This window comes from Lagenorhynchus albirostris, chromosome 3 (genome assembly GCF_949774975.1).
Source record: "Lagenorhynchus albirostris chromosome 3, mLagAlb1.1, whole genome shotgun sequence".
In the NCBI taxonomy this organism is placed as follows: Eukaryota; Metazoa; Chordata; class Mammalia; order Artiodactyla; family Delphinidae; genus Lagenorhynchus; species Lagenorhynchus albirostris.
This window is the reverse complement of record NC_083097.1, coordinates 98,897,601-99,474,316: the sequence shown is the minus strand read 5'-3', so window position 1 is coordinate 99,474,316 and position 576,716 is coordinate 98,897,601. Positions and strand designations below refer to the sequence as shown.

Sequence of the window (576,716 nt, the reverse complement as noted above, 5' to 3'; positions counted from 1 at the left end):
ATTTTAACCAATCTAGCATAATGACTTAAATAGATTAAAACTAAGTAAGGAAGATATAAGTGGACATACAAAACTTTTTAATGCCATTAATCTAGGTGCGAGAAAAACAATGCAAACACTACCTGGAAGCTCCTGAATACTGGCAGTGGACTGTAGTTTTCCCAGGCTCACATGTTTTCACCTATGTGAGTCTCTGTTCCTGTGCCTAAATGTGGATGAAAGTTCATTTTCTAATAGCAAAGCCCAGGAATAAAGTAAACAAGGGCACTAATGGCAAATTTGTCTGAGTGTAAGCTTTAGTAAAATCTCTTATATTCTTTGAAGTTTGGTTTCTCCATCTCTAATTAAATGGTTGAGCAAATAATCTTTGAGGTTTACTCTGACTTGAAAGTTCTTTGAAATCTTCGCTATTCCATTTGCTTTTGGTCATGTGACTGATAAGACCACTTTTTCTCAAATTCCCTGTTGGGGAAAACAGTTTGTCCTGTCCTTACACAACATGGAACTGTGGAGGTTAGCCTTGGGACTTCCAAAGGCATGGCTATGATAATATCTCATAGCCTCAGCAATTTTGAGCCAAATATATATATAATTTCTACAATAACCTTTAGAAAAGCAAACTGGTATTTTGTTCTATTGCTTTATTGGTTCTTTCTCCACATGACGGACTTACTAAATAAATTATAGTTTGCACTGATTTTTAAATAACTGTATATCATTTTCCTGTTAATCCTTCATAATATCTAAGTGGCCATTAATTGGAATCAACAGCAAAAATATTGCTAAATGTATAGAGCAAAGTCCTATCTTTTTCAGAACAGCTTTTCCAAACACACAGCTTAATTTTTAAAATAGTGTAGTTTCAGCATCATTTAACCTCTGCCCCTACGGCCACAGTAAATTTTTCTTAAATTGGGATGATGTCCTACTACAACTGAATACCAAATATGTAGTTAGCCAGCTTTCCATGTTAGGCCACTTCAATTTTGTGGCTTAGGTAGGTCCCTGACCCATTCAGAGGCATTCATTACTGCCAATAAAACAAAGTGTCCTCATGTAGAAATATCCTTAAGCTTCATGGCCTTCAATAAAGTATTACATTTTCAGAACTTTTAAAAAGCTTAAAGAGTTTAAAAAGTTTATAAGAGGGCGAAATACTGGCAAAACAGAGATGACATATTCACCTAGTAATAACATCTAACATTAAAAAATCTTGTGGAATACAGAATGCTAAAAGATAAGATTAGATATAGACACATGAACTATTCCATAGTCATTACTAATGGTTTATTTGTGTCTAGATAATGGCTTGGACACTCAGCTTAATAAATGATATGAATCCTTTGCAGCTCACTATTGCAGACAACCCAGCTTACAGTTTTCAATAAGGTATACAGAAGCATCTAACACAAGGGTAGGCAAACTATGGCTTGTAGGCCAAACTCAGCCCACTGCCTATTTTTGTAAACAAAGTTTTATTGGAAGATGCCTGTTTGTTTACTATTGCCTATGGCTGCCTTCCTACTATAATGGCAAAGTTGAATTGTTGTTTGCAACAGAAATCATATAGCCTGAAAAGTTGAAAATAGGTACTATCTGGCCATTTACAAAAAGTTTGCCAACTCTGATAGAACACATTAATTTATGCTACTTTAATTGTGACCCACATAAATTACAAAAGAGTTATGTGAACTGTCATAGTTTTATAAAAGATCTCTCCCAAGCCAATAGAAATATTACATTGCTCTTCTCTAGATGATAGATTATTTTGCTTTTAAAATTAAGATTCTGTGTATTTTAATTACACATAGCATGATTATGAACTTAATAAAAAGGATCATTTAAATAAGTAGTGGATATAGTATATATTTGTTGCCAAGTACCCAGCTAAGTAAACAGTGAGAAATATATCCACTTAAACCTATAGGAACTTACTTTTATAGACCATGTTAAAGTACATTCATTTCTCTTCATTATGCCAAGAGATAGAAGGAATACATCCCCTCTTTAGCAGACTAAAGATGGTTAGATAGGTTTCAGAGATTTACAAATATGATATGATGAAATTGTTGCATTAAATATCACATATTCTGTCTTTTAGTCAACAGTTTATCCATTTAACATACTCATTAATGACATGAAATTGTTTGAATTATCTGCACACTCTCAGAGATGTTTCTCTTCATCAAACTTCCCTCTTGGCAAAACTGCCCTCCTGAGTGTCTCTGAGTGACTTATATGAGAAATAAACAATACAGTTCTTAACTAGACCAGTGTTCATCTCTGTTAGTGCACACTTAGGAAAGCACTGCTTCAATAATGCTTTCTAGACCTACTCCACCCATCTAGAAAGACTGAAAATAAATTCTAAATCTAGAGGATAATACTAGTTTTTTCCTCTAGTGGAGTTGAGACTGGGATGACACAGTGAGGCATCTGCCTTGGCTGCAAAATTTAGGGGTATGCCAAAAAGTTTGTCCATCAAGAAAAATAATGTTTAATGCTATACTTTAAAAAACTAAAACTGATGCAAAAATCTATGGGAAACAAAATGTCAAGATTTTCAATCAAGATAAGATCAGTAACAGTGCCTTGTAGAGCCATATTAGATCCTGAACCAAAGGAAAAATTAGTAACATCAATCTTGTTTTGAATTAATTTTGACTTTTTTTGTGTCCTTTTAATTTTTTCATTCAGAGGTACATGTGTCTCTCACCTCATCCTCATCCTATCCCTGTTTTTGCCCAGTTAACTCAAAGTTCGTCAAATGGAAAGTTGAAAAGCCCCTTTGTGAGTAGTTAACTTTCAACAGAGTAAGAGAACTGTAGGCAGTTTGCACTGGTAGTTGATATTGATACTACCAGTCTAAGAGAGGACATTCCTTACTTCTGTTTTTCACCCCTTTCCCACTTCCCTTCTATATCTCTTTATATTCCCTTGGCCTTTTTTTCTTCCCTCAAGACACATATAACACAAACCTGGTCTTGTGCCTAATATTCAGAGATAAATAAAGGCCTGACCTCTGCTCTTAGACCTGGGTGCTTAGTCCTATGTTATTAGTTTTTTTTTTTTAATTGGATAATTGGTCCAAGGACAGTGAAATCCCAAGGGACAAAAATAGTTTATTATTAAACATAGACGTCACTTCTTTCCCCCTTTAGCTAACAAGCAGCAAAGGAATCTGTGGGTATTCATTGAAATGTGACCATTTACTGCATTCTGCAGCATTTCCCATGGCTTAGCTAATGTATAGGATATTATATGGCCAGCTTTACCATGAATGAATGAAAAGACAAGAACTTGTGGCAATTTCTTTTCTAGAGAGTATTAGGAAAAGATGACCCACAGGTTGGCCAGAACAGCCTTAACGTTCCTCTCAATTTGATTCAACTTTAGACAGGGATTTTTCCTGACTAGAGTTCCTGACCTCTCTTTTCTTAGAGCATTTACTTTAGAAACCTTGCAATTGTAAATTCTTTTTCTACCCCTCTGAGCTATAAATCTTCTCTCAGTCTCTTGCCATATTTACAACTCAGAAATATTTTTCTCAAGGACTTGAGAGCTCTCCTTGAAATGTAATCATGAAGGAAGAAAGTACCTGCTATGGACTGACTGTGTCACCCAAAATTTATATGTTGAAACCGTAACCCTGCCCCATGTGCCTGTATTAAAGATAGGGCATTTAAGGACATTATTAAGTTTAAACGGAATCATAAACATGAAGCTTTGATACAATATAACTGGTGTCATTATGAAAGAAAAAAAAAACCGAGAGATCTCAAATCTCTCTCTTTCTCGCCTTTGTGAGGACACAGCAGCAAGGTCATTATCTGCAAGCCAGGATGACAGCCCTCTCTAGAATCCAACTCTGTTGACACATTGATCCTGGAATCCCTAGCATCCAGAACTGTGAGAAAATAAATTTCTGTTGTTTAAGCCACCCAGCCTGTGATATTTTGTTATGGCATCCTGAGCAGACTGAGACAGCACCCCTATCTGCCAGTCTCTGTGGAAGGGTAGGAGCCTAACTTAGGGAAGTGCCAAACACAGATGGCCAAATCCTATTGGCCAGCCTTCCTCGTAACTTCTTCCACTCTTTTTTTACTAACTTACTCTAGTGCTTAAAAATTCTCCTGACTTTTGTTTAAGGCAAGTTGAAGTCACTTTCTCTCCTTTATTGCAATAGTGTTAGATAAAGTCTTCTTTGCCTGTTTAACTCAGTCCAGTACAATTTTTTTCTTTGACAAAGTTAATTATCCACTGGTAGTTTGTTTATTCTCTGCAATCTTTTGCTATTTTTCTTTTTTCTTTTTTTTTCCTAACCAACAGCATGATTATTTTAAATACACATGAAATTTTGTTACTAAATATTGAGCCAATACACTGGGTTTTTTCTGTAATTCTTCAAAATATTTCCATGAAGAGAATTCTCTTCCTAAAAACATTGATTTCTGATGAATTTGTTGAATTAATTTCATGTAGAGATTTCTCTTTTTTCTAATACTCTGCTTTGTGCTACACGATGATTGGAGGTAAACACAATCACTAAAGTATTCAGTAAAACAGAAAGATTTCTGTTTTCTAGAAAAAAATACTTTTTAAATAAAAGAACTGTCGTTTTTTGTGTTTTGTTTTTTTTCTTTCCATAAAAGCTTGCAGTAGGTTGCCAAAAAGACTCAGTTTTCACTGGACTATCTCTGTTTTAGAAACCAAAGTCCAGTTTCCCAGGAAGCTTCAGTCCCACATAAGCTGGTTTAATAGATTTGTCTTCCTCTTTTGGTTTTCTCTAAGATTAGCTATCCACCAGATCATAAGAAACATAGCTATTGCAAATGATCAACATGTTCTTTATTGGGCTGACAAACTTCATTAGATAAGGATAGTAATGGAGGGAGAGAGAAAAAAATGGAGAAAGAGGAAGAAAGAAGAATAACAATAAAGGTAGAACACTTTCCTATGTCTACTACCACATGAGGAAAACTACGATTCTTAACATATTTGTTTACAATTACTAAATAAAAGTACACAGCTATTGTGTCTGTTTTTAATGCATGTATAAAGATTGCTACATTTAAATATACTTTCAAGTTTACTTATCCCCCAGTAAATGTAAAGACATACAAGTATTGTGAGGAATACCAATGTATTTTCAAACAAAGATAAATGCTTCAGAGCAAAACTGACTCAGCAAATGCACTTCCCTGAAGAAAAAAAAAATGAAAGACAAATTTAATAGCGGAACCAACCACTGAACAATCCTGCAAAAGGGAAAAGTGCTTGAGTTATTGCTCCTGTGAGTACCTCTAACATTTTTATTACTTCCAAATGCATAATAATGACATTTCAGGAAAATTACCATACTTAGAGACAGATTTTTAAGGGAAAAGTTATTTCCTGAGCCCAGATCTCCAGCTATCATGATAATAAAAATTTCCTGCCCATGGCAGCATTTAGCTGGCTCAACCTTCTTACACCTTCAACTTGACAGACCCAAGGACACAGACATCCACACAGTGAAACTTAAAATTTCTTGGTTGGTTTTATAGGAAAAGTGTGTTTTCAATAACCTTAGCTTTTTATATAAGCTATTTTCTTGCATATAGAAAAAGGAAAGAAATATAAAAGCAATGAAAGAAATATTTATCACACAGTTCTCCCCCTCACAATTCTATTCAATTCATTCTATCCACTGAGAGAAATCTTTTCAGATGTATGAGTTTAAAAGTGGTTAATATATTTAGGTGTCTATTACTGTTTGGGAAAAAGATCATATATGCTTACTCACATATGTACTATGTATGCTTACTTAGCTTTAGAATATATGTACTTTTCTAATCTTACATTTTCTTCAAATTAGCAATCACCACCAACAACAGCCTCACTTTCATACGTTCTCCTTCATCTGAGAAATTTATAAAAGCAATGGATAATATTGTAAAGAATTAAATATACAGAAATGTTTTCCCTTCTTCATGTTTCATCATGCCCCAACATCCAGCTCCCTATTCAGCTTGCTTGTTTTTTTTTTTTTTTTTTTTGTGGTACGCGGGCCTCTCACCGTTGTGGCCTCTCCCGTTGTGGAGCACAGGCTCCGGAGGCGCAGGCTCAGTGGCCATGGCTCACGGGCCCAGCCACTCCACGGCATGTGGGATCCTCCCGGACCAGGGCATGAACCCGTGTCCCCTGCATCAGCAGGCGGACCCTCAACCACTGTGCCACCAGGGAAGCCCCAGCTTGTTTTTTATCTAGTTTATAGTCTTCCTACTCTGTGTATATCAGAAATACCTAGAAGGACTGCCAAGCATGCAGAGGTCTCTGCCCAATTCCTGGACATTCTTATTTGATAATGCCCAGGAATTCTTGTTGACTCTAAGCAGAGCCATCTTAATTAAACATCCCTTGACAGGTCTGAGTAAATTCACAAATAATGTATTCCCTTCCCCTAAAAAATAAAAAAAAAAAAGTAAAACAAAATTTTCTGTATTGAAACAACTAGATGGTACTAAACAATATATGAAAATTAGACCAAGAATACAACACAAGCTCCTGGGGATCAACTAAGCGCTGGACCCTATGCTGGGCATGAAAGGTAAAAAAAAAGTGGATGAGGTCTACATGGAGCAAGAAACCCAGTATTAAGAAATCGGGAGAGGAGCTTCAAGATGGTGGAAGAGTAAGACGCAGAGATCACCTTCCTCCCCACAAATACATCAGAAATACATCTACACGTGGAACAGCTCCTACAGAACACCTACTGAACGCTGGCAGAAGACCTCAGACCTCCCAAAAGGAAAGAAACTTCCCACGTACCTGGGTAGGGCAAAAGAAAAAAGAATAAACAGAGACAAAAGAATAGGGATGGGACCCGTACCAGTGGGAGGGACCTGTGGAGGAAAGGTTTCCACACACTAGGAAGCCCCTTCGCAGGTGAGGACTGCGGGTGGCGGAGGCGGGAAGCTTCGGAGCCATGGAGGAGAGCACAGCAACAGGGGTGCGGAGGGCAAAGCGGAGAGATTCCCACACAGAGGATCAGTGCCGACCGGCACTCACCAGCCCGAGAGACTTGTCTGCTCACCTGCCAGGGCGGCCGGGGCTGGGAGCTGAGGCTCGGGCTTCGGTCAGAGTGCAGGGAGAGGACTGGGGTTGGCAGTGTGAACACAGCCTGGAGGGGGTTAGTGCACCACGGCTAGCTGGGAGGGAGTCCGGGAAAAAGTCTGGACCTGCCAAAGAGGCAAGAGACTTTTCTTCCCTCTTTGTTTCCTGGTGCACGAGGAGAGGGGATAAAGAACGCCATCCAGAGATGGGCGCGAGCCGCGGTTATCAGCGCGGACCACAGAGACATGCTCAGTCTGCTGCTGCCGCCACCAAGAAGCCTGTGTGCAAGCACAGGTCGCTGTCCACACCTCCCCTCCCGGAAGGCTGTGCAGCTCGCCACTGCCAGGGTCCTGTGATCCAGGGACAAATTCCCCAGGAGAACACACGGTGCGCCTCAGGCTGGTGCAACATCAGTCTGGCCTCTGCCGCCGCAGGCTCGCCCTGCATCCATACCCCGCCCTACCCCCAGCTTGAGTGAGCCAAAGCCCCAAATCAGCTGCTTCTTTAACCCAGTCCTGTCTGAGAGAACAGATTCCCTCAGGCGACCTACACACAGAGGCGGGTCCAAATCCAAAGCTGAACCCCAGGAGCTGTGCGAACAAAGAAGAGGAAGGGAAAACTCTCCCAGCAGCCTCAAGAGCAGCAGATTAAATCTGCACAATCAACTTGATGTACCCTGCATCTGTGGAATATATGAATAGACAACGAATCATCCCAAAATTGAGGCAGTGGACTTTGGGAGCAACGATATATACATATTTCCCCCTTTTTCTCTTCTTGTGAGTGTGCATGTTTACGCTTCTGTGTGTGATTTTGTCTGTATAGCTTTGCTTTTACCATTTGTCCGAGGGTTCTGTCTGTAATTTTTTTTATTTTATTTTTTATTACTTAAAAAACTTTTTTAACTAATTATTTTTTATTTTAATAACTTTATTTTACTTTATTTTATTTTATTTTATTTTCTTCCTTCTTTCTTTCTTTCTTTTCTCCCTTTTATTCTGAGCCATGTGGAGGACAGGCTCTTGGCACTCCAGCTAGGCATAAGGGCTGTGACACTGAGCTGGCAGAGCCAAGTTCAGCACACTGGTCCACAAGAGACCTCGCAGCTCCACATGATGTCAAACGGTGAAAATCTCCCAGAGATATCCATCTCAATGTCAAGACTCAGGTCCACTCAACGACCAGCAAGCTACAGGGTGGGACACCCTATGCCAAACAACTAGGAAGACAGGAGCACAACGCCATCCATTAGCAGAGAGGCTGTCTAAAATCATAACAAGGCCACAGACACGCCAAAACACACCACCAGACATGAACCTGCCCACCAGAAAGACAAGATCCAGGCTCATCCGCCAGAACACAGGCACTAGTCCCCTCCACCAGGAAGCCTACACAACCCATTGAACCAACATTAGCCACTGGGGACAGACACCAAAAACAACAGAAACGATAAACCTGCAGCCTGTGAAAAGGAGACCCCAAACACAGTAAGTTAAACAAAATGAGAAGACAGAGAAACACACAGCAGATGAAGGAGCAAGATAAAAACCCACCAGACCTAACAAATGAAGAGGAAATAGTCAGTCTACCTGAAAAAGAATTCAGAATAATATAGTAAAGATGATCCAAGATCTTGGAAGTACAATGGAGAAAATACAAGAAACGTTTAACAAGAACCTAGAAGAACTAAAGAGCAAACAAACAGAGATGAAGAACACAATAAATGAAATTAAAAATTCTCTACAAGGGATCAATAGCAGAATAACTGAGGCAGAAGAATGGATCAGTGACCTGGAAGATAAAAAGGTGGAAATAACTACTGCAGAGCAAAATAAAGAAAAAAGAATGAAAACAATTGAGGACAGTCTCAGAGACCTCTGGGACAACATTAAACACACCAACATTCGAATTATAGGGGTTCCAGAAGAAGAAGAGAAAAAGGGACTGAGAAAATATTTGAAGAGATTATAGTTGAAAACTTCCCTAATATGGGAAAGGAAATAGTCAATCAAGTCCAGGAAGTGCAGAGTTCCATACAGGATAAATCCAAGGAGAAACATGCCAAGACACATATGAATCAAACTATCAAAAATTAAATACAAAGAAAAAATATTAAAAGCAGCAAGGGAAAAACAACAAGTAACATATAAGGGAATCCCCATAAGGATAACAGCTAATCTTTCAGCAGACAGAAGGGAGTGGAAGGACATATTTAAAGTGATGAAAGAGAAAAACCTACAAAGAAGATTACACTACCCAGAAAGGATCTCATTCAGATTTGACGGAGAAATTAAAAGCTTTATAGGCAAGCAAAGGTTAAGAGAATTCAGCACCCCCAAACCAGCTTTACAACAAATGCTAAAGGAACTTCTCTAGGCAGGAAACACAAGAGAAAGAAAAGACCTACAATAATAAACCCAAAACAATTAAGAAAATGGTAATAAGAACATATGTATCGATAATTACCTTAAATATAAATCGATTAAATGCTCCAACCAAAAGACATAGACTGGCTGAATGGATAAAAAAAACAAGACCCATATATATGCTGTCTACAAGAGACCCACTTTAAACCTAGGGACACATACAGACTGAACATGACAGGATGGAAAAAGGTATTCCATGCAAATGGAAATCAAAAGAAAGCTGGATTAGCAATTCTCATATCAGACAAAATAGACTTTAAAACAAAGACTATTACAAGAGACAAAGAAGGACACTACATAATGATCAAGGGATCAATCCAAGAAGAAGATATAACAATTGTAAATATTTATGCATCCAACATAGGAGCACCTCAATACATAAGGCAAATACTAACAGCCATAAAAGGGGAAATCGACAGTAACACAATCATAGTAGGGGACTTTACCACCCCACTATCACCAATGGACAGATCATCCAAAATGAAAATAAATAAGGAAACACAAGCTTTAAATGATACATTAAACAAGATGGACTTAATTGATATTTATAGGACATTCCAACCCAAAAAAACAGAATACACATTCTTCTCAAGTTCTCATGGAATGTTCTCCAGGATAGATTATAGCTTGGGTCACACATCAAGCCTTGGTAAATTTAAGATAATTTAAATCATATCAAGTATCTTTTCTGACCACAATGCTATGTAACTAGATATCAATTACAGGAAAAATTCTGTAAGAAATACAAACACATGGAGACTAAACAACACACTACTTAATAACCATGAGATCACTGATGAAATCAAAGAGAAAATCAAAAAAATACCTAGAAACAAATCACAATGAAAACACAATGACCCAAAACCTATGGGATGCAGCAAAAGCAGTTCTAAGAGGGAAGTTTAAAGCTATACAAACCTGTCTTAAGAAACAAAAAACATCTCAAATAAACAACCTAACCTTACACCTAAAGCAATTAGAGAAAGAAGAACAAAGAAGAACAAAGTTAGCAGAAGGAAATAAATCATAAAAATCAGATCAGAAATAAATAAAAAAGAAATGGAGGAAATGATAGCAAAGATCAATAAAACTAAAAGCTGGTTCTTTGAGAAGATAAACAAAATTGATAAATAATTAGCCAGAACTTATCAAGAAAAAAAGAGAGAAGACTCAAATCAATAGAATTAGAAATGAAAAAGGAGAAGTAACAAATGACACTGCAGATATACAAAGGATCATGAGAGATTACCACAAGCAACTCTATGCCAATAAAATGGACAACCTGGAGGAAATGGACAAATTCTTAGAAATTCACAACCTACCAAGACTGAATCAGGAAGAAATAGAAAATATGAACAGAGCAATCACAAGAACTGAAATTGAAACTGTGATTAAAAATCTTCCAACAAACAAAAGCCCAGGACCAGATGGCTTCACAGGTGAATTCTATCAAACATTTAGAGCAGAGCTAACACCTATCCTTCTCAAACTCTTCCAAAATATAGCAGAGGGAGGAACACTCCCAAACTCATTCTATGAGGCCATCATCACTCTGATACCAAAACCAGACAAAGATGTCACAAAGAAAGAAAACTACAGGCCAATATCACTGATGAACATAGATGCAAAAATCCTCAACAAAATACAGCAAATAGAATCCAACAGCACATCAAAAGGATCATACATTATGATCAAGTGTGGTTTATCCCAGGAATGCAAAGATTCTTCAATATACGCAAATCGATCAACATGATACACCATATTAACAAATTGAAGGAGAAAAACCACATAATCATCTCAACAGATGCAGAGAAAGCTTTTGACAAAATTCAACACCCATTTATAATAAAAACCCTCCAGAAAGTAGGCATAGAGGGAACTTACCTCAAAATAATAAAGGCCATATATAACAAACCCACAGCCAACATCGTCCTCAATGGTGAAATCTGAAACCATTTCCACTAAGGTCAGGAACAAGACAAGGCTGCCCACTCTCACCACTATTATTCAACATAGTTTTGGAAGTTTTAGCCACAGCAATCAGAGAAGAAAAAGAAATAAAAGGCATCCAAATTGGAAAAGATGAAGTAAAGCCGTCACTGTTTGCAGATGACATGATACTATACATAGAGAATCCTAAAGATACTACCAGAAAACTACTAGAGCTAATCAATGAATTTGGTAAAATTACAGGATACAAAATTAATGCACAGAAATCTCTGGCATTCCTATATACTAATGATGAAAAATCTGAAAGTGAAATTAAGAAAACACTCCTATTTACATTGCAACCAAAAGAATAAAATATCTAGGAATAAACCTACCTAAGGAGACAAAAGACCTGTATGTAGAAAATTATAAGACACTGATGAAAGAAATTAATGATGACACAAATAGATGGAGAGATATACCATGTTCTTGGATTGGAAGAATCAACATTGTGAAAATGACTCTACTACCCAAAGCAATCTACAGATTCAATGTAATCCCTATCAAACTACCACTGGCATTTTTCCAGAACTAGAACAAAAAATTTCACAATTCCTATGGAAACCAAAAGTCCCTGAATAGCCAAAGCAATCTTGAGAAAGAAAAACGGAGCTGGAGGAATCAGGATCCCTGACTTCAGACTCTACTACAAGGCTACAGTCATCAAGACAGTATGGCACTGGCACAGAAATATGGATCAATGGAACAGGATAGAAAGCCCAGAGATAAACCCACGCACATATGGTCACCTTATCTTTGATAAAGGAGGCAAGAATATACAGTGGAGAAAAGACAGCCTCTTCAGTAATTGGTGCTGGGAAAACTGGACAGCTACATATAAAAGAATGAAATTAGAACCCTCCCTAACACCATACACAAAAATAAGCTCAAAACGGATTAAAGACCTAAATGTAAGGCCAGACACTATCAAACTCTTAGAGGAAAACATACAGAGAACACTCTGACATAAATCATAGCAAGATCCTTTTTGCCCCACCTCCTAGAGAAATGGAAATAAAAACAAAACTAAACAAATGGGGGGTTCCCCGGTGGTGCAGTGGTTGAGAGTCCACCTGCCGATGCAGGGGACATCGGTTCGTGCCCCGGTCCGGGAAGATCCCACATGCCACAGAGCAGCTGGGTCCGTGAGCCATGGCCGCTGAGACTGCGCGTCCGGAGCCTGTGCTCCGCAACGGGAGAGGCCACAACAGTGAAAGGCTCACATACCGCAAAAAAATAAAAAATAAAAATAAAAATGGGACCTAATGAAACTTCAAAGCTTTTGCACAGCAAAGGAAACCATAAAGAAGTCGAAAAGTCAACCCTCAGAATGGGAGAAAATATTTGCAAATGAAGCAACTGACAAAGGATTAAACTCCAAAACATACAAGCAGCTCATGCAGCTCAATATCAAAAAAACAAACAATCCAATGCAAAAATGGGCAGAAGACCTAAGTAGACATTTCTGCAAAGAAGATATACAGCTTGCCAACAAACATATGAAAGAATGCTCAACATCATTAATCATTAGAGAAATGCAAATCAAAACTACAATGAGATATCATCTCATACCAGTCAGAATGGCCATCATCAAAAAAATCTACAAACAATAAATGCTGGAGAGGGTGTGGAGAAAAGGGAATCCTCTTGCACTGTTGGTGGGAATATAAATTGATACAGCCACTATGGAGAACAGTATTGAGGTTCCTTAAAATACTAAAAATAGCACTACCACATGACCCAGCAATCCCACTACTGGGCATATACCCTGAGAACACCATAGTTCAAAAAGAGTCATGTACCAAAATGTTCATTGCAGCTCCATTCACAATAGCCAGGACATAGAAGGAATCTAAGTGTCCATCATCAGATGAATGGATAAAGAAGATGTGGCACATATATACAATGGAATATTACTCAGCCATTAAAAGGAACGAAACAGTTATTTGTAGTGAGGTGGATGGACCTAGAGACTGTCATACAGAGTGAATTAAGTCAGAAAGAGAAAAACAAATACCATATGCTAACGCATATATATGTATTCCAAAAAAAAAGAAAAATGGTCAGAAGAACCTAGGGGCAAGAGGGGAATAAAGCTGCAGACGTACTCGAGAATGGATTTGAGGATACGGGGAGGGGGAAGGGCAAGCTGGGACAAAGTGAGAGTGGCATAGACACATATACACCACCAAACGTGAAATAGGTAGCTAATGGGAAGCAGCAGCATAGCACAGGGAGATCAGCTCAGTGCTTTGTGACCAACTAGAGGGTTGGGATGGGGAGGGTGGGAGGGAGGGAGATGCAAGAGGGAAGAGATATGGGGACATATGTATATGTATAACTGATTCACTTTGTTATAAATCAGAAACAGACACAGCATTGTAAAGCAATTATACTCTAATAAAGATGTTTTTTTAAAAAAATGAAATTTGCATTTTCACACACCACTCAGATAGTATGCTGCATGTAAGCTCTCTTCCTTTCAAGGCTACTTTGAGGTTTTTATGCACAGAATTTTCCCATTGTTTTTTCAATTTACTTTTTATTGGAGGAGGAAATGGGAAGCTGGTGTAAGGTAGTGAAGAACTTGTCATAGTCTGGCTCCCTCCATCAGTGCAGACACACACCTGCATTACCTAGGAAGGATGCTGCCTTCACTGACAATAATTGGTGATGTATAGTCAGAAAAGTTTCTGTGAAGCCAGAAAAATTATTCTGTACATTTACTTTCTTTCATAAAGAAACATTAACAATCTTTCATACTCCTGACCCTGAAAACGTCTTCATTTTCGTATTTGAACCATACTTGCATCTGAAAAAAGATATTTAAAAAACTAAACGTTAGAGAAAGAAAAGTTATTGAATGACATACATGAAATTTATTTTACTGAGCAAGGATAAGTTGTAGTAGCTATGATGTCTTTTTCCTGCTGCCCTTTGATCTTTTTAACTTTCAAGTTCTGTTAGATCCTTTGGTTAGATTTGTAATGTTAGTGGAAAATCACTTATTTTTGAGGGGAAGAGAGAGAGAGTTTGTCTTAGTAGTGAAGGCTAAGAGGAAAATTGACTGTTGCAAAGTTGAAAGTAGCATAACTATAAAAACAAAAGTAAATACAAATGAAACAGACAGGACTTAATCAAATCATAGCCCTTGAATCACATCACAGAAGCAAATACAAATGTTCTATATCTTTGGTGTCAATAATAAGCTTGTGGGTCCTGTAATCCACTGGGATTGATTTAAAATTCCAAAATGTAAAATCATTTTATAATTACTCAGCTATTTTTTTTTGCATTTTAGTGAAAAATTTTATTATTTGAATTATTTAAATGAATACTTAGTTTACAAATCTTTAAAGACAAGGATTGCTAGGATCCCCGTTTTTACCTCTGTTAATAGAATTTGAAGTATTTTTTCCCTTAACTTTGAAGAGTAGAGTGCATTAAGAGAAATATCGTCATGACCAACATGAAAATTTATAATTTAGAAATTTAAGAATTTTGAGGTAAAAACTTCCTACATCAAAGGTTATTTTTTAATCAAAACTGCAGAATTTAATTAGGTATCTAATAGACAGTTAATGAAAATGAGTAGGTTTACTGATGCCTATGAATTCCTAATCTAACATTTTTAGTGCCATTCCTGAGAGTACTCATGGAATTTATTATTTGCCTAAAAATATACAAGAAATAAATTTCCCAAATTATTACTACCTATAGAGAAGAGCTACACTCTGGTAAGTTATGTCATAAAGCACATTTGCCTTAAGTAAAACTGAATCCCTCCCTCCTGACCCCTGGCCACTCGCTTTTATCATGCCATTGAAAATACCCACTTTTTTTTTTTTGCCACACCATGTGGCTTGTGAGATATTAGTTCCCCAACCAGTGACTGACCCCAAGCCACAGCAGTGAAAGCACCAAGTCCTAGCCACTGGACCACCAGGGAATTCTGAAAATACTTACTCTTGAAAAAGATTCTTTGTGCTCTGAAAGAAACAAAGTATGCTTTAAAGTGAAGATATTATTTTATATTATATTCAACTGCTAAATGATAAAATTCTGAAAGAATGCTAAAATATTTATTTACTGTAATTCTAATTATTGAACAAATCTAAGAGAGCAGTCTTTAATGTTTCAGTAAGTATTCTCATTTTCATCTAAAATTTCTGATGATAACATTTCGTCATTTTTGTAAGATCCCTTTATCCCTTTTTCTACATGTTGGTAATGTTTTTTAACAAGATTAGAAGTGAAACTTAAGAATTAATGTATGTATTGAATCAGTACTTAACAATGGAAAAGCAAAAAGCGTCTGCAAGAATGAGTAAACTGTGTGGCTACTGGTGAGAATCTAAGCCCAACTACCATTTTAAGAGCTAGGGCAAGGTGGACATGGTAGATCTCTATTTAAAAGCAGTGTATGGGCCAATTAAATAGAACAGAACAAAAACACAATAAAACAAACTAAAGAAAATGACTACAACAATAACAGTGGCAGACTCATGAATGTGTCATGATTTGGAATAACACAGTTCAGGTCTTGGCAAAACAATTTAATTAATTCTCACTGTGATCCTGAGCCATCCATATCACTATCCCATCCATATCCCTCATTTGTGAAAGGAAGAGGTTGGATCAACCATCTCCAAGTAATTGTCCAGCTTTAATGATTTCCGTATTCATCTGACAAATAATAACTTCAGTAGGGCCTATGAGCATAGTAAAATTTTGCTAATTGAGTCTGATTAAATTTTTCCAGTATTGCTGTAGAGAAGCAGATTGTCACAGATCACTCACAATAATGTAATAAAAAATGAAATCAGAAATAATCTCAATTAAATGTCAGCACAAGAGAATCAATTTGCATATCTGGGGTGTAATTCAGTGAAATCTGTGCTAAAATGCACAATTTCCCTACTTATATTAATAAAAAGTAAAATATTTATTTTAGAATAATCTTAAAGTTATCTAAACCTATCAATTTAAGGAGTTGGAAACTGAGGCCCAGAAAGGTAAAGAACCACCTAAGAACAGAATTAATGGCACAGTCACAATTCATATCCTGGCCTTCTGATATCTAAAAATTACACTGTTTTTTCTACTCTATTGTGCTAACTCTCATCTCATCTAAATAAGGAATATGGGAAATTAAATGGCCTAAATTCTTCTGCTGGTCTAAATTTCTTAACTAAATATCATGCATAGGGCTTCCCTGGTGGTGCAGTGGTTGAGAATCTGCCTGCTAATGCAGGGGACATGGGTTCGAGCCCTGGTCTGGGAGGATCCTGCATGCCGCGGAGCAACTGGGCCCATGGGCCACAACTACTGAGCCTGTGCGTCTGGAGCCTGTGCTCTGCAATAAGAGAGGCCACGATAGTGAGAGCCCCGCGCACCGCGATGAGGAGTGGCCCCCGCTTGCCGCAACTAGAGAAAGCCCTCGCACAGAAACGGAGACCCAACACAGCCATAAATAAATAAAATTTTAAAAATTATATATCATGCATAAAGTAAACTAAAAATTGTTCATTAAATATGTAAAACCAAAACTCTTTAAATAACTTTACCATTTAAAATGAACTAATTGAAAAGTGTGGTTTTCTCTGCTCCCTCTTGAAACTACACTACCAAGATTTTTTTTAAAAAAAAGACAAAGAATAAGAAAGGTAATTACACAAATGAAATTTGGAAGACAGATACTTTACTATTAGATGACTTAGAAAGCTAATTCTAAATTGGTTATAGAGGAGCTATGGAGCAAACTAACACCTAATAATCTCAGAGAAATTGAGGAGTTTGAGGGAACAGACCTCTCTGAAGCTGGGTTACAGATCCTCTGCCCTATCCTGTGGGTAAGAACATTTTTCCCCACTCATGGGAAAACTAGAATTTTCCTCCCTAGATTGAACTAGGGAGTTGTAGAAGTGGGAAACACATGGCTCCCAGTGAGAATGTGGAAACTATACTGGAAAAGGAGATTAAGGGAAATTCTTCCTGTTAAGTGGTAAGTTCCAATATCCTTCCTCTATTTGGCCTGAGAACTTGGGCAGCCAGAGTTATGCCTCTTAGCACTTCCTCTTATGCCTAAAGTGGGTAAGTCTTCTCTGGGGAAGTTTATTAGCTACAGGGAAAATCCTCAAGCCACTGGAACTGGGTATCGGATAATAATTTTTTAAAAAAGTCCAGATCTAATATCCTAGAGTAAAGCCCAGCAATCCAGAAGCTACAACGATGCATTTCCATGTAATTTAGTTCCCATGTGTTTAAATAAAGGTTAAAGTAAAGGAAATTGGAGAGTAGTACAAAGCAGTGATCCAAAGAAAAGTGCTAAAATGATTTAATAGCTTCAGAAAGAATAGGGAAAATATTACATCAATAAAATTATGTGGTATAAAAAGCTATAAGAAAAAAATATTGGATTATGAAGAACCTGAAGTTTAAAATCTGATGGCAAAAATTTAATGTTTAAATAAAATGTTTGGAAAATAAATTGGAAAGAGTCTTTAATGATTTTATTCATTTGCTTAATACTATTTAATGAAATATTCTTTGTCAGGTGCTGAAGATGTAGTAGTAAGGAGACAAAACCTCCTTATAATGAGTTTTTTTACTCTATTAGGAAAGTCATAATCAAGGTAAAGAAGTAAAATAGGGCACTGGTAGTGTTAATAGCTAAGGGAGAAAAAAAGCAGAACGAGAATATGACATTTTGGAAGAGGACTGAAGCTGTAGATTGGGCCAGCCAGGGAAGGTGTCTTTGTGACTTTTGCAGAAAAGATCCAAAGGAAATGACGCAGCTAGTGATGTTGACAACTGAGTGAAAACATGCTAGCAAGAGAGAACAGCCAAGTCTCTCAAGAGCATGTGGGCCTGTTCCAAGAATACCAAGGAGCAGTGTCCTGGAGCTGAGAAAATCATGGAAGAGGAGTAGGAAATTAAATCAGGGAGGTAAAGGAAAGCAAGACTGTGTAAGATCTAACAAGTCAAGATGAGGTGGGCTTTGAGCAGTGGGATGATCTGAGATTGCCAGAAATTAGAAATGAAAAGGTAAATATCTCACAAAATTTAAAACAATATTGGCCAGCACATAAAAGAAATAGACATTGTGCAAATATAATCTAAAAAAGCAACCAAGAAGTAATATATTTAAATAGTAGAAGGATTAGAGAGAAAATTTATATATAGAAAAGAGGCAAAGGAAATCCAACATGTACAAATTTAGAGCTCTTTCCAAAAGAAAATCAAAATAAGGTATATATGCTTTTTAGAAAAAAAATTAACTTTCTAGAAATAAAAAAAGGAAGAAAAGAAGACTAATATGCATACTGAAAGTTATACTATGTTCTAGATAAACTTGATTCAGAATGGTTCATGCTGAAACATATTCTTTAAAAATGTTAGTAGAATCTAAAGATAAAGCATTTGGGGAGTAACCTGGCAAAAACTGATTGGCTTATAAGTGCAAAAAGTAAGATGGCCTCAGATTTCCACCCAGTAATATTCAATCTAACAAGATACTCAAGGAAAGAAAAGTACTCAAGGAAAGAAAATGTAAGTCAAGTAGCTTATTTTTACATGTCTGTCCTTCAAGTATAGAAGCTTCAGAGAGTTTTGAGTACACAAAAATTCATCTACATGAGTCTTTCTCAAGAAAGCTATTAGAGAATAAATTTCACACAATCAAGAATTGGTTTGAAAACCATTGCAAAAGGATTGACAAGGATCACTGTATTTAAGTATAGGACTATGTCTAAAACAAATGTATTAGAATTACAACAAAGAATACAAATATTATATGGTCCAACAATATGTATAGATAGAACTAAGAACCTGGAAAGAAAAGAATGAGAAATTATTTTTAGATAAAGTGAGTCTGTTGATCAACTGCTGCTAATCTACTATAATCAAGTGTAGCACTCAAAGTATATCATTTATAATTTAAAAATTAATGATATACTAACATAGTTAACAATTTCAAGAAAATTTTTGTAGAAATACAGTTTCATCATCTATTATAATATTAGGTGGTGGAGACAAGAAGAGAAGAGGGGAAGAAGAAATTTGCTGATTTTAACATTTTTCACTCTACAGAAATAATAATGTAAATATTTTGTTTTAAGAAATAGGCCTTTTCCACTAAACTTAAAAATTTAATATTACCCTCCAGGCTTAGATTATCCTTGATTGTAAACTGAACATGAGTCAAAAAATGTAATGATGGTTAATTAGCAAGTCTTATACAGGGATAAAGCAAGAGCTTCCCAACAAATGTGTCAGAGCACTCTTAAGATGCTAATGGTTTACAGGCAGACTGAGATATCAATCCCATCAAGCTTTATGTATTCAGGGTGGGGCTGAACTAGTCAGACTCCCCAAGGGGTTTTATCCATCCAACAGTGACCAGTCTCTTCTCTTTACCCTAGTAAGTTGTAAAATATAATCATTTTCAATATGCTTTAATGTAAGCGGGAAAAAAAAGACACTTTACAACAGGGTGCTGCGTGAACACGAGAGAAATCTTACACTATTTACTCACTCACATGTAATTGTTGCCTGGCAATTTGATTTAAGAAAACTCTGGAAAAGTACTAGAGAGAATGAAAATCACACAGGTAAATAGAAACTTCAAGAAGAAAAAATTGTAATTGTGCTAGAATTGGTTTTAATTAGATATAAAGGGAACTTTTTTCTGACTTGCTAGGTTGCCAATAAACTACTATAATATTTTATGGAGTTATGGAGAGAAATGATATCTGTCTATGATAGTAAAATTCAAAATAGGGGATGGGCAAATAATCTCACTGTTTCTGAGATTCATTCATCTGGGTAAGAACTAAAACTTAAAAGTGTCACCTTCATATTGCCCCTTGTGAAAGTCACTATACAATTGGATTATTGAGGGGAAAAAAAAGTAATGACACTAGATACTCAAGAATAAAATTCAGGATGTTTCTTTTTCAAGGTTAGTAGATTTAGCATTCTACCTAGAATATTTTACTTTCAGGACAGTTTGACGTTATAGACATTATTGTCCCAAATGGCGCCAATGCTATCATTACCACAGCCATCCGTGTTCTAACCCGGAGTCATCCTTTAACCCCAACAGGCAGCAGATTAATAGTCTTAGACTGTGGAAGGGAAGAATGTATTCCAAAGTCCAAAGGAGTATTTTGTCAAAGTCTAAGAGCTAAAAATGAGAGGACTAGATAATATAAACTATATTTATGGGAATCTCTAAAATCAAGTTTGCCATTTCTCAACGTGTTTTCAAGAAGAGTTAAATTTCCAAAATATTTCTATCAGATTTGTATTCATTTTAATTAAAAAAGATTCTACATGCCTCGATTATCTTTTCATAAATATATAATATTAAAATATATTCATGAAGAAAGAGAGAGAGACAGAGAGCACTCCCCTGTTGTATTTTTTGTAGTGGAGGATATTATAGTAATGAAAACAGTACTTAAGGGCTCATTTTTATATCTAGTACATTTCAAGTAAGTGTTAAATCCATTTTCCTTTCTAAAAAGTATGCATTAAAAAACTCTACATTTATTTCACGGTTATGAAATAGGATAGGTAACATGACAGAAACATGTTACCTAAAGTACAGTACAGAGTAGGACTTAAACAGGAACGAGGCAATGGATAAAAATGTTAGAATTTTATTCTGTTTCACATGGGAGAATTCCAATATTAATGAAAGAATGAAAGAAAAAACAGGAAGGTAGGAAAGGAGGGAGGGAGGGAGGGAGGGAGGGAGGGAGGGAGGGAGGGAGGGAGGGAGGAAGGGAGGAAGGGAGGAAGGGAGGAAGGAAGGAAGGAAGGAAGGAAGGAAGGAAGGAAGGAAGGAAGGAAGAAAAAGGAAGAGGGGTATGTAACCTGGAAAGGCAGAAGTAAAGTTACATATGACTATAACCAGAGACACAAAGTCATTAGGAATTCATTCCATAATGCTTCCCCTCTAACAAGACAGAATAAGACTGTTTCATTATTTTGGAATTCTGGTTAAAGTCCCAAATCTAAGGATAATGGGTCGCTCTAGAGCAAGGCTTTAGATAACATCCCATCCATTATAAGGATGAGATGGCCAATAGGTCCTTGGATTTTCAATTCTATTATTCACCTTCCTATAATATAAAACAAGGCTGGAGTTTTGTTAGAGATCAATTGATTGATGAAACTTTGCTCATTTTTTCACAGTGGCTTGAGTGTATAGTGAGACATAGGTAAAAGGTCTGCTAACAAACAACCCAATCCAAAAATGGGCAGGTCCATCAACAGATGAATGGATAAAGAAGATGTGGCACATATATACAATGGAATTATTGCTCTGCCATAAAAAGAAATGAAATTGAGTTATTTATAGTGAGGTGGATGGACCTAGAGTCTGTCATACAGAGTGAAGTAAGTCAGAAAGAGAAAAACAAATACCGTATTCTAACACATATATATGGAATCTAAGAAAAAAAAAAAGGTCATGAGGAACCTAGGGGTAAGACGGGAATAAAGACACAGACCTACTAGAGAATGGACTTTAGGATATGGGGAGGGGGAAGGGTAAGCTGTGACAAAGTGAGAGAGTGGCTTGGACATATATACACTACCAAACGTAAAATAGATAGCTAGTGGGAAGCAGCCGCATAGCACAGGGAGATCAGCTCGGTGGTTTGTGACCACCTAGGGGAGTGGGATAGGGAGGGTGGGAGGGAGGGAGACACAAAAGGGAAGAGATATGGGAACATATGTATAGGTATAACTGATTCACTTTGTTATAAAGCAGAAACTAACACACCATTGTAAAGCAATTATATTCCAATAAAGATGTTAAAAAAAAACAAAAACAAAACAAAAATGGGCAGAAGACCTAAATAGACATTTCTCCAAAGAAGATATACAGATTGCCAACAAACACATGAAAGAATGCTCAACATCATTAATCATTAGAGAAATGAAAACCACAACTACAATGAGATATCATCTCACACTGGTCAGAATGGCCATCATCAAAAAATCTACAAACAATAAATGCTGGAGAGGGTGTGGAGAAAAGGAAACACTCTTGCACTATTGGTGGGAATGTAAATTGATACAGCCACTATGGAGAACAGTATGGAGGTCCCTTAAAAAACTAAAAATAGAACTACAATATGACCCAGCAATCCCACTACCGGGCATATACCCTGAGAAAACCGTAATTCAAAAAGAGTCATGTACCAAAATGTTCATTGCAGCTCTGTGTACAATAGCCAGGACATGGAAGCAACCTAAGTGTCCATCATCGGATGAATGGATAAAGAAGATGTGGCACATATATACAATGGAATATTACTCCACCATAAAAAGAAACGAAATTGAGATATTTGTAGTGAGGTGGATGGACCTAGAGTCTGTCATACAGAGTGAAGTAAGTCAGAAAGAGAAAAACAAATACCGTATGCTAACACATATATATGGAATCTAAGAAAAAAAAAGTCATGAGAAACTTAGGGGTAAGACAGGAAAAAAGATGCAGACCTATTAGAGAATGGACTTGAGGATATGGGGAGGGGAAAGGTAAGCTGGGACAAAGTGAGAGAGTGGCTTGGACATATATACACTACCAAACATAAAATAGATAGCTAATGGGAAGCAGTTGCATAGCACAGGGAGATCCGTTCGGTGGTTTGTGACCATCTAGAGAGGTGGGATAGGGAGGGTGGGAGGGAGGGAGACACAAAAGGGAAGAGATATGGGAACATATGTATATATATAACTGATTCACTTTGTTATAAAGCAGAAACTAACACAACATTGTAAAGCAATTATATTCCAATAAAGATGATAAAAAAAAAAAGAAAGAAACTGGACAGGGTTATGGGCAGGAAGAGTAGAAATTGGCTTCACTGGAAATTGGTACAAAGTCAGAAAAGTGCCCAGTGGCCCCAGGAGAGGCCAATAACCATCTACTCTTTAAACAGCCCTGACTGTGAAGAGGACTGGTTCCAGTATACAGGGTGAAACCAAATCTACATGAAAGGTACCAATAGGTGCAGCTTGAAAAATTAGAGTAATATAGAGTAACATGTGAAGCACATCATTAAATTCATTTCCTCAAAGGTACATAGAATCAAGTTTTTACCTTACCTCTTGGCTGAACTGTATTTCAGTTGTCAGTCCAAGAGCATGTCTTTGAGAAAAGGTGAAACGATCCTTTCAAAGTCAAAAATTGCAATGTACATGCAAAACTTTGGATACATTAAATGGCTTGTCCATAAACTGACTCAATCAGTGTCAATGAAACATTATAATTTCTGTGTGTACTTAACTCCATTAGTCTTTGCTTCTTGGAGGGGTAGTAACACAGTTAACAACTTAGTTTTATCTACTTAAATATAATTTTGCTTTGGGAGCATGGATTGCCTTCAAAACCCTAACAATAAGTGTAATCATGGAAATTATCACCGTCTTAGTTTGAATTCCCCAAAAGCAGGCACCAAGTTATGGTTTGGACACAAGTAATTTATTTAAGTGACAAGAAAGAATCACAGATGAGGAAGTAGAAAAAGAGACAGAGGACAGAAAATTCAGTAGAACAGCAGTCCCCAACATTTTTGGCACCAGGGACCAGTTTTGTGGAAGACAATTTTTCCACGGACCAGGGTGGGGGGATGGTTTTGGGATGATTCAAGTGCATTACATTTATTGTGCACTTTATTTCTATTATTATTACACTGTAATATATAATGAAATAATTGTACAACTCACCATAATGGAGAATCAGTGGGAGCCCTGAGCTCCTTTTCATTTGCCACTCACTGATAGGGTTTTGATGAGCCTGCAAACAATTGATTTATTATGGTCTCTGTACAGTCAAACCTCTCTGCTAATGATAATCTGTATTTGCAGCCACTCCCCAGCACTAGCATCATCACCTCAGCTCCACCGCAGATCATCAGGCATTAGATTCTCACAAGGAGCGTGCAACCTAGATCCCTTGCATGGGCAGTTTTCAGTAGGGTTTGTGCTCCTGTGAGAATCTAATGCCGCCGATGATCTGACAGGAGGAGGAGCTCAGGCAGTGATGAGAGTGATGGGGAGCAGCTGTAAATACAGATGAAGCTTCGCTCGCTCACCCACCACTCGCCTCCCGCTGTGTGGCCCGGTGCCTAACAGGCCACGGACCACTAGCATTCTGTGGCCCAGGGGTTGGGGACCCCTGAAATAGAAGTTTTGATAAACACTAATACGGACAACTGGGGATAGAATCCCTTGAACTACCCAAATCTATTCATGCCCTGTATTGTATATATTTGGATACTGACATTTCAAGCAATTGGCTAGCCAAAATCTTTGAAAAATTAGAGAGTTAGTGACAAGCTAGTGCTTGTTATTTAACAAGATGGAGTTCTACAGCTCCAGGAGGTTACAAGGCAGTAGTGGTGTTCAGCAACTGTCTTCTATTACCAATTCTTGATTTCTTTTTCCATTTGTTCATTCTTCTACCATCTAGGTTGTTTACATGAAATGGCCTAGATTTAATCTCTAATAAGTATGAGCCCCTAGTTATCTTGGAATTGTACATTAACCATTTTCACTGATTGTTGAAATATCACCACAGTGATTTCCAGCCTCCAGACATACTCTACCTTTTCTGCAATAACTATTAGCAACCCTAGGTTCCTAGGTTTTCATGATTATCAGTGTTAATTATACACAAGAATACAATAATGACTTTCTTTCTCTATTGTTCTATAAGAAAGAGCAGACATGTTTTTTTAATTACTGGGGACACAGCACTATTCAACAGCCATTGGTTCAGTATACACTCTATCCTGTATCATATATACATCCAAGCATCCACTCAAGCCTATCATCCCTATTTTAGATTATTGGTTGAGCTTAAGAGGTCATTCTACAATGTCTCTAATGCTGTAGCTACCAGATGATATGATAGGGCCACATGCCTACCCTACTTCTTTATTATAAAATTGATCCCTGGATCTAAGTCAATGTCATGATGGATCACATTTAAGGTAGACAAGAAGATGCTTCACTTAGATCTCCTTTCAAGAAAGAAATTTTGCACACTTTGGGAAGTACAATCCACAGACATGCCTAGCTGCCAGTTTTCAGTATTTTCCTGGGGTAGTCAGTATATGGTGACTAAAATAGATAGAGGTATAAAGCCCCAGCCATTTCTATCTTATGCAGGTCCACTCTGACAAGCAATGTTTGCACCAAAGCTCCCCAATAGTTGGCCATGACTTGGTAAAATATACATCACAGTTCAACTTTGTAAAATATACATCATAGTTCAACTTCTCCCTATACATAACCCTGCTTTTCTCCTCTTTTCATATATTTCAGTCTCTAATGAACATTTTATACTCCAAAATCCACTTTGGTCATCTCTAGAAAATCCAACTCAAGATAATTTGTACCAGAGAGGTCCAAAAAGGCAAGATGGCAATTTCTTGTCTTGTCTACTTGCTCATGCACATAAAAAGTCCAAAGTAGCCAGGTGGCAGCCATAGCTGAGAGTTCAATGGGACTTTTGAAGTGTATACTGGAAAAAGACTGGTTTGGGGCCAAGACCTCTAACCATGCAAAGTATAGAGTTTCAGAGAAAAGAAGTAAAACGTCCCTCAGTAGGTCAAGTGGGAATGATGCTAAGTGGGACAACTTCTGCTCTTCCCCCTGTATTTTTCCTGTTAGGGGCAAAGTATAGTATTAAAGTATTTGCTACAATTCATATACTTCATACCTAAGGATGGACTCCCTGAACCTGCAGATTTTTCCCTGTAAATTGGTGTTTTAACTCTATCTTTTGTTGTTCATTCCAAGACTCTAGAAACTTCTGAGTAGTTGAGTACATGACAGATAAAGTGGATTCCATGGTCTTAGAGACACTTCCATAATTCCATTGAGGGAAAGAAGGTCCCCTGATCAGTTCTAATGTGTGATAACCCATGCTGATAGACTAAACACCCTGTTTGGATAATGGTGCTGATTGGCACCTTGTAAAGATGAAAGGCAAACTCATACTCAGAATGTATTTTCCCTGTTAGAATAAATATATAACCTGTCTAGAATGGAAGGATTCAATGAATAAACTTGCCACCAAGTAGACAATAGGAATTCCAGAGGAATATAGTTACAGCAGTAACTAAATGAGCCTTTGTAAAAGAGAGCCCATGCTTTTGGGTCTATACATAGCCTCTTCTCTGCCACCATGGCCACTTCAGTGAGTTTTTGGTTAAAAAACTTGCTCAGGTATGGAAACTGGACAAGGAAAAATCACTTTTTATTGTAAAGCCAACACTCAGCCCCCAAGACGTCCATTCTTACCTTCTTCTGCTGGTACAAACTGAATAGTACCCTTGTTGGCTGCTCATTTATTTTTCCCCTAGGAATGACATATTCTGTTAACCAGCTCCATAACATTCTGCAGTCAAACTCCTCTAGCTGCCACTCCTACCCTGCCAGTCCATGACAAATGCATCCGCCAAGCTCATGGAGGTTAAGTGCTCCTATGTGGCCTCTGTTTTTTCAGGATTCCATTATCCCAATGTTATTTATGATCCTGTGTCTATCCTGTTGTCCTATCCATAAACATCACCATCTGATAGGTTTTCCAGCCTTGCATAGTATATCCACTCCAGCTTGCTCACCTCTCTGTACCTTTTAATACTTTCTTCCACCAACTGTCACTGCAATTCTGCCATTTCTACTTCATTTAGCATGAGCCATCAGTTTTCCCATAGATCCTTACCAGGGTATTTAGTCTTATATCCCAGGAGATTGGTCCCAAATAAATGAACTCAGGATGCAATTCCACTTATACACTACTGGCTCCTGATGGTTGTTTTGCAATTCTTATAGAGTGTAAGATAGCTTAGGTTATAACTTAATCCTAGTTTAAGGCCTAGAGGCCAAAAATGGAGGTGGAAACTAATCTTGAGTGCCATATATGACTTGCAGGAGAGAAGCATTTGCACTACCTTAAGGGAGAATTCTACCTCTTAATAGGAAAGGGTACACCATTTCTGTTGGCTCAGAGAGCTCACAGAAATCTGACAATTCTTGATTTGAGGGGACATTAATCCATTCCCTTTCTATGTATCTGGGATCTAATTTTTTCCCAACTAGACCCTAGCAAGGAAATCTTGACTATGTTGAGAGTTTAACTTCTTTTGGAAATTGTCTTTTCTGATAATTAGAACCTGAGTCTGATTCTCAGCTTGCTATTCTCTCCGACTGCAGGAGATATTAGCCTCTTCATATGCTACCAAGGAAGACTTCAAGCTTTAACATTTAGCTTGTAAATGGAAATTAATCACTCAGTTTTTCCAGAAATAAAAGATTTTCCAAAGTAACAATGAAAGTGGATATAGGTGTTCAACCCAGTCTTCTCCTGCCACCTTAGAATGTTCAGCTGTACTAAATATCTCCCCTTTGGTCAAATATTATAGGATTTCATTTATTTCCATATCAGGGCCTCTGCTTTAGTATAGAAGCATTCAGGGCTATGCATTCCATCTACTTTATAGCTCCACCATTCTTACAATCAAATTCTGGACCTAATTTTTAACATAATCTTCTCTCCTGCTTTAGCAGATGAGAATATCTTTAAATGTTGCTATAGATGTCTTCTGGATTTTAGAGCATGCTCTGAGTAAAGAGTTGGCTGCACTGATCCTGTATTATCTGTCTTCAAAACTTTTGGGGCAGTTAAAAAAAGCCACCCAAGGCTTTACAGTCAACATTACCCTTACATCTTTCAACTACCAGAACTATTACATAAAATGCTAATTACTCTTCCAGCTAAACACCATCCCAATTTACCACTCATGGCGTGCATGGCAAGAAAGATGGTAAAACACTCAGTGGTTATTATCACTCTTTCCACTTACTACCCTAAAATGTTCCGTGTTGCCATCTGACAAATGAGTAATTCAATTCCAGAATATTATTCCACAGTTCTGCTTTCTTAGGCCATTTCCTTTACAACCATCATGATGTGGGAGAAAGCCCTCAGGCAAAAGATCAGAAAGATTTAGAAGGTTGGTGTGGAAAGATATTGTCCTATATATTAACTCTCCATAGTAGTTACTGAGAGTTGAGCTGAAGTTACATAGGTGGGCATCAAAAGTGCCTCTCACAATCATTTAATCATTGTTCTTTAAAAGATAATTCTGATGAAGTGCTTGAACATATTTCCCCTCTGCCTACTACATAATTTTCCAAAGAATACATCTAAACATAAAATATATAAATTTGAATATTTAGTTAATCCACTGTTTATACCTGTCTTCATGATCAGTTCAATAGCAGAAGAAAACCTGGGTTACTTGAGCCAGCCTATACCAATAAAAAAATTCTCTGTAAAACCATATTTGTTGCAGCCTCTTAAATGATTTAACCTAATATATATTTTGGTTATCCTTTAGCCTAAAATGAATTTTGAAATAAACTTTTGTTATGAAAAGACAACTTGTTTAAAAAAGTAGTATCAAAACTATAAGACACTGATGAAAGAAATTAAAGATAATACAAACAGATGGAGAGATATACCATGTTCTTGGATTGGAAGAATCAACATTGTGAAAATGACTATACTACCCAAAGCAATCTACAGATTCAATGCAATCCCTATCAAACTACCACTGGCATTTTTCACAGAACTAGAACAAAAAATTTCACAATTTGTATGGAAACACAAAAGACCCCGAAAGGCCAATTAATCTTGAGAAAGAAAAATGGAGCTGGAGGAATCAGGCTCCCTGACTTCAGACTATACTACAAAGCTACAGTTATCAAGACGGTATGGTACTGGCACAAAAACAGAAAGATAGATCAATGGAACAGGATAGAAAGCCCAGAGATAAACCCATGCACATATGGACACCTTATCTTTGATAAAGGTGGCAGTAATGTACAGTGGAGAAAGGACAGCCTCTTCAATAAGTGGTGCTGGGAAAACTGTACAGCTACATGTACAAAAATGAAATCAGAACACTCCTAACACCATACACAAAATAAACTCAAAATGGATTAAAGACCTAAATGTAAGGCCAGACACTATCAAACTCTTAGAGGAAAACATAGGCAGAACACTCTATGACATAAATCACAGCAAGATCCTTTTGGACCCACCTCCTAGAGAAATGGAAATAAAAACAAAAATGAACAAATGGGACCTAATGAAACTCAAAAGCTTTTGCACAGCAAAGGAAACTATAAACAAGACCAAAAGACAACCCTCAGAATGGGAGAAAATATTTGCAAATGAAGCAACTGACAAACGATTAATCTCCAAAATTTACAAGCAGCTCATGCAGCTCAATATCAAATAAACAAACAACTCAATCCAAAAATGGGCAGAAGACCTAAATAGACATTTCTCCAAAGAAGACATACAGATTGCCAACAAACACATGAAAGAATGCTCAACATCATTAATCATTAGAGAAATGCAAATCAAAACTACAATGAGATATCATCTCACACCAGTCAGAATGGCCATCATCAAAAATCTACAAACAATAAATGTTGGAGAGGGTGTGGAGAACAGGGAACACTCTTGTACTGTTGGTGGGAATGTAAATTGATACAGCCACTATGGAGAACAGTATGGAGGTCCCTTAAAAAACTACAAATAGAACTACCATATGACCCAGCAATCCCACTACTGGGCAAACCCTGAGAAAACCATAGTTCAGAAAGAGTCATGTACCACAATGTTCATTGCAGCTCTATTTACAATAGCCAGGACATGGAAGCAACCTAAGTGTCCATCGACAGATGAATGGATAAAGAAGATGTGGCACATATATACAATGGAATATTACTCAGCCATAAAAAGAAACGAAATTGAGCTATTTGTAGTGAGGTGGATGGACATAGAGACTGTCATACAGAGTGAAGTAAGTCAGAAAGAGAAAAACAAATACCGTATTCTAACACATATATATGGAATCTAAAACAAACAAACAAACAAAAAAGTGTTCATGAAGAACCTAGGGGCAGGACGGGAATAAAGATGCAGACCTACTAGAGAATGGACTTGAGGACATGGGGAAGGGGAAGGGTAAGCTGGGACAAAGTGAGAGAGTGGCATGGATGTATATACACTACCAAACGTAAAATAGATAGCTAGTGGGAAGCAGCCGCACAGCACAGGGAGATCAGCTCCATGCTTTGTGACCACCTAGAGGGGTGGGATAGGGAGGGTGGGAGGGAGTGAGATGCAAGAGGGAATAGATATGGGGATATATATATATGTATAGTTGATTCACTTTGTTATAAAGCAGAAACTAACACACCATTGTAAAGCAATTATACTCCAATAAAGATGTTTAAAAAAAAAAAGGTAGTATCAATGATGATACACAGTAAGTAACACCTGACTAAATTTTGAAATTATAAGGGAAAATTAGTAAAATTGAATAAAGAGGTAAAATGTAAGTGACTATATGTGGAGTGAGAGATAGTGAAACCTCAGTGGACCGTTGAGGAAGAGGAAAAGTTAGCTGGCTTTATCATTCTTAGTTATTGTTTTGAGCTTTTTTTTTTCCCCAAAATATTCAGCTTTTTCAAGATTGATAGAAAAAGTGATTGAAGGGTTCTATGATTAGTAAGTAAATTTTAGAGAACAATCCTATAATTAAAATATAAATATCTTCTTCTTACTGGTAGACAATCAAATCTATATGTAAATTATAACAACATTTTTATAATGATTGGATCAAAGAACAATGTTTAAAAGTGTACATCAATACTATGGAGTCAGATAATCTTTTTCTGCAGTAAATATGGAAAAGAGCTACCAATATTCTCTATTACTGCCCTCTTAGCCATATAGTCTATCCTTGTATGATAAAAAATGGCTTATATCTACTTTCCTAATTGATAATCCATTTAAAAGAAAAGTCCTTCATTATCAGTAAGAAAAAATATATAGTATGCTTACATAACCTGTGTTTCATAAATTAATAAGATGGAAAAAATTAGAATTTATAACTTTTGTACTATTTTCTTTAACAAATAGCTTAAGTATACAAATGAAATGGAAAAACATATAGTTAAAATTTAAACCAAAAAGGAAATTCACAAGGGCTCAATAAAAATTTTGCTTCCTAGGAATATGATTTTATTAACATAATCTACACAAATGTATTCCTTCACTTCCTGCTATTTCTTTGCATATTATGTTCTTCTTATTTCCATAGAAACAGTACAAGTTATCTCATACCAAGATACTTGTTGTCTCACACTTGCTTTGTTCACTTGCTGATTTTCCCATTCATTTTCCATCTGGCCCAAAACAGTGTTTTTGTAAAACTTTAAAGAAAAGATAAAGGAAGCTTTTTCTGAAATTCTCATAATAACCTCACATGCCTATGATGTAGTGAGTCTTCAATCAAAGGAAAAGAGGAAAGGATATTTGGGTTCAAGTAAACAGAAACAATGGATTAGAGATGACTCATGACATCTTTAGAAAAAACATGTAAATTTAATGACAGTGAAGAGCTTTGAAATATAAATGTTTACAACACAGGCAACTGCTCCAAAACTTCAATTCCCCTACAGTGCCCATCCATCTGTAATAGATGATTTTGGACCACTCTTCTCAACTGTGCTTTCCATAAACCCATAATGAAGATGATGCTAAATTATTATTTTTATAAATCATCACAACAAACATATTACTTCTATTTTATAGAGAAGAAAACATACTCACAAATAGGTGCTAAATAACTTTCCCTAAAACTGGGGTTTCTAACTCTAATTCTTTATACAGTATTACCTTCAATCTCATAATATTTCTTCCTGCTTCTCACGCATATATCAATCTCAACTTTTATCTCACGTGCCCATATACCTCTTGTCTTTTTCCTTCCTTCCTTTGAATTCACTCCACACACTCAGTTATCTTTACAGGTGATGCCTCCACTATAAGGCTTTTGTAGTACAGATTTCCCTTTGCCCTAAGGGACAGAGTATATGGAACTCAGCTCTATATACTAACATCAATCATTTCTCTTATACCATTTTGAAGATAAAATCAATTCACCTTTGAAGTAGCCCTAATACCTTGATAAATTGTTAACTATACAGCAAAGACAGAGGATTATAAGATACTTTCTCTGAAGCATTTGGTGTATTATTGAACTCTATCCAGAGCATCCTTTCTATTAAAGACAATATCTGTGCCATAATCTGTGGATTCAAAATTACAAGCATAGTGCTAGCCCCAGAGCTTGTTAAATATTTCCTCAAAAAAAAAAAAGCCTTATTTGCTTGCTACTAACCAAATGCCTATCAAAATTCAACTGGAAAAAATGGAATCCTTTTTAAAAATTGACCCAATATTTGACTAGAAAGATAAAAAGCTAAATAAAATTTATAAAAGAAAAGATAGAAGCATCCTTGGAAAATTTGTTTTCCAATTTTAAGTTTATACTTACGAGTAACATAGAAATTATTTTCAAATTGTTATTTGAAGTTTCTATAAATAAAAGAGAATTGCCATTTTATTTTCTTTGCCTGTATCCTTATGAAACGTGAAAATATTAGTGTACCAAACACAGGAAAACTCAAGGCAGATATCCCAAATAAACAAATATTTAAAGCAAGGTTGTCAAAAAAAAAAAAAAAAACGCCCTGATGAAGACCCATGCATTAGATCTATATATTTTCATATTACACAGGAATTAGTGGATATAAAAGGAGAGCTATATTAAGGTTAATTTACATGGTGATATGGAGAAATCAATTTATCTTGTTTCCAACCTAAGTCCTTTCCTTTGATACAGTTTGAAAAGGAAAGATTGCTGTGGCATCTGTCTTTATGACATAGCAGAGAACAACTACATAGAGGGCCTGCCCTCATGGAGCTTTGTAATGCTGAAATATTTTATTCCTTCAAATTTTACATCTACATGCCTTTATTGAAAAAACTGAAGCCAAATAGATAATTGTCATTAATGAAAATGTTCCCACAATCTACAAAATAGATTCATATGTAGATATATATGGTAAGATTTTAGGTCATAAGGTAAACTGGTGACACATGAGATATATATATCCAGACATACAATTCAAACAAATATTAACCTAATGACATCTTTTCTTCTCTGGTTCTGGTCTTTCTATCACTTACAGGTGTGACAAAAATTTTAGAATAGCAAAGTTCTCAGGATCACTATACCACAGAAGGAGGAATTAACGAAGAGGTAAGAGAAAGTGAGTGCTGATAGAACAAATTTTCTTAAAGCACAAAATAGCAGGCAAGCAAGAGCACAATTTGAAGAGTTAGCCAAGGAAAGAGTGGGATAAATCAAAATAATCTTAGGTGGAGAGCAGAAATTTAGGGAAGCTTAAGACAACTGAATAGAGCCACACACTGAGATCTTCTGTTGCGGGAAGAAATCTAAATCCCCAAAAAGGTTTGGAAAGTTTTGAGACATTAGTAGAGGGAAAATAATAGAAAATCAACAAGAAAAGAATAGAACATGAGAAATATGGGTTAAATTTGCTGTGATTACCAAGACTTTGCGATTTTGTAGGTGAAATTCCTTCACGTAATAAAATTCAGTGGTTGGCTGTGTATACAAATGGTTGAAATAGATCAGATGAAGTATCATTAGGCTTGAGGAAGGATTGTGAAACTTGCATGTTCTGTGGATCATCAGTGGGGATGCTGCGGTCATCAAGATAACAGAATGTGGCCAAGAAGAAATGAAAATATGAGACAAATAGAGAAAGCCTTGGCAAAAGATTACAAAAGAGTGGGATGACTTGTTTCAAGAGGAAATTTGATTTTGTGAAAATTTTAGTAATGTAAACTCTAAAAATTAATAGGCATTGAGACTAGGTAAACCTCCTTACTTCTCACTTAAGCTAAGGTGGTATTAGAAGATTCCTTGCTTAGGCTTTTACTGTATGGAAAATGGAATTAGCAGGGGAAAGATTAATTTTAGCTCTGGAACTTAATATTGTGTGAGTAATATTACTATCATGAAATTTTGGTAGAAGGACTTGAAGCTGTGTTCTCATGACACATTATGGCTATTCATATAAAATATTGGGAAAGGATCCTGAATAGGATGAAGAGTGATTAAATACTGTTTAAGATCATTAATTATTGGGTTAGGACTATCCTGCTATCTAAGACATGTCCTGGTGACTTCAGTAAGAATAGAGGAATAAAGGGAGAGGAAACAGTAGAAGTGATGGAAGGAAGGGCATTTATAACATGTAAACAAAAAGAACAAAGTGTCACTCATCATCCCATTACACAAAGGGTTAAGTCACAACCCACTGCATTCACCCACCCCCCAAGTCAGTGCAATCTGAGGAGAATTTAAGATGAAAAACAGGATTAAACATTTTGTGCTTTGAATATACAGGCCCCTAGATAGTTAAGATGCATATCTAAGGAAGAATTTCAATGACCCCAGGTTCTTGTATCTTCCCATACCTAGAAAAGCACTAAACTCATTAACTTGAGGTATCTTTTCTTTGTGATTAGTAGTACTCTTTTAACAAGATGTACATCTGACAGCATGTATTTCCCACCCCCCCCACACACCAAAAAAAAAAAAAAAAAGAAAAGAAAATGTATATAGGCCACTCTCCTAGCTCTTTGAAGCAGTCCCCTCAGACCTATTGAGAGGCTGTTTCCTGGGCTCTAGTCCTCAATAAGGTCCCTGAATAAAACTTAACTCACAACTTTTATGATGTGCATTTTTCTTTAAGTCAACAGTTTTGTGACTTAGGTGGGACCCAGAGCAGATTTCTCTACTTAGCCTACTATGAGGATCCGGAGGCTTGGTACCAGCAAGGGCTCTTTATGTCCCTCTGCCTCCTTGGTGAGTCCAAATGATTGGGTAAGTTTCTCCTGGTCTCGGATTTCTGATCCTGGTTAACGATCCTGAGCTTTTATTCAGTGGTGGATAAGCTCCTAGCTGTGAGGAGTAGGGTTTCCCTGAACTTCAGGCAGTTCAAGAAAGAGGTACCTTGAATTGAGTTGAAAGACATTGCAAGTAAAATTGAAACCTTTATCTTTTTTCTCTACTTAATCCCTCCAGAATTTCAAAAATTTGAGTATTCTTATTTTTTTTATGGCAATGTAGTTATTTGTATAAGTTCAATAAGATCTGTTCACCTTATAACAGGACAATTGGAAACATTGGTTATATTACTATAGTTTTGACTGGAAGGTTACATTTGAGAATATACAAAAAATCAAATATAACAGACAGCTTTAAAGAGCTAAAATAGACTTTATGGAGCCATAAAGTCCCTTGGAAAAACATTCTGGTACTTTGCTAACAAAGTTCCCAGCAGCCTTATCAGGTGAATTATGGAAGGCCATTTCTTGGCAGGTACAGGAATCTCAAGATATTTTGGGGTTCTGGAGAAGAGAGGAATTCACTCAAATCTGTAAGTATTACAGGTGGAATCTGATGACAAATCCTTAGTATGACTTTCCTGGTCTTGAGACGCCTTTTAAAGTTTAATCTGAGATTCCTTATAAAAAGTTCTAGCAAAGCCAACTTAAAAGCATCTATATGGTCAATTATATTTATGATTATATTTATGTAAATAATTAAGCCAAGTTTATTGTAACCAGACTGATTTTGCTAACAAATTAGCCTTTATTTTGCAGAAATAAGGGTAATTTTAGTGACAAAAATTATGTTTCAGTAATATACCTTTGTGGATATAAAGTTTTAATGTTGTTAAATGTATTTGAGGTTTGGTATTTACTGCCTAAGACTCACTTCCTAGATAGTTCCTTGTTACTATGTTGCATTGTTGTAGGGTTTAATTGAACTATTAAAAGGACATTCTAAGATTGTTTCTGAGGTTTATCACAGTAATCTACCTTTGGATAAAGATCAGATGCCTCATGACTTACAACCAGGATTATATATACTAGAAAAGACAATTATTTCCAGCATAAATGGAAAGTCCCTTATTAGGTATTTTAACTAGCTTGTGCATAACAAAACTGAAGAGGATTAACTCTTGGATTCAAATTTTCAACTTAAAAGGGCCCCTGTAGTGGACTTGTCTATAGAGAGGACTGCTGACTTCAAACCCACTTTAAAACTATGTTCAAAAGAGAAGAAACAACATCAACAGTAGGATGAGAAGAAGATGACATCAGAAGTAGACAGCTATCTCAAGATACCAGACCTAACCTGAATGATTATTTATAGTGTTTCTGATTCTTAGACTTTTGCACAGTATAGCAAATATTTTTCTATCATAGACACAATCTATGCAAATTTTAGATATCAATCAAATTGTTGGGTTTGTGGTCAATTACCTATATCCTTTACCTTCTTGTTTATTTTCGTGGATTTTTCCTCTCCAAGGCTCTGATTGGATGGCCCTTAGAAAATTTATTTTAGAAGAAGGAAGCTGTAGTTCTTTTCAGACCACTATTGCTATTACTAAATGTGATCCCCTTGCTTGGCAAATCATACTTGCTCTGATGCTGGCCATAAATATGAATTTTCTTTTAAAGTTACTTAAGCTCAGTCAGCACAACAAGCAAAATTCCAGTCAAAGAATAAAACTTTCCAATTATTAGGAGGGCCCCTCCTTCAGTTATGGAATAGATTTATATGGTTAACACCAGGCTATGGTAATTTAAGTTTAAAGGCTCTGCCTATATTGGGAATAATTAAATCATAATAAAGATAATGAGTCTAATAATGCTAGGAAATTAGGTTGGTGCTATATGAAAAACACCAACACATCATTTCCCTTAAAGATAGCAGTTGATATGGAACAGACTGGGTCTGGCGACCAGGGATATACTAGGTCAATCCTAAAGGAACTCAATGGCTTTGTGGCCCTGGTTTCCACCAGTATGGATAGGAAGATATACCTTAGGATTCCCTTGAACTCAAGACCACAAGTGTGCCACTTTAGATATGACTCCAACAAATTTATCTTTAGTACAAGCCTGATGGATCAAGAATTCTGTATTTCATTGGTATGAACATTTAGCAGCTATTTTTCTGCCTTCAGTAGAATTGGAAGATATAATAGCCCACACCAAAGTCTTAATAAAATTCACCCAACAGGCCTTAAATTATAGTAATCAGGCTATTAGCCTACTGAATTCTGAGGTCTTTATGATGAGAAAAGCAGTATTACAAAATTGCATGGCTCTTAATATCCTTACAACATCTCAAGGAGACAACACCACCACAGTTTAAACAAATTCTATGCTTTATACCAGATGAATCTTCTGATATAACACATTTAATGAACCACATGAAAACAGATTTCTGCCTTAAGTGATTCCCTTCCTAGTCTTGGTGATTTTTTGATCTTTTAAAGAGCTAGTTTGGTTCTGGATTCTCATGGCTTAAGTCTCTACTTATGACCTTATTAATGCTACTAGTTATGTTCCTTATATCCTGTCCATTTTCTAAGACCATTGTTTCTTGCATTATACAATGTGTAACCAGGTCTCTGACAAAATCAATGATGGTTAAACACCTTGAAGCAATTGATCACGTATATAGCTCTATGTAAAATTAATTGTAATAGTGCAACTCTAGATATGGGAAGAAGCAACAAGAGACAACATTTTCTGGATCACAAAAGACTAGTAAGACAGAGGATTTAGAGAATGTTTAGCTTACTAACAGGGCTTAATCCAAATACAGCACATGAATGGCCTATCAACTAAATTCTCCCCTGACCTAGGAATAAGCCTTCCCCATGCTATAGGACAAATTGGTGATGAAATGTCTCCTAAACCTTGATCAAAGTTATGACCAAAAGAGGGGAAGCTGTAAACAAAATTAACAAAGAGTGTCACTCATCATCCTATTATACAAGAGGTTAACTCACAACCTACTGCAGTCAGTCACCTCCACCACCAGTGCAATCTGAGGGGAATTTAAGATGAAAAACAGGATTAAACATTCTGTGCTTTGGATATACAGGCCCGTACATAGTTAAGATGCATATCTGAGGAAGAATTTCAATTACCCCAGATTCCTGTATCTTCCCATACATAGAAAAGCACTAAAATCATTAACTCGAGGTATCTGTTCTTTGTGATTAGTAGTAATATTTTGCCAAGATGTCTGCTTGACTACATGTATTTCTCAGCCAAAAAATTCATGTATATACTGGCCCCTCTCCTACCTCTTTGAAGCAGACCCCTCAGACCTACTGAGAGGCTGCTTCTCAGGCTACAGTCCTTAGTAATGTCCCCGAGTAAAACTTAACCCACAACTTTTATGTTGTGCATTTGTTTTTAACTTGACAAACAAAAGGGTTTCTTACAACAAAGTTGAGGGAATCTCAAATGGGTAGATGGTGGGAAGTGTAGGAATGGACAAAAATAGGGAAGGTCTGGATAGAGTTGAGTCTAGAGATGGAAAAAGCCACAGTGAAAAAGAGGGTTGGATAAGAAGTTTGGAGCTGAGGATCATTGATCATTTCCTCTTTGAGGTTATTTTTTTAAATATAAAATTTGACAATGTTTGCTTGAATTTGTTTAAATTTATTGGAAATCAAGCATTACTTAAATTTTGCAATATTTTAAATTAGAAAACATAGTAAAATACTTTCCAAAAGAGAATTTTATTGTAAAAACTTAGTCTTGATTTTGTTATTGAAAATATTTGTATAAAAATCAAACCATTAAGATTATTTATAGATAATACAAATACTATATTTTTCTCATATACACACAAGCACATAATTAAGTAAATAATTAAATATTTCATTATGTGTTTCTCAGAGGAATCTTGTAAGAATCTATAGAAATATATGCATTTTTAAAAGTTGACTGCAAGTATTTCTCTAATCAACTCCTAAGAAACATCACACTACTTTTATAGACATCACATTAAATTGAGACAGATTTCACTGTGTTCTGGCTTTGGTGATGCCCCTATCAAAACATTTTAGAATCAGAAAGTGTGAATTTTATTTAAATAGATTAGTGCAGTTTCAATCATGTCATGATTTTCTTTTGTGACATTTCTTGCAATTTATCAGCTTTTTCTGAGTTTCCAGTGGTGGTTGGATGGTGATGATGGTAAACAGAAAAATGGTCCTGGAAATACCAGCTAAATTCAGGGAAAGGAACAGCATATGCTGCAAATAAGAAAATCTTCAGAAATCATTTCAGTAGTTCTTAGTGTTGTATTTCCAAAGAGGGGAAAAAAGACAAAACCAAAAAAAAAACAAAAAACTTGGTTTTCGATGATGTATTACCAGTGTGTAAACACTTAATTCCAAGCTCTTTGGTCTGTTCAATTTTCTTAAATCTAAAACTGCTCTAAAAAGTAAAGTCTCTTAATTTTAAAAAATAAATAAAAATAAATGGTCTCTCTAGACTCTATATATCTCTTTCTGTGATTCAACAAATAGCTCTGGAAATAGTGATTTAATTATAGTTTACAGAAATCATTGTATAAATATCCTGCCTCTATGGTTTTCCTTAGGACTGGGTATTTGGAAAGAGATGGAAAGTATTTTTATTTTGTAATATTTTCCAAAAGAGCTTTCAGGTTACATTTAATTTTTATAACTATTATTTTTCTTACTGAAAATTTATGTCATTTATTGCAATTGCTCTGGGCTAACAGATTATTGGTTCACACTGTTTTCAGTATTTTCTGGATAATTTATTTGAGAGTGGATGGTACTGACTGCTCATTCCATGGGACAAACATGACTCCAGGCAAGTTTTCAGTCAAAAAAAAGTCAGGTGAATTATGAAAAGATAAAGCTTGCTAATCCAGTTTTAATGAAATTTTAAAATCGTACACATGGACACATCAGTGAGCTGAGGACAGTTTTACGTCTTTGAGCTTCAATAGGTTCTATGATTTTGAGGCAATTTTAATTCTTGTACCTCAAAAACACAAAAAATTGAGTCCTCTAAAACATGTTTTAAAAGGGAATTCTGCTGGATAGCATGGAAATGCCCTAAATGATATGGTTGCCTACAACTAGGATTTCACACCAGCAAGTCAGTGGAGAAAAAGAAAATTTGTGCTAAGAAATAATCTAGGTTACTTGTGCTTGTGATGACTCATCTGCTATTCCTGGCACAACTTGCTTCCAAAAATCATTGAGAAAATCATGATTACCAAAAAGACAAGAGCGTAAGACTATTGTGGAAATATTGTTTAATTTTATCATCAAGAATGTCAGTAACTGGCTCTGGAATATATTGTCATAGTAACTTTATATCACATTCTTTCCTTAGTTGTTTAGTTTAAATTTTTAAGCAATTAAATTGAGTAAAGAATAAAAATAATGTAAAGCATTCAATGAATTTAAAATGTTATTTTAATAGGTAACTAACAGATCCCACAGAATATTATAATTAATTTCTTTGAATAAAGTAAAATAAAAAATATAATTCACATTTGGTATGGTCCTTAAACACCCTAAAAAATAGATTTTTCATTAAAATATTTTGTATTTTTATTAATGTTTTGGTCTTTTCTTTAACCATGATGGTGGAGGGAATATCTATTGGTTTATTTGTTTTTACCTAAAATGTAAGACCTTTTAGAGGAATATTCTATTATTTGCATAAATTATTCTTAGAGGATTTTATTAGTAGCTGTGTAAAACTTCTCAAACTGGGTTACAGGAAACCTTGGAGGACATGCCAAGTGTATGTGCATAAGTTCTTATAGGACAAACAAAGTATATTTAATTAGAACACCAGTCTTATTCAAAGATTTACAGAGGAAAAGTGAGGTAATGTACTCTTAATGGATCTATTAGGGTAATAAAAATGTGTTGCTCTTTGGAGAAAAATGCAAAGATTTTACGTGTAAATACAAAAGTGCAAAGAAAAGTTATTCTCAAAGCTGGACACTTCCAACCCCAGACCAAGCCCTTGGCTCTGTCCTTACAGGTACGTAGGGAGCCCAGTTCTAATGTAAGTGGATAATAGTAAGCCAGCATGGTAATGTTACTGCTACCCCTGTCCTCTTAAATAAACCTTAGGAAACGAGACATCATGGGTTGTAGCATTAAGAAAGGATGATAACATTGAATTTACTCATTTAATTATGTATTCATGCACCCAACGCATAGGTGTTGAGAACCTACTATCTATCTTGCGAATTCATCAAGGAAAAAAATAATCTCAGTCTCTCTTTTCATAGAACTTACATTCTAAGTGGCCTACACTGTGGCACAAATGGCTTTAACCACAGAAGACTTTTAGGCAATTAAGTATCACTTCAGAACATAATTATGTACTAGGGAAGAAAGAAGAGCATGAGCACCACAAAGAGGGCCGTCTCTTGTGTTACTTGTCATCAACACTTTCTTTGCAAGACCTTTTCTTCTCACACACATGTAATACCAGACACAGCTACACCCAGAGCTCAATCAGTTTTGAACAAAGCAGCCGGTACAAACTCAAACTCACTAGCTACTAGAGTCTTGGGTTTTCTTGCTGCTGCTATACATATCTGAATTTATGAGCAGTAGTGTACTAGGAAATAGTTAACAACTGGCTCTCTGGCAAAAAATTTTTTAAAAAGTATACAGCTACAGACCTACAGATATGGATATACAGACATGTATCATAAAATTGTACTAATGTAAAGGATGTGTAGCACACAATCTACAAGTAATAGTAAAATGTATTCATTATTGTCATTTCCATATAGCCAATTAATTCTCACAGGTTGTTTCAGTTGATATTTGCCAAACTTTTGGATTTGTTGCCAACTTATAATTTCAGTTGATGAGCCAGTGTAGTTGCAACATGAATACTGGTTATTTTTCTTTAATGAGTAAAATGATAGTGAAATCATAGGCATGTTGAACTTTACTCATTTGTCAATGATGTAGGCTACTTTTTACTGAAAAGAGTTCTCAAATACTGAAGAATATTTCCTCTTTTGTGTGTGTGCTATACACAATATAACAGCTACAGACACCATGCACCTGGAAGTTTAATCTGCATTATGAACACTGCCCCTACCATTTTCTAGAAAAACAAAGCACCTTTCTTCCTATTTCAAGCTTCCAGCATGATGTCACTGAATGCACAGTGGGAAAAGATACACAGTAGTCCTCAATTTTGTAGTATCAATATTTCTACCATACGGATTGATACAATAAATAACCCCACAATTATAGATGAGAAAAACAACTCTAAAATTAGAAAGCAGTAACTTTTGCATATTGATATGTTATATAATTAATTTTAATTTATATAATTTAATTTTTAATAATAGTTCTTTAAAAAATGGCGTGCAAAATTTCTGAAAATTTCACAATGGACTCTCACAAGCACTTATGAACCAACTTCAGCACAGCACTGCTCATGAGCCTCTAGTAAGCCCCAAACACCTGTACACCCATAACACCCTTCCTGGTTTGCTAGGAACTTTTCTAGGTTTTAGCACTGAAAGTCTCACATTCCAAGACACTGGGACATTTGGTTACCCTAATCCATGGACCATCCAAAATAGTTATGTAACTGCCTAGTTACTAATAGAGCTGGATTTTTCGTCTGAATTTATAGCCCATGCAAATTCCTTTCCCCTCAGCATCCCTGTCCTCTGCTTCAGCTGTTTGCTAGGATGATAGACTCTGTAAGATGAATTATTGTCATGGTCCCAGTCACTGTCAGATTTTGAATAGCACAGTTGTACTATTCACCACCTTGAATTTGTTGTAACTCACGTACATACAGCCTAAGTTCATCATCTCCTTTTGGTTTATTGAAATCAAGGCTTTGGTACCATTAAGTCCTCTTTCCTTCACATAATGGGATCTCTAAATATTCAGTTGGAAGAGCAATTCTGAAATTAAATGCGGTTATGTTCACACAGTGCCTAATACAGTTGTTCATTAACTAGTAAATATTACAATAGTATTCTTATGATTATTCCCAGTCCCTTCTTAAACCAACCATTTATTTTCCCTGGCAGCCCTTGCTGAGAGCCAGCCTGCCTCTCAGCCGAGTATGTGCAACTATTGCAGAGCCCCTCTCCATTACATATGATTGAAGAAAGGAGTCCTATGTCTGGCACTTCACACTGGAGTAATGAGGATCAGCCATTACTTGCACCAATGATTCAGTCCCTGATTCTGTCCTTTTTGCCCAAGCAAGCTCTAAACATAGCTAATTCATGCAGTCAGTCTCTATGAGCCACATTTTACTTCAAGTCCTTTATTTTACAGTTGTCTTTCAAATTTAACCCATATTCACATCCAGAAAGAACAGGGGACTACTTCTTGCCAGGGTGAGAAATACTTCCCACCTTGATGTTATAGTTTCTAGGAAATCTAGGAAAAGGAGTGCAAAATGTGGGTAGTGAAGACTTCTTCAATTTTTTTTTCTTGTTTTTAGGAAATTGTTTATATAGCTAACTTGAGATAGGACCTAAAAGATAAGCCAGTGCTCTAGAGTAGAGGTCAGTAAACCCTGGATGGTCCACATTCTGCTGTTGTAAATAAAGTTTTATTGGAACACAGCCCTGCCCATTCATTTACATATTGTAAATAGCAGCTTTTGCAGTACAACAGCACACATCACTGCATAGTTGTGACCCAGACCAAGTAGCCTATAAAGTCTATATATTTACTATCCAACCCTTTATAAAGAGAAAATGTTTGCCAATCCCTGCTCCAGTGTCTAAAAGAAATACTTTAATAGCTTTGCCTGGTCAGGGGTAGATGACTTGGGAAAGGGGAATGCCGATCTCTAGCTGCTCCTAGTTTTTCAAAGCAGGAAGAGGACATGCTCTTGCTCCTTCCTCAAATAAAGTCACATAGGCTCTTGCTGTGAATGCATTTACCTAGAATGTATTGGAGACCAGGACTAAGGCTATTGCTTGCTTTGACAGAATTTTCTAAAACCAAAGTCAGAGAGAGTCCTAACAGCCTGCATTGTCAGATATTGATATGTTTATTCCGAAAATGCTGGGATGGTTTCTGTTTGCCAGGCAGCTTTCAGAACACCATCATCATTTTCCAAAAATTGTATCTGAATTCACCTGACAGTGAAAGATTAACAAGTTGTATCGCCCTGGGCCAAAATTAAATTTGCTCTTTCATGAAAAAACAAATTCATTTTTTGTGTAGAGGAATAATCATGAGTAGAGATTAAGAAATTCTTATCATAGGCTGAGATTTATACAACAAAATCAAGTATAATAATCTTAGTCAAAAAATGCATTAATTACACTGTTATTCTTCTATCGTGCTTCATTGGAGAGTTGCCTGAATTAAAACTATTTCCTTCTCAGTTCTTACATTGTTTTTCTCTACATGTTTTCATAAAATAAAACCAAATCACCATGATTATTGAATTTTGTGAAGTCTGCTTCAATTGATATAGTAGAAAATTAGGTGAGACTGGATTCTTACTCATCGATAGTTTTTGTTTTTTGGGGGGTTTTTTTAGTATCTTTAAACAAGAAACCACATTTTTGCCTGAAGCACTGGCAATATTAGGTGTTTGAACTGGGGAAGCTCTCCCAAGATTGCATATCATGAGTAATTTTTTTTTTAAAGAATGCCATAAGTCTCCCTTGTTGAGTAGATGTCCTTTAAGTGTTTTCCAGTGGAAATGATAGAATTATTGAGTCAGGCCCTAGAAAGTGGCGTAAGTCTACCCTTCATACAGATATGTGAAGAAATAAAGTCTGGGATAGAATGACAATCTACCTTATGAGCAGATCTGTTTTTCTACTTCATGGCACAAGTGTGGGGATAAGGGTGGAGGGAGCAAATTGCTTGGGGTGTAGGGACAGGCCTGAACATGTCCAAGTAAGCTGTCATCACCACTGACTCCCTTCTCAGGGCTTACCACTCATGGCTATGTCTACCCACCAAAAACGCATACAAACACATACACACATGCACACATACTGAGTCATTCATGGTTTCAAGAAATTAAAAGTTCGCTAAACATAGTCACCCCAGAAGCCAATTTGAGTTCAATGCAATAAGTACTGACTCTGCCTAATTCTCCTTCATTCTTGCTTGCACAGCCCAAAACATGATCAGGGTGGAGCAGACGCCCACCTTTATGTTTTCACTCTTGACTGGGCTTTAAACAAAGTCAGTTTTAACTTATAGCAGAATCTTGGGTGTGGGAGGTGGGAAGAATGATAGGGCCTGATGAAAATCATAAGGAAAATGGATTATCTATTCGCCGTTCTGCTTTAGTACTCAGTCTCACAGCCATGTCGTCTTTGGTGGCAATGGAGGGAAAAGAAAGGCACACTCTCTGTTATCTTTGTTGTTAAAACCATCCCCAATCTTTAAGGCAAATAGTGTCCTATTAGAAAAATATTCCTTCACCTACAGAAGAAAAATTTAATTTTCTTTACTGAAGTACTCAGGAACTTTGGTTACAGCTTCACTTCAGCAATTATTACCCTGTGGAACTGATAAAATAATGAGGGATACACATGATTTGACTACAAGTGAGAGTGGGGCAGGGTTTGGGAATGGGGGAAGACACTTTTGATAATTTATTTGTGAGAAACAACTCCCTCTCTTTTGTTTTGCTCCCTGTAAATATTTTTTTATCCCCCTTTAAAGCTCCACTCTATGCAAACTCAGTCTTTCCAGTAGCCATAGATTTCTAAATAAAGCACTAGTGATTTAAGGTCTTTAAAAACTGAGCAGAAAAATTAACACAAAATGAGATTCACTAAAATTTATATTACTTATTTTTCAAAGTAAAATGTTATTAAATTAGTGAGTGTTTATTTATACACATAAGTACAACTACATTGATAAATGCACTATCAATGTGGCATCTTTATACCACCATTTGATGAATGTTTATTGAATGAATAAACAAAGTATTATATGCATGACACCTGTTTAGTGATATAAAGAAGGTCAATCATATGAGACAGACCTTGCTCAAGAGATTACATTTTAATTCCCAAGTCAAATATATACCCTGTGTTGAAGGGTAATATTTTGAACATTAAATTGAGGGTAATTTTTCTTTTAAAAAAATATTATGAAAACTTTCAAACATTGAGAATATTGATAATAATGTAAAAAAAAGAAAAAAGTCCATGAATCCATCATGCAGCTAAAACTATATTTGTCTCCTCAGAAACATAATTTCACTAAACATTAGACACTGACATGTCTATGTTGAGATAAAGATAGATAGATCTACTTCACTCACTTTAACTGCTGAATACGTATAACAATTTATTTTTCATTCCTCTATTGGATGGTTGGATGATTTCCATTGAATAAAGTGTGTATTTCCAGAAAAATTTCTTGCTACAATGTGATCTCTGAGCTCATAGAGCCAGTAGTATCTATTGATCAGGAAGAAAGAAGGTGATACTTAAAAGAAAAGAAAAATTGTTTGGACTTGATATTTAAGACACATTTTAAAAGCTCTTGTCAGAAATAAAAGTTTGGAGAGAAATGCATGTATTTGCAAGACTCAGATTTTATTAAAAGAAGAAAATCTTAATAGGTTCAAAATGCAAAAATAAAAATTAGAGAACTAAGAGGGCAACAGGAAAAAAATAAAAAGCTATAGGACTGCAGGAGGGCCTTGGAGAGGTTAAGGACCCATACACTGAGAACTATAAAACATTAATGAAGGAAACTGAAGACGATGCAAAGAAATGGAAAGATACTCCCATGTTCTTGGATTGGAAGAATTAATAATGTTAAAATGTCCATTTTATTAAAAGCAACACACAGATTTAATGTAATCCCTATCCAAATATCCACAATATTTTTTTTACAGAACTAGAATGAATAATTCTAAAATTTATATGGAACTACAAAAGACCCCAAATTGCCAAAGCAATTGTGAGAAAAAAGAACAAAGCTAGAGGTATCAAGCTCCCTGAATTCAGTCTATGCTACAAAACTACAATAATCCAAATAGAATGGTACTGGAACAAAAACAGACACACAGATCAATGGAACAGAATAGAGAGGCCAGAAATAAACCCACACACATATGGTCAATTAATTTATAACAAAGGATGCAAAAATATACAATGGGAAAAATACAGTCTCTTCCATAAGTGGTGTTGGGAAAAGTCAATAGTTCCATGTAAAAGAATGAAATTAGAACATTTTGTCACACGATATACAAAAATAAACTCAAAATGGATTGAAGCCCTAAATATAAGACTGAAAACCTTAAAACTCATAGGAAAATGTAGGCAGAACACACTTTGACATAAGATGTAGCAATATTTTTTTTTGAACCTATCTCCTCCAGCAAAGAAAACAAAAGCAAAAATAAACAAATAGACCCTATTTAAAGTTTTACACAACAAAGGAAACTATCAACAAAATGAAAAACAACCTACTGAGGATAAGAAAGTGTTTGCAAATGATTTATCTGATAAGGGGTTAATATATAAAATATATAAACAGCTCATATAACTCAGTATCAAAAAACAACCCAATGGGGAGTTCCCTGGTGGCCTTGTGGTTAGGATTCTGGGCTTTCACTGCTGTGGCCTGGGTTCAATCCCTGGTCAGGGAACTGAGATCCTGTAAGCTGCGTGTGTCCAAAAAAAAAAAACGCTGAAACAAAAAACAGCCCAATATAAAAATGGGCAGAAGGGTTTCCCTGGTGGTGCAGTGGTTGAGAGTCTGCCTGCTGACGCAGAGGACACGGGTTCGTGCCCCGGTCCGGAAGGATCCCACATGCCGCGGAGCAGCTGGGCCCATGAGCCATGGCCGCTGAGCCTGCGCGTCCGGAGCCTGTGCTCTGCAATGGGAGAGGCCACAACAGTGACAGGCCCGCGTACCGTGCAAAAAAAAAAAAAAAGGGCAGAAGACCTGAATAGACAGTTTTCCAAAGAAGACATACAGATGACCAACGGACACATGAAAAGATGCTCAACTATCATTAGTCCTTAGAGAAATGCAAATCAACAACCACAATGAGATCTCACCTCACACCTGTCAGAAAGGCTATCTTCAAAAAGATCACAAATAACAAATGTTGATGAGGACATGGAGAAAAGCCTACACTCGTGCACAGTTAGTAGGAATGTAAATTGGTTCAGCCACTATGGAAAACAGTATGGAAGGTCCTCAGAAAACTAAAAATAGAATTACCATATGTTCCAGCAATTCTACTCCTTGGTATATGCATACCTTGGCGTATATCCAAAGAAAATGAAAACCTTCATTTGAAAAGATACATGCAACCCCAATGTTCATAGCATCATTATTTACCACAGCCAAGATACGGAAGCAAGCCAAGTGTTCATCAACAGATGGATGGATAAAGAAGATGTGGTGAATGTATATACACAATGGAATATTACTCAGCCCTAAAATAATGAAATTTTGCTACTTGCAACAACATGGATGGACTTGGAATGAATTGTGCTTAGTGAAATAAGTCAGAGAAAGACAAATACTGTATGTTATCACTTATATGTGGAATAAAAAAAAATAAAACGAAAAATAAACTGTGACAAAACAGAAACAGATGCACTAGTATTGATAACAAACTACCAGTGGGAAGAGATATGGGGGAGAGGAAAGACTGAATAAAGGATAAAGAGCTACAAAATACTATGTATAAAATAAATAATCTACAAGGATATTGTACAGTACAGGAATACAGCTAATATTTTATAACAACTTTACATGGAGTGTAATCTGTAAAAATATTGAATCCCTCTGTTGTAAACCTGAAACCGATATTATATATCAACTATAATTTTAAAAAGGGACAAAAAAGAATAGGAAGGGACAGGAGAGCTCTCTCTCTAGGAGCATACACTGAGAAAAGGCCATGTGAGCACACAGAGAGAGGCAGCTGTCTACAAGCCAGGAAGTAGTTCTCACCAAACACTGTATGCCAGCACCTTGACCTTGGACTTCCCACCTCCAAAACCTTGAGAAATAAATGCCTGCTGTTAAGACCACCCAATTTAAGGTAAAAGCCTGCACTGACTGAACAAGCACTTTTTTTCAAGGCAAACTGAATACTTCTGCCTCTCTTTTCCATATTTTTGATGAATCCTTTTCCTTGAATGTTAACATTTTTTTCTAGAAAGGATATTCCCTTGTTAGGTCCTAAGACTGTCCATTTTGATTGCTTACCAAAACGAAAATAAAATAAAAATACAAGCAGTGTTTGTTGACTAACTTTTCCAGAAAATATTCTGAAAACTTGATATTTGTTTGGTTCTTCTTATTGTGCATAATAACATTTTTTTTTTCTTTTACTTCTTACTTCTCTTCAGAGCAGCCACATTTTTGGTCTTGGATATCTGGACTTCCCTAGAACCTGAAAAGAGTATTTGGTGTTCTGCCATGTCCTAGAATGGCTTCAGTACTTCAAGGGAGAAGGAAATTAATTCAACTACAAAAAGAAAGGGAAGTAAATGTTAAGGTTAAGGGAGAAGTAAGAAGGTTCTTAGAAAAGCAGATCTTTAAAAAAAATTCCTTCACTGCAACCAGAGAATGCAGAGTACCTGTGAGGGAGTAATGTATAGACACCTGCGGTCTGAACACTATGCCTCTTACCCTTATGAGCCACAACTGAGGGTCAGCAACCTGCCTTGTCAGTGAGGAAGTAGGCATTTAATGTTTATGGGGCTCCCTGCTTGGGAAGAGATTAACTCGGCTTGAGCAGTGAGCAGTTCATCAATGACCATGATGGACTGAACAATGGAAGTTCAGCTCCCACATTTCCTGCAATACTTAATCCCAAAGTTTGTGTTGGAAAGGGGGCCCTGAGAAATTACTAATATTGGGCTTTCTGCCAAATATGATGAGAGGTTAGTTGGGTTAAATCCGAGTTAGAAAAGTAAACAAAAATTACCAAATACCATCATTTCAATTACAGTAGCACACCTAGCTCACAATGTCTTTGTTTATTTTATATATAGTCGTGTTTTTCTGTTCATCCCAAACTCCTAATTTAACCCTCCTCCCCCTTTCCCCTTTGGTACCATAAATTTATTTTCTATCTCTGTGAATCTGTTCCTGTTTCGTAAATAAGTTCATTTGTATTATTTTTTTAGATTCCATATATAAGTGACAGCATGTGATATTTGTCTTTGTCTGACTTACCTCACTTAGTATGAAAATCTCTAGGTCCATCTATATTGCTGCAAATGGCATTATTTCAAGATGAGAAATTATGAGAGAAACAGGACTGTGTCTAGGATCTTGCTTTTCACAGAGATTTCCAGACTTGATATTTAAGTTCAAATATTATTTTATAGCAGGTTATTTTCCTTAGGAGGTAAACACCTTTTTCATACATGAAAGCTTTTATGATCACCGTGTGAGGTATGTAACAATTATAAGGTTCTGAAACTCATTATTTTACTCTAAATGTCACCTTACAGCTGCTAGTCACATTATTACATACTTACCAAAGCTATGTCATTATCACATTTTTAAGAAACTAATCCTAATCATAGCTTGCAATCCTGAAATATAAAAGACCCAGACATGCACAGAAATATAAAAGAAACCAAATCTTTAGAGTGTTCCATATAAACAAACCTATAGAGGTACTGTAGAACCCATCCTGTGGAACTAACTAAAGGACTGCAGTACCCCTATATTTCCCTTTGACATGGGTCTTTTGACTGACATCCCTTACTAAACAATATTTAAGAGTGCAAAGCATTTTAGGCACCCTCTGCATTATAAAAGGATATTTCCATAGTTGGCTCCATTTTTATTCTCTTTATTACTTCATGTGAAAATATGCAACTTACTATTTAACTTACTTAACATATTAAATTTGTGTCTACTTTGTTTCCACGTCTTAAAAATCACCCAATTATAGTTCAAAAAATTACACATTTATCATATAGAAATGGCCAAACAAACCAGTTTACTAATAAACTTGTGTTTTAATTATAGGTGAAGCATATTAGAAACCACAGATGTATTTGTGGTAAGTATTGATTTTAATGTTGAGTACTGAAATCCAAGACAGGATATGTTACATGTCTTTGTTTATCTATTTTTAACTTCTCTCTCATTTATTTTTCTTTGCAATAGAGCAGGCAAAGTTTATCAAACCATTCTTCTATATAACACCTAACACCCTACATTTCTTGTTTTCATTTTTATTAATAAAACTTTGACTGCTCATATAAACAAGAATTCTTCCTCTTTGCTCTCTCATGGTATCTTTGCTATATATACTGTCCTTATATATGTAATAATTATATAATAGCTTATTTCTGCAAAGGGACTCCCAAAGGTCAGACAATTCTTTTTATTAAAAACTGTATATTTTTACGGGCCTTCCCTGGTGGCACAGTTGTTAAGAATCTGCCTGCCAATGCAGGAAACACAGGTTCGAGCCCTGCTCTGGGAAGATCCCACATGTCACAGAGCGACTAAGTCCATGGGCCACAACTACTGAGCCTGTGAGCCACAACTACTGAAGCCCACGCGCCCAGAGCCCATGCTCCAAAACAAGAGAAGCCACTGCAATGAGAAGCCCACGCACCGCAACAGAGTAGCCCCCAGTTGCCACAACTAGAGAAAGCCCGTGCACAGCAACAAAGACCCAATGCAGCCAAAAATAAAATAAATATATATTTTTTAAACTGTATATTTTTAAATAGTTTTTATTGCAGCCCCTATTTATACATACAAGTGATCCCACTCAGTAGTGGATATATAGTAAAGTTTAATAGCTGAGTAACAACTATTACCATTACTTCATTGCGAAAGACATCCATAACATATTAAAGACTTCAGAAATGTGACACTAGGTTTGAGATAAAAGAACCACAAGGGAAAAGAAGCCTATTCTCTGACCTTCAAACATTCCTTGTATCTGTTGTAATTCTTGTTGTATTTTCTAAAAGTTAACAAAACTATAGATTGTGAATGTCTAATCTGATTGTGAACTATGGAACAGAGTCTGAATCTCCTATTGCTTTTTGAGCATCTACTGCATACCAGATTGACATCAATAAATGCTTCTGTCTAATGGCAAAATATAGATGTTTTGCCAAGGTGACACTAATTACTGGTGGAAAATAAAAAAATATTTCCTACATATTATTCTTCAAGGAAAGTTATATAATAAGAATGTGATAGATAAGAGTTAATTTGATTAAATCAAGATTTTAGTAATTTTATGGAGGTTTTTAAAAAATTAAATTTTATTATTTGTTATAATTATTCTCTGTATTTTTAGATTTAAAACATATTAGCTTCAAGTCAAAGGGACACAGCTTGTTTCTTTCCTCAGTCCTCCCTTGTCTTTCTTTCCTTCCTTTTTTTTTTTTTGGAAATAATGTATATTATAGATTTCAAAGCAATGACTTTGAATCTTAATTTATTCTGTGGATAATTAAGGAAGATAAATGTTCATTGGGTCACTATTTTTCAGCAAATTAGCAGGAACAGATTGTTACAAAGTCACTGGGAGTTGACCAAGTACAAATTCAAAGGGCTAATAAAGGATTTTTGCCAAAGAGTGCTAAAAAGGCAACTACAATTTTAAAATAATGTATTTAACTGAAAATAATAAGTTATTTATGAGAGAATTCTACTCAATGTTGGAGGAATGACTTTAAAATGTTTTCATACAGTGTATCCCCAGTGTGATTTCTTGACAGGTTTTCTCTTTCTCTTTACTGAAGGTATACCTTCAGTAGGTAATAAACCCAGAATTCACTTAAAAATGATTTCTGGATGATTCTGTTGAATAAATGTTGTTTTGTTTCTCTCTTGATCTTTCCTTCCTTTATTTCTACTATGTTTCTATTATTTTTTGTCATTATTTCATACCTTCCTAAATCAGCTCCTCTCTCCCTCTCTCCCCTTCTCCCCCTCTCTGTCTCTGAAACACACACACGCTCCTCAAATTGTTTGTGTATCAGGTACAGATCTGTCTTCCCTATGTTGGAGTCCCTAAAAGAAAGACCAGAGATGCCTGATTTTGCTCTTTGATAGTAATGCAAGAAATTTTCTGAAAACTGTATTATCTTGTGCCAAAATCAGATATAAACTACAATAGAAACATTGCTGGACAATTTTACTTTTGAATTTTAATGAAAAAATCAAATGAATTATTAGCAAAATGAATTCAAGAATGTATAAAAATAATTAGGGAAAATCATTACCAAGTATAATTTAATCACAGCAATAGAACACGTCTTAAGCTTGGCCAATTACTTTATGTAATTCACCAAACTGAGCCACAAAATTTCAAGGTCAAATAAGTGATCATATTCATATGTGTATAAAAAAAACTTTGCTTAAAGTTTAGTAATTCATAATTTAAAAAAATCATAGTGAATAAGGAAGAAATTTAACTTAACTGGTAAAAGATATCTGTCAAAAAAAAAAAGAATCACATATAACGGTGATGCCAGAAGATATCTCAAAAGTTAGGAGCAAGACAAGGATGCCTGCTATTATCATCCTCTTCAACACTGTATGAGAAAACTTAGGTAATACAATAGGACAGAATTTGAGAGAGAGACTGAGTTAAGGATTAGAATAAAAGAAGTAAAATGGTGTTATAGATTCATAAACCAATCCATGAGAACCTACCAATTATTACAACTAGTGACTTCAAATTTATACATTTGTGAAAGTTTACTACACAAAAATAATTTTTCTATAAACCACTAGAAACATTTAAGAAACAGACATTTTTAAGGTTATTATAATAGAAATAAAAACTGTAAAGCAACTGAGAATACAATTAACAAAAGTCAGGAAAGAATAATGGAAAAACTTTTAAAGTGTTATGGAAGGCCATCGAGGCAGACTTGAAATGTAGAATATGCTATCTTTAATGGATGGCAAACAATACAATACAGATGACAATATTTATAAAATGAATCCTATCGATACCTAAATTGGGGTTGTCATAAAAATTAAAGTGTTCTTCAAATTCATAAAGCTAAAATATTGAGAAGAAAAATATATCCTATCAGATATCAGACTTTTTATCAAGTTTTATTTAAACCATACGGTACTGGCATAAGGATAAACAAATATACCAATGGGCAAAAGAAAGATTCATTCATACTTAGAAGCTTTGTAGAGGAAAGCTGGCATTACAAATCAGTAATGCAAGAAACGTGGAAATAGTACCCTTGAATCACTATTTTACTTTATACAACAATTTACCACAGTACAATCACATAACACAAGAAAGTTTGGGCAAAAAGGAGCTGATTTAATAACTTTGGCAAACAGTATTTTGACTAGATGCCGTAAGACCAGAGGCAAAAATAACTATACATAAGTACCAGACTCTAGATGATAAATCTGCTTCTCAGAGGGACAAGAGGTAACATTTCTGGAATTACTTTATGTGTATACTAAGTTTGGAAAAACAAATTATAGGTATGTGGAGTCAGTTTCTCATTGCCATTATCGGATAAAGAAGTTACAACCAGGCAAAGTGGGGGTAGAGGAGTCTAGGATGACTTTTGAGGTAAATCAGAGTCAGGGTTATCAGTATGAACTAAAGTTTATGATACATGTATGAGAAAACATCAGAAGAACCTAAATTGAGGGACTTGAAAAATATCTACCTATTCTAAAAAGTGTCAGTGCCATGAAAAACAAGGAAACACTGAGAAACTCTCACAGATCTCTTTAGAGACTAAGCACACACACCATCTAAATGCAGTGCATTATCCAGAAATCCATCTCGGAACAGAAAAAGGACATTCAGAAAAACTGATGAAATCCAAGTAAAGTCTGTGGTTTAGTTAGTAGCATTGCACCAATGTTAATTTCTTAGTTTTAATAAATATAGCATAATTACATAAGGTGTTAACATCAAGGGATGCTGGATGAAGGGTATAATGGAAATCTCTGTGCAATCTTTGCAACTTATTACTAAATTTAAAATTATTTCAAATTAAATAGTTTATCAGAATGATTTCAACTTTACTCAACTTTCTGTTCCTCACTTCCTCACTTCTAAATGTAAAACACACTAATAATAAGTTACATAAAACATGAATCTTATTTTTAAAGACATTTATGTAGAAAAAAAGTATCAGCCAACATGTTTACTTAGTAAAATTACATTATGCAAAATATGACCTCCCTGTACAACCTAACTTCCCATCAAATGAGAATTGTTTAACTGGGCTATAAAACTAATTGAATGTTTCATTTCCCAGGCAGTTTTATAAAAAGACTTTTTAATATTTTATGTTTTTCTAAATAACTGACAAATATTTCTGGGGTGAAACAAAATATCTCTTTGCATAAAATAAACAGAAAACCTGTAGTATTAAATGATAATGGTCATTTCTTTAGCGATTTTCTCTTTATCCTATTCATTAACACAATAGTTCATTTTGAGAGAAAATGTTCATGAAACAAGATTTGAAACCTAATTATATTTTAGTAGTCAAGACAAGAATTACACAGCTAATCCAGAACAACAGAGTCAAAAAGTAACCTCTATTTGAATTTATTTTATATTGTCTCATTTGAGTCGTGTGTGTATGTATGCATATGTGTGTGTGCATGATGGGATTGTATAATAATTACATGCATTCCATGAGAAGCCAGTGAATAGATATAGGAAAGAAACAATATTGGGATTTTAATTGGTTCTCAGCCTCTGTAAGGCACATAAGGAAGAGCTGAACTTTATATTAATTATTAATTTTCTCTGATTCAGTCACTACCCTCTTATTTCTTTTAAATACTTCAAGTATTTATCACGTAATCATATTTTCCCAATTTTTATTATAATGGAATCCCTGGCCTTTAGTACAATCATTCACAAGCTTTAAATTCACCTGGAGTGCTTGTTAAAACACAGTTTGTTAGGTCTCACTTTCAGAATTCCTGAATCAATAAGTCTGGATGGAGTGTGAGAACTTGCATTTCTAGTCCCTACCTTATAATGCTGATGGCATGCTAACCACACATTCTTATTGTATCTGTCAGGTGTTTCCGCTTCTAGTATTAAAAGTAGGTATTTCAAGCTTCTTCTTCTTTCTCCTAACACCCGATGTGGCAAGAAGGAATTACAAACTGGTAATTCCAAATAATGTGTTTAATGTGAATAAACATTTAGAATGAAAATAGATTTGCAAAGAAAGAACTGATATATTTATAAAGATTATTCATTTCTCAAGAATTCTAAACCAGATTAACTACCATTTGATTGCACAGCTGATTATCTCTAGAACAATGCTACATTTTGCAAATCAATATATGGTTGTCTGAGTGAAGTATAAATCAGAGAGCTCCGGAGACAAAATGGGGTTCTTCTTCTTATATACTGTCCTCCTTCTTCACATGCTGAACAATGAGAAACATCTGCTAAACAACAATTTTAAAATATCTCCATGGACATTTCTTTGTGAGTAGTATATAAGGAAGCTTTGATCAAAAGCAGCTTAACTGGGGCTTCCCTGGTGGCGCAGTGGTTGAGAGCCGCTTGCCGACACAGGGGACATGGGTTCGTGCCCCGGTCCGGGAAGATCCCACATGCCGGGAAGTGGCTGGGCCCATGAGCCATGGCCGGTGAGCCTGCGCATCCGGAGCCTGTGCTCCGCAACGGGAGAGGCCACAACAGTGAGAGGCCCACGTACTGAAAAAAAAAAAAGGCAGCTTAACTGAAAAACAAAAAATATTCCTTACGCCAAAGAGGCATGTTTTGGGGTGGAAAATTCTGCTCCCCTTCATATATTTAGAATCTTCAATTAGAATAGGAAGACATTTAATGATTATATTTAATAAGAGTCCATGTTATACACAGATTTGGGTAGAACATTAAAATGATTATTTACAGCTTTATTTTGAGGTTAAGGTAGTTCAGGGTTTATATATAGTCTACATATTTTTTAAACAAAGGAGAGACATGATGGACTCTATTCTTAAAAAAAAAAAGCAGCTTAACCAAAAAATGTGCCTTGTTAAGTTTTTTATTTATATTTCTAAGCTGAAGTATATCTGTAAACGAATTGGTATCACACCTCTGCTAAATAATTTCTTATTATTTTTGTTATTGCTAGTGGTCTAGTAGCATGGATTAGGCTAGTACTTCATCAAAGCAATCAGAATTACATTAAAAATCATTTTTTTGTTGTTGTTTAATAAGAGTTTTTTTAATGACTTTTTTTAGACCAGTTTTAGGTTTACAACAATTTTGAGAGAAAGACAGAGTTTTCCCATACACCCCCACAATCCCCATACATGCATAGCCTCCCCCATTTTCAACTTCATTCACCAGAATGGTCCATTTGTTTGTTTGTTTTTTTCATTCTTACCATGGATGAACCTATATTTACATATCATAATCACCCAAAGTTCATATTTCACCTTAGTATTCTCTCTCAGTGTTGTACATTCTATGGGTTTAGACAAATGTATAATGACATACACTCTTCATTATATTATAACATCATACAGAGTATTTTCACTGTCCTAAAAAAATATTTTTATAACTCTAACATTTCATCACCTGAAAGTTCATGATCCAGAAAGTTACAAGTATTTATCTACTTATGGCGTTTCTAATGATTTATTCTAAGACCTGATGGAAATTATCAAACCCTATGTAGAAAGGTCTTCATCTGATAAAATGAATGTATTTCTACTTGTCAATTCCCTTTGAAAGCATATATAATATTTAAAATTATTTGCAAATGATCATGAACTCATTGGGAGATATAAAACTAAACTACTAGTTCAGATATGCATTGAGGCTTTCAAATGGCTGTGTCTAAAATTTATTATTAATAGCAGTTATTTTATTATTAGATTTTATTAGACCATTGTGCTAGTGAATTTTTTTCTGAGAATTCTTTTTCCTTGTACTTTCTTTGTATTTTAAAGTTTATAACCTTAAAATCAAATAAAGCTTCTCAGGGATGGCATTTACTTAGAGTCTATGTCCAAATTCTTACCATATGCTATCTTAAAATACCCCTATAACCTTTTCAACAAACTTAAGAGGAAGGTATTGTAATTCTCATTTTGTAAGGCAAGGAAAAGGTCTCAAAGAGATGTTATCATCACCTAAAGTCACACTAGTAATAAAATTTATTTATCATTGAACACAGGCATACCTTGATTGTACTCATTGTACAAATAAATAAAGACAAATAAGTTTGGGATAAATGTTTTACTTTCTACCAAGTAACAAAAATACAGAGATTAACTTGGAACTACAATGTTGAGGTTAGTTTTCTTTCCCCCAAAGAAGCAACACTTAGTTTCTAAAACTCCTTGAGTCTACGATATCAAGAGAAATTGATTCTAGAAAGGGATGGGGGGAGAGCTCTGTCCTAACTTTGACTTTCTCTTCAGTTTACCTTAAAATCTAAACTACATTTCAATTTCCCTCTCCTTTTGTTTCATGGTGACTTAATGGCTTCCTATCCTTCATCTTCTGCCTGACATATAATTTATGATTATTCTGAGCTTTGCCTAAAGGGAATGAGTCTCTGGAAATATACTCTCTCATTTGACTGGTAGGTTAGTGTCACTTTCAGTTCAACTAGTTTCCATGTAAGAATACACATTTAACTTCATCAAATCTTAGATTATCATTTGCTAAAGTAAGTGGAAAATGGCATTTTGCAAGTCTTTAATTGACTTAAGACATTGATACTGAAAACTTTGATTAAAGAGAATTTGTATAGCTCCATCCAAAAATCTTCTTTCTACCTTCATATTGTTTCTCTTTTCAAATCTATTAGAATTTTCCATCATTATCATTCTGGCAAAAACCCAGCTCACAGATATAACCTGGGCTTGATCCTGTTACTATATACATTCATGAAAAACAAAGAGAATGGATGAGACAAAAATAATTTCACTATTTCTATGGCTGCCTGATTTTCCTAAGATCCAATATGTGTTTTATTTAATGTCCTGAGCCCAGGAGCCACTGATGATTAAGTCATTACAGTATCATTTTTTCATTTGCTACTTTTCCCTGGTTGACTTAAAATGCTGTTTCTAGAACTTTTATTTGGTTTTTCCTTAACAATTTTGTTTCTAGTGGCTGATCTACTAAAACAAGGCCACTAGAATAGTTTGCCTCTGTTCCCAAGGCTTTGAGCTATGTGGGACAAACCAATTATAATTGGATCATTTGGCTTTTAGAAGCCTACCTAACTCTTCCAACTTGTTCAACTGCCATCCCAGAGTCTGTGTAAAACAGGCTGTAATGAGCCAAGTACTGCCTTGGAAGAACTCAGAAGATTAAGTTCCACTTGAATCAAGATGTTAGCTACTTTTGCTTTCTAAGCAGTATTTCCGAAGAGGAAATGATTGAGAATAAATCTAGTACTCAGGTAAAAATAAATGCCGACCAACAGAAGGCAGGAAGACTCAAATTACTTCTGATGATGAATGGCATCAGCATCAAACTATTGACCAAGAACAGAATGTTCTTTGGTGAACAGAAGCTCAGGAAAGAGAAAAGAAAGAAGAAAAGTAATTTAGGAAAAGTAGCATTTCGCTATTTCTTTCCTTAGACCTTCACCCCCTTTTCTAATGAAGCCACTTCCGTCCTCTTATTCTCATTTTCTATGTTTCATGCTTAAAATTCGAAGGTAATGTGTCTCAAAGGCAGAAAAGCAGCCTGAGCTGTCGGGAGGGGAAGGGGAAAAGTTGCTAACATGACCTGATGCAGCTAATGAGTGAAAGGATGAGAAATGTGTAAAGAACTGACTTTCCTTCCAGGCTTCCTGTATTCCAGATCAGTTCTTTCCTACTCACAGGCTTTCTCCACTGTGCTCCAACTAGGGAACGCTGAACACTGAGAAAGCAAGACTCCAAGCATATTGGCCAAAAGGCTAATTTTTTTTTTTTTTTTTTGCGGTACGCGGGCCTCTCACTGTTGTGGCCTCTCCCGTTGCAGAGCACAGGCTCCGGACGCGCAGCCTCAGCGGCCATGGCTCACGGGCCCAGCCGCTCCGCGGCATGTGGGATCTTCCCAGACCGGAGCATGAACCCATGTCCCCTGAATCGGCAGGCGGACTCTCAACCACTGCGCCACCAGGGAAGCCCCAAAAGGCTAATTTGCTTTTCTCATATCTACAGAAAATATTTTTTTCTTTATACTTAAAAAATGTTTTCCATAATCAATAAATATGATATATATGTGTTAAATAAATGCAAACCAAATAAAACAGGTTTTCGTAGTTTAAAAAGTTCGTACTGGGCTTCCCTGGTGGCGCAGTGGTTGAGAGTCCGCCTGCCGATGCAGGGGACACGGGTTCGTGCCCCGGTCTGGGAGGATCCCACATGCTGCGGAGCGGCTAAGCCCGTGAGCCACGGCCGCTGAGGCTGCGCGTCCGGAGCCTGTGCTCTGCAACGGGAGAGGCCACAGCAGTGAGAGGCCTGCATACCGCAAAAAAAAAAAAAAAAAAAAAAAAAAAAATTCGTATTGATAAATTAATGAAGCCGTAATACAGAATTTAGCCTGCCATTGTGAAAGGGCCATAGGGACCAGAGCCTATAGAGGCTGAAGAGAATAAAAGATGTTTTCCAGAAGATCAGAAATGATGTTTGAGGTTCAGAAATTATCATTAAGATGTGGGCATTAAATCTTTAGAGCCATAAGGATGACTATCAGAGACCTAAGATGTTCCAGCCTTCAGGCAAATCAAGAGTCCTGGTTTTATAGATTGCTGGAATTCTACAAATAAATAAAGTATTTATAAATAATATTTCAGAGATAGGTTACCAAATATATGCCTAAACTGGCCTGGCTAATGCCTGAAATTTCTCCAAAATAAGTCGACTCTGTTCACTTGATGCTCTATTATAATTTGTGCAGTTAAATTTTGTTTATGCTTTAGCTGAATTACAAGTTACAGATTCATTTCTAATAGTAGGTCCAGTGGAGAAAAGAAAGGGATGACAGGGAATGTCTGAGGGACTGGGGGAAGGGGACTCCACTAATGTGAGAAAAAAAAGGCAATGAATATTGGGGTTGGGTGGTTTGACTACTTCCCAAGTTGATTAAGAGGAGGACTTAAAGGGGAATCACCATTATACTCTAATATTTTTTATATGCTAGAATTGAATGATTAAACATTAAAAATGCCTGATTAAAAAAGTTAATACCTGATATTATATTTGGAATGCTAAGAGAAAAAGTGCTGTATGACTATGAGTTATTTTTTCTTCCCCCTGTATTCATAGTGAAAAATCCCAAAAATAACCCGGCCAATAAAACAGCTTGGATGTAGATCATATTTTTATAGTGAATCATCTAGTAAGGCAAGAAAAGACAATGGACACTGTTAATGGATTTGCACAAGTCCACAGAAGTGAGTTGTTTATGTTACAATAAAATGTTTTCTTATATATTTGTCATGTAAGTATAGCTGGTAAAGATCTTATAACTATTATTATTTTTCATTCTAAAAAGATTACAAGGTAGCTTTACAGCCTACATGAAATCTGTAATTTTGAATGACATTCATAGAGAATACAACACAAAATGTTTTAAGATGCTCTTTGGCCAGAGATGCATGAGACTTACTTGAAATTCTAAGAACATCATTAATTTGAAGTTTTAAAGGTACAATTAGTAAACTTTCAAATAAAAATTGTTTGCAGCTCTAAGAAGAAATTATATACTATATTTTTATGATACAAAAGCAGACTTCAGGAACAAAGTCATTGCCCTTTTTGAAGGTATTCCTAGTTTTACAATAAAATCACAGAACTTATGCTTTTCCCTGTGTTATTTTGAGTTTACTGTCAAAAGAGCCTTAGAGAATATATCTATTTATATCCCTCTGTGACCTTTTCTTTCATTGAAACCTTCTGTGCATAATATGCTTTACTACTGGAGTTGCATAGAGATTTAGCAACTAAATGTATAAACATTAAATATACATGCCTGAGGACAAACCAAAATTATGCATTGTGACAACCGTTAAAACTGTGTTGCATTGCCTTCCTTTTTAATCACAGTAAGTTGGGAGAATAGGAAAGGGAATATTCACATGGCTGAGGACCATATTTTCCTCTATTTCTACAGAGGTGTATGACAGCCCAAATTCCATGAAGTCATCAGTCACTTTAGGTCTAATTCCACATGTTTTTCCTTGGCTTTTAGACCATATTCCATCCATATTTCATAATTATTGAGTGCTCTCCATTTTTATAAAAACCTGAATTCATTCTTTCTGGGTTTTCATAATGTTGTACATCTTTTCTTCTCAATATGACACCTGTCCCTCAATCCTCTAGATATATTTTTCCAGATCAGCATTATCCAAAATGATGTTATATAGCTGTCCTTGCAGACTAGTTCTGAGATCCAAGTGAGGAAAGGCTGCATTCTAGACTCTCCTCTCTTAGAGAATCACCATATACATCCCCTATTAAAGATTGAGAAAATTAAAATTAAGAAGAAATAAAACTGTTATATAAACACATTTTTATTTATAATTTTTTCCATAACACACATGAAAATTTTAGGGAAAAATATAGTGATAGGAAATGCTATCCCAGATTCTAATCTCTTGAACAGCTGCAACTCTTGACTATTGGCCTCTTATGTGTAAACTATTCAAAAGGCATATTATTGGGCTTCCCTGGTGGCACAGTGGTTGAGAGTCCGCCTGCTGATGCAGGGGACACGGGTTCGTGCCCTGGTCTGGGAAGATCCCACATGCCGCGGAGCGGCTGGGCCCGTGAGCCATGGCAGCTGAGCCTGCGCGTCCAGAGCCTGTGCTCCGCAACGGGAGAGGCCACAACAGTGAGAGGCCCGCGTACGACCAAAAAAAAAAAAAAAAAGGTATATTATTAACAAGAAGATAGTACTCAGAACAGAGCCAGTATTCTTAATTACAGACTTAGAGAAAGCTGTGGTTTTATTCCTTCATATCCAATAAGCACAGACTGCGGTGACTTGAGATGACAATACTCAGAGAGATTTTTCCACCAATACATAAAGGTTAATGAAGGCCTTTAAATTCTTATTTCATATGATTAAAATAGCCAACTCTTTTTTGTTACCCACCTTAAGATTTTTCTATACAAAATAGAAGAAACCATATAAATAATGGAGTATAATGAAAACTAAACCAATGGAATTGGACTTTTTCAACTTAATGTCAGAGTTTGAGCAAATAAGCTATGTAATACCGAACAATATTTTAAAAATAAAAAGCACATTTAAGGTAGAGGAATCCAGCTCCAAAAAAAAAACTCCCTGAAATCTGCCCCGTATAAATATATAGCTAGTTAAAAGCCTGATTTGGAATGGCAGCTCTTCTTCACAAATTATATAGTCTCAGAGAGCTAATTAGAGATTCCTGAAGAGGATATAGCATATTAAGGTCAAGAGACTTTCATACCAGAATCCTATTTGACTATAGACAGAATATGTGGAATATAGACATAACACAACACACACACACACCTATTGTGTATTGCAGATTAGCAGTTTTGTATGCTCAAAAAAATGTTTCCCTTTTACTTTAGGGATAATCTATTCCTATTTTGAGCTATATTGGGGTCTAGCTATGAGTTCTCTTTAGATAAAAATAAAGACTACATTGAGCATCTTTTCATTCTTTAAAGTGGTAAACTCCTTCCCATTTCAGGATCTTCAGGACTCTTCTCCCATTTTTACCTGACTTCTACTCTTTTTCTCAAGTTTTAGCATAAACATTATTTTTTTTCAGGACAGTTTTCTCCAAAGTTAATCTTGGCACCTATTTTACTCTTTCATTGCACACTCTACTTTTTCTTTTGTAATACTTATTGCAACTATAATTAAATAATTATTTCTATAATTATATATTTTGTGATTGTATCATTATCTAAGATATCTACATTAAGTTCATCATTATGATCCCCAGTTCCTAGGACACCTAGCACATAATAGGTCACTGAAAATTTTTTTTAAATAAGTAACAGAAGGGAGTAATTATATTATCTTTTAGTTTTAGCCTACATGAACATATTTGGAAACGTATTTCACTGTAATTTTTATACTTTATCATCTTCTGCTATTTCAGTTTTATCAGAGTGTTCAGTAGTCCTCCTATCCTCTTCTCAGACAGATCTTGGTAGGTGAGATAACTTATGCACCCAGACTAGTTCCACCTTTTTGCTACTACTTGTCAAATGAAATTATGATACCCATGTCCTTTATCAGAAAGGGCCAGTTCAACTGCATGACTCTTCTCTGTTTTGTACAACTTCCCAGTTAACTCTGACAGGAGCTTCTCTCTCCTTTCCATGAGAACAGATGTCTCATTGCAGCTGAGTTCTTTCTTTTTCCAGTTGTTCTCTAAAAATTAAACAGGACTGCTGAGTCCAATGCAGAAATCTGAGACCATGAATGGCTTCTAACTTAAGGATAAGCATCCTATAAAGGTGGTGGTCAATGGTTTGTATAAATATATTAATGTTTATGCAAAAAAAGATAAGAAATAGATGGAATTACTCATGTCTTTAAAGGAGACAGAAATTGAAACACAAGAAAGAAAGAAAAAACAACCCAATCAAAGAATGAGCAGAAGATATAAGTAGACATTTTCCCAAACACATACAGATGGCCAAAAAGCACATGGAAAGATGCTCAACATTACTAATTGTCAGAGAACTACAATGAGGTATCACCTCACACCAGTCAGAATAGCCATCACCAAAAAAATCTACAAACGATAAATGCTGGAAAGGGTGTGGAAAAAAGGGAACCATCCTACACTGTTGGTGGGAATGTAAATTGGTACAACCACTATGGAGAACAGTATGGAGATTACTTACAAAGCTAAAAATAGAACTACCATATGATCCAACAATCCCACTCTCGGGCATATATCCACAGAAAACCATAATTCAAAAAGATACATGTACCCCAATGTTCACTGCAGCACTATTAACAATAGCCAAGACCTGGAAGCAACCTAAATGTCCATTGACAGAGGAATGGATAAAGAAGATGTGGTACATATATACAGTGAAATATTACTCAGCCATAAAAAAGAATGAAATAATGCCATTTGCAGCAACATAGATGGACCTAGAGATTATTATACTAAGTGAAGTATGTCAGACAAAGACAATATCATATGTATCACTCATATGTGGACTCTAATTTAAAAATGATATAAATGAACTTATTTACAAAACAGAAACAAACTCACACATTTCAAAAACAAATTTATGGTTATCAACGGGGAAACATGCAGGAGAGGGATAAATTAGGAGCTTGGGATTAACATACACATACTACTATATATAAAATAGGTAACCAACAAGGACCTACAGTATAGCACAGGGAACTCTACTCAATAGTCTGTAATAACCTATATGGGAAAAGAATCTGAAAAAGAATGAATATATTCTTTTGTATATTCATTGAATATATATATTCAATGTATATGTATAACTGAATCACTATGCTTTACACCTGAAACTAACACAATATTGTAGATCAACTATACTCCAATAAAATTAAAAATAATTTAAAAAAATAAGAAAATAATACTTCTCAAAGCACCTCAGATAACATGACTGAAAGATCCAGGCTATGAGAGGTATATACTTATATAATTAGCAAAGAGGCCACTTTAACAAAAAATAATGTGAAATTAAGTAAAAGACTGGCATAAGACATACATATAGAATGACAATACAGACATCTCTAGACAATAGAATAGAATTCACAGTTCATAAATAAAGCCATACATTTATGATCAATTGGTTTTTGATAAAAGTACCAAGTCCATTCAATGAGAAAAGAAGAGTCTCTTCAACTAATGGTGTCAGTACAACTGGATTTCCATATGCAAAAGAATGAAATTGGATCCCTACCTTATGCCATATGGAAAACTCAACTCATAATGGATCAATGACCTAAATGGAGGAGATAAATTCATAGAACTATTAGAAGAAAACATAAGGGTTAATTTTCATTAGTTTGGTTTCAAAACGAAGTCTTAGATGTGACACTAAAAGCATGAGCAACAAAATTAAAAATAGATAAATTGGACTCTAACAAAGTTTAGAAAAATTTTGTGCATCAAAGGATATTAGCAAGAAACTGATAAGACAACCTAGAATATGGTAGAAAATATTTGCAAATCGTGTATCTGATAAGGTATCTAGAATTGTAAAGAACTTCTAAAACTCAACTACAAAAAAACAACTCAATGTAAAAAGGGGTAAAAGACTTGAATAGACCAATGAAGATATACAAATGGCCAAATGCACAAGAAAAGATGTTCAGCATCATTAGTTATGAGGAAAGTGCAAATCAAAATCACAAGGAGATACCATTTCATACCTACAAGGACAGTTATAATCAAAAAATGGAAAAATACAAGTGGTGGCTGTGATGTGGAGAATCTAGAACCCTCCTACATTGCTGGCGGAAAGTAAAACGGTGCAGTCACTGCAGAAAAGTTTAGTGGTTCTTTGAAAAGCTAAACACGCAATTAGCATATGATCCTGTAACTCTACTCCTAGATATATACCCAAAATAATTGAAAACAGGGACTGAAGGAGATATTTCTATATCAGTGTTTATTTCAGCATTATTCACAATAGCTAAAAAGGTAGAAACAACCTAAGTATCCATCAACAGATGAATGGGTAAACAAAACGTGTTATATCCACACAATAGATATTATTCAGCCCTAAAAAGGAATGACATCTGTTATGCGACAACATGGATAAACCTTGAAAACATGAGTGAAATAAACTGGAACAGAATAATAAATATTGTATGATTCCACTGATATGAAATATAAAGAATAGGAAAGTTCACAGAGACAGAATGTAGATTAGAGGTTACCAAAGGCTAGGTTGAGGAGGCACGGGGGAGCTATTGATTAATGGTCTTTCATCACCCAAAACAAAATCTGAGTGGTTATGCAATTGTTGTTTGGGGTGATGAAAAAGATTTGGGAATAGATAGTGATGACAGTTATCCAACACTGTGAACATAATTAATGTCATTGATTTGTACACTAAAAAATAATTGAAAATTTTATGTTATGCATATTTTACTGTAACATATTTAAACTAATATAATTAATGTAGATTAATTTTTTTAAGTAAGATCATGCATAAATTGTAAAAATTCTATTAAAAACAAAGAGGGAGGATGGCCCATTCTTTGATCTTTCCTTCTAGGGAAATTGTTAAATAGTATCTCATAGATGTGTACAGTATGAAAAGTATGTTCAACTTAGGAAAACTTTCAAAAGCTAAGCACAAGAGTGAATGTTAATTTAGAATAGGAAATGTATCACAACAAATTACAACTTGTAAAAAACTGACAAATATCTCAAAAACCTACACACATAAGATTTGCATTAATTGACTGCTTGATACATACACCTCTATGCTTTTCCTATTTCTTTTTGTTCTATATTCTTTGAAATCTCTTACTAGGATAATGATTTGTAAACCATTTTCTATGGAGGAACAGCAAGATGATTTAGTGTTTCCTCTAGCATGATCTGTATTGTAAAGTTCAGCTGTGTAATAACAGCTTTCATTTCCCAGGAACTTCAATATCACTTCAGAGAATCTTTTTTCTAGCCATCATAGTTTACTTTTGCTCACCATCAACTGAACCCTCCTGTCCTGCAGGAGTAAATGCATGTCTTAAGGGCCATGTTCATTATCCCAAGGGACAATTTATATCTCAGGTTCATTTCTGAGCTTCCTTAGTAGAACCTTATGTGGGTTTCTTTGCCACATCCGCCCTGTATACTTTAGTTTCTGAGAGTTTCAGGGTCTCACAGAAGGAAAGAGATTTCAAAAAAGCATTGAATGAAGTTCAAAGTGAAACCAAGCAGGACTCTGTGGGGCTCCTCGGCATGGAAGCCTTTCAAACAGTTGCTAAAGAGGGAAGGGACGGGATGCAGAGACAAGGGAGGAGCAGCTAAGAAGCAATAGTGTAACCTTGGGGCAGGGTCCTGGTACTGCCTCAAGGTCCAACATAACAGTATCTTTAACCTCTTCTGCAGAACTAAACCCCTGACCAAATGGAAGATGTTCTAGAGAGAAGGTCACAGTTTGATAACCTTGAAGCTCATCAGGGGACCACCTGAAGCCAGATTAAAGGAGTGCAGGCCCTGCACACACCCTGACCCTTATCAGCAACCCCTTGAACCACTGCTACAAAACTCCTCACCAAATCCTCCCAGATTGGGACACACAGCTTTTCAGGGCATGAGCCCACTGTGTCCCCCTGTGCCTGGCAAAGCAACAAAGCTATGCTTTTCTACTTCACCCAAAACTCTGTCTCCGAGATTTGATTCAGCACCAGTGCACAGAGGCTCAGCTTTCAGCACCAAAAGTGACCATAAAAAGCACTTAGTCTAGGATATTTTAAACTTAAGTCATGTAAGATTCACCCTCACGTTTCCACATCCATACACCATTTTTGCTGTTACTTGCCATTTATTTTCCAATTTTTTACTTATTCATGTTAGCCTGGCCTGACACAATTCTATTCATAAAGTCACAGGTTTGAATTGCAACTTAGTTTTTTTTCCAATGGACATTAAAATACATTTACAGTTCAAAACAGAAAAAAAATAAAGAGTCCTTCTGGGTCCAGCTAAAACTGTCTTATGCCCTGTGTGCCATTAGAGTAGATGATGAAACAAAGTATGTTATTGTGACTGGAGAGGAAGAATTTTATTTGGGAAGTTATTGATATAGGAATAAGAAATCCCACTGATGAAAACTACATGGAAATCTCGTTATTTTCCAAGGCTAAAGTAATTACCCTTTTTATTAAAGTGAAGTGGTGAAAATAGCTGTGCCTGCATTTGTTTTCTTTTTTCTCTACAAGTGCTTTTTTCTTTTAGACAAGAATAATGCTATTCATTAGATTATAGCAATGTTTAGTGTACTCAGAAGTCATTTTAATCAAGTAAAAAAAAAAAAGAGTGAAATAATAAGTAATAAAGAAAGCAAGTGAGGGAGCCAGGCCCAGGGTTAATGAGGGGCAGAAAAAAGATCTTGCTTCGGTCACTTCCTCCATGAATCCATAAAAACTTTCTCTGTCATCTCCCTAGTCAATCTCTACAGGTAGAAGCAACCATCTCATACTTCCTACACTTTATCGCTTACTTTTTCTCCTATAGTCCATAAGCTCCTGGGGGCACAGAAGACGCCTTATTCCCATAGACACCCCTGTCTCCTGGTATCATGTTAAGTATATGGGACTTGCTTAATATTGTTGAATAAATGACCAGTAAGGGATATATATGTATATATATATATACACACACACACACATACACACATATATACACATATGTATATATATATGTATGTGTATATATGTGTATATACATATATGTATATAAACACACACTTAGAGAAAAAGTATTTTAACACTTATTATTAATAATACTTAATAAAATGGAGAGTATTCCTAAAATCTGAGACCCCATGATAAAAAATAAATGAATACAGATTTAAGAGGAGAAAACTGGAAACATTTTTGTAAATTTATGTAAGACATAGCATTAGTCTACATTTAAATTAAGTGTTAAAATACTCTACACTACAATAATAGGTTTTAGTGTTTTCTATCCACCATACTGACAGGTCTTATTGTTTGCATTTATATGAGACTAGAACAAAGAAGAACTTTCAAAATATCTAAAGTGAAGATACCATCTGAAAAAGGGAATTAAAGAGATTAAAGAGGATTAAAAAAAATAATCAGGATAGAAGCTAACTTGTGGACAATTAGATTTAAAAATCATCTGGATATATGCAGAACCACAGCAAAAAAAAAACCCACATAATTGTATTTAATAAACTTTATCTATTCTACTTTAACTTGGTCTTGAATAGTAACAGGTAGTTTTTAGTGTATAAAAATTACCCTACCCCTTTCCAAATTGTTCCTTGTGTTCCAATTTGCCCTCTACATACTCATTGCCCATGTCCTCTGCTACAACCCAAAGGTCTGTAGAAGGACAAAAGCGAGTGATGCAGCAGGTAAGTGTGAGATGGTCATGGACATGAATCTTCTTTGCTGAGCCTTGGGGCCTGTACCACCACATGCACTCTTTAAGGCCTTACCAAATCAAGTATCGATAGGACCTGGATGGTGATATAAATGCATACAGTGCATTAGGCAATGATGTGCTGACCTGGAGAATACATAATCCAAATTTAAACAACAGCTCCTCTTCAGTAACTACCAATGCATTGTCATAGAAAAATAGAGCACCAGTATCATTGAAATTGTGATTTGTTATAGGTAAACTAAAAATCTTGACTTTTATGTGAAATTTAACAATTATTAAGTCTTCGCAGTTACGTATTTAGGAACTTCATAAAGGTCAGACAAAACACATCTGCAGCTCCAACTTGTCCATTCATCCTCCAGTTTGTAAACTGTGGTTTAACTACATCTCAACAAAATTTTAAATTTTATAAGGATTATCTTAACATAGCAATGGTTCTAGAAAGTTGTGATTAGAATACAAAATAGTAATACCTTAAAAAATGTATTAAAACAGTCAGGAAGAGGATACTTCCAATAATTATATTATACTGGATGATGTTAGACTGCAAAACTCTTGCGTACAGGGACTAGTGACATTTATGTTTTACATGATACATTCTGACTCTTCGGTTCTCCTTCACTCTTCCAAAAAGTTAATTATACACCTTAATTCATGACATTAATCTCTTTATTCAATTATTTAATATACTTTCCCTTTTCCCCACTTCAATTTCATACCTCCCTAAAATAGTAAACCGGTCTAATGTATTTGATGCATATACTTCTATTGCTATGTATTCTAACAAATTGAATTGTTTTTGTTCTTTTTAGCTTTCAAGAACAGAATGATATGGTGCTATAGAGCTAGTTATTTTTATTTTCCTACTATGCATGTTGCTTTCAGCATGTGTGATCATCTAGTCTATTGTCTAGTATATCTGTGTAGCACTCCACAGAGTGCACCCACCATGTACACTTATTCATCCTGAAGTTATGGATGCCCAGAGAATCTCCGACTTGCTGACACCATAAGCAACACTGCAGTAAACAACCTGTGCATGTTCCCTTGTGCATTTGTGCAAGAATGTCTTTGGTCTATATGTTCAGAATTGGGATTGCTGGTTCATAGGGTATATGAATATATCATTTTACTAAGCATTGTTTGACTGCTTTCCAGGAGTCCTGCAGCAATCTACATTACCACCAGCAGAACATGAGCGTTCCTGGAGTCCACATCCTGCCGAATGTGTAGCATTATCCAGGACAATAATGTATCTAAAATTATATCATTATATAATTTTCAATTCTCTATCAATGAACACAAGCATCTCTTTATAAACTTACTGACCTTTTAGTCTTTGTAAGTTACTGGTCCAGCTGTTCACAAGCTTATATTAAGGTATTTATCTTTTTCTTATTGATTTGTAGTAATCTCTTATACAGTAAAAAAATATGAATTATATTAATAAAGTTATGATGTTGAAACATTTTGTAATTTTTGTAATAAATATCACTTACCATTTATGTGTAATACATTTTCATTTAGCTCTTGCATTATTTTGATTTTTAATGTACAATCATAAGTAAGAAGAGCCAATACTTTTCCTTTTTAACTATGCAGACTAAAATGAGTTTAGAAGGTTTGTTTTTTACCTTTTCTTAACCAGTTTGTGTTGACAGTTCAATTGTTCTTGAAAATTTGACAGTTTCTATGAAACCATTTGAACCTTGAATATTTATGACCAGGAGATCCTGAATACTATTTTTATTGTTTATTAATATATTCTCCTCCCATTTTAAAGTCAGCAATGTTTAGTTTTCTAGGAATTTATTATTTCATCTAATTTTCAAAATTATATCATTTTTTATTATTTTTTTCTATGAAATGGCTTTGGCTTAGTAATATTTTCTACTGTTCTTTATACTTTTAATACAAATTGTTTAACAATATGTCATTTGATTTCTAAACATACTGGATTTTTAATATAGCTTTGGGTCATTCATTCCTAATTACATTGAATCGTAATTGGAGAATTTATTCTGCATGATATTGATACTATGGATTACTCTGGCTTTTTAGTGGCCTAATCCATAGTCTGTTTTATAAATGTTCCAGTTTGTTGAGTATAGACAGTATATAATTAGCAGCTCAAGATTTATTCATTATGTTATTCATATCTCAGATACCTCTCATTATGATTTTCTACTTAATTTATCAGACTAAGAGATGTGTTTTAAAATGGCTTATTTTTATCAACTGTTTTCTGCATTCTGTTTTTTTATAGTTTTTGAGGCTCTGTACTAACATGTATACATATTCATGACTATAATATTACCTTTCTATGTTGTTTTTTAGTAGATAATTATTAACATCATTCCTCAGAAATTAAATCATTGCTTTGCACACAACCTTCAATAATATTTTTAATTGAATTGGGCTAGCACTGAATTAATGTAACTGGTTGTTAAGAGTGGACAAACAGGGAATTGGGAAGCTGGAGGCCTATAAATGAATTAGAATTATCAATAATATGTCATTCTGCTCTTGAAATTTCTCTGAAATTGAATGTCCCCAAGAGTTCCAAAAGCCAATTTATTTTGAGGTTTAACCTAAGATATTATTGAGTCTATGAAACCAGGACTAGAACCCAGATCTTCTAGTTCAGTTTGAAAAAGAAAGAAAAAGAGAAAGGGAAAGAGAGCAAGAGAGCAAGTCAGAGTCATATGCATGACTAAGAGAGACCAAGGATTGAGGAAATCAGAGATGGAGGGATCAAGAGAAGGAGAGATTGAAAGGGATAAAAAGAGAAAGAGACAGAGAGAATGACCCCATTCTTTGACTAATTATTATGTGCTAGGCACTGTTATATATCCTTCACATATATTATTTTGTTAAAGTACACAAACATACTCCATAGAACCATTTCTAACAAACAAGAAAAACAACTTCCAACAGACAACATAGATCAGACTCTTTCCAACACAGCTTAGATATTTATGGCTTAACTCTTCACAGCCAATTTGATTCGGAATTTCACTGTTGGAAATCAATACAATGAAAGTAAGCCTAAAAATGGAAACACTTTGTATTCAAAATTGCTCAGTGAACAAGAATTTATAATTCAAAAGGGAAATTTACAATATCTACAGGTAGTATAATGGGAAAAGATTTAAATGTGATTAATTCAATATGACATGATAAAGTCATGAAAAAATTTGATCAATGAATGAAATTGTAAAAATATTTAGGAAGACTCTTATTCATTTAGTTAAAGAATAATGACAAAAACTGTAGTGATAAATTAATTCTCTCAAAAATCATTGCAGCATCATGGGTAGGTGATTACTTTTATTACACATTTTCAATGTTCATACAAACGTACACATGTAAGCACACATACACACACTTATTGTTTATTATTTCTAGTTGAATTTCAGCTGGTCAGAGAAAAACTTTGTAGGCTTTGAATTTTTTTTTAATTTATTGAGATTTGTTTAATGGACCAGAATATGGTCTATCTTGGTAAGAGTTTGTGTGCATTTGAAAATAATACACATTCTTTTGTTGTTGGGTAAAGTGTTCTATAAATATAAATTAGGGCAAATTGGTCGATGGGGTTCTACAAATTGTCAATATTCCTGCTGACTTTTTCACTGCTCATATGTTCAATTACTAAGTGAGGAGTTTTGAAGTCCTCAATTATAATTGTACATATATCTTTTTCCTTTTTTAGTTTTGTGATTTCGTTCCATGGAGTTTTAAGTTCTGCTATTTCACTAATAACATTTGGGATTGTTATAGTTCCTTGATGAATTCTTTTTATTACATAATTTTTTTCTCTCTTTTATGATTCGTGTTTATATGGTATAAATTTTTCATCCTTTTACTTTTACTTTGTATGTATTTATAGTATAACTATTTAAAATGGGTTACTGAAGATAGCATATTACTGTTTCTTCCCTTTTATTAGCTTAAATATCTTGGTCTTTTCATTGGAGTGTCTACACCATTGATGTTTAATATAATTATTAATATAGGTGGGTTTATATCTACTATTTTATATCTACCTATATCTACTATATCTATAGTAGATATAGATCTCATCTGGCCTTTGTTCTAATTTGACAAACACTCTCTCCTTGACCAAACTTGAGTCAGGATCCTCTGAAGACTCTTTTTGACCATTTCACCTTTGAACTCTGTCCTTGGTCCATTTAGTCCAGTTTTAGTAAGACCTGGAGAAGACTGCTGTCCCAGCTTGACATTAAGCAGCAAGCAAATTCCCACTCCCTCCACCTCTTTGCTCTATTCAGGTCCTCAGTAAGTTGGATGAGGTTCACCCAAATTGGGGAGGGCAATCTGCTTTACTAAGTCTACTGATTTTACGTGCTAACCTCATCAGAGGCAAACACCCTCACAGACACACCCAGAAATAATGTTTAACCAAAATTCTGGGCACCCTGTGATCCAGTCAAGTTGACAAATAAAATTAACATTGCAACCTCCATTTCAACTCTACTATACTTTAGTTATACATTTTTTACAAATGTCATTAAACCCCCAATAGAATATTATTTTTATGAAAATTAATTTTGCTTTAGAAAACTAAAAACTTGAAATAATAATTTATATTTGCTGATATGTGTCCCACTTTTGTATCTTTTGTGCAAGTCTATCTGGTATTACTTTCCCAAAATATAAAACACTTCCTTTAACAGATTTTATAAAAGAGATCCTTTGGCAATGAATTCTCTCAGCTTTCATTTTTGCCTTCATTTAAAAAAATTTTTTTTTAACATCTTTATTGAAGTATAACTGCTTTACAAGAAACAAAATTGATTTATTTATAGTGAGGTGGATGGACCTAGAGTCTGTCATACAGAGAGTGAAGTAAGTCAGAAAGAGAAAAACAAATACCATATGCTAACACATATATATATGGAATCTCAAAAAAAAAAAAAGGTTCTGAAGAACCTAGGGGCAGGACAGGAATAAAGACATAGAAGTAGAGAATGGACTTGAGAACACCGGGAGTGGGAAGGGTAAGCTGGGACGAAGTGAGAGAGTGGCATGGACATATACACACTACCAAATGTAAAACAGATAGCTAGTGGGAAGCAGCCTCATAGCACAGGTAGATCAGCTCAGTGCTTTGTGACCACCTAGAGGGGTGGGTTAGGGAGGGTGGGAGGGAGACACAAGAGGGAGGAGAATTGGGGATATATATATATATATATATATATATATATATATGATTCACTTTGTTATAAAGCAGAAACTAAGGCAGGTCTATTTTTAACAGATTTTATCAAAATATTTTACTGTATTCTAGCAGAAATAATGCAGCCAAAACTTATATCATTGGTGAGTACATTTCTGATATTTCTATGCTAGTACTCTCCAAACCTTATTATAAAATCATACCCAAATGCATAACTAATAGCTGCATGTGGAAAAAATGCACTTATCAAGCAAAATTCATACCTATTGGTAATAAAAATAATCAATATTTTCTAACATTATGCAGTTATAAAAATCATACTATTGTGGCTGTCTAAAATATAAACAATGAAAAAGATTTTTAGTATATTTATATTGTCTACCCAGTTACATTTTTTACCCTTTGGTCTTCAGGGTTTTTTTTTTTTTTTTTTTTTTGCGGTACGTGGGCCTCTCACCGTTATGGCCTCTCCTGTTGCGGAGCACAGGCTCTGGACGCACAGGCTCAGCGGACATGGCCCACGAGCCCAGCTCCTCTGTGGCATGTGGGATATTCTCGGACCGGGGCACGAACCCATGTCCCCTGCATCGGCAGGCGGACTCTCAACCACTCTGCCACCAGAGAAGCCCGGTCTTCAGGTTTTAATCAGGAGTCTGTAAAAATTTAGGGTTTCCCAATAACATCTGTTTTTACCTGAACTTCTCATTAAAATCAGCTTGAACTGGTTTTATATTACTTCAACTGGGAAAGTTGTAAATGATAAGTGGCTTATAATGAACAATCTTTAGGGGTTTATAAAAACTCAAATTATTTGCAAATGCTGTGTGTGTGTACATGTGTAACAGTGAGGGGATTATTTAGGAGTAAGATCTGCTTTGATGAATGACATATTGGACCACTGATTTTTGTTAATATGATATATTGAAAGCTTCAAAGAAGCTAAGTTAAAAATAATTAAAAATCATTTAACCATTAACACTTTCCAACTCATTATTTGTTGTAAATTAATCCATGAGTGTTTTGTGAAAAGGCAAAGTTCAGTAAAGTTTTTTCTTTACCAGTCAATATCTACGGTTGAATGAAAATGTTTATTACTAAAACTTTATTCTCATAATAGGAATTCTATCACAATTATACAAATAAATACTTTTTACATGTAATTGATTTGAGATATGCAAATATGTCCTAAATTCAATTTATTTAATGTTTAAAAATAAATTCACATTAAAGGATAAACAAAAAACATATGCCTTAGTTCATAAAAGACTATCCAATAGTTTATGAATGTGGCATAATTTTTAAGATTGTCATCTGGAGATAAGAAATTAATAAACCTCTTAAGAATGGTAAATTGGGCTTCCCTGGTGGCACAGTGGTTGAGAGTCCGCCCACCAATGCAGGGGACACGGGTTCATGCCCTGGTCTGGGAAGATCCCACATGCCGTGGAGCGGCTGGGCCCGTGAGCCATGGCCGCTGAGCCTGCGCGTCCGGAGCTTGTGCTGCACAACAGGAGAGGCCCGCATACCGCAAAAAAAAAAAAAAAAAAAAAAAAGGTAAATTTTTCTAGTCACTTAAAAAGAAGGTGGCCCGCAAGAGACATTCAATACAAGTCTTAAGGCTGTATTTCTTGAAATTCTGACTAACTTTATACACATAAAAATTAGGCATTTGTGGAAGCAATAACATATATATAACATTTATAACAGTTATGGAAAAATAAAAGCACACAAGACATGACTCATCCTTTGAAAGGCTTATGAAGTTATTTCCTCATACATATAAATATGTCTCTACAGCTGGACTTAATAATCACTATGTGTATCATGAAAATCAGTTGTGTTGTTGTCTGTTTCCACTTCTGAAGGATAGTTAGTAGAAATATCAAGCTCAAAATAGTTAAAATAAACTATGTTATGGCTCTTTATAATAAGTTATAATTAAAGTGGCCATATAATTTGTTATCCAAAGTGGGACAACTTTGAGAGTGACAGTGGGGTAAAAATTGAACCTGTCCCAGACAAACTGGCATATATGACTACCTTAACTACAATAAACTTTGATTCCTTCAAATTTATTTCTTTTTTTCCAGGAAAAAAAAAACTGTCAGTATATGAAGCTTTGGAACTTTCTCTACAGAAAAGATTCAGATGGCAAATTGGTTTCATTTCAAATGTCCCTTCTCATTAACGCAATGCTTGGCCCACTGGACTGATTGAAAGGCCATGTTGAAACTTAGCAGGAAGGCATGCCATGATCAGTTTTCAGTGGAAGAGGTAATGCTATAGGGGTGGAGTATTTTCTGATTTTGATGGAGGGTGTGTTTTACTAGTTTAACACTTTATTTTTCCTCCTGCTTTATTGGTTTCTTGACTAAAGAAGCAATAACAAAAATGAGCCAGTGTCTTTTCCACATGATCCATATTATTAGTCTTCAAAACAACTCTATATGAGATATTAACACTATTGTTCCCAATTTACCAATAAGAAAGATGAGATACTGAGAGTTTTAAAAACTTTCTAAGGTTGTACAGCTGATAACGAGTAGGTCTGCGATCCAGACGCAGACAGTCTGGCTCCAGATGCCGTACATTTAAGCAGCATGCTAGAATTCCTTTGGAGAGTGCTTGAGAAGCAAAAACAAAACAAAAGGATAGGAAATACTGAAGTATGGATAAGACTAGAAAAGTCAGAATCCACATAGAGCAGGCCTTAAAAATCATCTAAATTTTTTAATCCATTTTGCTTAAAACAATCACTTTGTTCATGTCTGTAACCACAGTAATAGAAGGACATGTTTGGCATTTTATGGTGCTTAATAAATAATTGTAAAATGAGTGACTCAATATTCTATAGTAAACATGTGAGCTTCTTCCTTGTCTTTTATTTCAATTCCTGTCCATAAAGGGCAGGAGAGGGCTTCCCTGGTGGCGCAGTGGTTGAGAGTCCGCCTGCCGATGCAGGGGACACGGGTTCGTGCCCCAGTCCAGGAAGATCCCACATGCCGCGGAGTGGCTGGGCCCATGAGCCATGGCCACTGAGCCTGCGCGTCCGGAGCCTGTGCTCCGCAATGGGAGAGGCCACAATAGTGAGAGGCCCGCGTACCACAAAAAAATAAATAAATAAATAAAAGGCAGGAGAGGCAAGTATAAGGTAAAGTGACTCTGTTCAACAACCATAGGTATATTTAGCTGGGAATAGCAAAGTGAAATACCATGGGTGGTGCCTTGTAAAACAGTCCTGCCTTGAGATAGGCCTTCAGTTCTTAGACTGCCTCCAACTAGTGGTCTGATCTTAAAATCTGACTTGAAAATATGTAATGTCCCATAAAGTTTTATAATTTTAAGTCCACGTTTTCATTCCTAGACTAGTGATTTATCATTTCTACATATTAATAAGGACCCTGTCAAAGCGGGGATGGTTAAGGTCTTAAACCTTCTCAAGCTGTTTTGTCTTTTTTCAATTATTTCTGCAATCTACTTTTAGAACATTTTGTCAAATTTTTCCCCCAATGGTTGTGATGCTCCTTAATTACTATGAATTCAGAGTATCTAATAATATTTTTAAATCTCTGTTAAAATATTTTTAAGAAAGATGTGCACTTGGCAGAAAGGTCCAAAGGATGTTACTACTTAAGAGGATTTGTGTATGGGTAAGTGACATTAGTGCTATATATCAATGTTAGTAATTTAGAGGGGTTGATCTGGCTGTTGATTATTATCTCCATGTTGGTTTAAGGGTATCTCAATTAGCAAACAATGATCCAACTCTAATATTCTAATAGAATGAATAGATTTCCTCAACCTATTAGCTCTTAGAATAAACTCAAAACCCCAGGAAATCATTTCTAATTCACACAAGAGCTCCAATCAAAGATCTCCCATGTGGTCAATTATCAAAATCAAAGTATTTCTTACAGGGTCAGAGGAGGAAATTTTTCCATCTCGTACTGTTTCACATGTCCTAACAAGTATATATTATTTTTGCAATTTAAAAATGAAGTAAAGTTGATTAAAGACAAAATATTTTCTTTTAAGATTACAAACTTACCACTGGTAGATGCAAATTAATTACTCAATTGATTACCTCATACAACACTCCATAATGTAGATTCTCTTAAAAACTCCAATTTACAGGGGAGTTAAGCAAATCACACAGTTTGTATGTAGTTTTAGTGAGTATCCTTTCTGATATCTATTTGCATAATTGAGAGGTAGGAAATCTTAGAGGTGGAATGGCTGAGTCCAACGTTTACATGTTTTAATTTTCCAAGTTATTGGCAATTGGCCCTCCAAAAATTTTAATTCCATTTCCACACCGACGATCAAAGACTGCTTGCCTGTTTTCTTACCAACATGCATCATTAGTCTTTTTAATTTACCAAACTTTCAGATGTTTGTTGTCCCTTTTTAATTTATTACTGAAGACTAATTTCAAGGGAAGAAACACAAATTATCAAAAGGTACAGGCAAAATTCTTTTATTTTTCCCAATCCTGGAAGGAAATTTCACCAGTGGGATTGTATCTTTGCTAAATGAATAGGGTAAAACATCATAACTGACCCCATGAATTGTATTGCTAAAATTGGCATCTAAATATTTCAGTGATTATTACTGGCTGAGTGCAGTTCATATGATTTGAAGAGAAAATAACCTCCGTAAAATTTGAACATCCTAATCCAAAGATATAGATATTATTTCTGAAAAGAAACCAACAACTAGGTATTTTCTCTTTATTTTTCTCTAAATATTCTAAAACTCGGGTTTGGGTTCCATCTCTGCCTCTGAGGAGCAATATCAGTGTGGGCTCCTTACTTAACCTCTGTAAAACTTGGTCTTCTAAATTGCAAAATACAGGTAATGATAGTTCTTAACTCAGAGTATTAAAATAGTAGAGGAAGATAATGTTTTTAGTGTGTTTGTCACATTAAATATTCTGAATAAATTGCTATGATTAAAGTCAGAAAAGCCAAGATCTATAGAAGGATTATAATGAATTACCTATACCCAAGATAAAATTTGTAATGAAAGTTAGAACATGATGAAATTGAAATAAACTAATTAGAATTTAAATGAAAATGGAGACAATGTGTCTCCTTTAAATCATTGTTACTCATTCCAGGTCTTTGAGAGAATGTGATTAAAAGATTATATAGGGAACAAGAAATTATTTGGAGGAAGTATTTCATCACAAAATAAAACATTACATGGTAAGAGCAGATTAATAAAATTCAAAATAAAAAGAAATAATTATAATTTTGTTCATAAAATACATTTTGTTAACTTGATTTCTCATCCAAAATTTTTTATTGTGCTATGAATACTTCACATGAAATCTAACCTCTGAGATTTTTAAATGTACGATACAGTAATGTTAAGTACAGGCACAACGCTATACAGCAGATCTCTAAACTTACTCATCTTACATAACAAACTTTACCCATTGAAGAGAAACTTCCCTTTCCCTCCTTCCCTCAGCCATTCTGCTCTCTGCTTCTGTGGGTTTGACTCTTTTAGATACCTCATATAATTGGAATCAAGCAGTATTTGTCCTTCTTTAATTACCTAATTTCACTTAGTATAATGTCCTCCAGGTCTATCTATGTTGTCAAAGCAAAAGAAGGATTTCCTTCTTTTTAAGGCTGAATACTACTCCATTGTACGTTCATGCTATAATTTCTTTATCCACTCATCTGCCAATGGACATGTAGATTAATTATTTCCATGTCTTGGCTACTGTGAATAATTCTGCAATGAACGCAGGAGTACAGATATCTTTTTGAGGTCCTGACTTCAATTATTTCAGATGTACAATATATCCAGAAGTGGGATTGCTGGTGCATATGGTAGTTCAATTTTTAATTTTTTGAGGAACCTCCATACTGTTTTCCATAACAACCTCATCATTTTACATTCCTAACAACAGTATATACGAGAGTTCCAATTTCTCTACTCTCTACCAACACATGCTATCTTTTGTTGTTGTTGTTTGATAATGCCATCCTAACAGGTATACGATGATAGCTCACTGTGGTTTTATTTGCATTTCCCTGATGATTAGTGATATTGAGCCTCTTCTCATTTATTTGTTGACCCCTTTTATGTCTTCTTTGGAGAAACATCTGTTCAAGTCTTCTGCATATTTTTTCTTTCTTTTCTTTTTTTTTTTTTTTTTGCTATTGAGTTATAGGAGTTCCTTATATATTTTGGATATTAACTGTTTATTAAATATGATTTCAAATATTTTCTCTCATTCCATAGGTTGCCTTTTCATTCTGTTGATTGTTTGCTTCACAGTACACAAACTTTAGTTTGATGTACCCCCATTTTCTACTTTGGTTTTGCTGCTTATGATTTTGGTGCCGAGAAATCATTGCCAAGATCAATGTCATGAAGCTTTTCTCCTATGTTTTCTTCTAGGAGTTTTACAGTTCTGAGTCTTATATTTAAGTATAATCCATTTTGAGTTGATGAGTATAAGACAAGGGTTCAATTTAAGAAATAAATGCAATAGAGAATAGAAAAACATTTTTAAAAATCTATGAAACTAAGATTTTTTAAAAGAAAAAGCATATTGATAAATCTTTAGACTAAGAACAAAAGAGAACACTCAAATAAGATAATAAATGAAAGAGGAGACATTACAACTGATGCCAGAGAAATAAAAAGAATCATAAGAGGCTACTATGAACAACTATATCCCAAATTGAAAAATCTAGAAGAAATGGATAAATTCTCAGGAACATACAACCTACCCAGGCTGAATCAGGGAGAAATTTAAAAAAAAAAATCTGAACAAACCAATAGAGTAAGGAGATTGAATCAGTAATCAAAAACCTCCCACTAAAGAAAAGCCCAGGACCAGATGACTTCATTTATAAATTTTATCAAACACTTAAAGAATAATTAATGTTGATTCTTCTCCTCAAACTGTTCCAAAAAGTTAAACAGCATTGAATACTCCAAAACATGTATTATAAGTCCTCGTTACCCTGTTACCAAAGCCAGACAAAGACACCACAAGAAAATTACAAGCTGATATTCCTGATGAATACTGCTTCAAAATCCTTAAATATTAACAAAGTGAATTCAACAGCACATTAAAAGGATCATATAAAATGGCCAAGTATGGTTTACACCTAGAACACAGGGATGGTTCAACATACACAAATCCACTAATGTAACATACCAACAGAATAAAGAATATAAATCACATGATCTTCTCAACAGATGCAGAAAAAGTTTTTCACAAAATTCAAAACACTTTCATGATAAAAACTCTCAACACATTAGTTACAGAAGGGATTTACTTCAACATAATAAAGGCCACATATGACAAGCCCACAGCTAACATCACACTCAACAGTAAAAAACTTAAAGCTTTTCGTCTAAGATCAGGAACAAGGTAAGGATACCTACACTTGCTACTTCTATTCAATATAGTATCAGTATAGTACTAGAAGTCTTAGGGCAATTAGTTATGAAAAAGAAATAAAAGACATCGAAATCACAAAGGAAGAAGTAAAACTATCTCTATTTGCAGATGACATGACATGATCTTATATGTAGGAAACCCTAAACATGTCACAAAAAAGCTGATAGAATAAACAAGTTTTTAAAAGTTGCAGGACATAAAATCAACATACAAAAATTAGTTGTGTTTCTATATACTAACAACAAACTATCTGAAAAGGAAATAAAAAAATAATTCCATTTACAATAGCATCCAAAACAAAAATAATAAACTTAATCAAGGATGTGAAAGACTTGTACACAGAAAACTACAAAATATTGATGAAAAATTTTAAAATACACCAAAACTTTTTAAAAAATTAACATTAGTAACTAGTAATAATTGAAACTCTTGTTGAAAACTAATTTCTATTATTGTATGTGAATATGTTTATTATTTTCATCAATGGCCACTTTAATACTAACAATGAATAACTCAGGGAAAATATAAAATAATGATGAGTTTAAAGATATGGAAACAGAAAAGGAAATCATAAAGAAAACCTTTAATAGACTCTAATTATAAAGTTAATTTAAAATTATCCTTTCTAAAAATCAAAACAAAGTTGAAATATAGAGTATAGCTTATTTGTGAAAACAAAATAAATACACTCTAAAAAACAGACCTCAAAACAGTTTTTCTTTTTGTCACGAGATAAAATAAAATTATACATCTTGAGAGGATTAGTGACAAATTTGAGGAAGTAGGTCATATTGCTAGGAGTATCTTGGCAATGTATATCATACTTGATTTCACAGCAATGTTGGGTATCCAGGGTAAGGAGAAGGTATTTAAAAAGTACTGTGCACCAACTGTGTTTTAGAAACTCACAAATATTATGATTAAACATGAGAGATCAGTATCACAATAATCAAAAAATGCACATTAAAAACTAATCCAAGAAGAAGTTACTCAAGCTAATACAGCAAATTAATAGAAGAGAAAGCATTCAAACACATCTCTGAGATTAGGAGGTGCTAGAATGTATGTTTCTTTATGTGTGGGCTTTAAAATCAGACACATAAGACATGAAATTTACACCAAAATTTCATTTAATTCTACACAGTTGACTATTGTTCTACTACCCTAATCCTCAATCCCAGTTCTGTTTCCAGACTTTTTCTTGTCAATCTCTAACCCACAGAGATTGTGTGAAGCTTCGAGTTCCCTCCTGAGAAAGGTGATAGTTAAAACATTTAACAACTTGCATAGCTTCATTACTACTCAATCAGAAGTGATATCAGATGCAAACCAGACCTTGTGAACAGACACTTGATGGATGAATTGAATATTGCTCCAAGATATTTTGGTCCTGGCTTTTCCTACTTACTCCATACATACATCTTATTCCAGCTCCTCTGTTTACATACCAGGCTACATCTCATCCAGCATAGATAAACTGGGGAGAGGGAATGTGTGGGTCAAACAAACAGGATTGGCAAGTTTAAAATAACACCTTAAAGTACTAAGACGACAGAAAATTTTCTTGATCTGTATCCCTAATTTAGAAAATTGTTAACAAAAGTAGTCACTTAATTGAGAAAGTAAAATAGAAACAGATTATGATTTAAATACCTTAAATTGGACTCAACTAAAAATATCTAAATATAACTCTGCCTAGCAAAGAAATACATTTATTTTCAATATAGGTTTAAATGACAAATCGTGGCAATTCAAAGAAAGACCAAAGATCAATGTACTTCAAAGTAAATACTGAACTTAGAGATAAACCTTCAGAAAGAAAAGAAAAAGAAGTCTTACCAAAGGTAATGAAATCATGATATGTTTTTTCTTTTCTTTTCTTTTCTTTTTTTTTTTTTTTGTGGTACATGGGCCGCTCACTGTTGTGGCCTCTCCTGTTGTGGAGCACGGGCTCCAGATGTGCAGGCTCACGGGCCCAGCTGCTCCACAGCATGTGGGATCTTCCCGGACCAGGGCATGAACCCGTGTCGCCTGCATCGGCAGGTGGACTCTCAACCACTGCTCCACCAGGGAAGCCCTGAAATCATGATTTTTACACCAAGAATATAGGAATCAAAATGTGTTTAGGCTAAACTGTGTTCTGTCTATTATACTAGGTGTTTTTCATGTGCTATTTATGTGATTCTCCTAATAACTCTATATTAAAGGAACTACTAGTCTCCATTTTACAGTTGAAGGAACTGAAGCCCAGGGAATCTAAATAACTTTGCTAGGAATTAGCTGGCAGAGATAGTTAAAACAAGCAGGACTCCGTGGGGCTCCCGGGCATGGAAGCCTTTCTGTTCAGCCTCCATGACCTACCCTGAGCTCCAAAGGGCAGGTTCAAACAGTTGCTAATCAGGGAAGGGAGGGGATGCAGAGACAAGGGAGGAGCAGCCAAGAAAAAATAGTGCAGCCTTGGAGCAGGGTCCTGGTTCTGTGGCAAGGGAAACACAATATCTTCTGAGCTCTTTATACAACTAAAACCCCCAATAAATGAAGATGAAGCAACCCTCATTTCAGAGAGAAGGTCACAGTTTGATAGCTTTGGGAATCAGAGAAGAGAAGCTTATCTGGAGACCACCTGAGGTCGGATTAAAGGAGTGCAGGCCCTGCATACACTCTAATCTTATCAGCAATCCCACCCTTGAACCACTGCTATAAAACTCCTCATCAAATCCTCCCAGGTTGGGACATACAGTGTTTCGGGGCAGGAGCCTGCTGTGTCTCCCTTTGCCTGGCAAAGCAATAAAGCTATCCTTTTCTACTTCACCAAAAACTCTGTCTCTGAGATTCGATTTGGCACTGGTGCACAGAGGATGAGTTTTCCGCATCAGTAGGGCATGCTTTTTCTTTACCTTCTGGGGTAGAATTCCTAGGAGAAATGTGCTCTGACAGGAACTACTGTTCATAACCCCAATGGAATGGGAAGAAAAGAACAATTACTACTGGAGGGTATACATGTGGATATATCTAATATCTGAGGGTTTCACCTGGCTAAAAATTGAGTCCCAAAATAAACACAGAAATATACTCACCTGTAGAAAAACTTCCTGCTAAATTATATACTTAATAATTGAACTTTCCTCTTTAGGATCCAAACAACCCTTCCCTGCTTCCCCATCCCCTCATGTTATTGAAATTGCTGGCACTAATATCACTGGATTCCAAGGGTTGTAAAATATAATGACTTGTCATTATGAAATGACACATTTATATGTTGAAACACTGTATTTAACACCATCTCTATGTGTGTTTCAAAAACTCATGGTATCTCTGGGAAACCCAGTGTTTTGCAGTAAGTAGGTGGTTCAACCAAATATTCAGTGTTGCCAGAGCAAAATAGTGAAGTCCTACAGATAAGATTCATCTCTGTCCTATTTCTCTTTTCAAATTTTTAAGTCACAGAGTTATTAAAAATATTATCAGCATCTTGGGGAAAGGCCTTGAACCAGAACTTTCTTTGGACTCATTCTCTCTGAGCCTAAAAACTCATGAGTCCAGTCAAAGGCCTTTACAGAATACCCTGCAATATTTCTGGACTATTTTGGAAAGTAATGGTGTTCCCAGGTTGTACTGATAACAAGTTGTGCATCAGGAAGGAAGGCAGCCTACTCTAACTGTTCTATAACTGGCATGGCTGGAGCACATCTTTTCTAAGGAAAGCTTTAACTCCAAGTGAAACAATAGCCTACTTCTCACTTGCACTTATCTGTTGCAAATCCAAACAGTTTTTCTCTTGGCCTTCTTAAAGCAAATCACCTTTTGTAAACTGAAATACTAGGAGAGGGCTTTTCAGTCTCAATTTAACTGTAATTCTTAGAAGTATTTGATGTTATTTGTCCAATTTCCTTCTATTCTGCTGAAACTGGGTGACAGAGCCTGATGCCAACTGAGTGAATGAGCAACCTTGGGTTCTGCCAGTCAAGGTCTGGAGTAAGTAAGCAGTTATCACCTGAGAAGAGCTGGAATGTCAGGATCAGTGTGATAAGCAGAGAGTGTGATAAGCAGAGCAAAGAATTGAGCTTCAACTCCTGGGCAAGGTCTAATTCCAAAGAATTAGACCAAAAAATGAAAGTGAAAAATCACAGAGCCAAGAGTTTAGCAACGTAGAAAACAAGTGAAAGTAAAATAGGTTCAGAATTAGCTAATATTGGTTCTGTGTAATTTCACCCAAAACTGACTGAACTCAGCAACTCCTCTTTTAGAATTCCTAGGTGATTTCAGCTGATCTAAACACACTATTCCTTGGCACCTTTTTTCAGAGCCTTCCTGCCTTTCCCTGGAGGAAAAGTGAGATATGTGTAGAACTTTTTAAAGCTCTTTGAAGTTATCATGACTGCCTTCCCGACATTCCTCTTTCCAGAGATTTAGATTGTTTTTTTTGCTCATGGGGCCCAATATTTTCTCCCCTGTGTATTCTGATTCCCATCATGGGCTATTGGGGGTGAATTCACTAGTATGGAAACATGAGACCACTAGCATTCCAACAGAGATGCTAAGGAACAGGAAAGATGATACAAGGAGTAGTAGAGGGTACTAGTGATTGGTCTGGTTTCTATGAAACATTCACTGTTTCTCCTGATGGAGTAGGTGATATCCTGGATGGACATATAGGATGTACAGAATCTGGACCCTGAGAATTCAGGGGTTTATCTTTCTCCAAAGCATCCTGATGCTTTCAAATCCACCACAGTGTAAAAGCCCACGATCAAATACCAACCACACAGACTTTCCAAATCACACATCCACTCTTTCTTCCCTTTTACATACACTTGATTTAGAGATGAGGGTTCAATAACTAATGGACCGGACCAAGCCAAGCCTTGGGCCCATTTACTCATAAGTTGACAATGTACCCCACTATTTGCTATTTGTGATCATAATAATCCCTTACAGGTAGTGGCTTCATAATCAGTAATATTTTCACCAATTTCATACATTGTAGAGTAGACTGATTTCTATTAATAGAAATAGAAATCTTGGTTGGGGACAAAAAAGGATCAGGGTAGCCATTTGCCAATTCAAGTTACAATATGAAAGCCAGAGGGCCTCTCTTCCATCTTTTTGAGGAGATTCTCAGCTCTTGAGGGGCATACTGTGCAGAAAATCAGCCCAAGATATCACTATAATCAGGATAGAATTGCAAAGGAGACTGAATGCACAGTTTCAACAGGTTGTTTGTCAAATTCCGATCCTTAATAGGAAATAGGAGTAGAACTAAGAAATCTAAGATAGGGATATTAGTTGGATGAACCTGAGAATCTTGAACCTCCCAATTCTCTGAATCTTATGCATTAGTAGGAATAGCCTCACTTCATCCAGTGATCAACAACTTCTTGACTGGAAATTGTACAATGGATTCAGATGAGGCAGATGTCTCTTACAAAAATACTTGCTCTCTTCCAGATCTTCCCCAGTTCTTCTCATTACCTTCAGGCAAATAATGTCACATCTTAACACAGCTGAAGTGGTAATATAAAGTCCCTTCTCCAGTAAGAAATAGCTGGCATACCAAAAATATGTCGGTACTTGGCTAAGTTGTACTGGCAGGAAGCAGGATTACATATACATGAATGGATCTAGAGAGTTGGACTGGAAGGTGAAGTAGAATATGAGACTCAACGACAAAGAATTTATCGTCATGACTCCACTCACCCATAAGTTGATATTCAGTGTTCTGACAACACCTGGAGCAAGTTCTAATCATCTGCTGGCATCACTCTTTGGAGGTGTACATAAAAATGATCTTCAAGAAATAAGTGGAGATACTGGACTTCCTTGGTATAGATGTGAGAAACAAGGTCAGAAGACTGGGAGGTGGCAATGTAAAGCTAAACCACCATTTGAATTTGGAGGAGGTAATGTCTCTGATTTTATCTTTCCACATTTGTAAAAGAGATCTAACAATACCCTAGATTAGACTATAAACTCCTAGACAGCAGAGACTATGTTTTAATTCACGATCATACCTTCTATTCCTTACAAGATAGCACAAACATTTGTTGATAGAGCAAATGAAGGAATAGGGTTACTGTGAGGATTCAAGTGACACAATGTACAGATGGAAAAAAATATATATCTGATATATAAAAAAGCTCACTACCTCAAAGTAGTGAGCTTTCACTTCCTTCTTCACCTTCTTTCTTTTAAATCTGTCTCATAATCTCTCTCCATTCCACTCTCTGCAAAGAGAATCACATGCTCTGCCCTGTTTGGAACAATTATTATCTTCCACCTTGTCTGTTAGAATGACTTTTTATCTATTAATCCCTGCTCCTCTGCCAACTTCTACAGACCTGTCTGCTGAGATAAGTTTTCTCAGTCTCAGATCTAATCATGCTAATACTTGCTTTCCACTTTAGTACAAAGCCAAACTCCTTTACCCTGGAAATCAATGCTCTTTACTGATATGGTGGAAACAGTATGGGCTATGAGTTAGCAAATGTCGGGGGCTTGGCCGCTAATTAGCAAACTTTGGCTAGATTTAATCGGTCTTAAATTCATTCCCTTATCTGTACAAGTTGTATACTAGTACATAACACAGAGGTATCACAATAAAAAATAAAGGGTTAAAATATGGGAAGCACCTAGTAATGATAGGCACCAGATTAGCTTTAAATATACATATAATCATCTCTCTAGTTATACCTCCTGTCATTTCCCTTCAACTCAAGATGAGAATGACTCCAAGTATCCCATTTGGGAGACTGAGTTGTTGATGAGGCTATCTAAAACAATCTAGTTTATATCTACAAAATAATTGTTTCTTTGCATTGCTCACACCGCCCTTTTCCCTCTAGAATATACCACATTCCTTCTTTACCCAAAAACCTCTTCTATTGTATCTTAGATTAAATTAACCAGCTGCCCTATGAAATAGTAGTACTTCCTTTTCCTAATTCTATAAAACTTACTGGTTAATTTTGTTACAATACTGATACTACTATAAAGTAATTGCATTTGCCATTGCCACTCATCAGACTGTGTACTCTCTGAAACACCCATTTAGTTATTTCTGCATTCCTCCCATATCTTAGCAGATTCTGGCGCACACACTCATGCCTGGTAAATATATGAATGTGATTGAGTGAACGAATAAAAAACTTCAAATTTCATCAATTTAGAAAAAAGTTTTTAAATATTTAATGACAGAGATCTATTTGGTCAAAACCTATGGGTAAAACACCAAGTATCCTCTATAAAATACTAAAATGAAATCAGTACCATGAAATGGGCGAGATATGGTAAATAAATTGTTACCTAGACATTAGTGAAGGTTTTACCAAAACCCTCATGAAAATTTTAGCATTACATGAAAGTGAAGAAAAGTACAAATGTTAAAAGTGAAGAAAATTATAGTAAATATGAAGTTTTAAAATGATTTATTTTAAAATATTTATGTTTGCCACTTCCTAAAAAAAGTTATTCTCTCTTGCTGTCTCATTGACTCACATCCACATGCTTATATTTTGGTTAACAGGTCCACTGTGAAAGAAGAGAAGAAATTTAAGACTGGGAGTTACTGTCTATACTGAGTCCCATTGAGAAGGAATAAAGAGGAAAAATCAGAATATTAGATATAGAAAGTATCAACTGAAGTGATATACATCATCCCTTAAAGTTTTGCTGCCACTTGCTCAGCAAGGTTTCTCAAAATTTGACAGTGGTGAAAAGAATTCTTTAAAAAAATATTTCATTTGGCCATGGAATAAATTCTGTTCTTGAAATATTACATGGGGTCATCAATGCAGAGAAAGTACATGGTAAAAAAGGTACTTAGAAGATTCAGTTAAAGGTGTGCTTATTAAAAGTTATATAAAGGATTTTGACACAGAAACTCAGTGGGCCTCTTCAGATCAATGCATGATAAAGAATTTTCCACATGTAAAGAAAAATTCAGTTCAAAGCAAAGGAAGAATATTGCAAGTGCTTGGAGCATTATATATTTAACAAAATATACAAATAGAACCTTTCAGACCTTTTAGATGGTTAACTCCTACAAATGTGGACAATTTGTAAAATAGACTTTAATTGGGCTTTGCATAGCACTTCAAGAAATAGACTTAATGCAATATTTTAAGTGCTAATAATTAAGAGCACTAGTACAAAAAGATTAAATATTCTAAACTTGCTTTCCAGCAAGTTTAGAATAAAAGCCTTTATTTTTGTTTTATTTCCACTGAACTCTATATTACAACTGTACATAGAAATTTCCAAGACAAAATTCTTTCCTGATTGACACTTAGTGATCAATTTTTCCTATAAATCCACTGCTCAGTAAATCCATCGGCCACAGACATTTGCATTCCTTCTCTTTTATTTCCTGTGTGAACTAATCTCAATCATTTTCTTTAGATCATAAGCCTTTTGGGGAAAGAACATAATTTCTTTGCTTCAAAGCTGTTAAGGCCCAGATACATTGCAGCTTCACACACAACAAATGACTTAGATCATCATTTGAAGTATGTTTGTAAAGCTAGTAAGACTTGAGGCCTGCATGCTGAAACATAATTTAATCTAAAGCGGGTGAACTGAGCTCTGGAATATTGTGTACCTGACCATCCTGAATATGCAAACTGAACTACCCTGGGCTATTTAAATATTTGTAGAAAAGCATTATCTGTAAAAGTAAAAATGATAAGCAGCTCCATTTTAAAGAGAGAAGACTACCAATCACGCTTAGCGATTCTTACCTATTTTGAATCATGTGAGGAGCCTGGTGTTTTGTGTATCAGTTATATGATGAGGGATAATATACCTATTCACTATATAATTCACAACAGTGGGTGCCCATTCTCATTAAACTCTCTCATACTCATTAAACTCTGTGCTGGAATCCCTAAGACATTCTAGGCTCCCTTGAATAACTGTGCAGATACAAAAATCAAACCTAGTTTGCCACAGATCTCTACCCAAACCTATATTTAAACTGTAACTCTGGGTAGTTGAGAGAATTGGACTTCCACAGGCTGTGCACAGGACAGTTAACCCTCATAGATTCCTTCCTCCCACTCCACCCCTATCCAGGATGCCTACAAGCATTCTGGGTCTTCCACACTCTAACAGTGATGTTTAAGTGGAATAATTGGTCCACTCCAGTTCTTTAAGGAGATATATAGGCTTCTGTCCCAGCTATAAAGAATTTTGGGGAGATATACCCAAGTTCACAGACATAGAACTGTAGGGTACCAATGATTCAATGGTGTCTTGCAACGTACCTTTACTTCCCTAAGCTTACAAAACTAAAGAACTCACAGATTGGGGTAGTTCAAGATGGTGGCATAGGAAGAGCCTGAACCTACCTCCTCCTATGGACACATCAAATATACAGCTTCATATGGATCAATTCCCTCTCAAAAGAACTTGAGAACTAGATGAACAACATGTTCCACAACAAAGGATTAAAAAACACATCGAGAGCAGTAGAAGGGACAAAAAACACTCTCACCCAAAACCCTCAGCCCCAGCATGGTGTCACACACTATGGAGGTATCTCACCAAATGAGTGCTTTTCCCAGAGGAAAGATGGGTTGGAGACCCACATTAGGAACACTGGCCCCTGGGATCTACACTGGAGAGACAAGCTCTCAAAATGTTGAGTTTAGAAAACCAAAGTACTAACGTCCAAAAGTTCCAAAGTGCTATAGGAAACTGAGACTCCTTCAAGGGCTTACATGTGGTCTCATTCACACCAAGACCCAAAGAATCATAGCAATATGAAAAGCACCAAGACTATGTAGGAAGGAGAGGCATTTGCAAATCTAAAATCATTGGCTGGAGGGGAGAGAGCCACTGGAAATTCTCCACTCTGTTCCGCATAGACTAAGGGATTGGCAGACACCACTGTCACATTCCCCCCTAACCTGCTAGCACAGGAGGGTGAGCTCAAACATGGGGATGAGTAATTTCAACACTATCTTGCCACCTTGCTGAAGACAGAAAGCACTGGTAGTTGCAGCACTCCTCCATTCCCTGGCTGGGGCAGGTGGACACAAATGGTCATGGCATTCTCCTGTTCCCTAGCTAATGTCTGCAAGTATGAGCAGTTACAACAGCACCCTGCCCACTGACTGGAGCTGGGAAACATTAGTGCTCATGGCATTATTCCTCTCCCAGACTAAAGCAGAGTTGACATTCCCCTGTCCCCTGACTAAGGCCGGTGATTGCAAGCAATCTCAGCATTCTCCTGCTCCCGGCCTCAAGCTGATGCACATACACAGACAAGGCACTCTCCTGCGGCACTTCTGAAGCCCACAGGCACAAGTCATATTCCTTTTGTTTTTCTGAAGCAAGAGAGCAAGCCCTTCCCCCTAAAGTCTCCAGGTGCCTAGCTAAAGTCAGCAGCCATGCTTAATCCACACAAAGGATATCTCTTGATCATCTGGCACTGGTGTCCAAGGGTGTTGGTGTTCCTGAGCTCCACGGGATTTTAGAAGTCAGAAAGAGTTCTTCACAGGCCACCTCCGCCAGCACACTGCACAGACAGCAGACTGAAACACAACCCCAATCATCCTGGGATAAAGGCTTATTTACTTGATCTGGAATTTCATCGGGAGAGGCAGACTTCAGATTTCTCACACATCTAGAGGCTAAAGAGGCACTCCGGGGAACATAAGCAGGGAGACAACATCCTTGAACACTGCCTTGGCCTCACTACATCTTGACAAAACTCCTCAAAAAGGAGATTATCTACTTACCAAAAGCCCCAGTTTTGGTAAACGTCACCCAGGACACCTCCAGATTTCCTGGTCTGGAGGCCAGAGGAGAATAACACTTTAGACCCACAGGGCTTTGTATAGCTGCATACATCAAAAGCTGCTGTCTGAAGATCTGGCTTCCAGTGAGCCTGAAACTATGGGCTAAATGAGATTCCTTCCTTGGAACACTGACAGGTCTTGGCACACTCTCAACCACAGAGGCATATCAAGAACATATCAAGTGATACAGATAGGCACACAGATTTGAGAGACAACTAAGAGGTAGGTCAGGTTAAACAAGAAGGATTATCACCTATACAAGGCCACTCCTTAAAGACTGAGAGAGGTAGCAGTTTTGCCTAATACATAGAAACAAACACAGAGAGACAAGCAAAATTAGGAAATAGAAAAAATATGTTCTAAACACAAGAATAAAACAAAACATCAGAAAAAGTCCTTAATGATATTGAAATAAGTCATCTACCTAGTAAAAAGTTCAAAGTAATGGTCATAAACATGCTCAATGAACTCGGGAGAAGAATGGAGAATTTCAACAGAGAGTTAGAACACACAAGAAAGAAAAAATCAGAGCTGAAGAATACAAAACTAAAATGAAAAATTCACTAGAGGGAATTAATAATAGATTAGATGGTACAAGGTAGTGGGAATCACCCAATTAGAACAGGAAAAAAGACAATTTAAAAAATGAGGATAGTTTAAAGGACCTTTGGGACATCAAGCATACTAACATTTACATTATAGAAGTCCAGAAAGAAAAGAAAGAGAGAAAGTGGCAGAAACTTATTTGAAGAAATAATGACTGAACACTTTCCAGACCTGGGGAAGGAAACAGACTTTCAGGTCCAGGAAGCACAGGGAACCCCAAACAAGATGAATTCAAGGAGATCCATACAAAGTCACACTATAATTAAAATGCCAAGAGAAAAATAAAGAGAATTTTAAAGGCAGCAAGAGAAAAACAATTACTTACATATAAAGGACCCCACCCATAAGATTATTAGTGATTTTTCAGGAGAAATTTTCAGGCCAGAAGGGAGTGGCATGATACATTCAAAGTGCTGAAAAGGAAAAAAATCTTACAACCAAGAATATCATTCAGAAATAAAGGAGAAAGAAATTTTCTGAGTCAAGCAAAAATTAAAGGAGTTCTTCACCACTAAACCAGCCTTACAAGAAATGTGAAAGGAACTTCTTTAAGTGGAAAAGAAAAAGTCATAACTAGAATTAAGAAAATACATGAGAGAAAAATGTCTCACTGGTATCAGCAAATATATAATAAAAGTAGTAAATCAAACACTTATAAAGTTAATATAAAGATTAAACAACAAAAGCAGTAAAACTCACTTCAACTACAATAAGTAGTTAAGGGACACACGAAATATAAACATGTAAAATATGACATAAACAAACTGTGGGGGGATGGGTTAAAATGCAGTATTTTTAGAATGTGTTCAAACTTAAGTAACTATCAACTTAAAATTGACTGATTTATACAAATATTTTTACAAATAAATATTGTGGTAACCTCAAACTAAAACCCTATAATAGATACATAAAATAAAGAAATCCAAACATAACACACAAAAAAATCATAAAAACACCAGGGAAAAGAACAAGACAAGAAGAACAGAGAAAAACTACAATAACAACCTGAAACAATGAACAAAATGTCATTGAGTACATACCTATTAATAATTACTCTAAATGTAAATTGACTACATGCTTCAATCAAAGGACACATAGTAGCTGAATAAATTAAAAAAACAAGACCTATTTATATGCTGGCTACTAGAGATTCATTTCAGATCTAAAGACACAAACAGGTTGAAAGTGAAAGAATGGAGAAAAATTTCCATTCAAATGGAAATAAAAAGCTATATTAGCAATACTTAGATAAAACAGACTTTAAAACAAAGACTGCAATAAAAGACAAAGAAGGTCTTTACATAATCATAAAGGTGTCAATTCCCAAAGAGAATATAACATTTGTAATTATGTATGCACCAAACATAGGAGCAAATACATATATAAAGCAAATATTAACAGATATCAAGGGAGAAACTGACAGTAAAACAATATTAGAAGACTTTAATACCCCACTTATATCAATGGACAGATCATCCAGACAGAAAATCAGTAAGAAAACATTGGCCTTAAATGTCACATTACATCAGATGTACTTAATAGATATATACAAAACACTTCATCCCCAAACTGCAGAATATACATTCTTGAATCAAGAGCACGTGGAATATTCTTCAGTATAGGTCACATGTTATGCCATAAAACATGTTTCAATACATTTAATAAGATTGAAATCACTTCCAAGCCTGACAGTATGAAACTATAAATTAAGAGAAAAATTGTGGAAAAAAAAAAAAAAAACAGATGGAGTCTGAAAAACATGCTACTAAAGAATCAATGGGTCAATGAAGAAATCAAAAAGGAAATCAAAGAAATATACCTTGACATAATGAAAGTGGAAACACAACTTTCTAAAATCTATTAAACACAGCAAAAGCAATTCAAAGATGGACGTTCATAGTGACACAGGCCTATCTCAAAAAGCAATAAAAATATCAGATATACCTTTCAAATTTACACCTCAATGAACTAAAAAAAAAGAAGAACAAACAGTATTCAAGGTAGTAGAAGGAAAAATAAAAATCAGAGAAGAAATGGGTATAATAGAGGCAAAAAAATAGAAAAATCAATGAAACTAAGAGATAAAACTTTAGCCAGACTCATCAAGAAAAAAAGACAGCACCCAGATATAATGCATCAGAATAAAGAAAGGAAAGAAAGAAATCATAAAGATCACATAAGAAATAAATGAAAAAGAAATGAAGGAAACATTAGCAAAGATCATTAAAACTAGAAGCTGATTCTCTGCAAATTTAAACCAAATTGATAAACCATTAGTCAGACTCAACAGGAAAAAAAGGGAGAAGATTCAAATCAATAGAATTACAAATGAAAAAGGAGAAGTAAAAACTAACACCTCAGAAATACAGAGGATCATGAGAGACTACACAAGCAACTATATGTCAATAAAATGGACAACCTGGAAGAAATGGACAAATTGTTAGAAAATTGTTACAACCTTCAAAGACCAAACCAGGAAGAAACAGAAAATATGAACAGACCAATCACAAACACTGAAGTTGAAACTGTGATTTAAATTCTTCCAACAAACAAAAGTCCAGGGCCAGATGGCTTCACAGGTGAATTCTACCAAACATTTAGAGAAGAGCTAACACCCATCCTTCTCAAGCTCTTCCAAAATATAGCAGGGGGAGGAACACTCCCAAACTCATTCTATGAGGCCACCATCATCGGGATATCAAAATCAGATAAAGATGTCACAAAGAAAGAAAACTACAGGCCAATATCTCTGATGAACACAGATGCAAAAATTCTCAACAAAATAGTAGCAAACAGAATACAACAGCACACTAAAAGGATCGTACACAGTGATCAAGTGGGATTTATCCCAGGAATGCAAGGATTCTTCAATATAAGCAAATCAATTGATGTGATACACCATATTGACAAATTAAAGGATAAAAACCATATGATAATCTCAATAGATGCAGAAGAAGCTTTCAACAAAATTCAACACCCATTTATGATAAAAACTCTCCAGAAAGTGGGCATAGAGGGAACCTACCTCAACATAATTAAGGTCATATATGACAAACCCACAGCCAACATCATTCTCAATGGTGAAAAACTGAAAGCATTTTCTCTAAAATCAGGATGAAAACAAGGGTGCCCATTCTAACCACTACTATTCAACATAGTTTTGGAAGTTTTAGCCACCAATCAGAGAAGAAAAAGAAATAAAAGGAATCCAAATTGGAAAAGAAGAAATAAAACTGTCACTGTTTGCAGATGACATGATACTATACATAGAAAAGCCTAAAGATGCCACCAGAAAACTATTAGAGCTCATCAATGAATCTGGTAAAGTAGCAGAATACAAAATTAATGCACAGATATCTCTTGCATTCCTATATACTAACAACAAAATATTAGAAACAGAAATATCAGAAACACTCCCATTTACCATTACAACAAAAAAATAAAATTCCTAGGAATAAACCTACCTAAGGAGGCAAAAGATCTGTATGCAGAAAACTGTAAGACACTGATCAAAGAAATCAAGGACAATACAAACAGATGTAGAGATATACCACAGTCTTGGATTGGAAGAAACAATACTGTGAAAATGACTATACTACCCAAAGCAATCTACAGATTTAATGCAATCCCTATCAAATTACCAATGGCATTTTTCACAGAACTAGAACATAAAATGTTACAATTCGTATGGAAACACAAAAGACACTGATAAGCCAAAGCCATCTTGCAAAAGAAAAATAGAGCTGGAGGAATCAGGCTCCCTGATTTCAGACTATATTACAAAGTTACAGTAATCAAGACAGTATGGTACTTGTGCAAAAAGAGAAACATAGATCAAAGGAACAGGATAGAAAGCCCAGAGATAAACTCATGCACATATGGTCACCTTATCTTTGACAAAGGAGGCAAGAATATACAATGGAGAAAAGACTGTCCCTTCAGTTAATGGTGCTGGGAAAATTGGACAGCTACATGTAAAAGAATGAAATTAGAACACTCCCTAACACCATGCACAAAAATAAACTCGAAATGGATTAAAGACCTAAATATAAGGCCAGACACTATCAAACTCTTAGAGGAAAACATAAGCAGAACACTCTATGACATAAATCACAGCAAGATCCTTTTGACCCACCTCCTAGAGTAATGGAAATATAAACAAAAATAAACAAATGGGACCTAATGAAACTTAAAAGCTTTTGCACAGCAATGGAAACTGTAAACACAACAAAAAAGGTAATCTTCAGAATAGGAAAAAAAAATATTTGCAAACAAATCAACTGACAGAGGATTAATCTCCAAAACATACAAGCAGCTCATGCAGCTCAGTATCAAAAAACAAACAAACAAGCAAACAAACAACACAATCAAAAAATGGGCAGAAGACCTAAATAGACATTTCTCCAAAGAAGACATATGGATGGCCAACAAACACATGAAAAGATGCTCAACATCACTAATTATCAGAGAACTACAAATCAAAACCACAATGAGGTATCACCTCAAACTGGTCAGAATGACCATCATCAAAAAATCTACAAACAATAAATGCTGGAGAGAGTGTGGAGAAAAGGGAACCCTCCTGCACTGTTTGTGGGAATGTAAATTGATACAGCCACTATGGAGAACAGTATGGAGGTTCCTTAAAAAACTACAAATAGAACTACCATATGACCCAGCAATCCCACTACTGGGCATATACCCTGAGAAAACCATAATTCAAAAAGAGACATATACCCCAATGTTCACTGCAGCACTACTTACTACAGACAGGACACGGAAGCAACTTAAATGTCCATCAATAGATGACTGGATAAACAAGATGTGGTACCCATATACAATGGGATATTACTCAGCCATAAAAAGAAACAAAATTGAGTTATTTGTAGTGAGGTGGATGGACCTAGAGTCTGTCATACAGAGTGAAGTAAGTCAGAAAGAGAAAAAAAATACCATATGCTAATGCATATATTTGGAATCTAAAAAAAACCTAGTGGCAGGGCAGGAATAAAGATGCAGAGGTAGAGAATGGACCTGAGGACACAGGGGGACAGGGGAAGCTGGGACCAAATTAGAGAGTAGCATTGACATATATACACTACCAAACATAAAATAGATAGCTAGTAGGAAGCTGCTGCATAGCACAGGGAGATCAGTTCAGTACACTGTGATGACCTAGATGGGTGGTATAGGGAGGGTAGGAGGGAGGCTCCAGAGGGAGGGGACATGGGGGTATATGTATACATTCAGCTGATTCACTTCATTGTACAGCAGAGACTAGCACAACACTGTAAAGCAATTACACTCCAATAAAGATGTAAAAAATAAATAAAATAAAATCTATTAAACACAGCAAAAGCAATTCAAAAATGGAATTTCATAGTGACACAGGCCTACCTCAAAAAGCAAGAAAAATCTCAGATATACATTTCAAATTTACCTCAATGAACTAAAAAAGGAAAACAAACATTACCCAAAGTTAGCGGAAGGAAGGAAAAATAAATATCAGAGAAGAAATAAGTGAAATAGAGACAAAAATGTAGAAATATCAATGAAACTGAGAGATAAATCTTTATCCAGACTCATCAAGGAAAAAATAAAGCACCCAGATAAAATGCATCAGAATAAAAGAGAAGTTACAACTGATATCACAGAAATACAAAGGATTATAAGAGACTACTATGTACAATTATACAGCAACAGATTGGAAATCCTAGAAGAAATGGATAAATTCCTAAAACCTATAACCTACACAGACTGAATCATGAAGCAATAGAAAACCTGAACAGACTGATTACTAGTGAGGTGACTGAATCAGTAATCAAATACCTCCCAACAAATAAAAGGCTAAGACCGGACAAATTTATTGCTATATTCTACCAAACATTTAAAGAAGTAATACCAATCTTTCTCAAACTCTTTCATGAAATAGAAGAGGAGGAAACACTTCCAAACTCACCTTATGAGGTCGGCTTTACCCTGATATCAAAACAGTCAAAGACACCACGAGAAAAGAAAATTACAAGTCAATATCCCTCATGAACATAGATGTAAAAATCCTTAGCAAACTGAATACAACTATACATTAAAAGAATCATAAACCTTGATTAACTGGAAATTTTTCCTGTGACGCAAGGATAGTTCAATATCCACAAATCAATGTGATACATCACACTAACAAAACAAAGGCTAAAAATAATATGATAATCTCAATACATGCAGAAAAAGCATTTGGCAAAATTCAACTTCCATTTACAATAAGATGTCTCAACAAAGTGGGTATAAAAGGAACATACCTCAACATAATAAAGGCCATATACGATAAGCCCACAGCTAATATCATACTCTATGGTGAGAAGTTAGAAGCTTTTCGTCTCCCCACTCTTACTCAACATAATACTGGAAGTCCTAGCTAGACCAATTAGGCAAGAAAAAGGAAAAAAAACATCAAAATTGGAATGTAAGACATAAAACTATCATTGTTTGCATATGAAATGATATTATACATAGAAAACCCTAAAGACTTCATCAAAAAACTGTTAGGGGCTTCCCTGGTGGCGCAGTGGTTGAGAGTCCGCCTGCCGGTGCAGGGGATGTGGGTTCGTGCCCCGGTCCGGGAAGATCCCACATGCCGCGGAGTGGCTGGGCCCGTGAGCCATGGCCGCTGAGTCTGTGCGTCCGGAGCCTGTGCTCCGCAACGGGAGAGGCCACAACAGTGAGAGGCCCGCATACCGCAAAAAAAAACAAAAAAGTAAGTAGGAAGGGAAGAAAATCTTTTGGCAGTTTCTCTATTAAGGTAATGAGCCATGCTCCAGAGAGTATAAGGGCATTGCAATTTCGACCCTCTTTAAACTGATCCTCTGAAGGGACAATTTCTACTGTTGTCATTAAAAGTTTCCACATCTGCTGTCTTCAAAACACTGCTGGACTGGGTTTACTAAAGAGTAAACAAAGGGGTAAGGTTTCCATTCTCTTCTTTCAATCTTGCTTTGGATCCTACTGAAATACACTCCCTATCTGTCTATGGAATCCTAAATGAGCCCACCTCTTTCTGGTTAGGTTAAAAAAAGTAGTGTAACTCTATTTAAAACTTCTAATCTCATATCTGAGGAAAAGCTCAGTAACATTTATGCTCCCATTTACAAATGTTTACTTTTCTACTTAGTTAAAAACGGAGGATTATAAAGGGTAAAATTCTCTTTACTTGGTTGCAAACCACTGCTTTCAGAAGGTTATTGCCTCTTAGGCTATGCCCTCCGTTCAGCCAGTGTTCAAACACTCTTTTGAACGATATGTGGTTGGCTTCTCTGGAATGTACTTTGAGAGTTGAGACCCACAAAATTTCCTGTCGTAGGTTATCTGGATCTAGTTCAAACTCTCCCATTCATAGCTGTTCACATATAGCCCTCACTGATGGAGCTGTTTGTCCAGTAAGCGGGCTGCTTCAGTTAGATACTTGCAATATGACTCATCTGAGCTATTTTTAATGATTTCTGCTGCCGAGGGAAACCTCTCACATCCCGGACTCAAATACCAGCAGTGGAACCTGCATCACAGCTACCTCCTGTGCCATATCTCTCCATTCTCCTTCCTTGGTTCTACTCGAGCTGGACCAGTTCTAAGTAGATTTTCAAAGAAGTTGCATCCTAATTTCCCCTTCTTTTAGATGCTCCCCAAATGTTTTTAACTAGTTTTCCTAATGTTCTATTTTTCCCACTTGGCTTCAAGGAGAAGAAAGAACCACTTTCCCTCCTCCTGAGTGGAGGAAAATCTCTCAGCAATAATCCTATCCAGTCCACAAGACTCAAGAATGTTCCCTCAGGATAGAAAGCCCAGAGATAAACCCACGCACATATGGTCACCTTATCTTTGACAAAGGAGGCAGAAATGTACAGTGGAGAAAGGACAGCCTATTCAATAAGTGGTGCTGGGAAAACTGGACAGCTACATGTAAAAGTATGAGATTAGATCACTCCCTAACACCATACACAAAAATAAGCTCAAAATGGATTAAAGACCTAAATGTAAGGCCAGAAACTATCAAACTCTTAGAGGAAAACATAGGCAGAACACTCTATGACATAAATCACAGCAAGGTCCTTTTTGACCCACCTCCTAGAGAAATGGAAATAAAAACAAAAGTAAACAAATGGGACCTAATGAAACTTAAAAGCTTTTGCGCAGCAAAGGAAACCATAAAGAAGACCAAAAGACAACCCTCAGAATGGGAGAAAATATTTGCAAATGAAGCAACAGACAAAGGATTGATCTCCAAAATTTATAAGCAGCTCATGCAGCTTAATAACAAAAAAACAAACAACCCAATCCAAAAATGGGCAGAAGACCTAAATAGACATTTCTCCAAAGAAGATATACAGAGTGCCAACAAACACATGAAAGAATGCTCAACATCACTAATCATTAGAGAAATGCAAATCAAAACTACAATGAGATATCATCTCACACCAGTCAGAATGGCCATCATCAAAAAATCTAGAAACAATAAATGCTGGAGAGGGTGTGGAGAAAAGGGAACCCTCTTACACTGTTGGTGGGAATGTAAATTGATACAGCCACTGTGGAGGTTCCTTAAAAAGCTACAAATAGAACTACCATATGACCCAGCAATCCCACTACTGGGCATATACCCTGAGAAAACCATAATTCAAAAAGAGTCATGTACCAAAATGTTCATTGCAACTCTATTTACAATAGCCCAGAGATGGAAACAACCTAAGTGTCCATCATCGGATGAATGGATAAAGAAGATGTGGCACATATATACAATGGAATATTACTCAGCCATAAAAAGAGACGAAATTGAGCTATTTGTAATGAGGTGGATAGACCTAGAGTCTGTCATACAGAGTGAAGTAAGTCAGAAAGAGAGAGACAAATACCGTATGCTAACACATATATATGGAATTTAAAAAAAAATGTCATGAAAAACCTAGGGGTGAAACAGGAATAAAGACACAGACTTACTAGAGAATGGACTTGAGGCTATGGGGAGGGGGAAGGGTAAACGGTGACAAAGCGATAAAGAGGCATGGACATATATACACTACCAAAAGTAAGGTAGTTAGCTAGTGGGAAGCAGCCGCATAGCACAGGGAGATCAGCTCGGTGCTTTGTGACCGCCTGGAGGGGTGGGATAGGGAGGGTGGGAGGGAGGGAGACGCAAGCGGGAAGAGATATGGGAATATATGTATATATATAACTGATTCATTTTGTTGTGAAGCTGAAACTAACATACCATTGTAAAGCAATTATACTCCAATAAAGATGTTAAAAAAAATAATAATAATAATAAAAAAAAAAAAAAAAAGAATGTTCCCTCAGCTTCTTTTCCCTGCAAGTCAAGCCCCTGTCTCCTCTACACTGATAGAAGTGCTAGGGTAGTGCTTCCCTCCAGGAGTGCCTTTCTGCTGCTCCTTAAGAACTTACACAGAAGTCTTTAAACCCAGTTTCTGACTGCTTTGACTCCATTAGAGTGAAGGAAGACTTGTTTTCAGATGTGGGTCTGGCAGCCAATTCTAGGCATGTAGAAGAGCTCCTAAAAGCCTGTTATTTACATCTAAGAAGAACATTTCTTCCCTCACCCCTTGATTAACCTCTCCAGTGATAAGAGTAGCTGTGTCTCCCCTCATCATGCTGGCAAAACAGGACAGAACAATTCCTAGCTACTCTGATTTTAAATTAGCATATGCATCAATGAACACAATGCATACACTATTTTATTCCACTTAATTAAAACTCCATTAACTGTATTTCAAGATTATTAAAAATCTCTGTGCTTTAATGCCCCTGGAAGAAATAGCTACAAGGATCATTATGACGCAGAACACCAAGCTTGGGTCTAGAGATCACACAGAGAATCCTGGCAATAACCCTCTGTCTGTGAAGTTGGTCATTCTGTTGTTTTTATTTTTTAAAACTGCAGGTGACAAAGATCTGTTTGAAACTGATTAGACTAACTCCTCACCCCTATTAAAACCTAAGAAAGAATCTAGTTTTAGGTGCCACTATTTGTCTAAGATGGCTCAAACAGAGCCATTCAATGCTTATTTTGTGGCACTTTGTAATAAAACAATCTTAGCCTTAGGAACGAATTGAAATGATTCTTAGCAAAATATCAACGGTTTATTTTTCCTTCAATCAGTAGAATAAAAGCCAAAAAATAGAAAGCATTTTCATTTTTAAGTAATACTAAATTGTGTTGTATAAAAAAATAACAAAAATATAGGAATTACAAAGATGAGTTATCTTGAGAGGAGACTGATTGCAATCACACTAGTGGAAAGAGGGGACTACACCCCTCTCACTCCTGGGAACCCAAGCCACCCCTCTCCACGTCTTCCCTGCAAACTGACACACATTGTTTTAGTTGTGTGTTTCATAAGGATGCTACAATTAAGGGCATCAATTCTAGCACAGTCATGTAACTGTATTGACTCACATAATGGTGTATAGATAGCTTCTGGGCATCTCTGATAAAGCCTAGAGCTGGAAGAAGAGGGAGCTTCCTACAAATCCTGCACCTGCACATTCAGCCATGCACACACTCCAACAGAGAATGTGCGCACACGTTCACCAGCACACCTGTGCGTGGGAGTGAGTCCTGTCCCTCCCATAGTCTTTGTAAATGCCAAGGTGGCTTTTTTCTCCCAAACCTGTCCACCCTTGTCTTATGGGTATAACAGGGCACATGCACAGCCAGTTAAGGAGAAGAATTACATTTTAGAAGCTTTGCCTGAGCCTTACAGATCCAATGCATATGCTGTAACGGTGGATTTAAAAAGGGTTTCCTTTGGAAAAATATTTATTTAGATTTTCTGCCCATTTTTAGATTGGGGAGGTTATAAATTAGGAGCTCAGGATTAACATACACACACTACTACTTATAAAATAGATTACCAACAAGGACCTACTGTATAGTACAGGGAACTCTGCTCAATATTCTGTAATAACCTATATGGGAAAAGAATCTGAAAAAGGATGAATATATGTATACATATATGTATAACTGAATCACTATGCTGTACACCTGAAACAAACACAGCATTGTAAATCAACTATACTCGAATAAATTTTTTTTTTAAATAATGAAAAGGGTTTTCATATATGGGAACTTTCACATAAATATACACTGAATTTTACCAAGTACCTGAGCTCATGATTCCTCAGCCTCGTAAGTGAGCTGTAGTGTGTGGTTGTTCAGACTTTGCAATAGCATGCAAACTTTTTTTCTTTTTCTGTGATGGAAAGTTCCTTTCTGTAATTGTCACAGATATAACTTACACAGAGCCTTAACAAAGTCTATGCTTAAGGAAACTTGAGTCTGCAGAATAGGAGAAAGGAAATTGTCCTCAGTTTCCTTCAAGAAATAGGAATACCTTGAGTTTTCTGAGGAAGGAGATTTTTCATACCAAAGATGAGGATGAGAAATATATAAGGGGGAACCAGGGAAAATAGGTCACAGGAGACTGAAATAAAACTGTGAGGCTGTGAGAGCAGGAATATTTCACGCCTTCCAAGGGCCTAAACTCTCCACGCTCCTTCACCACTCCTGACCTCTTTTTGAAGCATATGGGAGTGAGTTAGTTAGGCTGCAACTGGTAATTGTACTCCTTGGTTTAGCTTTGAGATGCTGATATGAAAGTTCATTTAAAAATAACAATGAAACACACTTCAAATATCTTTCTGGGTTAGCAGTGTGTGTTCTCTTAAGGGAGGCTGAGCAAGAGATAACATCTGTCTCTAGTCACCTAGCTAGGGCCCATTCCCACAGTGTCTGTCCCCCTCATGTGTACTCCCAGCTGAACAAACCAGAGCAGCAGATGGTTCCCCAAGCAGGAGAGACCACAGGCCAGTGGTCTCTGTCTTCCTCTCAGAGCTCACCCAGACACCCCACTCTGGGAAAGACAGGACTGGTCCCAACACATCGATCCTTCACAAAATTAACAAATAGATCATTGAGGAAAGATTTGGAAAAAGTTATGTATTCTTTATAAAGCCACTAAATGTAGTAAATAAACCAACCAGGATATGCCATTCAGCATGTAACAAGTCTGATAAAGAAGAGCAACCCTTCTCTCTGCTTCTTCCATCTTTCTATCTGCTGGTTCTTTTTCCAGCATGTGCAAGGTGCATGGCTCCCCAATTCTGGGATTCCTGGGTATGTTTCTCTACTTGGCTCTCATTTTCTTGTCCTCCTGGCTCTTCCATGTTTCTTGAAATAATCATCCATACTCCCCATCTCTGCTTCCTTCAGTTTCCCTCTCTTCAATCCCTTCCCTTTTCTCTACTCACTCTTCTGGCTTAGGCCATCACAGACCTCCATATTATCAAATCCAATAAACTAGGGGGGGAGGGGGACTTTATTTTTGTAATTGGTCCACTATCAAAATTCACCAAGGCCTGAGTTTCCCAGACTTTTTTTCACCTTTATGAATATATGATGCCAGTAACCTTTGTGTTTGCTGTGTTCACAGTGGGACCCCAGAATTAAGCCCTTGGCCTGTGCTCTTTGCTCTGTGGTTTCATCCAGGCTAAGGGTTTCCACTATACCACCCACGTGATGAATCTAAGCTCTAATATGCACATTCAGTCATTGTCAGATTCACCCATCTGGGATGTCCTAAAGGATCATATATCAACCTGTCCATGTCCTTATTTATCATCTTGCATCCAAAATCTTCCTTTCGTTTATATTATTGTACAGTCTCTGGTTTAGTCCTTAATCCCCAATATTGTCCATAAATATTTTAATGAATGAATTCATAATGTTTAAGAAGAATCAAAGTAGCAGGATACAAAATTAATGCACAGAAATCTCTGGCATTCCTATATACTAATGATGAAAAATCTGAAAGTGAAATCAAGAAAACACTCCCATTTACCATTGCAACAAAAAGAATAAAATATCTAGGAATAAACCTACCTAAGGAGACAAAAGACCCGTATGCAGAAAATTATAAGACACTGATGAAAGAAATTAAAGATGATACAAATAGATGGACAGATATACCATGTTCTTGGATTGGAAGAATCAACATTGTGAAAATGACTCTACTACCCAAAGCAATCTACAGATTCAACGCAATCCCTATCAAACTACCACTGGCATTTTTCACAGAACTAGAACAAAAAATTTCACAATTTGTATGGAAACACAAAAGACCCCGAATAGCCAAAGCAATCTTGAGAATGAAAAAAGGAGCTGGAGGAATCAGGCTCCCTGACTTCAGACTATACTACAAAGCTACAGTAATCAAGACAGTATGGTACTGGCACAAAATCAGAAAGATAGATCAATGGAACAGGATAGAAAGTCCAGAGATAAACCCACGCACATATGGACACTTTATCTTTGATAAAGGTGGCAGGAATGTACAGTAGAGAAAGGACAGCCTCTTCAATAAGTGGTGCTGGGAAAACTGGACAGGTACATGTAAAAGTATGAGATTAGAACCCTCCCTAACACCATACACAAAAATAAGCTCAAAATGGATTAAAGACCTAAATGTAAGGCCAGAAACTATCAAACTCTTAGGAAAACATAGGTAGAACACTCTATGACATAAATCACAGCAAGATCCTTTCTGACCCACCTCCTAGAGTAATGGAAATAAAAATAAACAAATGGGACCTAATGAAACTTCAAAGCTTTTGCACAGCAAAGGAAACCATAAACAAGACCAAAAGACAACCCTCAGAATGGGAGAAAATATTTGCAAATGAAGCAACTGACAAACGATTAATCTCCAAAATTTACAAGCAGCTCATGCAGCTCAATAACAAGAAAACAAACAACCGAATCCAAAAATGGGCAGAAGACCTAAATAGACATTTCTCCAAAGAAGATATACAGAGTGCCAACAAACACATGAAAGAATGCTCAACATCACTAATCATGAGAGAAATGCAAATCAAAACTACAATGAGATATCATCTCACACCAGTCAGAATGGCCATCATCAAAAAATCTAGAAACAATAAATGCTGGAGAGGGTGTGGAGAAAAGGGAACCCTCTTGCACTGCTGGTGGGAATGTGAATTGGTTCAGCCACTATGGAGAACAGTAGGGAGGTTCCTTAAAAAACTACAAATAGAACTACCATATGACCCAGCAATCCCACTACTGGGCATATACCCTGAGAAAACCAAAATTCAAAAAGAGTCATGTACCAAAATGTTCATTGCAGCTCTATTTACAATAGCCTGGAGATGGAAACAACCTAAGTGCCCATCATCGGATGAATGGATAAAGAAGATGTGGCACATATATGCAATGTAATATTACTCAGCCTTAAAAAGAAACGAAATTGAGCTATTTGTAATGAGGTGGATAGACCTAGAGTCTGTCATACAGAGTGAAGTAAGTCAGAAAGAAAAAGACAAATACCGTATGCTAACACATATATATGGAATTTAAGGGGAAAAAATGTCATGAAGAACCTAGGGGTAAGACAGGAATAAAGACGCAGACCTACTGGAGAACGGACTTGAGGATATGGGGAGGGGGAAGGGTGAGCTGTGACAGGGCGAGAGAGAGTCATGGACATATACACACTAACAAACGTAGTAAGGTAGATAGCTAGTGGGAAGCAGCCGCATGGCACAGGGATATTGGCTTGGTGCTTTGTGACAGCCTGGAGGGGTGGGATAGGGAGGGTGGGAGGGAGGGAGACGCAAGAGGGAAGACACATGGGAACCTATGTATATGTATAACTGATTCACTTTGTTATAAAGCAGAAACTAACACACCATTGTAAAGCAATTATATCCCAATAAAGATGTTAAAAAAAAAAAGAAGAATCAGTAATGGCTCATAAAAATTAATCGTATGAACTAAAGTAATTTACATGCTCACCCAAAACAATCAAGTTAACTGAGTGTATAGACATAACTCTTAAAGATTCAAAACATAAAATCACTAACAAGTCTTCTTCTATGAAGCATTTTGTGGCTCCTCTACCACCCTGCCTCCAACAATTTGTAGAAAGCCAGAGAAAAAATGATGATCTGTGTGTCCTACCATAATACTTCACAAATAAAAATTGTAGAACTGATCACATTATAACCAGGTTATTTAGGTGCATGTGTTACTATAATTTGAGTTTCCTAAAGGCTAACATATCTAATTTTGTCTTATCTGTGACTGACATAGCTGGCACTTGATATTTTTGGACAAATAATAAAGTCCAGTAGACTTATCTTCAGTGTAGGATGTTCTTCTCACTTTAATTTGTATGTAAGGTTCTATTTGATGATGAACTATTTGGTTTGAAATATCCTTTAATTAATATTTACTAAGCCACCCACTGTGCTTAAAATACAAAGATAGGTAAATAGTAACAGTACCAGTTTAAAGACAACTCCTTTGTTGATGGACTGTAGGCTACTAAATATTGAAATAAATGTAGTACAACTCAATTTGAGACACAAGGATACAAATCTCAACTACTTCAGGAGCTTTTTCAATTGCCCACCTCAGACTCTGATGGACAATTCCAGGCAGTTTCTCTTTTACAACCCTCCAAGAGTCATTGCTAAAGGGTGACACTGTTATCAATTGGAGGGTGCTCTCTCAGGTGAATTAGAGTCAAAACACATCAAAACAACAAAAAAGAGAATCTCCATAATGTATTATTTTCATCTGCTATATATATATATATATATATATATGTGTGTGTTATTTTATAGGAATATTCCAAGAATGCATGGTCACCCAAAATAAGTTTTAAACTTACTATAATTATCAGAGCATTTTTACTTAATAAGACTATTTCTATAGATCATATCTTAATCCCTAAATCAGTTTTGTGAATTTTGATCATGATAATGGCAACTGTTTATGAAATGGATCATATTACCCTTAGTCTACTGTAATCATTTCATGATAAAATGGCACATCTTAAGAACCCTGCCTACATGATTTCTATTTTTACGTTATCTAAAGAAAACCAAGTTAATTATATGGCAACTTAAAAACTTAGTTAGCAATCTGTGATTCCTACAGCTAAAATACCAAACTGACAATTTATTTAGTGAGGGAGTTCAAATGATTTCATACTCTGAAAAGTTTTATTTATTTAAAATTTCTGTTTCATTTGTTGTGGTCAATAACCTGAAAATTGTTTCTGAATGATCGAATAATTTCATAATCTTAAATATAATATTTTATAAAGTGATACAAACACACTCTAGGAGCTTAAAGAAAAGCCAATATTTTGATTAGTAAATAAAGCTAAAATTTTATTACTACAAAAATATAGCTGTCAGATTATTAAAAATATAACTTCAGAATCTATCAGCCAAGAGTGTGATTATTTACTGATAGAAATTTAGTTTTCAATATTTGCTGCCTGGAATAGACATAGGTCAAACTCCTCTGGATTTAAAAAGCAAAAGCAAGCCTTCCACAGAAACAGCAACTCAAGAGGAATGTGAAAGGTACAAACATGGTTTTATAAGAACTCTCTTGGCATCCAGTAAGAACTTATCTTGGATATTCACATAGCTCTACAACATTGTGTAGCTGAGTTACTCGCTGACTTTTAGTGTGAGTTGCTCTACAAAATAAGAACATAAAAAGTCATTATTTGCAATACCTCACATCCGAAATATGTCACATATATTCAGATTATTAATCTCAATTCCATTTGTGAAAAGAAGAGGAAAAATTATTTTCATGGCTGAAAAATGTTTAAGCATACTTGATTACTTAAATGAACCTCATGGCGGTCAAACTTACTGAACAAATTTACTCAATGCTGTATGGAAATATGGACACATAACAATCTTCTGAGCATTAAAGTCAGAAGCTATGGGTCCTGATTTCAGTAGTATGAAATGTAAATGTACATGGTAAATGTGGTACAAGCTAACTTTATTTTAGCTTTCCATGTAAACATTAAGCAGCTCATGACTACACCATAACACAGTATGCATAAACAGTATATTTCATGGCATGGGCTGCCAGATTTTCATTTCCTACTGTCTAGACAGCCAGTCTAAACACTGTATTCTGATTCCTACATGGAGTATAATTCTCCAAAGACTTCTTAAAGCTCCTGGTAGAAACTATACTAGACACTCCCATTTTATTGCTTTTGTATGGTACACTTTGTATTCAGAAAAACAAATTACAGGATTCCTTAGGAGTAGGGGGGGAAAAGATTCAATCATTCTTTAACTTATAAAATCAATAAGGCCTTAAAAACCAATCACCCACTCTCAGTCCACAATCCTCCTGATGGCTTTTAAACTGTGTTCAGCAGTCATGCTGAGCAGTTTTTAGAAGAGAAAATATTGCATTGTCATGAAATACACAGTGTATAAAATGTTTCCTGAGAGAAAACCCCCTGGAATTAAAATGAATGTTCTCTATAGATTATTATAATCTTCAACGTACTGACAAGCCTAAAATAATGTTTTGTAAAAACAGAATAAAATAACCTTGTCTTCAGTTTTAACTCCACATGGAACAGTCAATTATAATCAATTTTAAACCAAAACTAGAAGAAATGGTTTACATCTGAGGTTGACCAAAGTACAACCAGAGACAGTCAGCCAAATTCATGCAGGGCTCCCAAGGAAGTGCTTAATATCAGAATATAACTTAATAATCAGGCACAGAAACCAACCTGGGATCAAAAGTCACAGAAAGACAATGGGTCAGAAAGAATTAGAAAGAATCAGGCCATAGACACTGTCCAAAAACATTCAGAAGAGAATAACAAGACACTGAAACAATGTGAGCAATAGTTTGACATCAGGAGAACTTCTAAAGTTGTATGAGAATAGATTACATGGAAATTATTAGTTTGTGTTGGCTTTCCTACAAAATTATGATTTTTTACATGCAGCAATTTTTTCCCCCTAAACCCTTATTATAAACCAGAGTTCTTGAAACTTAACAACATCCTCAGAAAAAAGATATTGAATGAAAGGAGGCACGAATGACAGGGAGAAGCACCAAAACGGTGCCTGATGATACCTGGTTCAGCTCACTTGTAAACGTCTAGAGTTTACAACTAAACCTTAGCCTGCACCCTAGAAAGAGAGGTAGGTTTGTAGTAGTGTAGAGCAGAAATGAAACAGAAAATCATCAACTTAGAGCAGACAGATCCTGATGTAGGTTTTGACAAGTAGAATTAGAAGGACAAAGCACATGTTGCTGGGATTATGGTACATAGTGTAATCCAGCTCTTTACAATGTTGCACAGGCTAATCCCCTACGCAGACTCCCCAGCGGAAGCTGCAGCAGTCTGTCATTGTGTGATTTCATCCTGCATTCTCTCTGTCAAATACAAGCATGATATTATGCATTTTAAATGTTTAAAATATTTTAATAGTATAGTAATTAAAAATTCACTTCAGCATCATGTATTGCCCCAGGCCCAGAGAACCAAACTTTTTAAAATCTTAGAATTTTTTATATCAGAGGATTAGTGATGAAAATTTGTGTATTATTTATAAAAAGCAATAAGCTGTTAAAAAGTGTCCCTGTGTAACTTTATTTAAACAGACTTCACTGCAATATAATTTACATAAGTAAAATGCATCAGTTTTAAGTACACAACTAAATGGATTTGGTCAAAGGTATAAATCTATGTAATCAAGAAATATTGTCTAGTGTTCAGTGTATATATTTTGTTAAACTCATCCCAAAGTATTTTATATTTGGGGATGCTATTATAAATGCAATTGTCTTAATTTCATTTTTAGATTTTCCATTGCCAGTGCATAGAAATAAAATTATTTCAATCATTTATGTATTAAGACCTGTTTTGTTGCCCAGAATACAGCCTATCGTGTTAAATATGTTCCATGAGTGCTTGAGAAGAATATATGTCCTGCTGTTGATGAATGAAATGCTAAACATTTATCAATCAAGTCATGTTAACTGACAGTGTTGCTCAGGTATTCTTTTATCCCTAATTGTTGCATTACTTTTCTATCAATTTCTAAAACAGGAATGGTGAATCTCCAATAGTAATTGTTCATTTGTCCTTTTCTCCTTTCACTTCATGTATTCTCAAACAACTATTACTAGGTATCTATTTATCTATGATTTTTATGAATAATTAAACTCACTCTTTTATCATTATGAAATATCTCTATCTCTGGTAATATCCCTTCCCATGAAATCTACTTTGTCTTATATTAATACAGCAATTCCAGTTTTCTTAAGATTAGTGTTCACATGGTTTATCTTTCTCCATCCTCTTAATTCATCTGTGTTTTTATATTGAAATGAATTTTTGTTGAAAGTACATAGTTATGTCTAGACTTTTACCAACTTTTATGCTTTGCTGCCTTTTAATTACAGTTTGTATCATTTACATTTACAATATTACTTAATATGGCTGGTTTAAATCTACCATCTTGCTATTGCTTTACTGTATTTCATATTTGTTCTTTGCTCATTTTTTCCCCTCTTTTCTGCTCTTTTTGGATTACTTGAGTGTTATTTAGCATTTTATTTAATGTCCACTTTTGGCTTATTAGCTAAACTTCTTCCTTTAATGATTTTAGTAGTTTCTCTAGGGTTTATAATAGGCATTTTTCCACTTCTCTTGGTTGGAGGGAAAGAATATGTTTATTATCTGGACTATGGTGATGGTTTCATGGTGTATACGTTTATGTCTAAAAAATTATCAAACTGTATACCTTAAAATGTTTCATCTATTTCTTGTCAATTACACCTCACTAAATCTGTCTGAAGAACAGAAGAGAAAGAACATTAGGGTAATTAGCACTTGTAGTTTAATAGGGTTATAAGCCCATTGCATGGTAAGAAGTGTTGTACTAGACAAAATCCTGCCTTGTGTAATAATACCTATATTACTAAGTAATATTCCTGAGTTTCTCTTCTGTCTGGGAAATTGGAACATATATTTAAGATCTAAGGTAAATATCGGAAACATCACAAGTAACTTCTGAGCCATTGGTGCCTCTAGCTATCATAACCATACAGGAAACTGGGGGAAAAAATGACCATAATTTCACAATCTAAAGGAACCAAAAAATTAAACATTCATCTGTGAGTAGTCCATTCCCAAATGTGCTTTCTTATCTACATTAGATTCATCTGTTCCATTTTTCTGTTATTTTGCCTCAATTATGCTTCAGAACATAAGTTGGCAATTTTTTTTCTGTGAAGGGCACAGAGTAAATATTTTAGAATTTGCAGATCACATACATTCTATTTCATATTTTTATTTATTTTCTTAATAAGGCTTTAAAAATGTGAAAACAATTCTTACCTCGAGGGCTGAATAGAAACAAGCCACAGGCCATAGTCTGCAAATCCCTGCTTTAGAATGAACTGTTTATTTACGTTCTTTGGGAACTCATCAATTGCTATGGACATTAAGTACTGCAAAGGCAGACATACAATATTGGGTATGGTAATATACACTCAGCATGTTTCCTTCTTACATTTCACCCAAATACATATGAGGTAAATATTCGAAATCCTTTGCATCTCTTCAGTTGGCAGAGAGTGAGAACTGACACGTTAACATTTTAGAGGCTTACTTGAATTCTAGGCTCTGCTTTTAAGTATTTGTAAGTTAATGGAAACCTTGAGAAACCTTGAACTAAGCTAAAAAGTCAGCCGTTGTATATGTACATATACATGTACATTGTACATATTTGTAAGCTAAATGGAAACATTAGATTTGCATAGTTTTCTTGTAAATTAAAATCCATTACTTCGTCAATATAAATGAGGTACAGTAAGTCCTCTTTTTTTTCAGAAGTTACATGATTTTTTTAAATTTACATTAAGAGTGTATTTGTAAAGGCTAACAAATATATGTAAAACATTTACTCCCATAGTGCACAAGTATTTTTAAAACTGTCTCACCCAACCTCATCTTATTTGGGTAAATGTGTCAGCGTTATTATTCATACATTCAGCAGATGTTTATTGACCATCTAACTTGTCTAATTAGAAGAGACTGGAAAACAAAATAGGCATGGGTCTTACCATGATCGAGTCTTTTTTTTGTAAGACTGAGGTGATTAAAAAGATATAAATAACCAAAATAATTACAGATTATGAAAAGTGAAGGAAATAAACACGACAACCTTGCATAGATAGAGTAACCTCCAATATGAAAACAGGGAGGTAAAGTTGGAAGAAAAGGCAAACTTTGAAGACATAACCCTAACCCCAAGATTGAGGAGAGCCAGTAAAACAACATCAAATGGAAATTTTTTAGTGTGTTTAAGGAATCATTAAGAGGTCAATTGTCTGATGTAGGTGACCAGGAACAAGGGCATGAAATAAGGCTGTGGTAATTGGGAATAAGTCTCACATTGCTACTTGGAGACAAGACTGGAGGAGGAAATAGCGGAAAGACTAGTAAATTGGAAGGACTAGCGAAAGGACTAGTAAAGACTCAATATGCCCCCTTCCCCTTAGGGGAATTATTCCTCAGATGAGAGACAACAGTGGTTTAGAATATGTTAGTGGCAGAGGGATGAAAAGGAGTGAATGGACATATAGACATGGAGCAAAGGAAAGATTGATACTTTAGTCCATTTGCATATCTGTAGCAAAGATCCAACAGAGAGAGAAACTAATGAGGCAAAAAAAAAGAAATAAAGATTCAAAATGCTTTAGAATTTAAATTACACTATCTTATTCAGCATATGATATTAGAATAATGAAAATGAGGGGGAAAGTTGCTAGTTGTTTAAACTCATGAAAAATTTAGAAGTGGTGCTTAAAACTTAAACCATAAACTCATCCTATTCATCAAATATAAGTATTTGCCATGTGCCAGGCCATATGCCAGATACTGAGAATACAAATATAGAGATACATGATCTTGACATCTCTGAGCTTATACTTCTGACATTACTTAGTTATCTTCAGTGAAACTATTTAATATTTTTCCTGTATGTTTTCTATTGTATATTAACCAAGTAAAGAAATAAGATGCTTTAAAACCATGCAAAGACGCTTCCTCTTCTTCCTCTTCCTCTTTCTTTCCTTTCCTGAATTATTCACTTTTCCAACTGTTAAGTGAAGCAGGACAAGGCATATCTGTAGTTGGGGTGGGGTTGCTGTGTTGGTCCAGAACAAGATGTTGGAATTAGAGCAGGATGACAAAGACATCTACCTAAGAGTGAGGGTGGAGCTGGGCAGCTTGACATGGGAAGTCAGAGCTGGAGGAGGCAGAGGAGGGTACCCATGCACTGGGGCAGTCCAGTGCAGAGAGTCAGATCTCAAGTAGGATGAAGACAGAGTCCATACTTGAGAGTAGCCCCATACAGGGTTTTGAAGCCCAAGCGTAGAAGGTGAAGTGACAGAGGTATCCACACAGGGAATAGCCCTGTGTGTGGAATCAGAGCCCAAGCAGAATATGGACGGCATCCATTCCAGGGTCAGCCTAGTTGGGGGTGTCTAAAAAGGGTAAGGAAGGATTCCACGTTTGGGGGCAGCCAGATGTAGACATTCAGAGCCCAAATGGGGCAAGGCAGTCTGGTATGAGGTTTCAGAGCCTGAGAGGAGTAGGGAAAGCATCTTCATAAGGCAATACAGCCTAATGCAGTGAGGGCCAAAGCCATGGGAAACTAGCCAAAGCCTAGTTCAAATAGGGTTCAGAGGGGATGAACTGACCATGGAGATGGGAGACTCATTATAGACATGGGAACTGACTGACTAAAGGGTAATGGGAGCCAAGATTCTCACTCTTAGAGAAGAAATGGAAAGAGAAAAAAACTAGAACGAACACTGAGGTGTTGAATTAGAAGTAGAAACACCACTGTGAACTCATGCCATACAATCTTTACAGATAGACATGGAATACATATAAAAGTACATATAATTTGCCCCAAGCAAACTGTAGCACAAGAAAGGGAGTGCTTACAAAGTGCATGCACCCATACCCACATATCCACACACCCACACCCACACATATACACACACTAGCTTTGCCTACTGAAAGAACCTGAAAGTAGGAACACCGTACACATCTAGTATACCAATTGTGGCTTTTGAATGTATTCTCCTCTAAAAGGAACTAGGGTTCCTTGGAGACATGGCTAATTCCACTGCTGGACCAGGGAAAGTATGCAATAAACTTGGAATCCACTGCTGTGCCAGAAAGCAAACAAGTGCTTCAAGAAAGACACAGTCATGCCAGAAGGACACAGAGCCAATTTCAAGGGGTTTCCACGGGCCAGTTCAACAACCACATGACTATCACTTAAAAAATTAAGCATGGGATTATAAACCACTTAAAATGTCATAAATCTATACAGATATAAACAAAAATGTATAAATTTAAAGTGTGAAAAGGAAAGAGATATTAACATAGCTTCAAAGTACCTCCCCAGAAAACTCATACTGTTTTAAAAGGAGGAAAGAGACCCTTTATAATAGAGAAACCAGGCCAATATTCCCTTAATCGATAATCAAGTGTTATTATTTTAAGTAATAGGGCAAATCAAAATTATGCACCATCTGGTAGGTTGAAATGATAAGAGCAAAGCATCACCCCTTGTGATATTCCTCCCAGAGGTACATAATCTGAATCCAGTCATAAGGAAACATCACAAAAACAAAAATTGAAGGACATTCTAAAAAAGAACAAATAAACTGGCCTGTAATCTTCAAAAGGGTCGAAGTCACCAAAGCCAGAGAAATGGTAAGAAACTATTCCAGACTGAAGGAAACTAAAGAAACATTACAACTAAATGCACTACTTGATTCTAAACTGGATCTTTTTTTTTTGTCATGTGTTTTTATTGAAATAACTGATGAAATTTGAATGGGATTTGTGGGTTGGGTGGAAGTAATGCATCAATGTAGATTTCCCCGATTTTGGTGGTAATAGTGTGGTTTTATAGGAGTATGCTGGGATGGCAGAGCATCAGAACAGTAGTTACTTTCAAATGGTTCAGGAAGCAAATATCCTTGTACAATACTTACAACTTTTCTGTAAGTTTGAGCATATTTCAAAATTAAAAAAAAAATAGTACCAAACGCAGTGCTGGGGTTTTGATTTCAAGTCATGATCCCAACACTGTACATATACTAAATTTTTTTTAATTAAAAACTGAAACAGCCTATTTTGATTAATTCATTTATTCATTTATCTTTATTTTACCTATTAATGCAGTAATTTAACACCTACTCTGTGTGGCACAGTGTGGGACGGACGTTCAGACATTTTATATACATTTTTCATTTAGTAATTATAATACCCCTGCAAGTTATGAACTATTATTATAATTTGTACATGGAAATAATACTCAGAGAGTTAATTTGACTACTGCCACATACAATATAGGACAGCCTGAATTTAAGTCCAAGCCTTATATATGCCACTCAACAGTTAACACTTGACTCAGTTAAAGACATTTAAAGACAAATCATTTATCCTTTTGATTAAATAGCCAATTAACTAATAATTGTTGTGTTATATAAACAGACCTTAAAACCATAGAAACGTTAATCTTCTTTACTCAGTATTACTGCTTCACAGTAACTCCCAGCAAAGAAATGTGACCAGGAAAAAACATGGAAGAAGCTGAAATGCTTATTATTATGTGAAAGTATACAATCTGAAAAGTCTACATAGTTTATGATACCAACTTGATGACACTGTGGAAAATGCAACAATATGGAGACAGTAAAAATGATCAGTTGTTGCCAAGGGTCAGTGGGGAGAGAAGAATGAATAGATGGGGCAAAGAGGATTTTTAGAGTGGTGAAACTACTCTGTATGATACTGTCATCAGAGATACATGTTATTATTCATTTGTCCAAACTCATAAGATGTACAACACCAAGAGTGAACCGTAAAGTAAATGATGGCCTTTGGGTGATAACAATTTGTCAAATGTGGGTTCATCGATTATACTAAAATGTACCACTCTGGTGAGAGATGTTGATATTGGGGGAGGCTACACATGGGGGTGGGCAGAGGGTATATGAGAAATCTCTGTACCTTCCATTCACTTTTACTGTGATCCTAAAACTTCTCTAAAATTAAGTCTCTTAAAAAAACTGTGGGGCTTCCCTGGTGGCGCAGTGGTTGGGAGTCCGCCTGCCGATGCGGGGGACACGGGTTCGTGCCCCGGTCCGGGAAGATCCCACATGCCGCAGAGCGGCTGGGCCCGTGAGCCATGGCCGCTGAGCCTGCGCATCCGGAGCCTGTACTCTGCAACGGGAGAGGCCACAGCAGTGAGAGGCCCTCATACCGCAAAAAAGAAAAAAAAAAAAACTGTGATCAGAAACCCAACACAGAACTTCTGTAAGGTCACCCAAACACGGTTAAATCCTGATACTTTGGCCTCATATCTGCTGCTAGCTGCTAAGTCCCCAAAATTCTGAAAACACTACCAATATGAACCAGGCAAAGACACCGACAGAGATAAAGAGAAGATTCCCAACCAACTTCCCAGGAAAATTAGGAAAGGATCAGGGTGATACTGTGAGCTGAAGGAGACTCAGCTACAACAAATAAATGTCCTTAACGACTTTTTGCCTCTCCTTTGAGAAAGAAGTCATTGTGATACCAACTTTTTTCAGGAGATAAAACGGATTGATTGCCACTGAAAACACCAAGAATATAAGAATGACTACAATTCCCAGGCAGTATATGCAGCAATATGACTGAACTAGGGCTCAGAGACAGAAGGAATAGATGGAGGGTCTGGGGATGAGGGTGAAGTGCTATGTGGGGCTGTGAACAGATCTCTCCCTTGTTACCCACTGACATTCAGTAAGCTGGCAAGAGGTTCACGGTGCTATTGTTGTTTAAGTTCTTGGGGAAGCTGAAAAGAGACAAAGAATGGTACCAGAGACAAGGGCTATGGCCAGTGACTGTAAGTTTCTGGCTCCAGTTCAGTAATTCAACAAAAGGCAAATCCATCTTGTTTCTTGCAGACAATATCAGAGGGTAAGAGAAAACTCTGCCACTGCAGGTATGCCTACACACACATACAGCCTAAATGTTAGCTGGGGCATTTCAGGCCCTCAAAATCAAGGTAAGATTATTGTGAAACCCTGTGCAGAAAAATTTAAGCCTCATCAAATTTCTGCTAAGCTGTAAGAATAACCCCTATCCCCAAATTCTATGGTTATACATGTGTTTCTCTTTCACATTATGGTTTTTCATTCATCTTAAATATGAGTGTCCTCAAAAAGGATAAATTTTAGTAAACTTTACTAGCAAAGATAAAGCATGGAGAAAGTGGCCTTACAGCCACCTGCCCTCTAAACATATAGACCCCTCTCTCATCTCTCTCTTCCCTACACCCTTCTCCCACTCAGGATTCAAAACAAAAATTCTTATCACCTGGAGCATAGATTCATGCCCTTCCCCACAAATGCAGGTATTATCTGACACTCAGGCTCACAACGACTCAAATTCTATCTCAGTGAGCTTACCAAGAAATCACTCTCAAATAAATAGTGTGCACCGTAGGGGGAATTATTGTAAGTAGAATGTTCTCCATCTTATTACCTGTAATACATATAGATGTAAAGTCACATGTACTTCGTGCAAGTCTGAAAATCTGTACATGTATGACAACTAACAGGAACATTTTTGGAAAACCAATTGATCTCACAAAGGGCTGAGCAGAGTCAAGAAAGAAGTTTCACTCATGATTTCTGTCTCCAGTGAGCTTACTGACATGTTAGAGTGACAAAAGTGGCCTCAAGTTTGGTGGGCTGCTCTTCACACTGTATCTGCTCATTTTGGAAGCTAAATTTACTCAGCCTTTTATTTCCAGAAATACTGTAGACTAAATAATCCAAGAACATTCTCTTTGGACAACACCAATCAATATTGGTGTTGACACCAATATTGGTGTCACCAATATTGGTTGTCAACACCAATATTGACAACACATTATCAATATTGTTAATGCCTGGCTGAGTACATGGGATATAAAAGGAAAACCTATAATAGCTATGATGTTCAAACACTCTATTTGACATTCAAGTGTTTATAAAATATGGTTCCAATTTGTCTTAGTGATGACCACTAAATAGAATTAGTGTCATGTTAGAGGGTGATCACCATTACCTTGGAATCATGCTTTCATTAGATTTTTCTAGAATAACACTACTGGCCTCTCTCTGCCCTGTTTCTAGACTCTGCTCCTGATTGGTAAGTTTGGAGAAGGAACTGAGTAAACCCTGAATGCAACTAAGAGCCCCTCTGTTTCTCCACTCTCCTCAGTCTGCTTGGTGCAAATAGCCTGCCCCAGAAAAGACCTGAAATTATCCAGTCATGCAATAGTTTGAACATGTTTATGAGAGAAGTAAAGCATTAGGTGCCCATCTTATTTTTTTAGTGCCCATCTAAAATTATATTCTCCAGTTGGCTTCATATGTATAAAGTGGATAATGTTACACCTCTCTCCCTGTCTTTTTTATAGATGTGTTCGAAACTCTGAGAATCAGAGTAGAATATGAAGACAAGCTTATTGCTCTCTCCAAAATACCAGCATGATATAATGTAGATTCACGAAAAAAAAAAAAAAACAACACAACAATTTACTGTGACTGTCATCACTGAGCTGATGTCTGGTTTTAAGTATCCCAGAATTTTCGAATTCTACAGGCTCAGTAAAATATATTTTATTTACAAGCCAGGCCTAGCTTCCTACGCTCTCTAATCACAAACTACTCCTCTAGTGGATATTTGCCATGTTTAGTCATCCAGGGTACTTAGAAGATCCATTTTGTGTTTAGAGAATTTCCTAAATTCTAAGTTTTTGGGTTAGTAGGCTCCTCTTTGGTGAACCAATACCATCAGCCTCTAAGCCTGGTTCTTTAACTCTCCTGAAATGCTGTAACCTTTGCACTATCCTTTAATTGAATCCTTTACTACTTGAACTACGGTAGATTCTGTTAAACACAGCAAGAACCAGAATAAATTCTAACTTTTTCTAGGTAGAGTTGGCCAGAACTACCCTATCCCTGCCAGCTATAGCAGTCTTCATTAACCTGTGGCTTTGCCCTTTATAATATCATTAAATTCAAGAGAGAAGCTTTTAACTAAAGTTCAATATATATTAGATGTTATTTTTACTTTTCAAGTCTTAGAAGAATTTCTCATCTTCAAAAAGTTCTGCTAAATACAGCGAACTCTCAAGTTTGTTTCTTATTTGAACTCTGAAAACACAAACTGCCTATACGATGCAATTGCCCTCGCTGAATATAAATTGCTTTTCCAAGGGAACAGAGGGAGCTGATCTTTACTGGGTATGCACTATGGGTTATAAATTGAGATAAATGCTTTATATACATTATGCCATTTGATTTTCCCATTTTAACTCCAAAAATGAGTTTTCTATTTTTATTTTATAGATGAAGCAAGGCTCACAGAAATTATTTAATTTTTCACACAGCCAGGACTCACACACAAGTCTGCCGAATTTCAGCTATTTTCATTCCTATACCGCACAATACAGATCTCATTTTTTAGATCCATCTTATAAAATATTGAGTACTATGTCAGAGGTAATATGTTATATTTCAGGCAAAGCCTCAGGGCAAGATAGTTCCCATGGAAACATGGGACAGCAGAAAAAGAAAAACTCTGAAGCTTGAATGAGCTCACACATTGGAATAGGATAGGCCTGGTTGGTAGGTCCTTAGCAGCTGGCTCCTAGGTGTACTGCCTGACACATAACAGCCTCATTCACAGAGCAGAAAATGGTTTGCATTATTCTAATGATGGCCACTAGAGCAATTTTTTCATTGGCTAGCAGCAAGGAACCAGAATTATAGCCAGCCATAAATAAGCCATAAATGGACCATGAGGTCACTTCTTGTTCATTAAACTATTATTAGGTACTGAGGATAGAGAATAATTGATGTTTGGGATTCTGACCATCAGTAGCAGAGATCAGCCAATGAGTCTTAAAATCACAGCAGAATAAAATTTCTAAAATAAGGGGAGATATGGAGAATCAGAGTGGAAAATGAGTTGTAACCTAGAGGTAGGAATTTAGGTACAATATAGGCAAGAATTGGGGATGATGGAACAAGTACTTGTAGCACAATGATAGATTCAGTAGTCACCATCAACATCAGGCTCTACAGCTAGATATACACCTTATGGGAATTTCAGTAATGACCCCTTTACTTAGTTCCATGGTCTTAGAGATTTTAACAGAATTCCAGAGTCTCAGATTCAAGAAGAGGACATATGGTTCTCTGTAGTGTGTTTCATAACTTTCCACTAAACTCACTATAAAAACATAGTACTGAATAATTTACTATTCAATTCTGCTTCCAACTCTTAATGTACCTCCTAAGACCAAGATTGTTCTTAAACAATATATCATAATATCATCTTATCAAACTACTGAATTTGGTCTTTTTTCTTGGTTGGGGAGAGTGAATATTTTATTTTAAATCTTTTGAATATAGGTTTCATATTTGGAAGTGGTCAGTTATCAGCATAGCGATTGGTAATCATTGGATAGAAGAGTAATCTTTTTGAAGACAAACTTTGTGCTTTTTAAAATAAACTTGGACCTACTATATTGATGTTGTGTGTGAAATTTGAAAAGACTGTAGAGCTCCTTATGGGTAATATGTATGCTTCTAATGGATTTTCACATACTTTTAGATTTTCTAAGTAGCAATTAAATTTCCACACAGATAGAGGTGTCAAAATCTGGGAATCAAATTGAATGCTCAATCATCATCACATCAAATGGTTAAGATTTCTCTTAATTTATTCTTATCATCCCACCCTCAATATGCAGACACCCCTTATGTAGACAATGCCCAATCACTGATTTTATATTGGTCCCTTTTTTTTCTCTACTCCTTTCTGTAGTGTATAGTGATTTCTGCAAAAATTACCAACACAGATCCCACATCTAAGACACATGCACCTTTCCTCGGTACATACAATACTCTAATTTTATGTTGTACTGAATTATAAAAGTGATAATAATAGTGAGAAATTCAATAACATGCAAAGAGAAATTATTTAGACCAGGGATCAGCAAACTTTGTTTATAGAGGTTCAGAAAAATAAACATATTAGGCTTTGCAAGCCATACAGTCACTGTCGCAACTACTCAACTTTGTTGTTGTAGCTCAAAAGCGGCCACATACAATAAACAAACAAGTGTGGCCATGTTCCAATAAAAAGTTGTCAAGCAGATTTAGTCTGTGGGCCATAGTTTGCTGATCTCTGATTTAGACACCATCTACAAGAATATTGCAGTTTATTTAACTGTAAAAACTAAAATTACAGGTTGTTTTGACTAGGGATGAAAGAATGAAATCAAAAGTGCCAATTATTCCACATTTAAAGACTACTAAACATAATTGAGCCAGACACAATCCCTGAGGGTCTAACAAGGGTCAATGAAATCTGCACTACTACAATTATCCACATCTTCCTCTCTCATGGCTCCCTGCCACCACTTTACACTCCACTCCCTGACAAACTTAAGAGGAGGGGAAATAAAAAAAAAAGAGAGATATAACATAAATGTAAAAGCTTTCTCCTTTATGGGAATTATGTCAGTGGTGAGAAAATGTGTCCCTCTGGATAAAGTAAGGAAGCATTTACCCATCTCCTCAAGTCAAGTTTCATGGTAGGAAGGTCTAGCTTAACCCCTCACAAAGATTTGAGGTACTAAGAAGAAAGGAAAATGATCACTTCATCCCTGGCTGGGTAACTCATGTGCTGTAGAATCCTGAGTTCTAACCTGTACCACAGTTAGAGGGAGGTTGATCGTAAGGAGGTAGTTCTTAAGAGCACTTGACATATAACCATTGCAATTTGAGGCAGGATATAAACATTGAGCTCAGTATCCATTTCTAGTCTATAAATTTCTAGCACTTGAAACTTCTTGGAAATGCCTGGGTTAAAAAAAATGAATAAAGGAACTGATTATAGTATTCTTGTGAAAAAGTACAATCTTCCTCCCCATCTCAATCTTAGTTATTGGAAGCCTTCCCTCAAAACCTGCAGAAAAGGAACTTGGAACTTTTGTGAAAAGATCACAAACATCAGAAGAGGTGGCAAGCACTAGAAAACACCCAGGGCCATCAAGTCTATTGAGTAGACAATTTACCCAAGAATAAGCTGGAGACATGTACCTCCAGTGAGACTGAAGGAGAATCAACCAATTCTCTCTGAAAAGTTCCTCAGTAATCAAAGGGAATTGGATGAAATGGAACTCTATTCCCAAAGAAACTTGCAAACTTTCCACACAAAAACAATCACAGGGGGGCTTCCCTGGTGGTCCAGTGGTTAAGAATCCACCTTCCAATGCAGCAGACAAGGGTTCAATCCCTGGTCAGGGAACTAAGATCTCACATGTCATGGGGAAACTAAGCCCACGCACTGCAACTACTGGGTCCACACACCACAACTACTGAGCCCACGTGCCACAGCTACTTGAGCCCACGTGCCACAACTAGAGGAGCCCGTATGCCACAATGAAGTGAAGCCCAGCAGAGCCAAAATAAAAAACAAAAACAAAAAAACAAACAATCACATTGGTGGAGGTAGAATCCACCACAGAAGACGAACTCTGACAAATTGACACCTCCCCATGATCAATACAAATTTTCTTATATTAAGAACAACATTCTCTCATGTCTCTGTGACTCCAAATCTGGTAATAGCTGAAAGATATGAGAGATGTGTTTATCATAGGTGTCCATGCTTTCCTCCTTTACTCCAAGCAGAGATACAACTCAAGCCTATGATCAGGAAGAAAAGGAAGATAAATTTAAATTCAGTTCAAGACTAAACTCTCATAATGACTTAGACTTTTATTACTTAAAGAAGAAATGAAAATTCTTCTGTTAAGAGATATGAAAGGACATACTTTTTATGTCATGCTTGGAAACAAAAAAATTAATATTTCATATTTATTCCTAATAGAACAACTCAGTATAAAACCCACAGAATCATGGTCAGTTCATTCAGAATATTCAAAACAATTATAAGATGATCTACAGAATACTTGTTTCATAACAAGAAAAATTTCAGCTATAGTTAAGCTTAATATATATAATAGACATATATATTTTACCTAGACCACCAACACATAACATGGAACTCAATTATGTACATTGCTTTAGTGTGTTCAAGAAAGGAAGAAAATTGTGAATGTATTTCTGTTCCACCCATTTATCATGATTTCTAGAATATCCAGGATAAATTCCCCTGAAAATATTTCATTTACATAAGTCACCTAAAACTCAAGTAAGAGTCAAGGAGCAGTCTTTGAGATCTGGACATGCTTGAAGTAGCATTGCATTCTCAAACTATAAAAGTAGCTTAAGGCTTCCCTGGTGGCGCAGTGGTTGAGAGTCCGCCTGCCGGTGCAGGGGACACAGGTTCGTGCCCCGGTCTGGGAAGATCCCACATGCCATGGAGCGGCTGGGCCCATGAGCTGTGGCCGCTGGGCCTGTACGTCCGGAGCCTGTGCTCCGCAACGGGAGAAGCCGCAACAGTGAGAGGCCCACGTACCGCAAAAAAAAAAAAAAAAGTAGCTTATTCTGTGACTATATAACTAAGGCAATAATACCATCATCATGTACCAAGGTGATGAGTATACCATAGCCATTGGTTATTCACTATTTGGTAGTTCACAATGAAGTTTCAATTACTATGGGATCAGTTACTCAATATGAGGGCAGTAAAGGAACCAGACCTTTTAAGTACCATGTGAGTATTAAGTACCTTGTCTCATAAAATCCTTTAACCAAACAGTTCTGCTTTTAAGAGCAATGTTAATTCCAAACACTGCAATTTATTGCCCTTAGAACATGACATAAAAGTTATATATGGTACCCAGCAAGGAAATGAAAGATTTTTATAACACAATTTAATTCTATCAGTCAAGGGAACCATTTTAACATAAAGTATTATCCTGAAGGCATCTAGGAAAAAACAATCTTATGTTAAAAACTGAGAGGTACATAAACGCAAAAATACAACCTTATTTTTCAACATACCTCAATATTGTATGAATGTATGACAAGTATGGGTATTCTAGAGATTTGAGCAAAGATATAAGACTGAGTTCTAAGGTAAGAGTAAAGGACAATAATATATTGAGTAATCTGATAGATGAATGTCTTCTGAATACTTAGCATAGATATACAGAACACAAAGCAAGAAACAAAAAAGCAAACAACTTTAGCTACAAATGTAGATGCCATGTGATACAAAAACATTGTGATGATAATATATGGCCATTAGCATGAAGCTTTCAATAAATGTGATGGGTTAAACTTCTGTTTATTTCTGTTTCTTTCTATATTTAAAGGATATAAAGTTACATAGACAAAACAACAAGAAAGAAGTTGACAAAATGACAGCAGGTTAAAGATACCAAAAAATGATAGCAGATTAAAGTTTTAGAAAACAGGAAGCAGAATAGCTAGAGATAGTTGGCAAACTCATATACATATAAACATCTTAAGATTTTTTCCCCAATTCCACCCAACACAGGACTACTTATCATCCATCCTGGCAGACACTTAGAAAGTCAACCTGTGAAAGTTAGATCTAGGAATTTTCTGGACTTGGGGATACTGGGCACAACTGAGTATGAGGCAGCTATACTAAAATATGATAATTCATTGTAAATCTAGATTGTAAAAAGGGAAATGTTCCAATTCCCTATGCAACTCCTAAAACAGATTTATCTCCCAGGCTGGAAAATGAAAGATTTCCAACATATCAGAGTGACCCATAATAGAATTAAAAAAATTAAAAGTATTGTGATTATGTTAGGACCTGGCATGAGAAATTGTACCTCGTCCACTGTGACCCTCCCTATACTGTTGATGGCAATACTGACTATGTGATTTGATTTGTTCAGTAAGAAGTAACCAGAGGTAGCACTTCCCAAAGAAGTAGTTAAAGCCATTTCTTGATTGAGCATATTTCATTTTCCTTTGTTGTGAGATCTGGCAGACTAGGTACCACAGTAAAGACAACATTGAGTAGAGCCACCCAAGAGCAGCTTTGGACAAGTGACAGGAGTGAAAAAATAAGGATATGACTTGCAAAAACAAAAATTAAAAACAAACAAAAAAAATCCAAAAACACAGAGCCACACCAACTCACAGTACAATGATATTTCAGAATCCAATGAAAAATTGAAAGGTATAAAAATTTCCAGAGAGTAAAAAAGGGAAAGAGGTGACTGCTAAATATCATACTAATAATCAGTTTTGTGAAAGGCATCTGATTATTCAACTAACTGGAACATTGAAAGCTAGAAGACAGTGCTTTGAAAATCGTGGCGGGAAATTATTTCCAAACTTGATGTCTATACCCACTCAAATTATCCATAAAATGTGATAGAGAGATACATTTTCAGACAGTATCTCAGAAAAACTCCATTCTTCGGCTATTGAATAAAGCTTGTGCTGTTCCAGTCTCAGAATCGGTTTTTGTCACTGGCTCCTATGAACCATGGAAAGCTTCTAGAAGATGCATTCCACCAAAATAATATAATAAACCAAGAAAGAGAAAGACATGGTGTTGTATAATAAAGAATTTGACTTTTATCTCTGGTTCCTGAAAGGGAGACTAAATCCTTGGAATTTCTCAAGTAATAGGAATGTCTTTGTTAATCATGAACCCTTAGATCACACCTCAGTTTATGTTAAAGAGATGAGTGCTGGGGGCTGGTCAATAAAAAGGCCAACCATGTAATCAGAGGGTTTGGGTTTTGAGACAGCCCAAACTCCCAGGAGGGAAGAGTACTGGAAAGTGAATTCAATCATGTGGCCAGTGATTCAATCAATTATGCCTACATAATGAAACCAAAAAAAACACTGTACACCAATGCTCACTGGAATTTCCTGGTTGGCGAACAACTTGATGTGCTTGGAGGGTGATGCACACTGATTCCATGGGGAGAAGGCATGAAAGCTCTGGGTTTGGGACTCTCCCAGACCTTGCCCATTTTATCCTCTATAATTGAAATTTAATAGTAAACAAAACAAATAACAAAAAAAAGCACTTTCCTGAGTTCTCTGAGTCATTCTAGCAAATCATTGAAGCTACCGAATTTGTAGACAGTTGGTCAAAGTTGCGAGTGGCCTGGGGACCCCCAAAGTGCAACTGTTGTCTGAAGTGAGGACAATTGGGAACCACGTCCTTTAACTTTGGGGGTCTGGGTTAACTTTGAGTGATTATCAGAATTGTATTATAGTACAACATTTGGTGTCATAATGGCACCATGGCTGTTGCCCCAGAGTCATACCCCTGCCCCTCCCTTGAGTGGAAACCAATTACTCTTATCTAAGATTCAGGAGGAAGTTGCAAAGAGAATAAAATAAGAATTGTAGAACCAACAAGGCCCAAGATGGCAGAAGGTTTGACTTCCAGTAATCTTTGAGCCTCATTAGATGCTCACTATAATACACTGCCCTGCCAGATGACACACCCACCAGTACCACAACAGCTGACAATTGCCACAACAACAATTGGAAAATCCCATACAAGGACTAAAAAGGAGAGTTGCATCAGTTCTAGGTTCAAACCACGTCCCTGTTCTCAGATAACTCATGAATATTCCTCCCACTCTTTCCAATTCCCTCCCTTTTACTTTGACCCTCCTATATATTTGGTGTCTCCACCCGAATTGTGTTGAGAAGTTGTTTTGTGAACTCACTTCCCACTTCTCCATTCTTCAGCCACTGAATAAATCTTGTGCTGTTCCAGTCTCAGCATCAGTTTTTGTCACTGGTTGCATGCATCTGATTGGAAAGAGAGGCTCCCTGGCCGAGACAAAGGGTCTTGGCCCAGCCTAGAACCTCAGTGCAGGTCTAGTCAACCAATTTGGTAACAAGAATACAAAGAATTCAGAAAATACAAGAGACAACATAAGAATTCCAAGGTTGCTTATATGAGGAAGCTCCAGGGTTGGCAGCTTAAAAAACGTTTAAAGAGAAACCATCCCAGAGCATAGGATGAAGGAGGGCTCCAAGAAGAACCAAACTGATAGATGACCTGATGGTTTGGATTATATATAGAGGATATTCTTGATTCTTTGATAAATTTTGATTGAATTGGTGAAAGTTACATTAAAAAATTAGCAAATAATAAAGGGCAATTATTTACTCCAGGTAAATCCTAAAATTATAGAGAATAAAAATCATATTATGTGTCTCAGCTCTAAATGATAAAGGCATTAAATTTAATCATCTCCCAATCTGTTTTAGAAATATGGGGAGTAAAGCTTTGAAATGAGAGAAATAAGTGCCCATCTTCCACCTCTTTATTAGCAAATCAATGTGTATTGTCCAAAATTAAAAATTCTATAGTATAAAGCACATTAGTTTGAAATATGAAGGTAAAAACCATAAATACTAAGTAAAAGTGCTGAAAACACCACCTCTGGGAAATGAGTCCCAGAACTGTGCTAGAGTGATTTAGAGCCTAGATCTCTGTAAAGATCCAAAATTCATTGGTGATTCAAAATTCAAAACTTAGAAATTTTCCATTTAGAGAAGCAACAAGGTAGAAAAATAATAAATATTATGTTACACATCCAAAGGAGTTTTGGGCAGCATCCTATAACCATATATATTCAAACTTCTGAAATAAAACATTTGAATGTTCACAGTTCATGGATTACAAAAAAAAAAGGTTATAAATAGCTTCCTGATTCTTTAAGCAAGGTTTAGGTATGGAATTAATTTTTAAACATCTTGCATTTTTCTAAGCTTTTTGAAAATTAGAATTGTAGAGAGGAATTTCTTACCTGTTTGGCTGAAACTTTTATTTTTAAAACCATGTATCAATACATCCTATCATTTGCTAACAATTCAGATCTTGAAAGACAAATAGGTAAAGAGTAAATAATGATACAATTAGAAAAAATGAAAATGGTGTGGCTACTCATTTTCAGATAAACATGCAGGCTTATAAAATAGGGTTGGTGAAGAAATGAAAGGAAAGGCAAAGAAAAGGCTTGAGTTTTGTGTCCCTGATGCTAAAGGAGCCAGATAAAGCGTCAGCCCATTTAGTGAGTATAAAGGATAGACAGATAAAAAAATTTGAGTGTGTAAAGGTACATTTTTAGAATAATATAAGTTCTATTTATCTTCAAAGAAAATATTACAATAAGTTAATTGCATTATATATATTAAACTTAAAAAAGATTCCAATGATCAATATGTACACACCACTTGAACAACTTTACAGTGGTTGAGAGGAACCTGGTTTAAAGAATATTTCTTTAATGATTTTAGTGTTCCTACATTAGGATAGCATAGTGTGCAGGAAAGGGTTAACCTAGCAGGCCAGAGTTGCTCAAACCCTGCACATTCTCAAGAAAGGCTTTCTTGTCCCCCCAGGACTGGCCCTTAACTGGCTCATAACTGCTGAGCTTTGGAAGATTTTGCCTGAGAACAGTGTTTTTGTATGCTTGTAGCTTTGGGCTATTCTGTACAAATTTGACCAAAGTGTTTATGCTAACAATGTGATTTATGGTAAACACCTATTTTTCTTTGAGGTTCTGGAGTCTGAGTAGCAGACCAGCTGCATATATAAGTCACAGGCAATGAATGGCTGCCTACCTGCCTGACCACTAATAAAAAATGGCTGGGCACCAAGGCTCGGGTGAGCTTCCCTGGTTGGCAACACTTCCCACATGTTGTCATACATCATTGATGGGATACACAACATCTATGGGATGATTAAATGATCCTGTGAGACTTCACTTGGAGGATACCTAGAAGTTTATACCTGGTTTCTCCCAGACCTTCCCCCATGTGCTTTTTCCCTTTGCTGATTTTCATCTGTATCCTTTCACTGTCATAAACTGTAACTATGAATACAAGAGCTTCCGAATCCTTTGCGTCCATCAAGTGAATCATTTAGTCTGAGGGTGGTCTTGGGGGTCCCCGACACTTGGGGTGTTAGAGATTATCCTAAATAACAAAAATTTGGCCATGCTTAAGTGTGTGTTTGATTCAGAAAACTAGGTTAATATGACCTCTTTTTTTTTGTTAAAGTTGCCAGCTACTGTTTCTCTTACTATAAATTTCTTTTAACTTTAGATATATTTTGCTGTTGCCTTACATACTAATAGCCTACTTGGAGTCTAAAGTGCTGTCAGTAGAGTAGGAGTCATCCATGAGCTATACCTCTAAGCAGATCCATTACCTCACCAATCTTCCAGATAAAATTTATTCCCGAGTTTTGCTATGATTCCTGATAAGTAATATGTACCATATAGGAAAAACTATTAAGCCTTCCAGCTGGGTTCGAGCAGAATCTCATTTTTGCTACAAGTAAGGTGAAATTGGTAGCAACCAGTACCAAGAACAAATACACATTTTCTTTTATCTAACTCATAGTGCTATTTAGAAGTGACCAAAATGAAGTATATGAGAAGGGCTTTGTAAACTCAATAATGTTGTTAGTTATTATCATTACTATGTGTCTATGGATTAAAGCAGTTGCCAACTTGTTCAATTGATCTCTTTCACTCACATTTGACTCCCTCTTTAGCTCCATAATGAAGAAAGGATCATCTGAGATTTGTGTTTGGATGATGTCCCAGTGACAAGGAAAAGGATTTTCAGAGTAATATCCTGCTTAAGAAGGTAGCATGGGTTTCCACCTTGTGCTAACAAGGTCTGCAACGAGGTTTCCCAGAGTCAGGGTCAGTAAATTCCTCCTAAGCTGTGTGTTATCCGATGGTTGGAATGGCCCATGTTCTCAAAGGAATTTCTAATTTGAAGAGTAGTTAGAAAAAGATTCTGACTAACGAGCCTATGTTTTCAAGGTTGAGCCCAGAGTGTGGGGAGACTAAATTTTTATGTGTAAACAAAGCTGCATCTGTGTGATCATTAATTGAAACCCTTCTCTAATACATAATTGATGATTCATAATTTTTGTCTTTGAGCAGTTGTTTCTCCCAAGCATGCCCTGCCCCTTGCTGCGTTGTCTGGTCCTTCAACATCTTGTTACAGTAACAAGAAGCAAGCCTGCAGGGAGAGCATCCAGTCTTTCCTTCCTGCTGAGCTTTCAAAGCCAGCTTCTATGAAACTGTGTGTTACATGTAGAAAAAGATTATCGTAAACTGTGAAAATCATGCCTTGAAAATAATATTCTAAGTGAAATCACTGTTTTATTTTCCTAGATAAAAATAATAAATTGTAATTTGGAAAGGAAAACAATTCTAAGTTCTCTACAAAGCACCTACTCCTTACTTTCTTTCTTTCTTTTTTTTTGCTTTACGCGGGCCTCTCACTGTTGTGGCCTCTCCCGTTGCGGAGCACAGGTTCCGGACGCGCAGGCTCAGCGGCCATGGCTCATGGGCCTAGACGCTCCGCAGCATGTGGGATCTTCCTGGACCGGGGCATGAACCCGTGTCCCCTGCATCGGCAGGTGGACTCTCAACCACTGTGCCACCAGGGAAGCCCCTCCTTTCTTTCTTTACCTTGTATCTCACATATAGAAGCCTCTTAGCATTAGGGGGAGTAGAGTTCAGCCCACCTTCCTCAGCAGGACGTAGAAAGGTATCCCTTATAAAGACAGATAAGAAAGTGCTGGCATGAGTAAAATGGAGCAACAGAGCATTTGTCTGATCTTCCTCCTCTTCCCCGTATATTTTCTCCTTTCCTCTTCCTCTCCTCTTCTATTTGCATCCCGCAGGACTTAATTTAAAAAATGAAAGGTATTATTGTGGGAGACACAGAGACTATTACCAATGCAAATTCAGTGAAGAAATATGATCATGGATTGTTTACATCACCTAGGACTATCCTATTACCATGAAGAGTAGCCTAAGAAAAGCAAAACGAAATCAACTTTTTTCAACATGATTATACAAAGGTGAAAATCGAATGCTAAAAGCAATGTTACTGATTTTATTTTCCTCTGCCAATACTCTGTCATAAATTTAAAATCTTATTTTACTTCCAGAACAAATTCCATGTGTCAATTTGCATCCTATTTCTTCATTCAACAGTAGTGTTTTGTGTTGTGTCTACTACATGCCAGACACTCTTCTATGCACTAGGGATACAGCATTTAACAAAACAGACAACACTCTGTCATGGTAGAATCTGTGTTCTAAGGGAAAGATTAGACAACACACAAAAGGAATAAACAGGTTAGATAGTTTACTTGAAAGTAACAAGTACTTTGCAAAGAAAGAAAGCAGGTTGATGTACTGGAGACAGGAAGCGAAAGAGCAACAGGACCTGAGTCGAAGAAGTAAGGAAGCTCAGCTCACGGTGGGCTTTGCCAAGGAATCCTTATGACTCTGGCTTTTACTGTGAATCAAAGGAGACATCCATTGGGCTATTAAACAGGTGAGTAACATTATCTCAACTAAGAATTTTTAAAAGATCACTGTGACATGAAATTACAAGAATGAAAATTATTTATAACCACAAGTCGTTTTTCCTTTTAGAAGCCTCAGGATCTAAATTCTTTATGGTGTTAAGTTGAATGTCACGGAATGGATCAGCAGACTGGATTCACAAAATCTGGAGGCAAAAGTTTTGGTCCAAAACTAAAGAAGGCTGAGGCAAACAAATTATTTAGAAAAGTGTCCCTGCAGTATCAAGAAATTGCTTGAGGAAATAAAACACCAGTGGAATCATTCCATCTCTGCTTTCTTCCTAAAAGAGTCTCCTGTATATTTTATTCCTCTCACCTCACACAGCCCCCTGGTGGCTGTTGTTCATCCAGGCTTCATAGTCTGAACACACCTGTTAACAAGAACGTTCTGTGGGGGGCTTCCCTGGTGGTGCAGTGGTTGAGAGTCCGCCTGCCAATGCAGGGGACACGGGTTCGTGCCCCGGTCTGGGAGGATCCCACATGCCGCGGAGTGGCTGGGCCCGTGAGCCATGGCCGCTGAGCCTGCGCGTCCAGAGCCTGTGCTCCGCAACGGGAGAGGCCACAACAGTGAAAGGCCCACGTACCGCAAAAAAAAAAAAAAAAAAAAAGAACATTCTGTGGTCACGCCACCTTAGAAACACATTATCCCCTCGTCTCTGCTTCAGAACAACTTAATTCATATATTGCAGTTCTCTTTGATGCAGCCATTTTTCTAAAATGCTGTTTTAGAGACTTCTCTCGCTTCTATTCCACAAGTGTTTTGAAGTACTTATTGTGCCTTAACCTCTTCATAGATACTCTTTAAAATAGAGGATCTTAAGAAGGCACAATCTCAATTGCTAATATCTAAAGGCATGCAGCATGCTTTTCTACCCTTCCTAAAAATGTTATACAAAATAAAACTATTTTATTAATCAACTAATTAAAAAAGCTTTTATGTACTGCTTAATAAATCTACATGCAATGACTGTCCCAGAGTTTTAGACTTAAAAATGATGCACTCCTAGCTTTTTAAAAGCTCACAGTCCAGTGAAGTAGAAAGACAATAAACAGACAAATGTGGGTCAGAGAGATACAGTCAGAGATGGAACACATAGGATTAGTACAAGTTCCACGAGACATCAGACAGCTTAAAGAGTCTTTGGATTAAATTGTGCCCCTCTCCAAAATTTATAGATTCAGTTCTAACCTCAAATGTGACTGTAGTTGGAGATAAGGGCTTTTAAGGATGTAATTAAGGTTAAATGAGGTCATAAAGGTGGAACACAAATATAATAGGAGTGGTGTCCTTATAAAAATATGAAGACACCAGGCACATGTGCACAGAGAAAAGACCATGTGAGGACACAAAGAGAATGCATGTCTGCAAGCCGAGGAAAGAAGCCTTAGCAGAAACCTAATGTGACAGCACCCTGACCTCCAGCCTGCCAAACTGTGAGAAAATAAATTTTTCTTCTTTAAGATACAGTTTGTGGTATTTTGTTATGACAGCCGGAGCTGACTAAGACAAGGAGATCAAAGACAGCCAGGACTTCAGTAAATAAGACTAGAGCATAGGATGTGGGGAGACATTTGCAGAATGAGGACTGGCTAGCCTTAACTCTGGTAAGATTGGCAGTTGTCAAATCATGAAGATGGTCTCTAAGTTTGGGCTGAAGCCTTAGAGAGAAGTCAAACCAAAACAAGTTTAGGAAAAGAGTACTAGTTAGTTGCAACCGGTTATGGATTGCATGCTTGTGTCTCTCCAAAATTCATATGTTGAAACTCTAACCCCCAGTGGCCTATTAGGAGGTGGGGGACTTTAGGAGGTAATTAGATTTAGATGAGGTCATGAGGGTGAAACCCCATGATGGGATTAGTATCCTCTAAGAAGAGGAAAAAGAGACTAGAACTTGCTCTCCCAGCCCTGGGAGGAGACAACTAGAAGGCAGCTGTATGCTAGGCAGGAAGGTGGCCCTCACCCAGCACCAGATCTGCTGGCATTTCCATCTTGAATTTCCAGCTTCCAGAACTGTGAGAAATAAAAGTATTTTTTAAGGCCTCCCAGTGTGTAGTATTTTTGTTATAGCAGCCCCAAAATGCTATTGTTATGTGACTGAGACACAACTATTTATAAACATAATGTAAAAAAAAAAAAAAGTAGGCTTATTTTAGATAATTCAGTTCTATAACCTGTGCCCAAATAGACAAGATAATCAATTCCAGTGGCGTTTAACACTATATAATAAATGTAGACTTTCATTTATGAAGCAGGAAAGATACTTCATCTCTTTGAACTTCAATTTCTTCATCTACACTAGTTATCACAAAAGTGTCATTCTTTATTATCTCCATAACAACTAAGCAAATAAATGTATCTGTATACAATGAACAGTATGATTAATACTTTGAAGAACCTGCATAAAGATACAGAAATAAACAACACTCAGACAAGACAGAAACATTAGAGTCATCTGGCTCAATTCTCTCATTTTACAGACAAAAATGAAGTTGATGTAAAATAAAAGGTTAAAGGACCTGCTTAAATGCTGTGAGGCAGCACAGTGATTAGAACTTAAGGGGGCTTATGCTTCCCATATCTGTGATCTGCTTATGGACTCCATAAATGAAAACACATTGCAACAATTCTTATAATTCTTACTGCTAAATACTAAATTATTGCATTTTAGAGACAATATTTTAGGAACTGTGTAATCTGACTCTATGTCACAGATGCGAGAATTGAGACCTATAATATTTAACTGATGGGAGTAATCTCCTTATAAGTATAGAGCTAGAACTGAGGTATATTGCCTAACAGCCCTGTTGGCTAATACAATGCCTGGTACCCAAACTAGTCGTATAGTAAGGACAGGGTGGTTAGAATAGACAATTGTAGGATGAGTTGTCTGTAGAAAAATTAACTACAATTTGGTCTGTTTTTAATTATCACCATGTACCATTAATCCTAAACAATTTTAGTGATTAAAATATATTACCCTGAAAGAAATCTTATTTGTCAACATCCTAAGTAATGTTGAAAATAACATTTAGTTTTTGATAATGTCTATATAAGCTTCAAAATTCCACATATTTATTATTTATCCTTTAATAGGCATCATTTTCTACATAGAAGGAATTTTGGAGAATTCCCAGTTATACACCCACAGAAGGAGTTTCTGATGCACATGGAATCATTTTATGTATCAAAAGCACTTGAGACTATGTTCAGCTATTAAGATGGTAAAAATGCATCTTGGTTAACAACTCACCTATAAAGATAATTTGAGTATATTCCTTCCTGCTTTTATTTGGCTTTCATTATGTAGCATATATATTATACATAATATATATACATAATAAGTGAGGTTGGGAAAGGAAATTCAACAAAAAAATTCATCAAGCATTTTGGGGGATAGAACATTTTACTACAAAATATTGAAAAAAATACTTGAAAGCTTTCATAAAAAATGGTACCTAGTTTTTTTCTTCTCTGTGTTTACCACAATGGCTTAGTATAGAAACCACAAGGGCTTATCTAAGCTGAGCATGGTGAAAGAAATGCCATGACTAGCAACTTGTCTTCTTCCTTGCATTCTCCATATTCCATCAAAGGATAACCTGACATAACACACACACAACAGCCCCACCACATGCCTGCTGTGTATGAATGTTTGTGTATATATATATGTATATGTGTATATATATATGTATATATATATATATATATATGACAGTTTTTCATACCACTTGAAAAATATTTCCAGTTTGACTTCAGGATCAATAACTTACTTTAAAACTTGTTTTAAAATTACCCCACTTATTAAAAATCCCGAAGTTTGAATCTAAACAGCCCAGCAGTCTTATGTTAATACGGATTCACCCAAATTTTAACTATCTGTGTCAATGGACATCCCAAAGTCTATTCACAATGGATTATCCAGACTGGCTCTTTATAGTAGGAGTTTTTAACTTAGACTTTTGTAAAAGTCCATAAATGCTCTAACACTGTATATATAATGTTATATATGTGCAAATCTTTCTGAGAGGCAATCCATAGCTTTCACCAAATTCTCAGATGCTGGCAATCTAGATGAGTTGAGAAGTCAAAACTACATAAGAACCATTTACTCCTAGATTCAAAGAGTAAGGAAAGTTTCATTTATTAAATCTAGGTGTTAGACACATAGGACGTGTATTTTCTCTAGTTGTCTGTTCAAAATAGTTCATAAGCAAGTTTCTACAGAATGAATTTCTTAAAGACAAAGGCAATACATCAAATTTTCTTTAAATCAAAACCTATCAGTGTTTCAGGGTAAGAGCTTTGTTTGTTTGTTTTACTGTATTAAAATACTGAGTTTATTTCACATGTATATTTTTGCCTCCACACCATTTCCATTTGTCTGACCACCACTAATACTATGCCCTATCATAACATTCCATACATACTTAAAACCAAGCAAAGGGTGGAGTTCCATCTTTAAAAACTAAACAGGTATTTTGGACAATGCATTCTTGGCAATGGAACCTGGATAACATTTATCAGACACGGTAGGGAAAGTTCTCACTCCATATTATAAAAAGGACAGCCAGATATCAACTGTTACAGAAATGAAATAAGACAGAAAATTTTAACAAACTGTTTGAACTATTTTCTTAAAGAGACTTCCTCCACTGCCAGAGATCTTGAATAGCCTCCTGGTCAGTCATCCAGAAACAATTCTTCACATAATTGATGAATTTGGCTTCCACTTTGGGAAGGGAACCACCTTTTTCTATACTTGCTTGCATTTTTGATTTAATGTCTTCTACAGAGCTCGATCCTTTTGGTGCTTTAGGAGTTTTTTCCTGTTTTTTTGAAGGATTCTTGACCTTTTGATCTTGGTGTTGATGGTTTGGAGTCTTTTCCATTCTGGTTTGGTTGGCTGGAGAATCTCGTACAGATTTCTTTACCGTAGCTTTTTCTTCAGCTTCCTTATCATCAAAGTCATCATCATCATCATCTTCGTCATCATCTTCATCTTAATCAGCAGCAAGTTTTACTTTTTTCTGTGGAAACTTTCTACCACTTCCAGGGGCAGAACGCTTTCCAGATATACTTAGGAGTTTCACATCCTCCTCCTCTTCATCTTCTGATTCTGCATCTTCCTCCATAGCTACTAAGTGCTGTCCACTAATATTCACAGGCCCTGAACCATACTTCAACTGTAAGACCAAAGGTGATGTTATTTCAAAGCCCCCAAGGGAAAAAAATTGGCTGCATATTTTCAAAGTTGCTAGTGTTACTTTAATTGGACTGCTTTCATAATTCACCACCTCTGCTTCGACAACGTGCAATTCATCCTTTGCGCCAGCCCCTAAACCGACCGTTCTTAAAGATAACTGGTGCTCACTTTCATCATTATCCACCTTAAAGTGATAATCTTTGTTGGCCTTTAGTTCACAACTGAAAAGATAGTTCTGGGGCCTCAGGGACCTCATGTCCATGTCCATCGAATCCTCCATGGGTTGGTGGCACGCACTTAGGTGGAAGAGAAGGTGGACGGAGATAAAAGACTACCGTTCCAGGGAACAGTTGCGGCAGGACGGAATCACACCAGGGTGAGGAGCTGTTTATTATGTAGAGTTAATTAGACAGGCAGACAGACGCAAGTGCAAAAGATTTTGTACTAAATTAAGTCCTGATCTGTATGTTAACCCCTTAAGAAAACAAAAGACAAGTGAAAAAGCTTTGACTATTTTATCACAGCAAGAGCTGTCATTAACCCCTGAGACACTGAGTGTGGCTTTTGAGATCATTGTGAAGACTCCATTTCAACCCAGGGTAGAATTTGTGTTCTAGAGGCAGTGCTGACTGAGAGTCAGTTCAAACTCTTCAAATTAAAGATATGTTTTTTTCATAATTAATAAAAATTAGAACCATTCTTCCTCTTGTTTGAGTAAATATGCTACTGTTATTTACTTAGTACCTGGACAATTTCATTTGGTTTCTCTGAATGACTGGAAGTCAAAATAAAAGAAAGAAGGAAAGAAGGAAGACTATCACATGATGTTTTGATTAAGGGAAGCAAAATTAAATACCCTACACAATACAATCACCCTTACTGTTCTATATTTAATCTAATCAGCATAAGTCAATTTACCAATGACTAGGTTCATACCAATTAGAGAAATATAAAAAGGTTTCCCAAATGTCAAAATCACTTAAGTTATTATAAATCTCAAATCCACAACTTAAGGACCTTCCAATTCAATAGAGAGAGGAGTTAACAGCATCCTACACATGAAAATCTCTGGTTTAAACAAGGGGAATAATGCAAAAGTGAATAAGGCATCATCTCTTCCCCTTGAAAGATTATGTTCTAGTGAGAAAAAGCAACAGGCAAGATAAAAGTTTGGTTTTTTTTTTTTGAACATGGACAAAATGCAAATAATACAATATTCAATCTATCACTCAGATTTAACAGAGGTTAACTTCTTTCTATATGTAATTTATTTTTAAGAAATAAGATGTTAGATATTTTTAAGTCTCCCCCTCCACCCTCTGCTTCCTCCAACTCAATGCCTTCCCACCAAATCATCATCCTGAAGTTGTGCATATCCTTCTATAAATACCTATAGCAATATATAGTATTGCTTTCTGCAGATTTAAATGTACAATGAAAAGCATAGCTCTATTTATTTTCTAGAGAAAGCATTCTAGCCTTCTGTTTCAGCCATTATCATTTACCTATTATCAAAATTTCAGTATTTGTTAAAATTTTCTATTTTAGAAAATGAGTTCTTTATTGTCTGAATAATTGATATGGATAAAAGTTAATCCACATAGAGAAAAGTGATTAAATAGTGAACAAAAAGATCAATTAGGATATTACCTTTACAAATCAAACTAAAATTATAAAAATTATGAATTTTAGGTTGTGATTATGATTCTTTAGAGTAATTATTTTGTGATTATGTTTTAGAGTAATTATGGTTCAAATGTTTCCAGGATGTACTTTTCTGACAAATTTTATGATAAGGTAAATCTACACTCATCACTTTGCATTTGAACTTATCCTCTTTATGATTTTGTTATTGACTTTTTATCAAATTTTCAATAAGTCTTCCTTAATCTATTGATACACAAATCATTCTCTGTTGAAACTCAGTTATATCAATACCCATGCAGATTTTCTTTTTCAATTGTTAATTGCCCCATCTCTGCTATAATTTTATCAGTTTTGTTTGCAATTTACACTTAATAACCACTTTCATTAATTTTCTAAAATGTTTCAATTTACAATTAGTTCCCATTGTTTTTTCTGTTCTACACAAAGTATTACCACGCCGAATTATGAGGAAATGAATCAATGCAGATTATGACAGAATATATGATTGAAATTACTTACTTTATAATCATCAAATTCATCATTAAATAATTTCACAAAATTTTAAGTTATCAAATACCAAGACAGCCGAATGCTCCCCTCAGCTTGACTAAATTTTAGACAAATTTCTTCCTGACCATACGTCCCCTGACCTTCCTTTTATTAGAGCATTTACTTTTAAAAACTTACCATAGCAAATATTTACCCTGCCACCTCTGTAATGTATACACCTCCTTCAAAAGTCTCTAGCCAGCTTTAAGACTGGGAAAAGTCTTTTGCAAGTACCTGGAAACCATCTCTTTAAAATGTAATCATCCAGGAAGATAACACCTCTATCGAACAGTCTTTGGGGGGGAGGGTAGGAGCCTAACCTCAAGGGACACCTTGCTCCAGTTTGTAAAACTCCTGCTACCGGGAAGATACCAGAAAGTACAGCTTACCTATGGTCAAGGCCAATTAGCAAACTCAGGTGGCCTGTATTCTCCACACCCCACTCCAACTCTTAAAAAGTCTCCAGCCCTCAATGGAGTTAAGTTCAAACTCTCCCCTACTGTAACAGTTTTGAACAAAGCCTTCCTTGCCTGTTTAACTTGTGTGGTCCAATTTTTCTCTGACAATGTTTTTTCTATTTCATTCTCTTACCTGCTAGAACTCATAAACATAATGAATACTCAACTAACCACAAATTTCTCTATTTCAGTATTAGGCAATTTGGGAGGGTCCCACTATTTTTTTGTTTTTCTTTTTTACAAGGCAGTCAAGAAACTTTGAAATGAGCAAGGCCTCTTTATTAACATATTTACTGCTTAACTTTAGTAGATATGGTGCATTTTGATCAAATTGCAATGTTGGATTTTTAAGAGCAAGGGCCCTGCTTTACATTTTTGTTCTCCATAATGCTTAACACAATACTGACTGTGTAAAATGTATCTCAAAAATGTGGTGATGTTATATGATTATGGCCATTCGATTCCTAAATTTCTATCTCTGAAAAATAGCTAAAATGTAATCACAAGTTATATTAAATTCAGTGTATTTACTTGTGTTTCAGACAACATAGCTGCACAAGAAGTGAAAAAACCTAAATGGCCAATTACAGAGAACCTAAATGCCCAATTGTAGAGAACTGTTCAGTAAATCATAATAACAAATATATATTCAGTGGGATAACCTGCAATATGTATGTCAATATATTTGATTGGAGAAATGGTAATTACAGACCTGGGGTAGGAAATATACAAGATGAGAATGTGTTATCTTATTACAACTGAAAACAGAAGCCACCAATGAATTTGGGTCTTATCCAAATGGCACAGAGCCAAGATAAAGGGGCCAAAGATGGAACAACTTGAGTACACAAATATGTTAATTAATGCAAATGATCCAACACACTAGTATTAAAACAAACTTATTAGCTCATAGTAATTTTTCTAAAAAGGATAAGGAAAGATAGAAATCCAAAACTCCAACTAATTTTACAAAGAGTAAACAGCACCAACTCCTTATTCTGAAAATTGACATGTAAAAGGAAATAAACATTTATCCTGACTTTCTTGCACAAATTATTTCAGTGTAACCAAATCAACTTAGTTTATAAAAGAAAATGATTCTTGGGCTTCCCTGGTAGTGCAGTGATTGAGAGTCCACCTGCCAATGCAGGGGACACGGGTTCCTGCCCCGGTCTGGGAAAACCCCACATGCTGCGGAGCGGCTGGGCCTGTGAGCCATGGCCGCTGAGCCTGCACATCCAGAGCCTGTGCTCCGCAACGGGAGAGGCCACAACAGTGAGAGGCCCGCGTACCGCAAAAAAAAAAAAGAAAATGATTCTGTACAGATAAATTCCAACCAATAAATGTGCATTGATCAAAGTTTTAAAATCATAATTTTATAACCACTAGTGGAATAATTGATCCAGGCAATGTTTATCAATAGATTATACTAGTACATTATACCAATAGATGTTAGCTGGGATCAAGACACCACCACCTGAACCCAATGATGAATCTTAGTTATAACAAGCAGGCATTGCACGTTGGATGACTACCCACAATATGAAGTTTAAAACACCACCACTGAAGTATTTTGCCACAGAGAAAAAAGTCTAACCTAAATGTAGTTAAGACTCTAGCTGAATTATATTACAATAAATACAAAGGATAGGAAAAGTTAACTTATACCACAAAGAATCAAACAAACCCAGAATGTAAATTCTCTGCAAGACAACTATATTAATTTTCTATGGCTGGTGTAACAAGCTATGAAAAAAAAAATTAGTGGCTTAAAACAACACAAAATTCTTACCTTACAGTTCTGTAGAAGTCCCACACAGGTCTCACCAGGATAAAACCTAAGTATGGTCAGAGCTGAATTTCTCTTTGGAGGCTCGGGGGAGAATCCATTTCTTTGTCTCTTTCAGCTCATAGAAGTCATCCACATTCCTTGGTTGGTGGTCCCCTGCCTCTCTCTTGCAACCACATTTCCCTCTGAACCTCCTCTCCCGTCTTTCTTCCATCTTAAGTACCCTTGTGGTTACATTGGTCACACCTGGATAACCTAGGTAACTCCTCCCACCTCAATGTACTTAACTTAATCACATCAGCAAATACCCTTTTTCCCTGTGAGGTAACATTCACAGGTTCTGGGGATTAGGGTGTGATCATCTCTGGGGGCCATTTTTCTGTCTACCTCAACAACTGACTCATTTGCTTTATCGGATCAATGGCATTAAAAAAACATGACAGTAGAAATTGTTCTAAGTATATTTAAGAGACATAATAAACTATTATGTATGGTCCTTTTAAATACTAATTCAAATTTTAAAAGATAATTTTGGTAGGTGTGTTGTTTGCATTGTGCTAATATGAGAAAATGTCCCTATATTTTAGAAATATATACTTTATATATAATACAGATACTGAAGTATATAGGAGATTATACAATGTCTAGATTGGCTTCAAAAATACCTCAACAACAAGCCCCTCCACCCCAAAAAAGTGAGAGGTTGATACCCTGATCTCCATAAGGTAAAGGTAAGGTAAATCCCTCAGCATCATACTGTGAGCAAATAATAAATTGAGATTTAAATCCATATCTGTCAGGTTTTGAATCCAATTGTTTTTTGAAATGCCGTGCTAACACGACTCCTTTTTCCCCAGGCTTAGCACAAACAGGCTTATGTATAGATCGAACAGAAAGAGTTCAAGTCACTTGTTCCAGCTGTTTGTTGATCTGGAAAACTGGGTCGCTTCACTTTGAACCCCACTTGTGCTACGGCTCTCATAAGCTTTAACAAAACTGCCATCCATGTGAGAAATAACTATTATTTAAATGAGATTGCCAAACTTGCTCCTTTTTATTCTAGAGCAACTGCACTCCTGGGATTATTCACAATTCCCTCAGCCTTGCTTAATCTCTGCGGCTGCATTCTATACAGCTGTAGACGCTAAGAGAAATGGACAGCAAAAGCCCTCTGCTCCCTACAAGGCATCACACCTGGTTCCCTAAAGGTCTTTTTGGATGCAGAGCATCTAGGCCAATTTCATTTGTCATCATATTGCTCAAAAGAAAAAATGGCGTCCAGTCCATTTTACATAATCATAAGAGAAAGGATGGACACTGCATGAAAAAGAAATGTTAATTACAGAAAGAAAGCAGGTTGCTTCTACTTATTTCAATGAAGCTGACCATCCTGCCTTACAAAAGCAGCTCCTATCCCCAGATTTCCATGACATGGCCCCTCCACATATCAATACCTTTTAAAAATTGAGTCTATCAACATAAAGCAAGCATCAAGCCCTATCCATTAAAAGCTAAAATTTAATAGGTGGATGAAAAAAATTAATAGCAGTGGTGTACTCTGATTTAAAGATCTATTACAGAACTTATTTGAAGTGTTCTTGATCTCTTAAAATATAATAAATTCATGCCACTTGAAATCCAAATTTTCAATGAGCCTGATGTCTTTCACACTGATTGTACAACAGGAGACCATTTCCATAGCAATGAACACATTTAGCACACTCACAAATTTCTAACCTATTAGTCTCTAAGCTCTCTTTTTTCTTTTTTTGGCGTCACAACATTTCCTGAATCCACCCACCTCCTTTGCAACCCTCCTACCAGAATTCCAGTCTCATCATTTCTCACTAGGGCTATCAAATTAGACCCCTGACCTGTCCACCTGCTTCCAGTCTTACCCTCCTTCAAATCACCTTCCACAGTAAAACCAGACTGGTATTCCAAAAAGCAAAACTGCCCATAAACATTTCATTAACCAACAGATATGATCTCAGTGATTTAGCATGACATCTACGGTCCTTTATGATTTTAGCTTTGCCAACTTTTCAATTTCACCTACTACTCCTCAGCTTGTACTCTGCATTGCAATTATCCAAAACCCCTTCTATTTTCCTGAGAAAATTACGTTGTCTAAAGTCTCATAAATTACTCCTTTCTGCCCACTTTTGCAGCTTTCTCCCTACCCATAGACACAAAAACTGATCTGTTTCCACTTAGCAATGCCCCTTGGGACTCTCTCTAGACACCACTACATTCTGTTTGTTCTCCCAAATCCACCACTGTTAATGAGACTGAAATAGGTATTTGATTCTCATCCTACTTTGCTTCTCTATTCTACCTTCTTTCTTCAAATGAGACCCTGCCTTATTCACAGATTCTGTCAAAGTTAAAGTGTGATCTAGTTAAAAGAGACATTCCCCAAAGAAAACTGTTATTGCCTGTCCCAAGAATTCTCACCCCTTTCCACCATCATTGTAAGCTACAGGAACTCCTACAACACATTAAGTCTCGACCCAGATATCATCTTCTCTGGAGCAAAACCCTTGATTCTCTCTGCCGCCAAAGCACTGTTTTTATACTTTTATAATTTAGGTATGTGTTTTCCTGTCTGTCCTTGCTAGACTGTGAACACCTAGAGGTCGAAGGCCCTCTTTTATACTTGCAGAGAGTGGAACATAAGTGGTGCTTTCCAAGTATTTCTGGAATTAACTTGAAAAAAATTATGACCATCTTTTGCTCACCATTCTCGTTCTCCTCTTCACCGCAAGTCCTGTGTTAGTAGTACCTTTGGTTCCAACATGAAGAACTATATTTAAATGAAAAGATATATTGAAGAAATCTCTCTGGACTGAGAGGAAGTCAGAGATTGGACAGTATTTGTTTTATAAATGACAATAAAGAGATGATTTCAGTAACTTCTATCATCATAAAAAACATATTACATTAGCATAAACGAAGTTTCCCCCTCTATGTCTCATATATGACAGAAGCCGTCCAAAATGTGGGTATTACCAATATGGAAATGTAAGAAGCATTACATTGAACTACACACAGTTAACTCAATCCTATAAATGCATAGCCCTGAACTGACGCATTATAATATTTGCACAAGAGGTTTTTGTTGTTGTGTTGTTGTTGCACGTTCAAACCTTGCCTCCTTAAAATGTATATGCTGGTAATGTGAGAAACAAATATTTACACAATCAGTTAGCAATTTTTAAATTGCTAGACTCCAGCTGAAGAATGTTTTTCATCTGTGGCATCTGTAAATTAGAGCCTGATTCTTTACCAAAGGAAAACACTTGGGAAAGAAACATGTAAGAGCACACGCCACGAAAGCTGAAAGTTTCTCCCATTGCAGAGCACAGGCTCCGGACACGCAGGCCCAGCGGCCATGGCTCACGGGCCCAGCCGCTCCGCGGCACGTGGGATCTTCCCAGACCGGGGCACAAACCTGTGTCCCCTGCATCGGCAGGCGGACTCTCAACCACTGCGCCACCACGGAAGCCCAGCTGAAAGTTTTAAAGGGCTACTAATAACATCTTCACCACTTTGTTTCTAGTCATTCTATATCCCAAACAAAGCAACATAAAAGTTATCAACATTCTGTCAAATAAAGCAGCGGTCCAACCTTTTTGGCACCCGGGACCAGTTTCATGGAAGACAATTTTTCCACGGACAGGTGGTGGGGGGATGGTTCAGGCGGTAATGTGAGCGATGGGGAGCGGCAGATGAAGCTTCACTCGCGTGCCACTCACCCCTCCTGCTGTGCGGCCAGGATCCTAACAGGCCGGTCCACAGCCCTGGGGTTGGGGACCCCTGAAATAAAGGGCTTAACTTTGAATTCAAACATTGGTTTGAAATTTAGTATAATTAACAAGACTTTTAAATTCCCAAAAGCCAAGCCAACAGGCTAACTTGTTAAAGTTTCCTTAGATTAAATGATCTCTCCTTTTTTTTCGGACCTCTCACTGTTGTGGCCTCTCCCGTTGCGGAGCACAGGCTCCCGACGGGCAGGCTCAGCGGCCATGGCTCACGGGCCCAGCCACTCCTGCAGCATGTGGGATCTTCCCGGACCTGGGCACTAACCCGTGTCCCCTGCATCGGCAGGTGGACTCTCAACCACTGCGCCACCAGGGAAGCCCTGATCTCTCCCTTTTATTCACTGATATGCTTTTTCCACTCTAAGTAAAATTGTTATCTACCTCTGGAACTCTTGGGAAACACGTGCTGTATACTCTCAAATTGACAATAATGGGTTTTGATCTTCTGCTTAAACAGGCCAAGTGAAAGTGCGCTCTGGAAGCAAAACGCTCCCATATGTGAGGATCACCTATACTGGGGTTATAAAGGTAGATGAGACCCAGACAGATGGAAGCATCTCTTTTCACACTCCTGACATTTTTCTGCTCTGGTAGTTTTACTCGTGCTGTTATTTCTACCAATTCCATTTCTGTGATTTCTGGGTTCTTAAGTCTCATCCATTCTACAAAATGCATCATAAATGTCACTTTCATGGGTATGCCACTCCCAGAAATGTTTCCCACCTTTCACAGGACTGGAATCTAAATTTAGTAGATATGATCAAAGTATTCATGGTCAAAATTATACTTAAGATACCTCAGGAGGGCACCACTTTAGAGAATGAGATCATCTTTCACAAGTCTTCTCCCATGGGAACTCTTGAGCTGAGCATGAGTGTAGGGGTTTCTAGTACCCCTGCCCAATACAGGAGTCACTAGTTACATGTGATTACTGAGCACTTAAAATGAGGCGAGTGGTACAGGTTGAAATGATAATGTCTTGGATACATTTGATTCAATGAAATAAATTATTAAACTTAATTGTACCACTTCCAGTTTCCAGCCTGGCATGGAAGGAGCTCAGAAGTCACAAATCTGTCCCAACAAGTAAAAATCTGTTCAACTAAAATATCAACAACTCTTCTTAGATTTGTCAGAGAAGTGAGTTCACAGAACAAACCACTGCCTTCCAAATTGGAGAGACAAACAGGCAAATATAGAGAATCACACCTATTTGAACGGAAACCCCTGAGCAGTAACCTTTGCAGGAATCGGCACCGGATAGGAAAACCTAAACTGTAATTGATGAAATGTTGAAGCTCACTGTGGATAAACCTGAGTTAAAAGCTTCAGGGGCAACAGTCATGGGGAGGCCCTCACACTTTGAGTTTGACCTTCCGGAGTTGACCAGGTTCTCACAGTGAATATCTGAGAAAAATCTCCTCATGCTTCCAGCAAGCAGAGGGGGAAAAGGAACCATTTTAAAATACTCCAGAGCATTCTGTTCTTATAAGCCCTGTCCTTAGGAGAGATTATTCTACCAGAACCTAACCTACTAGGGTTTTATTAGAACCTAACCTACCTGGAAGGAAGGAAATAGCCAATTCCAGACAGCTCTACCTTTCCACATATGGGTAAAAGGAAATATCCAACTCCTTGCTCCTTTTAGCCATCCTGTCCCACCTAAAGTAGTGTGTGTGTGTTGGGGGTGGGGGAGGGTGGTATAGAGAAGTACTGATGAAGTTCACAGTCCAGAAGCACAGGCTTATCAAAAACCTAAGACCTAATCATAGGACTACAGAATGTTTTCCCTACACCCACATCTTACCACTAAATACCAAAGGCCAATTACCCTTTTACTCAGTACATTATGTCCACCTTTCCACAAAAGTTACAAGGCACATTAAAAGGCAAAAACAGTTTAAAGAGACTGAACAAGCATGAGAACCAGAGTCAAATATGGCAAGAATGTTTTAATTATCAAACCAGAAATTTTTAAAAATATATTATTAATATGCTAAGGGTTTTAATGGAAAAAGTAGTTAATGTGCAAGATAAATGATGTAATAAGAGAGATGGGAATTCTAAGAAAGAACAAAAATGAAATTCTGGAGAGCAAAAAACAGAGTGGAGCCATGAAGGATACTTTTGATGGGCTCAATAGTAGACTGGATATGGCTAAACAGAGAATCTCTGAGTTTCTGGATGTAACATTAGAAACTTCCAAAACTGAAAAACATATTAATTATCATTTTTTTAAAAAGTATAAATTCCTGGTTTAGAATGGCTATTATCAAAATAACAAATGCTGGGAAGGATGTGGAGAAAAGAGAACCCTTGTGTACTGTTGGTAGGAATGTAAAACCTGCATTGGTAAAACCAGTGTGGAAAACAGTATGGAGGTTTCAAAAAAATTAAAAGTAGAATTACTATATGATCCAGCAATCCCACTTCTGGGTATATATCCAAAGGAAATGAAATCACTATATCAAAGAGATAGTACACCCCCAAAACACTCTCATAGCATTACTCACGAAAGCCAAAACATGGCTATCAAGCAAGAAATGGTTAAAGAGTGTGATATTATATATATATATATATATATATATAAAACTCAAATATTATTCAGGTATAAAAAAGAAGGAAATTCTGCCATTTGCAACAACATAGATGAAGCTTTAGGACACTACTCTAGGTGAAAGAAGTCAGACAAAAATAAATACTGTATGATCTCACTTATAAGTAGAATCTAAAAATGTCAAACTCATAGAAACAGAGAGTAGATTGATGGTTACCAGAGGCTGGGAGCTAGGGGAAATGTGGAGATTTGGGTCAAAAGGTGCAAACTTCCAGATATATGATGAATAAGTTCTGAGGATCTAATGTATAGCATGGTGACTACAGTTTAAAATATTTTATAATATACTTGAAATTTGCCAAGAGAGATCTTAAAATTTCTCCCCCATCACACAAAACAGGATAATTATGAGAAGTGATGAAGGTGTTAACTAGCCCTATTTTGGTTACTATTTCACAATATATACTTGTATCAAATCATCATGTTGTAAGTCTTAAACTTACAAGATAATGTATGTCAATACAAGATAATGTATGTCAATTATATCTCAGTAAAGCTGGGTAAAATGTTACATTTAATATTTAAAAAATAAAAAGGTATGTCCAAGATTCAGAACATGGACAACACTAAAACCGGACAAGAATGTGGAGAAACAAACCTCTCAATACTGTTGGTGGGAATGCAAAATTGTACAATCTCTTTGGAAGACAGTGTGTTAGTTTCTTACAAAACTAAACATACTTTTATCATAAGATTTTTGTGTGTCACTGGATTTTTTTAAATACATATATTATTTATATTTTAACAGCCCATATTAAGATTGTATTATTCCACAACAAAACAATAATTTTTGTGTAATAATTGGAGGAAAAAAATTTTGCCACTGTGTTCTGGAAGTCCTTTGTAAAAACTAGTAACCTGTTTGAAAGCAGAACAGTTATAAGTGTAAACATATATACATTTGATATGTTAGTGGGTTGATTAATATTCTTATTAAAATAATATTTGTTCATTTAATATTTCAGTGTATAAATTAATTGAATTGAACTGCATCTGATAACAGTGAAGTAACTTGTTACAAACATACTTATAATCAAAAACAAGTAGAAAACAGCTACCAAGGGAACTAGGACTTGAGGGGGTTAGAATTCTGGAGAGAACAAAATCTCACTGAAGTGAGCTTGGCATAGAAGTAAACTATACTTTTCCCACAAGGCATGTGCCAATTCTTAAGTTACATACAGCAGAGAGGCTAAGAAACCAAGAGGAAAGCATCTACTAGAAGGATTAGAACATTAGATAAGCTTCTGGCAGCCTTATGGGGTTGGAGAACCAAAAGTTGAGTTCAGGGCTACTAATCAACCAGGAATTCTGGGGCAATAATTTCTGAGAGAAAGAAAGTACACTAAGATAAACAAACAGAGCCTATGGTGTTGTTAAGGCATTCACTGATTTATAAGCAGCTTTGTGGTCAAGAGGCCAAGAAGGTAAGGAGAATGCTGGCTAAGAACGGAACTTTGGGAAGTTTCATGCAGCAGGGTTAACACAAATTAGAAATTAGAGCCTGTCAAGGGAGAGTGACCTCGGCATACACCCAAAACTTCCACATAGGACTCTGGAAATGTTACAGCTTAGGCATAAGAAGAGACCTGAACACAGATCTACCCTAACAAAAGGCTTGACCCTAACTGCACAAGTTCAATCTCAAGCTAAACTAAAGTAACTTACCTCTACTCTAGCTACATGTCAGAAAGCAACTGGAACTCCATTCTGGTAAGAAATAACATTGTCAAGTGTTTCTAACAATCTCTGCAAAGTTTCATAAACAATGTCAGGCATTCAGTCATAGATTACCAGCTATATAAAGTAAAAAACCAAATGAATGAAACCAAGGGGAAAAAATAAGATCCAAAGGTGATCCAGGCATTAGAACTTCTTACACAAGTATTTTAAAATAATAGTGATTTGGCTTCCCTGGTGGCGCAGTGGTTGAGAGTCTGCCTCCCAATGCAGGAGCCACGGGTTGGTGCCCCGGTCCGGGAAGATCCCACATGCCGTGGAGTGGCTGGGCCCATGAGCCATGGCCACTGAGCCTGCGTGTCCAGAGCCTGTGCTCCGCAACAGGAGAGGCCACAACAGTGCGAGGCCCGCGTACCGCAAAAAACAAAATAAATAAAATAAAATAAAATAATAGTGATTAATATATTTTTAAAAGATGAAAAGACTGAAATTTAACCCAGAAACTAAGTCTATTTTTAAACAGAACTACATGAAAATTAAAAAACTAAAAATATTATACCTAAAGATAACATACTGAAAAATTTGTTAATAGAAGATTAAATACTGTAGAAGAGAGGTGACAAAGAAGACGAGTAAATAAAAAATATTCAGATTGATGCATGGAGAGTAGTAAAGGATAGAAAATATATGATATAGCTGAGAGACATGGGGTAATAAAAATGTCTAACTTGAGACCCAGTAGGAGAGGAGTGGTGGGGTGGAGAAAGAAGAAATATTTGGAGATACAGGTTAAAAATTTTTTTAAGTGATAAAATATGTAAATCACAGATATAAAACTCTCTAGAAACAAAGCAGGATAAATATAAAGAAAACAACACCTAGGCACAGCACAGCAAAACTTTTCAAATCCAAATACCACGAGAGAATCTTAAAAACAGCCAGAAAAAAACTTACATCCTACTGTCAAAGGAATAACAAATAAGACTGACAGTTCTTTTTTTCAACAGAAACAATGGAAGCCAGAGACAATTAAATGACATTTTTAAAGTGTTAAAAGAAAATAATTGTCAGCTTAGAATTCTGTATCTAGCAAAATTAGATGAAGTAAAGATGTTTTCAGGTAAAAAAATATATATATTAGAATTTGTCACTAACAGATTAACACTAAACAAAATACTTAAAGGAGACTTTTATGCAGAAGGAAAATATTCCAGCTAAAAACAAACAAAAAAATTGCAGGAAGTAATGAACAGTATATAAAGCACATCCTTGTCTAAAATGATGGTCATAATGATAATGGTAATGCTGATGATATTGATTTGGGGAATTTAAGGTATAGAATTATAATAATTCATGTCAACAGTAACACAGAAGAATAGTGTGCTAAAAGGAGACAAAATGGCATATTGTACAGGAAGTGGTAAAAGTACTAATTCGTCTTAGATTCTATTAAGCCAAAATTCGAACTGTAATCTCCTGGGTAATCATTAAAGATGTGTTTATTTTACACAAAAAAAGCTAATAAAGGGCAAAAATGGAATGATTAAAAACAACAACTCAAAGGTAAGAAAGAAAAAAAAAAACAAGAGCACAGAACATTAAGGAATGCAGGGGGAAATTTTTGGATGGTAGATGTATACCCAAATATAAGAGTACTTTTTTCATTTAAGGGCTAAGGTTTCCAATTATTTGGCAGTCCCTGCTAAAGCTGAACATAAGGATATTCTACAAACTAATAATTATTCTCATAGTCATAGTCACACATAGCCCACAGAAATCTATATATGTACCCTTGTCAAAAGACACAAAAATGAAGCTTTATAACAGCATTATTTGCAATAGCTGAAAACTGGAAACAATCCAAATAGTCATCAACAATGAAATAGATAAACTGTGTATAAAAATCTTAAATGAATTACTATGCTATGCAGATAAAATGAACAAGCCACTGCTAGAGGAATCACACAGCTGAATCTCATAAATAAAATGCTAACTAAAAAAAAAAGACATAAAAGAGTATATAATGTATAATTATACTTACTTCAAAAAAAGAGTTGAAACTAATATAAGGTGTTTAAAATCAGGATAATGGTTAATTTGTGGAGGAAGGAATGGTATTAATGGGGAAAGTTACCAGGAATTTTTTGGTGTGCTGGTAATGCTCGTTCTTGATCTGGGTGGTGGTCATGTGGGGATCCCTTTATGAAAATCTGTTGATCCCTTTATGAAAATACATATGATTTATGTTCTTTTCTGAATGATGTTATACTTGAATATATGAATTCATCTTTCAATGTATATAGGTAATGAGAGGCTCTCAATGTAAAGCCAATTTCAATATGTGGAATTTTAGAAGTTAAATAAAATGAATTTAAAACTTTTAGCCAATATGTGAACCTCCTTATTCCTAAAATATTATTTTCTTACTTGTCATCAAAACAATAAAAAAATTAGTCAGGTCTAGTTTTCTAACATGGATGTTTTCCACCAAAATAAATGTGTAAATAACTTTCTTTTCATCTATTCCTTTAGCAAATATTCATTATGTTTTCTGTGGGAAACTTTAGGGGCTTCACAGAATACAAAAATGTAGATAGCATAATGACACTCCAGTTTATATGAAATGGACATGAGAGAAAAATGTGCTCCCAGGTTTTCTGTTCCAGTCTAGTTTAATATCTTATCAAACATCTGCTCCAAGGATGATACATCATGTCAGTCTAGGAACTTATATTCAAAGGGGTCAGCAAATTTTATGTTAGCTGTTCTTGAGTTATAAAATCACTTTTGGAGGTGTAAAAAATGTATAAAATTCAAAATTTATTTTCTATGTTTTAAATGAATTTACTGAACCAAATTTATTATGTCTTCCTGCTAATAGCATTTGAGAAGAAGAAATAAAACAAATTCATATGGTGAAGAGCTCACATGTCAGGAGAACAATCCAGAACATTCTTCATGAACTGCTTGGCCAGATTTCATCTCAGACTTCGGGGGGGTTCACATTTGAGTTCAAGACTAACACCTGGATGACTATTTAATGGCAGCCTGCAGGGTCTCCTGAGAGGTTGGAAGAAGTGAGGCTGCACTTCGATTGCACGGTCTTTCACAGCAGATGTTAAATCCAAAATATCCTAGGGAAACATTAAGGTCACTTGTTCCACAGTTGGTAAACAGAAAAGGTGTACGTTCCATCTCTTTCCAAAGCTCAAGTTCAACTTTTAACCCTCGCTAAGTATTAAAGTACAGCTATATCTGCTTTCAAATCCCTCCAATCATATAATGTGCCTCTTTATAGAGTGAGGAAAGCACTATGGGTTTGTAGAAGAGAAAATGTGCTGGCTTGAAACCTAAAATCTCTTTGAAATTGATTTGAAATGCTTACCAAATGATTCCTGAAGTGAACTCAAATCTGGAAATGGGTATTTATGAAAATTTGAGGATTCATTTAGAAAAGAGGTTCTGTTACATTTAGAAAAGCATATGCTCTCACATCCTACACTATACTCTGCAAAAGTTGTTACATTTCATACCTAAAGTTACTATCTTATTTTCAATAAGTCAATTGAACAACATTGGTTGAAGGTCCATTCTGTGCTGCCTCCTGGTTGTTGTATCATTTAAGAAGCTCACAAAATTTGTGGAAGTTATAAAACAATAAAGGCATTAAAGCATCTTAATACCAGTACAATCAATATAGAACCAAATGCTAGACAATAATCACCAAGGGAACCTTGGTTAAGGTAAATTCTTGGCAAGATAAAGAGAACACCAAAAGATCAAAAAATAAAAACATATCTGTAGTATTTGGGAGATAGTGATATAAAAGGCTTTTGGGAGTGAAAGTTATATGTTTGGGAACTAAGTTGTAAAGTATAATGAAAGCATTAAGGTACAAGGGATGGCAAACCTTGAATGCCGGAATAAGCATCATGGATTCACTCTGCACTCATTCTTTGGACAAGGCTGGCAGCAAAGTATTACACAGACTAACAAGAGATGAAAGAAGCTGAAAATGGATGAGCCAGCTGGAGTTGTTGAGTTGATTCAGGCATGCGGTCTAGAATACTACTAATAAGAATTAAGAATAGAGACCTGTGGAAACTTTAAGACAAACTGCCCAGCAACTGAAAGGAAAGACAGGGATCACAGCCAAATTTACTAAAAATGCATAATTGCCCTTCATTTCTGTTCAATAATATGAATATAATTCATAATATCACAAAGGGTAATTTTTTTTTTTTTTTTTTCCCTGTACGCGGGCCTCTCACTGTTGCGGTCTCTCCCGTTGCGGAGCACAGGCTCCGGACGCGCAGGCTCAGCGGCCATGGCTCACGGGCCCAGCCGCTCTGCGGCATGTGGGATCCTCCCGGACTGGGGCACAGAACCCGTGACCCCTGCATCGGCAGGCGGACTCTCAACCACTGCGCCACCAGGGAAGCCCCCACAAAGGGTAATTTTTAATTCTAATGATTAATTCAAAGCATTTAACTGAGAAGACTTAGCTGTTCATGTAATTCTGTCTCTATGACTGGACATTCTAAAATACACAGATCAATAGGAAATCTCAACAGTGATAAGAAAGCAGAGGGAAACTAAATGTCTTAACTTCAGTTCTTTCACAGAGATAAATGATTTTTAAAGGCACCCATTGAAATTTTAGAATGTTCTGATGATAAACAATAATAAAAAATAACAAATAATATTTATGCTGTACTTACCATGTGTCTATCACATGTTAAGCATTTGCATAAGTCATTTCATCTATTCTTCAAAAAATCCATTTGGGATAAAATCTTTAATTATCTCCATATTATAGGATACACAATTGACACTAAGAGAGGAAACTACCATAGTCATAGAGTTACTAAGTGGCAAAACCTGAAGAGACATAAACGGGTCTGCCTATTGACAAACTCTGCCCTTAACTATAGACATGGTCCTGAAACAATCTTTTGTTGCACTCCTTGCTTGGTAGACTTCAAAGACCACATGACAGGATTTAAGATACCTGAGTATTAAACTCTTGTCTTTACTACTGTTTCTGTGACTTTGGGCAAGTCAATTCATCTTGATGGCTCACATATATAAAGCCATTCATCTTGATGGCTCACGTATATAAAATGAAGAGACTGGGGGAACTCAGATTCCTTTAAGCAATAAAATTATATGATTAAATGATATTTACCATATAATTAAGTTTTCAGAACTGCAAAGATTTATAAATTGTTCTTATTTTAATTTTGGTATTCAGATCAATAATGATTCCTTGTTTCCATTTAGTCAGAGAGTTAAGGATACTTGCTGCTTGACGGCAACCTCAATTTTAATTACTCAGCTTTGTAGTTGTAGAAAAGTACTTATTTGTTTTTGAAGCATATTATTTTGCCCTGCTCATTCTGTCTGTTGTATTTTTATTCTGGATGGCATTATGTAGAAGAGCTTAGCGTCTTTACTTCAGCATTAATACTCAATCATGAATTATCAATGAAGCTTCTGATATTACAACAGTAAACCCATTTAGTGCATATATACATTTAGAAAGAATACATTTAGCCTGGATTACACTTGCACTCTACAATTAAGATTCAATCCCTTCCAGAAAATTATAACTATGAGAAAAGTGCATGGTGAGGTTGGAAAAAGAGTTTAAATTATGGTTTTTAGTTTTAAAATTACAGATATGCATACATACACACATATATAAAAGATATTTTTGCTACTCCACTTCTGGTAGTAATCTGAGTCACAACTTGCACTTGTTTGAGTTTGGCAGTAACTGTTTTCTTAAAATGTTAAGCATAAGCTCTCTGGATATATTCCAAAAGCTAATAGCAAATATACTTAGATAAATTAATGTATAAATAAATTACTAAGATTAAAGCAAATCTCATGGGATTCTGTTAGTTATAATAAAAGTAAGAACTAATATATTTTACATGTACTGATTTTTCTTTTAAGAAGAAAACAAATGCAACAACATAAAAACATCCATCTGGTTCAGGTTTTTCCAAAATATCAGGAATAACAATATTTGATTCTTTCCAAAATATGAGTATCCAACTGGTCTCATTATGATACCCCACAACACTTGTATATCTTCTTCTATTACATATAAGTTGATAGAAAGAATTTTTTTGAACCTCCTTTGAAACATGGGAAGCAAAGTGACATCAAGTTGAACACACATTTCACTGGCACTAATTCAACTCTGTGTGTTTCAAAAAGTTACTAGCAAGCTAAAAATATCTATTTCAATAGTTGGAACAACTCATCTCTCTTTACCTAAGCTTAGGCATGAGAGGGGGGACCCAAATTTTCTGTTTTTCCTGAGTCTTCATCCCACTGTGTGTCTCAGTAGGAGCGCCTCACTGGGTTTAATGTATTGTGCATGTATAAAGGTATATATTGTACAACATGTGTTCAAATAGTAGCCTAATGACTTCAACATAGTGTCAACCAAAAGAAACAAAGAAACAAACACAGTAATCTGATCCTCAGGTGAAGAAATAACTAGCTTTGTTGGAGTCACTAAAACTCTTTGTATCTCCAATGTAGTGCTCTCCCAAGGAGGTTTCAGTGGTAAGCTTGCTAATATGCCATTTTTTGGTTTTGTCTACTGGACTTTAGTATAAAATTTGTACTAATGTGTAACTCACCTAGATTGTGTTCTTCAATTAGGCATGCATTTCAATTGCCACTTTATATAGCAATCTGAGCACACATTGCTGTTGATTTTTCCCCCATTCTTTGCTACAATTCCATACAACTAAAATAATCTTTCTGATAAATTCTGAAGATAATATGTATAGATCTGAAGACATGAATTCTCCAGGATACAGGTGCCAGACTATCTGGTCCATTTGGATGGAGGAATATGAAATGTGGATTCGATCCTGAGGTGAAGACCACAGACTGTGGTTGCCTGTGAATTCCCAGCCTGTGCATGCCAGAAGACATCTTATGTGTACAGAAAATTAAAGAACTAGTCTCTCTCCTGCATTCAGTCTTTTGGAAGGCTTTGGGGAGACCTACTGGGTGTCAGGAGCTCTGATGGGCAAAATTTCCACCAGATCAAGTGGTTGAGAAAGAGTGGACTCTCCTCTTGCTTTCACCCAGAGACCCGGACAACAAAGATCTCCATGTCTCTCCACCACTTTCACAACCAACCCACCTCTAGCCTTTGCTTCTATGTAACTGAAAATTAACCAAATGGACATCAAAACTCTTCCAAGTAACTCATGACTGAAGATGAAATCAAAACAAACTGCAGATTACTTAAAATTAACACAAATAAACCTATTTCATATCAAAACATAAGAACACTTTGCCTATGTATTTATTAAAAACTTTGTTCTATGTATTTATTAAGAACTTTGGAACTCAGCAACTGGAGCCAGTCGGTACCTCTAAAGACAAGCATCCAGAAGAGAGGTCAAAGGTGAAGATTTTCATAGTCCTGAATCTGGAACATTTTAACCCCTCTTGGACTCCAAAGGAATTCTAGAACAAAGTTTGCTCTCTCTAGAGATGCTGACCAAAAGAGCTTTGAACATGGGGATACCAGACAAAGCTGATGGAGATGGTGGAGTGCACTATGGAAGAAGATTAGGTCTCTGCATATCGAATGGTAGTCACCAAACAAGACAAGAAAAATAAATTACATACAATATGTTATATATTATAATACATATGTGAATTTTACATTTTATATTTTTTACTAATATGGTTAGAGCATCAACATGCTAAATAATATTTCAATACAGTCATCTTTGGCATTGTGCTGACTCTTAGTCATATAAAATTAGACTTTACATATAGTGTTCATTTTGTCAGTATAAAGGTATTTTTGTTGAGAGAAAATATAACTTTTTAATTTAGCAATTTATTAGCTAGATCTGTAATTTTTAAATATTTAGATTTTGAAATGTGGGCCTCTGTTTGTGTTTTTGTAGCAGGCCTTGCAAATATGAGTGGCAGGCTTGTTTTTCTTATGTTATTTTTCAATCAAAATGTATTCAGAGAAAAGAAAAATACATGTGCTTTACACATGTATTTAAACTGAAGTAAGAACTTTTTTGATCCAGCACCATTACCAGAACACAACTCAGGATGTAAAGCCAGTAACAGATATAATAATGAAAAGAGTAGAAATCAGTACTTCATCTTTACTTTTATTTAAATATCTATTTTTGGAGTTTGTTCATATTGATGAGCTTTATCCTCTAGTTATGAATGCAGGAGGAATATTTTTAACTTAAACATGTATTTCTTCAAAAGAGAATTTATATGAATGAAACTTAATATTGGCAAATGGGCTTTATTCAATATAGATTTCTAAAATGAGATAGTAATGTTATGTATTACTCATAAAAACAATTTTACATCTACAAATAGTGTTTAAAGAAGCTGTTGTTATAATTGCACAGTAATTTTACTGTAATTGCGATATTGGTAACTTTTTAGGAAGCTGAAGGCACGCTATAAAACTGTGTAATGCCCTCTGTGAAAATGTGTGTGGTAGATCCCCTTGATATATAATTAAATGTGTCCATAAAAATAAAATCATAAAAACCTTCCTCTCCTTTAAAATCAGAACAGGCCCATTTGTCAGAAGTACAATGCTTTTCTAAGCCACGTGTGGAAATACCATCTGCCCCACAAATTGTTTAACATTTCTTAAGACATCAGAAATTGCTTATGGTAAGGAGTTCAGTACACCAGCACCCATATCCACAGAGAACATTTCAAAAGGTGTAGTGACCAAGCAAATATTATATATGTTCAACAATTCTACTCCTAGAAACTTCAACTAAACTCATAATTTAGGGATGAGACAAATTCAAATCAATTTGTGTATAATTCAACTATTAATGGATATATTAAAAAAAAGACTTTGGTTTCTTTTAAATGACATGATGGATATCAAATGTTAGTTCAGGAATTTGCCTAATCACAGATTCCTTTGTGGAACACAAATATTACCTTAGGATTTTGCCCATAATTGGATGGCAATTTTTTAATAGCTACTTCATTAAAAATACTCTTTTCTTTAAAATGTTTTAGTCAAACTGGAAGCTGCATTGTTCCACTATCTAACTGTAGTATCTCTGTAATAGCATAAAGTCGAGAGAATACAGCATGCCTGGTGCACCTAAACAATAACTTTCTGTTTCTGTATTTACAGAGAGAAAGTCTCTTCAGTAGCTCCTTGCTGAAAAACAATTTGAAAGATAAATAATGGTTACTTGTTTTGGGAGAGATGGCTTTCCAGCAATACATTTATATGAAATTCTAGAAAATGAATGTGACCAATTTATAATTATATACATATAGCAATTGGAAAGAACCATGAGTAAAGACACATACAGGGACATATCTCATATTGAAATAGTGAAAAGCAACATGAAGTCCAATGTGAACACATCATACTTCTGGAGAAGCTGATTTAATTTGAATTAACTCTTAAGATCTAAAAAGTGTTTGTTCTCTTCCCAACCAGTTTCCTAGAGGCCGCAAAATGATGAGTGCTATGCTCGTGTAAATGTGCACACAGTTCATTCTGTCTTCACTAAGTTCATTCTTATATTCCTGTAAATTGCTGGTAGTGTCTTTATTCTTGGTATATTTTATTTAAGGGAATAACATATAGTTAGAGTTTTATGTGTGCCATTGTTGCAGGTTATAGCACTGTATGTTTAAAAAAAAAAGAGAAAAAGACAGTGAATATACTTGGATACTTGGATATGTGAACAAATATTTAAACACAGAATGAAAACATCCTTGATTTGAATCTATTTTTTAATGTAACAGAAATAAAATGGACAAATATCACATACAAATGATAGCTCAGGCCACACTCATGATTCTGCCTGAGAAGAGCCTGTGCCTCTTGCACGAAAGCTGCAACTACATAGTGAAAGGGCTCGTGGCTGTTAGATTAATACTCTTGCCACAGATAACCTGTGAGACCCAGGAAGAGAGCGAAGCCAGGACAGGACACCACAGTCAATCCTGTGAGCCTTTCTGTGAGAGGAAAATATTGGCAAGAATTTTAGAAATTGTTCAAAATAACTGGGGTTGATAGAAAAAGAAAACCGAGTGAGCTGAGACAATGTAGTATGGTTGAAAGGAAGTATTTGTATGGGGTGTGGAGCATGTATGTGTGTGTTTGGGTCTGTGTCTCTGTTTATGGGCATGGTATGTGAGTCCGTCAGATGTGTATTTTCTGTGAATTTTCTACCTTACTGTTAAACACACATTGGGAATTTGTGGCCATGATGCTTTTGGTAATACCAAATTAGTCTTAATGTTTAAGCACATATTTTTGAAGTCATTCATTATGACTACATGCTACCTGGAAATGAATTTCTTTCAAAAGTATTTATAAAGAAAACAGTCAACAAAATCACACATGCTTTCTTCAAACATCTGGAACAATTTTTTTCCTTTCAATTTGTTCCATTTCAATTTAAAAAAAACTAAACTAAAAGTACTGTGTTCAGGATTTTCTTTTTTAGGGTTGGCATTTTCTTAGAATGGACATGAATATTCTTCAATTAAAGTTCATGCAATTAAAGTATGTGCAAAAAAAAAAAGACCTGAATCAATGCATTTCCAAAGTGAAACTAAAAGAAGAAAAAGAAATGGAATTTTGTGTGGTTATGCAATTTGGAATGCAGGAACTGGATCAGAGTATCCTAACAGAGAAAGAGGTCAGAAAGGCATTCTGGGAAGAAATGGAGACAGACCATGTGGCTGGGCACTGTGTAGAAACTGAGCTAACATAAGGAAGTGCCTGGGGACAGCAGAGGCAAAAAGGAATACAGGGAAAGTAAAATGTCTCATACAATTTTTAAGTCAATATATAAATTTCTCCCCCATTTCCTCTGTGAAACAAGTAACACTTACACACCACTCCGATGCTTTTAGAGTGAACTCACTGGGGGAAACTTAAACTGGTCCTAAATTTGAAATATGAGTTTGTAGAGGATGAAAGGCAGAAAAAGGACAAGCAAATAGCAAATATCTAGAATACATATGTTCTACAATGTTCTTTCCAGGTTTATTGTGGTATAATTGACTTAAAATATTATGTAAGTTTAAGGTATACAATGAGATGATTTATACATGCATATATATATATATATATATATATATATATACACATAGCAAAATGTTACCACAATAAGGTTAGTTAGCACACCCTTCAACTCACAAGACTTCCATTTTGTGATTTCAATTGTTATGGTGGGAACATTTAAGTTTGACTCTCATAGCAACTTTCAAAGATGTTACCAGAAAACTACTAGAGCTCATCAATAAATTTGGTAAAGTTGCAGGATACAAAATTAATAAAGAAATCTCTTGAATTCCCATACACTAACAACAAAAGATCAGAAAGAGTAATTAAGGAAACAATCCCAGTGACCACTGTATCAAAAAGAATAAAATACCTAGGAATAAACCTACCTAAGGAGACAAAAGACCTGTACTCAAAAAACTATAAGATACTGATGAAAGAAATCAAAGATGACACAAACAGATGGAGAGAAATACCATGTTATTGGATTAGAAGAATCAATATTGTCAAAATGACTATACTACCGAAAGCAATCTACAGATTCAATGTAATCCCTATCAAATTACCAATGATATTTTTCATAGGACTAGAACAAATAACTTAAAAATTTGTATGGAAACACAAAAGAACCTGAATAGCCAAAGCAATCTTGAGAAAGAAAAATGGAGCTGGAGGAGTCAGGCACCCTGGCTTCAGACTATACTATAAAGCTACAATCATCAAAACAGTATGGTACTGGCACAAAAAGAGATATATAAATCAATGGACCAGGATAGAAAGCCCAGAAATAAAACCATGCACTTATGGTCAATTAATCTATGAAAAAAGAGGCAAGAATGTACAATGGAGAAAAGATAGTCTCTTCAATAAGTGGTGCTGGGAAAACTGTACAGCTATATGTAAAAGAATGAAATTAGAACACTCCCTGACACCATACACAAAAATAAACTCAAAATGCATTAAAGACCTAAATGAAACCCCAGATACTATAAAACTCCTAGAGGAAAACACAGGCAGAACACTCTTTGACATAAATCACAGCAATACTTTTTTGGATCCCTCTCCTAGAGTAATAGAAACAAAACCAAAAATAAACAAATGGGACCAAATTAAACTTAAAAGCTTTTCCACAACAAAGAAAACTATAAACAAAATAAAAGACAACCCACAGAATGGGAGAAAATATTTGCAAATGATGCTACTGACAAGGGATTAAATTTCAAAATATACAAACAGTTCATACAGCTTAATAAAATTTTTTAAAAAATCAAAAAATTGGCAGAAGACCTAAGTAGACAAAGAAGACATACAGATGGCCAACAGGCACATGAAAAGATGCTTAATGTCACTAATTATTAGAGAAATGCAAACTTCTTTATTCATTTTATCTATAGATGTACACCTTAGGTTGTTTCCATCTCTTGGCTATTGTAAATAATGCTGCTATGAATATGGGAGTAAAGATATCTTTTGAGTTAGAGTTTTTATTTTCTTCATATATATTCTCAGAAGTGGAATTGCTGGATAATATGACAATTATATTTTTAATTTTTTGAGGATCATCCATATTGTTTTGCAGTGGCTATATCAATCTATAATCCCACCAAACCCTTTTCTCCTCATCCATACCAGCACTTGTTATCTCTTTTATTTTTTATGATGCCTGTTCTAACAAGTGTGAGGTGATGTCCTATTGTGCTTTTAATATGCATTTCCTTACTTACTAGTAATGGTGAGCATTTTTCTATGTGCCTGCTGGACTTTCTTATATCTTCTTTGGAGAAATGTCTATTCAGGTTCTTTACCCATTTTTTAATTGTTTGGTTTATTTGCTACTGATTTGTATGAGTTCTCTATATATTTGGGGTATTATTCTCTAATCAGATATATGGTTTACATATAATTTTTTCCCATTCCATAGGTTGTCTTTTCACTTTGTTGATGATTTGCTGTGCAGAAGCTTTCTAGTTTGAAAACTTCTAGGGAAGTTTTCAACTATAATCTCTTCAAATATTTTCTCAGTCCCTGTCTTTTTCTCTTCTTCTTCTGGGACCCCTATAATTCGAATGTTAGTGCATTTAATGTTGTCCCAGAGGTCTCTAAGACTGTCCTCAGTTCTTTTCATTCTTTTTTCTTTATTCTTCTCTGCAGTAGGTATTTCCACTATTTTATCTTCTAGGTCACTTATCCGTTCTTCTGCCTCAGTTATTCTGCTATTGATCCCTTCTAGAGTATTTTAAATTTCATTTATTGTGTTGTTCATCATTGCTTGTTTCATCTTTAGTTCTTCTAGGTCCTTGTTAAATGTTTCTTGCATTTTGTCTATTCTATTTCCAAGATTTTGGATCATCTTTACTATCATTATTCTGAATTCTTTTTCAGGTAGACTGCCTATTTCCTCTTCATTTGTTAGGTCTGGTGGGTTTTTATCTTGCTCCTTCACCTGCTGTGTGTTTTTCTTTATTCTTATTTTGCTTATCTTACTGTGTTTGGGGTCTCCTTTTTGCAGGTTGAAGGTTCGTAGTTCCCGTTTTTTTTTGGTGTCTGTCCCCAGTGGCTAAATTTGGTTCAGTGGGTTGTGTAGGCTTCCTGGTGGAGGGGACTAGTGCCTGTGTTCTGGTGGATGAGGCTGGATCTTGTCTTTCTGGTGGGCAGGTCCACGTCTGGTGGTGTGTTTTGGGGTGTCTGTGGCCTTATTATGATTTTAGGCAGCCTCTCTGCTAATGGGTGGGGTTGTGTTCCTGTCTTGCTAGTTGTCTGGCATAGTGTGTCCAGCACTGTAGCTTGCTGGTCATTGAGTGAAGTTGGGTGTTGGTGTTGAAATGGAGATCTCTGGGAGATTTTTGCCATTTGATATTACATGGAGCTGGGAGGTCTCTTGTGGACCAGTGTCCTGAAGTTGGCTCTCCCACGTCAGAGGCACAGCACTGACTCCTGGCTGCAGCACCAAGAGCCTTTCATCCACACGGCTCAGAATAAAAGGAGAAAAAGAAGAAAGAAAGAAAGAAAGAAAAAGAAAGAAAGAAAGAAAGAAAGAAAGAAAGAAAGAAAGAAAGAAAGAAAGAAAGAAAGAAAGAAAGAAAGAAAGAAAGAAAGAAAGAAAAGAAAGAAAGGAAGGAAGGAAGGAAGGAAGGAAGGAAGGAAGGAAGGAAGGAAAAATAAAATAAAGTAAGGTAAAATAAAATAAAGTTATTAAAATAAAAAATAATTATTAAGAAAAAAATGTTTTTTAAGTTAAAAAATAAAATAAATAAAATGGACAGACAGGACCCTAGGACAAATGGTAAAAGCAAAGCTATATATACAAAATCTCACACATCAAGTTGATTGTGGAGATTTAATCCACTGCTCCTGAGGCTGCTGGGAGAGATTTCCCTTCTCTTCTTTGTTTGCACAGCTCCAGGGCCTCAGCTTTGGATTTGGCCCCGCTTCTGCGTGTAGGTCACCTGAGGGCGCCTGTTCTTTGCTCAGACAGGACGGGGTTAAAGGAGCAGCTGATTCGGGGACTCTGGCTCACTCAGGCCGGGGGCAGGGAGGGGTGCGGATGTGGGGCGAGTCTGCGGTGGCAGAGGCCAGTGGGACGTTGCACCAGCCTGAGGCGCACCGTGCATTCTTCTGGGGAAGTTGTCCCTGGATCACGGGACCCTGGCAGTGGCGGGCTGCACAGGCTCCCGGGAGGGGAGGTATGGATAGTGACCTGTGCTCGCACACAGGCTTCTTGGTGGCAGCAGCAGCAGCCTTAGCGTGTCATGCCCGTCTTTGGGGTCTGCGCTGTTAGCCACTGCTCGCGCCCATCTCTCAAGCTCCTTTAAGCAGCGCTCTTAATCCCCTCTTCTCGCGCACCAGGAAACAAAGAGGGAAGAAAAGGTCTCTTGCCTCTTGGCAGATCCAGACTTTTCCCCGGACTCCCTGCTTGCTAGCCGTGGTGCACTAACCCCCTAAAGGCTGTGTTCATGCTGCCAGTCCTCTCCCTGTGATCCAACCGAAGCCCGAGCCTCAGCTCCCAGCCCCTGCCCGCCCCAGCAGGTGAGCAGACAAGCCTCTCGGGCTGGTGAGTGCCGGTCGGCACCGATCCTCTGTGCGGGAATCTCTCCGCTTTGCCCTCAGCACCTCTGTTGCTGTGTTCTCCTCCACGGCTTCGAAGCTTCCCCTTCCACCACCCGCAGTCTCCGCCCGCAAAGGGGCGGAAACCTTTCCTCCTTCACAGCTCCCTCCCACTGGTGCAGGTCCTGTCCCTATCCTTTTGTCTCTGTTTATTCTTTTTTCTTTTGCCCTACCCAGGTACGTGGGGAGTTTCTTGCCTTTTGGGAGGTCTGAGGTCTTCTGCCAGCGTTCAGTAGGTGTTCTGTAGGAGTTGTTCCACGTGTAGATGTATTTCTGATGTATTTGTGGGGAGGAAGGTGATCTCCGCGTCTTACTCTTCCGCCATCTTCCCCCTCTCGGCTACTGATTTTTGTATGTTATTTTGTATCCTGAAAATCTACTGAATTCATTGATTAGATCTAACAGTTTTTTGGTTGAGTCTTTAGGATATTTTTATCTATAAAATCATGCCATCTGCAAATAGAGACTATTCTATTTCTTCCTTTCCAATTCTGATACTTCTTTTATTTTTTTCTTGCCTGATTGCTTTAGCTAGGACTTCCAATATTATGTTGAATAAGAGTGATGAGAGTGGTTTCCCTACCTTAGTGGAAACATTTTCAACCTTTCACCACTGAGTATGCCGTTAACTGTGGGCCTGTTATAGACAGCTTTTATTATGTTAAGATATGTCCTTTCTATGCCTAACTTGTTAAGAGTTTTTATTGCGACGGGATGTTGAATTTTGTCAAATGCTTTCCCTGTATCTATTAAGATGATCATATAATTTTTGTATCACGTTCAATATCAGGTCAGAGGAGATTGGACATAGACATAGAATGAGAACATTTGTAGTATCTACTCCACATAAAAATATCAGCTGGAGAATGGATAAATAACTTGTGGTATAGTCATATGCTACAATAATATACAGTACTGATATAAATAAATCATGCCTTAACATCAAAGTGGATGAATCTCAGGAACAGAATGGTGAGAGAAAAAAAGCAAGTTAGAAGATACAATATGGGCAGTGTGCAGCTGCGCTAGCTTGAGGGAGTCTGTGGTGGTTGAGGTGGAGATGCATCCCCCTGCCTGGAGCTGCGATAAGCACCCCAGCCGTGCCCCAGGACCTGCAGCTGCCCCCGAGTCAGAGGGCCCAGTCTGCTGTTCAGAGAGCAAAGAAGACAAAAACTCAAGGAGCATCTGTTAAAAAGAAAAACTTTTTGCATACAAACAGGAAAATCAGATATTGTCCAGTGGTAGAGACCAGAGAGTGAAGACATCTAAAGGCCAGATCGAAGAAGAGACAAAAGTTCTGAAACTTAAGGCAAAAGTGGTTGATAAAGAGAATGTCGGTAGACTTACAGGGATCAAGAATAATATAACAATGGAAAAAAACTGTATTCCTTTAAAAGCTTCTAATGAATTAACCAATTCAACTATAGCAATTGATACACCTAATTTTGAGGATAATAATCAAACTCTGCCATTGTTACCAATTAAAGATGACCCCCAAAGTCAACATATGATGTTAAGTCAAGCATTTCACCTTAAAAACAACAGTAAAAAGAAACAAATGACTACAGAAAAACCAAAGCAAGGTGCTAACATGCCCAAATGCCCAAGAAACCTGTGCTTGGATCTTATCATAGCCAAATTGTTCAGTCTAAGATCAATTCCTTTAGAAAACCTCTACAAGTCAAAGATGAGAGTTCTGTAACAATGAAGAAACTTTCAGCTACTGTCTCTAAAGCCACAAAGTCTCAGCTTGTACATGCCAGCAGTGTACCAGTGAAAAGTGATAGAGCCTCACATATGACGACTGCCACTAAATTTGTGAGCACTACATCTCAGAGCAGTCAACCTGTACAACCTTCTATTAGCAGTCACCACAGTAATAACCAGGATGCCATGAAACAAGGCATCAGTCTGCCAGTGTTACAGTTTGGAAAGGGCCTCGAGAGAAAGAATTATTATAGTTAAATACATTTTCATCTATTATCAAAACCAGTTCTTCTCAGGACATAAAAAGAAATAAGACACTATCAAGAAGCATGACATCTGAAATGGTAGCCAGACCTGCTTTGTCTTCTAATACTAAACTGACAGAAAAGTCAAAAAGCATTGACCACCACAGACATACCATGGTGAAAGCAGCTATTGATAGTAGATGGACTCAGCCCAGAGAAACTGCAGAGGAGAGAAAAGCTCGTCCGAGTGAGTGGAAAGCTGGCAAAGGAAGAGTGATGAAAAGGCCTCCGAGCTCAGTGGTCACCCAGCCTGAGCCCGAAGCACAAAATGAAAAACTAGTTGGTCCTTCTGGACTACCATGGCAGAAGAAGATGAACAACGATTGTTTACTGGAAAAGTAAACAAGACATTTTCTGAATGCCTATACCTGATTAATGAGGGATGTCCAAAAGAAGAAGTATTGGTTACACTGAATGACCTGATTAAAAATATTCCAGATGCCAAAAAACATGTTAAATATTGGATATGCCTTGCACATATTGAACCACTTACAAGTCTACTGAAAATATTTTTGCAATCTATGAGAAGGCCATTCTGGCAGGAGCTCAGCCTACTGAAGATATGCGACATGCCATTGTTGACATTCTGACAATGAAGAGTCAAGAAAAAGTTAAATTTGGAGAAAATATTTAGGAGGCTTGTGCAACCAAGGAACAAATCCAAGAAAACACCATTGACGATATAAGTGTTAATCTGGGGTCAGAAAAACCAGAAATAGAAAATAAGCATCCTAGGAATGTGGTATTTCAAGGTTGTGAAAAAGAGCAAGATGACAAAACAAAAGATCCAACCAGTGATATTAAAACCCCCAATACAGAAACTAGGGCAGGTTGCTTAATTAAATATAATGTGTCTACTTCTCCATACTTGCAAAGTGCAAAAAAGAAGATGCAGTTTAACAAAACCAATTCTGCATTTAAAGGGCTAAAGTTTCTCACACCAGTTAGACGTTCACAACGTCTTCAAGAGAAGACTTCTAAATTGCCAGATATGTTAAAAGACCATTATCCTTGTGTGTCTTCACTGGAACAGTTAACAGAGTTGGGAAGTGAAACTGACGCTTTTGTGTGCCGCATGTACTCAGAGAAGTGAAGCTCTGATAGGAGTGGGGTTGTATTATTCCGAGGGTGTTTGGTTGGTTGGTTTGTTGTGTCTTTGCATGTCCCTTAGGTCAGGAGTTGCCGAGTACCTAAGTATTCACAGCAGTCAGCACTCTTACTAATGTCCACTCTAAAGCAGGTGTTGCCTTCTGTGAGTCGGAAAGCTAATCCTACCTTGTCAATCTCAATAGACTGATTTTTTCTCTAACACAGGTAAATTTTGTGAAGACAGAGTTAGCTTGTTTTGTCACCCAATTCTAGTAGCCCAGACTGCTGTGGGCTCCTGTGTCCCTGGGACTCTGCCCCTGGTTCTTCATTGTCATTCTCCAGCAAAGCCAGTGAGTCTGCATATGTGGTCTCTTGGCCTCTTTTTTATTGTAGCCAAGGTCCCCGAGAGGGATAGTTAACTAAATACTCCATTTCTAAGAGAAGATACTTTGTTGGAAGAAAGAAAAGGTGCCAAACCTAGGGGGCATTCAGAACTTTAAATCTGAGTTCCTTTCTTTAGGTCCTTTTCTAACTTGACTATCTAAAATGTTAAAAATTTTAACTTCCATTGCTTTGCTTGATATAGTTTATAGACTAATAGAAGGGAGTTAGAGAAGGAATATATAATATTTCATAAATGTCATCCTAGTTTAGGTAGTATTTCTAAAATAACTAATACTTAAACTTGATCTCTTCCTTGTAATATAAAAACTTCATCATGTTTCCTAAAACATGATAGTCATACACAGTAAGTAGGTCTCTGCTCCCCACAATAAATACCACCAGTAAAATTGTTTTGTTAAGTCTCTGAACTAATACTTAAATGGCATACATCCTTTACCAACTCTACAGTTTCAAGTAAGGATTTAGTCATTGTAAAAGATTAGATAGTTTTAAAACTGAATAATATGAATGTGGTTGAAAATCACATACTTATTTATGTTCACTAATTCCATTTGTATAATAGTGCCAATCTTTGTTCTATTTATTGTCTTATGTTCTAGAGAGTAGGGTTTTTATTCCTTTTAAACTGTGTACCTAATACGTATACAATAAATGAAAAGATCTATATAACAATAAAAAAAAGAAGATACAACATGATTCCATTTTTGTGAACTTCAAAACCGTGCAAAACCAAAGAATATTCTGTTTAGATGTACAACCCTATGTGGTAAATGTTTCAAAAAGTATTAGTTAATACACTTAGTGATTTTTTTTTCACTGTGAGTAGAGGAGAAGGATGGGATCTGGAATGAACCCTCAGAAACCTCAACGTTTTGGATTATTTTCTGTGTTTTTTTTTTCCTTAAGGTAGATAGTGAATAAAAGGGTGTTTGTATTTTTATTCTTTATACTGAATCATATGTTATAAATACTATTTTGTATTTCAACTTTCATACTAGCAATTTTGAAAAAAGAAAAAATTAAGGATAATCATAACTAGAAAATAATTAATATGTAGATTTTTAAAAAATCATTGGAGAAGGGAGGAAGGTCAAAGGAAGAACTCAATCCAAATTCAAGAAAAGGAAAGCTAAAGGATGAATAGATAAATAAGATCTCAGCAAGTAGAAAAGGAAAACATACAAAGTTCCCTTTGGAGAAGGGAACAGCTGCCAGGGAATGGCAAGGAAACTGGTGGCTTTACTGTGAAACTGAGAAAGCCAAAGATGTGAGACAAGCCTGAAAATAGAGATAGTAACCCGAAAGGACTTCAGTGCTCAGTGGATAAGTTTGTGAGGTTTGTTTTTGTTTTCTTTTGTTTTATGTATAAGAAACATTGGAAGTCTGTTAAGATTTTTAAAATAGTATATCCTCAATATATTATGTTTGAAAGCCAATTGGTTGTCCTGTGGAAGAAGAATTGGAAAGAGAAGTTCAGAACAGGAAGAACTGTGAGGGACTCAAAAGCATTGTGACTTGACTTACTTTTCACATTTAATGCAAGCACTGTTTTCTAGCATTTATGCTTAGACCATCTGCAGAAAATGCACTTCTGCAATGTGACTTGCTCAATACCCTGGGCTCTATGGCTCGAGGCATTTCCTCTGCATTTGAAATTCTTGCAGTCTAAATGTTTACTGTAGTAAACATTGTTGGTTTCTTTCCTCAGAAAATACAGAGGAAAAAGCTAAGATGGAGAAACAAACAAACAAAAAAATCAGGTAAGAAAGAAGAAGAGTGAGTGATAGATAGCCCAGTATGGAGGGCAAGAACAGGAGGGGACTGGGAACTACAAAACATAGCTCAGAGAGGCTGGCTGGCCTTAAGTAAAGCACTTAACCTCTGCTCCCTTCAGTTTCTTCACCTGTAAAAAGAGAAGTTCAGCTGGATGACCCAAAATCCCTCCAGAAAAATAAATGGATGATTTATTCTGTAATAGCATGATTCTATTACATCATATGATTCTACTGAAAAGGTCCAAATTCATTCTTGAAGAGCTTTCCTTGTGTTTAAGATATTAAAGCAAGTATTAAAATAATGCTAAAAATATATTATATGTCTGAATTTCAACTTTAGCTTCATAGTTTTATATTTTTCAGGGGTTTAATCTGGATCTAGGAACAAAATGAAACATTAATAACTGCCACAGCCTCCTGGCAAGTTATTATTTTGTGATAGAGAGCAAGAGGAGGAATGCAATGATCTGCTCAGCACTGCTCATCATCACATGTTGTTTTCGAGACCAGAATTCAATGATATTTTTTTCCCTTTGCTGCATAAAAATGATGGCATTTTTCTTAAAACATACAGGGCTTTTAATTCTGTAAAGATTGGCCTATTTAAGGTGCCAACTATTTCAAAAAGAACAGTCATTTTAAAAAGCAGCAGAGCAACTGGAAGATTTTATGAATAAAAAAATACAAATGAATCAAAATAAATACCATTAATAAAATGGTAATGGAAAGAATTAGTATTATAGTCATCACAATTATAAAGGCTTGTGGAGTAAGAAAGCTATACTTGGGAAGTATCTATTAAATTAATTTATTTTTATCTTTTCTTTTCAACTCAAAAGCAGAAAAATATTTGTCAATTGGCCTAGTGTGTTTTTGTTTTTATATTTTGTGTGTCCTTACTGTAGTAAAGTCTTCTTTTGTACTGTGTATTGTTAATAAAATTAAAACTTAAAATTGCTTTTAATTGAAATTGTAATTGCTTATAATTGCAAAAAAACCTTAAAATTACAAAATAAAATTTAATTGCTAATAAAGTAAAAATGGCAAGTGTGATTTAAAATAGCTAATATTTGAGGTAGCTTATCTGTGTCAGACATTTAGGTACATTATTCTCTCCTTGAACAAACTCTAGCTAGGCTCCTCTGACCCCTTTCTCAACTAGACCTCAACCTTGATCTATAAAGACTTGAATACCAGCATAGTTTCTAACAGCTGAAGGCCACATCCTTAGGATGATCCTGGTTCCACTAATAGTTCATGCCTGCCAAAACTCAAAGCTGCCAACAGAATTTAGTTTGTTCCAGCCAATACCTGAAGATAGGGCCCCTGTCTCCCAGTCTCCATGGGAGGATAGGCGCCTAACTTCTATAAACTCTAGTTAGCAAAACCGTATCGGTTTCATATAGACCAACCCCCGCTTCCTGCTTCTTGTAATTTTACACTTCCCTGGCTCTACTGAACCCTGCCCACCTCCTTCCTTATTCTCTCATTCTCCCTTTAGAATGCTGGGTCACCTCTGTACAAATCAAAGTTGAGTTCAATTCACACTAGTCTCTTTTCCATATTTCCCTATTGCTGATTAAAATCTGTCCTTACCACTTTAGTATCTAACATTTTTTATTTTTGACCCTAATAAATTCTTAGGGCCAAAAATAAACAAATTAGAAGAAATTAGGCCAGAAAAGTAACTTACCTGGCAAGACAACGTAATTAGTAAGCGATAACACCATAATTTCAATCCAGCCCTGTTTGATAATCACTGTTAATTACCTTGCTTCTCATTTGGACAAATATAGTCAACTTTTCTTAAAAATTGAGAATAAATCTTATATTGAAGGTTAATCAACTATATAATACTTAAAGTATGAGATATAGGCTTTTGAAAGTCCATTGCCATTAGAATTCACAATTGAGGAAGCTACCTTCTGTTAAAAATTGCATTAAAATAATTAATTCATAAAGGAAACTATAAAAGCCTAAAAATAGATCTATGTAAGATAAAAAAGACAATATGTTAAATAAAAAGAATATTGACATGTTTTATTTCTGGATTTATTAATGGAATTGATAATTATAGGAAATGTTTCTTCATAAAAGTTCAGCTAGATGTTTACAAATTCCTTCAGCAGAAGCTACAAACAGAAAGAATATAGGCTTGAGAATCAGAGAGACTGAAGTTCTAATCATAGTCCTGCATTTACTGATTATGTAACTTGAGCAAATTACTTAATTCTCTGAGCCTCAGTTTCTTCAGCTACATAATAAAGACAACATTGTGGTAGACAGAATTCTAAGATGGTCTCCAAGATTTCTGGTTCATTCTGTACATGCCCTATATGGTTTTGTGGTTGAATGTGCATGAGACCTATAAACACGATGCATTCCCATAGTTAGGTTCCATTATATGGTAAAATGATCATATTTTGGGCTTCCCTGGTGGCACAGTGGTTGAGAGTCCACCTGCCGATGCAGGGGACACGGGTTTGTGCCCCGGTACAGGAAGATCCCACATGCCGCAGAGCGGCTGGGCCCGTGAGCCATGGCCGCTGAGCCTGCGTGTCTGGAGCCTGTGCTCTGCAACGGGAAAGGCCACAACAGTGAGAGGCCCGCACACCGAAAAAAAAAAAAAAAAAAAAACAGATCATATTTTACAGATGTAATTAAGTGCCCTAATCAGCTGATTTTTATTTAAGCAAAGGGGATATTATCCTAAGTAAGCAGGCAAGCTCTTAAAAGAGGGTATAGATGTCAGAGAGATGTACTTCTGTTGGCTTTGAAAAAGTAAATTGCTATGTTGTGCAAGGATAATAAGTAGGTGACCTCTTGGAGTTGACTGCAACTTCCAGCTGTCAGCCAGGGAGAAAATGAGAACCTCACCCGTACAACCACAAGGAAATGAATTCTGCCAATATCTGACTCATCTTGTAAGAGGAACTCTAGCTTCTAAAGAGATCACATCAGCGGCTGACAACTTGATTTTAGCCCCGTGATACTATAAACACAAGACCCATCTAACTCATACCCATTGCCCTTTGCATTGCTGAATCACTCCTCTGGTATAAACGCAATTCCAGGTTATAAAGCATGAATTTTTTTAAAATGTCTCAGCTAGTAAGGGTGGAAGCAGTGTGGCAGAGGTCCGAGCTGGGCTGCACTCCCCCCACCCCAGGCTACCACGATGGAACTCAGCGTTGAGTACCTCCCGGAGAAGCTGCAGTGGGACCTGGAGGTGGAGCACATGGAAGTGGAGGACACAACTCCCACGTTGCATGTCCAGCTTCCGAGTCCTTGTGGTGTCAGCCAAGTTCGAGAGGAAGCCACTGCTTCAGAGATACTGGCTTGTGAACACTTGCCTAGCAGAAGAGCTCCTGCACATCCATGCCTTTGAGCAGAAAACCCTGACCCCAGAGCAGTGGGCCCATGAGCAGCAGAAATAAGGGACCCAGACCAGCACACCTATTAAATTATGAATCAGGCCCCCCAAAATATAAATAAAGTAAAATAAAATAAAATGCTTCAGCTATTTCTCTTATAACAGAGGCAAGAAGGAAATAATAATGTACCACTTGACTCACTATCACTTCCTTTATTATTTTCAAGACTATTTGGGGAAAAATAAACCTTCACAATTGCTCTAAATTCCTCATTTTCTCTTTTTTCTCTACTCCAAATTTTCAAATCCAGTTCCTAAATATGGGATAAAGACTCCTATACAGTAATCTTTTTTCTAAAACTGTAGTCACTGGGTGGGTCATCTTTGTTGTAAGGCAGCTATTTCAGTTCGAGTCTCTCAGTTACAAGTTAAAGGATATTTGACTAAGGTGGTTTAAGCAAGAATCATATTTCTTTATTCCGTATAAAAAAAAGAAGTCCACAATAAACTTTGGTTTAGTGGTTGAACAACTGGAACCTAGATTCTTTCCAGTTTCTATTTTACCATTATCAGGTGTTAGTGATGGGTTTTCTGAGCAAAGCATAGCTGGTGTAGTACCAACTATCATATTCTTAACAGCACACCAAGCAGGAAGGAAGTAGATGATGCCATATAGGGCCTTTACCTTATACCATCCTTTCTTTTATTCATAAGATAAACCTTAACAAAAAGCACTCCAGTGAGACTCCTTTTTAGCTACCATGGGCTTCCATGACTGTTAGCAAAGGATCGTGGAATTGCTATGGTTGGCACAGACCAATACAGCTCATTCCCTGGTGATGGACACATCACCATCCAAACACACTAAGAAGTCTCTTAACACAAAAAGCCAGAGAAATGGCTAACAGATAGCCTAGCAATGATGACTACCTTACTAGGGATCTTTTCTCAATATTGTGCAAGATGCTGCTGCTTTTGGTGACCATTTGTCTTACACTAGGGCTTGGGGCAAATTCCATAAATCCTACAGTATGGATTAAGAAATGACTTAACTGGGAAAAGGGGAAATGTACAAAGCTATAGAGCTTATAAGAGAAGGTAATCATCCTCCATCTTCCAATTATTCCACAAAGAACAGTGCTGGGGCCTGGGAGATTTGCTGGAACAAAGTGTGTGTTTCTATTTCAGTGAAGGGACCCCAATCCTCCAATACTTTTCATTCTTGCTTATCAGTTAAAGGATACACAAACTGCACGGACACCAAGATTTTAGTGCTTGGTTTTTATAGGAGCTTTATGGGAATGATAGCTGACTAACACCTGAAAACAATGGGTTCTATAAGAAGTTGCAATCTTCTTGCAAAGAAATGAAGGTTACTATTACCATGGAAACTTTTGGATACAGCCCTTCCACTAGAAAGCGTTGAGTGGACTTGTTCCAGCTGGCTTATTTCCCCAGCAATGCAGAATGAAAACATAATCATTTTCAGAGAAGTCTTCCCCATGGTCTCATCAAGTAAAAATGTTCCATCTTGCGAATTATCCTGTCCACATGCTGAATAGGAAAAGAGTGATATTATTTGTCATTCCTTCATTCTAATCTATTCCCTGTTTGACTTTGGCATCCAAATTGAAGTTTATCATTCTCCTTGGAGGCATGTCAAATTGCTCTATTTTAAAATTTTGTTCTGGCATTGCATAATAAGCTCTGTGAAGATAGAAAAGTTGAATTTTTTTTTTATCACCATTGACCTCTCTAAGAACAGGGGAAGTGAGAACCACCCAATGCAATCCTAATTTCTACTTGGGTCCATTCAGATACAACCTACCATTTTCCCACTAAGGTTAAATCAATAAAAAGAGATTTAGCGTGTCTTCTTATCCCTTATTCACAGATTTCCAAGTATATGGGAGCCTTACAAAGACAGTTTTAGCTCCTCCCTCAATGGGCCCTCCCTTCAATTTATCAACTGGCAGAAATCATTAATTTGATCCACCTCAAAGTTTCACTTGTTGGTGACTACTGATACAGGGGGTGATTTTCTCAAGTCACAATTAGTGCTGGTAGTTTCAAACATTGGCGACAGTGCTGTGTCTGGATCACCCCTAAGCTCCTCAAGCATTGTAAGTACTGTGAGTATGGATGGTGATCCCAGCTCCTGAGATGCCAATGGCCACATTGTAGCTATACATGCAAGGTTCAGGTACTGATTTCTACACAAAAGCCAGTGACTCCACTTGCTACTGAACTTCCCCACACAAATTCTACAAATTCACTGATGCCTTAAACTCTAAGTCTCTTTAGTTCTTGCTCTTCTTTTTTCCTACAATTCTACTGCCTTATGATTTTGTCATGTTGGGCAGGAAGCTAATGTGAGAGAAATTACTTTACTATAATTGTAATACTTTCTCTATATCACTGACCTGTCTGCTTCAGTTAGCTGGCCTTATAATTAATTCTTTATTAGAAGTCTCCTCATTCTCCCACATAAATTGATAAATACCTGCCCTAAACCATTAGTTTTCCAGACATGCCTGAATGCTGGGATGAATACAGCATAGGCTCAAGCTAGTGACTTACCCCCCACTTCCTCCAACTCCCAACATTGGAATCTTAAATATTTATGCCTTTCCAATATTTGCTATTTTTTACAACATCAATCAAAGAATAAATTTACTACTCTCCCATATGTATTTCTGCATTGCTCAAAGGTTTTTGAAGAGTACACTGTATTTCTATACTTTTAAAAAATATAAAAAATAAACAAAAGCTCAAAGATAGAATAGTTAGAAATAGGGAGGAAATGTATCTTCAGAAGATAGGCAGATTGATGACAGATGCTGAGTGGAAAGAAAGGAGGCTGAACTTTGGAACTGAATATGGCAATCCCTATGGATCTGAGCAGAAGTCTGCAGTGATAGACGGAAATGAGCCTGCACCTTCCCCCACATCTCCTTCCCCCCACCCATAACCTCTTCACACTCTTTTCAGATCAAAATCCCTATATTCTGCATCTAGAAAGGATTAATTATTTCGTTCTTTTCTGTTTAAACAAAAGGCCTGCATCTGTGTGAACCCTGAAACCATATTTACAATGAAGAGAAGGTAGTGCTCCAACCTCCTACGAGATTGTCCTTTAATATCTCCTTCTGGAACAATATGTTCAGGGAGCAGCAAGATTAACATATAAAAAAACACAGAATGGCAAGATGACCTGAGTTTTCTGCCCTTCCGTGAAATTCTATTTGCCTTTGGCAACTTTTAAAACATTAAGAAAGTAAATGAGGAAAGAGTAAACGTAAATTGGAGGAAAAATCACAACATGTTAGAGCTAAAAGCAATCTTAGCAGTTGAAGTAGATGGCATTAATGTCCTCAGTTCTTTACCCTGCCCTTATCCACATCCTTCACATATGACCTGGCAGTACCTTCTCCCAGGAAAGAGACAGAAGATAATTCCCTACCCCTTGCTTTCGGGTTTGCCACATGATCTGCTTGGGTTAATGGAATGTTAATAGAAAATAGTTTGTGCTATTGTGCCTGCTCTCCTTCACATCTGTCAGAGCAGGAGAGTAAGCCTTGGCTAGCTGAGGAGAAGGATTAGAGACCTACAGGGCTGAGCCAGCCAGGGATGTACCCAGCCTAGAACAGGAGACCCTCAGGTGACCTACAGATCTGTGAACCAGGTAAATGCCTATTGCTGTGGGATACTGAGACTATGTGGTTGATTGTGCCATATATTAGTTGATACCATACCCAACAACGTCAACTCCTTCAATTTATAGAGGAGAAAACCAGACCCCAAAAGTGGAAGCAGATGGATAGTAGTGGAAACAGGGCTGGAAATTAGGCCCTGAAACAACCTTGAAGATCTGAATATTTACTCAAGGTTCAGATATGAACTTGCCACATGGACACTGGAAAGCCAATTAGTTTCTCTGAATCTCAGTGCTTTGTTTGAAAATGAAGGTAACATGTATCCTAAATAAAAACTGGAAATTGTCTGGTCTAAATAAGGTATTTGATGTGAAGACACTTTGTGAAAAAGAGAGAAAGAAGCTCAAGTGGTTAGTGCTTAATGAATGCCAAGTGCATGATGTAACCTTTGCTTATATGATGTCATTTTATCTCACTTTATCTTTTAAATACCTACCTATTGGGACTTCCCTGGTGGTGCAGTGGTTAAGAATCTGCCTGCCAATGCAGGGGACACAGGTTTGATCCCTGGTCCAGGAAGATCCCACATGCCATGGAGCAACTAAGCCTGTGTGCCTAGACTACTGAGCCTGCACTCTAGAGCTGGCGAGCCACAACTACTGAACCTGCATGCCACAACTACTGAAGCCTGCGCACCTAGAGCCCATGCTCCGCAACGAGAAGCCACCGTAATGAGAAGCCCACGCACCACAACAAAGAGTAGCCCCTGCTCACCGCAACTAGCGAAAGCCCATGCACAGCAACGAAGACCCAACACAGCCAAAAATAAATAAATTAAGTAATTAATTTAAAAAAAATTAAAACCCTACCTATTAATAAGGTAGGTGTGCACTTACTTGTTGAAAAACAGGTGATTACTGTGTGCTTATAGAGCCAGGTCTTATATACATTTAATGAATAAACAAATTCAGGCTGAGGGAACTTAAGTAACTTACCAAAATAACCTCAAAGAACTTGGCATGTTTTTATTAGTCAGTAGGGACTCTGCTGATTATAGCTCAGGAAAACTGTTAACTACTGAAAAATAACTTTCTGCTACTGGTCACCCAAAAACATGTTACAAAGTTATTCAAATTAGAGTATCTGCTTTTAGAGCTTTGATATGAAAATTTTATTAGAAACACCTTTGTTTTTACTAACCAAATGTCATGATATATTTGACATGCCACCTGCCATTAACAGTCACCCTGGTCTCTAATTACAACAACATTCCATCTGCTCTGGAAGATGACTACCAAGGCCTTGTCACTGGCCACTGGTCCCTGGTGGTCTAGTGGCTAGGATTCAGTGCTCTCACTGTTGCGGCCTGACTTCAATCTCTGGCCAGGAACCGAAATCCTGCTTCAAGCGGCTGCAGGCCAAGACGACCTGAGACCATACCCATTTGCATTTTGTAAACTCTATGAAGTACGTGCTTATCCCCTGCCTGTATTTCAAACAACACGTAACAGTCACTGTGCCAGATTTAAATCATAATTTACATTCACCAATACAAAAGTGCTCCTGAAAAACAAATCATATTTTTCAGCATAACTGAGGTATAATTGAGAGATGAAACTGTAAGATATTTCAAGTGTATAATGGGATGATTTGAAAAAAAATATTTCCTTTAAATGGAACCCATTTATGGGTAGGAAAGTATTTATTATGTTTAATCTCCACCCAAATCAACTTCCATTTTATTTGAAGTTAAGGAACATAAAAAGTAAAGCATGGGCTTTTATATCTTCTAAGTGGGTTTCTACTTAAAGATAATAAAAGATAGCATCTACACCAAAACACCTTGTTCAGTCAGTATTTATGTCAATATGTATATGGTGGCACAATATTTTGAAATATCAGCAGAAGTTTCCATCTTTTAAGCTTTTTCTTTCTTTTTCTTTTGTAAGACTGTGGCCTTTTCACCATTCATGCACACATTGTGAGACATTCATTGCTCAATGAAAATAATTTTACAGCAAAATAAGCCACTTGGGATTCTAAAGGCAAAAACCTGAGTCTGAATGGATTTGAAAACAGAGAGTTAGAGATAGATTTCCTACCATGACACCATGACAGCCAAAGATTCTCCTGAGTTGATGGTGGCAGGCAGGGGACAGGAAGGGCAGTAAAGAGCCCAAATGGAGAGGAAATAGGGAATAAGTAGAACTTACAGTTCCCTAAGAAAGGTGAGTCCTGGTCTCTGGCCACAGTAAGCTGAATAATTGAAATCCAGATTGCCTGTGGATGGTTATAGATGCACCTAGAGATCATTAAATCTATTTCTAGTTACCATTAAAGGCAGGTGGGAAGGCAGCAAAGTATTCTAAGGAGCCTCTATTCCCGAGGTCAGCATGATATTGAGATCTACTTAGGTGAAACCTGAAGAAAGAAGCACACTAAGGCTTGGCTGTTAGCCTGCACTGCTCCAGAAATAGTTCTCAGCCACAGAGACCACAGCAAATAAAAAAGGAGAGGACACAGGGTAGAAAGTGAAAGGTTTTCAGTTCTAAGGTTCTTGGAAACTGGTCTGCAATCCACAGAGACCCACCTTGGTGTTGGGGTGGGTGGAGGGATAATTTAATGAGAAAGGAAGAAGCAGGCATTAATCATCAAATATTAAAAGGGATATTTGCATTTTAAAGTGATACGTAGGGCAGCAAGCACAGAACTGAAATAGGTGGAAGCACTATAGGCTGGTCTGTGTTATGCCTCCTTTGAGGGTGACTTGGAGACTCAAAAGTGCCTGACAATCGGGAATGTGATGGTTACTTATGCTAATTCTTGGCAAGAGCTCAGAGTTCACTGCCCCAGAGAAGCTGCTGAATAAATACAGTTACTTGCCTCTCATAAAGCACAGCTGTGTGAGATAACCTGCAGAACCTGATAAAAGTTTAGGGAACTAAAAGGGAACAACTTTCTATTTTTCAATCTGCCCTTTGATAATACTGTTTTTATATTTAAAAAAGAATCCACTGACTAAGCACATTTTAAATGATGCCAATAAGCAGAAAGCAGACAGCAGAAGCAAGAAGAACTACAATCCCGCAGGATGTGGAATGAAAACCACATTCACAGAAAGACAGACAAAATGAAAAGGCAGAGGATTATGTACCAGATGAAGAAACAAGATAAAACCCCAGAAAAACAACTAAATTAAGTGGAGATAGGCAACCTTCCAGAAAAAGAATTCAGAATAATGAGAGTGAAGATGATCCAGGACCTTGGAAAAAGAATGGAGGTAAAGATCGAGAAGATACAAGAAATGATTAATAAAGACCTAGAAGAATTAAAGAACAAACAAACAGACATGAACAATACAAAAAATGAGATGAAAAATACACTTGAAGGAATCAAAAGCAGAAAAAAATGAGGCAGAAGAACAGATGAGTGACCTGGAAGACAGAATGGTGGAATTCACTGCCGTGCAACACAATAAAGATAAAAGAATGAAAAGAAATGAAGAAAGCCTAAGAGACCTCTGGGACAACATTAAATACACCAACATTTGCATTATAGGGGTCCCAGAAGGAGAAGAGAGAAAGAGCCAAGAAAATATTTGAAGAGATTATAGTCAAAAACTTCCCTAATGTGGAAAAGGAAATAGCCACCCAAGGCCAGGAAGCAAAGAGAGTCGGAGGCAGGATAAACCCAAGGAGAAATGTGCTGAGACACAGAGTAGTCAAACTGACAAAAATTAAAGATAAAGAAAAATTATGAAAAGCAGCAAGGGAAAACTGACAAATAACATACAAGGGAACTCCCATAAGGTTAACAGCTGATTTCTCAGCAGAAACTCCACATCCAGAAATGAATGCCATGTTATATTTAAAGTGATGAAAGGGAAGAAACTACAACCAAGATTACTCTACTCAGAAAGGATCTCATTCTGATTTGACAGAGAAATCAAAAGCTTTACAGACAAACAAAAGCTAGGAGATCTCAGCACCACCAAACCAGCTCTAAAACGAGTGCTAAAGGAACATCTGTAAGTGAGAAACACAAAAAAAGGACCTACAGGAACAATCCCAAAACAATTAAGAAAATGGTAATAGGAATATACATATCAATAATTACCTTAAATGTGGATTAAATGTTCTAACCAAAATACACAGGCTCGCAGAATGAATACAAAAACAAGACCCATATATATGCTGTCTACAAGAGACCCACTTCAGACCAAGGGACACATACAGACTGAAAGTGAGGGGATAGAAAAAGATATTCCATGCAAATGGAAATCTAAAGAAAGAGCTGGAGTAGCAATTCTCATATCAGATAAAATAGACTTTAATATAAAGAACGTTACAAGAGATGAGGAAGGACACTACATAATGATCCAGGGATCAATCCAAGAAGATATAACAATTATAAATGTTTATGAACCCAACATAGGCGCACCCGAATACATAAGGCAAATGCTAACAACCATGAAAAGGGAAATCAACAGTAACACAATAATAGTAGGTGACTTTAACACCCCATTTACACAAATGGACAGATCATCCAGACAAAAGAATTAATAAGAAAACACAACCTTTAAATGATACAATAGACCAGATAGATTTAATTGATATTTATAGGACATTCTATCTGAAAACAGCAGATTACACTTTCTTCTCAAGTGCGCACGGAACATTCTCCAGGATAGATCACATCTTGGGTCATAAAGCAAGCCTTGGTAAATTTAAGAAAATTGAAATCATATCAAGCATTCTTTCCTGACAACAACACTATGAGATTAGATATAAATTAAAGGGGAAAAAATGTAAAAAACACAAATACATGGAGGCTAAACAATATGTTACTAAATAACCAAGAGATCACTGAAGAAATCAAAGAGGAAATCAAAAAATAGAGATAAATGACAATGAAAACATGATGATCCAAAACCTATGGGATACAGCAAAAGCAGTTCTAAGAGAGAAGTTTATAGCAATACAATCCTATCTCAAGAAACAAGAAAAATCTCAAATAAACAATCTAACCTTATACCTAAAGGAACTAGAGAAAGAAAAATAAACAAAACACAAAGTTAGTAGAAGGAAGGAAATCATAAAGATTAGAACAGAAATAAATGAAATAGAAACAAAGAAAACAATAACACAGATCAATAAAACTAAAAGCTGGTTCTTTGAGAAGATAAATAAAATTGATAAACCTTTAGCCAGACTCATCAAGAAAAAAAGGGATATTACTCAAATCAATAAAATTAGAAATGAAAAAGGAGAAGTTACAACAGAGACCACAAAAATACAAAGCATCATAAGAGATTACTACAAGCAACTCTGGATAACCTGGAAGAAATTGACAAATACTTAGAAAGGTATAGCCATCCAAAACTGAACCAGAAAGAAATAGAAAATATGAACAGAACAATCACAAGTAATGAAATTCAAACTGTGATTAAAAATCTTCCAACAAATAAAAGTCCAGAACAAGATGGCTTCTATCAAATTGAATTCTATCAAACATTTGGAGAAGAGCTAACACCCATCCTTCTCAAACTCTTCCAAAAATTTCAGAGGAAGGAACAATCCCAAACTCACTCTATGAGGCCACCATCAACCTGATACCAAAACCAGACAAAGATACTCCAAAAATGAAAATTATAGACCAACATCACAGATGAATATAGATGTAAAAATCCTCAACAATATATTAGCAAACAGAATCCAACAACACATTAAAAGGATCATACAGCAGGCTCAAGTGGGATTTATCCCAGGGATGCAAGGATTCTTCACTATGCACAATATGCACAAATCAATCAAGATACACCACATTAACAAATTGGTGTTAAAATTTGTTAAAATACACCACATTAACAAAAAATAAAAACCATATGATCATCTCAATATATACAGAGCAAGTTTTGACAAAATTCAACACCCATTTATGAGGAAGACTCTCCAGAAAGTATGCACAGAGGGAACCTACCTCAACATAATAAAGACCGTATATGACAAACCCACAGCAAACATCATTCTCAGTGGTGAAAAACTGAAAGCATTTCCTCTAAGATCAGGAAAAAAACAAGGTTGTCCACTCTCACCATTATTATTCAACATAGTTTTGGAAGTCCTAGCCACAGCAACCAGAGAAGAAAAAGAAATAAAAGGAATCCAAATTGGAAAAGAGAAGTAAAACTGTCACTGTTTGCAGATGACATGATACTATACATAGAGAATCATAAAGAGGCCACCAGAAAACTACTAGAGCTAATCAATGAATTTGGTAAAGTTGCAGGATACAAAATTAATGACCAGAAATCTCTGGCATTCCTATACACTAACAACAAAAGATCAGAAAGAGAAATTAAGAAAAAAATTCCATTCACCACTGCAACAAAAAGAATAAAATACCTAGGAATAAACCTACCTAAGGAGGTAAAAGACCTGTACTCAGAAAACTATAAGACACTGATGAAAGAAATCAAAGATGACACAAACAAATGGAGAGATAGATCATGTTCTTGAATTAGAAGAATCAATATTGTGAAAATGACTATACTAATCAAAGCAATCTACAGATTCAATGCAATCCCTATCAAATTACCAATGGTGTTTTTTACAGAATTAGAACACAAAAAAATCTTAAAATTTGTATGGAGACACAAATGACTCTGAATAGCCAAAGCAATCTTGAGGGGAAAAAAAATGGAGCTGGAGGAATCAGGCTTCCTGATTTCAGACTATACTACAAAGCTACAGTAATCAAGACAGTATGGGACTGGCACAAAAACAGAAATATAGATCAATGGAACAGGATAGAAAGCCCAGAGATAAATCCACACACCTATGGTCAACTAATCTATGACAAAGGAGGCAAGGATATACAATGGAGAAAAGACTGTCCCTTCAATCAGTGTTGCTGGGAAAACTGGACAGCTATATGTAAAACAATGAAATTAGAATACTCCTTAACACCATACAAAAAAATAAACTCAAAATGGATTAAAGACCTAAGTGTAAGGCCAGACACTATAATACTCTTAGAGGAAAACATAGGAAGAACACTCTTTGACATAAATCACAGCAGGGTTTTTTGACCCACCTTCTAGAGTAATGGAAATAAAAACAAAAATAAACAAATGGGACCTAATGAATGTTAAAAGATTTTGCACAGCAAAGAAAACTATAAACAAGACGAAAAGACAACCTTCAGAATGGGAGAAAATATTTGCAAATGAATCAACAGACAAAGGATTAATCTCCAAAATAAACAGCTCATGCAGCTCAATATTAAAAAAACAAACAACTCAATCAAAAAATGGGCAGAAGAACTAAATAGACATTTCTCCAAAGAAGACATAGAGATGGCCAAGAGGCACATGAAAAGCTGCTCAACATCACTAATTATTAGAGAAATGCAAATCAAAACTACAATGGGGTATCACCTCACACCGGTTAGAATGGGCATCATCATAAAATCTACAAACAACAAATACTGGAGAGGGTGTGCAGGAAAGGGAACCCTCTTGCACTGTTGGTGGGAATGTAAATTGATACAGCCACTATGGAGAACAGTATGGAGGTTCCTTAAAAAACTAAAAATAGAATTACCATATGACCCAGCAATCCCACTATTGGACATATACCCAAAGAAAACCATAATTCAAAAAGACACATGCACCCCAATGTTCGTTGCAGCCCTATTTACAATAGACAACTCACAGAGCCAACCTAAATGCCCATTAACAGATGAATGGATAAAGAAGATGTGGTAAATATATACAATGGAATATTACTCAGCCATAAAAAGAACGAAATTGGGTCATTTGAAGTGACGTGGATGGACCTAGAGACTGTCATACAGAGTGAAGTAAGTCAGAAAGAGTAAAACAAGTATTTTATATTAATGCATATATGTGGAATGTAGAAAAATGGTACAGATGAACCAGTTTGCAAGGCAGAAATAGAGACACAGATGTAGAGAACAAATATATGGACACCAAGGGGGAAAGCAGAGGGGCAGGGGGCAGTGATGGTAGTGGGATGAATTGGGAGATTGGGATTGACATATATACACTAACATGTATAAAATAGATAACTAATGAGAACCTGCTGTATAAAAATAAAATAATATAAAATTCAGAACAAAGAAATAAATAGAAAGAGAATATTTTAAAAAATAAAATAAAATAAATGATGCCAATAAAATTTACCTGTGATTCTCTGTAAATATCAGACAAGTTGCCTATTTTTCTATCATAGAGACAAGATAAGGCAGACTATCTAATAAATGATCAAAGAATTTGACAGCTCAGAGCCACCTAATGTTTGGAGCATGAAATACATACTTTAAGAGGGGTGTGAATACAGATTGATATTGCCAAAAAATTGGAATTGGGGCAGTGTCAAAGAAAAACTGCACTGATGGAGTTAAACAAGCAAGGAAGAGTTCATTCAAGACTACTGCTTAGGGGTCAAGACTAGTGCAGTCATGGAGAGAAATCGAATTCAACTGTGGAAACAAAAGGCAGGAGAGAACATTAAGGTCATCTTGGTCAGAAGGTAGAGCTGGGTTTGGAGAGAATTCGGAAATATGTTCCCCTCCTAGCGGAAGCACAGTCATAGGGAAATGAGAACTCAGAACATGTAGTATCCTATTTTGTTATTGGGAAAAGAAAAAAGGCTTTTCTCTCAATCTCTGCCTGGACTCTTGGCACTAATGTGCTAGTAAAGGGTTAACAATTTTTTTTTCCCCTTCAGAAGAAAACAGAGCCTTTTTTTGTAGGGTTTGTTCATTTCCATGCTGTAAATTTTCCCAGTATGACCTACTTCAAACTATCAATTTAATAATACTGCAATGTGAATTTGGGAAAAAAGGCTCACAATCAGGTTTTCAGAGGTAGAATCAGCCAACTTAAGCACATCACACTGCTTTTACGCCATACACACAGACAAAAAATGAGAAGCATCTAGAAATAATAACAATAATATATGCTAAGGATCCAACTCCTCATTAATGAGACTTTAGACAAGTATATAAAGAGAAGAAGTTTAGGGTAGGAATAGCTTAAGAATTATAACACAGACATCAACTCATAACACCTTACAAATTGCATCTGACTTAATTCCCATTACTGAATTATGATGAGAAAAACCAAGGGTCTCAGCTTCACATAAATAGTAAATGGCCAAGCTGGGAATGGATCAGAGGACTAACTGCTTCCCAAACCCTCTCTCTCCATGAGCTCAACTCTGAACAACATTCACAAATCCTTTTCTCAAGACCTACATCTTCAAAAATATGTCTCACCTAGAGCCCACAATTCTTACAGGTTAATACACCTTTTAAGGACAAACACACCCCAGGATGTTGAAAATATGAAAATTTGTGAGGGAAATCCTTAGTCCATTAGCATCCCTTGCATATAAATGGGAGATATCCTGACATGATCCAATGGAAGAAGAAAGGAGTAACTTTTTGATTTGGAAGGAGACAGTTACAGAAACTTCAATAGTTTGAAGCCCTATTGTGATATATGGGAAAGCAAATGTTAAGTCTAAAATGAGAAGAGAGGCAAAAATCAAGGCCCCTGGAAACAATAATCGGCTGACTTATTCATCTTTGTGTCACTCCGGGTCAGAATGTGGCTGAACTCAGAGCAGGTGCTAGATACTAGTTTGAAGAAACGGGAGAGAATTGGAGGGAAAGCCAGATGGAAGGAAAGGTAGAAAGAAAGACAAAAGGGAAAGAGAAAATTCAGGAGGGAGCGAGGGGCACCTGGTGGGTGTACTTTTAAAAATGTGAAGAGTGTCCAAAAATGGAGTAAAAAGGCTGTCACAGCTAGGAAATGTGGCCTGACTTTGACATTCACCTAAGCACTGGCTTCTGCAGGCCCACAATTGACTAAATGTTATTTGTAATCTTCACCTTTTCCACGTTGTCACAACATGGAACTCTCTTGGTCACACCCATTTATAGGACATAGTTATTAAATATTGTGCAGGACAACAATGCTACCCTCACTTTGCCCCAGCTTCGCCCTCCCACCCCATGTCCTCAAGTCCATTCTCTATGTCTACCTCTTTATTCCTGCCCTCCAACTAGGTTCATCAGTACCTTTTTTTTCTCTTTTAGATTCCATATATATGTGATAGTATATGGTATTTGTTTTTCTCTTTCTGACTTACTTCACTCTGTATGACAGACTCTAGGTCTATCCACCTCACTACAAATAATTCCGTTTCGTTTCTTTTTATGGCTGAGTAATATCCCATTGTATATATGTGCCATATCTTCTTTATCCATTCTTCTGTCAATGGACACTTAGGTTGCTTCCATGTGCTGGGTACTGTAAATAGTGCGGCAGTGAACATTGTGGTACATGTCTCTTTTTGAATTATGGTTTTCTCAGGGTTTATGCCCAGTAGTGGGTTCGCTGGTAGTTCTATGGTAGTTCTATTTTTAGTTTTTAAAAGAATCTCCATACTGTTTTCCATAATGGTTGTATCAATTTACATTCCCACCAACAGTGCATGAGGATTCCCATTTCACCACACCCTTTCTAGCATTTATTGTTTCTAGATTTTTTGATAATGGCCATTCTGACCAGTGTGAGGTGATTCCTATACACCAACAACAAAAAATCAGAAAGAGAAATTAAGGAAACACTCCCATTTACCATTGCAATAAAAAGAATAAAATACCTAGGAATAAACCTGCCTAAGAAGGCAAAAGACTTGTACTCAGAAAACTATAAAACACTGATGAAAGAAATCAAAGATGACATAAACAGATGGAGAAATATACCATGTTCTTGGATTGGAAGAATCAATATTGTGAAAATGACTATACTATGCAAAGCAATCTACAGATTCAATGCAATCCCTATGAAACTACCAATGGCATTCTTCACAGAATTAGAATTAAAAAATCTTACAATTTGTATGGAAACACAAAAGACTCCGGATAACCAAAGCAATCTTGAGAAAGAAAAACTGAGTTGGAGGAATCAGGCTCCCTGACTTCAAACTATACCACAAAGCTACAGTAATCAAGACAGTATAGCACTGGCACAAAACAGAAATATAGATCAGTGATACAGGATAGAATGCCCAGAGATAAACCCACACATATATGGGCACCTAATTTATGACAAAGGAGGCAAGAAAATACAATGGAGAAAAGACAGCCTCTTCAATAAGTGGTGATGGGAAAACTGGACAGCTACATGTAAAACAATGAAATTAGAACACTACCTAACACCATACACAAAAATAAACTCCAAATGGATTAAAGACCTTAAATGTAAGACGAGACACTTTCAAGCTTTTAGAGGAAGACATAGGAAAAACACCCTTTGACATAAACCACAGCAAGATCTTTTTTGACCCACCTCCTAGAGTAATGGAAATAAAAACAAAAATAAACAAATGGGACTTAATTAGTCTTAAAATCTTTTGCACAGCAAAGGAAACCATAAACAAGACAAAAAGACAACACTCAGAATGGGAGAAAATATTTGCAAATGAAACAACTGACAAAGGATTAATCTCCAAAATATACAAACAGCTCATGGAGCTCAATATCAAAAAACAAACAATCCAGTTAAACGTGGGTGGAAGACCTAAAGAGACATTTCACCAAGGAAGACATACAGATGGCCAAGAGGCACATGAATAGATGCTCAACGTCACTAATTATTAGATAAACACAAATCATGTCATGTCTTTATATATGTATATTTAACAATTAAAAAAATGAAATCAATAAAATATGTATTTATTTGTATTGCATAGGTAATGTACATGTTTTTATTTTCTATGAAAAATAAGGGAGATTGTTTTATTCAAAGCACACAGCAATAAGAAGTGAAATAAAAATGCTAGAAAATTCTCCCTTTTTGTTCAGTTAAGTAAATGAACTTTCTACCTGGAAGATGATGCTCTCATTGGCATCAGTGTCATAGATTAATGGCAGCTTTTTGGATGCAACCATTGATAAAAGATTTTTTCTGGTCTTTAATAAAGTACTATTCCATGAAGGATATTATAATCTCCCAACATGGTTCTTTTGTAGAGTGGTTCAATTTTTTTCCACTTGCATAATTTTCTTTTGTTATCCAAACAATAATACTCTCTGAAGTACACCTAGATAGCAGTGTAGACTTAGGATTGTTAATGGATTTTTAATTGTTAAAGTTTTTTTTTTAACTTAGTAATTATCAAGGGTTAAGTATTTCTCCATTAGTAAGTATTCCTTGACCAGAGAAAAACATTTATGTTATGAACACTTTTATTATAAAAGAATGTAATACCTCCCAATTCCCTGTATGACTTAATGTTATTAGTTGATCATTTTTCCAAACCCTCAGTAAACCATGCTCTACTACAATTGAAATCATCAGAATCAGCTGCTCATCAAGTTTGAGAAACTTATTTTTAAAAGCAGAGCTACTTTGACTGTATAAGGTGGACACTGTCATTTGTTCTTTAGTTTAAAATCAGTAAAAAGTACTTTTCATGCTCTTTTGCCTTCTTTCTCTCTTTATCTGTTCAGAAGAAAAATGATTATTGTCAGTAGGCGCTAAGTACCTCAGGAAAAGTAGAATCCCTTGACAGAATGTGCTTCAGCCAGATAAGGGGAGATGATGGACTAAACTCATTTTACAGGGAGAAGCTCCCAAAATAAACCAGAGGAAGGCATCTGGGATCTGTTGAATGAGCTGCTGTGAAGATAAGGCCACAGCCCTGTGCCTTAAAGGAATGAGACCTGGTAGCAGCAGGCAGTTGCCAAGAGAATTTAATGAATTTAATCACCTCCTACTTTAGTAACCCTGAATTCACTGAAAGGACACTAAAATAGATTTATTCTATTAAAATTTAATTTAATAAAATTTCTGAGGCTTTTGCTGCTTACAGAGAGAAGCTATGTTTAAACATTCATGCACATGAGAGGTGATGATCAGTATGACACTCATCAATCAGGAAGAACACTAGTGACGGCATTAATTCAGGGTCCTGGAGGTGCCCTGAATTATAGGCACTAATCCTTCAGATACTGAATCATGGAGACTTGGGAGATCCCGGATAGAAAAGGTTAGTGAATATCTACCAAGTTCAGTGTTTATTATCAGTGTCTTCTAAATGAATATAAGCCCCATACAGCTTTTAATTTTGTGCATATTTATTCCTTCTAATAGATAGTATTCCTATTCTTTTTGACTAATGCCTATTCCTTCTTATCCTCCTAACCTTGATACATTTTTAATCAGGCAATATTTCATCCTGCTATCCAATCACAGTTTTTAGATACTGTGCCCTTATGTTTTCCTCTCACTTCATATTTCGAGAGTAACTCACACAATGACACAGTTGTCATGAAATATAAAGTGATCCCCCTGTACGTTGCATTTTCATCCCTCATTTCACTTTTTCTCACCATGGAGTTTGCAGATCACCCCCATTCTTCCTCCTGCAAATGCTGATCATTAAACTCGCAGGGAATGTTTAATCAACTTACTTCACAAACCAGAAATTGACTGTCATATGCAGAAATACATACAATGGCCACAAAAAATCAATATGAATATTTACACTCCCATCCTCTTCCCACACTCACCTTCATCTTACCTCATGAAACATTTTGCTCAGAATATTTCTCCCCTCATCTGCTTAATTGCAAATAAAATTAATGGGGATAGTATTTGGGGGCAGGGAAGAGAACCAGAATGTGAATACTCATATCATAATTCCTGTTACACACATACATCTTGAATGTGATTATCTAAACTGACTGAGATAGTAATACCTGAGGGGTCTTGCATGTCATAGATTTTGAATGTGGGCTTGTGGAAAAAAAAAAAAAAGAACAGAAAATAGCTCTGTCTAGGAAGAGTTCTCCATTCACTAGATACCTCTGCCCTTCCCAAGTTATCGGTGCTATGTCGCATTGTGTAGTCAGCCACGAGTACAGCCAGCTATCAGAACTGGAAAAGAAACATTAATGAAGCAAATTCCTTTAGACTCACAGATGTTTGTTGCAATACATTCTAGCACTATTTTTTCCTCTTTTAACTCAATCTCCTAGGATGACAGAGTCAGTGCAAAGCTGGAGGAAAACAGAGCATTATTAAATTCATTCAGTAAATGCTTTTCAGTACCTACTATGTGCTGACACTGAATCATTCAAAACCCTTTTGAGAAGTAGGTAAAGAAAGATGTACCAGGCACTGGTCAGCCATTAGAGATGCTAGATAGGCAAAGATGATTATAATACAGTATTGATAGGCACCAAGATGGGGATAAATGTTTGGGGTATTAGCTATCAGAGCAACACAGGATGGCAGCCATGCAAGGATAGGGGATAACTTTGGAAGTGTTTTGGAGGTACTGATGCTGAGCTGAGTACCAGTGAGCCCCTCAAAGGGAAGAGGGAAAGGGTGCTCCAGGCAGTGGTGGTTTAAACTAGTTATAAAAGTAACAGGCTGTAAAGTTATAAAGGGCAAAGGAGGATCGGAGAACTTCCTGGCTTAATAACTATTGGGTCTGGGCAGATGATTTTTCTTCTAAGCACCTATCTACTCATGGGCAGCCTTAGAGAGAATGAGAGAGTGGAAAAGAAAAACAAAACAAAAAAGAGCACTTAAGTACTTAATAAATTGCATTTTATCTGCAAAATTTTGGTGATACACTGAGGGAACTCTATTTCTATAAATCTGGAGTGAAAAATATTCAAGTTAGGTAACGATATTTAACGCAGAAAAAAGAGTTGAGGGTTAAAGGACTTTCTGCTAGAAATTACTAGTTGTTGCAGATTGTAACATCCAGAAGCAGATATCACGTAGAGTATGGGATACAAGATGTTCATAAAGGACCAAAACGTATGAAAGAAATGGTGAAACAAGATAGAGGAAGAAGTCAACTGTGAAGCAAGCACAAGGAAGGCCTGGCCACTCCAGCAGGGATTACTTGAGTGAGCAGTGCCTCTTGGAGTTATGTGCATGGGCCAAAATGGCCATGTCTTTATCCCCCTGCCTCACTCAGTTACAACTGGGCTACCCCAGGAAAGGTGTGACCTCAGACAAGGCAGCTCTCACCTGCTGAGATAGACAAATTCTCTGCAGTTGGGCAGCAAGATCTTCCTTGAAGGAGGATCTGGGAGGCACATCTCTGGATCTATTACAAAAGTGTTCCCTAAAAGTATGTCCTCCTCCCCTTCTGGGTGAATGCAAGACGGTGCTTCTCAGCCCCTTATAGATGGGCTGGGCACCTCACTCTTCATGGACAATGGAGACCCTACCTGGGAGTCTTCTGTTTCTCTCCTCCTGCACCAAGGGGACTGCATGTTCCATATGGTGGAGCTGAAGGACAGAGGAGCCTCCCTCCACCTGCATTGAAGAACAACTACATGGACATGATTCTGAAGAGTTCAACCTTCAGATGTAATGCAATGAGGAATTGTGATAAGCTCTTAAGGAAGATGGTGACATGATTAGATCTGCCTTTAGAAAGATCAGTCTGGCTACAATATGCAAAGTTTTTGAAAATCGATGAGGCTGGAGGCAGACAACTCATTAGCTACTATGTTTTGAGACAAACGGGATGACAAGGGAAAAGGATTTATAGTCAAGGAAAGAAAGTAAAGCTACAGCTAAGGGTTAACTGTACTATTTGATGACAGGTTGGATGGCGGTCAGAATACGTAGTCTGGGGTGTGAGGCTGGGCTCTTCTATTGTATTTCCCATAAGAGCGGCTTGATAGGACAATAATAGCAGTTAATATTTATTAAGTGCATTTGGGCACCAGTCACTCTGCTAATCACTGTGCAATGCATTGCCCCCTCTTCTCAGTGGTCACAGTTATCCTTTCTACTCTGCTGACAGAAACCCAGCTTTATTTAGGAACTAGTTTTTTGTGTATCTTTAAGGGGCTTCCCTACCCCCAGGGGTAGATGCTCATCAGTCTATGCCAGCCATTATAATTTCATTTCCCTTATCAGTGATTTGTTACACTTGGTCATGTATTAGAAAAACAAGGGTCATGTATTAGAAAAACAAGACAAAGAGGAAAGTCTAGTGAGAGGCCTCTGGGATTGTTTTCCTCATAATTAAAAAAGGAGAAATAAAATAGGGACTCACTTGTTCCTGCCTTTGGCACTGCCATGTGAGGCCTCTATGTTAGGAGCTACTTGTATTCTTTTTGTGCCCCAAAGGGGAAAGTCAAGAGACTCCCAGAGAGAGTGACAGGAGCCCTCACATCATGGAGCTGAGCAGGTAACCAACTCTGATAGAGCCGACCTTGGGACTTCCTGTTATGCGAGGTAGCGAATTATTCTCGTTGTTTAAGCCACTTTTAGTTTATTCAGTGACTTGCACCTAAAGGATCCTTGCTGATACACCTGTTTTAGTGTTATTATCTATGTTTGAAGGAGGTAGGAGAAGGAGTGAGGGGATAGCCCAAGCTCTGCAGATCTACCAGCAAGAGTACGAGATCCTCTCACGATCTTGATGGTCACCCCCGTGGAAGTAGTGGAAGTACTAGAAGCTTAAATGCCAGTATTGGGGAAAATAATTTGCTTTTCTCACTTTCTTTTTCCCTGAGATCTGACCTTAGGCTTTCACAATCTCAAGTTTTCTTCTCATTTGTAAGACAGCCTTTGTTTCCAGGGATTTTGAAGCCACAGCTTTTTTCTTCACTTCTTGCTCTGGTCCTTAAATATTTCAATGGCTCTATTCACCACATTAGATGAAGAATGTCATTAGCTCCGAATGATTGTTAGTGGCTGTTCAAGAACTGACTATAGAAATTCAACCTTTCCCTAGCGACTGGTGTGCAATTTTGTGACACCTAACAGGGTCCTATGCTCTGTAGATCACAGGACTGGGAATGGCTGTTACTGAGGCTACAGATTTTTCAAGAACTGTATTCTTTTGAACAGAAGACCCTGTAACCAAATTCTCAGATTCTGTCTTTTGTTTCCACAGTCTTATTTGTGGCTCAGGTGAAACTATGTTTTCCAACAGGATAAAATTGTTTATATGTTTTCTTCCTTCAATAAATACAACCTCAAATAGTATAACCTTTAAAAAATGCATTCTTTTCACTTTAACTTTATAGTAGTTATCTAATGAAGGCAAGATATTCCTGAAGGATAGACAAATCAGGGAAAATTGTGTGTTCCAAACCAAAAAAGAAATCAGAGAATGTTAACCAAATCTTAACTTGATTGAAATCTTATTTTGCTGAGTTTTATTTTATTTTTTTTAGTTCTAAATTGAATATTAAAGCATAGAGCACAATGATATCAATACATTCTCTTAACATAATATTATGTATCCCAAAATGAAGTACGGTATTAAATATGTATTATATTCCTCCACTTGGGGTTTGCATCCCATGTCTTCTCAAAGACTTTCCTCAAACACTCCCTCTTTTGCATCAACCAATTCTCAGTTCTTGATGGAATATTACCACCAGCATACAAACAAGCACTAATATTGGGTTTTTAAAACAAGTCAAATAAAACCTTCCATGCCCTTGACCTGAATCATCTTCCTACCACTGTTCCATTCCTTCCCAGTTCATTGTAAATTTTCTTGACAAATAAAGAGTCATGTCATATGATCTTCTACATCAGTCCAATCAAGTTTCCATCCCTTCTTTCTCAGAGAAAAATCTTGTCAGGGTCACAAAAAAAATTATGCAGTGGTCACCGTTCTTTCCTTAACTAGACCTTTCCATTGATTTCAACATAGCTGCTCACTTTTCTTCCTAAAACTCTCTTTATCTCTTAATGTCTACGACCCCATGTGCTTGTACCTGAGTGCCTGCATTGTTAGCTGCTTCATCGCAGTCTCCTTTGCTGGTTCCTTTTCTCCTCCTCAACCACTAAATGTCCTGGGCTCTCTAGGCGACATTTATTTAAGCTTCAGCTTTAAATAGAACTTGTCTGCTATGACTTCCACATCTGTACCTTAAGATCCAAACATGCCCTGCAACTCCAGAATCATATATCTAACACCCTGCTGGATATTTGTCTTCAGGTGTTTTAAAAAGCATCTTAAAATTAACACAGCCAAGATAGAACTCTTTATTCTCATAGAACTCAACTACCAAACTAGCTCCTTTCAGATTAACTTTTTTGAATAAATAACTCCATCCAATTTCTTAAGCCAAACTTTCAGGGATTTTCCTTATTTCTCATTGTCCATCAGAATCCCCACTCCCAAATGTACACATATAAATTATCCACATATCATGTAAAATTTGCCTTCAAAACATATCCTAAATCTGTCTTCTTCTTTTTCATTTCTACTGTTTAAACCATCATTGCTCAGATTATTCATGGCACTTTAGCTAGTCCCCTGTTTCCATTCTTCTCCCAACACAATAGTATTTTTGTTTTGTTTTGTTTTTACTTATTAAGTTTATTGAAGTGTGATTTACATTCAATAAAACAGCATCTATTTTAAATTTACAATTTGGTGAGTTTGTCAAATGTATACACCCATATGATCATCAACCCTATCAAGATACAGAATATTTTCATCACACCCCCACCCCAAATTTTCCTTGTATCCATTTGTATTTTACCCACCCTCACCTCTGGCCTAGGCAACAACTGACATCCCATTACTATAGATTAGGTTTACCTATTCTATGATAGTATATACATGGGTTCATATAGCATGTGTTCTTTTGTGTCCTAGGTAGCTCAGCACATTTTTTGAGATTCACAAACATTGTGTCTAGTAGTTTGTTTCATTTTATTGTTTGGATATACCACAATTTGTTTAAGAAAATATCAGAGAAAATCTTTGTGATCTTAGAGAATAAAACTACTAAATAGGCTATAATAAAAAATTAACACCATCACAATGAACTGCCCAAAATTAATGTTAACTTACAGCCCAGGGAGATGTTGCTAGGGAGTATACCAAACAAACCATCCATTCTAAAAATCACATAATCAAGAGGATGTATATGTCTAAGCCTGTTCTTCAGTGGGGAAGTAGTAAGGTATAGTAATTAGTTTAAACATAATTAGTAGATAAACAGTGAGTTTTGGGGAAAAGAGATTATGTTTTCTGGGGTAATCACACACAGGTGACAAGCTAAAAATGGCATAAAATCCCTTGAAATTCTTACATAAAATTACAAGGTATCTGAGGCATCCACAGTGGAGACAATATTCTCCTCCAGTTAAGGAATGGAAAATTAATTATAGGGCATTTCCAAGTAATGTACTCAATACTGCTGTAGTATTAAGTAGACAGAAAGTCCTGCTTTCAAACTGAAATTGCTTTCTATTATCTTTAATAAGTGATGTGTGTACTTGATAGTCTGGATAACCACTAAGGAGTCATTTATACAATATGCCTCCATTTAATGTGAAATCATATGGAAGGTGTCCCAAACAACTGTTCAGTTTCTTTTTATCACTTAAGCCTTAATTAATTTTATTTTATGTTCCACTTGTTGAATGTGCTCTTGGAACTTTGTTCCGTTGTTGGGTGAATTATTCTATGATTTCAGTTATGTCCTGCTGATTGATATTTTATTCAAGTCTTTGATCTCTTTAGTAATTTTCTGCAGAAATTTCACCTATAATTGTAGATTTGTCTAATTTTGTTTACAGTATTTTTCAGTTTTTGCTTCACAGATTTATGAATGTTATTAGATACATATTCAGAATTATTATATTTTCATGTTGAACTTACACTTTTATTATGAAATGCTTCTTCTCATCTTTGTTAATATTCCTGGTTGTGAGGACTTCTCTGTATATTTTCCCATCATTTTACTGTTAGACAATCCGTAACTTCATATTTAAAATGTACTTCCTCTAGATGACATACAATTGGGTTTAGCTTTTAAATCCAGTATAATATTCTTTGGCTTTTATTTGGAAAGTTTAGAGCATTTATAATTAATCTAATAATTTACATGGTTGTTTTAAAGTATGATTTGGCTATTTGTTTTCAATTTGTCCCATATACATTTTTTTTTTGAGTTTTATGGTTTTATTAAAACAAATACAATGTGCACACAAGCTGTCTATTCATTTTCTTTGCTGTGCAGCCTGGCGTTGGGATTGGTGACTCTGATGACCAGCTAGGCTGCTCTTTCCACAATGGCTTTGTGGTTCTTAGAGGAGACGTTGTGAGCAATCTCAGCACAGTAAGATTTGTTGCACATCAGCAGCATTTCAATTTTCTTTACATTGTGGACCGGGAACTCCCAGAAGCCACTGGACAGCATGTGCTTTGTTTTCTTATTTCTCCGATAATCAATGCTGGGCATCAAGATCTGGCCCCTGAATCTTCTGCAAGTCCTATTGTCAATGCCCCTGGGTTTCTGCCAGTTCCATATAACTTTGACATATCGGTCTGACTGGTGTTAGATGGACTTCTTGGTCCTCTTTTTGATTATCTTTGGCTTCGTGAGAGGTCTGAGGGCGGCCATGATGCCAAGGAAATGGCTGCCACCTTCGTAGGCAGCACCAAGAAAGAGAGTGTCCCATATTTTTTGTTCTTTGTCCCTGCATTCTTTTTGACTATTTAAATACTTTCATTATTCAGTTTTTCTCTACCATGGTCTTACTAGCTATAACTTTTAAGTTTATACAGTAAGAGCTCTAGGATTTGCAATATGCATCTTATCACAGTCTTTCTTCAAGTACTATTATGCCTCTTCAGTTTTAATGTAAGAAATGTATAACAGTACATTTCTATTATACCATCCTCTTCTTTATACTTTTATTGTCAAATAATCTACATCTATGTATGTCATAAACCTCACAAATATATTATTTTTTATTTTAAACAATAAAATATATTTTAAAGAAATTTAAAAATGAAAGAATTTATTTTATTTACCCACAGTTACTATTCACAGTTATTTTTTATTAGTGAAACTCTGGTTTACTCTTTCTTCAGCCTGAAGAATCTTTGGTTTCTTCAGATATTTGGGTGATGAATTCTCCAAGTTTTTATTTTCCTCAACATATTTTAGCTTCATTTCTGAGGGATTTTTCTGGATATAGAATTCTAGGCTGACAGATTTTTCAACTTTGTAAAGGTATTGTTCCAATATATTTTGGTTTGCATTGTTTCTGATACAAAGCCAACAACTTTCTTACGTTTATTCCACTGAATTTAATCTTTTCTCTGACTGCTTTTAAAATTTTCATTATAACAATGATTTTATAAAATTTGAACTACATGTTTTTGCTTTGCTTTTTTCCTTATTGGAACTTTTTGAGCTTTTAGGGCATGTGGACTTATAGTTTTGAACAAATTTGGAAAATGTTAGTCCATTATATCTTCGATTTCCCTCTACCTCCTTTCTGGAACTCTAATAACACTATTGTTAGAGTTCTTAGGGTCATCCTACTGTTCACCAAAGCTAGATATGTATTTGTTTCAGTATCTTTTTTCCCTCTGCGCTTCTGTATGAATAAGTTCTATTATGTCTGTAAGCTCACTGATACTTTTTCTGTGGTGTTTGATCTGCAGACAAGTTTGTCAATACACATAATGTATTTTGGGTTCTAGACATTCTATTTGGCTCCTTTTAATATACTGTATTTCACTCTTCTCTATGTTCACATTTACATCAACTCTTGAATGACCTGGATATTTCCTACTTCCCAGTGCTGAGGTACCTGAATTAAAGGTCAGGAGTCGTTTAGGTAAAGTACTGAGGAATTACTGTTGTACATTTGTCACCATAAAAAATGATCCTTCATCATAGGCCTCTCTTTTAGTCAGTGGGTTCATGGTCTGAGAATTGGATCACATCTGGAATCTAGGGGAAAAAATTGTGACTTTCTTTTTTACCGTCATTTTTTTTAATTTTTTTTTTATTAGAATATAGTTGCTTTACAATATTGTGTTAGTTTATACTGTAGATGCCAGAGTGTTAATTTTGTTTCACAGGATAATGCTCTCATATTGATAAACTCACTCATCTCCAACTTTCTTTTTGGTTCTGTTCCCCTTCATTCAGCATCCTCAACATCCAATCCTGTGCATCTACTCTTGTCACCTCATGGATATTGGTATGTTTTAGCCAAATCCTGCAGCAACGGCAGCACATAATTTTCCTCATTCCTTAGCAAGGCTAATAGTTCTCCATATGGATGTTCTGGTATTGGTGCTGGTACTATCTTAGATCGGGTTTCCTGAAAATGGAATTTTTAATGGGAAAGTTGATGGACAATGTTCTTAGGAAGTTCACCTGTAAGAATGTGAGAAAGGCAGGATCTGGCAGAATGAGAAGTTGAATCACAATGTACAGTTGACCATTGAACAATGAGAGAGTTGTTGAACAACCCTCCACACAGTTGAAAGTCTGAGTATAACTTCAGTTGGCCCTCCCTCTATGTGGTTCCTCCTCATATGCGGTTCTGCAACCATGGATTTAACAACCACAGATCATGTAGTACTGTAGTATTTATGACTGAAACGTATTTAAATATAAGTGGAACCGTGCAGTTCAAACACACATTGTTCACAGGTCAACGGTAGTTGCAATTGAGCCTTCAGCTGACTTACAGAAATCCTGGAACTTGGTGGGCCCTTTAGAGTTGTCCCAAAAACAGATAAGGATTCCAGGTGTTTGAATCTCTGCATTTATAATCACTGTCCACAAGCTTCCTTTATCCACTGCTTACCCAACCACAGGAAGGAATGTAATTTGAAGAAATCAGCTCCTTGGTACCAAAGAAAAATCCCACTGAATGACTTAGCTTTAACTTTTCCATCAGCAGTTGGTCGATAGATGCTTTGGTCCTAAAGAGGTGACCTGGGCAGAAAACCCAATATCCACTATAGACACAAAATGTTGAAAGCAGTTCCTTCGTTCTTTCTCTCTGATTTACACACTTATATTTTCAATTGCTTAGTGCTAACTTACACAGCCAACTTGGTCAAACTTAGCATTGTGCTCCTTCATTCTATTTAGTAAAATCCACTTTTTTTTTCTATTTCTTATCTCAGTTTTTGCATCACTATTTACCTTGTTAAATAAAATGGAACTCTGGAATTCATCCTTAGACCCTCTCCCCCTTTTTTCTGTCTTTAAATTTTTTTCTGATTAAAATGCCCTTTCATCCTCTTCTCTACATAATGAAATTTTATGTATTCTTTAAGATTGAGCTCAAATAACACTTTCTTTGGAGCCACCTTTGTTGCTCTAAGCAAAATTAATTATTCTTTCCTCTAAACCACCAATTTACTTTGTACATTCTATTAGTCCTCTAGGCTGCCACACAAAATACCACAGACTAAGTGATTTAAAAAACAGGTATTTCTCCCAGTTCTAGAGTCTAGAAATCCAAGACCAGGATGCTGGCATGGTCAAGTTCTGGTGAAAGCTCTCTTCCTGGCTTGCAGATGGCTACCTACTTGCTGTGTCTTCACATGGCAGAAAGAAAGCATCTAAGCAAGTTCTCTGATGGCTCTTCTTATAAGGGCACTGATCCCATCATGAGAGCCCCACCCTCATTACCTCATCTTATCCTAATTACCTCCCAAAGTTCCCATCTCTAAATGCTATCACACTGGGGTTTCAAGTTTAAACATACAAATTGAGGGGGAGGTAACATACATTTAGTCCATAGCATACATTATTCTATCAGAGGACTTACCACATTGTAATAGTATAATCAGTGTATATGTATAACTTCTCTTTATACCATTAATTTCTAAAAGGCAGGCTCATTTCCTTTTGATTTTCAGTGACTAGCACAGGGACAGCTATCAGGTTATGTTTAAGACTTATTTGCTGAACTTTGAATAAATCTGTGTTATTCATTTGCCACATTTAATATAAAATGACAAATCTGGGTTTCTAATCCTATGTTTTTTATATGCTGGTAGCTTGCCAATATCGAGATTCTGGTAGTGATGAATTAGTCATTCTTAGATGGCAGACCCTATTTTGCACTCACAGAACAATAGAACTTTATAGCACATTCCACAAATGTAATGAATTAGATGTATATTTAGCTCCTTACTATTTTTTACTCTAGTTCCACAAGGATAGAGACTATGTATATTCTATCGATCACTACATATCTTATGCCTAATACAATGCCTTGCATTAAGAAGACAATCAATACATTTTTAAGAAATTATAGACATGAATACATTGCACTTGCAGATCTGGAAAACACTGCTATGGAAAAAATACAACATTTCAATATTCACCAAGGAAGAATTTTAGGCAGATTAGCTTGAGTATTAACTGCTGATAAAAAACCAAAAACACAACAAAAACAAAACCATCAGTGATTCACATAGAAGTAGCACTTTAAAAAGACAGAACCAGCCTTCTCTGAGAAAAAGCATGTAAATTTTGAAGGTAAAATCCTGAGCTAAAAGAACAGCCTTTGTGAGGACTAGCTGTAGTTACTGACCAGTTATTAAAACTTCTAAATATTCCAGATATTGAAAGCCCTGAATGCCTTAAGTCAGAGTTTAGTCACATACAAGCACATGCCTAGAAAACATTAGATCCCAAGGAAATAAATGTGACCTTGATAAGCATGGTATTTTATGAAACAAATACCAACTCTGTCCACACTGAAGAAAAGAGGCAAAGCCCAGTGGAGGATTTTTAAGGAAACATATTTGGTGAAAAGGAAACAACAAGAGTTGCTTACTAACTTACACAGTGAATGATAAAAATGTTAAAATGTCAGTGGGTAAGAGAGTGGTAAGGATTATTATATATATTAATATGTTACATTAAATATTTTATATTTACATGTATCTTCAAAAATGCAAAAGAAAAATTTTTAATGAATTAATTTCAAAGATGTAGTAAACTTTTTATTGTTAATCATGAAAATCAGCTGAGCTCAGAATTGTCCATTCACCCATCTCTGTTCATCCCTCGGTTGAGTCTCTCCTTCAGTTGACTACTAATGAAGCTATGTAATATTGGTTCCTATGAAGAGCATATTTGATGGAGGAAACTGGGACTTATAAACTAAAATCAATGTTTGACTTAAATTATGATAGGAACCCATTAGCCAAAGGACAGTTATACATACAAGCCCATCAGTGCCTCTGAAAATTGATGACTCAATAGGCTGATTTAAATAGGGATGACTCACATTCCAGTAAATCATCATTACTGTGAGTAAACCAGGTTGTAACCTTTCAGTGATCTTAGAAGAAACTGCTTATTGATCATAAACAAAAGTCATAGAATTTGATACAAATGTAATGAAAAGAGAAAGAGGGAAGTATCCTTCATGTTAATGGCAGTTGACACTACAATGGATCTTATTTTGAAGTAATTCGTATCTACTTTAATGGGGTTTTCTCCCACAAGAGACATTTTCCAAATCCTGAAATTTACTTTGTTCATTCCCTGTGATGTGTGGCAGGATTTATTTTCTAGAATAATGGCTTTAAGCCCATTGAGCTTTCTTCAGTTTGGGACTTATAACCTGTTTTTATTTCTTTCTTAGTTATGATTAAATGGAATAGCACATATAAATCTTTACAACTAATCATTAATTTCTTGTAGGCATTTTTCCTATGCAGTCTCAAGGTAATTTTCAGACATGTAATTTTAAGTGTAACAGCAACTTGCCTTTAAAAAACACTAAGCAAAATTTGTCCTTTGCTCTACCTCCAAACATCTGGATTATAGTTTGTTTTTTTCTTGAAATTTCTTTTTACATTAGAAGTTCATATCAAGTAACAATAAATGTTTTAGTATTAAAACAAGGAGTTGGAAAAAGGCTTTTTAAAAAAACTTATTTTTAATAATGACTATACATGGCTCAGTATAGGCTGAGATATGAATGGGAGTCTCCCCTTTACTACCTTCAAACACAGAAATTTTGAATAAAATAAAATCCTGAATAAATATCCTCAGTAGGAAAAAATTATTATTTTATCACTGAATTGTCTTCTACTTAAGTTTTAATTACAGACTCTGTGTGTCAGCTTAAAAATAGTTTACATTTTTGGCAGAAATGCATCCATATGAATATGCAATTTGAGCTCAAGTTTTTGTGTTTAATAAAAATATAGAAATATTATTATCATGTCATGTATTAATAAATATTAACACTGTAAGGAAGATATCTGTTTAAGCTCATAAATTCTAAAAATGGGTCATTTTTTTGACCCATTCTAGAATGGGTCATTATTTTGTAAATCTTGAATAATAAACATATTAGAATTAGCGCTTTTTTTTTTTGCCATGACACATATGGTATCTCTGATTTTACCTTAAGTATATTTGTAGGATAAATACAGTACTTGATAATTTAAATACGTTATTTTAAAATGTAATTGGAAATGGTACATAGAGCGTTTGATCAGAATGAAATAAACACAATTAAAATTTGTATAACCTTAGTAAAACCAATCAAGAAAAAGGAGAGAAAGATAAAATTATCAAAATTCACAATGCCAGAGGAATAGTTTTATATTCTTTGGACTTAAAGTAAGAGACTGTTAGGATCAACTTTACACAATAAACTTGACAACAAAGATAAAAGGGAAAAATTCTGTGTAAAAGCTACTTACCAAAATTGACATAAGAAGATATAGAAAGTTTTAACATCATTGTAAATACTACAGAAGTTGAAATAATTAAATAAATCTTTCTACAAACCTCATAGCATTCCACTGGTGAATTCTATCAAATTTATAAAAAATAAATAAATAAATACTATAATTTTATACAAAAACATGTTTAAGGATTGTAGAGGAGGAAACATTTCCCTGTTTAATTTATGTGGCCATCATAACCCTAATACAAAAATTTGATAAATACATTATAAGATTACATAGATTGAAAAAAATCCTTAGATGTAAATTGAATCCAACATTTAAAAAGAAAATACGTCATGATCAAGCTGGGTTTATTCCTGGAATTCAAACTTAGTTTAACATTTTAAAATCAACCAACGTAAGATAAGATATTAATAGAATAAATATTATATATTTATCTCAATAGTCACAAAAAAAACCATTCAACTCACGCTCATAATGAAAAAGATGAATAAAAGATAATCTATTCACTCTGCAAAAAGTCATTTAAAAATGTAGCTAAGACCACATATAATGGTGAAGTATTGAACTTTCCCTTCTAAAGATCAATAACACAGCATGCATGTCACATATACTGTGGGTTCTAGGCAGTGAGATAAGGTGATAAAAAATAAATAAGAGGAATGAAGATCAGAAAGGAAGAAAAAAAACTGTCTCTATATTTGTAAATGACATGATTGCCTGTGCAGATAATTCTAATTTCCAAAGCAATTACCTCAATTAATAAGTTAGAAAGGTTTCCAGGTACAAAGTCAATATACAAAAAATCAATTATATTTCTATATAATTGCAGAAAACAAATGAAAAAATAATTTTATGAGTTGTATTAACAATAGTGTCAAATAATATAACATAGGTAATTTTCTTTCAAAAAATGCAGGAACTTTGCAGTGAAAACATTGCTAAGACAAATTAAGACAAAAAGAAATGGAGAAATATATCTTTTTTATGTATTAGAAGGCTCAGTATAGTTAAAAACACAATATATGCCAAAATGCAATACAAATCCAATCAAAATTCTAGCTGTTTTGTAAAACTTGACAAGCTAATTCTAAAATTTAAATGAAAATATGAAGGGCTTACAATGGCCTAAATAATCTTGGGGAAAAAAAAAGCAAAGTTAGAGAACTTAACAACCTGAATTTAAAGCTTAGTATAGTGCTATAATAATCAAGACAATGAGGCATTGGCCTAAAGACAGGCAAATAGATCAATGGAACAGAAAAGAGACCAGAAATGGACATATACTTGAAATGCCAATTGAATCAAAGTAATTCAGTGGTGGGTGAAAGTAAAATCTTTAAAACAAATGATGCTGAAACAACTAGATATCAATATTTGGGGAGAGGGGACAAAGATCTTGACTCAACTCCGATTGATCAAATTCAAAAACACAAATTTAAGTGTACTACAGTCCTAAACATAAAAGCTAAAACTGTAATGCTCTAGATGAAATGATGGGGAAATATATTTATGACATGAGAGTAGGTAAGTAAATATATCTTTTTGTTTTTACATCTTTATTGGAGTATAATTGCTTTACAATGGTGTGTTAGTTTCTGCTTTATAACTAAGTGAATCAGTTATACATATACATATGTTCCCATATCTCTTCCCTCTTGCGTCTCCCTCCCTCCCACCCTCCCTGTCCCACCTCTCTAGGTGGTCACAAAGCACCGAGCTGATCCCCCTGTGCTATGCAGCTGCTTCCCACTAGCTATCTATTTTACGTTTGGTAGTGTATATATGTCCATCTTTGACAGGACACAGAAAGAGAATAATTCTAAAAGAAAGAAAATAGACTAACAATCAACAGTTTTAAAAATCTGTTAATCAAAGGACACTATAGAGACAGAAAAAGTAACCACAGACTAGGAAAAAATATGGCAAGGATGTATCTGACAAAATACTTGTATCCATAATACATAAAATAATGCTACAACTTGGTAATTAAAACAATCCAATAAAAAGGAGGAAAACTACTTGAATAGACACTTCACAAGGGAAGGTATATGAATACCAAATAATCCTATGAAAGCATGTTCAATGTTTTTAGTCATCATGAAAATTCAGATTAAAACTAAAAAAACCACTACACACCCACTAAAATGGTAGGGTTAAATTTATTAAAAATTAAAAAGACAACAACTCAAGTGTTGTCAAAAATAGGGAGTATCTGAACTCTCATACATTTCTAGTAAAAGTAAAATAATACAAAAATTTTGAAAAACTGCAGTTTCTTTAAAAGTTAAATATATACCTACTTTATGACCCAGAAATTCCAATTCTAGGTATTTATCAAAGAAAAATGAAAATGTATGTTTACAAAACAACTTGTATAAAATATGCATAGAAATGCCCATAGCCAAAATCTAGAAACAACAGAAATGATCATCAACAGAAAAATACATAAACAAACTGATTATTGTAGAGTTGTGTTATGGAATACTACCCAGCAACAAAAGGGAACAAATTACTTATACATAAAACAACATGGTTAAGATACACCAGAAGTACATCTACGCGTGGAACAACTCCTACGGAGCACCTACTGAACGCTGGCAGAAGACCTCAGACCTCCCAAAAGGCAAGGAACCCCCCACGTACCTGGTTAGGGCAAAAGAAAAAACTAAAGAGAGACAAAAGGATAGGGACGGGTCCTGCACCAGCGGGAGAGAGCTGTGAAGGAGGAAAAGTGTCCACACACTAGGAAGCCCCTTCGCGGTTGGAGACTTCGGGAGGCGGAGTGGGGGAGCTTGGGAGCCGCGGAGGAGAACACAGCAACAGGGGTGCGGAGGGCAAAGCGGACAGATTCCAGCGCAGAGGATCGGGCCGACCGGCACTCACCAGCCGGGAGGCTTGTCTGCTCGCCCGCCAGGGCGGGCGGGACTGGGAGCTGAGGCTCCGGCTTTTGTCGGAGCGCCGGGAGAGGACTGAGGTTGGCGGCGTGAACACAGCCTGCAGGGCGTTGGTGCGCCGCGGCTGGCCGGGAGAGAGTCCGGGGAGGGGTCTGGACCTGCCGAAGAGGCAAGAGACTTTTACGTCCCTCTTTGTTTCCTGGTGCGGGAGGAGAGGGGATTGAGAGCGCTGCTTGAGAGGGCTCCAGGGACGGGCACGAGCCGCGGCTGGGATTGCGGAGCCCAGAGACGGACATGGGACGCTGAGGCCGCTGCTGCTGCCGCCGGGAGGCCTGTGTGCGAGCGCAGGTCACTGGCCACACGCCCTTCCAGGGAGCCTGTGCAGCCTGCCACTGCCAGGGTCCCGGGATCCAGGGACGGCTCCCCCGGGAGAGCGCACGGCGCCCTCAGGCTGCAGCGTCACGCCGGCCTCTGCCGCTGCAGGCCCGGCCCCGCACTCCGTGACCCTCCCTACCCCCCGGCCTGGGTGAGCCAGAGCCTCCGAATCAGCGGCTCCTTTAACCCCGTCCTGTCTGAGCAAAGAACAGACGCCCTCCGGCGACCTACACGCACAGGCGGGGCCAAATCCAAAGCTGAACCCCTGGGAACTGTCAGAACAAAGAAGAGAAAGGGAAATCTCTCCCAGCAGCCTCAGAAGCAGCGGATTAAAGCTCCACAATCAACTTGATATACCCTGCATCTGTGGAATATCTGAATAGACAACGAATCATCCCAAATTAAGGAGCCCTGTGGATGAAAGGCTCTTGGTGCTGCAGCCAGGAGTCAGTGCTGTGCCTCTGAGGTGGGAGAGCCAACTTCAGGACACTGGTCCACAAGAGACCTCCCAGCTGCACATAATATCAAACAGCAAAAATCTCCGAGAGATCTCCATCTCAACGCCAGCATCCAGCTTCACTCAACGACCAGCAAGCTACAGTGCTAGACATCCTATGCCAAACAACTAGCAAGACAGGAACACAACCCCACCCATTAGCAGAGAGGCTGCCCAAAATCATAGTAAGTCTACAGACACCCCAAAACACACCACCAGACGTGGACCTGCCCACCAGAAAGACAAGATCCAGCCTCATACACCAGAACACAGGCACTAGTACCCTCCACCAGGAAGCCTACACAACCCACTGAACCAACCTTAGCCACTGGGGACAGACACAAAAAACAACAGGAACTACGAACCTTCAGCCTGCAAAAAAGGAGACCCCAAACACAGTAAGATAAGCAAATGAAAAGACAGAAAAACACACAGCAGATGAAGGAGCAAGATAAAAACCCACCAGACCTAACAAATGAAGAGGAAATAGGCAGTCTACCTGAAAAAGAATTCAGAATAATGATAGTAAGGTTGATCCGAAATCTTGGAGATAGAATGGACAATAGAATGGACAAATTACAAGAATCAGTTAACAAGGACCTAGAAGAACTAAAGATGAAACAAGCAACGATGAACAACACAATAAATGAAATTAAAAGTACTCTAGATGGGATCAATAGCAGAATAACTGAGGCAGAAGAACGGATAAGTGACCTGGAAGATAAAATAGTGGAAATAACTATTGCAGAGCAGAAAAAAGAAAAAAGAATGAAAAGAACTGAGGACAGTCTCAGAGACCTCTGGGACAACATTAAACGCACCAACATTCGAATTATAGGGGTTCCAGAAGAAGAAGAGAAAAAGAAAGGGACTGAGAAAATATTTGAAGAGATTATAGTTGAAAACTTCCCTAATATGGGAAAAGAAATAGTTAATCAAGTCCAGGAAGCACAGAGAGTCCCATACAGGATAAATCCAAGGAGAAATACGCCAAGACACATATTAATCAAACTGTCAAAAATTAAATACAAAGAAAACATATTAAAAGCAGCAAGGGAAAAACAACAAATAACACACAAGGGAATCCCCATAAGGTTAACAGCTGATCTTTCAGCAGAAACTCTGCAAGCCAGAAGGGAGTGGCAGGACATATTGAAAGTGTTGAAGGAGAAAAACCTGCAACCAAGATTACTTTACCCAGCAAGGATCTCATTCAGATTTGATGGAGAAATTAAAACCTTTACAGACAAGCAAAAGCTGAGAGAGTTCAGCACCACCAAACCAGCTCTACAACAACTGCTAAAGGAACTTCTCTAGGCAAGAAACACAAAAGAAGGAAAGGACCTACAATAATGAACCCAAAACAATTAAGAAAATGGGAATAGGAACACACATATCGATAATTACCTTAAATGTAAATGGACTAAATGCTCCCACCAAAAGACACAGATTGGCTGAATGGATACAAAAACAAGACCCATATATTTGCTGTCTACAAGAGACCCACTTCAGACCTAGAGACACATACAGACTGAAAGTAAGGGGATGGAAAAAGGTATTTCATGCAAATGGAAACCAAAAGAAAGCTGGAGTAGCAATTCTCATATCAGACAAAATAGACTTTAAAACAAAGACTATTACAAGAGACAAAGAAGGACACTACATAATGATCAAGGGATCGATCCAAGAGGAAGATATAACAATTGTAAATATTTATGCACCCAACTTAGGTGCACCTCAATACATAAGGCAAATACTGACAACCATAAAAGGGGAAATCAACAGTAACACATTCATAGTAGGGGACTTTAACACCCCACTTTCACCAATGGACAGATCATCCAAAATGAAAATAAATAAGGAAACACAAGCTTTAAATGATACATTAAACGAGATGGAGTTAATTGATATTTATAGGACATTCCATCCAAAAACAACAGAATACACATTTTTCTCAAGTGCTCATGGAACATTCTCCAGGATAGATCATATCTTGGGTCACAAATCAAGCCTTGGTAAATTTAAGAAAATTGAAATTGTATCAAGTATCTTTTCTGACCACAACGCCATGAGACTAGATATCAATTACAGGAAAAGATCTGTAAAAAATACAAACACATGGAGGCTAAACAATACACTACTTAATAATGAAGTGACCACTGAAGAAATCAAAGAGGAAATCAAAAAATACCTAGAAACAAACGACAATGGAGACACAATGACCCAAAACCTGTGGGATGCAGCAAAAGCAGTTCTAAGGGGGAAGTTGATAGCAATACAAGCCCACCTTAAGAAGCAGGAAACATCTCGAATAAACAACCTAACCTTGCACCTCAAGCAATTAGAGAAAGAAGAACAAAAAAACCCCAAAGCTAGCAGAAGGAAAGAAATCATAAAAATCAGATCAGAAATAAATGAAAAAGAAATGAAGGAAACAATAGCAAAGATCAATAAAACTAAAAGCTGGTTCTTTGAGAAGATAAACAAAATAGATAAACCACTAGCCAGACTCATCAAGAAAAAAAGGGAGAAGACTCAAATCAATAGAATTAGAAATGAAAAAGGAGAGGTAACAACTGACACTGCAGAAATAAAAGAGATCATGAGAGATTACTACAAGCAACTCTATGCCAATAAAATGGACAATCTGGAAGAAATGGACAAATTCTTGGAAATGCACAACCTGCCAAGACTGAATCAGGAAGAAATAGAAAATATGAACAGACCAATCACAAGCACTGAAATTGAAACTGTGATTAAAAATCTTCCAACAAAGAAAAGCCCAGGACCAGATGGCTTCACAGGCGAATTCTATCAAACATTTAGAGAAGAGCTAACACCTATCCTTCTCAAACTCTTCCAAAATATAGCAGAGGGAGGAACACTCCCAAACTCCTTCTACGAGGCCACCATCACCTTGATACCAAAACCAGACAAGGATGTCACAAAGAAAGAAAACTACAGGCCAATATCACTGATGAACATAGATGCAAAAATCCTCAACAAAATACTAGCAAACAGAATCCAACAGCACATTAAAAGGATCATACACCATGATCAAGTGGGGTTTATTCCAGGAATGCAAGGATTCTTCAATATACGCAAATCTATCAATGTGATAAACCATATTAACAAACTGAAGGAGAAAAACCATATGATCATCTCAATAGATGCAGAGAAAGCTTTTGACAAAATTCAACACCCATTTATGATAAAAACTCTCCAGAAAGTAGGCATAGAGGGAACTTTCCTCAGCATAATAAAGGCCATATATGACAAGCCCACAGCAAACATCATCCTCAATGGTGAAAAACTGAAAGCATTTCCACTAAGATCAGGAACAAGACAAGGTTGCCCACTCTCACCACTCTTATTCAACATAGTTTTGGAAGTTTTAGCCACAGCAATCAGAGAAGAAAAGGAAATAAAAGGAATCCAAATCGGAAAAGAAGAAGTAAAGCTGTCACTGTTTGCAGATGACATGATCCTATACATAGAGAACCCTAAAGATGCTACCAGAAAACTACTAGAGCTAATCAATGAATTTGGTAAAGTGGCAGGATACAAAATTAATGCACAGAAATCTCTGGCATTCCTATATACTAATGATGAAAAATCTGAAAGTGAAATCAAGAAAACACTCCCATTTACCATTGCAACAAAAAGAATAAAATATCTAGGAATAAACCTACCTAAGGAGACAAAAGATCTGTATGCAGAAAATTATAAGACACTGATGAAAGAAATTAAAGACGATACAAATAGATGGAGAGATATACCATGTTCTTGGATTGGAAGAATCAACATTGTGAAAATTACTCTACTACCGAAAGCAATCTATAGATTCAATGCAATCCCTATCAAACTACCACTGGCATTTTTCACAGAACTAGAACAAAAAATTTCACAATTTGTATGGAAACACAAAAGACCCCGAATAGCCAAAGCAATTTTGAGAACGAAAGAAGGAACTGGAGGAATCAGGCTCCCAGACTTCAGACTATACTACAAAGCTACAGTTATCAAGACGGTATGGTACTGGCACAAAAACAGAAAGATAGATCAATGGAACAGGATAGAAAGCCCAGAGATAAACCCACGCACATATGGTCACCTTATCTTTGACAAAGGAGGCAGAAATGTACAGTGGAGAAAGGACAGCCTATTCAATAAGTGGTGCTGGGAAAACTGGACAGCTACATGTAAAGGTATGAAATTAGATCACTCCCTAACACCATACACAAAAATAAGCTCAAAATGGATTAAAGACCTAAATGTAAGGCCAGAAACTATCAAACTCTTAGAGGAAAACATAGGCAGAACACTCTATGACATAAATCACAGCAAGGTCCTTTTTGACCCACCTCCTAGAGAAATGGAAATAAAAACAAGAGTAAACAAATGGGACCTAATGAAACTTAAAAGCTTTTGCGCAGCAAAGGAAACCATAAAGAAGACCAAAAGACAACCCTCAGAATGGGAGAAAATATTTGCAAATGAAGCAACTGACAAAGGATTGATCTCCAAAATTTATAAGCAGCTCATGCAGCTTAATAACAAAAAAACAAACAACCCAATCCAAAAATGGGCAGAAGACCTAAATAGACATTTCTCCAAAGAAGATATACAGAGTGCCAACAAACACATGAAAGAATGCTCAACATCACTAATCATTAGAGAAATGCAAATCAAAACTACAATGAGATATCATCTCACACCAGTCAGAATGGCCATCATCAAAAAATCTAGAAACAATAAATGCTGGAGAGGGTGTGGAGAAAAGGGAACCCTCTTACACTGTTGGTGGGAATGTAAATTGATACAGCCACTGTGGAGAACAGTATGGAGGTTCCTTAAAAAGCTACAAATAGAACTACCATATGACCCAGCAATCCCACTACTGGGCATATACCCTGAGAAAACCATAATTCAAAAAGAGTCATGTACCAAAATGTTCATTGCAGCTCTATTTACAATAGCCCAGAGATGGAAACAACCTAAGTGTCCATCATCGGATGAATGGATAAAGAAGATGTGGCACATATATACAATGGAATATTACTCAGCCATAAAAAGAGACGAAATTGAGCTATTTGTAATGAGGTGGATAGACCTAGAGTCTGTCATACAGAGTGAAGTAAGTCAGAAAGAGAGAGACAAATACCATATGCTAACACATATATATGGAATTTAAAAAAAAATGTCATGAAAAACCTAGGGGTGAAACAGGAATAAAGACACAGACTTACTAGAGAATGGACTTGAGGCTATGGGGAGGGGGAAGGGTAAACGGTGACAAAGCGATAAAGAGGCATGGACATATATACACTACCAAAAGTAAGGTAGTTAGCTAGTGGGAAGCAGCCGCATAGCACAGGGAGATCAGCTCGGTGCTTTGTGACCGCCTGGAGGGGTGGGATAGGGAGGGTGGGAGGGAGGGAGACGCAAGCGGGAAGAGATATGGGAATATATGTATATATATAACTGATTCATTTTGTTGTGAAGCTGAAACTAACATACCATTGTAAAGCAATTATACTCCAATTAAGATGTTAAAAAAAAAAAAAAAACATGGTTGAATCTCACAGACATTCTGAGGAAAAGATGTTGAATACAGAAGAGTACGTACTTGATGCTTCTATTTATATAAACTTCTAGAAGAGTCAAAACTAATCTATAGTGAAAAAAGTCAGAAAAGTAGCCATTCCTAGGTGAGTGGATATTGAATGTTAGGGACACATGAAAATTTCTGAAGTAGTGGAAATGTTATATATCTTGACAAGGTTGTACATTTATCAAAGTCATCAAATTAAACACTTATGATTTGTGCATTTGCTACAATTGATGAACCTTCAATGACACAACACAATCACCCAAAGTTCATTAGAGTTAACTCTTGTACATTCTATGGGTTTGGACAAATGTATAATGACACGCATCCATCATTATAGTATCATACAGAGTATTTTTACTGCCCTAAAAATTCCCTGTGCTCCACCTATTCACCTCTACCCCCCAACCCCTAACAACCACAAATCTTTTTACTAGCTCTATAGTTGTGCCTTTTTCTTTTCTTTTTTTAATACAAGAAATAATAGAAAAGTTTTTTGTTTATGGGAATTTTCCAACAAATAAGAAAAACAAAATAATGATATAGGGCAGAGAGGAGACAGCTCCTGGAGTGATATCGTTAAGTAGATAAGGCAAGATGTAGTCTAGCTCATAAGTAAAGGAATTACCTTTGGACATAAATAAGCACTTATGGATCATCCATGATAACAGATGGGAAGGCAGACTATGCAGGTGTAGATACCTATAGATGGGTAAGGCAAGGGGGGGAGTCTGTGGAAGTTTTCTCCTGATAGCTTCAGTTTGCACAATGAAGTAGGAATCAAAGTCATCCAATGAGAATGATGATTTAGAGGAGACATTTTAATGATCTGAAGAGAAGGAGACTATATAACATGAGTGGAACACTGAACTAAAGTAAGATTTCCAGAAAGTACTAAACACTCATTTGCTCTTCTTGTTCATGAATTTATAGTGGGACGAAGGTGTGTAGTTGCATGTTCTTTCCAGTCCTATCCAATTTCATGGAGATATATATATAGAGATAGATAGATAGATATTTGAAGAGTTAGATTTAACCATAGCTGTAGTTGAGCTCAGCTACCTAATGAAGCAAGAAGAGAGGGACAAGGGACTTGAGGGTTTATCAAAAGAAATGCTTAAAATGATTGAGTAATTTAAGCAATGTAAGTTGGGAAAAGATATTAAGAGTGTGAATTACTATAATCTCAACTGATTAGAGTGTAATGAATGGGTTGTTCGAGTGGGGCATGGGGTACTAAAAGAAGAGAAAGAGAAGTGATATTCAAAGTGAAATGCAGGAAATAAGGATAATGAAAATTTTAGTTTGGGGTAATAATGAGGTCTAGAATAGGACTAGGGAATAGCTGAGGAAAGACAGAGGTCAAGAGGAGATGTGCTCAGGAAATTGAGGGGGTAAGGTACTGGAAGTTTCATCTGTGTGAATATTGACATTGCAACAAATTGACAGGAGAGGTGTTGAAGATCATGGCAAACAGCTGAGAGCTAAAGTCTCTGAAAAATGAAAGTAGAATGATCAGGCATAGGTAAATGACAGAAACAATGAGAGGTAGTGGGTAACCAATCTGTTATCAATCTGTTATCATGAGATTCAAATCTGGATGATGGGGATGATTAGAGAGAAACAAAAGAGAATGGTCTGAAATGGTCTTGAAAATAACCCTGAAGAGTATAGATAAAGCCAGCCCTACCTTAAACCCCAGTGATAAAGCTGAGGTGAAAAAGCAACCATTGATGGAAACTTGCAAAGGAAGTATTGTCTTTGAAAGAGAGACTAGGTTTTTTTTAAGTGCTAGAAAGTGAAAGCATGATCAGAGAAGATAACAGATTGTGGGTTCCAGTGGAAGGATTTTGGAAATTAAGGAAGAGTTCGAGAAAGAGATAGAATAGCAGGTAGAAAGGGTGATTAGAGTGAGCGAGGTGACCCTGACTGGGAAGCCTGAGTTCCTGGTGGCAACTATAAAGGGGAATAGAGGGTTTAATAAAATTACTTGTTTTGGATTTAAGCCAAATGGAGACAGCAAGGCTGTGAGAATGGCAGGGGAGTAAGAAGGTGTGGGCATCTGGTTCATTATCTTGACCTCTGCTGATTGAGGAAAGAGATCTGGGAACTCAGGGCTAACTCAGTGTGAAGACATTTTTATGGTTGGAATGATGGCCATAGCAGGCCTGGAGACATAGGCCTTGACCATTACATGGGTTTACTCTTGACTTCTATTATCAAAGGGGTATTTTGCACCAAGTTTAATCCAACTTAGATTTTTTTATCATTTGTAAAGAAAAGTTACACAGTTTTAGCTAATATATATTAAGCATTTTGTAGATGCCAGGCAATGTAAGTGTGTAAGTATATACATGTTTTAACTCAATTAATTCAAACAATATTATGAAGTTAATGTGCTTTTCATCCCTCTTTTACAGATGACAAAACTGACAGAGAAGGCTAAACATCTTGCCTAAGATCACAAAACTGGTAAGTGTTTAAAGCCAGGATTTCATCCCAGAGAATCTGGCTCTATAGACCTTGTATTTACCTAAATGCCAATAAATGAGACAACAGTGTTTGTGTGTGTGTGTGTATGTGTGGTCTGTCTTAATAAGAGTTTCATTTTCATATGTTAAATGCTCACCTAAAATAAATTAAAAACAAACAAAAAACCCCAAAGTTTTAGAAGTAAAAAAAAAAAGCAAAAAACAAGAAAGGAAAGAAATGCTCACCTAGAGAAGTTCCAAAACTGTGCATAGAATGAGAAAATTATGCTGCTCTGTTTTAATTCTTAGCCTTTAACTGGACACCTGGACTTATCACCTTTTACATTTGGGGATGAAAATGATGTGTTTAATGAATTCAATTATTTCCTCTTTGCAGATTTTAACAATTGACCTATTGAAAACATTCATTTCCACCTGTTAATTACAGCTATTAGACAGAATAGAAACACTTTCCACCTCAGAAACAGAAATTTAAGGAGTATTTTTGACAACAATGCTCCCAAGAACATTCCTTGTATTTGGTTAGAGCTCAGTCAGCAAAGATACACACATGGGCTGTGAAAGCAGCACAGAAGTGGAAGCATCACTAGAAAAAAACGGAGAATAACTCCTCAAGGAACAAGGTGATAGAAAGATCAGTTATTTGGAAAGCCATTAGACAAGAGCCTGTTTTTATTTTTTTGCCCAAAACTCTGCATTTGGGATTCAAGGGTGATGTGTTTGATCAATCATTATTTTAAGATGCAGCCAGATGGATGCTCAAATTGTATGCTTTGGCTCTAAGTAGGTGGCCGGTAGATTTTCAGGATAGGTAGATTTCTTACATGCCTTAATGTTCAATTTGACAACTAGCTAGTGGTCATTAAACCAGCCGAATCATTGTTTTGGATTAATATTTTCTATAAATTAAATATTATTTTGCAAATTTAGTTAATTATAAAACAAATCTCCAATTTAGAAAATTTAGAATGTGTTAATTTATGGATTTTTTTGAGGGGGCACATATGTACATTATTCTATTTTATCAAATTTTATTTTTCCTTTCTATGGCTTATTATTAACTATGAAAAGAAACTGTTCATAAATGTCTGCAATTTGTTCTCCTGCTTCTGGATGGGAGAAACCACACTGAAGAAAAAAATAAAAGAAAGAAATCAATACAAGACTGAAGTCAATAAATGGAGGCTTAGTGCAGTACCTACCACAGGGAACATTTCTCCTTTTTTCAAAAATCTATTTAATAAAGTTTAATTATACCAATTTCTTTTTACTTTGTCCACATGGAAACTAACTACTTAATAGTCTTTCTTGTAAGGATTATTCACACATTTGAAAATTATTTTTCAATTTGTCCTTAACCTGTTCCTTCTCCAACTTAAAGCATGTGCAATTCTTTTTGTATGGGTTTTATTATCTAACCCTTTAATCATCTCTGTATGTCTTGCTACATAATTAACAAGATCTGCAACGTTCTTCAGAGTGAGATTTCAACATATGAAGAATCCATATTTCAAAAAACTAAATAGAAGGTGGAAAATACATTAACTACTTCCATTATCTATCATCCTGCCAATGGTCCCAGGACTGTCTCCCAATTCTTAAAATACAATCAATACCAGATGAACTTCCCATATGAATATAATATTCTTGGTACTCAAGACTAAGAATATTTCCTTGCTGTTTACCAGTAGTGATGATAAATTTCTACCAAACAAACTTATTTCCTTGTAGTCTCTTTTGAGATCAATACTAAGCGTTGCTGGGAGAGCTGAAAGGAACTCTGGGACCACGGACACTTGCATTTTAAAGTGTCTTTTTTTGTCTCAGTAACCTCATGGCTTTCTGCTATTCATATCCTAGATAATGCCCTATGCGGTACCCAGAACAGCAGCCTTACTCAACACTTCCAAGCTCTTCAGGGCTAGGAAAGCTGGAGGAAGATCTGACCATGCCTCAATGAGCTGAGCACTGCCCTAGCCAGCCTGACTCCTAGACACTTTGCAAAGAAATAAAGGGGACCAACTAGGACAGAAAGATAGGCTCAGGAAAGGCAATCCCATTTACGGGGCCTGGAGGAAGAATGAGCACCAAAGCAACATGGTTGAGTTGTTCAAGGTTGTTCCAACAAAGAATCTTGATTGATCATCCATTATCAATCCACCCTGGTGAAAGGATCCTTACAATCCACTCCATTAACATACTGTCCCCAAATTTTTACCCAAATTGATCAGACAACCTTTCACTTGGAACCCTAAACTCTGGACCTGACACACCACCTTTGCTTTTTATTTTACCAATTACCCTCTCTCCGGCCTTCCCACTGTGTAGATAAGCACCACAAACATTAGCCCTGCAAAGAAGATTTTATTCCCTGGGTAACATCACCCCAACTACCAATTACTGGGCGCTCCTTACTGTGCCTTCATACTTTGCCTTTTATAATTAATCATGTTTAGTTGCTTCTTTTAAGTTAAAAAGTATAATCTCTGCTCCATTTTTAAGAGCAATATGGGCAACCTGGATGCCTTTTTACTCTTCCAATGTTGGTACAATATGAATCATAATAGAGTAACTCATAAATATCACTTAAAATTGAATTGGTTGGGCTTCCCTGGTGGCTCAGTGGTTGAGAGTCCGCCTGCCGATGCAGGAGACATGGGTTTGTGCCGCGGAGCGGCTGGGCCCGTGAGCCATGGCCGCTGAGCCTGCGCTCCACAACGGGAGAGGCCACAATGGTGAGAGGCCCGCGTACCGCAAAAAAAAAAAAAAAAAAAAAAAAAAAAATTGAATTGGTTGGGTTTGGGGAGGCTGAGGAATTTGAAAGTGATAATTTACTAGATCATAGTCTCAGACCAGCATCATTATTCCATAGCCAGATTGAATATGGGCCATCGTGATCACCACGTGTAGTCTACCCTTGTGGTCTTGCCAATGAGAAGCTGTCTAGCGTCTCCCTAACACATAAGTGAGCATAAAGGATACAAGTAGATTGCCTTTAGATTGACCACTATGCTTTCTGCTAAAATGAGTAGAGTCATTTTCATGTCATTTGCAGTTTGACCTCTTAACATATATATCTGTGTCATTTTAAATTTCTCTTTGTTTTCTTCTATTTTACAAGCCCGATATTTACATATTCCTTTGTTGTTTCCTCCTCATCCTCTTGATACTGGAGCATGCACAACTCCATCTTTGAATTTCTCTATTTATACTCCTTCCCTAAATGATGTCATCTAGTCCCATGGATTTACTCATAATCTACATTATGATGTGATGAGTCACAAATGTATATCCCTATCCTATATCTTACTTGGATTTCTAGCTGCCCCTCTTGACATGTCCATATAGATATCTATTATGCATCTTAGACTTACTGTATTCCCAAACCAAATCCTCATTCCCCCTCTCAAACCTGCTTTTCCTTCCACTTCAGTCTTACTCATCTGAATAAATAGCAATTTCATTATTCTACTTGCTCAGAATCCAAAGAACCAAAATACTTGGAGTTAATTTTGACATCTCTATTTCTCTCATAACCCATAATCTAGCAATCTATAAGCAAATGCGGATGGCTAAACTTTCAAAATATATCCCAACACTGAATACCTCTCACCACCTTCACTATGATCCACCTTGGTCCAGGACAATGTATTCTCTCTTCAGGATTATTCCAGTATTCTACTAAACTGTCTCAAACCCTGTCCTAAGTCTCATCTACATATAAGAGTAATACTTTTTAAAGATAAATCATCTTGCTCCTTAGGTCTTGCCACTTCTCAGATATAATCCGTTTAATAACTTCTCGTTTTACTCACAGTAAAATCCAAAGTCCTAAAATCATTACAAGATTCCACAAAATCTGACACCACCCTTACAACATTCTACCTCATCTCCACTGCTCTTCCCTCACTCACTCTACTCTAAGCTAAATGTCTTTTCCTCCGACACTCTAAGCATGTTCTTGACCCAGGGCCCTCACTCATTTTCTTTTCTTTCCTGAAACCCTCTTCTCACAGATCACACAAGGTTGGCTCCCAAAGTTCCTTTGGGTCTACGTTCAAATGTCACCTTATCAAAAAAGCCTTGCCCAACTGCTCTAAATAAAATAGCACTTTTACAACCCTGACTTTCCTAACCTCCATCATTTCCTATTCCCCTTTACACCGCTGTATTTTTCCCCAAATTTTTTATTAACATCAGATATACTCTATATTTGATGTTAAATTTGTGTTTACTTGTCATCTGCCTAGTCCCATTAGAATGCAAGCACTGTTTTTTTCTATGTATTCTTGTACCCCAGTTCTTAGAATGGTAATTTAGCCTAGAAACACTGATTAAATATTTGTTGAATCCATTAATTAATTTTATAAGAATGCTAGCATGGCTTCTTGGAATGCTAACAGATTTGTTTCTTGTAAAATTAATATACTTCTAAAGTAATCCAACATACTGTATTCTCTCAAATGATTTCTGCCCCATCTAATTAATAGAATTGTATGAACATTTGGTTATTGTATTTTTGTCACTCCCAGTAAACATCGTAATTTAAGCCATGAATATAAACAGAACATAGATATTCAAATACTTTGTTTTTTCCTCAAATAAAACACAGGAATTAAAAACAAAAGTAAGGTTAATGTTCTGGTTAATCATCTTACCATAAGAGGTCATAAATTCATTAATAAAAATGTATTTAGCTGAGTGCTAATGTAATTGGAGGAAAACACACAAACTAAACAGAACATCAGCAACAAAATCATCACTCCCAGTTCCACAACTTCTGAGGAGTTATTCTGAGCAAATAGAAGATAATATCTTTTGTTTTATTTTGTTTTTTTGCGGTACGCGGCCTCTCACTGTTGTGGCCTCTCCCGTTGCGGAGCACAGGCTCCGGACGCGCAGGCTCAGCGGCCATGGCTCACGGGCCTAGCAGCTCCGCGGCATGTGGGATCTTCCCGGACCAGGGCACGAACCCGTGTCCCCTGCATCGGCAGGCAGACTCTCAACCACTGCGCCACCAGGGAAGCCCAGAAGATAGTATTTTTACTGCAATCCTACCAGGTGCCTAAAAATCTCTTTGGGTTAACAAGCACTCTCTTAACTTCTAAGTTTTAGTAGGAAGCTTAGTATAGATGGGTCTTTATTGAAGAAAATATCTCAAAAAGAGGTCTTAAAGGTCAACCACTCTATGTCATAAAGTGACAGTAATTGGGGGTTGAAGGCAGCTGGAAGGGGAGAATAAAGGTCCTAACGCAGGGGTGGCTGAGGAGATGGCGGTTATTTGGCTAAGGAAGGCAGAAGAGGTGTGGGATATAATCAAAGAGAGATCTCCCTTTGTGCATTACCATATGTGAAATTTTAGGTTAGTATTACCTAATGTACAAATTAAAATGAGTGCTGACACTTGAACTAGACCATAATCCTCTACTATCCCTCCTTAGTTTTAGTAAAACATTCTAGACTTGGAAAAGTCTTGTGTTGCTTCTGCTTTGGCAAGAAGAGAATAGGTGCAGTGTTCAGCCAGAGGAGAAATGCTGTGAAGAAGAACATCAGGTACAGGGAACAAGATGCAGAATTCACATATCAGTGGAAGTGGGCAAGGGGAGCACCTAGGAATGGGGAGAAACGCACAATCCACAGAGACTCTGAGAAGAAGCTGGTTTATCCCACAGCGTGTAGGAGGCAAGAGTGAGGTTATTTAGGGTGACAAAACAGAAGTTTGGCTTATACAGAAGACAGGCTCACACATCTAGTCCTCCAGTTATTCCAAGGGTCGGTCTTGGAAAAATAAGAAACAACAAACAGACTGCATCAGCTTACTAACCACAAAACTCCTTTTACTGAAATGCACAGTACTTCCTTGTTAAGTGCCTGGCTTTTATTTAATTTCTTGACACTCTGTCTTCCTCTTTCTACAAATTATGCAGCTCTCCTTTTCAGTTTTGCCTGAACTTCCAGGAAGTGCCAAGTTAAATTTTAGGCTGAAGCAATGAAAATGTGAGACATAACAGCCACTCAATATTTGTTGAATGAGTAAAGGAGAATAGTTAATAGCAAGACATTAAACTGGATCTATCCTAAATTCGAGGATTATGGTTTTGCAGGAAAAAGTACTGATGGCCTGCAAGTTTTGGATTATATGAAGACTCAGGGAAGTCATTTCCCTCAAGTTGGGATAATTGCCCCCAGAAGAGACTGAGAGGGAATACCTGAGGGCATCTTCCAGTAATTAAATATCTAGGTTATCTCAGCCAGTATCTCCAGCAGGTAATGTTGACAGATCTTTCCTGCTGTGAAAGATTTAAATATAAAAGAGCTTCCTCACAAAAAAGGAGGCTGCTTTTCAAAGCTTTGTTGAAAGCAACACTTTTTCTGCTTCTTTCTTTTGCTTTTTGCTTAGCTCCAGTTATTCTAATTTTCTCAGTAAAATTGCATTATTTTACTCAAGAAAGCATTTGAGTGTCCAGTTTATATCACACATGCTGGAGAAAATAGATGTGCAAAGGAAAATCTATTGGCAAAGGCCATTTCTACTTCAGCATGCCTCTTGGTCTCCTCTCAAATGGCCTGCTTTGATGGAGGAGTTGAGGAGTTTAGAAAGGAAACTTTCTTTCTCTTTTCTCTTTTTGGTGGGGAAAGGGTAGTGAGGGTGGATTTTTATCTGACAAAATTAGATGGTTTTAATTATTCAACCATCTGTTGTTCATGATAATTTTAATACCTACCTAGGTAGTCATTATTTGGGAGATCATTAATATAGAACGTTAATAATTTAAATGTACAAATAAAATCTTCTGGCATTTGAAGTTCAAATACATTATATATTTTCATTTAAAAGAAGTGTTAGGCTACCTAAGTGGATATGTTAGTTTTGTAAAAGACAAATAAAAAACAAACAAAAACCTCAATTAAATAGAGAGGCCTCAGATTTGGGAGACCAGAAGGGGAACCTCTCATGCCCGACAAGGATAGCAGAGCCCAACAGAGAAAAGAAAGTCTCCTCTTCTTTCCTGGCAAGAACTTAACCAATAAAAAGCCATGGACTCAGGAATCAGCCTCCCTGACTTCAGACTATACTACAAAGCTACAGTAATCAAGATAGTATGGAACTGGCACAAAAACAGAAATATAGATCAATGGAACAGGATAGAAAGCCCAGAAATAAACCCACGCACATATGGTCACCTTATCTTTGATAAAGGAGGCAAGAATATACAGTGGAGAAAAGACAGCCTCTTCAATAAGTGGTGCTGGGAAAACTGGACAGGTACATTTAAAAGTATGAAATTAGAACACTCTCTAACACCATACAGAAAAATAAACTCAAAATGGATTAAAGGCCTAAATGTAAGGCCAGACACTATCCAACTCTTAGAGGAAAACATAGGCAGAACACTCTATGACACAAATCACAGCAAGATCCTTTTTGACCCACCTCCTAGAGAAATGGAAATAAAAACAAAAATAAGCAAATGGGACCTAATGAAACTTCAAAGCTTTTGCACAGCAAAGGAAACCATAAACAAGACCAAAAGACAACCTTCAGAATGGGAGAAAATATTTGCAAATGAAGCAACTGACAAAAGATTAATCTCCAAAATTTACAAGTAGCTCATGCAGCTCAATAACAAAAAAACAAACAACCCAATCCAAAAATGGGCAGAAGACCTAAATAGACATTTCTCCAAAGAAGATATACAGTTTGCCAACAAACACATGAAAGAATGCTCAACATCATTAATCATTAGAGAAATGTAAATCAAAACTACAATGAGATATCATCTCACACCAGTCAGAATGACCATCATCAAAAAATCTAGAAACAATAAATGCTGGAGAGGGTGTGGAGAAAAGGGAACCCTCTTGCACTGTTGGTGGGAATGTGAATTGGTACAGCCACTCTGGAGAACAGTATGGAGCTTCCTTAAAAAACTACAAATAGAACTACCATATGACCCAGGAATCCCACTACTGGGCATATACCCTGAGAAAACCACAATTCAAAAAGAGTCATGTACCAAAATGTTCACTACAGCTCTATTTACAATAGCCTGGAAATGGAAACAACCTAAGTGTCCATCATCGGATGAATGGATAAAGAAGATGTGGCATACATATAAAATGGAATATTACTCAGCCATAAAAAGAAACGAAATTGAGCTATTTGTAATGAGGTGGATGGACCTAGAGTCTGTCATACAGAGTGAAGTAAGTCAGAAAGAGAAAGACAAATACCGTATGCTAACACATATATATGGAATTTAAGAAAAAAAAATGTCATGAAGAACCTAGGGCTAAGACAGGAATAAAGACACAGACCTACTAGAGAATGGACTTGAGGATATGGGGATGGGGAAGGGTAAGCTGTGACAAAGTGAGAGAGTGGCATGGACATATATACACTACCAAACGTAGGGTGGATAGCTAGTGGGAAGCAGCCGCATGGCACAAGGAGATCAGCTAGGTGGTTTGTGACCACCTAGAGGGGTGGGATAGGGAGTGTGGGAGGGAGGGAGATGCAAGAGGGAAGAGAGATGGGAACATATGTATATGTATAACTGATTCACTTTGTTGTAAAGCAGAAAGTAACGCACCATTGTAAAGCAGTTGTACTCCAATAAAGATGTTAAAAAAATAATAATTAAAAAAATAAAATAAAATAATAGTAATTATGGAAAAAAAAGCCATGGACTCTTTGTTTACTACAGCCCTCCCAACTTCCCCTTCCTCTCCAAGAAAGCATTCTTCTTCCCTTGCCATGGAGGGACCTGTACATGGCTCACCAAGGTTGCAGACCCCTAACTGCAATTCTCTGCTGAACCCAAATAAACCCATCTTTGCTGGAGGAATAACTGGCAGTCTATTTGTTTCAGGTCAATTGTTTGTTCTTCACTAATTATTATGTATATTCTCCTGTTGAAAATGATGATTTCTAAGGGAGGCAATTTTGTGACTAAAACGGTGATCATAAGTTGTCATGCAGAAGAACACGCCTCCCATTTTATACGATAACCAAACCACTGTTTTATCTCAAAAGCATGATTTCATTCCAGAAAATTTTAATCGCATCTTGAAAAGGAAGCCTCAACATTAACTGAAACCACACAGCAAGTACCAGTTAACACAGTAGTTTTCAATGTTTTGTAAGCAAAATTAAGTATCATGTTTTGCTGATTGAAATATATTTATGTTCTATCCTCATGTTTCCTAAACTAATGCTGACATCTGTACTTTTGGAAAATAATAATTACTATACGAATGGCATATTTCCAGTGAAATATACTATCACCTCCCAAATAATTGAGTAGAATTTCCTGATATGAAAAAGAGCCTTTCCACATACCACTACTACTAATATCAAATAATAATAATAAAATTTAAAAACCTGTAGCATTTCTAAATGCTGTAACATTGACTGTGTGTCTTCATAAAGAAAAAATGAATCTCAATTTCCACTTTAGAGTGTGCACATGTGCACAGGAAATCACCAACAACAGGTGCTGCATACAGAATTGATTATCAGAGCAAAAAATAAGTAACCTAAACATGCAGACACAAAGAAGTGAATAGTTAAATTGTATAGGGAATTACCAGGAGATACAAGTAGCAATGTGTAAAGATCTTCAAGATTTATTCTTGAATAGAACAAATTCAGGTTGTAGAACATTATATAAATTATTACGTCATTCATAGAAATCACACACATACCAATATGCATATCAACACAATATTTTTCTATTGGTATGGGTATCATGCCAAAGGTTACAGTGGTTTCCTTTGGAGATGGGGTGGGACGGGAAAATGGGGAGTTTTTCTTATACATATTATTTTTATTTTTATGATAGTGAATTAAACATATATTTTAAAATAAAGTGAAAACTGTGTACCTCATTTCATGCCTGAGTTCCTTTCCCTCAGTTTCTAAATATTCAAAATTAAAGTGTTAAGAGTGTTTCTTTAAGGCAAATCAAAACCACAATAAGCTACCACCTCACACCAGTCAGAAAGGCTATCATCAAAAAGTCTACAAAAAACAAATGCTGGAGAGGGTGTGGAGAAAATGGAACCCTCCTACACTGCTGCTGGAAATGTAAGTTGGTACAGCCACTATGGAAAACAGTATGGAGGTTCCTCAGAAAACTAAAAATACAATTACCATATGATCCAGCAATACCAATCCTGCGCATATACTAGGACAAAACTATAATTCAAAAAGATACATGCACCCCGATGTTCATAGCAGCACTATTCACAATAGCCAAGACACAGAAACAACCTAAATGTCCATCGACAGAAGAATGGATAAAGGAGATGTGGTACATATATACAATGGAATACTACTCAGCCATAAAAAAAGAACAAAATAATGCCATTTGCAGCAACATGGATGCAATTGGAGATTATCATACTGAGTGAAGTCAGTCAGAAAGAGAAAGACAAATACCATATGATACCACTTATATGTGGAATGTAAAATATGGAACAAATGAACCTCTCTACAAAACAGAAACAGACTCACAAACATAGAAAGCAGACTTGTGTTTGCCAAGGGAGAGGGGGGAGGGGAGAAGGAGAGGGATGGACTAGGAATTTGGGGTTGGTAGATGCAAACTACTACATTTAGAATGGATAAACAACGAGGGCCTATTGTATAGCACAGGGAACTATATCCAATCTCTTCGGATAAACCATAACAGAAAAGAATATTGAAAAAGAATATGTGTGTGTAACTTAGTCACTGTGCTGTACAGCAGAGATTGGCACAGCATGGTAAATCAACTCGACTTCAGTTTAAAAATAGAGTGTTTCTTTAGATTATGATAAAATATTGCATATTTCCTTCTTGATAATCTTGCAAAGGAATTGTTAATGCACTAAATATTATTCAATTTTGTAGTCTCATCTTCATGTTTCATTAAAAAATTACTCTATATTTTATTGTCATTCAATACAGAAACAAAAAATTATTCAGAAAAATATATCAGGTTAGCAAATTGCTGATTCAATCTGTACATTAGGTAATAAAGAATAAACACTTTTGAAATATTTAAATACTTCCCTAGAAAAACTGAAGGGAGCTTACAGAACATATGTCTCCATGCTGTGCTTGGTTAAATTCATGGATTAGTTTTATTTTATGATTAAAAAGACTGAAGTAACTTGAAAAGTGTGGACTACCCTTTCTCTGATAGATGACACTGCATGCCACAATATGCTCTATTTTTCACCTCTAAATTTTAAATAATCTCAAACACATTTAGCTGTTACTGTACGTATTTGAAATGGCACAGGGCCAAAGAACATCTCTGACTGGTTAGGCAAGTACACACATCTGTGGGGACCTGCATTTCTATGGGAACCCATAAATCTACTTGCTTACATATTTCCTTTTTAATTTTATGGTGTATTGGTTTCCTTTATCAAAGCCTCTGAAATACCTGGATTTTGTCACCACAACCAGTGAACAAACATCTTTTTAGCTATGATCAAACCAAAAAAAAAAAAAAAGTAAGAAATGTTTTCTTAGAATGAACATAAAATGAGCTCCCAAACTTAGGTACCTATTAAGTAAAAAGATGTTGGACAATTCCAATACTCCTTTTTCCCCAAAAACAACTGATAAAACACTCCATTAAGGTGTGCACAAATGAGTTACTGAAATATTGTATTTACCAACACATTAGAATATCACAGCGATGAAGTGTGAAAGCCCAAGGGTCAAAATGTCCTGTGAAAATCTCTTATATCATCTATACATGCACAGTGCCTTCTGGACCAGAATCACAGTCAGTGTGATGAGATGTTCACAACAGGAGACACATAGAGGTTTTCCATGTCATTACTAATGTTGGGTATATGTTCATGGAAAGGGATAGACATGAGTATAGTAGAATCCATAAAAATTAAATGTTGACAGGATATGACTCCACTGTGTTATTTTGCTCCCAAAGATATGAGTTGAAAATCTTATTCCCTAAGGTTTGCACATAATTTAGTGTCTAAAATCTCCAACAAAAAACTCATGGCACGATGAATCGGCGCTACATTTTTCAAGTCTTGTGGTGAATTAGATAGTTTTGTACAACATCATTCATTCTCCCTAGCCTCTGTAGTGTCAGAATACCAAGTTTATTTAAGGTGGCAATGTACCCAGCCCAGGGACTATATTCCTTAGTCCTCCTTATGCTGGTGTGGCCAGTTTGAACAACAAATATACTAAAATATCGTGTGAACATGTTTTAACAAGTTTCCTTAAAAAGGAGGAAGTGAGCTGTTTCTTAATCATGTGGCCTGGAATATGAATGTAATGCCTGGAGTTCTGGTAACTGTTTTGCAGCACAAGGACAAAGGTCATATTCTAAGGATGTCAGAGCAGAGAATTTTAAAAAGCCTGGATCCCTTTTGATTTTAGAGAGTTGTCAGGTCTGACACATATAGGCAAACCTATTTTATAGAAATTGGTGTCAACATATTTCTAAATGTCTGTTGTTAGTCTACCTGTAGTTGCTCAAGTCTTTATGAATTCACAGGTGTCTAGTTAAGCATTTTTTATACCTTCATTGAGAAGTATACCTTATATAAACAAAAAAATGTTCCCAGTGTCATTCTTAATTTTTTATTTGTAATTCCGCTCTCTTTGATATTCATCTTGAAGCCCTTTTTCTTATGGTTTGCATTCAATCAGATATACTTTAATCCATTGTTTTATTATGTAACTGCATTATTTTGTTTGGAAGTAGAAGTAAAACCTTTGTGTGGCAGGGAAGGAGTGGGATCAGCCTTGGTCTTTTCAGAAATTAAACCCACATTTGTTATATCAGATAGACTTGCTATTACCTCTGTTATTTCTGTATACTTACTACTTTTACCTTTCATGGATGCTTGTTCTCTGTTTTACTAGGTAAGATCTGGCTTCCATCTCACCAGTTTTCTATGTGGTATGCTTTTTACTCTCATTGCTTCAAGCTAATTAGGTTTGTTTTCAGGTGGTCTGACATCCTATTTTCTTTCCTTTTTGCACTGCTTTTCACATGATTTTGCCCCGTTTATCAACTAGTTACCTTTCAGATCTCAACCAAAGTTTACTTCCCTCACTGAGTTAGATCCACTGGATATAGGGTCTGGGCATACCATATAACTTTCTTCATAGAATTTAGTACAGTTGTATTTTTTGTTAACTGGTGAAATTACATGTTTAATGTATTTCTCTCCAACTAGATTATAAAGTCCATCAGAATAGGATCTGTAACCTGTTTCTTCCTACTCCCCAAGACAGTTCATGTTCCAGAGTGGGCACTCAGTAAATAAAGAGAATTATCTTACCCATGTCAATAAACCTGATAACTTCGTGAATTGGGGCCAGCAAGGAGAGAGGTGCATGTAAATAACACACCTGTACTCCAAAAGCAAATGTAAGAAAGTAGAGATTAACTTTACTGGCATTCTAAGTTCTAAAAATATGTATAAGTATAATAGTACTTCTCAATGGGAACTGAATATTGTTTAATAGATTTTGCAAAAGTAATACTGAATTATGAAGATAGCAAAGCTATCCCCTTAAAGAGGATGAAAGAAGATCCAGTGATGGACAAGTGAAATTACTTGAAAAGTAAATGTAGTTAAAGTGGAAGAGAATAAATAAACTAAATCCAAGGAAAATTTTAGACTTTTTTTCTGGTCTGTGCCCCACCTTCCCTAGCCTCACTCCAACTCCCTTTATAAATTACTACGAGTTACCCTGCTGAATAGCAGGCCTGATAATGTCACAATTTTGCAAAATCTTTTAGACACTCTCCACAGACTACAGTAGATATAGTACTGCTTATTGCTAAGAATACTCATAAAATGAAGAACTGTAATTTTTTATCATTTATTCTTGATGGATTTTGTTGTTAGATGTTTGGAGAACAGTTGACTTTCCTGTTTATGAACTTAAATAATTCACAGCTTGAAGCAATCAGCATGGGTTTTAAAAGAATTTGAATGAGTCCAGGTACCCATACTTCAATGCCTCACATCCCACCGGAACCGGCAAGTTGATTCCTAGCTGAGTTATTTTCATGTACAATGTCTTAATTTTAATGGGTTCAAATCACGCGTAAGAAACTAATTTTCTTCATCATGTTACAGGATGTTCTAAGTACTACCAAGAGAGATTGCAGAGAGTAAATCAGTTTAAGTGTGAAGAACAATATAATGGGAATTTGGTTTCAGATCATAGTTTGGGAATAAACCTAAAGACCTATTTTAATTTGTTGAACATAATTTGTTTGTGGGGTTTCCAGTATAAGATGGTGACTTAGGAGGATCTTGGACTCATCTCTTTCCACAAACACACCGAATCTGTAGCTACATATTGAAAAGTTTCCTCTGAAGAAAACCTAAAAACCGAGCAACTCATTTGCACCAGGCTAATGAGAGGAAGCCCACAGTGAAGCGGGTGGGAGAGGATGGAACACAGTGTTCACCATAAACCCCACATGCAGTGCAGAGACCCACAGTCTGGAGGCAATTCAACCATGAGCTCCCTGAGAAGCAAAGGGTTTGAACCCCACATTGAGCACCTCAACTTTTAAGACTTGTGCCTGAGAAATGAGGCCCCAAAACATCTAGCTTTGAAAACGATGACCGCGAGACCACAAACTGAGGAACGCTCTTAAAGGGCTCTCTGACTCACCTGCCCCAGGGCGCCCAATGCAGAGGCAGCCGATCCAGAAGCTCAGAGACTTTTAAGTGAATGAGGCTTAAAGCAGCATCGACCTAGGGGCCAGGCATCTAAATTCACATCATCTGTGTTGTTTTCTTCCCCCAGCAGGAGCCACTTATATGCTCCGCCCCTGGCTCCTTTTAACCGGCAGACTCCATCTTTTTTTTTTCTCCCCAATTCTAAGCCTTTTGTTCCTTTCTTTTCTGCCTGTGGGCGCCGTCTATACACTGCGCCTCTGCCTCCCTCCAGAGCACCAGTATCTCTCTGAGGAGAGGTTTTACACGTCTCGTGCCCTCGGTTTGGGGGGGCTGCTGCTCAGGGAACGCCCCTTAATTGCCTGGCTCTGGAGACTGGGGGGACTTGTGATCCTGGGCCCTATGGGATTGTAACAATCAGAGTCATTTCTTGTCAGACCTCACCCCCAGGGCACTGCACAAAGACCAGACTGAAACACACCCCCAGTCTTTCTGAGAAAGGGGCCTACTTACTTGTCCTGGAGCTTCGGCTTGAGGCGCAGGCTTCTGGTCCGGCACACAGTTTAGGGGTCTAGGAAGGGCCTGGGGGTAGGTGGGTGGGTATAGAGGCTGGTACTTGCAGTCTTTTCTCTTTCCTTCCCCCTCACTCCATCTCACTGGTGTGTCCCAGAAAGGAGTTTATTGTCTCCTTGTCTGACAACCCAATGTTTGCGGCTGCTGCCAGGGAACACTTCTACATTGCCTGGCTCTGGTGGCCAGTAGGGCTTGTGCTTATGGGTCCCACAGGACTTGAACCAAGGGAGAACAAGTCCTTAAAGGGCTACTCCCCCCCTCCAACCCCGGCACAGCAAGAGGAAACAGACCCAGGAGATCAGTCTTTCTATGAAAGAAACCTGTTACCTGATTAGCATAGCTGCAGCCTGAGGGTCTCTAATTAAAACACTCATCAAAACGCTGAGTGCATCTTTTTCAAAGACCTCAGAGGGCTGGCACTATCTTCCTGCTCTCCCCTGGCCACACGCCAGAGCATCACAAACATAACTATAGTTAATAATACTCTATTGCATATTTGAAAGTTGCTAGGAGAAGGGGTATTGAAAGTTCTCATCACAAGAAAAAAAATGTGTAACTGTGTTTGCTGACAAATGTTACCTGGACTTATCGTGGTAATTATTTTGCAATATATACAAATATCAAGGCATTACATTTGTACATCTGAAATTAACATAATGGTGTCAATTATACCCCAGTTAAGAAAAGCATAATTTGTTGGAGCTGGGCACTACTTACTGGTGGTAGCAATGACCATAAATACAGGCTCCAGCCGATGAGTCTCAAGTAAGGGTGAGAACTTTGTGGGCACTCAATAAGCCCTTGTTGACTGAGAATTCTGTTTTTGCTCCAGTAGGATTGCCTAGTCTTTTTTATATACACTGATGGAAGTTCTCAGCAGATCTCTGGGTGAGACTGAGGACTCATTAGGTATGATTAATGGCCTAAAAAAAAAAAAATCTAATTTTTATCTTTTAGAGCAGATTTCCAAGAAGGAAACTTAGAGGAAATTCTTATTGATATAATACTCAAATTTTCTGTTTTGAATGTCCCCAATATATTAAAACTAACTGCAGATACTTAGCATAACTAGAATATTAAAATAACTCTTGACAAGAAGGTTCTAGTGAAAAATATATCACTTCTTCTTCAGAGTTTAAGGAATAGAAAGCACAATTTTATACCACAAAAATATTTGAAATTCAGTCTTCAATTAGTTCTGAATTAGTATGATAAAAGCTTGCCAATGACCAAAGAAAATGTCTTCCAGATAATGAAAACCAAATCAAATAAGCAACTACAAATAATACAAACAACACATTTATTTAGAAAAATAAACTGAAAATGCTGTTTGTCTAGTACATTTTCCCATGAAGCATAGATAAATGGCTATAAAAATCTCTTATGTCAAATACAAATTACAAATGGTTTTGTTAATTAAGAGAACAAATAGATGTTCAACACAGATGTTTAGTGTACAGTCCACTGTATTTGACTTCTTGGCTGTTAATGATATAAAATGATCCTCACTAAAAAAACCTTTTGAACCCTTTTTCATTCATTTGACCACACTGATTTTTTTTCATTATTATTTTGTAGTTGTTCTTTAATCTGAGACAAGTCCATTTTTTATTAGATAACTGATTTTTAATAGAAGAAAGAGAAATCAATGTCTGGAGAATTCTTAAATGTTTCCTTTTTGGACTCCTGCAAGAAACTTTGCTGTGGTCTCAAAACTCATGGGACCATCTGTGCAAATAACAGCACACATCATTACCCTGAATGGAAGTGACAGTGCAAATAGTAGAAGTTCATTGAGAAGTAATCAGCAAGAACTGACCCCTCCTCTCTCAACCAATATGGGGTGAAGGATTGAATGCAGAAAATTTTCAAGCAATTGACAATACTCTTATTCCGTTATGGCTTTGAATGTGTACAGAAGATGGCAAACGTCCTCTTTGCAAACAGCAACATTCTGTTCTAATATTGTTCATTGCTGCAGTGTTCCTTCATTTGTTCAGTTTTGTTTATTTGTTTTGTTTTTGTCTACATATTTTGAAATGCTGAGTAGTTCTGGCTACAGATACCTATTTCTATACTTCCACCTTCCCAAATGATAAATTATAATTTACTGGCTGAATTACTGAATATAAATTTTTTGGTGTTCACATCTGGGACTAATTTCAATGGTAAAATAAGATGGATTTTTTTGTTTGCTTTTTGGTTTTTTGTAGGTTTGCTTCTTCAGTCCTTTTCATCTTTTTTTTTTTAATCTTCTTGGTAATATCTGAGTAAAGAGATTTAAGGCTGTGGCTTTTTTTGCCCCCAGGGCTCTGCTCATGGCTGTCAGAGTAGAGGCAGATGGTTTTATGTAGACCATATCAGTGATCATTTGTGCTCCAAGTTGAGGGGTTTGCTGCTCCAAGATGGACAGGTTTCTGGTTACTTCAAAATTAGATCTGGCCTCAAGAAGTCATAATGATGAATCTGAAGTGACAAAAATGAACTGACATGCCTCCAAATAAAGGTATTCCTTCCAACCTGAAGGAGCTGTTAGAAAAAAGAAAACAAAAGACAAAAGATCAGTTTAAACAGCAAGTATAGTTTAACAAAAACACATAAAAACTAAGAATGAAGAAATCATTTGTTAACAGTATGCATAATTTAAAATTCTGTGAATTATCAACAATTTTACTTTAAATGTATAAACATATTTTGAACATATATTCCATTTAAATTTTATATATAAAAAAACTTTGATAACTTAGTCATCAAAATTTAGTAGTAGCATGCTTATATTTCAAATGAAAGATCTTCTCTTATCTCTGACAGTTTTTAAAACTTCAGATAAATTTTTCCATTTATAAATATGCCAAGTTTTCAAACTATTTCATAAATTTTGACTATAAACTTTTAAATATTTATCACCCTCAAAAAAGTTATCAAGAAATCATAATTTTTAAGGTAGAACCTTCATTTTAAAAACAAAGGAAAAGTATTTTCAAAACATTTTACCTAATGTAATGTTTCATTGCAATTTATATAGTCTAAATGTATTATCAAATTGCCAAAAAGACACCATTTTCCATGATGCAGCAAAAGTGCCCGAGAATTAGTCTTCTTTTACTTTATACTTATCTGCAGTACTTTCAAATTAGCACCTTAAAATAACTTATATCCACATTTGTAATTAATGAATACATTTTTCTGAAAACAATAGGAAATGAAACCTAGCCATAATTTTCACTCTGCCCACCTGACATCAAACATGCTTAGCACAAGTCAGCTCTATCCACCACCAGTCCCTCCCATCAGAAACTTACACAAGCCTCTTAGATAGCCTCATCCACCAGAGGGCAGACAGCAGAAGCAAGAAGAACTACAATCCTGCAGCCTGTGGAACAAAAACCACATTCACAGAAAGATAGACAAGATGAAAAGGCAGAGAGCTATGTACCAGATGAAGAAACAAGATAAAGCCACAGAAAAACAACTAAATGAAGTGGAGATAGGTGACCTTTCAGAAAAAGAATTCAGAATAATGACAGTAAAGATGATCCAGGACCTCGGAAAAACAATGGAGGCAAAGATTGAGAAGATGCAAGAAATGTTTAACAAAGACCTAGAAGAATTAAAGAACATACAAACAGAGATGAACAATACAATAACTGAAATGAAAACTACACTAGAAGGAATCAATAGCAGAATAACTGAGGCAGAAGGACGGATGGACAAGTGACCTGGAAGACAGAATGGTGGAATTCACTGCTGTGGAACAGACTAAAGAAAAAAGAATGAGAAAAAATGAAGACAGCCTAAGAGACCTCTGGGACAACATTAAATGCAACAACATCCACATTATAGGGATCCCAGAAGGAGAAGAGAGAGAGAAAGGATGAGAGAAAATATTTTAGGATATTATACTTGAAAACTTCCCTAACATGGGAAAGGAAATAGCCACCCAAGTCCAGGAAGCACAGAGAGTCCCATACAGGATAAACACAAGGAGAAACACACCCAGACACACAGTAATCAAATTGGCAAAAATTAAAGACAAAGAAAAATTATTGAAAGCAACAAGGGAAAAATGACAAATAACATACAAGTGAACTCCCATAAGGATAACAGCTGATTTCTCAGCAGAAACCCTACGAGCCAGAAAGGAGTGGCATGGTATACTTAAAGAGATGAAAGGGAAGAATCTACAACCAAGATTACTCTACCCTGCAAGGATCTCATTCAGATTTGACAGAGAAATCAAAAGCTTTACAGACAAGCAAAAGCTAAGAGAATTCAGCACCACCAAACCAGCTCTACAACAAATGCTAAAGGAACTTCTCTAAGTGGAAGACACGAGAAGAAAAGGACCTACAAAAACAAACCCAAAACAATTAAGAAAATTGTCATAGGAACACACATATCAATAATTACCTTAAACGTGAATGGATTAAATGCTCCAACCAAAATATACAGGCTTGCTGAATGGATATAAGAACAAGACCCATATATATGCTGTCTACAAGAGACCCACTTCAGACCTAGGGACACATACAGACTGAAAGTGAGGGGATGGAAAAAGATATTCTATGCCAATGGAAATCAAAAGAAAGCTGGAGTAGCAATACTCAGATTAGATAAAATAGACTATTAAAAAAAGAATGTTACAAGAGACAAGGAAGGACACTACATAATGATCAAGGGGTCAGTCCAAGAAGAAGATAAAACAATTATAAATATATATGCACCCAACATAGGAGCACCTCAATACATAAGGTAACTGCTAACAGCTATAAAAGGGGAAATCGACAGTAACACAATAATAGTGGGGGACATTAACACCTCACTTACACCAATGGACAGATCATCCAAAATGAAAATAAATAAGGAAACACAAGCTTTAAATGACACAATAGACTAGATAGATTTAATTGATATTTATTGGACATTCCATCCAAAAAGAGCAGATTACACTTTCTTCTCAAGTGAGCATGGAACATTCTCCAGGATAGATCACATCTTGGGTCAGAAATCAAGCCTCAGTAAATTTAAGAAAACTGAAATCATATCAAGCATCTTTTCTGACCATAACGCTATGAGATTAGAAATGAATTACAGGAAATAAACGTAAAGAACACAAACACATGGAGGCTAAACAATACATTACTAAATAACCAAGAAATAACTGAAGAAATCAAAGAGGAAATCAAAAAAAACCTAGAGACAGATGACAATGAAAACATGATGATCCAAAACCTATGGGATGCAGCAAAAGCAGTTAAAAGAGGGAGGTTTATAGCAATACAATCCTACCTTAAGAAACAAGAAACATCTCAAATAAACAACCTAACCTTACACCTAAAGCAATTAGAGAAAGAAGAACAAAAAAACCCAAAGTTAGCAGAAGAAAAGAAATCATAAAGATCAGGTCAGAAATAAATGAAAAAGATATGAAATAAATGATAGCAAAGATGAATTAAACTAAAAGCTGGTTCTTTGAGAAGATAAACAAAATTGACAAACCATTAGCCAGACATATCAGGAAAAATAGGGAGAAGTCTCAAATCAATAGAATTAGAAATGAAAAAGGAGAAGTAACAAATGACACTGCAGAAATACAAATGATCATGAGAGATTACCAGAAGCAACTACATGCCAATAAAATGGACAACCTGGAAAATATGGATAAATTCTTAGAAATGCACAACCTTCCAAGACTGAACCAGGAAGAAGTTTTAAAAATGAACAGACCGATCACAAGCACTGAAATTGAAAGTGTGATTAAAAATCTTCCAAGAAACAAAAGCCCAGGACCAGATGGCTTCACAGGCAAATTCTATCAAACATTTAGAGAAGAGTTAACACCCATCCTTTTCAAACTCTTCCATAATATAGCAGAGAGAGGAACACTCCCAAACTCATTCTATGAGGCCACCATCACCCTGATACCAAAACCAGAAAAAGATGTCACAAAGAAAGAAAACTACAGGCCAATATCACTGATGAACATAGATGCAAAACTCCTCAACAAAATACTAGCAAACAGAATTCAACATCACATTAAAAGGATCATACATTTTGATCAAGTGGGGTTTATCCCAGGAAAGCAAGGATTCTTCAACATACGCAAATCAATCAAGGTGATACACCATATTAACAAATTGAAGGAAAAAAAACATATGATCATCTCAATCGATGCAGAGAAAGCTTTTGACAAAATTCAACACCCATTTATGATAAAAACCCTCCAGAAAGTACGCATAGAGGGAACTTTCCTCAACACAATAAAGGCCACATATGACAAGCCCAGAGCCAACAACGTCCTCAATGGTGAAAAACTGAAAACATTTCCACTAAGATCAGGAAAAAGACAAGGTTGCCCACTCTCACCACTATTATTCAACACAGTTTTGGAAGTTTTAGCCACAGCAATCAGAGAAGAAAAAGAAATAAAAGGAATCCAAATCAGAAAAGAAGTATAACTTACTGTTTGCAGATGACATGATAGTATACATAGAGAATCCTAAAGATGTTACCAGAAAACTACTAGAGCTAATCAATGAATTTGGTAAAGTAACAGGATACAAAATTAATGCCCAGAAACCTCTTGCATTCATATACACTTATGATGAAAAATCTGAAAGTGAAATTAATAAAACACTCCCATTTACCATTGCAACAAAAAGAATAAAATATCTAGGAATAAACCTACCTAAGGAGACAAAAGAACTGTATGCAGAAAATTGTAAGACACTGATGAAAGAAATTAAAGATGATACAAATAGATGGAGAGATATACCATGTTCTTGGATTGGAAGAATCAACATTGTGAAAATGACTCTGCTACCCATAGCAATCTATAGATTCAATGCAATCCCTATCAAACTACCACTGGCATTTTTCACAGAACTAGAACAAAAAATTTCATAATTTGTGTGAAAACAGAAAAGACCTCAACTAGCCAAAGCAATTCTGAGAAAGAGAAACGGAGCTGGAGGAATCAGGCTCCCTGACTTCAGACTATATTACAAAACTACAGTAATCAAGACAGTATGGTTCTGGCATAAAAACAGAAAGATAGATCAATGGAACAGGATAGAAAGCCCAGAAATAAACCCACACACATATGGTCACCTTTTCTTTGATAAAGGAGGCAAGAATATACAGTGGAGAAAAGACAGCCTCTTCAGTAAGTGGTGCTGGGAAAACTGGACAGCTACATGTAAGAGAATAAAATTAGAACACTCCCTAACACCATACACAAAAATAAACTCAAAATGGATTAAAGACCTAAATGTAAGGCCAGACACTATCCAACTCTTAGAGGAAAACATAGGCAGAACACTCTATGACACAAATCACAGCAAGATCCTTTTTGACCCACCTCCTAGAGAAATGGAAATAAAAACAAAAATAAACAAATGGGACCTAATGAAACTTCAAAGCTTTTGCACAGCAAATGAAACCATAAACAAGACAAAATCACAACCCTCAGAATGGGAGAAAACATTTGCAAATGAAGCAACTGACAAAGGATTAATCTCCAAAATTTACAAGCAGCTCATGCAGCTCAATATCAAAAAAACCAAACAGCACAATCTAAAAATGGGCAGAAGACCTAAATAGACATTTTTCCAAAGAAGATATACCGATTGCCAACAAACACATGAAAGAATGCTCAGCATCATTAATCATTAGAGAAATGCAAATCAAAACTACAATGAGATATCATCTCACACCAGTCAGAATGGCCATTATAAAAAATCTACAAACAATAAATGCTGGAGATGGTGTGGAGAAAAGGGAACCCTCTTGCCCCGTTGGTGGGAATATAAATTGATACAGCCACGATGGAGAACAGTATGGAGCTTCCTTAAAAAACTACAAATAGAAGTACCATATGACCCAGCAATCCCACTACTGGGCATATACCCTGAGAAAACCGTAATTCAAAAAGAGTCATGTACCACAGTGTTCTTTGCAACACTATTTACAATAGCCAGGACATGGAAGCAACCTAAGTGTCCATCAACAGATGAATGGATAAAGAAGATGTGGCACATATATACAATGTAATATTACTCAGCCATAAAAAGAAACGAAACTGAGTTATTTGTAGTGAGGTGGATGGACCTAGAGTTTGTCATACAGAGTGAAGTATGTCAGAAAGAGAAAAACAAATACCGTATGCTAACACATATATATGGAATCTAAAAAGAAGAAAATGGTCATGAAGAACCTAGGGGCCAGACGGGAATAAAGATGCAGACCTACTAGATAATGGACTTGAGGATATGGGGTGGAGTTAGTGTAAGCTGTTACAAAGTAAGAGAGTGGCATGTACATATATACACTACCAAATGTAAAATAGAAAGCTAGTGTGAAGCAGCTGCATAGCACAGGGAGAGCCGCTTGGTGCTTTGCGACCACCTAGAGGGGTGGGATAAGGAGGGTAGGAGGGAGACACAAGAGGGAAGAGATATGGGGACATATGTATACGTATAACTGATTCACTTTGTTATAAAGCAGAAACTAACACAACTTTGTAAAGCCATTATACCCCAATAAAGACGTTAAAAAATTGAAAAAAAAATTTAATAGAACCAAAAAAAATGATACAAATGAACTTATTTACAAAGCAGAAACAGATTTACAGATATCAAAAACAAACTTGTTACAAAAGGGGAAACGTTGAGGGGAGGGATAAATCAGGAACTTGAGATTAACATACACACACTACTGTATATAAGAATAGATAACTAACAATGACCTACTGTATAGCACAGGGAACTCTACTAAATATTCTGTGATAACCTATATGAGAAAAGAATCTGAAAAAGAATGAATATATGTATATGTATAAGTGAATCACTTTGCTGTACACCTGAAACTAACACAATATTTTAAATCAACCGTACTCCAGTAAAATTGTTTTAAAAATGGAATAGACATTAGTATGTACCTCCTAGAATTGATGAAGAAAATAAATGAGAACATAGTTAAAAATGATTTTACAATGTTTACATGTTTCCTTTTTACAAAGAGAGTCATTGAACCAACACAGTTTTGGAATAGATAATTCCACAGGAGAACTGCCATCATTATGTGCCCCATCTCCCACTGGCGGAGGACGCCACAGTAGTGGATTCATCAGGAAATAAAACCAGAGTCAAAATAAGTTCCTTGCTCTCTTCCTTTATTAACAATATCAGCATTGGCCATTTTGGTAACCAAAGGGTTATACTTTCTAATATGTAATTACTTTAGGACAACAAATTGCATGGTAAAAAATACAGAAGTGTAAACAAATGCTAAAAGAACCAATTTAGAAAAAGTCAGCAGGATACAGTCTTTTTCTATGAACATAGAAAAGCACACTAAATGAGGATATTCACTTCATAATCTGAGGAAGTGGCGGGGGGGATTCAACTATGAAACGTGGATGTTTACTTACCCTGGCTCCCCTTAATCTTCAGTAATGGTGTTCAGAGGATAGTTTTGTTTTTGTGTTTTTGTTTTATTTTGTTTCTGAAAAATCTCTGCTTTCATAATGTTTTCATTAGCCTAGGCTAAACAGCAATTTTACTCATGCTAATGATTGTGAATTGTTTTCTCTAAAGCCAAAAGTGTTTTAAAACCCCCTTCTTCCTAAATCCCTTTTCTCCTGCCCCTGCTTTGAATTTCCTTTTTTATTCACTGACATGCTGCTTGGGGAAACAGTTGCAGCCAGATTGGAGAGCACTGTGAAATGAATGGCTGTGATATTTATCCCTCTTTTTGGCAAAACTCCTTTTTGTAACTGCATTAAAGCCTGCCGAATCTAATGTTAACACGTGCACATTTTACTGAGTTCCACTGGAAATGAGGTATGCTGGAAAAATGGCATGATTTTTTCATGGTGGAACGAAACTATCTTCAATCAAAACAAAATTAAAATGCTAACATTGCTCCCTCCTCCTTGCTTAAACATTCTGTCAAATCACATTCATTTTAGGTTTTTAATTTATTACATGAAACAAGTGATGCCAATACTTCCCTCTCTAATATCCACTGATGTTTTTCAACAATTAAATTGTCTAGACAAGTAATAAAATGCTGCTTTTATCTTTATGGAATGACATTTCTTTCTTCTGGCTTTTAAATAAATGATAGGATGCCTTCTGTGAAACAGCAAGTGGGAGTTTATGGGTTGCATTTTTATTAACCTAATATAATCAGTTAACTAGTCTTCTTTCCCCAAGCAAAGGTAGGGTTAGAAGTCAAGGACAGGGAGGTTAGACATTACAAATCTGCTGAATAAAGCAATTTTATAGTCCTTTTAAGTCTGAAAAGGAAATCAGAAGTCTCTTGAGTTATTAACATCTCTGAAGTTACTAGACTCTGAAAAACCTCTAGTTGCCCATGCCCACGGATTATTTCTAGTTTCCATTTCCTTTTTTACAACATGGTACTCAAAAGGAATTAGAAGTAAAGCAAAATAAAATATATTCTACTTAAATGTTATTTTTCTTCTTCCAAAATGCTTTGTTTTTTAGGCACACATGACTGAATAATATAAGCTCAAGGATGGGAAAAACGTCTTGCATCAATTACAATAAAATGCTATTTCTGGAAAGTCTTTGTAAAATGCAGCATATGGATGGTCTCCTAAAATTGTTCTGTTTAACTTGAAAGGAGTAACACAATGTTACAAGTTTAATTGGCAGGTGTCTAGGATATTTTTTACTTAACCTGAGAAAGGGTCAATTTCCTATCACCTTTACTTCAATCTTGCCACCACTGTGAACTAGAAAATACGAGTATCCATATGTATACACCCACATTACCAAGAGAAAACAGATGATTCTTTGTAAATTAGACAAGTAACTGAATAATAAGCAGTCTTCACTGCTGTTAAACTTGGAATTAATCGGAAAGAGGTCCCAGGTACCCTAACAATATTTGCCATGATACTTCGCAAATGCAATTCAATGACATAGCCCTTCAACTCCAAAAGAAGTAAACTATACTATAAAAGTACCACTATTGTATTATATTCAGAATTCAGTAACTCCTTCAATAATGGCTAAACCAAAGATAGTCTCAGTGTTTGGCTCTCAAGGCACTTTTTGTTCAGGTGATATCTAATATATTCTACTTTAATATTCCCTCTTTTACTTCAGGAAAAATGTACGAAAAATATGTATGATTTCTACATTTTCAATTCTGCATTATCAGTGGACTTCTAACTTTAATAGAGCCCCAAAAGCCAGTGTGCTTCTGGATAAACTGGATTCAGGGGGGTATAATCTTAAAAAGGTATCATGGTATGTACAATAAAAACCTAGAGGCTTGGGGCCATTTAGTGTGAATAAAAAGAGCCATGTACATTTCAAGAGCCTCCAGGTTCATCTCTATTAAAATATATGCAATGTTTCATATGCTTGGCAGAAGTAACATTCTGGTCCAGATAATTATTTCACGGGCCGGGAACTGTGCTGTGCATTGTAAGCTATTCAGCATCATCCCTGGACTCAGGGTCATTCAGTGTCTTAAATGAAAAGTTGAATGGTGTTACTTTGTTCATTCATTTGCCTTAAAACTTGTGAACTCCTACCCTTCTGCAATTATCTGCAATTCAGCTACTGTATATTCCTTCAATAACAGCTATAAGAATTGTGGTTAAAGAAATAGAGAGAGTAACACTTGTTCTACGCAAGAACAATGTTCTATACTCCTAATAATAGTATTTTAGAAAGCTAAAGTGCAGGTTACAATTTTTAAGAGCTGATAGCAAAATTTTCATTTCATTCCCTGCATGAATTCATCATCTCTCTATTATTTAGCTTGGCCAACAAAGACAATGTTTGCCCGTGATGGTCCAGTACCGAGCAAAGTCTTAAATTTACATAGTGTTGTCAATCTCATTACAGAAACATTTACTGGAAATGTTCATAGGTACATGAACTGCTCAAGGTGCTTGGAAAACAAAGGTGATAAGATATTATATGAAGTGCCAAACGATTTTTGAACAGAAATTAGAGAAAATAACCTCTGCCTGAGAGAATTGGAAAAGACTTTGAAGCCAGCTTCCTTATGAAAGATGAATAAGATTTCAACAAGAGAGGGAACATTATTCAAGCAAAGCGGAGCAGAGTCAGAAAAGCATATATCCAGGGATGGTGAGAAATCAATGCAGTTAGAGCCTAGCCTCCAGAGAGGGTAGCAGTAGCAGGAGACAAGGCCAGAAAGGGGGGCGTTAGCATGGAGGTAACAGGGAGACCTTCAATGTTTTTAACTGAAATGTGACCTGGTCAGATTCACAGTTTAGAAAGATGGCTTAGAAAGATGGCTCTGCAGCTGTATGAAGAATGAAATGGAGTAGAGAGGACCTGAAATCAGGGATAGCAGTTAGCAGTCTATAAAGGCAATATTTAATTGAAAGAGAGTGAGATATTGAGCTGAAAAAAATAGCATGAGGGATTGAGAAAGGGAAGGGACTCAAAGAAAATTTAGGATGTAGAATGAATAGAACTGCAAAATAATTGGAGTTGAAAGGGAAGAGATGAGGGAGATTTTCCTTCATTGTTTCTGGTGTGGTGACTTGGATGGATAGTAATATCATTTCCTGAGACAGGACAAGAGACAAGGAACAGATCTTAAGGAAATACATTATTAACTGTAGAGGGTATACTATCATCCTAAACACCAAAGCAATGTGTATCACAAAGGATATTTAACATATTCAAGTGTAAATTATAGAAATGTTGGTTAAAGTGGGAAATCTGGTTTCTTAAATCACAAGCTCTCCAAAAGAAACTTTGCTTTGTCGATACTATTTCTATTAATTAAAGAGGATTCAATTGGGAATCTTTAAATTTCATTTCCATGAATGTCATGTCTTAATACAGTAAGGTTAGAGAATGTGCTGAGAAACAGTGCTTGAAAGAGCAGCTTGGCCCACTGGAGGGAAGAACACTGCTGATTAATACACTAGAATTCTTTGGCATTCTAAATAAATTTAGTGGCTGGCTTTGTCAGGTCGTAAATCCCTTAGACAATTAGATAAATGGTATGGGCTTACCCCTTCAAAATATGCAGATGTACACCTACATAATATTTTGTTTATGATTTCAAGATTCATAGACACTCTTGCATTGCATGGAATTCAGCTTAAGAGCTCTTGAATTAGAGTTGTACAAATTTAATTATAGTAGGTGTTATTTTTTGAAAAATCAAATATATATTTTGAGGTATATCATTGGCACTAATAGAGAGTATTCTTCATTCTAAATAAACTCATATAGTTCAGGGTTGTACAACTCAGTGCTATTGACAATTGGGATGGATAATTCTTTGTTGGGGACAGGGAAGGGGAAACTGGCAGGTGCATTGTAGAATGGTTAACATCACCTTGGCCTCTACCGACTAAGTGCCATTAGCAACCCCTAGTTCTGACAACCACAAATGACTTCAGACATTGTCAAATGTCTACTGGGAGGCACATTTTCTCCATTTGAGAACCATAGAAACAGATAATGACTTTTATAAAACTCCCACCTAAGAAATAAAGTTCGGTGCAGTCGGCCCTCTGTATTGGCAGGTTCTGCATTCTCTGATTCAACTAACCTCAGATTGGAAAAAAAAAAAAATTCAAGAAAACTCCAAACCTTGAATTTGCCACACTTGCAACTACTTACATAGCATTTACATTGTATTAGGTATTCTAAGTAATCTAGAGATGTATTAGGTATTCTAAGTAATCTAGAGTATATGGAAGACATGCCTAGGTTATATGCAAATACTCTGCCATTTTCTATGAGGGTCGTGGACCTCCTTGAATTTTGGTATCCTTGGTGGGGGGGAACAGGTGTCCTGGAACCAATCTCCTGCACAGACACTAAAGGATGACTGGATTATCTCTCTGAAGAAAAATATTTTCATGGGAAAATTTTCTAGAACAGAATCAAAAAGTCAGCAACTAAGGCAGGTGTTTACATCTCCTATTTTGGGGGGGATAATTCAATCTTTTCTCCTACATCCCTACTTTTAGTGTAAGAGTGAAAATCATCTACTCTTCATAGATGGCTGAGAATTAGACAATAAAGTTATTATATCATAGCAGCTCCTTTTTATCTATTTGTTTTCCTCTTCCTTTTTACAAAATTAACTTTCTCTTTAAGAAATCAAATACTCAAACTTGAGTAAGGAAGAAACTGATATTTGCAGAGCAAGAGGAAATGCATCAACTAAAAAATAAGTGAAACACTGTAGAACCTAGTTAGTAATTGAATATAGTTCCATCTGCAATATGAACAAGTCTGTGCTCTTACGGAAACTGTTAACTTGATTTAGTACTGTAATGGGAAATCTGTAACTTATGGGCACGGTATGAGATATATTGGCATCAGATACAAAAATCTGCTAATACCCATATAATACAGATACTGAAAATTTAATATAAAGCCTAACTTACCCTTCTCTGCCATTCCTTTTTCCCCAATCTTGCTCTGTAAAACCATGCATTTCGTCTCTTTGTTATCATTCATCTTTCTTCTTATTCTTATTTTCAGTATACTAGACATCTGTATTTACTCTGTGTATTTATTTCCTTGTTTCCTGATATAGTCTCCATTTCATTCTCGGGGCCACTCCCTGCCTAACTCTTAGCCAACCTCTTTCAGGTAGTCTGATACAAACAGCATTTTCCCCTTAAAAATAGAACATATAATTTTTTAGCTAAGCAGTTAGTCATGAAGAATAAATACTATCTTGATGGTATGTGTGATCATCTAACAAAATTGGAAAAGGATGGAAGGGAAAATATTGAGTGGCAGCTTCTGGAAAACTTTTTAAAAGAAAAGTTGCCCCATACTCTTGTAAATGTTTATCCCTTTCCTCAAACCTTTTGCCTGGAATGTAGATTTGATGGCTGGAGCTCTAGCTGCCAGTTTATACAATTAGTATGAACATGCTATGTCAGAGATGGTCAAAAGGAATACTGAAAGGAAAGAAAACTCAGTCCTTAAGGGCTTTGTAGACATGAAGTGCCAAGTCAGCCCTGATCTGCCTCAAGACTTGTATGTAAGAAACAAAGTTGAATTTTATGTTTTTAAAGCCATTGTGATTTGGGGACCCTGTTTTTCACATAGGAATCTAATCTTAACTGATATGGGTGAGAATCCACTCTGAATGGAGCATGTGATCTAAGTCTAAGTAAAAAAGCTGATCACATTTCTCTGTTTCAGAGGGAGATATTCACTATATTAATATCTTGTGTAAAAAGGCATACTTATAGATATCTCAAACCCTAACTTAGCCGGAAAAATTTTGATGAATAAACTATAAAGATGCTGTCATTCTCATAAAACCTCTAAGTATATTCTCATTAAAATATCAAAATCCATAAGAGCTTGGGGCATAGTAAAACCTTCATGAGATGACTGCATATGATTTCCAGGATGGCAATGAATGATCTCACAGTTACACAATTAAAACAAAAATGTAGGGAACCATGGAAATTTTTTATAGGAATTAAAGGCTATAATTAGGATAGTCTGGTGTGAGTTTAACATATTCTTGGAATTGCATTTTGTGATGAAGCATTATGCACCAGCTAAACAATCTTTACCCAATCATTTCAGCCAGTCCTCCTGGGTCCATTGCACAAATACCAGAAACACAAAGTCTCTGACCAGTTTGTGAGAAAGGGAATAAAAAAGTTTGTAGCTTATTATGACAAAATAAAAATTACAAATAATACCAGGAAATATTGGGTTCATTAATAGCAATCATCAATTCTCAATCATTAAATGCAATTCACATAGAATTAATTCAGCGCTTGAAATACTACTTAAAGTGCATAGGCCTTGTCTTAATAGTGTGTTTCATATAATTAACTGAGCACAAGAAGCAGAAAGCAGACCACAGTGTGAGTTTTCCCATCTTATTTAAATCTGAAAAGATTTGTCTACTTGCTAAATCTCAGAGAGAAGATGTGGCACATATAAGATGTTCTTATGCTTGTTTTTCAATGCTAACATTTTCTTTCATTTTGAAATAATGCATGAAAATTGAAAATCCTTGGAAAGTATGAACAATATAAAGAAGGGGTAAAATATCACTCTTTCTGACACTCAAAGGCATCTGATATTATAGCTCTGGCATATTTTATTCCAGTTTTTAATTTTTTTTCTTAGTTGAACCAATTTCCAGTGTAAAATATTTTTGTAACATGGTATCAAAAATCTTTGTAACATTATTTAATGGCTATTTAAGGTAAAGCTATGTTCCCCATTATTTTTAAATTAGGGTATGTAATTCCTTCATATAAAAAGTACTAATACTAAAATAAACTCAAAATGGATTACAGACCTAAATATAAGACTGGATACTATAAAACTCCTAAAGGAAATCATAGGCAGATATCTCTTTGACATAAATTGCAACAATATTTCTTTGCATCTATCTCCTAAAGCAAAGAAAACAAAAGCAAAAATAAACAAATGGGACCTAATTAAACTTAAAAGCTTTTGTACAGCAAAGGAAACCATCGACAAAACCAAAACACAGCCTGTTGAATGGGAGAAGATATTTGCAAATGACATGACTGATAAGTGGTTAATATCCAATATATGTAAACAGCTCATACAACTCGACATCAAAAAAATAAACAACCTGATTTTAAAAAGGACAAAAGAACTGAAAAGACAGTTTTCCAAAGAGGACATGCAGATGGCCAATAGGCACATGAAAAGATGCTCAACATCACTAATCATCAGGAAAATGCAAATCAAGACCACAATGAGATATCATCTTGCACCTGTCAGAGTGGCTATCATCAAAAAGAACACAAATAACAATTGTTGAAGAGGATGAAGAGAAAAGGGAAGCCTCGTACACTGCTGGTGGAAATGTAAATTGGTATAGCCACGGTGGAAAACGGTATGGAGGTTTCTCAAAAAACTAAAAATTGAACTACCATGTGACCCCACAATTCCACTCCTCGGTATATATTTGAAAAAAAGAAAAACACTAATTCAAAATGACACACACACCCCAATGTTCATAGCAGCATTATTTATGATTGCTAAGATATGGAAGCAACCTAAGTGTCCCTCAACAGACGAATGGATGAAGAAGATATGGTATATACATACAACAGAATACTACTCAGCTATAAAAATGAATGAAATTTTGCCATTTTCAGAAACATGGATGGACTTGGAGGGCATTATGCTAACTGAAATACGTCAGACAGAGAAAGACAAATACTGTATGATATCACTTATATGTGTAATCTAAAAAATACAACAAACTAGTGAATTAAAAAAAAAGCAGCAGACTCACAGATACAAAGAATAAACTAGTGGTACCAGTGGGGAGAGGGAAGGGGGAAGGGACAGTATAGGGATAGGGGGAAGAAAAAAGAAGTTATTAAGGGATTGTATGAAATCATGTGTGTGAAAATTTGAAAATTATAAAGCACTGTAGAATTTTTTTAAATATTTTATTCAGTTAAAAAAGTACTAATAAATATCTTGGACATAGGATTTCAAACCAAAGTAAACATTAATAGAGACTTTACAAAGTGTGCTCCCTTGACATTAGTTCAAGGACAAGTTTTGAAAGAATAAAATAAGAAATCTTCTACAAACAAATATGTTTGTGAAATACTGCATACAATTTTTTCCTTACTGTAGCGTCCTAAAAAACAATAGCATTGATATTTCAATAACCATGCTTTAAAGAAAACTATTTGGTTTTTCTTTGCATTTCCCCAAATTATTTTATGACAAAAGAGTTTTTGCATATTACTAATTTATATAAGTGTTACACTCTGGGAAATACTATAATAAATAATTTTTTAAAAAACATGTTAAAGGGCTTCCCTGGTGGCACAGTGGTTGAGAGTCCGCCTGCCGATGCAGGGGACATGGGTTCATGCCCCGGTCCGGGAAGATCCCACATGCCGCGGAGCGGCTGGGCCCGTGAGCCATGGCCGCTGAGCCTGCGCGTCAGAAGCCCGTGCTCCGCAACGGGAGAGGCCACAACAGTGAGAGGCCCACATACCACAAAAAAAAAAAAAAAAAAAAAAAAAAAAAAACATGTTAGAGTGAGGCCAAAATTGCTCAGATTTTAAATATCCCAATAAAATTATCTAACCTATACTTCTTAAAATGTTTTTAGAAATAATTAATGTTTATATATATATATATATATATATATATATATATTTTTTTTTTTTTTGCAGTACACGGGTCTCCCACTGTTGTGGCCTCTCCCGTTGCACAGCACAGGCTCTGGACGCGCAGGCCCAGCGGCCATGGCCCACGGGCCCAGCCACTCTGCAGCATGTGGGATCCTCCCGGGCTGGGGCATGAACCCGTGTCCCCTGCATCGGCAGGCGGACTCTCAACAACTGCACCACCAGGGAAGCCCCTAATGCTAATATTAACAAATGCAAACAACACAAAGAAGCAATCAAAAACATTTCCCCAACAGACTCTAAATTCTATCATAAGAAATCACCGTCACTAACATGGGATGAACACTATTCTAGGCATTTCTCAAATCACATATGTAGATAGAAGGAAATACATGTAAGTAGGTAAATTAAATAAATATTAGTGGATAGACTAATAGATAAGTAAATGACATTTAAATTTTACATTATGGTGTATTTTATATTTAAGAGCTATTTTAATAAAATTAATTTATATTTAACAGAAGCAATATAAACTTGGGTGCCCTGAAAATACCGGTAAGATGCAAGTAAATTTTTCTTTAACAGACAAAATATTATTTTATAAATAATCCCTGTAAAAGTCAGGTAAATTTTTGATAAATAGTGAGTTTCACATCATTTTTAAACTATATAATTTAAACTACTTCAGACAATATACTTGTACTTCTAGCAATACAGGATGAAGAAATTAGCTCGCTTAGACTTGGTTCTACTTCCAGTAGAATCAAAAGAGTTGGAATAAATTTTTCTTAAGACCCAGTATGGTCTTTCAGTGTGTGGATTATAATCTTTAGTTCAGGGATGTTTTCCTCTTACATCTTTGAATACTTTTTGTTCTGCATAGTCTTCAAAACTCCAGTCATGCTTCATTTTACTTTGACACTTTCCACATAGAGTCATTTTTATCTTTATTACTTTCTCTTTCTTTTAAGTGATTTTTTTTCAAGCCTATACCATACATCTCTGGTTGGGTGTCAATAGTTTTTATTATATTTTTTATAAAATCTTTATTGTGTCACTCTCTTTTTAAAAGAGAGGTCACATTTCTTTGCAATTTCTTTGAACTTGAAGAATTATTTGTCTGAAATCTTGTTTCCCCCCTACAAGTAATTATTCCATAGTGTATGTTCTTTCAGTATCTTTCTCTCCTTTTGTAGTTTCCATTTTAAGGTCATGTATTTTATGTCCCTGCTTATGAGTTATCTTCAAACCATGACAGCCTGTACACTGCATACTGTCAAATGGACAGATAATGGAACAAGAAAGGGAATGAGCTCCAACTCTGATTTATATTGTTTTGAGTGCCCTCTTCCTAAGTTGGCTGTTTCCTTTGGGCACAAGCCCACCCCCACCTTCACTCCCCCAAGCATTAGCATTTAAGCAGTGGTAGGTTGGTGTAGCTCATTGATCTGATAATTGCTGCTTCCTTTCCTTCCTTCACCCCTCTTGACACCCAGGATTCTCCTTTGCATTGAAGGTTCAGTTATGGACAATAAAAATGACTTTAGCATGCTTTCTCCTCCAGCATCATACTCACTGCCATGTTGTAAGAATGAATTAGGTTTCCACACAGATGTCTCCTGATTCTGTAGTGGCCTGTCTTAGAGCTCAGATCTCATTCAAATCTAAGGGTGATGAGATAAACTGCCATCACTGCGACACTTGCCTTTAGGTATGTGTTGTGCTGTTTTATCTCTCAGGCTATTCTCTGGCTCACACCAGGTAGTGGTCAGAGCTACTGGCAGTGCGTTCAGATTGTTGCTGATGCTTGCATTATTAGTAGTACTGGCTCTCAATAGATTTTGAAGAAGGAAAACAGGTTAAAAAATTCCTTTGTTCTGTCATCCATAACCAGAAAACTGATTCCATGTTTATAATCTTTAAAATATCGCAGGTATATTTATTTAAGGTGTATGCAAGGATAGTTTGGGTATTGTCAGAAAGAATTTGTGTCTATTTGCTTATTTTTAACTTAGTCAACAAACATATGTAGTATACTCAATCTGGACCATGAACTATGCAAGCTACCAGAAACACAGAAATGAGTTATTTGTTATCTTATGATCAAAGAGTTTACAAATCCAGTACAGTAAATAAGCAGACAAGATGCAGTGTGTGTGTGTGTGTGTGTGTGTGTGTGTGTTCTATGGCACAAATACAACAATAGGGTTATAGGAACTCAGAGGAGGGAGCAAATGAGTTGTATATCACTGCAAAGAGAAGATGATATCTGAATTGTGGCTTAAAATATTAATAGGAATTTACCAGGCAGAGGTGTGGACAGGGAGAAGTAGTTACTAGAAAACAGTGTCTGCAAAGAAAGGCATGAAGACATAAGACATCTTCATTTGTTTGAGGACAGTGAGTGGCATTTTGTTTCTGGAAGAGTGGGTACATGCAGGAAGGAGAGGAGTGGGTTTGGATATGTAAGCTTGGGGCAAGATTGTTAAGGACATTGAATTTTACCATAGAGAAATTAATAGGGGATGATGGATGACTTAGTTTCGAGATTCTAATGAAATAGGAGATGCAAGACTCACTTTACATAGCAAGTCTTTTTCAAGCACTAGATGTACTTTGCTAATACTGCAGAGTTTCAGTCTAAGGCATCTTTTGTCATCACAACTTGAACTCTGTCCTCTCAAGCATAGCCACCCATACAGAGCAACTCTATTATGTCTTAAGCTAGTTTTGTTCTCAGATGCCATAATATGAAAGGAGTTCCATTCCATTATTTAATTAGCTTCACTGCAATATATAAATAACTTAGGTATATTCACTCAAGACCACAGTGGTAGGCAAAATGTCTGAGCAGGGGAAGGAACTGGTCAAACATGTTCTTGAATTATTCTGTTATTCTTAAGTTAAATTTGCCAATTATGTGTCCCTTTCCAACATTCTTTGAATTTAATAGAAGTCATAAGAAATGTAACTCTTACTGCAAATCTTTAATTTCTTTCAAATAATTTTGCAATCATTTTTTTCTTGTAATTTCCTGCTCATAAAAACTCAGGTAGTTATTCTGAATGAAGTTTATTCTTTTCTCCATACCTGTTGAGTATTAAACCAGGATAATGAGTTCTTGAGGGTTATGTTTTTGCTTCAGCTTTTCCAAATGTACAATTAGAGGCAGAATCAGAAAGTCACCATATTCAATTTATTCTATAGCAAAATAACTGATAATTTCCAAGGAGTGAGAATAGAAGAAACCAGGGACCAAATATTGTATTATATCAATAGATAAATATACTATAGAGAAATCTCAGGATGAGGAGAGTATGAGATAGTAAAATGAGTAATAATTAATATTAAGGAAAGAACCAATAAATTACAATATCTAGCCCTTGTTCTTTAAAACCTTTTATAGAATGGTATTGTGGGTTTTTACTATTCTGAAAAGACTCATCTATATTGACTAGAAACAAAAATATGGTGAAATTAATTGTATTGAGAAGAGACCACATTGTATGATTTCACTTACATATGTCTAAATATGACAAATCCATAAAGACCAAAAATACACAGTGGTTGGTTAGGGCTAGGAATGGGTATATGAAGTGACATTTAATAAGTATGGGGTTTCTTTTGGGGGTGATAAAATTTTCTAAAATTAGATTGTAGTAATGGTTACATAATTTGGTGAATATACTAAAAACCATTAATTGTACACTTCAAAATGGTTTTTATTGTATGTGAATTGTATCTCAAGAAAGCTGTTTTTTTTATTTTTTAAAGTAGCCTGGCAAGAACTCATTCACTCTAAGTTGGGAATTTTTTTAATGCAAAGGATATATATAGCAGGGATGAGACAAATGGAATGAGCTACAGTGAGAACCTGGTTTCAAGTCTATGTTCAAGATGCCATATTTACTATTCCTTTTTAAACTTATTTTCCTTTAAATAGTGCCTTTTTGATGACTAATTCTATCTGGTGACATAAGTTTGCTAGGCTGTTTTCAACATCCCTTTGTGATTTGGCTATAGTGAAATAATACTTCTAGATTCTATAATATCAAAACAATTTCTGGATATTTAGGGAGGTAAGACTGCTGAATTTAAAACTCAGATGACAAACATCTTCAAATTTTCAAATTCAAGTGAAGGAGGATAGATAATGCTGCATTTGCAACCCTTATTCTTGTGTCTTGTCTGATATTACTATTCCCCAATGATGGGATATGCATGGTTTTGATGAATGTAAAGAGTTTTGCTTGAAGAAGTTGTGAAATACACTATTTTATTGCAGAGTAAAATCAGCATAGAACTTTGTGAGAGTTTCCTCTATGAGCTGGGCATGGGAAAACATGCTGCTTGCTCCCACGATGCCATGAGACATCACCAAGTCAACCAAATCTCCCAAGACACTGCAATTTGGACTGAGATGTGTTGCTTGGTAATAACAGAGTGTCATGGCTCCTAACGGTAGGCGGTTCCTGAAATCTAACATAAATAAATGAATTCTAGGTTTTAACCCTTTTAAATAATTTGCTGTTAATTTTTGCTGTGATCACATCAAAATGTTCTCTAAGCTTGATTACCTATTCCCCAAATTTGGGCAAACGTGAGCTGATTAAATTAAAGAATGAGTACATAGACATTCTTGTTTCATAAGTGGGTTTCATATCATATTTTAACTTTCTCTTGGTATTTCAACCTCTGGAAAAAAACAGTCACTAATATTATGTCTTCATATACTCACCATTTAGGGGAAAAATAAAACTTCAATGTTTTGAAATGGTACGTTTAAATCAAACATTCTACTTGTCAGAATTTACTATTAATATAAATTATATTAAACTTATTTGTTTAATTTACTGGTATAAAAAATAGAGCACCATTTGGGAAACTGTCACTAACAGTAATATCTTCAAAGTTCATTCATTTCATCAAATATTTAAATAATATCTACTATATACCCATCTCTAGAATTGAGCTGCTTATTGTTTTGTGGGGAAAGAAGATTTTTGTGCTATACTGAGGATTATACTTTCTAGGAAATCAGTGAAATGAAAGATCAGTCTGAGCTGATTAAGTGAAAAATTATAAAAAAGGAGGGAATTAAGCTGGGTATTAAAAAGGTATGAAAATAAAAGATACTACAGAGACAATGTAACCCATAAAGGTAGAAGACATTTACAATGCATGTATCATACAAAGGACTCATTTAGAATATATTAAAACTTCTATGTATCAATGAAAAAAAACAAAAGAGATAACACAATAGAAAATTAGGAAAAGAGATGAATATACCCTTCACAAAAGAGGAAACCCAAATGACCAAAAGACATACTTTCTTTAAAATGTTCAGCCTCATTAAGCAGCAGAAAAATGCAAATAAAATGACACCGGTACATATCTATTAGAACAGATAAAACAAAAGAGAGGCAATGCCAAGTTTTGGGAAGGATGTGATACAACCAGAGTTCTCATGTGCTGATGATGTAAGTACACTTAAATACTTTGTAAAAACTATTTGAAGTATCTACTAAAGCTGAACAAATGGATACATAAAACTCATCAACTCCATTCTTAGGTGTAGACCTAATAAACAGGTTTATAAAAACACAGGTCTAAAATGTTTATAGTATCACTGTTAATAACAGCCAAAAACTGCAAACTTCTCTATTAATGATGTTTATCAACATTGTATGGATATATAAATTGTGGCATATTTCTTTAATGCCATATATAACAATGAAAATAACAATCAAAAGCTACCTACAACGATATAGATGAATCTCACAGACATAATGTCAATTGAAAGAAGTTATAAAAGCATATGTACTTATCTTCCCTTGTACATAAAGTACAGATCAGTTGAAACTAATCTGTGACATTGAAAATAAAAAAAGCAGTGACTTTGAGAGATACTGACTGAAAAGGAGCCTACAGCAGCTTTGGAAATGCTCATAATGATCTTTTTCTGGATCTCAGCTCTGATTACTCAGTGTGTTTAGTTTGAGAAAATCCATTGAGTTGTAAACTAATGATAGATGGACATTAATGCAGGCATATTGTAATTCAAAGAGTTTTTTAATGGGTAAAAGTTAGAGGTTTAGAAAAAAGTAAAAAGAATTCTTTATTAAAAGATAGTTTTCACAGCCAATTATTTTCCAAAAAAAATTTTGTTAAGTGAAAATAAAGATGGAAAGACAAAACTTTACTCTAAAAAATTTCCCCAGAGTTGGATTTTTTCAGTTTATATAATACAATCTGCTTAAGCTGATCTATTTTAAACAGTCTTTCACCACTGTGACAGGCCAAAATCAACAACTTTTATTTATATATGTAAGGTCCTTCCAGGGTACATTTGAATCATCAAAGACAGACAAAGATGTGTTTAATTTTATTAAAGTCTAATTGGTTAAATCTTCACTCTTTGAACATGAGTAGAGCCATGTGTGATATCTAATGGAAAATATTTCAGATTATTTGCTTAATTAGATGGTCATGTGTGAGTCTATGGTCTATTATTTATAATTTAAAGACATTTCATTTTAAAACTGTATAATTTTGTTCTCTATTTTCTTCCTTCCTTCTTAGGTGTACACCTAATACTTAGATGTGTTTACAAAAGTATAAGAACTAGAATGTTTATAGCATTTATAATAGGCCAAAACTCCAAAATTCACTATTAATGATGCCTATCAACACTGGAATAAACTGTGGTATATGTCCATAATAGTAGTATATAACAATGAGAATAAAAAATCAAAAGCTACGTACAACAATATGAATGAAACTCACAGACATATCAATGGAAAGAAGTTCAATTATTCATGAAATATTCATAAAATCAAAGTTCAATTATTCATGGCTGAATAATATTCTGTTGTGTGTGTGTGTGTATCACAATTTGTTTATCCATTTATCTGTCAACACTTAGGTTGTTTCCATGTCTTGACTATGGAATAATGCTGCAATGACTATGACAGTGCAGCTGTATCTTCAACATAATGATTTTGTTCTCTTTGGATATACACCCAGACGTGGAATTGCTGAATCATATGGCAGTTCTATTTTTAATTAGTTGAGGAACCTCCATACTGTTTTTCACAGTGGCTATATTAAAACTTCCTGATATAAAATTTAAAACAAATGTTAGATTTGTTACTCCTCAGTACCGTTGTAAAACCTGCCTAACAAATACTATCATCTATTTGTTGAATGCAATTCATATTTGACTAGGAAATCTGATGTGTCAGAAACAATATTACTGCCAGAGTATTCAGTGTTTACCTTTCCCACATATCTTAAGTAGGAAACTTAAGTTCAGGGAAGTGAAACAATTTGTGGGAATAATGGAATTAGTGAAAAGTAAAACATCTGTCTCATTTGAAGTGTTAATATTTACTTTATACTATCTCTCCAAAAGAAAAGAAATTGCATATAGAAGCCATGTCGGTTTTTCTGTTTATATCTCACCACCCAACCAAATAAATTATTAACATACCCTATTCCTATAACAAAGAAACATGTTCCTGCAATAACCCTAATATGGGCATCAGAACCACTATCTGAGCTAAAATCTATTGGACTTAAGAGGCCAGCATCACTCCTGTAACATATTAAGGAGCTTCCTGGGGAGTAGAGGTTGAAGAAGTAATGATCCTCTGAGAGAAGGTATTTGGAATATATTTGTGTCTGAACTTACCCACATTTATTTGTGATCTTCCAAAGTCACACCATCATAGCTCTTCTCTTTAAATCAGAAAAGTTGTCAAACTATACAGAGAGTCATTGTTGAAATTACTTGTTAGTGCATATAAAATTATAGTGTTTGTTCAACAAAGGAAAAGTGAAACAAAACAAACAAACAAAAAGCAAAAACGACTGAAATAAAAGTTTTTAAAAATGTTTCATTGATAAAAATCAAGTTCTTGGAAACAAATTTTGGTGGAAACCTATGCCTTCTCCCATGATATGTTTCACAACAAAATAAAACTAGAAACATTGAAAAAGATAATCAGGAAATAGCAAAAATAAAACATATAACATGACACAGGAAAATCACAAATCTTTCAACATTGTCTATAGATAAGCACTTCCTTTTCTCATCAAAAATTAAGAAACATTAATACTGAATCACATCAAGTCTAAAATTCTAATTTCTGAGGTTAATAGAAATGCAAACATTAGTTTGCAAATGTTAAGTTATAGCTAATGAACTAACATAAATGAACCAGTATCCTAATAGTTTTATTAAAACAGGATAGTCAAAATCAGAAAAAGTAAATACAATGAGCTATGTGCTGTAGACATTTCAAATATTAAGTGCATTGTTAAAGTTCTCTTTGGTAATCTTTTCTAGAATCAATGTCAAAACGTTCCTCAAAGCAAAGTGAGTCTATGCACTAACAGACAAAACAACCCATGTATGATTTTCTTACAGTTTTGAATTTCTATTCCAGCTTTTCTCTTTCCTATGGAACTGATAAGTAAAAGCATAAGTACAAAGAGGTTCCGCAGAGCAAACTAAGAGCATGCACATAAAAAATACCCACTAGCATATGTTGACACACAAGTTGCCCAAAGGCAGTATCTTTTAATGGTTCTTAATTTTGTTGCTTCCTACAGTTTTTTTTACTTTACACCCCATGGACAACAAATAAAAATGAAAAGTATAGAAAACAAAATTAGGGTTTAGATTATTTAAGTGTTTTGACTGAGGTCTTGCAGTAAATTGCCTACGACCCAACATTTGAAAAAAAAACATGATAGGTATTTTCAATTAGCAAGAATTTGTACACACTAAATCCTGCTCACATTACTCTGGAAAGTAGACACGATACAATAAAGCCTTTATTACCTGAAACCCCAGGAGGAATAATTACATTTTGTTCTAGAAAGTAGTTTCAAAATTAGGCAGTAATTAGTCCTGGCCCCAGGAAAGGAACACATGAGGGTATATAATTTTCATCTAAAGAAAAAGCATAAAACATTTTGCTTAAATTTTCTTCTTCTGTTATATTACTAAACCACTAGTCATGTAAATGATGCCTCTGAACTTTTCCTTACTAAGGGACCCCATTCATCAGAGGGGTAATGTACAGTCTACCATACTGGTGAAATGTTCAGCACTATATGCATATTCTGTTTACACAGCCATGCCATAAGGAAAAGGCAAAAATTAAATTGAACACATGGAAGAAATTTGAACACTTGGAATTTCAATATATCACCATATCTCTAAATTAAATTGGGTATTAGATAAATCCTTGGAAACCAGGGTATTGTTGGGGTTTTATTGTTGTTTTCTTTCTTTCTTTTTTTTGGTCTCTCTCTCTCCAAACATTTAACAATCAAGTTAAAACTAATTTTATATATGACCAGTGTCCTTATTAAAAGGGGAAATTTGGAGACAGACATGTACACAAGGAAAAAACGTGACGATGCAGGCAGAGATTGGGTTGATGCTTCTTTAAGCCAAAGAACACTAAAGATTGCCAGCAAACCATTAGAAGCTAGGAGAGTCATGGAACAGATTCTCTCTCACAGCCCACAGAAGGAACCAAGCCAGCCAGCACTCTGATCTTAGACTTCTAGCCTCCAGAACTGTGAGAAAATAAGTTTTTGTTATTTAAGCCACCCAGTTTGTGGTACTTTGTTACAGTAGTCCTAGCATATTATTGTACCATACTTTATTCAGGTTTCCATAGTTTTACACAATGTCCCTTTTCTGTTCCAGGATCCCACATAATTACATCTAGTCATTATGTCTCCTTAGGCTGCTTTTGGCTGTGACAGTTTCAGACTTTCCTTATTTTTGGATGACCTTGATAGTTTTGGGAAATAATAGATATTTTATAGGATACTTCACTATTTGCATTTGTGTGGTATTTTTCACATGACTAGACTGTGGTTATGGACTTTTGGGAGAAAGACCACAGAAGTAAAGTGCCATTTTCATCACATAATAGCAACATGAGTTTTACATACTATCCACATGATTTATCAATGTTGATGTTGACTTGATCACCTGGCTGAAGCTGTCTTCTCAGATGTCTCCATTGTAATGTCACTTTTTTACCCCCTTTACATTAGGATGAAATCTTCCTCAACAAAAAACAAGCAACCCAATTGAAAAATGGGCAGAAGACCTAAATAGACATTTCTGCAAAGAAGACATACAGATGGCCAACAGACACATGAAAAGATGCTCAACATCTCTAATTATTAGAGAAATGCAAATCAAAACTACAATGAGGTATCACCTCACACTGGTCAGAACAGCTGTCTTTAAAAAGTCTACAAATAACAAATGCTGGAGAGGGTGTGAAGCAAAAGGAACTCTCCTACACTGTTGGTGGGAATGTAAATTGGTACAACCACTATGGAGAACAGTATGGAGGTTCCTTACAAAACTAAAAATAGAGTTGCCATATGATGCAGCAATCCAACTCCTGGGCATATATCTGGACAAAACTACAATTCAAAAAGATGCAGGCACCCCAGTGTTCATTGCAGCACTATTTACAATAGCCAAGACATGGAAACAACCTAAAGGTCCATTGACAGATGAATGGATAAAGATGTGGTACATATATACAATGGAATACTTCTTAGCCATAAAAAAGAACAAAATAATGCCATTTGCAGCAACATGAATGCAACTAAAGATTATCATACTAAGAGAAGTCAGAAAGCAAAAGACAAACACCATATGATATCACTGATATGTGGAATCATAAACACAAATGAACTTATCTACAAAACAAAAAAGGACTCACAGACATAGAGAACAGACTTGTAGTTGCAAAGGGGGTGGGGGTGGGGGAAGAATGGATTGAGAGTTTAGAATTAGATGTAAATTATTATATATAGAATGCATAAACAACAAGGTCCGACTGTATAGCACAAGCAACTATACTGAATATCCTGTGACAAACCATAATGGAAAAGAACTTTTAAAAGAATGTATATATATATATATATATATATATATATATATATATATATATATATATATATATCTGAATCACTTTGCTCTACAGCAGAAATTAACACAACATTGTAAATCAACTATACTTCAATTAAAAAAAAGAAAGAAAGAAAATCTTCTTGCTCTTTGGGAAGGAAGTCACTGTGCATTACTTACACTTCAGAAGTTGTAAGTTATGCTCCCCCTCCTTGAAGATGTCGTATTTACATCAATTATTTAGAATTATCCTGCATAGGAGATATGCCTCTTCTCCTCCACTTATGTATTTAAACATTTATTTGTAACTGTATAGACTCATGGAAGTTTATTTTATACTTTGATTTATAATTCAATACTACTTTTTTTGTGACCCAAATTGTTCTACCTTTGGCAGTTGGAGTTCTTTCTGTTCCTTTGACAGATCTGTATCAATGTGGTGTGTGTGTTTTAACACGTCCTTACTTTCTGGTACTAAAAGATGCTCCAAGATCATGTTGTGTATTTCCAGTCCCAGTCTTAGAATCAGCCATTCTCCAAGGATTCCTAGTTCCTTTTCTTAAAAATCAAGATCTGGGCACTATGTGTGTTCATTAATACTGAAGTGTCATTGCTTTTAGGCTACTTTGGATGACAGCACAAAGAAATACATGTGTGCATTTGCATACACACATATCTATAATTATTCCTATACATAACCATCTGTGTGTGTGTGTGTGTGTGTGTGTATGTGTGTGTATAATAGCTAAATATGAGCTCTTATCGATGTCTCCAACTGCAATCCATTGCTACATGGATCATTCTGGCCTACACCCATTGTTAATCTGTAAATTCATTGCAACACTGAGAAACCTGGCTCCTATCATCCACCATTCATTTAATTAACTGTTCAATTCCATTATACATGTATATTAGCATCAGAATTAACTTGTACTTCAGGGAGAAACAGCTTTATTAACTAGCATTCAGTGTGTACATGCAGTTCCTTTTGACTTTAGTCTTGAGAACTCCACTTATATCCAAAGTTACTTGGTCAGCACCTTTTACAACTAACCCCTTAAGAAAGATTGTTTCACACATTTGTAATACAGTTAGGTTCTCACATATTCTGCATTTCTTCCTGGGATTTCCCAATCTCTTACATAATTTTCTGAATTTGCATATATTAAGGTTCACTTTTTGTGCTATAAAATTTTATGGATTTTGACAAATGCATGTCATGTATTGACTATTATGATACGTTATCTAAAAAGGAAAAAAACCACATTATGTTTCACCTATTCAACCCTCCATCCTTCCCTCTGAACGCCTATCAAACACTGAATTTTTATGCTATCTATATTTTTATATTTTTGAGAATGTTATATAATTGGAATCATATAGTATGTGTCTTTTTCAGTATTTTGTTTTCTTATTATTAAGTTTTAAGAGTTCTTTTTATATTTTGGATACAGATCCTCTATGAGATAAATGTTTTCCTAATACAGTGAAGGAGCTCTAAAATTATTGGGGTGCTATGAATTATAATATGTTAGAAAGGAAATTTTAAGGAATAATGCTATAAAAATCAATGGACAACTCTTAATCACTGCATTTTCTGTTTGTATCAGTAAGGATGTTTGAAAGGAAATATACTAAAAAATAATATAAGAAAGTTACATCATTATAAAAAAATATTTTTAGACTAAGAAAAAACAAAGTTACCATTTTTCTGTATCATTTTTCACACTCTACAACAGAATAAAAATAGTTTAATTCCTTGAAGAGATAGATTAAAGCTGATAAATAATAAAATCAAAGAGCTAATGCACATGAGGCCTGTAGGACAGAGTGTCTAGTAATAGTAAGCCTTGGTTCACATTTGCTCTTATTATTATTTTCACTCATTATGAAATCAATATTCATATAAAAAATCACAATTTGAAAATATAGAAAAATTTGCTTAACACATTTTTTTTTAATTTTTTGGTCACGCAGTGTGGCCCATAGGACCTTAGTTCCCCAACCAGGGATCCAACCCCGGCCCTCGCCAGTGAAAGCCCTGAGTCCCAACCACTGGGCCGCCAGGGAATTCCTGTTGAACACACTTCTTAATAAACGGAAACCATTTCCATTATTTTTGCAACAAATTTGATTCCAAGTAAGAGCTCAGTATGTAACTACAAATATCCACAGTTTAAAAAACTACTAGAGTAACATGCTAATGAAGTTAACAATAGTTACCAACAAAGTAGTATATTAAAACATACTTTTACATTCTAAGTTTATATGTAATTACTCCTCTATTTATGTAGTACATCTTAGGTGAATGATAAATTTTTACTCTAATGCAGTTGTCAAAAGCTTCATAGAATGATTAGAAATATGAATATCATAGGGTTTTTTCCTATTTAAATCCAGAGATGAGAAATGTCATTTTTGTTTTATGTATATGATTCATTAAAATTCCTCAAACTCACAACTGTGAGAGGCTTATATTTGTATTAGTTAGACACCATCAGCTCTCCAAGCCTATGATCTCAATTTATCTGTTATCATTCTACAATTATTACTTTATTATTTAATCTTAAATGAGAAATATCATGACCTTATAGTTCAAAAATATTCATGTCAAAGCAGTTTTTATGATCATTCATATGATGATAACCAACAAAATAATGAAAATGATTAAGTTCTTATTTTCAAGCACCATTATTTATCTTGATCTATACAGCAAAAGAGAAGAGCTAATGGGTCCAACTTTTGCCCACAGACAAGTTTCCCCATCTGAGATATTTTTTAATTGTGATGAACTGTGAGTAAATTAAAATTCAACTGATTTTACCTAAAACTGGCTAATTAATTTCTGGTATTAACAACTTGCCTTCAGTTTTTCTAGTTGTAAGAAAGAAACACACACTTAGAATGCTTTACTTGAAAGGGGTTAATTGTAAATTGTAAAAGGAAATAAAAAACAGGAAATTAATTCAACAGAAACAGAAGTAGCCTCAATAGCCTATTTTCATGAAGACTAAAGGCCTCTCTTTTTGTTTCTTTCTACCTGTTTTAATATAAAAACAATGATAATAGTAATACAGATTCAATAACTAATATTTATTGAAGACAAATGCTATGCTATCTTAGAGCAAGCCCAACAACTTCATTTTGAAGAAGAGAAAACCAAGAGTTAAAGAAATACAGAAACTTGCCAAATTAACATAGCTAAGAATTTCCAGACCCAGGATTTCAATCCAACAGTTTATCTTCAAAATGTACTCTCTGTGCTATTCTGTTCTCAATTTTCTACAGCATTACCATCTAAAATAATTCTACTCTATACCTCATGGCTTCTGATTACTGAAGCAAGATGTTTTGACTTGTATATTTTGATCCTGCCCTTAGTCTTTTTATCACCAGTGGTATAGAGTTAGTAATAAATAAGATTAAAGATCTGGTATTCCTCTGCTGAGAAAGACAACTCTTTTGCCTTTTGCTTAAGATTTACTTATGTCAGGAATACTGAAATATAAGATCATTTCTAAAAATATTCTGGTTAATAAATGTAAACCTCAAGGTATATCAGAGTACATATCATTAAGTAACTAAATAACTCTTCTCCTTAAATGGGAATAATAATCAAATATACCTCTGAGACAGGACGGAAAGGGGCAGGACACAGTCGTTAAAAGAATGACACAGCCACTAAAGATACAACAAAAACTGGCTAGAACCTATTAGGCCTAAGATGGCAGAAGACTCAACTTCCAGTGGACCTTGAGCCTCATTATATGCTCATTGCAATACATTAGCATATGCTAAGTGATGCAACCACAGGCGTCATGACAGTTCTGAGGGTTACCATAAAAGGCCAAAAAGTGGGCGGCAGCCCAATTCCTGGAAATTCCCACCCCTTCTCCAAGATAGTCAAAATATTCCTCCCACTCATTAGCCTATGAAATTACCCAGCCCATAAAAACTAGTCACCAGCAAGCACAGCCTGGGGTCAGTCTCACCTTCTGAGATGGACCCACTTTCTGCCTATGGAATGTGTATCTCTCTAAATAAACTCACTTTCACTTTACTATGGCTCACTCTTGAATTCTTTCCTGTGCAAAGCCAAGGATCCTCACTTGGCACCAGTCCCAGGAACTTGCCCTAGACCTGAGACATGACCATCCTCTCTTACCCGATTCTCCTGCAATGTCTCATATTGTAGTTATGAGAATTAAATGAGGTAATGCATCTGAAAACATTTGGCACAATGATTGGCATATAGTAGCATCACATAAATGTTTCCTAGATCTTCATCATCACCACCATCATTATCACCAGCATCATGCTAGTCTGAACTCTGACCCAAAGTTCCAAGTGTAATTTTTTATATTATATTTAAAAACAATGTATCACCACAGTGATACAACACCACCCTTTATCTTGTCAAACTTCTAAGACTCCATTATTTAATTAAAAAATTCTAAGTTTATCCCAACAAAGCTGATGCCTTTCTGGCAAGCCTCAACAACTAGGGCCATTTTCTTATTGTTTTGGCTCAGTTATGTACCTGTTCTTTTTCCTAATTTGATATTAACATATTACTTGCAGAATATAAGAGAAATTTTAACCTCCTATGGCCTTTTTCCAACTATATTACTATATTGAAATTATACTTTCACAGGTAAGTGACTGATTAATTGTCAGATTCAAAGGTAATTTCTTATTTTCTATGCTCCTGGACTTCTTTTAAAGCATTTGATTAATTTGACATTTTTCTAGAACCTCCTAAGTTTAACCACTTCCAAGTCCACCCTGCACACCAGAGACTGACCTCTTACAAATCTCTTAACAAATGCTCTTTTATCACATCACTCATCTGAAAACCATTAACGTTTTCTTGTTTTCTTGTGGGAAAAGAAAAAGGTCCTTAGCATTTCATCCTTCATTCTCCACAATCTTATCTTCATTTATCTTTATAACATTCTCTGAATGAAAGAGACAAAATGTCTTGCTTTGCAATATGATTTATTTTTTTAAGCAGCATTTTGCCAGTTCTCTCTCTGAGAAAATATATAATTACCCATTAGAGAATCCTTCCTTCCCTTTTCTGTTGTTTTCTACCTGCTGCTTTCCACCGACTACTCTGAGCTGAACTAAATATTTGTGTAATGAGCATTTTTGCTACCTCAACTGAACTGATCCATAAAAACCACAAATAAGCAGAAGTTTGTAACCAAATACTGTTCTTCAAACTTCTGAACTAGATATAAGAGAAATCACATATTCATGACTTTGGACCGCTCAGTTCCATCCTATCTGTAACATAATCTAGAAATGTAGAAATTGCTAAATGTTCATCTCATAAACTGCTATCACTTCCCAAAATAAATTTTTATAGGAAATTTTATAGTTTTTTGTTCTGAATCTCACTAAGTTAGTTTGATCTAAGCAAAAAGCAAGTCTAGTCAGAGCAAAGATAGTGCAAGATGGGAAAATATTTCTAATGCACAAATGTATAACCTTACTGTCCTTCCTAACATTTCAATCAAAAAGAAAACACAGGTAATGAAGCAAGATTTTTCTCTTATTTCCATTCTTTGATCAGTCTCACATTATTTCCACTTTTATCTATGCATCTGTATTCTATCATGGCTTTCAGGGTCTATACTGGAAGATATTTTTAATTTATATCACATGGGTCTTATCTTGTCTAATATTTTCCCAGAGTAAGCCATTCTTCTTAAAAAATGATACACTCCCAAGTTGGAATTGAGTTTCTCTAACGTCTTCATATAATAACAAAATCCTAAATGATATAAGATTGTGATAATCAGAACAGTCTTAAAAAATTAGCATTAACTTCTCTAAATCCATTAAAATATTCTAAGCTTCTTCAGGAAAATTCAGTCCTTCCTAATCTAGTACTGAACAATTTTAAACGTAAAGGAGAAATCCTTGAGCCACCTAAATAAAGATATAACTAGAGTTAAACACCAGAAAATTCTGAGGAAGCAAATGTAAATGATTATTACACAAGTATACTCAACAAATAAGTAAATAAATACTCATTTGTTTAGTCTATATTAATGTAGGATACTAAAGCATTTCCACCCACCAGCCCCTAAAAAGAGGATGTCCTGGCAGCTAAATGAGATTAGTAATTCCTTGTGATTGTTCACTTGATCCTTTTTTTTTTTTAAATGCTGTCACAAACTTATGAGGACAGAGAGAAAGAGGGTATGTTCATATTTGGGGTATTTCAAACCAAGAATGTTTTACCGTATTTTCTTGCTGTTATGGATTCTGAGAGGCAAGCCTTCTGAAAATATACCAGTATGAAAAGGAAAACTTTTTTTTTGGCTGCCCCACTCGGCTTGTGGGATTTTTATTAGTTCCCTGACCAGGGATTGAACCGGGGCCCTTGGCAATGAGAGCACAGAGTCCTAACCACTGGACCACGAGGGCATTCCTAAAAGGAATTTTAAACTGCAAAATTAAAGTAAACAAAGTGCTATCAAATATGGTGAGAAGTTTAAAGTATGGGTAGCCTTGAATCCTACAGAGTTTGTAACTAGGCTTATTATCACAGTGAGTCAATAATTTACCTTATTTATCTTTATTAAGTTTTTTAAAAAATCAAATGGTTGATGCTGGGTGTATTTTTCCAAGAAGCTCTTTTACCACTTAGTTAACAGTTAATTTGTTTCAAATTCCCACAAAAATATTTATCGAAACAAAACCATGCTGCTGGATGATTTGCTGTATAAAGCTACCAGATCTTTTAAAACAAAATGAATTTTAAAAAGACTCAGACTATAAACCATATTGATTCAGGTGCATTTTGCCTGGATTCAAACATGTTCTAATCTTCATTATAACATGGGTTGGGGGGAAGTGGTTAGGTAGGAAAATTTCTCAGTGATCTTTTCTCAAAAATAGCTCTATAAACAGAAGAAAATTTGATTTGAAATTTAATCTTGGAAAATTTCAGCATAAAAATGATCTCTGATACTTTTCCACTATTTCTTTCCAACAACAAAGAATATTCAGAAGACAAATACTGCATATGGAACTTCCTTTCTGCAAACACTTTTTGATGATACCATACAGAACTCCTTCTACATATTCTTACTATCTGAACATAAATTTCATAACTTAAAAACATAAATATGTTCTTGGTATTATTTTGTATTATAGATGAAATTAGTGGTATGCTTATCAGCTTTCAGTGCAAAGATCGGAAATTTTTAATGAGAATTTTAGCACATAGGTGGACAATCTAAAGTAAACACTTGATTACGCTGACTATAAATTCCTAAGTAGTTTCGTTGTTTCCTTAACTTTCTACATATCACCTATAATATTTCAAGTTCAAGTGCAAATCTTGGGTCAGAACTGATTGAAAACAATTTTCTTTTAATATAAAAAAGTTAAGACTACAGTGTGATTTGAACATTAATAGCAAAATGTTATATCTTCAAACTATTCAGAATAAGAACATAACAAATAACTCTGCCATTGCATAAGAAATCTATGCCTTCTGTATTTCATTGTTTCAAATGTCAGACAAAAAAAAAATGTGAGTACCTTATTATAAATAACAATCAACGATCCAAAAACAAAAAATTAAAAAGACTTGCATTTGGCTTTTCTATAATATTCTAGAACTACTGCATAACACATATTTTAAAGCTTAAGTAACATCAACAATTTTCCCCATGCAGTTAGAAAATAATTTGTGTGACACAGCCACATTATTCAATCTCCTAATATAAAAATTTTGTTCTAGTTTATTTAATTTCCAGTTAAATTTTGTGCTTTTCTTCATTTGAATTCTCTAATTAACCCTGTAAAACCTTAATTTTCTGTATTTAGGTATAAAGTATACATATAAGTATCCATTGATTAGCCACTATGCAATCTTGAAAAGTTTGAATTAAGCAAACATAAATATAGATACGAGTTTCTTAGTTCAGAAAATAAATAATGTCTCTAAAAATATTTTGTACTAACGGATACTTGCTCCAAATAAAATCTATTTTGTAGTTATGTGATTCAAATATTTTGATATTCTGATGATTTCTCAATTAAGTAAAATCAACAATTCATAGTATTGGGTTTCCAGTTTCAGCTCAGAGATGTCAAAAAAAATTCATTTAAGAGCTGGAAGAACATGGCTCCCATCACAAGAGAAAAACTGACAAGCTGAAAAAGAAATTCTTGTCTTTAAATCATCAGAGAATTGAAACCACAGGTCATTTAACTATCCTGAAATCTAGAGGGAGATGGGTACCTGCAGGAAGAAACAGGGCCTTTCCTAGCTGGAACAGATACTGCCAAACAGCACATGAGACAGTTATAAGATTGAGCTAATATTTTTTAACAAGTTGCTGAAAACTGAATGTGGGCTGGTATGAGAGTATGAAGTCCCTGGGGCTGCAGACATAGGGAGTTTCAACCCTCTAACAGGCTTTTTCTATGGAAAGTCACCGGGGAAGATAAGGAAGGTCTGCAGGAGCTTTACCCACGGCATTGGCTGCGAGAGGGGAGCATTAGCAAAAGGCTAAGTTTACAAAGAGAACTCCAGGCCCAGATGGTTTCACTGGTGAATTAGAGCAAACATTAAAGGAAAAAAATAATACTAATTCAACACAATCATCTCAAAAAAAAAAAAAATAGAAGAAATAGGAACACTTCTAAACCCATTTAATGATGTCAGCTCTACCTTAATAATAAAACCAAATAAATGTCTTTGATTGTAGGCCTCTTACAAATAGAGACACAGAAATTCTCAACAAAATAGTCTCAAACCATATCCAACATTATGTAACAATGATAATAAATCATGAACAACTGAGGTTCACCCCAGGAATCTAAGGCAAAAGCAACGTTCAAAAATCAATTAGTAGTTACTATATTCACATACTAAATAAGAAAAGCTATATGAATATCTCAATAGATGCAGGAAAGTACTTGACAAAATTAAACATCTGTTATGATATTTAAAAATCTCAACAAAGTAGAAAGTCTTTCTTAACCTAATAATCAACATGAACAAGCAAACAAACGAAAAGGACAAACAAAAATCTATAGCTAACATCATACTTAATGGTCTTTTTTAACTGTTTCAATTCAACATTATATTGGAAGGCCTAGATACTGCCGTAAAAAGTAATAAAAAAGGTACGATTGGAAAGGAAGACATAAACTTGCCTCTATTTAAAGATGAAACAAAAGTTTGTGGAAAATTCAAAGAATCTACACAAAAGTTGTTAGAATTAAGTCATAGTTTAACATGTTTTCAGGATACAAAGTCAGTCAATTGTAATCATTTTCCTAGATATCAGCACTGAACAGTTTGAATGTGAAATAAAAATACCAGCTTGGAGATGACTTCTGAACTATAACACTAATAGCAAGATACATCAAAGAAATAATTGATAAGTTGGACTTCATTAAAATTAAAAACTTTTGCTCTATGAAAGACAATGTTAAGAGAATAAGACAAGCCACAGACTGGGAGAAAATACTTACAAAAGACTTATCTGCTAAAGGACTCTTCTAAACTATACAAAAAAAAACCAAAAACCTCTTAAAACTCAACAATAAGAAAACCAACAACCCAATTTAAAAATGTGCCAAAGACCTTAACAAACACTTCACCAAAGAAGACATGCAGATGGAAAATAAGTATATGAAAGGATGCTCCACATCATATGTCACCAGGGAAATGCAATTTAAAACAACAAGATACCCTTACACACCTATCAGAATGTCCAAAATACAAAATCCAAAATCCAGAACACTGATACCAAATGTTGGTGAGGATGTGGAGCAACAGGAAGTCTCATACATTGCTCATGAGCATGAAAAGACATTGAGGAACCTTAAATGCATATTACCAAGTAAAGAGATCAATCTGAACAGGCTACATATTGTATGATTCCAACCATATAATATTCTAGAAAAGGGATGGAAAACTATGGAGACAGTAAAAAGGTCAGTGGTTGCCAGGGGTTGAGGAGGAGGAGGGATGAATAGGATTTTGAGTGCAGTGATAATACTCGATATGATACCATAAGGTTCGTATAGAATGTACAACACCAAGAGTGAACTCTAAGGTAAGCTATGGACTTTGGGTGATTATGATGTAAATGTAGGTTCACCAGTTGCAACAAATGTACCACTCTGGTGAGGGTGTTGATAGTGGGGTAGCTATGTGTGTATGGGGGTGGGGCACATGGGAAATCCCTGTACCTTTCTTTTAATTTTACTGTGAGCCTAGAATTGCTCTGAAAAAATAAAATCTTAACAAAAATCCATTTACAAAGGCACCCATAAAAAAGTAAGTGCTTAGGTAGAAATCTTACAAAATATGTGCAGGATTTATAGACTGAAAATGTAAAATATTCCTAAGAGAAATTTTAAGGGACCTAAATAAATAGAGTAATATACCATTTTCATGAGATGGAAGACTCAAGTTGTTTAGAAGTCAATTCTGCCCAAATTGACCTGTAAATTCAATGCAATCCTAATCAAAAACAAAGCAGGCTTTTGTGGAGAAACTTAAAGACTTTTTCTAAAATTCATACAGATGTAGAGTATCCAAAACAACTTTGAAAAAAAAGTACAAAGTTGGAGGACTAACTCTACCTTATTTCAAGACTTACTATAAAGTTACAGTAATCAAAGCACCATAGTATTTGTGTAAAGACAGAGAAATAGATCAATGGAACAACAACAAAAAATAGTACAGAAATACGCTCACGCATGGACAACTGACTTTCCATGAAGGTGCAGACAATATTGTTTTCCATTAATAGTGTTGGAATATTTGGATATCAAAAAAATGAAAAAGGAACTTCAATTCATACAAAGCATCACATACAGAAATAATTCAAAATGGATTGTAGATTCTAGCAGAAAGGATAGGATAAAAGTTTTGTGGCCTTGGGTTAAACAAAGAATTCTTAGATATACACCAAAACCATATTCATAAGAGAGACTGATGAATAGGACTTAATAAATATTAAAAATTTCTGCTCTTTGAAGACACTATTAGGAATAAAAAGATAAGCCCCAGTGTGGGAGACTTCAATACACCTCTTTCAGAATTGGACAGAGTAGGAAAAATAAATTGCATGTAGGAAGTGTTTAATATGAACAACAAAGGTGTGGAAAGAAAGAAAGAGGGAGAAGTCTATCTCAAATAGAAAAAGTACATTGCTCTTATGTCTATAAAAGACTTACAAAATATGTCACTGTAATTTACCACAAGAAGTTTATAAAATTTGAAATAGAAAATTGTATCTCATATTCTCTGAAAAGTGGAAAATTTAAAAGTAAGAATTTAGAAATAAACTGTGACAAAGATAAACTTTTTAGAAAAGAAATATGCTTACAAAATTATGAAATTAGAATAAAAAGTACAGACTTGGAAAATCAGAATAATCCATGACAATAGTAATAAAGCACAGTAAAATCTGTACTCAGCAAAAAATTTATGGCCATGAAAACCTTTAATTACAAAGAAGAAATAATAAATGAATAAAATACTAATTGGGGAAAATAGCAACTAAATAAACCATAAGTAACTTAAATAAGAATGAAGGAAAAAATAAAATGGAAAACCATATGTACGCTTGCTTGTACATGCACACAAACAATGTCTAAATCCAGACTGCTTTTTTTTAAAGGCCAAAAAAGACATCTAGAAGTTTAAGTTTATAAAATAGTTCATATTTAGAATAAGAAAGAAAAATTAATTGAAGATTTAAGAGAGATTACAAGAATAGGAGAATAAAACATAGAATTCTGTGGCAAATAAATAAAACTCCTGAGGAAATGGAACATTTTATGTTTAATAGAATATTTAAATAAATATTTTAATATATTTATATATATATATGCATATACATACATATAAAATTTCCCCAAATTAGAAAATTTGACTGGTCCAATTAACAGAAAAAATTAGAAAGATGATTACAGTGATAAAGCTCTATCACTAAAGAGCACCAAAATAGAGAGAAGATTGAGGAGAGAATTGGCAGAAGCCAAGACAATTCAGCTCAACAGGAGAGATACAGATGAGGGAGGTCATATAACAGAACATGTAAACTTCCAGCAATGGTCTGTAGTGCAGTGTTTCTCTAAGCGAGTAAGTGTGGCTTAGACAAGTAGAGGACAGAAAGAGAAGATACTGAGGGCATATTCCCTAAAGAGGCAAACGAGAGTGGATTGTTTCCGATTTCTTATCTGCAGTACATTGCATTTGCATAGGTCCAACAATCACCCAGATGGCATATTTAAATACATGAAGATAATATCTTATGGATCTGACAGCAGGAGAGATGAGAGCCTCCAATTCAGGGAATTCTTCACTATTTGGCCCAGGGAATCAATTCAGTCTCCTCAAAGCAGTAAATTCCACTTATTTTCCTGACTGACAGGGTCTCCTGGCCTGCAGTGTTTTTTTGTTGTTGTTTAAATATTTATTTATTTATGTTTTTGGCTGCGTCGGTTCTTAGTTGTGGTGCCCGGGCTCTTCGCTTCGTTGTGGTGCACTGGCTTCTCTCTGTTGTGGCGCGAGGGCTTAGTTACCCCATGGCATGTGGGATCTTAGTTCCCCAACCAGGGATCAAACCAGTTTCCCCTGCACTGCAAGATGGATTCTTAACCACTGGACCACCAGGGAAGTCCCCAGCTGGCCTGCAGTTTAAATGTGACTGCTCGTTTGTTGAAGCTGACATTTATAATGCCAGATTTCATGAAATTACTCTGTTAGGTCCTTCGATCATTTCTACAGATCAGGATGTCACAGATCCAGCCCAGAACAATTGCAGGACATTGGAACCAAAGAGAAAGCTTCAGATAAATCAAAATTTCAAAAGCCTGTACAACAGGTAAATTATGGCTAATTCCACACAATATCACATTCAGAAGAAAATGTAGGTGGGACTTTTCAACCTGCCAATTTTTTTCTTGTGTCTCAATTTCTCTATTATTCATCTTCTATTAAAAGAGGTAAAGATTTTTCTAAATCAGAAAATCTCAGGCGGTCTGGACTTAAAGATATTTGAACAGTGATTCAGTTCAATCACTAATGTGCAGCTTGACACCTGTGTATTAATTAGGATTCTTTGCTTTAAGACAACAGCCAGCAAATCTGGATAGTTCTGAAATATTATGAACTGATTAGAAAAGTGTGAAGTATCTCCTAGAATAAACACTGAAAAGCTATATCTGGAGAAGTACAGACATTAGAGCAACTCTGAATACCCAGCTGGGGGAACTAATGGACAGTTTCTATTGCGTCCATCTCAAGACAGGAATAAGCTCCCACCTTCTGCAGCTCAGATTCTGCAGAGACTCTGACTAACTTGTATCAAGTTGCTAACTTGGCTAGGAGAGGAAAAGACATTCTTTCAACAGCCCCTCTTACCAGAGCCCCTCTTAGACCTTACCCAATGAAGGTAGGTTTGTTCCTCTAAGCAAAATTCATTGCTGCGCAAATATATGGGGAAATGTAGGGCGGGCAGGAAAAACAAACATTCATGCCACATTCTCTATGATTTCTTGATACAGGGCTATCTATTCTGTTTAAAAACAGTCAGCAGTGGGAACCCATGACCTCCCAAGGTAGCATATTTCATGTTTAGACAGCTCTGTTATACGTGTTTTTCTTAAATTCAACAGAATGTTCTTTATTTACAGTTTTCATCTTTCACTTTGAATTCTACCTCACAAAGCTCTTCAATCAATAATTCTCCCTCTTCCACAGCAAACATTTGAAAGCAATTTCAAACAATTTCAACAAGTTACTGATCCACATAGAAGTTCATACATCCAATGCATGTCTCTCTACCTTGTCTGGGGAAACTCTGTAAAAAGCCTTGAATCTTTATTTCCCTGATAGTGACAAAGAAAGGAGCTAAAATGGACATGAGTTTTAGAGAATTATTTCTAGGCTCTAGTGATCACTGCTTCCTCTACTACTTTTTTTGTTTCTATAAATCATCAATTTAATATTTCCTAGATCTTTGATGCAAGTGACAACAAGCATACTGATGATGAGTTTGTGGATTCTATCTTCTATTTAGATTATAACGTTTGTGCATCATAAAGCTTCCAAAATCTTGCCCATTCCACAGAATCTGTTACTGAGTTGTTTCCTCAGTATTCTAAGAGTGGAATTTTTTTTTTTTTTTTTTGCGGTACGCAGGCCTCTCACTGTTGTGGCCTCTCCCGTTGCGGAGCACAGGCTCCAGACACGCAGGCCCAGCAGACATGGTTCACGGGCCCAGCCGCTCCGCGGCATGTGGGATCCTCCTGGACCAGGGCACGAACCCATGTCCCCTGCATCGGCAGGCAGACTCTCAACCACTGCGCCACCAGGGAAGCCCAAGAATGGAATTTTTTAAGCCTAGGAAATAAACACTTTCTTATAAGCTCTCAGCAGCAACAAAGCACAAAAGTCAAAACTGGAAGAAACCTTAGAAACTGGTTCCACATCTTTTGTAGGTGAAGTGGATAAAAAATGTCATTTGTCTATGTTACTTACTAATTTGGAGCAAAATTTGGTTGTCAAATCATGTTATTTCTTCCACCCACAATATTTCAAACTGCATTGGATGGTTACTTTTTCTTGCTTGTACCATTACAAATGCTTTTTCCTTTCTTAAATATATTTAAACCTATTTACTTAAGACTCTGCTGCTAGCTTAATAATAATACTAATAGGTTTTATATATATATATATATATATATATATATAGCCTTTATTATGTTCTAGGCATTGTTGTTAACTGTTGACTCATAATAACTCATTAATGCTCACAACAGGAAACACAGAGTTTGCTTGCCTGTTAACACACAGCTAGTATGTGTCAGAGCCAGAATTTAAACCCAGCTGGTTTAGATGTTAAATTCATAAATACTACAAAATTGTGCCTCTCAATGCTCAGCTGTATGTCACTCAGCCACTGCAAGTATATAATGGGCTACCATATTTTTATATATATACACATATACACATATACATATACATACATACACACTCCTTAGCTCTGGAAATGTTAACACTGACTTCACAACTTCATTTTTTTTCAAACTGACACTCCTCCTATCCCACTTTCCTGTTAGCCTTGTCCAAAAATCTCTAATGTGCATAACACCACACTCTGCAAGTCTGCTAGTAGCATCGCCACTTCTTATAATCTGACCCTTCCCTTAGTCAAGCTTATTATCTGTTACTTTCAATATACATCTTCCTTTAGTCAGGGCAGTGTTTCCACTGCTTCCCTCCCCAAGACCCACAAGCTCCTTTCTGATTCTCAACTCTGTACCCTGATACTTCAATCATATTTCTGGTGTGTTCTTGCCCTTTCTCACTGCCGACCAAGTCCTACCAACTCTCTAGTCCTACCTCAAGTATAAAAAAATCTATGAATATTTCCTAATAAACACATCTTGCTCTCATCTAGACCAACCCACTGTTTTCATATCTCCATTTCAGTTAGCCTTTAATTATCTCTGATCCTAAAAATATGTGAGTGTACTTTCCTACTTAGATTGCAAGTTAATTGAGGGCAGGAATCATGATACACTTCTTTTCCAACACCTAACATCATACTGGACCAAAAGTAAGTACCTAGTGAATATACGTGCATCAGTTCTTCATGTGTACTTATAAGACCTAACCCCCAAATTACCTTCTGCAGGAGAGTACACCATTCAATGAACTTTATAGTAAAATACTATTACAATTAAAAAGAAAACAACTTAGGATTTTGTTTCCTAAACCTTACACTGAGGACTACAATATTTTAATTTCTAAACATTAGATTTTCTTCAGAAATTTCAATAATTGGTTGAAAAATTGTTTATCCTGGAGACTATAAATTACATAAGATACATATCAATAGGAGATGTTTTCAGTTTTAGTGTTATGATGAGGGATTATAGGGAGAGATTTTGAAAGCTAAACAGACAGCCAATACAAACTTCTAAAACATTTGTCTTCAAATGACTAGAAGCAAGATTACTCAAATAATATTTAAATCAATGTATGTTTTAAAGGTAAATTAGATTGTGTTTATGACAATTATATAAAGGATATCACATGAAATCTTCAAATTTAAATCCTTAAGAATTTTTCTGTTTTCTATGAAACAGAAAACATTGATTTAGCTCTAATGCATAGATATATGTATTCCATAATGTTTTTAAAGAGGAAACATGTTCAAAATATATCCATAGTTAAATCTGACTATTTGCCCTCTGTGGCTAAATCTTTAGCACACTGTTGTCACTTGGTACTGGCATACACAACAGAAATACTAGACTTTTTTTTTTTAATAGGGGTAAATAAAAATTATTTAAGCTGTAAAATTAAATTTAAGCAATGTTGACAACAAAACATCATTCCCTCATTCCATTTCTCTCACTTCCCTTAAATAAAAGTAAATTTTAATTCTGGCATTTCTAGATTGCTACATAGTCTCTCATAGTCCCTAGTACTTCTTTCCCTTGCTCTTAGCCCACCATACACATGAGCCTTCTTTCAGTTCCTTTAAGTACCTATGCATGTTATCTTCTACATCAAGGATTTAATCACATTTCATTTATCTGTCTGACATTTTCTTACTAAATGAACGACTTTTATTCTCAGATCTGAGCTCAAATATCATTTCCTCATATAAGCTTTCCCAAACTTCTATCTTAGATAATATCTTCCAAATGTTTCATAAGAACTTGTATTCTCCTCTCATAGCATTATTAACGTTTTAGATGAAATATTTGCTTAAGGCCTATTTCTCTCACGATTCCATATTCTCCATGTTGACATATACATTGTTAGCTCACTGCTACTGTCTCTGGCATATACTAGACACATATAAAACGTTGGGAGAATGAATGAATGCACTAAAGAATGAATTTTACACAGAAGGAAAAATGCCCTAAGAGAAACGTGATAGTTTTGGAGAACGAATGCTGAACAAAGACAAATATCTTCCTTGGCGAGAATCACCAGTATTTGGCTCAAGGAGGTTAGTATTATTCAATCTTGGCTGTTTTGAAAGTGTCAGCTTCACTCCAATCTAAACATATGGTGAAACTTACCTGATTGATTAAAAATATGCTGAAGAAACCTTTTTTCCTATTTCAACATATTGTTCTCATAAGGCAAACATTATTGATTGGTACTTGATAATTCCATCTATCTTAAAAGTGTAATCATTCAATAATATATTTACCAATGGTATCCCACATAGAGATTTGACAGTGTGGGATCATTTACATTTTTGAATTATTGAATAATAAGTAGAAAGTACATGATGGCAATTTATGATAAATCAATTAACTTTGTATGATTCTTAAAAAGCATAATTTTTTAAATGTGGGGAATAGATTGAACCAAATGTAATTTTTTTCATCTCTTGAAAGTAAATATACCTATGATAGCTATATTTTTGTAAACCGAATCATCCATGGAATAACATGAATTACAAATATCACTTTAGGAAATGTTTGATAAACTAAATGATTTCTTTCTTTCTCTTTGTTTCTTTCTTTCATTCTTTCCTTCCTCCCTTCCTTTCTTCCTTTTTGTAAATTCCTAGGTTCCAAGAAGCACCTGATTCTATATGTACAATTTGATGTATTTCTTAGCTAAGTCATACCTAACAACTTAATATCAGATTGTGTATCTACAGACATCCATTGTGGCTTTTTAGGTGGCCACTAGATTAGTTTTCTTAACATGTGATGCTGTTCTTTTACAACAGGGACAGCTCCCTCTGACAGTCTTACAACATTTTGAGAATCACTGATATGATCTGGTCTACCAAGACTGGAAGCATTTTCTAAAAGATGAAGCTATCCACATGAGATAGAACCTGGTTAAAAATTCAGCCTACATTATTTACTCTAGCTGGATAAATGGCACTTGTTCTCAGCAGAGAAAAAGTTGGAATGCTTAATTTACTGATGAGATCAATTTTTTTAAAAAAACTTGAATATACAGAGAATGACTAAGATCTTCTAGTAGCACAGTAGGTTAACAGGTAAATGTAAACTACAGACATCTCCCTAGCCCCACACATATGGCCAGTCTCTGAGGAAAAATCTATAGGTTGTTTGGTTTCTTTTTTAAAAAACTTTGGATTTTTCAATATACATTTAACTTCTTTTTCTCCTAATGATAGCAAGTTTCAAGTAAACCTGAAATCAAGCTTTCTCTTCAACAGTCCATGAAGAAATTAATTTTTCACCAACTCAGAGTAATTTACCTCAAATAGACCTGACTGTAAAAATAAGATTTTAATATTTTCATCCAAATTTCAAAGGAAAGCTTGTTTTTATTCCCCAGAAGAAAAGTGCTCTTTTTCAATAATGATGTTGCAAAATAATTCAAATTAAAATAATTTCTCTTGGGCTCCAAGGGAAGGGAAAACAATTTACTTTCATTTATCCTGAATCGCAGTGGTGTTAAGCCAGTGTTCCCTTACTGTCACTCCTGAAGATGGATCTTCCTCCTGATTCATTTTCTGTTACAATGGCTCTCAACTCTGGCTACACTTTCGACACCTCTAGGAGCTTTTTAAAAGCACCACTATCAGAGTCCAGCCCCAGATAAATTTAGATAAAATTTCTAGCACTAGAACCTGGGCAGCTATTGTTCCTTAAACTTCCCAGGTGATTCTAATGCACAATGATGGTTGCAACCCCTTAATCCAGTGTTTCATCTGAAAGAAATTAGTCAAAGGTAAATCCTAAGAAGTTAAGGAAAAACAGTCAACCAAACTCGGAGTTTCAAGATTTAGCTCGCTTGGTTAAAGAAATCCTATTAAGATATGCTTCACCAAACAGTGCATATGAATTCCCATTGTAGCTCCAAATTTCTTATTTTCCTCAGAGACTGGAGGGTACAGTTCAAAAAATCAATTATAACTTAAGAGGAGAGTTGTTTTCCCAGGTTCAAATCATGCTTAAGTAGAATAGGGCCAGGGCTTGGAAGCAGAGCTTGTTTGCCTCAATAACATAACTCATGCCAAAGTCAGTCATAGTTAGGGTTGCCTGCGCCATGGAAATCACATTCACCAACATATTTCCATTCCGAACACTAATGGAAATGACCCAAAAGAATCAAAACGTAATATAATTGAATAGAAGAAAAATTACTTTTAGAAAAGACTTAACGAATCTAAATACAAACTTCCAAAGATAATAGAATTATATTAAATCTTAAAATTTCACTGCCTCCAAACCTAAAAATATGGGTGCAAATAGGCTAAAGACAAAATGAAACCTACCAACGAACAAACAACAAACTTCCACAAATACAACAGAGGTCATCAAAACAAGAGCTGGTAGTCAGAGAAAGAGAAGGCTTTTAAAAATATTCTACAAGGCATGACTTGGTTTAGCTCTATGTTATTCCCAAAAGCCCAATGAAAGGTACAGGAAGGAAGAGGTGATTTCACATCCTGAAAAATTTGTACTAAAAATCCATGGTTGGAAAGAGCATAATGAGAATACATGGAAGCAACTCAAAGAGGACCAAAAGCCTCAGGAAAAGGAAACATGGTTGACCATTATGGTTTTGGTTCTCCTGCTGGGAGAAAAGCAGAGAGAAAAAGTAGAAACATTTCAGACACCCAGAGGTAAGATCCCATGGATAAACAAGAATTTAGTTAAACACAAAAAAAGAGAAAAGACATTTCTAGGGTGGTATAAAGTAGAAGAACCTGTGAAAGTATCTTCAATCCACTCTAAACTCAACACAGGGGCCTAAAATCAAATTGTGAATCTCATCCTATTATGCTTTTAGAGGGTTAGAAAAAGACTTTGGAGGAATCCAGGATCAAATAGGGTTAAAAACTACTTAGGCAGCTGCTTTTTGATAAATGCAGAGAGTTTTAGAATTTGCACCAAATTCACAGGTGCTATTTGAAGCCTGAAGAAATTCTGCCATGGATTACGATATGTCTTCTGCAAAGTTAACTAGGGTATAAGACAGTGATAAACAAGGTACAGTTTAATTTTTCTGATTAGGTTTATGCCTAGTCCCAGCTGATTCCAATTCCACCCCTATTTTTTCAAACACCTCTCTCAAATATACACAGAACACACACAGAGGCTTGCTGCAGCTTTGAGAAAAGATAAATAGGAGTCAGATAAGGGGATAAAGTAAGCACTCATCATGAAATTATACAAACAGTATCAGTGCAAATAGGAAGTGTGGGCCAAATTCTCCATGTTAAAAATGAGCCAGGTGAAAAATAACGGAAGCTCTATTTCAGAAGAAAATGAATGGGTAATTTACATTAAAATTTCTAATAGAAAACATGGTTCTAATAAATCAACACCTAAGAGATAAAATAATAAAACAAGAGAAGACATGAAAAGGGAGATTGAAGAGGGAGTAGACAAATATAGGACCAATATTACGCTATTACTGAATTAGCAAATATATTAAATGCAGAAAGGAGAAGAATAGACAGGTGAAAATGTCTGACAAACAGGAAAAAATATATTCAGAATAAAGGCAAAGGATAAAACAGTGATTAAATCAAATAATGAAAACACTATGGGTGCGGAAGGCAAAGATGATCAACCCAAGGATAACTGGTTTCCCTGTAGGAGCAAATTCATTAATAAAATGTACATGTTTTCAGAGAGAGAGGAAAACTTTCCTGAAATACAGGAAGCATCGGAAATTAATATGAAAGCACATAACATTTTCTAGGAGAAAAATTTGATATAAAACTATCAATAATGAAATATATCTTGATTAAGTAATTGAAATTCAAGGATGAAGAAATTTTGCAAAGTCATTTACAATTGGAAAAAGATCAGGGTATTTTCAGACTTCTCTACTAATTCAAATGCAGAATACATTAGAGCAATAACTGAAATTTTGAAGAAAATTTGACCCAACAGTATTGTACCAACCACATCGACATTCATAATAAAAGCTATAGCCTGCATCCTCAAACACAAAAAAAATCACCAAGAAAATATAGCACTAGTGAGACCTTCTTGGAGGAAACAAACATAAACTTCTGAAATTGAATTTTACTAATTAAGATATTAAAAAACACACTGAATTTACATAAAATGTAAGATGGAACAACTGGAAAAATAGGATTACAAGATGTTGTTAGTTCCCAACCTCATGAGTTTCCTGGGTAAAATCTGAAACTAGCTTCCATACATGGAGGGCAAGGAGAGACCAAATAAGAGAGGCAGACCACTTTGAATTTGTACGTGGCCACTTTAATAAGCAAGGGAATTCCCATATGTGGTTTGTCTTGGGCAGTTGTAAAACAAGTAGATCTCCACATCTGCCCGCCAGAATGTTAAAAGTTTATGTCTAGGCCTTAACTGGGTTTAGTCATGTTTACTGTCCAGATGGTCTCAACAATATATTGCTCTCTGAGAGCTGTGACCTTGAAAATGGCTCCCACTGTGGAAATGGTGAGTAGAATGTAAATTCCAAGGACCGGGGAGGGAGAGAGGAGCCACTGATTGCCCAGGTAAATAGCAGTCATGTTCTCTCGATGACTTCCCCCCAACAGAGGTAAATGTTTGATAAACCATATAAAAATACTTGAAAAGAAAACATTAAGGGGGAAAAAAAAAAAGGAAAGATTGTATGGTACCTAGAATAATGACTCTCCCCTCCAAAGATGTAGGAACCTGTCAATGTGTCATATTACATGACAAAATGTAGAACGGGGGATTTACAGATGTGATCAAATTAAGGATCTTGAGATGGGGAGATTTTCCTGGATTATCCAGGTAGGTTCAGTGTAGTCACAAGGGTCTTATAAGAGGAAGGTAATGACAAAGAAGGAGATGGAATGATGGAAGCAAATTTGGAGTGATACAATTGCTGGATGGAAAGAATGTGGACATTCTTTAGTAGAACCTGAAAAAGGCAAGGAAATGGAATCTCTCCTAGATCCCAGGAGGAACTAGCCCTGCTGACATCTTGACTTTAGCTCAGTGAGACTGACTTTGGATTTCTAGAATCCAGAGTTATAAGAAAAATTTGCAGTGTTTTAAACTGCTAAGTTTGTGGTAATTTATTAAAGCAGCAATAGGAAACTAATACAGATAGAAAGAGTTTAGGTGCATTCATTTTTTAAACTTTCCTTAAGGAAAACCAATAGGCATTAAGTATATAAATAAATCAAGAAGTAATTCTTTAAATCTATTTCATCACATTGTAAGAGGAAACTACCAAAAATTAAAGATAAGAAAACACTAACCAATACAGTGGTCAAGTGGTAGCTGGCATTGAAAAACAAAGGATCTTAACTGAGAATATTATGTATACTACTAAATGTCTTTGATATAACAGCTAATTTTAAAAAACCCATTATAAACTTTCTAAATTAGCTGAGGGAAAGCAGGCACACACAGACACGTATATGTGTGCAAGTGCTCGCACACACAAACACACAACTCAAAACTATAAACAAACAGATATGAGGAAGATAAAACAAAAATAATAAAATATTGAAAACAGAAGCATTAAAAACAGAGCAGACAACATAACAGAATCACAAACTAATATATATGTCACATCAATAAATATAAATTAATCATTGGTAAAAGAAAAAAATTCATATATCAAAAAAATCTTTATATGTTGTTTGAAAGAAACATGTTAAAGCACTATGATTGAGAAAGCCTAAATGTAAAAGAATAAATGAAGACATAATAGACAAATGTTAATATGAGGGGAGGAAAATATCATCTCAATAAGGACAGAAAGTACACCTGGAAAAATGTAACACTCTTTAATGATTACTTAGGGAAAAAAAACTTAGCAAAAAAAAAAAAAAGAGAGACAGAGAGAGAGAAGAGAAGAGAACTTTCTCAGTCTGATAAATATCTATAAAAACCCCAGAGAAAACATCAAACTTAATGGTAAAATACTGAATAATTTCCCTCTGAGATCTGGAAGAAGACAGATATACTTCCCAGCACCACTGCTGTTCAACATTGTCCTTAAGGACCAAACTTTTGAAATAACTGAAGAAATAAAAGTTATAAGTGTGGGGAAGGAAGAAATAAAACTTTCATTATTCATGGATGATCTGATTGCATATATAAAAAATATGAAATAATCAATATAAAAATTATGAAAATCAGTAAGTGAATCTAGCAAAATCATTGAATTTATTAACATAAAATGATGTATTTCTATATTGAAAAACAAATAAATAAAATTAACAAACAAAACATGCCATTTATACTAGCAGCTTAATACATCACATGTGGAGTATATATCTAAGGAAACACCTTCAAGGCTCCTATAGAGAATACTACACAATATGATGAAAGAAATTAAAAAACAAATAAATGGAGGGATCATTATGTTTTGAAATGAATATTGCATATCAAAAATGTCAATTTTCCTCAAACTGATCTATATAGTGAATGAAATTGCCCAAAAGTCCCAGGAGTCTTTTTTGGGAATATGGGAAAATTGATTCTAAAATTTATGTAGAAATAAGAAAAGTTAAGAATAGCCAAGGCAAGATAACAACAGAAGCTAAGGACTTAACATTATCATATATCAGGACCAGAGCTGTTGTGATTAAGACAGTTTGTTATTGGTATATGCACATAAAATAGATCAAAAGAGCAGAATAGACAGGCCAGAAACAGAACTACAGAGTCAATAGATTCAAGATAAAGGTGGCAGGGAAATACAGTGGAAAAAGTGTTGTCAATTCCAATAAAGAATTAAAAAAATTTTTTAACATCTTTATTGGAGTATAATTGCTTTACAATATTGTGTTTGTTTCTGCTGTATAACAAAGTGAATCAGTTATATGCATACATATATCCCCATATCCCCTCCCTCTTGTGCTTCCCTTCCACCCTCCCTATTCCACCCTCTAGGTGGTGACAAAGCACCAAGGTGATCTCCCTGTGCTATGCAGCTGCTTCCCATTAGCTAGCTATTTTATATTTGGTAGTGTATTTATGTCAATTCTACTCTTTCACTTTGTCCCAGTCTACCCTTCCCCCACACCATGTCCTCAAGTCCATTCTCTACTCGCTGTGTATTTTTTCCTGTCCTGTCCATAAGTTCATCAGAACAATTTTTTTTTTAGATTCCATATTATGTATTAACATATGTATTTTTCTCTTTTTGACTTACCTCACTCTGTATGACATACTCTAGGTCCGTCCACCTCACTACTAATAACTCAATTTCATTTTTTTTATGGCTGAGTAATATTCCATTGTATATATGTGCCACATCTTCTTTATCCATTCATCTGTCGATGGACACTTAGGTTGCTTCCATGTCTTGGCTATTGTAAATAGTGCTGCAAAGAACACTGTGGTACATGACTCTTTTTGAATTACAGTTTTCTCAGAGTATATGCCCAGTAGTGGGATTGCTGGGTCATATGGTAGTTCTATCTTTAGTTTTTTAAGGAACCTCCACACTGTTCTCCACAGTGGCTGTATCAATTTACATTCCCATCAATAGTGCAAGAGGGTTCCCTTTTCTCTACACCCTCTGCAGCATTTATTGTTTGTAGATATTTTAATGACAGCCATTCTGACCAGTGTGGTGTGATACCTCATTGTGGTTTTGATTTGCATTTCTCTAATGATTAGTGATGTTGAGCATCCTTTCATGTGTTTGTTGCCAATCTGTATATCTTCTTTGGAGAAATGTCCATTTAGGTCTTCTGCCCATTTTTGGATTGGATTGTTTGTTTTTGTGATATTGAGCTGCATGAGCTGCTTGTATATTTTGGAGATTAATCCTTTGTAAGTTGCTTCATTTGCAAATATTTTCTCCCATTCTGAGGGCTGCCTTTTGGTCTTATTTATGGTTTCCTTTGCTGTGCAAAAGCTTTGAAGTTTCTTTAGGTCCCATTTGTTTATTTTTGTTTTTATTTCTATTTCTCTAGGAGGTGGGTAAAAAAGGATCTTGCTGTGATTTATGTCATAGAGCGTTCTGCCTATGTTTTCCTCTAAGAGTTGGATAGTGTCTGGCCTTACATTTAGGTCTTTAATCCATTTTGAGTTTATTTTTCTGTATGGTGTTAGGGAGTGTTCTAATTTCATTCTTTTACATGTAGCTGTCCAGTTTACCCAGCAGCACTTACTAAAGAGGCTGTCCTTTCTCCACTGTATATTCTTGCCTCCTTTATCAAAGATAAGGTGACCATATGTGCGTGGGTTTATCTCTGGGCTTTCAATCCTGTTCCATTGATCTATATTTCTGTTTTTGTGCCATTACCATACTGTCTTGGTTACTGTAGCTTTGTAGTATAGTCTGGAGTCAGGGCGTCCGATTCCTCCAGCTCTGTTTTTCTATCTCAAGATTGCTTTGGCTATTCAGGGTCTTTTGTGTTTCCATACACATTGTGAAATTTTGTGTTCTAGTTCTGTGCAAAATGCCATTGTTAGCTTGATAGGCATTGCATAGAATCTACAGATTGCTTTGGGTAGTATAGTTATTTTCACAATGTTGATTCTTCTAATCCAAGAATATGGTATATCTCTCTGTTTGTATCATGTTTAATTACTTTCATCAGTGTCTTATAGTTTTCTGAATACAGGTCTTTTGTCTCCATAGGAAGGTTTATTCCTAGGTATTTTATTTCTTTTGTTGCAATGGTAAATGGGAGTGTTTCCTTAATTTCTCTTTCAGATTTTTCATCGTTAGTGTATAGGAATGCAGGAGATTTCTGTGCATTAATTTTGTATCCTGCTACTTTACCAAATTCATTGACTATCTCTAGTAGTTTTCTAGCAGCATCTTTAGGATTCTCTATGTATAGTACAGTGACAGTTTTACTTCTTTTCTGATTTGGGTTTCTTTTATTTCTTTTTCTTCTCTGACTGTTGTGGCTAAAACTTCCAAAACTATGTTGAATCATAGCAGTGAGAGTGGGTAACCTTGTCTTGCTCCTGGTCTTACAGGAAATGCTTTCAGTTTTTCACCTTTGAGAACGATGTTGTCTCCAGTTTTGTCATATATGAGCTTTATTATGTTGTGGTAGGTTCCCTCTATGCCCACTTTCTGGAGAGTTTTTATCATAAATTGGTGTTGAATTTTGTCAAAAGCCATTTTTGCATCTATTGAGATAATCACATGGTTTTTATCCTTCAGTTTGTTAATATGGTGTATCACATTGATTGATTTGCGTATATTGAAGAATCCTTGTATTCCTGGGATAAACTCCACTTGATCATGGTGTATGATCCTTTTAATGTTTTGCCAGATTCTGTTTGCTAGTATTCTGTTGAGAATTTTTGCATCTACATTCATCAGTGATATTGGTCTGTAGTTTTCTTGTTTTGTGACATCTTTGTGTAGTTCTGTTATCAGGGTGATGGTGGCCTCATAGAACGAGTTTGGGAGTATTCCTCCCACTGCTATATTTTCGAAGAATTTGAGAAGGATAGGTGTTAGCTCTTCTCTAAATATTTCATAGAATTCGCCTGTGAAGCCATCTGGTCCTGGGCTTTTGTTTGTTGGAAGATTTTTAATCACAGTTTCAATGTCAGTGCTTGTGATTGGTTTGTTCATATTTCTATTTCTTCCTGGCTCAGTCTTGGAAGTTTGTACTTTTCTAAGAATTTGTCCATTTCTTCCAGGTTGTCCATTTAGTTGCTTGGAGTAGTCTCACGTGAGCCTTTGTATTTCTGCATTGACAGTTGTTACTTCTCATTTTTCATTTCTAATTCTGTTGATTTGAGTCTTCTCCCTTTTTTTCCTGTTGAGTCTGGCTAATGGTTTATGAATTTTGTTTACCTTCTCAAAGAAACACCTTTTAGCTTTATTGATCTTTGTTATTGTTTCCTTCATTTCTTTTTCATTTATTTCTGATCTGAACTTTATGATTTCTTTCCTTCTGCTAACTTTTGTTTTTTTATGTTCTTATTTCTCTAATTGCATTAGGCAGAAGGTTATGTTGTTTGAGATTTTTCTTGTTTCTTGAGGTAGGATTGTATTGCTATAAACTTCCTTTTTAGAACTGCTTCTGCTGCATCCCATAGGTTTTGGTTCATTGTGTTTTCACTGTCATTTGTTTCTACGTATTTTTTGATTTCCTTTTTGATTTCTTGAGTGATCTCTTGGTTATTTAGTAGCATATTGTTTAGCCTCCATGTGTTTGTATTTTTTATAGTTTTTCTACTGTAACTGATATCTAGTCTCATAGTTTTGTGGTTGGAAAATATACTTGATACGATTTCAATTTTCTTAAATTTACCAAGGCTTGATTTATGACCCAAGATATGATCTATCCTGGAGAATGTTCCATGAGCACTTGAGAAGAGAGTGTATTCTGTTGTTTTTAGATGGAATGTCCTATAAATATCAATTAAGTCTATCTGGTCTATGTGTCTTTTAAAGCTTGTGTTTCCTTATTTATTTTCATTTTGGATGATCTGTTCATTGGTGAAAGTGGGGTGTTAAAGTCCCCTACTATGATTGTGTTACTGTTGATTTCCCCTTTTATGGCTGTTAGTATTTGCCTTATGCATTGAGGTGCTCCTATGTTGGGTGCATAAATATTTACAATTGTTATATCTTCTTCTTGGATTGATCCCTTGATCATTATGTAGTGTCCTTCTTTATGTCTTGTAATAGTCTTTGTTTTAAAGTCTATTTTGTCTGATATGAGAATTGCTACTCCAGCTTTCTTTTGATTTCCATTTGCATGGAATATTTTTTTCCATCCCCTCACTTTCAGTCTGTATGTGTCCCTAGGTCTGAAGTGGGTCTCTTGTAGACAGCATATATATGGGTCTTGTTTTTGTATCCATTTAGCCAGTCTGTGTCTTTTGGTGGGAGCATTTAATCCATTCACATTTAAGGTCATTATTGATATGTATGGTCCTATTACCATTTTCATAATTGTTTTGGGTTTGTTATTGTAAGTCTTTTCCTTCTGTTGAGTTTCTTACCTAGAGAAGTTCCTTTAGCATTTGTTGTAAAGCTGGTGGTGGTGAACTCTCTTAACTTTTGCTTGTCTGTAAGGTTTTAATTTCTCCGTCGAATCTGAATGAGATCCTTGCTGGGTAATCTTGGTTGCAGGTATTTCCCTTTTATCACTTTAAATATGCCCTACCACTCCCTTCTGGAGTATTGTTCTTGATACATAATTAGCGTAACACTTAGCATAGAACGTTTAGTTTTAATGTCTTTTTCTAATTTCTTCTGTAAAGACGGTTTACCAAAATTATACCTGTCTAATTACACAACTTGCTAATGCTTACCTCTATTTATTTCTATTTATGTTCCCTAGGGACATGAACCATGTCTTATTAGTCTTTTTTATTCTTTACCAGTACCCAGAAGAGTGTTCTTGTAGTATATAAATAACATCTTTTATGCAGGAATTAATGAAGTTGCACTAATATTCAAGAAACAAGATCTCTGCAAAGATTAGCATTTGATCCAGTCAGTGCCTTTTACTTGATCTTTGCTTATCTCAATAGGTGGCCCTGTCTCTCTGCTCAGTGCATTTTGCTAAATAGCCTTGTACAGGTAGGACATGCCTGCTCAAAGCTGTAATTACAGTACTGAACACAGTTCACTAACTCTCTCTGATGAGGTAAAATCAACTTGGTACACAGATGTGGCTACCAAGATTATAGGCCAAGTTCTGATCTCTGAGCTTAAGATGTGATATCTAAGATATATTGTGAGCCCATGAATTTTTACCGTGGTTTGGCCTAGGTTCAAATATAAGAAGTCACTAATAGTTTAAAAGGGCTTACTAGCATATGAAAAATCATTCCCAGTGTCAAATTAAGATGACAGAGTAGGAGGACATAAAACTCACCTCCTCCCAGGAACACATCAAAAATTTATCTACATGTGGAACAATTCTCATTGAAAACTAAGTGGAGTCTGGCAGAAAGATTCCTGCGCAACCTAGGCTATAAGAAAGATCCACATGGAATTGGATCAGAAGGGAAGAAAACCAATCAGGTCACAATCTGTGCCCCTGGGATGGGACTCAGAAGAAAAAGGAGATTACATGGGCAGAGAACATTCCTGGGGAGTGAATGGTTCAAGCCACATATTGGGTGTCACAGCCCTGGGGTCTGACAAGGGGAAGACGATCCCCCTTGGCTGACTGGAGGGCTGGTGGACTAACAGGAGTACTGTGAGAAGCCTAGATTCCATTTGTGAGGAGTGCGTGAAGGCTTTCTTGCTCCTGAAACAGGGTGGAGAGTGTGGATTGAAACCCTGTGAGTGAATCACTGATTTCCTGTGATGGACCCAGTGTGTACCCCAGCCTGGGCTGACAAACACTCCAGCCCTGCTGGCCTTGCGTTGCAGCCCCACAGTGAAATGAATGCTGTGACAACTGAGGAGAAAGCTCAGCCATGAGATGCAGAGGCAGCTCAAACTGTAAGCAGTTCTGAGCAGGGAGGGGACAGTCACTACTGTCAATTGCACAGGAGGCATACCAGAGGCAGTGTGGATCTCTGATGGCATCCCAACCAGTACAGCCTGCACCCCAACCCTCACCAAATACCCAGTAGTGAAACTGAGCAGGACCTTGTTGGGCTCCTGGGCATGGAAGCCTTTTTGTGTCCCCCGTTTCTTCTTTGTAGCAAAGAGACTTCAGCCTCCATGACCTTCCCTGAATTCCAAAGGCCAGGTTCAAACAGTTGCTAATCAGGGAAGGGAGGGGATGCAGAGACAAGGTAGCAGCAGCCAAGAAACAACAGTGCAGCCTTGGGAGAGAATCCTGGTTCTACCTCAATGGATACACATACTAATATGTTTGAGCTTTTCTACAGAACTAAAAACCCCAACAAATGGAAGATGTTAACTACTTGATGAGGCATTCTTCATTCCAGAGAGAAGGTCACAGTTTGATAACATCAAGAACCACAGAGGCTGATTGGGAGTGCCTGAGGCCAAATTAAAGGAATGCAGACCCTGCACACACACTGATCCTTATCAGCAAACCCACCCTTGAACCATTGCCATATAACTCCTCACCAAATCCCCCTGGGTGGGGACAGTTTTTGAGGGCACAAGCCCTCTGTGTCCCCGTTTGCCTGGCAAAGCAATAAAGCTACTCTTTTCTACTTCACCCAAAACTCTAAGATTCAATTCAGCATCAGTGCACAGAGACTGAGTTTTCACATAAATACCAGCCCCTCTTGCTCCAGCACTGCTTCCTTCTGGGATGAGGGTGCCAGTGCTGGGAGAGAAGAGCACACACTAAAAGGGAACTGAGCTAGCTTGGACCCAACCCTCAGCAACTTGAGACCCGACCCTACCCCTGATAGTGTTGTGAAGGCCACTGAGCAGAGGGAAAGTGTCACTTCACACCTGAGTCTGGCAGTATGCCTCCATCTCCAGCCCCACCTCCTACCAAGGTGATAGCTGCCAGCACACCATGAGGAAAGACGTGACTTGTGTTCTCGTCAAATCCAGCTCTCCCACCAAAGCCACTGGACACATGTAAACTATGTAGGGATGCTCCAACATAAAGACACCCTTCAAGACCACCATAGATAACTGTTTCACTTAATTTCAGAGACAGAGAAAGATAAGAAAAATGAGGAGAAGAATTTGTCTCAATTGAAAGTGCAAGAGAAAACCCCTGGAAAAGCAAATAATGAAACAGAAATAAACAGTTTAACAGTAAAGAATTCAAAGCAGAATGCTAACTGAATTAGGGAAAAGAGTAGATGAGCACAGTGAGAAGTTTAACAAGGAACTAAAAAATATAAAAAGAACTAGTTATAACTGAAGAATAACTGAAATGAAAAACACACTACAAGGAATGAAAAGCAGACTAGGTGAAACAGAAGAATGCATAAGTGATCTGGAAGATAAAATAATGGAAATCATTTAGTCAGAACAGCAAAAAGAAAGACAAACTTAAAAAATTAGAACAGTTTAAGGGATCTTTGGGATAACATTGAGTACACAAACATTCACATTTTATGGGTCCCAGAAGGAAAAGAGAAAGTGAAGGGGATAAAAAAAATGTATTTGATGAAATTATGGCTGGAACTTCATAAGCCTGAAGAAGAAAACAGATATCTAGACAAAAAGCACAGAAGGTCCCCAAAAAGATGAGCCCAAATAGACCCACATCAAGACCTATAATTAAAATGGAAAAGTTAAAGATAAAGAAAGAATTCTAAAGGCAGCAAGAGAAAAACAGAGGCATATACAAGCCACACCCCATGAGGCTAACAGCTGATTTTGCTGCAGAAAGTTTGAAGACCAGAAGGGAGTGGCATGATATATTCAAAGTGCTAAAAGGGAGAAACCTGCAACCTAGGATACTCTACCTAGCAAGAGTATAATTTAGAATAGAAGGAGAGTTAAAAGTTTTTCAGACAAACAAAAATGAAAAAGTTCATCAATACTAAACTGACCTGAAAAAAAATGTTAAAAGGTCTTCTCAGGGTGGAAAAGAAAAGCCTATAACAAGAAATAAGAAAGAAGCAAGAACAAGAAGTAAGTAGGAAAGGGAAAAAATGCCACTAGTAAAGGCAAATATATAATAAAGAATGAGGATCAATGACTTAGTACAAAAATTAAAAGACAAACTATAAAATCAAGTATAACTACATAATGAGTAAAGGAATAAACATGAAGATGTAAAGTCTGACATCAAAAGCACAAAATGTGGGAGCAGGGAGTAAAAAATGTAGATCTTTTAGAAAGTGTTTGAACTTTAAGGAGTACCAGTTTAAAACAAATAGATATAGTTATAGGTCAACATGTACAAACCCCATGGTAACCACAAATCAAAAACCTACAATAGATACAGAAAAACAAGGCTGAAATGAATACAAACATACCACTAAAGAAAAGCATCAAACCACAAGGGAGGAAACTAAAAGAAGAAAAGAACAGTGAAGAACTACAAAAACAACAGAAAACAAGAAATAAAATAGCAATAAGTACATAACTATGAATCATTACTTTAAATGTCAATGGACTAAATGCTCTAATCAAAAGAAACAGGGTGGCTGATTGGGTAAAAAAGAAGACTCATCTATATGGTGCCTATGAGATACTCACTTCAGAACTAAAGACACACACAGACAAAAGTGAGAAGCTGGAAAAAGATATTTCTCATACAAATGGCAATGACAAGTGGGGGTAGCAATACTCACATGATACAGAATAGACTTTAAAAACAAAATCTATAACAAGAGACAAAGAAGGACATTATATAATGATAAAGTGATCAATACAAGAAGAAGATATTATACTCATCAATATATATACACCCAATACAGGAGCACCTAAATATATAAAGCAAATAATAAAGACATAAAGAGATAAGTTGACAATAATAAATAGTAGCAGGGTACTTCAACACCCCACTTACATCAATGTCTTACATCAAAGACAGAAAGCCAATAAGTCAGGAGTGGTCTTAAATGATACAACAGACTAGTCAGGTTAATAGATATCTAAAGGACACTCCATCTAAAGACACCAGAGTACACTTTCTTTTCAAACTCACATGGAACATTCTCCAGGAGTGATCACATGCAAGGCCATGAAAGGTCTCAACAAGTTTAAAAGGATAGAAATTATATCAAGCATTATTTCTGATCACAACAATAGAAATCTTTTACACAAAGAAAAATAGTAAAAGCACAAACACATGGAGGCTAAAAAACATGCTACTGGAAAAAATTTGAGTCAAAGAGGAAATCAGAAAATACCTCAAGACAAACGAAAATAGGAACAGAACTGTCCAAAATCTGTGGGATGCGCAAAAGCAGTTATAAGAGGGAAGTTTATAATGATACAGCCTACATCAAGAAACAAGGAAACTCTCAAATAAAAATCCTGGCCTATTAGTATATAAAGGAACTTGAAAAAGAACAAACAAGCCCAAAAGTCAGCAGAAGGAATGAAATAATAATGATCAGAGAAGAAATAAATAAAATAGAGACCAAAAAAAAAAAGAAAAGATAAATGAAACCAAGAGCTGGTTCTTTGAAAAGAAAAAACAAATAGATAAACATTTGGACAAGTTCACCAAGAAAAAATAGAGAAGGCTCAAATAAACAATATAAGAAATGAAAGAGGACAAATAAGATACCACAGGGATAAAAATAATCATAAACAAATTGGAAAACATATAAGAAATGGACAAATTTCTAGAAATATCCAACTTTCCAAGACTGAATCAAGAAGAAATAGCCAATCTGAACAGACCTACCCCTAGTAATGAAATTGAATTTGTAATTTAAAAACTCCCAGCAAACGAAAGCACAGAACTGGATAGCTTCACTAGGGAATTCCACCAAACACATAAAGAAGAGCATACCTATCCATCTCAAAACCTTCCAAAAAACTGAAGAGAGTCGAACACTCCCAAATTCATTCTATGAGGCCAACATTACCCTAATACCAAAACCAGACAAAGACATTAGGAAAAAAGAAAATTACAGGCCAATATCTCAACAATGAATATAGATGCAAAAATTCTCAAAAGAATATTAGCAAATCTAATTCAAAACTATAAAAAAAGATCATACACCATGATCAAGTGGGATTTATTTATTCCAATGGTTCAATATTTGCAAATCAATCAATGTGATACACCACGTTAACAAAAGGAAGGATAGAAATCGCATAATCATCTCAATAGATACAGAAAAAGCATTTGCCAAAATTGAACACCCATTTATGATAAAAGGTCTCATCAAAGTTGGTATAGAGGGAACACATCTCAACACAATAAAGGCCGTTTATGAAAAACCCACAGCTAACATCATACTTAGTGCTGAAAAGCTGAAAGCATTTCCTCTAAAAACAGGAGCAAGACAAGGATGTCCACCCTCACCACTTCTATTTAACATAGTATTGGAAGGCTTAGCACAGCAATCAGACAAGAAAAAGAAATGAAAGTCATCCAAATTGGAAGAGAGGAAGTAAAATTGTCACTATTTGCAGATGACATGAAACTTTATATAGAAAACTCTGAAGTCACCAAAAAAGTTATTAAAACTAATAAATACATTCAGTAAAGTTGCAAGATACAAGATTAATATACAGAAATCTGATGCTTTTCTCTACACTAATAATGAACTGCCAGAAAGAAAAATTAAGGAAACAATCCCATTTACAATCACATCAAAAGAAGAAAATACTTAGGAAAAAACATAACCAAGGAGGTGAAAGACCTATACACTGAAAATTATAAAACTTTGATGAAGAAATCTGAAAATGATACGAAGAAATGGGAAGATATCTCATGTTCTCAGACTGGAAGAATTGATATTGTTAAAATGTCCATACTACCCAAGCAATCTATAGATTTAATGCAATCCCTATTAAAATACCCAAGGCATTTTCCACAGAAGTAGAAAAAAATAATCTGAAAAGTTATATGAAACCACTAAAGACCCTGAATTACTAAAGCAATATTGAGAAAAAGGAACAAAGCTGGAGGTATCATGTTCCCTTACTTCAGATTATACTACAAAACAATAGTAACAAAAACAGCATGGTACTAGCACAAAAACAGACATATAGCTCAATGGAACAGAATAGAGAACACAGGAAAATACCCACACACTTATTCCCAATTAATCTATGACAAAGGAGGTAAGAATATACAATGGAGGAAAGACAATAAGTGGTTCTGGGAAAACTGGGCAGCTACATGTAAAAGAATGAGATTAGAACATTTCCTCACACGATATACAAAAATAAACTCGAGATGGAGTCAAGACCTAAATGTAAGATCTTAAAACATAAAATTCCTATAGGAGAATGTAGGCAGGACACTCTTTGACATAAATCGTAGCAATATTTTTCTGGATCTGTCTCCTAAGGCAAAAGAAATAAAAGCAAAAATAAACAAATGGGACCTAATTAAACTTAAAAGTTTTTGCATAGCAAAGGAAACCATTGACAACACAAAAAAGACAACCTACTGAACGGGAGAATATATTTGCAAATGATATGACTGATAATTGGTTAATATCCAAAACATATAAACAGCTCATACGACTCAATTAAAAAAAAAAGGGCAGAAGGCCTGAATAGACATTATTACAAAGAAGATATACAGATGGGCAACAGGCACATGAAAAAATGCTCAACGTCACTAATCATGAGAGAAATGCAAATCAAAATCACAATGAGAGTGCTCACTTTGGCAGCACATATACTATAATTGAAACAATACAGAGAAGATTAGCATGGCCCCTGCCCAAGGATGACATGCAAATTCGTAAAGCAAAAACCACAATGAGATATCACCTCATACCCATCAAAATGGCTGTTATCAAAATATCTACAAATAACAAATGTTGGCCAGGATGTGGAGAAAAGGGAACCCTAGTACACTGTTAGTGGTATTGTACATTGGTGCACACACTATGGAAAACATTATGGAGTTTCCTCAGATAACTAAACATAGAACTGCCATATGATCTAGCAATTCCACTGCTGGGTATATATCCAAAAAACATGAAAACACTAATATGAAAACATATATGCACCCCAATATTCATAGCAGCATTATTTATAATAGGTAAGATATTAAAGTGACCAAGTGTCCATCAACAGATACATAAAGAAGACATTATATATATATATATATATATATATACACATATATATTTATATATATAATAGAATACTACTCAGTCATAAAAAGGAATGAAATTCTGCCATTTGCAACAACATGGATGAACCTAGAGAGTATTATGCTTAGTGAAATACATCAGATAGATCTATGTTATCACTTATATGTGGAATCTAAAAAATAAAACAAACAACTGTATGTAACAAAACAGACACATATTTAGAGAACAAACTAGTGGTTACTAGTGGAGTGAAGGAAGGGGGAGAGGAGAAGATGGGGTATGGGATTTAGAGACACAAACTACAATGTATAAAATAAGTAAGAAACAAGACCATATTGTACAGCACAGGAAAATATAGATTTTTTGGTAATAACTTTAAATGGAGTATAAGCTACAAAAATATTGAATCACTAGGTTGTACACTTGAAACTAATATAATATTGTAAATACACTATACTTTAATAAAAACGATAAAAATCCTAACTTTCTATGCCATGCTACTGAACTGTCTTCATTTCCCTCTGAAATTTTTTGGCACGATTTACAAATTAAAACATTATATAAAATAAAACTATAAGCATCGTAAGAAAAACAAAGTATTCCCTTGCTTTCAGTCATAACGATGATATCCAACTTATTAGGTAGACAAAAGTTGAGAAGCACTCATCAATAGTATGACTTGAAAAGTCTAAAGCAAAGTTCTGAGGATTAAAGTAGAATGTTGTGAAGTAATAATATTAAATCAATTAATTTCTAAATATAATATTTTTTAATATGGTGAAGATATCATACCTAGGTTGGAAAACCTAGGGATGAGGTTGGCCGGTTCCCCCTCATTTTATCCTCACCCTCTACCTTAACGGCAGAGTTAACTTTCGTCTATTAAATCAAAGAGAAGATCAGCACACAGCTATACTTAGGAGCTTGCATGATGTATTACTGATATGCCCAGTGTTTTAAACAAGAATGTCAATAATTCTTCATTATACTTTTTATGAAAGATTGTATTTTCTATAAGTACAATTTTGTTTGTTTGTTTTTTCTGGTCATTTCTTCTTCTCTGTGATTCTCTATACTTTCTTAATATCTAGTTTGTACAAATTTTGCCCCAAGAAGCATTTTCATAGGCTTGGTTTCTTTCACGTATTCCCTAATTCCTGTATCAATTTTTCTGAGTTCTTATAAAAAATTTTACAATACATTGCCCAAGATCAGTATTCAGTTAGTATACATGTATATAATATCATTATTTGCCTGGATATTCTGAAGTTCAAACCTCTAAAAACACACTTGTATTTATCCTGGGTATTCAAAAGTGCTTAACTGAACCAAATACTTTCTAAAGTAAGATTTACCTTTTGAGATGTATGCATGTAACCGTTAGAAGCTAGACAAAAACATGACCATTCAGCACTCACTTACTCATATCTCCCCAAACAATTTGAATCAGACATTTGGTTGAATGTATTTTAATCATTTAAAAATTCTGGCTTTCAAGAGAAATAAAACAAAACACAACCGTGTTTCTACCTGTCGTTATACTGCCTCTCCTTTATCTAAGCTACTTTAAGTCATGAAGCTCTGCATTATGCCCTATATAGCTAAGTTAAAGCAGGCATAGATAGCTTGAAACACAAAAGGATTTTAAAGCAGAAAAAGCAGATCAATATTGAAATTCAGTGCATGTTATTCTATCTTCAAAGTGTAGAAGGTGGGTTTTTAAAATTTTTTCCCTTGCATGTCTCTCAAAATATAAACAAACACACAATTCTTAAGGAACTAGTAGATTTGAAATATTAGAGAAAAGGAAGGGTTATAAACCCAAGCCTTAACCCCTAAATAATTACTTTTATGAAATTTATAACATTATGTTTTTTTAGATTTCTATGATTGAGTGACAAAAACTATCAAGAAATAGCTTCTGTGAGAATATAGTCTTAATTTTCTCAAATACTGATAATTAGTTTTTAAAAATAATTTTTTTCCTAATAAGTTATTTCTTAATAAGTTCCCTATTCACATTCTAAGAATCAGTATACATGTGTTTGGGATATGCAAACATTTAACAATTTCTAAAGGATAGTACGTGTATAAATGGGGAAACCGAGGCACAGATAATTAAAAAGGAAAACAAAATCTTTTTGAAGTGAAAATGCAAGAGTAAAGTTATTTAGTGGCTATACATTACTCAGAGGTTCGCAAAAAGAGCTCTAAATATAAAGAAACAATTTCAAAATTAAGTAGATCAAGAGGAGATTGGAAAATAAAAGGGAATCAGACAGTTTAATTAATGAATTAGTAGAATCTATCCACCCTCCCCACACACACATAGTTTTAAATAAGGAATTATATAAGTTGAAATAAAATAAAAGTAACTTTGAATGTATTTGAACTATAGTAAAAACACTTTATTTGGTAAAGGGCTCCGTATTTTTTTTCCAAACCGAAGGAAACATTGAAAACACTGCAAAATAAAAAGAGAGAAAGAAAGAAAATAATTGATAACAAGGACCTGATAGAGCCCTTTTAACCAGTTCAGGAAAACTGTGGGAAGTCTGGGTAATCAGGCTGGATGCTAAAAGTTCTGTGCCAATTACAGTCTGAAAGCTATAGATGCTTCCTGGTTGCATAATAACAAATTTACTGAGGAGATAATTTGTGAGAGAACTGAGCATAGGTCTAATGCTGTTCATGATTATAGACCTTCTTGAATACTGCATGAGAAATTTCAATAATTTTCAGTAATACAGGCAGAAATTTAGTACAAGTTCTATAATGAAAATAACAGTTTAGTGGAATGGTAGGATCAAAGGTGATAGTGAACTTGTACATGTTAATATGGTGCAGTATTTTGAATGCACAGCCAAACAGAATTGGGTCTAACTACTAATAACATAATGTGTTTTCATTTCTAGATTGACCTCGCTGTGGAAATTCAGAGTGGACATATATGCCCTATGCAATTGTGTTTCAGCATACCAGGGCATAAGAAGAGCCCTACTAAAGGAGCAGATAAATAGCAATTGCATTTACCTGTCTCTTCTGTCAGTGACACATTCATCTCCAGGGATATGCTCTTAACATTTTAACAATTAGCTCTTCAGAAAGAAAAAAACAAAACAAAGCCATGGGGTCAATACTCCCTTCACACCCAATTTCAAGCTACCAAATGACATGATTGGATGCAGAGTTGAGAAAAGATGTGCACAATTGGCTTTTACAAGTGGGTGTGAGCCAGACATAGCACCCCACTGTGACAGCAGCATCCCCCAAATATCATAAGAACAGCAGTCCCAAATCATTATGTCCAGGCTTCTTGTATAGCTTAAGAGCGTTTAAAGGGCATTTATGAAGATGCCTGATCCACCATTCTTGGTCTCTATATTCAGAATCTATAACACGTTTTAGTCTACTGTACACTTTTAAATACAAGTATCTACTATCCACCTAGATTTCTAAATTTTCAAGGGAAATATTCTATCAGATACATGCATAGGAATTTTGCTGGGTTCTGAGACCTGTTGAATTATAAAGTATATCTTTTCTTTTGACTTTCCCACAAATGTGAAACCTAAATGCCACACTTTAAAAATCGGCTGAAGAGTTTACATTTAATGCTCAGCTGTATTTGTGTATAATTTAAGTTTTAATGATATCTCCACCCTAAAGAAGATAAAAGGATTAACTCTAATCTCCATATGAACAGTTTTCAGTCTGTGTAAGGATATGGATAAGTGAATCTGAAGGCAATAAAAAGGGCAGAGAATTCTCTGCTAAGCAGATGAGAAGTCAACTTTAGATGATATAGTAGTACTAGAAAAAGCATCTCAGGGTAAATAATAATTTTATTTTAAATATGCATGAATTATAATTTTGACTCCCTATTTGATAAATCCACCAGACATCTTACATTCCATACTCACTCACCCCTTCTTAAGCTTAACATGCTCATGGCTTCCACTGTTACCACACTGTCCTAGTTTTCTTTGCACAAAAAATTACAATTTCTTCTTCATCTCTTTGCTCCCTGTCCTACCCTGGTCTATGAAAAGCCAATCATTCCCAAAGGTCCATCCTTGGCCTACTGCTCTTCTGTTTGTACATCTTCACAGGTTGATTTTTTATCTATTCTTATAATTTGGCCTTTATGTAAATGACACTCAAATCTATGCGTTCAGCCCAGAAAGTTTCCCAAGATTCAGATTCATCTATCTATATTTTCAGGTGGACAACTACTGCTGGGTATTCCACAAGCCTTGCATGGTCTGTATAACCTTCAATGTTGCATATCTATTTGTGCCTTTTGTATTTTCCACCTTGGTTGTACCATGATTAATTCTGTTACTTACCTTAGAATCCTGGAAATGCATCCTTTAGAGAGCTGCTTAGGAGATCTATCAAGCATGCAATGGTTTCCATACCATTCTATTGCACGAAATAGTCCATTGTCACCATGAAAATAGTACATTTCTATCTATTGAAGAGGAGTAAAATCATTTCTAAAAATAAGCCAGTACTCAAAACCCTAAAGGTATTACTCAACATAGGTTACGGAAATAAAAATGGTTCTGGTTGACAAATTATACTGGAGTTAGGGGAGAAAAATGGGAGTTGTAGGCTAAATCCCACCCACATGGCTTCCCCTTCATTCCTGTGGCAGTTCTGAGGTACTCTGAGAGCCAAGTTGGGTCCCCATAGCAAAGGTTGAAAGCCTCTGGATAACAGAATAAAGTTCCTTTCTTGGAAGAGCATGCAAAGCCCTCCATGACAAAATGCTGCTCCCCACCTTACCCTTCACATCCCAGCTGATGACAGTTTCCCCAGATGTCAGGCTGTTTCTCGTTTCCCAATTTGCTTATGTTACCCCTTGACAGAAATACCCATTGAGCCTCTCCACTCCTATCATGTAGCCATTTACTATGCAGCTTTAGGATTTAAATCAGATAATATTTCATTCATTCAATTATTCAGTCAAACAACCATGTGTCAGCAAAAGAAGATCCTTGCTCTCACAGAGTTTCTAATTTGTGATGAAGCCTAGACAGACGATAAGCAAACAAATATGCAAACCCCAGCAAAGAGTGAACTGCTTGAATCACCTATGATTAGTGTCATGCTGGCCACGTACTAGACACTCAAGTAACCATGAATGAGCATCTTATGATTATCATGCACAGTGCTAGATGCTTTCATATGTCAATTCATTTTAATTCTCAAAATTATGTTAAGAAATGAGTTATTCTGCCACTTTGGTAGATGAGGAGACAAGGGCTCAGAAAGATTTACAAATTCACCTATGGCCACATAGCTGGAGAGTGTCAGAATCTGAATACAAATCCAGAAATGTCCAGTTTCAGAAACCATCCATGTTCATGATAATACTGGCTTTTGGGGGCTATAAAAAAATAAAGGCTCCATCCTTATCTGAAATCAATTCACATGCTTAAATCTCTCCATCCCAGAGCGATTTCTATAAATTCTAGGAAGCTTAAAGCAAGTTTTACATTGTAGCACTTTAGAATTCAAAAGAACTTAATCATGAGCAGTGAATCTGCAAAATATGCTCTGGGAGCCCCACTGATTTCAGCAATAGGAGAGAACAGCCTCCTGCAGCATCTGTTAGAATGAAATGGCTTACAGGCAGTAGAGGAAAAGCATAAATGGTGTACTGAACACCTGGTACTTGAGGCATTCTTTGCTATATAAGAACCAAGTTAAAGCTTCAGTTATTCATTCTGAAAATGCTTATAAGCTTTGCAATAAGATTCTCAAATAATAGATGTGAGCTTCAATCATAATCACTAACAAATGATTTAATAGAAATAAATGGTTGTTACAAGAACATAGTGAGAATAAACAATGTTAAAAATAAGGCACGTGAGAGCCTGGACTGCAGGTTACTGCTGCCCAGATGAAAAACACTCCATTTTTACAGACAGATAAAGCGTTTTCCTGTAGAGTCTGAATAAATGCTCTTCTTGAATCTGTCAGCATGAATTCCCAAGAGAAAACAAAACCGGCAAATCTCAAGTTCATAGTTGATTCCAAATTATCCCCTTCCATTTATTGCTTAAATAGGGAGACCATATGGGAATTTAGTATAATCTGGACAGGTATGATTTGCCATCAGTGTAAAAATATCTCCTTAACTTCCTAATTGTTTCATTAAAACTTAGTAACTTAAAAATTGCCTCCTTACTAGACCAGAGAGGAAAAAATAATTTGCTGTTTTTGTGTCTCATTTTTTCTATGCAAAATGCTTCTAGGCTCCTCTGTAAAAAAGTCATTTTGAAAAAGATAGGGTTTTTATTGCTGCTATCTCAAAATATTGTGGCCTGTTTAAATAGTTATATTACTTTATTTTTAGATCAGAGACCGCTGCTTTGCTAGTTTTAATTTTCTAAATTATAAAAGCAAATTACAATAAATAGTGCTTAAAAAATTAGTGCAGCTTCCATATATAGTTATAATATATATTTTGAAATTTATTCTCATGTAGTGCCCTTTTTATGCATAATTTGACCAAATAATACATGTTATTCTATATCATAATTTCTTCATATGATGTTAAATTATAAACACTGACCCACCACTGTCAATAGAATATTGAATAGAATATTCCATCAAATAAATATTCTATAGTTTACTTAATCAATCTTGTTTGTGAACATTTAGATAATTTTCAGATGTTTTTCCTGTATTATTACTAATTTGCCTGATCTCTGACTTCATGAATTTTAAATATTAAAAGTTTTCTTAATGATTATGAAAATAAACTATGGAAAACTCTATACTAGTCAACTTATTCTTTTCTATGTCTCCATATTTTAACAAGGATTGGCATCTGAAGTCTTAGTTTTGTTTAGATACATAAAACATATTATTTTTAAAACAACTATATTTGTCAGATCCACTACATATTCTTCACAGCAATTCTGCAAGGCAAATATTATTCTCATGTTACAGATAAACTGTTCAAAGTGTTTAAGCAATGTTCTCACGGCTTGTTACAAGGGGTGTCTGCATAGCAGTGTGGGTGATAAGTATCAAAAGAAATTAACAGTACAGGTTTGTGGAGAGGAGATGGAATTTTGTCTTGGACACCTTGGGTTTCCATTGCCTATAGGATGCCCAAATGCAGTTATATAGTAGGAAGGTGAACACACATTTGGAACTTTGAAGAGAGTATTTCTCTGAAGACACCAATTTAGCTTATAAATGAATTTCAAGCCATGGAACAGAAAGGGATTATCATGGTAAAGTAGGTAACATGTGAGGCAAAGGGAGGCAAGTACAGAATCTTGGAGGAGCAGATACATTTGGCAAGAAGAAAGGAAACCCAAGAAAAAAAAGAAGGAAAAGAAAAAAAGAAGGAATAGTGGGTAAAGTCTTATAAATCAAGGGAAGTGACAATTTCAAGGACAGGACACTGATCAGTCAGCAATAAAGCCACCATTGGTGATCTTGGTTAGGGTTAAGTTTCAGTGGTGCTCTGGAGCTAAAGAGGAATTTTAGTGGGTTGATGAGCAGCTAACCTATTTAATAGGAAGAACTGTTTTAGAGAACAAAAGTGAAAAATGAGACACCTATAAACCATGGTAACAAAGCTCCTGCTGAGTGGGTAGAAGGACGAGTCAGCTGCCATGGAGACTCTCAAAGGGGTCCTCTGAGCATGGAAAGCCCTGAATTCAGCCCTGTTTATGGAAACCTGGCATATAATGTTTCCTTCCCATAAAAAGTGGACATGTCAGTCAGAAAGATCAACAGATATGACCTCTCCATTAGTCTATGTCTCAAATGACTAAAACCAATGGCAAGTACTGCTTTATAATTTACTCTGTCTAAGCCATTGTTAACTATTAAAAATATTAAACTACAAACCATTAAACATATTAAACTAGGAAATATTAAGATATATAAGAATCAAAATAGTAAGTTATGATGGTGACAGCTGCCTTATCCCATTGGCAGGCCATTTCTGTTTGCCAAGAGCCAGGAGAGAATGGCAAGATTCTAGTTTTGTTAACTTACATACTTTTTATATATCTTTAAAAAACAAAAATCAGTAAATTGTAGGGCACTGTGGAAACATTACTATTCCCCCACTCCCCGCCCCCTGTCGCATGACCTTTAAACAGCTCAGCCCTAACCTTCACCTCCAGCTGCGCTGCCAACAGAAGGCTCACAGAGGAAAAGTGCAACTGTGATTTCTTGATATCCACAGATAATTACTATACTGTTTGAATCTAAAGGAGATAATTCTCTGTTCTGCTCTTCTTTTGTTTAGCAAAAAAGAACTATTTACATCTCAACTTTCCTTATGTGTTACATTCAAAGCACTATCAGAACAACGGATATCTCATGAAGCCCACCGCATTCTCTTATTCACTATACTCAACACTGACTGGCTAAAAGATACTTTTAATTACATAAAATGAACAAGTTTAGTGCCAAGTACAAAGACATACCTTTAGCATAATAAGCCTCCGCTCTTTCCCAAGACATCCCCAAATGTTGTTATTATCAGAGCTTATCCAAACTCTAAAATCTCAAAGAGACTGGATTATAGATATGCCGCAGGTGGAGCTGAGTCCCTCCCTTCGATGACAGGTGTTCCTCTGTTTCCTCACTATATTATTCATTCAAGGAAAAAATAATTGAACATAACTTTTGTTCAATTTTTGTTTAAGGACCTTGAGCACTCAGAAGAGTGAACAGGAGCTCATAATCCAACAGGAGGATTCCACAGGAAGGACAGAAGTTGCTTGCTACCCAGAATGCTGGTGGTGGGTGCGTGGGAGTGTTAGAGGGGGCTCCCAGAAGGCCTGATGTGAGACTGGGGCTACAGTTGTCTGTAGACAGTGAAGAGATTTTTGATTATAAAATTATTAAATATAACTTTCTGCCATCAAGACACAAGTCTGGTCAAAGGAGAAAATTTAAAAAGGAATATTTCCCCTCAAAGCTATAAAAGGCATTAAGAAATATCCCACACATATTGGTGAGGAGAAATAACCCATATGTCTATATCTAGACTTACATCTCTGCATAGAAAATCAATGATGTTATAAATTAAATGGATCCTAAGAAATATTAGTAAAAATGTTATAAATGTAAGTTCTTTTTCTTTAACCAGAGGAAAAACTCTCAATTAATGTAAATTTAAAGTGGCCATAACCATCCCTAGTTTTTAAAAATATTAACAATTTTGAAATATAAGTACATAAGTGTTAAATATTAAAATGATATATTTTAAAACATAGTCTCTGAAGGGCAGCAAACATGTCATAATTTGTTTTTGTTTCTCCACTGCCTGCACAGTGCCTGATATACTATAGGTCAGACTAAATTCGTTGAAAAGTTGTGAAATTGCTGGAACCAATAGACATCTCAGGCAACTAAATGTCCAATATTTTGTATATATGATACATTTCCAGGGTATTGTATATTCTCCTTAATTACAGGATGAAAGACAAATATATTGCTTTAGGTACACGAGATGTTATAGCTACTCATTAGTCACATAATGATATTAAAAAAGCATATTAGCCATTTTAATTTTATGACTCCTTGTTTTCATTTCACAGCTATGTGAAATAGAGCACAGTAACATCATAATTTTGGAGAGATGAACTAGACATTAAGACAAATTCCCCAGAAGGGAGATATTTGGCATGAGTAAAAGGAACTTATTTAACAAACCAGTCAGAAGAATTGCACCTAAACACTCATTATTTGATATTAGACTAGCCTAGGGAATCAATTGATGTTTTAATAGAGTTTGTTGGTGAAAATTACCTTCTTTAGGGAAATAAAAATATTTGATCCTTTTTACATACCTTGAAAAATTGAGAACAGTACCTTGGGGTTTTGATTTTATTTATCATAATTAATGCAATGTGTCTAAATCCTTTTTTCAAGATTTTTGCAACTGTTGGTGACATAAATCCTTGAATGAATTTGGGAATTTTTGTATCATCTTGTTTCATGGACAATATGGCAAAGATAACAGATAACTCCTTTCAATGCTCTGTGCTAAGACTCTTCACTGTAATCTATTTACTCCCATGGAAAAATGAGAGGAAATTATATACCACTTCAATCATACAGTTCTTTGTTTCCCCCTTTCTCCAAGCTTATAATGTGAACCTAATAGAAGATGCTGATATGTAAAATTCTTAATAAATATTTTATGAAGAATGCATATGTAAGTCATCATACCAGAAGAAATGCATGACAAAGTGATATAACACACAGTCCCCTTTCCCTACTTGCTTAAATCCAGTCAACCAGACCTACAAGTAACAATTCAAACAATAAATGGTAATATTGTTCCCTGTCCCCAGAATCTGATCTCATGCTCTGATGCCAATGCCAGTGAGTGGCATCACTGTCATCAGGTCCCTAAGAAGGTAACTGGGTACCTCAAAGACTACCTTCTCTCCTTAACCCCAAATATATAATATATTTGAAATCCCATAGATTCTGCCACATTAATATATCTTTTATAACTGACCCCTCCTTCTTATTTCATCTTTCATATTACCAGCAGACTGATTTTCCTCCCAAATTAAAGCCTGATCCCATTATAGCCTACCATCAACTCTGCACTTAGCTAGAAAATAAAATCCTAGCTTTTCCTGGTAGTACCGAGAGTCCTCTAAGGTCTGGCAACCACTCACTTCTCTTGCTTCTTTCTTGCAGTTCCTCCTGGTACCTAGTATCGTTCAGCTGCATCATGGCTGGAGGTCCCTGAATATTCTGCTCTGTTTTGTTCATTCTGCTCTGATTGACCAAACATCTGAATGGCCTTAACCCCTGTATCTCAATTTTTTTTCAACAAATATTTACTGAAAGACCTAGTATGTACCAGATTCAGACGCTGGACTAAATCTTGAGCATAAAAAACAAATCATTTAAACGTGCAGCCCTCAAGGAGATCACAGTGAAGCCAAGAGTAAAATTAATCAGATAGTCATGATCCTTTCATGACCTCAGTTCCTGCCCCCTCCTAATTCCTCACTCTGCTTCAGCCTTCTGACCAACTTGTTGACCAAACAACTCAAGTTGGCTCACACTTCAAGCCCTTTACATATTTCCTTTTGTTTGCAATATTCTTCCCCCAGGTAGTGCCATGTTTACTTCCCTTATCTTATTTGGTTCTCTGTTCAAATATCTGCTCACAGCGGTCTGCTCTAATAATCTTTTTCAAGGTTAAAGGATGATCTGGTGGGAATGTAAATTGATACAGCCACTATGGAGAACAGTATGGAGGTTCCTTAAAAAACTAAAAATAGAACTACCATATGACCCAGCAATCCCACTCCTGGGCATATACCCAGAGAAAACCATATTTCAAAAAGACACTTACACCCCAATGTTCATTGCAGCACTATTTATAATAGCCAGGACATGGAAGCAACCTAAATGTCCATAAATAGAGGAATGGATAAAGAAGATGTGGTACATATATACAATGGAATATTACTCACACATAAAAAAGGAACGAAATTGGGTCATTTGTAGAGACATGGATGGACGTAGAGACTGCCATACAGAGTGAAGTAAGTCATAAAGAGAAAAACAATTATCGTATATTAACACATATATGTGGAATCTAGAAAAATGGTATAGCTGATCCTATTTGCAAAGCAGATATAGAGACACAGACGTAGAGAACAAACATATGGACACCAAGAGGGGAAAGGGGGTGTGGTGGGGTGAATTGGGAGATTGGAATTGACATATATACACTATTGATACTATATATAAAATAGATAACTAATGAGAACCTACTGTATAGCTCAGGGAACTCTACTCAATGCTCTGTGGTGACCTAAATGGGAAGGAAATCCAAAAAAAGAGGGGATACATGTATACATACATAAAGAAAAAAAATTTAAAAATCCATCACAAAACTGTTCAAGACACACTTTGGGAAAACATTTGCCCTAAATATAGAACAAACATAAAAATACAGTAAAATTGTGCATAATGCAGAAATTTCTATCACTTACAATTATTCTACAATTAGAATTTTTTCTAATTTTCTAAATTTCCGTTGTTTGATAGCTCCTTGACCAAAAAGTGGAAAAGAGAAGTGAGAATAGATTATCTTCCTTTTTTCAAAAAACTATTTCTACAGCAAGATGATAAAACCAGAAAAAAATATGGTAGAGAGTGACAGTTCTTTGAATTTTTGTGAATTAAAGCACATGAGAGTCTTGGGAGAATTTCTTATATGTGTAGAAGAAAGATGCATTATTGTTTTTTGCATTTGGAAGAGATAAAGAAAATGGGAATAGATCAAAAGGTAACCTAATAAACTGTAATTTGGGGTAGGAAAATGGCCAAATAAAGATGAAGATAAGAAGAATGGTGGAAACTAAAAAGAGGCATGGAAATGTAAAGCAAGTAGGGACAGAAAGCTAGAGTCCTGAGTCTGGTGTGAGGCATTCATGCAGATGGAGGTACCATTTGGTAGACTAGGAGACAGGAGGCAAAAGTCATCTTCTTATGGCTATAAATAATTATTTTGTCCCCAGTTGGCAAAATGAAATATCAACAAAATAAAAACTATAACAACTGTCCCCATTTCTGTGCCCATATCTCAGCAATTTATCAATAAAACCCTCTACCATATACAGAGCTTTGTACAGGGTTTTTCACTTTTTAGTTGGAATATGTCACAACTTCCTCCAAATTAAGACGATCCTAGGTAGTTATTTTATTTTACACAAACTTTTTACAATCTTTAGGGATTTCAAATCAGTTAGAAAGTTAGTATGTCATTCTCACCTAACATCAATTCACATGGGAGATCAAGATAAAATAATTTTTTAAAGGAACTTGACTTAATCTGTGTCATTAGTTTCTGTTATTAGAACATTTCCACAAATAGAAAGTTGAGACTATTTAAATTATTTCTCTTATCACTATCATGCTGTTTTCCTAGTCTCACCTAGAATTGGGAACATGCATTTCATGACAAAATACTGGCTTTTCCGGTTGTTGTTGTACAACATGTCTGAAATCATAGTACTGCTTGTAAATGGATTTAATGGGCATAAAAATGTTCCCATCAGCTACAACCCAAAATGTCATCATTTCTACTCTGTCTCTCCTTTTATGATTATAATTACAACAGGAAAACTGAAAAAGGCAACACATTTTCTGCTATTTATGTGACAGTGTAATTGGCAATTACCTTAATGGAGTTAATTTATTGTGTAATGTTTAATGATGTTTAATATACCAAAACAAAAGCTCAGAATAAAATATTTCCTACAATCCATATGCCATCACATACCGTCAAACTAATGGAGCCAACATGACTATAACATCATGATCATCTATCATCACTGTCCTTATGACTCTGATGAATCACACTCACCTGGTATGAAATAACAAACTCTAAAGCTATAATGAAGCTTTAGATATCACTTTGTACATACATCTTCCAAGAAGAGCATATCTTATTTGAAAATTAAAACTATAATGTGACTGAAGCAACAACAAAAATCTTTAAGACACCCTTCACAATTTGTTAAAACAATGCACTGAAAAATTGAAAACCATAACATATTTCCTGAACTGCAGTCATAAACACACAGCATTAACACTTGTCCTCTGGTCTTATCCTCATTATCTCCATTTTCTCCTCTCAATCTAAAATCATATGCCCCTCCTCAGTGCTTCTCTTCATAACCCCTGTAACATCTGGTACATACTCCGATTAGTAGTATACCTTGGGATACTGTTTACAATCCTTTATTGTCCTGTTTGTTTCCCACACTAGACTGTAAAATTCTTCAGGGCAAGGACCTAGTTTAATTTATAATACTTGTGGAGGTAATATTTGTTGCCTAACAAAGCCTGAATCCCTGTACATTGTTCCTTGATAGCAGAGTCCTGATTATATTCTAGGTGCACCCCTATATACTATGTAGTCCTGGAAAGGGCATTATTTTCCTGGTCCAGGGTAAACCATGCATAGTAGCTTAACATTGTAATTCTCTTCTATTTCCAGTGATTGGTTTAGGCATAGTTGTTAGACACAATGTTGCCCAATGAGAAGCGAAGGGAAGACTTTTAAGTGGCTTCTGGAAAAGATTTTTTAAGTCTTTAAAAAAATCAAGAAGGAGCTGACTGCTCTCCTTCTTTGGAGATTTATGAGTCCTCATGTGATGTCTGTAGCTGCAGAAATCATTTAGCAATCATGAAGGTGGTTTGCCAGAGACACTACGGATAGAAAAAAACTGGCTTCTTGCTTATATCATTTAGCTGCTGAACCACCATCCCTGGAGTCGTGTGTCTTCTTGGTATGAAATTTAATTTATTAAAAAAATTTTTTTAATTAAGCCTGATGGGTTGGAGTTTTCTGATATTTGTGGCCAATGTCTCCTATGTAACGTCAGTTTTTCCACTTTATTGAGTAAGCCCTCAAATATGTTAAATGAATAATAAACTCTAGTTTCAATGTAGAATGTGAAATCAGACTATTTCTAGAAAATTTAGCAAAAACTTTATCTTTTGCATCAGAGAAGTACTTTATAGGATTTCTGAAATAGCATCTGCAATATGAACTTCCAATAATCAAAGTTCTGGCAGGTATCATGTATTACAAAGATGATGGGTTGAATCCACAAGGCATTTATCTTTTGTCTATTAACAATTCATTTCTAGAGTGTAGAAGGAAAAAAAAGCAGAATATTCAATTTCTATCACTTCAAATTGTAGTACTGAATGTAAGCTACAAATTAAATGTAAAAAGCAAATCTCACTTAGAATTTCTATCTCGATATGTATATTAAAGGATAAAACATTAAAAGTTGTTGGTAAAGTTTCCTTTCTGACATTCAACTTTAATGAATACTTTCTTGACTCTAAATGGTATAGTTCATTTTTCAAATAAAAAGCTCAGATTCTTGGAGAGCTTCAGATGAGGGGGATAATACACCAAGTTCTTCACAGAGGAAATATTACACACTGCTCATATCAGGCCCTTTTCTTTTTAAATCAAATGCCATCATCTTCCTAGATCACTACTAAGCAAGAAGAAAGAGACTGTATATGTGACAGGAAGCATTGCAATCTTGTTTGCCGCCAGTGACTGAGTAGAAAGTTGAAAATACACAGGTGTAAGAAACAGCTTTGTGATTTCTATGCAAATCTATCCCATATGACTTTATTAATCAAAACATTATTTTTGTCAGGTTACCCATGAGTTCCCTCAGAAGTTTTCAAAAGTAAATTATCAAAGATAACTAGAAGATAAACTCGGGAAGAATGATTTAACTAGAAGTAAACTATACACAACTACAATAGTCCCCTCAAACATTTTTCCCCTGGCTAAAAATATAAACAAGTCAATAGTTAGAACTCGCTTATTTTACATAAAAAGTGAAGGAGTTAAGGAATAGTTACAGCTTAAAGTGTTCATACCTTTTGACCTGAATGACTTACAACAGTATATTTGTTTGAAAGTGTTAGTGAAGAGGAACTTTCTTTAGTAAGATGCTCATCACTGAATTATAATAAAATACTTTAAGATCAAAATAATTGTCAAGCAAGGGTAAAACAATTATAGAAATTATTGTTAGACTGTAAGTTCAGTGATAAAATGAAATGTCCATCTCCCTCACCTTCTGCTCTCAGCACACTTCCTGGTGCAGAGAAAATTCTCAGGAATCATGATTCATTCACTCACTCATTCATTCTATGTATTCATCCAACAACTAGGTATTAAGCCTTATATTCATCTCAGGAATTATGCCAGCACTGGTGATACAAGGCAGAACAGATGCAGTTTTGTCTTCAAGGGGTGTAGCTGGTAATGCAGTTAGGGAAGGAAGGAAGAACAAAACATAAATACTGTGATGAAGTGCTAATGTTCTGCACATGACTGGTGGCGTTTATGGAGTAGATAGTTGAAACCATGGAGGTTTTTTTGCCAATGGAAATATACAAAAATTTAATAAGAGTTAAAGAAAAAAAATGGTGGAATTCACTTAGATTCAAAGAACAATAGGAAGTTGGTGATGCTTCCTGAGAGAACCAGTCATGTAGGTGGGAAGACAGATCTCTGCTGGCCACAGAGTCAGGGAAGGGGAGGGATTTGGAAAGCAGTTGGACAAAGAAGGAGCCTGACAAAAATATGTTGAATGAATGTAGCAAAAGGGTGTGGGAGAAGATGGTGACTGAGAAAAGGCTTCTAGACTTTCCCATTTGTGATTGACATTTCTCCATGTTGGAATATTTCTGGAGATGCTTTTTTTTACCAGGCTCTCCCACTTTTTCTGTTTAAAATTTGTGATAGGCTTATGAGAGATATTGGTGCAAACTTCAAAAATAGTGCATTTTCTGGAATAGCCACAGAATAACACAAGGAAAAATATCAAGCAATTTATTTTGCTTTTCATACACACCACCACTGCTTTCACCTGCTTTTGCTTTGTTTCTTAACATGGTAAGAAGAACATGATAATGCAAAATGACATGGTATTAGCTCATAAAGAAAACTTTATCTCATAGTGATAAAGGGTTGGTTACTATTTAATATTCCTAAATGGAAATCATATTAAACAGTATATGAAGTATTAGCATAAATAAGAATATTTTCACTTTTTTTTAACTTCTGAATGCATCTGGGACACATTCACTTACAGTTTGCTTATTACTCAATTTTGTCATAAATTAAATATATGTGTGTGGATGTTTATATATTTTTCATTGACTTGCAGAGGATGTAAACATGAAACACTGAAATCAAAACAGCTTCCACAGTGGCTTGTGCCTCTCATAATAAAGTGCTGTAATTTATTTCAAAGGCAGAGCATGTAGGATTCAAAGTTTAACAAAGTTGCTGCTTATTGAAGATCAGACTTAGGAAACCAATTTAATTTCTATACCCCGTACTCCAAGTTACTTCTGGCAAAAAGTAATTTTTATCTCAACACTTTTTCAGAACTAAATTAGTTCCAATTACATATTTTACATTCTGTACCTCTATATTGGATTTTAATAAAAATTCTAACAGGTTGCTCAACATTAATCACTGACTATAATAATAACATATGCCATTTACTTCTGTGGACACTTCTTTTCATGAACTTAATATTGCTATTTAATATAATATTATAGACATATTTAGCACAAAGAAGAAATTGATTACCTGAACAAAATAAGACATTAAGTCAGAGAACTGGCCTTTTTAATTGTTTTCTAATTATAATATACCAATTACATAAACCAAACCCTTGGGGCACTAGTAAGATTCATGGATCTTGGAAATGTATCAAAATTCTGGCTTTCTGATATTACTTGGGCTGTGATATAGGAGAACAGCCGAGAAAAAGATTACTTACTAAAGTCAAGGTAGATTCAAAGGCTTTTATATCATTCTAATTACATTCATATTTATTAACTGTAGTATTATATACTTAAATCCTACAAATAACTTTCATTGTACCTACATTCTATGAATTTAACCAACTATTAAACTCAATGATTTTGCATGCAGAAAAAAGGGGATGCATTATAGACAGACAGTTTTGTAACAGAGAGAAAACTACTGACTAGAAGTCCCAGAGTCTGACCCACTATGGAGCTGAAGGAACCTGAGCAACTCACTTAATGACTTTTGGACTCAGATTTTTAATCTGTAATATCAATGGTTTAATTATATGTTTTAAATTCAAAGATTTTCTGATTCTGAATTCCCGTTTCCTATTTATATATTATCACTGAGTTTATATTCCAATGGAAAGAAACAGATGAAAACAAGTACAATTATTGTAGTTGTGGTAGGCAGAATAATGGTTCACCAAAGATGCCTACATCCTCATCTCAGGAATCAATGAATATGTTAGGTTACATGGAAAAGGGAAATTAAGGTTGCAGATGAAATAAAAGTTGCTGACCAACTGACCTTGATATGGGAAATCATTCTAGATTATCCAGGTGGGCCCAATATAATCACAAGAGTCCATGAAATGTGGAAGAAGGAGACAGAAGAGGCAGTGCCAAAATAGTACCATGTAAGAAAACTCAGCAGGTCATTGCTGGCATTAAAGATGGAGAAGGGGCCATGAGCCAAGGAATGCAGGCTGCCTCGAGAAGTTGAAAAAGTCCAGAGAATTCTTCTCTAGAGTCTCCAGAAAGAAACATACCCCTGCCAACTCCTTGATTTTAGTCCAGTGAAAACCATTTCAGATTTCTGACCTCTAGAACGATAAGATAATATATTGGGGTGATTTTAAATCACTGTTTGTGATAAAGTGTTACAGCAGCAATGGAAAACTAATATAGTAGTAATACATGCTAAGAATACATCTCTATTCAAAATGAGATGAGTGTACCTGGGGTAAGGTGAGTGAGCTACTATGTACATGGTAGTCCAGACTACTTGGCTGAGTATTTTAAAATACTTCTAATGTTAATGCACGTGCTGGTCACCTGCCCCCATTAATACGTTTTTTTTTTTTTTTTTCCATTGGATATATGGGCAGAGTAACTAGGGCCTATGGAATTTTCAATAACTGAAAATAATTTTGAGACTCCTTTAATGCCCCCAAAATGATAAATTAAAAAAAAGACCCTTCATAATATAAAGTCAATGAATTTAATTACATGCTTATAAAATGTAACATTATGCTAAATTCAGTCATCTTAATTTAGCATATACGTAAAATTTATTACATTTGAAAACAATATTCTCTCTTGGCAAAAATTCATATGTATTTCTGATTATGTAGTTAATATGATTATGAAGACATTATAGACAACTGTCAATCAAAATACCTAATTGTAGACAAATAATTTCGAAAAGAAATTCTAAATATCCATCCAAACTTTTAACAGCAAGTTCTATTTAATGTACGACGTGGGAATATTTTAATGTATGTGATGTCATACTGGAAGGATCTTTGAATGTAAGGGTGTCTTTGGTCCATGAGAGTCTTCAAAGGTCCCTACTCACCACTCCCTATTGCCTTTCTCATAGACAAACATCCAACTTCTTTTACATTGTCAGTCTGTTCCCTGATTACTACTGAGTTTGTGACTCCCTGTCCAGTTACCCACAGACAAGCTTGGAAATAAAAAAGGGAATTTGACTTGCCTTCACTTTGCATTGAGGCATCAGTGAGTGCACATGAACTACTTCTACAGTTGCCCTGATGTTGGCTCTCCAACACATGTCACGTCAAATTCCATTTATGACTTACTTTCCACTTTTGGAATAATGAAGAAAAGCATACTTAATAGGAAGTTAAGAGTCCTGGGTTCAGTTCTTCATGTTTAATGGAGAATTTGGCCCAAATAATCTCTAAATTCTAAAACATCTATTTCTATGCCTTCTAGAGTCACCATAATACTGTGTCTTGCTTAACAATTGTGGGCTAACAGAAATTCTCACCTTTAGGACTTCCTATAGCCCCAACTTCTCCAGGATAGATCAACACTACTTGGAATTTGGAGGCAGATGGGCTAGCAAGGATTAAACTGAGATATGTACCCAATTAAGTGTCCCATCCAGTGCCCCATTCCCTCTACAAGTCATCAAGTTGTAGTCTGTTTACTTTTGTAAAATTTAATCTTCCTGAAAACTTAGAAATTCTATAGTCCATTTGGGGCAAATGCCTGAAAGAATAAAGCTGTACAAAGAAATGCAAATTGTAAGTCTTCCTTCCAAAATATAGATTGAAAAAATTCCAGTATCGTGAGAGAGAAAGAATATCCTTGTTTCAAGACAGCTGTGATATTACTAAATCAGTATTTGTTTCTAGAAGGACAAACATTTTATAAATTCAAAACACTTAAGTATATCAACTTGTAACAAACCACTGTGAATGTGATAATAAACCATCACCAAAACTCATACTGTTTAAATCAGGCCATTGTCCTGGTTTTGAAATATCAAACTAAGATCATAGAGTTAATAAAAAATTGTTTATTTTCAGTATAAATTTTGCCAGGTAGAGACTATCATACACATGATTAGATGTAATTATAAAGATTTCTGAAGGGAATGCTAAAGACTGAAAATTAATGCAGAAGATATTTTGAACAGACAATGATAAAATTCTTCCCTGAAAAAATCTCACTATAAGTGTTGGCATCATTTGCAGGTAATTAGTCAAAAATGTCCTGAAGATACCATTATAACTAAATGCTAATTTAAACTAAATGTGTTTGATAATGCCCGTGCACCTTCTTTAATTCTGCTTGCTTTTCCCAAACTCTTAAAAATCTGAAGCTATGCATGTACATTTAGTTTAATTCTGATCTCCTTCTGAAATCGATATGCTTAATACAACCCATAATAATCTTTCTCCTAGTGTTTACAGTACTTGATAATGGCTCCTTGTACCTCATAAAATCACGAGTGTCTTCTTTACCCTATCCACTTTATTTCCTCCACAATAACAGCATCTTTAGCTTTTCCCTGTCTTAGGTTTACTAGAACATTGGCATATTCAAGTAAAGATGTTTTAAGATAATTTCATTTAAGGTATCCTAAGGAAATCATTTCCTGACAGTTAAAATCCAACCAGGAGCTCATTAGCACTATTGTGAAAGAAAATGACCCTTTTGATAGAAGAAAAATGAGTAATCACTATTCTATTGAAAAGTTGAAATAAATAAATGATAGACATGATTAAAACATTGGTTGGAATTTTCTAGCTTTTGATACACTCATTATCCAAAAAAAAAAAAAAAAGCCTCTTGTCTTTCAAACATCCTAAGATTAAAAGCAAGGAATGAACAACATTGACCATGTTTCTTACAGTAAATGAATCGCTGGGAAAGGTGAAGGATTAATCCTGGCAGTTACTAAATTCGAGATTTTGCTGAGGGTAAAAGGTATCTTTACTGTCATCAGAAACCCTGAAAAAAGACTAAATTTATTAAAGTGAAAAACATTAAACATATTCATAGTTGCTGATTCTGTGCAGAGAAACTTATATGCTTCCTTCCATTCTTAGAAGCTAAAAACTGATCAGTAACCAGTTGGTTACTTCAGTCTCCCTGGGTCATCAGTTTATACCCTACCATAAGAATCTGAGCCTGGTGATGCCTCCCAGCTGCCACGCCTAATTCTGATATGCAACAGAATTGCCCCTTATCCTTCAGAGCCCCTAACAACATTTTCACACCTTGTTTCTCTTAAGATTTTAATGAAAGAAACTCCATTTATTAATAGTTGAAGTTATTTCCCTTAACTTTCCTTTTTTCTTCTTCCCTTTATCAAAAATGGTATCTTAACTCATAAGTACTATGAACAAATGATTTTCATTTGACAGAAAAATGGAAATTTCCTACAGCTGTTTCACAAATATCCTAAGAGAATCATCTGCTGCCTGTAAGAAGCCTTTATTAGAAATAAGGAACATGACAGGCAAGCAGATTAAATGGCTCTTGCCCTACAGATGCATCTACTTTGAGTCAATAAAATATTCAGATTGTTGAAAACTATAGAACACGTAGCATACAATAGTTTCAAATGAACAAAACTTTGTCAGAGATAATCCTTTCCTTAAAGGAGCTGGAGAGCTTTAGGAAAATAATTAAGAACTTACTCTTTGAAAATTCTTACGCGGCCAGTGTTGACTTCTCGTCTGGTATTTTCACAAGGCTGCAGTGTACTGGAACGTTCACAGGTTTTGGAGCAGATCAAAATTATGGTCTAGTCACAACTCTGTCACTTGATAGCTGGGAGACCTAGGATAAGTAAACTTAACCTCTCCAAGCCTCAGGGTCTTAGTAACAAGGGAATAAATGTCTCTCTTAAAGGTAATCAAGACAGCCTTCACATTCTGCTCAGCTTGACTCAATTTTAGGCAGGGTTCTTCCTCTGACCTCCCTTTTCTTAGAAATTTACTTTAGAAAATTGTTAGTAGTAAGTTCTCACTCTGCCCTTTGAGATGTGGATCTTCTCTCAGCCTCTTGGCAGTTTTAAAACCCAGGAATGTCTTTCTCCACATGGAGCCACCATTTCTGAAGTGTAACCATCAAGAAAGATAGCATCCCTGCCCTTATCTCCCAATCTCTGAGAAAGGGTGGGAGGCGATTAGCAAACAGAGGTGGCTCATCACGTGGGCCAACCTCACCCAGTGAAGGTTCTTCCCACCAGCTTATCACAGCTAAAAATGCTCCTGTCTTATTTCAGCTGAGCTGAGCTCAGTCTTTGTCCCTTGTTGCAATAGCCTTGAATAGTCATTCTTGCCTGTTTAACCTGTCAGAGCTATTTTTCTTTGACAAGTGTTGTTATAAGGATTAAATAAAATAGTATATGAAAGATACCCAACATTATTTTTAAATTACTTTGAATCTTTTTTCTTTTTAATTAAAAGAAAGGGTCAAACATACGACTATAGAAAACAATTTAAGAACCAATCAGATTTATTGGAGTTGGTATTACCATAGATGCTTGAATTCCACCCGTCTCTCTCATGAAATAAAATGTTACAGAAATAAAAACAAAGTACCTAACGTCGCAAATAACGGTTGCTTAGTAAATGTTGCTTTTATCTCTATCTCCCTCTCTTTCAAAGAACACAATTCTTCTCTGAATACAGATCCCTGAAAATCCCAAATGTCTTTTTTCAAAGATCAGGTATATTGGTATGATATAGTAGTTAAACAACTTTAAAAAAATCCATTGTGTTTTTTATGTAAGAACAGATTCAAGGAATCTAACAGCAAGTTCTATTTCCAGCATCTGCTGGGCCAGCGGAATGGTCTGCACATTAGTGCCTATAACAGTGATGGAGCTTTTTGACAGCTGCATCCTGGCCAGAGGATACAGTGCTATCCACACCAGATTCCCAATAGAGAGGGCAAATATTATGCTCCCTAAGCCAAACTACAAAGTTTTCTCTTTAGGAACTGATACAATCATGGAGCAGGAATATCAGCGTCATTACATCAGGAGGCAAGGGGATGGCATGTTCATTAATACTAAATGTAAAATCTCAGAGACCAAGTGAGTCTAAACGTGCTCCAGAGTTAACCCAAAGAAATCCTTCCAAGCTGCTCTCTGAGTTAAAAATAAAACACAAGTCACTATCAGTTTGATTTTCATGAATATGAAAATGGCTTTCTATTCTGTAGTAGGATCACTCCTAAGACTATTTGGAGCCATTTTTACATCCATTTTAATTAGATTCCATTTCTCTAAACTTTGCTACATGGCCCTTAAAGGGGAATGATAAAAGATATGCGAATTTTTGAATAAAAGTGTTTTTTCAGAGGTGACTTTTCTGTTATAGAATAAGCAGTCAATGACATATCAAGATCTATTGGAATACTTGATAAATTTTTAAAATAAAATGTTTTACAACTTTTTTCTATCCACATCATCCTATGACAGGCTCCAGTTCAATTTATTAACTGGCAATATTTATTTCTAAGTGTAATTACCATAGGATCAGAAAAGAGCACTACAAATTATAAGTATTTTTATCTTTAATATTTAATAGAGAATTTGAATACTTTTAATGATTATGTTCTTATTGCTAGCTTATGTCCTGAATGTCAAAAATAACTTTTATTTCCTTAGCCAAGGAGCATAAAAACAAAGGAATAAAGAAAAATTTAAAGTTTGTTAAAGCTAGTGTGAACAATAAGTTGACTATAAAAAAAAACATAATAGAAAACATAATCTTGAAGAGGTTATGAAGAATGTTTTTCTAAACAATTCTAAACAAATTGAAAATTGACTTCTACTTCCTTTGTGTAAAAATGAAAGAAATATACAGACATTTAAGTTTGTTTAAATCACATGTGGAAAATACCAAAATACATATGAATTTGTTATAATTAATCAGCATGACTTATAGAAAGTAGAATTTCAGAGAGGCCATGAATAATATAAGATTTCTAGCAATGTCAGAATATTATATTTGATACTTTAGTTTAAATGCACCATGAGCAAATCTGAATAACATATAAAAATGAATTACTGTCATAAAATTAGAATATTCTATATTCACAATCAGCTTAGAATTACTGATTCCTTGTACCATCAGCAAATCTGAATAACACATAACAATGAATTACTGTCATAAAATTAGAATATTCTATATTCATAATCAGAACTACTGATTCCTTGTACATTACTGATTCTCAAGCAATATTCTTAAAATGCATGCAATTCAACTTTTGGTCTTTGTCACAATTTAATATCAAATTTTACTTTTCACTTTTTAAAACAGCCATTGATGCAGTAAATCACAGAAACTTTGAGTGGTAAGGTAATACATAAAGACATACATTCCTCACTTTAAATTTACCTTAAATGGATCTCTAGCTCAGAAATTACTGTTTTAAGGCTGCATTAACCAAAATAAGAGTTTAGTGCTTCATATAAACTCTTTAAAATATAGATTTCTAAGTACATTCCTGTCTCTTGCTTACATGGGAAAAGGAAAATGTAAACAGACTCCATTAATACTCATTTCATGCTGCTGCAATTAGGATGAAATAATTAATATCAGATGTATCATTCTCTGTATATTATTATTTAGTGGTTAACATGCTGATATCCTAGAATCACCTGGGTAATTTTAAAACAATCTAATGTTTGGGCCGAGCATGAAGAGACTCTGATTTAATTGGCTCAGGATAGGGCTCAGGGTGTAAATCTTCCCAGGTGATTCTGATGTTTAGCCAGCACTGAGAGCCACGTTGGTATATCTGGAAAGCAAAGGAATAGACTCACAAGATCTGAAATATTCCTCAGCACGGTGGTGCTCTAGTTTCTATACCATCCAGTTCTAAGAATTTTTAGAACATATATTCTCAGATTTCTCATCTCTCCATCTGGAAAACATCAGTTTTCCTTTGGTACAATTAGCACTACTCTTTTATAGGAACGCTGCATTCTTTCGGATTTGCAACACATCCGTAGGCCAGGAAAGGAGATTAAAGAGAGCCTCAAGCCAATGGAGTCAGTTTCCCACTCGTGGAAACCCTGTCCCCATCCCGGCTCATTTCCAAGATGCAAGATCAGATGGAAACTCTGTTTTTCACAGCACTGTCCGCTCAGAATCTACAGGCATCTTTTATCCTTCTCTACCACCTTCACTGGTGTTTGTTTCCTCTCCCACCTTTTATAAAGAAGCTGTTTTCCTAGGAAGTTCAGAAAGGAGTGTAAGTACCTGTGTTCTTATATTAGCTTCTGTGTTTGAATTTTGACACTGAAAAAAAAAACCTCCCACGATTCTGTTTGCTTATATAAGCCCAGATGCATCCTTAGTATCTAATTCAATATGGAAAATTACCTAGATACCTTAAGATAGTACATACTGCCAGATGCAGTTCCATTCCTCTGTTGTTTAAAGGACTACTGTGTATCAGCTACTATTTATATCAGCCCACAGGTTACAAGAAATCCAGAATAGCTTCCCTCATTTCATGGATTAGGAAGTTTATGAGAGCTAACCTTTATAGCTTTAAGCTAAGTAAATGTCACACTTTTTAACTATCAGTAAGGAAACTCAAACACACTGAACCAAAGATATAAAAATAGCCTTTTCAAATTTCATTCCAATCTCCCCAAACATTGCAAGGAACAATACATTAAATAAGAGCCATGGCAAAAGCTATAGAAAATGGTAATCAATAAAACACTTCACAACTGATTGTTCATTCTATGAATTCCATCAACAAATATATATAGAGAGCGCTGCTGATCTTTATCAAAGTGATTTTATCAAGCACAATAGTATGCTCCGGACTCAGTTCACAGGATAGGCGCTCTACGGAAAACAAAACAACATGGGGCTTCAGTTCTCTAGGCTTAGGAAATAAATTTGATGCAAGTGCTGAACAGAACCATGGGAAAATAATTAGAATCTTCTCACTGGGAAGAAAACTCATACAACTTGTATATTTATTCTAGTAACTGGAGCCAGGTTTAGGGTGGCTTAAGGAGAATCTAATGCCATCTATAAGACTCCAGTTGCAAATCATATTTACCTCTTTTATCTTTGAATGTGGCACTGTGGTCCTTGTCAGCTGAGAGTACTCAGTTGTCCCCAACTACATCATCCTAGTGATTTGGATAAAGCTGAGGATAAAATGGATCCTGAAGGAATACAGTTGAAAGACTGAATATAAACCTAACTAAAAGCCTCATTCTCATGAGTACATTTATAGGACACACCTGACTCTCACTAATCACTCTTATCAGCTGGCTACATCCCTGGGAGGATAAAGGGCTTTCTCCCACATTGTTGTCAGAGTGTATCTTCAAATTAAAAAAAAAAAAAGTCAAATAAAATAGTGGCATACTATATAACCTTAGTCTAAGCAGTAAAAAATACAACTAAACTTTCACGTATTAATTTAAGTGCATAGCCTTCATTTTATTCCATTGTATTCAGCTCACTTTTTAGGTACAAGATTTTAATTGCTTACCTTATTTCAATTTTCTTTTTGCTTCCCTTCCTTCTCTTTGCCTAGCACTTTCTGCATATGTGATAACACTTTACATTACTAGCTCAAATTTTCTTACTTATTTCTTCTTCTCTGCCAAGATTCCATTTCTCACACACCAATATGCAGCAATCTGTCTTCTACTGGGTACTGCTTGTTTTAAGTTCCCAGGAATAAATTTCATATCAAGTGAGGAAACTTCCATTTCTGTTCATGAATTTGCATGAGTTTATTTGTCCTACTAAGAGGTCAATTTTATAACGTATTAAGTGAAGGGACTGGATTTAACCATACTGAGTTTCTTCTACCCTAATATCCTATGGGGTTTTTTTGCCAGTGAGAGTAGATGGTAAATAATTGCCTTTCCACCATACTGTTAATTTGAGAGGTGATATACATTTAACTTCATATTTGTTTAATTAACAGTTGGCTATTTTTTCCAAAGGCATTTTTAAGTTTTATACTTTTGAATTTTTACCTGTGTTGTACCCATTTTACCAGTTTTTTTATAAATTTATTTTATTTGTTATGAAAGGATTCAAATAAATAGTGGAAGTCTACAGCACAAGATTTACAAAAGCTCCCCTCTTGAAACAGGAGAAATTATTTCAGGCTGGGGCCAGGAGATGGTGCAGCAACAGGAACTGAGTAAGGACTGCCGGGAGGTTAGTCATTTTGACTACTTGGCCGAAGCAGCCTTCTCAGTGTTGAGCTTCCTAGATTGGGCACTCGTAAAAGCAGCCTTGGAAGGGTTTTTGCTAGAACTGCCAAGCCCACAGTTAAGAATTTTAAATAGTAGATGATCCCGAGGCTTCAAAATTTTCTGGATTGAGATGAAATGATGAAAGGAAAATTTCTCTGTTGGATATCTGCAGAATGGACTAGCAGCTGAGGCAAGAGTATGAGTGACAAGCAGGAGGCAATGTAATGTCAGGATGTAAGGGATAAAAGCCTCTCTGAGGAGAGTGGGAGTGGGAATGGCATTACCACACACACACACACACACACACACACACACACACACACACACACAAGACGTGGCAAAAAATTCAAATTACTTGGATAAAAGGAACAAAGGAGGGCTTCCCTGGTGGCGCAGTGGTTGAGAACCTGCCTGCTAATGCAGGGGACACGGGTTTGAGCCCTGGTCTGGGAAGATCCCACATGCCGCGGAGCAACTAGGCCCGTGAGCCACAACTACTGAGCCTGCACCTCTGAAGCCTGTGCTTCTCAACAAGAGAGGCCACGACAGTGAGAGGCCCGCGCACCGCGATGAAGAGTGGCCCCCGCTTGCCACAAATAGAGAAAGCCCTTGCACAGAAACAAAGACCCAACACAGCCAAAAATAAAAATAAATTAATTAAAAGAAGGCTCAACATTTAAAAAAAATAAAATAAAAGGAACAAGGGAGAAGCAGAAGTTAAATCCGGTTGAAAATGGGAGCTTTGATGATCAGAAGGTCTATTGGGAAGTCGTATAGAGGAGCTCTTTTTAATATTTTCTGTAATACTGATAATAAATCCACTCAGAAAAAAAAAATCTATTAAAAAAACCCCAGAACATCAGTAGTGTACTTCAAATATCAAGCAAAATGCAGTCATTACTTGATACAACTATGAAGTTTTGGAAAAAATAGGTAAAATAAATCCAAATATTCCATTTTTGTCCTAAAGAGCAGTTTGAATTGTTAGAAAGTAATAGTTTCAGATGATAATTTTGGACTATTAGCGATATTTATTTACTTATACTTAAGCCATAAATCACTGTGATCAAAGAACTTTTAGTTCTTGGTCCTTTTGGAAGGTACCTCACTGAAACATGTCCTCAGGTATATCCTAGACTGTTTAAAGCAAAATAAGAGTTAACGCTTTGTCAAATTTTGCTAATATCACTGACAAATTATATTTTTAATCACAAACACAGACATTCCTCTTTCAAACAAATGATGATTTAATCTCTTATTTGACCATTTTTAGGAGTTATAAAAGCTCAGTGGTATTAGACTTTAGTTTGACAAATTATATTCTACATGAATTTACTCATGTGTTATTACATATTACTATAAATAATTAAAATTAAGCTATACTTGTCAAAACAGTTTAATAAACTGTGTTCTCTGTTGTAGTCACCTTGAATATCTATCATGTTCATTTTCTGGCTTACTAATTCACAAAATCTAATAAATCAACAATGAGAGTTCTACATGTGAACTGACAAGGTTCTAAGAAAATCATTAGGCTTACTTGATAATAGTAACTATAAAAATTGATGTAAAATAATTACTTTATAAATGAGATGAATAAAATATCATTAGCATCAACCTAGGCAAAGACAAATCAACCCACCAGATTAAAAAGGAACATGGTAATTTGGTAAGAAGTACTATAAATTGATAACAGTGCCTGCATTTGTGTGAGGTTTTACTGTCAGCAAAGTATTTTCACATTCATTAAATCATTAGGGCCTTATAACAACATTTTGGAAGGTGGTATCCTCTGGATACAGAGAAAAAAATGTTAGGAAATTGGGTGCTATTGGGGTATGGCTAGTGTATCAATGTTAATGTTACTCTAGGAGAAATAAAATGTGCGAAACCAGGCAGTTTGGGGAGTGAGTACCTCATGAAGATTTAGGCAAAATAAGGCAGGGGAAATGCACATCACTTATATTTTTGTGTCCAGAAGGGAGACATGAGCTGAAAAATAGTGGGAGTTTGAGCAAATAAAGCAGAAGCTATGACTGAACTTTGTGTGTAACTCATTCTGTGTCAGCAGAGCTTTCATCCCATACAAATAACATAATGGAATTTAAAACAAGACATAGAGTAAATAGTAATTAGCTATGCTGCCATACATAATTTACTTAGTTCCAACCTAGAGGAAGAGTTTGGGAGGTGTTTCTGACCTATGCAAAGAATAAGGTGGAATGATTTGGTGATTTTGCCTATTCAATTGTGCTGAAGGTTACAGACTTCTTGAATCCTAAAACTGCCTATTGGCGTTGCCTCATCCATTTTACCTTTCAGCACTGCTGCCGAAGAAGAGCGGAAGCTTATGATCCTGATGCTGTAGACATTCACTTGGGGTTTGTGAAATTGCAGCATCCTTCTGCTGGTCTTAATCTTCTCACCCCTTACTTTGTAAAGGAGGATTGGGTGAGCCCAGAATACACACAGGGACGAAATTAATGACTCAAGAACTCTATTAGGTAGAAAAGAGTGGCACCATTATCGTCATTTGAAATCAAGCCTCAGACCTGGTTAAGCAACTTGACCAAGAACACATGGGAGATGGGAAAACTGAAACTCAAATCCAGGCCTTCTGGTTTCAAACTTACACTTTTATCCTAATATACTGCCCTATAATTAATATTATAAACACATGTTATAATTTACATTATCAATGACAAATTTCTGTAGTAGAGTTTCATATATTTTGATTATTTGGGATAAATAAGTATCAAATAAGGTTTATCTATCCTTATGGGAATAATTATTTATATAATAGCTTAATTTACTGAAAAAGTCTTTATTCAAAAATTTAACTAAAGAAAATTTAGTATGCAATTCTCAAATGCTTAACTAAAAAATGTAGGTTGGCGAGTAATCTCAGACAGAATTCAAATATGGTAGCTAATGACTGTGATAAAATTCATCCCTCATCTTCGTAAATGCTGTCAATTCCCTCCAATAAAGTTTTAAGCAAGGCTGTTGTTAGTTTCACTTCTTATCTCTCCATCTTTGTTTAAACTAAGATGGCATCACAATTTATGGTTAGATTAAACAAACATCAAATAATATGAAAAGGAAAGAAAATGAGGTCTATAATATATTCAAATTATACACATGCCAAAAAATTACTCCTTTGGAAACCATGGTTGGCATGATCGGTCCTCACCTATATGTGGATCTCCTTCCCTTTCTTGAGCACATGGGGACAACAGGAAGGGCCACATCACTAGTGTTGGCCAATGACACGAACAAGGACTGAGGAAAAAGCACAGCTAAGATTCTCCAGTCTCCCTTCTTCTGTTGTGGTGGTTTTGGAAGAGGATGCATGACCGGGTGGTGGAGCCACACATTCAACACAGCCTGGATCGATGAATGACTGCCTGAGGTACACCTGCCCTAGAGAATCTCCTGGACTCAGGGTGAACTTTGAATGAATGAGAAATAACTCGGATGCCTCTGAGATACTAGAGTTGTTTGCTACCAGAGCATGAACTAGTCTTATGCACTAGTCTATCTTGACTTATGTTCTTATATCTTCCAACAACTTTCAAGCAAGTTTCAGTGAAATGACTGTAAGCTCTACAGATGACCTGTGCACAACGCAGGGGCCGTGCTTTGGGCAGTTCTGAAAGGTGGTGGAGAACGTGGGCTGTGGAGGCTGACTGCCTGCCTTAAAATCCTGGCTTGACCACTTCCTGGCTCTATGACCTTGAACAGCAGTGAGATAGTTTCCTCATTTGTAAGATATGGATAATAATAGGGTCTAAGACATTGTGTTGTTAGGAGGGAAAAATGTTATGAGGGAAAAATAACACATACAAAACACATAGAAGAAGGACACAATGCAAGCCCTTGATAAGTGTTAGATATAATATATTGTCAACATCAACTCTAACCTACCCAAGGGCACACATTGTTTTATTTAGCTGGTCCAAATTCCCTTTGGTGGCGAGGAGAATTGACAACTACATTATCAAACAGTGGAAAAATCATATCTATAGTCTAATAACAAAAGGATGGAAATGCTTTTATTAGAGCTCTAATGCACTGGTTCTTTGGTGGTTCCACAGAGTGGATCTATTGCTATTTTTAGCTGTAGGGGTCAACCTTAGACACATGAAACTCACAAATGAAATACCAGTAATACAAATGACACAGTTAGTTTCAAATGGCATTAATACTGTGGAATCAGAACTTCTCTGGGAAAAAAATCCAAAATAATAGACAGCCTTTGAACTTAAGAGAAAAGGTTTTACCGGAAAGGTAAAGCCTCTGGTATAATACATGACAAAATGAGGCTTGCATTATTCAATAGCTCATTCATTTCTGACGGTAGTGAAATTGCCTGAAATCCCTCTCACATTCTGCAAAGATCAAACATATTGAGAATGTCAAAATAACATTAGGTAACCCCTTCTGAGTGTCAAAATAACTCCTCAGAACAAAGGGGAAAAAATTGCAAAGTTCAGAGCTATGAAGAACACAATTAAACGGTGATGCTGTGGGGAAAAAAGTATGGGAAGTCCTGTTGGCACTAAAATGCCAGCCACTTACTAAGGGGTCAGTTTTGGCAAAACACTGAAACTGAGGTCCTGGATTTCTTCACTTGTAAATAAGGATAATAATATCTATTTTATACATTCATATGAGACTTAGAAAAAAATAATGTATGTAAAATTTCAGAAAGCAGTTAACATATTAGTTTACTTATCGTTGATCAGTCTAGAAGTCATAAATCATAAGCAATATTTCCTACGTATTTTCGCTTGACCTTCACATAATTCTATATCCATTGTTGATTTAACTACATTTTAAAGAGAGGGTTATTTGCAGACCTTCTTCAGGTTTTTCGAAAAAGACCAGAGGGATAAATCCAAGTGCTTTCAATGAAATGACACCCTACATAACTGATGTTCCACTAAAATACGGCTAATGCAGTTTTATGTTCAACACTGCTGCCTGCCCTAACGGTAGTCTCACATCTGTCATTATTTCAGAATCAGGCAATTTACACAACTCTAAAATTCAAAAATGTTTAGTCTAAAAATCTGAATACAGTGTCACAGTTCCTAGAAAATGTCATGTGATTTTGCTATCTAGTAATTGTCAGATTCTGTGCACTTAAATATGTGATACAGAATTTTATTGTTCATAAATCATTTCCTCACTTAGAAATCATCAGTATGTACCAATGCACAACAATGCAATATTTTGCTACAAATTTGAGTGTACATTACAGCAAAATGTGCTACCAACAGAGAAACTGCAGAAAAAAACTGAATCAGGACAATCACAAAAACATTGCATTATTGCATATATCCCACGGGAAAAAATTCAGTCAAGGCAGTGATTCATGACTTGATTACACCATTCCCAGTGCAATTACATGTGGAACTACTCAGCCTTTTCTTCACAGAACATCCAAAAAGAGCTATAATTAGAACCTGTAGATAAAAGGCCTTGCATAGTTTCAGAGACTATGTAGCTGCTGTTCTTGGTCATGTTAAAAGGAACTACTGATCTGCCCAAAGAAAGCCATATAATACAGTGCCTTATTCCTTTATTCATTAAATAGTTAGATGTGGGCATAATTCAAACAAGAATTTTTAGGTTAATTAAATCACTTCAGTTAATAGCAGACATTTTTTTCATAGACTACTATTAAACTAATGAGAAGAGGTATGAATATATTATCAAATTGAAGAGTGGGGAATGTCTCTTCTCGCATGCCCTGTATTTTTGAGCAGATATTTTATATTTAGCTTAAGCATGGCCTAAAAAATATATCAGTTTTATTTCCCTTTATGACTCCTAAAACCACTGAGAGATGGAAGAGAACTTTGGTCAATTTTATTTTCTTTTTGCCTTTCATCAATGGAGATACAATAACCTCCCATCACAAAAATGGGAAGCAACCTGTGTTCATCAACAGATGAATGGATAAAGAAGATGTGGCACGTATATAAAATGGAATATTACTCAGCCATAAAAAGAAATGAAACTGAGTTATTTGTAGTGAGGTGGATGGACCTAGAGTCTGTCATACAGAGTGAAGTAAGTCAGAAAGAGAAAAACAAATACCGTATGCTAACACATATATATGGAAACTAAAAACAAATGGTCATGAAGAAACTAGGGGCAAGACGGGAATAAAGACACAGACCTACTAGAGAATGGACTTGAGGATATGGGGAGGGGGAAGGGTAAGCTGGGACAAAGTGAGACCTACCAAACATATATACACTGACCAAACATAAAATAGATAGCTAGTGGGAAGCAGCCACATAGCACAGGGAGATCAGCTCAGTGCTTTGTGACCACCTAGAGGGGTGGGATTGGGAGGGTGGGAGGGAGGGAGATGCAAGAGGTAAGAGATATGGGAACATATGTCTATGTATAACTGATTCACTTTGTTATAAAGCAGAAACTAACACACCATTGTAAAGCAATTATACTTCAATAAAGATATTTAAAAAAATAATAAAAATTAAAAACAATAAAAAAATAAAATAACAAGAGAAAATTTTTCTTATTTCAATTTAATTAATGGATACAGTTTTTTGAACTATATTCTACCTTTCACTAGGAATAGATGATTTCATAGCAGTACTACCATTTTACATTTTGTAGAAACATCACCTTCAAAGGAGTATTGAGGCCAACTTTTTGGTACACTACTCTATGTGTGAATAAAAGTGTTAAAGCCATGTTGTGAAAAAAGAACCTGCCCTTAAAGATTTGAAAACAACATTTCTGCTTTGGTATCTTCATGAAGAGAAAATATAGACCATGTTTTATGATGATTTAATGCATGATGTGCAGAGCTTGCATTTCAGAATTTAAATTTTGAAAGCAATGTTGGCTGATTACAAAAACCGCACTGCCACTTATGACACTTTAATTACAAGTTTCCAGGCAAATATTATGACACTCTATGTTAACTGGTTTCCATGTTTTACAAGTTTATATATATTTAGAGACATGACTACCAATGAATGTTAAAGAATTATCAGGCAAAAAAACCTATTGGCCCAATATATTCTATACATTAGTTAAAAAAAAAAAGGAACATATGGAGCAAATAAACTAAAAGGAATGTCCCAACACTGCTGTAATCTAACATTTAATGTTGACTATGTAATAAATAAACTGTCATAAGAGAAGAAGGTCAATAACTATAACTTCTTTATGTTGAGATTTAACTCAGCTTTATAGGCCAACAGTTACTTATAAATGTGTTAAATAAAAACAGGTGTTGTGGTTTTGGCATATGTCACTAATCAAACATAAAAAGATGGTCTCTCATGGGGTAACTCCATCTATAATTTGAGGAAGAGAAATGGATTTGAACCTCAGAGGTTGTGTGTAGGCATCTGGCTCAAATATCCTTAATCAACCAGCTTAAATCATCCAACTTATTCAACTTGCTTTATTGCAAATGAGTTATCTGCTCAGTGGATGATATGTGGCTGTTAGTAAGCTCTACTTTGAGGTCCAGGTTGGTTCCCAGACACCAACAAGGGTCAAAGTCTCACACTATAATGTAATTATTAGGTCACAGTAATTGGCTGTGAAAGAAAGATGGGCTGAAGGGAAAAAACTTCATGTCTTCAAAGACTTTATAATATCAAAAGGCCTCACACTGGATGGATATTTGAAAGGATGTAAATATTTAAATCTAGAAAGGTGATAAAATCCTGGGTTTATTTATATCAAGACTAAATGAACATATTACAATGTTTAGAATGTATGTGTTATTTTGGTATTCAATGTCAATTATTTATTTACCTGGCTCACATCTATTAAACATACTGATCATATAGTTAATAAACTTTAGATTCTGGCCTTTGATTATTGGTCTTGCCTTTTGTAACTTTCTGAAAAGTTGGATTTATTCTGCTTGCATTATCTTCATGTCCAACACACACAGAACAAAAATCATGTTGAGTACATTTTCAACGTGACGTCACTATTTTTACTCATTTGATTGTTCCTTTAAAAAATAAACCTATTTTCTTTAGGGAATTATGCCTAAAATATATTATCATTTTAAATAGGAAGCTGTTCAAAAACAGTACTCCAAATTATGATGCTATAACATGAAAAAGGCAACAAAGAAATATGACTGAAGACTACTTTCCTGTAGTAGCAAAAGTTCAAGTTTTACGATCAAAAGCCAAATATTCAAAAGTATTACAGTATTCTTTTTTAAGTTGCATAATAATCAAATCTCCACCAAAGATGACTCCTTCTACTCCTGCCACTTAATGACCACATTTTGCTCAGGCATTTACCTGTCATCATGAATCTAAGGGAGTAAACTCATTTCTAACTCCAGGACAAATCATAGGATCAGTCCAAATCATGGTAGTTAGGAAGTGAACTTTTGTCCATGGGTAAGTGTGACTTTAGTTGGCAAATTAGACTAAAGAGAAGCACATTTATTGGATGTTAGGAGGAAAGGATTTCCTCTCTTCCTTCTATAGAATAACAAAAACCCTGGCATATTTCAGCTCTGAGGGAGGATCAGCTTAAGGCGAATGCTAAAAATATCCTGTTCCATAAACATCTTTATTTTCCTCTAGGATTCTCCTGTAAATGGGGGAATTCCTCAAGAAGGCAGAGAGCTTGCTGATAGCAGGAGCAAAGTCACCCTACAGCTTCAATGAGCTGGTTTATGCATTGACCTGGAGGCATGCTGAGAGTGGGGAGGACCTAAAGGGGTTGGCCTGCAACAGGTCATCCCTGAGGTACCAAAATGGAGGCAAATCATATGAAAATATTTACAGTTCTATTGAGAATCTGGATTATGATATTTAATTTGAAAAATTCTGACATATACTCACTGTGATCTCCAAACTCTGTCAGAGGTGCTCTCCATTTTGATGTAAACTAACGTGGAACTAAATGAACCACTGCTTCATTTTAATTCTGAGGAACATTTGGTTTTGCCATTATTTACCATTGTTTATTGACATATGATATTTCCACAGACCAAAATCTTTCATTACATATATAGGTGAACATATAGTCATAATTGTATAGTATAGAAAATAAATGTTCTGGTATTATCCTCAGCATTTAATAATGCAAAACTAGTGACAAACATCTTTAGAAAAAATAATAAAATAGTCTTTCAGTATTAAAATTTCTTATTAAAAAGCATTAGGTCAAAGTACGGCATGTTCTTAATGCATAGATAAGTTAGGCATGAATAAAATGAATCTAATCCCATCTCTTATGGTAAATCAAAATATTTGAAATCTACAGGTCACAGTTTGACACAGGTCAATTGAAAAAACAATATATTCAGCTATTCCATTATTCTGTGGTTTCATGATGTAACTTTTAAACAATGTATAGCCAGGACATAAACAACATACTGCATACTTACCCGGTGATTTTTTATGCCACTCTGCTGAATGCAGGATAAATATATTTGGGCTTTTTATTGCTTGAGTAGAAAGTGCTCATTACGTATTATTTTATGTTTATAATATAAGAGTTAAAAAAAACAAAAAAGTTTTTTTAAATGGCATACATCACACTGTTGTAGTGGTTGATTTCCTCAAGATCGTCTTCTGTGGTTTTGGTGCAGTGGGAGGAGGCACAGGTGCAGGTCTGAGTGGGGGGAAGCTGTTACTGTGGCTTATTCCCAGCCCCCCGTTTTCTAGTGGAAAAGGAGGGAGGTGAGGGGGAGGAGGCTGGGCAGGGCCATGGGGAGGAAGCTTTCCTGGTGGGTGGACAGGTTCGCTGTGTGAGTGGACCTCCCTATTTTTTATGTGATGCCGGGTGTCACAGTCAGGACAATAGCCATGGTACTGGACTTTTTCATTAAACCGAACTCGCTCCCGAGGCCCTGCTTGGGGGCACCTGTCTTTTTCAGGTCTGTGCATCAGAGGCTGCACTGGAGCCTTGTCCAAGTTACTGCTGGGTTTGCAGCAAACGTCTCCGTTTGGAATTTTGTTTGGTGCCCCTGGGAAGCCTCTGTTTCGCAGAAGGGTGCCATTGGTCTTTACCGGATTGACAGTGGACACCACTCTTTGCGGGTCTTCACACTTCACAGGTGTCAACCGTGGAGGGGGAGGGGGAGGGTTTGGCTTTCTCAGGACGGTGAGGATAGCAGACGGGTGGGCTGGGGGTTTAATGAGGGGGGCGTTGGCCTGCACTTTGATCTTCTCTATGCTGGAGGCTGTTGTCCCACTTGAGCTACTATTCAGGGTGTCCGTTTTGGAGCTGTCGGTCATCTCATCCTCCAGCTGTAGGTCAGAAGTCAGGGTATCAATCTGGTCAACCACCTGGTGGAAAGGACAAGGTAATTGTGTTGAAGAATGACCCGAAGCAAAATATACTACAAACAATATCTTCCTGTCTCGCTATAATCTGTTATGGGAACCTTGACTAATACTGAGTGGTGTATTCCAGTGTTCTTAATGTTTTCATTCAATAAATTTAGGCAAGGCAGGGTGACTCTGGGTGGCTCCCATGGTAAGTAATAGTGGCTCAGACTAGGATCAAAGAAAGGAAGATGGAGAGAAATGAATGGATTTAGGAGCTAAAACTGAAGACCTAGCTCTCATGGTACTAGTGTGAACCAATCAATCACATAAGACACTCATGTGGAGGAAGTAACATCTCTGAGTCCTCTCTAACTTCTGGTTGAATCTGGCACCTCTTCTAACAGGGTTGCTTAGTGTCTCTGCCCTGTTAAGTCATTATCTGGGGCAACTTGTGGGAAGCTTGACCTCAGGGCAAATGCTCAATTTCAGAACCCAGAAGTTGACCCTCTATCATTTACACTCCCTGCAGTCAGAGATCTTAGAGGCTATTCTCATGGCTACCATACATGTACTAGTATGCCTACAGGAGGAAAGAAAAGTTATGGATTACTTTAAAAGTAATTTATTTTTCAATGGAATGAGTCCCCTCATCTAACGTTTCCATATGTAGACTTTTCCCCCCTCTCTTATTCAGGCTTAAGTTTGTTCAACTGTGAAGTTGGCTCTTTGACACATGGTGGCACAATTGGGCTCAAAATGAAAATATCATTACCAACAAGAAGTTAGAGAGGACTCAGAGATTTTACTTCTTCTACATGAGTGTCTTATGTGATTGGTTCACACTAGTACCATGAGAGCTAGGTCTTCAGTTTTAGCTCCTAAATCCATTCATTTCTCTCCATCTTCCTTTCTTTGATTCTAGCCTGAGGCACTATTACTTACCATGGGAGCCACCCAGTCACCCTGCCTTGCTTCTCACTTCTGTAATCTCAGTGGTCTTTCTAAAAACAAAATTGTGCTCTTGTCATTCCTTGCTTAAAACCTTTCAATGCCTGCTCATTTCTCCTGTGATATATATCAATTCTTAACATGGTCTCTAAGGTCCTGTACAGTCTCACTCAGTGTTGTTCTGATAAGTGTTTAATACGGGTTCTTAGAGGTGTGAGTGAGTCCTGATTTGAAGAGTTTGCCAGTTTCCATGGTGTAAACTCCTGCCATGGTTGACTTCAAGTGAGTAAAGGCAACATCACTAAATGTGAAATTGGGAAGAAACCTGCAGGGGTGCATCATTATAAAGTATTTCCACCATACCAGTAGAATAGACATAAACTCAGGAGTACAGATAAATATTAAAATGTAGTAAAATAATTAGGAATGACTAGGAATAATTAGAAAAAAATCTTCCTTTTTAATGTAATCCATTTAATATATGTTTATATACTTTTGTTTTCAATAATAGTTATTTCACAATTGGCTCACAGGATTTCTGAAAATAAAACAATTGGCCCTTTTTAGCCAGTACAAGACAGCACTCCTAAGTGACCCTCCATATTCAAATCTATTAAGATTCCCTTTTCCTTTCTGTTCTCAAACCTCTCCAGTCTTCTTTCAGACCCTCATAATTGCCAGTCAGCTTCCTGCCCCAGGACATTTGCACATACTAATTTTTCATGTAAAGGTCACTGAATTTGTGTGTGTGTGTGTGTGTGTGTGTGTGTGTGTGTGTGTAAGGAATCATATCATATCTCTCTGACACTGGTTAGCTTTAGGCTTCATTAAGTTAAGAATGCATGGGAAAAATTGTACGGCAACTACTGAAGTAATAGACAAACTTACAACTTTCGAAATAAGGATTAAAAAGTGAGTAAGGGAATTTTGGCAAATCTAAAAATGGCAGAAAATAAGAAAACAACCAAAAAAGCATACTAAATAGAAACAAACCCACATGATAGTTTAAAAAACCAAACTTAAAAAATAATAATATTAATAATCATAACAAGTATAAATAGATTAAAATAATTTATTCAAGAAGGGACACAGAAGGATTGAATACAGAGTGAAAGAAATAAGATATAGCAGGCAAATAACCAAATGAAAACTGATGCAGCTATACTAATACTGAGCAAAAAACCCTGAAATCTGTTTTAATCAAATAGTATTGTATCAATACAAACAGGTGAAAAAAAATGAATGAAACAAAAATTGAAAGTTCATGTACACACACACACACACACACACACACACACACACACGCTCAAACAATGGGATAAAAGTTATAAAGAAGTAATTCACATAAGGGATGCTCCGAATTTCCAAAAATCATATACTCAATCTCACTAGTAATCAACGTAGTGCAAACTGAAGAAAAGTGAGAAAGTATTTCATTCTGAGTAATTTAGGAAAAACGAACCAGCCTGATAGTTCTACTTGTTGGTGATGAGGTGGGTAAATGGGAACTCTGTACATTGCCAGTGCAAATGTAAATTCAGTGTGTTGGGAAATTTTTAGACAATATCTTATAAATTGTATAAGGTGCTTACCCTACCCTACCGTACAGGTATTTTAGGCACAAAGCCTAGACTGTTCTGGAGAAATTCTAAGAGATGTGCACAGGGTTGAAACAGCAAAAGGATGTTTCTTTTAGGTTTTTTTTTTGGTGTTGTTTGTTTTGCCATAGCAAAAAACTGGAAACAACCTCAATATCTATTAGTAAGTGATGTATGTAAATACAAACTAGTTCAAATGAAGTAACTACAGCTATATTTATCAACAGGGATAAATCTCAAAAATCTTCAGTTGAACATAAAAGTTTAAAAATATATATCTCTATATGTATCCAATATGTATGTATTGTTTATATGTAGAAGCACAGATGTTTTAGTTTATACAACATGAAAATAAATGATAGACATTAAGTTTAGGCAAGGAGGAAGGGGAAAGACTGTCAGAAGGCATCAGCTATATAGATGAAATATTTTATTTCTTTTAAAACTTAATATAAAGTAATTATGATAAAGTGTTAACATTTGTTAAGTTTGGGTTATATTTGATACAGTATTTATTTTATGTCATGTGTAAAATCTTTTATAATTTGAAAATAAAATAAATATCACTACTTAAATAAAGTTAGAAAGAAATAAAAGGAGAATTTCTTAACAGCTGCCATGTGGAGAACACATTGAAAGCTGCTGCAGTTTATTTGCTTGTTGAGTTAGAGGATATTGCAGCCAAGTGAGAGATGAGTAAATTAACCATACAAGGAATACACTGTATTCCTTGAAATTACACTTCTATGTTTTGCTGAAACGATTTCACAGTATCATATTGCAACTAAAGGAATTATGACCACAGGCATGATGGAATTAAGGGGAAAGCAAAATGAAAGAAAGTAGGACTAGAGGGACACATTGTTTGCACATATTTGGAGGTGAGAGGACAGCATGACATCAATCAAAAGTCTAAGAACATCCACACCTAACATCAGGAGCAAAGGAGAAATGTGTTATCTCAAACTTGAAATTTAGTCATCTTTCTAAGTAATTGTGGCTACTCAGATCTACGGAGAATGTGCCAATGGGAGTGAAACAAAGGGATATGTAAAGAAAGGATAATGCGTTCAGTGATTCCAGGAGGTTTTCCTTAGCCTCACATACAAGGAAGCTATGGTTAGATTGTGGAATAATTAGGAATACTGATAATTGTGGCTCAGGGATCACATGAGCTTAAGGTTTTCATATTGGAAAATATCCCTAAATATTTTCATAAAAAGGAAGCAGATTTGGAAGAAATTAACTGACTAAATGATCTAAGTTATTTGTGGGAATACAAAATTCAGCTTATACTACTTCTGTAAATGTTAAACTGCAAAGAATAAAAATAAAGATACTTCAAGGTTTCAGGGTTGGCATTAGAGTGAAATTTAGGATGAACAGATTTACCTAAAATTAAAAAATAAATAAATAAAAACATTAGGAGCTCCTTTTCTTATGCTCTCACTGGATTTTGCCATTTTATTATTACAGTTGCTTCTATATATCAGAATTGTCTATACCTGTGTGTTTCCCTCAGACCGTGTAAGAACATATTTCCATCTTTGTACTCCTGGCAGAGAGTACAGTGATTGTACACAGTGGATATTCAATAATAAAATGCTGAGTAAATAAACTGGATAAAGGTAGAACCTCTGAGAAAAGTCATTTCTTGCCCTCACTTCCATCTCTCCCCAGCTTTCCCATCTTGGGTCTGATTTTCAAGGTCTTCAATGTCACCAATTCTGGGTTGTCCAAAAAGGCACACAGGAAAGAATGAAGTAGAAAAAAAGGAAGGCAGCCATAAAGAGTTGGTGAGGCTTAGTGAACTCTCTGCCTATGTTATCTGACTCTGAAAGCCTAGCTCCACAGCTTGGCACAGGGAACATTTCAGTCACTCTCCAAAACAACTAAGATGGTTGAATTACATATTTATCTTTAAATATTCATCAGTATAGCCCTAAATGTATTGAGATCTTTCCTAAATCCTACATATTTCAATTAAAAGCCACAAAATGTATAGCTCAATGGCCTTAAAAACAAAACCCTTTTTCAATTTGAGTGAATCTTTCTCTAGGGCCTTCTCAGTAACAAATCACAACTTCAAGAATTTCATTAAGAATTACAAACTTAATGAAAGGAAAGGAGGAATTTAACTCCAACTTAAATATGCACCAAATTATGAGTTCTTCTATATTTAATATTTATTCATAAAAACAACCACAATTTAAATGTGTGGCATCAGCAGTAAAAAGAAAGGGAAATGAATGAGAGCAATGGGTGAACTAGCTGTCAGACCATGGTCCATGGCCGAATGCAGGCTGACCCAAGAGCTTCACTTCTACTTTTATTTTTTTTAATAGATTTATTTATTTAGTTGTTTTTATTTGTGGCTGTGTTGGGTCTTTATTGCTGGGTGCGGGCTTCCTCTAGTTGTGGTGAGTGGGGGCTACTCTTCGTGCGGTGCACGGGCTTCTCATTGCAGTGGCTTCTCTTGTTGCAGAGCAAGGGCTCTAGGTGTGTGGGTTTCAGTAGTTATAGCACGCAGGCTCAGTAGTTGTGGCCGAGGGCTCTAGAGCTCAGGCTCAGTAGTTGTGGTGCATGGGCTTAGTTGCTCTGTAGCATGTGGGATCTTCCCGGACCAGGGATCGAACCCATGTCCTCTACATTGGCAGGAGGATTCTTAACCACTGCGCCACCAGGGAAGCCCTCAATTTTTGACATAATATAAAAATTTTAAAATCTATATTTGTATTTATCTATATATATTTTATCTATCTATCACCTGGTTGATCTATTGACAGGAAATAAGTTGTTCATTATGTGCTATACAACTCTGTATTCCACTGCTAGACCACAGTACTAGTGATGTACTAAATATGAATTAATATGTATAAATAACTCTTGTAATTATTTTGTGAACGGGAGAACTATATTTAATTATACTTGTGCTAAAAACAACGTAATAAGTGGAAAACATTTAAACTATTCCACAATTTGGTTAATTCTGCTTTGACATTTGTTTAAAAAAAAATTTTTTTTTTTTGAAAAGGTCCAGTGACCAATATGAAAGAGTTGCTCAGGTGGTGAGCGCTAAATGCTTGCTTTCCAAGGAATGACTAGAATTGCCTTGAGTTCCCAAAGCTGTCTTTGGATTTCTACAGCAACTGCCACTTCCTTAACAATATTATTGTTTCTTAGAGACCTGACCAATCACAATATCCCAGACACGATAATAACAGAGTTGTATTATCTAATGTTTATTTATTCTCCTTGTCCTTGGTGTATTTGATAGAGTATATAACATAGATAGTGGAAGCAATCCACGATAAATAAGGCACTATCTTGAAGCTGCCAGAGACCCAGGCTCTCTCCAACTTTCTGTTCTGCTATCCCTAGGGTTTGGTGTCTATTTTTAAGTCCAAGTTCATAGCTGGAGGGCCGGCCTTCGCATATGTATTTCAAGGGAAAGGATGAAGAACAGTGGGGAACGCACACCTACTCCTTTTTAAAGAGATGTTTCAGGAGTAATACATTTTATTTGCTTATGTTTGACCAGCCAATAGTAAGTTGCTTAAGTGGAGGAGACTGGGAAATGTACGCTTTTATCTGGGGTCCAACGTGCTCAGTGAAAAGCTATGGTTATTCCTCAAAATAAGAAGGGAGAAAGGACATTCCAAGGCAATTAGCATCCTCTGAAATAGAGACTAAAACACACATACAGAACACACACACACACACACACACACACACACACACACACACACAAACACACTGGTATACCTTTAATCATCCTGTTGGGAAATAAATATGAAGGTTATAAACTTGCTTAAAAATTCTTACTGAAAAATTATTTGAAACATTTTTTGAAACAGAATACAGTATATGTTTTGAAGGTGTTTTGTTGTTTGCTTTTGTAATATTCATTTAAGTGGCAATTTATACCCTGTTCTCTGAAAGTAAACTAGATTTAAAAATAAACAATAATCATAATTCATAGCTAAGCCTGATCAGTAGAAAATAAGCTAAAACTACAATGTAATTTTTCTTATTTTTCTGTGTGTTCAGTTGGGTTTGACAAATATTTATTGTGCAAATATTATTAATCTGTTATTGTATGAGACACTGAGGATTAAAAAAATAAGGCTTCCAGTTTAATAGAGACTGATCATGTGTATTTAGTGCCTTCCTCCCCAAATCATATCTAAATGAGAGTAAAGAAATAAATACAGTAATAAATTCAGAATATCTTCTCAAAGTGTGGTATAAGCTGACCCAGAGAGTTTTATAAATACATGGATGAATTAATGAAAAGGTGGTCAAAGTACTGATGGAGTCCCAGAAGGATTCCAAACTTGAAAGTGGAATAGAGAGAGAGTGGAAGTGAGAGGTAATGCAAAATTAGGGTGTGAAGTTGTTGAGTGACTATGTTTCACAATGGAAAAAAATTGTGTCAAATGGTGCAACAAGACGGGCAACATGCTAAGAGCTCACACCCTTAAGGTACACTGAAATTCTTGCTGTAAAGAATCTGAACATGTCTCTGGATAAGAAGAAGGCACTGAGTGTGGTTGGTAGGATCTCAAAACAAAGCTCTCCTCCCTCATTATTATTATGTTTTTCCATTGGGAAGGTGGTAGAAATGGGGCAAGAGCAGCTAGCTTGTCTTCTAAAGTACTTCATGCCCATCTGACACATTCAGAATTTTCAATCAGCATCCTCCTTTTCCCTATATGTAGACGAGGCTGTTAAAACATCTTTATAATATGAATATGTCTGAAGATCAAGAGATATTTGAGGGTAAACAACATCACAAAATAGAAGGACCAAGATGAATGAAAAGATCAATATTGAAGGCAAAGCTGTCATTATTAGTAAAGTAAGAGAACTTTGTAGTAATTCCAATTAATGTACTTGGAGAAGTTTCAGAATGTATTGCAGCTATAAAATAATGCACTGTTATAAAAGAACAGACATCAAGAAAGAAAAATATTTGAAGTATAAAACATAAATACTAAATTTAAAAAGATTATTTTTAAAGAAAAGAAAAAAAATCTAAGAAATATTCCTAATCATAAAGCAAAATTATTTTCTTTAAGAAGGAAAATAGGGACTTCCCTGGTGGCTCAGTGGTTAAGAATCCTCCTGCCAATGCAGGGGACATGGGTTCAAGCCCTGGTCCGGGAAGATCCCACATGCTGTGGAGCAACTAAGCCTGTGCACCACAACTACTGAGCCTGTGAGCCACAACTACTCAGTCCACGTGCCACAACTACTGAAGCCCACCCACCTAGAGCCTGTGTTCCACAACAAGAGAAGCCACTACAATGAGTAGCCCACGTACCACAACAAAGAGTAGCCCACACTCGCCACAACTAGAGGAAGCCCGCGTGCAGCAACGAAGACCCAACACAGCCAAAAATAAATAAATAAAACAATTAAAAAATAATAAAATAAAAAGGAAAATACAAGAAAAAATTTAAAGGCAGGGAAAGCAAGAAAATCAATCCTGGAGCTTTAATGACTGACTGAGAAGTTCCAGAAAAAAATGGGGAAAAAAGATAAAAATGTGGGATTCCAATAATCCAAAAAAAAAAATAAAGAGAAAATTCCACAGTTGACAATACAAATGGAGCTTCAGAGGGAAACAGTCAACTGAGTGTTAATCAGGATGAATGAAAATGAAAACAAAGTCAATCATTTACCAAACATACAAAGAAAACTCAGAAAGAAGTGAAAATTAAATAATCATCACAGCATCTTATGTATGAATGGATGATGAAAGTCATTTTACCAGTAACTTCAAAAGTTCTCTGGCAAAGTAATTTTAACCCCAATTCTATACCTGACTAATTTAACAATTTATTGTAATGAAAAACTAAAATATTCGTAGATATTAAGGACAAAGATAATTTACTTCTCCTGTATCTGTTCTTTAAAAGTTAAGGATATTCTGTAGCTCAGTAAAATGGAATCCAAGAAAGAAGGAAGGCACAGAAAGCAAAAACCATTGTAATTAACACAGAAGTATGAAAACAAAAGAATTTAAGAATGACAACTTACTTGAGTCCCCAAAGCAATTATTCTAAGCTAAAACAGGAAATCAGAATTCTCCAAGAAAAAATAACGAATTACATTCAATAGATCATACAACTGGAAAGTTGTCACACATTAGGGATAGGGAAAAGTGAACTATTGAACTGTGGGTGATGAGTATAATGTGTGTAAAAAGAGAAACCATTTGAATCTTGAATTCTCTTTTGAAAGGTTCAAATTTAGAAATATAGGTTTAAATTTATTTCTTTATGAGCTCATTATCAGTGTTTCATTCTACTTTTACTATTAAGATGCTGGTTACTGATTTTTCTTCTCAACATATGGCAAAAGCAAAAAAGACTAATTCTTCATCTTCCATAAAGATGAGTCAAATGACATGGTTTGCAGTTTAAAAAAAGTGTTTGAGCATATTGTTTAGACAGCCGACTACCTGAAAAACAAAAGCAAATGTTAAAAGGGGTTATCGCCAGGGAATAGGCCTAGACATAGGATGGAGATGATATAGAAGGTGAATTTTATACATCCTTATGTAGAATTTGATTTGGAGATAGAGATGAATGTGCAAATACCTGCCTGATAATAGTTGAAATGATACTCTCCCAAAAAAATCAAAGAAAAAAAACATGAACTAGATACAGTCCTTCCCCATGCAAACTAATAATTACCACACAGTGTACCATGTGTAGTGGTAAAAGGATTGACAAGCATAGGAGAGCAGAGAAAGGGGTGATTTATTCTTTCCAAGCAGGTCAGTTGGTAGCATTGGCCAGAGATAGTTTCAAATCAGGTGAAAATGAGAGATGTCGTGAATGATAAAATGAAACCTGGAGGAAAAGGCATTTCTTGGCAGAAGGAATAGCATGTGAAGTGGCATAAAGGTATGAAATATAATTTTTTATATGTTGGTAAAGGATAAAGTAGCATAAGGCACATGAATAAGAGACAAGGCTGAAAAGGCAGACAGAGGCCAGGTTGTGGGGAGCCCTGCAGGGCATGTTTAGGAGTTTCTACACCAGCTGCACTTTTGAAGATTGGTTCCCAAAAGGTTTGGATTTGTGGCACCAACCAAAAAAATGCATAAAGTTAGTGCTTTGATGGAGAATGAAGATGGACATACATGCTTTAGTAGGTAATTTCTTTTTAAGTTAAATTGTTTTATAGCCATGGAATGAATAGTATTTAGGAAGACCAGGTCTAAATATAAAATTATAGATATGATTTGTCCAAAAAGGTTCATGGACCTTGGCAATCTTGGAAAATTATACAAGTATCAACAGTTTATGTTATTTACAGCACTAAATGATCCAAAATTTGTAACTCTACAATTTGCAAAATCAAGGTGTTTAATTTTTTTAACTTATAAAACAAAAGTAACTGGTTTCATTTAAATCAGTTCCTCATCGAACTGTAAGCATTTTTGAGGTACTCTTGGAGGAAGTAGAAATCCCCCAAATTTTCACACACCGTTTCTAATGTCATATGCCCAAATGCTTACTGTATAAAATAAACATAAGACAATTGAGTACTAAGGGATAAAGTGCTATTGCACAGCTCAGCTCCATAGAGGTAAAATGTATCAGTATTACATGTGATGATCACTTCATGTAAGTCCCACTTTTACTTGCATGTCAGTTTTAGTAAGTGAGTACTTATGACTTTTCTTTCCCCTGTAACAAACATTATTCACACATTATAGTGGTTGAAATGCCATTGCTAACTTTAATTTCTGTCTTCATAACAAACATGCTTATACTAAGGCTTCCTGTAAAGTGTGGAAAAGGAAACCTCCCTCATCACAATTGCTATAAGCAGCTTAACAGATTTAAAAGACTCATTCACTTGCAATTTGTGAGTATACACATCAAAATGATTCCCTTATGTTAACAATGTCCAGGAGGAGACTGTAACTCACAATAATGGACCTGTAAACTTTAACACAAGCTTATAGCTCTCAAACTCTAATAACTTTCTGCATTTTAAAAAGTGTAGATGAGGGGCTTCCCTGGTGGCGCAGTGGTTGAGAGTCCCCCTGCTGATGCAGGGGACACGGGTTTGGGCCCCGGTCTGGGAAGATTCCACATGCTGCTGAGCGGCTGGGCCCATGAGCCATGGCCGCTGAGCCTGCACGTCCGGAGCCTGTGCCCCGCAATGGGAGAGGCCACAGCAGTGAGAGGCCCGCATACTGCAAACAAACAAAAACAAAAAAACAAAAAAAGTGTAGATAAATAAACCTCAGGTTGTGTATTACCTTCCCTACTGATGGTAAACTAGCTCAATAAAAAATATTCTGTAAGCATCATGAGTAAGGTTGTAAGAACAACCTCTCTATTCAATCCACTCTCTCTTCCATTTAATCCAGTCTTTGCATTGCAGCCAGTCTTTGCATTGCAGCCAGACAGAGCTTTCCTTAAATCTGTACGTATAATATAAATTATTAAACCTTAAGTGGTTTCTTATTGCTCTTAAGATAAAGACCAAATATTTATAAAATCACAATCCTCCTAAGATCCAGGTCCTGCTTTGTACATCAGCTTGCCCTTGTGCCACTTCCCCTCACTCTGCTCTTTTCATTTCTTCCTGTGCTTAGAAGATGCTAAGCTCCCGTCTCTGGGTCTTTGTATAAGTCATCTTCTACCTAGTCCTGATTACTCCTTACTGTTCCCACAAAACACACACACACACACACACACACACACACACACACACACACACACACACATTGACCTATTCTTCAAAAATTCACCCACATTTCTCCTCTTCAAGGAAAGCTTCCAGATTGCCCTGAAGTCCTGCAACACAGCCCTAGAGCTCCTGCACCTGTGCTTCACAGCATGAACTGCACTAGTGACTGATCGTGTAATTAGCTCTTTAATGTCAGACTCGTTGGTGAAAATGTAAGCGCCCAGAGGGCAGGGTATCCTGTTCCATTACATCTGAAACAGAAATATATATTAAATGAATAAATCAACATAAATAAATAAAAGGAACAATAACAAAATATTTTTACATTAGGTCCCTATTGCTTATGGTTTGGTGCTTGTTTGTGAACTTTTGAGGTGATGAATTTCGGTTGTAAATAAACTATGTTCATGAGATTTCTAATCTCTGTGTGTGTGTATATATATATACACACATATACACTTCCCTCTGTTAGAGGGAAGACATTGAAATGATATATTAAAATACAATTGTAAAGCATTTCATTTATCAATATCACTAATGAAATATTTAAACATTAAAATGACATTTTGACATATGTTTTTACTTTTTCTCAGATAGTGAGTTAAATGTTTATTATATAACGTAAAGGAAGAGGAATTTAGTAAATTAGACTATTATTTGTCTAAGTTATCTTAGAATCTATGTGAACATTAAATTACTTGACAAAAACATCAGAAAAACTCTATTACTCCTTTCTTGATATCTCAAACATATAATTATAGAAATAATAGCATTTCTCAAGCCTTCAAAGTAATATTACCAGAAATGCTGATATTGATAACACAACTGAATATGAAGGTATGGCGTTTGGATGTAATTATAATTTGGGCTCTCGTTAGTTGTGTGATGGTGAAACTGGGTCTTCCTTCCTGGTATTAGTTGCCCACATTGTTAATTAATTAAAAAAAAAAAAAGAGGAAAGAGAGAGTAATTGTCTGTAGTATCTGTGATACATGCTAGAGTATGACTATATATAAAATGTTTTAAGAGGAGAGAGGAAAGAACAATTAATTCTGCCAGGGAGGGAGGAATAACGTCAGAAATAGAACGTATTTAATGGACTTTGGAAGGATCAGGTAGAAAAAGCTCGAAGATAATTCCAGGCACAATAAAATGCAAAGGAAAGGAAAGGAGGTTTGAAAGATCAATTGAGATTTCCAGCAGAAAGCCATCCAATGTGGCAGACTGAAAGGGGTATGGTTTGTGTATGTGTGCTGTGTGTATGTGTGTGTGTGTGTGTGTGTGTGTGTATGCATGCACTTCTGAGGGGATGTTTAATAGATGAAGGGGCAAGCTAGGAAAAGAAGAAAGTGTATAGAGACAGAAAGAAAAAGAGATGCAGGTGAGGAAGTGCTATAACACCGAAGGGTCTTCAATACCATGCTAAATACCAAAAGTTTGGCCTTTACCTGAAAGTAATAGGCAAAATTCAAACAGAAAAGTGACGTGAGCATCTGTGATTTTATAGAGACTTGAAGGAGTGGAAAGACATTGCCATAAACCAAGTCATTAAAAAGGATTATTATTGTCATAAGCAAACATAGGGAAAATTATGGAAAATGATGCAAATGAGAAGGTTACATTACAATATTTTTGCATTAGTGGAAACATTTGAAAATCTCTAAAGCCCATCTTCGGAATATCTTTCCTAACTTGAAAATACCTAGTCTAACTCAATTATGGTGGAAGTGTGCTTATTGCAACTGCATGTGGGACATTATTCTTGGTTTAATAAAGGTATGCAAGCATTATAATATTCCCCACTGTGCCTGAGTTCTACTCCATTTTTAATGGAGTAAAGGGAGGTGCATTTTAAAATATAAGACCTTCATGTCTGATTTAATGAGCCAGAATATATGAGATGAAAGAGAGAGGGGAGATTTAAAAATTGGAATTCTTTTAAAATAGGCTTCTCAAGCATCTGTCTTCATTGTCATAGGGTTCCAGAGATATTTTATAAAAGATAATTTACACATAATTTGAAAAACAACGAAAATCTTCACCACAGAGAGCCAACAGCCATTTAAATCTGCTAGTACTTGAAAATTGATCTTTCACAGCTGTCATTTTGTTGAAAAGTCCCTGAAAGACTTCAGCATGATTTTTTTCAAACAAGAATGGAGTATTCATAACAAAAGGTAGTTCTACTGTTTAGTTCTAACAAAAAGATATGCAAAGGTACTATAGATACACATGTTCTATATATGGTATTAAAAGAAGCAAAATGTAGAATATTTTTCTAACACCTTAAAAATGTTAAGGCAATGAACGTATGAAAACTTATCCCATCTGTGAGTTTGTACTATTGACTACTTTTCACTTATTAAATTATGAAACAGTGCTTCACGGATATACAATGTCAAAAATTATATATTTTATGTATAGTCTGGATAAGATTCTTGCATACTTTATATATTATAACCACATTTAAAACTTTGGCACTAACCAGTTAATCTTTGGTTGACATATAAACTTCACTGTTTATCTTCACAGTTATGCTTGCACTGGTTAAAAAAAAAAAAAAAAATCAAAGCCCTCTAGTGGCCACAATTGTATCCAATTCTATTGTACTTGGCCAAATTCTCTATTGTTATTTTTAAAATAACTAGCATATTACATTGTTAATATAAAACCCAGGAATAGTGTTTCTTCTTTCAAAATGACACTTTCTTTTTTACTGAGTTCTAATTTAATGAAAAGGTGGAAAAATTCTGCTATTTAACATCATTAAGAAAAGAATTTTTTAAAATATGCCATATACGGGCTTCCCTGGTGGCGCAGTGGTTGAGAGTCTGCTTGCCGATGCAAGGGACACGCGTTCGTGCCCCGGTCCGGGAAGATCCCACATGCCGTGGAGCGACTGGGCCCGTGAGCCATGGCCGCTGAGCCTGCACGTCTGGAGCCTGTGCTCCGCAACGGGAGAGGCCACAACAGTGAGAGGTCCACGTATAACATACACACATACACTATATATATATATATATATATATATATATGCCATATAATACAAAATTATGAGATAGTGTGAACAAAATGTGTTGAAATTTCAAAATTTAATTTGTGGAGTATTATGCATATAGATTTGTAACACATGATTTTCACATGTATAATCCAAGAATTAGAGGATGATGACTAAATAATCTGGGTAATTTGTAATATCTAGCCATTTAGACTTTTTTCCAGAAGGCTAGTGCTAACCATTTACATATAACTATATGAGGAATGTTTATAAAGTAATACAGCATTTTCAGATTACCACAGAAACAGAGTCGTCAAATCTAACTGGGGAAGGTATGTGAATACACGGCAATAAAGAAGGGACTTAACGGTGGACAGTAGAAGACATGATTGCCTAAAGGTAACACAAAGAGGGCACTGTCTTGCCCCTTCCGAAAGAGTTCAAGAGAGGAGAGAAAGACTGATTTGTATGTGAAATTTACAGATTTTTCAAACTCACACACAAAAACGATCACGCAGGTCAAACCAAATCTGTACACAGGTGTTATCCAGCTCACAGCTCACCATCTTGAGATCCCTGGCATAACAGACTCTATGCCATTACATGAATCCAACATAGAATGAGTCTCTTTTTGCACCTTTGAAAAAAAATTTGGACAAACCGTTCTCAAAATTAAAATACTTGAATTAGTCTTAAGCAATAAATTAAGGCATCTTACTTGCTGCAGGGTCATTTTAACTCTTAACACATTTTCTCTCAACCTTTTCATTGCCCCATTACGTGTAGAAAGATGTGCATGTAGGGTCATTCTTCCCAGGCCTGTGCCATGAGGATCTTATGGCAGAGGAGGATTTGCCTGGTTCTTGATACATTTGCTATTTTAACAGATATACCACTGATTAGAGTTAGTTTTTAAAAAGTAAATCAAGTCCCCAACTTCAATGTTTATATTAGTAAACAAAATTTAATTTCAGTCCACCTCAGAATAGGTTGCAACATGAGGGTATCATAGCATGTTACTGAAGGGCTTTTTATTACAAGCGGTTTCAAAAAATTGCTCAGCAAATAGTGCCAATATGCAGATAGTTCATTTAGATTCAACTGTCAAAAGCAACAGAGTAATAATCCAATTCTCCAAAATATAAGGATATAACTCTACAGGGATATTAATGTGTATATCAGAGAGATAAGAGTTTTTTAAGTAGGAGAAAAGTGAAGTTTTAACATTGAAAAGTCATAATAAATGATTTTCTAATTAATACTTTTTTTTCTAGGCTCATTTTCCTTAACTTCAAGTGTTTTGGCATGTACTAGTTAAAGAACAAAACCTACTTCCTTGAGACATCATGATAAGAAATAGAATCTCTAGGAAACAATGACAAAGGAAAAGTTCCTAGGTTATAAGAGCAAACAATGGTAGGAGGTGTGCACTGAATAAAAATGAAAACGAAATGACTTTTTATTTTATTTTCTTACTTTCTGTGCTCTGTCTAATGTTTTCAACCTTTTCAGCAGCATGCATGCATCACTTTTACTTACAGAAAGTGAGGTCATAGTAAAAAGTTTAGTAAAGTAGAACCTCCCCCTCAGTAACAAATAAAATTTAAAAATAGCAAAAACACTTAATCGCAGAAACCAAAAAACTAAAGAGGCACAACTCACTGTCTGAAATACTACCACCAAAAGAAAAAGAGATATAGTTTTAACTTGATTCAGTACAGATCTTTAAACTGGTCTTAGTGCCTCAGGATGGCACCAATGAAATAATAAAAGTCTTCTAGTTTTCACAAATAGTGTCAAATATGAAAAAAAGTTGTGGACTTTGGGCAGGCCTGCAGAAGAGAGGACAGTGAAACAATTAAAAGTGAGCAAGGGGCTGAACTGTAGGAATAATATGACACAAAAAGGGCCAATGGAAAACCCCTAATTGCAGTAGTAGAATGAACTAGAACACAACATTTAGCTATTCTACAAAGGGAGAACATGAAATAAGTTAGCCATCACACTGGGGCTTGCCTGGGAGGATAAGTCATACTTAGACATGCTAGGGACATGGTTAGGAAAAGTCATCTACACTACTTGAGGCCCAATGGAAGTGCGAAGCAGAGCTGTTCAAGTTAAGCAAGACAAAAAGAACTGGCATGGTGACTCTGTAAACGCTACTGTGGCAAGAAAAGAAAAGAAAAGAAAAGAAGCAAAGGAGCACATTATGCCAAAGACAGACTCATTTTGGAAGAAATGTAAGAAAATCTGCCCTTGAGTGCTTTTTGTGCTATAGAAACAGTCAAATAAAACAAACAGACAAACAACAACAAAAGAATAATATAGAAGAGGAATTGAAGACCCAAAGAAACACCTGAGTTTTAAAACACGACCATTATCAAACTCACAAAATGCAGACAGCAGGCTAGAGAACAGACATGATTGCAATGTAATTATTGACAGAAAGGGAAAGCTTGACATATTCACTGTGACTGCAGAAAGGAAAATATGGAGATTTCAGACAGGCCTGTTGGAAATATTTTCAGGGTCTGAGGTAAGAGGAAAATACCATACACTGAAATTAAATAATGGTAATTTCAAGCTAATAAACTATTTAAAAACATTTACAGAATTTTTGGACAACTCCTCAGCATTCCACGTTAGAGAGTGGTAGTGAAGATGGACAAGTTTCAGCCCCCGAGCCCTGCCCTTGGCCCATCACCCTCCTTTTCCCACCCTAGTCTTCCTTACACCATGAGGCACCTCAAATGCATATGTGTAGATACTCCGGCTCATACATCCAAGCTCTGTTCACAGCCTCTACAAAGAGTCAACCTTTGATCAATAAATCTAAAGATGGGCTTCTCTGGTGGCGCAGTGGTTAAGAGTCCACCTGCCGATGCAGGGGACACGGGTTCGTGCCCCGGTCCGGGAGGATCCCACATGCTGCGGAGCGGCTGGGCCTGTGAGCCATGGCCGCTGAGCCTGCGCGTCCAGAGCCTGTGCTCCGCAACGGGAGAGGCCACAACAGTGAGAGGTCCACGTACCACAAAATAAATAAATAAATAAAATAAAATAAATCTAAAGATAAATAAGTCTAAAGATAAATATACCAGTGGTTTGGTCTACACTCAGAAAGCTCATGACAGGAAGCTACTACACATCCTTGCAATGTGTTTGGAGCCGATGGTAGGGGAATTCCAGTATCTAGGGTACTGGAGGATGGTGTACACAGAAAATACAGACTCTGACTGGACATGGCTGCCTGGTCTCCCACAGCAGCTAGAGGAGGGTGGCGGTGGGTCACTCTAATGCCCAGTGTTCCTGGCAAGGTTCTCTCTTGCTTAGATCTAAAGGCAGTGTTGATTGCAGAGAGAGAAAATAATAGTGGTGGAGGAAATACGAAGTTGATATACAGCATAGAGAACATTGGTTTTCCCAGTAAATAAACTTCATCATAATGGAACAGAAAGAATAACATACTCAAAAGGCTTAATTTCTCTGAAGGGAAGAAATTACTGAATTTGGCTGTTAAACTGTGCAATGTGCTCCAGTAAAATCTGTTGGTGAACAACTGCCACTAAGAAATATCCAGCACTTCAAGGATAGATATCCAAGCAGAAGTTGCAAGTTAAAATCAAGGAAGAAAAATCAAGCTGGTACCAGACTTTCCCAGTGCAACATCAAATGACAGAGGAGGGAACAGCAATGTGTACAAAGTTCTGAGGGAAAGAAGTGTGAGCCAAGAATGTCATTCCCAGCCAACTTACTATGCAAGTATAAAGACAACAGATCTAACCATCTCAAACCTCAAGTACCCACGAAAGATACCAAACACCAAAATTCACCATTCCACAAGATGGCAGGGAAGGCTGTGATGAAAGGATTAGATCAATATTCCATGGCCAGGTCCACATACTTTGAAGGGCAAAGTATATTACCAGAACATTTAAACAATTCCCCTTTAATATAGAGACAACTGACAGAAATTCTCAAGCATGTAAGAACACACAGAATACAAGATCTCTTGAATACATCATTAAAAACAAATACACAGGGACTTCCCTGGTGGCACAGTGGATGAGAATCCTCCTGCCAATGCAGGGGACACGGGTTCGAGCCCTGGTCCGGGAAGATCCCACATGCCACAGAGCAACTAAGCCCATGCACCACAACTACTGAGTCTGTGCTTTAGAGCCCAGGAGCCACAACTACTGAGCTTTCGTGCCACAACTACTGAAGCCCACACACCTAGAGCCCGTGCTCTGCAACAAGAGAAGCCACTGAAAGGAGAAGCCTGCGCACCACAATGAAGGGTAGCCCCCACTTGCCGCAACTAGAGAAAGCCCGCGTGCAGCAACGGGTCAAACGCAGCCAAAAATAAATAAAATTAAATCTTAAAAAAAATAAAATAGGGCTTCCCTGGTGGCGCAGTGGTTGAGAGTCCCCCTGCCAATGCAAGGGACACGGGTTCGTGCCCCGGTCCGGGAGGATCCCACATCCCGCAGAGCGGCTGGACCCGTGAGCCATGGCCGTTGACCCTGCGTGTCGGGAGCCTGTGCTCCGCAATGGGAGAGGCCACGGCAGTGAGAGGTCCACGTACCGCAAAAAATAAATAAATAAATAAAATAAAAGCAAACACACGAATAAAAAAACAAAAACTTACTTGACTCTATACTTGACAGCATGGGGTCATATCAAACAGGGAAAAGTATTTCAAGTCCAGTTTTGCTTTTTATATTTCATAGTCATTAAACAGTAAAATTATAATTTAAAATAAATTCATAAATTATGCCATTTATTCAAATTCTAAAAACACACATTTAGACTACATATTGTCATGAGTACCTATGTAGTAAAAGTTCAAAAGCATGCATAGGGAGGATGAGCAACAACTTCAAGGGGAAGGAGGAGATTGGACTAGGAGCAAAGGACTCAGAAGTTTTGCTGCATCTGTGTGGTTTAAACAGGAAAAAAAAGTTCCTAAGCAAATGTGACAAACAAGAATAAATCTGAATCATTGGTACCATGTGCTTATTATTTTATTTTCTGTACTTTTCTACACGCTTAAAATGTTAATAATTAAAAATATTTAAAACTGCAAAGCCTGCAAAATGTATTAGCTTGCTTTACCATGCAGAAGTTTTGAACATTTTAATTATATTGCTTGTGATGTTATCAAAATGCAGATTTTCCATAAAGAAAACAAACAGGAAGAGCCCTATGGCAAGCTTCCTTTGCAGTGATGTCTCTCAATGAAAAGAAATTAGTCACAAAATATATTTCCACTAATATCAGATGACTGAAAATATGTTGATAACAATAAAAATTGTTCATAAGAAATATGATCTCAAATTTAAAAATAACTATAAGACATTGGGCTGGCCAAAAAGTATGTTCGCATTTTTCTGCACCATCTTACCGAAAAGCCTGAATGAAATTTTTGGCCAAGCCAATATATATTTGGGGACCAGATGATAGAAAGTTCATAAGTTTATTATAAAATTCTTGTTTTGCCTGCAAGGATAAATGTATTTACACTGTCCTTACGCTAGCTTCATTACATCAGGATGAGTTTAGTAATGAAGCACTCATGTATAGTTAAGTCCTTCTTTTCCCTTCTCATGGGTGAGCTATCTCCAGAGTTCACTCATGATCCACTCTAGGTGCAACGAAGGTATCTTCCAGCCTCCACTGTGTGGGGCTAAATCAGCAACCAACAGTAGTACATCATTAAGTGTTTAACAAGCAGCTCTCGGGGTGGGGGGGAGCCCCTGATTTGTGTTATTTACCAATTTCAGTGGTGTAAGTACTCCCAACAAGACTGATGTTTAGCTACACGATGTCACTAAACAGGGAAGGCGTGTGACCAGCGGGGCTCTCATAGCCCTGTGAGCTGACTCCACACACACCGCACAGTGTCATTCTGCAAGCTACCTTTTATCAGTAACGTAGGTCATATTTTCCCTTCAATCTGATTATGGTGAAGTTTAATTTCTTAATTGGTTTAGAACCGGGGTTGGCAAGAGAAGTGCTAATTATTTGTTCCCCTCAAACACCAAAATATATAGAGGTCCAATATATGGGCCATTTCCAATTTACCTTTATAGCTCTATAAGCAACGTAGTAAGTCAACCATACTAGACACTTAGCAAATACAAACGAATACAGAAATTTGATTTTGTAATGCTATAAGGATATTTCCATATATATATGTGTGTGTGTGTATATATATATGTATGTGTATATATATATATATATATATAATAGCATGATGTAAAACCTTCATTCAAATAATGTAGGCTTTTCTGTTAAAAAATCATTTCACTATACTAAGGTAAATGAAGACATTTCTCATGCTAAAGCCCTGGGAAACAAAAATAGTAAGGTCTTTTATTATTAACCTCAAGTATTTCTACTGAAAGCATTTGGATCTGTTTTCTTCACCACACATATGGTAATCTCATAATATATGTAGATTGTATGAAATACATTTCCAAACAGTTTAATACTGAAACACTAAGCACAAAATATTGCATATGTATGGGCTTCCCTGGTGGCGCAGTGGTTGAGAGTCCCCCTGCCAATGCAAGGGACACGGGTTCATGCCCCGGTCCGGGAGGATCCCACATCCCGCAGAGCGGCTAGGCCCGTGAGCCATGGCCACTGAGCCTGCGCATCCGGAGCCTGTGCTCCACAACGGGAGAGGCCACAATAGTGAGAGGCCGGTGTACCACAAACAAACAAAAAATAATATTGCATATGTATGATATAAAGTCCCTTCTTCTTGTAAGTAATCAAGGTATCTACAGAGTACACACTTGTTCAGCTTGAGGTGCAAGGAAGGCATCACAATTGAGTGACTATTTAAATTGCTTACACTTGTTTTAACAGACAAAAATATTACATAAGTGGCTATGTTAAAAATTGGTAAAAAGCTACTTTGGCAAGTTGTATATAAATGTTAGCTTAAATATGCCCCTGTTAGAGTTTATTTGCAGTTACAATTACACTGAATTTTAGATACTGACATTTATATTCACAGCTATTTTTCCCTATTCTGATATGTTTGATAAGTAATTAAACTTTTTTTTTCAAAGAGTAATTACTACCATGAGAAAAACTTTCTATTTTCTTTGGAGTTTAATGTGACAAGAGATTATGATAAAAAATATTTTTTCCACATAATAGCTACCAACCACCCTTCAACCTCTCATCTATTAAGAAAAGAGGTGTCATAAGAGGTGAACAGACAACTGAGCCAAAGACAAGCAAATATATAACTTTAAGTCAGCCACACAGTTTAACTAGTCAGTTGACTTCTTCCTCCATGATGCCCAATGAGAGCATAATTACAGATTTTCAGTCAGCAGAAATTAAAGTACAACAAAACTCTGTCATAACGTGGTAAGTAGGGTCCGAGAGAATCACTCATGTAAAGGTGGTGATGATATTACAAGGACAATGAAAAGAACCAGACAAGTCTAAACAACTAGAGGGTTTGTAATTCTATGGGTCTGGCTGTGTGTTCCAAATCTATCAATCTCAAGCTGGAATTTGGCACCACTACCCTGTCTTAAATGTAGAAGAGGGAAAAATACTTAGTTCCAAGATTATTTGGGATTTTCTGTATAGTGACAGTAATTCAGGCATCTCCTGATTAGCTGTCATCTGCCTCATCTCCCCTATGGAGAGCGCTGGGAAGGATGAATACGAAGAATATGAGAATGTTCCTCAATTTGCCTGGCTCCTCCAGAAGGGGTCTCACTCTCCTCTCTGTATCCAGCCTCCTCATTAGACCACCTTCCTTTAAAAATGTGGGCCGGGTTGAGAATGAAAACCAATCTTCAATCACTATCATGCAAATTTTCATTATCATGGGACGCATAATGCATGGTTTTATTGTATTATGTTCTTCAACACTAGAGGATTTTAATACACAATCCAACACACCATATTCCCGAGTTTGTAGATCATAAATTAAATGAAGAAATGTTAGAGGAAAAAATAAACACTAAATTGGTTCCTCAATTATTACTAATCTACCACTTCTCCTGTTCTTTCCTCTCTTTTTCTAAATTTATTTATACAAAAGCTTCTATATTTATCTGGAATAAATAGCTTCACCTCCTTCTATTCTTTCCTTTACACACTAAACTATTAAGTACCATAAAAATCTCTTCTGTAAAAAGTCAGTTATTGAATTGAAGAAAACCTATCCATTGAAAATGCCTGTCAACATTATATATGTCTATCCCTTTGATTATTTGTACAAGTAATTTTGATAGACAATGTCAACAAGCCAATATACACAATCACCAACAGAAACTGAGCATTTATGTTATTAAGTATCACATTATTAAGTATTCATCATTACCACAGGCCAGACTTAACAGAAACAATAAATGACCAAAGTTATGGGGGAAGGCTGGAGTGCTATCAGTGGAAAATTAGGGGAGATGTGAACAGTGAGAAGGATATCTCTTTTGCCTTATAAAGTTTCTGAAATTTTCTGTTCTTCTACCAGCTTTTTACCTACACTCAGGCTCCATTGATGGCTCATTGGAGCCATCTTGGTCTTTTTTCCCCAATGCTTTTCTTTTTTTCTAGCATTGGATCTTCAATACCTATTCCCTTAGCATGTTCCACTGTCATAATTCACAAAGGAAATGGAAGAGTTCACAAATAAGGAAAGGCATATTTCTTATAAATTAAAAATACCACTCAGGGCTTCCCTGGTGGCACAGTGGATGAGAGTCTGCCTGCCGATGCAGAGGACACGGATTCGTGCCCCGGTCCGGGAAGAACCCACATGCCGTGGAGTGGCTAGGCCCGTGAGCCATGGCCGCTAAGCCTGTGCGTCCGGAGCCTGTGCTCCGCAACGGGAGAGGCCACAACAGTGAGAGGCCCGCGTACCGCAAAAAAAACACAAAAAACAAAAAACACTCAACCTTATCACTAAAATACCATTTTCCAATCAGAATAGCAAAAGTGAAAACGTTTATAATAATTACCTTGGCAAGCATGTAACCCAAAGGGGGTATTTTATTTAGATAGTTTGGTAGCCAATGTTTGAAAAGAGAATACAAAAAGGTTGCTTGGTCTCAGCACAAGCAGCTGAAACTTACATTTATGTTACCAACCTGGGGCACTATGAAATCTTTGTGTGGAAGCACGTGGCATAACAATTTTGTTGGGTAACTTTAAATGAATTAAAATGAAAAATAAACATACCATTTGGCCCTCAGTTCTACCTCTAGGAATTCATTCTATCTGTGTGTGTATGCATGTATTTATACATATACGTTCTCTAAAGTACTATTTGTTATATATGCATATATGTGTAACTATAGATATACTCTCATCATGTATATAAGCATGCTAATTTAAGCATCATTTGTTAAAGCACTGCTTGTAAGAGTTAAGAAAAGGAACAAAAATGAATTTTCACAAACTAAAAGAAACAAAGCAAAACAAAAATACAAAAAAAAAATGCAATGTCCATCAATGGGGAACTGAAGTATACACAGTGCAGCTCCGAAAAAACTGATGTAGAAAGGTCTGCATGTACTGCTATGGCTGACTAAGAAGGATTAAGAAGCTGTATTTTTAAACAACACCAGAAATATAACAGTGCATATGGTGGGATCAAGCTTACAGTGAAAATCCCTTAGGAAGATTCTAAGTTGGAGATTAATGTAACCTCTTTCCATAATCCTAACACAGTAAGTTTTATAATTCAAGCACATTTTTCCTCCAGCCTTGGAAAAGATTTACTATTTGATTAAGCACTAGATGAAGTACTTAGCTTACTTTGAAAGTCCATGTTGTATGTATAGTGAAAATAATAATGTAAATATGCACATATGTAAATAATAGAATCACATTCAATTTTAAGTGGTGCTAATATTATAGAATGCTGGAGGGGAGTAGAGATCACTGAGACTAGATTTAGACACAGAATATTTATGTGCTCAATCTTGAGCATATGGACACTGAACAGATTACATATTTAAATCTACTTCCCAATAACCTTTGCTGTGCTGAGTTTGCATACCTAGCTAAACTCCATAAGCCAAAGGGCTTATGTTGGAAATCCTCTGAAAATAATACACTTTTGAAAAAGAAACGTGTGTGTGTGTATGAAGGTTTTATACAAGGATAAACCATATGTATTGAGACATTAGGACTGCTAATGTTCTGGAATTTTGGAATGTAAAGAAAAATATACTTGGAATGTAAAGAAAGATATATTTTTGATATATCTTTGTATTTAAGTTTTCACCATGTGTATGTGTCATTTAAAAAAATCACAAGACACATCCTTAGAGAAACAAAGCTATCTAGAAATAGGGGCAAAAAAAATTTTAGGAAGGGGTATCTGTAGTCAAGAGCACTGATCACCATCTATTTGACCTAGGCCTAGGTTTATGGTGAATGTACTTCTATAAATAATTATAAATCAAACGTACAACCCTACAGATAAAAAGCCAAAAATCAATGCAGTCTGTTAATGTCACTAGCACTGATGCTCTCTCCTGCCCCTTACTGACAGCCATAACAAATTATATTTCTCGTACTTAGGTGCTTCTCATGATTGTCTGACTGCTCAGACCACCTCTAATCTCACATCACTTTATCCTTCAGGTCACAGCCATGTGACATTTTTCTAAAGTGAAAGATTCCTTTCTTCAGTGTCCCCTCCTCACTGTCTAGGTAAATTCCAAACTTTTAAACAAGCCTGTGAATTGTCCCCTAAAAAGCTCCCCTTCCTCCCAGTGAAAGAATACTTGAATGTTAACTGGGCACATAGCCACCCTCTTCCAAAAGTATACATATCCCAGATTCTTGTGTGACTAGTAGATGTGACACACAGTGGACACGTAGCCAATGGAAGATAAGTGGCGTGTTCAACTTCCAGAAAATATCTTTAAGGGAGGAGTTTTTGATCCACTGCCCTTTCCTCCTTTCTGCTGCTTGAAATGTTGACACAGTGATTGAAGCGGCCATCCTGGACCACAAAGTAGGAGATGAACACTGAAGATGCACAGGACTACCTACCTTTTATGGGAGAAAAGTTGATTTCCCACTCATTTAAACCCCAGTTAGATTGAGAATTAGCCCTTCAGAGTTAAGTCTGATCAGAAAGAATACAAAACATCCTCTGTGATCCAATCTCTACCTACCTTTCTAACTTCATCTTTCATCACTCCTACAATTGCACTCTACGTTGCAACTATATCTAACTACCACTTCCCATCTTGCTTCTTATTTCTATATATTAGTATAAATTGGTCCCTATTTCTGAAATGTTCTACTCCTTCCTCTACTCAGCCTCTGCTCCTTTGCATGGGAAGCTAGACAATGTACTCATCAGAAGACAAAAATAGTCTCTCCCCTGGACCCACAGTACATAACATGTTTGACAGATAATAGTTGCCTCTGAAAAGTTCAGAAAAATCTTAGAGCTAAAGAAAATCTTCTTAACCTATTGCCCACTCTCACTGGTCTAGGAGGGGAGAAACAGGCAGAAAGAATTTAGAAGAAATACTATGGATATAAAAAGTAAACCTCAAATATCTTTATGAATATCTTTACAGAAAGAGAGAACAATATTCCTTTTTAGTGGAGGCAGTATATTCTATGAAAATATGTAATGAAAAATAAGAAAGGGCTCCCATATATTAAACATTTTATCACCACATTTAAAACTCCAGTAAAAAGATTAGAAGGTAAAGTTCCAGAAAGTAGAATAAAATGACTGAAATGGAAAATAGGAAAGAAAAGATAAAAACATTGTAGGATCAACCTGGGACATTCTATAATCAACTCTTAGGAATTATCAGAAAGAGAGAAGTAAGTTTGAGGAGAGAGAGGAATCAAAAACAATATGTGAACCAATATTGATACACTGTTGTTAACTAAAGCTCATATTTACTGAAATTTCCTCAGTCTTTCCCTAATGTCCTTTTTCTGTTCCAGGGTCCCATCTAAGACACCACATCACATACAGTCATGAGGTCTCTTTAGGCTTTCTTGGTTGTTACAGTTACTCAGACTTTTCTTGTTTTTCATGACTTTGACAGTTTTAAGGATTATTGGCCAAGTATCTCATGGAATGTTACTCAATTGGGATTCAACTGGTGTTTTTCTCATGGTTAGACTGGAAATGTGTTTTCGGAAAGAAGACTGCAGAGGTAAAGTGCCACTGTCATCACATCATACAGAGGGTATTTACGATCAATATGACTTATCACTGTTGATGTTCATCTGAATCACTTGGCTTCAGATAGTGTTTTTCAGGTTTCCCCACTGTAAAGTTACTCTTTTTTTTCTCCCTTTTCATATTACAGAGAAAGTAATATATACAAGAAAATAACAAGCTTACATAACTCCAAAGCAGAGCATCTTAACTGCTGTACTACATAGAAACCTACATGACAAGGACATTTACCACAGATCCAGTGTATGATATCTATGTAGAATATAAGTCCAGAAAACACAGATACCATTGTAAATGTGTTTTTCTCACAGAATCATCTAAATTGATTGTCAATATAGTTAATTAACTTGATCTTTAGATCAGTGTGCATCTATAGAAATAGTCTTAGACTGCATTTACACAAAGCCAAGTGAAACAACTAGAAAGTAGTTGCATAATTCATATAAAAGTCATCTGAAGATCTGGGTTAGTCAAATTTTGGATGATTTTTTAAAATTTTTTTATTCTTTTTGCATGTGTAGACATAGTTACAGAGTTTCTAAACAAAATATTCAAAATTACATACCATATACTATTAAGAGTTGATATTACAAATACAGAAGAATGCTGAGGGAATTTATTCATAGAAAATTATAATAGATTACATTATTTAATGTATTAAGGAATACCTTATTGAGGACATAATTAACAAATAAGTTGTTGCTATCATTTTATCTCATAAGAAGACAAAATTTATAAGTCCAGTGGGACATATGCCTGAAGAATACGTAGTGTTAACTCTTTCTCTAGTTTAATGTGTAAAATATTCTATTATCCTAACAACCCAGAAAACAACATACTATATTTTCTATATATTATACTGTAAATTATATAATATACCCTCAAGTCTTAAATGGCATTCGGTAATTTAAATTATTTTCCAAATGGCCAGTGGCTGAAGTTACATCTTTTCCTTTCATGTTTAAACTCAGTTTTCATGCTCCTTTTTGAACTGAAGTAAAAGTAAGACACTGGATAACTCATATCTCCTGTACACTCAGTAGTAACAGAAATGGCAGTGATCTTCAAAAAAGATTCTGCTGCCTTCAACCATCCCTGAGGCAAAACGACTCTTGATCTTCATGCTAGCTTTGAATTATGTGGGCTGCCCTGACTGTCATACATCATAAATCTGAATGATCAATCTAAATCAGCAAGCAATACACTGAAACCTTCCTAGAAAAACTTATGCCATTAAAGTTCAATCACCTTAAAACTGATATTCATACTGAACTTGAAAAGAATAGGAGAAAACTATACTGAGGTAGAGCTAAAATGTTCCCAAGTTTATTTTCTACATGACTTAAATTAGATCTTCTCCTAATCCAGGGGTGTGCTGGAGCCAGTTCATACTGGCTTGCAAGAACCATTAATTTTTTTGGAATTTGTGAGCCTATTGTTAAACACAGACATTATTAAAAATTAAATTATGTAAAATTACAATTAATCATATTAATAACAAAGGTAATAAATATTCAAAACTCTTCAATCCTAACTGTACTATTATATATATCCTTGAGGTCATTTATATCTATCGTGTGTGGCAGAAATTCTACATATGGTGTACTACTATGCATCTCTTCCCAATTCCACATTCAGTGACATCAGGTTAGTAGTTTGAAATAAGTCATATAAGTCATGGTGGGAACATTTACACCAAGAAAATAAGAAAAGAAGCAAATGTTATAAACCAGGGTTTTTTGCCTCCCCATCTCAAGAGAACTAGTGGTTCAACGTTTATCAGCACGCCATCAACCAAGCCCATATTTAACCCTCCCCCTTGCTGACTCGATCTGCACCCACCTCCTCAAATTTCTTAGTGTTGATTCTCTTTATAGATATTTGTTTTGGGTAAACTTTCAGCTTTGCACCTCACACCGCTTCATTTAAAAATAATAGATATTTTTATTCTTTTGAGAGAGAAGTAGAAAAGCAATGCCATTCCAAAAAATCATTCTCAGGGAGAGAGCTTCTATATGATTTTAACAAATTGTTAATGTAAAGAAAGGTAGGACAGCTTACTGATGGTAGACAGAAATGGGTTTAATCCATTTTACTACCTACTACACTGGTAGCATTTTTAATCTAAGGCTTGAATCCTTGTTTACTAAAACAAAACAAAACAAAACAAAAAATGTGGCGATACCCTATGTTATAGAGTTTTTGTGATGACTACTGTGAGGTAATAAACATGAAGTTACCACAGATGCTCAGTAAATATCACCTATTTTTCTATAGTGCACACCTAGGTTTGGCAACGTATCACCATTGTGAAAATAGAAGCTATGGTTCAAAAATATCTAATGAGTGCAAAGTAGATTAACTTTTTCTAAATTCTGCTTGCATATTTATACTGAATATGTATATATATATATATGTATACATATATACATTTAGCAGTGTTCCTAAAAACTTCTCATATTTTCTTCATTATCCAGTTTCAGTAAATTGCTAACCCATTCCTCTCCTAAGTGCTCTATCTAATAGCGTAATGAGACCTCTCAGTTCTACCTCTGTAATGTGACTAAATACGCATTTATTGCTCTTTCATTTCTCTGGTAGTACCTAAGTCAGGATCTCAAGACTTCTCCTCTACAAACAAACAAAATTATGTAACCTGGTAATTTCCTCATAGTACCCGTATATACCAGTTGTTTGTAAAGTGCTTTAGGAAACGATATTAAGATGAAGCATGACACTCAGATACTTTTACAAAGGCCTGCAACATCTTCTAGGCTGTATAGAATTAAAAAGAATTATAAGTTTTTAAAGAGAGTTCAGAAGTCAGCCAAAAGCAATTACAGATTATACAGTTATCTATGGATAACTCTTTTAGAGACTTGAATTATTAAAGAAATAACCTGAAGGGTGACATCACAATGGATGTCAATAAGTTAAGGCCTAGTAGTCAAAGCAATCAGTCAAATGCAGTCTATCAAGCCACACACCAAAAAGAAATGAGCTTACATTTTGGTAAGTGATTAATTATACCAAAGTGTAATTATATACAGAAAAATTTCTTAGCAGAGGCTGATATTTATCACCCAAATATAAAGTGACTCTGTGTATGAATTTTTAAAAAAATCTCTTTGAAAACTAAGTAGATTTTCATATATCTGGAATCTTTTAACTGTCATCTACTTGAAGATTGGAAGACATCACAAAGCTCTTTTGCATCCTACAAATATACGATTGATGCCATGACACGTATGGGACAGCAGTTGAATACCTAGGGGCAAAACTTGTCCATGTAGTCAATATTTCCTTCTTAAAACTTCTCATCCTATGCTTTTTCTGTCAGGGCCTTATTCTAATTCTTTCCTTAATCTTAACTTCATTTTGAGGTTCATACAAAAGTTTCAGGCAGTTGTCTGAGCTTTCTTGACTTATTTGCTAATGATGTCTCTTTTACCTGGATCGTCCCCCTCTTGCAAGCTAAAAATTCTACAAATTCTCTGAGGCTATGCATTCATTCTTTGATTCGTTTACCAAAGAGACACGCACTGATGAATAAGATGGCCATTTTTCCTATCCTTATGAAGTTCCAGTATGGAGGTAACAAAGTAAAATTTAAAAATAATTTAAAAACAAATGGCTGCAATTGTGAGAGTTGCCAAGACGGAAAAGTTAGAGGTAATATTTTCTAAAAATCTATAAACAACATGACTGAAACTTTTTTGGCTCTTTATCCCTTGCAACCACAAAGATATCGTGGTCATTTTTTCCTCCTGTCTCTAAACCCCACATCGTTCTTTTATTTCAATAATATTTTAATAATTGTTCTATATTTATCACACTGTGGTCTGTATTACACTTACTTGCAATCTGAACTTATCCTCCTCTTTGGGGGACTGTGAGCAACTCCTGAAACATCTACTCCTCTCAGATAATCAGTCTAAATCAATCATGGTCCCCACAGTGGACAATAAGACATAAAAGAGGAGACTGCTGGGCTGATTCCAGGAACAAATTTCCTCTGTCTTAAGAAAGATAACCGCAAGATTACATGGTATGTTTTTTCTTCTTCTGGTCATTGATATTCAAGATGCAATGCCTGGAAGTACTGCAGATAATTAGTCATCAGAGTGAGCATGATACCAAAACCAAGGATGACACAATGGCTCAATAAAGGAAGCTTGCCTCTTGATGATATCATTGGGCTGCTGAATGAACCAATCCTGGGGGTACCCACAGACATACCTATCCCAGAACCTGTTATTAAGTGACTTTCAAATTCCCCTTTCTGTTTAAGCCAGTCATTTGCAGCAAATAGTGGTATATTACATTACTAGACTGTAAACATGCTGAGGATGGAGACTATGTCTTTTTCATCTCCATTATTTCTAGTATCTGGTGTAACTTTTGCTCATAATAGCTGGTCAAAAATAGTACCTGGGAAAATTAAAGTTGGATTTCAACTAAAATATTTTTCATTTATAGTGTCTCATTTCTGTGTGTTTGTGTATGTGTATGTCCAGGTTGTTAAGCACTACACAGTATGAGCTTTAAAGTGTCAGCTCAATTAGAATGTGTTTCCTATGATGCTATAACACACGGGTTGAACACTTATGATGCTATAAAAAAGACAAAGAGAAAAAGTACTCAATTTTGTTCATCTCTCCTTCACTAAATAAAGGATTCATGTCTTGTCTCCATAACAGGCCATAAACACAGCCAGGTTATCTGCAATTTTTAAAGAAAATAGAAAAGTTCTAAGTGTTAGAGAAGTTGAAAATATTGAACACTCTCCAGAGATGACAAGACATACAAATGTTGGTAAGGCACCTTAGTAAGAAGACAGCCATGGGGATACATATTTGATTTTAGTCAACAGCTGGCTTTAGATGAATAGGTTGCTGAGATGAATATTTTTATGATAAATGAAAGTCAGGGAAGAAGGCTTTCTATCAAAAGTCTCATTTCAAGTAATTTAAATTACTATAAGGTTTACAAATTCAAAGTATAAACCAATAGACGTACACAAACCAGTAACATTATTTTACTATATAAAATATCCTCAATGGCCATGTTCTATCTGAGAAATAGATAGGCATCATCCATTACTCAAAAAAAGGAACAGGAATGACTTTTCAAATGGCAGGTCAAATGAATATGACTATGCATCATAAAAAATGAGGTAGGCCTGGTCCTCGGCTCAAAAGTTTATGAAATATTTGACCCAAGTGACAACATTAAATGAAAATATAAATGTGATTCAGTTTTTCTGTTGACTCAGGTGTAAATGCAACAGCTGGCTGTCAACTATTCTGGAAAGCCCTGCTTGCACTCCCTGGGCATGTTAATCTGCACTATCTATCTGCCTTATACATCTTTAACTCCCATCAGGCTCTTTTATTAAGAGCATGAACAAAATTAAACATCATTTGTTATAATATCAGCATTTGACATTTCCCAAGCTTCTTTTTCTTAGAATATTTGAACATTGCCTTTTGCCTCTTTTCCACAGCGGCCCTGCTAAAAAATCAGAGCTCTTCATAGGACCGATATTCCATACATTGGAGTCAAATAAAAATAATAGCCAGCATTTATTAAATGTTTCCCCTGTGCCCAGAATTAAGCCAAGCACTTTATATACATTATCTCAATGAATATTTATTATGAGACAGTTATTTATCAGCCCTATTCCCCAAAAGTAGAAACTGGAGATTAGAGAAGTTAATAGTTAACACACACAGATAGTAAGAGAATGTACAGGTCTGGAACCCAGGTATCTGAGTTCTACAGCCTCAGCTAAGATGCTTTAGCTCCAAAGCCACCCCCACCCCCTACTTCATCCAGATTTACTGAAGCCTTACCTGGAAAAGAGATCATCTGCTGAGATTACATTGAAGGCTCATTGGTCCATTTTATACTTTGGGGACATATTCTGTAATATTCATCAGGTTCTTAGTATAGATATTTAAAATACACTTTAATAATTTTAAGGTTAAAAAAAAAACAACGAAGTCACTACCGGTATACTTTACAATTAACTAAAGCTTTGTAATACTTTGACCAAAACAAAAGAGTGAATGAATCTCTTTTTTTTTTTTTCTAACGATGGTTCCATTTTCCAGCATTACTAAGTCTAAACAGTTACCTGAATGTAACTTGAACATAACACAATCAGAGGTGGTGGTTTTGACCATCCATGCTCACAGTACAACCACGTAGGGAAGAGAAAGTTTAAATGGGCTGGAGACTGGACAGGCTCTTTTCAAATGCCTTAAACTTACAGGTAATAAACTAAAGAAGCAGAAGGAGAAAGTTTCACATCCAATATATGTCAATTTAAGGTTTTTTTCTTGTTTTGTTTTCTTACCTAAATGTCTCTTCTTGCTTTCAATCATTTTCCTATCAACAAACTTACATTTGAATTCTTATTCTATTTTAAAAATGAAGGAACATATCACTATACCAAATATTTAACATTATATTTCTCCTTGAAATTAATTTAACTCTAATTATAGGGCTTCCCTGGTGGCAAAGCGGTTGAGAGTCCGCCTGTCGATGCAGGGGACACGGGTTCGTGCCCCGGTTTGGGAGGATCCCACATGCCGCAGAGCGGCTGGGCCCGTGAGCCATGGCCGCTGAGCCTGCGTGTCCGGAGCCTGTGCTCCGCAACGGGAGAGGCCACAACAGTGAGAGGCCTGCGTACCGCAAAAACAAAACAAAACAAATCTAATTATAATAATTCAAAAAATAAGTTATCTGTTCATTCAGGTTTCAAATATTTATTATTGATCCACTATAGGCCACTATAGTCTTATGCTAGGTACTGAAAAATCAACCTCAAGTATCTTACAGAAACAGACGTGAAGACAAAAGTCACAAAGTGATATGCTATAGAGGTGAAGGTAAAATGTAGTGGGAACGTATATATAGAAAAGGAAACTTTTAGTGTGTCTAGAGGTGAGAGGTGGGAGGATGACAAGGCACAGGTGATGCTCACTGAGCATCAGGTGATGAGTACCCAGTTGCTTGGAGTTCTTTTCAGAGGGTCACATTCTGGACAGATGGACCAGTGCTCAAAGTGAGAGGCATGACAGAACTCAGCCTATCTGTGAAGTATCAACAGTTCAATGTGGATGCAGCAGGACGTGTGACGATGCCGACTGCAGGAGATGAGCTTAGACAGTTGGATAATTAAGGGTTTATGGATAACCCAAGGGAGCTTATAATTTTTTCAATAATCAATGGTTTTCAAGCTGCACTCTGTCCTGCACTGGAGATACACCGCGGTACCTTATGTCACCCAGCGACGCATGAAGGGAAGAATCTCTCTGTGGTCACTGCTCTCTTACATTCCCGTCCCATACATTGAACCTCACATCTAATCAACTGTAGGTAATTGAGATTACACAACATATCATTTGAAAGAGGAAAATCTCATTTGAAAGTGCCCATTAAAATCAGGTATGAAAGGCACTGTTATGGGAACCAGGCAGTTGTTGAGGAATTTTTAACAGGGAAACGACAGGTTCAGATTTGCAGGTGAAAAGATCAAGAGGACCAGTTGGTGGCTGACAAGACTAAGACTGCTAAGTGCAGGTGCTGTCCCAAGTGTCCAGGTAAGAAATGGCGACAGCCTGAAGGGACAAAAGAACAAAGGAAGGGATAAATAGTAGAGAAGCTTGGGAGGTAGCACAGACAAGACTTGCTGAACTATGAGATAAGGAGGGCGAGGAGGAAAGGAAAGTTAGGGAAGGCACCAGCATTTCTGTCTGGGGAAATGGGGAGACAATATGAGGTTTACCTAAGAGGGAAGGATTGAGGTGGCCGGGGGCAGGAAGCGTGGAGAACCATATGGACTCAGTATTTCACATCCTGGCTTTGAGGCTCTGGGCACAACCCTATAAATATGATCAACATGCAAAAGGACGTCATCCCTGAGGTCAGGATTGAAAACTACCCCGTAGGTTCGCGTTAATGCTCTCCTCAGTTCCGTGGTGGAGAGTGAAGCTGCACATGGATGATCTGTCCCTGGCATGTTTTCCAGAGAGAACGGTGACACCTTCTTATACTTGCTGTTTTCATCTGAAGGGATGAAAGTCAACTAAAACAGAAGTAAGCTTAAAGTGTTCCTACATGGCCAGAGGCAGATGGAAGGATGTTGTTTTCCACTCTAGAGGCATGCATAGTGTTCTCATGCAGAAACACTGTATGAGGGGCGTTCCTCACATCATGCAGGACGGTGTGACACTGGGACAATGCCACCTGGAAGTGGGGTGCTCGTCTTCCAACCACAGAAAAGCTGGAGAACTTAAAGGAGGAGAAAAAAACATTTCCTTCCCTTTCCCATACAGTTTTTAAGAGCTACATAGTACTTACATATTTCTGTTGCTGCTTATCTAACTGCATTATAGTTATTTGTTCTGTTTGCCTCAGCCATTCATCTGTTAGCTCCACCAGACCAGGTACTGTAACTTTTTAATGGTTGAGTCTCTGGCCATTACACACTACTTGGCACACAGTTCTCAATAAACATTTGCTGAATAAATGAATTTAGAAGGTTTTGTTTTGTTTTTGTTTTTGTTTTTTTGCATACAGAGAAGACAGGTCATATTCTGCTCAGCCTCAGCATAATTTTAAACCAGAGGAAAGTTTTGTTTAGCTACTCGCTCTCACTGACTGTCTTTGTTTGCTTGTTTGTTGCTACCATCTTGCTCCCTTCCTACCTCCACCCCTACTCTATTCCTCTGGTTGCCAAGGCATTGGCCTTACAATGGCCTCTTTTTTAAAATTTTAGGCAATGGCTATTTCTCTTACTTGTTGCCTCTAGGCTCTGCAGGAAGTCAGCCAAATCACTGAGAGCCAATTCATAGACAGCCAATTCCCAGAACGGCAAAGTGAAAAGTGCTTATCTAGTAAGCTCGCTCCACCTAAAGGGTTAAAGCCTACTAGTGGTTTTACTGGTGAAAGATTCAGGCAGAGGAGCAGAGGAGATGAGTCGTGTTTTGTTCTGTTTTGTCTTGTTCGCTTTTTTTGAGATTAGTGAGGTCATTTGACAATACCCGTTGTCTACTTTTTAATAAGGATGAGAGTTGGCCAAAAGTTATCGTGTGAAGAAAACAGCAGGACAATTCACGTTCTACCTTTGGCCTCACCTAGCACTCCATTCATAGGCACATGCTGTCATTCTAGATGTAATTCCTGTTCTCTATCCACATATAAATGGTTAGTGCATAAATAAAATGCAATCTTTCCTAAGGTCATACTGCCTTCATAACTGCTACTGCACTGATGGTGAATTACAAAGTCATTACACAGTCGTGAGAAGGACTACCTTCAGGAAACCTTTACGTGTGCCTGTCTCATGTTTTTCTTTCCATATGGTATCAGATACATTAATGTCATCAATGTAAACATCCTTGGAGTATTTACAGGTCACAGGTTTAATTCAGTCACTGATTTAAAATGATAATGAGAATATTTTAAGGTAAGAAATGCTACCATCATTTCGGGGCTTTGGATTTTGAGCATATGAAAGCATTTCTGTATAATTTTTCACTCATCTTAGTCTAGTCAGTTAACCTACGGAAGAAAATAGAATATTATATACATTGATACGTTATAATAGGAAGCAAAATGTTCTTCCTTTTCATTAGAAGTTTATTTCCATTTTTATAATCTTCTTAATATAAAACTGATTATAATTAAGCTTTGTTTCTTTCCTAACAATGCTATGATTGAAACAAAGTACTATAACTATAGTAACCAAAAAATTTAAGTAATATTAAAATAATAAAAATAAATTAATTGAATCCAAAATCAATTAAATATCTTACATTGGTTAATAGGTAATCATTATGTATAAAATGGCTAAGCACCAAAAAATAAGGTACTTACTCATGGTAAATGTCATTTGTTTGCTTGTTCTGAGTTAGTGGAAAGCACAAATGCTGAATTAACTCACTAGATACCGAAGTTTGAAATGAAATCTGTTATTTTCCAATAATAACAAAGTAAGAGGTATAATGATTTCAGAACTCCTTGAATTTAACTGCATTAATAAGATCTTGGCTTCAATGCTATGAAACACATGCCTCAGCTCCTCTGAAATAACATCTTTCATTAGGATTGAAGCATTTGCCACTGATCAAGTAGTCCATTATATGGGGGTCTTTATTATACACTGAATAGCAAGAGAGTTAGCCCCATTTCTTCCTAATCAGATAGAGAGAAAGATAGACAGATAGAGGTAGAGATATTTCTAACTATTACACCATAGGCTCTGTATACTTTGGGGTTTATGTGTTGGGATGTGTGTATTAGAATGTGTGTGTCTGTTGGTGTGTGTGTATACTAGGTTGCACGTGTGTGTGCGTGTGTGTGTGTGTGTGTATGGGAAGCAAGAGACAGTTCAGAATTGTAGTTCACAGCTAGATTGTGGAGTCAGACTGCAGATGACCTGGTTGCTAATCCCAGCTTCACTACCTCCTAGGTACATAACTTTGAGAAGGAGCTTAACCTCTCAGCAAGCCTTGCCTCTAAATGGGATTTTAAGAGAATTTCATGGACTTGTTAGAATTAAATGAGTAAATAAATGGGAAGTCTTGGAACAGTGCCTGGTTCACAGTGTTATTACTTATGGATGACCATTATTGAAATTCTTCTAACCTCTATGTGTCATGAATTTTCCTAAAAAATATTGGGTCAAATACATTGTTTAGACAGCTTTTGCATATACATATGTTTGAAAATATCACATTGCTAATAACTTCATGAATGACTTTGGTAAAATAACCTGTCTGTGATGCCATTCCTATATTTTAAAAAGGGTTACTGTGATGCCTGCCAACATTGGAGGAGGAGTTCAAGAAGAATTAATGAATCAGGCTAAAATTTCTAACAAAGAGGATGACATAATATTGATGACAAAGAGGATGACATATTACAGAATCTCAGGTTTTTTGTTTTTGTTTTTTTTGCTTTTATGTGTTACTTTACATGCATTTCAAAGCAAACCAACAACAAAACTGCTAAATCAGGGTTCCTTTTGAGAGAGATCTTTTTAAAAAGTGTGTGGGAGAGAGTTGAAAGCAGTAAAAAATACAGGATGACATAAAGACAGAGGAAATAGATTCATCTAATAAGAAAAAAAAAAAGCCAGAAAAAAAGCAATACTCAAATGGTAAATTACTTTCCTTTCAATCTATTTCTTTTCATGCTCTGTAGAAAAGGAATATTCCAGACTTCTATTATGTATGTACATATAAAATTAGGGCTCTTAAGTTTGCCCCAGAATCATCCATTTTAAAATATCAGCTCTTATTTTACTATGGTGATATATAAAGATGAGGTTGTGTCTATTTGGAGTCCAGTAAATTCCCTCTGAAGGTTTATATTTTAAATAAATCTTCATCATCCCTTATTCTATTATCATTTGCTCCTTTATGATGAGTCAAGTCCCAACATTAAAAAGCTGTTTATTTGTGGGTGAACACTTAACATTACTGAAAACATAATTAAACAACTGAGGGATATGGGAGACTTCTCTTTCTCACAATATACCAGACTAGATGGATTAGAAAACCTGAAACTTCTCATGTCGTACATATATATAATGGAATATTACTCAGCCATAAAAAGGAACAAAATTGGGTCATTTGCAGAGACATGGATGGACCTAGAGACTGTCATACAGGGTGAAGTAAGTCAGAAAAACAAAAACAAATATCATATATTAATGCATGCATGTGGAATCTAGAAAAATGGTACAGATGAACCGGTTTGCAAGGCAGAAATAGAGACACAGATGTAGAGAACAAACGTATGGACACCAACGGGGAAGGTGGGGGTGGGAGGGCGGGGGTGGTGGTGGGATGAATTGGGAGATTGGGATTGACATGTATACACTAATATGTATAAAATGGATGACTAATAAGGACCTGCTGTATAAAAAAATAAAATTAAATTAAAAAAAAAAAAGAAAACCTGAAACTTCTCTAAAACGCATATTTAGACTTGCTCAAAAAGAAAAGGAACCAACCACGTGCCAGAAACAGAAATGTAAGCCAATGAGCTGGTACAGAAACAAACCTTGTGCAAGGTGACTGTCTGCATAACCAAGGGGTTTGGGGCTTGGCACTCTCATGGACCACAGATAATGGGGTAGCAACACCTGCATCAAAGCAGGATGCTAGAAGAGCTGTATCTCTGTGAAGGGGCAGGCAAGAAAAAACAAACATACCTACTGAAACTAGAAGACAAGGACATTTTTCCAAACCACTGGTGAAGGGAAACAAAGTGGTTTTCTTTGATAACTTTTTAAAAAACTTTACCTGGGTTTGGGATTCAAATTTATAGAATCTGCACAAAATGACCGTCCTAGTCCAGGGAATTATAAATGCCTATCTAGCAGTGAGCTAGTCATAGCACAGAAGCATCTGGAAAAAATAGAGGCCAGAAGATCTTAGGAGATTTCAAAGATTTAGATGACCTTATGATCAAATATGACAAAATGTGTAAGGAAACAAACCACTATAACTGAGTGTTACACAGAGAACAGACAGCAGGATTAGAAACCCAAGCACTTAATATAATAACAAAAGATAAACTGTGAAATAAGCACGTCTAAAGTGACTAAAAGCATAAAAAATAAACATAGAATAAGATACTGTATATAAATGCAAATAAGTTTATAAGCAAATTAAACATCAAATTAAACAGTTAATGAGGAAAACCAGAGAAAATACATGAGGAAATAAAACAGAAAAATGTAAAGATTGTTAAAATATTAAAAAGTTAAGAGATGTAGATGACAGAATAAGAAGGAACATTTAATAAAATTTCTGAGACAGAGAGGGAGGGAGGGAAGGAGACAGGAAGAATGAAAATAAGGAAAATGAGAATAAGTTAGTATTTAAAGAAAGAATGGCTGAGAATTTTCCAGAATTGACAAAAAACATGAATCCTCTGATAGAAGGGGAAAATGAGATGTGAGTGTGATTTGAAAATAAAATGCAAATCTGTGGTCATCATAATGAAATGGCCAATGACCAAAGAACATAGAAGATCTTGAAAGCAAACAGAGAGAAAAAATAGATTAACTGCTAAAGAATCTAGGTTATGCTGACAGCTGATTTCAGACTTTTCAAATGCAACAGGAGAAACAAGAAGATAATGGATTAATATTATTAAAAGACTGAGTGGAAAGAACTATTTTCCTAGAATCCTATGGCCAGTAAATGATCTAACATGAAGGAAAAAACAAATATTTTTCAAAATGAAAATAATCAGCGTCTTCTACTAGTTGTTCTTAACTAAAGAACTAAAGGACATGTTTTAGGACTATGGAAACCGACCCAGAAAGGATTGAGAAGAAATGGTAAGCAAAGATATTGGGAAGCATCAGAAAATCTAAGTAAGCACTGCAAGTATAACAGAATAGCTATACTAATGACCTCTTTAGGGCATATAAACCAAGATGAATGTAAAATATTGAACAATAGAGTAGTGAGCAGAATTAAAACATTCTAAGACCCTTTTGTTGGTCAAGAAGGTTGTAAAACCCTTCTAGGTATGTTAAATTTGCATTTTAGAAATGCGTACTTGCAGAAATCAAGCATGCATGTTAAAAAGTAAATGCAGTCTCTAAAGAGCAAGAAAAATAATGTGCATTTCAAACAAGTTGAGGGAATTCAACAATGAAAATCAGACATTCCTTCCTTTAAGATGCTTACTGTTGGTTGGAAAGACACAGATACCATTTCACACAAGAAAGGATAAAAATCTGTTTTATTCTAGAGAAAAACAATCTCTTTTGCCTATATTTTAAGTCCTTTCCCCTTTACAGCCTTAGGCGGGTAAAGAGTTCCAATAAACTTACATGTTTCCTAGACTTTAAAAGGCATAAGTGCTGGGCTTTGCCAAAAACACATAACAGAAACAGAATCCATTATTCAACATATGTGCAGAGAGTTTTAACAAGTGTCTGCAAACTTGCCAATACATGTGCTTTACATTAAGTCCACCACACTCAGTCTCACTTATATCTAAAAAAAACCATCTTAAAAGCAAAATAAAGGTAACCAGAGAAATGTTTACATGGTTCCCGTGCATAGCGTTTTCTGAAAAAGATACCCATCTTTGTTCCCTTGGTGTCAGCACATCAGTTTCTGAAGGCGAAAAAACATGAAGTGAAAACAGGAGGACTGCAAACAAAAAACAAATCATCCAGGCTTCACGTTCAGCCTTCCAGGGAACAATCCATCTTCATGTGTAAGGAACATAAATACACAAGAAGATAACAGAACAACTGAAGAAATGATTATAAGTCACATTGCTGTTAAAAGAGGACATATACCCAGCAGAATCAGGACAACAGAAAGGTGATATAATTAAGAAATATAATTTTACTAAGAATAGATCAAGAGATATTGTTTCAAATAACAACAAAAACCACTAACAGTTTTTTTTTTTAATTTCTTTTAAGAGAGGGACTAAAAAGGAAGAGAATAGATTTGTGAGCTTCTGACAAATCTATGTTTAACAGTAAGTTGTTGAGTCCATAAGAAATGGACTGAGATCTAAGGCTTTTAAGCAACAGGAAATGTGCCAGTCAGAATATTCCTGGGGAGGAATAACTTGGAGGTACAGCAGAGCCCAATTCTACCTTTTGTAAAAGCAGCAGTGTGTCTCTCTTCTTTTGTTTCGATGTATGACAAGCCAGCACAACAGTTAAATAATCTTTAACACTTCCCTAATTTTTCCACAAAGCTTGAAGTCTGGGAATGAAAAATGATGCTCTCAGGAACATTATTTTTAAATGGGTATTGTGATGGGTGATCATACTTTCTCCAACTGCTCATTATAAGATGCCTGATAATGCACACCAAAGACTATTATAATGTATTAGTTACAAGTCATATTTTCAACCTGTGATTACTTGCAGTCCCAACTTACTACATGATGTTAAGAGAATCTTACAAGATGATAGTAATGAAACTGCTTAGGAACCCAGCTATGATATCTACTATGGATCTACAAAATTCATCAATCAACACTTATTAAATATCTATTGCAAACAAGGAGTCCAGAGTATTAGCATCACATAGGGATCATGTGCTCAGGAAAACTGAGTACTAGGCCCATATCAGACACATAAAAGTTACCTGACTTGGGCTTAATCCCTTTATGTCTCTGTTGCCTTATTTGCAAAATGGGGGAAATAATAAGTGAATGACTTGTATACCTCATAAAGTAGAGATAAGTAAAAATCTAAGGATAGAAAATAATGAAATTGGGCTGTTGACTATAAAGCAGTATATTAATTACCTGTCCAGGATGCAGATAGCCAGTTTCCTCTACCTGTGCTGACATTCCTCTATACATGAATCTAATACCATGATGCAACTTGCATTTAAGCATTTTCATTTGAAGAGACAAGCTTTAAATGAAGTATAGAAACCTAATTTATTTCCAAAGTCAGACACTCGTTTTACTACATTAAAGGGAAATTGTGTCTGTACAGAATTCTAAACACTTCCTATTTTATTGCCAATTTATTTTTATGCTAAAGGTAAAAAATGAATTTTTATCTTTCATTCATTAAATTATGGAGGGAGAGCAGATCAATGTAAAAATTACAATGGATTATAAACTTTTGAACTTGATTTTCAGTCTGCTTTACCTTCATCACTAAACTACGGTCCAAGACACTAAATCCCTGGGCCATGATCCAGTTTGTCTCTTATTAACAGCTTTACTAAGGAATAATTTGCGTAAGATAAAATTCACCCATTTAAGTGTAGAATTCTTTTTTAGTAAATGATTTTTAGTAAATTTACAGATATGTACAATCATCGCCATAATCCAGCTTTAACATTTCCATCACCCCAAAAAGACCTCTCATGTTCCTTTGCAGTCAACCCCTATCATAATCTTTAGTCACAGGACCCCAACACCCTACTTTCCAGCTCTGTCAAGTTGCTTTTTCTTTTTTCAATTAATTTTTATTGGAGTATAGTTGATTTACAGTGTTTTGTTAGTCTGTCAATTTGCTTTTTATGGACACTTCATATAAATAAAATCATACACTATGTGGTCTTTCCTATCTGCCTTCCTTTATTTAGCATACTGTTTTTGAGGTTCATGCTTGTTGTAGTATGTATCAGTAGTTGATTACTTTTTATTGCTGAATAATATTCTATTACATGAATAGTTTATGTTTTATCTAATAATCGGTCGATGAACATTTGAATTGTTTCCAGTTTTTGGCTAATGCTGCTGTGGACACCATAGTCCAGTTTCAGTATGTAGTGCTAACTCAGCCTTGGGGAAATTGGTACGCAGATACACAAACCTTAAATTTAGACTTTCCAGGTGCTCCGTTGTTCTAAAGTTTCCACATGAAGAGAGAACAGAATTGTAAAGTGTTTAAGAGCACAGATTCTGGAGTTCTGGAGTTGGGTTCCTTGGGTTTGCAAGCCAATTTGAAATCGTACATTCTAAGTAAGGCAAGTCATTCACTAACTTCCTTGGTTTCCTTCAGTAACCTTGGTTTCCTTTAGTAACTGTAGAATGGGGATAATGACAATGGCTCCTTTATACGTTTAAAGTGAGGGTAAGATGATGCAAAACACACTTAGCAAAGTGCTTACTAGATGTTAACTATGCACCAAATCATCATTAAATAATTTTTTAACAGATTAGTAATGCTATTAACATAAAATATTTAGAAGATTTCTGAATCTATTTTCCAACTAAGAGGTACAAGTCTTATTCTTGCTTAATATAGTTTAATTATCAAACACCATGAGTTTTTATATGGAGGGTAGCAAAATATCTCTTTTTCTGTCTGGCCATAACCACATAGTCATTGACTGGGGAATAGTCTCTAATAACCTCTTGCTTCTAGATAGAGAACATCACTGGATTCAAATGGCAGAATTAGATTTTTACCATAGAAAAACCATTCTTCGTGCTATCACATCCTCTTGAATGTGACACATGATAGACACATGAGAAGAAAGGGAATAAAAAATAAATAGAAAAGCAATTAAATGGCTTCTATAGCTTAATTTAATTATTTAACAATATATAGTGCATATTATGGGCCAGGAAGAGTTCTGAACTATTTAAAAATAGTAATGAATTTAATCTTCATAACAACCCTATGAAATAATCTATTAATTATCCTCAATTTCAGTTGAGATAACAAGGCACAGAGAGGTTGAGTAGTTCAACCAAGGTCACACAGCTAGAAAGTACAAAGCTGAGCTTCAAACCAGGCAACCTAGCTCCAGCGTTTAGTTCATGCCACTATGCTTTGTTACCTCTCTTAGTAGAAGACAGAACATCTGACTAAAGTGGACAGGTTCCCAGAAAAGACAACCAGAAACACAATCAGTTTTGTTCTGCACACAGACCCATTTCCTTTAATCATATTATTTGACTTACTTTAAGTCACAGGGAAATGCTTCTTTCAAAGATGTGTAAAACAAGGAAGGTATAAATTAAAACTCACTTTCGGTTTCATTTTAAACTCCCTTGCCCATTTTATGTAAATGTAAAACACTAAAAAGTCAAGATTTTCAAGTTCATACATGAGGTTCTTTACATGCCTGAAAGGATCCCTAAGCTAACCATATGAACATACTCTGTAATCAATCACTCTATCCGTGAATTGACAGAGTAATAGACCCTCTGTGGAAAACATTCTCAATTTTTAAAAAATTTTGTGTAATTTATATTGTTCGTAGAAGATCATAGTCCATATCAATATCTTCAACTTTTTAATTATTCAAACATTAGGTACGTACTTGTAAAGGATAAAAGCTTCATATAAGTGAAATGCAGCTCTACATTAATATTTTAAAGGCTTTGAAAAGTTCTGATGTATATAAACCTGCCTAAATTTGTTTAATGCAGCACTCAAACTATTAAAATAATGGAGTCTACTTTTCCCCTATATAACACCATTTTACCTATATTGGAAAATAGCACTAAAAAGTGCTCTAGACATCTAAGCAATTCATAACCTATTAATGTAATTATTTCTTATTCTTCTGATGAAAACTTATTCCAATACAGTCTTTGAGGTCTGAGTCATGAGAAAGATGACAATAATATATGATAGCATGAGTAAGTGTAAAGATGATAAAAAATAGAGTAACATTCATTAACATTATTACGGGCTTATCACACTGCAGACATTGTGTTCTACATGTTTCATCTCACCTAATGCTCAAAACAATTCCAAAAGGCGAGTATTTATTCATTAATTCTCATTTTACAAAAGAAGAACTTAGTAACATGCCAGAGCACACACTTATTAAGAGGTGAAGCTGGGCTTCAAATTCAGGCATTCCAAACTCAGAATTCATATTTCAACAATTACACTTAACTGCCTTCCACTGTGTCCCAGGCAATCATTTCACTTACACGTGCAGAATCCCTATTACTAGGAATAAACTAGGAAATAAACATTACATAAGACCACCAAGGAAAATCTAGGAAACAGCAGGTATGGTTTATTCATCACAATGTGTTTATGTTGACTCTTGATACTTTTGTTATTATAAAACCTTTCCATGTTTGTATGTCTCTTCTTCTCTTTAGTAAGGAGTCTAATTTTTAGAACTTTTTTCCTTCTTCCCTGTCCTAAAACAACTGCAGTGACAGCATATTTTCAAATAGTGATATATTCTGTAAATAGTTGAAAATAATAAAATGTCTCTGCAGTCAAAGCTCTATTTTATATCACCTGTCATTTTTCTTTGGAAGGACCATTCATACATTAATACTAATTCCAAGATATAAAATGTGTTGTGCTTGTGAGTGAACAGTACGTGGTTTTTTTTGTTTGTTTTCTCCCTACTGCATACTTTTCGAAGTGCTAACATTAAGCTTCTATAAATCAAATTCTATTTTAACATATGGCCTTTTAAATGGCAAAAAGGAAATCATGAAAAAAGCACTAGATTTAAAGACTGCAAAAAGTTGCTAAAATATGGAATGCCACCTTCTAAGAAATGCACATTTTTCACACTTTGTTCTCAGAAGACAGTATCAAAGTAGTGAGTAAGACATTTCTTCAGCTCACTGTAGCTTCTTTATTTATTGGTAACCTCTTTAAAGCATCTGAGGATGTAAAAAGAAGAATGAATGGATCTGCAGAGATATTTTTTTTTCTTTCACTACATATCAATACTTATCGTGCCATGACTTTTCTAGATGTTGAGTAATGAAAAGGGCAGATGAGGCCACTGCCCTTAAGGAAGTTACATTTGACAGGCAGGAACAGTCAACAAATAAGAAAGCAAGATATCACAGAGTGGTGAGTGCTGTGAAGAAAACTACAGACAGCACTATGAAAGACAGTGGTATGTCAGGAGGGTAAGTGCATGAGAAGGATTTAGAGGCACACACAGGGACAGCCAGAGCCCAGGCTGGGTGGTCAGCAAAAGTACTTCTGAAAAAGGTAACACAGGAACTGACACCAAAAAGAAGAGAAAGAGCCAGCTACGTACATGCTAATTGCAAAGGCTCAGAAGAAGAAATGAGTTTGGGAAGCCCAAGGAACCCAAAGAATAGCTTGCATGGGAGAGTGCCAGGCAGGGGCACTGGAGACCAGTAGGAGATGAGTGCTGGGGTTAGAAGAGATTACAGTGCATGGATCACGAGGTAAAGAGACTGAAGGAGCTCTAGTAGCAATGAGGAGCTGCTAAAGTTTTCCATGTGAGATGACACTGAACCTTTCACATTTCAAAAATCTGACTTTGGCTGCTCTGAGGAAAATGGATTATAGGAGGGCAAGGGAAGAAGCAGAATCTGGTTAGAAATTTGTGTAAAGGCAGTCTAATTAACCTAAATATCCATCGATGGATGAATGGATAAACAAGATATAGATATACACAATGGAATGTTACTCAGACATAAAAAAATAATACCATTTGCAGCAACATGGATGGACCTAGAGATTGTCATACTGAGTGAAGTTAAGTCAGACAAAGACAAATACCATATGATATCGCTTATATGTGGAATCTAAAAAAAATGGTACAAATGAACTTATTTACAAAACAGAAATAGAATCACGGATGTAGAAAACAAATTTATGGTTACCAAGGGGGAGGGGAGGAGGGGTAAATTAGGAGATTGGGATTGATATATACACACTACTATATATAAAATAGATAACTAATAAGGACCTACAAGTGGGGAACTCTACTCAATACTCTGTAATGGCCTATATGGGAACAGAATCCAAAAAAAGAGCAGATATGTATATGTATAAGTGATTCACTGCGCTGTACAGCAGAAACTAACACAACACTGTAAATCAACTCTACTCCAATAAAAATTAATTAAAAGAGTAAAAGATGAGGGTAGCTTAGATGGGCACAGTGGAGATGGTGAAAAGAAGGATTTAAAATGTATTTTGGAGGCATCTTTGACAAAACTTTCTGAAAGACTGGACGTGAGGGGTGAATGAAAGGGAGGAAACAAAAATGATGCCAAGAGTTTTGGCGCAGGCAACTGGTTAGATGATGGAGGAAGTTATGACATAGAAGAAACTAAACAAGAAATTTCTGGGTCTGAGTATTGATTCTTAAGTTTTGCTTTTGATATCTGAAATGGCAATTAAACATCCAATGAAGATGATGAGTGGGTTCAGGGAAAAGTTTAGGGCAGGAGATAAAAACTTGGGAGTCACTCACATATACTTGGTGTTTAAAGCTATGGGACTAGATGAAATCAGCATGGGAGTCGGGGGTGGGGAGGGAGAGGACAAGGAAGGGAGGGTGGGAGGGAGACAGAGAGAGAGAGCAAGTGAGCATGGGTGTATGCACAAGTACTCAGACTAAATATCTGGGCTACTTTTAGATGCTGAGGAAGCAAGAAGCATTCAGCAAAAAAACACTAAGGAGAGGTAGTCAATGAGGTAGAGGGGAAATGTAAATTCACCTGTTGCATGAACAGAACCTTCACAGATAACATTCTAACAACCATAACCAAAAAGTGCTCTCTGGCAGTTTTCACCTACAGCACTGCTATTGTACCAAGTTCGCTGACCTACATCATAGGACTACTTGTTTGCCGGTTAAGGTTGGATGTAAACAATACTTCCCTAGAATAATTTCCACAGTGTTTTGATTTAACAACGAAATTAAGCAACCCCATCTCACAAGCACACTTCCCCTCAGGTTATCAATCACTGCACTTATCTGGGGGAGAACTGCAACAGAACCATGAACCTGACCTTCCTGTTTCACCATTGCGCCCGCTGGCCTTGCTGTCACTGTGCTCCATAATTCTTCGCGGTTATCATATTCAAGGTCATTTTTGGGACAAATAAATTGAAGATAAATTTCATTCCGTGTTTTCTTCTGGATTTGCACAATCCTGCAAAAGTTCTCATAGGTATTTCTCCTATTCTTTTCATTTCACCAACTAAATCAGTAGACTTTGCCATGGCTTGCCAATTCACTGTTCATTCCTTCTACAGAAATTCCAATGACTATTAATACTTATTTCAGTTTTTGAGTCACATTAAGTTTAGCTTCTTTCTACTGTCACTATTCATCCTTATTTCATAAACTCAATTCATTACTTTGTATGCTGTCTCTGATTTACCTCCAACTCACTTGTCTTATCTTGTTTATTTTTTTAACTTTTCTGCTACATTCTGAACATATCAAGGGCAGAACTGTGTCTTACTAATCTTCACATTTCTTATTTCTAGCATGGTGCCCGGTACAAAATGCATGAGCAATTAAGTGCTGAATGAATGAATTAATTAAATAATCTACTAGATTAGTTCAAATTTTTCTTTTTTTAGTTTGACAAAAATGATAAAGATATAAAAAGACCGCTTTATTATATTTTAAATTAGACCCTTAGGAGAAATTTTCCTATTGCTGAGATTCACCGGTCCCCCAAATTTTCCTACCTCCCTTTTATTTGGATATGTAATTTTCATTAGTATGCTAACATAATAACAAGTTATTTTGAGTGACAACTGCTATTCAATTGACCTATGATATATATATATATATTTTTAATTCTCAGGAACTACGAGTGTGGTTAAACTCAACAGCAACATTAAATGTTGGATTTCCTCTTTTGCTCAACGTAGCAAAAGTTCTTATATTTTAAAATCTGAAGCACCTGCAATTATTATGGAAAGACACTGCAAATCTTATACTACTATTTTTACTAGTCAACTGTCAACTTTGTTGTCAACAGTGTTTGTCAACAGTGAATTTGTTGTCAACAGTGTTTGTCAACAGTGAATTTACCATTTTTAATTAACTAAACTCTGCTGAAGAAATTAAATATTAGAACTGAATATTTTTTCTAGAAACATTATGAGCTTGAGAGGTTCTATCACAGTCTGACAAGTGCATCAGAAGTATAAAGGCTGCAAATGCTTCACTGGAAAGAGACAGATATTGTTTGGATGTAGGTAATCGAGATTTTATTTCAATGAAAAAATGCTGAGCCTACAGTGCTCTGTTTTTTCTGCAAAACTCATGTCAACAGAATACATGAAACTAAATCCTTAATTCTATGGTCCATTTAGTCAGCTGAAGGTCTTGGGTACTCAGATTAAATAAATGACTTTCAAAATATTAACAAGCAAATTAATATTAGAGATAGAATTTGAATTTGAGAAATCTTCATTTCTGGTCTTACATTATTTTCACCACATAATCTGATCTTAGATAAGTCATATAGCTAAATGGTGAATTCATATTACTTATAAAGAAGGAAAGGAAAGTGAAAAAGAAATTATAAGTATTTCTCCATGGCTCAGGCCTATCAATATAGACATAAACAGATTTTTTTAATCTCTTTATCCTGATTTAGTCAACAACTTATCCTTACTTTCCTTTCAGTATATTTTTACATTTACATCATGCTCTATACTTTCTAATTTACTTACGTCTAAAGTAGAATTTGATTAAGAAGACAAGTGTAGCTTAATTCCAAATAACATTTCCTCTTATTTTCCAATTAGGGCATGTAAAGATAAAGACTTAATTCACGGCACAGCTCCTAACTGTTAAAAACAGTATGATTGCTACAATTCCACAAATGAAAATAGTTTACTAAGTACATTATTGAATCCACTGTACACTAATATAGCAAGTTTATTTAATAGGCTCTCAAGTACAAAATCAATACTACTCAGAGGAATTCACTTCAAATAGAGTATTCCCAAATGAATGAGAAAAGTATATAACTGTTTAAAGAAAAACAGTGATTGTAAACATGTCAATAATATCCCCAATATTTGAGTGTCCAGATATCTTTTATTTTTGGTTTTAGATAGAATAAATTCACTCTTCGAATTAAATGGTTGACTGATCACAGCATCTCTCAGATTTATCTAGATGTGGAAAGATTTAGTTTCATATTAACACAAATGATAGAGTCCTACATAGATAGAATCAATGAAATTAAATTATTGCTTCAGAAGCATCAGGGGGCTAATGAGCAATAAACCCATACTCTTTCATACATAGAAAAACACTGAGACCAATGAAACCTTTATTGGAAGCCTTTATGGTGGGAAAACAGACAACTGCAACAAAAGAATGCCTTGATTTTACATGTTTTTACTTTAGGAATACACATCTGTTAAAAGTAATGGTCCTTCTTATGGTCACATATGGTGTAGGCAAGACTATCCCTAAATTATGAATGAGTTTTATGTACCACAAATCAACTTTTCAGAAAAAAATGAGCATTAACTCAATATTTGATTCTTAATAATCATATCATTTATATAATTTTGTTGTTTTTTTAGTGGTGAAACATTACTTCCCTATGGTTAATAAATATAAATTATCAAAATGTCAACTAGTTTTGTTCATAGAAAACATGGATATTTTAACACAAACTCGTTAATTCTGACACCTTGGAAGTTAAATTTTGCAATTTAAAAACACCATAAATGTTCCTTAGAATATTTTTAAAGCCTTACAAACAAAGAAAACATTGCTGAATTTCATATTATTATACGTATTTCCATTTATGGAATTTAAACATACAACACAGACTGAAATATGACAATTTATATGGTGATAACTAGTATGTGATTGTTAATCATCTTATTTATGGTCATTATTTAAAAATTTTAATATTCAAAGAGATATAATTATCAATTGTAACTTTTGTGTATATTCCAAATAACAAATTATATAATGGACTTGCATGTGTCTTAGAAATGCAATTACGTGTTGTCTAAATGCCTGTAAACATCATGTCAAAGTAGAGCTGACCTTCTCGGGCATTTCCTGGTGTCCTGTTGTCACTGTCTGCCTGCAGCACTGTTTCCCTGTTTCATCATGTGGGGAGGTGGGAGTAGGTTATGGAGCTTCTGTTAAAAAAATTAGAGAACTTTTAAAAATAGTATATTTACTTTAGACTTTCTATAACACACTGAACTGAACAGGTGCAGGATATGATGAAGAGGGGGGTGGGGCATTAGTCAGTATGAAGGAATAGGCTGTACTGATGGAGATGGACACATGAATGGAAGAGAGGAGGAGTTAACATGTAAAGCATGTATATGGAGGAAATGCACGTGAAGGACTACATAACGTGAATGAAAACATAAGAATTGCAGGATAGATAAGTCAATCAATCAAGTCTTCAAGAACTGTCCCTGAGCATCTATTCTTCCTGAGTACAGAATACTAGAGCAAGTCAGTGGGAACTTTCCTGAGATTAACACTTATTCATTAATAAATACTGCTTTAGTATTGCTACCCAGTGTATCATTAACATAGACAAATAAGGACCACCTCTGGGAACAGTAATCAGGAAGAGAAGGGGCAGTCAACCATGTCACAAAAACTGATACAAATACCCCCCAGTAGTGTGGTGGTATACAGTAGCCTCTGGAAATGAGAGCTATCCTCAAATATGTGAAGGGATGCCTTGTCTCAGGAAACATAGGCTTATTGTATGAGGTGTCAGTGGGCTGAACCAACCTCAGAGAAACTACAGTAGGTAATGGGAATGAAAGACTACACTAAATCTGAGTCACAGAGTTGGTTTCAGCAGAGGCAAAGTGATCTCTTGGCAGTGACACTGCCAGGACTCTAAGTAGAGAACAGTGAGTACAGAGCCCCGGGCCTGTGACGTCTAAGTACTGAGCCCATGTCCATGAGAGTCACACTCAGTCTCCAAGTGTGCAGTCCCTCATTCCTGCCTTAAGCCTTTGGTAATATGTTCCCCAAACACTGCAGTTGCTGTACTTGAGACATATTCAAACTAGGCATAATTAAAAGGACAGGAGTTTCAGTCATTCAGTTTGTACAATCATTCACTCATTCTCTCACTACTTATAGAGCCCTATGCTTGGTCAGTACTAGGAATGCTGAGATGAGGGCACACATTTCTCAGCTTCCTCCTGCTTCCTGTGCTACTACTGATTTACTTCATCAGTAAGAACCTTGATAATGTAGTAGAGAAAAAGCAAAATTATACATATGAATAAGCTCAAGGCGTTTAACGTCATCATTCATCCATTCATAATGAATGCCAATTTATGAAATACTCACTGAGCACCAATTATATGCCAGGAGTACTTCTAGTTGCTGGGGAAAAAAAAACCACCCAGAATCCCTACCCACATTTTTATTACATACACACGGATTATAGGAAACATTTTGGTTAATAATGAATTATAAAGTTTGGAAGCAAAACACTAATTTAAAAAACCTAATGAATAGTATTATGCAAGCACTTTTTGTTACTTAATATTGAAAAATTTTACAGTTCAAACATTTAACAAAGTTAACAGTCAAAAATAAGGAGAACAATCAAATGTTCCAACCACATTTCACGTTAAATCTACATGAATACTCCTAATGATGTTGTCAAAAATCAGATTCATAAAGTTATTATGCTGCAGAGGAAAAGCAAAGAAGTGATAAAAATTAGCCTCTCTATATTAACACTTCTGATGGAAATTATGCATCTCTGTTCTGACCTCCTCATCCCGAAATATTTATCCCAAAGAAACACTAAAAAAAAAGAGCCTTAAGGACCTACAGAAAGGAATAGAGATTTTTCCGTTAAACACTACTGTTTCATTCTTCACACCAGGACACTGGAGAATGGTGGTAGAAGTATGGTGGTCCCAGGCAAGGTACTTAACTCCCCTACTTTCTCTTTTTTCTCATCCCTGAAAGGGAGGTAAAAAAAAGTACAGTTGATCCCGGAACAACTGGGAGGTTCGGGGCATCCATCCCCTTGTAGTCAGAAATTCATATAACCTTACAGTTAGAGTGGATATATGTATATGTATAATTGATTCACTCTGCTGTACACCTGAAACTAATACATCATTGCAAATCAACTTTACCCCAATACAAATTTTTTAAAAAAAGAAGAATAATTCTGAACCAAGCACCTAAGCTTTGTCATTAATCTGGGTCAAATATTCTCCAGGCAATACAGCAGCAGACCAAGCTGCAATGGTTGGTGCCCATACGCTCTTCCTCACAGCGAAGTACAAGTGCCAAATTCTAAGTGTGCTGCCAGAATTCCTCAGCTTCATAATTGCTACCACTTTTTCCATTTTGACAGTATAGATTCTGTTTTGCTGTTTGGCAGAGACTGTCTGGCTTTGCACACTGGAAAAATCTATTACCAAACCATTCCAGCCATAACTTGTGGCCTTATTCATCAACAAAACTCTTCTGCCAAATACAAACTGAACAAGTCCTTCCTTCATTCCCCTCATGTATTTCAGACACAGTCTCAGACTAGGCTAAGAGCAAAATGGAAAAGGTTTGAAAATTATCTGGTAAATATTGGAGTAAATCATCAAGTTGTATTTCAATTATCCAGAGTATCATTACCCATTCTAGAAGGAAAATGTCTAAACTTTATACTTGGATCCAGCTATTGGGAAATAACAGAAGATGATCTGAATTTGTTAGAGCAAAGAGTACGAAACCTGAATTTTTGACAAATGTGCATTTACATATTTGGCCTTCACAGAATTAATCAATATCCACAATCTGTTTTGATAACTCTGCCTGGAGTATTTGCTTATCCTTCCAGCAAGATGCAAAAATGCCCACAGTATAAGAACTGTATGTTGAATAAGTTTTTCACGAATCAGTATGGGTTTTACACTGAGCTTGTCACATTGTCTTGTCTCCCTTATGATCAACATCATACATTTGTATAACGTGTCACATGTAGAGGGTCACAGTCTGGTTATAGAAGAAAAAGATATCTCTGTATGAAACCATCAGATTTAACTAGGAATCAAACATACACCCATAATCCACTATCTACAAATATCCATCAGTTCAATCCCTGTGTGAGAGTACTTTGCTAAGGAAAGCTCCATTCAAATTCTAATCAGTATGCAATTGGATGCACTAAAAGTTCCTCCAGGGAAGTGATAAACTCTTACTCATCTTCCTACCACCAGAATCTAAGAATTAAAGATTTGTTTATTTGCTGAACAAACTTAATTAAATCTCACCTCTGAGGCTAAGTGGCAGAGGGTTATTGACTCTCAGTCCAGATTTCTCAAATGAATCATATGTCTGGATATAAAGACTTAAAATGCAGGGTTCAGTCTCATTTTTAATAGCCATCACCTAAATGACGTATTACTGCCGAAAAGAAAAACTATTTATCAAGTACAGCATATCACTATGCTGTTGGAATTGCACAAAGAACTTAATGGAATTGCACAGAAAAGCCTACAATATAAATATATTTTAAAAGCTGAATTTAATTAAATAATAGATCATACATATAAAGCAATCATATGAATTGAATAAAATATTCAAATTTTGGATTATGTTTGTTTATTTTGTCCTAAATGGAAGGTAAAATGCATGGTCTAAATAGCTTTCACGTAAATAATTTGGAAATATCTTTTGGGGATTTAAATCATGAAGTTTAGTAGTATGCTTACAGAATAATTGAAAAAAAAGCATGAATTTTCGTAAGACAATTTAAGATTGATATTCTAAGATTTAAGGGAAAGAAGAAAATAGAAAAAAATAAATTTATAAACTTTCAAGTTTAAACCAATTTCAGCTTAAGTGCTACCAAAAAGACAATGATAAAATCCAACCATATGATCTAATATTTCTCATTTAGAAAATACCAATACTAACTTTAATTGTGCATTTTATGATTATTCAGAAAACCAGCAATTAAACAACAAAATATGTTCCTTGTTTTAAAATTCATGCTTAATTACTAATTTCCTTCGCTGTATTTAGGCATGGGCAAGATGTATTATATCCATGCCCCATGAGTAAATTCATGGGTAAATAACAGCATTATATGCCCTTCAATCTCTGCTGACATGCTAACTGGATGCTTTTCCCATAATCTTCACAAAGTATACACAATGCTTATATATCTTTCTTCAATAAGAATTTAGTTTCAGAAAACAGTACAGAGGGATCTTTTAACTAATCTATCACTTCGATAAAATGAAAATGTGAGCTTTCAGGTTCAAACTATGATCATGCCACCTCAGTGTTCAATTAAAAAAATACATGCATTCATACTCATACTAAAAAGAATTTAAGATTGTGTGGAAGTAATGGTACATGCATATTTCACTGAATAATGCAATAGAAGAATTGCATTTACTATAAGCATTTTAGAACACAAAATAGCATATTTTTTAAAAGAATCAAATCAAATAATATGCATGTATTGAAACTTTTTTGTTCACTTTAAGGTATGTATAAACTGTAGTTAACATCACCACAAAACTAAAAACTCATGTTGCCACATCAAACATTCAGGGTTTAAATAAAGGGAGAGTACAGCTTTGAAACAGAATATTTCAAGGCAGTTGAATTTCGAACCAGTTACCTTTGTAGCGCAAGGGAGTTTATCCAACTGGCACTAGCAAACAGATGAACAGCAATGGAGGAAACCTACTCCCCTACAAATCTATACATTAAATGGGGAGGAACTGCTTTTCCACCTATCTTTGCAGCATAGCCGTTCAAGGTTCTAAAATGGGCTTGTGATACATGCCATGCACATCTGGGATTAGACTGTAGAAGTATTATCTGAGGCTAAACATCCTTATTTATGGAATTTGGGCAAAGGAGAGGACAGGCCTCAATACCAAAGTAACTAGCTCTTCGTGGGGCCTGAGATTTGGAAAGCTAAGTACAGTGCAAAAATGTAACTGAGAACACAGTAACAGAATTGAAACTGTGGAAGCTTCCTCTAGTTTAAACAATTATTCTAGAAATAGCCCAGGGAAACAGGAAAGAAAATGGAGTAAAGATTTTCAGATAATAAAAATGAATATTTGTACTATTCTTTTAATCATATGAGTAATGTAGTATATACACATCTGTTACCCGTATCTAATTCCAAATAAAACATTTTTTTAAAATTTTGAGTAATTCAGATTTCACTTAGAGAGAAGAGGGGAATAATTTGATAAGATATACATTGCTTTGGGCCTTACTATATCTATCTATATCTATATCTAATCTATCTACCTATTTATCTATGTTGATTTCTCAAACATGAAAGGCAAAACTTCAGCAACTTTAGAAAAAAATAGTAAAATTATGACCTTGAAATATAAATGGATTTCTTACCCAAGACTCGAAAAGCACAAAGTGTAAAGTAAAATGGTGATAAATTTGACTAAAAATTACAAGATACTATAAACAATGTTCAAAACAACCAAAAGAATAGAAATAGATATTTTCAAAACATGTATCTTATAAAGTACTAGTACTCAAATATAGTAAAAAAAATCTTCTATAAATCAATACCAAAAAGATGAATAATCCAGTAGAAAAATGTAAATTATGTAAACAGAAATTTTAATAAATGAGAAAACCCAAATGGCAAATGAATATTTGTAATTGAGGAAATAGTGATTAAAATATTAATTAAATACATTTTCATATCCTTAATAACAAAACTTGAAAAACTATAACTACCAATCAATGGGTGAATATATAAATAAACTGTGATATATCTTTATAATGGAATGCCCTTTATATTCTATAATGGAATAATTTCCAGCAGTAAAATATATAAACTATAACCAGAAGTTTCAAGAAATGAACACTATATGAAAAATTATTTGCACAATAAGTGCATAGGATGCAAATCAGACAGAATTCAAAAAATTATGCATATTATGTATAAATTTATACATATGGAGAAAATACAGAAAATATTTACATTATAATAATAAATGCCAAATTCAGGATTTCATTTATATCTAGGTACAGAGAACAAGAAAAAGGAAAGTGGGATTAAGAAGGTTTATCCAGGGGATATAAATGGTATTTGTGATATTTTATTTATAAAACTTTTATAAAATTTTAAATCAAATTTGGCTAAATATCTAGGCTTTTCAGCATAATCAGGCTCTAGTTTAATGAAAATCATGCATCTTCACTTCAAGTGCTTTTACTTCACCCTCAGGCAGGTATACAGAGCTCACACTCTTGTACTACACTGTCCAGATAAAGTTCAAGTACCATATGTAGGAAGAGAGAAGAAACTTTCCTAAAAGCTCCAGCAGGTTCCTGCTCACATCTCATGAGCATAGATCAAGACTATAGCTTTAAACAGTCACAGTGGCCAATGGATTAAAAACAAAGACAAGAGATCAAAAAGTGAGATATCTGTTATGTCTATTATGTGACAGGTAAATAGACAGATAGACAGATAAAAGTACAAGTCACGAGACTTTTCTATATTTCAATGGCCAGTTCAGCAAAGCCAAGTAACTGCTGACACTTGAGAACAAAGCCATCCTTAACATTGACGAGAACCTCTTAAATTTTCACAATAGCTGCCAATCTTTGACCTTACTGTGAGTATTTCCACTTAAAAAAAGTACTTAAAAATACTACAGTTTGACAGGAAATACTTTTTTAATGATGGAAACATTAAGAGTTAAGTTGCAAAGCTAAATTCTTTGAATTAGGACTGCTGTCAAGATAAAGCAATATTAGATACCTAGAACTCTTTAAAGTATTTATATGAAAGATAAACACTAATTGGTGAAAGAATAAGTTTCTTAAAGGGAAATCTCATATTCACATTAAGACTCTTTGAGAATAAAATGATTTCTCAAGTTAGTAATTTTAAAAGGAAATCATAAAGTAGATATCTTAGGTTTTTGTAACTGTTCAAGAGGTTACCTTTAATTATCTCATGCTATTCCAGAAAACAGAGTAATATATCTTTAGAAGTTAGCATTTTTCATTGAGATTGTGGAATATTACGTGGGAAACATAGTAATAAAATATTAATAACATAACAAAATATATCCACATGCCCTATAAAATAATAACCATTATCATGAAAATCCAAAGTTAAATATTAACTAAGATGTAGAGATATATTGTCTCATTTAAACAATAAATTATGGTCCTCCTAAGAGTGAATTACTGAGAGAGTGGGCAGCAAAGAAAAAAAAAAGTATACATAATGTGCAGACCAGTAGTATATCAAATTACTTTTGAAATAAACCCCTGCAAAAGATTATGGTTCCATCATTTACCAAAAGCCTGTCTTCCTAAAGTCACGAGATAAAAAAATTATTATTTACTATGATTCAAACACTTCAACACTTCATATAAATATAATATATTGGTTGATGCAATATATGTCAAAACAAAACAAAACAAAAACAAACTGGCTGGTCCTGAATATAGCATTTTACAATTTGGTCGTATCAACCATCAATTTAGTCAAGAACATTTACTAAGCAACCACTGTGCTCCAAGAGTTATTCTGCATTTCATTCCCCAGGCATACAAGCATATTCTTCACGTTAATAAGTAGAGTATTTTGATCTGAAATTTATGTTTGAAAGAGAGTGTTTTGGAAGCAGCATATAGATGTCAACCGAGGTGAGTTTGTTAGCAAAATTTATAGAAGAGTAGTATGACATATTCATCATTATGTATGCTAAAACTATAACATAGTTTTATGGTTATGGGTATGCCAGCTTATCTTCTCAGACATTTTGATGATGAAAGTGATAGACATCCAGAACACCATATAAAGATTCAAGCTGTTGTACTGCATAAGAAATAAGACTATGACAGCAATCCTAGGATTTTTCTCTTAAACCCATCAAATGAAAACATAAGCTACTCTTGCAAAGATGTTTTAACATGTCTCTTGAAGAAGACACCATTCTAAAACTTTTACTTTATTTTGTTCTTTTAAAGAATCCAGATAATTAATTTAAACCCTTTTTATGCAATTTTATTTGCAACATTATTAATCTCTAAGAGTTTACTATTTTAAAATTACTCTTACTCTAATATTATATAGCAATTTCTATAATCATGAAAGTTGGAAGCAACGAACATTAGTTATATACCCAAGACACTTAGACTATGCACGTGATTATGGTACAAAAGGAAGTAATTAAATAAATTATTAAATTAAATAAATACACATAATTCAGAAAACAAACAAAAAATGAACAAATAAACGATTTGATTTTACCCCCAACCCCCCCAAACCAATTACTGCATTTGTTAAATTAACTAAATAAAAATCAATTTACACTTCACTTTATAATGTGTAGATAATTTACAATGCATAGAGAGTTCTGAAAACACTGTGAAACAGAGATATATTATCCATTTGTTAAAAACAGATCTAGGGTTATATCCGTTTATAAAAATATTTATACAGTCTTTAATACAATGAATGTCACAGGTGAGGGAAGAGAAATATATGGATACACATATATATTTTCTGCTAATCAAGGACTTACCATAAAAAGGAAACATACAATATTATTATTAGATTGGTATTAGAATAGTTTGGAATACTATTAGATTAAATCTAAAGAATACAAAATATATACAACAGATGGGGATCAGAGAAGCTTTCTTCATGGTGCACTACTATATACCAGAACTGTGATGAATAATTATGAACATACATATATATACTCATTTTTATTCATAGTAATAATACCTAATTTTTTTTTAGATTTGTTTTTGATGTGGACCATTTTTAAAGTCTTTATTGAATTTGTTACAATATTGCTTCTGTTTTATGTTTTGGTTTTTTGGGCTCGAGGCATGGAGGATCTTAGCTCCCCAACCAGGGATCAAACCCTCACCCCCTGCATTGGAACGTGAAGTCTTAACCACTGGACCGCCAGGGAAGTCCCTACTTAATCTTTATTGAATGTTCATTATGAGCCAGTAACTTGAATTTATAGTTAAGGTCTTGTTCTGCCTTCACCAAACCATTTCACAATTTTCCCATTTTACAATTACATTCTTCCCCATTTTACAATTGCATAAACTGGAACTTGGGGTGGGTCAGAGATCTAGAAGCAGCTACATACTGATATGAAAACAGATGTGTCTGACTTCAAACTCGCCTCAAAACAGTTCAAGCTTCAATTTTAACTGCTAAGAATTCTAGGTATATTGGCTACCTCTCGAAAGTCTGAAGTTTTCTGAAAACTTGAACACTGAATCAGTCACTATAGAATGAACATAAAAGTATTATCAATAATTACAGAATAAGTATAAAATAAAATATTTATTTAAAAACTCCTACTGACAAGATACTTGTGATAAACAGGAAGATGAGGCAAACCCCTCTCTAGCTACTCACTATTTCTTAGTGAGACAAGTCAAGTGTATGAATAAGTTCAGGACACGAAAAGACCAGATGAGTATAGTAACACAGGCACAAGCTGCCATGGGCATTTAGAGGCAAGAGAAGAATGAGAAGGGGAGGAATCAAGAACCCGTGCTGGCTCTCAAAGGATACAGCTGGGGAGAGGTTGGGAAACAAGGCCTTGTTAAGGTAACAGAATATTTGATATTGAGACTTATCATTTGTTTATATTCTATTGAGAGGAAAACATTCTTACAGTCAAGTGTTTTCTGAAAATCGTATCTTAGATATGGAACAAAAACACTAGCTGAAATGAACATGAGAGTAAAGGTATCTCTTAAAAATGGGCTGAAAGGGTAGATATTAAGTGTTCTAATCACACGAAAAATAATAATAAATAAAAAAGGGCAGGAGGAAACTTTTGGAGGTGATGGATATGTTTATGGCATTAATTGTGGTGACAGTTTCACATATACACATATCTCCAAAATCATCAAGTTGTATACATTAAATATGTACATGTCAATCATATTTCAATAACGTGTTTATAAAAGAACTAGCTGATGATCCTAGATAAGAAATCAATCAACTATGAATCACATAAATGCTTCTGAGTAGAGAAAGAGGACATAATTATTATCATATGGATAAGGGAAAACTATTATCAGTTTTAAGGTACCTTTCGGTAGGCAAATTCAGAACCAGATCCAGTTATGCTCATTGCCTTTTGTCCAGTTAGTCTAAGGATCACCGCTCTAAATCCATAGCCTCAGACTAAGCCTGTGTAGTGACAATAAAGTTTGTATGGTGCTAGACGTTCCTATATTTTGAAAATTTGTGGATATTATCCTTAGAATAGGCTATGTTACATCAAATATTAATAGATTCTGATAAGGCAAAAGTAGATAGAGGTATTAAAGAGAGTAGCATCTGCAAAGGTGTGAAAGTTGGAGCTAATAACCAACATTCAAAAACTTAGGCATGTTCCAGGTTAATTGGAGCATACATTTTTAAGGCAAAAGATACATTTCAGAAAGTGTCTTTAAATTAGTAACAGGCCTTGAAAATTAGAGTAATGAGCTTAATTTTAATTCTTTTTTAAAATACAAAGCTTATTCTTATAATAACCCTATAAAGTGGGTTTTACTATTATCCCTATTTTACAGAGGCTGAAACTGAATCCCAGAGAGGCTAAATAATTTAGCTAGGAAATGGTAGAGCCGAGATTCTAATCCAGGGTGTTTACTAGGACTTTTCTCTTTAGAAAATAACATTATTAGAACTGGGTTTTAATATAAATAACATAAGGATCCTATGTTAGACATAGAGAGAAGGACTAGATTGTCCAAATATTTTTTAAAAGAACAAAGTAAAGAAGAGCGGAAGATAAATATCTTAATACCAGAGTTGTTTTACATATTACATTTCAGAATCAAGATAATTTTGTACAAATCAATTTGAAATATATTTTTGTATTTTGTGTCCTCTTGGAGAGTAAACTTCAAAATGACAAGAATCCCAGAACTGAAGGTAATGTGTTAACAAGTACCTGAAACACTATGCTCAGGCTGAAACATATGCTCAGCTTGCAACACTAACCTGAACTGTAGCTGAAATTCTCAATGAAATGTAGATCATCGGAAAGACAAACAAAAATTAAACTTTATTTTTAACCAAAGAGAAACACCCTGTTCTTCATTTCCCTAAATTAGCAAAGTGTTCTTAATTCTGTTGTGTAGTGATGTGTGCTGCTATTCTATTGACTTAAAATTTAAATAGTAAAAAATTAGGCCCCTATCAATAAGAAAATATATTTCCATCAAGCGCAGAAGTGAAATCGACTTATCTGTCTTGTTCTTATTTAGCATTGCAGAGTCCATTGATTTTTAAACTGTTTCAGCAATTTAACCTTTCATTTTCCATGGCAAAAAGGTAACTGCATCATTGTTTGATTTTAGAGCAAACTTTTGAGAGACTGAGGACAACAGTAGACCAATCTGGTGGGGTGGAAAGACCAGGGGCTTGGATTCCAGCAGGACATGTTTCAGCCCCCTCTCTGCCCGGATCATGATGGAAATGATCTCTGCCCCACAGACCTCCCTTTCTTTTACTTTTTATCAGGGCACCTCCATCCTGTAGTGAAGACCTATTTGCATGTCTTTTTCTTTTGGTAGATATAGTACAGGACAGAGGGGACTCTTCGTTTCTGTACTTTCATCGTGGCATACAGTGCTTGGTCCATAACAGATATTTAATGCATCCATTTAAACCAATAACCAAAGTCAGGATAACCTTTGAAACTTCCAGCAAATCCCTGGAATGCCTGGGTTAAATGCCTAAATTGATTACAGCTGCTGTGCCAACGAGTCTGAGAATCCTCCCTAATATTAGGTAACTAGTGGATAGCCTCCAGACAGGGTGCCCAGCACTTAAGAGGTAGTTTCCATTTGAACAACGAATAACTTCATTCTAAAGCATCCACCAACCTCCAGAGCTGTCTTTCTGCCAGGCAACTAATCTTTAGCCTTGGCAGTTCAACATGCCCAAATCTCCTAAGATTTACAGAAAACTGTAATGCCATTCTTGACAGTTATTTCATCCTTGACAGTTATTTTATTTTTAGACCTGATTCCAGTCATGTTCCACAAAGTAAAATCCCATTTTCTCAGAACAAACACTCACCAAAATGTGCAGGCTAAAGAAAAACAAAGTAAAGTCTCCCCTTGTGTCAGCTGGCCAGTCCCTGTAATGCTTAATAAAATATCTTCAGGAGACAAGTGTGACTCATGGCTTCCTACCTGGTGTGCCAGGCCCTGGCAATTTTTAGAACCCTCAGATGGAATGGCAGATTGTATTTTCTAAGCATGGTGATACACACACAGACGAACACACATCCCTTCCTGCACACGTCTATTAAAATGTGATGGCAATCCTCCAGTGAAATGTAAGGTCTATGTTTCCCCCTCCTTAAACCTGGGTGGACCTTAGTAAATGCCTCAATCAATAACATGCAGCGGAAGAGGTGCTCAATGACTTCTGAGGCTAGGTAATAAAAAGGAAAATGACCTCAGATGGTCTCACCCTCTGACTTGAGACACTTGCTCTTAGAACCCAGCCACCCTGTCATAAGGAATCTGGGGCCTAAATGAAGAGGCCCTATGTGGGCATACCAACCAATAACTATAGCAGGCTCCCAGCACCAGCTCTGTGAGGGAATGAGACTATAGATAATCCCAACCTCCAATGTGTGAGTCTTCTAGCTGAGACCCATAGAAACCGCAAGAGATCATGGATAAGGATGGCTGTTTTAAGCCATCCAGTTTTAGAAAGATTTGTTATGCAGCAATAGACAATGAAAATTGATTTGGCAGGATGCCTGGCCTTTGGAATGTCAATTTACAATTAGATTTAAGGCAATCTTAGATCTCTCACACTCTTTGGGCATTTTTTTATTGAGAGACTATCTGGAAATAACCATTCTGAACTTCATATTCCCATACCAAATATTACCATTATGGAAGAAATAAGAAAATCATTCAGAATGTACTGTACTTAATATCTTAGCTGTTTGATAAAAGACTCCAGATTGTTTTTTAAAGCCCTCCACAATATTTCCCCATCTATGTTTTCAACTATATTTCTCCAACAGGGTTTGAAGAACATAGTTTTGTTCTCATTGTTTATTTTTTTTAAATTTCTTTTCATTTTTGATGAAATATGAATATTTTTGGCAGAAAATGCACAACACTGTAAACCCCTGTTTCCATCCAAATACTCCTCTGAAACACATTTTGTTCACTCAGTTTCACTCTTAGAATTCCCTCCTCACCACTTCTTAAACCTATGGCCATCTGAAACCTGTGGCTCTTTGCCTAGTCACCCACCAATAAACACATCTACAAATATTCTACAAACTGCTAACTGGGAGATCTCACTCTTATCTGCTAAATAGCATACTCCTGAAGTCAAAATAAGTCCATTTCTTTCCTGAATTATTTGCCTTTTCTTGTATGATTCAGTTTTCCCATCTATAAATTGGGGATGATAATTGTACCTAGCCCCTAAGGTTGCTGTATGAATTGAAAATATAAGCACTTAATAGGTCAGAGTATACCTACAATTATTATATTTACATCTTTGCTTCACATTTGTTTTAAGGTTTTACTGAGCAGGTTTTTTCCTCACTGAATCATTGTGTCCAACCAATTACTTAATATTCATTATATGTGATTATCTGCAGTTAGAGAAGGCCAGGACATTAAACCATCAAATAATTTATTGACAGTAAACATATTCAAATTCAAGGGATGCCTACTATTTAAAACGCAGCCATAAAACTAGAAAAATAAGCCTCTTCCAACATTCCATATAGAATTTATTAATTTTGACAGAATACATGGAAATTTAGGAAGCCAAGTTATGATTGATGGTACAATCAGAACAAGAAACACAATTTTAAAAACTAGAACTTCATTGCTAGGATAGAAGTTCAGTGAACAATCTTTTTCCCAGGAAAACTGTAGCCCTTTCTCTCAAATGTAAAGAGGTGAAGAGATGCAAGGCAAAAAAAAAAAAAAAAAAAAAAATAGTGTGCTTTGGCAATTACTCTGGACTCAAAACTCCATAGATGATTTTGAGAACCAAGTCAGGTTTGGGATTTACATTTGAGTAATATGATAATGGAAGCCTAAGTAATCTGAAGGTAATAAGAAATGGCATAAAATAAAAAGCTTATGAACACAGTGCCTACTCTGTGAAAGAGTAAATCTCCATTTGAATATTCCTAATCTGTATTGATAAAATACTTACTTGCAAAGGCTAAGGAAGAAGTTTTAAAAAACAGATATTATAGTTGTAGAAAAGGATCTCATCAGTATTCTAAGATTCTAGGAAAAATAACATCTAGGTGCTTTATCTTAAAAATCAATGACATACAATTTCACACAAGAAAAATTACTATGTAAGAGTGAAAAGGTTTAGATGTTAATGGTTTTCAAAATTTATTTTCATTTGTAGCAATACTATATATGAGAGGCTAGTTAACATGCCATCCCTAAAATAAAAATTGTCAAGAATCAACCATTTTAGAAGTTTCATATAAAATAGTTATTCAGAGGTAGGAGACTAATCCAAAACTGGGAAGAAGCGGTATGGATACTGGTGTTCATATTTGTAGTGTGCATCACAGAGAACAACTAAATGTTTTCAAATAGAAACATAATTATTTTATGTTGTAATATTATACAACATAAAAGTGTTCACAAAGATTTATAGTAACTCAGAAAATACTGATGGTATAATGTTTAGTGAGGAATAAAATAACGAAAGCACATATACAATAGGAACACAATGAAGCAAATTTATGCATAGCATAGTAACTGAGGGGAAATATAAAAGAGGATCCTTGGATTGTGGCTGTCCAGCTGACTTTTTTCATATTTTCTGTTATTTTACCAAATATTTTATAATGAAAAATATACCTTTTACAATGAAATATTTTTTATTCAGTTTTTTTTTTCTTCTTATCGTCTCTTTCCCCTTTCTCTTCATTCTATCTCTTTTCTTCATTCACAAGTTGGTGTACCAATTAAGAGTTTGGTTTCTGAATTCCACAAAAACTGGGTTTAAATGACACCTTAGCCACTTTCTGCCAGTGTGAACTTATATAAGTTGGCAACTTCCTAGTTTTCCAAATCTATACAAATTAGCATAACAATAGCATCTCCATCTCCAATTGCTGGAAAATTAAGTGAGACAACAGTAATAAAGCTCTTGGCATGGTGCTTACTACATGGCCATCACTCAACAGATGAGACCTCTTACTCTGCAGTTTCTGCCTGTCATTCCTCCATCTGCATCCTTCTTTACCTCCCTTATGAGAAGTTCAGTATTAAAGGAGGCAGAAGGCATATCAAACATTACTAACCAAAGCAAACATCTGTGTGTTCTTTAATGTTTCATTGACTTGTGTAAAAAGATTTGAGAGTGTTCCAGGGAACAGTGATCATGAAATGGTGTTTCCCAAAAATAACAGAGGTCAGTGTTTCGAAATAGAAGAAACTCACACAACTAAAAGTTATCTGGAAGAAAACAGTGTGATTATTTCTTTGTTCCTATTTTATTTTCTCAAAACTGAACTAATATGCTAATCAAGTCACCATCCATGGCGAGGATGGATGGGACAAGGTCATCCTCTAGACCTCAACACAACAGTTTCTCGAGCTTTGGCATTTTTCAGTTTGCAGTCTTTGCTGACTGAGATTATATATGCTAGTGACTTCCTGAAAGCTGCAGGAGTTTAAACAAGGACACTTGAGATGAAAATACAACACCTTTTGGCTTGGATTTCTTTGTTAAAATTTCAAAGCACATCCTTGGAACACACAATGCTTCTGTCTGTACACATAGCTATATATAGTTATATGTGAATCATATTAGCACGAAACTCACAAGAATATGCCATCATTCACCCATTTTGAACCATTTCCTGGAATTCACCCATGCTTAAAAAAATATCTGTCAGCATAAGTAAACCAAATCTTTTAAAAACAGTGTCTGTATTAAGTCAGAGAAACATAACAAATTGGATGCATACAAAGAGAAATAAAGAGGGATTATAAGGAATTGGCTTAGGTGATTATGGAAACCAAGAAGTCCCAAGCCCTGCAGCCAGCAAGCTGGAAATGGTGGAAAGCCAATAGTGTACTTCCATTGCCAGCCTGAAGGCCTGGGAACCAGGAGAGCCAATAGTGTAGGCTCCATTCCAAAAGCCAACAGACTCAAGATGCAAGTAAAGCCAATGGTTCAGTTCAAGTTCAAAGGCAGGAAAAAAACAATGTCTCAGCTTAAACAGTCACTAATTTTAAAATGTAGTAACAATTTTCCAATTTCTCCAGGCAACAATACAAGAACAAAGTAGCAGCGTAATTAAGTAATTATAGCTCAATTTAGGATAATAACTGGAAAAGGATAGTGTATAAGAGTGGGCATTTTCTTACTATCAGAAAAGACGTTTTTATAAAAATGTTAAGCTTTTTCTCTCGGAGGAGTCAATTCTGGGCATTATATTAGCTGCAACACAGTATTAGCAAATCGAACCCAACAACACATAAAAAAGATCATACACCATGACCAAGCTGGATTCATCCCAGGCTCACAAGAATGGTTCAATATATGCAAATCAATCAATATGATACACCACATCAACAAAAGAAGAGATAAAAAACACAAGATCATCTCAATAGATACAGAAAAAGCATTTGATAAAATTCAACGTCCATTCATGATAAAAATCTCTTACCAAAGTGGGTATAGAGGGAACAAATCTCAATATAATAAAATCTATTTATGACAAACCCACAATCAACATAATATTCAATGGTAAAATACTGAAAGCCTTCCTGCTAAAATCTGGAACAAGACAAGGATGCCTACTCTCACCACTTCTATTCAACAAAGTATTAGAAATCCTAGTTGCAGGAATCAGACAAGAAAAAGAAATAAAAGGTAGGTATCCAAATTGGAAGAGAAGAGGTAAAATTGTCATTATATGCAGATGACATGATACTATATATAGAAAACCCTAAAGACTCCACACAAAACTACTAGAACTGATAAACAAATTCAGCAAGATAGCAGGATACAAGATTAACATACAGAAATCAATTGCATTTCTTTACACTAACAATGAAATATCAGAAAGGGAAAGTAAAAAAGCAATCCCTTTTAAAATCTCATCAAAAAAACAAAATACTTAGGAATAAATCTGACCAAGGAGGTGAAAGACTTACATGCTGAGAACTATATAATACTGATAAAGCAAGTTGAAGTTAATTCAAAGAAATGGAAAGATACACTATGCTCTTAGATTGGAAGGATTAATATCATTGAAATGGCCATACTACTGAAAGCAATCTACAGATTTAATCCCTATCAAATTACCCATGACATTTTTCACAGAACTAGAACAAATAATCCTAAAATTTATAGGGAACTATAAAAGACCCAGAATTGCCAAAGCAATCCTGAGGAAAAAGAACAAAGCAGGAGGCAAAACCCTCCCAGACTTCAGAAATAAACCCACATACCTACAATCAATTAAACTTCAACAAAGGATGCAAGAATATATCAATACAATGGGTAAAAGACAGTCTCTTCAGCAAGTGGTGTTGGGAAAGCTAGACAGCTGCATGAAAATCAGTGAAGTTAGGACACACCCTCACACCATACACAAAAATAAACTCAAAATAGCTTAAAGACTTAAATATAAGACATGACACCATAAAACTCCTAGAAGAGAACATAGGCAAAACGTTCTCTGATATAAATCATAGCGATGTTTTCCTAGGTCAGTCTCCCAAGGCAATAGAAATAAAAGCAAAAATAAACAAATGGGACCTAATCAAACTTACAAGCTTTTGCACAGCAAAGGAAACCATAAACAAATCAAAAACACAACCTATGGACTGGGAAGAAATATTTGTAAATGATGTGACCAACAAGGGCTTAATTTCCAAAATATACAAACAGCTCAGACAACTCAATAACAACAAAAAAACAAACAGCCCAACCAAAAATAGGCAGAAGACCTAAATAGATGTTTCTCCAAAGAAGATATACAGATGACCAGTAGGCACATAAAAAGATGCTCAACATCACTTATTATTAGAGAAATGAAAATCAAACCTACAATGAGGTACCACCTCACACAGGTCAGAATGGCCATCATTAAAAAGTCTACACTACCAAATATAAAACCGATAGCTAGTGGGAAGCAGCCACATAGCACAGGGAGATCAGCTCCATGCTTTGTGACCACCTAGAGGGGTGGGATAGGGAGGGTGGGACAGAGGGAGACGCAAGCGGGAAGAGATATGGGGATATATGTATATGTATAGCTGATTCATTCTGTTATAAAGCAGAAACTAACACACCATTGTAAAGCAATTATACTCCAATAAAGATGTTAAAAAAATAAATTTTAAAAAAATCTACAAATAACAAATGCTGGAGAGGGTGTGTAGAAAAGAGAACCCTCCTACACTGTTGGTGGGAATGTAAATTGATGCAGTCACTATGGAAAACAGTATGGACATTCCTAAAAAAAACTAAAAATAGAGTTGCTATATGATCCAGCAATCCCACTCCTGGGTATATATCTGGAGAAAACTCTCATTCGAAATGATATATGCACCAGAATGTTCACAGCAGCACTATTTACTATAGTCAAGACCTGGAAACAATCTAAATGTCCATAGACAGATGAATGAATAAAGATGTGGTATGTACACACACACACACACACACACACACACACACCACACAATGGACTATTACTCAGCCTTAAAAAATGAAATAATGCCATTTGCAGCAACATGGATGGACCCAGAGATTATCATACTAAATGAAATAAGTCAGAAAGAGAAACGTAAATGCCATACGATATCACTTATACGTGGAATCTAAAATATAACACAAAGGAACTTGTTTATGAAACAGAAACAGACTCACAGACACAGAGAACAGACTTGTGGCTGCCAAGGGGTAAGGGGGTGGGGGAGGAATGGATTTGGAATTTGGGATTAGCAGATGCAAACTATTATACATAGAATGGTTAAATAACAAAGTCCTACAGTATAGCACAGAGAACTATAGTCAATATCTTATAATAAAGCATAATGGAAAAGAATATGAAAAAGAATACATATATACGTACGACTGAATCACTTTGCTGTACATCAGAAACTAACACAACATTGTAATTCAACTATACCTCAATAAAAAATAAATTTAAAAAAAGTTCTCAGAATTAGAAAAAGTAGTAAAACAAAACAAAAAACTCCTCTCAAATTCATTTCTTACATAAATACTCTTAATTTTGTGTGACTATAGCCATTTGTCCAGAAAAGTAAATGTATTCCATTAATATTTGTGGTGCCAGTACAACCGCAGCACCATTGAGTACACACGGTGACGAGAGGATCATATGTTATATCCTGCTCTAAAGAACACTGGGACCTTTAACAGCTTTGGAGAGATTTCAGGATAGACTAAATCCTGATTGTAGAACACTTCAAGATCACCTAAGTCGGGGCTTGCCTGGTGGCGCAGTGGTTCAGAGTCTGCCTGCCGGTGCAGGGGACAAGGGTTCGAGCCCTGGTCTGGGAGGATCCCACATGCTGCGGAGCAACTGGGCCCGTGAGCCACAATTACTGAGCCTGCGCATCTGGAGCCTGTGCTCCGCAACAACAGAGGCCGCGATAGTGAGAGGCCTGTGCACCGTGATGAAGGGTGGCCCCCGCTTGCCACAACTAGAGAAAGCCCTCGCACAGAAACGAAGACCCAACACAGCCATAAATAAATAAATAAATAAATGTAAAAAAAAAAAAAAGATGACCTAAGTCAAAGTCTGTGTCATGTTTACACTGTTCTCTAGATTACTAAACAACTACCTTTAAACTCAAACAGTCCTTTCTAAATTTTTCAAACTAAACAACAAACTTGCAATGTTAAGCCTATGTGTATGATGATTTGAAAAAGAAACTAGATCACATGCTTTGCAGTGTGATTTCACAATACCTTTTGATGTATGAATTAGTTTCACAGAATTCATAAACTGGTAGATACATGGTGTAAATGACCTAAAGTCCTCTTATTTGTATTCCTCTGGGTGAAATAATTTCAGAATAAGAATAAATTAAATGAAAATTATCTTAGCTAACTTAACACATAAAAGAGAGAGAACTAAAATTTTGTTAAAAATAGTTTTGAGGATTTTTCTCCCCATTATTTGTCTATAAGTTTACCATGAACATAAACATGTTTTGAAAATGAAGTAACACTTTTTATCTCTTGAATCCTGTATATGCTTCTCTACGCTTTACTGTTTTTAGCTTAAAAACCATAGAATACATATGAATTGAGAACAACCACTTCAGAAACTAGACAAGTTGATACTATTTAAATACTGTTATAAAATTTATATTTACTAATTATTAACATGTGACATTTTTATAGAAAAGGGAACATATATATCATTTGACTTCAGGTGTGAAAACTGAAAGGCAAGTCACTTAATTTGGCACTCCGTTTTACTGAAATTAGAAATCCAGGAACCTTAAATAAAAGACCAAGGTAAAAGTGCTAGAAATCAGCAACCTTAAAAAATGGGTCAGTCAGATGGGTTAAACTAATATGTTCCAACCTTCATTGTAGAAATTATCTCAAAATTATATGTATTTTATAGTTTTAAAGAGTGTATATATATATGTGTGTGTGTGTGTGTGTGTGTATATATATATATATAGTGTGTGTGTGTGTGTGTGTGTGTGTGTGTGTATATATATAGTGTGTGTGTGTATATATATATATATATGTTGTTTCTCACAATGAGGAATAAGTATATCAGTTGCTATCCTTACTTCATTAAATAAATCAAAGTTAGCAAAGGGAAGACAGCATTCAAGCCTTACAAGCTCTGGATTCTGCCTACTTTCCCAAGTTGACTGCACAGATTAGATGTATGACACTAGACATGTTATTTAACCTCATTAAGCCTCTATTTCTCATCTGTAAAATGGCAACAATAGTAATTCCTACTGAGTTATTTGTCCTGGCATTGAGTAATTCCTTCCTCAATTTATAGGAAGGATTCTACGAGATAGTATGTATAACATAATTAGCATGGCACCTCTTTTTCTGCTGTCATGTTGCAGAGGTGTTAACATCATTGTCATCAATATCAGCCAATGAGTAGCAGTGAGTTCTTTACTCTAGGGAGTTCCAAGTCTGAAACTTGGGTGTCCTACCTGTCAATGTCCTCCACACTCACTGTGCTGCTTCTCAAGTTTTACTAAGTTTAGTGCAAGAGAAAAAGTTGCAGCCTTGCCACAAGGATATCAACAGCTCAAACACAAATGTTTTCATAGACAAGGCAGGAAATATTAATAAGACAGCAGATAATGGTGTGAACAATGACCAGCTGGGAAGTAGAAGCCCAGAGGCTTTCAAATTCAGTTTTTTCCTCATGGGTTTGAAATTGGAATTTTTTCCTCTTGTCATTTGACAGAATAGTAAGAAAACATTTCCAAACAAGCATTTAAATTCCAAGTGATGAAACCTTCTGTATATTTAACAGCATCAGAGGGAGACAAATAGAAACATATTCAATGGCCAGAAACAACTGTAGTCGACATTCTTGAAATCACAGATTTAAAGTCACAGACATTAGCTTCAGCAATTGCCCTTAAGTTGATACAAATGCCCAGGGCCCTCCATTTGCCCCTGTTCAGATATAGAGGCCAGACAGAGAACAGGGGTGTTTCTCTCTGGCAGACAAGAGGCATACTAGAAAGGGTATTATGGTTTTGTCCATGCAAGCTTTCTCTTCTTGCTCTCATGTTTTTTCCTTACAGCCACTCACATAGGCTTTTGTTCCTATGACTCAAACAAAATAGCTCCTATAAGGGTCATCAAGAGTGTAGGCTCCAAGACAATATTCAAGTTTCAGTCCTCATTTATGTAATCAGCAGTGTGTAACCAATTTGATTACTCCCTACTCGGTCTAATTATTTCTCTAGGCTTCTTAGACAACATTTTCCCTTAGTACTTCTACTTCATGACCTACTCTTTCTTGGTTTCTTTGCTAGTTTCTCCTCATTTCTAATACTTGCTAATATTTGAACTTCCCTTAGGCTCAGTAGTTAGATTTCTCCTCTTCTCCACCTACTCTCCTCCTTAAATGAAATTCATCCAGGCCCATTAATTTAAATACCATCTATATACATATAGCCTCTGCCCAGACCTTTCTAGTGAACTCCAGAATCATATATCTGACAGCCTATTTGATATGTCCACAGGCAACTCAAACTTATCATGCACAAAATGGAACTTCTGATTTTCCTTCCCATAGTTTTCCCTGTCTCAGTAAACGACTACTCTGTTTCTCCAGTTGTCTGGATCAAAAATCTTTTTCTCTCAAATGCATACCTAATCCATTGTCCAAACCTAAACATTTAAAGTTATCTAGAATTTAACGTCTTCTCGAAGCCTGTACCTTTTGTACTACGGCAGGTTATATATGGCCACAAATTCTTTGAGAGCCCTCCTATCTAAAAGGTAAAGTTTAAATCCCCTACCCTGGAATTTGGGTGGGCTCTGTGACTGCTTTGACAAATAGAATGTGACAGAAGCGATGCTGTGTCACTTTCTAGATCCAGGCTTTAAGACACTGGCAACTACCAGTTTTGGTCTCCTGGGATACTTACTCTTACAGTTGTAAACTGCTATGTAAGTAGTCTGAATACTACACTGGAAAGACCATGTAGAGAGGCACTGAGATTACATGGAAGAAGAGAGGAACTCAACTAAGCCCAGATTTCTTGATGCCCCTTCCAAGGCACCAGGCAGGTGTGTGAAGCTTTCTTGGATGCTTCAAATAAGCTACCCACTGAATACCTCCAAATGATACTTGTTTGGTCTTCATAAAGCAGAATTGCCCAGCGGGAGGCCCTGCCCATATCCTTGATCCACAAAAATGTGACATATAATAAAATGGTTGTTGTATAAGCCACTAAAGTTGGGTGTACTTGTTCCAAAGTAATAGATATCCAGAACAATCATCATCTCCCGAGGTACCATCATCCCTCTCTGGAATGACTTTAAACCCTTCTAACTGATCTTTGATCTCCCTGATTCCCTGCTTGATGTTTCCATCCTTTCCTCCACAAACCAGCCAGAGTAATCCTTTAAACAATATATCACTTTTTTCCTCAAAGGCTTCCAATGGACTCCTATCTCATGGTGGTTAATTCCTATCTCATGAAGGTTAACAGCCAGGTCCTTACAATGGCTCTGACAGCCCGTCTGATCTGAACCTCCTCTACTGCTTTGACTTTATATCTCACCATTCTTCCTGATACCCACTGCTTCAGCCGTACAGGCTTCACTGAAATTCCTGGAACACACCAAAGCGCACTCCCACTGCATTTCCTACCGCATTTGCATTTACTGCCCCTTTGCCCAGAACAGATTTCCTCTTTTGCCACCCACTTGGCTCACTCCTTCATTTCCATCAATTCTCTGCTTAGATGGCACCTTCTAAGAAAACTTCAATGACCATGATATGTAAAATAACATCCCACTCCAGCATACTCTATCATCTATTATTGTTTTATTCTTTTTTCATAAACTATGTAACATAGTCATGTATATTACCTATTCACTTTATTTTCTGTCTCATCACTTTTTGTATAATTTTATTGCATTCTTAAAAGCAATATGTTCTTAAAAGCTATATATTTTAAAAACATTTATTTTTAAATTTACAAAAATACTGCCATGTTTACACTCTTTGGGAATCTACTTTTCATTTAATAATTTATTACTAAGATTTATCCATGTCACTACATATTGCTATATATATATATTCATTTTGCCTGTGGTATTATTTTGTGAATATACAAATTACTCATCTACTCTAGTCTTGATTGACATTTAGATGGTTTTCAGATTTTCTACTATAAAATGTTACTATGAATATCATTGTACATGTCTTCCACTGCCTATGTTCAAGAGTTCCACTTGGTAAAATACCTAACAGTATAATTCTTAGGTCATAGGTTATTTAATGTTATGATTTTGGATTATCCTTTGCATGAGGTCATGTTTCTACTGAAAACCATCTAAGCTTCCTTAGTCCCTACATTATACATCTGGTCCAAGTTACTTTCCTATGCAGGACTTCTGGTGGTTGACTTTTCACCAACTATGCTCCCTTTTTTCCACCAACAGCACCCTAAATTTCCCTCAGTAAGTTCACTTCTTTCCCATTTTTGGCAGTTCAGGTGGGTGTGTCACAATGCAGGCTCTAGAAATGAAACTGACTGGGAAAAGCCATTCAATATATCCTATCCTCTTGATCTACAGTGATTGGTTCAAGAATAGGCAGAGATGGCATTTGGAGATGTCTGCTGGAGATTCTGGGACAAAATGTTTTATCTCTCTTTTATAGAACTTACCAAAGAGAAGCTCTCATCTCCTTGATAAAGATATAAAGCTTATAACTTGGAAATGGAGCAAATCCTGGGGATATCTAGTCAAGAAACAACAACAGAGAAACCAGATCTTGGTCACACTTTCAGGTCCTCATAAGTCATATCTAAACTGAATTGTATTCCTGGAATTTTAAGCTGTCGTGGTATGATAATCCCTATCATTTAATTTTTTTATTTAACCAGAGTTTCTGTTACTTGTATCATAAAAGTCATAATATATCCTTAACTTTATTTCCAATTGTTCCTTTACATTAACCCTTTACCCAGCTGTGCCCAACCAGGTCCCTTGTTTCCAAAGACTCCCCTGGCATTTATTATTTTCCATCTTTTTTCTAGCAAATTCTCACCCACATTGTAAACCCCAACTCATTCCCTTTTCTTTTATGAACGCTTTCCTGATCATGCTGGGACATAATATGACACCATAGTACTTTTCTGTTTCTCCTTTGGAAGGTAATGTTCTGTTTTTGTCATCTCTTTTAGAGTCTTATGTTCCAATATTTTGCTGGGCTGTAGTACGCTTGTCCCCTTGTCCAACTGAGTTCATAGATCATGTGTTTTATTTCACTATCTCTCCCAAGACAGTAAATCCTTATTAAATAAACACATTATGCAAAGCATGTCCATGCTTTCTCTGCTGTCTGGTAGCCAAATTCTTACTCCAGTTTCTCAGTTCCCAAAATGCGAGATTCTGTGTTGAACAGAAAACTCCATAACCCCATCACTGTTATAACTAAGACAATGAAGTTGCCTGAACATTTGCCTAACATGGGTCTCTTCTCAGCATATTACTCTGGATGCCCTAAAAGTCTGTGCACCACTCTTGTGAGTTTTTACAGGTATAAGATTTGCAAGTTTACAAGAGAGTTCATTAAAAAAAAGCACCTTAATGCTTGTGGAACATAAAGTAAACCAATGATTGAAAATAGTGTTTTATGAGTATAAAACAGGAAAACTTAGCACACCTTAACTATTTATAAATATTTAAAAACAGAAAGGAAAACAAATAACTCCTAAAAGCAGGATAATGATGAGAGAGATATAGAATGGGGGTGTCAAAACAAGAGTAAATTGAATGAATTTTGTATGACCCAGAGTGAGAAATTAAAAATTCACAGAATGAGGCATCAGAAAGGAGACCTAACATCAGAGGTCTGAGAAGTGGCTGGTGACTCTACTGTGTTTGTCAGGAACCAGTGATGACAGCATTCCAAAAACATTTCACAATTCTTCTAAAATTAGCTACATTTGTTGCAGAAAACTTCTACTCAGATGGTTCTGAGAAGTTAACCTAGTATATCAGACAGTTAACGTATACATCTTGTGTGCCAAAAAAGCATCAAAATCACTTTTTTAACTGTTTATGGTGTTGTATAATCTATCATTACCAAAGAATGTGTAATTCTCACTTTCATAGCACTCTGTTCAATACAAAAATAAAAAGCACTACAGCCTATATGCTATGCTATACAACAGAGACAATAAATCAACAAATATTGAGCAGTATTTTCTATTTAGAATTGGTTCCCTTGATTAGGTGGTGGAGAAAGTAGGGAGACTGAGGGACAGGAGTTGATACTTTACATTCTTTTTTTTATATAGAACACTAAAAGTCATTTTTTCCTCAAATGATTTTATTTGGTTTCTTTCAAGAAAGATCTTTCCCGTAACTATTTCATATCCCTGATCGTAACCAATGACAGTTCATCCGTGATGACTGCTCTTTGGAACAGTAATTTCCCACCAGAAGCACAACCTGATCACGTAGGGAGCTTTTAAAAGTACTGATTCTTTGGGCTCCATCCCAGCCCTATTGATCTAGACTCTCCCTGGGCAGTGCCCAGAGACATATATTTTTCGAAAGCCAGCTTATTAGGGTCATGTATTGGCATCTGCGGTCTGTGCTCTTGCTGCACAGTGCCTGGTTCCATCTGCATCTGTTTTTCTGGATTCTCCAGGTCTCCTAAAAGATGACTGATATGCAAAGAAGTGATTACCTCAAAGCACAAAGCTTGTAATCACTTGTCCCACTGGTGTTGGTGATGCATTAACAACCACAGAAACAATGGAGGATCCCAGTATATTCATTTAAATTAAAACTTGTATCACATCATATTAGAAGTATACCTTGCAACCATACGAAACTCCTATGACTGTCACACATTCTGCAGCCTCATCCAACAGACATGTGGAACCTGAGTGGAAATGGGTGAAAAGGAGAATGGACCTGCACAAGATAGGGCCTGGTCCAAAGCGACAGATCATTTCTTACACAGGGTTTTCTCCTAGAAGTTAGCAAGTTGTCCTAATGATAACATCCCACCAGGCTCTGTGAACCCTGTCTGTGCCAGGCAAATGTGATGGAAAAATCACAGTGGTACGAAGGTCAACTGAAAAACCACAGCAAGGTCCAGTCCCTCAGGTAAAAGGCTCTAGGAGGTCTAGACATGTTGTTAGGGGCTGTCTTAGACAGTATGGGCCGCTCTAATAAAATACCATATACCCTGTGACTTAAACAATTAAAAAACATTTATTTCTCACAGTTCTGGAGGCTGAGAAGTCCAAGATCAAGGTGCCAGCAGATTCAGTGTCCGGTGAGGGCTCTCTTTCTGGTTTGCAGATAGCTGGCTACCTTCTTATTACAATCTCACATGAAGAGAAAGAATAAGCTCTCTGGTCCCTTCTTATAAGAGCACTAATATCATCACAAGAACCACTCACATGACCTCATCTAAACCTAACTGTCTCTCAAAGGCCCCACCTCCTAATACCCTAACATTGAGGGTTAGGGCTTCAGCATAAGAATTGGGGGTATACCTGCTATATAAAAAAATAAATAAAAGTAAAAAAAGAATAATTGGGGTAGTACACAAACATTTAGCCCATAACAGGGCCCTAGGCAAGTAGATTGTACTTCAGAAAAAAACAAATTAGACCAGAAAGCCAGCAACACAGACTGAGTGTAAGTTTTTAGGTTAAGAGCCAATACTGCCAATGTGTAGACACAAGAGTGTCATTACAGGCTTACAAGGCATGCATGAGATATCCAACTTAGGACAACAGGTTTATTCTTCTACATCAATTTACAAGATATGGTGAGCATGAAAGCATAAGACTCACTGATCTGATAAGCATGAAAGACCAAACACAAACTGCTGAAAAGCTGTTTACTTAGAAATTATGCAGGAGTTGAGCACGCCTTAAGAACAGAAAGGAGAAAACAACTGAAAGAACTTTGTGAACCATACAAGAAAATCACATTTTTACCAATTTAAGAATACAATATCTAGGCATGATACTAAGTTAGGGTATAAACTCTTTTCTGACAGAATTCACAGAGAATTGCTTCTAGAATATGTATGGAAAGCAATTCAAGAAACTGTTAGTAATTGTTTCCCAGGAGGGGTGAGAGGCAGGGAGATAGAGACAGAAGAGCCTTACTATAAAGTGAATGACCTTTTAAAACTTTTATAGAATTTACATCTATAAACTATTTAAAATTAATCAGTTTCAAAACAAGAGGTGAGTGCTTGAATTTCTCACTTTGTTTTTTATACACGGATATAACTATATTCTGAAATCAGTGATCAAAAATACTTCCATCAGCCAATAGCATATCTTGCAAAAGACATTATTCTAAATGGTTCTGAGGTCAAGAAATTCTAGACTGTTGGTGAAAACAAACACCAAAAGAAAATTGTAAAACTCAGCAGGATACAAAAGTACATGTCAAGCTATTGTTCTGGTAACATCCACTGGAATGGGATAGAAAGTCACACACCTCGGTCAACCATGCTATGTGTATACATTTAACACAGAATATGCCACAATCCATGTGTGAATAGGCTAAATTGGTCCTGTCAAGATTCAGGGGCGGAAGCTATTCAGAATATACTGAAATGTAAAAATACTGTGAAAGAAACCCATGTGTGGTGCAATTGTAAAGTTAATTGCACTTATAAAAAGCCCAGTATTCAGAACAACGAAGAATGATATTTTAGAAGTATTGGGTTTTGAGAAGCTAACTATTAAGGCTTGTAATGCACTTTAGAATTAACAAGCCTTTTTCACAGGAAACACTCTTCCTTTCTCCATCCCACAAATCCTTAAGTAGAGAGTATTATTTTATTTTCATTGTATGTACAAGTCTAGAGATTTGCTAGAGATCTCACTCATAAGAAGTAGTAGAGAAAGGAATCAGAGTTCCGCTTTATTTCAAACACCTATGATCTTACCGGATCACATTTTGGTGAACTGGAAATATAATAAAACAGAGAAGAACAATTTCTTTTTGCAATTACTAGTTTTGAAATGAATCTCCACATTTAGGCCAAGTTAATAAGATTAGTCTGAGTGGGCTATTTCCACATATGAAACATATGAAGAGTACAGAACCTTAAGATGTCATTTCATCTCAATGACATGTGTAATTACACCAATTTACCACTGGATTTTTCAAGGTTATACGTGGCTTTAATATATTTAAAACTCCTTCTTTTTTTTTTAAAGTTAACATCCGTTATATCACACATGAAGAAATTGAAAAGCTCAAGCTCAGTAGGATTTTAGCACAAGTATAAACATAGGCATATAAATGGATCATCAGTACATTAGCTTCCCCCAAACTGTTATAACCCTGTATGCCACTGCATCCATCTGGACCTAACTTTCAATTATGGATTAGTAACACAAGCCACTAAAACTTTTTAAGTTAATTTGTACTGTAGGGTGCTGTTAACCAAAAATAACCCAAACCCGAAATTATCCAAGCATCAAATTAAGCCTGTATATTTTGTTGATGTTGTAACTGAGCTTATTTCATTAGTATTAAGCAAGAAGTCAAGTTCCTTATAAAAATTATATAAGAAAAATTGGAAGACATTGACATTTAGTATCATTTAATAAAAGGATTTAGAAAAGGGTTTCAAAAAAATGATTACCCCATTACCTCCCAGAAGGATATGAAAAATTTCTACTTAAAATAATAGATATGCAAAATCATATTCAAAGTTACATATGGAACTAACATTAGAGTCTAGTGACAAGACACCTATTTGGTTTCAAAATTTCCTACGTCAAAAACACAGAAGTAGAAGGCCTATCCTCTTTCTAATCCTTCCAAATGTTTTTATCTTTCCATAACTACATATTGTTTATATAAAAAAGAATTTACCTCCAAGTCATTATACTAATTTACTTCTTAATGGTCTTTCAGTCTTTAAGTAGAGATCTCAGTGCCTTTATTCTGTATTGTGGAAGAATGGATTTTTTTATCTTATTATATTTTCAGCTTTATTGAGGTATAATTAACAAACAAAATTGGAATGTATTTAGAGTATACAACATGATGATTTGATAAACGTATACACTGTAAAAAGGTTCCCACAATCAAGTTAATTAACAGAGAATGGATTATTTTAAACAACAGTTCTTCAGACTTCTGGTTTTTAAATTAAAAAAACAAACAAACATGGAAATGCTTAAATAATCTTAAAGTTTAAAAAAAACTACCTGAATATGGTAATTTTTTCATTTCTAATGAAAAGCTCCTGTACTTCATAATAGAAACTCTAATCCTCTAACCAAAAACTATACCCTGCCCCGATTGAATTTGAAACATTCTTTAATATTAACAAGGTTTCAAGTAGCATGAGATCCAAAATGACTCTTCGGAAATACCCATGTACAGTACAAGAATTCTAACTTTGAAAAACATGTTATTTCAAGGAATGCTAAACAATTTCTAATTGTCTATAACTTAATTATCAGATAATGGTTCATATTTCTTCTAAGTATTTCATGAATTTAAATGTAATTATATATTACAACCCCTATAATTCCCCTATAGGAATTATAATTATATATATTCAAGCCCCTTATTTGCATGAGAAAATGAATATCTAGAACTGCCAGAGATTTGCCCAAAGTATTGGTCTTGGCATTGAGTGTTTTGGATCTGACTTTTGGATCAAAAGCACAGGCAACAAAATAAAAAATAAACAAGAGGGTTTACGTCAAACTAAAAAGTTTCTGCATAGCAAAGAAAACAATCAACACAATGTAGAAGCACTACGGAGCATGAGAAAATATTTGCAAAACATGTATCTGACAAGGGGTTAATATCCAAACTATATAAGGAACTAATACAACTCAATAGCAAGAAAATAAATAAATTGATTAAAAAATGGGCAAAGGACCTAGATAGACAGCTCTTCAAAGACACATAAATGGCCAAAAGGTATATGAAAAGATGTTCAACATCACTAATCATCAGGGAAAAGCAATCAAAACTAATCACCTCACACGTTAGGAAGGCTATTATCAAAAAGTCAAAAAATAGCCAGTGTTGGTGAGGATGTGGAGAGAAGGGGGCCTTTGTACACATTGGTAAGAATGTAAATTGGTATAGACATTAGGGAAGACAGTATAGAGGTTCCTCAGAAAAATAAAACTGCCATTTGATCCATAAATCCCATTTCTGCGTGCACACGCATGTGCACGCGCGTGCACGTGTGTGTGTAATTCAGCATTACAAAAGAAGGAAATTCTCTTTTGCCATTCACAACAACATGGATAAACCTGGAGGACATTATGCTAAGTGAAATAAACCAGACACAGAAAGACAAACACTGCATGATCTTATGTTTATGTAAAACCTAAAAAACACAACAAAACAAAAGACCAGTCAAACTCACAGTAAAAGAGAGTAGAATGTTTAACAAGAGTTGGGGATTGAGCAAAAGGGAAGATGTCGGTCAGAGGGTACAAAATCCTAGTTATAAGATAAAGAAGTTCTGGAGACCTAACGTACAGCATAGTTAATAATAATGTACTGTGTACTTGAAATCTGCTAAGGGAGTAGATCTCAAGTGTTCTCATCACACACAGACAGGAGTAAATATGTGAGGTGATGGATATGTTAATTAGCGTAATTGTGGTAATCATTTCACAATGTGTATATATATATATATCAAAACATCACATTATATACCTTAAATATATACAATTTTTGTTTATCAAAAATACCTCAATAAAGCTGCAGGTAAAACAGCTAACAAATGACAGGGTCAATTATTTGAACCCAAGTCTCCTGAAGCCCAAATCTCTTTTCATCATATCAGTACATGTTCAATTAATTGCATTAATAATGATAACCTGAAGCAATTTATAAAAAGATCACAGATACAATCAAATCAAATAGCATGTAAGCAGAATAAAAATATAAAGAGGAAGTAAAAGTATTTATGTATTATATAGCTATAAGCATTATATATCTAGATCCAGAACCACAGGGACTCTAAGAGCTGTTTTCTGAAGTTTCTTTTTGGCCTTCAAAACACAGGCTTTTCTGTACGCTATGAGAGAAGACAGAAAAAATGAGAGTTAAAACACAGTTCTATTTTATGCCATTTAAACTGTGAATTTTCCATATCATAACACTCTTGAGTCATACAATGATATTGGTAGAAGTTTGGAGATTATATTCAAAGAATAAGACTTGGCTGACGTAGAATTCCTGCCCATGGAAACAAGAGTTCATCATTTACAAAAATCAATTTTTCCAGATGGAAAAACAATTGTGACAATGGTCAGAATAATATTTCGTAAACTAAAATCTTGTACCACGTAGGAAAAAAAAGTGATTGAGAAACTCAAACCAATAAAACATTACAAGCTTATCTAACAGATTAAATCTATAATTTGGAAAAAAACAGGAAGTTACTAATTTAAAAAATATAGGCCCTGTTATGAATATTTTCGGGCTGAAGTTCTTTGTCTCTTCAAAATTCATATGTTGAAGACTTAACTCCCCAGTGTTTTGCTATTTAGAGATGAAGCCTTTGGGAAGTAATTAGGTTTAGATGAGGTGATGAGGGTAGGTTCCCCAGGATGGGATTAGTGTCCTTATATGAAAAGGGAGAACAAAGCTCTCCATCTTCTCTATGTGAAGCCTCAGCAAGAAGGTGACCATTTGCAAGCCAAGAAGAAAGTCCTCATCAAGAACGAAATCTGCCAACACCTTGATCTGGGACTTCCCAGCCTCCAGAACTATGAAAAATAAATTCTTGTAGTTTTAAGATATTCAGTCTACGGTATTCTGTTAATGGCAGTTGGAGCTGATTAATACAGGCCAAACACAGTGCTTCCCAAAACTGATTTATTTGTAACAGTGAACAACTCCTTTCAAACAAATCTTATATGATGCCTCTTATATGATGAGATAAAAGGGCTTGTCAGAATATGGAAAATCTGGAGCAGAGATATTATTTGGAGTGAGGGGATCAATGCTACTTTACCATGAATGAGGCTATCACATTGTGAATGCTGAATTTACTACAAGTGAATGAACGAATGAATAAATGCTACATATTTACAAAGATCCCTTTGAAAGAAATCACAGAGCTTATTAGCATCAAGCCTCGCAAACTGGCAATACAAACTTGCGTAAGAAAAGGGCAGCGACTCTGCAAGAATTGGGCTTCATCCTCTCTGCTGGCATGATCCTCCCTACATGGAGTGTCACTGCCATGAGTTCCCCTTAGTGGAACTCTGAAGTAAGAAAAGACAGGCATCATCTGCTTCTGCTGTGTTTGACCAACTTTTTTGTGTTAATATTGAAATTTTAGCTAAATTCGTGAGGAAATTATGTTGTATACTTTTATTATGTCCCTTCCTTCTAATCCCAACCTAACTCACAACTCTTCAAGTTACTAAACTAGTAACAGTAAAGCTGCTCTGGATGAGGTGATCTGGGAAGGCTGAAATCTAGGCTGTTGTGAGGCTTACGTGAAATAATATACACAAAACAACTAACAGAGGATCTAAAACATAGTCCTTACTCAAATGTTAGCTCTTTTATTTACACCCATCCAATCTTGTCTCCATTTAGGAAACAGAGTTACCTCCCAGATTAGAGCCAAGCTGCAATGTGAACTGTATTATCACTTTTCCCCTAATACCTGAATTTCTATATTGCTATTCCACTGGATCACGTTTTCATTGAGCTAATATTAATGAAGCCATCCAGTTCTTTAATACTCAGTTTTGTTTAAAAAAAAACCCTGCCCATTCCATATGTGTACGAATGAATTTTTAAAATATTAATTGAATATTTGAAATCCTCCTATGTTAAATTTTGTAATAATTTCTCCCCACAGTCCCAGCCTATCAAGATCTTATGGATGCTGAATTTGGCACAAACAAATAAATGAATGAATAAATAAACCAACAAACACATACTATACATTTATACATATACTCTTGAAAGAATGCACAGACATTATTGACATGAAGCCTCCCAAAGTGGGAATTTCCAAAGAAAACCTACAAAATCATATCTGGCAGTCCTGCCTAAACACCTGGCTCCTTCCAAAATCAGCATTAAAGAAACTTGATTTTGAAAATTTGATTTTAAACATCAATATGTTTTACACCCTCTCTCAACTGTGGGTCATCTGCAAATTTAGTTAGTATTTCTTCTATGGATTTAACTAATCTAAGGAAAAGATACTGAAAGGGACAAAGCAAAACAGAAAATTTATTGAAATGTTGCCAGAGAAGACCCTTGCTTGTTAGACTGAACAAGTAGACAAGTATTCAACAGACCATTTATTGAATTCCTACTGTCTGATTTGTTAGAAACGTCTACATTATTTATTAAAAGACTGCTATTAATTAATATGACCTGACTGTGATTGTTTCATTGGTTATTATCACATGTCATATTGCATGTTATAATGTCATTGAAGGTATTATTCAAGCATGATTATTGATTGTGGTATAGAGAATTGAGAAAAATAAAACACACTAATCAGAAACATCAGAGGAATGAAGGACAATGATTATATCTGTAAACGTTAGTAAATGGTTACTAATTGCCTGGAAAGATAATAAGAGATTTCTAATTCTTGAAAAAATTCACCAGTTGCTGTGGGTGTGACCTTAAAAATAAATTCTCTAAAGGAATGTAAAGAAAGAAGATTATGATGATCTGATGATCTTACAAATACCTTGTGAAGACAGTGGAGCGTGATATTCATCTTAAAAATCAAGAGACCAAGTGATTAAAAAAAAACAAAAGAAAAGAAAAAGAGAAAGCATCTCCACAACAAAACAAAAAAAACTCAGGCCTGCATGAATCACTATTCATAGTGATTCTGTGTTTGAAAAACTGAATTATAATCCAAAGCATCTCTTCTTCCCGATTTTGGGGAGGGTCTCTCCTACATAGTAAAGACATCATGAGACACCCTTGCAGAATGACTTACTAAAATCAAGTTATGATACAGAGAAAGCAGTATCTAATATATTATTTAGTAGTATTATGAAAACATTAAATGAGTGTGATGATACTGGTTCTTAGGGAATATACACTATATTCTGGTCATCATGCTCTTTTTAATTTCCCCAGACCATGGTTTAATAACAAGTCTATGTAGAGTTTTGCAAGAATAATGATCTCTGTACGTACCTTGCATGATTTATTTTTCACTAAAGGGAAGAAAATGATTTACCACTGTCATCTAAATGTTGTGGAAATAACACTAAAACTAAGGCAGAAAAGCTGGATTATATTTTTACATATATCACCTAGCCAAATTTGTCATGGACAAACCAGTTAAAATCTTTGGACTATTTATAAAATAAGAGAAGTAGCTGAGTTCAGAGTTATCTGGTCCATTCTTTGAACTGTGTGACCTCAGAGGGCTGAATATATTTAGTTAAGATCATGAGGCTGGTTAGTTAAGGAGTCAGGCTCAGTAGTTAGATCTCCTCATTTGAATTCTAATCATTCTTTCATCATCAATATGCAGTGGAGGACTATAAAAATCAATAGGAAATGAGTGCTAAAGAACTTCTTAAGGCATGACATGCTATAGAAATAGAACTATAGTCCTGATGATAATTTCTTAAAGATTCTTCTGCGAAATTTCCATTACTATAAGATAAAATTTGCCTAAGCTTAAAAAGTTGCAGAAGAAATTTGCACGTGATTTATTTCCACAAGTATGGTCCAAGGTCAAGAAAAAGGGTTTCATTTTACATATAAAAAATATTAGTTTCTGAATGACAAGAATTTCCTAAAACTATTTCTAACTTAAAAAAGAAACTGAATCAATTCTGTAGGACAAGACAGGAATAATCCACATGCAATCAGGAAATACATTTCTCACTTTCAAGTTTAAGTGATGTAAATGACATGGATTCTGAATGGTAAAATGATAAGTATTGTGTTTCACTATATGCCTTACAATTTCCTCTTGACTTCAGCCATATTACAAATGTCAACATGATTGCCCAAAAGAATATATACACCTATTGTTTTGGTTATAATTCTTCTGTATTTTGTAGGTCATATTAATGTCATATCCAATGACTATCAATAAGAAAGAATAAAGCATCTAGTTCCCAGTGCAATCACCTGAAGCAATATAATGAGACTGAGAAAAGTGTATACCATTAGTTCCCGCTGACAAATTCCGCAGCCATGGCAATGAAACGAGCCTTTGGAGATTTTTGGAAGACACAAATTGAACTTCAAATCAGTATAATTCACATGCTTTTATCAAAACAGTGTACCTCTTATATAGCCTGCCACTACTGCAAAGGCCACATGTCACTTTTAGTATATAAATGCCACAGGGATTGTGAATTGGGATCTGAGAGGATGTCTGAGACATTTTTTTTGTGGCTCCATCAGCAGAAAAGTTCTCCTCTGGTCCTGCATGAGGGGCTAAATCCATGAGATGCTCTGGACATCCTGCACTGAGCTCTTGGTGGACATATTCATTCATCCATCCAACCAGACAGTGAATATTTGCTAAATAAGGCATGATGCTGGCATATGAGAACAAGTCAGAGAATTCACTAGTATCTTCCCTCTGGTGAGTCAAGCAACGTTTCCAGTGTGGCTAATGTTTCTCCTCAATACTCCTGCACCAACATCGGCTCCACATCAACAGCAATTTCTGTTATGTATTTATCATATCTTACCCTTACATGAACGCACAGGTCTTACGCTTGACCAAAGGAAGCACTGGCTGTTGGTAGAAGATTCTTAGATTTACCACACAGTAACATTGATATAGCTTAACTTTCAGTTCGACAGAGGAATCTAACATGCATTGTCATGCATTGATGATATGGCAGGTTATGCTAAGAGAACACCAACTTGATGAGGAAGTGCCTATTATCCACATTTAATAGATGATGAATCTGAATCTGAATCTAAAGTGAAATTAAACAACTGGCCAACAGTCAAACAGCTGGTTAGCCTGAGCACCAGAATTTTAACCCAAGTTCATCTGATTCTGAAAGTCAAATTTTAATTCAGCTTCCCTGAATAAACACAGTATTGAGGGCTGATGAAAGGCAATGAAGATCTGAAACAATCAGGCCATCTGCCAAGTTTTGTCCTTCCCTCCTTTAGGCTGCATTGCATTTTAAAAATATATTAACAGTGAAGAAAAAAAAGAATGAGGATAAGAATAGAAAGAGGGATAATAATGAAGGAAACATCTATGTTCATCTATCATGCTGGGTACTTACACAAATATTAACCCAATTAATCCTCTTAATATTGTTTCTATTTTCACTGATGGAGAAATCACCCCCTGAATAGCAGCACCAGGATTTAAATCCATGCCTGTTTGAGTCAGAAACAATATATTTGCAAACACCTTTGTTTGCTACATATATTGAGGTCCACTCACTCCTATCAGTCCTAATACAAGGGGCACTGGAACACTTCTTATCATTAGAATGGAACAGGATCATAGCTGCTTTCTAAAACCTCTTTATTTCGGACTTCCCTGGTGGTGCAGTGGTTAAGAATCTGCCTGCCAATGCAGGGGACACGGGTTCAATCCTTGGCCCAGGAAGACCCCAAATACCACACAGCAACTAAGCCCCTGTGCCACAACTACTGAGCCTGCACTCTAGAGCCCACAAGCCACGACTACTGAGCCCACACACCACAACTATTGAAGCCTGCACGCCACAACTACTGAAGCCCTCGCGCTCCAGGGCCCACGTGATGCAACTACGGAGCCCGTGTGCTGCAACAGCTGAAGCCCACGCACCTAGAGCCCGTGCTCCACAAGAGAAGCCACTGCAGTGAGAAGCCAGGGCACTGCAACGAAGAGTAGCCCCACCCGCCGCAACCAGAGAAAGCCCACGCGCAGCAATGAAGACCCAACACAGACAAAAAAAACCCTCTTTATTTCATCTTTAGTGATTCACCACCAAATCCAGAAACTTCCTATATCTTGTGTCTGTAAAATAAACCCACAATTTATCACTTACTTCTCTGTTCCTTTTCATTTTCAATGTAAATAACTTCTGTTCTACTGAACTTCTTGGAAAAACTAAAATATGAAAAATTCAAACCTAATTACTACATTTATAATTTCTCAACAAATTTTATAATGTCTTGAACTTCATAGTTAGATTTGTTAATAAGCAGTGATAGAGGACTGTATGTTTGAAGATGCTTTACCAGGGATGAGGACAAATAGATACCATGGAACATGCCATGTAATACCTCATGTTCCTGAGAACGTTTTTATGAATGGCATGCCCTCTGCCCAGCACAGGCATATCTCCTCTCATCACTTAGGTAATGTGCATTCATTCTTCATTTTCTTCTCCTAGGAAAGCTTGCTCTCATTTTTGCCAAATCCCCTTATGTATCCTTTCCAGGGCTGAAGAGTGTTGCAACTGTCCTTGCCTGTGAGAAGTTCTACAATTCTAGTCACTCAGGGGAGACTATAAACTCAAGGAGGGCAGGGACTTGTCTCTTTTTATTCAACATTGTATCCCTAAGTGCCTAACAATATTCCTATGCATAGTAGGTGCTCCGTAAACATTTGTTTAATTAATTTGCAAATGAACCACCTAGAGTTAGGACTAGACAAATGTGTAGCCATGGAAAAGAATAAAGTTTACCGGATTTGAAACAATTAATTGGGACAATGTTCCACCCTAGCTACCTTAGCCATGAACTGCCTTGGCCCCTAATCCATTACCAATAAATGCCCTTTAAAAATATACAAAGATATATTTTGAAGAATCACTAAGTGTGTATTTAGAATCTTCATACACATGAGATGCTACAGAAGTACAAAGACCTACAGATTGTGGTCACTCCTCTCAAAAAGTTCACAATCTAGTTGATTGACTAATAAACTCAGAGCAATTTGAGGAAGTGAAAAGAGGCAGCACTAACACAAGGGTAATAGGAAGAGAGCTCACTGAAGGTGACATAGACAAGGTCTCAGGGTGGACTAGGGGTATAGGACCCAGTGCTCAGCAAGAAATGAAATGGATGTGGATTAAAACAGAAAAGGAGGTAGTTTCAGACCACAGAACCAGGGAAAACCCTAGCTACTGTGAAGGAAGGGAAAGAAGTCTTCTTGATGCTTGCAGATTAAGAAATAGTGGGACTGTTTCTATAAGCAGGGAGATCAGAGATTAAGAATTGTCTTAAAACTCAGACTGAGATTTCACATTATGAGGTAGACCACAGAGAGCCACTTCCAATTCTCAACAGTGGAAGGACATGTTGAAATTTATGTTTTAGGAGGATTCTTCCAACAAGTTTATCTTTTAAAGAATGAAAGTAGAAAAACATGCAAGTTTAGGCAATGTGGATATATGAGGAAAATAGGTCGACACACTCCTCTAGAATGGTAACTTGGCTTTGATTATTAAAAAGAAACAAATGTATGTAAGTGTGTACATCCGTGTGTGTGTGTGTGTGTGTGTGTGTGTGTGTGTGTGTGTGTGGAGAGGTAGAAGAGAACCTAGTTTTTTGGTTGTTTTTGTTTTGTTTTTTAAACACCAAGTCTCAACCTTTTCAGCACTCAGATATCAGTGCATTTAAACTTGGTTCAGTGCATCAAAAGCTAATTTGTATAATTTACCCAAAAGCAAACAGCATGGCAGTCATACAGTTGTTTATATCACTGTTTGTTCCTTAATTCTTTAGTCACCTCTTGGCCAATGGCAAGTCAGATGCGATCACAATGTTGCAATCAATCCATGAAAAGATAACATGCGTCAAGGCCTACCTTATTTCCAGCTCTACTGATAAAAGATAACTCCAGGACAACAACAAGAGAAAAGGCATAAGACTTGAGGGTCAATGATAACATTTGACCCTTTAAATTGAAATTACTGTCAACCAGCCAGAGCATGAATAGCCTGAAATGACTGAGCTGTTAGTTTCTTTTCTTTTTGTTTGACCTGTTATTTTTTTAAAATAAACCTCCTAACATTTCTTTTAAAACATCTCTGATTCCACTAAAGTGAAGCATTTTCTTTTGAACAGCAATGAAAAATATACCATACTTTTAAATATTTTCTCTTTATTATTGACTATTTTAAAGAACTATTTATATTGTTTATTAACTGTTTAAATATCCACGGCCCCTTAATTGAGATGGTTTGCTTAAAAAGCTGTAATTGACAGCTGGCTGAGCTTTAAGGAGAAGATTATGAAAGAACAGTAACATAATGTAAACAAGTGACTAAAAAAACATTGATGCGTCTATAGCTAAAACTAATGGCTACTTGTGGCTCAGGTAAGTTGTTGAATATTAAGAAAGTTAATATATTTATGGCTGGTTACTTCAAAGCAGGTGCAGGTTAGGAAACAAAGTGAAAAATAATAACATCAGTCATGCATGTCTATTTACAATATTTGGAGACAGGGTCATACCATCCTGGTTTCCTTTCTGAAAACAAGATCCTCAACTTGAAAAACACCCTCTATCTTCCTCAATATCTCTTTAGACTTAGCCCTGTCATTATCAGCACATAGAAGCAGAGGAGACTCATCCTAAATCTACAATTTATCATATTCATTCATCAAATACCTTGGTGTTTTTACTTTCATTATTCAGGGTTTCTTTTTTGTTGTTTTTTGTTTTTCTATATTACTGAAGTAAGGTCCTATGAAAATTAAAAGAAATAAGATTTCTCACCCATTGCCTGTGTGGGTGTCTGCTTTTGTAAAAACTGGTAGATTCAATTCTTGTGCATTTTAATCAATTTTTGAAGAAACTGAATAAATTATTAAATCTATATAGATATTCAGATCTTTACCTTTTTTTCAGTGTTTGCAAGTCTCACAGCATGAAGAAAATTAATACTTGTTGCAGAAAGTTTTAATCATTTCAAGTAAGTGAGTACTTTGCTCACTTCAGTGATTGACATTTTGCTCTTTAAACAGCCGGTGCCAGAAAGCAAGAGGCCAATTTTGTTTTGATCAATTATGTTCTTGTAGATAATGCCAAAAGATTATTAATATTGTAAAAATGAAAACTGCATCATAATGAGGATGACCTGCCTTCCCAGAGAGGCACAGGTCTAAGAATACCAGTCAAGGTTTGAAGGAGAAGGATCACAGAGAGAAGAGTCATCAGATCTTACATTTTTCCTCTCAGGACAGGTTGATAGACCCTCTGAGTTCAGAGGGAGGCTCTGCCACCCCTCTTAGGCAGGTCATGATGGATGGGATTTGGTGAGATATCCTGTGTTCTGCCTCACCTGGCAACTAAGATTATATCCCATGAATTTCCATCTTAGCTCCCCACCACAAAAAAAAAAAAAAAAAATGAAGGAATGAAGGATTCGGTGATCTGGGAGTTGTTTTTTTTTTTTAACCAGCCTTGGAAAATGATAATGGTTTAAGCTCTTTAGAAACTTCTAAGACCCCTTCATTGAGATGATTGGATTTCAATGTTCACTCTTAAGACTCCCAAGAGCAGAGAAGACCTCTCTGGTCAAATCCTTGGTCACCTCCTCACCGTGTGCTTTCGATTCAGCAAATCAGGAAATTACAGTTGACCAATAATAGCATCTGTTTCCACAAGTTAAATACTGATATGTAGGGATGATTCCAAAATATTTAACAATCAGTAGACCAAAACAACCAATAAGAAACAGCCTGAGCCTGTGTACTGGGACAGGCCTCTGCTGGTCCCTGCTGTGTCAAGCAATAATCTTTGTTTTCTTAATCATGGAGGACCTGTTCATACACTGGGGAAACTCCAGGTGTAGGGGGGAAGGGGAAGGCAGGCTAGGTCAGGTCAATAATTATCTCTCAACCTATACTAAAACATTTCAGTATTTTTCACAGTCCAACAGGTACATCTTTCTCACTGTGTACTGACTGAATATTAGCCATGGTTATATGATTAAGCATCTCTATATTCTACGGAGCGAGATGACAATTATTGGCAGCCTTGCAAATAAACCTTTTTTTGTGCTAAATATGATGAAAGTGTACCAAAGTGGTGAAGAACATGGGCTCTAGAACTAACTCTGTAACAATGTTATTCATTCAGCTTTTGCGCTCATAAAATGGAAATGATAAAACTACTCCTTGTGGGTTTCCCTGGTGGCGCAGTGGTTGAGAATCTGCCTGCTAATGCAGGGGACATGGGTTCGAGCCCTGGTCTGGGAGGATCCCACATGCCGCGGAGCAACTGGGCCCGTGAGCCATGACTACTGAGCCTGCGCGTCTGGAGCCTGTGCTCCGCAACAAGAGAGGTCGCAATAGTGAGAGGCCCGCGCACCGTGATGAAGAGTGGCCCCTGCTTGCCACAGCTACAGAAAGCCCTCACACAGAAACGAAGACCCAACACAGCAAAAAATAAAAATTAATTAATTAATAAAAACTCCTACCCCCAACATCTAAAAGAAAAAAAAAAAACTCCTTGTAGTGTTCTGAGAGTAATATATGAAAAGCAGTAGCCGAGTGATGCTGGTACCTGTCTGCCTCAGCAGTAGAAACCTGTATCTTCATTGAACTACAATGTCAAAATCAACAGAAAACAGAACTTCCAGTGTATATTAAGTTACCGAAAAAGAAACTGGCAAGAACACATCTCACTTTTCAAACTGTTGAAGAATGATGTATTCCTTCAAATTACATTTGGAAATTGAGGAACAAATGGATATGTAAGATCTAAAAGAAAACAATCAAATCTGTAGTCCCCAATGCCTTTTCATTTTCTTTTTAATGAGGGAAATTATTCATTATGAGTAGTGTAACACAGTCTTGATATTCAATAATTCACTGACAAAATGTATGCTTTTAGGATATTTCTCCACAGATATCAATAACTATAAAGTATATCATGCAGCAATTTTTAAAAGAATGTAATTTGGAAAGAACTATATGACATCTTATGTTTATATATGTTTAATGATTTTCTTTGGCCAATATTTTCTCCTAAAAATAAGCCTCATTGGGGCTTCCCTGGTGGTGCAGTGGTTGGGAATCTGCCTGCCAGGCAGGGGACACGGGTTCGAGCCCTGGTCAGGGAGGATCCCACATGCCATGGAGCAGCTAAGCCCATGCACCACAGCTACTGAGCCTGCGCTTTAGAGCCCGTGAGCCATAACTACTGAGCCCACACACCACAACTACTGAAACCCGTGCGCCTAGAGCCCGTGCTCTGCAACAAGAGAGGCCACCACGATGAGAAGCCTGTGCACGACAACGAAGAGTGGCCCCCACTTGCCGCAACTAGAGAAAGCCAGCACACAGCAACAAAGACCCAACACAGCCAAAAATAAATAAATAAAAAAATAAAAATTTAAAAAAAGAAGCCTCATTGACTTGAAAAATAAAAAGTGTAAGGTAAGATTTTTCACCCTGCTTTATGACATTATGAAAGCCATGCCATATATGAGTTGTCAACTATAAAATTATAAGATGTTAGGGTTGAAAGAAACCCTACCAACGAATTTCATGTTAGGTGGAGAACACTGATTCATTCCAAATAAAGTGTATAATCAAAATATGAACCTCATGGACAGAATCCAATATATAATGTCACATATGCTGATTATCTAATGAAATTAATTTTTATTTGCCAGAAAATAACTAAAACATTTGGAAGAGACAAAGATTCTTACAGACACATCTATGTGCATATGAACAAACATGAAGACATGCCACCTGTAGGCAATTAAAAGGAAGAAAATTATCTCTTCTACCAAAAAGAGATGCAATGTTCAATTTAAGGTTCCTAAATAAACCTATCTCTGTTCCTTCTCTCCTATCCTCTCTGCTCAGCACTGCCTTCTTCCTGGGGACACTATTATTTCCCAGTGGACTGATTACTTGGTACATGTGGAGACATCAAATTCCCAGCAAGCAATACATTCATGTAGGTTATGGAATGGTCCTTAAGATATCAAGCTGAGGAAACACCTCTGAGATATTTCAGATCTCAGATCTCTGGGTGGGAAAATCACATACAGGCATCAAGAGTACTGCCCTCTAGATTTCTGAAAGGAGCAATGACTAGCAAATCAACCAGTTGGTGGGTCATGAAGTGACAATGAGTGTGAGTGTGAATACTTTTTTTAAGAAATAAAATATAAAGCTGTAGAATAGAAAACATGATATATAGAATAAAATAGAAAACATAACTATATTACAATTATTATTCTATTTTTTTATTTTAGTTTCACATATACACACAAACATGCATGTAATACATACACACACACATAGGTGTGTACTAGATGGTGAAGAAACAGACTTTTTTTTTACGTTGAAATGGGCAAAAATGCTGGAAAGCCACAGAAATAAGAACAGAAATCACAAACTGGCATCCAATGGATAACTCCAGACAACTGAATATTTAATTTAAGAGTTGGTTTCTTTAAAATGAATTAGTTGCTAATAAAGAACTGTGAGAGCTCACATGAAAGGCTGTTTACGTGGCTTCCTTTGAAAGGGCAGAAAATGTGACGTTCCTCTGAAGCATAGTCCTTGGAAGCTGAGTAGACGCTATACCATTAGGAAGGGCATGGGCTCTCCAAGTCATCAGGGTCCCTACCTCCCCCCTTTTCACTCAGTTCTGTATCTGCTACACAATGTCAGCCATTTGAATTTGTTACCTCTGGTCTAGACTTTTGCTTCCATGATGATCACAGAGGTCCAAGGTTTGTTACAGAAACTCATGATTTGGCCTGGAGTTTTCCACGGCCTGACAGACACTGAATAGTGACTGTACATGATCATGAAAGAAATGATTACCAAATCATCTGTAAAGCCAACACATGCCTTAGAGGTCCTCAGTTTAAACTTTTCATTTCACAGATGAGGAGACTGAGATACAAAGAGAGCAAGTAAAATGTCGAAGGTCAAAGAGTTAATAATTCCATGATTAGAAATAAGTTCTCACTCCTATCCTGATGCCCTTTCAATTACACATGGCTGCTATTAGTTAAATAATTTTCAGAAATGAAAGGCAGTACAAATGAAAGGCAGTATAAACTGAAGCCAATGTGATGTGTTATGTGTAAATGATCTATGAGTAATAAGAATACTGCTGATAGAAATAAAGTTTTAGCAATAACTACACTGTTCTCACCAACCTCATCTTTTGTTCACATTAGTTTCCTTCCTTATCTCCATTAACCAAGTATATATAAGTTGAATGAGTTTAGATTGGTGTAAATCAATTACTATATAGTGTACATTCTAAATATGAAGAACCCACATTAATTTCCTAATTTTGACAATTATATCTTGGTAATGAAAAATGCTAACATTAGGGGAAACTAGGTGAAAACTACATAGGAACTTTCTGTACTATCTTTGTAACTGTTTTGTAAAAACCTAAAATTAAAAGGTTTATTACAAATCATTAGAAACCACTGATAAAGATGTTATGAGAATGCCATATTCGTTAGCAGTAAAAACAGAAAAGGATAAATGTATCTTGAGGAAAATATTCCTTTATCAAAAAGCTACACCGGCATAACTATCACCACTCAAAAACTTGCAACAAGATGGTTCAAGACTTATAACAAGGTCATGGCTAAAACAAAGCCCAAAGGTTGCTCCAATATTGAAATACAGTGCCCCCCCCCAACCAAGACATATAACACAAAAATTAATTCTAACCTTTTCAGAGGTTCTTTTTAATATCCTAGATGGAAGAAATGCCAATGATTTGGTTTTAGTCCCAAGAAGACATATTACTTATTTTTAATCTGTGGTTTCAATGAATACTTCAGAGTATGATAAAAAAAAAGAACAAAAGGTGGGGGGAAGCCTACATATTGATTCAGAAAAAGATCAGGAGAATATGAAGAGGCCAAGACATTCTGGCAGAAACTCCTTTTCAGTTGATGATCATGTCTATTTCCAAAACAGTCCATCTGGGCCAGCCGTGAAAGTTGTGCAACCCCAATTATCCCAGTGGGAACACTCCTATGTCTAGATCCAAAATTCTTACCAAACACTAATGTTTGTTATAAAAAGTGATTTTGTATATGAGGGTATCTCAGCACCTGAATCCTAGGAAACAGGCAATTCTTCAAAATGTCCTTAAGTAGTTCTTTTAAAGTCCCGTACCTGCTGGGGCAGAAGATGCTATTTAATTGATCATCAGTAGTTTTTAGGAGTATAATGCATGGTCTAATGGGCACTTTGGTCTACACTGCTCATCAAAATCTTATGCTTGTGACTAGAAATGATGCAGAGTTGGGAAGTACTGAAAAACATTCAGGCTTTCAAAAAACAGTTTGTTATTGCTATATGTCTAGACTGTGCTACTTCTGCCCTACATCAAGATCTAAAGCAATCATGTATAAGACCTCAAAAGAATCATTTTATAAATTATATATATGATATGTTATATATTATATATTATCCATATTTACAGATCTGAATACATTTGTTTGAATAATATTTACTGCATATCCTCTATGTTCATGGCACTGTTCTGCATGCCTAAACAGAACATACATTGGATCAGGGCTGGCAGATACTGAAGCACCAATAACAAAATTAATAGCTTAATTATGGCTGTAATAAGATATATGCTACCAAGGAATAGTACAAGGTACTGGACAATAGCAAAAAGGGGGTATTAATTTATTCTGGGGTCAGTAGAAGGCTAAGCTCTTTAGTCTGAGTTCTGAAGGATGGAAAAGAGTTGGTTAGGGAAGACCAAAGGAGAGAGGAGCGGGGCGTGGGATGCAGGACGTCTAAGATCTGAGGCAGGAAGGAGTATGACATTTTCAAGGGGCAGAAAACAGGCCCACGTGACCAGAAATCTGGCTGCCCAGGGACACATGGTACACAGGGCACCTGGTGAGAGAGGCCAGGCCAACTCACAGGGGGTCTTAGAGGACTAAGAAAGAATCCTGTCCATACCCTATGAGCCCTGAATTTTCTGGTAAAAGTAAGCCCAAGCCTGTAAAACAGTTAAAGAGGGAAGAGGCATTTTCATATTTGTATTCAAGAAAGATCAACTTGCTGCTGTGTGCAAGCAGGTGAGAAAGGCTCCAGTGGGGCCTCAGCAGTGGCCCTGCTGAGAATCCATGTCCCGGCCTGACGAGAGGTCCTCAAATAAAAGAAAATACACTGTACAATATCACTGATGAACATAGATGCAAAACTCCTCAACAAAATACTAGGAAACGAATCCAACAGCACATTAAAGGATCATACACCATGATCAAGTGGAGTTTATTCCAGGAATGCAAGTATTCTTCAATATACACAAATCAATCAACATGATATACCATATTAACAAATTGAAGGAGAAAAACCATAAGATAATCTCAATAGACAAAGAGAAAGCTTTCGACAAAATTCAACACCCATTTATGACAAAAATAGTGCAGAAAGTAGACATAGAGGGAACTTTCCTCAACATAATAAAGGCCATATAAAATAAACTCACAGCCAACATCGTCCTTAATGGTGAAAAACTGAAAGCATTTCCACTAAGATCAGGAACAAGACAAGGTTGCCCACTCTCACCACTCTTATGCAACAGTTTTGGAAGTTTTAGCCACAGCAATCAGAGAAGATAAAGAAATAAAAGGAATCCAAATTGGAAAAGAAGAAGTAAAGTTGTCACTGTTTGCAGATGACATGATACTATACATAGAGAATACTAAAGATGCTACCAGAAAACTACTAGAGCTAATCAATGAATGTGGTAAAGTAGCAGGATACAAAATTAATGCACAGAAATCTTTGGTATTCGTATACACTAATGATGAAAAATCTGAAAGTGAAATTAACAAAACACTCCCATTTACCATTGCAACAAAAAGAACAAGATATCTAGGAATAAACCTACCTAAGGAGACAAAAGACCTGTATGCAGAAAATTATAAGACACTGATGAAAGAAGTTAATGATACAAATAGATGGAGAATATGCCATGTTCTTGGATTGGAATAATCAACATTGTGAAAATGACTCTACTACCCAAAGCAATCTACAGGTTCAATGCAATCCATATCAAACTACCACTGGCATTTTTCACAGAACTAGAACAAAATATTTCACAATTTTTATGGAAACACAAAAGACCCCGAATAGCCAAAGCAATCTTGAGAACGAAAAATGGAGTTGGAGGAATCAGGCTCCCTGACTTCAGACTATACTACAAAGCTACAGTAATCAAGACAGTATGGTACTGGCACAAAAACAGAAATATAGGTCAATGGGAAAGGATAGAAAGCCCAGAGATAAACCCATGCACATATGGTCACCTTATCTTTGATAAAGGAGGCAAGAATATACAGTGGAGAAAAGACAGCGTCTTCAATAAGTGGTGCTGGGAAAACTGGACAGGTACATGTAAAAGTATGAAATTAGAACACTCCCTAACACCATACACAAAAATAAACTCAAAATGGATTAAAGACCTAAATGTAAGGCCAGACACTATCCAACTCGTAGAGGAAAACACAGGCAGAACACTCTATGACATAAATCACAGCAAGATCCTTTTTGATCCACCTCCTAGAGAAATGGAAATATAAACAAAAATAAACAAATGGGACTTAATAAAACTTAAAAGACTTTGCACAGCAAAGGAAACCATAAACAAGACCAAAAGACAACCCTCAGAATGGGAGAAAATATTTGCAAATGAAGCAACTGACAAAGGGTTAATCTCCAAAATTTACAAGCAGCTCATGCAGCTCAATAACAAAAAAACAAACAACCCAATCCAAAAATGGGCAGAAGACCTAAATAGACATTTCTCCAAAGAAGATATATAGATTGCCAACAAACACATGAAAGAATGCTCAACATCATTAATCATTAGAGAAATGCAAATCATCTCACACCTGTCAGAATATCATCTCACACCTGTCAGAATGGCCATGATCAAAAAATCTAGAAACAATAAATGCTGGAGAGGGTGTGAAGAAAAGGGAACACTCTTGCACTGTTGGTGGGAGTGTCAATTGATACAGCCACTATGGAGAACAGTATGGAGGTTCCTTAAAAAACTAAAAATAGAATTACCATATGACCCAGCAATCCCACTACTGGGTATATACCCTGAGAAAACCATAATTCAAAAAGAGTCATGTACCAAAATGTTCATTGCAGCTCTATTTACAATAGCCAGGACATGGAAGCAATCTAAGTGTCCATCAACAGATTAATGCATAAAGAAGATGTGGCACATATATACAATGTAATATTACTCAGCCATAAAAAGACATGAAATTGAGTTATTTGTGGTGAGGTGGATGGACCTAGAATCTGTCATACAGAGTGAAGTACGTCAGAAAGAGAAAAACAAATACCGTATGCTAACATATATATATGGAATCTAAGAAAAAAAAAAAAGATCATGAAGAACCTAGGGGTAAGACAGGAGTAAAGACACAGACCTACTAGAGAATGTACTTGAGGATATGGGGAGGGTGAATGGTAAGCTGTGGCAAAGTGTGAGAGTAGCATGGACATATATACAGTACCAAACGTAAAATAGATAGCTAGTGGGAAGCAGCTGCATAGCACAGGGAGATCTGCTCAGTGCTTTGTGACCACCTAGAGGGGTGGGATTGGGAGGGTGGGAGGGAGGGATATGCAAGAGAGAAGAGATAAGGGAACATATGTATGTGTAAAACTCATTCACTTTGTTATAAAGCAGAAACTAACACACTATTGTAAAGCAATTATACTCCAATAAGGATGTTAAAAAAAATACACTGTACAAACGTGCTTGGCTCATTCAAGAAAACAACACTTCCATTACCGTCTTCTCTGTCTAATGATCCATCACTATATGAAACATTGTTAGGTTCACCAAAATAGAAATTGGTTTCAAAGTAAAATAAGAACAAGGGCAGCTCTCCACAGAAAGGGGTCTCTGCAGAAGCAGCTATATTCTAAGTTTTAGGAGCGACGTGCATGAATGTCAACCAGACATTTTGAAACGACAAAGATTCCAAAATCTAAAATACAATAAAATCTAAAAATGACTCAGTCATCTCTCCCACTACTCATAAACCACTCATCAAAAAACCAAAAAATTAAAGAAAGCTTAATACTCTTACAATTTTTTCACAATCATCCCTGCAAGAAATAGCAAAGATAAAACACTCTACACACTTTATTTGCATCAGGCTGATATAATAATTATTGTTAAAAAAGATAAGCATTCAATTATATTATACCGAACTGATAATACAAAGATTAATCAATGAATAATACAAGAACCTCACGCCTCATAATGCTCTTCTACATGCTTTCTGCCAACAAGTATAGCTAAATTTTTGCTGGATAAGAAGACTGAAATCAATAGGAGTCTAAGATGGTTATTCACAAAGTTAATGAGTATCAATCTTTTAAATTTTGGAATAAAGTCTATTTTAAAATCATTATGAATAATGTATAGTAATTGTTTCTTATTCCTTAGTTTCTTTGTTATTGTTATTTTAAATATCTAGTCCTGATTTAAAATAGTTTGAAACTTCCAGGAAAAAAAAATACCATGTTACGCTTTGTGACCATCTAGAGGGGTGGGATAGGGAGGGTGAGAGGGAGGGAGATGCAAGAGGGAAGAGATATGGGGACATATGTATATGTATAACTGATTCACTTTGTTAGAAAGCAGAAACTAACACACAATTGTAAAGCAATTATACTCCAATAAAGATGTTAAAAAAGATACCATGTTAAAACAAATATAGCTGCCGTGTGTTATCAATATCATGATTTTTTGAAATCTTGTGTTCTTCAACAGGAAATGTGCAGGAGAGCCTGCATCTGTTTATCTCATGCTATAGAAATAGCCTTGAAGCTGCCTGTCAGAAATTTCACAAAATGCTAAAAACCATGCTGAGCTGTTCTTTCCTGTTTTCTCAGGAGTCCAGGTATTAAAAAAAAAAAAAGGCTTTCCTGCCCTTGGGGTTATCTGCTCCTGATTTAGCCATTTTCCTTCATACCAATTTTCTTTCTCTCTATTTCACTTCTCCTACTTTTCTACAGTCTTCTTCCAGGGAACAAATTCACAATACAACTACTAGTCAGCAGCCAACACTTTCTCCCAGGAGAGTGGCCCTAAACTCTACCAGCTCCAAACCTGGCTAGAATCACTGGAAAAAAGGGAGCAACGAGGTATTTCAGAAGATTGATATCTCCAAGGAACCACATTATTTGGGAGCACTTAGAAAAGTCTGGAAAGCAAGGGCAACTTTCCTTTTTACCTAAAATTGCAACACATTAGTATAAATGCTGAAGATCCTTCCAGTTTGCAAAAGCACCCTACGGATCTGTACTTTTTCTTCCCCCTCTGCGGGAATTCAAACCACCAAGCGGTGACCAAACTGTTAGCGGTGGAAGCCTTTATTTAATCTACTAAATCTCCCCTCAAAGTGGCATTTTAATAGTATATATTAATGTTTACAAATTCAAAATTGTAACATGTATACCCAATAAACTGAATTGATGTGTACTTTACCAACATAAAATTTTGCAGCTGAGGTTGACAGATGACTGCTGCTTTCACAGATGAATTACTCATGGATTTCATTTTGGTTACAGAACAGTGACAAAAATCCTAAATCACAGAGAAATACAGCTGAATTTGCCTCGAGTGCCTTCCCAAATCATAGAATATTCAGCAATTAAACTAATTCAGTAACTTGAAAGAAGGGTGCTAGAAATCTTCTTGTTCAAATTAGAAATGGTAACATCAATAATAGCTTACATTTTCTAAGTAGTAAATATTTAAGGTGGTGAAATCAATGAATAGACAACTGTTAATCTCCTTTGTTTAGCAGGAAGTATGCTTCAAAGTATCTTTTAACATTATATATGCTAAAAAAATATCATTTAAAAAAATCCAAGATATATGGGTAATTATTTATGGTTAAAAATCATTCAAAAGTTCAAAACAACTTATTTCAGGCTGACTCCACATTTTATTTCAGTTCCATTACCGGCTCTTTAACTGCAGTTACTTGCAGGTAACTGTGGTTATATAGCCAGTAATGGAACTGAAATGTTATCTTGCTTGGCCAAATTCATCTCATTCTAATAACAGTGGTGGGTGGGAGGACCTTCCGATTTAACAATAACCACTAGTACCATGGATAAAATGATACATTTATGATGGGATGAGTAATATGTGTATAATACTTGCTAGAGCATCCACTGAGCTTTACCTTGTATCCAACAAGTATCCTTAAGGAACTGAGAAATCACATATGATTACAAATGAAGCAAATACAACACTATACCCCGTTTAGTCAATAACACATTTTCCAGAAGTGCCAAATATATGCCCAGAGATTGTAGGAAAAATTTTTATTTTGAGAATCAATTTGGTAAAACAAATTAAAGACATCAATGATCTTCAATGTATTCAAATTCATCAATTAGTAAATGTGTGTCCTTTCAGGGCTTTTAAGTGATTACTTCTTAAAATTGAACTTGAATCAAATAATGATTCCCCCCTGAAGCATACTGTGATGCTAAGGAATGCAGTTTGAAAACCAATAATCTAAAACTTTAAAAGATAAGGAAAATATCTTGGTTAATAGGAGGCAGACAACAGATAATTCTAGTATTATGACTTAAATCATCAGTGACCAATAAAGCAGAGGTAGAGCCACTAAAATGTAAACATTACAGTGCCTCTTATCATACATAAAAAATTGCCATTTTTTCACATAAACACAATTCTTTCCATTCATTCACGTCTGTTTTGTTTAATCGAAACAGTGTATATGTATACTTATTTCTAGGCATTTTTTTAAACAACGAGAGAACATTTTATTTATAGAACCCCTTAAATGGGATAATGTTAGATATTTAACTGGAAAAGCAAAGTAACTTTGTAAAGTATATTGTATAATATAAATATGTGCAGTATTATAACACTGGAAAAGGGGTGGGAAAAGGAGTGAGGGTAACCAGTATTGTAGGAATCAGTGAACACTGACATTTAAACCAATAGATTCCGAAGGAGATTTAAGCAGCTAGAACTCTCTCCTGATCACAGGAAGGTCACAGACACAGTCATTTGACTACTTCAACTATCACAACTCTATAACTAAACACCAGCAGTGGTTGATGTCATAGTTTTCAACAAAGTATATCACTTAATAAAAATAAATGAACTATGGTTAGTAACTAAACACGGGACAACTAATAAAATTTGACAAAGATCTGTAGACAGCAGAACTAAGTATTAATTTCTTGATCTTGATAACTGTATTACAGTTATGTAAGTGAATGTCCTTGTTTTATAGGAAATACAAAATATTTAGAAATAAGGGGGCGCTATATATGTAAATTACTCTCAGTGATTTCAGAAAAACAATTAGAGAGTGAGAAAAAGAATAATAAAGTAAGTATGGTAAAATACTGATAGCTATGTAATCTGGATTCAAGAATGTATGTAATCAAGAATTCTGAGTACTAGCTGTACAAATTCTGTGATGGAAATTCTTTCAAAATGAGAAGTTTTAGAAATGATCTTACAAAGTTTGTTTTTTTCTTCATGATGATACTCAATAAACAGTAACTTATTGCAGCGATCTGCAACACTATTTTTAATTTTGAGGAGAGGAACAAAGCAACAGAAATGGTATCCTAATGGAGCTTTTACATATGTACATTATACATATATGTATATATACACATGAACAAGTAAAAAGAAACAAAATCACTTTGAATTCAAAATTCATCACAATCTGATTCATTACATTATTTAGGTACACATCTGTTACTCATCACTATATATATATATATATATATATATATATATATATATATATATACATCTTTAAAAATAATTATGCCCTACCCTACAAAGTTCTGATAAAATTTTTGGTTCATTTACAAAATTATTCTAAAACTATACAAAAGTTCAATTTACCAATAAAATCAAAACTTTTCACACAAGAATTTTTCATACTATATATACTGATGTGACTTATTTAAGAAATTCATTTGTCTTTTTTTTTAATTTGACCAGTTAGGGCTCATACCTAAATACATAAAGGTGACAAACGTGCAAGGATTTCACTTTAAAAATATCTATTTTGAGATAATCTTTGGAAATACACGGAAAACAGAATGATAGACCCACTTGTATTGAGTGTGTAGGGAGAGGAGAAGAAGTGAAAAACTGGAAGAGGTGAGAAATAATATATTTTTTAAGTACAGAGAGTCAGATACATAACTCCATCTATAAAATGATAACATACAAAAAAGATAAAATCGAATATTTTAAGTGCACTATAGTCAAGGACAGTTGGACTTGAGTTTACCTTAACCATTTCTATTAGGTGTTATGGATAGCACATTTATATGTCTTATTTGTATATATTCTCAGAGAGCGAATATTTGAGTTTAATGGATAAGAGTAAAAATACTATATATATATATATATATATATATATATATATATACTTTTTTTTTTTTTTTTTTTTTTTTTGCGGTACGCGGGCCTCTCACTGTTGTGGCCTCTCCCGTTGCGGAGCACAGGCTCTGGACGTGCAGGCCCAGCGGCCGTGGCTCATGGACCCAGCCGCTCCGCGGCATGTGGGATCCTCCCGGACCGGGGCACGAACCCACGTCCCCTGCATCGGCAGGCAGACTCTCCACCACTGTGCCACCAGGGAAGCCCTACTATATTTTTTAAAAGCTATTCAAAACCACAAGACCAACAGACCTCAGGAGAATGGGGCATCATTCTCCTGATGCTGAATGCCTCCAAACTCAGTCCTTTACCCTTCTCCTCTCTCTCACTTAGTGATTTCATCAGTTTCATGGCTTTAAATACCACCTGTTTTCCAACAGCAACCAAATTTAAATCTCCAGACCTCTCGCACAAACTTTTAGGTGATTTACACAATTGCTTATTAAACATCTCTGTCTGTATTTCTAATAAGCACCTCGAGCTTCATCTGTCAAAAATGGAGCTCCTGATCTCTCTCCTACCCGTTCCACTGAAGACTCCCTCAGCTCAGTGGAGACAACTCCAAATAATTGGGCAAAAAAGAATGAATTCACCTTGACTCCTCTCTTGCTGTTATAACCTACATCCAATCTGTCAGGAAACCTTGTTAGTTACTTTAAAAACATACCAGCATCCAGCCACTGCTACCTTTCTGATCCAAGCCATCATATCATCATTTGTCACCCAGACTATTGTAATAGCCTCCTAATTTGCTCTTTTCTGACTGTGACATCCTACAGGCTATTATCAACACAAAAAATAGAATTATCCTTTAAAAACATAATTTAGATCATTCACTCCTCTGCTCAACAGTCCACATTGGTCCCTCATTTTACTCAGAGAAAAGCTGAAGTTGTTACGAGGCTTACAGTACTCAATGGCTAGGCGCTAATGTCTTTTTGACTTCATCTCCTACTGCCCTTCTCTCCTTCCTCTATTCCAGTCACAAATGCTTCCTTGAATACACTTGGCATAGCCCTGCCTTGGAAAGTTTTCCCTGGCTGCCTATATCAGCTGAAATCTTTTTTTTCCACAGATGCTCACATGGCCAACTCCTTAGTCCCTTGAATTCTTTGCTCAAATGACACCTTTGCAATAACCATCCTACTCCAAATAGGAACTTATCCCCACGTGCATCCTGGAACTCCAGATCCCCCTTACACCAGTCTACATTGTCTTTTTCCACAGAACTTAGCACTTTCTAAAATACTATATAACTTACTAGTTTATTATGTCTATTGTTTACTGTCCATCTCCTCTTCAAAAATTAAGCTCCAACAGAGCAAGAATCTTGATCTGCTTCATTTACTGATACATACCCAAATCCCAACAACAACGCCTAGCACATAACAGGCACTCAATAAATATTTGTCGAGTTAAATTCAAAATTAAAAAAAAAAAAACCTTAGAGGTGTGGATGATTAGGTTAGTTTTGGAACTACTAAATTTGATGCCTTGAAGTTGTATTCAGGTGGATGCGGTGAATATATGTAAAGATTTCTGCACAAAAATCTAGACGTTTACTCCAAAAGGGCAAGAAGAGACTGCTTTCTAAGCCCCTAAGTTCCAGTTGCAGCAGAGCCCTGAGGTAGACAGCCAGAGATGAAAGGGAAGAGAAACAGCAGGGAAAACAATATTCAACCTGTGGCTTAAGGGACCCTGCTCTAAGTCAGAATGACCTGGGAACACTGAAAACATAAGGTAGACACTACCCCAGCCCACTCATTCTATTTTTATACAGAAAAGTTTCTGGAATGACATGTGCCAAATGTTAATAATGACTTTTTTCCTGGAGAATGTGCTTTGGAGTGGGTTTTGCTTTTTTGTCATTTCTCTAGTATGTGGATTTTTTTCAAAATAATTCTATAAAATTGAAAGTGAATTCTTATAGAAAATAAAAGTTCTTCTAAAAGCCTATATACATTTCCTTATAAAAGATAAGACTTAATACACTTAAAAGAGAAAATTGAATATTTAAAATCTCTTCTAAGTTCCTTGAATGTAATACTGGACACTGTAAGGTTTCAAGCACTCTCTCCTGAGGCACGACTTGGCCAATGAAGTTATAAAAACCATCAAAACAAGAAAAAAATGGAATTATCAACCGTTCCTATAAAGTCTGACGTCATATGAAATTTAACAAATAATTTCCTAATTGTTTATGTCTATAAAGAAGCCAGAAAAGTGTTCTAAAGGAACTTAAAATAGATTTTTTTGAAGAACTTATATATAAGAAAGAAATATGGAAAATGTTTCCAAACTGCAGTGTATTATCCTCACCAATAATGGCATGGCTGGATAATCATAATGAGATTGATGTGTAGGTTTGTCCAGAATGAGGGGATTTGGCAAGATGGCATCTCTGGGTCCCAACAAATAGGATCTTATGATTTTGAGACCATAATACATAATAATCATATAAATTCCATTCTCATCTTCTTTGTTAATATAAAACTCAATCCACGCTTATGTTTTCAAAATACGAGAAAGGAAACCCCAAACATATTCAAAAAGGAAATTTCTAATGGAGTTTTTTTATAATTAACTTTCCAGTTAACTCACTATAACAGGTTGACTGTAGATGTCTTCAACTCATTAGATGTCAATTAACAACTCATCACTGTCTTGTCAACTTACTGTATAATGGCTCAGCAGAGTCACATCAATAAATTAATTATGCTTTGTAGCATATTTACATATTTAAAGATATATGCATAAATTAAATATTTATAATTTAACATTATGCATAGGAGATACTACTCCTTTTTTTTCTGTTTTCTCTTGGGTTCTTCTCTCCGAAATGAGTGCCAATTTAGAGAGTGCTGAAGCATCATTTAGACAGTGGCAGCACATCACAAAACAAGCAGCCTAAATAACTGAAACTACAAACAAGAGGACAGAAATCAAAAGATCCAAATTACTTCACCTAAAATGAAGCTTTTATGAGAATGACCTGCTAGAGGGTGCCTATGTCCACTGATCCCTTTACTGTATTTGGGAGTGACTGGTTATGGATGGGTTCTTTTAGACCTCTACCAGCTATCTTATAACTCTATCTCACTCACTGCATTCTGGTCATAAAGACCCCAAGCTAACTAGGGCTTCCCAGAGAGTGGAAGAAACCAGGGAGCAATAGTCTCTGAAACATCTGAACCACTCCCACCAAACAATGATTTCCATGGTAAAACTAGGATCAAATATGTCAACCTATTAAGTTGCCATCAAACTACCATCACTAAAGATGGAAAGAAGATTCTTATATTCAAGAAAGGTTCTTACTTGATAGTTTTCCTTCATTTAAACAAGAAAAAAAAAACACTTGAACTCTGGGTTTTTAACCTTCTTACTTATTCTAGCCAGTGTAATTGGAAAGCACAGAAAATGGATCTGAGCAAAGAGAATGTTTGATCTGGTAGAAGGAGGAGGCTGTCAGTGCATTTCTTTTATATTTCAATTATTTTTCACCAACTGTATTTCTATTTCTGTTTCTATCTTCTGCTGCACTAAGCTATGCACTGCATTCAGTGATGTAGGTAAAATTCTAAGATTCCAATGTGCTCTACTAAAGCCTCCTGCAAAATGTTTGCTAAAGCCTTTTACTGTTTTAGTCATCAAGATTGTATGAAGCTCCCTGGCCGAGATGGGAAAGCAGAAACTTCCATCTTGAGAGCTGTCAGGGAAACATCCTCATTATTCAAATCTCTCTTCTACTAAGGTTGTTTCTTTCTCCTCCTATCAAATTCCACCCTGCCATCCCTTTATCAAACTCACTTCCCCCAGATGCCCTGCACCTCACCTCATCTAAAATCAAATGTTACACAACCTTGCAATAATATGCTGTTTCACTAACCTGGGGTTATCCTAGCACTAGTTTTATGCTATTTCTCTCCTATTTAATCTTTTTTCTTTTAATTAGTTAAGAAAAATGGAAGGAAAAGGAAAACAGGCAAGCAAAAGAGAAAAGAATTAAGAGACAATGGAGGGAACAACAAAACAGAAAGTTCAGGGAGACACAATGAAAGAAGGACAAAAGGCAGGAGAAGTCCAAAGCAGCAGCATAGCACAAGGAGATCAGCTCGGTGCTCTGCAATGACCTAGACGGGTGGGATAGGGTGGATGGGAGGCAGGCTCAAGAGGGAGGGGATATGGGGACACATGTATGCATATGGCTGATTCACTTTGGTGTACAACAGAAACTAACACAGTATTGTGAAGCAATTATACTCCAATAAAGATCTGTTTAAAAAAAAGAGAGATTTATCATTACAAATAATGAGGGCTTACTCTGGGGCAGGTATTGTGCTAACTGCTTTAAATGCAGTGCTTAAGTTAAAAAAAAGTGTGCATAGCACATTTACAGGGATAATATTCTCTGTTGCAAATTGCCTGTACTTGGTTCCCAAATGGTCAGTTTGTGTTAACTTGATATATGACAGGAAAAAATATATACATATTATAAGAAATGTAAGCTTCTGAAAAAATTGAAACAAATATTGTATAATATATTCATAGTCATAATATATAATATATTCTTTTCTTCTCATTTTATTCCAGCATACAAAACTCAATTTTGTATTATTTTTATTCCGTTAAAAAGGTTAATATTAAAAAGAAAGGAAGACTGTAACATTGTGTTCAATATTTTCTGGTATTATAATTGAGTGACTTTATCTACTTATATGCTCTTAAAAGATGTATCACCATGGTAACTAGATCCTTTGACAATTATTCTATTTTAGTGCAAACCAATACAAAGTGTTTAAAAAATACCCTGTTCTTGAATCCTGAGATTCTTTTTCACTCTTAAAGTTTATCCTTTCCTCCCTTGCCATTTTCAAGGCGATGTTTAAGGATTCAACATTCTTATTTCACCCTTCATCAAGCTGATTTGAACAGGAGCAGTTCTCAAACCATGAAAACTGATGTACCTGGTGATAGTGAACTCCCAGCAGGAATTTTTGCACTTAATTGAAATGGATAAATATCACAGTTTTTAAAATATAATCCAGAAGGGTATTTACTGTGCTTGCTGTTTTACAGAGAAAAAATTAGATTTTTGTCTTAGAGACAGGTATTTTTTTTTAAAATAAGACAGTATTTAACAAAGCCTTACTATACATTATTTCAATGCATATATAACCTCAGAGATGATTTGGGTTGTCAGTAAGTCCTCGTTAAAAGCAAACAGTGTCAGACATTTTAAAAGTAAGTTAACAGCTCTCTGTGTTTTTGTAGCAATTTTATTATCTTTTCATTAGTAGTGACCATAATGTCATCATTAACATAATTATTAAAGCTATTTTCTCCAAAAATAATATCAAATTCATCTTTATAATCCTTGCACGGCACCTGGCACTTAGTAGGCTCTCAATAAACGCTGTAATGAGAAAAACAATTACAGTGATTGGCTTGTTCTTCATCAGTGGAATGCACTACTCTAATATACATTAAGAACCAATGTCTGCTGCAAATAACATATGATATCACTGATATGTGGAACCTAAAATGTGACACAAATGAACTTATCTATGAAACAGAAACAGACTCACAGACATAGAGAACAGACAAGTGGTTGCCAAGTGGGAGGGGGAGTGGGGGAGAGATGGATCGGAGATTTGGGATTAGCAGATGCAAACTATTATATAAAGAATGGATAAACAACAAAGTCCTACTATATAGCACAGGGAACTATATTCATATCCTATGATAAACCATTATGAAAAAGAATGTATATAGGTGTATAACTGAATCACTTTGCTGTACAGTAGATATTAACACAACATTGTAAATCAACTATACTTCAATAAAATAAATTTTAAAAAGAGAAGTAATGTCTGCTGGATTGAGATTAAGTTTCTATATCAGGGAGGAGAGAACATTTAGATATGTAATTAAAAAATGCTTGTTTAGTAAAATTGTAAAAGATATGATTTTCTATTCAAGCTATATTATCATCCAGGTAAATCAGTGTCAACCTTATCTCTTTTCACAAGGCCCCAGGGGTCTCTGAAAAACATCAAAACTGTTCAGGATATTTGGGAATTCCATACTATTCAGACTCCTATCCTCCTCATGAGTAAGCCTATCATCATCCAGCAGGGGGAGGTCAGAGGGAAGAAGACCTGTCAGCCAACAGTCTCCAGGCAGCTGCCTCAGCCCTCCTCCAAGACTTTCTTGCCACTCACACTTCTGAGGAAAGAACTTGGTCCCACGTCCTGCTCCGAATGAACTCTATATAAGTCACCTCTGGACGTGGTGTTTCTACCATATCCTCTTTGTATTCTTAAAACCGAGGGCCTTGTCCTCCCCATTCTGTACTGGATCCCTAAGACTCAGCTGGAAACTCAGATGCTTTCAGAGCCCGAATTTCCAACTGATTTAGGGACTCTTCATACTTCCTCTGAGGCACCAGTTTTCCCATTTTCTCCTTTTCCGTGGGTTCCCTGCCACACCAAGCTCCTTCCTCTACCCTACCCCCAGAATATGGCAATATTGACACAGATGGTCAGTATCTTGACTCCTACAAAATACTGTGTAGTATAGCAATCACCATTCAACTGCACTCAGACGAAAGCTGTTTTAGGACAACATCAACTCTACCACCCTCCAGTGGGTTTCCTCAACCACTGCTCTCTGTTCTTATCCTTTTGGTTCTCCATAGTGTGAAGTGCCAAAAGCTCAAAATATTTTTGTTCCTATTGGTGTCACATTTGGATTTCCTGTTCTCACCTCATCTCTTCATTATACCTAAATTCTAGAATTTCCCACAGCAGCAGCATTCTCTCTACCAGAAGCTCATTATCGCCAGGTAGGAGGAGCCAGACATCCCGTCACTATCACGGTTTGTACCCATTTTTTCTGTCTGACTTTTATTTAAAATAATACTAAGTAACTTAATCTGGATTTTTTTTTATCATTTAAAAAAGGGTTCTGCTGATTTTCTTTCACTTCTTCATGTTGTTTCCACATTGGGCACATAGAAAGGGGAAAGGTAATTTCCATTCTTCTCTGTTTCCATTTCCAGACTACCTTGTTCTTCTAGGAGAGGAAGTGAAATGCGCAACCCTCAGCACTGCAGTTAACGTGCTCTTTCTCCCTTCTGCTAAAATGGTCTCAACATCTCGGAACATGCACATAATAAGGTATCTGTCAACCCTGTCTACTCTCGGAGCAGAAAGTTCAGGCAAATGTGAAGGGAGAAAGGAAGCTCAATTTCAGGTTCTAGAGCCTTCTTCCAGAGACCAGGGACCCATGGCATAGTCCCAAGCTTTGTTTCCATTTGCACTCTACATCTAAATATGTTCAGACACTATTTTAGCTATATTTCTCACCTCATGACTCAAAATTAGCCAGAGGCTACTCCAACTGTCATTTGCTAACATGTTAATTTGATCAGAGTCTCTCAAGGCTCTTTGCTTCCTTAATCCTTTAAGACCAAGGTCAGCAAAGCACAGCCCATGAGCCAAATCCAGTCTGCCAGCTGTCTGTGTACAGCCCATAAGCTAAGAACAGATTTTACAGATGAACACTAGCAATCAATTTGTTGATAGGGAACAATTACTTTGAACCACGGTTAAGGAAAATATTATTCTCCCTCAAAAAGAATTCAATTAGACTTACCAGTAGACTTGTATTACAAATATTTGTACTCAATTATTATTATTATATTTTGAATTTCATGAATAAAACTTTGTGGAAAAGTATTGGTTATATAAGTATTTACATTATATCCTTGATTTTGACTCTCAGCCCTCAAAGCCCTTGACAGAAAAGGTTTGCTGACCCCTGCTCTATTGGAACACAGCTGGAGATATTCCATGAAATGCAAAGAGAAACCTCCATAGCAGCTTAATTAAGGCAGTTTTATTAAGGCTTCTAGGAGATTCACCTTGTATTTTTTACAGATTAAACTAGAGATAGATAGATCTATATATAGTTTTTCTGCTGGTTATAATGCATATTGACTAAATGTCCTAAGTGACAACTACTCTGTCTTCATTTTCTTACTAAAACAGGTATCACTATTTTCAAATTGGTATTCATTACTAGCATTGATTGACTGCTTACTAAGTATTGGGCTTTATGAACTTCAAACCCCTTAGGTTGGCACTGTTTCTGTTTAAAGATAATTGATGAAATGGAGGCTCAGAAAGGCTAACCAGCTTACCTAAGGCACAGAGCTATATGAGGCACAGCTTACTTTGACTCCTGAGCTCCTATTCCTAATCACAATAAGGTACTATCTCCACTGTTGTTTCCCCTGTCCTTCTAGCACTTTCCTTTAACTAATTCCAGCTTCTATTTGTCCTAAAGATAACAATTCTTCACTGCTGTTCACGCTGCCATCCAACCCTCCATTCAGAAGCAGCCACACTGGCATGGAGATTTAGAAGTGTAGCAACAGCTATGTCTCAATGCTAGTTTGAACTTCTGGTAGCCTGACCTTGTTTAAATCACAAAGTCCAGCATGGAATTTTGGACAAAGGCCAAGACCCAAGACCCAAAGAGGAGGAGCTGTGGCTGTGAGATCCAACAGGCTTGACTCACCACCCTGAAATTAGGAGCTTTGGGCAAGGGAGCTGATTTATTGTATCTTCCACTTGGGTACTAACTTAAATAGGGAGACGTCATCTATCAAGGTGAAAACCTATACAGAGTTACGGAAACACAAATTGATCACTAAAGTCAACGCTTTAGCAGTAGGTAAATCCACTTCAACCATTAACTCACTGTGTGACTCTGGCTTCATTTCATATAACCAGGAGTTTTTGATTCACTTACTATTTTTACTTTGAAGATTACTATATCATCAAACTCTATTTCCCATGACCCTTGGGCTCTAAAGTCTGCCTATACAGTAACGTAATCCAGAGAAGAATGCTCTCTGAGTAGTGGCTCAGTATGAGGAAATTATTCTGATACTGTCTAATGAGATCACACATCACTGATTCTCTTCAAAGGCTCATCTGGAAGAGTTACGATGGTTCTGCTATAATGATGTCATTGAAAACTTAGATGTATAGTCTATAAACTTCTTGGAAAATAGTTACTATATATTATTTCATCTGTTACTTGATTTTGATGTTACTACGATCAGATTGTTCCAAATTTTTAAGAATGTGATTAAACCAACTGTTGACCTTACAGATTATATTATTTTCCGAATACCAATCTCTGGTAGATGGCAGAGGTGGTACAGGTTGCAGTGGCTCTATTACCAAAGATGGGCCCAACCCAAGGCTTGACACACACTGGAGTTCAGTAAGTACACTGTAAGATGAGTAAGTGAAGTAGGGCAATAATTCATGATACTTCCTGAATTTGTTGCCTCAGGAGAAAATATATAAGGCACAGAAATGTATTCTGAAAGTCAAAAAGGGAAATAAGTGGTACATAATTATAATTAAATAACATAAATGCTTTTGGAAGATATACAGATCTGAAAGTAGGTGTATAAATGGATTTAGAAATAACAAGGGATTGAGGTGGCCTGATCTGTGTTCCCATTGGGAAGGGTGGGTCTGGGAGGGACCTGGTGCATGAAAGGAGAACAGTTTGCCAGGCTCACATTAATGACAAGAAGGTGATCACAGGATGAGACCTTTATTATCCAGGCACAGAAAGTCTCTGGGAGCTATACTATACTTTCTTCGCAGCTCATGCCATGAATGACCTTCTCCCTCAGAACAGAAAGACTAGATCTGGAATTGTGGACCTGACTGTCCCCCAGCCCCTTTTCCTGACAAGAATGAATTACATCAGATTGCTCTTCAGATCTAGCTTAATCTGTTGCTATTGCATGGGGAAACGCTTGTCCAAAAATGCTATTGCTTCTTTTTAAACACTTGAAATTCTTCAAACAGGGAGCAAAGCTTATCATTACATAATACTTCATCCATTGCCTCATTAAAAAAATAAATGTTATGCTCAACATCTATTGCACCAACTTGACCATTTGAACTGCACAATGAGTCCCTGTCAAGGCTTATTTTTCAAAGTGCACTAATGACATAAACGCTGACATGTTCTGTAACTGCTTCGTTTGCATCCATTTTGTCTACAATAGTTGCTTATGGGTACAGATTTGGCAAGACAAGTCCCTCATGATACACAGCAGAATTTTTTACCCAGTGGTTACTAAAAAAATGCTATATTGATGTCAGTGCTAAAGGAAAATCACATGTTCTTAAATTAGGTCATGGTTGCATATTCACAGTGGCCCATGGAACTGAACAGTTTGAAGTGGAACATCCGCTTAGTAAATGTATTTATCTATAATGAATCGTGTTTCAGAAAACATTTAAGATGGCTTATAAAGATTCTTAAAATGTAACAAGAGAACATAAATTTAAAGGAGGGAAGAAGAGAAAAGAAAACAATGGTAAAAGTACAATTTGCATTAATTTATTGCATCTAAGTCTGGGTATGGAAGAACTGGCAGAAATAAGGAGCTATAATAGGGCCATGCAGGGTAGCTTGAATGATTAAGCTTGCAAAGAGAGGACAGCTTGGTAAATTCAAAGTCAACCTGATTTAGTATATTTAAACATATAATAAGAGGGCTCACATTTACATATCACTTTGCAGTATACATAAAAATGCCAAATATATGTATTTCCTTATTTCAGTAATTCTGCATTAGAGATAAGGAAACTAAGTCTCATCAGAAAGAGTGACTTATCATGAAAAGTTGCTTTCTGTAGACTATAACACCAAATATTTTTAAGAAGACTTATAGACTTGAGAAGCAGAATTAGAGGACCTGTTATAGGAAATCTCTACATGACCCTACTAACAAATGGGGCATTTCTGTATTATTATAGTTTTAAGATATCACTTTAAATACTAGGCTGAACCATACGGAATTGCCATTTTGCATGTCAAAAATGGTTAAATATCAGCCATTTCAAATGTTCACCCTCATGGTTTAGATATCATGGTTTAGATAGAGATGGTTTAGATACAGAAAACAAAATGTGATCTGGATCTTCTGAAGCATCAAAATTTGTTCACTTCATTTTCTAGCTTGTACGTTAGACATGTTATAGCTTTATTAAGCAAAAAGTATGAACAAAGACACACAATTATCCTTAAATACACTAAGATCCTTTTTCAGAACAGTAACTCAGTAACAACAATCTATGGATTCTGGTACTGTGCTTTCTGTAAGGATTTTTATGGTGTGTATATTGAAAACTACTTCATAGAGGAGAGAGTTCAGAACACAAGTCAGCTTAACTGTGCTGAAATCCCCATTCAAACTGGTTCGGTGACCCTGGGCAGGTTACATTAATATGTGTCTCAGTTTCGTCATCTGTAAATTGAAAATGAAGCTATCACTTTCCCTAACTACGAGTGCTACATAACTGAGCCGTTATCTCTTTCTACCATGGCTGGAAAACTTCGCCAAGTTGGAGCAAGTTGGAAACTTAGCTTCAAGGAACCACTTTCACCCTTATGGTCTACATATTAATATTCTTTCCCCTAGTTTTCAGTGATCACTTCTTTAAATTTTCCTTTGCTTATAATTATCTATTTCTTCTTTATTTCACTTTTATGAGATAAAGTATTTTTGATATTAACTCAAATCTTTTATGGTAGAAGTTGGGTTTAAAAAAATCAATAACTGAATATATAAATAATGCACACTCACTCTGAAATGTTGACTAAGGGTGATTTCTGCTAGAAAATATATGTCATGTTAAATTAAGAATGCCTATAAATTGAAGAGTGATAAAGCACTGACTGTAGGGAGTAATAAATGCAGTAAATTATGAAGCCCTCAGAAAAAAACAGATTTCAACTGAAAATAAATATTAAATCATAAAACATTAATTATTGAGTTTTGTGTTCAATAAATGTTGCTACAAGTTAAAGTTAAAAAGAAATTAAACTGTATAAAGGGAAAAATCTGTGTTCACTGACATCAATACTAAATGGTGTTTAACTACAATATTTGCGAATACAAATGGATTTACTGTACTTGTTTGTGCTATGGTCAAGTTCATAAATACAATTCAAAATAGCATTTGTCCCATTAGTAAAAGCACATTAATAATAATATTGACTATTAAATAACACACTTAATACTATATGCTGTAACTGATTCCATTGAAATTACCACTTCTAGAGGCAATTAAACCTAAAAAACATTTCATATAATTTTATGACACTGACCTAGAACTAATAATTAGATTGAAACCATATATAAATGTAACGAAGTATTATTTTCTTGAAATGCTCAAACTATGAATTCTACCTTTATAAGATAGAAACAAATCAATGAAAAACTTAAAATCATTTTAGTCACCCTTTTGAAGGTAATTTAGAATAAGATAGCCTGGGATTTAAACTCTATGACTCTGAATTAAGTCCAAAGGTAGATAACAGGTTCAAAGTTTTACCACAAAAAATGAGTCCCGTAAAGATAGGCAGACAGCCTGTGATTCTGGGCTGGTATATATATATTAGAAACAAAGTGCATATATTTCAGTAGATGGCAATAACAATAGCAATAATAATTCCAGAAATCTATAGGATACCTATAGTACTAAAGGTATGTTCTTTATGATTATTCTAATAAAAGTGAATAATCTCAGTTAAGACACATTTTAGATAAGGCCTTAACATACTTTGAAGACAGAAAATGAAGACTTATTTTGAGAACCTATATTTTCTGTTTCCTCTGTCCTTAAAGTCATTTTTTATTTACTGCATTTTTTTTTCTCCTTTGCCTCATTAAAAATGTTATAAATTTATTTTTGGATGCTGCCTGCATGCTCCCTTCAGAACAGAGGCCTCATATCCTCAGATGCCAGGAGTGTTGCCTGCTGACAGATTACAGCTGAGTCCTATCTAGGAGGCATCTTGAGCCCAAGGGAGTTGTCTCACCCAAAGCCAACCTCCCTCATGGGTATCACCTACCCAAAGTCTGGTTGGTATGGAGGTACAAAGACTCTTGCCTCCAATTAGACATCTCTGGAGGGCCATATTAACTGCAGAGCTTCTGCTGGAATTGGCTGAGCCCATTCAGCACAGTTCAACTATCATCATATGAAAGTACAAAATTTTGATTCTATTCTTTCATAAGTTTATGGGGTTTCCATACCTGTAATGCTTTTTAATAATAATGTTCAGGATTGACAGTATCTAGAAAAGATTCAGAGAAGAACAACAGGAAGGATTAGTTTAGGGAGTTATCTATAGAAAAGCAAACTAAAAAGATTAGGTACCTTCAGCATAGACAAGGAAAGCTGAAAATGAGATAATAAAGTGTTTAAAAAAATAAGAATAAAAATGTAAAATTTATTAATTTTCAGCAATTCCTCGGCATACCAAATCCCCTAACATGTCACCTCCCTCTTACATCTGTGCTCTTTTTTCACTGGATTATACCCTATAATATTCAAAGCCTCGTGTATCCCATATCTTCAATCTTAAAAGACTCCCTTCGACCTCTAAAAAAGAGTTGTAATTACATCCTCTATCTATGTTCTCCACTACTATTCCTAACAACCTACTCCAATCTGACTGCCAACTCCACTGTCCAATGGAATTGTTCCTGCTATGGGTATTAGGGACCACAATGCTACTAAAACCACTGGGTACTTTCATTCTCGCCTTACTTCGCTTCTCACCAGCAACCAAACATCCCTTCCTTCTTTAAAAGTGTTCTGCTTTTGTCTTCTGTGACATTAAGCTCTCGTGGGTTTTTTTTTTTTTTTTACCTGCTGGCAGCTCCTTTTGTTTTTGGTCACCTCACTCATACACGTGTTTGTTCATTCATTCATTCATTTGGCAAAATGGAGTCTGGAGACACAAGAGTGAGCAATACCAGATGCAGCTCCTGCTCTCATAGGGTCCTGTACACCCTTTCCAGCTTCACTGTGTACAATTCTTTCCCAATACCACCATGTTGTTGCAGGCGCCTTTTTTTCTAGGTCTTCAACTATGTAGAGCTCTTCCTATCTCAAAGTTTTTACATGCATCCTGTCCTCTTCTTAGAAAGTCTTGCCTCAGCCAGCCCATCCCTAAAACAGCTCCCATGTCAGTTCCTCTGAGAAATTTGCCCTGGTATTCCTCTCTCAATCAGCATATCCTCTTATTTCACTGTATCCAGCTTTTTTCCTACCTTAAAGGAAATAGCTGGCCCAGTTTTTAAAATAATGCGACAACAACAACAAAAATTAGCTGTTATTTCACTGTTGGTACAAGAGATGGTTTAGGTGAGAGATACAAATAGTTTCCTAAGAGATTTAAGTTCATAAATAAAACAATCATAATTAACTTTTACTGTAGTTAATATCAGAAAAGACAACTAAGCTTTTTAATAATACTGGGTCATACACACCCAAGAATAAACAAGAAAGATTCAAACTCAGGCAATTTGACTCCAGATTCTGTAGCTCAATAGGGCTACCCATCCTTCACTGTATGGACACACAACTTTTTCTCCAGCTAGGTTACTCTAGTCCACTTGCAAGTAAACTGATGTATCACAGAGAACCTCAAAATTTTAGAGTTAAGTAAGTCTTTGTAGATCTCATAGAGGTAATACCTAGAAGGTCACACAGAGAGCAGTGGCAGATAAGACACTGGAATCCAGTCTTCTGGTTCTCAGAAGAGAGCTCAGCCACGACCTCAAGCTGCCCCTTCTCTTTGGAAATGGAGTAAAGAATGACTGAGAAAGATACAAAGCCAAGTCCACCTAGGAACACTCTTCTATTACCTACAAAGTATTAGCCATGAGTATTCTGGAGTACTTCTCTAAAATGAGAACAATCTCTCAAAAATTTAGCTACTTTTGAAAAGAAAGCCAAAATACGAAGTTGCTACTTGTTTTAAAATCCTGGACATTTCCCAGGATATGTTTTTTTTCACCATAGAAAAGATTTTTTCTCTCCATTTATATTTTAAATATAAAAAAAGAAAATCATATATTTTCATGGGAACCCACTTATGCATGTGAAAAGTGTTTTTAAGTGTCTGAAAGAATATACCCGAAAGCCTTAAGAGTCTTAAGTCTTGAGTTTTTGAGGGTTTGCGGGAGTGGGGAGTAGGCAGAGAGAGAGCAGGAAGGGGGAGAACCACACCGGTAGCTGTCAGAGCAGGTTTCTGCTTCGATTGTAATGTCCTAATTTCTCTTAAAGGGCAATGAAATGAATTCATGTTATTGCTTGTGTAACTCTAATAAAATAAACATCAAAATTAATGTTTTAAAATGAGAAAAAGTAGGCTACCCAAAAGGATTCAAGTCAAGAAAACCAGCCTCGGTATGTTCTCTGCCGTAACGGTTTTCCTCCAGACTTTTCGAGCACAGTAGTGTAAAAGTAACCATTGCCAAAGATAACTTTCTACCAGTATTTTACTCTGACTCAGGGAAATCCCAAGGAAGCTTTCTCTTTGGGTTGTATTCACCTCAGGAGGATTTCTCACAGAATTTGCTAACAATAGAAATCGTTCTTGGTTATGATAGTCCCCAGTCCCACCAGGATGTTCAAAATGTCACCGGCCAGTCAGTGGTCCTGCCTGGCAAAGCCTGCTGGTAGGTACCATATGAGCCATATGGACATTTTTAAAATAGGAAATAAAGCAGCAGGTTCTGAAGCCACCAGCTTCCCTGGACATGGCAGAATTAGCATCAGTCTATGATGCAAAGCATTCCTGCCTTTGAAATGTCCAATATGCACGGAATATCACCAATCCATGGCGATATACCAAATAGTATTTCAATATATTCTGCTGATTACCTTTTCACCTCTTTGATTGGTGCTGAAATAACTACATTTTGAAATAAGAAAATGTACAAGGAAAAACATCCATGCAGGCCATACTTTGCTCAGCAGAATTAATATTCTTTAGACACTAATATTGTGATAGGATGGTTTTAAAGTGCAATGTAAATTCCCTTTAACTGCCAATGTGTGTATGTACTTCCCCCCTGAGAGATAATGTCAAGGGATCTTTTCTTCTCTCTAACATAAAACTTCTCAGACTTGAACTGTAGCGGGTCAATACAGGGAAGCAACTACACTAATAAGAGGGACTTAACAGAAGAGTGAAAATCACCCACCAGAAAAATCCACAGTAAGGAGAAAAACAACAATTGAAGTTTAAAAAATGTCTTAGGTCAGGCTCTCTTGAACAAGAGATCCTTGAAGAAAGAAATTATATCAACATAATTTGTATAGAAATACCTTCCAACTGAATAAAACTGAAGTAATCTCAGAACACATAAATGCGATAAAGGCAACGGATGTGGGATCTTTACATAAACACAGTCCACACATCGCACAGTTTCTCATTCCATGGGTGAACTTTCTATAACACATCGTTTAAAACTGATTGTGAGAATACATGGTATTTATTGTATAAATTAATATGTACATGTGTGTACGTTGTGTCAAAGACTGGTACAATATACTATTAACCTAGTTTTTTGGAGTAGGTGGATAAAGATTTTTTTTAAAAAAAAGAAAACCATAGGGAAGGGTATTCCTGATGCTGTTTATCCCAAGAAATTTCCATAGAAAGGTGCCATGTTCAGCTATGTTATACAAAGTTCTTGCCATCCATGTCATCATCTGTATTATATGAGCATTAACAATCACATATTACTTTTTCATTGATTTACACAAGACAATTGAGTGTCTTTATTTTAGAAATGCACTCAATTTAGCACGTTCTCTACTTAAAACAAGGAGAAGGTTAACATATGAATATCAAGGAGTCCTTAGAGGACATTTTAGAACAGTAGATACACTCTATATATACATCTTTGACAGTTAAAGAAAATGCATTAATATTCTTTTATCACAAATTTGAAAAACGTCTTCAATCTCATACAAAACTGAATTAAACTCTTGAATTTACTGACTGTCCAAGCATTCTAAATGCCACTTGACATAGTGGCACAGGGAATCAATAAATCATTAGGCTGAAAATGGCATCTTAGGTTCATCCATTCATCATTCATTTATAAAATACTTATTGAATACCTAGTATATGCCAGACATGGTGCTAAACGCTGGACACATAATGATGAATGAAACACATGTTATCTCTAACCTTTTAAGTCTCACTGTGAATTAGGTAAAAACACAAATATGTTAAGTCCAAACTGAGATAAGTTCTATGAAAAAGGAGAACACAGTGATATTTTAGAGAATACTGGGATGAGGAGGGCAGGGGCAGCAATCAGTGTCTGAGGATGAGAAGGAATCAGGTAAAGAGGAGGACGGACAGAACTCCAGGCAAAGGAAACGTGCGTGAAGGGCTTGAGCCTCAAGAGTTTGAAGCATTTGAGAACTAGAATGGATCGGTGTGGCTAGAGCATAAGAAGCAAAGGAGAGTAAGATCTGAGAAAAGGTTGAAAGGCAGGCAACAAGAGATCATCATCATGAGAGGTATTTTATGTTCATCATGAAGTCATTGAAAGGATACAAGCAGAATGACTTGATCTGACTGTTTAGAGAATGCTTGTAGGAAATATGACCTCAGCATCTTCCTAAGATGTTCCTCTGCTGCCAGAAACCAACCTCCTGCAAGCTGAAATTCATCCATCCGTTCCAAATGCCTGGGAAGAATGGCCAAAAGCAGGCGTCCTAGAGGAAAGGATTTCCATATACCAAGTTCTACCAGAGGTACCCCAGCCTGATGGGAAGTTTTCCACCTCATTCTCATGGTTGCTAACTTTTTTAGCTAATTGCAGAACCCCAGCCAGACAATTGTGATCTTCTATGGATTTGACCCCTTAGAACTTTCACACCCCTGATGCTCACAAAGCTGCAGAGAAATGGAAAGTTTTGTCAAATCAAAAAAAACTGGATCTAGGGCAGTGCTGAAACTCAGCATAACTGTAGTGGGGAAAGTTTTTGAAACTCCAAAAGTGTTCATCTTTCTTCTCAGAGTTCCTTAACCACAATAATAGAGCATCACCAAATAACTGTGATGACTAAAACTAAATAATTTAATTGTGGGGTGCAGGGCTTCAAACAGAGGTCTCTTTCACCAAAGCTTTTAAAAACATCAGTTGTTTATTTTCTTGGAAGACCTCCAGAAGGGGCAAGTTTCCTTACTTTTCTAAGATAATCCAAATTGATGGGAATGACACAACCTAGAGCAGTTTCCTTGGTTTCTGTGTGTGTGTCTGTGCCTTGCTGACACTAAACTATGTCAAAAAGGTAATGCTATTTCTCCACTGTTGCCTAGTTAGTGTTTCAAAGGAATTTAATTATTTTCTATAGGATGAGAGGAAAATCTGAAAAAGTCAAATTGCCAAGAACTACCCAAATAAATACATTGAGTGGAAACTTGCACTAGGTCTGAGTTCTCTAAATACTGAACTAACCTAACATAAGCAGAGATGGTAGGGGAGCGGCTACAGTGAGAAATCCCACCAAGAACTTAGAAATAAGAGAGATAAGGTTTCCCTCTGAACATTAAATTATAATTTAAGGTTCACACCACATAATAGGTCAGAGAGAAACAAGGGAAGTCATTTTGAAGAGTCAGAAGTGGCTCCCTGACTTGGAAACCTGGTTATAATGCAACTAAAGTCAATAATAACGTATCAGTCAAAGGAGAGTCAGCAGTGGAATTTGAGAAAAATGTAGAAGACGAACATTCTCAGAGTCCTGGTGCAACGGAAGGAATGTTTTTGCCCAAGGATGAGTTCCCTCTGGTCCCAGGGACAAATAAAATCGCATTTGCATGAATTAAGTTACCTTACATTGATGCTATTCAGCCTAAATTGATTTTGTGCTACCTATACAGACTTTTAATTATATTCTGGTCTCCCAAGTAGTTTGACTTTAGGGACAAATCAGCTAGCCAAAAGATGATGGCCCCTTCGGTAGTGCTTTTTCTCATTATACATTAACATGCCAGCATTCTGCTTGTTTTCATTAATTTCTGGAAGCTTCCATGTGGGATGCTAAAAGACAGACTCACATTCAGAATGCCAATAAGTCAGGTTTCTGAGACTGTAAAGCTGAAAATCATATCAAGTAACATCATCCTGCACTCTGATCCACAGGATATTAGTGTTTCCAAACAAGTAGAGAAAGACAACCCATACACTCCACAGATGAGATAACCAAAGGCACATGGCTCCTATGTGGCAGAACCAGGACTGGAAGCTGGCTCTCCTGATTCCTTGTCCATCTTGTATCAGGGATGTATGTGACACAGGAATTATCTACTGACTCTCTATCTAAATTCCAGAGTGTGGGATAAACAAGAATCCTCTAGGCATTCCAATTTGGGGACACTGCTAAGTTGAATTCACTCATCTAATTAAGTGATTTTCAAACTCCCCCTCACCATCACCCAATGCATCCTACCTCCTTCTTCATCTGCCATGTATAAAGCTGCTTCTGAAAGTTTAAAAAAATAGTAGCATCATACCACGTCTAACACCCAATATGTGGGTACAGATGGCATTTCGTGTGGCATGATCCTTTTCTACAAATGATAGGAAGTGCAAAATAATCCCTCAAAGATGGCAGGCTCTGTTGCACAATGGTAACATGCCAGAGAGTAATTTTTCATTTTAGCAATTTCAACTGAGGAGCCCTTTCAACTGTCAAGACCTATCCACTTCTCATGTTTCCATTATGAACTATATTCTAACATACATTAACAAGCTCCTATGGAACACACTGAATGTTACTGTTTAGTATTTAAGAAGATTTCTGAACGGCCATCATCAAAAAATCTATAAACAATAAATGCTGAAGAGGGTGTAGAGAAAAGGGAACCCTCTTGCACTGCTGGTGGGAATGTAAATTGATACAGCCACTATGGAGAACAGTATGGAGGTTCCTGAAAAAACTAAAAATAGAACTACCCAGCAATCCCACTACTACTGGGCATATACCCTGAGAAAACCATAATTCAAAACGAGTCAGGTACCACAATGTTCATTGCAGCTCTACTTACAATAGCCAGGACATGGAAGCAACCTAAGTGTCCATCGACAGAAGAATGGATAAAGAAGATGTGGCACATATATACAATGGAATATTACTCAGCCATAAAAAGAAACGAAATTGAGTTATTTGTAGTGAGGTGGATGGACCTAGAGTCTGTCATACAGAGTGAAGTAAGTCAGAAAGAGAAAAACAAATACCGTACGCTAACACATATATATGGAATCTAAAAAAAAAAATGGTTCTGAAGAAACTAGGGGCAGGACAGGAATAAAGATGCAGACGTAGAGAATGGACTTGAGGACATGGGGAGGGGGAAGGGTAAGCTGGGACAAAGTGAGAGAGTGGCGTGGACATATATACACTACCAAACGCAAGGTAGATAGCTAGTGAGGAGCAGCCGCATAGCACAGGGAGATCAGGTCGGTGCTTTGTGACCACCTAGAGGGGTGGGGTAGGGAGGGTGGGAGGGAGACACAAGAGGGAGGAGATATGGGGATATATGTATATGTTTAGTTGATTCACTTTGTAATAAAGCAGAAACTAACACACCATTGTAAAGCAATTATACTCCAATAAAGATGTGAAAAAAATATCCTATAATAAACATAAACCATAATGGAAAAGAATATAAAAAATGTATATATATATATATATATATATATGAATCATTTTTCTGTACAGCAGCAGTTAACACAACATTGTAAACCAACTATAGGTCAATTAAAGTGTTCTGCCAGTCATGCATACCTTGCTTCTAATACCATCTCTTTGGAGGCAGGCATAAATTATTCTCTGTAACAGCTGAAAAACTAACACTAAGTTGGATCAAGTTAATGACAAAATAGTTTAAATAATAAGCCCAGCTAGAATAAAACATGTATTTACCCAGTTTAGGCCATTCTCTCATGAGAATCTTTTAACCCTTCATGGATTAGCTCTTTTTGACATTTTCTTTTGGGCTAGTAGAAACCTTACTGATGCACTAGTCCAAATATGTACATGGAGAAGGCAGTATAATGAATAGAGAATCAGTAGCTCTGTCATGCCAGAAGCCCAGCATGTCAAGCTGGAAAAAAAAAACCCGATAAAAGGACTTGAAGCCCTGATAGGCCGTTAAGGATTACATATTACTCAGTGATGACACAAAATTCCAACTTAGGAGGTTATTCACTCATTGTTAGTGAATGTTTCTCATTATACAGATAAAATTAAAACTGCACTGTCTTGATATTCACCTGACAGGTTAATTTCCTCCTGCTCTAACTCAAATACCATAAGGCAAAACTCCGGTGCCTTTAATATTGAAAGAAAACAAACTCAACAGCCTTCAGCAGCATAAAACTGATAACCTCCTCTTCTCAAATTTAAATTCCCTACTCCCAGGAACATCTAGATGCTAGTACATTTAACTACGAAGAATGACAAGAGAAACCATAGAGAAATCCTCAGTGGGGAAGCCCTTCCAAGCTATTATTTCCTATACTCCACCCTGAGAAAAAAACAGAGCCTCATCAACCCAGCATACTCTCCAGCATGTGACTGCATCTAACTGAAAAATTTCAGTTGCCCGAGATGACTGACTTGCCATCTCTCTTCTGGTGGTCTCAGCCGGGCCTTCTGCTCTCACATCATACTAAAGCATATGGTTGTAAACAGTCCTGCAGATGGATACAGAGAACTCAACAGAAGCCCAGGGGATAATCTGGCCTACAGATGTATGATCACACCAGTGGGCCTGTGCTGCTCATAAACCACGTGAGTTAAAGTATTTACAAGATGAATACAAGAAACATAGAGCACACGTGAACGTAAAAGACGAGGATTTACTGCGCTGCTGCATTTTGCCAGCTAATTGGAAATTTGTTACCTAGATTCATGGGTATAGAACATAAGATAGGGCTATGTAATCTAAATCAACAACAACCTATTTTCGAGAAAGCCAGTTACATCAGTATATATTTTCAACTTTACAAATTTTATTTGACTAATCAAAACAAATTATCACCATCCAACCCCACCCCAATGAAGTTACAGGTTATACAGAAAAAAAGCACATAGCAATGAATATTTAAATTCAGATGATGATAACCCTAGTAAGTCTCATGACATTATGGTTTAACTTATCCACGGGCAGCCTTTATACATTTAACATAGTCACTGTTTGATAACGCAAACCATAGTCATAAAATAGCTTTCTCCCCAAACTAATGTCTTACTTAAAACCCATGATGATCCCTGTATATGGGAAAAACATTCAAAATGCAAAAGTAAAGTGTGTGCAGATTACCCACATAAGGCACTGTTAAGTAAAGACAGATTTTATAAGCATATTCTTCATATATTGGAAAAGCCTAAGCCTCTAAATATAGGAATTTCATGATATAGAGAGGGATAATACCATCGTTCTAAAGCCTTTCCTTTCTACTGTAATTTCTAAAGCAGCTGAAGCGTCCAGGATTATCATCTATCTACAGGAAGCTGATTTTATCATATTGCAGCAGACTGCTACTGACGAGGGCAAAGTGTCATTAGTCTCCACATATGCTCCTTTATGTTACTATAACAATTGAAAATTGTGTTCAATTGCACATTAAAAAGAAAACAAAACAAACCAAAAAAACCACTGCTTTCAGTACACAGGGGTTTACATAACAGAAAGTCCAAATTTAAGTAGTCTAGGATGAGGCAACAACTACAAGAAGTCTGGAATGAATACTCCAGACATCACCCATCTCAGTGCGTGGCTTTCATCCTCATAGTCTCAAAAGGGCAACTTGTGTCTCTGGGCATTACATCTCTATTCCAGGCAGCAGGAAGGGGAGGAAAGGAAGGAAAAGGAGAAAAGGTACATACAGCTGTGTCTGCCTTCTTTTAAAAGCTTTCCTGTAAGTGTTACCAATGACTTATATTTTGAAATGACTGACCTGAGTGTGTCACTTTTTAGTAAGAGAAGTGGAAGAGTGTAGTTATTTAGTGGGCATGTTAGTGCCTCAATCCCAAGTGGGGTTCTGACATGTAGGGTGAAAGAGGCACATGCAGTGGGTAGGCAACAAGCAGTAGCTGCCCCTGTTATGAATGCACTGCTTTGTTGTCCAGGTATTTCTGTGTACAAACCCAGTAGGACATAGTTCTGAAAGTCTCAGAAAAAGAGAATCCGTTTATACTGATTCCTTTATCAGGCAGTGATTGCTGCTCCAAAGATGTCCAAGCTCAAACTGCCATATTTAACACTCCAGAATGACTTTGATACACTAATAGTTAACTAATGTGCCTTTCCCTTCTCCTATCCTCACCTCACCAATCTGAAATAAAGGTTATGAAAGCACTGGATTTACCCTCATACCCTATATTCATTGAACATTAGGCCATATCTCTTAATGAAATTTTTAAACTTATTTTTAGGAATAGCTAATCCAAATATAGTCTAATGTGTTTTATTTTTGGTTTGCAGGAATTTCTTCTAAAATATGATTAACTTTGTCCTTTTCCTTATAAGGTGGAATAAAGATGGAAGGAGTTATAAATAAAATCTGAAAGCTAATTATCATCAAAATTCCAGGTTAAAACAAGGACACACAGGTAGTGACTGGAAAGTAATTCATATGAAAATACCCTACAGCCTCTGTACAATGTGCATGTCTGTCTGTCTGTTTCCTCATTTGTTTTTAAAGTATCATTGCTGAGAAATCAGTATTTTTAAGTTCTCATGAACTTTGTCACATGATATGAGTTTATAAGTAAATGTGACAAAAGACACATTTTATGCCAAAAAGGGCAAATATGTACTATTGATATATATATATATATACATATTATATAAATACATACACATACTTTCAGAAGAGGAGTAATAAGTTTGAAAAGTAGCTATTATATCAGTTTAAAGCAGAAACGGCAAATAATTCATGAACAATTTTTATGTTATACAGCTTTTGAGATTACTCATAGAGAAAAGACTACAAGTTTCAACCTGTTTAAAATTGTACTCTGTAGCGATCTGTCGTAACAGAAAAATGGAAAATTCCATGCCGCTTTTTCCATTACAATAATTGGCAATTGTACAACTGCCAAATCTATGTAACCTTTGTCCTCCAGTGATGGATAGTCTGATAATTCTTATGACGAACAATCTCAAAGTAAATTTTGAGAACCAAATTTTGGAAATTCCAGCTTCAGCTACTCAAGCACTCTCCATCTGGTAAGTGGGGTGCAAAGGAGCCCATTTGGGAAATCCATTTATGACTGGATACCTGCCCAAGCAGGAGGCAACAACCACATTCACACATGTTTAAAGTGACCAACTTCCTGTTAAAAGTTCTTGCCCAGGACTTGGATTGGTTTTATTGCATTTGCTCAGGAACACTTAAAAATGGATTGGAAATTGTCTCTTTATTAAGAACCCCATCAGTATTTCTTTAGACATTAGAGTCTTCAATTCAAATACTTATGAGAAGCCTCATTCAGTTTATATTATCCTAAAACTCATTTCTAGGAGTCAGAAAAGTGTTTGGAAGGGGAGAAGAAAGAGCAGGAGAAGGTAGAGAGGATTAAATTAATCAGGTGGAATTCTTTTTAACATTATTCTTGAAAGTATTGAAACACAGCTTGATTCTCCAGATTATATCTCAAATGTTTAGGAAAAAAGAAATACTAAATTGAGAGAATTCCTAGGAACCTGGAGAGTTGCTACAATAAAAGAATCCAATATCAGGCACAAGTGCTCCTGCCTTCTAAAATCAACTACTTCCTTCTGTACCCATGAGTCAGTGGGATCAAATCCTTGAAAATGCAGACTATTTTTTTGCCTACAGATTTGTGACTGTGGGCCCTGTAGGATTTAATTGACAGTGCAGGTAATCCCAGAGCGCAGGAGTCTCTGGAACTCACATTTAATAAGCCCAAGAAGCAGCATGAAAAGGTGTTGCCATTCACCTTCAGAGTTTTGGCTTCAGAGGGGTTCTCTGTGGCTCAAGGGCCCTGCATGGCTATGCAGCAAGGAACTGGCTCCGTGCCCTTTTCTGAATTCCTGCATGAGCTCCTCTCTACTGACCACATCATCATCTTCTTCTGGAGACTCTGCTCTTCTTGGACCAAATATTCATTGCCCACATCAGCCCTATGAAGGGTGACTCACTGCTCTCTTTGTTCACTGGAAGTACTTCTCAAAGACTGGAGTAAAAGAGTTTCTTTTCAACATGTCAACCCAGTACTTCACAGCAGGCAGTCTCAAGGTGGTAGGAGAAAAAGACTTTAGAAATATCCCCACGATGTTTTTAGTAACTTAGCTTCATGTATAAGAAACACCTGGTAGAAATTCAAAGAAATTCTTGTCATCCCTCTTGATTTGTCTCCACTAGGATATGACATGCCTTAAGACTCCAAATTCCTGCTGCTTCTGATGTATTGCCAATGACTTTTCCAACTTGAGATGACGGAACATGGCTGGTTGTTTACTTCCGGCAGAATCAGCACCAAGGCCAGGGCAGAGGGTGTGGGTGAAGGGCCTCAGTCTCTTCTATAAACCACTGTGGCACCAACAGCTGGACTATTTTACAGTTTTCCAAGGAAGTAGGAGTCTTACTTGAGTGACAATAAATGTTTCTGCCCTGTTCTCTCACCATACTTTAGGTGTAGCACAACTGGATTCCACATTTTCCCTGCAACGACTCTGTGTCTATTATTATTTCTATTAGGGCATTCACACTGTATCAATAAATTCATTTTTCCTACCCCTAAAACAAAATCATGTCACTTCATAGAAATTGTAATGAATGAAATATTTAAAAAAAAAAACTTTAAATCCTTATAATTTGCATCATTTTAAGTAAATATTTTTCTAAATCAGCATTTTCTCTTTTTCTTCATTTCATTAAACATGAAATACTTTAGTGCCTAGAGTGTGAAATTTTTTTTTCAGATTTTTTATGACATTTACAAAAATCTTCAATACTTAATTTTCTAATTTATTCTTAAACTGTCTTAGAGTTTTGGTGGACTTTGTTGTCTTTAAGATTAATTGAATGTGTAACAATTAATTCTTTTTAACCTACTTTCCCCCCAGAGTTTTATTTATGTACTTCAACATAACATGGGAATGTGAACCAGGAAAATATTTCTTACATGAAAGGATAAATTATAGGTTACTTGAGCTAAACATTTCACTAGTTAATAGAAGGTTCTTAAATGGACAGAAAGCCTCCTTTGCCTCTTAAAAGGAGATTTTTTGCCTAAGAAGAAACCACTTATTATTTTTTAGATAAGTCTTCATTAACTCTACAATAAACTCATAGATCATTGGTGCTAGGAAAAAAAAAATTATTATTCATTATATTAGGGTGAACCAGAAATTCCCAGTAAGGAGGTGTTTTGACCAAAAAAAATGGCAACATCATATGCTTCAACTAATAAAAATAACTGCCTCCCAGAGGGATTAACAGACTTGCCCAAGGTCAGTAACAGAGCTGGGATCTAAACCAAGACCTCTGGATTGCCACACCAGGTGGCACTGCATTTTAAGCACACAGAGACTCCACATATTAGTTGTCATCTTATTACAGTTTCTGTTTTCTACCACTTAAAACACTCCTGTCACAGATACAAGGAAGAATTAAAAAGATTTTCTGCCTGAGGAAGTAACAAAGATAAGAAGAAGAATATTTAAGACTTGACTGGCTACTATATGGGGTTTAAATGGGTTAAATATTACAATTTTAATATATGCTTTTAAAAATAATATTTATTGGATTAGCATGCAAAGGAACCCATCTTTGTGCTCTTATCTTTCATTAATGCACCTTTTTAAAGTAACTCCAAGAGAATTAGAAGAAACTAGAAAATAAATGTCTCTCTCTTTTTTTTTTTTTCTTTAAAATCTGGCTCTGCAAACATCTTCTCTTGACAATTTGACTCTGTATTGAACGGTCTCCAGCTTTCATTAATATATTCTTTTTGTCATGCATAGAGGGTAGACTGATCTTAACCTGTACCCAATATTATTTAACTTAAAAATTTTCCAGCTCTATGTAGCTGGAGAAAAAGGGAAGATGCCACACTTTCTTTTTCTCCTCCATATTTTGTACTATTTGGAGATATTAGGACATCTTAGTTCTAATTCTTGCACTAATAGATGAGTGTCAGATCACCTCACCTCTTTAGGTCTCAATTTTCTTATCTGTGATATGCAGGGGTTTGGCAAGAATTTTTTCTAAAGCTCCTTAATACCAATAGGGCATTAAAAGTAATGAATAGGTATTAGGTCAGGGACTTTTATTCAAAGCATTTTGAAGGTGTTTTCTAACAGTTCTTCCTTGGGAAAACCATATACATCTTGTGTATATATATTTGAATAGGACACATCTTTTCAGTGGTTTAGTCCTCAAAGTCATTTCCCAGTTCTATCAGTTTCCTATAAAATATATATATATATATATATATATGATTTCTTTACTAATTAGCAATGGAACACTTTCATTTATTCAATGTAAAGAATAAATAAGAGCAGAACTACGAAGAAAATTAAGAATAAACAAAGAAAGCACATAACAGAAAACTGATAGATATTTTGATGCATACTCTTTTATTTAAAATTTTCTGTGCTTCTCTATTTCCTTTTAACAGATTCCATAAAGTGGTTTACTGGGACAAAGAGTTTGCATGGCTTCTGATGAACACTGACAAAACATTCTTCAGAAATATTGTTCCAATTTACACTTTCATTAGCTTTATTTTGAAAATGCTTGATTCCCTCCTCCGCTTCACAGTGATTTTTTAAATGTACACCAGCCATTTCTTTTTCTTCCTTTATGAACCACTGGACCACATTCTCTTGACATCTTTTAATTTGTATAGTTCCATTCATTTCTATAAATGAGACCTAAACCAACATATAGAAATATCATTTTAAAGTAAATGCCCTTTAAACTATAGAGAAGATATTGTTTATTAAAGATGTCCACTTAAAAAAGGGTTAAAAGAATGGCAAATAACTATTTTTTCACCATACCATCATAAACTAGACTTATTTATTTATTTATTTTTTTGTGGCACGCGGGCCTCTCACTGTTGTGGCCTCTCCCGTTGTGGAGCACAGGCTCTGGACGCGCAGGCTCAGTGGCCATGGCTCACGGGCCCAGCCGCTCCATGGCAATGTGGGATCTTCCCGGACTGGGGCATGAACCCGTGTCCCCTGCATCAGCAGGCGGACTCTCAACCACTGTGCCACCAGGGAAGCCCCTCAATCTTTTCATCTTGCATTTCTAATGTATTTCATATCATAGTCACTCACTTTGTTTTTTAAGGCTTCTTAGAAATTATGTAAGAATAAGATCATAAAATAAAAGCAAGAAAGTTTTATCCAAGCACTAAATTCTATTAATGTACAAGATAAACAAAGAAAAGTATATAAAATTATACAGCTTAGCATGAACTTAAATAATTCTGATTCTTTTTCTCACAGATTGACTTTAATTGGCATGCTGCAAGATCCCTTCTTTTAATAACAAAAAATAACAATAAGGTATGGCCTTCAGTGTAATTTCTCTATTCAAATTTATTTAATGAGATTGACAGAAAATATCAATTTCTTAAGGGGGAATCAGCTTTCCATGTGGTACCATTATCTAACTAAAAATAGGCAAGAAATCAAGAATAAATGCTTCTCTTTGGTGACTGCCATATTTTTGAAATTCATGATTTAAAATTTAACATTTTAAGGAATTCCCCAGCAGTCTAATGGTTAGGACTTTGCACTTTCACTGCAAGGGCGCAGGTTCAATCCCTGGCCAGGGAACTAAGATCCCACAAACCTCACGGCGCAGCCAAAAATTATTTTTAAGTAAAAATAAATACGGACTTCTCTGGTGGCACAGCGGTTAAGAATCTGCCTGCCAATGCAGGGGACATGGGTTTGAGCCCTGGTCTGGGAAGATCCCACATGCCACAGAGCAATTAAACCAGTGTGCCACAACTACTGAAGCCCTTGGACCTAGAGCCCGCACTCTGCAACAGGATAAGCCATCGCAAGGAGAAGCCCGGGCATCACAATGAAGAGTAGTCCCCGCTCGCCGCAACTAGAGAAAGCCCGCACGCAGCAACGAAGACCCAACACAGCCAAAAATAAATAAACTTTTTAAATTGTTTAAAAAAATAAAGAAAAGAAAAGAATAAAAATAAATAAATAAAATTTAACATTTGGGCCAAAAATGTTTAATTTTACAGCATATCTGAATTGTCAAATACAGAATTAGTTTAATGTTCCAGTTTAAAAACAAATGGATTTTACTTCCAAAAAAGACGAATTTAATGTACTTTTCTCTATGACTCCCACTACGTACAACTAAAACCCCTGGACATTATATATAAAATGAACATAAGAGGACTCTAACAGAGGAATAAATGAAGGAAGAACAGCTAGGGACCTCCAGATCTAAAGGGAAAGAAGGTGGTGAGTTTCTGGATTTTCATTTGCTTTATATATCCCAGACTTGTTGCTGAAGAAGCCATCAAGCTGGCAATATCAAGGGGAGTAGAAAAAAAAGATGCAACAAAAGCCTCCTCTCTCCAGCCAAATCATCAGGAAAAGAACAGCCTAGCAAGACAGAAAAATTTAGATAGTTGCTCTCCAATCAAACACCACAGAAAAACTGTGGTCCCCAATCTCACTGGCACCAATGAAGGCCAAGTGGGAACCTAGACTTCCACCCTTAAGAGGCTATAAAGAATCACCCCAATACCTTCCTGAGGTAGTAACAGAAAAGGCTGAGTAAGGGGGGAATCTGCACTTTCATATTCAAAGAAGAGGAAAGAACAGTCCTCCCTCCTGCACCCTACCTTCCCTTTCTTGGACATCAATAGAGGAGAGTAGGGAACTAGATTTCTATACGTACCAGCAGTAATGGTGTGTTGCATTCATTTCCAAGACTTTCATAACATAATACCCAAAATGTCCAGGTTTCAGTTAGAATCACTAATCATACGAAAAACCAAGAAGTTTCCAAACTGGATGAAAAAAGGTAAAAGAGACAACCAATAGATGTGAACACAGTGATGACAGCAAAGATTTTAAAGCAGCCATCACAAAAAAAGTTCTGATAAAGATTATGAACATGCTTGAAACAAATGAAAAAGTAAGACAAATGGAAAGACTCAGCAAAGAAAGCAAAGACATAAAGAAGAGCCAAATGTAAATTTCAGTAGTGAAAAATCTAATCAAAATTGCAAACTCACTGAATGGATTCAACAAAAGAATGGAGGGGACATAAAAATCACTGGATTTAATTGGACACTACAGATTGGACATAACAATCAAAATTATTCAATCTGAACAACAGAAAGAAAATAGACTGAAAATAACAACAACAACAACAAAAGAGCCTCAAGGATCCATGGGGCCATAACCAGAGATCTAACATTCATTTCATTGAAGTCACACAGGCGAGGAGAAAGATGGCAGGACTACAAAAAATTTCTCAAAAAGTTATGACTGAAAATGTCCCATATTTGTCAAAATACATATGGGTACTAAATATATAGTGTGGAGAATATAGTTAATAATTATAAAATATCTTTGAATGGTGACAGATGGTAACTAGACTTATCATGTTGATCATTTCGCATTGTATAGAAATACTGAATCACTATGTTGTGAACCAGGAACTAATACACTGTTGTAGGTCAACTATACTTCAAAAATAAACAAACAACTCATAGAAAAGATTCAGATAGGTGGTTACCATAGGTGGGGGAGGGAGGGAGAATTGGATGAAGGTGGTCAAAAGGTACAAACTTCCAGGTATAAGATAAATAAGTACTAGAGATGTAATATACAATATGATAAATATAATAACACTACTGTATGTTATATATGAAAACTGTGAAGAGAGTAAATCCTAAGAACTATCATTACAAGGAAAAATTTTTTTCTATTTCTTTAATTTTGTATCTATATGAGATTATGGATGTTCACTAAACTAAACTTATTGTGGCAATCATTTCACGATGTATGTATGTCAAATCATTATGCTATACACCCTAAACTTATACAGTGCTATATGTCAGTTATATCTCAATAAAACTGGAAGAAAAAAATTTTAAGACATACACCTAAAGATTCAAGAAAATGAGCAAACTCCAAACAGGATAAATCCAAAGAAATCCAAACCAAGATACATCATAGTCAACTTTCTGAAAACTAAGTACAAAGAAAAACAATGAAAGTAGTGAGAGAGAAATAAAAACTTATCTACAAGGGAAAATTATTTTGAAGTACAGCAAATTTCTAATCAGAAACCATGGAGATAAGAAGGAAGTAGAAAAACAATTTTCAAGTGCTTAAAGAAAAGAACTATTTACCCAGGATCCTATAACCAGTGAAAATATCCTTAAAGAATGAAGGGAAGGGGAAACCTTCAAGATGGTGGAGGAGTAAGACGTGGAGATCACCTTCCTCCCAACAAATACATCAGAAATACATCTACATGTGGAACAAATCCTACAGAATACCTACTGAATGCTGGCAGAAGACCTCAGACTTCCCAAAAGTCAAGAAACTCCCCACGTATCTGGGTAGGGCAAAAGAAAAAACAGAGACAAAGGAATAGGGACAGGACCTGCATCTCTGGGAGGGAGCTGTGAAGGAGGAAAAGTTTCCACAAACTAGGAAGCCCCTTCACTGGGGAAGATGGGGGGTGGGCAGGGGTGAAGCTTTGGAGCCATGGAGGAGAGCCCAGCAACAGGGGTGCAGAGGGCAAAGCGGAGAGATTCCCTCCAGCAGAGGATCAGTGCCGACCAGCACTCACCAACCCGAGAGGCTTGTCTGCTCACCCACCAGGGCGGGTGGGGGCTGGGAGCTGAGGCTCGGGCTTTGAAGGTCAGATCCCAGGGACAGGACTGGGGTTGGCTGTGTGATCACAGCCTGAAGGGGGCTAGTGCGCCACAGCTAGCTGGGAGGGAGTCCAGGAAAAAGTCTGGACCTGCCTAAGGGGTAAGAGACCATTCATTGTTTTAGGGTATGCGAGGAGACGGGATTCAGAGCACCGCTGAAACAAGCTCCAGAGACGGGCGCAAGTCGCAGTTATCAGCGCGGACACCGAGACGGGCATGAAACGCTAAGGCTGCTGCTACAGCCACTAAGAAGCCAGTGTTCAAGCACAGGTCACTATCCACACCTCCCCTCCCGGGATCCTGTGCAGATTGCCACAGCCAGGGTCCCGTGGTCCAGTGACAGCTTCCCCGGGAGAACACATGGCAAGCCTCAGGTTGTTGCAACGTCACGCTGGCCTCTGCCACCGCAGGCTCAGCCCGCATTCCATACCCCTCCCTCCCCCCCCACCCCCCCCCCCCCCCCCGTCTGAGTGAGCCAGAGCTCCCTAATCAGCTGCTACTTTAACCCTGTCCTGTCTGAACGAACAACAGATGCCCTCAGGTGACCTACATGCAGAGGCGAGGCCAAATCCAAAGTGGAACCCCAGGAGCTGTGCAAACAAAGAGAAACGGATATTTGTGCCTGCAGCCTCAGGAGCAGTATATTAAGTCTCCACAATCAACTTGATGTATGCTGCATCTCTGGAATACCTGAATAGACAATGAATCATCCCAAAATTGAGGCAGTGAACTCTGGGAGCAACTGTAGACTTGGGGTTTGGTTTCTGCATCTAATTTGTTTCTGGTTTTATGTTTATCTTAGTTTAGTATTTAGAGCTAAATATCATTGGTAGATTTGTTTATTGATTTGGTTGCTCTCTTCTTTTCTTTTTATATATAGATATATATATATATATTTTTCCTGTTTCCTTTTTTGAGTGTGTATGTGTATGCTTCTTTGTGTGATTTTGTCTGTATAGCTTTACTTTTACCATTTGTTCTAGTGTTCTGTCTGTCCATTTTTTTTCCATTCTTTCTTTAATAACTTTTTAATTTTTTTCTTTTTAACTTTATTTTTATTTTAATAACTTTATTTTATTTTATTTCCCTCCCTCCCTCCCTCCCTCCCTCCCTCCCTCCCTCCCTTCTTTCTTTCTTTCTTTCTTTCTTTCTTTCTTTCTTTCTTTCCTTCCTTCCTTCCTTCCTTCCTTCCTTCCTTCCTTCCCTTTCTTCTCTTTCTTTCTTTCTTTCTTTCTTTCTTTCTTTCTTTCTCCCTCCCTCCTTCCTTCCTTCCTTCCTTCCTTCCTTCCTTCCTTCCTTCCCTTTCTTCTCTTTCTTTCTTTCTTTCTTTCTTTCTTTCTTTCTTTCTTTCTCCCTCCCTCCCTTTGAGCCTGACAGGGTCTTGGTGCTCTGGCCAGGCATCAGGCTTGTGACTCTGACGTGGGAGAGCCGAGTTCAGGACATTGGTCCACCAGAGACCTCCCAGCTCCATGTAATATGAAACAGCAAACGTTCTCACAGAGATCACCATCTCAGAGCTAACACCCAGCTCCACTCAATGACCAGCAAACTCCAGTGATGGACACCCTATGCCAAACAGGGAACAAGACGGGAACACAAACCCACCCATTAGCACAGAGGCTACCTAAAATCATAGTAAGGTCACAGGCACCCCAAAACACACCACCAGAAACAGTCCTGCCCAGTACAAAGACAAGACCAGTCTCATCCACCGAAACACAGGCACTAGTCCGCTCCACCAGAAAGCTTACACAACGTACCGAACCAACCTTACCCACTGAGGGCAGACACCAAAAACAACGGGAATTACAACATTGCACCCTGAGAAAAGGAGACCCCAAACACAGTAAGTTGAGCAAAATGAGAAGACAGAGAAAAAAAGAGCAGAAGAAGGAGCAAGGTAAAAACACACCAGACCTAAAAAATGAAGACGAAATAGGCAGTCTACCTGAAAAAGAAATCAAAATAATGATAGTAAACATGATCCAAAATCTTGGAAATAGAATAGAGAAAATACAAGAAACACTTAACAAGGACATAGAAGAAGTAAGAGCAAACAAACAATGATGAACAACACAATAAATGAAATTAAAAATTATCTAGAAGGAATTAATAGCAGAATAACTGAGGCAGAAGAACGGATAAGTGACCTGGAAGATAAACCAGTGGAAATAACTACCACAGAGCAGAATAAAGAAAAAAGAATGAAAAGCATTGAGGACAGTCTCAGAGACCACTGGGACAACATTAAACGCATCAACATTCGAATTATAGGGGTCCCAGAAGAAGAGAAAAAGAAAGGGACAGAGAAAATATTTGAAGAGATTATAGTTGAAAACTTCCCTAATATGGGAAAGGAAATAGTCAATCAAGTCCAGGAAGCACAGAGAGTCCCATACAGGATAAATCCAAGGAGAAAGATGCCAAGACACATATTAATCAAACTATTAAAAATTAAATACAAAGAAAAAATATTAAAAGCAGCAAGGGAAAACAACAAGTAACATACAAGGGAATCCCCATAAGGATAACAGCTGATATTTCAGCAGACACTCTGCAAGCCAGAAGGGAGTGTCAGGATATATTTAAAGTGATGACAGGTGAAAACCTACAACCAAGATTACTCTACCCAGCAAGGATCTCATTCAGATTTGAAGGAGAAATTAAAACCTTTACAGACAAGGAAAAGCTAAGAGATTTCAGCACCACCAAACCAGCTCTACAACAAATGCTAAAGGAACTTCTCTAGGCAGGAAACACAAGAGAAGGAAAAGACCTACAATAACAAACACAAAACAATTAAGAAAATGGTAATAGGAGAATACATACTGATAACTACCTTAAATGTAAATGGATTCAATGCTCCAACCCAAATACATAGACTGGCTGAATGGATACAAAAACAAGACCTGTATACATGCTGTCTACAATAGGCCCACTTCAGACCTAGGGACACATACAGACTGAAAGTGAGGGGATGGAAAAAGATATTCCATGCAAATGGAAATCAAAAGAAAGCTGCAGTAGCAATTCTCATATCTGACAAAATAGACTTTAAAAGAAAGACAATTACAAGAGACAAAGAGGGACTCTACATAATGATCAAGGGATCAATCCAAGAAAAAGATATAACAATTGTAAATATTTATGCACCCAACATAGGAGCACCTTAATACATAAGGCAAATTTTAACAGCCATAAAAGGGAAAATCGACAGTAACACAATCACAGTAGGGGACTTTAACACTCCACTTTCACCAATGGACAGACCATCAAAAATGAAAATAATGAAGGAAACACAAGCTTTAAATGATACATTAAAGAAGAGAGACTTAATTGATATTTATAGGACATTCAACCAAAAAAAACAGGACACACTTTCTCCTCAAGTGTTCATGGAACATTCTCCAGGATAGATCATATCTTGGGTCACAAATCATGCCTCAGTATATTGAAGAAAATTGAAATCGTATCAAGTGTCTTTTCCAACCACAACACTATGAGATTAGATATCAATTACAGGAAAAAGTCAGTAAAAAATACAAACACATGGAGGCTAAACAATATAATACTATATAACCAAGAGATCACTCAAGAAATCTAAAAGAAAATTAAAAAATACCTAGAAACAAATGACAATGAAAACACGATGACCTAAAACCTATGGGATGCAGCAAAAGCAACTGTAAGAGGGAAGTTTAGAGCAATATAATCCTACCTCAAGAAACAAGAAACATCTCAAATAAACAACCTAACATTACACCTAAAGCAATTAGAGAAAGAAGAACAAAAAACCCCAAAGTTAGCAGAAGGAAAGAAATCATAAAGATCAGATCAGAAATAAATGAAAAAGAAATTGAGGAAACAATGGCAAAGATCAATAAAACTAAAAGCAGGTTCTTTGAGAAGATAAACAAAATTGATAAACCATTACCCAGACTCATCAAGAAAAGAAGGGAGAAGACTCAAATCAATAGAATTAGAAATGAAAAAGGAGAAGTAACAACGGACACTGCAGAAATACAAAGGATCATGAGAGATTCCTACAAGCAATTATATGCCAATAAAATGGACAACCTGGAAGAAATGGACAAATTCTTAGAAAAGCACAACCTTCCGAAACTGAACCAGGAAGAAACAGAAAATATGAACAGATCAATCACAAGCACTGAAATTGAAACTGTGAGTAAAAATCTTCCAACAAATGAAAGCCCAGGACCAGATGCCTTCACAGGTAAATTCTACCAAACATTTAGAGAAGAGCTAACACCTATCTTTCTCAAGCTCTTCCAAAATATAGCAGAGGGGGGAACACTCCAAAACTCACTCTACAAGGCCACCATCACCCTGACACCAAAAGCAGACAAAAATGTCACAAAGAAAGAAAACTACAGGTCAATATCACTGATGCACATAGATGCAAAAAACCTAAATAAAATACTAGCAAACAGAATCCAACAGCACATAAAAAGGATCATACATCCTGATCAAGTGAGGTTCCTCCCAGGAATGCAAAGATTCTTCAATACATGCAAATCAATCAATGTTACTCACCATGTTAACAAACTGAGGGAGAAAAACCATATGATCATCTCCATAGATGCCCAATAAGCTTTTGAAAAAATTCAACACCCATTTATGATAAAAACCCTCTAGAAAGTAAGCATAGAGGGAACTTACCTCAACATAATAAAGGCCATGTATGACAAACCCACAGCCAACATCATTCTCAATAGTGAAAAACTGAAACCATTTCCTCTATGATCAAGACAAGGTTGTCCACTTTTATCACTATTATTCAACACAGTTTGGGAAGTTTAAGACACAGCAATCAGAGAAGAAAAAGAAATAAAATGAATCCAAATCAGAAAAGAAGAAGTAAAGCTCTCACTGTTTGCAGATGACATGATACTATACATAGAGAATCCTAAAGATGCTACCAGAAAACTACTAGAGCTAATCAATGAATTTGGTAAAGTAGCAGGCTACAAAATTAATGCACAGAAATCTCTTGCATTCTTATACACTAATGATGAAAAATCTGAAAGAGAAATTAAGGAAACAGTCCAATTTACCATTCCAACAAAAAGAATAAAATACTTAGAAATAAACCTACCTAAGGAGACCAAAGACCTGTATGCAGAAAACGATAAGACACTCATGAAAGAAATTAAAGATGATACAAACAGTTGGAGAGATATACCATGTTCTTGGATTGGAAGAATTAAGATTGTGAAAATGACTACTACCCAAAGCAATCTACAGATTGAATGCAATCCCTATCAAACTACCAATGGCATTTTTAACAGAAGTAGAACAAAAAATTTCACAATTTGTATGGAAGCACAAAAGATCCCGAATAGCCTAAGCAATCTTGAGAAAGAAAAATGGAGCTGGAGGAATCAGGCTTCTGGATTTCAGACTATACTACAAAGTTACAGTAATCAAGACAGTGTGGTACTGGAACAAAAACAGAAATATAGATCAATGGAACAGAATAGAAAGCCCAGAGATAAACCCACTCACATAAGGTCAACTTATCTTTGATAAAGGAGGAAAGACTATACAGTGGAGAAAAGACAGCCTCTTCAATAAGTGATGCTGGGAAAACTGGACAGCTACATGCAAAAGAATGAAATTAGAACACTCTCTAACACCACACACAAAAATCAACTCAAAATGGATTAAAGACCTAAATGTAAGGCCAGACACTATCAAACTCTTAGAGGAAAACATAGGCAGAACACTCTATGACATAAATCACAGCAAGATCCTTTTTGACCCACCTCCTAGAGAAATGGAAAAAAAACCAAAAATAAACAAGTGGGACCTAATAAAACTTAAATGCTTTTGCACACCAAAGGAAAACATAAGACCAAAAGACAACCCTCAGAATGGGAGAAAATATTTGCAAATGACAAAGGACTAATCTGTAAAATTTACAAGCAGCTCATGCAGCTCAGTATCAAAAAAAACAAACAACCCAATCCAAGAATGGGCAGAAGACCTAAATAGACATTTCTCCAAAGAAGATATACAGATTCCCAACAAACACATGAAAGGATGTTCAACATCACTAATCATTAGAGAAATGCAAATCTAATCTACAATGAGGTATCACCTCACACCAGTCAGAATGACCATCATTAAAAAATCTACAAACAATAAATGTTGGAGAGGGTGTGGAGAAAATGGAACCCTCTTGCACTGTTGGTAGGAATGTAAATTGATACAGCCACTATGGAGAACAGTATGGAGGTTCCTTAAAAAACTAAAAATAAAATTGCCATACAACCTGGCAATCCCCCTACTGGGCATATACCCTGAGAAAACCATAACTCAAAAAGAGTCATGTACCAAAATGTTCATTGCAGCTCTATTTACAATAGCCAGGACATGGAAGCAACCTAAGTGTCCATCTACAGAAGAATGGATAAAGAAGATGTGGCACATATATACAATGGAATATTACTCAGCCATAAAAAGAAACGAAACTGAGTTATTTGTAGTGAGGTGGATGGACCTAGCCTCTGTCATACACAGTGAAGTAAGTCAGAAAGAGAAAAACAAATACCGTTATGCTAACATATATATATATATATATATATATATATATATATATATATATGGAATCTGAAAAGAAAAAAAAATGGTTCTGAAGAACCTGGGGGCAGGACAGGAATAAAGACGCAAACATAGAGAATGGACTTGAGGACATGGGGAGGGAGAAGGGTAAGCTGGGTCAAAGTGAGAGAGTGGCATGGACATATATACACTACAAAATGTAAAACAGATAACAAGTGGGAAGCAGCCGCATAGCACTGGGAGAGCAGCTTTTTGCTTTGTGACCAGCTAGAGGGGTGGGATAGAGAGTGTGGGAGGGAGACACAAGAGGGAGGAGATATGGGGATATATGTATAGTTGATTCACTTTGTTATAAAGCAGAAACTAACACACCATTGTAAAGCAATTATACTCCAATAAAGATGTTGAAAAAGAAAAGAAAAGAAAAATGAAGGGAAAATCAAGATATTCTCAGAATGAAGGAAAGCTATGAGAATTATTCACTAAACGACCCTCCCTAAAAAGATGACCAAGGAAGTTCTCTAAACAAAAAGGAAATGATAAAAAAAAAGGAAGCTTAAAACACCTAGAAAGAAGATAGAACAAGGTAAACAATAAAATAGGTAAATACAATAGATATTCCTTTCCTCTTGAGTTTTCTTAATTAGTTTTGATAGTGGAATAAAAAAGTTTAACTGTCAGATGTGGTTTTCAATGCATACAGAGAAAATATTTACAGTAAATATACTATAAGTAAGGGAGTGCAAAGGGACATAAAGGAAGGTAAGGTTTCTACATTGCACTCAAACTGGTAAAATGACAACAGTAGACTGTCATAAGCTATGCATATATAATGTAATACCTAGAACTACCACCAAAAAAAGCTATATAAGAGAGTAACATGGGCTTCCCTGGTGGCGCAGTGGTTGAGAGTCCTCCTGCTGATGCAGGGGACACGGGTTCGTGCCCCAGTCTGGGAAGATCCCACGTGCCGCGGAGCAGCTGCGCCTGTGAGCCATGGTCGTTGAGCCTGCGCGTCTGGAGCCTCTTGCTCCACAACGGGAGAGGTCACAACAGTGAGAGGTCCATGTACCGCAAAAGAAAGAAAAAAAAAAAAAAGAGAGTAACATAACACTGTAGACATATCAAAATGGAATTCTAAAGTTGTTCAAGTAACACACAAGAAGTCAGGAAAAAGAAAACAGAAAAAGTAAAGAAAACAAAGAGAAGACAAAAACAAAATGACAGACTAAAGAGTTAACATGTCAGTAACCATATTAAATGTAAATGGTCTAAACAGTTCAACAGAAGAGATTAATAATGTGACTGATTCAGCTATATACTATCTATAAGAAACTCTTCAAATATAATGATAGAAAAAGATATACAGATCTTAATCAAAGAAAACAAAGTGTCTGTATTAATGGTAGATCAACTAGACATATATATATATATATATCTCACAGCGATAGAGAGGAACATTATATAATAATAAATGGATCAATCAACCAAGAAGACATACAAGTACTATTCTACAACCGAAACAAAAACTGATATAACTGAAAGGAAAAACAGACAAAACCATACAGTAGTTATTGTTGGAGACTTTAACGCCCTTCTCTTAAAACTGACAGAATAACTAGACGGAAAATCAGAAAGGATATAGAAGTCAACAATATCATTAACCAACAAGATCTAATTGATGTTTATGGAACACTCCACCCAACAGCAGAATGCACATTCTTTTCAAGTGTCTATGAAACATTTACCAAAATATACCACATTCTGGGCCACAAAAAAGTCTCAACTAATTAGGAGAATTTAAATTATGCAGAGTGTGTTCTCTGACCTCAATGGAATCAAACTAGAAATCAATAATAAAAAGAAAACATGAGGACTTCCCTGGTGGTGCAGTGGTTAAGAATCCATCTGCCAATGCAGGGGACACAGGTTCGAGCCCTGGTCCAGGAAGATTCCACATGTGGCAGAGCAACTAAGTCCATGTGCCACAACTACTGAGCCTGCACTCTAGAGCCCAAGAGCCACAACTACTGAGCCCACATGCTTAGAGCCCGTGCTCAGCAAGGAAGAGAAGCCCCTGCAGTGAGAAGCCCACGCACCTCAACAAAGAGTAGCCCCCACTCGTCACAATTAGAGAAAGCCCGTGCACAGCAACGAAGACCCAACAAAACCAAAAATAAATAAATAATTAAAAAAAAAAAACATGAAAATCTCCAAATACTTAGAAACTAAACAACATACTTTTAAACAGCCCATAGTTCAAAAAGGAGGTCTCAAGGGAAATTTAAAAATAAGCTGAACGGAATGAAAATAAAAATACAAAATATCAATATATGTGGGACAAAGCTAAAGCAGAAGCTGAGAGGGAAGTATTCAATGTACAGCAATATATGCTTACAACAGAAAAGATGAAAAATCTAAGTTCAATACTTCAAGCCCCTATCTTAAGAACCTAAAAAAATAAGAACAGGAAGAATAAAAACAATAAATATAAGAACAGATAGATATCAATGAAATTAAAAACAGAAAACAATATAAGAAATCAATGGAATAATGAGCTGGTTCTTCAGAAAGATCAATAAAATTCACAAAACTAACTAGTGACAAGGAAAACAAGAGAGACAACGTAAATTACCAAAGTCAGGAATAAAACTAGGGATATCACCACATGTCCTTCAAAACAATCATAAAGAAACACTATACAAAGCTCTACACATATAAATTTGTCAAGTTAGATGAAATTGATTAATTCCTTGAAAAACACAAACTACCACCCTTAGCCAATACAAAACAGATAATTTGAATAATTTTATAACCATTAAGGAAATTAAAAGGAAAATCTCCAAGCCCAGATGGAAGACTCTATCAAACATTCAAAAGGGAATTAATAAAATTTAACACAATTGCTTCCAAAAAATAGAAGATGAATGAACACTTCACAATTCATTTTTTAAAGCTAGTACCACCCTAATGCCAACATCTGTCAAGCACAGAACAACAACAACAAAACTATATATAAATATCCCTCATGACTTCAGAAACAAAAATCCTTAACAATTTATTAGCAAACAGAATTCAGCTATACATAAAGTTAATTATACAGCATGACCAAATAGAGTTTATTTCAGATATGCAAGGCTAGTTTAATCTACCATATTAAAAGGCTAAAGAAGAAAAATTACAGGATCATATCAAGTGTAGAAAAGGAAATAAAAATATACATCTAAAAAAGGCAGAAATAAAACTGTCTTTATTTGCAAATATCATGATTATCAATAGAAAATCCCAAGAAATCTAAGAAAACAAACAAACAAAAAATCTCCTAAAAATAATAAATGTGTTCAGCAAGGTCACATATATAAGATATACAAACAAAAATAAATTATAACTTTATTTACTATCAATGGGCAGATGGACACTGAAATTTATAAATAACTCAAAAATCATTTACAATCATTCAAAAATAGGTAGAAATCTAACAAAACATGTACATACCATAAAAAAAATCAAATATTCATAAAAGAAATCAAGTAAGGTATAAATAAATAGAGACATATTGTGTTCATTGATTGAAAAACTCAACATTGTGAAGTTGTTAATCCTTCCCAAATTGATATTCAGGTTTAATCACAGCAAGGTTTTTTTCATAAAGATTGACAAGAGTATTCTAAAATTTACATGAAAATCCAAGAAATTAGAATACCTAAAATAATTTTGTAAAAGAAGAAAGTGGGAAGAATCAGTCTACCCAACTTAAAGACATTATATAGCTACAATAATCAACACTGTGTGGAGGGATAGACACACAGACCAATGTAACAGAATGGAGAACCTAGAAACAGTCCCACAGAAATAAGCCCAAATGATGTTCACAAAGGTGAAAAAGCAATTTAATGGAAGAAAGTTAGCCTTTTCAACAAATGGTTTAAAAAACAACGGTTTCAACCACTTGGAGCAAGTGGTTATTCATATGCAAAACAATGAACTTCAACTTAAGTCTCAAATCTTATACAAAAGTTAACTCAACATGGATCATAAACTCAAATGGAAAAACATAAAATTTTAGAAAAAAATAAGAGAAAACCTTCAGGATTTAGTGCTATGCAAAGAGTTCTACTTGACACAAATAGTATAATGCATAAAGTGAAAAACTGATAAATTGAACTTCATCAAATTTTAAAACATTTGTTCTAAAAAAGACCCTGTGATGCAAAGACAAGCTAAGACAAGCTTTGTGATGCAAAGACAAGCTACAGACTGGGAGAATATATTAGAAAACCATATATCTGACAAAGGACTAGTATCTAAAATATATAAACAACTCTCAAAACTCAACAGTTAAAAAATAAACAATCTCATTGAAAAATGAGATATACATTTCACCAAAGATGATATACACCTAGCAAGTAAGCAAATGAAAAGATGCTCAACATCGTTAGCCATCAGGGAAATGCAGACTAAAACCATGATAAAATATCACTAAACACCTCTGAGAAGGCTAAGACAGAAGCAATGACAACATCAAATTCTGCTGAGAATGCAGAGAAACTGAAAAACGGAATCACTCATACACTGCTGGTGGGACCAAAATGGTAAAGCAACTCTGGCAAACCATTTGACAGTTCTTACAAAACTAAACATAGAACTGCCATATAATCCAGCAATTGTATCCTTGGGCATTTACCTAAGAGTAATAAAAATTTATGTTCATACAAAAATTTACACATAAATGTTTATAGCAACTTTTAAAATAAAAGCCCCAAACTGGAAACAACCCAGATGACCCTCCTTCAATGGGCGAGTGGTTAAACAAGGTATGGTAAATCTATACCATGGAATACTAGTCAGCAATAAAAAGAAACAAAGTATTTATTACAAAACAAAAAACCTGGATGAATTTCCAGGAATTATGATGAGTGAAAAAAAGGTAATCTTAAAAGGTTACATATTATATGAGTCCATTTATATAACAATCTTGAAATGATCAATTGTTGAAATGGAGAACACATTAGTGATTGGCAGGAGTTAGGGAGGGAGTGAAGATAGTAGGAATGTGGGTGGAGCTATACAAAAGGCAACATGAGCTATTCTCGTGGTGATGGAACTATTCTGTATCCTGACTGTATCTATGTCAATCTCCTGGTTGTGATACTGTACTATAGTTTTGCAGGATATTATCACTAGAGCAAACTGGGAAAAGGTACAAGGGACCTCCATGTATTATATATTGTATATGAATCTGTAAATCTCTCAAAATGGAAAGCTTAAATGAATAAAAGTGGTACCAACTTACTGAAGACTGGTAAAACAAGGTATAAGAAAAAGTACAACAGTTTATGTATAAAGCAGTCTATAATACAATCGATAATGCTTTTTTGTTTTAACTAAAAATGCAACAAAAACCAATAATAGTTCCAAAAATTAACCTCAGAAAACTGAACACTATTAAAAAGCAAGGTGAACAAAGAGATTGACCACTATAATTTATAAACCCCATTTCCATTTTCTGTAATATGTATACTGGTAATTGCTTCATTCCAATTCACTGATTAATCAGACGTTTCTAATGGATTTTGTTATCAAGGCTTTATGATCTTGGGAGTTACCTCATTCCCTTAAACTGGTAGATAGCTTTTAAAAGGAAATAAATAAAAATAAAGAGACAGTGTGCGTGCTTACGTCTTGTATTTAAGTGAATACAGAATATACAAGAAGAGAAAATGATTATGACATAGTATTTCTAATGTATTTTCAGGCTAACAGATTTCCAAGAAAATTAATCATGGGGCCTAGTCATTTTCCACTCTTTTCAAGTGACCTCTCATGCTATACTCAATGTGACAGTAAACATTAAAAACTAAATCTAGACATAATTTACACCAACATCTGCAAAAGGCTCACTAGTAACTCATGATGAACAACTTCATTGCAGTTGGTCTATACTTTGTACGATACATCATTGCCTTCATTTAAGAGAACTTCAGAAAATTCACAGCAGGTACAAACATCAGATGTTATAAGCACATAAATATTCCTGTTAGTACCTGCTTAAGGTTAGAATTTCCCATCATCCAAAATGCATCTCCAAACAAACATAGGATGAAAAGTATACCCAATTACATGTGTTGTCCTTTTATAATTTTTCACTAATAGAATGCCTCAAACTGAGGGTAACCAGTATTTATCTTAATACTTTTTCTGGAACTATGAAAAATAAAGAAAAATGTGACACAAATTGTTACAAAAGCTCAATTATTATACAAGATATAGGGTAATACTTTTAAATCTGCTCTTCTAAATGGGATAAGAGTTATCCTAAATTGTAACAATTTAGCATGTTAAGATTCCATTGTAATAGTACTTAATGTAAGTGCATAATTGCTTATTTTAAACGCTAACAAAAATATATCTATGATTGTATACAAGTCAGACAATCATTTATGTTATTTCAATCAACACAAAAATTATTTCCCTGAAATTTCCTTCCCTGGAAGGAAAAATGTATATATCCTTTCTTCCTTTCTCCCCTAGAAGCAAACATATTTCTGCCAAGAAATATATATGTATATAATTTTAAGATCAAAGAATTAAATTTAAATTATATGACATATTATTTGTACTATATAATAATATGAAATATATATGTATCATGCAATTTAGAGCAACTACTTACAATACTAAGCCCCGACTTCTAATTATTTCACCACCTTACTAATAGAGAAAATGAGAAATAAAAATCTATATGACATATTATATCCTATAAATTCAAAACAGCATTATACCATTGTCTTCTAATTTATACAGAGAGGAGGATATATTCCGAAAATCACTCTTTTCTGAACTTATTGTTTTAAGGAATGAAACATAATTTTTTTTTTTTTTACTTTCAGTACTTGGATTGACAATCATTTCAAATTTTTATGTATCTGCCAGACTTTTTAAAACAGAGTATATTACTGGTAATTTAACTTTGTTTAGACAATGTAAATAATTGAGGAATAGAGATATTTTCTTCTATTAACAAATATGGTTAGTTGTTACTGTGCATTTGCTTATTTTTTAATAGTCATTCTGGGTTTTCCCTTACAGCTGGGCTATATGCTTTTGTTCCACACCAGTGCCAGTATACAAGCGTCTAGGGGGAAAAGAAAACTCACAACCCATTCTAATTTGGTATCTGTAACTTGCTATGTACTTAAAACCAAGATTGTTAATATTTTTGCCAACTAAGACCAAGTTGGAATTGACTAAAATAAAGTAAACTTGCTTTAGTGAATGATCTTTGAAAAAATTAGTTAAGAATCACTTAGGTCAATTATAGGAAATTCTTTTTTCTCTTAATTTCAGGGCATTGGCTATGCTCTGACGTCTGAGGTGGTCAGAAATTTGTCTTCATGATAAGCTAAACAATATACTGTTATTCTATTTAAGTTTTACTGACAAGCACAATCAAAAGGGATACATCCACGGATTTATTATAGGCTAAAGGCTCCACCAAATGTGAGTTTCTTCTTTTTATGACAAATTCTGACATTTATTTAACCTATTTGATCAAGAGTGTTTTCTAAAATTGTTCCACAGAATACTAGTCCTGACAGATGGTCTCCAAAAAGCAGACTCCTTAATCCAATAAGTTTAGAAAATAATGTCAAATTTACTGAGTTTCACAAATCCTCTGTGCATGTAAGAAACATGTGTGTGCACGTGTGTGTGGGAAACCTATTTGATGAAGTGAATATCCTATAAACCTAACTTTGAAAAACAAGAATCTGGAAAGAGTAAAGTTGTGGTCAACACAATACTGGGTTCACCAAATCCCAAGTGATTTTGTTCATCATGGGTTTATAAGACTTCATTTCCCTTGCATCTAGGTTGGGGCTACCGTTCTGTATACACAGGCAAACTGTGTTGCTTTGCAGACTAAAAGAGAGGAATGTGGGTATAAATTCCTGCATTCTTTTTTCCCTGGAAATGCTGTGTTTAGATAGCATTATCACGAGAGACTGGGTCCCTAAGCAACTCCTTGGAACAGAGCTCCCCACCAACTTGCATTGGAGAGTATAGTGTATTAGACAAAGAATCATTTGTTAATGTTTACTAGCATTAGGGTTAATTTATTACTGCAGTATCATCTAATCTACCTTAAACAATACAATAGCTGAATTCGGAAATAATGAAAGAAACAAAAAGGGAGTATATATAAGACTTAAATTATAGATACTCAGATATTCAGAATTCCTTATTCACTCTTTTATAGGTCTTCATTAAATATAGTTTGCTAGGGTATGGCGTGATAGGCACTGCTCTAAACTAAGAGAGTGTAGTGATGTAAAACATATAGGGTCCTTACTCTCATGGAACATACACCCTGACTGTAAAGGAAGAAAATGTCCAGTGGGTAAAATGCTCATTAAAAAAAAAAAGATGGCACTTTTCCTATTAATTATGTTTGTAATTTCTGTTCCCCTGCTAAATTTCATTTAAAAAATACTGACATTATGGCAATTAAAACAACAAAAAATGAGCCATTAATCATCATTTTTTATTAGAATGACAGATCAGATATTAAGTCAAATTTGGATATTTCTTGGTTCTCTTTAGTAATGGAAACCTATCTAAATATAATCATTAAACTATTTCAAAATTTATTTTGGAAAAAAAAATATTCAAGGCAAATAGAAACAAATTTTACCTAATTCTATAAAAATACTACAATCTAAAATTTTCTTTATCACTAACCAAATTCTGTGTATTGATGCAACACTTGTATTAAGATTTTCTTAAATTCACAAAAACATTTTTTTAAAGCTGTACTCCTAGCCATGTTGATGCATCATTTTCCACCTGTACTGAGAAAAGTAATATGCTTCCTAGCATTTATAGGAAATACATTAATATAATGTATTTTATTTTGATCTCTACTTTCAAAACACAGATCTCCTACAGAGATTCAGAATTTTATAATACACACATGTACTTCTCCTATAATAAAAATGGAACCAATATCTGTAGAGATATCTTTTAAGATGCTGGTTAAGTATCTGTGTTATTTTTGAAAATTAACAAATATCAAAGAGAAATAAATCATCCAAAGTGCTGTCTGCCATGTACTTTATAGTCAAAAAGTACTTTATTCATTGCTAAGTTGAGAAGTACTATATAGGATGACTTAGAGGAGGACTTATGAAGACATGAATTCAATCAGTCCTCATACATTTTCTATTGGTGTAGAGTGAAATAAGACAATTTTATATAATTTCATAGGAGACCAAATTTTCTGACTAAAAAGTACTGAATTGGTTTAGATTTCCTCACAATTTAAGACAATCGTCATCTTGTATCAACTTAGTAAATAGTGTCCTACCTTCAGTAAATATTATGTGTCCTAACTCTATATAAAGCAAGCTTATTACTATATTTCTTTATTAAATGATAGCCCTTGCTCTGTTTTTTGTTTTTTTTTTTTTCTCTCTGAAACTCTGTTCAGGTGTCAGTGCATTTTTATTAAATCTCTTTTTCTTCATCAATTTTCCTGAGGAAAGAAGACACATGATCAGGAACCAATAAGAATATAATATGGTTAGAAACATTTCATATCTAAGAAAGAGCTAAGTTATAATATAGGAGTTAACTCTATTAAATAATATTAAATCAGTAGAGTGACAAAAAGAAAAGCATTATGAATAGGAATTTAGTTAGTGTTTCAATAACTATCCCCACCCCGCCAGCAAAAAAAAAAAAAAAAAAAAAAATCCAAGAAGCGTTACTGGCCAACCCAGTATTCAATGCAGAGTATAACAGAACCCAGGTAACCTAAAAGCTTGTTGGTGAGTAATGGAATTCATTAGACATTATATTTATTAGTATTAACAACTTCAGGAAGCAGATGTTAGGTTCTTGAGCATTTTGGTGCATACTGCCTGTAATGAAACAACCCCAAATAGGCATTCCATACCATGTTATTCTGTGTGTTTTAAAAATGTAACTTCCCCCAAGGGCATACAATCTGTTATGAATAAGGTTAAAGTATTGAATATATCTCCCTAAAAAATATATAGGGTGAATGTTGAGTATTAAATTCCATCTAAAATGTACTAATCATTATAATATCAAAATACTTCCAGGGAGTTGATAGAGCTTAAAAAACAATGTCTCTGAAAGTCACTCAAAATAATTTATTCTTTCTATTCCTTTTTTAATTTCATCTGACTATGAGGAATTGAAATAGCAGGCATCAAAGTAGTTTAAAAACTGAAGGGCATTAATAAAATATAAGTAACATTATTACATGTCAGTTTAGAAAAATTGACTTCAAACACTAGCCTCTGATTTTTAAAACTTTCCAAACAGTAATAATTATTTAACCTTACAATTTAAAATTATTTTCTCTTCTATATATGCTAGCAATTATTAATATTCTATATTAAATGACAATTGTTTATACATGTTATTTATTTTTACTTATTTGTTATTCATAGGGATACCTTTGTTATTTCTTAAGGTACCTTGAAACCAATGTATTTGGATAATGTTTCAATATATTAAAATAAAATGATGTCAATTATTTAAGTATTTTAATTTCTATGTTCAAAGACACTCCTCAGGTTAATATAGTTTTTTTTTTTTTTCATTTCTAGCATGTGGGAAGATTCTTGTTCATATCCAAATGCCCAACTAAAGCCTAGACCTCAGATTTAAAAACTGGGGAAAATTTTGGTCTTTAAAGACAGAAGTTCAAGAAGTCCAATATTTCCCCTGACTGAAGTGGACAGGTTGAAAATATACATATGAAAGACAGACATAATCAAATTCCCATAGGAAAGGGAAGAAAGAATGTTTTTCATACAATACATTGAAAATTCAGTAACTGGACAATATAAACTCCAGAGGGGGGAAAAAAACATATATATATATGTATATATATACATATATATATATATATATCAGGTTAAGAAGGGCTTACTTTTATATTAATGTGTGTTCTTTAGTAACTGAATAGGTTAATTATAAGTACTCATATTTTTGAACACTAGAGGGAGTACACAAAAGAAAAAGAAGAAAAAGAAGCCAAATACAAATATTACCTAGTTTTTGAGTGTTTCCCATAATATTGGATCTTTGCAACAAACTGCTTGCTTGTTTCTTATGGACATAGTAGGATGATTAAAATGTATTTAAACAGTATCCAATTATCACTTTTGTATGCCATTTTCCAGTTAATTTAAAATTTATAATGACTAATGACAAGAAAGGTACACGATGTTCAAAAAGCAGAAAAATAGAGTGAATGCTATAAAAAAAAAAAAAAGACATACTTTCTCCTCACTGTAGTTTACACACTTGATTGGAAGAAAATAGAATTATATCTGATGTGCTTCAAAGAGTTTAAAATGACATCCCTGAACCTTAGGGAACAATGGGCACTCTGAAATCAGAGCCAGACTTGTCTGAAGATGAAGGCCGGAAGTTACGGCACATTTAGGTTTTATATAAACAGGATGTCCCTAGAATTTCCATATGGGAGGGATAATATGGGAGCCACTGGTTGGGAGTCAAGAGGGTCAGGGCTTGATGAGTTAATATTTTTTTTAACATTTAGAACTCTGCCTGACACATAGTAAGCATTCAATGTGTTAGCTGTTATGGAGAGATCCTTTGTCCATTTCAAAGAATAAGAATATGGATTGGGTTTAGTGGAATGGGTTTAGTGAGGTTAGCAGATTTCAAAAATCAAAGCAGGGGAAAAAGAGCTCCCTCCAGCCACCCTACAAACTACTACCATATGTAAAGGCAGGAAGATAAGGAATCCATGCAAAAAGTATTGAAAAAGCATCTACTACATGTTCCTTCTCTGTAACTGGTAGATGGGCAGTGGAGAGTGAAAGGTAATAGTTTGATCTTTGAGAATTTTAATGGAACAAAAGTTGGAAGAGATCCAGTTATTCACAAGTTCATTTAATGGGCAACTATCACATGACAGCCACTGCACTGCTCTAGTCACTTGAGATACATAAGGGAATAAAACAAAGGTCACTGACCTCCGGGAGTTGACATTCTAAATGTGGGAAACAAACAAATAAATAATGAATACTAGGAATAAATTGTCTAGTATATCAGAAGCTAATAAGAATTAAGGAAAAGACAACAGGTGAAATAGGAAAAGAAAGATGGAGAATGCCAGAGTGTATAACAACATGTGGAGTTGACAGAATTAGCTGTGGGGGGGGGGGTAACATGTGAGTGAAACTTTAATGAGGTAACAGGGCAGTAGAGTGGAGTTAGCCATAAAAATGTGCATGGCACATTCATTCTTGAAATAGCAAGATTAGTGAGGCTGAAGCCAAGACAGCCAAAGAGAAAGGAAGTGAGCGTGAAAACGGGCAAAGGGAAATCTGGGACCTCATAACCACTGTGAGCACGTTAAGTAAAATGGCAAGTCATTACAGAGATTTGAGAACAATAATGTGATCGAGATTTACCCAGATCACTGAGCTATAAAAAGGGGGCTTAAGGAAGCAAGAGAGAACGGTCAGGAGGTTACTGTAGCAACCAAAATGAGAGGATGTTGGCTTGAACCAGTGTGGTAGCTGTGGAGGAGACAAGAATTGGTTAAATTCTACAAATATTTTGAAGGTAGAGCCAACCAGGCAGTCCGGTGAATTGTGTATCATGCATGAGGAAAAGGAGTTGATAATGACTCTAACACCATCCATTGACTTGGCAAAGACTGAAAAGGCTAAGTTTTGAGGGAAGGAAAAAATCAACATTCCAGTTTGGACATGGAAAGGTGAAGATGTCTCTTAGACATCCAAGTAGAGATACAGAAAAGACTACTGACCATATAAGTTTAGAAGAAATGTCTGGGCTGGAGGCACAAATTTGGAAGTCATGAACCTATAAATGGAATTTAACCTCCAGACTGAATACAAATACCAATAAGGGGAGTGTAAATAATTTGTTTTTAAAAAAAGGATCAAATTTGAGCTCAGACATCTTAGAGGAGAAATAAGCAAAGGTAACTGAGAAAAAAAATCAGTGAGGTAAGAAAACATGGTATTCTTCAAGCCAAGTGAAGAAAGATTATTAAAGAGACTGTCAAATGCTGATAAATTAAATAAGGTTAGGACTAAAAATTGACCATTTGATTAAATAACATAGAGTCACTGACAATCTTGACAGAGGCAGTATAGTGGTTAGAGTGTAGGTCTGATCGGAGTGGGTTTAGGAAAGAATAAGAGGAAATAGGTGATGTCAAGTACAAAACGTAAGATTTTTGGTAAAGGAGAGCTAAGAAGTGGGATGGTAATTTTCAGGAGAAGTGGGATCAAGGAAAGATTTTACTATTTATTTTCACTTTTATGCTGATGGGAATCATCTGGGGGAGAATGAACAAAAGATGGTATAGCAGAGACAGGTGAGAATTGTTAGTGATTTTCTTGAGTAGATGAGAAAGAACAGGCTCTCACACACAAGTGTAATTATTGGCTTTTATTCCTTAACAGCTTTAATAAGTATTACTCAGAAATGGATCTTCAAGTTTAAGTTCCTCATCAGATAACAAGAGTAAGACTTTAAAAATGTTGTACTAAAGATTACATGGTAACTAAAAGAGAAAGGCAACTATTTTTTTTTTAAGGCACAAACAGGGAGCAATTGTTAAGGAACATAAGTAAATACAACTGAGTGGCATAGTGACCATAAACATGAGGAATACAGAATTCAAGTTGGGTAAAAATTGTGAGGATGTCAAGATTGTCTGGGATGGTCTCTGTGTTACTCCCTGAAGGAAGGAAAGAGATAAGACCAAACTGAAACAATGGGACTGCTGGATATCAGGCTGTAAGGCTGGGTTTGTTCATTTGACATTTTAAGCATCAGGAGAATAGTGTGTGATCTTTTAAGCAGGGGAGTGGCCTGAAGAAAGCAGTGCATTATGAACATTAATCTGGTAGTGTTTAAAGAATGAATTGGCAGAGGAGAACAAGAGACCAGATAGCTCTAAAACATCTTCATGAAATTGATAGCATAGGGATTAGAGAGGTGGCAGTGGGAAGGAAGACAGCCAATCTGAAACCCCCTATTTAGAAGAAGACTTAATGATTTTATGCTCTTGTTGTACCATGTACTTTCCTTTCATAGCCTTTAACGCTCCTCAATAAATATTATTTCTGTTATTATTTGAATAATGTCCTCCCACTAGCATGTAAGTTCTAGATGCCATGGGCCATGTGTGTGTTGCTCAATATTTTTTTTTAATTCCCTAGCACATTGCCTTGCATATAGTAGACATTTTTTTAAAAGTTTTGAATAAGTGTATAATATATTAACGTCTATCAAAGAAGCTTATGAGGAAGGAGAAGAAGGAAAAGAGAAGAAGGAAAAGAACAAACAATGAAGAAGACAGAGGAGAAGGGAGGGACAAGAAAAGGAAGTATGATAGATGACATAGCGGAGGAAAGAGAGGAAAAGAGATTGTACTGAAGTTAAAAGCATGAAAACAGCAGAGTAACTATGTTGCTGCTGGGAACTGGGGAGCTGGTTCTGGACAACAGTTTAAAGGGAGAAATATCGGGAGTCCAATTCCACCATTTGCTCTCTATATTAGCTACCCCCTCTGTCTCAGCTCCCTCGTAAGTAGGACAATTATAACGACCTCAAAGGGTGACTGAGAGGATTAAGCAAGTTAACACAGAACAGCTCATGGTACATGTGAGTACTGAACAGATCTTAGTCACATTCATGTTCATCATCATCATCATTGTCACCATCATCATCATCATGACCATCACTGTATTTCTTCTATAACTTGTGCCACACCACGAAGCAGTGACACCATTCAAACCTCCCCTATCTCTACAGAAATGGAAGAGGCAGGAGAAGCATAAGACAGTTTGATAGATGAGATGAAGAGGACTTCTTTCCAGTGAAGATTGCCACTGACCTCACTCAGGAACTAATGGTGGCAAGAAGACAAGGAGCTCAGCCTCAGCCCATCGTCCCTTCTGAGTTTCCCTTTTTTTCCCCAAATCTTAAAATACACACATGTATACAATTTCCTTGAAATTTTTCAATTTAATCTTTATTTGATTGTGAAAAATAGAAAATAAGATAAGGTAAGTGGTGAGTAAAAGTGAGAAGATATATTTTAAAAGTAGTTTCAGTGAAGGGAAAAAGAAAAGAATCAGGTAAATGTAAGAAAAGGCACAAATAATGTTTTTTTTTAAACAAAAGAAAAGAATACAAGATATGAAAGGAACATAAAGCCCCGGTGCTTGACGGATAAATACCAATAAAAGCTTAAATAAATAAAAAAGGTGGGTGAAGAAAGCAATATTAAGAAATATGTAAGTGACATGGAATAAGAGGGAAAAGCTAGAGCAGTCATTCTCAACTAGGGTGATTCCCCTCACCACCACCCCCCAGGGCACATTTGTCAATGTCTAGAAACATTCTTAGTTGTCACACTGACATTTTTAGTTGCTGTTGGCATCTAGTTAGTACATGCCAGGGATGCTCTAAATATCCTACAATGTATAGGACAGCCATCAACAACAAAGAATTATCTGCCCAAAATGTCAATAGAGCCATTTTTGAGAAACCCTGAACTAGACAGAAATTAAAGGTAAAGAGGAAGCGATGGAAGTAGTTCAGATCTGGTCACTCTTACAGCTCAAAATTGCAAAGTCCTCATTTTACTCTGAGTAAGAGTTAAAATTGTTAGACATGTCTCCTTACACATTTTACATTGCCTTAGAGTTACTTCTTGCACTCTACTAGAGGTGAAGTTCATCCTACTACAGGTGACTTTCTTCAAGGGCAGGTCCTTAAGCTTATTCGTGTTGGCATCCTTTATGTTCTTTTGCACAGTATCTTACACATATCAAGAATTCAATAAATCTTTCTTCATTCATGAACTAGTGTCACACAAAAAAATAATAAAATAAAGAAAAATGCTGTTCTGGGACCAGTTTTAATAAGAGAACACGCTTAATTTACAATAAGCTCTGGAAACAAACATTCTATCTTTCCATGTGGTGATGTTCTCTAGCACATATCATAAAAAAAAAAGTGAGAGTTAATCTTCAGACACAAGAGCATTCTACAGTTTCAGATTAGTGAAATGTGTGTGTGTATGTATATATATACATACACACACACACACATATATATATACTCCTACCCCACTTTGAGATAGATTACATCTACCAGAGTCCCTCTAAGAGAAGTAAATTGTTGATAAACTGCCCATTTGCTCCTGGAATAAAAACCATCAATTTACAGCCATCAGTATTTCTTTTTTCCTTTTTTGTAGGGTCAGGACTTATGATCTTGAAAATTATGGAGATGGGTCTCAAACAACTAGCTGATTTTTTTTTAAATCAATCACTTGTTTTGTCTCTTCACCTGAATTATTCTCACCCACTCAAGATTCCCTAAACACCTGCAAAAACTTATGTCTTTATGAGCTTTTGTTCCACGGGAAATACCCACAATTCTGTCATACTTTTGAAGTGCTCTGTGACATGGGGGAAAAAATTAAGAACTACTGCCTCTAGAAGACAGCTAATTTGACCGATACATATTTTTTAACCTGGCATTTTTTTGTCACATGAACATAGTTCAAAATCTTAGGACAAGATATGATATTACGAAAGAAGCCAACAAACGACAGTAAATCTGTTAGCTTTTGGACAGTACTACAAAAGAGAACCTGTTAGAAATTGTCAAATTTGCTTTCTCCAGACTAGTATGGTACATGCTATCTGTAGCTGAAACTCTGTTTATAATGAGTCAAACAACATAATAACTGACTCATTGGGCATAGGTATATAATTTGACTGACTTCAATTATTGTACAAGTAAACATTTATCTCAAACATCAACCTGAAGTAACGTTTGCAAAGCAGAAGGAGGAAAAACAGTGATCATAAATGTAAGTTCTGTCCTAACAATGTTAATGTTTCTTAACTAAAGTGAGGCCTGAAATTCAATTCCTTTGGAATCCTTACGTTCGTCCATTCTCAAAAATACAAATAGCTTGTGCCACATAAGGCAACATCTGTTCCAAGTTGACAGGCTACCTTGTGAACCTACTTTGATGTGGACATTACCTAGACATGCCTATTTTCTCGTTTCAGTTGATATTATTTTCTGGCTCTTATTTAGAGCTGAAGTAGCTTTGACTTTGGTTTCCCAGGTCTAAGAAATCGTAATTTCGAGCAGTTCTTCCTAATGAACTAACTTTTAATATAATAAAAACACTTCTATTCATATTATACTATATAAAAAACAATAGAATTTTAGAGTAAGGTCATTTCTTTTTTCCCTTATATGTGAGGGGAAGAGGGGGTGGCTTAAAATTGGTAGCACTAAAATTAACATGCGAGATCTAACTATAAAGATACATTTGGCATTGCTAGCCAGCTCAATAATTTGGGGCCTGGTAAATATTCAACAAGCGTCTCTATTCATCTTCACAGCAGAAAGCGAAACAACTGTCAAACCCCAAACATATCAGAAAACTTAAGGACAGTACCTCCCTTCCAAGGCAATTTGATAACAAAAGAGAATAAAAGTTTCCCAAATTCTTTTAAATTCATTTGAAACTGCTATATACAATGCTAGACATCAGCAAGCACCCATATTAGTTGTTCCTTTATTTTCTAAGTCATAATATAAAAAAAGAAATGTCATATTTTTCTTAAAGTTTTTGTTGAAGAATAAATTGGTCAAAAGTAATTCACTGCAGTACCTATTTATTCAGAAGATGAAAACTGCAATGTCTAGTGAACTCACTATTAATTTTGCCTCAGTACTGGTGCCCCAAACTGAGTACAACCCACAAAAACAATAACTGTTACCACAAAGAAATAATATACTCACAATAAGACTTAAAAGTTTTATTAGCTTCACTAGAAATTTAAGAAGATGGGTCCACACATATACAGACGCTGGGAGTAAAAAACTTGTGAAAAACTCCCTGGAAGATAGTTTGGCAAGTTGGATTGAAAACTTTAAAACTTTCGCATCCTTGATTTCTAAGCAATTGGGGGAAAAAATAGGAAGATCCATAGAACTTAGTGGTTAAATGCCTAGGCTGTAGCACTAAAATGCCTAGCACTGAAGCCTCACTCACAAGTAAGGGACGTTGGCAAGTGACTTTACATCTCTGGCCTCTATTTTCTTATCTGTAAAATAGAGTAACAATAGTACCTTCCTCATATGTCTGTTTTGAGAATTAGAAGACCCAATATTAAGAAATATACTTAGAATAGTATCAGGCAGATAGTAAAACTCTATCTGTCTTAGCTATTTTTATTGTCAAAGCTGTTCTTTTAGTGATACTTAACAACCACAAAAATTTGTTAATAAATAGAATGTCGAACATTAGGGGCATGATAAAGTAACGTATAACAGATCTATATAATGGTTATGATCTAATAGTATTCCAGAAAGCAGAAAACATCACTGTATATAACTTCATAATTTTACATGACTTTGTCTATGTTAAAAACATGCATACAAAAAGATGGAAAGAAAATATAGCAAAATTCTCAATATATCTATTCACGTGTGGCATTAAAGATAATTTTTATGTTCTCCTTTCTAATTTTTTATTTTTGCAAACTTTTTATATTATTCATATACTGTATTACTTATGAAATATCTTCTTTACCAAACTAGTATCCTTAGGATTTGAAGGAAGGATGAATACGTGGCGCACAGAGGAATTTTAGGGCATGAAAATACTCTGTAGGACACCATAATGATAGATATATATCATTGCATATTTGTCCAAAGTCACAAAATGTCCAACATAAAGTGTAAACCCTAACATAAACTATGGACATTGGATGATAATGATGTGTCAATGTAGATCCATCAGTTGTACCAAATGTACCAATATGGTGGGGGATGTTGATAATGGGGGATGCTACACATGTATGGGGACAGGGCGTATAAGGGAATCTCTGTACCTCTCCCTCGATTTTGCTGTGAACCTAAAACTGCCCCCCCAAATAAAATCTTAATAAAATACACAAATAAATTTTAAAGGAAAAAAGAGTACCCTTCATTGTTTACCAATCTTTTATTTTCAACTTAATGTCAGTTATGCACAGTTTAATCAGAAATGGGTTGGCATATTATTGGAATTTTTCCCCTCTAATTTTCAAAAATTGTCCATGACATTTTTTATGAACTAGTTCTACAGAAGCTCTGTAGTTTAATTTGTGTGGGAAAATATGTTTTACTGAAACTTACATTTCTATCTCTTTTCCTACATTTTGATTTAATTACCTGAGATCCTCAGAGCAGTAAGGGTGGAAAAAACATAATCCAAGTAACAATGAAACTATTACATTGGTTTTATTATCTATTACTTCACTATTGCCTGAAGCACACTGTCTATTTATTACTTTAATTCTGCTTGAATTTCTTATCAGTTAATTCTCTGAGTCTTGAATGGTTTAATGTATTGGAAATAGAGAGACAGTAAAGGATGGTTATTGGTTATTTTTATTTTCTCAGAACCATGCTGCTCTTTTAATAACATGCTAAGCCATCATGCTTAAGAAAAGAAAAACTAAAGACCATTTTAGCATTTGGTAATATACTTCAGTTTGAGAGGGTAGGCTGTTGTAGAGAGTAGTAAAACTACAGCTATTGCTACAAATTAATCATCTGTGAAATCTCACTCATTCATGACTTTAGAATTCAGAAAATACTCCAGACATTATTCTCTGTAATTTGTTCAAGTAATGAATTTTATATGCATGGATTCATTAACCAAAAAATATTTGGTAGGATTTCCTAGATCAATAAACTAAAGCACTTCAAGTGGATAAGCCATTAAAAAAGAGAAAAAACATTTTAAAACAAAAATATTTTGCAGATAATTGTTAGTTCTATTAATTCTGTTTTCATCAGCCCCCAAATGGATCATTTCCTATGGTTTTTCAAACTTTTCAAAATTAAACTTAATTTTAATTTATTTCTGTTTATGACATTATAAGAGAAACACTGAGTGCTTTCCAATCCATAGTCACAAAGTTGACAAAACCTTCCTACTCATGGAGTCCAATCAGTCAGTGATCCCAGAGCAGACAGAACAACTCATCTTTACTGGTTTCTCCATAATGGTCATGTCTACTCACAGGGCTTGGCAATACATATATATATATACACACATACATATGTATATATATACATACACACACACACATATAGTTAACTCATATAATAGTCTTGTTACTTAAAATCATAAAATGAAACAGTCTAAACTAAACAAGAATCCAGCTAAAGCAGCAATGAATTTTGTTTCCAAGTAGAAGGCTATTTATTATATATTCCAATCGCTCCCTAAGCAACAAGATCTATGACCGTATATTAACACCAACATTTGATGCACAAGTTTACCAGTGAGATCTCCACAAAAGAACAGGCAAACTGATACCAAGAGAGGTCAGCTTATTTGAGAACTCTCTTTAAAAAGCAATAGCTCTTTTTTTCTGCATTACTTCAAAGAAAAAGAATTGCCCCAGAAATGGCTAATTTTATCCCTAAAACTCTAGAGTTGAACCACTATTTTTTTTTTCAACGTGTAGAAAAAAGCAACATGGATTAATCTTGTACTCCAATGCTATTTCCTCTTAATTGCTTCTCCTTTCTACCTTTTCAAATCTTATCCACATCTCAAAGACCCCAAATTTTCCTTTTTGGCTTTTCATTCTCCCTAAGGACGTGGCCTTCATGAAAATCTCCACTGTTTAATCGTAACACTTGGATATGTGATCTCCTGTATATGGCACTGACCCATTTGTGTTAATCATGACAATCTGAATAAATCATAAGTCTCTTAAAATTCATACCTTACCATCTTTTTTAAGTTTCTACTATCCTTTTCACCAAAGTCTTACTACTAAGTACATACCAAGTATCAGTTTACAAATCTATATATACTCATTCTTATTCTCAATTCTGTTTTCTTAGATCACAGTGAGAGTGGTGGTCACTAAAAGTAGTAATGCCTTTTTACACTATTGATGTTCAAAGACAGGATAAATATATCCCAACCTATTCTTTGAGTTCACTGAGACCAGAAACTCCAAATTATTCATCTTGGTAGCAATAAAAAGGTAATATAGTATTTGGCACACAATAGATATTGAATAAATATGTTGAATTATACTTAAGGCTTTTCCATTATAGTACAGAAGACCCAGAAACCCATATTATTTCTGAAAAGTCAAGTAATTTGAGGTTTTACTAAATTCTGAGGGCAGAATATATCTGCCCCTAGACTTTCTAGAAATCCTGTTCTTCTTCTTCTAATATACAATCTAATTATAATTAAGCAATAATAATTAATCATAAAAGATACCAATAATAATAGAATTTTGTTACTCATTGTTTTTTTCTTTATTTTTTTGTTCATCAGTAATTTATTTATTTATTTACTTATTTATTTTTGGCTGCGTTGGGTCTTCATTGCTGCGTGCAGGCTTTCTCTAGTTGCGGCGAGCGGGGTCTACTCTGTTGTGGTGCATGGGCTTCTCATTGCGGTGGCTTCTCTTGTTGCAGAGCATGGGCTCTAGACGCGCGGGCTCAGTAGTTGTGGCACATGGGCTCAGTAGTTGTGGCTCGCGAGCTCTAGAGAGCAGGATCAGTAGTTGTGGCACACGGGCTTAATTACTCTGTGGCATCTTCCTGGACCGGGGCTCGAACCCATGTCTCCTGCATTGGCAGGCGGATTCTTAACCACTGTGCCACCAGGGAAGTCCCTGTTACTAATTGTTAAAGAGTTCCAAGCAGCTACTATTATATTGAAATCTATCCCACTACCTGAATTTTCAGATGACTGAAATCCAGAAAACTTCTAAAGAGAAAATAAATTTCAAAATAACCTCAAACAAAAGTCTAATATTGGGGCTTCCCTGGTGGCGCAGTGGTTGAGAGTCCGCCTGCAGATGCAGGGGACACGGGTTCGTGTCCCGGTCCGGGAAGATCCCACATGATGAGGAGCGGCTGAGCCCGTGAGCCATGGCCGCTGAGCCTGCGCGTCCGGAGCCTGTGCTCCACAACGGGAGGGGCCACAGCAGTGAGAGGCCCGCGTACTACAAAAAAAAAAAAAAAAAAAGTCTAATATTGTTGGTGCAGAGTTTATGCAAAAATAAAAAACAAAATATTCAGAATACCACATTTTAGTTAGAATGAAAAAGGCAGATATGGGGACATATGTATATGTATAACTGATTCACTTTGTTATAAAGCAGAAACTAACACACCATTGTAAAGCAATTATACTCCAATAAAGATTTTTTTTAAAAAAAAGGCAGGGAAAAAACAAATACCATATGGTGAATGATATAGTGATGCAGTCATAATCACTTTCTTATTTCTAATTTCTGTTCCAAATTAATAACAGCTCTATGCTAACTTATATTAAAATATATTATGGCATAAACACATACCATTGCCAATAAAGGAATTAGAATTCAAAATATAACCGTTTATATTTAGTATATACCAATGATAAGCTGCCAGAATAGTGAATGTAACAATTAATGAATAGTGACATTTATATTTACAAGTCATAGGTGTAGACACCAACAGGTTGGTGATTTACAAAGTTTTCAGTTACTCCTCCATTCAAAATTACATCAAAAACAGGTTCAGTCATGTGTGCAATATTATCTTAAAAAGATAAACGCTGGACAACTGCAAGATGTCATAGGTTAAACATGCCCTATAAATATTTTGTTCTTGAAATAACTATCTCTCCTATTACATAAATGGCCAGTGTTTCGAGATTCAGACATAGTATCCACAACTCCATGTGCAAACCTAGGATGATGATATCCTCACAAAAGTAATTAATAATCACATCAAATCATTTATCATTCATAAATTCCACTCTCAGGGGTGAAATTTTTAGCCAGACAGGGCCTGGCACCCAATCAAAGCTTACAGAGCATCAAGATAAAATTTTGTCTATAGATCTGTCTAGAAGACAGATCTTTTCATTTACTTGGTTTTACATTACCTATGCTTTTCTATTACTTTCATAAACTGTTTGTTTGTTTTTTCCCTAATAAAAATCCTCAAGGAAATGAAAACAGAAAGAGTGAAAGGGAGAGAGATCCACAGACTCCCTGAAACACTTCTTTGTGATTCTATCCAAGAGCTACAGTGAGGTTAAAAGTTTCACTATAGATCTACCTGGTCTCCAAACATCTACAGAATAATGATGCAAAGCAGAACTAGGACCATGTGCAGTTTCTTGTCATTTATTCTGTCTAAAATAAGGAGTGGGGCGACACATTGTAATATAAGAAGTATGTGCCCATAGATGCGGAGTTTTGATTGACTACCTTTCTCTTAATCTCAGCCTCCTTGCTGAAGCAGTAAATACGTTTCTGTGCTGATGTAGGTTTCCCACATCCCCCATCTTAGAAACCTCAACAACCGTAAAGCACAATTCTGCCAAAAGGAACTTGCCCAAATTTGTTCGTTTTTTAAAACGCCATCATGTTTCGGATGAAAATACAGCCTGCCAAAGATGTCAAATAAAAGGATAACAAAGAAACAAACAGCATCTTTAGACTTGAATTTCTATGCATAACCTCACCATCTGTCAACCAGTTGTGAAACAATGATCCTAGAGAAGCCCTGAAACACGAACAAGTTTCCTCCTCGCATCTATCATCTGTATCAATCTCCGCTCTCAGGACCTCAGTAGTAATTATGTTCTGCCAGTGGAGCAACCTACAAGAATGGCATTTGCCATTTACAAACCAAACCCTGCCGATGAATGGGTCATTTTAACAGACTTGTACTTGGTAACAAACGCGGAGTTCAGTTCACAGAGGTAACGGGGAGAGGGGGAGAAAGAAGGAGGGCTCTATCCTCACATTTGGATTGGAAATTGGACAGAGGAGGTAGGTCTCTAGAGGCCAGCCATCCAAACGACCCTCAATCTCTTCCCTCCTGGCCTTCAGGATTATAATTTTGGACCTAGACTACGCCCCACCCCTTCCCTTCCCACTGCGGTCACCACCTTCGAAGTTACAGTGTCAGCTTCCTGCAACTGGGGGTGCGGACTCCCTGGCGGAGAACAGCACCAGGCACCCAGTCAGTAGCGGAACACTGGGCTGGGACTCTGCCACCAGCTCCGAGACGCCACCCGCGGGCTCGCGGGAGACCCCACCCCTCCCAACCCTGCCCTCGCCCCCGCCTGGAGCTGCAGCCTGAGTTACGCATCCTCAGCCTTGACACTGCCTCCGCTTCTTTCTATCCGCATCAACGCTGGTGGGGATGGGAGGGCAGAAGTAAAATGGGGGTTGGGGGGAGCGACAAAGAAACACAACAGTCCTGGTTCCCAAGAGCCAGGACTCAAGTGGCAAGACGCTGGTGCACGCACACCAAACACACACACACACACACAATCACGCACGCACGCACTCACCGACGCGCCCTGCGCCCCAGGTTCTATGCCAACGGCGACAAGATAGGAGGAAGAAAGGAGGTGGGGTGGCGAGAAGGCCCGGAGTTACTGGGAGGGACATTCCGAGGAGAGCAGGGGATGCCTCAGGAACTGCGAAAGTGAGCAAGTCCCAGACCCCCTTTACATCCCCAAGTCTGGGTTCTCCTGCCAGCAGCCCCGGGTCGCCTTCCTTCCAGCTGGGCTCGGGAACCGGGGAGGGGGGCCGGAGCCGAGCTTCTCCCAGGCTGCCCTCTCGGGCCTGGCCCAGGGCACGGAACCCGGCCCCCTTTCAGCCCCGGCCTGAGGAGGCTGCCAGGCAAGGAGAGACTTGCCAGCGGACTCTGGGGGAGCGAGAGGGCAGGAGAGAAGCATCTTGCACTCTGCGGCCGGTTGCTGGTTTCTTCCTCTGTCGACACACCCCCAGTGAATCCCCTTCCCCAACACACACACACACACACACACACACACACACACACACACACACAGAGACACGCGTGTTCACCCCTCTCACCATCCCAGGTGCATCGATTAAAACACTAGTTGATTTCTTCCTGATTAGAAAAAAAAAGAAAGTGCAACAACTCTTCTCAGGAGTCGTCGGAGGAAAGAAAGTCCGTCTGCAGGCGTCTTTCTATAGTTTCCCTTGAGTTAAGAAATCTGGCGGTCCCCAGTGAAAACGGGACCGGGAACCCCAGCGGGTGAAAGGCGACGAACTCCTTCCCCACACCCCGCACCTCTCACCTCCTTAAGTTCCTTGGCCACGTCCTTCAGGTCGCCCAGGACTAATTCCAGATCCTCCACGATGATCTTGATCTGTTCCTTCACCTTGGTTTTGGAGGCTGCCGGCGGTCCCTCGGCTGGAGAGGACGAGGAGGGGGTCCCCTTGGACTTGGCTGACATTCTTTGGGGGCAAGCGAGGCAGGTCAGCACAGGCGGGCGAGCGGAGGCTGCTGCGCGCCCCGGTCCCTGGCGCCGCGGCGGCCGCTGCCGCCCCAGTCCCCCCACATCTTGGACGCTCCCCGGGCAGCGGCGGGTGGCTGCGCTCGGCGGTCGGCCGGGTGGCCGCACTGTGGTGCTGCCATCAACTCTCCGAGACGCGGCGCTCGGCGCGGGGCTGCAGACGGGCGAACAGCGCGCCTGCGCCTCCTCCCGCCGCCGCCCGCCGCTCGCGCGCACACAGGCGCTCGCTCCCCGCCCGCGGAGAGGGGCGCCTGGCCGCCGGTCCCTGGCTGTCAGCTGCAGTCCCCGCGGCACGTGCCTCCGGGATCTCTCCCAGAACACCTGGGCGTCAGGGAGCCGAGAGATAAGTTCGTGTCCTGCCCACCCTCTCGTCTTGATACTGAAATGCCCTCATCATCATATCCTGCTGGATGTCTTGTCACATCCAGCTTAGATTCCTTCTGTTTCACCCACCAGTAGAGACCCGGATCCCCACCACACTTTCTGATCGATTGATTAAGAACCACAGTAGGGTCAGAGTTTAATTTAGGGCTAGTAAAGCGACCCTAAATGTTCATCCAGGGCCAAAGTGTGTCCCGAAGGCCTCCAATCACTCTCCTACTCACCCAAGAGCTAAACAGAGGTGTTCTTACTTGTGCAGAAATAAAAAGAGGTGTGGATAAAATCGACCCCTCACCCCCTGGAATCATGATATTTAACCAGTGTTCTTGAAAGAGGTAGTTTAATCCTGCTGATTCCACAGAGCTAATAGAGGATTTATTAATTGCAAGTCCTCACATCAAAAATCCCCTGGGAGACTGTCTGAGTCATCTTGGCTGTACTCAACTGGGACAGCTCCCGTTTTTTGTTTTTGTTTTTTTAACTGTCTTTCCTCTTTTCGTGGCCTATGATGATGTATGTTTTGGGTGCAGGGGAAATACACTGGATCTCCTCTTGTGAAAGCTGAATAAGAAGAGTTTGCCACCAACTTTTTTTTTTTTTTCTTTTTTGTATCCATTTCAAGTCTTTTGCAACTAAATAAAGAGGAAATAACTTTCTGACTGTTCTGTCAAAATGACCCAGGTGGGGGAGTTAATAGGAAGCCTTCAGTTTCATTCTCAGTAGGTGGCTAGGATTCTCATTAGTTAAAGTTTTAATTTCCTTAGTAGCAAACCCATGGGTTATTAGCTACTGACCTGGAAGGCTGGATCTACTTTATTTTCTTCATACACTCTACTCCAAATCATTATTTTAATAAGCTTCCCATTTAGTCATGCCTTAGCAAGGACCTCTGTCTCTTGCTTCTCACACCCCAGATTGTTCCATTATGCTTCTGTACATGAAGAAAATCTTGGCAGCTCTCCTCTTCCTCGTTCCTTAAACCCCTCATATTCACTCTCTTCATTCTGAATAATTCATCTTGATAAAATCCTTGGAAGTCATATTTGGAATATGGAAGAAAAAAGAGACAACAGAAGAAAAATAGAAATTTAGAAGTGTTATCAAAAGAATAACAACATTGAAAAATGCATTGAAAATCAGAGGAAAAAGAAAGGTATAAAGCAGAAGTTGCTGGAAGAAAATTAAAATAAGAATAAAGGAACCAGTGTGCACTAAGAAAATTGGAGAGGAGAAGAGGGAAGAAATTATTAGAAGTGTTAAATAAGTAATATGGTTCAGTTCTCTAAGGTAGAGAGAATATATATTTTTAAGTGCCCTGTCTCTGCAGGTTCTTCTTTATTGTATAAAGGTGTAACAGTAAAATCTATATACATCAGGTTTACAAACTCCCCCACGGTAAATTCCTAATCCTTAACTATACTCTTATTTCATATCTGAAGAAGGATAAGTGGTCAGAAATTGCGGGAAAGAATGTGAGAAAAAGGGAAGGTACTGCTCCTTTATATTAGAATTTTTGACTCTCAATAGTAGGCAAGTGAATAGGGAAGCCCCCCAAACTCAAAAATGATGAATTTAAGCAAGAATACTGGAAAAGAGGAAAGGAGGTGGTGTTTTTCTTCCACTGACAAAATAATCCTTTTATTAATATAAGGATATTTCCATGCCACTCTGAATCTCTTCACTAATGATTAAAAAAAATTCTGTTCTCCTATGGTATCCATTGCTAGCAATGAGCCAAACTATTTTGGCTCAAAACTGAATCATAATTATTACTTTAAAACACATTATGCACATCCATATCACAATTTACTCTTAAATAATGGTTATCATCTATCTATCTATCTATATTTAAATACAATATGGAGTTAACTGAAAGGGAAAAGTTGTAATTGGCTTCCAAACCCAAACTAACAAAGCTAGTCGACCCCCAGCAGTGATGACTACCACTATCTTTTAGTCATTAATCAGGTATGGATAAAATATTCCTAAAGAAGAAAGTTTTACAAAAAGAGTTAAAGACATTGAGGGGAAGGAGACAATAAGAAGGACACAAGGATATACGTCAAATCTATTTGCTCTCTATTTTTTTTATCACCTTTGTGGAAAAATTAGTCACTCCGTTGGCACATCCTGCACTCTGTCAGAGATTAATATATATGATGTTCTAAAGCCAAATTATGGGGACCACACAACAAAAGTGACACCTAATAAAATTTCTTATTAATGTGTTCATAAATCTGTTTATGTACTACTGCTAGAGGCAAATTGGTACATACTCAAACCACATCACTTATAAACTTAGAATAACAGACTGCTAATAGAAAGTGTCTTATTTGTAGAAATGGTTGTTCACCCAGAATTTTATTCTTTCTGTATCTTTAGTCAACATTTTCTGAGGGTTGCAGCAGGAAGGATTGGATAATTATAGGAGATCATCTAGTGGTTGTTCACTTACAGGCATTTATCAATAATTTCCTGTGTGTGTATGTATGTGTGTGTGTTTAATCTGTTGCATTCAATCTCTAAAAATTAACCTGCATGAGCAATGCTATGACACTGACATACTTTTTAATTCACAAAGAGCTCAAGAATATTCCCAAAATATTTTGTCCCATTTTGTTGACAGCAGCTTTTATCAATATACCACCATAATAATGTCCATTGAGTCTCAAAAAAAAAAAGGATATGCATAATATAACATCGCTCTTATAATGACGTCGCTTGGTTTTCTTTCTTTTATTTCTTTTGCATAAACTTTGTTTGTAAAATCCAATAAAGTCATTAGAGATATTTGAAAACATTAAGAAAAAGAAAAAAATAAAGGAATGACAACGTTGTTTCCACCAAAATAGTTTTCACTGGGTGAAAAATACTGGCAAACAACGTGGGTAGGAGAGAAAATGCCATTAGTGAAATGCAACAGAGAAAAATGAGTAAAGTTCTCCACGTATACATTGACTAAGAAATATACTGTACATGATATGCCTAGGCAGTGATTTGCAAATCTGGCTCACATCAGAGCTTGTTAAAATACAGATTGCTGGAATCCACCCCCAGGGTATGTGATCTAGTAAGTGTGGGGTGGGGTTTGAAATTTGCATTTTAACAAGTTTCTAGGCTGCTGGAGAAAGACCAGCCTCTGAAAACCACTGGTTTGAGAGATTGAAAGAAAACTTTAGGTTTCTTTTTAGCTAGAAAGCCTTAAAGATCATCCAGTTACATCTCTTCATGTTATAGATGAGAAAACAATGCCTTGAGAGGTTAAATGGTACCTCCAAATTTTCACATCTAGGGAATACAAATTGGGAGCTAGAACCTCATGTTGACTCAGACTTGTGGAGTTGTCTCCCTTTGTCTAGAGAATATCTCCTTTTTATGTAGTAATTGCTTTTGGCATGATGGCTATCTACTATAGATGCATATTGGTAAAAACAAACAAACAAACAAACAAATGTGATCTGGAAGTTTAAATACAAATACCCATTGTACAATAGTACCCTGAGTAATTAGAACTTTTTCTATTCTGAAGTAGCTGTTCAATAAACACTTGATAGGGACATGAATGAATGAAGTGTTGTCTATCTCTGTGTTTTGAAACTAATTTAATTCAACAAATAGTTTTTTAAATGGCTACTGTAGGCAAGAATCTATGCTATGGAGTAGATGTGCCACTAGGTTTAGCAAGGCACAGTCCCTGCAAGAACAATTAGATAATTCCACATATGACTCTAATATAAAATATTGTACCTCAGAGTATCTCTTTATTGCCCTCTTTGCCAACTACAGTCAGTTTATTTTACTTGACCTACAAAGTCAATGTATACTTAATTTTTTTTCCTTACTTTTTATCCATGAGACAGAAACTGAACTTTTGCTTAACTGAACAAAGGAAATTGTCTCGTAGCTTAACCATAGAAAGGCAAGGAGAGAAATATTTTCCAGTAGAATTGGAGCCAGAAATTCTAGGACCATTGGGACTATTTCTTTCTATGTACCCCATTTCCTTTTAATAGATTGGCTTTAGTTTCTCCCTGAAGTTGAACCTTGGTCAATGATAAATCCCGGTTCACATCTTTATAACTTTGCACGTAGAAAAGAAAGAGATAATTACAGCAAGCTCCCAGGAGAGGACTTTGATAGGTCCAGCTTAGGTCATGGACACACACCGTGGCCAATTACTGTGATCAGCTCAGGTGCAAAGCTGCTCTTACAGTTGTGCCACTCTTAGAGAAAAGTCATACATTTGTATATTTATTACCATGATTTTCCAGCAGGTGGCAGTAAGGTGAGTCGTTCTACAAAAATCTGTATATTATAATAATTTTCTGATAATATGGAAGTAAAATATTTTTAGGAAGCAAAACTGTTTTCAAATTCATACAAAGAAAGACATCATATGAATTAGCAATGGTCCTACTTGGGTTAGTAACTGGTGATGAGGAAGTTTAATGACTGGCCCAATTTGGATTAAGTTGCCTTCACCTGTGGCCTATTTCTCCTTCAAAGGTGGAGATGTGCCCCTGTGAAAATAAAAAGTTATCTACCATATAGCCTTTAGATTGGATTATATATCTTTCTTTTTCCTCACACTTCAGATTGACAATTTAAAATTGTTTTGCTTCCCAAAGCTAGCTGCACTCAAGTCTTAGTTTTAACATTTCGTTTACCCATGAAAAGAACCACCAACCCCCTCATCCATTCCCATTTTTGACTCAACTCTAAAGACCTGCAATATTAATATTGTGATATTATATATTGTTGGTTATTATATATACATAATATATACATATATATCATTGGTTATACAGATGAACATAGCTCCTGAAACCCTTGGAATTTCCTGGGCAATAAGAACAATGACATAATGTTTGGTCTCTTGTTCTCAGTTCTTGAAAATGCTACAAGGAAGTGCCTTTTGGATCCCACCCAAGGGAGGAGGCTGGATGCCAGGAGAACCAACCATGTGATTAGAAAGTTGGGACTTTAAATCCCACCCCCTGATTCCCAGAAAGAGATGAGGTGCTTGAGGTTAAATCAATCACTACTGACCAGTGATATAGTCAACCATGACTATGGAATGAAGCCTCCATAAAAACCCAGAAGAACAGTTTCTGGCCCTCCTTTTCAGAGAGATTTCAAGTTGGGGAATAAGAATGCTTCCAAGTGTCACCGTACTGGGCCCCAACCTTTATGTGGACAGAAGCTCCTCTGTTCTGCACCTCACCCTATGTATCTCTTCATCTCACTGTTGATTTGTCCCCTTTAATATCCTTTTATAATAAATCAGTAATCCTGTGAGTTATGGGTTTTCCTGAGTTCCGTGAGTAGTTCTAGCAAATTCTTCAAACCCAAAGAGGGGGTTGTAGGTATCTTTGATTTAAAGCCAGTCAGTCAGAAGTACGGACAACAACCTCGGCTTGTGATTGGTGTTTGAAGAGTGGTGTTGTTGGACTAAGCCCTTTACTTGTGGAATCAAATTCTATCTTCCCATAGATAGTGTCAGAATTGAGCTGAATCCTCAGACATGCTGCTGGCATCTGAGAATTGCTTGTTGGCGTGGGGAAGCCTACACATACACACACACACACACACACACACACACACACACACACACACACACACACACACACACACACACACACACAACTTGGAATTGAGTCCAGGAACCCCTTTCAAGACTTCCCCAGCCCAGAGCTGCTGAACTGCCCCACCACGTGTGCAAGCAAAATGCTGAAACAATTATTCCCGTTCACCCAAGTTTTCAAGAGTTTCCACTTATCCTGAAACCTTGGAACCCATGCCTGACATCTCATTGTACTCTATCTCATTCTACCCCTCAGCTACAAAATGCTGGACCAAGTGAAGAAATAACCTGAGACTTTCAATATTCGAGGACCATTACAGACTTGGCCAAAGAGGTGTCTTAAAACTTGGCCAGTTGCCATTCTGCACAGTTTAACAGCCTAACAGCCTCTTTCCACAGAAAGTGATTCAGCTACAACCAAGGAATATTTGATCATTTAGTAGAATCCAATAACCCTGCTAACACCAAAACAATTGAAAATCCGATTCAATCATTCATGAGCCCAATTAATTTTAATAGATACTTGGAGATCCCTATTCTTGTTAAGTATCAGGATTTTTTTCCCCAAGGAAATGATTAAGGGTGGGCCAGGAATCACTACTGTTTCTAATAGAGTCAGAAAGGACAGAGAAGTTAGCAGAGGTTGTACCACTCCCCCTGCTTAAGGAACACCTTGACCTTCAGGAATGTAAAGTCAAATCCTGCCAGTTGTAAGATGTCACCAACGTTATCCACTGTGTATGGCTAGATAATGTGCAGTTTTAGTTTCTCATCTGGGATGGAATGACCCAAATCTGCAAACAATCTAGAACATTCTGTGTAACGCCTAACCTCCAAAACTGTGAGAAAAATAAATCACAGTGTTGAATCCACCCAGTCTACTGTATTTTTGTGTGGAAGCCCAAGCTCAGATAAACTCTGTTTTGTTTTGTTTTTCTAACTTCACTGAGATATAACTGACATAATATTTTATAAGCTTTAGATGTAGATATGTTGATTTGATACTTATATGTTGCAAAATGATTACTACCATAGCGTTAGCTAACACCTCCATCCCATCACATAATTACCATTTCTTTTTTGTGGCGAGAACATTTAAGATCTATTCTCTTAGAAAATTTAATTATATTTTACGGTATCATTAGCTAAAATCACCATGCCATATTTCAGATCCCCAGCTTATAACTGGAAGTCTGCACCCTATGACTAACATCTCCCCTTTTCCTTACCCTTTAGCCTCTGGTAAACACCATTCTACTCTCTGTTTCTAGAGTTCAGCTTTTTTAGATTCCACATGTAAGTGATATCATACAGTATTTGTTTTCCTCTGCCTGATTTATTCTACTTAGCAAAATACCCCCAAGTTCCATCCATGCTGTTACAAATGGCAAGATTTCTTGCTTTATCATAGCTGAATAATAGTTAATTGTATATGTACACCACATCTTCTTTATCCATTCATCCATTGACTAACATAGGTTATTCCCATATCTTGCCTATTGTGAATAATGCTTCAGTGAACATGAGGATACAGACAGCTCTTTGAGATCCTAATTTCACTTCCTTGGGATATACATATACCCAGAAGTGCAATTACTAGATTATATGGTAGTTCTAAAATAGATTTTGGTACTGAGAAGTGGAGTGCTGCTGTAACATATACCTAAAAATGTGAAAGAAGCTTTGGAACTGGGTAATGGGTAGAGGCTGAAAAAGTTTTGAGGTGCATGCTAGATCTATGAACATTTGGGCCATTCTGGTGGGGGCTGAGAAAGAAAAGAGGAGATCTGGAGAGAAAGCCTCCATCTTCCTAGAGAGTGCACAAATACTTATGAATAGGATGTTTGTAGAAATATGGACGTGAAGGTGCATTCTGGTAATGTCTCATACAGACAAAAGGACATGTTATTGGGAGCTGGAAGAAAGGCTATCCTTATTAGAAAGTGACAAAGTACTTGGCTAAAGTGTGTCAGTGTTCAAGTGTTTTATGGAAGACAGAACTTGTGAGTGATGAAACTGGATATTTAACTGAAGAGGTTTCCAAGCAAATGTTGAAGGAGCAGTCTAGGTCCTCCTGACTGCTTATAGCATAATGAAAAAAAGAAAGATGAATTAAAGGAGGGATTGCTAAGCAAAAAAGGAACCAGAACTTAAAGATTTGGAAAATTCTCAGTCTGACTATTTTGTAGAAAAATAAGAAATCATGTTCAGAAGAGAACACCAAGGGTGAGGCTGGACTATCTATCAAAGATACTACAGGAACTGAAATACAGCCAGTTTGAGCTGAAGGGGACGGAGATAGAACAAAATGAAAGAAGGATGTCAGACTTCTTAGATTCTATAGAGCTGGATCATAATTCTGTGAGGATGGAAATGTATATTCTCCTTCAAGAATTGGAAAGAAAGATCCCAGAGATCATTTAGAGATCATCAGGGCCACCACCATGGATTTAACAGGTCACATGGCTTTCATCCAAAGACTTGGGAACGAGCCAACCCTGCAAAGCAATGGGACAGGGTTACTCAGGATCTTGGGGGTATGACCCCCACACATCAGAATCATGGAGGGAGGATCACCACTTCAGCAGTTCCTGAAGGCAGAACTGATGCCACAGTGGGCCTGTGGAGCAGGGCATTGAACCAAAGAGTATTATTCTCCAGCACCAAGATCTGATGGAATTTCCCTTGTCAGGTTTTGGACTTCCTGGGGACCCATCATTCTTTCCTGTTTCTCCCTTTTGGAATGGGAATGCCTATCCTATGCCACCATTGTATTTTGGAAGCACATTAACTTATCTGGTTTCACAGGTTCACATATAGAGAGTAATTTTGCCTCAGGATGAATTGAAACAGAGCAGGACCCTATGGTCTCACTCCCCCGCCAGCTGCCCCAGCCACCATGTCCTCTGACTGCCTTTTGTCTGTAGAAAAACATTAACCAAAGAATAAGTTTAATCAGAGAAGTGAGAAAATGCAGAAGCAAAGGAAAGCAGTCAAAATCATTATAGTTTAGTCAATAAGCAAAGTCAAGAACCTTTAGTTCCTCCTCAAGGGCTGTAGGTAATGTTCTGAGCCATGTCCTGTGAGCTGTCTTGTAGATACTGAAATCCCCACCAGGTGGAAGAAGTTAACTACATGATGACCAGACTGTAGCCATGACATAAACTGCCACCATTCCAAGAACTGGCTTCAAAGAAATGGGAAAAAATGACCCTGGAACTGAAGATTAACTATACTTAAAACAATCAAAATGACATTGATCAGACCACTGCATGACCAATTTCAAGATGACTGTCAGAGCCGACTATGCTGTTTCTGCATGTAGCCCCCTCCCTCCACCTATAAAAGCTCTTGACCACTGATTGTCAGTGGGGGGAGTCAGCCTTTGGACACAGGTCTCCCTTCTCCCCCGGTTGCTGGCCTCCGAAATAAAGCAAACTTTCCTTTTCAGCAACTTTGCCTCTTGAGTATTGGCTTTAGAGTGGCGAGCAGCCCAACGCCACTTTTGGTAACAGAATTATACCTCATGTCTCACCCATATCTGATTTAGATGATACTTAGATGAGACTTTGGACTTCAGATTTTAAAGGTGATGGTGGAATGAATTAAGACTTTGGGAATTGTTGGGATGTAATGACATAAATCACAGCAAGATCCTTTTTGATCCACCTCCTAGAGAAATGGAAATAAAAAAAATAAACAAATGGGACCTAATGAAACTTAAAAGCTTCTGCACAGCAAAGGAAACCATAAACAAGATGAAAAGACAACCCTCAGAATGGAGAAAATATTTGCAAATGAAGCAGCTGACAAAGGATTAATCTCCAAAATTTACAAACAGCTCATGCAGCTCAATATCAGGAAAACAAACAATCCAATCCAAAAATGCGCAGAAGACCTAAATAAACATTTCTCCAAAGAAGACATACAGACTGCCAACAAACACATGATAGAATGCTCAACATCACTTATCATTAGAGAAATGCAAATCAAAACTACAATGAGATATCATCTCATACCAGTCAGAATGGCCATCATCAAAAAATCTACAAACAATAAATGCTGGAGAGGGTATGGAGAAAAGGGAACACTCTTGCACTGTTCGTGGGAATGTAAATTGATACAGCTATTATGGAGAACAGTATGGAGGTTCCTTAAAAAACTAAAAATAGAACTACCATATGACCCAGCAATCCCACTATTGGGCATATACCCTGAGAAAATCATAATTCAAGTACAATAGCCAGGACATGGAAGCATCCTAAGTGTCCATAAACAGATGAATGGATAAAGAAGATGTGGCACATATATACAATGGAATATTACTCAGCCATAAAAAGAAACGAAATTGAGATATTTGTAGTGAGGTGGATGGACCTAGAATCTGTCATACAGAGTGAAGTAAGTCAGAAAGAGAAAAAAACAAATACCGTTATGCTAACACATATATATGGAATCTAAAAAAAAAAAAAAAGAATGGTCATGAAGAACTTAGGGGCAAGACCGGAATAAAGATACAGTCCTACTAGAAAATGGACTTGAGGGTATGGGGAGGGGGTAGGGTAAGCAGGGACAAAATGAGAGAGTGGCGTGGACATAATACACTACCAAAGGTAAAATAGATAGCTAGTGGGAAGCAGCCGCATAGCACAGGGGTCAGCTAGGTGCTTTGTGACCACCTAGAGGAGCGGGATAGGGAGATGCAAGAGGGAAGAGATATGGGGACATATGTATATGTATAACTGATTCACTTTGTTATAAAGCAGAAACTAACACACCATTGTAAAGCAATTATACTCCAATAAAGATGTTTAAAAAAAAGTGAATTACTTAAAAATTAATAATATTTGTTCTAATTCTATCAATTCTTTTTCAAATATCTTTTTACATACTTGCAAGCTGTTTTTCAATAACTGTGCTAATTCATTGAAACTATTTCAGCTCAGTATGTATTTGTAAATGTTATAATTGAGAGGAAAAAATGCTCAGTGTTAATAAATTTTAAGACATTGTCTTTATTCTATAATAGTATCCCATCATAATGACCATCTCCTATTTACTTAGCTTTTCATATAATTTTTATAAAAACTTTTTAGGATTACCATACATAATGTACTATGTACAAAGTACTACTAGACTGTATTTTCAGTGTGCTTAGCACTAGCTAAAATAATACTTTAGCAGGACATTTGAAAATCGTTCAGCCCTTTCCCATATAGCACAGACATTTAATATCCCTCATTCCAGTAAATGCCAGTCACAATAGTTGTCCAGACATCTAAAATGCCCCCTACAAGGTAGTACTTTTCCCTTTACAAACCACTGTGCCAAAGGTGTGTAGTATCTAACAGAAGGAAAAGTCTTTATCCCCTATTTTGAACTTTTAAAAAACTAGTACAAAGTGCTTCACTGTCTCTCTTCTTTTTAAACAATAAAGCAGTGGGCTCTGGTGGGAAGTCGGTGGATTCGAAGTGAGACACCTTAGGTTTGAAACTCATGTTCTGCCGCCAGTATGTGATCACAGACACTGAAACTCCACCACCATTTGCTTCTTTATCTGCAAATGTGGATACAATACCTATTTTGAAAATGTAGAGTGAGAATGAAGAGAGATAATTAGGTGGAAACGTTTTGTAATCTGTAAATTACTGAATAAATGTTAGTCATTGTTATTCTTTTTTGTGTTTGTTTTGATTATAGTTCACTGTGCAGCAAGGAACAGTGTTACCTCTGCTGTTCCAGGATTTGGCTGCTTTCCAGAATTGCTTGATAAAGTAAATCCCTCTACAACAGCATTTTTCAAAATATGTCTCAGCAGTTTCAATTAAAAAAGAAAAAAAAGGAAACACTGCATACTATGTACCCCTCTTACATAATGTTGAGGTTAAATATCAGGATGTTAACATCTGAAAAATCATACCTGTTAAATTTTAGTTTCCAAACTTGTTTCATTTGACCATAAAATCTCCAAATCTCCTTCTATGTTTCCTCCTTTCCTTTCCTTTCTTCCTTCCTTCCACCCTTCCCACCTTCCTGCCCTTCCTTCCTTCCTTCTTCATTTAACATAACACTTCTGAGTATTGTGTTTAAAGAATTTCATGGAACACAACTTAGTAAGATCTATTTTAAATGTTTCTAGTGATTACTCTTGATCATGTTTTGCTTTTCCTAGGAATTGATTCTGTATAGCTGGATTATTCTGTATAGGAGAACTGTACCAGGAATTGTGTATGTTTCAGTAGTATTTTTATGCTGATATACTTTTCCATATGACAAATTTTCTTTTGTTATTTTTGTTCATGCTGTATTCGTATACAACTTTACTATTTTCCAAGCATGTCCCAATGTTACATCATCATCTTCCTTTATCTAAGGATAATCCAGTAAAACTAAAGCATGGAAGTACTATTATCCTAAATTTGCAGAATAAGGCTTCCAAGGCTAAGAGAGTTACTTAAGACCACACACACCTGTTGTGGGACATGACCAGCAGCAGAACCCCAAAGTCCTCATCCTTGCCCATTGAGCTTTCTCCTACAACGCAATGCTTCCTAAACTCTTTCCGTTTCATACTGTGAACTTTCACATCTCTTTGCTATCTTTGTGTGCCCTGCCCCCTGCCCCCCAAATAGTGCATTTTCTGCTTCAGGTCAGGAATGTGAAGGGTAGAATTTGCTTACTTATTTTTAGCTGCCTATAACTTAACCCCTGTCTTTATTTGCTACAGGCTATTTGGGAACAGGAGAGAAAGTTTGAGAGGTTTATATTAGTTTTGAAATACTGAAGGAAAACCTCCCATTCTCAAATTCAGACCAAGATTTATTCAAGAAACGTCCAAGACAGTAGCTCTTTCAGATTTGTTAAGCATAAGACTGAATCCTCAAAGGTTTGGGTTAATAATCCTGAAGTAGAACAGTATGTACTATAACAATGGGACTTTCCCTGCCGTAAGGGCATTGCAATGTTTCACAAAAGAAAAGCAGTTGTTCGAGTGGTGCCCATCTGCAGCCATAAACGAGCTCAGAATACACTAACGTAACCAAGAAAACAACAGGGAAAGCTTTTCTGTGTACTTTCCCCCATGCCTTTGACACACTGGCAGCTCAGTAACATTGCTGCCATTTCTGAGCTGTTGGGGAGAGCGGCCCATGAATAGAAAGTGTGACTGTAGTCTGTGACTGTAGTCTGTCTGTAGTCTGTAGACTGTAGTCCGTACTGTAGTGCGAGGTGGGATTCAAGCAGCTTCTCTTTGACGGGCTGAATGCCAGGTAATTTATAGCCAGGTGACTTGATGATTGGAACCAATGTGAAATCTACACTATGTACCAAATTCTGCAATAATGTGACTGTTGGATTCAATCTGCTCCTTACCCAGGACTCTTATTGTTTTAGGAGTTGCAGTATAAAAATCAATAACTTACGTAACATTGATTATAGTAGGAGTGTAAGCTATTGCTTGTTTATCTGACAACATATATGTTTCTAACCTTAAACACATTGTGATGGATCATGTTTCACTAAATCCAGCGATAAATTGCATATTATAAAATTAATTTAATATTATTCTTTTGATTTTGCTATAAGATATACATTCAAATATGTTTTAGTCCATTTTGTAAGGATTACCCTGTTAAAGTTATGAAGTTAAAATGGGGCTCCCGTAGCATTTTCTACTGAAGTGATTCTGGGGACACAGATGTGTACCTAATGGCAGGTAGGGGCTGAAATGAACGGAACCTGATGGGGGAGTCATCAGAGCAAGAGTTTGAGTAAAGGAAACCAGACACACTGTCCCTATTGTTTGCAGTGATCTCTGTACAGGAGATCACCTGTATGGACTACATCCTTGAGCTCCTTTTCTCTCTACCTTCCAGATTGGTTCAGGTAATCGAGACTAGAGGAAAGCTATTTCCTTGTCTGGCATATTTCCTGTAGGACTGGCTGTGTCCCTTAGTCACAGCCCTTGACAAAGGCCTTCCTGGGTTCTATTTATATTATTCTGTTCCTTCTTCCCTTCAGTCCTCAGACTTTTCTGAGGTTCTGCACCACTCCTTGGTTTCACTACACTCTAAGCAAAGTTTTCCTGACTGTCCTTTTATTAAACTCTTTTCAAATTACCCAGTGTGAAAGTATCATGTTTTAGCTGACCCTGCCTTACATACACTAGAAGTCCAACATGTCTGTACATGCATGGCTGGCCAACTAGTTAGGACTCCATTTGTAAAAGTATAAAAGAATGTTCTAGGAAGGCCTTCAGTCTAGGCAAAGAGAGACCTAGGGTCCCCCACCTTAATCCTAGAGCCACTACAGGAAAATAATGTGTGTGTGCGTGTGTGTGTGTGTGTGTGTGTGTGTGTTTTACAACAGAGTGTGTATCTGTTGGCTAATTCTCCCATCCACACATCTACCCTGCAATATGAGTGCATCCCTAACCAATTTATTTAATAAATTTCTTATACATTAGGTCAAATACAGTAGAATTTGGGCAAGTTTATACGGTCAAATGTTTTTACAGGTACACAAAATTTCAAATTTTTCTGGTGGTGTTCTTTCTTTAGCCCTCACTTTTAAATTGTGCAAATAAATTTACCATCATACACACCTTGTTTAGATTATTTTTCTAAGCAATATTCTGAAACATTTAGTGTGTATAAGTAGCATCAGTTGTTTCTTCCATAAGCAACACCAGGCAAATCAAAGAGATTGGGCAACACAATCCTAGGTGGTGATAAGTATTTTTTGAAATGCCGTTGAATTAGTCTCTTTTTTTATGTTAAAAAAAATTCATTCCCATTTTTTATTTGATGGTTCCAAATATAAAAAAAGTCAAGGTTCTTACACCAATTATCTCAAATGAGACCATGCAAAGCAATTTAAAGTGTATACAACAATCATTCCCCCTTCAGTTTTGCTGCTTTATACAACTGTGTGATCCACAGAAAATTGAATGGCATGTTGGTTGGAAAATTTCACCAGTTTACAAAAAACAAACAAAAAAATGAACAAAAGCCCAACAACAAACATGAAAGATAGTTGCTACTTTGTGTCTGTGAATCAATTTACAAACTTTTTAAAATTTAGGAGCCACACGGAACTAAAAATTTTAGCTGCCCAATTTTATCCAACTACTCCACAGGAAGCACGAATGACAGTCCCAACACTCTGTAAACTTTGAAGAGTTGAGATAGTAGACACTATTGGTTATCTATAGTAGATCCAACTGTTGAGTCTGCAAACGTAGGCTTTTTTCTCTTAACAGAAATAAATCTCCTTAGGGCCTTTCCTCTAATTTTGCTAGGCTGGGTTACAAAAGAATAGTGAAGAACCCTTCATGTGAAATTTAAAGTGTGATAACTGAAATATTCTGATGCATTATACAATTTTTTGCTAGTTGCATAGACTAAAGACAGGTGGTTTGCTAAATGGCACTGAAGAAAATCCTGACCCTGTGGCACTACTTAGTCCAAATGTTTCTGACCAAAGAAAATTATACAATACTTATAGGCTCACTTTTAAGGAATGGCTGACATTAATACTGTACATATTTTACATGTCAAATACATAGTCCAAGAGTTTATAAAATAAGTTCATGCATTATTACCTCTAATAATATCATATACAAGATACCCAGCCCTCCCCCCCACCCCCAGTACTTCTGATAACATTTCAGGTGGACACAGTCTTATATACAAAAACAATCCAGTTTCTCTGCTGTGTTAAGTATATAATTTAAAGAAACTTCAGAGGTTACTGAGAAAAAAACTTAGTCCATTGAAGGTTGATACAAAGTGTCAATCTGTGCGATTTTAAAATGTTTCCTTTAAAAAAAACCATCCAGAATACATAACCTCTGTACAAAAAAAAATACAAAAATTCTGGATGATCATGTTTGATCACACTACATAAATTAGAATGAAATGTCATTGGTTAAAAGTTTTTCTACTTCACTCATTCCTTTGACAGCATTAATTTGTGAACCAATATTTATATTTAGTTCAGCTGCATTTATGGCACAAGATATTTTCAAAACAGTGGCACCAATTTTCCTTAGGTGTAACAGCACTCTATTTTTAGCAGCAATTATATTTTTAAAGGTTAACAATTTATAGAACAAATATATAACTATGCTTATTTTCTACTTTATATTCCACCAGTTACAATTATTTACAAGAAGCTAACTAATGTCTACATATGGAATCATCTTTCACTCGCCCCACCTCATTTCTGACTTGGTCAGGGAAGTACCAAGTGTTTCAAACAATCCCATCTATTTATGTGTTTTAAATGGGATTCTTGGATTTAAGTGAATATAAGAACAAGTGTAAGACAAAGTAATTCTCAGTTCAGGTATGTTCCAGTGCCCCAATATTTAGTTATATGATAACTAGTACCTACTGACCAGCTGGAAAAGATGAGATGTTCCAAGGTGCCTTAACAATCTAGGTCTGTAATAGCTGAACAAGAAGGCCATTTCACTCAATTGTGAGGCAGTTAGCACGGACTGGCATTTAAGGTGGTAACCAGAAAGTTTAACTGAAGAGATGTCACTAAATTAAAAAAACTGGAAATATGTTTTTAAAAGCAATTTACATTGAGGGAAATATGGTTCTCATGTATTCTGTGTAAAGAGAGATTATGGATGAAGGGAATTGTCAATGGAACATGCTAACTCAAATTCCATGAATACAGTTTTAATGATAAGATGTTATGTACTACATGCATTTTGCTTACTGTACCTGCCTAACAATCACCAGCTCTATAGAGTTAAACTCTGTGTTAAAGGACTATTGAGTTTTAGGGGAACTGGCCATATCAGGTAGTTAGGGACATAATACCAGTTACGAAAATTGAGACAAATGTGTTGACAAATTCCTGAAAATAGGGCCATATAGAAATAGTCCAAAATCTGGAATCTATGAATCAAAATTGTGATCCTATGAAACAAGTTTTGGGGTTGATGGCCTGCTTTAATATCAAGAATTATTGTCGTAAATTCCCACAACAGAAGGATTTGTTGAATATGTTAATACTGTGAATGAGAAAACAATTTAAGGGGAAAATATACCTATGAATAAGCTGATCTGACAAAAACCACAGACTGACATCAAATGGACAAAAAACTGAGAAAAAAATGCTGTGAAAATGCCAACCAAAATAACAAGGTGTGTGGGCTGGGGGCACAGTTAAGGCATCTAAAAATAATTCCACATGGCTTTGGCTTGTTAAAATATTTTGCACTTTTTCTTTTTTTTAAAGAAGATTTGAAAGCATCTGAAAAAAAAAACATGCAAATTGTTTGAAAATCCTGCATGGCAAATCCAGACAGTTTATGCAAATTGTTTGAAAATCCTGCATGGCAAATTCAGACAGTTTGCAAGTGTCATTCAGATGTTTGCCAAGGATAATAAAGCCTCTGCCCATGAGACTGCACATGGTGGAAGAGGTCCTTCCAGTTCTCTCTGTCCCACACTAGACTGCAGCCCAGAGGTCTGTGCAGCATTTACAAACACAGTGTTGCTATCTGGAAGGGAAGGGACTGTGTAATTTCCATTGGCTGGAGAACAACCCAGCTTTAGTTTTTCCAGATACTCGACATGTAAGGCTTATGACACTAGAGAACTTTGATGACATCTTCTACTTTGAACCACTCTCTCTTTCTTCCTGTATTAACAGAATCTTCCCAGGCTTCTAGTATTTCAGTGACAGTAAGAACATAAACATATGTCTGTGCTTTCGGTCTTTGTTCTCAAATATACCCAGGAGTCTGCCCAATTTTCCTTTGATTCCAGCCTCTCCATAAACCTCCCTCACGGCAGTACCGCCAGGCTCCTCCTCGGGCTCCATTCCTTCTCCTGGGACAATCCATTGGTCTGGGTACCCACTGCTGCTCACCAACAGCACCTCGTCCTCCTGCTCGCTCCGGAAGCACAAGCACACAGCCCGCTTCTTGAAGCCCTCGCGGTCATAGGTCCGCGTCTGGTAGGGCTTGAACTTCATCATAGAGGCGGGCTCTTACTGCCTCTGCCGCTCCGGCAGCCGCCACCCCGCCGGGGAGTGGGAGCGAGGGCGAGTCGGGGCGCAAGAAAGCGAGGCGGCGGCGCGGGCAAAGGCAGCGAGGCCGGGTCCCACCCAACTCAGCACATGAAGAAGCTTCAGCTGACCTTACTATTTTTTCTCTACATTTAGCTGGCGTATCCTCAATTCTCGGGGCTGTTAATTTGTCACTACTATCATGAACATAAAACCACCCGCTATAGCCCAGTACCAAACACCACTATTCGTATGACAAGTACTAACCACAGCAGCATTGCTTCTACTATCCTTACCTGTCCTAGTAATAATATTACTATTACTATTTCATCTATATTTCTATCATTATTTATATTTCAAATAAAAATCTCAAAACACATCTACTACCCCAACCCAAAATCAACACTCACTAAAGTGCAAAAACAACCTATCCCTTGAGAAACAGTATGAATGAAAATCTATTTGCCCCTTTCGTAACCCCAATAATAATAGGCTTCCCCATAGTCATTCTGATCATTATATTCCCAAGTATTTTATTTCCAACATCAAAAAGACTAATTAATAATCACATAATTTCCCTTCAACAATGGCTAATTCAACTCATATCAAAACAAATAATAGGTATCCATAATCATAAAGGACAAACTTGATCACTAATACTAATATCACGCATTCTATTTATTGGGTCAACCAATCTCCTCAGACTACTGCCCCGCTCATTTTCACCCACCACACAGCTCTTAATGAATGTGGGAACAGCCATCCCACTATGAGCCGGTGCCGTCATTACAGGTTTCCGTAATAAAACAAAAGCATCCCTAGCCCACTTCTTATAACAAGGCACACTCAGCCTCCTTATCCCTATGCTAGTAATTAGCGAAACTATCAGTCTATTCATCCAACCAGTTGCACTGGCTGTGCGACTCACAGCCAGTATTACAGCAGGCCACTTACTAATACATCTAATCAGAGAGACAACCCTAGTGCTAATAAGCACCAGCACATTCATGGCTCTCATCACATTTATCATTCTCGCCCTACTCACTTTCCTCGAATTCACTGTCGCTATAATTCAAGCCTATGTATTCACCCTCTTAGTAAGCTTATACCTGCATGACAACACATAATGACCCACCAAACCCACACATACCACATAGTAAATCTTAGTCCTTGGTCCCTTCTGGGAGCTCTTTCAGCTCTTATAAAATCAGGCCTAATCATATGATTCCACTTCAACTCAATAGTTCTACTAATACTGGGCCTACTAACTAATATTCTAACAATATCAGTGATGACAAGACGTCATTGGAGAAAGCACTTTCCAAGGCCACCACACACCAACCGTCCAAAAGGGACTTCCATATGGAATAATCTTATTTATCGTATCAGAAGTCTATTTTTTTTTTTTTTCTGGGACGCGGGCCTCTCACTGTTGGGGCCTCTCCCCTTGCGGAGCACAGGCTCCGGATGCACAGGCTCAGCGGCCATGGCTCATGGGCCTAGCCGCTCCGTGGCATGTGGGATCTTCCCGGACCAGGGCACGAGCCCGTGTCCCCTGCATCGGCAGGCGGACTCTCAACCACTGCGCCACCAGGGAAGCCCCAGAAGTCTATTTTTACCGGCTTTTTTTTGAGCCTTCTACCACTCAAGCCTCGCTCCTACCCTTGGATTAGGCAGGTGCTGGCCACCAACAGGCATTCACCCCTTAAACCTACTAGAAGTACTACTCCTCAACACTTCCGTGCTATTGGCCTCTGGTGTATCCATTACCTGAGCCCATCACAGCCTTACAGAAGGAAATCGTAAGCACATACTTCAAGCCCTCTTTATTACAATCGCCCTCGGTGTTTATTTTACACTCCTACAAGCATCACAGTATTACAAAGCCCCATTTACGATCTCAAAAGTAGTCTACGGATCAACTTTCTTCGTAGCCACAGGATTCCACGGACTACATGTAATTATTGGTTGTATTTTCCTTGTTGTTTGTTTCCTACGCCAATTAAAATTCCACTTCACATCCAACAACCACTTTGGCTTCGAAGCTGCTGCTTGATACTGACATTCTGTAGATGCTGTATGACTATTTCTTTACGTATCTATTTATTGATGAGGCTCATAGTCTTTTCAGTATTAATTAGTACAACTGACTTCCAATCAGCTGGTTTCGGTACACTCTGAAAAAGAACAATAAACCTAATGCTGACCCTATGAACAAACACAATACTAGCCTCATTACTCGTACTTATCACCTTCTGACTTCCTCAACTAAACACGCATAAAAAACAAGCACCTCTGAATGCGGATTTGACCCTATAGGATCCGCCCGCCTACCCTTTTCCATAAAATTTTTCCTAGTAGCAATCACCTTCCTTCTTTCCGACCTAGAAATTGCCCTCCTACTACCCCTTCCCTGAGCAACCCAGAGTATTCTATTTTTTAGACCAATCTTCAGCATATTTTTGTATAATTATATATTGTTGGACCCCTCTAGCCTTCGGAATAGTTCTATAAAATGGAAGACTTGAGGAGACACATTGGACAGATTCTCACTGAGAGGGTGGAGTGTTGCTGACCACATCCCTAAGGAATTCTCCCAGCGCATCTGGTGAGCGTGAACGTGTCTGTCCTTTGGGAAAATGTAGCTAAAGTTAACACTACAGTCATCCCTCGGTATCTGCAGGGGACTATATATCTGTGGATACCAAAATCCAAAGATACTCAAGTCCCTCATATAAAATGGAATAGTATTTGCATATAACCTATACATATCCTCCCGTATACTTTAAATCATCTTTAGATTATTTTTAATACCTAATACAATGTAAATGCTATGTAATTAGCTGTAAATACAATGTAGATGCTATGTATGATAAGTAGTTGCTGGCATGTGGCGAATTCAAGTTTTGCTTTTTATAACTTTCTGGAATGTTTTTCAAATATTTTGGATCTTTGGTTGATTGGATCCGTGGATGAGGAATCGTGTATGTGGAGGACCAACTGTAACAGATGAGAACACTGAGGCAGAAAGAACTTAATTGCATATAGTCACACAAGAAGTAACAAAGTTGTAAATCAATCCCAAGTGTGACCGACTGCAAAGTGAGTATTCTTAACTGCTAGTCTTTAGGAACTCTATCATCTGTCATATATCTGCAAACTTGAAAGTTTCTGTCCTTTCTTGGTCTCAATTTTTCATCTGTATAATGAGGAAATTTTACTTTATGGTCTCTAGTACATTTTCCACCTGTATTATTCCATATATTCAATCAATCATTTACTTAATGAGCTTGCATCAAGTGTCCAGAAACTTTAAGGTATACCACTAGATTATCTGGATAGTGTAAGTTCAAATAATTCACTTTTTTGCATTACTTTTTTCATGAGATTCCACCAGGAGACAGAAATAACTCATCATCTGTGTTTTTTGCTTCTTTCCCTGGATTCCTTCCACCACCAATATTACAGACACACAAACACATAATTTTTTCACCAACAGTTGGGCCACATCCTCCATAACCTAATAATATTTTCTTTATTCTAGAGATAGAATATATTTATTGAAAACCTTCTATATTTATGTAATTGACTAATTGTTTTTCTCATTTTCCTGTCAGCTCTTCAATAATGAAACAATGAAAAAAAAAGAAAAAGAAAGAAACGGTCTGGAATGTTTTCTCTGATGGTTGAAATCTACTACTTGGACCATAAATTTGCTGTCAGAAAAACACAAGATCGTTTATGATCACACATTTTTATGTCCCAGAAGCTATAAATGTTTCCCACAAAAGTATGTAAAATAATTTTTCCATTCTATTCTTTGTGTTTCTAACAGCCTTACATAGTCTACATGTCAGAACTAATTACTCTCACCATGATTCTCTTTTTGTCTATGGACACAATTCATTTTACTAATTACTCAATATACATCTTCCTATATACCAACCCAGTAGCATCTTATGAGTATGCGTTGACTTAAACCCTGTATAATACTTTCATTTTGTCAAAGAAATATGTTGCTCTTTACTGTCTTGAAAAAATAATACCAGAAAACACATCTATACTGAATTCATCTACACTGAATTAGTATTTTGTGTTCTGCTGGTCACAGGCTGGCTCCCCAAGAAATGAGCCTGCCAGGTGGTTTATAGGGTCAATTGTACTGAGTATTTGTTACTCTGCTCTTCCTTTTCCTGCCCTTTCTCCCACTCTGTTCTACATCACAGGGAACACCATTTTCCTGCCAGCTGGTCTCTCTTGCCAACTGGATTCTGGTTTAAGCAATGGTGAAAATGGGAAGGTGAGAGCAATAGAGAAACCAGAGTATTTCTTCCTCTCTTAGACTCTGCAGGAATATCTTTGGCTGTGTCTGCATCTTCTCAGCTCATGCAGAACAAAAAACCCCTCCTTCTGAGATCCAACTGCTGATAGCCAAAGTTCTAGCTCTTTGAGTAGCCTAACTTCTAGATCTGGTATCACTGATAGGGACAGAGTAAAGGGACAAAATAGGTGATTAAATATTCAATAGTTAATCCCACTAAGGGATCATAAGTAGAGACCAAAGTATGGGAGACCGCATAAATAAATGATTACACAAGAAAGTAGGCCTGCTTAACAACAAAACCAAGTGGGCTTACTTAGCAACAAAACTACACGATAGAAGCATGAGACATACCCCAAAACAATAAAACAGTGGTGGAATGGTCCACATCCTGTCCATTGAAGTCAGTAAGTTAATGATCCTTGAGAAGGGGCTTTTTCTGCACGTACTAAGAGCAGGAATATAGGGGAAAGGTGGCATTATACTGAAACCTGAGATGATTTACTATATTTTAGTATATGTTACTGCCTTTTTGCTCATCCCCATAGTACCATGACAGTCCCAGTTCGACCATGTAGGAAAAAGAAAACTCCCCCACCCCATGTGGAGGAGGAGCTAGAGACAGAAGTTTGATATCTACTCAAAATGAGGAAGAAGGGCTTCCCTGGTGGCACAGTGGTTGAGTCTGCCTGCCGATGCAGGGGACACGGGTTCGTGCCCCGGTCCGGGAAGATCCCACATGCCGCGGAGTGGCTGGGCCTGTGAGCCATGGCCGCTGAGCCTGCGCGTCGGGAGCCTGTGCTCCGGGAGCCTGTGCTCCGTAACGGGAGAGGCCACAACAGTGAGAGGCCCGCGTACCGCAAAAAAGAAAAAAAAAATGAGGAAGAAGATGGTCTTTTTCCTTTGATTGTAAAAATGTAGCCCACTTAGTTCTCAGGGTGGCATTCCCTTGCCTGCCAGTTCTATCTCTCACAAGCGTCCTATACTAATGAACTCGTTCCTTAGCTGTCACTCTGCCTCTCGCTGAATTCTTTCTGCACTGAGACAGAAGGATCTATGCTCTACTGAGTCCCAAAACGCATTCCGTGGTTCCATCACTACTTCTTCCTTCTGTCCCTTCTTGTCTAGGCTAGTCATGCTCCTAGATGTTTTTAATCTCTGGTTTGCCTAATTATCCCTGATTGATTCACCAGCTCTTCTATCATCCATGTAAACAATTCCCTGAATTTTATTCCCTCTGCTTAAAAGACCTAGTATGGTTTCTGTTTTTTGGACTGGACTCATAGATTAACCCACACATTAATTTCACACTCATTCACTAAGATTTCATTATGTATCAAACTTGTGCAAGGCACTGTTTAAGGGTAAGAGCATACCTGTGAATATGATATATTTTTCCTATCTTGTATAAAAATTATAGTCCAGTGGGAAAGGTAGATATTGTATAATAAATTGTGGGTATGATATATATTATAAAAGATAAATTATCTGATATTATGGGATCAAAAGCAAGAGAAAGTTGAACCAAAATGAAGAGTCAGGAAGGTTCTTAAGTTTGTCCCTTTTCAAATGAGATCTAAAAGGTGAGAGAGCCTTGACCAGGTGTATGCAATAAGAATAATATGTGAGAAGAACTTATTTAAAGCCATTTTATCTAATTTCCCATTTTACAAATGATCTATAAAATTTTCCTCAGTGTTTGCTTTGAGGGTATAGAGCTATGTGACTGGGCAATGGAGGGAGGAAGGAGGCTTTACTATGTACATTCTTTTTTTCCAACCAAATACTTATTTTTAATATTTATTACAAATGTTGCAGTCAGTTTGGTATATGCTGACAATCATACAGTTTTAACATTTAGTAGTGTGAAGCACACTTTAACTATTTCCAAAGGGATATGTGATGTGGTCTTCGTTTCAGAGGAGCAGAAGTGACTGAATTACTGTCTGCTCTTTAATGTTTCAACTAACCATTCCATTGCCTCATCAAGGCCAATGTCTTTGGTTGCTGAAGTTTTGAATATTTGCCATTTTCAGTCCTTCAAGGCAGGTAACCCAAGTGAATTTGCCATCGCTGAGGGAGTCATGGCCTGTTCCATGTCCTGCTTATTTGCAAACACCACTAAAATGGCTTTTCTCAGCTCTTCTTCCTCCAACATGGCAACTAAGTCTGATTTGGAAATGCCAATTTGCTCTCGATCACAACTGTCTACTACATAAATGACTGCATCTGTGTTTGAATAACAACATCTCCAGTATGGCCTGATACTTGTCTGTCCTCCTAAATCCCAGACTTGGAATTTTAGGTTCTTGTATGTTACCGTCTCAACATTAAATCCAACGGTAGGAATCGTAGTAACAACTTCTCCAACCTGTAATCTGTACAAAATTGTAGTTTTTCCTGCTCCATCTAATCCCAAAATTAAAATCTTCATTTCCTGGGTTCCAAACAGACTGGAAAAAATGCTTGAGAAAAAGCCACCCATGATGAACTGCCTGTCCTCCCTCATCGACCATCAGAGACTGGCCCCAGCCTCGGAAGCGAAGCCTAATCGAGCCTCGAAGTCGCCACCTCCCCTCGCCTAGGCCTGCGCTCTGGCTCCGGCTCGGGCTCTGGTTCCCAGGGGGTTTCCTTGGAAGCTTGGCCAGCCAGCAGCTTCCACGTCAGACCTCCTGGCCGGGCAGAAGCAAGGGGCCACCGCCTGTACATTCTTCTATAACCTTTGAATAATGCTAACTACATGTATTTTATATCCAAAAAGGTCATTTAAAATTACCTATAAATATCTGAAAGTTTCTAAGACAGAACTGGTGAATAATTTTTCTAATTTAAATAAATATCCAAAGAGACGTGCATGATAGTTCACTGAGGTTTTATGCATTCTCTGGATAGTAGAGAGTTCCCAATTAGAATGAAGGTGACCCAAAATATTTCAAATATTTATGTAAAAATGTGTGCTTTAGAAAACATACAACGCCAGGTGCTTAAATAATAATAGAACATAGATATATTGGCTGTCTGTGTAATCCTTAATTCAAAATCTCCTGCAGCCACCCAAGAAAGAGCCACAAGGTGTGCACCTGCAAACATAAGTGCTGAAATCTGTCCCTGTCATCTTGCCCCTTTATTTAGCTTGAAAAGATTAACTTATATTAAACCTATTGTGACTTGTTTTAGTACTTCATTTTTCCTATTTTTTTTTGTTCAATTTGATTTAAAATATATATTATATAGTATTTGCCAGGTACTGTGCCTGGCTCTGAGGATGATATAACAAATAAAATACCTATCTTGCCCTAAGGAAATTTTTATCTGAGAGATGCAGACAAGCAAATGAGTGCTTATGATACCACATGATACATCCCAAGAGAGAGGTTGGCATGGTGTGTTACAGGAACCCAATAGAAAGGCATCTAGCTAGCCTTGGGAAATTAGGCATGCTCACTGGAGGATGTAACAGCTAATTAGAAGAGGAGTCAAAACTCTTTTATGGTGGAAATACACAAATCTATACGTTAACACTTTTTTGGATAACAAGATTGAAACCAAACAGTGGTAATTCTCCAAATAAGCCAAAACAATATAGTAATTTATTTATGAGATCCAGTTTATAATTATTATAAAAGACTATACCTTATATAAACTGCTGTACCCCCATCAATGCCACTTAAGTGATTGCTGATAAAAATTTTTCATAAGATGCTAGTCTCAAATAGTGTTTTCTGAGAGTAAGGCATAGGGTATGTTTTACCCTAAGGTCTCCTTATTCTCACAAAAGAATTATAATTAGAGCCATAATTAGTAAACTTGCTCATTATTCTTAATTAAATATTATCCAGACATCAAAAATTATAATATACTCCAATTATGTACCAGAGTAAGTTATTCATATAATTGGCCTTATGCTTAACATACAATTAAATGTGCCAAATAAAGCAAACAAACAAAACCTCTCTGGAGCTCCTGATTACAGAGTTCCATGCCTGCCCAAGCTGCTCACTAGCTCCCTTTTCACTGAACTTTACTTTGACTCTAAGTAGCTTTCTCTGCCCTGTTGTATAAGAGAAAGTCAGTGAAAGGTTGGAGAGGTTCTAATAAACATCTGAGCTATCTAATCATGGCCACACCCCCTCTCATGTGCAGCGAGGCTTTCTATTCATCTCCGTTTGTTTCCTAGCACTACCTCATGGCCAAGATGGCCACGATGGCCATGAGGTCAAATTCTCCTCTCCTTTTAGCTTTCAGTTGATGATGGTATTTCCTCTTTTTTTGACAAGATGAGGTCATTCAACATGACATCTCTCATCATTCTTAGTTTCCATTTCACCAATACTAAATTTTAACCTCTCTCAATGTAGATAGAAAAATGCAGTTGTAGATAGAAAAATGCAGTCCTTTCTAAGGTTAATTCTTTTACTTTGGTCCTTCCTCATAACCAGTATTCTTAAAATCTAACAAATGCTTTTGTGTAATTGTTCTGTATTTTTCTTTTAATTTTTATTTTCCTTTTTTGCTGACTCCTTTGTCTTTGCCCATAAATGTACCATTGTTTCCACTTTATGCAAAGGGCTATCGCTTAATTCCACCTGTATATGTGTCTGTCTGCCTGTGTCTGTCTTTGTCTCTCTCTCTCTCACATACAATATATAGACATTCAAAGGAACATTTATACAAATGCTATACAAAGAACAGGGAGTGAGTGGCTGGGGAGCTACAGAAAAGGGGTTTTAAGACTGAGATTTGAGCCAGGTCCTGAAGAATCAATAACTTTTTTCTTGATCAGTGGTTCTCAAACATTTTTGATCTCAGGACCCCTTTATGGTCTTAAAAGTAAGTAAGGACCCCAAAGAGCTTTTGTTTATTTGTGTTATATTTATCAATATGTTTGTGTTATAAATTTGAAACAGAAATTTATATTTGAAATTCACTTACAAATAACAATAAAAACCCACTGCATTAACATAAAAATATGTTTACAGAAAATAGCCACATTAAAAAGAAATCAAAGTATCATTGTTTTACAGTTTTGCAAATCTCTTTAATGTCTGACAATAGAACATTACTGGCTTCTCATATCTGCTCTGCATTTAATCTGTTGCAGAATGTTGTTTTGATTAAAGTATGCAAAGAAAATCCTGCCTCACTGAACAAGGGAAGATGATTCTAATATCCTTTTCATATAATTGAGAATGTTATTCTTTGATATTATGCTAAAACTCAGAAAGTAATAGTAAACTCTTACAGGTTAGTGGTAATATGCAATATGCAACCATGTCAATGAACTATTATAGCCCTTTTTCATTAAAATCCACTGGTCTGTCTTGCACTTTGATATTTTACTCATGAATAACTGTGCATTGATTATTTGGAAAATATTTGTTCATAGAATTAGGCAGATCTTCCAAACTTGGACACCTTTCATTATAAAATGTAAAAAAATTCCCATTCACTAATATCCCCACCAATATCACCACCTCCAGTTTGGTGGTAGGATCAGCAATATACTACCACACTCTTACTGGTTTCAGTACGCTATTGTTCCAAACCTCTGGAACTGCAATGTCCAATATGATGGTCACTAGCCTAATGTGGTTATTTAAACTTAATTAAAATTAAATTAAATAGCATTAAAATTTCAGTTGCTCAGTTGAATTAGTTATATTTCAAGTGCTCCATATCACATGTGGCTGGTGGCTATTATATTGTTTAGTGCAGATAGAGAGCCTTTCCAGCACTGTAGAAAGTTCTCTTAGGCAGGGGTGGGATGGAGTATCTTATTCTTTTTATCCTCACCATAATTTACTGCATTCCCCTTACCCTAGTGACCATCCTAGGAGGAATTATGTATCACTAGCTTTATGAATATTTCTTTGCTCTGTTTCTATCTTTTGGTTAACATAAACCCCCATAAGAATGCCCTACCCAATACACTAGACTTGCCATTCTTTGATGTCCTATATTTCCAATGTCCTTCACCTGTAGGCCACTTCTTAAACAACCCCAAATTGCTCCAACTCTAAGATCTTAAAATTCACTCTCTCATTCTCAGATCACTTATCCCTGTCTTCTAGCTCCCACTTTCTTATTTCCATCTTCCTGCTATTTGAACTCATTAACATCAAAGTATAGCAATAGGTCTATTATCAAGTAATAGTCCTATACCAACATAAAAAAGATCTTCTGGCCTGGATCCTTGGATATTATCACTTGAGTGAAAGCTCTGGCATGTACCTAGAGTGGTACCCACGAATAGCATTATCCAAGCTGGAGTCATCTTCTAGTGCCTATATTTTGTTGCTTTCTGCCTATGTGCTGTTTAAATTTTTTTCTACTTTTGCCCTCCCCTTTTGAAGCTGAACATATATCATGAGTTTTGAAACATAATCTTGGGGATTACTGAAACCTGTTGATCCTCTGCTTCCCCATCTTCTTGAATTTCTATCATTTGTCTTCTACCAGTGGCCTACACCAGAATCCAGGAAGCTGCCCTTAACTCCTACCAATCTTCCACTACCTACATCCAATTTGTCACTAAGCTCTGCCCTTTCTGCTTTCTAGATGTCTTATATATCATTCTTTCCTTTCTAAACCTCCTAAAATAAATCTGCCGGAGCACTGAGAAAGGGGATTGGTTGATTAGAATTGGAAGTTGCCTGTGGGAAAGGTGAGACTCCAAAAGGCTATTTGGGGTTTTTAATGGATAAACTTATAGGAGACTTATAGAAAAGAGGGAGAGAGAGTTAAATCAGGTCAGTCATGGTCAGGAATTTACAAGGTAGCAGATCAATAATTTCTCAACAATGAGAAGCAAGTTTGGAACCCATAGCCCAGAGCTTCTTGAAACTGTACCCAGAGAAGAAAATAAGCTATTTTGGGCAGTAAACAGAGCATTTGTTCAGGGGACTGTTGCAGTGAAAGGTCAATGCATGATGGTAGCCAGCTGCAAATGATGGTAATGGCTTTGTGGAGCACAGCAGCTCTCTCAGCGGTAGAGCAGCACCCATGCAATGAAACCCTCTACTTCCTGCCTATAACACAAAATGTTGCCAACTTTCTCTGCACAAGTTGCCAGCACACGATTCCTGCTTAAAGCCGGGGAAGACTGTGTATGAAGTAGTAACCATTCCTGTTGCCCAAGCCCACTGATCCACTGGGAATTAGCTGTCGTAACAGCAGATTGCAGACTTTTCCAGAAGTACCTCGTTCTGAGAAAGGTACAGCAAGGAGTACAACAAGGCTGTAGGAGACATCAAAGAAATCATCCTTGCCCCTTAAGTTCTGCACCATCCTTGCTGAGACAGAAGAGACAACATGAAGCAGTTCAGGCATTAAAATTGCTATGGTGCTAACTTCAGCTTAACACTTGTCCTGTACTGCTGGCCTGGGGATATGAAGTTTACATAGTTATTTCTGTAGTTCTGTTCTTCTTTCTGCTGTAATATGAACGATTTGAGGGTAGGGTATTTGCCTTAATAACTGCATACTCTCTGGTAATATTGGGTACTTAATAGAATCTCAGTGTTTGTGATTTACAGTGAAGAGTCAGGGGGATAGTCTACGTTCTGAGAGAATACTAATGCATAAAAACCAATTTAGTAATTAGTTCTCTTAAGTAATTTATGTTACATTTTATATTTCCCTCTCTTTCTTTTATAAAGTTACTACCAGTATAAATTCTGATATCTACAATATTTTTAATCCCAGTAGTATTTTACAGGACCTTTAATCTCTCTCCCTAGCTTTCTCTGAACCCCCATTCATATATATAGCACATCTTTATATCATAGAAAAACAATTAAAAGTGACCAGAACAGTCTATTACCAGTCCCCACCAGTTTTAGGCAAGCTTGAACTTATGAGAAGAGAAGTAATGTCTAAAGGTTATTACATTTAACCATTGGTATGGAAGCCTAGCCTCTGTCATGGCAGAAATAAATAAATAAATACACACACACACACACACACACACACACACACACACACACACACACATACACACAATTTACACATTCCAGGTCCACAACTGGGAACTGGATTTTTGCTCTATTTCTGAAGACAAGAGGCATTTAATGCCAAACTTTGGAAATTTTAAACTAGCTTCATGTTCAAATGGAAAAAGTGGAACACTTGGGAATCTTCCTGTCTTTGACAGCTCCCCCCATCACTTTCTAGTCACATAACCGGTTTTATTTTTCTTTATCATACTTAGTGCTTCCTGACATTATTTTATATATCCATTTATTGTCTATTTCCTCCATTAAAATATAAACTCTCTGAAGGAATCTCCTTTGATTTGCTCAAAATTCCTACCATCTAGAATAGTAAAACATAGCCTTTTGCTCAAGAAATATTTGAGTGGATGAATGAATACAGAACATATGATCACTTTGACCATAATAGTTACTCTTTACAAAAGACTCTTCCATATGAGATATATTATGTTAAATACTTTATATGTATAGTTATTTAATGTTAAGGAAAGCCTTAAAAATTAGGCAGTATTATTTTCATTTTAAAAAACAGGTAACTGAATCTAAGAGAAGTTGAGTCACTGATATAAAATCAGAAGCTGGTTAGAGAGATACTTCCAGTCTAACAGTTAGAGAGGCTCCATGAAACTGCTACCCCATGAAACTGGTGGAAATCATTTTAAAATATCATTTTAGGGCTTCCCTGGTGGCGCAGTAGTTGAGAGTCTGCCTGCCGATGCAGGGGACACGGGTTCATGCCCCGGTCCGGGAAGATCCCACATGCCGCAGAGAGGCTAGGCCCGCGAGCCATGGCCGCTGAGCCTGCGCGTCCGGAGCCTGTGCTCCGCAACGGGAGAGGCCACAACAGTGAGAGGCCCACGTACCGCAAAAAAAAAAAAAAAAAAAAAAATCATTTTAAGTCTCTAGAATTGGTTTTAAGAACATACAACAAAAAGAAGAAACATTTCTTAGAGAAAATGTACTAAAACTCAGTAAGAGCAATGAGAGTCGGTGATGCTTGTACCAAGACCCGCTCCTTCCTTCCTTCCTTCCTTCCTTCCTTCCTTCCTTCCTTCCTTCCTTCCTACCTTCCTCCCTCCCTCCCTCCCTCCCTCCCTCCCTCCCTCCATGGGGCCCAGGGACTGAAACTCCACTGCAGTGGAGTACAGCCCAGAACAGGGCCCGTCTCCCCGCAGCCCCATTCAGAGGGCTATGTTCTCAGGAGAAGGAGACCGTCAGCATTTTTCATCCTACCCCCAGCTCTCTGGTGCTGAGGCTAAGTCTGGGCAAGGGTGACTAAGAAATGGCCCCAGTGAAGGCTCAATCTTCATCACAGCTGAAAACACTGGGGCTCTGATTGCCCTTGCGTTGTTGGTTTGCTTATTTTAAAATTAATTGCATTATTATCATGGTAATAAATGCATATAGTTTTAAAAAACCTGTCAAAGTCTTATACTGAAAAGTAGAAGTTATTTTTCATGTGATAAAGCCATTGAAAAAAATTCAATTACTATTATTTAGTTGAGTGTTCGAATAGAGAGGACATAAACACTGGTGGTGGATGAGGAGGGTAATTTCCAAGCAGTGGAGAAGTGGGGTGTTGCAATAGGAAGTCTCTGATGGAGAGCGATGGCTGCCTGGGGATTCCAGAGAGCATGTCTGCCTGGGATATGAGAGGAGAGAACAAGAGGACGCTAAAAATAAATTGTCTGCTTTGCTATTTTGTCTTGGTTTAGTCCAAATGCTGGGTATGAGCTCTTGGGTTAAGCAGAATCTTTGTCCGCTCGGCTCAAGGAGAGGAGATTTAGGTTAATGCAGGTGACCTTGGCCCACTGCCGGCAACTGCTCAAAGCAGGAGACCCTTGCAGTCTCACCATGTGTCCTAAGTCAATCATTGGTCCTTGTATATTCTAAGAAGTTAGTTGGGTCCTTCTTTAACCAGAAAACCCTGAGGCAGCCACACCAGACCCACAGTCATCCCAAGAGAATTGGTACTGCCAGAAGGTTCCAAGGAGGAAAAGTATTATAGTACCCATAGATGAGCAGAATGACAAATATGGCAAATGGGATTTAGAACAGCAATTCCTTAAGCGTATTCAATGCAACATTACCCCATTAGATGCCCTCTGAAGAAAAAACAAACAAACAGAGGACTGGATCAATTCCATTAAAGGCCTTAAAGCACTGAAAAAACTCAAGTTTACACCCACCATGTATATCAAAATAAGCATATTAGATTATGGAATAACTGTAACAAGTCCAACAAAATTCTGAGTTTTCCCTGGTGTTAACTTCCTTGATGCTTTAAACAAAGATTAAATATCTATGTAATTTTTTTCTTCCCAATGCTGCTGGTGTCCCAAACGTGTATTTTATCTGCCTAATGGTTAATGGTTATTCTGGCAAAGGTTCTATAGTTAAATAATTTGGGGAAGTGATGCATTTTCTCTAGAAGATCCATAATGGATGTGAGTATATTAAAGAGTGTGACAGCTCACTGGAGAGGAAAACGTGTGGCTTTAACGTAGTGTTTCTAAATTGTGTTTGACCATAGAACCCATTTTTGACAGTATACGTATTAGTATTCTATTGAACTAATGCAGAAAATATTTGGAGACCACTGCTTAGAGGACTAAAGTTGGACAAGGCAGGCATCTGGCCCAAACAATCCCCATCGTGTCCAACATTCTGCAGAAATAGACACAATGGCACCAAAGACTAATCTTTTAAGGCATCTGTTCTCTTAATAGGGAACATAAATCCTAACCATCTAAATATACTTCTTGCTTTTTTCAGATAAAATATTTTCTGTACCTAACTGTAGTGTAACATTATTGGTGCTATTTTAATTGTCACTTGATATCATCTCAGAAGCAGCTGGCTATGTTTTGACTGTGATGAAATTGACAGAAGTTGTGTATGTGTATGTGTAATGTAATTTGTACGTCTCTGAAGTTTTGACTTGTGTTTTTAAAAAGTGCCATGTGCCTCCATAAATGATAAATCACTCAAGAAAGTTGAGGTTCTAACAATCTGGTATTGATTGGATGAAAAGAAAGTAAATTTGAACTATGTGTAAATCAAAAGATAAACAAAAATCAGAAATTTTCCTTTGTTCAGTAATATTATATGCAGTACTACAAGGACTTCACAAATTATAACCCAATGTACCTACTGAACACACAGGAATATGTGTCTCTGTTAAACACAATAAATATGGTGATCTACTAGAGCAATGCCATTTTGGAAGATTAATTCAACTGTATTATGTAGTAATCACATGGTAATAGTGAATTTGGAGGTGACAGGACTTAAAAACTGCTGGAAATACGTTTTGAGACATTTTTCTAGTATAGTTTATGGGTATGTGTTGACTCACTGTTTTCATTCCATTTTTCCTTGTAACCAATGACATTAATTAAAAGGAGATGACTGAGATTCAAGGTATAATCTATGACCTTGGAAAAAATACAACCAACCTGTCCAAGTGAGAATTGTAATATTATTACTTAACATAAAGCTTTGCCCAAATGAGTTAATGAACTATAATATATGGTTTCACAGTGTATGTGGTACAGAAGTTCTTAGTATTTCTTCTTCTGTCTTGAACATCAGAGCTAAATGGACATGAGAAAATCTAAATTCATTGAGTATCTCATCATCAAAAGAAGACTAAAATGAATAATAACTTACTGCTATTAAGTGCTTACTATACATAATAACCTGAGGCAAACTCATTTAAAAACACATTACTTTGCATTTATTTGATGACATGTGATGTGGAGTGTCTTGTCATGTGCTTATTTATCACCTGTATGTCTTCTTTGGTGAGGTGTCTGTTAACAGCTTTGGTCCACTTTTTAATCAAGTCATAGGTAAACTCTTTGTATGCCCAGAGTTTTAGAGCTACAAGCTACCCAAATATTGTCATTGCTGTATGTTTCATCTTCCAGTTTGAGAAGTAGGAGAGGCCATCCATTATTTTTCTTAATTTTGCAAAACAAAACATATCTTAAAACATTGCCTAGAAAATTTCTTCCTTTTAAGCACACAGCACTGAGCACTCAGCCCTCAGAGGTTGCTGGGCCTAAGATATTTCATTAGAATGGCCTAAAAATGGAAAAGTATTCTGTTTCAATTAACATTTCTTTTATTCATTTCTAGCATAAATAAAAAGAATCCTCATATTGGGATAGGTAGAAAGTAAATCTGAACTTTTCTATAAATAATATGTAAATTATGAAACACATTTCATTAAACCTATCAAGTATTAATTAAACCATTTACAGACATTTTTTGGATAGAAATCATAAAGTTTTATCCCTTACCATAGAGAAAAACACTGACTGAATATTGCATATAGGAAAAAGTCAAGTTTTATGTTATGTAATCTATCCCACCAAAAATCTATATTTCTGGGAAAAAATGTTTTACATGTTTAGATAATACTCATGTTTTTGAAAATATCAATCCTTATACGCACTAGAGCATCTAACACAATGCATGATACAAGGTATACGCAGTAAATATTAGTAGATAACATTTTTCAGAAAAGCATCATTTTTCTTTAAATATACTGTCTACTAAGGATGATTATTTTTATATTCTCTATCCAAACACCCACTGGAATGCTAAACCTAGTAAGCCAGTAGAGAAAATGTGTATCATGATTCTACCTTCTTCAGACATTTCTCAGAGTGAGAAAAAGAAACCTTCACCTGTCATCTTCACTCTTCCTGTTCCTGTCATTCTAAGTATCATCAGTTAAGTGGATATTGTCTAAACCATCCTCCAAATTCTTTCCTCCACAATTACTTCCTGATTTAACACAGCCACTCCTGATCACTCCCAGGATCACCACAAAAGTCTCTCCCTTGACAATGCTCAGGCCCTAACAAAGTTCTTAGCCTTGTAGAGAATTTTCTCTCACCTGACACACATAGACAAGTGTCTCACTCTAATTCAAAGCCCCATTTTACTTACCCATCTCCTCCTGACTTGACTACAACTTCTAAAATAGTGAATGATTTCATCTACATTTATTATAATAAAGAATTGGAATCCATTTTTTATGTTTGACATGATTAGCTTTTAGTTTCTCACCTGTCTTTGCCGCTGCACCACATAGCGTAGCCAAGATAAGAGAGTCCCTGTGCGCCACTCATCCTGTGAAGTCAGTGGCAAATCCCCTGGCAAACCCCCAGGCAGCATGTGGACTCTCCCCCAGACCCACACCCCAGTCACTACAAAGATCCAACGTACTCTCTCTGCTTTGCTTTTGCTTCACTCCTTAAGGAACCTGAACCCTTCACCTTTGGAAATCCTTTTGTGGTTTACTGTGTCAGTAATTAATTGTTTCACATCTTGATACCTGTATTTTGTTTGTCCTGGCACTTATTATAAATTCCTGGGGGGGTGATTTATAGCAGGAGATGCTAATGACACATATACAACACTTTTTATACACTTGCTTGTGCCAATTAATCTCATCCTTGTCATCCACACTTTTTTTGAAAAATGTTATAAAATACCTTAATTTCTTTGTGCCCAATGCAGATATTTATGTAATATTTTATATATACATAATATATAATTACATAGTATATAGTTTTATATTTCTGTATAATAGATAATATATAAGTATAAAATATGTAATTATATATGTAAATATATTGTTAATGTCTCTGACTGCACAAATGATCTCTGTCTCTCTGTGAAATTTGGTAATAACAAAGACTGTCTTTGCTTTTCTGTGATTAACACATTAAAATAGATATTTAATAAATCATTTTTAATTTGGAGGTAAATGGATTTAATTAAAATACAAATAAAGAGTGTAGAAACAATATATTTCCATATTGCCTAAAGACAAATATTGTGTCTTGTATTTTATTGCCAATACTATATCTAGGCAATATAATATTTATTTTTGTTCATATAATAATATAATATTTTGTTTTGCAACATGTCTTAGTATACACATATGCTTCAAGGTCTCATCCCTCATATAGGTTCTTTTTTTCAAGCTTCCTTTCCTAATTTTGGTCTCCTGATGTGCTGATCATGGGCATAGCTCTGTGTGGATTAGCAGCCAGCTCTTTACTTCTGCAACAGTTTTTAACCTCTTCTCTTTGTACTATGAGTTATTGTGATTTACAAACTATTTCCTGTGAAAAAGTGTCTTTTTATTGTTAGAATTTATGTCAGTCACACATTAGTACAAACATCTGGAACAGAGGAGAAAACACTTTGATTCTATCCCTAAAATGTCTCAAAGACCAAGAGACGGAATTATATAGTCAAATGAACAGCATAAAAGTACAATGGAGAAAGGCGTAAAAACACTGAGATTATTTAAGGTGGTCAGAGTATGATCACATATTTCATTTCATGTGATGAGTGTATTAACTATCCAGGCTATCTTCAGTTAGGGATCACAGATTAGTTTTTTTTTTGACAATCATTTTGGTATTTCACATTTACACAATCCAAACAAGGGTTTTGCACAAATGCAACATCCAACTCAAACGACGATAAAATGACCATGGAACAAATAACAGTGGTCCAGAGCCAGAAGACAAAAGTTAAAAGTGGTTTTGGTGCCATAGCCTCGCAATTCTTGAATTGTGTTTAAAACCATTAACATTTTTGTCAGGTAATTCCCTTTTATTTGACTTTCATGGAACTCTTTCCAAAATAAATCCAATAACCATATGACTAAATAGCTATGTCAGAAACTTGAGTGTTATTTCCTGTTCTCAGCACACTTATGATCAATTTTTTAAGTGCAAATAGAAGTTAGCTACAGGCAAATGAAATCGAATTAAATTTTATGAAAAGATATATATCAAGGATTTTACATGTGTTGAAATATTTCAGTTTCTAAATTGACTGAAATAAGTAGTCTAAACTTGCAAGGAGAAAATCTTGATAATGACTTACTGAATCATGATTTTAGCAAATATCCTAACAAAGAATACCACTGGTAAACTCTTTAGGAGAGACTAGTGTGCCAATGGGCTTATTAGACAAAAAATGACCATTTTATTTTATACAATAATTTTGGGGGAGAGGCAGAGAGGAAATGTATTCATTCTAAGAATGAGTCTTAGAAATGTTGAGGATGACTTGTGCCCTTTAAGTGACTTTCTATCCTGATATGATGGCCTAAGAAAAGAGTGTAGTACACTCTGATGGCTTCCTCACTTCAAGATTCCCTTTTCTCTGTAAATGGCCCTATATACAGGAAACACACTGACCCTTAAATACCAAGTGACCTGGCTTCCACCCTCTCAAGCTCACTTCCTTAAAAACTGTTCCATCCCGAGCCAATCAGAGAAATTACTCATGGAATTTGAAAATTGGCAATGTAAGATAAAGATATTTGTTGGAGTAGAATTACTTCGGTAGACACTTCCTAAAGACAATATCCATGTGTTTGTCTTGTTGAAGTCCTCCCAAATTTCCTCATTCAATCTTTCTCTTGACCTATATTTTCCAGCTCTTCCTTTGATTCCTAGAGTCTACCCCAGTTACTTTTCAAATAAACTATTTTGTTGTTATTGCTGTTAATTTGTCCAGAGGTGGTTTTGGTTGCCTGTCAATAAAATGGAATCTTAAGTTACAGATATTGTTACCAGAGAGTGAATTATAGGCAACAGATCTTTAGGGACATGTGGAATATTTAGAATGGAATATCAGGCCAAGGAAATGGAAATACATTGAGTTCTTTCCTTATTTTAAGATGGTAAGCAGCCTATGGTACAAGAGGTCAAAACAAGTTAATCAGGTTATGTTCTGTGATCCACTGACCATGAGTTCACTGAGGTTGAAACTCTGAAGATTTCAACAAATGACACTGTGGAAAATTTAAAGCAAATACAGTAGGTCCAGAGAAACAGAGATATACAATCTTTTTCTGATAGCCTTAAGTAACAAAATAAAAGAATCAAATTCAGATTTAAAATTCTGGACAGATTACATGGAATAAAATTCAAAATTCTGAGGGTTGCTAAAAATAGTTCTATAAATAGAAACTTGTGATTGTCAGCTTCTGTCATTGTGTCCTGGAAGGGCAATGGCAGAACTTTGAGTAACACATTTTCATTATTTACTTTAACTTGAAGAAGAGATGAACCAGCCAGTGGCTAACAGTGTAGTCAAGTGGTCAGGGCTTTAGAGGAAAGATGGAAGTTTAGTGGCAATGCGACTGGAGAGAAAGGTTGTAAATGAACCTCTTGTGATGGTTCCTGAACTTGAATATATCTTTGTGAATGCTCACCAAGAGAACCTCTCAAGAAGACAGTCTTAACAACCATTAGGAATAAGATGACCCATTTTGTGAATATCACTTATTTTCTTTGCCATCCAGGTCACAGCTTGATCAATGATTCCAAAAATGCTGCCATGGGACAGACTATGTATGGGCATGATGACATAGACTTCCTTCCACAAGGACAACCCTACTATCACTACTGATTATATTATTACTGCTGAAATCCTCTTTGGCAGCTGAGTATACAAGTTTTTAGCAACTCAACTAGCCTTGATACTCCTTTATAGTAACATGCTTCAAGGTAAGCAGCAAGCTACCTGGTGGCAGTTAGATTCCCTCAATTAAGAAGTGAGCAGTATGTTTATTCTTGCCTGTTTACACATTTATTCTGAATTTACCTCTGACAGAATCATCTTTTGTGGACTTACCAACTTTGTTATATAAAATGATGATATTCCACACAACAGTACATGAGCGTAGCAAACACTTAATGGGAAAATACGTTAATGGGTGCACATGTTTGAGATTCACTAGTATTTTCATGCATTCCAATATCTGGAAGCATTGGAAGAGTAAGAATGTCTTATTGAAGTCTCAGCAGGGGTGATAATCAGCTTTTCCAAGGAAGTCAGGAAGTCATCTTTTGGCTGAGACTTGAAGGTTAGTTGGAATTAATTAATTACTGAGTAGAGGAGAGGTTTTAGGAACAAATGGAAATATTCCAAAGTAGGTAAGAGCTTTGTGTGTTTGAGGAACTATCAAACTGTTTTGTGTATGTGTGTGTTTGAAGAACCAGCCAGTTGGTCTGATGGAGAAGGTTAAGTGGGAGACAGCACTGGAGAGATTGTGCAGAGCCCTGTTACAGAAACTGGAGTCCATCCCACGTGCAACAGTAGGTTTTTAAAGGGTTATAAGGGAGGGTGGCTCTACGTAATTTACTTAAATTTTTAGAAAACCCACTGAGCAGAAGGTTGAACAAAGAATAATCCACAGATTTTAGGTGCAATATACTTGGGGAACACAGTTGGCATCTGCAGCTAAATGCTGTGGGCAGATGGGCATCCTGGGCCCTGAGAATACCATCGTACTTATCAGAGTGCACACAGGGCACTGCTCCAGTGGTTGATTTTAAAAGTCCCTTTGAAGCTTACTTAAACATTTAGATAATTAACTCATCATGACTTTTGGCTCTATAGCTTACAATAGGGGAAAACATTTTGACTTGAAACATTTGAACTCAGATGCAAATCACCTCAACCATAGAATAACTTCAGCATATCTCCTGTGGAACATTTGACTTAGAGTCATATAGCACACTGAGGGGCTTGTCAAGGGCTGGCTGGCTGCAAATACACACTTCTAAGTGGCTGAAATGAAGGATGGGAGGGGGTTATATAAGACCGTCTATTTCTGTCTTGAAGCTTGTCTCCTAAAACAACAATCTTAGTATTTATAGAGTTGATGCCTAGTTACTATTTTTCAAATTAGAAGATGGGTTAGAAAAGCAGCCTATTTAACATCTTTTAAGCTGGAATTTAATTGACCCTATTACCATTCTTAATCATGTGAGTTACAAGTATTTCATGATATAGACTTTGAAGAAGTGTTAAAAGGCTGCAATGTATTATAAGCTAATGCAGGTTAGTTGTAAAATAAACTTTCCGTGAGTGAAAAGTTTGTATCATCACTGAAAAAAAAGGCATGCATTATTAGCTGATATCATTCAATGTTATAATAGGGTGTGGCAGTAACCCTTTATAGTATACTTTTCCTAAAAACTATATTCCTACTCATGCCACACCTGAGATTGCAGGACTGAATTAGATTTACTCTGGGGATCTGCATTCAAAAGCTAGGTGGTTTGTGACTGCCTAGAGGGTGGGATAGGGAGGGTGGGAGACGCAGGAGGGAAGAGATATGGGAACATCTGCATATGTATAACTGATTCACTTTATTATAAAGCAGAAACTAACACACCATTGTAAAGCAATTATACTCCAATAAAGATGTTAAAAAAAAAAAAGCCTATGCCCTTAACTTTCAGTTATCCCACCTTGACTTAATCTATAATTTGTGATAATGTAATTTATTTGTGATAATATATAATTTAACTCCTTACTCCTCTAATCTACTCTGCTTTGGTGATGAGAAAAATATTTTAGAATTGGAAGACTTATGCTCTCATATCCTTGCATAAGTTGCAAGGAAGTTAGTATCCAACACTTTCAGGACAGTATATAATTCTTTAATATGATAACAATAGCAAGAACAAACTTTCTAGTTTCTGCCTCACATTTCATTTTTTCTTGCCATACTCACTGAGTTCCAGATTTCAGACTTCTTGAATGAATGTACCATGATATAACAAAGCTGGGCCATGTCTGAAAAAGATTTTATTTTTCCCTCTTGACTTCCTTCCAACACAATCTGACATGAAGGGTATCACGCTATATTTTAATTGATTCATTGTCACTCTTTCCTATTAGACTGTGAACTACATAAACCCCAGTGTCAAAAAGAATTCTTAACACATACCACTCAATTCGTATTTAATAAATGTATAAATTTAAAAAATGAATAAAGTACAGGTTCATTTAGTTGTATTATATGGCTTAGGGTTATAAAATTTAGTTAAATGAAAACTTAGTATGAATTAGTAGCGATGTGGCTCTCTAAACAGTCAATAATATTTAAGATTAAGTTTGTGTCAGTGAAGAACATATAACATCTACATTTAGGGAAATAATCAATAGGCAGTCTAATATGTGGAATCATAGAAAAACATGTATTTATATACTCCAGATCTAAATAACACAACTAACAAAGTATATGAAGAAAAGTGATAGCAAAATATCAAATTAGATGCAATATATGATAGGGGACTATAGATATAAAATAAAACAAAAACAAATCAAAAAAAACTCTTTGTGTGATTAAAATGAAATGTCTTGTCATAGTACATATCTAAGAATATCTATAAGGATTGGATAATACTATTATGTATATCAGTGTACATACCACTTAGGTTAAGAAACAGTGTATTAGCAATACTAATGAAGTCCTCAGTAAATCCCTTTTTATAAACATGTAAAACAAATTCCTATTGTATATAAGTAGATGACAGTTAAATGACAGCTTTGCTTCTTTTTTTTCCTTTTCTTACACCCTTTATTTATTTATTATCTTCCTGAATTAGAATCTATGGAATATTCTTGGGGAAGTGGTGGTGAGTAACCTTGTCTTATTTACGTTTTCAAAGGGAATTACTCTAAGTTTATTTCCTGAAAGTTTCATAAGCTAGCATATATCCAGTTGAGAAAATTCCTTTCTATTTCCAGTTCTTATCATGAATGTGCGGTAAATTTTTATTGGAAAGATTTTTAATCTACTGAGCTGATCATATGGTTTTTCTCCTTTAATCTCTTAATGTTAAACCATACTCGTTTTAAATGTATTATTTTTTATACATTGGTGGATTCAGTTTGCTGGTATTTTTCTTTTCTTTGGTCCAAAAATAATATTAATTCCCTTTCTCTTTCTTAATTTGTGTGGAACTTTTAACAGGAATATATTAGCTTCATAAAATTAGCTGAAGAATGTATTGTTTTTCTATTGCCGTTTTAACAAATTACCACAAACTTAATGGCTTAAAACAATATAAACTTATTATCTTACAGTTCTATCAGCTAGAATTTTGACATGGGTTTCATTGGAAACTATAAAAGTTCCAGGAGGATTGCATTATTTGGAAGCTCTAGGAAAGAATTCATTTCCTTGCTTTTTTCTAGGTTCTTGTTAAAATTCTCACTGTATTCATCAATTATTTTCCCTAGTTCAGTTAGCATTCTTATTACTAATGCTTTGAATTCTTTATCTGGTAAACTGTTTATTTCTGTTTAAATAGTTGTTTTTCAGGGATTTTCTCTTGCTCTTTCAATTGAGACAAATTCCTCTGTCATCTCATTTTGCTTTCTCTGTCTCTATGAAATGAGGTGAAACAGTTATTTATTGCAGTCTTGAAGAGGTGTCCTTATATGGGAGTACCCCTAAACAGTCTAATTGTGCCCATGGGTTTTGGTGGGAGAGCTGCATTTGACATGGGAACACAAGTCATGTCTTTCCTTAAGGTGTGCTGGCAGCTATCACCTTGGTAGGAGGTGGGGGTGGAGAGGGAATTGCTAGGGCCAGAGCCACATGTAGGCTGGGCTTCCCCTCTGCTCAGTAGCCATCACTTCCTCATTGGGGTTGGGCACAGGTCCCAATTTGCTGGAGCAGGAGGGTGCTAGTTCTGGAGCAAGAGGAAGTGGTGTGGGCACTTGGCATGTGTCAGGGAGCTGGGTGTGGCTGTCCTGTCCGGGTCAGAGACCCGGACTGCTTTTGATGCATTGCCTGTGTAAGTGCCAATAATGGCTGCCCCTACCCTGCTCAGATGCAGGTTTGGAACTGAGCCTCATTTGTCCCTCACAGCTGAGTTCTCCCCTTGGTCTCGTCTTCCCTTTGTTGTACTCCAGGGCTGGGGCACCCAGCATGTGGCTTGAACTGCTCAATCCCCAGGGAGGAATGCTGCCTGTGTATTGTCCCCTTTCCTCTGAGTCCTCTCCCAGGGGCACAGGTCCTGACCTGATCGCTTCTCTTCCCTTCCTACCTGATTCCATGTAGATCTTTTTATAGTCTTGGTTGTACAGGGGTCTTTCTGCCAATCTTCATTTAGTTTTCAATGAGAATTATACCACAGGTAGATATATATTTGATGAGTTTGTAGGTGGTGGGAGACAGTGCCATGTCCTCCTACTCTGTCATCTCCATCTCCTCCCTTTATTAACAAATATTAGCACCTCTAGTTATTTTTAACACTCTTGTCCTTTAACCTGATACTATAGGTAAGCGGCTAAGACACTGCTACATTACAGTATTAGAATATTCTGAATTTGACTATCTGTTAATGTTTAATGGTGTGTTGTATATTTTTATATGTTTTTATGTTACTAATTAGCATCCTTTCATTTCAGCTAGAAGAACTCCTTTCAGTATTTTTTGTAAGGCTGGTGAAGGTGATGAATAACCTCAGCTTTTGTTTGCCTGGGAAAGTCTTTATTTCTTCTTTATTTCTGAGGAATAACTTTGCTAGACAGAGTATTCTTGGTGGGCTAGATAGAGTATGCTAGATATTTTCTTCCAGTACTTCGAATATATCATTTTATTCTCTCCTGGACTGTAAGGTTTCTACTGAGAAATTTGCTAGTAGTTGTATGGGATCCCATTACAATTTACAAGTTATTTTTCTCTTTCTTCTTCTTTCTTTCTTTTTTTTTTTTTTTTTTTTTGCGGTACGTGGGCCTCTCACTGTTGTGGCCTCTCCCGTTGTGGAGCACAGGCTCCAGACGCGCAGGCTCAGCGGCCATGGCTTACGGGCCCAGCCGCTCCGCGGCATGTGGGATATTCCTGGACCAGGGCACGAACCCGTGTCCCCTGCATCGGCAGGCGGACTGTCAACCACTGCGCCACCAGGGAAGCCCTCTCTTTCTTCTTTTAAGTGTCTTTCTTTGCCTTTGATTGTTGACAGTTTATCAGAATGTGTCTTAGAAGAGGATATTTTTATGTTTATTTTGTTTGGTGACCTATGACTTTCATGAATTTGGGTATCCAAATTTTCCCCTAGATTTGAGAAGTTCTCAACCATTTCTTCTTTTTTTTTTTAAGATTTTTTTTTGATGTGGACTATGTTTAAAGTCTTTATTGAATTTATTACAATACAGCTTCTGTTTTGATTTTTTTGGCCAAGAGGCATGTGGGACCTTAACTCCCCAACCAGGGATTGAACCCGCACTGCCTATATTGGAAGGCGAAGTCTCAACCACTGAACTACCAGGGAAGTCCCATTATTTCCTTAAATAAGCTTTCTGCCTCCGTCTCCCTCTCTTCTCCTTCTGGGTCTCCAAAAATTCTTAAATTGATACCTTCGATGATAGCCAATAGATCACTTGGGCTTTCTTTGCTCTTTTTCATCCTTTTTTCTTGTTACCCTCCAGCTGGATTATTTCACGTTTCCTGTCTTTGATCTCACAGATTCTTTCTTCTGCTTGATCTATTCTGTTTTTGATTCTCTCTATGGCACTTTTCATTTCAATACTTGTAATTTTCAGCTCCAGAATTTCTATCCGGCTCTTTTTTTTAATGATATCTATCCCATTGTTAAAAATGTCTCATTTTGTTTATATATAGTTTTCCCAATTTTGTTGAATTGTCTTTCTGTGTTTTCTTGTAGCTCATTGAGTTTTCTTAAAATAGGTATTTTGAATTCTTTATCTGGTACGTTGCAGATCTTTATGACTTTGGGTTCATTTACCAGAAGATGACTGTGATCTCTTGGTGGTATCATATTTCTTTGATTTTTCATCTTCTTTGAAGTTTTGTATTGCTGTCTTCACATTTGAAGTAGCAGTCACTTCCTCCAGTCTTTACAGACTGCCTCCAGGAGAAAAATACCCTTCCATCACCCCTGCTAGCAATTCTGAGGTTATCTCAGACTTTCTATAGGAATGCTTGCCTCTCTCGTTTTCTCTCCTGTGGCAGAATGTTTAATATTGTGTGCTCTGTCTGGATGCTGCCATGCACCAAGCCAAGTGCTGTCAGCCTTTCTGGTTTTCTCAAAAGTGGTACTAAAGTTGAAGTTTGTGGTCTCTCTGTGGTCCACAGATTTGACTGACTTTCTGTGGCTGTTCCCTAGTTGTCTGCCAAAGCTCTCTCTTGCCACTGTGGAGATCCCACATATGGAGCTGACCACAGGGCAGGGGTATGCATGTGGTGAAGCATGCAGAGCGCTGAAGGTGCCCACGGGCCAGGTGGGGGCATCCCCAGGTGAGGCATCCCCAGCCTCTTGTGGGTGGGCTTCTTGATGGAATTGCAATGCAGTTAAGAACCACAGGCTTTTACAGGCATACCTCATTCTATTCTACTTTGCTTTATTGCACTTCACAGCTATTGCATTTTTTACAAATTAAAGGTTTATGGCAACTTTACATTGTCAGATGAGGGTTAGCATTTTTCAGCAATAAAGTGTTTTTTGAATTAAGGTATGTACATTGTTTCTTAGACATAACGCTATTGCACTTAATAGACTACAGTGTAGTGTAAACATCAGCTTTTTATGCAGTGGGAAACCAAAAAATTCATGTGACTTGCTTTACTGCAAAATTCACTTTATTATGGCAGTTTGGAACCACATACTCAATATCTCTGAGGTATACCTGTAATAACCTCCAGGAGTTCTATCTACCACTCTCCCTGACTCTTTCCATCCCCCAGTCATGGTTCAGTGCTCTGGATGATGTGAGAGAGAAATTAGTCATTTTGGCAGCATCCTGCAGAACTGAGGAAGCCAGGTATTCGCTAACACACTCTCCCTTTCCTTGATTGAATAAATCACAGACCAAGAAAGATGCTTCTTGGTCCTAGGCTGTACTTCCTTGAGGGGAAGGATGTAGGTAAAGTAAAACTATTTCTCTTACCCACTCCAGTGGATCCAAATATGTACAGATGAACCCCAACTTAAGATGGTTTGACTTACAATTTTTCAATCTTATGATGGTGCAAAAGCAATATGCATTTAGTAGAACCTGTGCTTCAAATTCTGAGTTTTGATCGTTTCCTGGTCTGGTGATATGTAGTCTGATACTCTCTTGTGATTCTGGGCAGTGGCAGTGAGCCACCGCTCCTATTCAGCCATGTGATCATGATAGTAAACAACCCACCTACTTACAACCATTCTGTACCCATACCACCACTCCTTTTTTCACCTTTAGTTCGGTATTCGATTAATTACACGAGATATTCAACACTTTATTAAAAAGTAGGTTTTGTGTTAGACAACTTTGCCCAACTGTAGGCTAATGTAAGTGCTCTGAGTACGTTTAAGGCAGGCTAGGCTAAGCTATGATGTTTGATAGGTTAGGTGTATTAAATGCATTTTCAGCTTATGATACTTTCAACTCATGATGGGTTTGCCAGGACATACCTCTATCGTAAGTCAAGGAAGATCTGTAATTTTTTCTCTAACAAAATGCTGAAATTTCTCTTTTGGAAACCTGGACTTCCACAGAGCCTCTCTTGTCAATGAGTGACTGTCTACGTTAGCATTCTCCAGGGCCTCCTGGACGATGACTGAGAGGAACTGAAGCTCTTTCACAGACCACTGCAGAATCCACAGAGAGAACCAGGGACTGTCTGCCTATTACCTGACACAGAGGTGGACAAGACCCCTCTTATATGCCTTGGCATGTGGTGATTAATCTCACAGTTCCCTCAAAGACACCTTTGTCTGTGGATACCAGGTTTTTGTTGTTGATGAATGGAACACAAACAAAGACATCCTATGTCACCATGATGCTGACTTTACTACTTGTACAATTATTTTAAATTATATTTCCTATAAACAACATTTATCTGAATTTTACCCAGTATCAATATCTTCATTTTTGTTTGTTCATTTATTTTTTTTTTTACTGGTGAATCTATTTTCTTTATATGTATTTCAATTACAAATATGTATGACAATATCTCTTTTGTTTTATCCCTTTTTTGTCCTATGTTGTCTATATTGTTTAGTTTTCCTTATTTTACTTTTTTTTAGGATTGATTTTTTTAAACTCCACTTCCTTCTTCTATCTTTTGAAAGTTACATACATTTCAAGTATTTTAGTGGTTGCCATTGTACTTTTACCATAGATATATAATCACTCAAATGTTAATCCGAGTCTTTCCTAGCCTACAAAAGTAGGATCTTGAAACACTTTAACTCTTTTCACACCTCTCTTTTTGGCTTATATCCTGTTGTCCGAAATGTTTCTATTGGTATTTTTAACTTCTAAAATTAGATAATAATATTGATAATTCATATTTTCCCAGACATTTACCAATTTCTTTGTTCATTATTGCTTCTTGCATCTCAGATCCAGTTAATAATTTTTTTCTCATTTATAAAGTAAACCATCAGTATTTTATGTCATAAGGCCTGTTGTTGGTAAGCTATCTCAGTTTATATTAGTCTGAAAATTCTAAATTGCAGCAGTTATTTGCAGGAAGAAAAGTGCCCTTAGTTTTCATTACAGACACAGTCTGTGCATAAGCAGTCTTGCCATTTGGCCATTTTGGTCAAGCACATTGTTTTAAAATGTCTGTGCATGACAGGGATGATAGGCAAATTGCACTAGACGAATCACAGTGGAGACCTTTTGAGCTCTCGATTTACTCTTGGGCCATGGTTGAGACTAACTGCCTTGTCATGGGACACCAGGTGAACATTCATCCTCAATTGCCTGTTGTCATTCGGATGTTTTCTGATCCAGCAAGCCATAAATTCTGACATTACCAAGATCATCCCATATTATTCGAAGCAGTTGATGTGGTATATTCATGAATGAACAAGTCTGAAAGCAGGTGGCTCACGTTCTCAGTGTGTTCACTCCTGCTATATTGCCCACGTTCCCTCAGACCACAGTTTTAGCCTCATATGGAGTTTTCTAGTTTAATGAGGAGGAAAAAGAACAAGCTTAAGTTACAAATCTCTTTACATGGTATGGCTGCACTTGCTAGAAGTAGGCTAGTAGGGTATTACAGCCCAACCTGGGCTTGGCCCTGAAGGACAGTAGAATAGAGAAAACTTCCTTGTAGGTAGAAAATATTTTTTCCTGAAAGGAAATATATTGTAAAATATAACAGATGCTTAAATATAAGAGAACAAGCTAAAGAATGGTTTGTCAGCATGGTTAAGGATTTGGAAAGGGTAAGAATGGAGAATGAAGAATTGGTAAAAATTTGGAAAGCTTTCCTCTTGGAATGAATCCAGAGTCGAGGAATGCTTTTGTCCTATGTGAGTACTCATCAGCTGCTAAAGATGCACTGAATATTATGTTGACAAAATAAACTACTATATATAGATATCAGTCAGCCTTTTGCCCAAGCACCCCCATAATTTGTTTAATGAATTTATTAACATAGTGGCTAAGGTAGAAGGAATGGAGGTAATGTACAGATGTAAAAACACAGGCTGACCATCATCTAAACTGACTTTTTTCCCACCAATTTTGCCTGATATAATGGCAGTTATGTCGAACCCTAAGCCTTCCATATGGCTACATAATTAACAAATCACCAGATGGCAGATACTGTACTTCCTAAAAGAGGAAATTTTTTTCCTATCTTAATAAACACATATTTTATATATAGTTTGACTTTGTTGCCTATCACACTTCTAAAAGTAGCAATATCTGTATCTTATGATGTATCTTATTTACCACCATATTATCCCAATATCTCTTCTGATCAAGACACTCATATTCTTGCAAAAGAAGTAAGGCTTGTGTCCACAGGATTCATTAGCTTTACCATGTACACTATCACTTGCAAATCACTTGAATTATAGACGAGTGGAAAGGAATACTGAAGACAGTTGCAGTACTTGCTGGGAGATATACCTTAAAATGTTCCTCAGAAAGCAGTATGTACTCCAGATTAGCAATTAGTATACGGTTCTGTATCCTTCACTCCCAAAACCAGAATATGTGGGTCCAGAAACTTTAAGGCATCAAAATGAGACTGGCATCTGTCACTGTCACATCAAAGACCCACTCACAATGTTGATTGCCCCGTAATAAATTCCCTTCTGCTCAAATTAGCCATAGTGGATCCTGTCTTACATAAATAAGAGCCCTGACAGGTACAGGATTTAAAAATACATACACAAAGTATACTGATTAAATGTTTTTGAAATCTGTGAATGGAATTTTATGAAACCTAAATAAGATAATGTATGCATACAGTTTTATAGTCAGCATGACTCACCAGTCAAATTTAAAACAAAACCCAAACATTTATTATTAGAAACTTTGAGTGCAAATCTGGATACTAGGTATATGACTCAACAGGATCTTCCTGAGCCTTTATTTCCTTACTTTCCTTACTTGAGTCTGAGTTTCTTTACAGAATTGGAAGAATGTTAATCTAGGTCATGTTTGTGAAAGGACTTGATTTCTTAAGTGCAAGGACCATGTAGTCTGTATTCGGATGCATCCAGCATCCTCTGCGTTATCTAACACACTGTGTCAATAAATGGTTGTCCAACTGAATTGCAAAGTTTAGGTACCATGTGCATGCTAGTTATTCATTTCACAAATTCAGTATTTTAAATTACCTTAATAATATCCATGTATTTAATTATAAGGATCTAGATATAGAGAAGACGTTTCTTGCATACTGGCAACAAAATGCCAACAGTTTTATTAAGGTCATAATAAACTTACTTGGAAGTTGTATGTCCAGGGCTATGTGTCAGCTGGCACTTAAGTTGAGTAAATCTGTGAGATCACCAAGAAATCTGTGTAAGCAAGGAGGCAGAGAGAAACAGGCTTAGACTAGTGGAGGGAAATTTGAGATAAAAGAGTGACAACTTAGTAAAGAATTTATGGGATGACTGAAATGTCAAATGGGATATTTATTAAGGCATTTTCCATGTAGAGTTTGGTATAAACCATTTTCTCTCTTTCCTTGAATCTGACACAAATAAAATCTACACAGCTCACTAATGATTTGGTAGTGGATTTAATTTCAGAGGCCATAATGAAAAGCCAAGTCCTGTTTCAAGGTTGGGGGAAAAAAAGAAGCTGTTTGAGATATGATACCCACATACAGGATATGTATTCAAACTGTTGCTTATGGATGGCCTCCAGAACACCTCCTTTATAAATGCATACAGAACAACTGGGAGAGTTTACATATACCCATTGAACATACAAAAATATTAGTGTATTTAGTATATTTATTACAAAATATCTTCAATGTATAACATTGTTTTTAGAATTGTTTATTTATTTATTCAATTTTAAACTATCTTTATGGAGACATAATTCATATACTATAAAATTCACCCATTTAAAGTGTAAAATTTAATATCTCTTAGTATTTCATAGAATTGTGCAACCATCACCACAAAATAAATAAATTTAGAACATCTTTGACCCCTCTGAAAGAAGCCACAAATCCATTGTCTCCCCGCAACACCCCTATCTCTCACCAGTAACTAATCTAATTTGTGTCTTTGTAGATTTGCTTATTCTGGATATTTCAAATAAATTGAATCAGACAATATGTGGCTATTTGTCAACGTTGTTTCTCACTTAGTATAATGTTTTCAAGAATCATCTAGTTGTAGTGTGTATCAGTACTACATTTCTTTTTATTGGCAAATAATATTCCACTGTATGGATATGCAACATATTATTTATCTGTTTTTTTGGTTGATAGACATTTCAGTTGTTTCCACTTTTGGCAATTATGAATATTCATGTACACATTTTTGTGTAGATAAATGTTTTCACTCTCCTGGGTGAAAGTGTTGACTCATATAGTACTCCATATTTACATTTTTGAGGAATTTTCGTATTGCTTTCCAAAGTGACTGCATCATTTTATACTACCACCAGCAATGTTTGAGAATTCCAATTACTCCACATCCTCAACACTGCTTGGTTACTGTCTACCTTTTTAGTTATAGCCATAATTGTGAAAGTGAAATAGTATCTCATTGTGGTCTTGATTTGCATTTCACTAATGACTAACGATATGAAGCATATCTTCATATGCTTTTTGGTAATTTGCATATCTTTGAGAAGTATCTGTTCAGTCTCTTTTCCATTTTTAATTGGGTTATTTGCACATGTATTATTGAGTTGTAAGAGTTCTTTACACACACTAGATACAAGTTTTTTATCAGATATATAATTTAGAAATATTCTCTCATTCTTTACATTATCTTTCTACTCTCTTGATGGTAACATTTGAAGCACAAAACAATTTTTTAAAATTCTGATATAATTCAATCTATGTATTTATTTTCTTTTTCTTGCTGATGCTTTTAGTGTCATGTCTAAGAAACCACTGTCTAACCCAAAGTTAATAAACTTTATCCCCATATTTTTTCCTAAGGATTTTATACTTTTATATTTAAGTTTGTGATCTAATTTGAGTTAATGTTTTTGTATGGTGTGAGGTTGGGGTTCATCTTCATTCTTTTGCATATGGTTATCCAGTTATCTTAGCACCATTTATTGAAAAGACTATTATTCCTCATTTAATTGTCTTGACACTCCTGTCAGTTGACCATAAATGTAAGAGTTTATTTCTGGACTATCACTTCTATTCCACTGTTCTATATATCTATTCTCATGTCAGTATCACATTCTCTTGATTACTGTAGCTTCGTAGTAAATTTTAAAATAGGAAAGTGTGAGTCTTCCAGCTTTGTTCTTTTTCAAATTGTTTTGGCTCTTCTGAATTCCTTGCTTTTTTATATGTTTTATCTTTAGATTGTCAATTACTACAAAAAAAGAAGCTAGGATATTGATAGGGATTGCAGCGAATCTTTAGATCAATTTGGGAAGTATTGCCATCTTAAGAATGTTAAATTTTCTGATCCATGAACATGGAATGTCTTTCCATTTCTCTAGATCTTTAAATTCTTTCAACAATGTTTCATCATTTTCAGTGTTCAGGTATTGAATTTATTTTGTTAACTTTATTTGTATTTTGTTTTATTGATGTTATTATAAGTGAAATTATTTTAATTTTTTTGAATATTTATTACTAGTGTATAGAAATACTAATTTTCTGTATATTTATCTTTTATCCTGAAGTAAATGCTGTTAAGCTCATTTATTAGTCCTAATAATTTTAATGCAGTAATTAGAATGTCCGTATACAAGTTCATGCCATATGTAAATTGAACTAATTTTACTTCTTCCTTTCCAATCTGGAATTTTTACTTTTTTTCTTTTTTTTGCCTAATTGCCCTGGCTAGGACCTCTAATACAATTTTAAATTTAAGTGGCAAGAGTGGATATTCTTGAATTATTTCTGATTTTAAATGAAAATCATTCAGTTTGTCAATATTTTGTGGCTGTGTGTTTTTTGTAGATACCCCTTTATCAATTGAAGAAGTTGCCATCTATTCCTACTTTGTTGAGCATTTTTTTTTTTTTTTTTTTTTTTTTTTTTTTTTGTGGTACGCGGGCCTCTCACTGTTGTGGCCTCTCCCGTTGCGGAGCACAGGCTCCGGACGCGCAGGCTCAGCGGCCATGGTTCACGGGCCCAGCCACTCCGCGGCATGTGGGATCCTCCCGGACCGGGGCACGAACCCGCGTCCCCTGCATCGGCAGGCGGACTCTCAACCACTGCGCCACCAGGGAAGCCCCTGTTGAGCATTTTTATCATGAAAGGATGTTTCTGAATCATATGAGATAATTATTTTTTGTACTTTATTCTATTAACATAGTGTATTTTATTGTTTTGCTTTTAGCTATTAAAACAACTTCGATTTCTGCAATAAATCCTGCTTGGTCATGGTATGTAATCCTTTTTATGAACTGTTGGATTTGGTTTGCTAGTATTTTTAAAAGTCATTCAATCTAGTAATAAATTATAAGTATTCTGCTACATGTAAAGGGTGAAATTATGATGAAAACCATACATAACCCTTTCCTTCATGAGTTCCTAGTTCAGTTGGGGAGACAGATTTCATTTAAATAGTCATATAAGTTATTACTAGTTACTAATGAAAACAAAAATTATAAAGGGAAGGAACATAGCTGTATGTGAGCCTATAACAAAGAGAGAGACAAATTGAAATGTGGTATGTTTTTTTTTCTGTAATTTGAAGGATATTTAGTTACTAACTAAAAAATGAAGGAACATTCTAGAAATTCTAGAAGGATTCTAGGAAGATGAATAACATATTTGAGAAATTGGGGAGAAAAAAAGACTACACAAATACAATCATTTTTAGAGAGGTCTCGATAGAGGCTTCAGACCTAGACAACACCCACATTATCCAGGTCCTTCTGGGTCATGTTATTAATTTTCAATCTTACCCCAAGAGCAATAAGAAGCTATTGATAAGTTTTAAGCAAGTGAAGTAACATTATCAGATTTTTTTGTGTGTGTGTGGTACGCGGGCCTCTCACTGTTGTGGCCTCTCCCGTTGCAGAGCATAGGCTCCGGACACGCAGACTCAGCGGCCATGGCTCACGGGCCCAGCCTCTCCGCGGCATGTGGGATCTTCCCGGACCGGGGCATGAACCCGTGTCCCCTGAATCGGCAGGCGGACTCTCAACCACTGCGCCACCAGGGAAGCCCTCAGATTTTCATTTGTAAGTGATAACACAGACTGCCTTGTGGAGAATGGATTGAAAGAAGGATTTAATGATAATCAGGAAATTATTCAGGAGGCTGATGGTAGTAGTTCAGGTGAAAGATGCTGCCTGATATCTTGGCATAGGCTGGGGACAGAGGAGATTCAGGTATAAGGAACTGTGAGAGTTCTTTAGTTAATGTCATGGTCAAAGCTGTCTGTCATACGCTGAGCGGCTAGTATGTGTCAGGCACTTATTACTGTTTTAATCCCCATCACAACTCCGTGAAAAGGGTAGTGTTATCATTCACTATGTTATAGGAGAGAAAACTGCAATTCACAGAAGTAAAGAACTTTTCCAGTTTCATAGAACTAGGAGGTGACAGAGCTAGGACTTAAAAAAACAAAAAAAAGGAACTGTGAAATAAAGATAAAATTATACCACTGGCTTTTAAAAAATTACTATAAATTATAAAAAGGTATAATTCAATTTTTTCTAATTTTATTCTTTATGATTTTGCAGAATTCACAATATTCACAAAAGACTTGCACCCAAATTATTCAGACTTTAGAGCTTTATGTCATATGGAGATAACATAATGATAAATAAGAAATAAAGAAATATTTAAAAACTTATACAAAGAATTGTATAGTACCAAAAAACTAAACCAAGCTTACATATCAATGTTCAAACTATGTGATGAGGTGAATGGAGGAACTCCATTTGAAGGAAAATACTCCCAAATTAATCTAATATTTTGTAAAGCACATTTGTGCTATTAAGATAGACTTTTTATACTTCTGCTTTTACAATATTACTTTAGTTGCTTTAAAGTTTATAAATTAGTTAATATTGTTGTTATTTTGGAAGTGAATTATTCTTGGTTTTTGTTGTTGTTATTTAACATCTTTATTGGAGTATAATTGCTTTACAATTGTGTGTTAGTTTCTGCTTTATAACAAAGTGAATCAGTTATACATATACATATGTTCCCATATCTCTTACCTCTTGCATCTCCCTCCCTCCCACCCTCCCTATCCCACCCCTCTAGGTGGTCAAAAACCACTGAGCTGATCTCCCTGTGCTATGCAGCTGCTTCCCACTAGCTATCTATTTTACCTTTGGTAGTGTATATATGTCCATGCCACTCTCTCACTTTGTCACAGCTTACCCTTCCCCCTCCCCATATCCTCAAGTCCATTCTCTAGTAGGTCTGTGTCTTTACTCCTGTCTTACCCCTAGGTTCTTCATGATCTTTTTTTTTTTCTTAGATTCCATATATATGTGTTAGCATACGGTATTTGTTTTTCTCTTTCTGACTTACTTCACTCTGTATGACAGACTCTAGGTCCATCCACTTCACTACAAATATCTCAATTTCCTTTCTTTTTATGGCTGAGTAATATTCCATTGTATATACATGCCACATCTTCTTTATCTATTCATCCAATGATGGACACTTAGGTTGCTTCCATGTCCTGGCTATTGTAAATAGAGCTGCAATGAATATTTTGGTACATGACTCTTTTTGAAGTATGGTTTTCTCAGGGTATATGCCCAGTAGTGGGATTGCTGGGTCATATGGTAGTTCTATTTGTAGATTTTTAAGGAACCTCCATACTGTTCTCCATAGTGGCTGTATCAATTTACATTCCCACCAAGGTGCAAGAGTGTTCCCTTTTCTCCACACCCTCTCCAGCATTTATTGTTTGCAGATTTTCTGATGATGGCCATTCTGACTGGTGTGAGGTGCTACCTCAATGTAGTTTTGATTTGCATTTCTCTAATGATTAGTGATGTTGAGCATTCTTTCATGTGTTGTTGTTGTTTTGACTGACATGTGTTGCTGGGGCAAAATTCAATAAGCAAGGAATTTATCTTCTTATCACAAATTCTAGTTTCTAACATTTTTATTTTACAAAATCACATATGCAATGATGAAAACTACTTTTCACAAAAGAGCAAGGAAAATTAATTTTTAAAACACATTTCATTGCATATATAGTTGGAATAAACTTGTTGTTTTAAATGGTTAATTAGAACAGTTTGTCATACTTACTGGAAACTGGTATAATGACATTATTTTAACCACTCAACTCACAGGAAAAAACAAAAGTGTGTGAGAGACACTCTTTTGAACCTTTATTCTTCTGTGTCTTTCAGAACAGTTCTGTCTCGTTATCTCCAAGGTACCTGTCACTATAAAACTGAGATATTCAGACAGATATTATACTAGAGTATAAATAAAGAACATTTTCTCAGTTGAGTAAAATAACATCTATTAACTGTTTGGTATATGCAAACCCTCTTTATCTATGAATTAGAAATTTTTCTGAAGAGAGTTTGATTTCTAATAGTGAATTTCTTATTCAATGTATTGAGCTAAATGCCCATACATGGCCAACAAAGTAGGCACTTTGTCCAATATGAGAAGAAACATACAGCATAGTTTTCACGTAGGGTCACATTTTCCATGGTTCCTAGAGGGCTTTTCACCAGTAACTTGACGTCTGCAAGGTAATTATTCACATCCTACTTTTCTATCCGTGCCTCCTCCTACATACCCTGCATACTCTGAGCAAGTGAGGCTATTTAATCTTTCTCAAATACAATGCATATTTTTCTTATTTGGTTTCATTGGATGATACCATTGCCATATCCCAGCAACCCCACTTGTCCAAATTCTTTCCAAACGTCAAGTAGTAGTTTTTCAAATGTGCTAAACTTCCCCTGACCCAAACCCTAATGGAGATAATTTTGTCCCTCTTCATATTTCCACATTAATTATCCTCTTCCTCACTATGACCTTCTATTATAGTTATTTATATACTTGACTAATTGATGTACTCTATGAGATTATAAACTCCTTTGTGGTCAATTCTTTCTTATTTTCATATCTGACCTCTTTCTTTGTCTCCAATAGTTTGAGGTGCATAGAATTAAAGTGAATTGCTTTCACAGAGCTACCGGTAGGCTCAAGCTCATGATGCATATAATGAGTGAGTGAGTGAGTGACTCATAGATCCAACAGAAGGAGAAAAGCCTGCTCCTCCAGCTTTTAATAGTGCCTTAGGGATGTATTTGGAGAAAGACTTCCTCGTATAGAAGTTTCTCACTTGTCAGAAGAAAAAAAAAAAAGGAAGTAAAGGAAAAAGCCAAGGGAGTTAAGAATTTTGACCCAGAAAAACAGCGATGGCACTAAAACAAAAGTGAGGTAAGACCAGTAATGAAGTAAGCAGTGTATCTCCTCAAATAAAGCTGAGGCTTTCCACCAGACACCTCTTTCACCCTTTCTGATGGAAATCTTTGATGCACAGCTTATTTCTGGAAACTAGTCCAACAAAGTAATTAAAAAATGTGGATTTAGAAAGATTAACTATATATCCTGGCTATTTGTTATCCTTTTCTGGAGAATCAGTGTCTTAACTTCTTTCCTATGCTTGTGAAATCACCTCCCACAAGCTTGTGAGCTTTGATGGGATTAATAGAGTGTGCTAAAGTTCCAGATATTCACTCTTGTAGCCTCTCTTGCAGCTAGAGTTCAGGCAAATGGCCCAGGTATTGCCAATAAGGTTTTTGGAGAGGACTGACTAAAGAAATTCTCTGGCAGAGAGGAAAACTACAGCAAGATCAAAACACCAGAAGCAACCAGAGCAGGGGTGTTAACGTGGGTGGGTGGTAAAATGTTCAGGGCTAACTGTGCCAAAGTGTAAGGAGCATCTTCCATGGCTTTGTGGGAGGGTAGCTGTTATGTCTTCACCAAATGCATGAAGGAGTTGGGGGTATTTTTCTAGATTAATTTTAGTCTCCTGGCATCCTGGTGATTCCATCCATAACCTAGTATTATTTGAGCACACTATTTTCCTTAACGTAGCAGATAACTTCTCTGTCCTTATCTTCCTTACCTTTTACAGTGCCTACCAATCGACTTCCAAATATCAAGACCTGCCCTTTGCTTGAGGGCTTGCTCTGGCTGCCTAAGCCCACTCTGTCTGTGTACAAACCAGGCTAGAAATGCTGGGGAATTAATGGTCCACAGGAACAGTCTTTAATCATTGACTGCTAGCAGCTGGTTCATAATACCCAGCTCTCTCCTTTCAGGGGTAATAACCACATGGGATTAAGTTACTATGGTAGCCTGTTTAATAATGTAGTACCTTTTTGGCTTCCTTACCTTTTCTCTATCATTTCCCCACTCCTCTGCTCATGTTTACTGGGATCATTTCCCAAATAAACTATCTGCATATGAATCTTGTTTCAGAGTCTGATCCTGGAATTCCAACTAATACACTTAAATACTCCAAAATTGGTTTATGTTGTTTAAACTCAGAAAACTGACTTCCTTCCCGTATTAGGGAATTTGACATCACATAAAAATGTCTAGTCACATGACAAGTAATAATCTAAGCTCTCATGATGGTTCTTTCTTTCCCTTTTTTATGCCTTTGCCATTTTAATTTGAATTTTGTAAAAAGAAAAAGTGTGGACAATGGAGTCATAGAGCTCTTATGTCAAATACTAGATTTAGTTTTTACTAAGCAAGTGCCACTCGACTATTTACCTAATTTTTCTGAATCTCATTTTCTTCTCAGAGAAATGATAGTACTTACAAGTCTCTTATAGTGAAAATTATAAAAGGAATATTTCAGATGTCTACACTGTACCAGTCACACTAATGTACAGCATAGATACTTTCCTTTCCTCCTCTTCTTATTTTGGTCCACCTTTTCCTCCTTTCCTTGATCAACCTTCTTTTTCCTTATATAAACATTAATTGAACAAAAGTCAAAATCCTCAGGAAAGTGCAGTTTTGTTGAGGTAACTAACCACTCAAGGCACTTAGAAATCTTGATATTACATTTCCCTCAAGGTGGCAACTTTGATTCTATATCTGATGATATTTTCACTAAATGTAAGTCTCTACCTAATATTCACTCAACAAAAGTTGCCTCACACAAAGCTCATCCCTCTAGTATACATATAGCTCATTCAGGAGCTGCTTTTTGTACCCACTACTTTGGGGCAGCCCACACTACTCTCCCTCCCACATATTCAACACAGTTATCACACATGCTTGCCATCCCAAATATTTCCCCTGAACTATTTCCTTCCTTGGTGCTCCATTCTCTGGACTTTCCCCTCCATTCCTCTCCCTCAGCTCTGTCTATTCTAACAGCTTCTAACACTTTCTTGAAGCCTGAACAACCTACCTGAGTAACCTGGTAAACCAATTTAAGACAAAACACTCTCCCAAGTACCATTTGTGTTTTCATTTGGACTTTGTTAACTCTGAGGAACTATGAGAGTTTTAAGCATAAAAGCAGAATCTTTAAGGGAGATATATTTGGACAAGAAGATATTTTTCACATTATAAACTACTACCCCATAGTTGACTGTTATCCCAGCAGAATATAATATAGGCTCTGGAACTCCTGGGTAATAATAAATTTCCCATTCCCTTGACATTTTAGCAATTATAAATAATCTTTCTGACAATACTTCATACACCCTGACTTTAGAAATGAGTATCTGCTTATTAGCTATTCGTATGACACTTTTTAAACACTATTACGTTCACAACATTTTCCTAGGCATTAAAAGTCAGAAAATTGAGATCTCCATACTCTAAGAGCATAGGTTTTAGTTTTGAAATCAAAGAATAGATGCATGAAGTTGTTATAAGCTGGAGGTTATACATGACTTAATTTCCAAATAAATTTTTATGTACAAAACATTCTATTGCAGTTCTAGAATGTTAAGATAAATGGGTATTAGAATAGTTAAGAACGAATTGTACCGAGTGTGTGAAAACTGGGGCAACCCTTGAACAAATGGAGAGTATTTGGATATGGGGAGAGAACGGAGATGGGCACTACAAGTGGGGAGAATCACTAGAGCAGAGACTTAGAATAGCGACTGAGGGTGTCCATACTGGAGAGGGAACTGACCCATCTGGATGAAGCAGTGTTCGAGAGTTGAGAAGTAAATAACTTGAGTGTGGCCAGATTTTGCTTGTTTAGTTAGAGCGGTATGTGTGCCTACAGGTTATGATAGTTTGTGTTAGAGTATACAGGAAATCACTGGATATACATCGTATATCATTCTGGATCAAAAATTTTACTCATATTTAAGGGAAAGGTAATTAATATCAAAACAAAGAACTATATCAAGGATACGTTGCAAGATTCAAATGTAACTCAGCAGAAAGACCTAAGCTGAAAATAGAGATTAGAGCTGTGTTAACAGCCTATTGGTAGCTAAAGAGCAGACTGTGGGTGAGATCATCAAAGACAGTGTTTAGAGTAAGACAGGCAGAGTTTGGGGACAGAATAAGAGCTGCATGTAAAAGAGCTTGAGAGTATTTTGTAGGAGAAGTTTGGGGTGATCTAAGAGAGAGGTGTCATGGAAGCTATAATTTCAAAGAAGGAACTGTTACCACTGTCAAATAATACAGAGAATTCAAATGACATACAGATTAAAAAGTATTAATATCTTTTATATTTAATTCATCATAAGTGATTAGCAACATTTGACAGAGTAATTTCAGGAAAATGGTGAGTTAGGAGGCTCAAGTACGATTAGACTGCTCTTTGCCTATCTCCAGAAAGTAGCTCTTGTGTAGGTTGCAGCTTCTCTTAGGAGATATTCTCTGATTCCCTACAAGTGCCATTAAAATCTCCTTCTCAACCAGCCTGGCTATCTATTTACCTCCCATGCACTCCTCAAGTTGACTACCTGACATCAAAGTAGGGAGAATATTTTCAAGAATGATCCTGATATGAGGAAACCAGCACGTGGAGCAAGAGTTTTAAAGCCCCAAGGGCAAGGATCTTGACATGAGCTCTACCAGGCATTGACAGGTCTGTCTCCAAGGAAAAATATTCCCCTCAAAATGGTTATAAGGGCGCAAGGTGAAAAGAAATCACTTTTTGGGGGTGAGGATCCCCTTTAGAAAAAGAGGCAAATATATAGCGAAAGTATGATACTCATAAGCATTGTTAAGCTGTGAGCTTGAGACCTGTGGTTGAGGCTTCTATTCCCTAAGATAATTTTTTTAAATTGGAATATAATTGCTTTACAATGTTGTGTTAGTTTCTGCTGTACAATGAAGTGAATATCCCCTTCCTTTTGGACCTCCCTCCTATCCCCTCCATCCTGCCCATCTAGGTCATCACAGAGCACCGAGCTGTGTTCCCTATGCTTTACCACAGGTTCCCACTAGCTCTCTATTTTACACATGGTAGTGTATTTATGTCAAACCTAATCTCCCAATTCATCCTACCCTCCCCTTCCTGCCCTGTGTCCACATACTTTTTAAGTTAGATATCCTGTTTTTAAAGTTAGAATCTAAAAATTTCATCATACAATTCAATGGTTTCAAAGGATATAATTTCTATTTTAAATACAACTGCTACAACACTTTTAAAAATGTATCCAAAAACAGTAGAGAGGTTTCTCAAACAACTGAAAATAGAGCTACCATATGACCCAGCAATTCCACTCATGGGTATATATATGAAAAACAAAACAAAACAAAAACACTAATTCGAAAAGATATATGCCCTACAATGTTCATAGCAACATTATTTACAATTGCCAAGATATGGAAGCAACCTAAGGGTTCATCAACAGATGAATGGATAAAGAAGATGTGGTATACAAGGGAATACTACTCAGCCATAAAAAAGAAAAAATGTTGCCATTTGCCCCAACATGGATGGACTTAGAAGGCTTTATGCTAAATGAAATAAGTCAGATGGAGGGAAACAAATACTGTATGATATCACTTATGTGGAATCTAAAAAATACAACAAACTAGTGAATAAAACAGAAAAGAAGCAGACTAGAGAACAAACTAGTGGTTACCAGTGGAGGGAGGAAAAGGAGGAGGGGCAATATAGGGGGAGAGGAGTAAGAGGTACAAACTCTTAGGTATTAAAAAAAACTACAAGGACATATTGTACAACATGGGGAATATAGCCAATATTTTATAATAACTATAAATGAAGTGTAATCTTTAAAAATTATGAATCACTATATTGTATACCTGTAACTTATATAATATTGTACAGCAGCTATACTTCAATAAAAAGAAAAAAAGAAAATAAAAGTATCCCAAAGGAGTATAAATATAATCACAATGATATAATTACCTCATAATTCAGTTAAAAATATACAAACATATTATTTTTAATGTTCAAAAAAATTTGATTGCTTTTTCCTCTGTGAAATCATATTTTCATTCAATTTTCCCTAAAGATTTCCATCCTAATATATTTTCATGCTTGAATGTTTTTATTGAACACTTTATCATATTTCTTTGCAATAAAATATAATCAAATATACATTTATATCAAAATTTCCTATGAACATCAATTGTTAAGTGTCTAAAATTTCTTCTGGAATTAATTATGTCACAATAATTATTAGTAACTAATTATTAAGGACAACATTATAAATAACTATAAGTAAAAATTTTAAAACAAAAAAATAGAAGTTTTACTGGAAATGAATCTATTGATGAGACAGCTGGGAAGAAGTTTTGTGGTGCCTTGATTAAAAGGTTTTCCTACAGTAAATGCAGAGCGTGTCTGCATTTCTGGACAATGCAACATGCAATACTGGGGAAAGGGAAAGGAGTGAAAAAAGAAACGAAAAATGTGATTGTCCAATGGTAGCCAGGAAAGGAGAACGGGTATATCCCTTCATAGCAAGCGTTCTCCTAGGAAAGAGGATCTAGAGAATTTGAGGCTCTGAAAATCAGTTTGCTTAATCAGATCCTTACTCACATGCACTTAACGGTCTCTCTTTATATGCCCTCATGGTCCTCTGCTTAAAGAGCATTTCAAGTTAAAGAGTGAAGCTCTCCTGAAAAGAGAGCTTTCTTTTCCAACTCATCCTGCTTATTTAGGAAAAAAGTCTACATCTTTTGTGCAATAGACTCTCTGGCACAGGAGCTATAATACATATAATCTGTTATTTTAAGAACCATTACAGGATTGTTTTTAATTTAAGTAAAGTAATTAGAGTTGGAATTCCATTCCTCCATTCCATTATAATTTTGAATTTCTTTCCTTACTCAAGTGACAACATGACTTTATGAAAAGGTCTCTGTTGAAAAATCCACTCAAGGATTATGCGAAAGACTTGGGTAGAAGAGCAAACTGGTGCGAAGGTTCCCATGAGAACATTGCTACTGCCATGTAGTAGAATTCTGTGAAAAAGCAGGCATGAGAGTGAAGGTAGGAAGAAGGGATGGGGTTGGGTCGTGAGTGGAGATAAGAATCAGAAGGTTTTGGTATAATATAAACAAGTTCTCAAGGAAGACCCATAGGCTTATACCTAAGTGTAGAACTACTAGCTGTAACAACAGTTAAGGAGAAATATTTATCCCTTTGAAGCCAAAAGCATGTAAAATGATGAGAAATTTTACATATAGCCATTGATATCTAAGAATTTTACTTAGTAGCAGAAGGCGAATGATCTCAGGTTTGGCGAACAACATGCAGGGTAAAGCTACACTATCAAAATATATACAGAAATAATTTTATAAGAACGATTTTAATTTTTGTATGACTATCTTGAACCCTGTTTCAGTGATGTGGTAAAGAAAAAGTATTGTCTGGGGTTCTTCCAAACAGAAAAGCAACATAGTAAATGTAAGATGTTGCTGTTGACATTAGAACTCATGCATCCCACACTAGTAAAAGAAAAAAAATTAAGCAAAATAAAAGAAACTAAGACACTGAGCAAAGTATGAATCATATCCTGTCCTCGTAGAATTTTATGTTTATATTTGAATTACACAACTTAGTTATGGGAATTAGCCACCAAAAGTTTGTATAAATGTTTTTCATCTGAACTGTGCAGAACCAAAAACGGACAAACAGTCTCAAGTAGAGGAAATTGCTACATCTTCAGAATAAAACTCTGGAGTTTACTTAAAGTTGTGCTCTAAATGTCAAATTCAACACAAGACAAAGTTTAGCTGTACTTAGGGTCTAATAGCTGAGAAACACTGTCAGCACAGAACCTGCTCACTGGAAGAACACTCAACATACATCTTTTCAATGAATGAATGAACTAATTAATGAATGAATGGTTGGTGCCCACCAAAAAACAAAACAAAAACAAACAAACACCCTAAACCAAAAACCATAAAATGCATACAGGAACAAATACCTTAGATTTTAAGATTTGTGAAAACGTATTGCTATTGTATTAATTTTAGGAAGTAAACTTATTAAACATCTGAAAGTAGTGATTTAAAATTTTTTATTTTAAATGTACTTTCCTAGTTCTTTTACTTTGTTATCACACATATTCTTAATCTAATTTATTTATGAATTATTTTCCTCCAAAAAGTATATATTCGAAAAGGTTTTATTTTGAAAGGCCAAGTTAAACTAAAGACCTAAGATGTACTTCAAGCAAAGCAACTCCAGAATGGGAGTTTCTTTTTATTGTATTAATGTGATTTTTTTCCTTTGCTTCTTAAAGATGGAGTGGAGCAAAGAAGGTTAATACCCCATGTTGCATCTACTGCAAAGATATAATAATCCACAGATGTGCAAATAAATGAACTCTCTAATGTGAACTTTGTATTTTTCCTGAGCTGAAAAGAAAGGAAAATTGAAACCAAGTCCAGCTGACAACCTATATATTTTACATACATTTTATAGTGTTGTTATTAAAAATCTATTAAGAAGACAGAGCAAAATGTTTATCATATCATTTGGACCTTATTTTTTGGTAAAGAGATGAAATAAAAGAGTGAAAAATCTTTCTCCCTTAGTCAGTTATTAGATACAGAAATTATTCATACAACTGTTATGAAGACTACCTCAGGAAGTATGCCATCTGAGTGTAGGTCATTCTTTCTATTGAATTGAGTGAGGAGCTGAATTCGACATTATCTTGTATATTTTGTATGTGGTTCATGGAGAACTGCATTTATGGTACTACTGCATCCTCAGGCAGGTTGGGGGGTCCACTCCCACTATAGCATCACAGATATTGGCTTGGACTTAGAAAAGATGAGAATTTAGCACTTAAAAAAATCAAGTGCTCTTTGCAATGTACAGTTTTAGAGTTAAATTAATCACAGTCTTATTCCAAAATAATGTCCTACTTTGCTAAGTTCGTATTAGTGTTATCTATTTATTCAATTTCCAGTTTTAAATTTCACTAATATATTGCTTCAGTGAATTACACACTATTCTCTTTCTGTACCTCTCAAAAATCCAAGTGTGAACGAGATCATTTTATAGGTACATACAGTGTCAAGTCGTTTAAGTAGATTTTTGAAGATAGTAAAAGTTCTGTATGAGTTACTTTTTCTTCCTCTCCAAACCTAGCATTAGTTATCCACCCAAATATTTACCAGATATTGCTAGCTTACTTGGACATAGTGCCCTGCAGTCCTAGCTGATTTGTAGTCTGTGACCACTGCTGGTAAGGCTCCCTACTACCCCTTGCTGCAGATGCTGAATATCTGAATCTAGCTACAAGTGAACAATGCTGCCCAGCTGACATGGTGACATCTCGCATGTCACCATCATGTATCTGTTTCTTCTTGCCTACAATTTTCCTTCCATAAATGAACTTATATAAATATACACATTTTTATGAGAATTCCTTCTCTCTACCCATCTACATTCAAATAAAATATATTGTTACAGTACTTTTTAATATCTTCTTAAAGAAATTAAAATATTTCACACACTAAAAACAGCTTTATTTTACAAACTTCCAAAATACATCTTTCAAATCTGATGTTTTGTCAAAAGATATTTCACAATTAATTTTAAGTAGGCATCCAGTCACTGGTTTTCAATAGCATATGGTTGTTAAACCTAATTATTTAAAGATAAAATCTACAAGCCTAATTTCTGGATTGCAAATTGAATTGGACTCTGAGATTGTTTTATTTCTCTATACATTTGTGTGTGTGTGCACACGTGTGTGCATATATATATCGTGTTATTCAACTTGTTAAGTATCTTACTGGTCTAACAGGAAGAATATTTTATGACTACCAAAACTGCTGGCTCATAGGTTAGTACTTACATGGTAAATCATAATTCAAAACTCAAATTTTAGTCTGTCTTCAAAGTTGTCTATGATTATTGGGTTTTATAGTCAATCTATAATGCAGCCTTCAAAATAGTAATCATGTAAAAGTGAGCAAAACATCTGCCTACTGCTAATATAAAACACCCCCTATGTCATCTGAGTGATAGGGGAACGCTGAGTATGCTTGGGTTTGTAATGAACAGCTTAAGAAAATTCCCCTGTGGTTGCCTTGAGCTGTCTAAGTGTAATATTCTTGAGATTAACATTTTCCTATGTTCAAAATATGCCTGCAAAATAAGATGTATCTGCTGCACAATACAGATTGGAGTGCATGTGCATTTTTATACATGGAAATTCTTACAGGGAATTTCAGATGTGATAAAAGAGTAGTTGTAATGCTTGGAATGGGTTAAGTGATATTAGAAAGAACCCAAGTATGGGAAGAAGAAAGAACAAGATTTCTAAGTGGAGGGTAAAATCAAGTTCAATGGGCAACTACTTAATTTACTAAGAAGATAAAATAGCAAGACACAGAAATATGACTGAATTTCCATCAAAGACAACTCTAAAATGGAAAAAAAATATTCCAGTGTAAGTTAACCAATAAAATATAGAATTTATGAACACATCAATTAATTAAATTGTATATAAAAGAGATACCTACACTCCTTCCTCTCATTTTAAAGTAAAATCAAAATACTTATCAACATGTGTTAAAATATAACCTCTCTATGTAAAGTAAAGATGAGGCCAACCTGTCTTTTAAGCTAAATGAAAGGAATCAATTGCTGACTGGATAAAAAAGCACAGGGTTCTAGGAAACAAATCCAGCTGACTTGTAACACCTCTGAAGCCTCCTTTTCATCTCTAAAATAGACCAGGCATGGACTTGCCTAACATACCTAACACAACTTCTTGGGAAGCCACTCCTCAGTCTATGGTAGCATTAAAAAAAAAATTCTGATCATCAAATCACCCTTGTGATTATACTGTAAACAAGGAGATCAAATGTCTTTCCTTTTCATGAAAATTTCCCTCAATCCAACATTTATTTGAGTCATTAAAGTCACTGAAACCAAAACTAACTCAACAAACTAGACAGTTAAAGCCAAAGCTTACTGTACTTATTCCGAGAACACATATATTTCCTCAATTTTTCTGGCCACTAGTTAAAATATATATATATATATTTTATATATATATATATATATATATATACACACATATATAATTTCAGAATAAGGGCAGCTTATCTAAAACTTGTTCTACCATTTTTCTTCCCTAAGAGTATTCTTCATTTTTTGTTCACCACTCTCATTAAAAAAACAGTAAATTGAGTCTAAGTCTCCATCATTGGTTTCATCACAAAAACTGTATGATTATGAACGTAAATGTCCATGTTTAAAAAAAGATTTAACATGTTCATTAATTTATGTTATTTTAGAAAACCTCCAAATAAGAATTTTTTTTCTACCTATGCAACAAAAGTTATTTCTAAAGAATTTTTAGAAGAAGTAAAAATTCAGAAAAAATTACTTATTGTTTCTTTTATAACAGCAAGGCAATTGATGGACACGTTCTTTAATAAACTCAGTATGACATTTTCTGGTTAAAAGTTATTTAAAGTCATTGCTACCTTTGCTTTCTACTCTGAAATCAGTGGAATAAACACATAAGAACAGAAAAATAAGTTTTATTTTTAATGAAACTATGGAAGATAGTTTCAAATATATTCAAATATATTTCAAATATATTCAAATGTGGGCCAAACTGAGGTCTGATACTCAGGATGTAAACCATTTCAGATCTCTAACAGGACACAGAGTACTTCCCAATTAGGAGGCATGTCCTGGGCGGGGGAGAGGGGGAAACCAGTGATACCTTCTTTGGAAAAATAAGGCCAATTGTAGTACATAAAGGCTACAAGATAGTCCCTGTGCCTATGTGACACCACAGAGTGACAAAGGAAGTGGGGTAAGATGAAGAAAATCATGGACATATTATCTTTGCCTGAGGCTCTTGTCACTGCCAGGATGGAGGAGCAGGGTAAGTGCTTATCATTTCTAAAACTTCTACCTCTGGCAACTAAGGAGAAGTAAAAAACTAGTAAAGGACATGTGACACATAGGGTTCTGCTACTAGTTAGAAATATCTTCTGCTACTGCTGAGCAGAGATATACCCAAGAGTAGAGTGTTAGTGAATTTGTGTAACTGACGAAAATTCTATATGCATGCTTTTCCAGCACAATACCCTGGCTCAGGCTTAAGTACTATTTATTGTAAAGCAGCAAGGTGGCCCAGAAATGTCTGTCATTCCAAGATTAGTAATAATTAGAAAGATACAGTATGTGATATATGCAAAGTAATTACAAAAACATAAGTAAAAATATATAATTAACACATAAATTTTAATACACTGCAAAGAATATCAAACGGAAGAAACTATTGAGATAGAATATCTCTTAAAAATCAGTTACAGAGGGCTTCCCTGGTGGCGCACTGGTTGAGAGTCCACCTGCCGATGCAGGGGACACGGGTTCGTTCCCGGTCTGGTAAGATCCCACATGCCACGGAGCGGCTAGGCCTGTGAGCCATGGCTGCTGAGCCTGTGCGTCTGGAGCCTGTGCTCCGCAACGGGAGAGGCCACAACAGTGAAAGGCCCGCGTACCGCAAAAAAAAAAAAAAAAAAAATCAGTTACAGACAACATAGCCTGTATAATAAAAGGAAGCTCCAATAACAGTTAATTGGCTTCAAAGAAGACACAATGAGGCCATAGAAGGACAGAGCTGACACAGCTCAGAAATGAAAGGAAAAGTAAAATTATTTAGAAAATTTAAAAGTAGCAGCATAAAAGAGAGTAGATACCACTGAAAAAGAAGTCAGTTACTTAGAGAACAGGTTTGATAATGCTCAAAACAAATATGATAATGAAAATGAAATTTATATGAATATATGTGTAGGAAATATTTGGAAAATAACATAAATTTAAAAATGGTGCCTCTGGGGAGACTAAACAATCTGGGGATCTTAGAGGTGAGAAAGATAATTACTTTTAATTATGTACTTTAATTTTCTCATTATTTTTTAATTTTTTACCATTAAAAGTATTATAAATTAGCTATTGTGTGCATACTCCACTACATTATACTATATTAAACCATCCTACAGACATTTGTGGCAAATTAAATTTGTGCTTTATTGATCCATCTTTGTATTATGTAGAATATTTAATTAAAACCACATTGTACAATGATTGATCATATCTAAAATTATGTGATTAGAATTAGATGTAGATGGAAAAAGTACAAGGGTGGAAGAGAGATCATAGAACATAAAAAAAGAAAATAATGCAAAGAAAAAACGGATTTCAAATAAACAGAGACCAGAATTATTAACTGCACATTTGGCCAGATGAAAAATATTATTTCTATTCCCCAATAATGGTAGATCAGTTAAAAACTTTTCATGAGATTTTTTTGGTTTTTTGATATGCAACATTTCTGGGCCTGGGCACAGCTCATTCTAGTAATTTGTGTCAGAGTCCCAATTGTCAAACTGCCCTTTTTATTTTCACTCCACTGTTTTCATTGTACATTTCTTTATTAGTCCCATTAGTATAGGACCATGCTTACATGATATAAAAATGTCAGGTGAAACGAGATCATCACTTTATTTAATTAAATGTGTGTAAGTTTCATGTTTTAAAAAAGTATGCTTGATCCATGTCTTTCAAAACATTCACTGCCTTCACATCATTGGGTCCCAATACATGGTAGCCTTTGAGAAGAGACATTAAAGGAAATGGTCACATAACCTACAACCTTAATAAGAGTTTTTTAAACATATTCACAAAAAAGTCTTTAAAAATTATGATACTGCTATTTGTAGGCATCATAAGAAACTAAGCAAACTGGAAAATGTAGATATTAATATAATCAAAAAGGAAAGTAATTGTACATACAAATTGACTTGGAAAAATATAAGAACAAAAAACCGATGGCATTATTTGCTTTAAGTTAGATTTATTTTTACTCTTTCACCTAAGAATGTAGTGTAATGACAAACTTTAGAAATAAAAATGTTGAAACAGTCTACTTAGTGGCTGAAAAAGGTAATAACTAAACGTACAAATTTAACTAATCTAAGATAAAAGATGAGGAACAATAGATCATTGAGTATAGACAACAATGCAAATGCAGCAAACCTGATTTATATTATTTCATGAAGAAAAGGACAATTTCTACATTTAATCATTGTAATCAATTCTTCTAAAATTAGGCTTTAAAAAACCCTAAGGGGCTTCCCTCGTGGCGCAGTAGTTGGGAGTTCGCCTGCCGATGCAGGGGACACGGGTTCAATGCCCCGGCCCAGGAAGATCCCACATGCCGCAGAGCGGCTGGGCCCGTAGGCCATGGCCGCTGAGCCTGCGCATCCGGAGCCTGTGCTCCACAACGGGAGAGGCCACAACAGTGAGAGGCCCGCGTACCACAAAAACAAAAAACAAAAAAAAAAAAACCCTAGGATATTCATGGATGACTGTTCTGGTGACTTGTGATTGGAAAAGAGGAAGCACTGTGTTTTATTTCTAGTGTTGAAAAGAGACGAAGAGAGAAGACATAACCTTTCATCTCAGCTTTTGTTCTAAAACAAAAAATAAATCAATTTCCAGGGTCTAGAAAACATTTTCTAATTAAAAATAAAAGTCAAATTCCCTTATATGACACAGTAAATGTAGAAGTTTAATTTAAAATGCAAAAAAAAATCCAAAAACAAGAATCAAAAAACAAACAAAAATATAAAACCAGAAACTAAGTAAAATGCAAATGGTGATTTGCCTATTTTCAAGAATGTCATTGGCCTATAAAACAAACAACCCAATCCAAAAATGGGCAGAAGATGTAAAAAGACATTTCTCCAAAGAAGATGTACAGATTGCCAACACACACATGAAAGAATGCTCAATATCATTAATCATTAGAGAAATGCAAATCAAAACTACAATGAGATATCATCTCACACCAGTCAGAATGGTCATCATCAAAAAATCTAGAAACAATAAATGCTGCAGAGGGTGTGGAGAAAAGGGAACACTCTTGCACTGCTGCTGGGAATGTGAATTGGTACAGCCACTATGGAGAACAGTATGGAGGTTCCTTAAAAAACTAAAAATAGAACTACCATATGACCCAGCAATCCCACTACTGGGCATATACCCTGAGAAAACCATACTTCAAAAAGAGTCATGTACCAAAATGTTCATTGCAGCTCTATTTACAATAGCCAGGACATGGAAGCAACCTAAGTGTCCATCATCGGATGAATGGATAAAGAAGATGTGGCACATATATACAATGGAATATTACTCAGCCATAAAAAGAAATGAAATTGAGTTATTTGTAGTGAGGTGGATGGACCTAGAGTCTGTCATACAGAGTGAAGTAAGTCAAAAAGAGAAAGACAAATACCATATGCTAACACATATATACGGAATCTAAGAAAAAAAATGTTATGAAGAACCTAGGGGTAAGATGGGAATAAAGACACAGACCTACTAGTGAATGGACTTGAGGATATGGGGAGGGGGAAGAGTAAGCTGTGACAAAATGAGAGAGTGGCATGGACATATATACACTACCAAATGTAAAATAGATAGCTAGTGGGAAGCAGCTGCATAGCACAGGGAGATCAGCTCAGTGGTTTGTGACCACCTAGAGGGGTGGGAGGGAGGGAGACACAAGAGAGAAGAGATATGGGAACATATGTATATGTATAACTAATTCACTTTGTTATAAAGCAGAAACTACACACCATTGTAAAGCAATTATACTCCAATAAAGATGTAAAAAAAAAAAAAAGAGTTGAACAGGATAATTTCCATTCTAAATCTCCTTTATTTGCAGCAATGTGGATGGACCTAGAGATTGTCATACTGAATGAAATAAGTCAGGCAGAGAAAGACAAATATAATATGATATTGCTTACATGTGGAATCTAAAAAAGTTACAAATGAACTTATGTAATAGAGTTACAGATATAGAAAACAAAGTTATGGCTACCAGGGTGAAAGGTAGGGGGATAAATTAGGAGATGGGGATTGACATATACACACTACTATATATAAAATAGATAACTAATAAGGACCTACTGTATAGCACAG

The 576,716-nt window shown here is 36.0% G+C and overlaps 2 protein-coding genes, 1 non-coding gene and 6 pseudogenes across 7 annotated transcripts; 4 read left to right on the top strand and 5 right to left on the bottom strand.

The window, feature by feature from the left end:
- Nucleotides 1–139,208: 139,208 nt before the first annotated feature.
- LOC132518201 (nucleophosmin-like) lies at nt 139,209–140,362 on the bottom strand (annotated as a pseudogene).
- Nucleotides 140,363–160,200: 19,838 nt separating this feature from the next.
- Nucleotides 160,201–170,938, top strand: LOC132518366 (cytoskeleton-associated protein 2-like; annotated as a pseudogene).
- A 5,354-nt stretch (nt 170,939–176,292) lies between these two features.
- LOC132518200 (bolA-like protein 2) lies at nt 176,293–176,551 on the top strand (annotated as a pseudogene).
- Nucleotides 176,552–200,192: 23,641 nt separating this feature from the next.
- LOC132518197 (putative large ribosomal subunit protein eL32') lies at nt 200,193–200,636 on the bottom strand (annotated as a pseudogene).
- Nucleotides 200,637–235,144: 34,508 nt separating this feature from the next.
- PRR16 (proline rich 16) lies at nt 235,145–504,849 on the bottom strand. Of its 5 annotated transcripts, none has more exons than XR_009539880.1 (3): nt 504,525–504,849; nt 335,076–335,979; nt 235,145–236,335 (listed from the first exon to the last, which is right to left on the bottom strand). XR_009539880.1 is itself a non-coding variant. In XM_060146205.1 (3 exons), exons 1-2 carry the CDS (start codon nt 504,681–504,683, stop codon nt 335,224–335,226), a joined length of 915 nt encoding a protein of 304 aa, XP_060002188.1. In that variant the 5' UTR covers nt 504,684–504,849; the 3' UTR covers nt 235,145–236,335; nt 335,223. The 5 variants fall into 5 exon arrangements, 4 of the variants coding, with proteins under 4 accessions (XP_060002188.1, XP_060002189.1, XP_060002190.1 ...); XM_060146205.1 differs by having other exon boundaries at nt 335,223–335,979; XM_060146206.1 differs by lacking the exon at nt 235,145–236,335 and adding an exon at nt 386,707–386,804 and having other exon boundaries at nt 334,666–335,979; nt 504,525–504,663.
- Nucleotides 298,065–298,171, top strand: LOC132518879 (U6 spliceosomal RNA). The gene has a single exon (XR_009540004.1). It is a non-coding gene; the product is annotated as a U6 spliceosomal RNA (small nuclear RNA).
- Nucleotides 504,850–522,092: 17,243 nt separating the features above from the next.
- On the bottom strand, nt 522,093–522,727 carry LOC132518195 (diphosphoinositol polyphosphate phosphohydrolase 2-like; annotated as a pseudogene).
- A 457-nt stretch (nt 522,728–523,184) lies between these two features.
- LOC132517015 (ATP synthase subunit a-like) lies at nt 523,185–523,865 on the top strand (annotated as a pseudogene).
- Nucleotides 523,866–528,838: 4,973 nt separating this feature from the next.
- Nucleotides 528,839–529,672, bottom strand: LOC132518194 (ADP-ribosylation factor-like protein 1). The gene has a single exon (XM_060146203.1). It carries the CDS (start codon nt 529,566–529,568, stop codon nt 529,092–529,094), a length of 477 nt encoding a protein of 158 aa, XP_060002186.1. The 5' UTR covers nt 529,569–529,672; the 3' UTR covers nt 528,839–529,091.
- Between the last annotated feature and the right edge of the window lie 47,044 nt (nt 529,673–576,716).

Excerpts from the sequence above, each read along its gene's own strand:
- LOC132518194 (XM_060146203.1), bottom strand. The coding sequence starts at position 529,568 with ATGAGGGAGGACAGGCAGTTCATCATGGGTGGCTTTTTCTCAAGCATT.
- PRR16 (XM_060146205.1), bottom strand. The coding sequence starts at position 504,683 with ATGTCAGCCAAGTCCAAGGGGACCCCCTCCTCGTCCTCTCCAGCCGAG. Across the intron at positions 335,980-504,524 it reads TGGCCAAGGAACTTAAGGAG|GTGGTTGACCAGATTGATAC; the intron begins GTGAGAGGTGCG and ends CCTTTCCACCAG.